The sequence below is a fragment of the Pleurodeles waltl genome, chromosome 6 (assembly GCF_031143425.1).
Source record: "Pleurodeles waltl isolate 20211129_DDA chromosome 6, aPleWal1.hap1.20221129, whole genome shotgun sequence".
Taxonomy (NCBI): domain Eukaryota; kingdom Metazoa; phylum Chordata; class Amphibia; order Caudata; family Salamandridae; genus Pleurodeles; species Pleurodeles waltl.
Genome location: NC_090445.1, coordinates 648,351,251 through 648,927,966, shown reverse-complemented (window position 1 = coordinate 648,927,966; position 576,716 = coordinate 648,351,251).

The window sequence follows — 576,716 nt, the reverse complement described above, 5'->3', positions numbered from 1 at the left end:
CATTCTGCTTGGAGTGCTGAGTTCGGGCAAAACTTTGCCAGCTGGCGCGTGGCACAGTTTCTTCTCATGCGCAGCTGCAACAATAAGGTGGTGAGTGCGAGCTAAAATTTTAGTCCTTTAGCATGATATGTGGGCACTGGAACACCTGCTGGAACAGTTTCTCACCACGGGCGGCAGCAGCAGGTTGCTACCTCTCAAACTGAGATTCCGCTCACGTTGAGAAAGTAGAAAATCTACTTGAGCTGCAGGAATAAGCAGCATACTCTGGTGCACCACGTGGTGCAGGTCACACAAATTTGAGAGCGTGGGGCCAGCTCATGGTGCTAAAAATCAGTGCAACATACTGAAATTTTGCCACTCACCGATCTCTGCTGAATTTCACTGAGTTTTTAGGTAGCTCTATGGAATTCCATGGAGTGAAACTCTAGAAATCTCACCCAGGCCTTTCAAATTGGCCCTTGAAGAGGGCTCTGAGAATTTTGTGAAAGTTTTGTTGTGGTTTTGTAAAATACAATATCATAACCACTTTTGCGCAGTTCACTGTCATGTCTCTCTTCCCCAGGTGGGATTTTTCCCATGGGGGTCCCATTTAAAATTTCAAGCTTCTCAAAGAGCAAGTGTGAGGGCATGACAAATGACTCCTAGAACATTTGATTCCCCTAGGAAAATTCTTCAGGTTGTAAATTGAAGGTGAGGAGCTTTGTATTTGCTTGCTCTTTCTTTATGTCCAAGGACATACCTACTCCATCTGCAGAGGCTGTTTCAACCATAGTCATCACCACAGTCGTCATTAAATTTGACTTATTTATCTTGTTGTCACGTCTTGATAGTAGTGGGCTCATCCAGTGTAAACTCATGGCCGTTATGAGGTACCTGTGCCTCTATCACCAGGAGCTTTGGCTCGGCTGACGCAAATGGACTAGCATGTTGAAAATGTTGGGTATGTGATTGGTCTCTCATTTTTTGGGTGATTGATTATGTTGGCACCTGGCTGGTTTCATATTATTCCGATGCCTCGGTATCAGTTTCCAAAGCCACAAGCACTGTCCTCTGCCAACACTCAGGCCAGTACTTTAATAGGTTTGTCTTTTTTCCTAGGGGTATAAGATAGGATAGGCCCACATCTTTCTCATACACCCACCCACCCCTCATTTGCCTTAGTTGCCTCAGTTGCCGTCAGCTTCTGGCCTCTCTGTTTTTTCAGAGATATTGCTGCAAACCTCTAAAGACAGGCGGTATACTGATAAGTACCAGAATTCAGGTCACAGCAGTCCAGCAGCAATAAGAGCCACAACTAAAGTGCAAGAGCATAAATTCTACAGCATAAAGCACAACAGGAGGCACAAGGCACAAGATATTCAAAAACCTTCTACTAAAAGCATTACAAGAAGAACCAGGATAACCACATCCCTCCTGCAGTCCCTTGTCAGCATGATCAGCTACTCAGTTCAGTTCACACAGATCAGACAGAACAGAACGACCTGGCAGCAGCCAGCTGCACCACAGCAGGCCTGCATCCTCGTACTCCCCCTGTGCTGAATCACAGCCACACCAATCATAGATTGCAGGGATCGAGTAAGGTGGACAATTAACTACTTGCGGCAGTGGAAACGGCGAGGTGGCATGCCAGTAGAGGCAGGAGGATGGGTAGGCAGGCATGCTGATGAGCAGGCAAAGCTAACCACCATGACGAAACCACTGATGAAATTGTTGCCGGAGCGCATGCAAGCTTGCTGCACCGGGAGCTCTGCCTGCCTGCTTCTACACTGAAATACACAGCCGCATCATCAGAAGCCTAGCGTCTTTCCACCCCACAGAAAGCCAAAGATATGCAGTGAATAAGAAGTATCTGTATCTGCATTGCACTGTGAGAATGTGATGAGAAACTGTGAAAGCCAACATAAAGATGGAACCAAATGCAACATGTGATTGCTGCTCTCGGTAGTACAGTTATTTTATTTCGGTCAGACAAGACCATAAAAATACACAAAAACAATTAAAAGAACATTAAAAGGGCACATCCATACAAACCTACACAGAAGTATCAGAAACCCAATCAACAAAATGTAGGTATAAAGTTCGGTCAGCAAATGTGGTCTTAAGATGCATATGTACACATGTGGGGAACACAGTGCTTAATTTGTGCTTGTTGTTTCCGGTGCTGAGCACCAGCACTTATTTATGAGGGCAGGGGCTTATTCTTATGCCTCAAGCATTTGCTGCGAGCAAAAGACACATATGTGAAGGACGGAAGAAGTAAAAACTAAAAAGTGTCATAAAGGGAGAAATCAGAAAGTTGCAGGACGAGTTGAAGGGGCAGGTGTGGCCGTAAATGGATTGAAGAGGTCCGAGATGGCTTCAGGGTTATGCTGCTTCATTATTCAGTGCTGGCAAATTTAATTATAGCAGCCTCGTGGTTAAGAGAAGGGCTTTGAGCACCAGCACCTCTTAATTTACAAATTAGGCACTGGGGGAACAAATACAAGCATGGGAGTACAGTAATTCTCAGTTTAAATATACAGACATCCCACGAAACATTCACCAACTCCAGCATGTTTAAAAATAAGCAATAAGCCTTAAGATGCATATATAATCCTATAAAAAGCAGGAACAAATTTGATAGACAAATGTGCTCAAATTATGTCAGTAATCTACCCGCAATCAGCCACCCAAGGCAAATGTCTAAGGGTGGTTGAATTAAGTTCTGTTCTTGAGACGTGATTAAACAGCCCATAGGCCTCCCAAGATTAAAGTGCAGGTGCAAACGGACAATATATGATAACAAGCATTTGCAATGCAATAGGTCTCACATTTGCGAGAGTTAGAGCTATTGGCATTGTAAATTAAAACGTCTTTTAACCATGCGCTTTTGCTTAGAGTGTTGTGGATGTATGTGTGAGGAGTGGAATTATGTGGGTTGGACAGGAATTGCTAGGCATTATGATAAACACTGGGAAGACTTGTGTGATGCGTGATGCATTCCTCAGACAATCTGAAACCCACGTGAAAGCTTGTTAGAAAATAGTCCGGAGCCCATTTGACTTTAAGGATGTTAATAGATCTATACCACTATAGTGACCAACCCATGGCATTACAGTAAACCAGGCTTAAGCAATGTGCTGGGTGCTATAGTAGAGTCTGCACTGTACAAAGGATTTGTATTAGTTTGTTAACATCAGGGTACTTTGACTGCAGTCAAAGTATGAATTAGGAAACAGATTTGATGTGAGTCACCAACGCAAAGTACTAAAAACTGAATCATAAAAGAGCTGCTTACCATGGACACCATCGGTGAGTGAGAGAAAAGTACTAAAGAGGGGGCCAAAAGGTATGCTTTAAGAATAAAAAGCTGTAAAAATGACTTGCATTTATTCGAATTTACCCCCCTTTCGCTGTTCCATTTAGCCTGAAATGACTGACCCTGACACGTCTCCGGCGGGTAAGTAAATTTGGCAGCTAGAGACCACATAACTTACACAGAGGCTCAAAAGAAAGACAACTGAGGAGAATGGCTTAAACAGTTTCACTTTATAAAGCACAGGTTAACTACATCACACATTATACAACGTTGATGAATTACTTCCCTACACGATTAGAGTTTGAGTATGTGCAGTAAGCAGTGACAAACATTAAAGCATGATGGCATGTAAAGCCTGCCTCTGGCTTCCCTTTTCTGGTCCACCAGGATACCACAGCAGCCATGGCTGTTTTTTGTTTGTCCAGCTCCCTCTCATGCCATCATTGAGGAAGAAAAAGGACTTGAAGTGGACTAGACAAAGAAGACAGTCGGTAGAGTTGAAGATCCAGCAGTAAATGACCCTTAGTAGGTGCTGCTATTTTGGAGTGAATTATTTTTAAAAGCATCATATGTAAAGCACTGAAATATTGTACATAAGCACACTAAATTCTTGGAAATGTCACACATACTGCACACTTAGCACTTGGAAGCTATGCTCTTCAAATATGCCCAGTGAAAATGAAGTTTCTACTACAATCAATAACATACTGTGAAATCTCTGAATGCTGGAAACGCAGCATGGAGTATGGTGGCGTAGAGTGGAGCAGAGTTGCATAGAGTCCAGTGGTGCAGAGTTGATTGTTTCTGAGTGGAGTGGTGCAGAGTAGAGTATAGTGGTGCAGATTAGAGTGCAGTGGCATAAATTAGTGATGTAGAATGCAGTGGTATAGAGATGTGCAGAGTTGATTGCAGTGCCGTAGAGTAGAGTTGCGCAGCATTGATTACAATGGTGTAGAGTGGCGCAGAGTGGAGTAGTGTGGTGTAAGGTGCAGTTGCATAGAGTGCAGTAGCGTGAACTAGATTGTTTCATAGTAGAGTGAAGTGGCTAGAGTGGAGTGGCACAGGGTTGAGTGGAGTGGTATAGAGTAGTGGCACAGAGTGCAGAGTTGCAGAGTGGAGTGACGTAGAGTGGAGTGGTGCAGAGCATAGAGGCATAGGCTGGAGTGGGGTAGAGCACAGTGGCAAAGAGTGAATAGTAGAGTGTGGTAGAGTGTACTGGCATAGAGTGGAGCAGAGTATAGAGGCATAGAGTGAAGTGGCGTAGAGTGCAGTGTCAGGGTGCAGTGTTGCACAGTAGATTAGAGTGGCATAAAATGCAATACCATAGAGTCCAACAGAGTGTCATAGAGTGGTGCAGAGTAGAGTGCAGTGGTGCTGAGTATAGTGGCATAGAGTTCAGTGGCAGAGAGTGCAGTGGTGTAGAGTAGAGTGGCATAGAGTATTGGTGTAGAATGCAGCGGCATACATTGGTGCAGAGTAAAGTGACGCAGAATGGAATGGTGTAGAGTAGAGTGGCAGAAAGTGCAATGCTGCAGAGTAGACTGTTGCAGAGTGCAGTGATGTAGAGTGCAGTGGCATACAGTAGTGCAGAGTACGGTAACAGAGTGCAACAATGTAGAGTGGAGTAGTGCAGAGTGCAGTGGCACAGAGTGGAGTATAGTGGCATACAGTGCAATGGTGTAGAGTACAGTGGTGTGGTGTGGCGGGGTGTGGCACAGAGTAGACATATGTAAATATGACTTTTGCTCACGTTATCGCAGTCAGAGAATCTCCAGCTTAAATGTGTAGTGAGGGTGTGTTCTGAAAGGTATTCCCAGGCAGATCATAAAATGCTGCACTGAAAAACACACACGACTTAGTGAACACTGTCTACTCAATGTAAATTTATGACTGGACTGCTGCCATACCAATACAGTTTTTGCAACAAATAACGTCCTCATTTAAGACAGTTGCCCCACTTCCTACACAATGATGCAAGATCCCAGATACAGACCAGGAGGCCTCAGCTTTTGTAAGTAGAAGAAATTTTCCAAATACGACTTATAACTTGACACACTGGATATATTAAAACACCCTTCACATGACATGCATTCCTAGAATGTAGGTGGCATGCAGTGTAACTTTCCAAAGTAAACATTAGGGATTTGGAATTTACCCCCCTTTCGCTGTTCCATTTAGCCTGAAATGACTGACCCTGACACGTCTCCGGCGGGTAAGTAAATTTGGCAGCTAGAGACCACATAACTTACACAGAGGCTCAAAAGAAAGACAACTGAGGAGAATGGCTTAAACAGTTTCACTTCATAAAGCACAGGTTAACTACATCACACATTATACAACGTTGATGAATTACTTCCCTACACGATTAGAGTTTGAGTATGTGCAGTAAGCAGTGACAAACATTAAAGCATGATGGCATGTAAAGCCTGCCTCTGGCTTCCCTTTTCTGGTCCACCAGGATACCACAGCAGCCATGGCTGTTTTTTGTTTGTCCAGCTCCCTCTCATGCCATCATTGAGGAAGAAAAAGGACTTGAAGTGGACTAGACAAAGAAGACAGTCGGTAGAGTTGAAGATCCAGCAGTAAATGACCCTTAGTAGGTGCTGCTATTTTGGAGTGAATTATTTTTAAAAGCATCATATGTAAAGCACTGAAATATTGCACATAAGCACACTAAATTCTTGGAAATGTCACACATACTGCACACTTAGCACTTGGAAGCTATGCTCTTCAAATATGCCCAGTGAAAATGAAGTTTCTACTACAATCAATAACATACTGTGAAATCTCTGAATGCTGGAAACGCAGCATGGAGTATGGTGGCGTAGAGTGGAGCAGAGTTGCATAGAGTCCAGTGGTGCAGAGTTGATTGTTTCTGAGTGGAGTGGTGCAGAGTAGAGTATAGTGGTGCAGATTAGAGTGCAGTGGCATAAATTAGTGATGTAGAATGCAGTGGTATAGAGATGTGCAGAGTTGATTGCAGTGCCGTAGAGTAGAGTTGCGCAGCATTGATTACAATGGTGTAGAGTGGCGCAGAGTGGAGTAGTGTGGTGTAAGGTGCAGTTGCATAGAGTGCAGTAGCGTGAAGTAGATTGTTTCATAGTAGAGTGAAGTGGCTAGAGTGGAGTGGCACAGGGTTGAGTGGAGTGGTATAGAGTAGTGGCACAGAGTGCAGAGTTGCAGAGTGGAGTGACGTAGAGTGGAGTGGTGCAGAGCATAGAAGCATAGGCTGGAGAGGGGTAGAGCACAGTGGCAAAGAGTGAATAGTAGAGTGTGGTAGAGTGTACTGGCACAGAGTGGTGCAGAGTATAGAGGCATAGAGTGAAGTGGCGTAGAGTGCAGTGTCAGGGTGCAGTGTTGCACAGTAGATTAGAGTGGCATAAAATGCATTACCATAGAGTCCAACAGAGTGTCATAGAGTGGTGCAGAGTAGAGTGCAGTGGTGCTGAGTAGAGTGGCATAGAGTTCAGTGGCAGAGAGTGCAGTGGTGTAGAGTAGAGTGGCATAGAGTATTGGTGTAGAATGCAGCGGCATACATTGGTGGAGAGTAAAGTGACGTAGAATGGAATGGTGTAGAGTGGCAGAAAGTGCAATGCTGCAGAGTAGACTGTTGCAGAGTGCAGTGATGTAGAGTGCAGTGGCATACAGTAGTGCAGAGTACGGTAACAGAGTGCAACAATGTAGAGTGGAGTAGTGCAGAGTGCAGTGGCACAGAGTGGAGTATAGTGGCATACAGTGCAATGGTGTAGAGTACAGTGGTGTGGTGTGGCGGGGTGTGGCACAGAGTAGACATATGTAAATATGACTTTTGCTCACGTTATCGCAGTCAGAGAATCTCCAGCTTAAATGTGTAGTGAGGGTGTGTTGTGAAAGGTATTCCCAGGCAGATCATAAAATGCTGGACTGAAAAACACACACGACTTAGTGAACACTGTCTACTCAATGTAAATTTATGACTGGACTGCTGCCATACCAATACAGTTTTTGCAACAAATAACGTCCTCATTTAAGACAGTTGCCCCACTTCCTACACAATGATGCAAGATCCCAGATACAGACCAGGAGGCCTCAGCTTTTGTAAGTAGAAGATATTTTCCAAATACGACTTATAACTTGACACACTGGATATATTAAAACACCCTTCACATGACATGCATTCCTAGAATGTAGGTGGCATGCAGTGTAACTTTCCAAAGTAAACATTAGGGATTTGGACAGTGGTTACTCACGTGTTTTCTCCTTCTGTAGGCAAAATTTTATTTAACACAACAGCGTGGATACAGAATGAAACACATTGTTCTTTTTATGCTACGTAAAATACAGGAATACAATATTTTATATCCAAACTATAGAAAAGAATAGCTTATTACAGACAGCTGGAACCATATAGCACATTGTAGTGCACGTTTTGCCTATGCAGCACTCCTCACGCAGTGTTGGGGATAAGCTTTGCTCTCCATAAAACACCTTATTATCTAGAAGTTACTTGTGCAAGGGCGGGGTGGGAGGGGGTAGAGAGGGTGCGAGGATCACGTTGCACTTCAGTGACACAAATATTGATTTAGATAACAGTTAACAAGAATTTTGTTGATGTTAATTTATTAAGTTAAACTCCAGTTGTCATGTTTCTCTGTAAAATGACAAATCCACACAAATGATCGTGTCAATTTGATTTAAAAAAAGGCGCATTTAATCAAGGAAGGTGAAAGATCGTATTTTTCACACCCTTTGCTCCATAGCTTTACGGCACGTGGGAGGACCATAGTGTGAACCCTTTAAAAGAAAAATAAACTGCAGGCATACCCCGTCAGCATGTTTATTTTCAAAGCGCTCTCACACAACACGGTGCTGGCTGCGGGTCTCATTGCTGCAGCTGCTCTGAGGGAAGAGCCGCTCCTGCGCTGAAGGATGTTAAGGGCTGGCGGAAACAAATAGAGGTCAGCTCACAAGCTGTTCAGCTCCAGCAAACAACTTTCTTCTGGAAATATGGGCACATCAACCATTTCTGCTTTCAAAGCCCTCTGGTTTAAATGACTGCTCTGAATAAGCATAAGTAAAAAACGCATTTATGAACCGACAACCAGGTAATATCTCGACAAAACATCGAAACTAACCATCACATTTTAGATTAGGCCGAGGACTAACATTAGCTGCTGCACAGGAAAAACACTCGACTGATGGTCCGTGAAACAAGCAACAGCGAAGAAAAGAGAGGGTCTCAGAATGACAAAAATGACGTCATCGTGCATGACGTGCGGTGGCCATTTTGAATTGGGGGAATATACTTTAAATAGTGTAAAAATAGCGATTTTCTCTACGCATCGGCAGTGAGTAAGAAAATCGATTGTCTTTGCATGGGGAGGCAGGGGGCAGAAATAGGCACCCTCATAAAACAGCCTCTAACATTTGACCTAGGTCTTTAAATGCACAGCACATGTAACCAGAGAAGAACATGATTTAGAGCCCTTTTAACAAAAACAGCCTACAGCCACTGGAAACATCCAGCCCTCTGGTCAAATGCTATTAGCCTAAGAAAAAAGAGGTCCCCAAGCACATGCTACATTGGCACAAGTGGAAGAGTACAAGTACTGGGGCCATGCTCTAGGGGAGTGTACAACTGAGGAAAAGGTGGGACAAAGAGCAAGTATTGACCACTAGCAAGCAAAGATTTTTTAAGGACACTGAAACAAACCAATGAAAAAGCAGAGAGCCCACAAAGAAGTATAGAAGTATATACTAAAGTATATACAAGAGGTCTTGAATGCTCGACCTAAAAAGCACACATGCTCATGACAATGAAGTAAAATATCATAAAAAGAGGAATGGAAAATAAAAAAAAATGTCCCTGCTCAGGGAGCATCGTACAGGAAGGCGCTTGACAGGCATTAAAGATATCGTCTACCCGGTATGCTCCAAATGAAGTGATAAAGTGCTCTTTTTAAGAATAATATATAAAATGTCAGATGGCTAATGTGCCATGCATGTTCAAGGTATTTTGCTATCACCGTCTTCGAGTCCTATTTGAAAACTCCCAGAGCCTCCCAATAGTGTCTAGCATCCAAAAATGTACTGACTGCAATTATCCATTTCCTATGTGGCTGTAAGTACTAGGGGCAAAACAACAGAAAATACTCTTCAGTTTCTTTTATTCACGAGCAAAAGTAGCAAAAGTTGAGGAGTCTGACCTATCCCATTTAGCTATTAAGGGTCTCAGTGGTAGAGACCCGTACCTAAATTGAAGGAACAGCTGCTTCGCAGTGGGAGGATAGATTTCATCCTTGAAAGCTTTGTATGATGGTGAACAATTAACATTTAAGTATTGCCAGGTCAGGTTCTCAGAATCATTGTTTACCCAGATCTGTTCCAGAGCATAGTTCCAAAAAGCTCTGTTCACTGTCTGCCTGGCGCCCACTGCTGGCAAGTTCCAAATGTCATTCATTTTCAGGTGCTCACACTGCAGTTTAATATTTTTCAGCCAGGGTGAGACTACCTGTGAATCACAGGAAATTAAATCAACAAGGGAGTCCCTATAGGGTGACAGCTCCTCCATTGTCCACGGCCTTACTAAATACAGTAGGGGTTTTAGCCCCCCCTGCCAGATCTATGAGGTGAAATGCTAAGTCAAACTTTAGTGTAACCGGGGGGCACCCTTTAGTAGCTTGAATAAGCCCCTGATAAAATAGTTCTCGACCATTACAAGGGTGGTGGCATCAGCAAAACCCCATAACTCTGCCCTATAGGAGACTGCCGCTAATGCAGTGGCTTTATAGATCTGGAGGACCGGCAACACTTACCTCTGCCAGTTAGCTTCTGTTTCCTACCAATTTGATTTGCTCTCTGTTTAAGAATAGTTTTGCTTGCTTTTCTCCATCTGGTAGAGCCAAGTCAATGTGCCATCAAGCCGGACCCCTAAATAGTCAAAGTTTTTAACTTGTTCGAATCTAGTGCCATCAATTGCCATCTTCTGTCAGAGTCACCAGATCCTTGGGGTAGGAGCGCATTCCCAACACGTCCACCACAAGACAGCTCCAATACTCCGATTAGAAAGTCACGGAGTCTAAAAGAGTCCAAGTGGGGAAAAGGGGATTAGGTAGGGAATAGCTGGGAAGGAGACCTGTAGGAAGCAAAAGGTTAAACACACAATATCAAGATTGTTAGAAATGGGGTTTCTGGTTGGCTAGAGTATGCACCTCAGCCAGGCAGAACCTACCCACTCTAGTCAGGGCAAGGGAGTTACACATCTAGGATAACCCCTGCTCACCCCCTTGGTAGCTTGGCACGAGCAGTCAGGCCTATCCCAGAGGCAATGTGTAAAGCGTTTGCACAACACACACACACACATGTGACGCAAAATGTACACCACAAAGTAAACACGACACTGAGCTATGTAAAAATAATCTGTATTGCACAAAACATAATTAGACCAACATTACACGTAAGTAATACCCTGCTACCTTAGCAGTTGTCAGATCGTTACACAAGTTACTAATACTCTGCAAGAATACGCAGTTGTCACATTAGAACACGTAAGTACTCAGGATTCTGCAACATAAGCAGTAGTCAGGAATTACAATAAGAGTTATATGCACTTGTCATGAATAATTCCTAAATACCCATAAAAGGAACATTAGAGAACATCTCACAAGTCATACAAATACATATCAGCTAGACATGCCCATGACCCTTGATCCTGGTGGGGCCCTCTTGGGCCTCTGATGGCCATCTCCCAAGAGGGGGGGGGCCCAAAGCCACAAGAACTGAGTAGTGGTGGCGATCGCGCCCCTAATGCAATGACCGGGGAAAAGGGAACTCCCTTTCCTCCCCGTGTCCTGCTTACAGGGAGGCAGCCGCCCTTGTCCACGGCACGGCTGCCAGAAAGGAGAGAAAGAGAAGCAGGGGCTTCCGATGAGGCTTCCCACCTGCTCTCTAATGCGGCCACACCCGATCCGGTTGGACCAAGGACGGTGCCTGCCTGTGCCCCGGGGGCGCGCCAGAAAGCGCGCTTCGCCCCGGGGGCACTTATGGAGCGTACTCGCGCCAGTCCTTTTCTTCTTGGGTGCCCCGCAGGCACGAGAAACAGCATGATCCTTGCGCTGACTGCAAATGAGACTCCCGGGTCGTGGCAGTGATTTATTCAGCAGAGGAGCGCTTATCAAAGCGCGGGGCACTTCTATAAGCCCGGGCTGCGGCGGTGACTTCTGGCATCCAGGGAGCGATTAGAGAAAGCGCTGAACAGCCACACAGGAGCGCTCCCAAAGCGCAGAGACCGGCAAAACAGCACTCCTTGTGCTGGGGTGATTTACAGGGGTCAGGGGCCACAGCACCCTGCCTCTGGAGACAACAATTGAAGAAAGGGGCACAGGGCTGGCGAACCCAGCAGCAGGTCAACACAACAAGGAGTTACCAGCAGTGGCAGTTCTTCCTTGTGACCAGGCAGGTCACAGGTCAGCACAGCAGCAGCAGCAGTACAAGGTGGTCCTAGCGAGTACTCTCTCAGCATCCTGTCCAGCTCCAGGTAAGGTTCCTGGAGTTCCTAGAGTGTCCAAAATGATGTCTGAATTGTGGGGACAATTCCCCTGTACTTATACTAGGTTTACAGTGTGTTTTACAATGGCCTGGAGAGGGGGTTCCAACCAGTTACAACTGGTTCTGGGAGTGCCCTTTCTCTCCTCCAGCACAGGCTCCAAACATAAGTGGGGGGGTAAACAACCCTATTGTGTGGGGCCAGGGCACAGTCTTTACAAATGCAGGTGTGCCCCGCCTCTCCCTTCTTTCAGCCCAGGAAGGCTTTACAATATGTAGATGCACCTCTGTGACACCTCCACCCTCCCTGTGTTCAGGCTGTCTGAGAAGTAGGCACAAAGCCCCAACTGTCAGTCTGCCCAGACGTGGATTGGAGGCAAGCTGCAAAACACCAAAGTCATAAGCACAGATAAATGCGCACTTTCTAGAAGTGGCATTTCTGTGATAGTAATAAAAAATACACCTACACCAGTAAGCAGCATTTCTGACCACTATCACAACCATACCAAACATGCCTACGCTACCCCTCATAAATCAGACAATACCCCTTACACATAAGGCAGGGCATTTCCAATGCAATCTTATGAGGAGACAGCACTCACAGCAGTGAGACACCAAGTTAGGCTGTTTGTCACTACCAGGACAGGCCACGCAACATGGCACATGTCCTTCCTTCTACATACATGGCACCCTGCCCAAAGGGCTAGCTAGGGCGTACCTTAGGAGTGACGTACATGTAGTAAAAGGGGAGTTCTGGGCCTGGCAAGTAAATTTAGATGCCAGGTCCCTGTGGCAGGAAACTGCACACACAGGCTCTGTGCTAGCAGGCCTTAGATAGGTTTGACAGGCTACTTCAGTGGGTGGCGCAAGCAGCGCTGCAGGCCCACTAGTAGCATTTAATTTACAGGCCATGTGTATAGGGATACCACTTTACAAGGGACTTATAGGTAAATTAAATATGCCAATCAGGTATAATCCAATCATACAAAATGAGCCAATAAGCACTCCTAGATTGTCTATTTTGTTCAGGGTGCAATTTTCGGCAGAGTGCTCGGAAATCCTGCTTAAACCTGCTGCCCCCAAAGGTTTCTCCATAGCCTTACTCTTGCCCATACTCTGGCAGCAAGTTCAGTACAGTTACATACTCCATGGTAAAAGAGAGAATAAAATATAGCAGTCCTGCACGGAAAGGGGATTCTTATAAATAGTGCCATAGGAATTGATAATTACATTTGTCATACAAATCTTAAAGAGTGTAGCTCTAGATCAAACCTTCGTGCCTCACTCAATAATCCAATATAGCTGAAATATGTTGCTGTGCCCCTGTAGCCAGCTCACCCAGGATGTGTTACAAATACCCTTGTAAAGCCTCTCCCTGCCCCACAATAATGTTACAACAACTAGGTCGAGGCAACTAGCACCTAGTGCCAAGTTCAGAAACAAGTCAAGCGTTCACCCTCAATCCTGACTTCAGGAAAGTATGAGCTGTAGCGTGCCCCTCACCCCAGGGGTATTGGCGTGCTTTAATAGAATTAGGTTTGCTTCATCTGTTGGGCACAGGACAGCCTCCTGGGGCCCAGTGCCTGCTGAATGTAGGAAAACTGAGGTCCTGAATTATGGAAGGAATGAGCTATAGTGTGTACAGCACTGCGTAAATTACCTGTATTTCATGGGTATAGGCTAAGTCCCCCATATTCAAGGACACTGCCACAGGCACTTTCCCCACTTATCTCTTGTCGTAGGGCTATGCTTTTCAAATCAGACCAAACACCAGGTAAACAGTACCAAAGGGGAGAGGGGAGTTTTTCAAGCTGGGCTTGCAAATGCTTAGGGTTTCAACTCTTACAGTCTCAGGCCCATGACCGCGGGGTTCTTTTACTTTAGAGTTTGGAGTTCTTGTGGTGTTGGCCTGCAAGGACTTTTTGGCTCATGGGCTCCTGGAGTATGAGGATCTTGGGGTCACGGAGTCCCAGAGGCTTCACTCACGGACTCACAGGCTCCTAGCCCCTGGGCTCCTGGAACCTGGGCTCATCTCTAACCCACTTTTGTGCCTACCACACACCATACCACTTTACTTTATTCCAGGAGCAGGCACCCAGGAGCTGACACCAGGGAGCGGACACGTCGGGCAGTATGTCAGTATGTCAGTATGATGGCCAATAGCGGGCAAAATAGTAGTGCAGCACAGTTAATGGCAGGTAGACCTTTCCGTGTCTTTTTCAGTGGCTCCATGTATGTCGACACAGTGGCATGTAGCGGCTGCCCCAGCTCTTCCGTTCAGTTCCCCCTACGTGTCACCCTCCGCTCTTGCTGCACACAATTCTCGCCTCCATACTTCCTCACACCTATCTTCTCCCCACCACCGCTTTATGCTTTATATTCCAAGCTATTCCAGGCACATAGGTTCCTTCTCATTGCGTCCTCGTCCTTGTCTGGGTCTCCCTGTGGTAGCAGGTAGGGTGGTGGCAGGCAGGGTGAAAGTGGCATGGCACAGCATCACGGTTCAGTTTAGACTGGACCAGACCGCCCATGAGCCCGCGGTGCCTGTTACTCCCCACAGAAGCACAGAAACAATGGGCAATAGTAGTTCCTGTCCCTTCCCCTGGAAGCGGGTGGATGGGGGCAGACGCAGTGCGGTGCCTGCAATGCCCTGCACCTGCGCCCCGTGCTCCGTGGTTTATGCTGCATACTGCGTCCTGCGACATCCCAGAGCAGTATCGCACAAGTGTTAAAACCATGCGCCCATCACGCCAAGGCTCATGGAGTGCTCACAGACAGCTCAGCTCCCTTCGGAGACAATGTCAATTATGTTCAGTTAGAAAGCACAGTTTCATGGAAAACTAAATCTGGTTAGGAGCTGATATTTTTTTACTATTTATCCCTTTCTCTGTAGTGGAACCATCCAGACTATGGCCCTCTTTATGACATTGGTGGTAAATCCCACTTACCGCCATGTTGACTGCCGCCAGCATACCGCCGCCGCAGCGGAATACCACCACCCATATTATCACCCACATACCAATCCATCACTATACAGCCACACACACATGTCCGCCAGCCCAAAGGTCAGTGATAAACTGGTGGTAGTAGAACCCACACCGTTACGCCAACAGCATTATGACCCACGAATCACCACGGCAGACATTCAATGGTGCTAAGCCATTGGCAGTACATACCGCTGTGCTCAAACTTCACACATACTAACCAAACACCATCACATTGGACAACTGAATAACACACACTTGACACACATACACACACCACACCCGCACACCACTATAAAACACACACACACACAATACCCACAACCCTTTACAATTACAAACAAGTGCGACAAGAGAGATAGCAAAACCACAGACAAGACCACAGACACACTCCACCATCACCTATACACAATCCACGCACCTTACATTACACACCCCAACACAGCACCCCTCACACCCTCACCCACATCACCCGCAATACACCCATGGCACCTTAATGACACCCCAGGTTCTCAGAGTAGGAGCCAAGGGTCATGGTGGAGGAAATCATCTGGGTAGAGCCACAGCTATTTGGATCATAGGTGCAGCAGATGTCCATTGAACGGAAGATGGCGCTATGGCGGAGGATCGTGGACAGGGTCAACGCTGTGGGACAGAACCCCAGAACAAGGGATGACATCAGGAAGAGGTGGAATGACGTATGGGGGAAGGTGTGTTCCACAGCAGCAAGACACCAAATAGCTGTTCAGAGGACTGGCGGTGGACCCCCACCTCCTCCCCCACAACTAACAAAATGCGAGGAGCAAGTCTTGGCAATCATGCATCCTGAGGGCCTGGCAGGAGTAGGAAGAGGACTGGACTCTGGTAAGTCAAATCTCTATTACTATCACCCACCCTACCTGCATGCTATCACATACCCCTACCCTTACCCTCACTCCCATCACAACACCACCTCCCACACACTCCACCATCACAACCCACCCCTCCCAATACCAAACCCTGCATGTAACACCAATGCACGGACCTCAATCACAGACCTGCATGGACACCTATCGCTAAAGCATGCACATTAGAGTGAATCACCTAGCCCACAAAATCACTACTCACACAAGGCAAAGCTGCCAGGGCAATAACAACCATACAGGGCAACACACCCATGCACAAGATGACACACACAGAAACAATAACACTGCATTTACATCCCCACAGGTCCGCACCCGTCACTGGAGAGGAGGTGCCAGCAACTTCCATTCTACCCCCAGAAGAGGCCCACAGTGATGACAGCAGATCTGGATGCCTGGATCTGGATGACCAACCTGGCCCATCAGGGATTTCCGGACAGTCGGTTACCTAGGCACAGTCCCATACCACCACAGAGCCTCACCCCTCAGGAAACACCACCAAAGTACCCACCCAGGAGTCCCATACCACTGTTCCCAGGACACATCAATCAGCAGTGTGTCCACCACTACAGGGACCCCAGGCCACTCCACAAACACAGGACAATCGGGGACCTGGGTTCAGTGGCGGTGGGCACACGGTTCAGGCGACAGAGGCACAGGACAACAGGGAAGCTGGGAGGACTGCTGTGCAACAGGGGGAGGACAGGCCCAGGGAACCAACTCTCCAGGAGGCACTCACCAACATCCTGGAAGCATACCACCATTCCCAGAAGATGGTGGGCCAGATACTGGACAAGTAGCAGGAGACCCAGTGGCTGCAGGAGGGACAGTACCTGAGGATCAGGGAGGACTTGAAGGACATCCACACCACCCTGGTCACCATTGCAGGGGTGCTGGCAGACATGGCCAACACCATGAGGGAGGCAGTGGCACACCACCGGGCCCCTGACACTAGCCAAATGACAGGTTGAAATGAGGCAATGAAACCTGGCCTTCAGGATGCTGAATGTCCTTTCTATTATTCTTCGTGTTCGCCCATGTGCCTCATTATAACGTTCCTCTGCACTTGTCCTGGGATTCCTCACAGGGGTTATTAGCCATGAGAGGTTGGGGTAACCAGAGTCACCTGCAAATATCGCGGGGCACCTGTTAGACGCACACTAACCCTTAGGACCCACTATCTGCACATTCATGGAGTGAAAGCTCTTTCGATTTCTGAACACCTGTTCATTTCCCCGGGGGGGAGGTGGGAAATGCTATATGTGTACTATCAATGGCCCCAATAATGTTGGGGATATGTCCCATAGCATAGAAATCAGGTTTCACTGTGGCCAAATCCTCCACCTGAGGGAAAATGATGTAGCTGCGCATGTGTGTAATCAGGGCAGACAATACTCTGGTGAGCACTAGTGAGAACATTGGCTGAGACATTCCTGCTGCCAAGCCCAATGTCACTTGGAAAGAGCCACTTGCCAGGAAATGGAACACAGATAGGACTTGAACAAGAGGGGGGATTCCCGGTGAGCTGATGGATAGCAGATATCAGGTCAAGTTCCAATTGGGCACACAGCTCTGTGATTGTGGCTCTGTTCAGTCTATAGGTGAGGATAATATGCCTGTCCTCCATTGTTGTCAAGTCCACCAGGGCCTGTACACGGGGGGATGTCTCCATCTCCTATTCATCCACAGCGGTTGCAATTTAGGGGGCAAACTGTGAGTAGCTGGTCAGTATTACGTATTTCCAAACACTACATTGTATTGCATGTTGTGACTGTAACACAATATTGCTGTATAGGCCCAAATGGTGCCTATGTGTATTGTGACGCGGTAAGTTGCCATGGCTTGCCCCCCCTTCTGAAATGGTGTCCGCCTGTCCTGTATGGAGGGACAGGTGGAAATGAGGTAATTCCGCTGACGTTGTGCGCCGTTGTGGGAGGTGGTCGAAAACCGCAGTGCAACTCCTAATTGGATCCCATTGGGCCCTATGGGTTACAGTGGCCAATGGTGATGTACGCCGGCAGTGACGGTATGCACCGCCGCAGACGTAGCCACCATTTTCTATCTGTTCACCCACTTGCTACCTGACCTTCAACAGGAGAGGACCTAGACTTCAAGTGCTGCTGTGACCTGTGTCTGTAACCGACCATGGCTCGTGTCACTGGGAGAAGTACCCCTGCCTTCATCGTTGCAGAGTTGGAGAGACTGGTGGATGGGGTCCTACCCCAGTACTGAATGCTGAATGGGCCTCCAGATCAACATGTGAGTACACTGTGAGCACGATGCATGGGTCATGAATGCATGGAGTGCTGTGTGTGAGGTCCTTGTGTGAGGGGGTTGGTGGAAGGGCCCTGGGCTGCATGCTACATGCATGGTCGGCAATGTCTGTGTGTAAGGGGATGGGAGGGCTATGGTGGGACATGAGTATAACAGGCCGGACGGTCTGACTGATACCTTTTGCTATGTGTATATTTCTGCAGGTCAGTGCCCATCAGAAAACGGGTATGATGTGCGGACCCTGGGGATCTATGGCAGGTGTAGCAACCACTGTCGCAAACGGTGGGAGGACTTGAGTCACTGGGCAAGGAAGACGGCAGAGGCCCAGCTGGGGATGGCCTCCCAACGATGAAGGGGTGCCCATCGAACCCTGACCCCCCTGATGGCCCGCATACTAGCGGTGGCCTATCCAGAGCTGGATGGGTGCTGGAGGGCACCACAGCAACAACAAGGGGGCGAGTACAGTTTCCCAAAATACTACTTGCACGTGGTGGGGTGGTCTCTGGGTGGGGTATGTGGGCCTGTGGGTCCCCTTAGGCCAGGCCGGACATTGCAGGGTAGGTCCCATGTTGGGCAGGGTATGATGTGAACCACCTCCAACCATGCTGGTAGGCATCCACTACTGGGCAGCGGTCTGTGGGTCTCAGGTATTCTATTATTAGCGTTAGGTATTACTGTCCACGGCCTGGTGACTAGCATTGAGACTGGTAGTCCATTGCCTAATGCGTAGGGCTGTTCCCTGTGTGTGTGTGTGTGTGTCGTGTACACCAATATTGGTGTTGTTGCAGCCATTGACCAAGTGTATCCTTTGTCTCCCCGCCTTTTTGTTTTGTCACCCTGTCCTTCTGTGCATTAGCATCATCTGGCGGAGGAGCAGAGGCACCGACGAAGGAAGGAGCTGCCTCCCACATAGCCCAGAAGGCCGAATCCACTGACGGTGAGGGCACCAGTAGGACAGAGGGGGAGGGGAGCACCACAGCAGAGATAGGAGGGGACAGTTTTGACAGTGATACCTCCTCCGATGGAAGCTCCCTGGTGGTGGCAGACACCTCTGTGGCCACTCCAACTACAAGTACAGCTGCCACCCCGTACCAGCACCACCCTCCCAGCAGCCCCTCAGCATGTTTCCCAGGCCCACTCACCCAGGAGGGTGGGCATCTCCTTCGCCCCAAGGCACCTCAGGCCCTGCCCCAGTCAGCCCTGCTGCCCTCAGTGAGGAGGCTATTGACCTCCTGCAATCCATCTCTGCTGGGCAGTCAACCATTGTGAATGCCATCCAGGGGCTGGCAGGCCATTTGCAACAAACAAATGCATTCCTGGGGGGCATTCACTCTGGCATGGTGGCCCAACAGAGATCAATCCAGACTCTGGCCTCCTATCTGATGGCAGCCATGTCCCTGTTTCTAGCCTCCCCCCTCCACCTTCCTCTACCCAACCCCATTCCCCTCAACCCCAACCTATCCCAAGCACACAGGCAGACCTGCATGCACACAGGACAACACACAGGAGTGGCTCAGGCAAACACAAGCCCCACACATCATCCCACAGGCACTCACACAAACACCATCCAGATGCAGACATACCAACATCCACTGCCTCCACTGTGTCCCGCTCCTCCTCCTCATCCACCTCCCTCCCAGTAGTGTCTACACTCACACCTGCATGCACTACATCCTCATCCACTACCTCCATCACCAGCACACCTATCACTACACACCCTTCACTGGCAGTCACCACCCCCACATCAATGCACACATCCCCTGTGTCCTCTCCCACTGTGTCTCTGCCCCCTCCTCCCAAAGTACACAAATGCAACTACTCAGACATATAACAGCCATCCACCTCACAACAGCATCCAGCCCATGTACCTGCACCCACACACAGCAGACAGACACCTCCTACAACCACTTCCTCTTCCTCCACTCCCAAACCTTCACCCTCTTCCCACCGCAATGTCCCTAAGAAGCTTTTCCTCTGCACCGTTGACCTCTTCCCTACCCCTCCCCCCTGCCCTTCATATCGGGCCAGGGTGCTCAGAACCCAGGCGAGCACCTCAGCCACCCAGTCCACAGCCACAGTAGTGTCGACAACTACTGCAGGTGGGAGAGGATCCCAGGAACCCACCAGCAGCACTGAAAGTGTACCTGCACCAGGTGCAAGAAGGAAGGACAAGGAGGCACCACCAGCTGCGAAGGAGGCACCACCAGCTGTGAAAGGGAAGGGAAAGGAGGCACCACCAGCTGCGAAAGGGAAGAGCAAGGAGGCACCACCAGATCGAAAGGGAAGGGCAAAGGTCCTACACCTGCAGGCAGGAAGGCCAGGAGGCCTGGTGGTGGGACTCATTTGGAGCCCCCACCACCAACCATGGCGGTTCAGCCGTCCGAGGCTGCAGGGGAAGGGCTGGAGCCTCCCCCCACCACTGCCAGCACCGCCACCAGACCCACTGCCTGCAGAAGCAGCCCCAGTGGGCAGCTGTCCGAGGCTGCAGGAGAAAGGCTGGAGCCTCTCCCCACCACTGCAGCACCGCCACCAGCACCACTGGCAGCAGCAGCAGCCCCAGTAGGCAGCTGTCCGAGGCTCCTGGGGAAAGGCTGGAGCTACCACCACCACTGCCAGCTCCGACACCAGCCCCACCACTGTCACTACTGAGCAGCCATCACTGCCGGCTGCCAGTGTTTTGTCCTGCCTCCATGGGCTGTAGTGTGTCCTGGACCCTGCAAATCCTGTAGGTGGGAGAGGATCCCAGGAACCCACCAGCAGCACTGAAAGTGTACCTGCACCAGGTGCAACAAGGAAGGACAAGGAGGCACCACCAGCTGCGAAGGAGGCACCACCAGCTGTGAAAGGGAAGGGAAAGGAGGCACCACCAGCTGCGAAAGGGAAGAGCAAGGAGGCACCACCAGATTCGAAAGGGAAGGGCAAGGGTCCTACACCTGCAGGCAGGAAGGCCAGGAGGCCTGGTGGTGGGACTCATTCGGAGCCCCCACCACCAACCATGGCGGTTCAGCCGTCCGAGGCTGCAGGGGAAGGGCTGGAGCCTCCCCCCACCACTGCCAGCACCGCCACCAGACCCACTGCCATCAGCAGCAGCCCCAGTGGGCAGCCGTCCGAGGCTGCAGGGGAAGGGCTGGAGCCTACCCCCACCACTGCCAGCAATGCCACCAGTACTGCCACCAGCACCACTGCCCGCAGAAGCAGCCCCAGTGGGCAGCCGTCCGAGGCTGCAGGGGAAGGGCTGGAGCCTCTCCCCACCACTGCCAGCACCGTCACCAGCACCACTGGCAGCAGCAGCAGCCCCAGTAGGCAGCTGTCCGAGGCTCCTGGGGAAAGGCTGGAGCTACCACCACCACTGCCAGCTCCGACACCAGCCCCACCACTGCCACTACTGAGCAGCCATCACTGCCGGCTGCCAGTGTTTTGTCCTGCCTCCACGGGCTGTAGTGTGTCCTGGACCCTGCAAATCCTGTAGGTGTGACACCCAGGTGAGAGACTGTGACCTTGCACTCCCCAAGATCTGCATCACAGGGCACAATGCCCCCTCCAGAACTAGTGGAGGAAGCCATCCACTCACTGCATCCTTCCCAGGATGAAGCACACTGGGCACAATGCCCCGTCCAGAACCAGTGGAAGAAGCCATCCACTCATCGCATCATTCCCAGGATGAAGCACATTAGGCACAATGCCCCCTCCAGAACCAGTGGAAGAAGCCATCCACTCACTGCATCCTTCCCAGGGTGAAGCACACTGGGCACAATGCCCCCTCCAGAACCAGTGGAAGAAGCCATCCACTCACTGCATCCTTCCCAGGGTGAAGCACACTGGGCACAATGCCCCCTCCAGAACCAGTGGAAGAAGCCATCCACTAGAGAGACTGTAGCCTTGCGCTCCCCAGGACCAAGCAGTGGGCAAACCACCCACTTGAGAGACTGTGGCCTTGCACTCCTCAGGACCAAGCGGTGGGAAAACCACCCACTTGAGAGACTGTGGCTTTGCACTCACCAGGACCAAGCAGTGGGCAATCCACCCACTTGAGAGACTGTGGCCTTGCACTCCCCAAGACCAAGCACAGGGCATGTTGCCCACTCCAGAGCATGTGGGCAAGTCAGCCACTTGAGAGACTGTGGCCTTGAACTCCCCAGGACATCGTACAGGGCATGTAGCCCCCTCCAGGACCAGTGGCGTTGTATCATCTTCCAGCTGAGGTGCCCTCCCCATTCCCCGTCCCCCTGAGGTGCCTGTGTATTTTTCGACCTGATGCCCCCACAGTGTTTTCTCTGTGTTGTTGCAGGAGTGAGGTAGGGCCTTGGCCTATGTGATGTGGTCCTGTGGCCCACAGAAATTGAGGACTGGGCAGATTTGTAAATATGTATATACATTTGGGTGGATATGTAATGTTTGTGCTTCTGTTTGTGTGTATGGTGTTGGGGGTGGGGGTGTTGTGTGTGTGTGTGTGTCACTTTTCCTCCCCCCTCCCTTGTGCAGTAGGCGGCAGTACTTACCGTGGTCGTCTCCACTGGCGTTGCTGCTCATAATGCAGAAAAAGGTAGACGAGCATTGGGAAAATGTGCAACTCGGGCTCCATGGCATCCTGATTGTTCCCTGAGTCTCCAGAGGTGAGTCCTTTGACTTCTGTGTTCTGTTTCTGCCGTGCTTTTGATGTCGTTGGTACTGCCCCAGAAGAGGTAGCGGATAGGCCTGTCATAATACAGTGGGCTTTACATTGTCTTCTGCCTGGCTGTTGGCGGTTACTGCTGTGGTGCTTGTTGCTACCGCCGTGGCGGTCAGTGTGTTAAAGTGGCTGTCTGTCTGAGCAGTTTCCACTGTGGTCATAATTCCTTTTTTTACCGCCGGCTTGTTGGCGTTATTACCACCTCTTTATCACCGACAGCCAGGGTTGTAATGAGGGCCTATATATTTTAAGGCCCTCCTCAAAAACAGTCAGGCCTTATTTATTTATGCAGTCTTTATTATCTCTATTAATTTGTCCCTCGTACCACCTCTGCCCGCAGCCTATCTTCCACACATTTCACCTTGTAGCTTACGCTGCTCCTATGGCATATATAGTGCAAAGGCCTCATTCACCTCTGCCTGCCTCCTGCGCGGGCCTAAGCTGCACTCCTGCAGTGCCGCTCACAATTCAGCTGGAGCTGTAGGGAGGTTGCTGCTCGATGGCCCCGACAGCAAGGCTCCCTTTATGACTCACTCCCTACTTGGATGTTGAAAGGGGGTCTCCAGCACTAACCCGGCTGGCTTTCACCAGGCACCTCGCACACCCACAGGCAGAGCGGGGGAGGGGTGACCGGTCCATAATGCATGCCACTCACCTCATCTCATCATTTCAGGTTGCATGCCACATATGTTCCTTACCTGCACAGCACCTCCTGGCCAACTCTCACACCGTAGCTATCCCTCTCCCACAGCTGGGGCACTGGTCCCTCTGAGGGACCGCTGGGTCGCCTCACTCTCTGCTACTCGACAGCGGCGATGCACCAGGTTCTTCACAGCCCCTCATCTTGCAGTAAGGTATCCCGGGAGAGGAAAACCAGCCACACCCCTGTTCCTGCAGCTCACAGCAGGCACATGCATCAGCCTCATCTCTCAGTATAGCTTATGAGTGGGCAACATGTTTACTCCACCATCGTAAGTAGGCGAAGTCTGGAATTTTTGCTCTTTGCAAAATTTGGCAAAGTTCACCAAATCTATTTGCTTCATCGATGTGAAGCTTCCCAACCCTAAGCAGGAAATCATTCTTCTGCTCCAAACTATTGGATGGGATGGACTTCCAGCAGCAAGAAATGATCACTTGACAGCTTCCTGCTTCAGGATTTCCGGTGGGTGATCGCAGTGCAGAAAAGACATTCATTGTTGGGTTTGCCATGAGGTGGGGAGGGGGGTGGAGTCGTAAGATAGAGGCAGCTGGACTTTGCTTTGGGAGGTAGTCGGCATGACAGAAGCAGCAGGTCATTGCTGTGCATCCCTGTAGAGCCCCACACTTTTTAAAAATGTTGATATTTTTCTACCCTCACAAATGTTTAAGAGTAGGCTTGTGAACTTGTGAGTACATAGTTTGCCCATCTTTGAAGGACCCTGAGTAAAACAAAACAATGACTCTCGGTCTGCCATGCCATTGTGACATGGCAAACTTGTCAGCTCTTCTGTTTTTACTAAGAAAGACTCACAAAGCATAGTCTTTGTTCATGAAAAACAAAATGAATGTTCCCAAGTTCAAGGATTTTTCTCTCAGTTGGGGGGGGGGTGACATTTGTGGAATTTTCTTTTACATGGCAGCTCCAGACAGGGAAAATCCTGTAGGCAATAGTGTCAGAATTGGCACCCTCTACAGACTTACCTCACTTGCACCATTCTCAACAGAGTTGGGTGCCTGCAATAGTTTGTCCAATAACGAAACTCAAAGGCGGCCAATTCTCAGCAGGTATATCTTTAATGTCTAAATTTAAATGAGGCCCTATTTTTGTTTAGTGAGACATGGTGGTTTTTTGTAGGGTGGCTTAATGGTGTAGTCTGCTGGTTAGGGAGAGAATTACATTATTGCAAAGTCATGGGGTTAAACAGGAAAATCATCTTGGGGCATAATTTAGATTATTATTTAGTTTAAAAGATGCATTAAAGAATAAAAAACAATCAATAACAAGTCATCACAATGAACAGCTATATTATTATAATTAAAATTGAAAATAATGAAAAACAATACTAATTAAGCTCTAGGGGTGGTGTAGAAAAGGAAAAAGGAAGAGAGAAAGAAAAAGAAAAAGGAATATGGAATGTATTAATTAAGTATTGAATTGAATATTTGTAAATAATTAAAATGCCTACATAGAAAAGATCATAACTTTAAAATAAGTACTTGAAAATCAAGAATCAAACAATTTATACAGGAACATTCTAGGAGGCTTATCAACTTCTTCAATTGATGGAAGATGAGAACTAGAGTTTTCCGCAGATGAATCTATAAATTCGGTGACCCGAGGGGTTCTCTTTGTATGGTGAAAGTCAGTCGAGGGTTGTAAAAAATATCATATTACCATGCTGGAAAGGAAATAGATAATGAGTCTTTCCAATTTTTGCTTATTTGCTGAAAAGCAACTGCCAATAAAAGATCAAATATATTAACAATACAAGCAGATCTTTTCAAGTCTTCTAATAAACTGTCTAAAATATAGAGACACCTTTGTATGAAAAATATCGTTCATTTGGTTCCATACATAACGGCCAAAATGGATGTCTTTGAGGCAGGAGAAAAGAGTATGATATGGATCAGCTGAGTGTGCCTTACATGACCAGCAGTCGGGGGAAATGTTAAAGATCATTTTATTTAAAGAAATGGGTGTTTAAAGAGGTCTATTATATACAAACAAAACAATGTTTGAATAATATTTGCTACTCTAAAGGACTTTCGGTCCACATTTTATTCCATAGTTCTATTGACAATAACATATCAAAATATCTTTTTCCCATTGGGGTTCAATTTTAGTCTTATCTCTTGAACCACTGAACACATTGATGTCCCTATGAAGTTAGACGGGGTTTAACCAAATACTGGGAGATTTTAAGGATATATGAACATCTAGTGGGTGCTATAGCTAAGAAACCTCAAATAACGTTTAGGAGATGTAGGTCCCTGAAGGATAACTTATGTAGATGTTTAACTAAGTCTACAGGCATAACAAGACAGTCATCAATACGTGTTTTTTATGTTTACGGAGTAGTAATAACTATCAGCAAATCCAATTGGCTCCACAAATATCACCATTTACCATAAAAAATTTGACATGTAATACAGATTTTTGTGTGTAAGCCTTAAGTTGTCAGTGTGAAAAATATTACATAGGCAGCACAATTCATAAGGCTTAGAAGCGTGTTTTGCAACATATGAGGGCTATCTCAAAGGAAGATAAGGCTTATCCCGTTGCAAGACACCTTGCAACATTCCAGCAGAAAAATGTGAATCTTCTAATATTTTGTCTTGTAGATAGCATCCCAGTTCGCATAAGAGGTGGTAACAGAAAACAGGACCTATGAAGATTAGAATCTAAATTTATTATAAAGTATGCAACTACTTACCCTGGCGGCCTTAACCTGGATGAACTGTCAGTACATCTGGGATAATATAAGTAAACAAATAATACAAGGAACAGGATTTTTGTACAGTATCTTCCAGTCCTCATAAACAGTACTGAAGGCATTAACCTACGGTATGGTAGGAGGTATATGCATGTTTATAATTAGCACAGTTGTGTTATGTAAGCACTGTGGGATGTGATAAATAATAATAGATATACATCTTTAGTTTTATGTTTTTATAGGCTTATGTGTTGGCACCTGGACAATAATATGAAAAGCAATAGACCTTTTATATTCTACTTGGGTTGGAACAGATAACATAAACAAGTCATAGTTATGATTGATTTAAAGCAAGATGAAAATCGAGGTAAAAAATTTAAGTGATATTTGATGACAATATTTTTGATGGTATAGTCATGACATATGCAAACTCAACAGTTCTGTTTAAGTTTATTTGCTTAAGATAGTAGAATTACTTTGTTGTTTTTGTCATGTTAAAAATATTTCTTACTGTCCTCATGAACTTTCATTTTGCATTATTATAAGTTCAATCAGATGAGCGTAATACTTTGAAGATGCCGACATAGTAGGTCTTCTGTGTATAAAATAGAACATTTGTATAATGTTTCAAGATGGCCGAGACGTTTCAAGGATGTTGTATTGTTCTTTAAGTCCCTCGTTTATGTTTAGTACAGAATTAAACAGTGCAAGTGGCTATTTAACGTAGTTGTAAAGATGCGACTGTGGTAACCTGTGATCAAGGAGCTTTTCGCTCCGAAACGTGTCAGGTTTTTTGCATTATTTGTTTTGCCAGAGAAAGCATTAAAGCGCTTGTTGGGCATACTCAGAGTTACGGCTAGTTGTTTTTGTTTTTCTGAGTTTTCTCAGACTTCTTCTCGGATTCACGGGACAACGGTATTTGTGGTATATATATATATATATATATATATATATATATATATATATATATATATATATATATATATATATATAGATATATATATGTGTTAAAAAGTATATATGTGTATTGAAAGGTAGATAGATATATAGATAGATAGATAGATAGATAGATAGATAGATAGATAGATAGATAGATAGATAGATAGATAGATAGATAGTAAAAGAGAGAGATAGCTAGATAGATTTTGCCTACTGGCAATTGCCAATAGGTAGTTATAGTTAGGACCATGTTTCCATTGAAAAAGCATTTTTTTTGTACTTGCCTTTATCTTTGTGTGCCTGTGATTCTTGTTGTGCATGAAAAGTTTAGGGGTAATCTGTAAAGCAGAGGCAAGAAAAATGGGGAGTCAAAAAATTTTCATTTCCAATGTGAATTCCCATAAGAGGTTTGAACATGACTACAGCCAAAACCCCTAGTCGGAATTACACCAAATCTGGCAGAAAGGTAGCTCTTGGTTTAGAAAGAGTGCGTTTCTGGTCAGTACTTTTTGAAATATTAAAAGAAAACTAAATAGAAATATCTAGAGGCACAAAGGGTTCACGAAAAATAACAAGCTTGTGCAGGGAAATGCAAAGCTCTGATTGACTGCCAATACTTGATCCAGAAATTATTGCTAGCCATTTTGGGTCTAATCTTCAGCCTAGTTTAAAAACAAATGAAAAAAAGGGTTCAATTAATGTCACAAGGTCTTGGCTAACACCAGACTTAAAAAATGTTGTTTCATAAATAGAAAAACATATATATATATATATATATATAAAAAGAGAGAGAGAGAGAGAGAAATATATGTGTAGGTGGCAGTCACTAATAGGTAGTCATGGTTAGGCCCTAGTTTCCATAAGAAGAGCTTTTCTTGTTTTGCCAATACCTTTGGCACAGCTTGACAAATCTTTCCCAAAATATTCAAAACTTATACTTTAGTCAGTTCAGCTGCTGTTTTGAAATATTTGGGTGACCCATCAAGTGGAGGCCATGAAAAAAGGGAGTCCCAGAACATGTTTTTCCCATGCATTTTCCCACGCATTGTCCCACATGGATTTTGGACATGACTAGAGCCCGAACCGCTGGACGTAATTAGACCAAATTTGGCAGAAAGCTAGCTCTAGTCCAGAAAGCGTACTTTTTGTGATTTGGTTATAATCCGTCCAGTAGTTTTTGAGATATTAGAGTTTAAAAAATATAGATACCTAGGGACGTGGATCCTCCACTGATCCAACTGTCCCTGGGCTGATATCTGATTGGCTGCCAACACTTCAACAAGGATTTGTTGGCAGCCATTGTGGGACTCAACTGCAGCCAAGTCCCACAAAAAAAAGAGAAAAAAAAGAGATAAAGGGCCAGGGTTGGGACACCCTGAGCCCCTAGCCTTGATGCAGGGACCCCCAGGGACCCTGCCCGGGCTAAAAAGCATTTTTTTTAAATCTCAGAAAATATCCACTGATGGATCTGCGTATTTTTCCAAGATCCGTTTAAAAAATGGTCTCCTGTGCTTTTCTGTTGCTTTGGTTCTAAGTGGGCCAAATCCCTGCAACATCGGTAGTGGGTCTAGAGAGGGGGCAGCTTTTCCCCATTCCCTTTTATAATAAATATTTGGCCCCAGAGAGGTGTTGGTCCTTGGGGCCCAGGGGGTCCTAGTACCCCCCCTTTTAAATATTTTAATAGTAGCCCTGGGAAGGTGGTGGTCTCTGGGGGGTCCTTGCAGCCCACCCCACATGATCATAAAATGTATACCTGGGGAGGTGATTGTCGCCGGGGCCCAGGTGGGTCCTAGTGGCCCTCCAAATTTTGTTTAACTGTTGTCCACATGAGGTGTGGTCCCTGTAACATGTGAGGGTGACCTAATTTTTTGTATTGAAGCTCTGGGGATGTGTTGTTCGCCGGGGCTGAGGTGTGCGTGTAGCCCAATATATTTTTTTACTGTTGTTCCAGGGAGGTTGTGATCCCCAGGACTGGTGGGTGATCTGTGCGGATCCAACCCAATTTTTTTTTGTTATGTAGCCCTGGGGAAGTGGTGGTCTCTGGCGCTTGGGCGGGGGAGGCATGCAGCCCCCTAAATATATATTTCATGTTGCCTCCTTTAATGTCGAAAACCATTTGGCCATGCATGGCATGCTGTTTGGAGCTTAAACAGGGTTGATCGCAGGTTCTGGTCACATGCCAGGACATGGGGCCAACCACCGCTGTGAAAGTCCAAAGGACATGCGCAGGTTTGGGTGGTTAAAAGGGGTGGCAGCAGGACCTGGCGCGACAGCAGGGTTGGGTAGTTATAGGAGCTTGGCCGCATGGCCTCGCCACAGGCCAGGGCCTGCAGCCAATGTCCTTTGGCCGTGCATGGCGGTGGTTGGATTCAAGTATAGTAATTAAAATTACGCCATGTAAAAATCTACTAAAAAAGGTTACAGTGACATTATAGTTAGGAAATAAAATTAAAAGTACATAGAAATTTGCTTAAAAAATAAAGGTTACAGGGATGTTATCGGCAGGTTCTGAATGTACTCACACAAAACCATAGCAACTCAGCAGTTAAAGATAGTTCAAGTAACTATAACTCACAGCCTAAGGTAACCATAACTTGCGTCCTCGCTATGCATTGCTAATTACCCAAGATATTACAGCACTCATGACAACTTCTATATTGTCATTGAAATATATATGAAACATTAGCAGTCAAATAATTGAAGAAAAACTGTGCATGGTGAGGGGCGACTTATAGTTACCTTAGGCTGCGAGTTATAGGTACTTGAAATAACTCTAACTATAACTCCTGAATTTCTATGGTTTTGATCAAGCAAATTCAAAACCTAACTATAATGTCCCTGTAACCTTTGGTATATATGTCAACATAAACGACGGAGCCACCCTCCGCGCCCTCAAGACTGGCTGCTCTCCTGCCAGCCTTCAAGCCTCACCACAGACCACCCGCGGACCCTTCTCCTGCCGGAACTGCACCTTCACCAGCCTCCATGCCAACGACCTACCCACCAAGGCAGGATGCAACCATCTCAGATGTATCCTCCTCAACACCTGCTCCATCCACGAGCATGCAGTAGAGCTATGTAATCTACTCGACTCAGCCTCCCCAGACGTCGCCTTCCTGAACGAGACCTGGATGAACCCCTCCTCAGCGCATGAAATTGCCATAGCCACCCCGGGCGGCTACAAGATCACCTGCAGGGACCGCTGCAACAAACCAGGAGGATGCATCGCCATCATCCACAAGCACACCTTCAGGATCACAACCAACACCAAAGACATCCTCAACATCGCCAAACAACTGAATGTCCAAATCCACACTGACCCAAACACCACCCTCTGAGGGACCCTCGTCTACAGGCCCCCCGGCCCACAACAGCAATTCAGCAACTCCATTACCGACATCATCAGCACTCATGCTCTCGCATCCACTGACTATATAATCCTCGGACACTTAAACTTCCACCTCGAGAACAACAACGACAACAACAACACCGCCACCCTGCTCGACAACCTCCCCAACCTCAGCCTCAAACAGCTCATCATGACACCAACCCACTCCGCAGGACACACACTCGACCCTATTTTCTCCACCAGCAATCATGTCTCTTTCAGCCACACCACCGAACTACACTGGACAGGCCACTGCTGCATCCACTTCTCCTTCAAGAATCCCACAATGGATCCGCCACCGCAGTTGGAACAAGGCCACTGAAGACCAACTTATCGCGACCTTCTCCCAGAACCCACCCATCGACACCACCAACACTGATGCAGCTGCCCCCAACTTCAGGCAATGGGTCAACACCTGTGCCTATACTCTCACCCCAATCAAGAATCCATCCAACAGATGCACTGACAGAAAGGCCTTCTGGTTTCCTGTCGATCTCCACGAAGAAAATGGTGCCAAGATCAGATTCGGGACAACCTCACAGCCTTCAAAAACGCCATCTGCAGACACCACCAACTCATCCGAGCCGCCAAGAGAACCGCCTTCAAAGACCGAATCAACAACAACGCCCACAGCCACAAGGAGCTCCTGAACATTGTGAGGGAACTCTCCAACTCCAGCTCCAACACCAACGACATCTCACCATCCCAAGACCTCTGCAACTCCCTTGCCTCCTACTTCTACTGCAAGATTGCAGACATCCATGACAGCTTCAGCACCCAGATCCCTCCGGCAACCACCAACACCACAGATTCACCTCCAACCAACCTCCTGCTCTCCTGGAACCCTGTCAACAACAACAATACCATCAAAATCATGAAAACCATCCACTCCGGCTCTCCATCTGACCCCTGCCATCACCACATCCTCAACAAAGCAAGCTCCATCATCGCACCTCAACTACGGAAGATCATCAACAGCTCCTTCGAGTCCGACACCTTCCCAGAGAGCTGAAAACACGCCGAGATCAACACCCTCCTCAAAAAACCCAAGGCGGACCCAAAAGACCTAAGGAACTTCCCGCCTATCTCCCTGCTCCCCTTCCTGGCAAAAGTAATTGAGAAAGCTGTCAACAGACAACTAACCCGCTTCCTCGAGGAGAACCGCACCCTGGACCCTTCCCAATCTGGATTCCGCAACAACCACAGCACCAAAACTGCCCTCATCACTGCCACCGACAACATCAGAACCATACTAGACAGCGGTGAAAAGGCGGCCCTCTTTCTCCTGGACCTCTCGGCCGCATTAGACACTGATTTCCACCACACCCTACGGTCACACCTCAGCAATGCTGGAATCCGTGACAGAGCCCTGGACTGGGTCACCACCTTTCTCGCTGGCAGAACCCAGACAGTCCGCCACCCCCCATTCCACTTAGAGGCCACCAAAATCATGTGCAGTGTACCCCAGGGTTCGTCCTGCAGCCCGACCCTCTTCAACGTCTACATGGTGCTGCTTGCTAACATCGCCCGATCCCACAACCTCAACATAAAATCATACGCCGACGACACCTAGCTGATCCTCTCCCTCACCAGGGACTCCGGCAATACCTACCACCACAAAGGAATGAACACCACCGCCGAATGGATGAAGAGCAGCTGCCTCAAACTCAATTCCAACAAAACGGAAGTGCTCATCTTCGGCTCCACCCCCTCCGCATGGGATGACTCCTGGTGGCCTGCCACTCTCGGAACCACTCTGACTCCCATCGACCACGCACGCAGCAGAGGATTCATCTTGGACCCCTCACTGTCCAGGACCCAGCAAGTCAACGCCATCTCCTCCTCCTGCTTCAACACCTTCCTCATGCTCCGAAAGATCTACAAATGGATACCCACCGAAACTAGAAGAACAATCACCCAGGCCCTCGTAAGCAGAAAGCTGGACTATGGTAATGCCCTCTAGGTAGGATCCATGGCCAAACTCCAGATGAGGCTGCAACGCATCCAGAATGCCTCCGCACACCTCATCCAGGACATCCCCCGCCACTGTCATATCACAGACCACCTTAAGAACCTGCACTGGCTCCCAGACAACAAGAGAATCGCCTTCAAACTCCTCACCCATGCTCACAAAGCACTGCACAACACTGGATCAGAATACCTGAACAGACGACTCTCCTTTTACACCCCAACCCAGCATCTCCGCTCCGCCGACCTCGCACTCGCAACCGTCCCATGCGTCCGCAGAACTACAACTGTCAGTAGATCATTCTTGCGGCTCGCCGCCAAAACGTGGAACACTCTTCCCACCCACCTGCGCCAGACTAAAGACCTCCTTACCTTCAGGAAACTACTTAAGACCTGGCTGTTTGAGCAGTAGCAGCACCTCTGCCCCCCCTTCTCTTCCCTCCCCTCCTCAGTGCCTTGAGGCCCTAACAGGTGAGTAGTGCGCTTTACAAATTCCTGATTGATTGATTATTCTTGGTGGGGCAGGGGGATGTAATTGAGGTGATTTGAAAGTCGTGGAATAACATAGATAGAGAGGGTGTGAGCTTAGTTGGGTCCATGGCACTGGACGGGTCGGCATGCTTAGAAGACTGTAGGGAATTGGGACTCCTCCCAGGTAGAAGATCCAGATAATGACCCTGAGACCTTCCATTTACAGCTTATCTTCAGGGGACTCATCTTGAGCTCTAACTCCCTCCAGCAAGGCATCCTACTCCATAGATATAGGATTTTTACCTAGCCCTCTATTTTCTTTGCACTATAAAGCCTCGCTTTCAGCCTGTCTCCAATGTAGTACCTTCTCCAGCCATCTGACCACCCTGAGGGCCAATGGGGATTTCCAGTGTTGAGTTATCAATCATCGGACTAATTAAAAATAGCACGTGTTCTGTGAAGCGTGTCACTACCTTGTGACATTTGGGCCTGTGGTATAGTCTGGTATGCACTGGTCTAGTGTGGTCCTGCAGTCCAGGCCTGGTACCTTAGACAATACCATAGATAACTCCCTCCAGTATTTATCTAATGAAAGACAGGACCATAACATATATGAGATATTGGCGTCCATAGCATGACATTGTGGACACGCTGAGGAGGCTGCTGGGAGCATATTACTGATTTTACAAAGAGTTAAGGAGGCTCTGTATATAATAGTCAATTTAATGAATTTAAACTGCGAGTTACTCAACACCTTCTTAGGGTGTTCTAAGAGGTTGGCCCATTCCTTATCCATCAACTCCTTGCTCAAATAGCCCTCCCATTTGAGGGAATCAAAAGGGGTGTCAATTTGCTCACAGAATACTCTGTAAAGCCATCTAACTAAATTCCTACCTTAACACATAGTATACAGTGCCTGGAGCAGCCCGTGAGTTTGGAGTTCCTTTCTGCCCAGGGCCCTATGCTGACATATAGCGGGCAATACTAGTGAAAGTGAGAAAAAGAGTTTCAGGCAGTTCATGAGTGTGGACAAAGTCAGTGTGTGTTATTAATGTGCTGTCTGCAAATAGCGACCCAACAGTTGTCACTCCAGCCTGTTCGCAGTGGTTTAACCTGCGTGCTGTCAGTGTACCAGAAGGTGTGGGTAACCCACTGAGGGGGATGTGTGATGAATACGACAGACATCTCAATGTATATCGTAGTGCCATCTTCCAGTAGTACAAGGCAATGTGCAGGAGGAGGGAGACCATGTGTGGTAAGGTAGCGTTTGGACAAATCAATCTGGGCAGCAGACCCAGGCGAAATTGAGTCATTGTGTAGCCTGTTTCTGGTAAACAGTAGCCAGCCAGTCAATATGGCATCCATTTTAATTGTCCAACTACACAGGAGGCCTTATACTCTGGGGCTCCCATACTCCCTTTGGTAGCCGGTAAGTAGAGAGGTGTAAGGCTAACTCAGTGGCTGCTGCTCCCCAAATGAGTTCAATCAATGTGGTGTTTAGTAAATGGAACACCCACGCAAGTATGGCAATCAGTAGATTCACAAAGTGGTACAGTAACTGAAGCAACATTACCATTTTTGCCCAAGACCAGTCACCCAGCCACCAAGAGGAAAAGCAGTGATTGTATAAACTATGTTGGTTCACGATACTCTTGAATCCCTACATAGCGAAAAGTGCCTGGTTCTACTTATATCTGGGCTCCTCCAAACCTGGCTGGGTCCAAACTGGGGTGGCATGGTGAGCAAAAAAACTATGGATTAAACCCAGATCTGTGACTGGGGTGAGTGTCTGACAATGTTCAGCATTCCGTCCATCACTTGTTGTTTTTGCTCTGTTCTGTGTATGTGCCTGAAAATGAGTAGGTTCATGACCATGCAACATTTATTCGTAGCCCAGACAATTGACTGAACTTCGACAGTAAGTGGGACATCACCAGTTGTTCCTCATGCAGATCCCACTGGTATATGATCATGTCATCTGTGTACAGTGAAATGACATGTGCTATCTCTTTATTAAGGTCCCTTTATCCCCTGCCTCCTGTCACAGTCTTGTGCTAAGGGTTCCACTGACAGAAAAAAAAGGAGCAGGAGAAGGGGGCAAACCTGTTGTGTGCCTTGTATCACCTGATATGGCCTCCAGACATATGACCCTGTCTTAGCTCTTGCCATTTGGCTCTATACATAACAATTTCACCCAAAAGGAAGAAGGCAGGAGGTATGACGTTTTAGAATAGAGCCACCAATATATATTTCCAGCTGAGCATATCACACGCCTGGCGAGCATCTAGTGACAGGCAACAAGCATGGGGCTACCGGTTATGATCTGTATCCATCACATAGAATAACTACCGGATGTTCAAAGAGGTGTTATGTCTGGGGACAAATCCACATTGGTCTGCATGTACCAACTGTGGGATTAGTGGGAGCAGTCAGTTAGCAAGCATTTTACTGAGGATTTTGTATTCTATGTCTAGCAGTGAGATTGGACTGTACGAAGTCCGCTCAGTTGGTGATTTGCCAGGCTTCAAGAGGGAGGTGACCAGCACCTCTCTGGTTGTAGGGGGGCAAGAAGCCCGAAAGGACGTATATAACTTCACCAGGTGTAGAACCAAAAGAGAGTCGTAGGTGGAATAAAATTCCACTGGTAAGCCATCAGAACCTGGTGTTTTCTTGCGGGTCATCTGCCCCCCTTGTTTCATTTTCTGTAATAGTTGTGCCCAGTGATTCCTCAGCATCTGGCGATACCCTAGGGAGTCACGCTCAAGGCAAGAATGTCAACAGTTAGCAGTAGTCAGGGGGTGGTGAGGCCATGTATAATGCAGTATAAAACTCACAGAAGGCTGTTTTAATTCCCAGTTGAGTCACAACCAGCCTAATAAGTGGGGGTGTTGATTTATAAGATGGGAGTATGACTTGGATTTGCATGAATCAACCGTGCCAATAAAGTGCTTGACCTGTTCACCTCTGCATGCATTTTTTGCAAATAGGCTCCATAGTCTAACACACAAAGGCTTTCTAAGAGGCCGGCCTATGCAATCCTGGCCGTTTGTAAGGCAGGATCTGCCATTTCGGCAGGAGCTGCCTCTTTCTCCAAGGACCCCAGTCAACTCTTCAGTTGCTTTAGTTCCCTATGAATTTCCCCTCTAGCCCCCACCACTGATCCAATCGATGTACCTTGCACTACCACCTTAAATGTCTCCCATTCTGTCAATGGTGAGGAGGCAGCGTCTGTGTTTTTTTGCAAAATATGTTTCAATGGCCAAAGCTCGGGTCTATTTAAAAACTGTGTCTTGCAAGAACTCTGGCTGTAAACACCAGTTCAAGATTGGGGTCACGCTCAACCACAAGCGGTGGACATTTCTAACAGGGCATGGATGGAGATTATCTTTCCCAAAAAGGTAGTAATTGTTATGTAAGGCAGGAGGGCAAAAGAAGCAGTCAAGGTGGGAGTAGAGAGTATGCGGGTAGTAGTAGTAAGAGTATTCTCTCATACCCACAGCACAGCTATCCAACAAGCCCCATCAGTCTACCCAGCATTTCAGCATTCAGGCTTGTTGCTCAATACATATTTCAGGCAGGGGTGGGTGTGAGCAATCCAGTGATATGTCCAGTACCGCGCTAAAGTCCCCACCCAATATCCAGGTATAGGTGACCCAGTCTGTCAGTACACTCAATAGGTGGGTCAGGAAGGTATCCTGTTCCGTATGGAGGATTTAAATGCACTTATCTGAGCATGAGGAACTGAATATGCTCAATTAGTATTCCAGTAGATCATTAGCAGTCTGTGGCGTGATGGATGGGAACAGTGCCATACTGCCAATGGAGTCAGAATCTGAGGCACTGTCCTGTGATGAACTGGAGTTAATAAGTGGCTTTGCAGTTTGCAGGGTGGACACAGAGTGGATTGCTGCCAATTGACCCTCCAGCTCTTGATGTGGGGAAGGCATTTCTCCTTTCCAACTCCGGGGAGCAGTCCCTCTGCATTGTTGTCTCGGTGTCCTTTGTACGTTGGGCAGAAAGGATCCAACAGTTTATCTTTGCAACATGTTCAGAAAGCTTTGTTCTAGTAATTCCCAAGCTGAGTCTAGGATCTCAAAATAATTGGTGCACTGTTCATGGATTACTTTAAGTTTTGCCTAAAAGAGCAGGGCACAGGAGAGGCTGGCTGCACGTAAATTGTTTTTCAATTCTTGGAAGGAGACATGTTTCTGCTGTACCGTAATGGTGAAGTCTGGGAACAGGGAGATCATTGAGTTATTGGCAAGTATTGGTGCCTTCTTGCAAGCTCTTTGAAGCAGTAAGTCACATTCTCTGAAATTCAGGATCTTGCCCACTATGGGCCCGGTGGAGCCCCAGGCACAGGATTTATTGTGGGGACTTGATGTGCCCCTCCAACTGTGAAAAGCTCAGTTAGGTTAGTCATAGCCAACACATTTGATGGAACCCTCAATTTCCACTGACATCCCAATTATTCAGAGGTTATTTCTGCAGGCCCTTGCTCATCTTTGGCCCGTTCCTGCAGTTGGTCCACCTGGTCGTGTAGCTGGCGGAGCTCTGTGGTGTGTTCTCTGTGACCCACTGACAGGGTAGTAATTGGCATTTCATTAGTTTTGACTCTGTCCACTAATTTACAATGTCTGTCATCCATCAAGCCGATTACCATGGTGATGGTCCTACTCGCCGTTCAATAGCCCAACGCAAATCACACATTTCCTGAAGTATGACGTCCGGGTCATCCATTGGGTGTGCAGGGGCAGTGGAGGGTATGTAGTCTTTTGGCGTCTGGGCAGGGGAACCCTCTGATGATGTAGACCTTGCTTTTGAGTTGGTAGTGGAACTAACAGTCTTGGCTTTAATACAATCCATTTTGTTGTGTGCCTGCTTTATAATATGTCAGAGTAGTGGAGGTAAGGTGGTTTCAGAAATATCTACGCAGGTCCAGCACTCTCTGTGACCACGCTGTGGTCAATACATACAACTGTTAGGGCAATGGTGTCTTAGCCGACCTTTGCAGGAGAGTCCTCAACAGTCTGGGGTCCCCAAGGAAGGCAGGACAAGAGAGGCCTTGGCCACAGTGTTAGCGCAATGACAGGGACGCAATGATGCATGGACAGGTCTGCTACTGAGTCGATGGAGCACAGCTTTTTCCAGGCACCACGTAACAGTTCAGTTTGTGGGGGGGAGTGACGTGAGGGATCCAGGTACCCTCTGCACCACTCACTCAAGGGTGCAAGCCATGGAGTTTTGCACATAATCTCCCTCATGCTGCAACTATCACCCAGTAGAATGTTGCAGGATGGTGCCCCACAGCCAGGCCCCAGACACACTCCTGCACATGAAAGAGTATCAGAAGTCATGTCCCTTTACTGGTGTTGTGCCTATATGGTGTCCGGCAGTGTTATTTGGTTGATGCAGGTATACACAGGTCCTGAGGTCCCTTCGGGGAATATATCAGGTGGCCAAGCGCCATGAATCTCTGCAGCAGGGCAAGCCCAACCCACCTTCACTAGTAAACTGTGCTTGGCAAGAGGCTGTCACCCACGCATCAATCTAACCAGTCATTATATCAGGATGTAGCCAGGCCGGGGCTCTTCCCAGGGCCTCAGGAAGCACCCACAACACAGGCCCCCATAACACAGTTCCATGGCCACCAGCCTCACTTGCATCAGTCAGCATTGAACACAGCAGAATAATGGGGCCTCAGCCACCTACCCCGTCAGATGTCCGCAGTTTGGTATTCATCAGGCGCTGCATGGCATCTTCACATGTGGCGGCTTTGCCTGGCCCACACTGTGCACAGCAGGCACTTGCGTCATTGTCAATCTGAACAGTCTCTGCTGTTGTGTTAGGCAGAAGAGGCCCCAGCAGCATCATGGAGAGAGCCTAGTGCACCCAGAGTTGGGGCACTGGGAGCTTGTTCAGATTGCGGGCTGCTCCTCTTTAGCTGCCATAATAGCTGTTCCAAACGGGTGAAATATGGCCAGCTTTTGGGCTCAGATGTGAATCATCTCCACAGGTTTTGTTGGATGATGAGTAGTGGGGCTGCCGGTTGGTTTCCCTGACATTGATCCTGTGGCTGAAGGGCTTGTAACATTAGACTGCAGGCCCCTGGAGCTGAAGGACTACGTGTCTGATATTTTGGACAGTTGGCCACTCCCCCTTCAGGGAACTTGTGCTAAGAAGAATAATATATTCTTATTTCAGTTTTCCAATCAGTTTTTTTCTGTGTCTACCTCTGGAGTTTGCAGCAATCCTGTAAATTCCAAAAAGGAAAGTGTGTCATGATTTTGTTTTTGTTCCTGCATTTTCCCTTTGTCATGATTATTATTATTATCTTCATCTTTTTCATTTGTAGCACTGAATGGTTCAGTATGATTTTTCCTCAATACTGCTTGATAGCTTCATTAAGCTTTAAGGATTGTAAATCTTGTTACAAAATATGAGGCAATTTGTTTCCCATCTATTCTCCTTTTTTCCCTGTTTTTGTTATACATATTTTGTAATATTTTTCTTACCATTTTTTGTTCAGGTATTGATAATGTCCTGAAGTAAGAAGATTTGATTTTGAAATGGGGCACTAGACATAGATGCTTACGATAATCATGTTTTCAATTCAATGAGAAATAGGCCACATGGCACAACTTATTTTCAATATCTATGTTGATATAATATATTTCTCGGATGAATTATATATCATATATATTTTCATTTTTTCATTGACTTAATGACTGGCATTAAGGGATTTTTGTAATTTTCTTTTATGATTTATACCATTGAGAGCAATAAATAAGAATTACAGAAAATACAAAATAATATGGTGTCAGTGCTAAAAATAACATTTCATTCACTTAGTAGGTCACATTTGTTTTTTTCTGTAATATGTTCGTAATGTTTAAGGTTTTCACTGTTTCATTATTCAATGTTCAACACGTTTTCAATATTAAATTGATGAGTACTCATACAGCCTTGTAACTGTTGCAAAAACATTACTGTTTCTAATGCACAATCATAATAATCTAAAAACAAATACTTCATAGATCAACTCAAAATAATCTAAAATTAGACAGAGAATAATAAACAGCAGAGCCCCAGAGGGCTATTCCGCTGAACAACTGATCTCTGCAAACAATACCCTAAAATAAACCACTAAACAAATATAACCTTGCAAAATAATCAAGCCTAATGGGCAGTACCTTGCATGTCACAATACATTTCACTATTCATTATTTATTTCATATTCCATTTGTTATTCATACTAATCACTTTTGGATTGATAATCATAATTAACTTTTCTTACTTATCATACTCTAGTCTCCTGTAAACTATTATTTACAATTCCAACATGTCCATGAATGGTTGTGTGTGTGTGTGTGTGTGTGTGTGCGTATATATATATATATATATATATATGATTCCTGGTTTGCTGACTGCCACCATGCTCCATATAAAAGGGTGTGTCATCTACATACAGAGACACCACTCTCCAATCCATGTCATTCTCACTCCTTGCAAATGTCCAAGCAAGGACGCTGACACTGATGAGTGCTTGGGGTGTTATTTTATTTCAGTGCTCTTGTGCTACCGGCATGAGGCATTTTGGCTGTATTATAGCCTTCTTCACAATACATTTTCTTTTTCCCTTTTAAGTGCATATATCATAGACATAGAAGATAGACTTTTACTGTGTTATAAATATATATTGCCTTTAGATCATTCCTATTTACTACATGCATGTTTTATTTTTCCATGTTGTAAAATGCAAAGTGCTTTACAGTACTTCATATTAAAACTTAAATTGCTCATGTCATTATTATTGTTCCATATTTTTTAAAGTGCAACGTGCATTACAGTACTTTTCATTAAAACTCAAATTTGTTAATTTCATATTATCATGCTACATTTGAAAACAGATATATAATAGTATTTTCTTTCATTCTTAACCACTTGAAGTGACAAGGCTATTAGTTAATTTTGTTCAACCCATGTGGGCATCTATCACTGTTCCATTACTGCATGGCTACTTTATCTCTAAATATCGGTTTTGATCTGCACACACCACACTGTATCACTGATAACACACCAGTTTCTGTACTTCAACACGTTCCTTGAAGAGGGCTTAGTTCATGCATCTTGAGAGCTAATTTTGTGCTCAAAATACAATGGGCCTCATCATGAAGTCCCGCCAGCCACAAGACTGCCAGGGATGACGGTCTTCAGACTGCCATATCATGAATGCTGGCGGCTCTCTGCCACAATTTAAGTGGAGAGCAGCCAGCAACCATACTGGCGGTCGGCGGTGCAGTGGAGGCTGCTCCTCTTGCCCCGCCACGTCATCACAACACCGCCATGCCTATTACGAGTTGGTAATAGGCGTGGCGGTGTTGTGGTGACAGGGTACTGGCGGCGGAGCAGGCCCCAAAGATTCTGTCCCCTCCTGGACGACCACTGAGAAAAGGTAAGTGCCCGTCCAATAGAAGGAGGTGATGAGTGGTGCGTGTGTGCATGGGGGTGTGTGTTTGTGTGATTGGAGGCGGGTGGTGTTTGTGTGCGTGTATGAGTGTGATTGTGATTGTCTGTGTGAGTGCATGAATGGATGCAGGGGTGTGTGCGAGTGTATGTATGTGGCTGTATGAGTGTGTGAATGAGTGATTGCATGTGTGTGTCTCTGTGTGTGGTGCATGCATGCTTTGATGGGGTGAGGGTGGGGGTCTCTATGGGGTTGGGGGGTTCCTATGGGGTTAGGGGGGACCCTGGCTGTATGTAGGGGGTCTGGGGGAGTCCGCTTACGCTTACTCTCTATGTCACACAAGATTACTGCTGACCTTCTATCTTCACCCCTATGGACAGTATGCTTTTCAGATGAGACACCCTTTATTACAGACACAATTTTGCCTATCGCTGCGACGTACTGTTACTTCATCTTAAGTGCGCCAGTGTAAAATTTTAAACCATCATCATTAAAACTTTGCCTCCTAAAATTTACACTCAACTTCAGGAAAGGGGTAAGTTACACTATTAAAGATCAACTCACACATCCTCTATTTCCCTTTTTAGGTGGGTATGCAGACCTTCATCTATGTTCGAACCCCCAGGGGTTTTTGTATTGAGCTCACAAAGGTACAGGGACCTTAGAGTTAGGAAACAGAATTTTAAAAAAACGTAGAAATTAGATTATAGTTAATTGAGGTAGCTATACCTTAAGCCCTTCAGCCCACTGCAATGCACTGCTTATGGCCTCACATATTACATCACTCATTGTAGGAAAGTCCTCCTTTTTGCTCTGGTCACCCCCAAACTTTATGGACAGATACTGGTGGTTACTGACTCTTGGCTGTGCCCTGGGTACTGCTTACCAGTCCCAGGGCCAGTGCTCTAAGTAAAGTGGATATGCAAATTAGTCAAATTATAATTGCCCATATTAACCTATCAATAAGTCCCTAGTATGTGGTAGGTCACGTAGGTTTAGGGACCGTAGCATAGGAAGTGCACCCATAGGTGCACTGCTGAGGTGTCCAGTGCCATTTTAAAGGCAGACCGGCCTTGCTGGCTGCTTTTAAACTAAAGTTACATGCACATTCGACTTTGGAATTAAATGCACCTCCAAAGTCTTAAACTACCTTATATTTACATATAGGTCACCCCTAAGGTGTGCCCTGTGTGCCCCTCTGGTTTGGTGCCATGTAATTGTAAGCAGGGACCTTGTAAAAATAGTGTTATAAGCCCTGGTGAGGTACTACAGCCACATTTGTTTTTCCCTTATTGTAGTGAATGGCCTCCATAGGCTAGAATGGGAAGACTTTATTTTAATGTATAAAGTCCCCTTAAGTGTCAGATACCTCAATTTTGGTATCAAATGAATTGTTATAATAGATCCCACAACTTACAATTGTTGGATTTGCTATAACTTGTTCAGGTAAAGAGTTTTAAACTCTACCTCAAAAATGTTGCCAACTTCAGCCCTGTAGTGCTCTGCTCTGATTGGCCAGGCTCTGGCAGCCGGCCAGGCTGCCTTGATGAGGTGTGAAGTAGCCTGGACTGAACACAAAGAGATGTGCCTGGGGGAAGAGAACTTCCCTCAGCAAGTGGAGAAGCAGGAAGGGGGAGGGCTGCCAAACTGGTCTTCAAAGGCAGGAAAGGACATTTGGAGCAACCCAGCACCTCCTTCACATCCTGCAAACTCAGACAATCTTGATTAGATTAGGATAGGGCAGGAGAGGGGTGTGTTTAAGATTTTTAGCCATACCAGTCCGGGGGGCCCAATCAGATGTAACCTTCAGAAATCAGTTTCAGTCATGATGGATTTTTGAGGAATTATGCTCCCTGGGATTGATTTTTGCCACATTTCCTAGGAAGTGGTCATCACAAAGGGAAGGACCCTGCACCTGATTGGAGAACCGGGACCCCCCTGTTTTTCACCCTGGAGCAAGGATAAAACCGGCATACCTGAAGCCACACCTCAGATCCCTACCAGATCCCTTCAAGGAAGAACATCAGGAAAAGAAGGATTGCCCTGATGGAACCCTGACCTGCACCTGGACACTGTACTCTGACGGACTTCCCCAGCTGCACACTTGGGCTTAACCATAAGAAGAACTTTGCCTGGCTTCAACTGGTTCATGAGGGACTCGCTGTTTGCTACAGGTGACAAATTGCTAACCAGAGTCCCCCGCCTCAGATCCTGAAGAAACTGATCAGCTGACCACTCTCCAGTGGCCGTTTTGGAGTTTGAGCCAGGTGCATTCTGGGAGTAGTAGTCCACACCCTCAAGGAGCAACTCAGAGCTTCTGGAGCCTTGGGGTGAGCTGCAGACTCCTAAAAGACCTTAAAAGACCTTCTGGAAGAAGATCCAGAAGTTTGGAGAATTTTTTTGAAAAAGCTCCATAGAGGGTCCAACCCACCACAGCAACTCTAGACAGTTTGCCTCAATCATGACCCGGCCTGACTTGCAGGTTCATCCCACTGAACAAAACCTCTGAAAAAGTGACTAAGTCAGAGCGTAGAAAGTTGAAAGGAACCTCCGAAGAGGGTTCCCAGGATGTCAGATCAAGATTCAGGTTTGCCCCAGTCGAAGGATTCTCATCTCGAAAAAATCATCTAAGTCCTAACGTAGAATTCTTCACCAAGGGCTCCCACGACGTGTATCCGAGGAAGGGCTCTAGGGAGGTCAGATAGGACTGGAGGCTTTGTCCCTCCGAAGAAAATCTTCACGAAAACAACTAAGTCCGAAGGTAAACTTTTGACCGATGCCTCCTGCTTGCTGTAGCCCAGCAGGGCTCCATCGCGGTCAGACTTAAACTTTGGCTTTGCGCCAGTTGAGGTGCGACGAGATGACCAGATTGGCGCTATTTGTTTATAAGCACCACAAAGCATTAATTCTTTAAAAATTCATATTTCAGGCTCCCTTTCTCTGAATTTATTCGTTTTAAAGCTAAAAATATTTCCTATTTTTATAAATTGGCTTTGGATTTTTAAAGTGTTTCCTGTCTTTTATCTAATTACTGTTTTGTGATAGTTGAATGCTTTACGCTTCGTCTCCTAAGTTAAGCCTTGTCGCTCGTTGCCAAGCTACCAAGGGTTGAGCTAGGTTTAATTAATTGAGACCTAACTGGACCTAAGTGGAGGTTAGTGGCCTATTGCTAAGTGTAGGCACTTACCTGCCCTTACCAATAACCCATTTTCCAACATTCATGACATGGTCAGTAGCATCACTGATGACATCACTGATGGCATCTAGAATGAAATCACTATGGAGTTGTGGTTAGGGTTATAGAAGAAAGGAATTTCTTGGATTTTTCACCATTAATAACTTTGCACCCATTTTACGAATCTCCACAAAACTTTGAAGACCTATTTTTCCTTCTACATTGGTGAATGGTGCAAAGGGGAAGCAAAGATAAGGGGACATCCCTAAACACATTCTTCCACCAACGCATTTTCAATAGATTTTTTTATCTTGCATAGTGCAAAAATCGCTTGTCCGATTTAAATGATAATTGGCAGGTTTAAACATTATGGTGCACAGATGATCTTTTTGGGTACTGTAGGTAATCTGGGTAAGTATTTGTTAAGTTATAAGGCATTTCAACTTAGTGATATTCGTGGTTAAGATGTTTTATCAAAATGCAATGGTATTTTGCAGTATCTCCCTGGAGTACTTCCTCTTTCAGATTGAACCTTCATTCTGCCTTGTGTTAAGAGATCGAATTCTTTTAAAATGTTGTTTTTTACTTCTCCAGCCTCAGACTGAGTGGAGGCATCCTTTTACTGTTATCACACTCCTGTTCATTCTAGTTAGCCAAAATTCCATCACTTGCAAGTACTGTATTAGGTTCAGCATTCCTAGGATTACTATCCATACAGCGAAGAAGCAGGTATTGGAACATGCCCGGGCTATTGTACATCAAGAAAAAACGTATTCAATAGCCAGACATTTTAAGGAGTTTGAGTCACAGAAAGTGAATTTGATGAGGTTTGTAGTTCTGACAGAATTGCAATCAGCGAAAGAGGAGGCAATAGAACTTTCCTGTTGAGAAGATTGGAGTAAAAATATGTTATAAGGTTTAATACACTCCATCCAATAGGTCTTTACTTGGATGAGGAGGTGGTAGTACATGTAGGTGATTAGCATTTCTTAGTTGGGCATGAAAAACAGGTGCCTTGTTGTCTGAAGTCAAATTAGGGCATAAGCTAGTATCCTTAGTTGATTAAATGGGTTCTTGTATATAATCTGATTGTTTATCTGTAGATTACGTTACGTCTTTGGCATGTTTTAACGTTTTTAATGTCAGTTTTATATTTTATATTTATCATTTTTTTTTTTCACAGTCACTGTGGTGGTAGAATACGAAGGGTAATATTGAGTGATTTCCAAGCAGGGCAACTAAGAGTTGGATTGAAGACAAAAGAGCTATTATATCCTTTTTATAGGTTGACTATGGAAATTAGGAGGTTAATATAAGAAAAATGTTTTTTACAGATAGTAAATTGTAGGAATAACATAAGGAAAACTGTTATACATGGATAAAAGATTGTCTTGTGTTCTTTTAATCCTCTATATTAACTTAATAGTGTTGGCGTAAATAAGCCTTAATTACTCTCAGGAGCAATATCAAACCCACTTTGGCAGCCTCTAAAGCAATTATGGGGGATGAAATTATCAGCTTTATTTAAATTGTTATCATGAATATTCAGTGTTAGACATCCATTTTGAAGATGGCCGCCAAAATTTGCTCCTGGGTGAATGCATTTATAGCATTACTGTTAATCCAGACAGAGATGGAACAGTCATAGCAATTACTGTCAGTACCATTTAGCCTCTGTTATGTAGTTGAAATAATGATATGTTGTAGCACCCTGTTTTAGAATGTTTTATAGCTTTTTTGAATTGTCGTTGTTATTACTATTGTATAAAATCTAACCATCGAAAAATGGCTGCCATAATTACGGAACGGCTGGGTATAGAAGATTATGTAGTCTGTTCTTTGTGTTAACTGTAGTTTGACGTAGAGGGATATAAACAGAAATTGTTATTATGTTTGTTGCTCGCGAACAAGGACATTTATTTTCCGAAACTCATCAAGTATTTTTGTGTGCCAATAAAGGCTCACATTAGCAAGCCATTGGGACTGGGACTTTCTTTGTTTCTTGGCGGATATCGATTGCTTGAAGCAAGACGACGATTTGGTGGAATTTAATAGGGTGTTGCTACCCAGTCCTGGTCTGCCGCATTGTGGCATTAGGACTAAGCAACTTTTACAAATGGATAAATATATATATACGTATACATTTTCCCTGGAAAAAAACAAAGGGTACAGGCATGTTATTGTTAGTTTCTGTATTGACTCGCACAAAACCATAGAAATTCAGCAATTCTGGTTAGGTTAACTCAAGTAGCTGTAACTTGCGCCCTAATGTAACTATAACTCACCCCCCCCCCCCACCACGGACAGTTTTCTCAACAATAATTTTATTGCAAATACTGCAGTGGTAATATCAATGATGCCATAGAAGGTGTCATCAATGGTGTATTGTGTGGAGTGCATGGCGAAGGCACAAGTGTTAGCACATTGATCCTTAATAAGTAAACTTAAAAGGGGACGTGTATAGGTCGATGAACCTTTTGATTTGTTTAAGATGTTCTTACCATAGATTCAGTACAGAGACAATGATAAATGCATAATAATCAATAACCATTACTCAAAATCAATAATCAATGGAGTCAGTAAAATTCACACACCATGACTCTTCAGCTATGTATAACCACACCTTTAATTATAAGTATAGTAAGTTTATTTCCCTATTATTAACAATTCTAAAGTCATGAATCTTAATCACCCACTCAAATCCAACTAGATTAATAATGTTTGTTAATCAGTAAGTCATAAGAAACTGAACTAATAAAAGCTTGAATCAAAAGACATTCCAATGCATCAGCACAAAGCATTAGTAAAACCCATTTAAGCAAGACTAAGATGTCCATAAAGTTCAGCAAAATAGTCCATCAACCATTTGTTGCTGCAATTCATCAGTCGTCATGTGAGTAACCTCAACTAACCAAGATTAGCATCAGCATGTGTGGCTTCATGCAAAATAATTTAGATCACAAATTTGGAAAACATCTACCTAAAGAAAGTATTTAGACAGCGCAGTTGGTACCTAGAAAGAAAAGGCATAAAAATGCAATTCAGTCATTGTCATATCTACCTATCCACAGTATGGGTCAGGAAGCAGAATCAGTCTTCGTCTTGAGGTCATCAATCGATCAGCAAAACATCAGGCTGTCAGTCAGAAAGTATGACCCCAACGACGGAATCTCAAATCTCTTCTATGTCTCAAATATCGCATCACAAATCTGAATAAGGTCTGAAAGTCTTTTCCCTCTGTCACATTGTTGTATCAAAGTTTCCCAAACTATCGCCTAATTTCCAATTGGTCAATTAATCTTACGTTATTGCTCTGTCCAATAGTGTCCATATACTAAATCTATGAATTGTAATATTTCACAGTTCATATGTCGTTGATTGGTCCACTTTACGGCTTGTCAGGTATCAATTTTGTTTTGAATCTTCGCCTCCAGTCAATGTCTTCACTGTTCACCTCCAGGGAAAGAACCCTTTGCACATTTTACACATTTTTTGTTACTTTATGAGAGACCTCATCTCCTGTCTATCAATTCCCATAGAAAGCTTCTGCTAAGCATTTTATTAAAACAATGAGCATTTCCCAGTTCACTCTGTCAGCATTTTTTTTCATTAAATGCTTAGAAATACAGCTTCTGCATGAGGCCTGGCAAAACTAGTCCAAGATGCTCGCTAAGTTAAGGCCTACATTAAATAAGCGAGAACATAATTTATATTATAATTTATAATATTACTACATTAATCTAATACATTAGTACATTTTTAACATGTCATATATTTTATTATTTATCCAGCACATTTTGTGAACACTGATGGCCATTCTTCGAGGTCACAATTTCAAACATGCACATTATTTTTCTTTACATTATTTATTTTCTACAGAATTCATTATTCAAAATACGTAAACACTCATTAATAATTCCTAATTAAGACCTCTGCTTCAGCACAAGGTATAGTTACCTTAGGGCACGAGTTATAGTTACTTGAGTTGACCATAACTATAACTGTTGAATTGTTATGGTTTTATTCAAGTAAATTCAGAACCTTGATTTTTATGGGAATTTCAGTTTTTTTAATTTGATTTCCTAACTATAATGCCCCGGTAACCTTTTAAGTGTACACACATGCACTCATATATATGTGTGTGTGTGTGTGTGTGTATATATATATATATATATATATATATATATATATATATATATAAATATAAAACCCACTTACAGTCGCCAGTAGGTAGTTATAGTAAGGACCATGATTCCATTGAAAAAGCATTTCTTGACTTGGCGAAATCTTTGGCATCGTTTGACGAATCTTCACGGAAGTTGATAAACACAAGTGTTCCTGAGAATTTTGTTGAACATGGGACTTTTTGGGGTGATCTATCAAGCAGGGGCCAGGAAAAATTGGGAGTCATAAAAAGTGTGTTTCCCTTAAAACCTACCATAGGGATTTTAGGCACAACTACAGCCCAATCCTCTGGATGGAATTACACCCTGTTTGGCAGAAAGATTACTCTTGGTCCAGAAAGAGTGCTTTTTGTTATTTGGTGTAAATCCATCCAGTAGTTTTTGAGATATTAAATGTAGATATCTAGAGGTGTGGTGGACTTTTTAATAATAATGAGCTTGTGCAAGGAAATGCAGAGTTCTGATTGGCTGCCAACACTTCAACCCGGAAGGGTTGTTAGCCATCTTTGGACTCGGCTTCAACCGATTACCAAAAAAAAAAGATTAAAAAAGAAAAGGGGCGAGAGCAGGATCACCCTGACCCCTTAGCTCTGGTGCCTGGGTCCCAGAGGGACCCTCCCAAAGCAAAAAAGCATTTGTTAATTCATTTTAGCCACAAGCTGTGGAGGCTCGAGTGGAAATTAAAAAAAGAATTATGAAATTTAATGAAGCCCCTGGGTGTGCCAGGACTCTGGGGCATTGAAAAAGGAGGGGATGCATGGGGCCCACCTCCTACGGCTTCTATTAGCCCCAGGGACCGCCACCTCCCCGGGGCACTTTTTTTTTTTATGTGGGAGGGAGGGGTTAAAGCCTCTTCTGCAGCCCCAAGATAGAATTGTATGTGAGGGGGCACACAGTCCCCCTGCAGCCCTGGGGACTGCCACCTCCCAAGGCAAATGTTGAATTGTATGAGGCAAATATGCCTGCAGGGAAACAGGTAAAAACATTGCACCCGCAAGCAATGAGCTGCTATTTTAAGCATCTCAGTGCTTGATAGAATAATGCTGCATCCCGCAGGACATGTGGAGCTGGATAGGACTTCAGGCCCCCCCGTGGTCCTGTCACTCTTTCTCTCTCATCCATCACATAAAGGGATGTAAGAGAGAAAGAGAGATATTGTTTTTGCGATGGTGCCTCCAATCAAAGACTTGAAGGCATCAAAGTAGTAAGATGTTTGATTCAAATTTTATACTTATGGTTAAATCCACAGCACAACAGAGTCAATTGTGGCCTACTGGTAAAGCTCTTGGACTGCCACTAAGTAGGTTGAACATTCAAATCCTGGTATCTCATGCAGTGTGTCTGTTTATTTTTGAGTATTTTGACTGTTAAACTTTTCTAGTAATGGAACAATAAAGTCTTTTTCCCATCAAAATCTGTGGGTTGAATATCATAAGTAAGTCTGAAAAAACACAGCAAGCACTCACTTCGAGCCTTGTGGTTAAGTTCTCAGACCCTCACACTGAAGATTGAGGGTTCCAGTCTAGGTAAGTCTGTGCCATTTTTCTGCCCTAGTTTATTTTCAACTTGACTTTTTATGGTACATACTGAAAGGTAATCCCACTCTTTTTAATAGACAAATATTTTCCTTTTCAGTTTGTCACAGACCCATTAAGATGTCACACATCCATTCACAGTCTCACTCAGACCCTCACTCAGCCACTCACAGACCCACTCAGATACTGATATACCAACTCACAGACCCGCTCAGACGCTCATGCACCCACTCACATACCCACTCAGACCCTCAAGTATCCACTCACAGACCCAATTAGACACTGACACACCCACTCACAGGCCCACCCAGACACTGACGCACCCACTCAGACTTACTGAGACTGTGACAAATCCACTATAACTTGCGCCCTCGCCATGTACTGCTAATTTCCCTAATTATTACAGTAATCATGACAACTTTTGTAACGTAATTAAAAATATAATTGAAGCATTAGCAGTCAAATTAATCGAGAAAAAACTGTGCGTGGTGAGGGCATGAGTTATAGTTACCTTAGGGCATCAGTTATAGTTACTGGAAACTATAACTGCTGAATTTCTAAAGTTTTGTACGAGTGAATTCAGAAACTAACGATAATGTCCCTATAACCTTTGTGTTTTTAAAGTCAATTTCTATGTTTTTTAAATTCTATTTCCTGAATATAACACCCTGGTAACCTGTGTTGTTCAAGTGAATATATATATATATATATATATATATATATATATATATATATATATATATATAATGTGTGTGTACGTATGTGTGTTTGTACACCACAGTCCCTGCCTCTCGGTGTCTGTGCCTGCGATGACTTGTGGCCTCTGTCATACATCCAAGAACGTTCAACCTCCCTTAGGGAAAAAGGAACGTGACCCACCATCTGAAGGAAACCAATTAATTCCTGCACACAGAAACAACGCAGTTCAGCTATAGTAAGCCTTTGCCAAGTTAGAAAAGTGCGTTCAATTACTCATAGAAATAAACCTTTGCTTTATAAATATGGAAAACATACTATTGATCATAATGTCTTTCTTCATATTAGTAAAAAAAATGTTGAATCATGACAGTGACCAAAACAATAAAATGTCACCAACAGCTCAAGATTTCATCTAGTATTCCAGTCATGAAAATAAAATGAATTACATTTTTTCATTATAGGTGTGTCAATATTTCCACAACCGCATTAGGCGAGAACGAATTAGTGGATATTCATAGGTGCTCAAAAACAAATTAAAATAAAATGTGTCAACCAATCAAAAGAAATAGCAACAACCTCGATGTGAATATTGGGGTTCTTATCACATATGAGACTGCTAATCAACCAATCAATATATATCACTTAATAAAAAATTATTGAAAAATCAGTCACCAAAATAATCAATGTGGTCAGTCACCTCTGGGCAAGTGTCCGAATTAAGTAATTAAAAGAACACATCCACAAATAATCAACATAGTCCTCAGCGATAAACTCATTAACAATTTGAAACTTTAATTCATTCATATTTGTTGCATTCCCAAAGGTATCCTATACCCTGTAAGGAAAATAATAAAGAAAAAAAAAGTTTTTACCAACAGAAGATGACAAAGACATGAGTGTCAGAAACAAAAAAACATAAAAATCATAATGAAGAGAATGTAACAGAGGATTAATCGGAAGAATATTGGTAGTAAATGAAGACAGGCATACACTAGCGTATACAAAAGAAGCTGAAGAAGTTGAAATGGATACTGGTTGCAAACATAAGTATCTCAATACTTGTAACATCCTAATATGAACTGCATGTTCTTCATAACTGTGTAAACCACTGAGACATTTGTTTTTTAATAAAATGATGTGACGTGATTCCAGGACTCTTAATTGTCTTTCAGCCCCTCTGATATGTTTGATGATTCTATCAACACCAAAGAAACATAATAATTCATTGTTGCTATTGTGTTTCAGATGAAAATGTCTTGTAACTGAATTGTCATTGTTCTTGATAGCACGCATGTGCTCCGAGATTCTCTTTTTTTAGGGGTAACTTGGTGCTACAACATACATTAGTTTGCACGGATACTCGAAAGCACACGCTACAAACTCAGACAGACGTGATGAATTTAGAAACTTTTTTGACTTTTCCCGTAGAGTATACTGATCATGATTCCTACTATGTTTGCATGCCTTGCAAGAACCACATTTGAAAAGGCCACCTTGTTTGCTTAACCAAGAGGGAGTTTTTTAATTCGAACCCATGTGGCTTCGTGCCAATATCTATCTAATTAATTTAGGCTTTCTATAGGAGGAAGCTGGAAAACGTCCTACATCTCTTCCATATCACTGGATCAGCAACCAACAAGCCCCAATGTTGTTTCATGATACCTTTAAACCTGTACAATCTCCTGTTACTTCCAGTAACAAATCTAGGTGTTTCATCTTTTGCTCACAGTGTTTGGAATTCTCACAGAAAAGGACATCCTACTGTTTTTTAATCTGTATTTAGCCTGTACTAAAATCTTATGGGAAAAGCCTTAAGAACACCGTAAGATGTTATCTTCTTCCTATATATATATTACCTAGTGGCGGTTACAGTTAGGTAGTTATAGTTAGGTTCTAGTTTCTATAGAAAAGGCAATTTACACTTGCCTATATCTGTGGTGCTGGTTGATGAATCTTCACAAAATTGTCCCCAAAAATTCACCATTCACGTCAGCTGCTGTCTGAAAAGTTTTCGGGTGATCCGTCAAGCGGAGTTAAAGTTATCTTAGGGCACAAGTTATAGTTACTTGAGATAACTAATTATAACAGGTGAAATTCTATGGTTTTGTACATTTAAAATGTGAGCATAATTATAACGTCCCTGTAACCTTTGGTCTTTTAAGTGAATTTGTCTGTTTTTGTTAATTCTATTTCCTAACTAACTATAACGCCCCTGTAACCTACTGGTTGTTGCCAGTGGGTAGCTATATTACAACCGAATTTCCACAGAAAAAGCGTTTTTTGTTCTGCTAATAACTCTTGAATTGTTTAATAAATCTTTACAAAAGTTTCAAAACTAGGATGCAAGTCATTGTAGCTGCTGTGTAGAAAGTTTCAGGATGATTTGTCAAGTGGGGGCTGAGAAAAAGAGTGTCCAAAATGCTTTTTCCCAACACAATTCTCCATAGGGAATTTAGATATGGCTACAGCCCGAATGACTACACAGAATTACATCAAACTTGGCAGAAAGCTAGCTCTTGGACCAGTGAGAGCCCTTTTTGGAATTTGGTATAAATCTGTGCAGTAGTTTTGAGGTTATTAAAAAAAACAAAAATAGGTATCTAGGGACGCAAATTCTCCATGGATCTGGCAGATCTCATGCTGAGATCTGATCGCTGCAAGCACCTGAACCAGACAAGTGCTGGCAGCCATCTTGGGATTCGGACTCTGTTAAGTCCCCAAAAAAATGACAAAAATAAGCAAGGGGACAAGATTGAAATACCTTGATCCCCTAAACCTGGTTGGACCAAATGTTTTTAAAAATTTTATCACACAATTGCAGAATATTCACAAACCTGGTAAATTAAAAAAAAATACAACCACAGATGCTGTAGTTGTTTTCTATATACCGACTGGGTGGGCCCGGTCTCGGGGACATACTAATTTATAGAATTTGGGAAGGAGGCACATGCGTACCATCTCACCAGACCATTTTTGGTCCCAGATATCACCATCTCCTCAGGGGAAGGCTACCTAAAATATGGGGGTGGCGGGGTCACATGGCCCTCTTCTGAGCTGTTGATGGACCCAGAGACCACCAACTTTTCAGGGCAAGGCAGTTTTAAAGAACAGGGCAGAGGGACGCGCCACCTCCCTGGTGCATGCCGTGCAGTTTAAATAGAGGGGGACTTGCAACCACCCCTCCTTGAGCCATTAATGCCCTTGGGAACTGCCTGCCTCCAGGGCCAGCTCCCTATGTCCTGAGGTGCCCACCCTCAGGACATAGCTGTTTGCTCTTTCTTGGTGTGAACCCCAGTCACCTACCATATAGTGGCCATGCCCCAGAGGATGGGGTCCCCAGGCCTATATTACCCTGGGGAGGGGGTTTGTGTGCCCTTCCCCCTTTTAGTGTATGGCCAGGCCCCACGAAATGGGGTCCCTGGAGCCAGAATCATCCCGGGAAGAGGGCTCCATGCCCCCTTCTCACTTGAGTAACTTGATGGGCCCCAGTGTATGAGGTCCTTGGGGCTTAAATCGACCTGGGGAAGAGGGCTTATTGCCCCCACTGTGCATAACTTAAGGGATAGGTGTCCCCAAGGCCAAATATGTCACAGGGAGAGGGGTCACGTACCCCAAGAAAATAGGTGACAGGCTATGATGGATGTGAACCTGGGGCCAAATTATGCCTGGGGAGGGCAGCTGCATGCCTTTGGGGGCTTGGCTACAGGGCCTGACTACAGGCCAGACCCCGTGACCTACCCCCTGCTTCACACACCCTTCGACCCCTGCCACACACGGACTTTGACATAGGTTGGATTATCATATGGTAATTAAATATTACTTTACATTAAAAAAGCATAGAAATTCAATCGAAAAAACAAAGGTTACAGGGACAGAGTTACAAAATAAAATTTAAAAAACCCTTAGCAATCCACCAAAAAAAACAAAGGTTGTAGGACGTTATATTAGATTCATATTTTAAATACACAAAACCATATAAATACTGCAGTTATAGTTACATTTATCTGAAATAACTATAACTTGTGCCCTAAGGTAACTATAACTTGTGCACTTGCGATGCACTACCAATTCCCACATAATACTTCAGTTATGACATCTTCTATGACATCTTTTATAATATCGGTGTAACATTTGCTGTAAAATTATTCATGAAAAAAACTGTTCCATTTTTACACTCTTTGGATTCCTGCTACAAATCCAGCCGTGATTTCTTGAGGAACTTCCATAAATGGCATGAGGTGCATGAAGGGAATTTGATAATGAGATACTCTCGTGTGATTTCGTTTTACATATCATTGGTGTAACAGGGTGCTTGTTCATTATTTTGCTTATCTTGTGTTTCTGAAGCTATACATCCCTACTTGAAATACTCCAAGGCCACTTAGTAAGACAGATAGACATGTAGTAAGAAGATTAATGATCCTTGTGAACAAATTAAACCAGACCATGGATGAGCTGCACGCTGGGAAAACGGGCCTCTTAGTCTCCCATATGCCTTAGACATTCATAGACTTTTAGCTGACTAGAGCCCCTGAAAGATTGAGGGGCCCCTGAATGGTTGCCCCCCCCGACCCTTGCACTGCAGGGGCTGCAAGGGACTGTGTTACTCTTCTCCCCGGCAGCCAAAAACTGCTGCCAGACTGCTTACTTCTTTTATTGTACTTCGTGCACACTCCTTTTCACTTCAAGTCCTATTCTGAATGCCTTGCGCCCTTCTCCCCATATATATATTTTTGAATGCTTTTATTTATTTATCCCAGTGGGCCCAGCAGCTTCAAAGTGCTACTTAGTCCCTTTCTTCCTCTATAGTTATTCATGTGCATTTTGTTTTCAACTTTTTAAATACTATCCTCGGTGTCCTTCATTTCATTTTCGAAGTGATCATTTTTGATGCTTTTTAGAAGCACAAGCTGGTAATAGGCACCGTCGCAAAGCTTGGGGTGTATGAAAAATGCTGTAATTTGCATATTTATACGAAATTTGAGCACATTTACACATAATTATGCAAAATGCAATTCAGTCATTTTGCGCTATATTTTAAAGTGAAATGCATTCTAGCGTCTGGTTTTGACAAGACATTGAATTTCGCTCAAAAAATCAAAAACACTGCAAACAACAAGGGTTCTCATTCTGTTGATTCAATGCGTTCGTAGTAAATTTTTATTGCGAATAAAGAATCGGAGGCTGTGAATTATGCTTAATTCCGATAAGTGGTGTAATCATTTAACCAACATTAGTTGAATTACACTGGCGTAATTTGAATTTCTCCAGGCCTCCTCTTCAAGTGAAGTCTAAACTGAAAAAATGCACTCTCCACTCAAGAATCAATTCTAAAGATTTGGCATTATTAATGGTGGCAGAAGTATTGTTTTGGGCTAAGAAAGTGGAAAGCTGTAATTTTATCAGAATAGATACCACTGATGTGAAAAACGTAAATTCAGTCTTTCAGGGTCTGGTCTGTATGGATGCTAGAAACAATTTTGTACATGTCTGTTAATTTCCTTTCAGTTTCTCAGAGTATGTACAAGGGTTTCCTGATATATCATATCAAGCTCCACTGATAGGTCTGAGAAAATCAGAACACAGAATATTAAGTGCATAATCAGACATTTGGAGTAAGAATGGGTAGGCATGTACTCCAGTTCCCCAAAACATTACTTCAGTGAGAGGGAAGACTTCTCTGGGTAAAGCTAGGGCAGCACCGTGGACGAAACCCTGTCTTAGCCAGATGTTAACAGGGTCACACCATTTCATGAGGGGGTGATGCAAAACCTGCCGGAAATAAAAGTCTGATGAGATGCAGATGAAGGGAATGATGAAAGGGCTAGAGTTGATGAAAGGTCTAAGGTTTGATAGAAGGGCCAGAGTTGATACCTGTTAGAAATGGGGTCTTTGGTTGACAGTCAGGTTACCCCCTGTTCAAGCAAGGACCCTCACTCTAGTCAGGGTAAAAGAGAATCACCCTCAGCTAACCCCTGCTTGCCCCCTTGGTAGCTTGGCAGAGCAGTAGGCTTAACTTCAGAGTGCTAGGTGTAAAGGATTTGTACCAACACACGCAGTAACTTAATGAAAACACTACAAAATGACACAACACCAGTTTAGAACAATAGGAAATATTTATCTAAACAAAATAAGACCAAAACAACAAAAATCCACAATACACAATGTTAGAATTGGGGTCTTTGGTTGGCAGTCAGGTTACCCCCGGTCCAAGCAAGGACCCTCACTCTAGTCAGGGTAAGTCACACACAATCCAAATTATCCTGTGCCCACCCTCTGGTAGCTTGGCACTGAGCAGTCAGGCCTAACTTAGAAGGCAATGTGTAAAGTATTTGTGCAATCAATCATACAATAACACAATATAGCACCACAAAAATACACCACACAGTGTTTAGAAAAATACATAATATTTATCTGGATATTTGCAGGTCAAAACGATAAAAGATGCAATAAGAAATTGTAGAGATATCACTGAAAAGTGATATGAAGTGTCTTAAGTCTTTAAAAAGCGAACAAAGTTGCTTTCAAGCACAAAGTACCTGGTTTGGAGTGAAATAATCTCCGCAAAGGGCCGCAGAGGAGGAGATGCGTGGAAAAATGGTGTGTGCGTCGGTTTCGCCCCTTCACAAACAGACTTGTGTCATTATTTTTCCAGCGGGGAAGACGTGGGTCAATTTCCGGCACGCGGACAGGTCCCCTCAGTGGGTCGCAGGGTTTTCAGATGCCCTGGGGTCTGTGCGTGGAATCCTGGGCTTGTTGTCCAGCTGTGCATCGTTCTGGTGGGCTGTGCATGGAATTTTCTTCCTCACGGCAGTCGCCGCGTCGATCTCCTCTCTGGAAGTCGGGCAGCGTTGTCAAGTCAGGCCGTGCGTTGAAGTTCCAGTTGCATTGCAGGTGTCACGACGATCTTTTCCTCGCGGGGTCGAGCGGCGTCTTTACGGGTCAGCGTGAGGTGAATTTTTCACCGCGGAGCAAGCTGTGCATCAAATTTTTCACCGCACAAGGAGTCCAGTTGAAAGAAATAAGTCTTTTTGGTCCTGAGACTTCAGGGAACAGGAGGCAAGCTCTATCCAAGCCCTTGGAGAGCACTTCAGTAGCAAGGCAAGAGTTCAGCAAGGCAGCAGTCCAACAGCAAGGCAGCAGTCCTTTGTAGAAAGCAGTCAGGTGAGTCCTTTTGGCAGCCAGGCAGTTCTTCTTGGCAGGATGCAGGTTCTGGTTCAGGTTTCTTCTCCAGCAAGTTATGTTATGTTATGTTATAATTGCTTATATAGTGCCTAAACTGCCCAGAGGCCTCGTAGCGCTTATACTGCAATAGCGGAATTGTAACTGTTTATATTTGTTTAGGAATTAAGTTTTAAATAACCATGTCTTCAAGTCCTTCCTAAAAGAAATCTCTTGTGAATTTGATCTGATATTAAGAGGAAGGTTATTCCAAAGTAAAGCACCGTGATATGCCAACGATCTTCCTCCCCATCTTGCTTTCTTCACATTCGGCACTATGGCGGTCATTCCAACCTCGCCGCCCGCCAGGCGGGAACCGCCAATCGGCCGCCACGCGGCCAAAAGACCGCTGCCGGCATTCCAACCTTCCCGCTGGGCCGGCGGGCACTAACCATGTTAGCGCCCGCCGGCCCAGCGGGAAGGAGGCCTGTAACACAGAAGCCCGGCGGTGTTGCGGGCGTGCGACGGGTGAAGTTGCACCCGTCGCGCTTTTCACTGTCTGCTAGGCAGACAGTGAAAAGCTTCATGGGGCCCTGTTAGGGGGCTGTTAGAAATGGGGTCTTTGGTTGACAGTCAGGTTACCCCCTGTTCAAGCAAGGACCCTCACTCTAGTCAGGGTAAAAGAGAATCACCCTCAGCTAACCCATGCTTACCCCCTTGGTAGCTTGGCAGAGCAGTAGGCTTAACTTCAGAGTGCTAGGTGTAAAGTATTTGTACCAACACACACAGTAACTTAATGAAAACACTACAAAATGACACAACACCAGTTTAGAAAAATAGGAAATATTTATCTAAACAAAACAAGACCAAAACGACAAAAATCCGACATACACAAGTCAAGTTATGAATTTTTAAAGATTCAACTCAAAAATAGCACTTAGAAACAAAAAAAATGCTTCAATGAGATGTTAACACGGCGTCGTGACGAAGTCGTTCCCAACAAGCCGACACCAGCGGCGCCGGACACGGAGTCGCTTAGACCCCCAAGTACAGTACCTTTGGTGAAGTGTGAAAATAAGCCGATGCACGAAGTTGGGGATCGTGGCGTCTGTGCGAAACGTTGAATCCACGCACTTCGAGCGGCGTCGGTCACGACGTGGTGCAGCGACTTCCACGGAGTTACGGACTTCAGCGGGGCTGCAGCGGCGTCGGGCCTGCGAAGAGTGTCGCGTTTCAGCGAAGGTCACGGCGTCAAGTGCAGGCGGCGTTACCGGATTCAGCAGCGGCGTCGGTCCGGAGTCGTCCAAAGTCGATTTCCTTGGATTTCCACCAGCTTTCCTTTCAAGGGCCAAGGGACTGGATAGGGCACCACTTGTCAGAGCAGGAGTCTCTCCAGAGACTCCAGGTGCTGGCAGAGAGAAGTCTTTGCTGTCCCTGAGACTTCAAACAACAGGAGGCAAGCTCTAAATCAAGCCCTTGGAGATTTCTTCACAAGATGGAAGGCACACAAAGTCCAGTCTTTGTCCTCTTACTCTGGCAGAAGCAGCACTGCAAGAACGCTCCACAAAGCACAGTCACAGGCAGGGCAGCACTTCTTCCTCAGCTATCAGCTCTTCTCCAGGCAGAGGTTCCTCTTGGTTCCAGAAGTGTTTCTAAAGTCTGTAGATTTGGGTGCCCTTCTTATACCCATTTTAGTCTTTGAAGTCACCTTTCTTCAAAGGGGACTCACACCTACTTGTGAAATCCTGCCTTGCCCAGGCAAGGCCTCAGACACACACCAGGGGGTTGGAGTCTGCATTGTCAGAGGCAGGCACAGTCCTTTCAGAGGAGAGTGACCACTCCACCCCTCCCTCCTAGCAGAGATGGCTAATCAGGAAATGCAGGTTACACCCCAGCTCCCTTTGTGTCACTGGCTAGTGTGAGGTGAAAAACAACCCAACTGTCAAACTGACCCAGACAGGGAATCCACAAACCAGGCAGAGTCACAGAATGGTTTAAGCACGAAAATGCTCACTTTCTAAAAGTGGCATTTTCAAACGCACAGTCTCAAAATCAACTTTACTAAAAGATGTATTTTTAAATTGTGAGTTCAGGGACCCCAAACTCCACATGTCCATCTACTCTCTAGGGGAATCTACGCTTTAATCATATTTAAAGGTAGCCCCCATATTATCCTATGAGAGAGACAGGCCTTGCAACAGTGAAAAACGAAGTTAGCAGTATTTCACTGTCAGGACATATAAACCACATTCCTATATGTCCTACCTTATCCATACACTGCACCCTGCCCTTGAGGCTACCTAGGGCCCACCTTAGGGGTGCCTTACATGTAAGAAAATGGAAGGTTTAGGCCTGGCAAGTGGGTACACTTGCCAAGTCGAATTTACAGTGTAAAAATACACACACAGACACTGCAGTGGCAGGTCTGAGACATGATTACAGGGTTACTTGTGTGGGTGGCACAACCAGTGCTGCAGGCCCACTAGTAACATTTGATTTACAGGTCCTGGCACCTCTAGTTCACTTTACTAGGGACTTACTAATAAATCAAATATGCCAATCATGGATAAACCAATCAACAATACAATTTACACGGAGAGCATATGCACTTTAGCACTGGTTAGCAGTGGTAAAGTGCTCAGAGTTGAAAAGCCAACAGCAACAGGTCAGAAAAAAATAGGAGGCAGCTGGCAAAAAGACTTGGGATGTCCCTGCATAAGCAAAAGTCCAACACGACCCCCTACCAGCCTAAAGCCAGGGGAGAACAATCAATGCCTTGATGTACTTCCCTGATTGGGGCGATAGAACAAAGACCCAGGCCCACAACAGCAGGGGCATGTTCCAGTTCTACGCCTTCCTGACTCCAGTTGGATCCCTCTGTCCATACTCTCAGGGCCCACTAAGCTAACCCATGGGGAACCCTTCTCCACATCTACAGACACCATCTGTGCAGCACCTAACTTTACTTTGCTCACAGATGTATTGCAATGGACAGATAGTACCACCAGGGCCAACACAGTGGTGTTGCCCACTCCATCCCGGTGTGTGACTCTCGCCCCCCCCCCGGGGCAACTCTGTCCACCAGGACAGCAAGCCACAGTGGCCCCAGACAACTGTCAGGGATGAGAGCCCGACCTCAGGCCTCTCCAAGCACTGTGACTGCGGAGAGTGGGGGGCAGTAGCCCCAGGTGCCTGACACCCTTTGACCACTCTCCCTTCCACCAGGTAGAGAAGATAACCTGACCCTGGTCCTCCCCTCTGGGGCTCTGTACCCTCCCTCCAGGAGCGGCACCCCCAGAGTAAGAAATTGTCAGGGTGCTTGTAGAAGCAGTCCTGCACAATTCTTCCACTAGTGCAGGGATGTTAACCTGCAACTGATCCTCCAACCCGGGGTCTGTACCTTCAGGTTGGGCCAGGGGTAAGGCTTCCCTCCCCCTGCCCTCTCTTCTGGGGTCCTGAACCACCCAACTAGGAGTGGCCCCCCCAGAAGACAACATGGTAGGGGCACTGTTAGCAGTAGCCCCTTCCTCCAGGTCAGGGGGGACACCCTGAACCTGGCCTTCCAATCCAGGGTCTGTACCCTTAGATTGCTCTGGGGTCAGGGGTGAGTCTTTCTCTCCCCTTCCCCTACTTTCAGGGTTCTGCACCCACCCCACAGGGAGAGTACCCCTTGAAATCACACCAGGGGGGGTGATTGGGCAAACCGCCCCCCCCCCCCCTTCAGGTCAGGGTTTATCCCCTGCACCTGATCCTCCAGTCCAGGGTCTGTACCCACAGACAGGACCACTGCCTGGCAACCCAGGAATTCCTGGGGGGCATACCTACCCCCCTCCAGGTCAGAGTTTACATTCTGAACCTGGTCATCCAACCCAGGGTCACCACCCTGCGGTTGAACCACTGCCTGGTGCACCAGGACTTCCTTGGGAGCACACTTACCCCCCCACCAGGTCAGAGTTTACCTCCTGAACCTGATTATTCAAACCAGAGTCAACACCCTGCAGTTGAACCACTGCCTGGCACACCAGGACTTCCAGGGGGCACACTTACCCCCCTCAAGGGACACACTGTTCCCAAGGGCCACACAAGAGTCTGGCTGGCGCAGGTCTCCTGACCTCTGCCCATCTGACAGAGTCTGGATTCCCCCCAACCCAGAAATGGTCTCACCAAGGTCATTCCTGGGGGGCTCTGCTCTCAGAGCTGACCCCTGACCCTCCAGGTTCTCCACTGGGGTCCGCAACCCCCTCTCAACCCTCTGTCTGGACTTCTACAACCCCTCACTAGGAGTGGTACTGCCAGACACCAGAACTGGTGGGACGCTGGCTACAGCCGCCCCCCCCCAAGTTCTCCTGACACTGTGGGATCGCCCTCAACAGATGGCCCTATGGTACAGGCTAGGCTCCCCTCCTGGTGTTCCCTCATAGAACCCTCCAGGACCTGGGACCGGATCTCGGGCACCTTGGACCTCAGCCCATCCCCATTCCCTCTCCTCAGAGACTGGACATCGGGTCCCTCACCCATCCCACTACACTGGGACCTACCTGGGACACTACAATCCTTCCCTGCCTCACCTGGTTGGGAAATACCTAGACCACTCCTCTCAGGAGCCCCCCAAATGCCTCTTCAGACTCTCTGGTACTCACCAAGAGGTCTGCCTCCATTGTAAGCTCCCTGGGGTCAGAGAACTCACAGTCCACCTGGTGTTGGCGTAGCTCTGGAAAATAAGGACTAGACATATGCTCTCCAGCAATTACATCACTCAGCCCCTTACATGAATTAACCAAAGTACCCTTCACCCAACCATCCAGTGACTCTGCTTTGGAAAAGCACCCCACATCACCCTTCTGAGACTGGTGAGACAGTACCTGACTGTCCCTGACACTCAACCCACACTCTTCTGGGATGTCTTCACACTCCATAACCAGGACTTCTACCTTGGGGGAACCCCTCTCCCTGTCACTCTCACCTAGAGTCAGTAGAGTGTCCCTCCCACCAGTAGGAATATGACTCCCCATGCCAGTTCCCCAATCCACCTCAGGGACCCTGTGCATCAATGGAGCTACCTCATACCCCTGAACCTCCTGGCGTGTGTTAACTCCCTCCTTCAAGTAGGGCACCACATCTCTGGCCATGTGCACTTCTTCAGCAGTACTGGATACAAGATTTTTGCTGCCACCATCTGAACTGGACTCAGCCCTCATGGCCTCCAGCTTCAGCTCTTCACAGCTCAGCTCTTGAGCTGTAATCCTTTCTTTTTCCAGGACTAAGGATCTCTTCTCCTCAGCCCTGTCAAGCTCTGCATCTAGCTCTTCCAGACTCCGGATTCGAGCTAGGAGCCAATCATCTCTTTCTGTTCCCTCCTCAGGGCCACTGCCCTCCTCCTCAGAGTAGTCCTCCTCCTCAGAGTAGTTATCCTCCTCAGACTCATTTGGTGGTGTTGCCTGACAATGTTTCAATTCATACTGAAACAGGGCTGACTCAAGATCCTCCCTTCTGGATTTCTTGTTCACAGCCAGTCCCCTTTCCATGCAGAATGATTTAAGCTGCCACTTTTTATACATAAATAGGTGCCAGAAATTGACTTCCATTCTGCAAAGGCTTCACAACCAAAAACCAAAGTCCAAAAATATTAGCAATACTTCCAGGAGGACATCAGAGAACAAAAAGCAGAATCACAAGACAAGTAGTATGTCACGTAGTGGTCTGAACTCAAAACAGTAGTGTACACTTAATCACTGTATGTCGAGTACAAATACAAGTCCAAATCCCAACCGCTGATCACCAATGTTAGAAATGGGGTCTTTGGTTGACAGTCAGGTTACCCCATGTTCAAGCAAGGACCCTCACTCTAGTCAGGGTAAAAGAGAATCACCCTCAGCTAACCCCTGCTTACCCCCTTGGTAGCTTGGCAGAGCAGTAGGCTTAACTTCAGAGTGCTAGGTGTAAAGTATTTGTACCAACACACACAGTAACTTAATGAAAACACTACAAAATGACACAACACAAGTTTAGAAATATAGGAAATATTTATCTAAACAAAACAAGACCAAAACGACACAAATCCGACATACACAAGTCAAGTTATGAATTTTTAAAGATTAAACTCAAAAATAGCGCTTAGAAACAAAAAAAATGCTTCAATGAGATGTTAACACGGCGTCGTGACGAAGTCGTTCCCAACAAGCCGACACCAGCGGCGCCGGACACGGATTCGCTTAGACCCCCAAGTACAGTACCTTTGGTGAAGAGTGAAAACGAGCCGATGCGCGAAGTCGAGGATCGCGGCGTCTGTGCGAAACGTTGAATCCACGCACTTTGAGCGGCGTCGGTCACGACGTGGTGCGGCGCCTTTCACGGAGTTGTGGACTTCAGTGGGGCTGCAGCGGCGTCGGGCCTGCGAAGAGTGTCGCGTTCCAGAGAAGGTCACGGCGTCAGGTGCAGGCGGCGTTACCGGATTCAGCAGTGGCGTTGGTCCGGAGTCGTCCAAAGTCGATTTCCTTGGATTTCCACCAGCTTTCCTTTCAAGGGCCAAGGGACTGGATAGGGCACCACTTGTCAGAGCAGGAGTCTCTCCAGAGACTCCAGGTGCTGGCAGAGAGAAGTCTTTGCTGTCCCTGAGACTTCAAACAACAGGAGGCAAGCTCTAAATCAAGCCCTTGGAGATTTCTTCACAAGATAGAAGGCACACAAAGTCCAGTCTTTGTCCTCTTACTCTGGCAGAAGCAGCACTGCAAAAAAGCTCCAGAAAGCACAGTCACAGGCAGGGCAGCACTTCTTCCTCAGCTATCAGCTCTTCTCCAGGCAGAGGTTCCTCTTGGTTCCAGAAGTGTTTCTAAAGTCTGTAGATTTGGGTGCCCTTCTTATACCCATTTTAGTCTTTGAAGTCACCTTTCCTCAAAGGGGACTTACACCTACTTGTGAAATCCTGCCTTGCCCAGGCAAGGCCTCAGACACACACCAGGGGGTTGGAGTCTGCATTGTCAGAGGCAGGCACAGTCCTTTCAGAGGAGAGTGACCACTCCACCCCTCCCTCCTAGCAGAGATGGCTAATCAGGAAATGCAGGTTACACCCCAGCTCCCTTTGTGTCACTGTCTAGTGTGAGGTGAAAAACAACCCAACTGTCAAACTGACCCAGACAGGGAATCCACAAAAAGACAGAGTCACAGAAATGGTATAAGCAAGAAAATGCTCACTTTCTAAAAGTGGCATTTTCAAACACACAATCTTAAAATCAACTTTACTAAAAGATGTATTTTAAAATTGTGAGCTCAGAGACCCCAAACTCCACATGTCCATCCGCTCCCAAAGGGAATCTACACTTTAATCATAATTAAAGGTAGCCCCCATGTTAACCTATGAGAGGGACAGGCCTTGCAACAGTAAAAAACACATTTAGCAATATTTCACTGTTAGGACATATAAAACACATTACTATATGTCCTACCTTAACCATACACGGCATCATGTCCTTGGGGCTACCTAGGACCTACCTTAGGGGTGCCTTACATGTAAGAAAAGGGAAGGTTTAGGCCTGGCAAGTAGGTACACTTGCCAATTCAAAATGTACACTTACAAACTGCACACACAATCACTGAAGTGGAAGGTCTGAGACATGATTTCAGAGCTACTAATGTGGGTGGCACAACCAGTGCGGCAGGCCCACTGGTAGCATTTGATTTACAGGCCCTAGGCACATCTAGGGCACTTTTCTAGGGACTTACTAGTAAATCAAATATGCCAATCATGGATAACCTAATCAACCATACAATTTACACATAGAGCATATGCACGTTAGCACTGGTAAGCAGTGGTAAAGTCCTCAGACTTCAAAAGCCAACAGCAGCAGGTCAGAAAAAATAGGAGGCAAAAGATTGGGGATGACCATACAAAAGGGCAAAAGTCCAACACGACCCCCTACCAGCCTAAAGTCAGGGGAGAACAATCAATACTTTGAATTACTTCCCTGGTTGGGGCGATAGAACAAGGACCCAGGCCCACAACAGAAGGAGCATGTTCCAGTTCTATGCCTTCCTGACTCCAGTTAGATCCCTCTGTCCATACTCTCAGGGCCCACTAAGCTAACTCATGGGGAACCCTTCTCCACATCTGCAGATACCATCTGTGCAGCACCTAACTTCCCTTTGCTGACAGATGGGCAGATAGTACCACCAGGGCCAACACAGTGGTGTGGCTCACTCCACCCCCGGAGTGTGACTCCCCCCCCCCCCCGGGGGAAACTTTGTCCACCAGGACAGCAAACCACAGTGACCCCTGACAACTGTCAGGGATGAGAGCCTTACCTCAGGCCTCTCCAACCACTGTGACTGTGTAGAGTGGGGGCAGTAGCCCCAGGTGCCTGACACCCTTTGACCACTCTCCCTTCCACCAGGTAGAGAAGATAACCTGACCCTGGTCCTCCCCTCTGGGGCTCTGTACCCTCCCTCCAGGAGCGGCACCCCCAGAGTAAGAAATTGTCAGGGTGCTTGTAGAAGCAGTCCTGCACAATTCTTTCACCAGTGCAGGGATGTTAACCTGCAACTGGTCCTTCAAACTGGGGTCTGTACCTTCAGGTTTGACCAGGGCCAGGGGTGAGGCTTCCCTCCCCCTGCCCTCCCTTCTGGGGTCCTGCACCCCAACTAGGAGTGACCCCTCCAGAAGACAACATGGTAGGGGCACTGTTAGTTAGGGACACCCTGAACCTGGCCTTCCAATACAGGATCTGCATCCTTAGATTGCACTGGGTCAGGGGAGAGTCTCTCCCTCCTCTGCCCCTACTCCCAGGGTTCTGCACCCCCCCCCCTTGGGGAGAATACCTCTAGCAATCACACTGGGGGTGGTGATTGGGCCAACCACCCCCCTTCAGGTCAGGGTTTACCCCCTGCACCTGATCCTCCAGTCCAGGGTCTGTACACTTAGATTGGACCACTGCCTGGCAAACCAGGACTTCCTGGGGAGAACACCTATCCCCCACCAGGTCAGAGTTTACCCTCTGAAGCTGGTCATCCAACTCAGAGTCACCATCCTGCGGTTGAACCACTGCCTGGCACAAAAGGACTTCCTGGGGGGTACACTCACCCCCCCACAAGGGACACACTGTCCCCAAGGGCCATCCAAGAGTCTGCTGGCGCAGGTCTCCTGACCCCTGCCCATCTGGCAGAGTCTGGATTCCTCCAACCCAGAAATGGTCTCATGAGGGTCGTTCCTGGAGGGCTCTGCTCTCAGAGCTGAACCCTGACCCTCCGGATTCTCCTCTGGGGTCCTCAACCCCCTTTCAACTCTCTGTCTGGACTACTGCACCCCCTCACCAAGAGTGGTACTGCCAGATATCAGAACTGGTGGGACGCTGGCTACAGCCACCACCCCAAGTTCTCCTGACACTGTGGGGTCTCCCTCAACAAATGGCCCTACGGTACATGCTAGGCTCCCCTCCTGGTGTTCCCTCATGGAACCCTCCAGGACCTGGGACCGGATTTCGGGTACCTTGGGCCTCAGCCCATCCCCATTCCCTCTCCTCTGAGACTGGACATGGGGTCCCTCATCCATCCTACTACACAGGGACCTTCTTGGGACACTACAATCCTTCCCTACCTCACCTGGTTGGGACATACCTAGACTTTCAGGAACACCCTCAGATGCCTCTCAGACTCTCTGGTACTCACCCAGAAGTCTGCCCCCAGTGTAAGTTCGCTGGGGTCAGAGAACTCACACTCCACCTGGTGTTGGCGTAGCAATGGAAAATAAGGACTAGACATATTCTCTCCAGCAATTACATCACACAGCCCCTCACATGAATTAGCCAAACTACCCTTCACCCAACCATCCAGTGACTCAGCTTTGAAAAAGCACCACACATCACCCTCCTGAGACTGGTGAGACAGTACTTGACCGTCCCTAACACTGAACCCACACTCTTCTGGGATGTCTTCACACTCCATTACCAGGTCTTCTACCTGGGGGGAGCCCTACTCCCTGTCACTCTCACATAGAGTCAGAAGAGTGTCCCTCCCATCAGTAGGAATTTGACTCCCCATGCCAGTTCCCCAATCCACCTCAGGGACCCTGTTCATCACTGGAGCTTCCTCATACCCCTGAACCTCCTGGTCTGTGTTAACTCCCTCCTTCAAGTAGGGCACCACATCTCTGGGCATGTGCACTTCTTCAGAAGTACTGGATACAAGATTTTTGCTGCCACCATCTGAACTGAACTCAGCCGTATGGCTTCTAGCTTCAGCTCTTCACAGCTCAGCTCTTGAGCTGCCAACCTTTCTTTTTCCAGGGCTAAGGCTCTCTTCTCCTCAGCCCTCTCAAGCTCTGCATCTAGATCTTCCAGGCTCTGGATTCGAGCTAGGAGCCAATAATCTCTTTCTGTTCCCTCCTAAGGGTCACTGCCCTCCTCCCCAGAGTAGTCCTCCTCCTCAGACTCATCTGGTGGTGTTGCCTGAGAACGTTTCAACTCATACTGAAACAGGGCTGACTCAAGATCCACCCTTCTGGATTTCTTATTCACAGCCAGTCCCCTTTCCATGCAAAATGCTTTAAGCTGACACTTTTTAGATAAATAGGTGCCAGAAGTTGACTTCCATTCTGCAAAGGCTTCCAAACAAAAACCAGAGTCCCAAGATATCAACAATATATCCAGGAGGACATCAGAGAACAAAAAGCAGAATCACAAGACAAGTAGTATGTGGTCACGTAGTGGTCTGAACTCAAAACAGTACTGTACACATAATGCCTGTCTGTCATGTACAAATACAAGTCCAATCTCGCTGCTGCCACCTATGTTAGATATGGGGTCTTTGGTTGGCAGTCAGGTTACCCACTGTCGAAGCAAGGACCCTCACGCTAGTCAGGGTAAAAGAGAATCACCCTCAGCTAACCCCTGCATACCCCCCTTGGTAACTTGGCACAAGCAGTAGGCTTGACTTCAGAGTGGTAGGTGTAAAGTATTTGTACCAACACACACAGTAACTTAATGAAAACACTACAAAATGACACAACACAGGTTTAGAAAAATAGAGAATATTTTTCTAAACAAAACAAGATGACAGAAATCCACAATACACAAGTCAAGTTATCAATTAAAAAGCAAAAAGAGTCTTCATGTAGTTTTAAACACACACTAACACTGTTAACATGAAAATGTACCTTGGGTGCGTCAAAAATAACCCTGCACGGTGAATGTGCATCAAGAAGGGCTTATGATGCGTCCATTTCACTCACGAGCGAGACCTTGCATCATTTCTCCTTTCATTGGGTCGGGCGCATTGTTTCTTCTCTCCGCAGGAGAGCGATGCATCGATCCGGTCAGCACTCTCCGGTGCGGGCAGGCCTTGTATTGTTTTTACGTGCCCAGCGGTGTTTGTGCCGGAAATCCAGCTTCACGATGATACGAAAACCACGCAGCGCGGGTTGTGATCTCACCAGTCTCTGTCAGCGATGCTGCACGTCTTTTCTTCAGCTCCGTGCATCGATTCTTCAGTTGCGTTGCGTTGCAGGCGATCATTGATTTTCAGCCGCAGAAACTACTGGATTTTGAGTGGCAGAATCGCCTGCGGTCTGGGAGACTGAGTCTGACCCGCTACAGGTGACACCTGTCTCTCCAATCCGGGTTCTGCTCTGGGTAACTAGCAGTGTCACGTCTCTACCCAAAAGCAGGGATGATTGGCCAGCTGAGCGCATGACATATCTGTTTTTTCAGGGAAGCCGTGGTCACTCAGGTCTCATCCGTTTCTCTCAGTTACATTAGTCTTACACACACAATAACAAACAGAGGCAGCATATATTTCAATAATGCTTTAATGAAGTGACTGCATCTTAGATAGCAAAGCGTGGACTGCAATAACCAGAACGATACAGCATGACAAGATTAAAATTGTGACAAGGAGAGTAAAACATAAAAATAATTCTACAATATTGTCACTAGAGTCCATAGACTAATTCCTACCTAGACTATAATAGAGCACAGACTGTTAAGCTTCCCCATACCTGAGCAAAGGCCCGAAGTCTCCAAAAACAGCTGTAGTAAAGCATTTGGCAAACAGCATACAGTTGTGGTTCTCTGGCTGGAATCTCCCTCGAACGTGTAAGGAACAGGGAAGTGTTTTTATAATAAAACAGCTGATGTTCTGAGAAAATGTCCCCACATAAGGATTTGTGTTTTCTATGAATGTCAAAGAATAAACTCATACCATGTTCACCGGCAACCTATCTAGCCTTGGAAAAAGCACAGAGTGAGCAGGAATGTCTTGTTTGAGAACAGAGTGCTGGCCTAGGCGAAAACAGTTGGCTAGAAATAAATAAAACAAGACCGCAAAAGTGGCTATTGTAACAATAATAAAGCAAAGCCAAATAAAATATGTCTAGAATAAAGTGGCCAGCGACAGGCCTAGTAGGTTAAATAACATGCATGGAGCTAAACCTAAAATGGCTACACAACTCCACTAGACACTAGGGTTTGTTTTTTTTATGTCAGTTTCACGCAAAGGGGCTGACCCCGTAGACAAGGGTCACTCCCCTGGGGGGGGGGGGATTTATTTTAGGCCATTTCTGGGCACGTTCTTGGCTGATCACCTTATTTAAATTAGGCCGATTAGGGATTTTTTTTTGCAACCCCGTAGGCAAGTGTCGCTCCCCTGGGAGGCAAATTTATTTTAGGCCATTTCTGCCCCACCCCCCCTTTGGAGCAGATTGGCCTATTTATATTAGGCCGATCTGCCCCCAGGGGGGCAGAAACCACTTAGGCACTAGCGATTTGTGTGTGTGTTTTGTTTGAGGGGGCAGCCCTTTGGGAAAGGGTCGTTCCCCATGGGGGCACATTACTGTTAGCCATTTCTGCCCCTCCTGGAGACATATCGGCCTATTTTTGGAAGGCCCATCTGCCCCCAAGGGGGCAGAAAGCCCACCAGACGGCAGGGACATACCCTCACCCCAAATAAATGGGGACAAAGTTGTTCTGCCCACCGGTGGGCAGATGGGGCAATTACCCTTGATCCACTCCCCAGGGGGTTGAAAGCCTACTAGATGCCAGGGAATAAAAAAGAAAAGAAAAATATGTTGGGGTGATGGCTACCAACCAGTATGGCCATGGTTATGCCCCCACCCCAACTAAAGGGGGTAACAGTCTCTCAGCTCTCCCCCGCACACTAAAAGATCTTATCCCAACGGTAAAGAGGACATTTTAATATTTTGGGTTTTGGTTTTACATTTGGGCTATGAGAGCTTGTCTAACTCTCAAAATCATCACACTTGGGATGGTGAGGGCTGCACTATTTAAACTTTTGGACGATGCTATGTAGAAAAATCTATGAGACCTACACACATCTGAAAACTAAACATCTTGGTGAGTCCAGAGCAGTGGGCTTCACATGCACCCCCAACACCATTTTCTTATCCACAACACTCTGCAAACCTCCAACTTTGCTTGAAATAACACTTTTTTCCCACATTTTGGTGATGGAACCTTTCGCAATCTGCAGGAATCCACAAACGTCCTACCATCCAGCATTGTCGCATCTATACCAAAACAAATTCTGCCCCACTTGTCAGCCTAAAACTGTTTTTTTTCAAACTGTCCTTTTGGACCTGCTTTGATTCCTCCTCAATTTCAACATGTTTTTGGTTCTTCCATGTCACAGGCACTTAGCCCACCTACACAAGTTAGGTCTCAATTTTAATGGGAGACTGAGGGGAACGTTGGGTGGTAGGAAATTTGTGCAGGTGCAGTGAGCCCACACAGAAATGTGGGAAAAGTGTGATTTTGTTAGCTAAATTTGAGGTGTGTTGAGGATCCTGGGTAACAAAACATTGGGGGATCCACGCAAGTCAAACCTCCCTGAACTCCTTCGGGTGTCTAGTTTTCAGAAATGTCTGAGTTTGCTAGGTTTCCCTAGATAGTTGTTGAGCCCAGGACCAAAAACACAGGCTCCACCCGCAAAAACAGGTAGTTTTGTATTTGATCATTTTGAAGTGTCCACGTAGTGTTTTGGGGCATATCCTGTCACAGGCACTAGGCCTACACACACAAATGAGGAACCATTTTTATCGGAAGGCCGGGAGGAATGCTGGGTGGAAGGGAATTTGTGGCTCCTCTTAGATTGGAGAACTTTCTATCACCGAAATATGAGGAAAAATAGTTATTTTTGCCAAATTGTGAGGGTTTGCAAAGGACTCTGGGTAACAGAACCTGATAAGAGCACCACAATGTACCCTATCCTGGGTTCTCCTAGGTATCTATTTTTCAAAAGTGTCAAGGTTTGGTAGGTTTTCCTAGGTGCCGGACGAGCTATAGGCCAAAATCCACAGCTAGGCACTTTGCAAACAAGAGGTCAGTTTTCTTTGGGAACATGTGATGTGTCCATGTTGTGTTTTGGGGCATTTCCTGTGGCGGGCACTAGACCTACCCCACACAAGTGATGCAAGTGAGGAACCATTTTTATCGGGAGACTTGGGGGAATGTTGGGTGGAAGGGAATTTGTGGCTCCTCTCAGATCCCTGAATTTTCTATCACCAAAATGTGAGAAAAAGTGTTTTTATTGCCATATTTTAAGATTTGCTAAGGTTTCTGGGTAAGAGAACCTGGTGAGAGCGCCAGAAGTTATCCCATCCTGGGTTCCCCTTGGTGTCTAGTTTTCAAAAATGCACAGGTTTGGTAGGTTTTCCTAAGTTCCGGCTGGGGTAGAGACCAAATGCCACAGCTAAGCACTTTCCAAAAAACACAACAATTGTCAATGTAAAGATTTGATGTGTCCATGTTGCGTTTTGGGGCATTTCCTGTCACGGGCACTAGGCACAAGTGAGGTACCATTGTTATTGGGAGACTTGGGGGAATGCTGGGTGGAAGGAAATGTGTGGCTCCTCTCAGATTCCAGGCCTTTCTATCACTGAAGTGTGAGGAAAAAGTGTTTTTTGCCAAATGTTGAGGTTTGCAAAGGATTCTGGATAACAGAACCTGGTGAGAACCCCACAAGTCACCCCATTCTAGATTTCCCTAGGTGTCTAGTTTTAAAAAATGCACATGTTTGGTAGGTTTCCCTAGGTACCGGCTGAGCTAGAGGCCAAGATCCACAGCTAGACACTTTCCAAAAATCAAGTCAGATTTCAATGTAAAAATGTGATGTGTCCATGTTGCGTTTCCTGTAACGGGCATTCGGCCTACCCCCACAAGTAAGATACCATTTTTATAGGAAGACTTGGGGGAACAAAAAATAAAAGAACAAGTGTAATTGCCCCTTGTCTTTCTCTACATTTTTTCCTTCCATATGTAAGACATTGTGTAAAAAAGACGTCTATTTGGGAAATGGCCTGTAATTCACATGCTAGTATGGGCACTCCAGAATTCAGAGATGTGCAAATAACCACTGCTTCTCAGCACCTTATCTTGTGCCAGTTTTGGAAATACAAAGGTTTTCTTGATACCTATTTTTCACTCTTTATATTTCAGCAAATGAATTGCTGTATACCTTGTATAGAATGAAAACCCATTGCAAGGTGCAGCTCATTTATTGGCTCTGGGTACCTAGGGTTCTTTATGAACCCACAAGCCCTATATATCCCTGCAACCAGAATGTCCAGCAGACATAACGGTATATTGCTTATAAAAATATGACATGACAGGAAAAAGTTGGCTGTTTTTTCACCTCAATTTCAATATTTCTTTTTATTAAATCTGTTATTTTCTGGAGGAAAACCTTGTAGAATCTACACAATTTACCCCTTGCTGAATTCAGAATTTTGTTTACCTTTCAGAATTGTTTAGCTTTCTGGGATCCAGCATTGGTTTCACACCCATCTTCGTCACTAACTGGAAGGAGGCTGAAAGCACAAAAAATTGTAAAAATGGGGTATGTCACGGTAAAATGCCAAAATTGTGTTGAAAAATTGTTTTTTTTTATTCAAGTCCGCCTGTTCCTTCCTGAAAGCTAGGAATATGGTGATTTAAGCACTGCAAACCCTTTGTTGATGCCATATTTAGGAAAAAACAAAAGCCTTCTTCTGCAGCCCTTTTTCCCATTTTTGAAACATTTTGGCTAATATCTGGGTCTCCTTCAGGGGCACCCACGAAGTTTGGGTACCTCTAGAATCCCTAGGATGTTGGAAAAAAAGGACGCAAATTTGTTGTGGGTAGCTTATGTGAACAAAAAGTTATGGGGGCCTAAGCGGAAATGGCCCATAATAGCCAAAAACAGGTCTGACACCTGAGGGGGAAAAGGCCTGCAAGCAAAGGGGTTAAGCAAAAAATCACATTTATTTAATTTGTAGTTGTCAAAACAGACTTTTGAATGGAGCTTATGTTTGCCGCATGCCCTTAATAGGGAGAGTGTGAATGCCTCCTACTTCCGCATTCACTATCTACTCAAGCATGCCATTCTTAGAATGTACAGTTTTATTACTGCACATTTAATATTTTAAGGCATGTGTGAAGAAAGTAGGAAGATGCAGGTCTTTATTAAGGCCCTCATTTTGAGTATAGAGTGCAACCTGCTGGCCCGAAAGGTCAGCAAATGCTTTGGTTCCAATCTGCTGATAGACAACTGCCTGCCATATCTAGAGACCCCCACAAGACTGATAGGTAGAGATGTACATGCCTTGCCTTCAGTAGATCCACCTGAACTGACGCTCCGCAAAGCAGGCACCATGATTTCTGCAAGTATTCATTTTTTAAAAGCAATGACCCAGATACCAGGAAGGATTCTCCCTTCCAATGAGGACCATTGTTTGTTTATTCTACCCGTGACCACCATACCTTGCATGGCAGACCTAGGTTTAATAAATGAGAGATGAATGCCTTGCTGTAAACAGAGTAGGGTGACCGTCACTTTGCCCTGACAAGCCTGTGGTGGAAGAACTCTCAAGGAACAGGTTTCTGATGGGAGGGCATGCTAATGTTCCACTATCTGAATCCCAGTGCTTCCCTCAGCTTTAACTAGAGCTGAGGAGCAGCAAGATGGTGGGTAGGGAACACCAGCTATTTACAGAGGTGCTCTGCAGGCTCTAAATGACCCCCCCACACACACACACAGTTCACAGTAATTACAATTTTATGCTCATATTAATTCATTGTTTCCAGTAGCAATATTCTCTTAGATCACAATTTGAATATAGGGACAAATTCAATAATACCTGCAATGGATGTGCATGTTGCTTGCACGTTTAAAAAGAGAAAAATGAAAGCTATGTAATATCTGTAGCTTCGTCTTGTTGTCCTCACTTTATTCTTCCTCTCTCCTACTTCTCCAATGTGATGCATGACTTTTCAACCTTTGTAGAGTGCACATTATCTAACTGTTATTTGTTTGAAGAGCATGCTACTGTGAGTGAGAAAGAGGCAGAGTTATTTGCCTGTCAGGCAGTTCTTATATAACATTTGTGCCAAAGATGCCACATTTTCAACCGAGGCACACATTCTTTATTACATCTTCTCAAGTGTCACTGAGTGCACTTTAAGTCTGTTTTTGGCAACTACACAAAGTCAAAATTGCTCTTCTTTTTCAGATGTGATGATGTGATGAAATTAATCTTAAACACCCACTCTTCCTCTCCTCTCACTGTACATTCTGTCCCTTCTCTCAAATCCGCCTAAATCCTGAAAACCATCTTATTGCTTCCTGCTTATCACTGAGGGATTTTCTCACTCACCATCACTATTTTAGGCCTGGATGAAATGTTAAGTACACTGGAGTCATTTCAGTAATTACGTATTACTCGTGATGCAAAATTACAAAACATTACATGATAACACCAGCTTCAGTGATTAAAAGTAATTTGAGGCACAAATCCCACCACAGGAGCGCATGAACAACACACTAAGAGACAGTGAGTGGCTATCTGGCTGCCGCTGTTTATCTCCCGTAGCATTTAGTGCTATTTGCTTAGTGCAGAATGCATCCTCAGACCCATTTTGGGTGCTAGGGTGAATTTTGCACTAAGAAAATAGCCTAAATACTGGATTACGCTTCTCACGTAATTATACATAGTAACAAGTAATCTTGTGGTAATTACAAGTAATTATGCTAGCGAGAATTATGCCAGTTATGCCCACTCCTACACGTTCTCTCCCATTCTACAGTTAATCCTGGTTAAAGAAAATTTCTTAACTACTCCTCTGCTGGTAAATTAGATTCTGTTTACCAGATCAAGTGATCTCACTAACTGCAGTTTACATTAAAGTTTGTGTCTACTGAAAAGGAGATCTGACACTTTCTGAATATAGAGCTCTCCATATTTCAAGACTTTTTAGCTTTCACCTCTTACATTCCTAGAGTGAAAATATTCATATTTATGGAAACTAATTACATTTTACAGTACCAGTTGTATCATTGGCACCCACCTGCTGTTTGTCAGGTTGCATGTCAAAATATTTTTTCAAACATTGCACTAACATGATACGTGGGCAAAGTATTGCGAACTGAAACATAGAGAATGTAAGTGCAAGTAGGAAATAATTACTTTACTATTCTTAACTCCACAGCCATGCACCTTGAAGATATATAAATGTTGTCAAGGTACATACATTTATGTGGAGTTTAGTGAAGAAATCCTGTTCTTATCTTTGTATTGTTATCCTGTCAATATTTTGGTCCTTGACATTGTTCCCACAATATTCAGGTAGGATAACATTTTTGAAACACTATTTAAGTGAAATACTGTTTGTCACTGGGTCATCAATATTGTACCCATAGTTTTAAATACAAGACAAGGGTGTAGTGTGAGTTCATGGATCAATGTGAACATATATAAATAAATCCCCGTGTGTGCATAATCCAATCACACAGTACTTTCTGAATTGTGTGGCTTCTGCACGGATCTCTTTGTGATCACAGGGAAACTCTGGATCAGTTATTAATCTCGTCACTGTTGATTGAATTGTTACTAATTTTAATTCCAAGTACCAAAAGGCCCCTGACTTTGTACTATGTGCTGTGTAATTTGGAAAACTATAACCTAAGAGTACATTACTTGAAATCACTTGACATATTTTATCAGAAGTAATCCTATTCTGTAACTATTTTCATCACTCACCTTCAGGTTACTGTATACAAATTAAAGCCACAACTCAAATATAAAAGAAATGCCAGTTAAATTAATTGTTGGGAAGTACAATCTTACGTTATGAAACATAAATTTAATCACCGCAGTTGGCTGTGTGTTTAATCAGAAAATAATAATAGTTAATCCTTTACGGTGCAGTGGGGAATAGTAACTTTTGAATTTATAGTGCTAAGAGATCCAAGCCTGGGACAGACAGCACTGTGACTATAGTAATTACCAAAAAATTGTATTCCACAGTGTATAACATAGGCTGCTGCAAAATGTACAAAAAAATGTAATGCTTTAAATAAACAAGTGCTTTCAAAATATGTCATTTAGTAAAACACTATTTTTTATGGGTTTCCACTCAAAGGATGCACTCTGGAACCCTTAATATCATGTTAATTTATACTGTGTATCTTTCATATGTGACTGAGAAACCATACAACTCAACATTTAAAAAGTTTTTTAGGGAAGGCGGAGTGCCACCAAAACAACTGTTGTGCTCGTCACCACCAACAAAACATTGGCCCTGCACTACTGTGTGCATTTGTAAAGATGTATTGGCAAAGGAAATTGTGCTGGTATTTAATTAAATGAAGCTCGATACTTCCAAACAGGCAATCACTCATCTTCCATACAAGCTGTAATTCATCTTTGTACTTTTGCATCTATTCATCAATGTATTGACTCATTCTTGCATTCACACACTCACTATTCAAATATGAAGCACATTCAGTTGTCAGACAAACCTACTGGCTTTGCTGATCTGTGAAGGCTGTGAGAGTGCGCCCAGTACTGCGTGGCAGCTAAACTGTGAGGCATGTGTCAGTGGCGTCAGACATTTTGTCTCCTGACCTGTGAGAAGTGAAAGAGTGCTTTTGCTAGTGTATGACTTCTAGTTTTTGAGAAGCATGAAAGTGTTTCCGGTAGCACCCAACCCACTGTGTGAGTAGTGTGAGTGTTTCCTGTAGACTATGACTGCTTCTCACTAAGAAGTAACATTGTGTATTTAGTAGTATGCGGTCGCAAATCTATGAGAGGTGTGAGAGTGCTTTTGGAAGTATGCAACTGCTAGGTCTGTGGGGCATGTGGGCGTGCTTCCAGCAGTATATACTCTTGGAGTAGTGTGAGATTGTCATTGGTAGCATGTGACTGCTAATCTCTGTGGAGTGTGAGAATGGTGTTGTAGCCTGTGACTGCTAGTGAATATGTAGTGTGACTGACACTTTAAGAAGAGTGTAAAGGTGAATTTGCTGGAGTGGCAAAGCAACTTTGGGTTCTGAGAGAACTAAATGTTAAAACGACTATTTATTTTTGCTTGAAGTACCTGTGTATTCAGAGCTCCCAGATTTACCAAGATCATGCTTACGTAGCTCTTTTAGACCAGGTTTTTGCACCAGTACTGTGATCCATATGGCTCTGACAAAGCCTCAGCTTGTAGTTGGTGCTGTATTGAGATGCTCTCCGCACATTGTTCAACATCCAGAAGGCATAATGCCCTTTTTCACTCTGGTCTTGATGTCACTGCTTGCTCCCCTATCATATCAGATAATATTGCCGAGATAGGTGAACTTTTCGTTCATGGATAGGTCCTCTCCATCCACTTTGTTTTTTGAAGGGCTTGGGAAGTTCAGTGGCATGAATTCTGATTTCTTCGTGTTGATCTTTGTTAAATCTGGCATTCTTGGTGTTGTCTCCCCTAACTTTGTGCCTCTACTTCCCAGGTTGTTGGTGCATGCTGGACTCTGTTTTTGCTGTTTTTGTTACTCTGGGCACTTTACCACTTCTGACCAGTGCTAAAGTGCAAGTGCTTCCTATGTCAAATTGTATGTGTAATTAGCTTTTCCATAATTGGCATATTTGATTTACTAATAAGTCCCTAGTAAAGGGCACTAGAGGTGCCTAGGGCCTGTAAACCAAATGCTACTAGTGGGTCTGCAGCACTGATTGTGCTACCCATATGAGTAGCCCTGTAAACATTACTCAGATCTGCCACTGCAGTGTCTTTGTGTGCAGTTTTAAAATGCCAAATCGACTTGGCAAGTGTACCCACTTGCCAAGCCCAAACCTTCCCTTTTTATACATATAAGGCACCCCTAAGGTAGGCCGTAGGTAGCCCCATGGGCAGGGTGCAGTGTATGTTAAAGGTGAGATATGTACTGATGTGTTTACATGTCCTAGGAGTGAAATACTGTCAAATTTGTTTTTCACTGTTACAAGGCATATCTCTCTCATAGGTCAACATGGGGGCTGCCTTTAAATATTCTTAAAGTGCAGTTTCCCTTTGACAGTAGATAGAGATGTAGAGTTTGGCGTCTCTAAGCTCACAAATTAAAAATACATCTTTTAGTATAGGTGGTTTTTAGATTGTTAGTTAGAAAATGCCACTTTTAGAAAGTAGGCATTTTCTTGCTTAAACCATTCTGTGACTCTGCCTGTTTGTGGATTCCCTGTCTTGGTCAGACTGACAGTTGGGCTGTTTGTGAATCTCATCGAGACAGTGACGCAAAGGAGCTAGGGTGTAGCCTGTATATCATGATGAGCCATCTGGGCTAGAGTGGCGGGAGGAGTGGTCACTTACACCTGAACTGGCTGTGCCTACCCTTACACAATGCAGTCTCCAGCCCCCTGGTGTGTGTCTGGGGCCTGCCCTGGGCAATGCAGGATCCTCTAAACAACAACGACTTTTCTTTGAAGTTGGGCAACTTCAAGGGCAGAAAGGGGTAAAAGTGTTGGAGCCAAAACTCCAGCCTTGAGATTACTTCAAGGATTCAAGAGAAACCTTTACCAGGAGAAGAGCTGAAGAGATGAGGAGAATTGCTGCCCCTGCCTGTGACTGTGCTTTGTTGGGATATCCAGCAGTTACTGCTTCTGCCTGTGAAAGGGGACAAATACTGGACTTTGTGATATATTCCTGCTTGAGAAGAATCTCTAAGGGCTTGGACTGAGCATGCCTCCTGTTTTTAGAGCTTCAGGGACAGTAAAGGCTTCACCAACCAGTATCTGAGTCTTCATGCTGTGGACTCTAGCTTGTCAGAGGGTGCCATTCCAGTTCCTGGGCCCCTGAGAGTGAATTTCTGGTACAAACCTGTGAAACAATGCTGGATGACACTGAGTGACTTCACAAGGATGCTGCTGCACAGAATCTTGTGATGCCACCTGCACCTGAAGCTGTGACCCTCGTAGACGCATGACAACCCCACTGACATTGCAGGCCCCGCATCACCACTGCTGCTGACATCCCAAGAACTCGCAAGATCAGAGTTTTGTAGCACCGACGTTCATGACACCTGACATCGTCGCATCACCTGTGACGTGACCGTGAGGTCGACCCGCAGCACCGTGACTTTGCCAGACTTCAATTTTGATGGAGGTCCCCAGGGACCAACTCCTCACAACTGACGCCGCCTCACCTCCACCGCTCCGCAGCGGGACCCGACGCCTCTTCGTGAAATCTCTGCTCCTTCACTCCACAGCACCGTAACTGGAGACGCCTCAGATCCAGCGATGCCTTGCGCCCCAACTTCATGCACTGGCCTGTTTTCCACACTTTTTGTTAAGGTACTGTACCTGGGGGTCCGTGTGACTCCGTAAATGTTGCCAGTGGCAATGCAATGTGTGAAATGAGTCCATCACGATGCGGCAAATTGCAGCATTGGTGCTTCTAAGCACTATTTTTGTGTTTTTAATTGCTAAAGTCATATTTTTATTTGTATATTGTGGATTTTTATTGTATTTGGTCTTGTTTAGTTAGATAAATATTTACTATTTTTCTAAACCTGTGTGGTGTCCACTTTGTAGTGTTTCACTGTATTACTGTGTGTGTTGGTACAAATACTTTACACATTGCTTCTGGGTTAAGCCTTTTTGATCATGCCAAACTACCAAGGGATGAGGGGGGTTAACCAGGTGTGTTTCTCCTTTGCCCTGACTAGAGTGAGGGTCCTTGCTTGGACAGGAGGCAACCTGACTGCCAATCAAAGACCCAATTTCTAACAATCTTCAAGCTCATTTTCTGTGCATGGATGTTTAGGTGGGACACTTTCCCTGCAAATGCTGGTTTGTGGGAGACAGCAATGCTAGGTCATCTGCAGAGCCCAGGTTTCTCCAGTGTACAGAATAATGTCCACCTGAAGCCTCTGTCTCGGTCTTCTGTTGGGTGCTGTATCACTCATTCGATGACGCGGTTGAACAGCAATGCTGACATCTCTGTCTTGTACTGGTCTTGACTTAGCTATACTCACTATCCCTCAGTTTGCAGGTAAAATGATCATAGAAGCTCTTGATGAGGAGAACTACCTGCTGCTGTATTTCATAAGCTCTCAGTATATTCCAGGGGCTGTCATGGTGGATACTGACAAAGGCTTTCTCAAAATCAATTAAATTGATGTATAGTTGTCTCTACCACTTTGTGCACTGCTATACAATGTTGTGTAGATTTAGGATCTGATCAACACACCCTCTGCCCACGGGGAAGCTAGCCTGTTCCTTTCTTAACTGCTTGCTCACAGCACCAGAAATGCAATGTATAATGATTCCACTCTTGTAGTACTGAAATGATAAATACCTTATGAAACAGAGATTAACGTTCTGCCGGATAGAGTTCAGTTGCAGAGGGCACCTTAAATGCCACTTTTGTGTTGAGTAGCAGAAATGATTTTGAAAGTTCCCTTACACGTGCTGTGCTTAAGGCTGCAGTTGGTTACGAGTCAATAATAATATTGCAATTATGCTGCAAATGGAGGTGTGAGGTTCGTGAGATTATAGCTTGGCGGTGAAGAAGATTGTCAATAAAGAAATGGCATTGGCGTGTCAATCTGTGTAGGCTCTGCACTGCCCTGATAGTTTTTGGTGCCAGACAGCTCATCAGAAGATGCTTCCTCATCAAGCACCATCAATAATACTGCAATGATTCTCTCTATAGGGAGGGAGGAAGGTGCTATTCTATCTCTGTTTCCACTATGCAAAAACGATACCTGGAGAACTAGTACAGTTTTGCTGGAGAGGTGACCTCCTTTCCATTGCAACATTTTCCTCTTCTGTGAGGGGGCATGTAGATAGTTAACAGGCAAAACATTATCACTCAGAATGACACACATTCCAAACACCCAGTGGGTATCCTGTAGGCTGATCCATTGTGTGCTTGAAAATACAAACAGGCCAGTCCTTAAGGTTACTGGCCACATGTGAGCTGTTTCTGCTTTAGTCTTGTCAGCTTGCCCAACATGTGAATAACATTTCAAAAGAATAGTGGTTAAAAGAGGCTAACACAACGGCCCTCATATGCATTAATGTATTCATTAATTTTGGTAAATATATGAGACTGAAAGACAGCTAGGGCTGGCTCTAGGTCAAACCTAAATTGTGTCTGACTTAACAGCAATGGTAAGTGTTCAGATGTAATTCTATATGAATCATTATTATTCCCATGCCCTTCTCCATATCACAGTTGATCAGCACTCTAGAGACAGAATCCCAGTTGGTCTTTCATATAAAACCTAAATGTGCGCCCTAAAAGTAATCTTAAGTAAATTGTTTGTACAGGCCCCTCGCTGTGTGTATAGATGTGGTCTTCTCCACTATCATTCATGTTATGTGTCTTGTCTTTGAGGAGGTTTCCCTTTGGTTTTGATCCCACCTTCAGCATAGTTTTTTAATTGTGCTGTATAGTTTTAAGAACCCTTTGTGCATATCTGGTAGGACTCTTGGACGACTATTAATGTTCACTTCTGTTGTCAATGCAGGACATGGAAGGTTATGTATGGGAAGGAGCAGTTGTTACAAGTCATCTGTTCTTAGTCATAGGAACAGTGGCTTTTAAGGAACATCCGGATAACACTTTACACAAAACTGTAGTTCCCCACAGCCACATGCTTAATTCTATATAGTATAACCTGCACTTGAGAGGCACTTTGTAGGAGTATCATTGTTGGGTGCAGCACTTGAGCAGGGTCACAGGTGCAGCCATGGTTTGTGTGTGCTTGCCACAGTCCATATGCATGGACTTGGCTGAGTATTCTTGGTGCATTTCAGGACAGGTGCTGGGTCATGGTGCAGTCAGTCTGAGTGCATGTGCTAAGTTCACACTCTTCTGCTACATGTTAGGATCTCACAGGATGAGGAGGTGCAGCTAGGCTGTCTGACAACCCTGAAAACGTTGGGAGCAAATCTTGTATTCAGCATCCGGTAGGGTGCATGTACTGGTGAATTAGTGAAACAGGCTATAGAATTGCACAAACATATTTATTGCTGTTTTCTATGGTCTGCTGGAAAAGGAAACTCCTGGGTCTGTGTTTTTTCTAAACAATGCTGTGAGATCTACTAGACTCAAGGGGGCATATTTTATACTCCGTTTGCGCCGAATTTGCGTCGTTTTTTTCGACGCAAATTCGACGCAAAACTAACTCCATATTTATACTTTGGCGTTAGACACGTCTAGCGCCAAAGTTCATAGAGTTAGCGTCATTTTTTTGCGTGAACATCTTCCTTGCGTTAATGATATGCAAGGTAGGCATTCCCGTCTTAAAAAATGACTCCGATGCTATTGCGTCGGATTTATACTCCCGGGCAAAAATGACGCCCGGGAGTGGGCGGGACTAAAAAACCTGCATTTGCGCCGTATTTTAGCGCCTGGGTCAGGGCAGGCGTTAAGGGACCTGTGGGCTCAGAATGAGCCCAGAGGTGCCCTCCCAAGCCCCCAGGGACACCCCGTGCCGCCCTTGCCCACCCCAGGAGGACACCCAAGGATGGAGGGACCCACCCCAGGGAAGAAAAGGTAAGTGTGGTAAGTATATATTTTTTTTTTGTTGGCATAGGGGGGCCTGATTTGTGCCCCCCTACATGCCACTATGCCCAATGACCATGCCCAGGGGACAGAAGTCCCCTGGGCATGGCCATTGGGCAAGGGGGCATGACTCCTGTCTTTGCTAAGACAGGAGTCATGTTAATGGCGTCTGGGCGCCCAAAAAAAATGGCGTAAATCGGGTTAAGACGTTTTTTTTGCCTCAGCCTGACTTGCCCCATTTTTGGACGCCCAAACGCCATTTTTCCCTACGCCGGCGCTGCCTGGTGTACGTGGTTTTTTTTCACGCACACCTGGCAGCGCCGGTCAGCTAACGCCATTCAATAAATACGGCGCCCGCATGGCGCTTCAGAATGGCGTTAGCCGGCGCTACTTTTTTTGCTGCTAAACTGCGTTAGCGCAGTTTTGCGTCAAAAAGTATAAATATGGGCCAAGGTTTGCCTACCTCGCCGTTTTGTGTTAATGCTGGTTGGTTTTCAATGCAACTAAAACACTTTCTAGCCCAGCCACCCAGAACGTCTAGTAGAGCATTTACGGGCAAGCACTGACAAAGCCAAAAAATCATGTGATGCTTTTTTGCAAAATGACCTAATTTGAAAAAATAGAGAATAATTCAAGAGTAAGAAAGTAGCCTAGATACTGACGTGCACTCCATTTCAGGCAGGTGTGCAAATGTGATGGGAAAAATGCAGACATTCACAGTGTCACAGGCAAGGAATGGATTCAATGGGCTGCCCTATTGCCGCATGCTGTACAATGTGGTGGGCAGAAACAAAGTGTGAATTACACCTGAAGAGACCAAATAATAAAGATAACTTAAAGGCCACTTTATATATAGAAAAGTTATTTGGAGCCTGTGTAGCCACAGCAAGAACTAAAGTTATCTCTCGCCAGACCTAAGAATGTGATCTTAAAGTGGCCCATGGGGAGTTTCAGATATATTTTTGGCTTGCTAAACTTTCAATAGAGCATATATTGATCGGCATAGTGCCTACAGTTTAGATGTGACTGTTTGTAGTGGACCCATACATAGATCAACCTCTTTTATAATAATCTTGCCAGGAAATACTTTAAACACTAGAGTTATCCTACTAGGGTTATATCAAACGTGCTATATACACATATCTTTATAGCAGGGGTATTAGCCAAGTAACTAAGCTAGAATACCATAAATACCACCATATTTCCTTTGCCAATAACTTTGGAGCAAAATATGTTAAAAGGCTGAGAATTATTATTAACGCTACCCTTCGTGACGCCGATTCTCATAACTCCACCCAATTTCTACCAACCAGTTTGTGGGTCCCCCAAGTAAATGTCCATTTATAGCACTGTTGGCGTTTCTATGCGAGCATATTTAGACATGTGATGCCTCCACACGAGTGAAACAAATCTAGGATTGCTTCCTCTCGCCTTTCTGGAGCAGTAGCCATGCCTACGTGCACTAAAAGGGAAAATGGGCCTCGTTTTCAAAGACTTCAGGATCCATTAAAAGAACAGGGGAAAACTGATCTATACTCCAATAGCAAGCTATAGGGAGATTCCACATCACCCCACCTCCTTGATATCACAGGTTTTCTTTTGGAAAAGCAGGCATGCTTGCAAGAGACAGAGTAAGACATGCGTCACAGTGTATTAGAAAAGGAGACTGCTGAGGTAGGCTTTGCTAAGGGCCTGACCCATAATCAACATGAAACTCTACCCTCTCCTTATAGCAAAATTAATGTCATTAACAAAGGGGCAATTCACCAAAAGGTCTTTGTGAGGGTTAATACGTGTATCTTCTTGAAAGCCCTTGTAATAGAAAAAATAATACTCAGACTGATGTTAGCCTTACCAAGAGGAAGTTCTGTGAAAATTGACGGTGACCTACAATCGATTAAGATTAAAGGGTCATTTTTAGAGCTGTCAGTAACAGCAGATTGCGTTTGTTTATTATAGACTACAAAGTGGCAGAAGTTAAATATGTAGCCAATGTAAACACCAACATTGTATACAGTTTACGTGTTGAAACGTTCCACTGGAGGAGTCTTGCTGGGCCTGTCCTATTTGATTATATTATCTAGTTTAACCCCTTCGCTGCCAGGCCTTTTCCCCCTCCTGTGCCAGACCTTTTTTTGCCTATTTGAAATAGTTCTCGCTTAGGCCCTCATAACTTTTTGTCCACATGAGCTACCCACGCCAAATTTGCGTCCTTTTTTTCCAACATCTTAGGGATTCTAGAGGTACCCAGACTTTGTGGGTTCCCCTGAAGGAGGCCAAGAAATTAGCCAAAATACTGTGAAAATTTAGTTTTTTTTAAAAAAAATGGGAAAAAAGGGCTGCAGAAGAAGGCTTGTGTTTTTTCCCCTGAAAATGGCATCACAAAGGGTTTCCGGTGCTACAATCACTAGCTTCCCAGCTTTCAGAATCAGAAAACCCAATTTTTCATCACAATTTGGGGATTTTACTGGGACATACCCCATTTTTATGATTTTTTGTGCTTTCAGCCTCCTTCCAGTCAGTGACAGAAATGGGCGTGGTACCAATGCTGGATCCCAGAAACCTAAACATTTCTGAAAAGTAGACACAATTCTGAATTCAGCAAGGGGTAATTTGTATAGATCCTACAAGGGTTTCCTACAGAAAAATAACAACTTAAAAAAAAACAATATTGAAATTGAGGTGAAAAAAACAGCAATTTTTCTCTACGTTTTACGCTGTAATTTTTTCCTGCAATGTCAGATTTTTAAAAGCAATATACCGTTACGTCTGCTGGACTTTTCTGGTTGCGGGGATATATAGGGCTTGTAGGTTCATCAAGAACCCTAGGTACCTAGAGCCAATAAATGAGCTGCACCCTGCAGTGGGTTTTCATTCTATACCGGGTATACAGCAATTCATTTGCTGAAATATAAAGAGAGAAAAATAGCTATCAAGAAAACCTTTATATTTCCAAAATGGGCACAAGATAAGGTGTTGAGGAGCAGTGGTTATTTGCACATCTCTGCATTCTGGGGTGCCCATACTAGCATGTGAATTACAGGGCATTTCTCAAATAGACGTCCTTTTTACACACTGTCTTATATTTAGAAGGACAAAATGTAGATAAAGACAAGGGGCAATAACACTTGTTTTGCTATTCTATGTTCCCCCAAGTCTCCCGATAAAAATGGTACCTCACTTGTGTGAGTAGGCCCAGTGCCCGCGACAGGAAATGCCCCAAAACACAACGTGAACACATCACATTTTTCCACAGAAAACAGACGTGTTTTTTGCAAAGTGCCTACCTGTGGATTTTGGCCTCTAGCTCAGCCGCCACCTAGGGAAACCTACCAAACCTGTGCATTTTTTAAAACTAGAGACCTAGGGGAATCCAAGATGGGGTGACTTGTCAAGCTCTCACCAGGTTCTGTTACGCAGAATCCTTTGAAAACCTCAAAATGTGGCTAAAAAAACACTTTTTCCTCACATTTCAGTGACAGAAAGTTCTGGAATCTGAGAGGAGCCACAAAATTCCTTCCACCCAGCGTTCCCCCAAGTCTCCCGATACAAATGGTACCTCACTTGTGTGGGTAGGCATAGTGCCCGTGACATCGAAATGCTCCAAAACACAATGTGGACACATCAATTTGTTTGACAGAAAACAGAGATGTTTTTTGCAAAGTGCCTACCTGTGTATTTTGGCCTCTAGCTTAGCCGCCACCTAGGGAAACCTACCAAACCTGTGCATTTTTGAAAACTAGAGCTCTAGGGGAATCCAAGATGGGGTGACTTGTCGAGCTCTCACCAGGTTCTGTTACCCAGAATCCTTTGTAAACCTCAAAATGTGGCAAAAAAAACACTTTTTCCTCAAATTTCGGTGACAGAAAGTTCTGGAATCTGAGAGGAGCCACAAATTTCCTTCTACCTAGTGTTCCCCCAAGTCTCCCGAGAAAAATGGTACCTCACTTGTGTGGGTAGGCATAGAGCCTGGGATAGGAAATGCTCTAAAACTCAACGTAGACACATCCATTTTTTCTACAGAAAACAGAGGTGTTTTTTGCAAAGTGCCTACTTGTGGATTTTGGCCTCTAGCTCAGCCGCCACCTAGGGAAACCTACCAAACCTGTGCATTTTTTAAAACTAGAGACCAAGGGGAATCCAAGATGGGGTGACATGTTGAGCTCTCACCAGGTTCTGTTAGCCAGAATCCTTTGCAAACCTCAAAATGTGGCTAAAAAACCACTTTTTCCTCACATTTCGGTGAAAAAAGTTCTGGAATCTGGGAGGAGCCACAAATTTCCTTCTACCTAGTGTTCCCCCAAGTCTCCCGATAAAAATGGTACCTCACTTGTGTGGGTAGGCATAGAGCCTGCGATAGGAAATGCTCTAAAACGCAACGTAGACACATCCATTTTTTTCTACAGAAAACAGAGGTGTTTTTTGCAAAGTGCCTACCTGTGGATTTTGGCCTCTAGCTCAGCCGCCACCTAGGGAACCCTACCAAACCTGTGCATTTTTTAAAACTAGAGACCAAGGGGAATCCAAGATGGGGTGACATGTTGAGATCTCACCAGGTTCTGTTACCCAGAATCCTTTGCAAACCTCAAAATGTGGCTAAAAAAACACTTTTTCCTCACATTTCGGTGCCAGAAAGTTCTGGAATCTGAGAGGAGCCACAAGTTTTCTTCTACCCAGTGACAGAAAGTTCTGGAATCTGAGAGGAGCCACATATTTCCTTCCACCCAGCGTTCCCCCAAGTCTCCCGATAAAAATGGTACCTCACTTGTGTGGGTAGGCATAGTGCCCGCGACAGGAAATGCTCCAAAACACAACATAGACACATCAATTTTTTCGACAGAAAACAGAGGTGTTTTTTGCAAAGTGCCTACCTGTGGATTTTGGCCTCTAGCTCAGCCGCTACCTAGGGAAACCTACCAAACCTGTGCATTTTTTAAAACTAGAGACCTCGGGGAATCCAAGATAGGGTGACTTATCGAGATCTCACCAGGTTCTGTTACCCAGAATCTTTTGCAAACCTCACAATGTGGCTAAAAAAACACTTTTTCCTCACATTTCCGTGCCAGAAAGTTCTGGAATCTGAGAAGAGCCACAAATTTCCTTCCACCCAGCTTTCCCCCAAGTCTCCCGATAAAAATTGTACCTCACTTGTGTGGGTAGGCATAGTGCCCGCGACAGGAAATGCTCCAAAACACAACGTGGACACATCAATGTTTTCAACAGAAAACAGAGGTGTTTTTTGCAAAGTGCCTACCTGTGGATTTTGGCCTCTAGCTCAGCCGCCACCGAGGGAAACCTACCAAACCTGTGCATTTTTGAAAACTAGAGACCAAGGGGAATCCAAGATGGGGTGACATGTTGAGATTTCACTAGGTTATGTTACCCAGAATCCTTTGCAAACCTCAAAATGTGGCTAAAAAAACACGTTTTCCTCACATTTCGGGGACAGAAAGTTCTGGAATCTGAGAGGAGCCACAAATTTCCTTCTACCTAGTGTTCCCCCCAAGTCTCCCGATAAAAATGGTACCTCACTTGTGTGGGTAGGCATAGAGCCTGCAATAGGAAATGCTCTAAAACTCAACGTAGACACATCCATTTTTTCGACAAAAAACAGAGGTGTTTTTTGCAAAGTGCCTACCTGTGGATTTTGGCCTCTAGCTCAGCCGCCACCTAGGGAAACCTACCAAACCTATGCATTTGTGAAAACTAGAGACCTAGGGGAATCCAAGATGGGGTGACTTGTCGAGATCTCACCAGGTTCTGCTACCCAGAATCCTTTGCAAACCTCAAAATGTGGCAAAAAAAACACTTTTTCCTCACATTTCGGTGACAGAAAGTTCTGGAATCTGAGAGGAGCCACAAATTTCCTTCTACCTAGTGTTCCCCCAAGTCTCCCGAGAAAAATGGTACCTCACTTGTGTGGGTAGGCATAGAGCCTGGGATAGGAAATGCTCTAAAACTCAACGTAGACACATCCATTTTTTCTACAGAAAACAGAGGTGTTTTTTGCAAAGTGCCTACCTGTGGATTTTGGCCTCTAGCTCAGCCGCCACCTAGGGAAACCTACCAAACCTGTGCATTTTTTAAAACTAGAGACCAAGGGGAATCCAAGATGGGGTGACATGTTGAGCTCTCACCAGGTTCTGTTAGCCAGAATCCTTTGCAAACCTCAAAATGTGGCTAAAAAAACACTTTTTCCTCACATTTCGGTGACAAAAAGTTCTGGAATCTGGGAGGAGCCACAAATTTCCTTCTACCTAGTGTTCCCCCAAGTCTCCCGATAAAAATGGTACCTCACTTGTGTGGGTAGGCATAGAGCCTGCGATAGGAAATGCTCTAAAACGCAACGTAGACACATCCATTTTTTTCTACAGAAAACAGAGGTGTTTTTTGCAAAGTGCCTACCTGTGGATTTTGGCCTCTAGCTCAGCCGCCACCTAAGGAAACCTACCAAACCTGTGCATTTTTGAAAACTAGAGACCAAGGGGAATCCAAGATGGGGTGACATGTTGAGATCTCACCAGGTTCTGTTACCCAGAATCCTTTGCAAACCTCAAAATGTGGCTAAAAAAACACTTTTTCCTCACATTTCGGTGCCAGAAAGTTCTGGAATCTGAGAGGAGCCACAAGTTTCCTTCCACCCAGCGTTCCTCCAAGTCTCCCGATAAAAATTGTACCTCACTTCTGTGGGTAGGCATAGTGCCCGCAACAGGAAATGCTCCAAAACACAACGTGGACACATCAATGTTTTCGACAGAAAACAGAGGTGTTTTTTGCAAAGTGCCTACCTGTGGATTTTGGCCTCTAGCTCAGCCGCCACCTAGGGAAACCTATCAAACCTATGCATTTGTGAAAACTAGAGACCTAGGGGAATCCAAGATGGGGTGACTTGTCGAGATCTCACCAGGTTCTGCTACCCAGAATCCTTTGCAAACCTCAAAATGTGGCTAAAAAAACACTTTTTCCTCACATTTCGGTGACAGAAAGTACTGGAATCTGAGAGGAGCCACAAATTTCCTTCCACCCAGCATTCCCCCAAGTCTCCCGATAAAAATGGCACCTCACTTGTGTGGGTAGGCATAGTGCCCGTGACAGGAAATGCTCCAAAACACAACGTGGACACATACATTTTTTCGACAGAAAACAGAGGTTTTTTGCAAAGTGCCTACCTGTGGATTTTGGTCTCTATCTCAGCCACCACCTAGGGAAACCTACCAAACCTGTGCATTTTTGAAAACTAGAGACCTAGGGAGATCCAAGATGGGGTGATTTATCAAGATCTCACCAGTTTCTGTTACCCAGAATCCTTTGTAAACCTCAAAATGTGGCTAAAAAGACACTTTTTCCTCACATTTCGGTGACAGAAAGTTCTGGAATCTGAGAGGAGCCACATATTTCCTTCCACCCAGCGTTCCCCCAAGTCTCCCGATAAAAATGGTACCTCACTTGTGTGGGTAGGCATAGTGCCCGCGACAGGAAATGCTCCAAAACACAACATAGACACATCAATTTTTTCGACAGAAAACAGAGGTGTTTTTTGCAAAGTGCCTACCTGTGGATTTTGGCCTCTAGCTCAGCCGCTACCTAAGGAAACATACCAAACCTGTGCATTTTTTAAAACTAGAGACCTCGGGGAATCCAAGATAGGGTGACTTATCGAGATCTCACCAGGTTCTGTTACCCAGAATCTTTTGCAAACCTCACAATGTGGCTAAAAAAACACTTTTTCCTCACATTTCCGTGCCAGAAAGTTCTGGAATCTGAGAGGAGCCACAAATTTCCTTCCACCCAGCTTTCCCCCAAGTCTCCCGATAAAAATTGTACCTCACTTGTGTGGGTAGGCATAGTGCCCGCGACAGGAAATGCTCCAAAACACAACGTGGACACATCAATGTTTTCAACAGAAAACAGAGGTGTTTTTTGCAAAGTGCCTACCTGTGGATTTTGGCCTCTAGCTCAGCCGCCACCGAGGGAAACCTACCAAACCTGTGCATTTTTGAAAACTAGAGACCAAGGGGAATCCAAGATGGGGTGACATGTTGAGATTTCACTAGGTTATGTTACCCAGAATCCTTTGCAAACCTCAAAATGTGGCTAAAAAAACACGTTTTCCTCACATTTCGGGGACAGAAAGTTCTGGAATCTGAGAGGAGCCACAAATTTCCTTCTACCTAGTGTTCCCCCCAAGTCTCCCGATAAAAATGGTACCTCACTTGTGTGGGTAGGCATAGAGCCTGCAATAGGAAATGCTCTAAAACTCAACGTAGACACATCCATTTTTTCGACAAAAAACAGAGGTGTTTTTTGCAAAGTGCCTACCTGTGGATTTTGGCCTCTAGCTCAGCCGCCACCTAGGGGAAACCTACCAAACCTATGCATTTGTGAAAACTAGAGACCTAGGGGAATCCAAGATGGGGTGACTTGTCGAGATCTCACCAGGTTCTGCTACCCAGAATCCTTTGCAAACCTCAAAATGTGGCAAAAAAAACACTTTTTCCTCACATTTCGGTGACAGAAAGTTCTGGAATCTGAGAGGAGCCACAAATTTCCTTCTACCTAGTGTTCCCCCAAGTCTCCCGAGAAAAATGGTACCTCACTTGTGTGGGTAGGCATAGAGCCTGGGATAGGAAATGCTCTAAAACTCAACGTAGACACATCCATTTTTTCTACAGAAAACAGAGGTGTTTTTTGCAAAGTGCCTACCTGTGGATTTTGGCCTCTAGCTCAGCCGCCACCTAGGGAAACCTACCAAACCTGTGCATTTTTTAAAACTAGAGACCAAGGGGAATCCAAGATGGGGTGACATATTGAGCTCTCACCAGGTTCTGTTAGCCAGAATCCTTTGCAAACCTCAAAATGTGGCTAAAAAAACACTTTTTCCTCACATTTCGGTGACAAAAAGTTCTGGAATCTGGGAGGAGCCACAAATTTCCTTCTACCTAGTGTTCCCCCAAGTCTCCCGATAAAAATGGTACCTCACTTGTGTGGGTAGGCATAGAGCCTGCGATAGGAAATGCTCTAAAACGCAACGTAGACACATCCATTTTTTTCTACAGAAAACAGAGGTGTTTTTTGCAAAGTGCCTACCTGTGGATTTTGGCCTCTAGCTCAGCCGCCACCTAAGGAAACCTACCAAACCTGTGCATTTTTGAAAACTAGAGACCAAGGGGAATCCAAGATGGGGTGACATGTTGAGATCTCACCAGGTTCTGTTACCCACAATCCTTTGCAAACCTCAAAATGTGGCTAAAAAACACTTTTTCCTCACATTTCGTTGCCAGAAAGTTCTGGAATCTGAGAGGAGCCACAAGTTTCCTTCCACCCAGCGTTCCTCCAAGTCTCCCGATAAAAATTGTACCTCACTTCTGTGGGTATGCATAGTGCCCGCAACAGGAAATGCTCCAAAACACAACGTGGACACATCAATGTTTTCGACAGAAAACAGAGGTGTTTTTTGCAAAGTGCCTACCTGTGGATTTTGGCCTCTAGCTCAGCCGCCACCTAGGGAAACCTATCAAACCTATGCATTTGTGAAAACTAGAGACCTAGGGGAATCCAAGATGGGGTGACTTGTCGAGATCTCACCAGGTTCTGCTACCCAGAATCCTTTGCAAACCTCAAAATGTGGCTAAAAAAACACTTTTTCCTCACATTTCGGTGACAGAAAGTACTGGAATCTGAGAGGAGCCACAAATTTCCTTCCACCCAGCATTCCCCCAAGTCTCCCGATAAAAATGGCACCTCACTTGTGTGGGTAGGCATAGTGCCCGTGACAGGAAATGCTCCAAAACACAACGTGGACACATACATTTTTTCGACAGAAAACAGAGGTGTTTTTTGCAAAGTGCCTACCTGTGGATTTTGGCCTCTAGCTCAGCCGCCACCTAGGGAAACCTACCAAACCTGTGCATTTTTGAAAACTAGAGACCTAGGGAGATCCAAGATGGGGTGATTTATCAAGATCTCACCAGTTTCTGTTACCCAGAATCCTTTGTAAACCTCAAAATGTGGCTAAAAAGACACTTTTTCCTCACATTTCGGTGACAGAAAGTTCTGGAATCTGAGAGGAGCCACATATTTCCTTCCACCCAGCGTTCCCCCAAGTCTCCCGATAAAAATGGTACCTCACTTGTGTGGGTAGGCATAGTGCCCGCGACAGGAAATGCTCCAAAACACAACATAGACACATCAATTGTTTCGACAGAAAAAAGAGGTGTTTTTTGCAAAGTGCCTACCTGTGGATTTTGGCCTCTAGCTCAGCCGCTACCTAGGGAATCCTACCAAACCTGTGCATTTTTTAAAACTAGAGACCTCGGGGAATCCAAGATAGGGTGACTTATCGAGATCTCACCAGGTTCTGTTACCCAGAATCTTTTGCAAACCTCACAATGTGGCTAAAAAAACACTTTTTCCTCACATTTCCGTGCCAGAAAGTTCTGGAATCTGAGAGGAGCCACAAATTTCCTTCCACCCAGCTTTCCCCCAAGTCTCCCGATAAAAATTGTACCTCACTTGTGTGGGTAGGCATAGTGCCCGCGACAGGAAATGCTCCAAAACACAACGTGGACACATCAATGTTTTCAACAGAAAACAGAGGTGTTTTTTGCAAAGTGCCTACCTGTGGATTTTGGCCTCTAGCTCAGCCGCCACCGAGGGAAACCTACCAAACCTGTGCATTTTTGAAAACTAGAGACCAAGGGGAATCCAAGATGGGGTGACATGTTGAGATTTCACTAGGTTATGTTACCCAGAATCCTTTGCAAACCTCAAAATGTGGCTAAAAAAACACGTTTTCCTAACATTTCGGGGACAGAAAGTTCTGGAATCTGAGAGGAGCCACAAATTTCCTTCTACCTAGTGTTCCCCCCAAGTCTCCCGATAAAAATGGTACCTCACTTGTGTGGGTAGGCATAGAGCCTGCAATAGGAAATGCTCTAAAACTCAACGTAGACACATCCATTTTTTCGACAAAAAACAGAGGTGTTTTTTGCAAAGTGCCTACCTGTGGTTTTTGGCCTCTAGCTCAGCCGCCACCTAGGGAAACCTACCAAACCTATGCATTTGTGAAAACTAGAGACCTAGGGGAATCCAAGATGGGGTGACTTGTCGAGATCTCACCAGGTTCTGCTACCCAGAATCCTTTGCAAACCTCAAAATGTGGCTAAAAAAACACTTTTTCCTCACATTTCAGTGACAGAAAGTTCTGGAATCTGAGAGGAGCCACAAATTTCCTTCCACCCAGCATTCCCCCAAGTCTCCCGATAAAAATGGCACATCACTTGTGTGGGTAGGCATAGTGCCAGTGACAGGAAATGCTCCAAAACACAACGTGGACACATACATTTTTTCGACAGAAAACAGAGGTGTTTTTTGCAAAGTGCCTACCTGTGGATTTTGGCCTCTATTTCAGCCGCCACCTAGGGAAACCTACCAAACCTGTGCATTTTTGAAAACTAGAGACCTAGGGAAATCCAAGATGGGGTGACTTGTCGAGCTCTCACCAGGTTCTATTACCCAGAATCCTTTGCAAACCTCAAAATGTGGCTAAAAAAACACTTTTCCTCACATTTCGGTGACCCAAAGTTCTGGAATCTGAGAGGAGCCACAAATTTCCTTCCACCCAGCGTTCCTCCAAGTCTCCCGATAAAAATTGCACCTCACTTGTGTCGGTAGGCATAGTGCCCGCGACAGGAAATGCTCCAAAACACAACATGGACACATAAATTCTTTCGACAGAAAACAGAGGTGTTTTTTGCAAAGTGCCTACCTGTGGATTTTGGCCTCTAGCTCAGCCGCCACCTAGGGAAACCTACCAAACCTGTGCATTTTTTAAAACTAGAGACCTAGGGGAATCCAAGATGGTGTGACTTATCAAGATCTCACCAGGTTCTGTTACCCAGAATCCTTTGCAAACCTCAAAATGTGGCTAAAAAGACACTTTTTCCTCACATTTCGGTGACAGAAAGTTCTGGAATCTGAGAGGAGCCACATATTTCCTTCCACCCAGCGTTCCCCCAAGTCTCCCGATAAAAATGGTACCTCACTTGTGTGGGTAGGCATAGTGCCCACGACAGGAAGTGCCCCAAAACACTATCTGGACACTACAAAATTATCAAATAGAAAACTACCTGTTTTTGCGGGGGGCACCTGCGTTTTTGGTCCTTCTAGGGAAACCTACTAAACTCAGACATTTCTGAAAACTAGCCACCCGAGGGAGTCAAGGGAAGTGTGACTTACGTGGATCTCCCAATATTTTCTTACCCAGAATCCTCAGCAAACCGCAAATCTAGCTAAAAAATCACATTTTTACCACATTTCTGTGTGGGATCACTGCACCGGGACAAATTTCCTACCACCCAATGTTCCCCTCAGTCTCCCGGTAAAAATGATACGTCACTTGTGTAGGTGGGCCAAGTGTTTGTGACACGGAAGAGCCAAAAACAGGTCAAAATTGAGGGGGAACCAAAGTGGGTCCAAAAGGGCAGTTTTGATAAAAAACATTTTTAGGCTGACAAGTGCAGCAGAAATTTTATCGGTATAGATGAGACAATGCTGGGTGGTAGGAATTTTATGGATTACTGCAGATTCCGGAAGGTTCCATCACAAAAATGTGGGAAAAATGTGTGCTTTCCAGCAAAGTTGCAGGTTTGCAGGACATTGTGGGTAAGGAAATGGTGCGGGGTGCATGTGAAGCACACCACCCTGGAATCAACTAGATGTTTAGTTTTCAGATGTGGCTAGGTCTTGTGGATTTTTCGACATGGCAGCGTCCCAAAGTTAAAAAAAGTGCAGCCCTCACCATTCCAAGTAGGACGATTTTGAGAGTTACCAAGCTCTCATGGCCCAAATGTAAAATAAAAACCAAAAATAATCAAATGTCCTCTTGCTTGCCATGGGTTAAGATGTTTTAGTGTGCGGGGAGAGCTGAAAGACTGTTAGCCTCTTCAGTTTGGGTGGGGGCATAACCAGGCCCATACTGGTTGGTAGCTACCACTCCACTATATTCTTTAATTTTTAGTATTCCCTGGCATCTAGTAGACTTTCTGTACCCATGGGTTGTGGACCGGGGGTAATTGCCCAATCTGCCCACTGGTGGGCAGAACAACTTTGGCCCCATTTATTTGGGGTGGAGGTATGGCCATACCCCCAATCTCTTATTTTGAAAAGAAAATCTTCCCTGGTCTCTGGTGGGCTTTCTGACACCCTTGGGGGCAGGTGGGCCTTCCATAATAGGCCAGTCTGCCCCCAAGGGGGGCAGTTATGGCCAACAGAAATGTGCCCCCATGGGGAGAGACCCTTGTCCAAACAAAACACACACATACACACACACCAATCCATGGTGTCTAGAGGTTTCTACCCCAAAGAGGGCAGATTGGCCTAACAAACATAGGCTGATCTGCCCCCAAGGGGGGCAGAAATGGCCTAAATCCAATTTCCCCCCCAGGGGAGCGACCCTTGTCTAAGGGGTAGCTCCCCATACATAAAAACATAAAGTAAATAAAAAATATATATATCCCTGGTGTCTAGAGGTTTCTGCCCCCCCGGGGGCAAATCTGCCTAATTATATTAGGCCGATCTGCCTCCGGGGGGGGGGAGCAGAAAAGGCCTAATAATAAATCCCCCCCCCCCGGAGCAACCCTTGCACAAGGGGTCGCTCCCCAAACAAACAATAAATCCCCAAAAAATAAAGAACATTTTCCCTGGTGTCTAGTGGATTTCTGCCTTCCCTGGGGGCAGATCAGCCTAATAATATTAGGCCGATCTGCCCCCAGGGGGGCAGAAATGGCTTAGAAATAATTTGCCTCCCCGAGGAGCATCCCTTGCCCAAGGGTCTGCTCCCCTTACTTCAAATAGCCCACAAAAACATATATTCCCTGGTGTCTAGTGGTTTCTGCTCCCCCTGGGGGCAGATCGCAAGGCCGATCTTCCCCCACGGGGGACAGACAGAAATGGCCTAATAATAATTTGCCCCCCCTGGAGCGACCCTTACCCAAGGGGTCGCTCCCCAAACATACAAAAAAATAAAAAAAATAAAGAACATTTTCCCTGGTATCTGAAGGATCTGCTCCCCTTACTTCAAATAGCCCACAAAAACATATATTCCCTGGTGTCTAGTGGTTTCTGCTCCCCCTGGGAGCAGATCGCAAGGCCGATCTTCCCCTTGGGGGACAGAAATGGCCTAATAATAATTTGCCCCCCCTGGAGCGACCCTTACCCAAGGGGTCGCTCCCCAAACATATAAAAACAAAAACAAAATAAAGAACATTTTCCCTGATGTCTAGTGGATTTCTGCCCCCCTGGGGGCAGAGCGGGCTAATAATTGTAGGCCAGTCTGCCCCCAGGGGGGCAGAAACAGCCGTAAAATGATTTGCCCTTTGCTCCCCTTATGTGTACATATAAAAAAAAATACAAATCCCTGGTGTCTAGTGGTTTCTGCCCACCTTGGGGACAGATTGGCCTAATAAAAATAGGCTGATCTGCCCCCAAGGCAAGCCCTAAACCTTCATTTTTAGCATGTATAAGTCACACTCAAGGTAGACCTTAAAAGTCCTTATGGCAGGGTGTCTGGGTATTAAAAAGTTAGGCATGTCTATTTGATATTTTACATGTCCTGACAGTGAAAAACCTACAAAGCCATTTTTTTACTATGGCAAGACTGGACACTTGTTTACAATATTACATTTAATAAGTGCTATGTCCAGTGTGCAATTAGCTAGAAGAATGGTTTAATGACCCATTTTAAATCTAATTTAAATTAAATCCATCTTATTGGTTAAGTCAGATTTTATATTATTATTTTGGAAATACCATTTTTAGAAAGTTGTAATTTTTATGTCTCAAACCAAAAGGCCTTTCTGTAAGTATATGGCTGTCACCGTACCACCCTGTTGGCTCTGATATGGTGCAATGTATATTGCTCCTAGACAGTAATCAAATGACTCTGGGTGTGGGAATGGGCACTCCTCCATCGATAAGATGGCCTGTAGGCTGCGCCAAACAGCATACTGAGATTCACAGAATGCCTACCTTGTCACTGGCAGATGAAGCTCATACCTAGGCCTGCCTTCCTTTTCTTTCTCTAATCAAGCTGGCACCAAAAACAGACAGAGTGGAGGAACTGACCAGAAATGGTGTAGTGGTGAGCAAAGGCCTCCACCCACATGCTGGCACTGGGCATTGAAGATGATCTTGCAGCCTTCTCATCAGCACACTCCTGGACTTGTGGAGAATCAGAAGGACTGCCCTGTTGTCTGATGAACCTGATGGAGGACTGGACCTGCCTGCTTTGAAGCCAGGACCCCAGCAGTGATCCAAGGTTCTGATGCAAGATCTTCTGTTTGAGCTACTGGACCACAATAGACTACCAGAGACCTCTCTCCCTTCAACTGTCCAGCTGACCAGTTCCAACTGGACCTAGCCTGGTCTGTGCTGCTAGCCTTTGTTGGAGTGAGTCATAACCCCGAAGTGATTCTCCCCAGGTCCTGAACCTTAGGCTTGTGTTGAGGTGTACCTTTCTTGTCCCGAAACTGCAAGAAGTGGTACTCAATAACTTTTTGCCAACTTTCTGCCTTGAGAACCAATGAAGACTGACCTCACTGTTAAAGTCAGAGCCATTGACATCAAGTCGCCGGTTGGCTTCAACTTGCTAGTTTGCCCCACGGAAGGAGATCCCGCTTTCAGAAAAAAAGTCGATGTCCAAACATGGGGGGCTTCACCAGGATCAATGCCGAGCAGCATCCTATCAATGTCAAGGACTTCCTGAGCTTTCCTGCCTTTGTCAATGACCATACTAGATCCCTGCTCTTCAGGTTCAGTTTGCTCTGCTGATGACTCATTAATAACCACTTTTCTAAGTTACAAAGTAAAGTTTCCACTGAGATAAACCTGTCGCTGTGTCCAAACCATGCACCATCGCAGTTAGCTTTAACGTTTGAATTTTACCTGAGCAAAAACAACCAGACACTTGCAGTTGACACTTTGTGCTATTTGGTGCCATTTTTTGATTCATACTATAGACATTCATATCTGTGGTTCTCTTTATTGGGCTTTGTAATATTGGGAGCCACATTATTTATTACACTATTTAATTATTAGAATGCTCTCTACCTTTCTAAATTAGTTTTGGATTATTCTTGTGTTGCATTTTCACTTTGTTACTGTTTGAGTGCTGCATAAATGCATAAATGCTTTACACATTGCTGGTAAGTTAAGCCAAACTATGCGAAGTTGAAACATTTGTTTATCTGGTGAGGTTAGAGGTTGACCCTAACAAGGATTGTAATTATTATTTGAATAGGTTCTTATTCTTCTTAAATAATACTCCAATTTCTTACATATACTAAAACAACAAACACAATCTCTTCTTCCACTACAAGTGGTGACCTGTTTCAGTTCTGAGGGGATATAAACCATTAAAAAGATCAATATCATGAACCTTAATTGTTCAACAGAGGTACAAAAAGGCACAATTTCAAAAGGGTGATGTAGAGCAATAATGTTTACACACTTTATCATTCAACAGGCTTCCAAGGACTTCTCACTTTCCCAGAGCACCATTCCAAACAAAACCAAATCCTAGGGTTGTGGAACTGTACCCTCTACTTATAGCAAAATTAATGTCCCTAAAAAAGTGCCAATTCACCATAAGGTCATTGTGAAGGTTAATAAGTGTATCTTCTTGAAAGCCCTTGCAAAAGAAAAAATAATACCCAGATTGATGTTAGTCTTACTAAGAGGAGATTGTGTGAAAACTGGCGGTGACCTACAATCGATTAAGATTAAAGGGTCATTTTTAGAGCTGTCAGTAAAGCAGATTGAGTTGTTTTACTGTAGACTACAAAGTGGCAGAAGTTAAATATGTAGCCAATGTAAACACCAACATTGTATACAGTTTACTTGTTGAAACATTCCACTGGATAAGGCTTGATGGGCTAGTCCTATCTGATTATATTAGCTAGTTTAAATCTTGCAACATTTAGCAATTTTTAACGCTTGTCTTTTCTGCACGGTTGCCTGGGACTATTTGTTTTGTCTTTTTTGTAACCCTACTTTTCATAATTATAGACCTCTGCGCACTTCAGCCTATTAGCCAGAGGTAAAGTGTTTGTGCTCTCCCACATCTGCTTGGCACATTTAATTTATTTATTTATTGGACCCTACTATATGGCACTACATGTACCCAAGGCCTGTAAATTAAATGCGGCCCATGGGCTGCAGCACTCATTGTGCCACCCACATCAGTAGCATTTCAAACATGTGTCTCAGCTGGCCACTGAAACCCGGGAGGGCAGTTTTAAACTGCCATTTCAACCGGGAAAAAATAAAACTTGTACACGTCCTAAACCTTCATTTTTACAACTTATAATTCACCCCCTAGGTAGACCTTAAAAGTCCTAGGAGGGTATCTGGGTATTAAAAAGTAAGAAATGTATATTTGATGTTTTACATGTCCTGGCAGTGAAAAACATACAAAAACAATTTTACTGTGACTAGGCTGGCTCTCCCAAAGGTTAACACTTTTCTACAATTTTACATTTAATAAGTGCTATGTTCAGTGTGCTATTAGCTAGAAGAATGGTTTAATGACTCATTTTAAAAGTAATTTAAAATAAATCCAATTTATTGGTCGTCAGATTTTATATTATTTTGGAAATGCCACATTTAGAAAGTTGTAATTTTTATGCCTCAAACCAAAAGGCCTTTCTGCAAGTATATGGCTGTCACTGTACCACCCTGGTGGCTCTGATGTGGTGCAATGTGTATTGCTCATAGACAGTAAACAAATGACTCTGGGTGTAGGGAGGGGAACTCCTCAATCAACAGGATGGCCTGCAGGCTGTGCCAAAACTCTTACCGAGATTCAGAGGATGCCTACCTTGTCACTGGCAGATGAAGCTCATACCTAGGCCTGCCTTCATTTTCTTTTTCTACTCAAGCTGGCACTAAACCCATAAAGAGTGGAGGAACTGACCAGAAATGGTTTAGGGGTGGGCAAAGGCCTCCACCCACATGCTGGCACTAAGCATTGAAGAGGATCCTGCAGCCTTCTCATCGGCACACTCCTGGACCTGTGGAGAATCAGAAGGACTGCTCTGCTTTCTGATGAACCTGATGGAAGACTGGGCCTGTCTGCATTGAAGCCAGGACCACAGAGGTTATTCAAGATTCAAATGCAAGTCTTCTGTTTGACCTACTGGGCCACAACAGACTTCCAGAGACCTCTCTCCCTTCAACTGTCCAGCTGACCAGTTCCAACTGGACCTAGCCTGGTCCGTGCTGCTGACCTTTGTTGCATTGAGTCATAACCCCGAAGTGGTGCTCCCCAGGCTCTGAACCTTTGGCTGGTGTTGAAGTGTACTTCTCTTTGCCCAAAACTGCAAGAAGTGGTACTTAATAACTTTTTGTCAACTTTCTGCTTTGAGAACCAATAGAGACTGACCTCACTGTTAAAGTCAGAGCCATTGGCATCAAGTCGCCGGTCGGCCTCAACTTGCTAGCTTGCCCCATTGAAGGAGACCCCACTTTCGGAAAAATGTCTATGTCCAAACATAGAGGGCTTCACCCGGATCAGTGCAGAGCAGCATCCTATCAATGTTGAGGCCTTCCATGGCATGGACTACGCCCACACAGAGCTTTCCTGCTTATGTCAATGACCACACTAGAACCGTGCTCTTCAGATTCCACTTGCTCTGCTGATGACCCATCGACAACCACTTTTCTAAGTGAAAAAGTAAACTTTCCACTGAGAGAAGCCTGTCACTGTGTCCAAACCACGCGCCATCATAGTTAGCTTTAGCATTTGAATTTTACCTGTTCGAAAGTGTTGAAGTAGATATGTTAATTACAATTATTAATGAGTGTTTATGCATTTAGAATAATAATAATAATATAGAGAAAATTTATGTAAAGAAATAATGTGCACGTTTGAAAATGTTCCTACGAAGAGTGGCTGCCAACTCACATGAGTTATACTAAAATGATAAAAAATGCATGAAATATTGAAAATGCGTAATAAAAATGTAGTAATGTGTCACATCGAGATGTATAACGTATGTTCTGCATTATATTGTAGAGTTAACCCCTTCGCTGCCAGGCCTTTTCCCCCTCCTGTGCCGGGCCTTTTTTTGCCTATTTGGGGCAGTTCGCGCTTAGGCCCTCATAACTTTTTGTCCACATAAGCTAACCAAGCCAAATGTGCGTCCTTTTTTTCCAACATCCTAGGGATTCTAGAGGTACCCAGACTTTGTGGGTTCCCCTGAAGGAGGCCAAGAAATTGGCTAAAATACAGTGAAAATTTTGTTTTTTTCAAAAAAATTGGAAAAAGTGGCTGCAGAAGAAGGCTTGTGGTTTTTCCCCTGAAAATGGCATCAACAAAGGGTTTGCGGTGCTAAACTCAGCAGCTTCCCAGCTTTCAGGAACAGGCAGACTTGAATCAGAAAACCCAATTTTTCAACACAATTTTGGCATTTTACTGGGGCATACCCCATTTGTGCAATTTTTTGTGCTTTCAGCCTCCTTCCAGTCAGTGACCGGAATGGTCATGAAACCAATGCTGGATCCCAGAAACCTAAACATTTCTGAAAAGTAGACAAAATTCTGAATTCAGCAAGGGGTCATTTGTGTAGATCCTACAAGGGTTTCCTACAGAAAATAACAGCTGAAAAAGAAAATTATTGAAATTGAGGTGAAAAAAACATCAATTTTTCTCTACTTTTTACTCTGTAACTTTTCCCTGCAATGTCAGATTATCAAAAGCAATATACCGTTACGTCTGCTGGACTCCTCTGGTTGCGGGGATATATAGGGTTTGTAGGTTCATCAAGAACCCGAGGAACCCAGAGCCAATAAATGAGCTGCACCCTGCAGTGCGTTTTCATTCTATACCGGGTATACAGTAATTCATTTGCTGAAATATAAGGAGTAAAAAATAGCTATCAAGAAAACCTTTGCATTTCCAAAAAGGGCACAAGATAAGGTGTTGAGGAGCAGTGGTTATTTGCACATCTCTGAATTCCGGGGTGACCATAGTAGCATGTGAATTACATGGAATTTCTCAAATAGATGTCTTTTTTACACACACCCCTATATTTGGAAGGAATAAATGTAGAGAAAGACAAGGGGCAATAACACTTGTTTTGCTATTCTATGTTCCCCCAAGTCTCCCGATAAAAATGATACCTCACTTGTGTGGGTAGGCCTAGCGCCCGCGACAGGATATGCCCCAAAACACAACGTGGACATATCACAGAAAACAGAGCTGTTTTTAGCAAAGTGACTACCTGTAGATTTTGGCCTCTAGCTCAGCCGCCACCTAGGGAAACCTACCAAACCTGTGCATTTCTGAAAACTAGAGACCTAGGGGGATCCAAGGAGGGGTGACTTGCAGGGCTCGGACCAGGTTCTGTTACCCAGAATCCTTTGCAAACCTCAAAATTTGGCTAAAAAAACACATGTTCCTCACATTTCTGTGGCAGAAAGTTCTGGAATCTGAGAGGAGCCACAAATTTCCTTCCACCCAGCGTTCCCCCACGTCTCCCGATAAAAATTGTACCTCACTTGTGTGGGTAGGCCTAGCGCCCGCGACAGGATATGCCCCAAAACACAACGTGGACATATCACAGAAAACAGAGCTGTTTTTAGCAAAGTGACTACCTGTAGATTTTGGCCTCTAGCTCAGCCGCCACCTAGGGAAACCTACCAAACCTATGCATTTCTGAAAACTAGAGACCTAGGGGAATCCAAGGAGGGGTGACTTGTGTGGCTCGGACCAGGTTCTGTTACCCAGAATCCTTTGCAAACCTCAAAATTTGGCTAAAAAAACACATGTTCCTCACATTTCTGTGGCAGAAAGTTCTGGAATCTGAGAGGAGCCACAAATTTCCTTCCACCCAGCGTTCCCCCACGTCTCCCGATAAAAATGATACCTCACTTGTGTGGGTAGGCCTAGCGCCCGCGACAGGATATGCCCCAAAACACAACGTGGACATATCACAGAAAACAGAGCTGTTTTTAGCAAAGTGACTACCTGTAGATTTTGGCCTCTAGCTCAGCCGCCACCTAGGGAAACCTACCAAACCTGTGCATTTCTGAAAACTAGAGACCTAGGGGGATCCAAGGAGGGGTGACTTGCGGGGCTCGGACCAGGTTCTGTTACCCAGAATCCTTTGCAAACCTCAAAATTTGGCTAAAAAAACACATGTTCCTCACATTTCTGTGGCAGAAAGTTCTGGAATCTGAGAGGAGCCACAAATTTCCTTCCACCCAGCGTTCCCCCATGTCTCCCGATAAAAATGATACCTCACTTGTGTGGGTAGGCCTAGCGCCCGCGACAGGATATGCCCCAAAACACAACGTGGACATATCACAGAAAACAGAGCTGTTTTTAGCAAAGTGACTACCTGTAGATTTTGGCCTCTAGCTCAGCCGCCACCTAGGGAAACCTACCAAACCTATGCATTTCTGAAAACTAGAGACCTAGGGGAATCCAAGGAGGGGTGACTTGTGTGGCTCGGACCAGGTTCTGTTACCCAGAATCTTTTGCAAACCTCAAAATTTGGCTAAAAAAACACATGTTCCTCACATTTCTGTGGCAGAAAGTTCTGGAATCTGAGAGGAGCCACAAATTTCCTTCCACCCAGCGTTCCCCCACGTCTCCCGATAAAAATTGTACCTCACTTGTGTGGGTAGGCCTAGCGCCCGCGACAGGATATGCCCCAAAACACAACGTGGACATATCACAGAAAACAGAGCTGTTTTTAGCAAAGTGACTACCTGTAGATTTTGGCCTCTAGCTCAGCCGCCACCTAGGGAAACCTACCAAACCTGTGCATTTCTGAAAACTAGAGACCTAGGGGAATCCAAGGAGGGGTGAATTGCGGGGCTCGGACCAGGTTCTGTTACCCAGAATCCTTTGCAAACCTCAAAATTTGGCTAAAAAAACACATGTCCCTCACATTTCTGTGGCAGAAAGTTCTGGAATCTGAGAGGAGCTACAAATTTCCTTCCACCCAGCGTTCCCCCAAGTCTCCTGATAAAAATGATACCTCACTTGCGTGGGTAGGCCTAGCGCCGGCGACAGGAAACACCCCAAAGCGCAACGTGGACACATCCTAAATTTTGGAAAAAAACAGAGGTGTTTTTTGCGAAGTGCCTACCTGTAGATTTTGGCCTCTAGCTCAGCCGGCACCTAGGGAAACCTACCAAACCTGTGCATTTCTGAAAACTAGAGACCTAGGGGAATCCAAGGAGGGGTGACTTGCGGGGCTCGGACCAGGTTCTGTTACCCAGAATCCTTTGCAAACCTCAAAATTTGGCTAAAAAAACACATGTCCCTCACATTTCTGTGGCAGAAAGTTCTGGAATCTGAGAGGAGCTACAAATTTCCTTCCACCCAGCGTTCCCCCACATCTCCCTATAAAAATGATACCTCACTTGTGTGGGTAGGCCTAGCGCCCGTGACAGGATATGCCCCAAAACACAACGTGGACATATCACAGAAAAGAGAGCTGTTTTTAGCAAAGTGACTACCTGTAGATTTTGGCCTCTAGCTCAGCCGCCACCTAGGGAAACCTACCAAACCTATGCATTTCTGAAAACTAGAGACCTAGGGGAATCCAAGGAGGGGTGACTTGTGTGGCTCGGACCAGTTCTGTTACCCAGAATCCTTTGCAAACCTCAAAATTTGGCTAAAAAAACACATGTTCCTCACATTTCTGTGGCAGAAAGTTCTGGAATCTGAGAGGAGCCACAAATTTCCTTCCACCCAGCGTTCCCCCACGTCTCCCGATAAAAATGATACCTCACTTGTGTGGGTAGGCCTAGCGCTCGCGACAGGAAACGGACCAAAACACAACGTGGACACATCAAATTTTTTCATGGAAAACAGTGCTTACCTGTGGATTTTGGCCTCTAGCTCAGCCGGCACCTGGAGAAACCTAGCAAACCAGCACATTTTTGAAAACTAGAGACCTAGGGGAATCCAAGATGGGGTGATTTGCGGGGCTCTGACCAGGTTCTGTTACCCAGAATCCTTTGCAAACATCAAAATTTGGCCCGAAAACACTTTTTCCTCTCATTTCGGTGACAGAAAGTTCTGGAATCTGAGAGGAGCCACAAATTTCCTTCCACCCAGCGTTCCCCTAAGTCTCTCCATAAAAATGGTACCTCACTTGTGTGGGTAGGCCTAGCGCCCACAAAAGGAAATGGCCCAAAACACAACGTGGACACAACATATTTTTTCACAAAAAACAGAGGTGTTTTTTGCAAAGTGCCTCCCTGTGGATTTTGACCTCTAGCTCAGCCGGCCCCGGGGGGGGGGGGAAATGCCCTAAAATAAATTTGACCCCCCCTCTGCCCAGGAGCGACCCTTGCCTACGGGGTCGCTCCCCCTGCGTGACATTGGCGTCAAACAACAAATCCCCGGTGCCTAGTGGTTTCTGCCCCCTTGGGGGCAGATTGCCCTAAAATTGACCAATCTGCCCCCAAGGGGGGCAGAAATGGTCTAAACACACTTTGCCCTCCAGGGGAGCGACCCTTGTCTGATGGGTCGCTCCCCATCTCTAAAAAAACAAACAAACAAACAAAAAAACACAAAAAACAAATTTGTCCTGGCGCCTACAGGTTTCTGCCCCCCCTGGGGGCAGATCGGCCTAATAATAGGCCGATCTTCCCCCAGGGGGGTCAGAAATGGCCTAAAATAAATTTGCCCCCCGAACCTCCACCCCCCCCGGGAGCGACCCTTGCCTACGGGGTCACTCCCCCTGCGTGACATTGGCGCCAAAAAACAAATCCCCGGTGCCTAGTGGTTTCTGCCCCCTTGGGGGCAGATTGACATAAAATCAACCAATCTGCCCCCAAGGGGGGCAGAAATGGTCTAAACACAGTTTGCCCCCCAGGGGAGCAACCCTTGTCTGATGGGTCGCTCCCCATCTCTAAAAAAACAAACAAAAAAAAAAAAAACATTTGCCCTGGCGCCTAGAGGTTTCTGCCCCCCCTGGGGGTAGATCGGCCTAATACCAATAGGCCGATCTGCCCCCAGGGGGGGCAGAGATGGCCTAAAATAATTTTGTCCCCCCCACCCCCCCCGGGGAGCGACCCTTGCCTACAAGGTCGCTCCCCTTGCGTGACGGCGCAAAAAAAAGATCCCTGGTGCCTAGTGGTTTCTGCCCCCCTTGGGGGCAGATTGACCTAAAATCGGCCGATCTGCCCCCAAAGCGGGCAGAACTGGCCTAAATACATTTTGCCCCTCCAGGGGAGCGACCCTTGTCCAAGGGGTCGCTCCCCATCTGTAAAACGAAAAAAACAAAAAAATCCCTGGTGCCTAGTGGTTTCTGCCCCCCTTGGGGGCAGATCAGCCGAATCAAAATAGGCTGATCTACCCCCCAGGGGGGCAGAAATGGCCTAAAATAACCCCCCACACCCCCAGGCAGCGACCCTTGCCTAAGGGGTCGCTCCCCTTGCGTGAAATTCGCACGCAAAAAAAAACCTCCCTGGTGTCTAATGGTTTCTGCCCCCCTTGGGGGCAGATTGGCATCATCAAAATAGGCCAATCTGCCCCCAAGGGGGGCAGAAATGGCCTAAATATATATTGCCCCGTAGGGGAGCGACCCTTGCCTAAGGGATCGCTCCCCACAAAAAAAAGATCACCACAAAAAAAAAAAAAAAAAACCCTGGTGCCTAGAGGTTTCTGCCCCCCCTGGGGGCAGATCGGCCTAATAATAGGCCAATCTGCCCCCAGGGGGGGGCAGAAAAGGCCTTCCCAAAAAAATGCCCCCCCTGGGAGCGACCCTTGCCCAAGGGGTCGCTCCCGTTGCGTGAAATTCGCGCGCAAAAAAAAACTCCCTGGTGTCTAATGGTTTCTGCCCCCCTTGGGGGCAGATTGGCCTCATCAAAATAGGCCAATCTGCCCCCAAGGGGGGCAGAAATGGCCTAAATATAATTTGCCCCCCAGGGGAGCGACCCTTGCCTAAGGGGTCGCTCCCCACCTACAAAAAAAGAAAACATCACAAAAAAAAAAAAAAAAAAAAAAAGGTCCCTGGTGCCTAGAGGTTTCTGCCCCCATCGGCCTAATAATAGGCCAATCTGCCCCCAGGGGGGGCAGAAAAGGCCTTCCTAAAAAAATGCCCCCCTGGGAGCGACACTTGCCCAAGGGGTCGCTCCCTTTTGCCAATTTCATTGAGAAAAAAAAAATCCCTGGTGTCTAGTGGGGTTTCAAAAGCCGGATTGCAAGCAATCCGGCTTTGGAAACCTGTGAGAGACTTCAAAGGGAAGGAAATACATTTCCTTCCCTTTTGAAGCCTCTCGGGGCCTCCCCCAGTGATTGAAAGAGAAATGCAAAAGCATTTCTTTTTCAATCGCGCTGGAAGCTCTGCTTCCAGCGCGATGGGGGAGACCCTGTGACTAATCAGCGCGCGCTCGCGCGCTGACGTCACAGGGGGGGTTGGGGGGGTCGGGGGTGGAAGGGGAAGGGCTTCCCCTTCCATCCCTGACTTTGGCGGGGTGGGGGGAAGCACACAGAGGGAGCGAGAGCGCTCCCTCTGGGCTGTGTGCCGAGGACGTAGTGGTTACGTCCTCGGCACAGCAGCACTGTGCCGCAGGACGTAACCACTACGTCCGCGGCACAGAATGGGTTAACTTAGCCGATGTTTTGGCCTAGTTTTGCCAGGCCTCATGCAGAAGCTGAATTATCGTGCAATGTAGAAAAGTTGATGCGTTGAACTGACCATGAACCACTTATGTTAATAGAATTTGCTTAGCTAGAATATTCTACAATGAACCAATGGACAGGAGATGAGGGACTAGAGAATGTGACCATTTCAGTGTAAAGCAGATAAGATATTCTTTCCCAGGATTTGAACAATAGAGACACTGACAGGAGAACAATATGCAACATTTTCGATACCTGATGAGCCGGATGATGAGGACATCGTACAGTGAACCAATCAACAACCTGAGAGCGACGAAATATTAGAATTCATAGATATGTAAAATAAAAGTCATTGGCTAGCGTCAAATAGGGTGATTAATTGACCAATTAGGTATTAGGGGATGGACTGAGTAACTTTAATATAATGTCGTGACAAAGGGGAAAAACTTCAGAACTGTTGGGGAGATGTTAGAGAACTTATTCCAAAATTGATGTGATACAGGGGAGAAGAGATTTGAGATTCTGTCATTGGGCTCATGCTCTTGAGACCCTGATGCTATGCTGATCGATTGATGATCTGAAGATGAAGACTGACTTTGTTGCTGATCCATACCATGGATAGGTGTCTATGACAATGTGTCTGACTGACTTTTTGTGTCTTTTCTTTCTAGGTACCAACTGCGCAGTTTTTTAGTTTTGTTCTAGCTAGATGTTTTTCTAAATTCATGTTCTAAACTGTTTTCACATGAAATCCCACATGCCAATGCTAATCTGGGTAAGGTAGGGTTTCCTATTCTGAGACCTTGACGTATACGGTGACTAATGATTGATGGACTGAATTGTTGAACTCTGCTATCCATGTTAACGCATTATTTTTTATTGGCTTATTTTGAGGCGTTAGAACGCATGTTTTCTGGAGTTCTAATTAGGTTATGATATTGTTGGTCACTAATGAATTAATCAAGAGTGAATTTGAAGAAAGATTGAATTAACCTTATGACTTAGAATTGTAATAAATATGGGAATAAAATTGTTAAAACGTATAATTGAGTTGTGGGTATTGATGAGATGTTGACGTTATTCACTAATTATTAATGTTTTGCTTATGGTTTATTGATTTATGTATTGATTATTGATGGTCATTGATTACTACATAGCTAGAATAATCCATGCAAATCAAAAGGTTCATCGACCTTTATGCGTCCCCTTGTAAGTTTACTTTCTTAGGACCAGGCACGCTAGAAAAAGCAACCAGATACTTGCAGTTGGCACTTTGTGCTATTTGGTGCCATTTTTTAATTCATACTTTAGACATTCATATCTGTGCATCTACTTATTAGGTTTTGTAACAATGGGAGCCATTTTATTTATTACATTATTTATTTATTAAAATGTCTCTACTTTTCTAAATTGGTTTGGGATTTTACAAAGCTTTACACATTTCCTGCAAGTTAAGCCAAGCTACCAGCAGTTCAAGCATTCGTTTATCTGTTGAGGTTAGTGGTTGACCCTAACAAGGACTGTGATTATTATTTGAATAAGTTCTTATTCCCCCTAACTAATACTCCAATTCTCAATATATACTAAAGCAACAAACACAATCTGTTATTCCACTACAAGTGGTGGCCTGTTTCAGTTTTGAGGGGATGCAAACCATTAAAGAAATCAAAAGTATGAACCATAATTGTTCAACAGAGGAAAAAAAAGGCACAATTTCAAAAGGGAGATGTAGAGCAACTATGTTTACACAATTTATTATTGAACAGACTTCCATATGCTTTTCACTTTCACAGAGCACTATTCCAAACGAAAATAAACATTAGGGTTCTGGATCCAGGAAACCCTTTTGTTGCCAAAAAAGATGCAACACTTGCATTGGTCAAGTATCTGTGGGTTTCCTGGATCTCATTTGACACTGTGTTCATTGTCAACTGAGACACCATTGCTGTACCCCAGGTGGAAATCCGCAACAATGTCCTATGCACTTGGATGATTTTGTCTATTAATTGTGTTTGACAATCAACAAAATGAATGGCTATTTGAGCTCCACCTCTAGGTGAAGCAGTTAAAATGAAAGATGTATGTAAAATATGTCAGGGTGCTACTTTTCTTCTATGGTGTTAGAGTGCATTTATCTCACCTCATTGGAAATAAAAGTTCACTTTATATTTTGTGTCTGTATGCTAGTGAAGAATTCAAAACTGCCAATAAGGTGGTGAGGCCCAGACAGCTAACTCTTTTCAGCCGGAACATGAAGCTAATACTGCTGAACCCATGTATCAGAGAGATAAAGCTTTCTGTTACAAGCTCTGATGGCAAAATGGAAGTGCTCTGTCAGTAGAGAGAAGACATTAAGCCTGCTAGCTCTGTTTGCAGGAAAATGAGCCAGAAATAGCCAATCACTGCCATCAGAGATGAAATTGAGATCTCTAGCCTTGAGAACAGGGAAATACATTTGAGAGTGTCAAACCTTGCTAGCAGAGAGATGATGATGGGACTCCTGAAACCCAGTAGAAGATAGAGAACTTTGAGTCTGCTGATCCTCCAGCAGATAATTGAAACTGAAGTGACTGAAGAGACGAAAGAGATGAAGATGTGTTGACAAGACTATAATGAGACTGCCGCAAACTGCCATCAGTCAGAAGAGATGGAGAAGAGACTGCAACTCTGTTTAAGCAGAGAGATGAGCCTAAGACTGATACTCTTTATCAGCAGACCATTTATCTCACAATGTTGTTCGCAATTTTTCTGCCACTGGAAATCAAGCAGTGATAGTTGTGGTGAACAGCTTTTAGAAGTCAGAGGGTTGAGGGGAGAGGAAAAGGTACAAGATGCTATGGGTGAAGAGAGTTTAGAGAGCAGCCAGACTGCAGCAAAAAAGAGCAAGTGTTTAGTCATACAAATAATGTTTATTGTATTGAAAGGTGAGATGAAAGACCAGGAGCTATGAAGAGTAGAGGGGGATGGTGATAATGTAAGTGCAGGAGGAGAGGGCGAAGAAGTTACCTGTCGTTATGGGGGTTTTGCTCAAAGTTTTTAGTAGGACCAATGGAAAAGCTCAAGGAGCTAGAATTCTCAGTGAACCACAGGTAGAAAGTAGTAGAAGGCAGGCCAATGGAACACTGGCTGTAGCATAGCAGATGCCTGACAATAAAGATAGAAGCTACCATTATGCAGCTTTGACAGGGTAGCTAGCTGGCAGAGAGGAAGCCAACAGAAAGAACATCACCAGTGTGAACTCTCTGCAGAATGTGCCATCCCCACCCAGCCTCCGAGACTCCGATGAACATGAATTCAGGGTGGTCTGTTCCTCAAAGCAGGAAACACTGACTCCTTCTCCTACCAGGACATGGTATATGCTGAAATGTCTCCATGCACAACAATGTGAACTCACGGTCACAAGCACGGATGATGAATGAGCACAGGCAGCAGATCTTGGTGTTACTCTAAGCCTGAACAGTTTCTGTTGGTAAAGAAAAAACTGCCATTTGCACGTGTTAGGTGCAGATAGATAAACCTCAATCATGTAAAGCTCAGACTGCTTCTGGTGCTGATGGCCCAGTTATATAAATAAAAGATAGGTAGAGGGGATGTTTTCTTTCAATATGCCCCCAGCCCCATCATAAATAATGCAAATAATGTTAAAATGAATAAACATTCTAACGAGATGTGTTGATGTACCTCGAAAACGAAACAGGGGACAAGACCAAATGTCATACAAGAAAACAATTGGAATTGAAGAGAAGGAACAAGAGATGGAACTTGGAGATGAGGCTTGGAATTATTACGTTTTTGAAAAGATCCAGCAGCTATGTCAGAAATGTAAGATGCTGCGCTTGAATAGAACAATTTATTATTGAACTCCATATTGCACAAGTGGGTGGGGGAGTGAAAGAAAAATCCAACTTGTGTCAAGTTTTGCCTATGGCAAATAAGGCTGATCTCTTCTCTGAATCTGTAATGAAGGATTTGGAAACTCTGACATAGGTTATTAACTAGGGACACGATTACGTGAGCAAACATTAACATAAAGCACTTAATGAACTTAAAAACAATGACCGTGTCTTCCTAAAGAAGTCAAACAAAGATGTCAATATGGTAATACCATATAAAGAACTAAATAAGCAGGGGCTTATAAAAAACTAAACAACAGAAATTGCTCTAAGGAGGTACAAAAATGTGAGAAACTACTTTAAAAAATGTATGCCATGAAATTAACTAATTGGAAGGATTCAGGTATACTGAGTGAAGAAAAGTTCCAGTATCCCATGGTTGACCATCCTATGATGCTTATAACATACTTTCTTCCCAAGATACAAAAAGGATACAGTTCTTCCTCCTCACTTCTTGAATTCCACGAGAAGCTGAGGACCCAGCTTTTTTAGTAGTCCCACTAGCCTCTCAGGTCATGGTGTGCTCTACACTTCTGCATAACATAATATCCTCCAGGTTGACCAATAGTGTCCAGTATTGGATCACTTTTTGAGAACACATCTATGCTTATTGATTTGTTGTATGATGGAACCAAGCATGCCGGAACAACGCATGCTTCAACAAAGGAGTCGGAACCATGACCACATTGTTTCCACGCATGCCTTTACCACGCCTGCCTTTACAACGAATTTCCTTGTAAAAGCATGCCTAATAAAGGCATGTGTGGAAATGCATGCGAAACGGCATGAGTGATTCTGTCATGCAACCCCCCACCCACCCTGAGATCCACAACTACCCTCACCCGTATACCTACACTACCCCTCCACCAGCCCTGAGCCCTAAATAAAACACTATCCTAACCCCCAGCCCTATAAACTAAAGCACCCTGACCCCTCACCTGCCCTGAACCCTAAAAAAACCTAAATAACAACTGACCCACCCCTGCCACATAAAACAAAACTACCCTGACACCCCCTACCCACCGTGAGCCCTAAAAAAAAAAAACTACCTCGACCACCCCACCCCACCCCATAAATGTAAACTTGCCCCACCTGCCCTAAGCCTTAAAAAAACACTATCCCAACCCCCAGCCCTAACAACTAAACTACACAAACACCCTCACCCACCCTGAGCCCTGAAACGTTTCCCCTTAATAAGTAAACTACCCAACCCTTCCACCCACTCTAAGCCCTAAAGAAAACACATCCTGACATCCCACCCCTGCCCCTAAAAGCTAACTTACCCCAACCACCCGCCCAGAGCCCTAAAAAAAAATATCCTGACCTTCCCACCATGCCCTTAACACTAAAGTACCCCAACATCCCACACACCCTAAGCCCTAAATCCACCTGTAGTTAAAAGCTACCCACCAACCCCACTCACCTCTCCGTGTCCTCTCCCGATCCTTCCTCCTCCTCTCTTTGCCCTCTTTTCGCCCTTCCTTAAACTTTCCCCACTCCTTTAAAAATAAACTACCCTGCCCCTACCCTAAGCCCTAAAAGAAAATACCCAAACCCCCACCCCGAAGCTAAATAAAAAAATACCGACCCCCACCCTAATCCTTTAAAAAAATAACCAAACCCCCACTTCCACCCCTTAATAAAATAGCCTGCCCCTAACCTCCCACCCACCCTAATCCCTTAAGCCACCCCCCACAACCCAGACCCAGACCCACTTACCTCACCACGTCCTCTCCTGAACAACACATGGCTTTTCCTGTAGCGTAACCACGCATATGCGTAGTTCAGCACATACATTGTTAAAGTAGAGGAAAAGCCATGCGTTTTTCAGGCAAGCGTGGTTACGCTTGCACAGGAAATGTCTGCGTCCTTAAGGACACATTGTTAAGGACGTTTCCTTCATTGATATCCTATCGCCACAAATGTGTCATTACTGATTTCCTATCTACAGAACACAACTGGCTTCCTATGGTGTTGGACCTGGCAGCCTTGGGGTTATCTTTCCCCCCACTTTTGCCCACCCCCTCGACTTTTCTGACCTGATTTTTGTTGGCTTTGAGACTCTGTGTACTTTACCACTGCTAACCAGTGCCAAAGTGCTTGTGCTCTCTCCTTTAAACAAGGTAATTTTGGCTTATCCCCAGCGGGCATATTTAATTTACTTATAAGTCCCTATGAAAGTGCACTACATGTGCCCAGGGCCTGTAAATTAAATGCTACTTTTGGGCCTGCAGCACTGATTGTGCAACCACTTAAGTAGCCGTTTGACCATGTCTCAGGCCTGCCATTGCAGAGCTTGTCTATGCAGTTTTGTACTGTTTTGACCTGGCAAAATAACCTTCCCTTTTCATACAAATGTTACCCCTGAGATTGGCCCTCGACAACTCAGAGGGCTGGATGCAATGTATTTAAAAGGCAGGACATGTACTTTTAAGTCTTACATATCATGCTAGTGAAAAACTCTCAAAGTCGTCACTACAGCAAGGCCTATCTCTGCCATAGGATAGCATTGGGATTACATTATTACATCTTATAAATGTAATTCACAGTCTGAAAGATATACATGTTTTGAGTTTGTTGTCTCTGGAATCACAATTTCAAATCATAACTTGTGTTAAAGTTACATTTCTAATTGTAATTCTGAAAATGCCATTTTTAGAAAGTTTGAATTTTCTTACTTTAGCCATTTGGTGCCCACTGCCTGTCATTGATCACTTGTCTGGGGTGGGTGTCAGCTGGGCTTTGTGTATTCACCCTAGACAGCCACACACAATGGGAGCTTAGGTGGTACTTGATGGGCCTTGATAAGCCATCCTGACAGGATGGGAGGGAGGAGCTGGCCACAGCTTCCACTTTCACCTAGACTGGCTGTGCCCTGTCCCCACACAAAGGGCTGCATAATCCACTGTAGTGAGTCTTTAGCCAGTGCATGAAGTGCAGGACCTCTGTGCACTTTAAAGGCCTGCATCTGAAGTCTCCCCCCACTTCAAAGGCCAAACAGGGTATAAGTTGTGGGCCTCTGACACCACGAACTCAGTACACTTCTGGACCTGTGACTACTCCACCAGGAAGAAGGATTATCATGCTGCTGAAGGACTGCAACTCTGCTGGACATTGCTTTGCTGGACTCCTGCCTTGCTGTGCTGCCTGTTGCATGCTGTCCCTCGGCCTGAGTGAGAAGGACTGGTCCTGCATTACTTGAACCCACAGTGACTCCAAGGACCAGCTGACTGGTCTGCGGGACATAAAAGACTTCCAAATAACCTGCTTCTACACCTGGACTCTGTCATCTGTGAGTCTACCCTGCCAAGTGGTACCAACCCAGTCCTGAACCCTTGGAAGTGGGCCTAAGGTATTTTGCTCCAGAACTAGCAATGCAATGTTTTCTTCTGTGCAAGGTCCCCGCACCCCCATCGACAGCCTTGACAACAATGCCAAAGTCTGCATCTCAGTCACTGCACTCATTATCAACATATCTCCTTGATGCCATGGTCCGGGACCAACTCAACTCTCCTGCACTAGGATTTTAAGGTACTTTGGAGCAGCAGGTCCAGCAGAGTCCCTGTAGCTGACCCGCACTCCATCGTGATCGGCCTGAACTTTTGAATTTGTCTCTCTCTATCTGGTGTGACCAGATATTCCCAGTTGGCACTTCTTGCTTCTAAGTGCTATTTCACAGTTTATTCTTTAAAAACACATGTATTAAGCTCTACTTATAAGATGTTTGGTGTTTTGGTCTTGTTTTATTGATCATATTTTGCTCTATTTTTCTAACTTGGTTTGGAATATTCTTGTATGGTGCTTTCACTGTTTTAGTGTTGCTTGAAGTGTTGCACAAATACTTAACACACTGCCTCTAAGTTAAGCCTGACTGCTCTGTGCCAAGTTACCAGAGGGTGAGCAAAGATTGATTTAGTGCTTGCCTGGCACTTACTCTGACTAGGATTGTGGTTGCTGCTTGGCTAAGGTCATATGTTATTTGCAAAATGCCCCATGAAGTGAAAACTATTACATGGCAACAATGGTTGTAAGGTAGGGTAACGTAAAGTTTATTATGCATGATTATTAAAAACATTTGCATATACATAGCATTATATGCATCCATGAAATTATTTTAAACAAGAAATCTAAAAATGTTGAACAGATACCTCAGAGGCATGGGCTTCATAAAATCTAGGTGACCTTTAAGTAATTAAAGTGCAACAGATGGGCTAAAGTGCATGATAAAGTTTGTTTTTAGGCAAAGTTCAAAAACTGTTGAGCCTGCAAGGTAACCAGTGCTGGGGACCAAGGGGTGTCATTTAGACAATAAAGTTCCACTTAAAGGGAGCGGTGCAATTCATAGCATAGGTCAGGTACAGCTTCTTGTGCCAATTTGATTAGTTTGTTTAGGTCTGCTATTTCCCCATCAATACTTGCCACATATACAGCTAACATGTTTAGCAAGTGATTCTGTATATTCATTTTGGCCGGATAGTAATTTATTGATTCTACAGTAAGTTGAAAAGTTCTGGTAGTGATGGTCAGAGGCCACCATGTTAAGGATTTCTTTTTCTTTCATTTTGGTCCTGCTCATTCTCAGATGTTAGTTGGAGGGTTTTCATCATTTGTGTATGATGCTAGCATCTCGTCCCATTCCTGATGTGTCACATTTTAGAGCACTGTTAGTGTTTCTTAGGGGGATCTACCTTAACACCCTGTTTTCCGATCTGGCAATGAGCTGTTCTGAACCCTTCTAGTTGTCTTCCCTGTGGTCACTTTTTGTGTCCCCCATGGCTCAGATCTATTGCGATGCTATCTTCTCTTTTAAGGGTGCAGGGGGATTAAAAAGGCTGGGCTACTACCAGGCCTTCTCTCATGCTGTCGTTGTTTTGGGGCGTGACTTTCACATTTAAAGATTGATCGACCCTTTCAGCCCTCCAGCTGTTTTCCTCTATAGGTCCTGATTGTGGGTTCCATTGCTGCATACCTCCAGTCTTGAGGCTTGCCACTTTGGGGCCAGAGCCGTCTATGGGGCTTAGCCCTGCATATCTCCAGTGACCTTCCAGGGTTTCTCCCTATTGTTTGATTGCCTTTCTCTGTTCTGACTGACCCTCAGGGCTATCCAGGGCGCGAGCAATTGCAGCCCTGAGGTCTCGAGAAGGAAGCATTGAACTTGGACTTTGCTGAGTTGTAGTTGAGTGAACAGTAGGGTGAGTGATAACTGTGGGTCTCAGGGACAGCAAGGGTAGCACCAAGATTTTGGGGTTGCTTGAAAAAATTGGAACACTTGCATGTTTCAATAATTGAAACTGGTTGACTGTAAGTAGTTGCCTCTGATCTTTCCTGACCTCATTTTGCATCGCAGGTGGTCAGGGCTGCAGTGGATGGCTGCAGGCCGCAGGAGATTGTGTTAACAGGGTGACAGTGTGCCATTGCAAATGGGGCAATTCCAAGTAGTAGTTGCTTTTTACCTAAATTGAGATCTTGGGGCTAGACCCAGCAATGCCAGCAGTGTTGTGTGGTCTCCCGTGGTTGCCAGCAATGTAACAGTTTTTGCGGTTGTCAGATATATATAGTCAGCTGGCTAGAGATGGCAAGGGCTACCCACCCTGATAGCGGGAAGGTGGAGGAGATCACTGCTGCGCAAGCTGCACACACCACTCCATGTCTGCAGGACCCTACCCTGCACTCTGCTAACCTAACTCCTGGGAGCTCGCCTATGTCGCCACCAGAACAGAGCTTCATCCTGCATGTGTATATAGGCCATTGTAGAGACGTTCCATATCCCTAACTCAGACTGGCTCCCTAGTGGTCCAACTGCCGCCTGTTACCCCCAAGCCCCTTTTCATTTTCCTGGCAAGCAGTGAGAGTTTCAGCAAGGTAGGTAAAGCACATTGTTTCAGTTGGTTTCAGATGGAGGCAGAGATACAAGGATACAGGTTTGTCTGGGGGGGAGGTGCAGAAACACAGTTTGGGGGAGTTGTCCGGGTTTGAGAGATTGTTGTGTGAAATGTTGCAGAACAAACTTGTTTGCACCCTTGCTGGCCCCCAACATCCATAGCAACTCCTTACTTCCTCCTTGTTGGGCTGATAGTGTCTTTGGGGGTCATTACAACCCTGGCGGTACAACCCCGCCAGGGCTGTAATGACGGAAGCACCGCCAACAGGCTGGCGGTGCTTCCCAGGTCATTACGACCATGGCGGAAGCGCCGCGGTTGCTCCGCCGGGGCCGGCAGTTTCCCACCACAATGGCCCCGGCGGTAGTAATCCACCAGGGCAGAGCGATCCAGGGAATTACGAGTCCCCCTACCGGCAGCCTTTTCCTGCCGGTTTGAACTGCCAGGAAAAGGCTGGCGGTACGGGGAGTCGCGGGCCCCTACAATATATCGAAAAATCATTGCCACCAACATTGCCTCGCATTCATCTAGTTAACATGACTGTTAGAAATGGGGTCTTTGGTTGGCACTCAGGTTACCCATGTCCAAGCAAGGACCCTCACTCTAGTCAGGGTAAAAGAGACTCACCCTCAGCTAACCCCTGCTCACACCCTTGGTAGCTTGGCACGAGCAGTAGGCTTAACTTCAGAGTGCTAGGTGTAAAGTATATGTACCAACCCACGCAGTAACTTAATGAAAACACTACAAAATGACACAACACAAGTTTAGAGAAACAGAAAATATTTATCTAAGCAAAACAAGACCAAAACGACAAAAATCCACAATACACAAGTCAAGTTACCAATTAAAAAACAAAAAGAAACACAACGCTAACGCTGTTAGCATGGAAATGTACCTGGGCTAGGAGAAAGTGCATCAAATTGGGCTTGCAAAGCGTAAATATCACTCACGAGCGAGAGCGCGCATCGTTTCTCCTTTAGTCAAGTCGGAGTGCATCATTTCTTCTCTCCGCAGGAGCGCAGTGCGTCAATTCGAAACGCACTCTCGGGTCCGGGCAGGCCTTGCATCGTTTTACACGCCCAGCGATGTTTGCATCAGAAATCCTGCTGCACGATGATCCGAAAACCACGCAGCACAGGTTGCGATCTCACCAGCCTCCGCCAGCGATGCTGTGTGTCGTTTCTCCAGCCACGTGCATTGATCTTCCACATTGCAGGCGAGGATCGATTTTCAGCCGCAAAGCTGGTGGCATGTGGATTTTTCAGCTGCAGATGGGAGTCGCATCGATCTTTTCCCATCACTCACTCTTCGGCTGCCAGCTTCTCCTTTCAGGGTCCCAGGAACTGATGGGCACCACTTGGCAGAGTAGGAGTCTCAGCAGAGGCTTCAGGTGCTGGCAGAGAGAAGTCTTTGCTGTCCCTGAGATTTCAAACAACAGGAGGCAAGCTCTAAATCAAGCCCCTGGACAGTTCTGAACAAGAAGGAAGGCAACACAAAGTCCAGTCCAAGCAGTAGCAGCAACTGCAGGAGGGCTCCACAAACCACAGCCACAGGCAGGGCAGCTCTTCTTCCTCAGCTCTTCAGCTCTTCTCCAGGCAGAGGTTCCTCTTGGTTTCCAGAAGTGTTCTAAAGTCTGTGGTTTTGGGAGCCCTTCTTATACCTATTTTGCCCTTTGAAGAAGGCTTACTTCAAAGGGAAAGTCTCTCTTGATTGTGAAATCCCGCCTCGCCCAGGCCAGGCCCCAGACACACACCAGGGAGTGGGAGACTGCATTGTGTGAGGGCAGGCACAGCCCATACAGGTGTGAGTAACCACTCCTCCCCTCCCTCCTAGCACAGATGGCTCATCAGGAAATGCAGACTGCACCCAGCTCTTTTGTGTCACTGTCTAGAGAGAGGTGCAACCAGCCCAGCTGTCAAACTGACCTAGACAGGGAATCCACAAACAGGCAGAGTCACAGAAATGGTTTAAGCAAGGAAATGCTCACTTTCTAAAAGAGGCATGTTCAAACACACAATCTTAAAATCAACTTTACTAAAAGATGCATTTTTAAATTGTGAGCTCAGAGACCCCAAACTCCACAAGTCTATCCACTCCCAAAGGGAATCTACACTTTAATCATATAGAAAGGTAGCCCCCATGTTAACCTATGAGAGGAACAGGCCTTGCAACAGTGAAAAACAAATTTAGCAGTATTTCACTGTCAGGACATATAAAACACAGTATTATATGCCCTACCTTAACCACACACTGCACCCTGCCCCTGGGGCTACCTAGGGCCTTCCTTAGGGGCGTCTTACATGTAAGAAAAGGGAAGGTTTAGGCCTGGCAAGTTTGTACACTTGCCAAGTCGAATTGCACACACAGACACTTCAGTGGCAGGTCTGAGACATGATTACAGGGTTACTTATGTGGGTGGCACAACCAGTGCTGCAGGCTCACTAGTAGCATTTGATTTACAGGCCCTGGGCACCTCTAGTGCACTGTACTCGGGACTTACTAGTAAATCAAATATGGCAATCATGGATGAACCGATTATATACACATTTTGTATAGGAGCACTTGCACTTTAGCGCTGGTTAGCAGTGGTAAAGTGCCCAGAGTAATAAAAACAGCAAAATCTATGTCCAGCATACATCAACAACCTGGGAAACAGAGGAAAAAAGTTAAGGGAGATCACGGCATGGATAAAAAGTGGGGAGCAACTACCCAACCACATGGGAGTTCTCATCACTAAGGCTGAAGAATCTGGACAGACCATCAACATTGGCGTGTTCTGTACCAAGGTGGTGTTTCACCATAAAGTCCATCCCCTGTAGGGAAATTGACCACCTCAACAGTTTTGGATTCTCACCCCTCTTCTGCATTAACCGTCTGAGGGTCCTGTGGTCGGTCTGAGCCTGGAAGTGAGTACCAAACAAGTAGGTCCTTAGCTTCTTCAGCACCCAGACCACAGCAAACGCTTAATGTTCTATGGCACTCCACCTACGTCCCTGGGATGTAACCCCCTGCTAATGAAGGCTACGGGTTGATTTAGGCCCTCTTCATTAAGCTTTGAGACTACTGCTCCAGTACCATGCTCTGAGGCATCCGTTGCACAACAAACTCCTTGGAGTAGTCAGGTGCCTTCAGCATGGGTGCTGTGCACATGGCAGCCCTCAGGGTATCAAAAGTGGTCTGGCAAGCATCTGTCCAGATCACCTTCCTTGGTTGTTTCTTAGAGGTCAGCTCAGTCAAGGGGGTCACAATGGGACCATGCTCCTTGACAAACCTCCTGTAATAGCCAGTGAGGCCTAAAAAGGGCCTCACCTCAATCTGGGGTTTGGTAGGATCCCAAGCCAGAATGGTGTCAATGTTTGGCTGTAGGGGTGCCACCTGGTCACTACCTACCTGGTGTCTCAAGTACACCACAGAACCCTGCCCTATTTGGCACTTGCTTGCCTTAATAGTGAGGCTTGCCTTCTGCAGGGCCTCTAATACTCTCCAGAGGTGTTTCAGATGTTCCTCCCATGTGGAACTAAACACAGCAATGTCATCCAGGTAGGCGGCACTGAACTCACCCAGCCCAGCCAACACCTGTTTGACCAACCTCTGAAAGGTGTCAGGGGCATTCTTCATCCCAAATGGCATCACTTTAAATTGAAAGTATCAATCTTGGGTAGAAAATGCTGACCTCTCCTTGGCCCCCTCAGTTAAGGCAATTTGCCAGTACCCAGATGTTAAGTCAAACATACTAAGAAGGTACTGGGCAGCTCCAAATCGGTCAATCGAGCTCATCAGCGCGGGGGATGGGATGTGCGTCAGTCTTGCTGGCCGCATTGAGTCCCAGGGCAGCCCACACAGAACCGATTTTCAGCCGCAAAAGTGGCGACATGTGGATTTTTCAGCCGCAGATCAGAGTTGCATCGATCTTTTCCCACCACTCACTCATCAGCTGCCAGCTTCTCCTTTCAGGGTTTGAGGAACAGGGTGGGCACCACTTGGCAGCGGAGGAGTCTTAGCAGAGGCTCCAGGTGTTGGCAGAGAGAAGTCTTTGCTGTCCCTGAGACTTCAAACAACAAGGAAGGCCACACAAAGTCCAGTCTTTGTCCTCTAGCACAGGTAGAAGCAGCAACTGTAGGATAGCTCCAAAAGCACAGTGACAGGCAGAGCAACTCTTCCTCCTCAGCTCTTCACCTCTTCTCTTTACCTCTTCAAACAACTGGTCACCACACCCACCCACTCAGCAGGACACACACTCAATGCAATTTTCACCGCAAGCCAACACATAGCCTACACCCACACCACCGAACCCCTCCGGACTGACCACCACTGCGTCCACTTCTCCTTCACCAAACCCCCCGCACACTATCATCAACACAACACACCCTACTGCATGTGGGACAAGATCCCCACAGAACGACTAAACTCCCAACTGGCCCACAACCCCCCCTACGCCAACGACCCTAACACAGGAGCACACAACATCTCCAAATGGATCGCTACCTGTGCAAACACACTAGCCCCCCTCAGAAAACACATCGCCACCCACAACATCAAGAACGCCCCATGGTTCACCCCTGAACTCCAAGACTCCAAGGGCAAATGCTGCCAAGCTGAGAAAATATGGCGACTAGAACCTTCCTCAACCAACTTCTCCATCCTCAAAACCACCGTTCGCACCCATCGCCAACTCATACACACCGCCAAAAGAGATCACTACAAGACACGCCTTGACATCAACTCTCAAAACAGCAAAGAACTCTTCACCATCATGAATGAACTTGCAAAACCCAAAGCCAGCAACATAGACCCCACACACACACACAGCCCCTATGTGACGCCCTTTCCAACCACTTCCTCCACAAAATCCTGGACATCCACAACAGCTTCATACCACACACACCCACCACACACACCCCTCACTCACCCAACCCAATCCCCACTCATGACCCCCCACCACACTCTCCACCTGGACCCCCACCACACACGAAGAAACCGAAAAAAAACATGAACTCCATCCACTCCAGTTCCCCCTCCGACCCCTGCCCACACCGCATCTACAACAAAGCTAGCCCAACCAGCGCCCCCATACTCTGCAACACAATCAACTCCTATTTCGACTCCGCCACCTACCCAGACCCCTGTAAGCACGCGGAAATCACCGCTCTCCTAAAAAAAAACAAGCCGACCCGGAGGTCCTCTTCAACTACCGCCCCATCTCCCTCCTCCGTTTCCCCGTCAAGGTTGTAGAGAAATTAGTCAACGCCTGCCTATCCCACTTCCTCGAAGCAAACAACACTCTTGACCCCTCACAATCTGGGTTCCGCAAAAACCACAGCACGGAAACCGCTCTCATCGCATGCACTGACGACATCAGGACCAAGTCGACAAAGGTGAAACTGTAGCACTCATCCTCCTAGACCTCTCCCCAGCCTTTGACACTGTCTGCCACCACACACTCCGCACACGCCTCCACAACATAGGAATTCACCATAAAGCCTTAGACTGGCTCACCTCCTTCCTCACCGACCGAACCCAGAGAGTCCGCCTTCCACCCTTCCACTCCAACACTACCAAGATCACTTGCGGCGTCCCCCCAGGGTCCTCCCTCAGCCCCACACTCTTCAACATCTACATGATCCCCCTAGCCAACATCCTCCGAGCACACAGAATCACCATCCTCTCCTATGCAGATGACACCCAACTCATACTCTCCCTCACCTGCAACCCCACCACCGCCAAACCCAACCTACACGCCGCTCTCCTCGACACCGCCAACTGGATGACCACTAACCACCTCAAGCTCAACTCAAACAAAACCGAGCTCGTCATCTTCGGCCCCAACAAAACCACATGGGATGACTCCTGGTGGGCCACCGCCCTAGGCCCCGAACCCACCATCGCAAACCACGCACGCAACCTCTGCATCATCCTTGACCCCTCCCTCTCCATGACACAGCAAATCAATGCTCTAACCTCCTCCTGCTTCCTGACACTCTGCACTCTAAAAAAATCCTTCAAATGGATTCCCTCAGAGACCAGGAAGACAGTCACCCATGCACCCATCCGCAGCAGACTAGACTACAGTAACACCCTCTACGCCGGCACCACACTCAAACGCAAACACCAGAGAATCCAGAACACAGCTGCACGCCTCGTCCTGGGCCTCCCCTGCCACAAACGAATCTCACCACACCTTAGATCCCTTCACTGGCACCCTATAGACAAGAGAATCACATTCAAGATCCTCATCCACGCACACAAATCCCTCCACAACACCAGCCCAACCTACCTCAATTAAAGAGTGAACTTCCTCACTCCCACACGCAACCTCCAATCAGCCAACCTCGCCTTAGCCACAGTCCCCTGCATCCAACGCACCACCACAGGAGGCAGGTCCTTCTCCTACCTCGCCCCCAAAACCTAGAACTCCCTCCCCACCAACCTTCGCCAAACCAAAGACCTCCAGCTCTTCAGAAAGAACCTCAAGTCATGGTTGTTCGAACAGTGACCCTCCCTGCCCCCCTTTGACCCCACTTCCCAGCGCCTTGAGACCCTCACGGGTGAGTAGCACGCTCTATAAATTTTTTGATTGATTGATTGATTGATTGATTGAAACCTACAACTTGGATGCACTTTTCATATTTCACGGGGTGAAGGTCCCTGACCTGCACCACAAAAGCTGTCACCTCTTCCTCTCTTCAAAACCTCAGTCGCACATGCCTCTTTTCAGACCAGGACAGGTACCTTGGATGATCAAAAATCCATTCACTGCCATATAAGGCTGTGCAGCAATTAGATTTCTGACACAATGCGAGCCACGTGGTAGACGCACATTGCCAATCAAGCGGCTGACTGGCAGCCACACCAGTGGCCCAGCAAGATGTAATCTGCTCACCCACTTAAAATACATCTTCAGCATTACCCACCGTAGACTCTCTGTAGAGGACTTGCTTGTTCTCTGGAACCACCCTGTCATCTCTTCAGGGACTGCAGATCCTAAAGGCCTCATCCTGCACTTCAAGATGGCAGCCTTTGGTATTCAGGCTGTGCCGAAACAGTGCTCTCTTCCAGATTCATCTGATCATCAGGAGTGTTCTGAGTTGTGGCTGATTGCATAAAGGGATTTCCCATCCTTCCGCCTTGGTCATCAATGTCTCTGGGTCTCCTACACCCCCAAGCAGAACAGCCTGGGCCTTGTAAGATGGCAGATAAGAGCAGCAGTTGTCTCACTTCATGTGAATCACCACCTAACACCACCGGTGAAAGGTAGTGGTTCAGCACAGATGCCAGCCATGTTGATCCACAAGAGAGATTTTTGAACTGTGAGTTAATTTAGTGGCATAAATGTAAACAGATGTCAGCAGGGCCCGAGTGGGGCTCTTAGGAATAACAACTGTCTCATACCCCATCAGTGGAATGTTTTAAATGAACTTCCAAACTCTTTCTGGTGGGTCCTGTTGTGAAGGAACAATACAATCAGCTCATTTCCTTGCCGTCCACCTTGTATGTGGATCTAAGTGGTTGAGCATTGCGGTAGACTACAGGGAAATTGGAACATCTTTTTTATTGCTCTGAAATTTTCATTGTTCATGGCACTTCAAAACAAAAGGCGGTGTTGACTTTGCTTTGAATAATTACAACTACAGACAACCAAAAGCAAAAGCTAATATACACTATTTGAGTGAAATTGGGGAAGCGCCGTGTTCAACTAATTTAAGTTATTGCTTCTGCCTATTTGAAAGCTCTTCCCGAAGGTTCAGGAAGACAGTACCTTTATTTCATAAATAAAAACCAACAGTTATATTATGCACATTTTTGTAATGCTGGAGAGAATTTGATTTATTTTAATGACTGAAAGCACAGAAACAAGCAAACATAGATGAACCTGCATTATTGAAAGCATTTAATATACACTAATGCTGAGCAAAAAATACAGAAATGCAAGCTATGCAGGGGAGGTGACATGGGGTAAGTGATACTCGTATCCTCGTATCATGAAAATAATGCTCTGTAAATTCGATATTTCCTAATATCTCTGTCCTATAGGATAGGTTTAGATCAATGGTGTTAAAAGTCATGAAGAGGTCTATTATGACTAATGCACACACATGCCTGATGAAAGGACTTCTTCACGTATATTCAAACGTGTTTTAGTTTCATTGTCTGATATTAGGTCAATGGTCGCTCATGGGGCTTCTGAATTCAGAGATATTTCTCATGGTAGAGGTATCAAGGACCTCGATGACACAAGGTAAGATGCAATGTGCCTGAAGCTGGCTCATATGTTTGAGTCACAATTGTTTCACATCTTAGTGGATGACATGCTTCATACTGGAGGATAGGTTCCCACAGCAGGCAAAGAGATGATGAGTAAGAAGATAATGTTGAAGCCAGGCTTGGTAGGAGGGGAAAAAACTTGAATGTGGAAAGGATCTTGACTTTGTGTTTAATATGGTGGGAACTGTTTAATTTATTTTGTGACACTGGTCTATAAACTGCAGGGCTAGATAGTGTAGTACGTAGTACATCTTAAGGGGGTAAGTGTTCGGTATAATTAATCATAGTTTGTTGTTTTTGGTTTTTCTTTGAGGAATGGCAATAGATTGTGACAGCACTCTATCTGTAAATGTAACAAAGAAAGTAGATGAGTGTTCACCTTCATAGTAATTTTAACTAGAGAATTGGTTAATGTTCAAGCTTCTCCCAGAGCATAAGATTTCTTCATAAGATTTTTTAAAATGTCTCTATTGGTGGTTGTTGGGTTGGCTGGTGGCATTCCTTATCTAATCATATATAGTTCATCTAGGTCTTTTTACCCATGTATTTCAACACATTTCATTATATTTTGAGCTTCGTCTGTCAAAATCGGTAGCTTTAACCTATAAATAATGAATTCCATTATTTATACTCAATAAAAAATAGATACATATTTTTCTACTAAAGTTATCTGTAAGCATCTTATTGTTGTGAATCCTTAAAGTAGAAATATAACCAGCATATTCCATATAAAGGTTCACTAATAATTGCTTGCACCCGAATTCAGATTTGAGTTTGGCACAAATATTAATGTCTCCAGTTTAAAATGCACAGATTTGCTTGAGGGAAACATATCTAAACGGGGTAAATACACGGTTTCACAGATCAGTTGAACCTTGTTGAGTTTGTATCCTCATTCCAAAATACAAAGCTTGAAATCCCCCACTAAAACAATTTGAGGTAAAACACAATGGGGAACATTACAAGTTTGTTGGAAGTTTTCTACCGTCCGCCGATCTTCTGACAGGGAGGTTGCCACCACACAGGCTACCTCCCCGCCAGCCCCATTAAGAGTTTCCCGCTATGCTGGGGGTGGAAACCTCGCCAGCCTAGTGGGAAACAGGCTACAGCATTGTCACTAGCCCGTAATCGAGCCGCAGGGAATGCTGTAGCCCTCAAGGTGCACCAGCAACCACACAATGTTCACTGTCTGCATGGCATGTGGGTGTGCTGGGCAGGGGAGCCCATGGGAGTGCATGGGCAGTGCAGTGGCCCCTTGTGGCTCCCTGCACCTGTTCTCTACCAGACTTTTCGTGGCAGTAGGCTGTCGGAGAACGAGGTCGTTCTCCACTGTCAGACCACTTGGATCCAAGATCCTGGCAGTGCTGGCGACCGCTAGGGTTTCAATGTGGTGGTGGGACCACCGAATTGGCAGCAGTCCAGACTGCCAACGCGAGTGTGGTGGTCTATAGACTACCACTCTCGTAATGAGCCCAATATGTTAAAGGTATTTCCACTATGTGGTTTTACCAGGAGTTAAGCTGCCTTATTCTGAAAGAGGAGATTAGTCTCAGATAAGAAACCTTAGAACTCTGGAGATTATGTGTTAGTGTTTCTATATGATTAGGTACGCTTGAGCATGCTGGTTGTTTTTTCGATTTACTAAAGTTAGAGAAATAAAGAAAGAAAATTGCTCCAACAGGGTTACTCCAACTTCAAATGCATATATCTTAACTATGAATTCCTGAAGTATTCCTAGGAATGCCTGGAAGGCCCCAGAGACCCAACATACGTAAGCATTACACATACCGAAAAAGTGCAAATTACCTGCAAATGTTTGATAAATATTCATGAAGTTGTAGGTTTGTCTGAGTTCATAATTTTTTATCCATAGACCCACCCAAAATGCCTACCAATGTGATCTGAAAAACGTTTCGTATTGATGTGTTTGAGCAAGTTTTGTTTGCAAGGGTAAAATCCCTCCATTTACGAATCTGAAGATTAGTCATGGAAGTTTAATCTCACAAATTCAGTTACTTGAACATCTAATGTGCCTCACTAAAAGAAGAAAAAAAAATTGTTTACCCTTATTATTGTTCACTATTTAGTGTTCGTATTACAGATATTCCTGAGGAAATCCAAGTAAAAAGTAGGTTTTGCTGAATAAGAAATTGCAAATCCCACGTGATGGGAGAATTATCCTTGGCAAAAAAACGTCCAAGAGCATTTGCCTCCACACAAAGCTGTGTGAAACGTTTTTACACAACTTTTCTGATGAAATATTAATTTTGCATACGCTGCCAACAATTTGCTCTAATCTTCAAACCTTGGTATCTGGAGACACAGCCGATCACAAAGTGTAATACAGCACTGCGCCATAATCTGTTGTAGCAAGTTTGCCAATCTCATAAAGTCGCTTGGAACGGATTTTGATTAATTTCTAAAGGCACTTTATATCCTGAGTTATAGCGATATCTCCTTCTTTAACTGCCCCGGTGCGTGGAGAGACCTGGAGGTCAAAACCTGGAGAAACATGACAGTCTCATCAACAAAAATCGCGTGACAAGAAACTGACTTGTTTATAATTTATTCACAACCTTTCGGATCTTTCCTGCAGCCAGACCATTGCTTTCCTATACACGTGTTTTACTAGTTTAGCTCCCCTCTTTCCATTCATGTCTGTTTACCAGAGCATCTAACGTCACCTTAGGCCAACCTAAAAGCCCTAGGTTTTACAGCAACATCGGGGGACAAAGAAAGAGGGATTGTGGGTACTTGGAATCCAACCAGATACAGGGTGAGGCCACCTAGCAGAGAGCCAAGGGGTGCTTTGCCCAACACAATACGCCCTGGTTTCTTTTTTGGGATTCCTTCAATTGCCCTTCACATAGCCTACTTAGTTTACTGATAACTATAGATTGGAGAAGTCAACTGTGTGATGTCATCAGAGGTCAGAGGGTGAGTGATGCCTCTTCCAAATTCATTAACATGTTGGAGAACCAACGTCCGGGGCATCACATTTACAGAAGCGGTATCGTCTTAGAGTAGCTCCCTTAAAGCTCCTTTTAGCTTAACAATGATGAAGTAAAGAATGCGTTCAGCATCTCAGAACACAGACTTCCACCTATGACTGCATTGTTTTCAGGTACTTCTCAGAGAAAGGTCAAGTGAAAGGCTTAATAGCCTTGATGGGCAGGCATCAAAACCCTGGGGCATTGATAACATAGTAGAATTCAGACTGCGTGGTTCTGCTGAAACAGAGGGGGTTAAAGGTCAGCCCCGCACACAGACGTGAAGGGACTCAGAATTCATGGGGGCTCTATGTTGTTCTGCTGTCTGGTGACGTGGAGCAAATGTCTGTTACCTGTCCACAAATACACCGAACAATAAATATAGCTATTGTAGTTTAAAATAAATCCGAAACATTTCCTGCTGCTCTGAATGCTGTTTCATCCACAGAAAACATAAATTAATTATTCATGTTTTTGAAAACATGTTTCCGGAACTAATTGTGTGGGATGCCAATCCCCTTCGGGAAGCCATGGGAGGTCAAAATGTGCTTACGTACATTAGTATTTATAGTTATCAGAGATTGTTCATGAACATTAAAACAATCAAGAAAAATATACAAAAACGTGTTTTCGAGGTTGGAAGATCTGTGCCGGTGTCAGTAAAGTGAGGGTCCACTCCAGAGTCGTGCTGAACGCATCAACCAGGGGTTTGAATTGGCTGGGCATGCTGTACCCCACTGCACCCTGCAAGAATGAGCCTGCGAATGTAAGGATCTCAAATGCACGCAGACATCACAATGGTACATTGATTACTTAAAGACTATTGCTGGCAAATCTCTGACAACCTGCCACCGATTTGGAACACGAGGACCCCAATGCACTAAAATCATATCACCATCAGAAAGTCGGTAATGCTTAAAGATGGATACATTTCCTCTTCAATAGCGTAGCAATGTTGTTATGGACCCCAGCCGCAAGCAAGAAAATGTACATCCGGAGTGCTGTTTGGGTAGCAAAATGCAGCAATGACCAGGATTCAGTGGGCCCTGCTAGCTTCTGGGACTAGGTGCTACTGCACCTGGTGCACTACCGACAGCTACGCCCCTGTTCCTCATCAGTTATAAGAACTGGCAGAAAAACTTTCCCCCTTATCTAGGGAGTTAGGATAAGAAATACCATCTTCCCATGGTGCCATAGCAGAGGTACGCTTTTAAAAACTCTTAATTGTGACAATCAACAAGACACATGCGTCGTGCTTTCTGCTTTTGAGCCGCCTTGCATTTTAGTTATTGATGTAATTAAGTGCATATTTATCATGTATACATGCCATCTTAATTTACTATAAATTAGACATGAATTATACATTTGTATCTTATAATTTTTGCTTTATTACAGGTAGACAGTAAATCAATTGCTCAGATGCAGGTATTATAATTTTTCAGTTTCCCAGTTTCAAGTTCGGGAGCTGTGCAAGAGGTCAGAAGGTCAGACCCCTAAAGTGGAAGAGGAGAATTTTATGTATATTGGTGCAGGGACCCGAGAATTGTTCCAAGCAACGCAGCAACATGTGAAGCCGCAAGTAAAACAGCACACCATCAGCGCACAGGGATACCAAATGGGTGATATACCTTTACCTTGAGAACCCACTCCACCAGTTCCAAACCAATTTATATTGCTAGTGGCTTTATGGCCTGCATGAATAATAGTAGGGACAATGTGCACCTCTATCGAGTGCCCCCTTTTATATTCCAATATGTTTGAGACCACTCTGCCTTTTCTCATTCTGGCTGTGGGTCACTCATTGAGTTATTGTACCCATTTACAGAACGGTACTGCCATACTTTGCAGCACCTTCCGTAGATATTCCCTGTTAAGGGTACCGAAGGCCTTTTCCAAATCAATTGCTACAAGGGCCATTTTATCATCTCTGCCCTGTACTGAGTGTAGCATGTGCGTTAGGCCCTGGAGGTTCATGGCTGTGTTCCACTGTGGTACAAAGCGGCACTAGGCCTCCCTCCATCCGTCCAAACCTTTCGCTAAGGTTTTGCATAGTATTTTTATATCAGAGTTGATCATGGTGATTGGTCAGTACGAGGTCAAAGAGGTTTTGCATAGTATTTTTATATCAGAGTTGATCATGGTGATTGGTCAGTACGAGGTCACAGAGGTTTTGCATAGTATTTTTATATCAGAGTTGATCATGGTGATTGGTCAGTACGAGGAAGGGTCCAGTTCCTCTCCCCCTGGTTCTCGGATCATTCAGATTATTCCTTCTCTCAATGTGGGTGATAGGACCCCAACAGCAAATGCCTCCCAGAGGACGTCTAGTTGATTTTTTGGTGACTGGCTGGAAAACAATTGGTATAGTTCAGCTGGGAAGCCATTCCCTGGCGGTGTTTTATTTTTGAACAGCTGTTAGAGAGCTTCACTGAGTACCTCAAGTGTGAGTTCTCTTTCAAGTCCCACCCTCAAGGTGAGCTCCAGCACGAGTAAGGGAGGGTGCATCTAGCTTTTGAGTTATGAGGACAGGTGCTCTCTAAGGCATATCTGTTGTAAATGCTGGACTAATACATTGTTTACAGCACGCTGTGTGACAGCTATGGCATTATCTTGAATATGCAATGCCAAGATCTTGGTGTCCTGGTTCTCTCTTTTTAGTATCCAGGCCAAAAACCTACTTGGCTAGTCTCCTCCCCAGTGAAGCCTCTGGGAGTACTCCTTAGGAGTATATTTATCTAGTCCATCCCAGGTTTCTCGCCATATCCAGAAGCGGCTGCCGAGATGAGGGCAGAGTGGGAGAGGACTGCTGAAGCTCTGCCAGCAACATCTATGCCTTTTGAACCACCCTCTACAACTGCCCTCAAACCGCACAAACCAGCTAAATAAATCTCCCCCAAATCACCACCTTCATGGGGTCCCAATTGTCTCTCTGGAGTCGGTGGTTTGGTAATTGCCATCTAAGTAGTCTGATGTGCAATTCAGCCAGGTCAGAAAGTAAGCCCCTCAAGATTTGCCACAAGGACAGTTCGGGGAGCGTCTCCTAATGCATATTCTACTGGCAGGGGAGTGCTGTCCGGCAAAAGTCTGCTCAGATATCAGGTAGATTGTATTGCTGGTGCCACACAAGCGGTCATCAGGTTTCAGTCCAGTCTACTAAGAGTTTAGTGAGTCAAGGAATGACAGAAGTACTCTTTGGTGAGAGAGTGCTGCTCCCTCTATATATCAACACACACTATATTGAGCATGGCTTTGCGTAGTGTTCTTGTCATACACTGTTTTGTGTCTGGTATCAGAGGGAGCCTGTCCATTGTGCCATCCAGAACACAATTAAAGTCACCAGCCCATATGAGTGAAGAGTCCACACAGACTGATAGGAGACATTATGAGTTTGGCAGTCTTCAGGCAAGACCGTCATGGAAAATCCCGCCACTGTTGGCAGTACAGTGACCGTCGTATTACGAGACACAAGCACCAAGCAGTTGAAACACAGCCAGAAATCCAACACCGCCAGTGGCACTGACGGTGAAAGAGCGACTGTCCTCCCGCCGGGCCCGCCATGCCAACACCATTCCGGCCACCATATTATGAGTCACATTTCAGCACAGCAGAACATGCATGCCGGGAAACCATTGGTGGTGCGCACCACGGCAGTCTAGAAAATCACCACCAATGGAAGGCAACACCAGATTGGACAGGTCGCATACCACACACTTGAAACACATACACACACCTGTTCACCGCACCATAATACACACCCCCTCAAACCCTTGCAAATACTTCCCCGACCCAGAGATATACAACCCACGAACCACTGCACATTGAGCATTTATTTTACACGTTGCATGCACCCCCACAACATGTCACACCAAAAACACCCAGGCTTCACTGACAATGAGTTGCTGGTCATGGTGGACGAGATCATCAGAGTCAAGCCACAACTGATGGGAGCACAAGTCCAGCAAACATCGATGGCCAGGAAAACCGAGCTTTGGCAGAGGATCGTCAACAGGGTGAACGCAGTCAATAGCTACCCACTCACAAGGGAGGACATCAGAAAGAGGTGGAATGACCTCAGGGGGAAGGTTCATTCTATGGCATCCAGGTACATCACCCTCAACAAGACTGGTGGTGGAACCCCACCTCCTTCCCTCCTGGGAGAAGAAAGACTAGGACATAATGCATCCTGAGGGCCTAACTGGAATCATCAGAGGGATTGACTCTGGCAAGGAAGCAATACCCCCCTTGAGCACTAACCACTCCAGTCCTGCATGCCTCCCCATCACCCACCACTCCCCATACCATCACAAACCACAAGACTGCATCCCCCACTATCACCCCATCTTCCTACTCTGCATGCCACACCACCCCTCTCCCGCCATCCACACACCCATCCTGCGCAATGTACGCTAAACCTTCACAGTCTCCTCAACTACTACTCCCACAATCCATCATTACACAGGCCAGATCCGAGTCACTATCACACCTCACAGTGGATCACCTGCATGGACAATCATCCCACAGCCCACCCGGACTGCTAGCCAACACCGCCTCACTACCTATGGCAATTACAGCAATGTCAAACAGCAAACCCAAGACTACATACGATATGAAAAGCATGGGCCAAAGCCCATTCATCATGCAGTGTCTGAATTGCTGCAAATGTCATTGCCTTGCCTGGGTAACGAATCCACCCACTGCAAGCAGCACACCATGACACTACAATTGCATATCCACGTACTAACGCTCACCCTTTCCATCCACATCAAACCCTGCTACTGCCACCAAGCAAAGGATGGCAGGGTCAGACAGCCCTCTTTCTAGAATGAAGGCCTCAGTGAATGTCTGGAGGACGACGAATTGCCTGGGCCATCTGGGGTGACTGGCTGATCCACCCCCAGCAGCCCCAACCTGGACACCCTGGACTCTTCCTCCCTGGGGGCTACAACACCTCAGCTAGCCCCTCCTCCCCAAACCTGTGCCTCAGGGACCACTCAGTTAGAGGTGTGCCCCACAGTTCAGGGACCTGAGTCAAGGGCACCCGCCCCAGACAATGAAGGCCCTGGTGCTACTGGGAGTGGGCACACTGTGCCAGGGGCACAGGCACAGGGGACCAGGGGTAGTGAGAGGGGATCTGTGATCCAAGGGAGGGGACAGCAACAACATCAGACTGACGAGGAGCCCCTCACCCAAGTTCTGGGTGCATGCCATAAAACCCAAGACACAATGGCCCAGATTCTCGCTACCCTGCAGGAGACCGAGAGGCTTCAGAGGGAGAACCATAAGGAGGCCATGCAGCAGTGGCAGACCCACAATGCAACAATGGCCTCCATAGCAGAGGTGCTGACAGAACTTACCATCATCCTGCATCACTCCACCTTCGACCAGCAGGCCCCTTCCATTAGCCAGATCACTTTTGAGCCCACCACGTCAGGTGCAGCCAGTGGAATGGAGGCCCTGCCACAGGACACGCAGGACACACAGGGCACCAGCACCCCTTCCCCTGTAGCTGAGGGGCCCAAACGCAAGTGAGGACGTCCAATCAGACATCCAGCCTCCAATGATGCCAAGACCAAGACCACTGCCAGGAAGTGAGGCACTTCAGAACATACCCCCTTGTGTGTCATAGCGACACCCTGTTGACTGTCCACTGTTATAACTCCGTTTTCATATGGCCATCATACTGGACTTTGACTCCCCACGGGTAGGTTAAGTACTCTGATGATCCCACTCACCATGACTCCACTCATCAGCCCTTGCATTTGTCTTATAAAATTAAACACCCTTGAGCACAGTTACTGCCTACGTCTTTATCTAGCATGATTACAAAATAGACATGTGTAACAGGCAGACCATTGTTCTACCAATGTATGTGACAGTGCCAGAAGGGGGAGTAATGATTTACAAGTTCTGACAAACAGATAACAGCACAACATCTAAAGTTATGGGTTCACCCAAAACCCATATCGAATACACAACCCTGGTGCCATGCTACTGGTTACATAGCATGGCTTTTACACATACCTGTATGTCAGTGGAAGTATTGTTGTATCAGCTCTGCTCTGGAATCAGCTGCATCCTCGTCGTCCTCCTCCTCATTACTCTCCATGTCCCCTTTATCCGCCACTGGCACAGCTTCACCCTCCTCAGCATCCAGTAATGGGATGTGACGTTTGAGAGTCAAATTGTGTAACATGCAGCACGCTACAATGATCTGGCACACTTTTGCTGGTCTGTACAGTAGGGACCCTCCAGTAAGGTGAAGGCACCAGAATCTGGCTTTCAGCACCCCAAAGGGGTATTCGATGACCTGTTGAATCCTACCATGGGCCTCATTGAAATGGTTTTCAGCTGCTGTAGTCGGATGCCTGAGAGGTGTCAGTAGCCATGTCAGGTTGGGATATCCAGAGTCACCTGTGTGCACAGAGGTAATAGGCATATTGAAAACTGTAGGTAAATCGGGCATGTGGTGTAGAGTGTTCAGAATACAGAGGCACACATATAAATATACATGAGCCAGGCACAATCCCTTTGCAGTGGTGCCATCATGTGTGGGATGCTGCTGTTCTGCAGAATGTAGGCATCATGCACTGAACCTGGGAACTGGGCAGTCACTTGTGTGATGTAGATTTCTGCAAGACATACCACCTGCACATTGATTGAGTAGAAGTTTTTACGGTTCCTGAACACCTATTTAGTCCTCCTGCGTGACACCAGGGCAATGTGGGTCCCATCAATAGCCCTGATCACATGTGGCACATGTGCTACAGCGTAGAAGACTGCTTTCACAGTGGGCAGATCGTCACATTGGGGGAACCTGATATAGCTGCCTGTATGTTTGAGTAGGGCACATAGGACGTTCTTCAAGACGTGGCTGAAGATGGGCTGGGACATTCCGGCAGTCCAGCCCAATGTAATTGGGAAGGACCCGGAGGCAAGGAAGTGGAGGACTGACAAAACGGTACTGTGGGTGTGATAGCATTGGGATGATGAATACCAGGCCGCAGATCCGGCGCCAGTAGCCTCACAAGCTCCATGATGGTCTGACAGTTTGGCTGATAGCACTGGATGACGTGCTACTCTTCAAGGGTGGCAAGACCGACCAAGGGCCTGTAGACAGGAGTATTCCTCACCATCATTCTTCCACCATACCTGGGAATAGGATGGAGTAACCATCATTATGTGCATAAAGGACTGTGTGGACGTAGTGGAGCTCTGCACAGGTCACTGTGAAACATCCATGACGCACCTCATAAACCCCCTCTATACACATTGTAGATGTAAAATTTCAGCCGCTTGCCCTGCATGCACAGGACAGATGGAAGTGAGCGAATCCCACTGGCGTAAGACGTCATGGTCGTAGGCAGTTTCAACCGCCGCACAGGACAGATGGAAGTGAGCGAATCCCTCTGGCGTAAGACGTCATGGTCGTAGGCAGTTGCAAACACCGTGCAACTCCTCATTGGTTAACATGGTTGCCTATGGGAGACATAAGCCAATGGTGATCACCGCCAGCTGACTTGTGGAAGGACCTGGCTGAGAGCTGAGAGGACAACTGGAATGTTGGAATGTGCATATGATCATGAAATGTGTTTTGTCCAATGCAGTCCCTAAGATGCCACGCTACATGACTGTCTCCTTTTCTCCATGTCATCCATGCAGGTGAGCACCCATCAGAAGATGGCATGCCATCGCCAAGCAAGTGCGGACTCTGGGTGTCCATGCCTGACGGAGCAACCACTGCAGGAAGCGGTGGGAGAACCTGAGACGATGGGCCAGGAAGACCGGTGAGGCCCAGCTTGAAATGTCCTTCCAGTGAGGGAGGGGTGCACATCGGATCCTGACCCCCTTATGTCCTGCATTTTGGTGGTAGCGTAGCCTGAGGTGGATGGGCACTTGAGGGCAGCACAGCAGTCACAAGGGGATGAGTACAGATTCGTACTTAGGTTATGTGGTGAGTGATAGGTGCAGCCTGTGCAATGTGTGAAGGCTGTGGAATCTGTGCTAGGTAGCTACTGTCAGACTTGGCTTTGGACACATAGATGCTGGCTGTGCTACATACGTGTGTTAAAATGCCGTGCAGGATGTGAGTTGAGGTTAACTTAACTGCTAAGTAGTATCGAAGACATGGCAACTGTGTAGTAGATGAGCAGGGGATTAGATGTGGACATGGGTGCCTGCTATTGGAGTTCACACGCATTGTACTCCCAACTATCCAAACGGTTTGGCTGAGGCCATATCCTTATCTGCTGTCTGCTGGCATGTGGTGTATGAGAAGAGTGCAAAGCCTGAGGTTTCACATCACACAGCTATATGTGCATGGGTTATGTGGCTGTGCAAGAATGCCTCCAAATGCCCGTAGAGTATTTAGTTTGGGTCTTCTGATCGTAAGGAGCCATGACTCAATGGGCTAGTTCAGCCATGCGTTGAGGGTATGGCTTTCATCCTGTACAGGATTGAATGTGTGTCAGCATAAGTGGAACACATGTGCATGACTGTGGTGGCATGTCTGTTATTGGAGTGGCATGTGTGAGTGAAGGAGTGGCATGCATGAGTGAAGGCGTGGCATGTAATGACATGGCATTAAGTATGTTGTGGTGACTTGTGTGTGGCTGTTGTGCTGTGTTGGACTTTTTTGCTTATGCAGGGTCATCCCCAATCTTTTTGCCTCCTTCTCCTATTTTTTCTGACCTGTTGCTGTTGGCTTTTGAACTCTGAGCACTTTACCACTGCTAACCAGTGCCAAAGTGCATATGCTCATTGTGTAAAATTGTATGTAATTGGTTTATCCATGATTGGCATATTTGATTTACTATTAAATCACTAGTAAAGTGCACTAGAGGTGCCAGGGCCTGTAAATCAAATGCTACTAGTGGGCCTGCAGCACTGGTTGTGCCACCCACAGAAGTAGCTCTGTAATCATGTCTCAGTCCTGCCATTGCAGTGTCTGTGTGTGCAGTTTTAACTGTAAATTCGACTTGGCAAGTATACCCACTTGTCAGGCCTAACCCTTCCCTTTTCTTGCATGTCAGACACCCCTAAGGTAGGCCCTAAGTAGCCCCAAGGGCAGGGTGCAGTGTATGGTTAAGGTAGGACATATAGTAATGTGTTTTATATATCCTGACAGTGAAATATTGCTAAATTCGCTTTTCACTGTTGCAAGGCCTCTCCCTCTCATAGGTTAACATGGGGGCTACCTTTAAATCTGATTAAAGTGTAGATTCCCTTTGGGAGCAGATGGACATGTGGAGTTTGGGGTCTCTGAGCTCACAATTTAAAAATACATCTTTTTGTAAAGTTGATTTTAAGATTGTGTGTTTAAAAATGCCACTTTTAGAAAGTGAGCATTTTCTTGCTTATACCATTTCTGTGACTCTGCCTGTTTGTGGATTCCCTGTCTGGGTCAGTTGACAGTTGGGCTGGTTGCACCTCACACTAGACAGTGACACAAAGGGAGCTGGGGTGTAGCCTGCATATCCTGATGAGCCATCTGTGCTAGGAGGGAGGGGAGGAGTGGTCACTCCACCTGAAAGGGCTGTGCCTGCCCTCACACTATGCAGTCTCCAACCCCCTGGTGAGTGTCTGGGGCCTGGCCTAGGCAAGGCAGGATTTCACATTCCAAAGAGACTTTACTTTGAAGTAGGCCTACTTCAAAGGAGAAATTGGGTACAAAAAGGCACCCCAAACCACAGACTTTAGAAACACTTCAGGAACCAAGAGGAACCGCTGCCTGGAGAAGAGCTGAATAGCTGAGGAAGAATAGCTGCCCTGCCTGTGACTGTGCTTTGTGGAGCTATCCTGCAGTTGCTGCTTCGGCCAGAGTAAGAGGGCAAAGACTGGACTTTGTGTGCCTTCCATCTTGAGAAGAAATCTCCAAGGGCTTGATCTCGAGCTTGCCTCCTGTTGTTTTAAGTCTCAGGTACAGCAAAGACTTCTCTCTGCCAGCACCTGGAGTCTCTGGAGAGACTACTACTCTGCCCTGTGGTGCCCATCCAGTTCCTGGGACCCTGAAAGGAGAAGCTGGCAGCCTTAAGACAAGAAAATCCACGCACAGAGCGCCGTGCGGGGAAAAGATTGACGTGACTCCGATCTGCAGCTGAAAAAACGACGTGCCGCCGGTTCCGCAGCTGGGAAAGCGACACTTGCAGGAAACGCGATCGAAGAATCGACGCACGGAGCAGAAGAAACGACATGCAGCTTCGCTGACGGAGGCTGGGAGATCACAACCTGCACTGCGGGGATTTCGGATCATCGTGCGGCTGGATTTCTGACTCACGTACTAACTACGCCCGGGTCAGGTGCGGGAAATACGGGGAATTAACAGACAGATTCCCCGTTGACAGGGGGGTTAGACAGGGCTGTGTATTGGCACCGACCCTGTTCTGCCTCTTTGTCAACGGGGTAATCGCCCATCTCAATGGAACTGAATACACTGATGCCCCAAAATTGAATGGCAGCAGGGTGCCTGCAATCATGTTTGCAGATGACACCCTGCTGCTGTCCAAAACCCCCATGGGGATACAGAGGATCCTTGATTCTTTTGTGGCTTTTTGCACAGATAGGGGGTTAGAAATCAATGTTAACAAAACCAAGTTTATGGTTATGAACCCAACCCCAAGATCACGCCCGAACCCCTTACTGGGAGCTTCACGTTTAGAGAGAGTCTCCACCTTTGAATATCTAGGTGTAACGTTGAATGAAACCATGTCCTGGGGAACTCACCAGACTAGGGTTAATCTTAAATTAGTGCAGACCACTGGCGGCATTGCTCGGTTGATGAGAAGCTCCACATATCGACCGCTGGGGCCGCTTATCCAGATATACAAGGCACAGGCTAGAGGAGCTCTGATGTACGGGGCGGAACTGTGGGGTCACACAGCTTCCTGCAGTTTGTCTATAACTGAGAACAACTTCATTAGACAGATAGTAGCACTCCCGTCCAGTACTCCGCTCCTCCCCCTGAGGATGGATCTGGGTCTGAGACCAATAGCAGATGAATTAGGTCTCAGACCCATAGTCTTCTGGCGAAGGCTATGGAGCACCGAAGAACTCTCTTCTTATAGGGCGGAACTGAGGGAGTTTTTAACCTACCCTAAAGCTCTACAGATCCCGTGGATAAAATATATAAAAAAGTCCTGTATGGGATTGGGCCTCCCTGACCTGTGGTCGGACCCAGCTAACGCCTCACTAAGGATCCCACGAAGAGCTTTGGTCAGTGCTTACCACGAGCAGAAACTAGCTATGGCCCTAGACTGCAAGAACGAGGGGTCATTAACATCTGTATTCGCGCAAAGCAAGGACTCATACCGCTTGGAGAGGGTTCTGGATGCTATGTCTCCTGTGCTGGCCAGGAAGCTATTTCTCCAATGGAGATATGGCACATTGCCTCTGCGATCTTACACCTGCTCCTGGTCAACACTGCCATCTACCAAGCTATGTCCGACATGTGTGGGAGCAGAGGAAAGCGATCTGCATGTGGTCTTGTTTTGTCCAACTTACAAGGCCGCCAGGAAATATTGGCTCCTACCACTTATTAGAAACCTTGGTTTTAGGGAGTACCTCCCGGTGTACAGAATTTTAAAAACTGATGTTTCAGGTCCAATTGTGTTTGCACTAGTTAAATTCTTTACCAATGTCTGGCATATTCGTACCCGTATTTTAAAGTTGCAGGCTCCTATCTAATTTTAAGTTTTTATTTTAATTGTATGGTCTCTTATCTGATGTGTTTCCTGTTTACTTTTCCTTGATGGTTTTACATGTTCATATGTGTGTTTTTTGTGTACATCTTTTATGGCCAAATTGGCCGAAATAAAGATTAAAGGACTCACGTACCACCGTGTGGAGTTATTTTTTACGCACACCAGGTACATTTTCACTCTAGCGGCGCTAGTGTTGTGTTTAAAACTACGTAAAGACTCTTTTTGCATTTTTATTGATAACTTGACTTGTGTATGGTGGATGTTTGTCATTTGGGTCTTGTTTTGTTTAGATAAATATGTCCTATTTTTCTAAACTGGTGTTGTGTCATTTTGTAGTGTTTTCATTAAGTTACTGTGTGTGTTTGTACAAATACTTTACACCTAGCACTCTGAAGTTAAGCCTACTGCTCTGCCAAACTACCAAGGGGTAAGCAGGGGTTAGCTGAGGGTGATTCTCTTTTACCCTGTCTAGAGTGAGGGTCCTTGCTTGAACAGGGGGTAACCTGACTGTCAACCAAAGACCCCATTTCTAACATGCTGGCATTGACCAATTGCTCCCTGTCTCTCTCTCTTTCTCCCACCCTGTCTCACTGACCCATCCTCCCTCTCCTCCTCTGTCTCTGTGTGCATCAGCATCATCTGGTGAAGGAGACGGGGCACCGGCGAGTGGGGAAGCTGCATCCCACGGGACCCAGAAGGCTGATACCAGCGGAGCCGAGGGGACCAGTGGGATGGAGGGCAAGTGGAGCACCACAGGGGACGCAGGAACAACTACACCATCCTCAGATTCTTCCTCTGATGGTGATTTCCTGGTGGTGGCGGAACCTTCAGGCCCTATGCCTGCACCATTCTTGTCCGCCACCCCTCTTACCAGCACTGCCGTCCCTGTAGCTCCCCACCCCGTCGCCTGTGCCCGCCCACCCAGGGGTGGGCATCTCCTTCGCCCCAAGCACCTCTGCCCCTGCCCCAGTCAGCCCTGCTGCCCTCAATGAGGAGGCTATTGACCTCCTGAGGTCCATCTCTGTGGGGCAGGCAACCATCGTGAATGCCATCCAGGGACTGGAATCCCAGGTGCAACAGTCAAATGTGTTCCTGGAAGGCATTCACAGTGCCCTGTCTGCCCTTCAGAGATCATTTCAGGCTCTGGCCTCCTAATTGACCCCTGACCTGCTTTGGCCGGGAGTCCACGCGGCTGAACCAGCCTGCCCCAGTACTCCTGACCCCCCTACCGCCACCCGGACAGCATTTCGAGCCCCTCACTCGGACAACCCATAAGTATTTCCCCGGTGTTTTTCACCTCTGGTATTCTCTCCTCTCGCTCGTTCGTTCTTTTGCCCCACAGTACTCCATCACTTTGCATTTTTCACATGTCAATGCCTTTATTCTATATGCACATTCCGTTGTTTTAACCGTTTTGCCTTTTGCCGCCCATTTCTCTGCCCATTGTATATTGTGCCTCATCTGTGGTCCCAGCCTATCTGCCTTCTCTACCGTTTTATTCTCTCTCCTTCGTACACTGTGTTTCCATTCTTTTTTCTCAGCCTGCTCGCCTCTCTCTGCCCTTTTTGTTTGCCCTGTACATATAGTGTGTTTTTTGTGATCTTACTCTGTTTTTCCCACTGTTTATGGTGCTCTCTCAGCCTTTCCGCGCTCCCTTGACCCTGCTGCCCCCGCGCCCATCTGTTGCCTCTCTCCCCCTCCCCCGCCCGATCCCTCTCTGATCCCTCGGTTCCCTGGCACTGTCTTCCCTGCGGCCCCTCCCACGCGCACACCCATTGGCCCCCACCCTCTTCACAGCTGCTCCACACCGTGCCGCTGGCGCGCCAATGGCGCACCAGAGACAAGCCCGTCTGCGCCCGTCCGTGCCTGGACCACACCCAGCACATCAGCACGCACGCCCTCACCTCCACAGACTACATCCTCCTCAGTGATTTCAACTTTCACTTGGAGAACCTTCAAGACCAAAACTCCACCTCTCTCATAGGCAACCTCACCAACCTCGGACTCAAACAACTGGTCACAGCACCCACCCACACAGCCGGACACACGCTCAACGCAATCTTCACCTCAAGCCAACACATAACCTACACCCACACCACTGAACTTCACTGGACCGACCACCACTGCGTCCACTTCTCCTTCACCAAACCCCCCCACACACCACCACCAACACACCACGCCCTACCGCATGTGGGACAAGATCCCCACAGAACGCTGAACTCCCAACTGGCCCTTAACCTTCCCCCCTCACCAAAGACCCCAACACCGGAGCCCACAACCTCTCTAAATGGATCACTACCTGCGCTGACACACTATCCCTTTTCAAAAAACACATCGCCACCCGCAACATCAAGAACACACCCTGGTTCACCCCCGAACTCCAAGAATCCAAGCGCAAATGCCACCAAGCGGAGAAAGGCTGGCGACAGGAACCCACTACAACCAACCCTCAAAACTTCTATTAGCACCTACCACCAACTCATACACACCACTAAAAGAGCACACTACAAGACACGCCTTGACAACAACTCCCAAAACAGCAAAGAACTCTTCACCATCATTAAAGAGCTATCCAAACCCAGAGCCATCAACATAGAGCCCACACACACACAGCCCCTCTGTGGCACTCTCTCCAATCACTTCCACCAGAAAATCCTGGACATCCACAACGGCTTCATACCACTCACACCCACCACACACAACCCTTACCCACCCAACGCAAACCTCACTCATGACCCCCCATCATACTTACCACCTGGGCCCCAACCACACACGAAGAAACCAAAAAAGCCATGAATTCCATCCACTGTGGATCCCCCTCTTACCCCTGCCCTCACAGCATCTACAACAAAGCCAGCCCAACCATCGCCCCCATACTCAGCGACACAATCAACTCCTCATTCGACACCGCCACCTACCCAGATCCCTGGAAGCACGCAGAAATCACCGCTCTCCTAAAAAAGCCCAAAGCTGACCCAGAAATCCTCTACAACTACCGCCCCATCTCCCTCCTCCCTTTCCCCGCCAAGGTCGCCGAGAAAATAGTCAACGCCCGCCTATCCCACTTTCTTGAGGAAAACAATGCACTAGACCCTTCCAAATCAGGGTTCCGCAAGCACGAAACCGCCCTCATCGCGTGTACTCACGACATCAGAACCAGAGTCGACAAGGGCGAGACCGTCGCACTCATGCTCCTAGACCTCTCCACGGCCTTAGACACTGTCTGCCACCACACACTCTGCACACGCCTCCACAACACAGGAATTCGTCACAAAGCCTTAGACTGGCTCACCTCCTTCCTCACCAACCGGACCCAAAGAGTCCGCCTCCCACCCTTCTACTCTACTGCTCCCAAAATCATCTGCGGAGTCCCTCAAGGTCCTCCCTCAGCCCCACCCTCTTCAACATTTACATGACCCCCCTCGCCAACATCCTCTGAACACACGGTATCACCATCCTCTCCTACGCAGACGACACCCAACTCATTTTCTCCCTCACCCGCAACCCCACCACCGCCAAAACAAACCTACACGCTGCACTCCTTGACACCGCCACCTGGATGACAACAAAGCACCTCAAGCTTAACTACAACAAAACCGAAATCATCATCTTTGGCCCCAACAAAACCATATGGGACGACTCCTGGTGGCCAACTGCACTAGGCCCTGCACCCACCCCCGCAAACCACGCCCGCAACCTCGGAATCATCCTGGACCCCTCACTCTCCATGACACAGCAAATTAACGCAGTAAGCTCCTCCTGCTTCCATACACTCCACACTCAAATGGATTCCCTCAGAAACCAGGAAAACAGTCACCCACGCACTCATCAGCAGCAGGCTAGACTACGGTAACGCCCTCTATGCCGGCACCACACTCAAACTCAAATGCAAACTCCAGAGAATCAAGAACACAGCCGCAGGACTCATCCTGGACCTCCCCCGCCACAAACAAATCTCACCACACCTCAAATCCCTTCACTGGCTCCCCATAGACAAGAGAATCACTTTCAAGATCCTCATCCACGCACACAAATCCCTCCACAACACCGGGCCAACCTACCTCAACAAAAGAGTGAACTCCCACCGCAACCTCCGGTCTACCGACCTCGCACTAGCCACTGTCCCCCACATCCAACGCACCACTACAGGAAGCAAGGCCTTCTCATACCTCGCCCCCAAGACCTGGAACTCCCTCCCCACCAACCTCTGCAAAACGAAAGACCTTCTGCTCTTCAGAAAAAACCTCAAGACATGGTTGTTCGAACAGTGACCACCCCCCCTGATCCTCCTCAAAGTACATTGAGACCCTCACGGGTGAGTAGTGCGCTCTATAAATCTTTTTGATTGATTGATTGATTGATTGACGGCAGCCAGTGTTCCTTCTTCTTCCACCCCCTCCAACTACCTGTTCCCACCCACTCATCCATCTCCCATTTCCCATCCAAAGCACACTTTCATACCAGCATGCATCTCGTCCAATAGAGCCAGAGTGCAAGGACAATCTCATGCACCACAAAAGCAACCACCACCATGCACACAGCTGCCATTCAGATGCACACACAACATCCACTCCCTACACTGATTGCCCCACCTCCTCCCCCTCACAGTCACATCGCCACTCACACCTGCAGACACCACATCATCAGTCCCAGGTTCAGCCACATGTGCTGTCACTGTCACCATCACTACAACAGCAGACCCCATACATGGACCCCATACACCACATCCACACGCACCACAACAGTCAACACAGCCACATGCAGCACATCCACCCTACCTGCACACACAACCCCAACATTCACTCACACATCCCCCTGCCATCTCCTTGTGTCTCCTCCACTCCTGCTTCCAGTACACCTATACGTCCTATACGCCCACACTCATCCACCCAACACACACCCAGCACACACATATCATACGCCCACACACCAGCACCCAAACCACTTCTACGTACACACCTATCAACCTTCTCCTCTCCCTCCACTCCCAAACATCTTACCCAAGACATACCTGCTACCCCTTAAAAAAGATTCCTTCATGAGTTTTCCCTGTTCCCATCCCCTGGTCCAGTCCCTGTTTCCCCACATGCCCTGCTACCCTTCCCAGAACCCTGCCTTTCACCTCCCTGTCCTCCTCTGGGTTGAGCCATGCCCCACAGACAGCAGTCTGCAGTGCTGCCACAACAAGCAGACCTGCCCCTCACACCTCCAGGCCTGATACCACTCCATCTGGGTCCCCTGCTGTCATAGCCTCCACCGCCCTCACATCAAAGAAGGTAGGAAAGAGGAGCAAGGCTAAGGTGTCCCCCCAAAAGCAGGACATTAAGGAGTGGAAGCCTAAAGACAAGAGGAGGGTCCCCCCATCCAAACCCTGATCACTCCCCCTCCCAGGCCCCCTCCCTGAGGTGCCTGCATGCCCCATTGTTGCCCCTGCCCTGTGGAGGTCTGCACATTGCAGTCAGGAGTCAAGTTGGGCACTCCTCATGTGACCAGAGTGCATGGGACATTTGGACACACATGCACTGGCCCTAGTGGCATTTTGTAAATAGTTGTTTTAATTAAGATTTTAAAATAACAAGTTACATTTACCTACAATGGCACCATTGGTGTCGATGCTACATAGCTTGTCTTGGCTTTCCTTGCACATGTACTTGAGGTGAATGAGCGTTTGTACATGTGTGTGTGTACTAAAGTCCTTCCCTCCAGTGTGTGCTAGGCTAGGGTACTTATGGCTGGTGTCTATGTCAGCGACGCTGGTCCTGGATGTCAATGGCCAGAATGAGCATTGGAAAGATTTGCAATTCGTGTGCCATGGCGCCTACGGACGTGCCTGTGTTCCAGAAGGTGAGTGCTTCCTTTTATGTTGTTCGTTCCCGCCATGCAGTTAGACCACCCCGGAAGTCCTGCAGTGTGCAATCTCATAATACAGTGGGTGGAAACTGTCTGACCGCCGGCTTGAAGAGGCCTTCCACTGGCTACAGAAGTCCACCCACAATTGCAGTCCGGACAGAAACTTGACTGCGTTCAGTAGGTGCCTTCCCATTACTCGTAATATGGTCGTCTACACCACCAGGCCCACGGCGGTGCGACAGCCATCTCCACCGCGGTGGTCCACTGTCCGCCAAACTCGTAATGATCACCTCTGTATTTTAGGGAAGAATGATTCATCATCCATATTTGTGGCATAAATATTAAGGAAAGTAATGTACCTCCCATCTATTGGACCATGTAGTAACAGGTACCACCCCTCAACATATGCCTCCGAATAAATCCACTTAAAGGGGACTTCCATTGAGATCCATATGGACATCCCTGAGGTGTAAGTTGAATAAGTGGAGAAATACAGTTTTCCCTGCCAGTTTGTGGCCTGTTTAAGTGCCTCTGCATCAGTGAGGTGAATTTCCTTGAGGCATGCAACATCAATTATATATCATTGAAGGAAGGAGAGTGCTCTATATCTTTTAGCATAAGTTTCCAGGCCCATGACGTTTCAGGTCAGTAAGTTGCACATCATGGCATGTCATGTATTGTGGGAGACTGTCCCTTGTAATTAGTCCAGCCACCCAAACGCTCCCAGAGGGAACCTTTCCGGAGGTCTATTCCATCTGTGACCCAATGCTAGTACTGTCAAGCCACTTCAGTGTAACATCATCCCCATTACCCCTAAAGCATAAACCACAAAGGGTGTTGTTGTCCTAACTATGGGCCAGATGCAGGAAACGATTAGCGAGTCGCAAACGGCAAAAATTGCAGTTTGCGGCTCGCTAATCGCATTTCCTGATGCAGAAATGCATATTGCGAGTCGGACCGACTCGCAATATGCATTTCAGAATCGCAAATAGGAAGGGGTGTTCCCTTCCTATTTGCGATTCGGAGTGGCATGCAACACCATTTGCGACCGCATATGCGGTTGCAAATGGTATCGCAGTTACCATCCACTTCAAGTGGATGGTAACCCACTCACAAATTGGAAGGGGTCCCCATGGGACCCCTTTCCCTTTGCGAATGGACCCAAAACCATTTTTTCAGGGCAGGTAGTGGTCCAAGGGACCACTACCTGCCCTGAAAATATACCGAAACTAAAGGTTTCGTTTTTTTTTTTAAGTGCAGCTCGTTTTCCTTTAAGGAAAACGGGCTACACTTAAAAAAAAAAACTGCTTTATTGATAAAGCAGTCACGAACATGGAGGTCTGCTGACGACAGCAGGCCTCCATGTTTGCGAGTGCCTAGACTCGCTATGGGGCCGCAATTTGCGACCCACCTCATTAATATTAATGAGGTGGGTCATTGCGACCCCATAGCGACTCGCAGACGGTGTCTGAGACACCGTTCTGCATACCAATTTGCGAGTTGCAAATTGCGAGTCACAGGGACTCGCAATTTGCAAGTCGCAAATTGGCATTTTCCTACATCTGGCCCTATATTTGGTCAAATATGCGCAGGAGCTTCAATGTAACTCCCCCAGCCTCCTAGAAGCTAAGGTCAAAGAAGGAGAGACAATCACTCCAGTCGCCCTATCTAAAGTGTGTTACAACCAATGCTCATGGTCTTATTGTGTTCATGACCGGGAGTGCTACCCCAGTGAAACGGGGAGATACCGGGGAGAAGGCCCCAGTTATGCCTGATGAGGTAACCTCACACCAATTCCATAGCACTGCTCTTTTGTGAATAAAAATGCAATGCATCATCAGAACATGCTTATGAGCCAGGATGCTCAGCCTTATGCTGCGACCAGTCCGCCTTCACCCGTTCTGACTGCTAGGTCTCCATCAGGCCCTCCGTCGCCGCCGTCACTTGTTCAGCCTGCGTGATTGCGTAGCAAACAGAGTCACCAGGGCTTCTTGCTGCCCCTCTCACCACCCAGCGGGGAAGCCTGCCGCTCAGTGGCCACAGCAAGCTGAGTCTGGGATCTCCTGTCACCCATCCACGGGCTTGTGACACGCTGCCAGGCAGGCTTGAGGCCTCACTGTGAAAATGTGGTCTCTATTTGGTGCGGAGCTGCAAGCTTCACTTGGTGGGCAGTCGCTGTGGCAATACAGCAGCTATATCATTAGAATTACTGGGTGTTAGAAATTGGGTCTCTAGTTGGCAGAGCTGTGCACCCTGTCCAAATAGGGACTAAAATCCTAGTCAGAGTAAGTCACAACACAACCCAAATTATCCTGTGCTTACCCGCCAGTAGCTTGGCACAGAACAAGCAGGCTTAACTTAGAAGGCAACGTGTAAAGTATTTGTGAAATAACTCACACAGTAACACAGTGAAAGTACTCCATCCCAGTTTTGAAAAATAGATATTTATCTGAATAAAATAGGACCCAAGCAACAAAAATCTAAGATGCACAAGTCAAGATATCACTTTTTAAAGGTTTAGATGAGTCTCAATCCTTAAAAATCAGTGGTTGTATCATTTTAACAGACAATACCTGGGATGCATCAAAATAACAACACGGACAGCCACAGAGAAGATGCATCGGAAAGTAAAGAGATGCATTGGTTTTCCGGTGGATCCAGGTCCAGTAAATATACCAAAATGTGCCTTTGAAATGTGGGAAACTTCAAAGAGTGTTTTTGAAGTGCACAGGTTCCCCTTTCAACCCAGCCCTGTCCGCCAGGAGGTCTGTTGGGGTTATCAGTCCTTTGTGTAAGGGCAGGCCACTAGGCTTTGATGTGTAAGTGAGACCCTTTCCACCCTTCTTGCCCAGGAAGACTCATCAGTATGCAGATAAATGCAGATTCAGTTGAGTGTTCTGTGTTTATGGCTGTCTGGGACGGAATGCACAAGGGGAACTGTCAACCAGCACAGAACAAACATGGATTTGAGACAGACCGCAAGGTACAGAGAGCAGTAAGTGAAAAGAAATGCCTACTTTCTGAAAGTGTCATTTGAAAATAGTAATGTAAAATCCCACTTCACCAGTAAGTAGGACTTCTCACTACCATTCCAACCATACCAAACATGACAAGGCTACTCCTCTCAGATCAGAAATTACCAAGTATATATGGGAATTTCCAATGCTGGCCTATGAGGGAAGCAGGCTTCACAGTAGTGAAAAATGACTTTGGGAGTTTTTCACTACCATGATATGTAAAACGTACAAGTACAAGTCCTGTGTTTTAGTTACATAGCACCCTGCGCTGTGGGCTACCTAGGGCCTATTTTAGGGTTGACTTATATGTAATAAAAGGGGAGTTTAAGGCTTGGCAAGTAGTTTTAAATGCCAAGTCTGGTGGCAGTGAACTGCACACACAGGCCTTGCAATTACAAGCCTGAGACATGGTTAGAGGAGAACTTATGTGAATTGTACATTCAGTGCTGCAGGCCGACTAGTAGCATCTAATTTACAGGCCCTGGGCACATGTAGTGCACTTTACTAGGAACTTACAAGTCAATTCCATTTGCCAATAGGGTATGAGCGAATCTTACCATGTTTTAGTGAGAGAGCACATGCACTTTAGCACTGGTTAGCAGTGATAAAGTGGTCAGATTCCTAAAGCCAACAAAAATTAGGTCAGAAAAAGAGGAGGAGGACGGAAAAAGGGTTGGGGTGACCCTTCAGAGAGGGTCATTTTCCAACAGTGGGGTAGCCTCCAATATAGGCAGGATATTGACAGATGCTTTTGTGATTCACAGAGCTTGTGGTGACTATGTATTTTCATCCATGTTGCCTGGCGACGCCCACAAAAACATTCTAGATTCCACACACAAAAAAAAGGCCCATAGAATACACTATCAGTCATCCATTCATCAATCTTGCTTTCTGAGCTAGTTTTACAGTAGCCCTTGCTGTGGCTGGAGATTTGCATTTTCTTTCTTAACAAAGGACTCCAGCCTGTCTAATTTTACTGTCATCTCAAAATACAAAGGTGAGACATGCCCTCTGGTCCCACCATGTACCTTATTCCCACTGCATGAATGAAGCCGTAAGTCCTGCTAAGCACCTCAGAATGGTACACTTCTCTGGAATGTTTAGCTCTACTGTATTGCTTTTGAACCGTACCTTCATTTTTCTATTTTTTGCTTTGTTTATAATTATATAATCTTTATGCTTTATATTAAACCCTGGTCTATGCATTTTAGTTCTCTATTGTTTTAACTGGGTTTGCTTATATTTAGTACCCCATGAAGTGCATACAATTCTGCAAACCTATTCTAGAATTGCTAAGCAACAACAGGTAATCAGTGTACAGCAAGTTGGATAGTTGGTGACAGCTAAGAGAAGGAGGATTAGCTGACTGGCTGTCTAACACAGTAGAAAGGTCTACAATATATAGGTCGAAGAGAAGTAGTGCTAAGACACAACCTTGTTTTAAGCCAGCTGTTGTTTTAACTGCCATGAATAAGTGAGAGACCTTCCTGTGCTTTATTTTTACCCATGTATCGGAATAAAGTAGTCTGATGTCATTCAAAAAAGTGGAAGGTAGCCCCCATCTCTGTAATTTTGCCCACAGGTTGTCACTGGGGACACAGTCAAAGGCTGCTTTAAAATCAGCAAAGCACATATAGAGTGGGGTCCCTGTTGTCTTTGCTCTATTAACTGTCAAACCCAGCGCCAGAAGATTAGTTAATATGCCTTGACTCTTAATACAGGTGGTTTCATTAATGGGAAGTCTGCCATTATCTACGGCCCAAGGCTCTATATGCTGCAATAGGCATATAGAGAAGTATTTAAGGTCCACGTCCCAGAGGGCGATTGATCAGTAATTACTTGGTGAGGCAGCCTTCCCTCCCTCATAGATGAGATTGATTATTAATCCCTTCCAACTAGCCGGAACAATTCCAGTTGACAGGGTGCCATTAAACATCACTGCAAGGAAGGTTTCCCATCTCATCATTGACTGTTTAAACAGTGCTTGTGGTAACCCATTAGGGCCAGATGCGCAGTCTGATCCTGATTTACCAATAATCCTGATTATTTCTGATGATGCAAATACAGTAGTATTCTGTTCATCAGATCCCCGAGAAAGTCTCTCCCATTTACTGAAGAGATATCGACCGTAAAACTTTCTTTAAAATGTGATTTCAAGTAACCAACCTAAGCTTTCTCGCTTATGTTTGCATTGTGGGCAGCTCTTGGGCCTTTTCCCAATGTTGTTAACCAGTTTTCAAAAACAATTTGATCCGCGGATGCTGGCACATACTGCAATTTAGCCCATAATGTTTCCTGCTGGGATATTTTTAAATACCATATTTCATTTTTTAAGAGCTTCCTTTGCTCCCTGAGGATACTTAATAATGTTTCATCATCCGGAAATTTACGCAGTTGCCTCAGCAGCCTACACACAGTTGATTTTCTCATGCGCACTGAGCGCAGCATAGATATAACATTACGATGCTCTTGTTCATTCTTTTCAAAAAGCCTTGGCTTGTGAGTTCTTTAGTGAAGGCCTACTATACAAATTTGTCAAAAATACATGCCAGGCTGGCCACTGCCTCTTCTTCTTGAGTTTTGGCTGAATGGGAGTTCCACTTCAATCGCTTTAAGTTTTCATTGCTGATCTCCCCCTTAAGGACTGCTGCTTGTTCCTGCTTACACACTGTAGTCTGTATCTTAATTATCTGGGGATTATGGTCACTTTCCCCCTGACCTAGAACTCTGAAGTTGCTCACATACTTGTACAATAGAAAATTTACCACCGTGCAATCTAGGTATGAAACCACCTTTTCTGAGGATCTTGTCCATGCAGGAGGGATATCAGCTGGATTCCGCCGATTCAGGGCAAATAGGCCAGCTAACATATAGGTATTTATTTACTTCTCTCCAAAGTTATCTTACTTTACATGCAATAGCATGCTTTGACTTGGCACCAATACCACTGTTTGTACATTTTTCTCGGTTGGGTGATGGAATAAATTGAGGTTGAAGGAACCGGAGACTAGACAATATGCCAGACTAATTAAACTTTTTAAATGAAGAAAATGTTCTACAAGCTTATTAGCTTCAACAGCTTTTCTTTTTGGATTGACATATACGTTAATGAAAATCAGGGATTCATGTGTGTTCTTTACCCAACCATCCAGTCGGACCAACAGGAAGGGCTGATCCTCCGTATAGAGTTTTGAGGTCTTGACAGAAATATGAGTACTAATGTAAATCGTTAGGCCACGTTTTGCCCTTCCGAACATTCTGTTTTTCTCTGCAGGCTTAATAAATTCTTCGTACCCAACTAAGGGTATACACACTTGTGCCCAGGATTCCTGGATCATTATGTTATCAAATGAGCCTACAAATTTAGTAACTACTGGAACTTCCAATTTTGCCTGTATGCCGCCTATATTCCAAGAACAAATGCTCAATGCTCCTTGTGGGAGTAGAGTCAGTTAAGTTGTTATTCAACTTTTATGGGCCATTCCAGATGATAAAACTATTCGATGGGTAACCAGCTCCAGTTATCCTGGGAGGTCATATCTTGTTACGATCTTTGTTTGTCCCTCCTCTTTCCAGATTTGCACTCTCAAGTTGGACTGGGCTGCAGCTCCTTGGTTGACTTCTTCGGAATTGGTTTCCCAATTGCTCCTCGTAGCACAAACAAGGGAGAATGTATTTTCTTATTAAGATTATACTCCTCTAATAATTTGGATGGACATCTATCTCCTTGGTATACGGCTACTTCAATGCCCCAGGCTTTCAGGAGCCTTTTCCTTTCCAGGATTTGCTTAGGGAGGCCCGGAGTCACGAAAATAACTAGAGCTGGACCCGATTGCTGACTCCCTCTTGCTTGAATAACTTTTATAGCAGCAATATTTTAAGAGGACACATGATCTAGGCCAGGAAGTGTTTTTATTAGTTTTAGGATACTAGAGCAATTAAGTACATCTTAGGGGCCGCTTGATTTAAATTCAGGGATTCAAAGTAACTGATGTCCCGGCTCCAGATTAATCAGATTTTGATGATTTACAAAGTTCGACTGTTGCATGGCCGTATACACTCTTCTTAGTGTTGTAGGGCCATTCCACGTTGGGGGATCATCCCTTACTGCCATTAGGCTCTCAGTCACAGGGCCTAATTGTCCACCAATAGAGCCTCCACTTTCCTCCAAGGGCACTTTTGTAGATAAAGATCGCCTGTATATTTGCAGTGCCAGAGCTTTCCTGGGGATACATTCTAACTCGGGCACACTAATCGCCAATGCTACGGGGAATACAGAGGAGAACCATCTGACTTTTGCATTGTCCTTGGTGTTTTATCTTCCTCGTTTCCTTCCTCTAATATTGCCACTGTTGCCTTTGTGATACCTAGGTGGCCAGGTGGGGCATTCTTCCTAGCCTTTTTTGCACATTTCCGCTCTCTCTTTGTCGGAAGGGATGCCTTTCTAATTCCCTTGGATCTGGTAAGTAAGCCACAACCTCAAAAACCTCAATCACATTTTTTTGCTTGTCTTTGGAAGCTGACCTTTTATCACTTTCCTCTTTGAAATCTGTTCTTCCAGCTAGGTCTTCTTGATCTGTATGCTGGCTATCCTTCATGCTCTCAACGGATGGAGCTGCTGATAACATGCCATATGGCAAATTGACATGTGTACACTCCTTTACATTGGTTGTAAAAACCTCTCTCAGTATTCCTTTCAGGATTGCCGGCAGTTGAGCCAATCTATCCACTACCTCCTTACATGAGCAAATAGTAAAGTTGTTAAGCTGATTTGTTTTTGCCCTTGTTCTCAAAGAGTTTAAGTCTTATAGCTTGCCATTAATTCCAGAAACAAACACGTCCAGAGTATTTAACAAATCTACCTGAATATCCATTTTGTTGAAGTGAAACTGAAGGGCTATTATTGTTGCCTCCATCGAGTTCAGGATTGCAGCCCACATGTCAGTCACACTGTTTATAGCTGTAGGGTCTACTTTTTCCCTAGAGTATGTCCTTTAATCTTCTGCTGGTGTTTTCCAGTCATCTCTCTCTGGATGGGGCATATCCCCTACACTAGGCCTCCTACTTAGGTCAGGCAATCTTATATTAGCTAACCCCAGCTCCCTATTGTTTGATCTCTAGGCTGGGAAGGAGTAAAGCATAGACCTGGGACTCTTTGGTAGATATTGGGGCTCCTCATTTTCCTCAGTTTCAATATTAACTTCCTCTTCTATGTCTGGTTTAAGTGGATTAAACAAATTATGCAAGCTCTGCTGTTGTGGGTAACTTTGTGACAGAATATTCCACTGCTTAACAGTTTCCTGTCCTACTGATGTAGGTGTTAATACCCACACCCCCTAATAATACCTTGTCTCAAGCCTTCGAGGGGGCAGCTTCAGAGGGCCCACCACACAATAGCTGATATTCTTTGGTCACAACAGGGGGAATTCTCTTTTAACTTCCAACCCCCTTCGAGGCCCGGAAGCCTAGGCAGATGAAAGTAAACCTCAAGGACTTTCTGCTTAGGACTAAATGAAGCCCTCTTGTCTCCTTGCCTACTCAGGGCACCAAAGTAATATGTTATCTTATGGCAGTCGAGTTGACATGGAAATTTTTTCTCTTATTCATTCTAAAAATTATCAATTACCACCTGGTCCATTCCTTTTGCATTCGCCATATAAACACTGATATTTCGTGTTGGCGAACTCCTGTTGATTATACTGGTTACACTTGATGCCCTGGATGGCCTAGGGGTCTGAACTGCACTGTTGGCCCTCCTTTTTGATGCCATTTAGTCTGATACCGGTTCCCTTTTCCTTTTCCTCTTATTAGAGATTGGGACCTTGCCTCTTGTTTTGCCCAATCTCATTCTTAGCAGATAATCAAAATAACCAGGACTCCGGAATTTAAATGCCTCAGGAGACTCAGGGGGAGGATCAGCACTTCAGCAGTTCAGAAGGGGTTTAAAAAAGCACCTTCCAATGGCTATTGCAATGAGCATAAAGAACACTCTTACCCGGGCTCAGGAATATCAGCGTAAATTCAATGTATCCATCTGCAATGGCAATTCCCAAAAATCAATTGTCAATCAATTGTCAAAAATTATCAAAGCGATTGTAAGGGCAATATGTCAACTACATCAGCCTACAATCTTTCTTGTTAGTTCACTTGCTCCCTCATTGGGCACTTTAGTGGTAATTGGCGCTGGAAGGCTCCCATGGTCCCACAGTTTAGGTTTCTGAATTGCACTAAATTGCTCAGTGTAAAACAAAGTTTAAGCTTCCGACAGCTCAATCTTTTTATGCTTTATACTTGCTGGGGGTGGGTAAGAAGGAAGCAGGTTTCACCAGACACCCCACAAGCGGCATCCAGACCTAGCTGGGCGGCTTCTGTTGGGGCCTGGGGTGCACACTCAGCGGCAGCCACCTGCGGCTGCAGCGCTCACATTAACCTGATTTGCCCTTACCTTGGCCATGGCCTCCGCAGCCTCTTAGGCCCCTGCCTTCCACCGCAGTCACCTCAGGTCACCTTAGGCCCCCTGATGTCCTCGCTATCCATGCGGGGGCAGTGGAGCAGCAAGGCGGCAGGACAGGCGCCGCCACCTTCCACTGTGGTCCCCTCAGGTCGCCACAGGCCCCCGATGTCCTCGCTATCCGTGTGGGTGTGGTGGAGCAGCAAGGTGGCAGGACGGCGGTAGGGAGGCGGAGAGGTGGAGCGGCAGCTCGGAGTGGTTGCTGGTAGACGCATGACCGTCAATGCGCTCTTCTGAGAGTGCTTCTGGGCATTGATCATTGAAAGATAGTAAACCATCATAATTAAGGTTTAGTTGGCTCCTCGTGCCTGCAGCACCAATCATTATTTATGCTCCTTTGTGTTACAAATTGGCAGGGGTGACTTGGGCTTTAATGTTAACAAGGAAAATGGCCTCCACTCCACTTCATTGTAAGACAGCCATAATTGAGCAGCAGTGGCCACTTACACACCTTGCAACTGTATCTGCTAAATAAATAAAAGCCCCCTTATATCATCCTCTTTCTTGGGGTATCTCTTTGAGGACGTGGTCTCTTGCCATTTGTAAACATAAAAATGGGCACACACACAGTGCTTCTTCTTTTGGTCCATCACTTTGACAAAATCAATGAATCTATCTCTTTTCCTCCATTTCCTGGACCATTACTCTGAAGACCCAGGAGTCAAGAGGAACAGGGCTCTGCATTTGAGTGCAACCCTATTGGCCTCCTCCTTGCCAACCACAGGACTCTGAATAATTAATGCTGAATTTATGGCGCCTCTGCCTGAAAGCAAGGGCAGGGTGGTGGTGCAGAGAGCTAAAGAAGAAACAAGCCTTCTTCCCAGCCATTAATTGATTGAGGGCGTCATTCTGATTTTGGCGGGCGGCGGACGCCGCCCGCCAAAGTAACCCAGTCGAAAGACCGTGGGGGTCATTTCGACTTTCCCGCTGGGCCGGCGGGCGACTGCCAAAAGGGCGCCCGCCGGCCCATCGGGAAAGACCCTGCAACAATGAAGCCGGCTCCGAATGGAGCCGGCGGAGTTGCAGGGGTGCGACGGGTGCAGTTGCACCCGTCGCGATTTTCACTGTCTGCATAGCAGACAGTGAAAATCTTTATGGGGCCCTGTTAGGGGGCCCCTGCACTGCCCATGCCAGTGCAGTGCAGGGGCCCCCAGGGGCCCCACGACACCCGTTCCTGCCATCCTGTTTCTGGCGGTGTAAACCGCCAGAAACAGGCTGGCAGGAAGGGAGTCGGAATCCCCATGGTGGCGCTGCAAGCAGCGCCGCCATGGAGGATTCTCCGGGCCAGGGGAAATCCGGCGGGAAACCGCCGGATCCCCTTTTCTCACCGCGGCTTTACTGCCGCGGTCAGAATGGCCCTGGAAGCACCGCCAGCCTGTTGGCGGTGCTTCCGTGTCCGGACCGCCAGGGTTGGAATGAGGGCCTGAGTCACTTAAAGCCAGGATCATTAGAAATATGAGTTTCTGAGTCAGCAGCCTTTTCCGCATAGCTATGGGTTTACCTAATTTGCCACATAGTCCATAATCTGCTGCATAATCTGCAAATTTTAACAAAGAATTGATTCTATCTCAAATGGATTAAAAGTTACTTGACCCATTGGGACTTGTGCTCCGGAGAAGTACAAGGCCCTTCATAAAGGTTGGTTGGTCATCTTGCATTTGCTTCTTGCTGTATTTGCAAATTCAATTGGTACTAATGGGATATAACATTTCCCCTAACAGGGTTAGTAAAAAGGACAAAAATCCTCCATGGCGGCGCTATTCTCCGGGCCAGGGGAAATCCGGCGGGAAACCGCCGGATCCCCTTTTCTGACCGCGGCTTTACTGCCGCGGTCAGAATGGCCCTGGAAGCACCGCCAGCCTGTTGGCGATGCTTCCGTGTCCGGACCGCCAGGGTTGGAATGAGGGCTTGAGTCACTTAAAGCCAGGATCATTAGAAATATGGGTTTCTGAGTCAGCAGCCTTTTCCGCATAGCTATGGGTTTACCTAATTTGCTACATAGTCCATAATCTGCTGCATAATCTGCAAATTTTAACAAAGAATTGATTCTATCTCAAATGGATTAAAAGTTACTTGACCCATTGGGACTTGTGCTCCGGAGAACTACAAGGCCCTTCATAAAGGTTGGTTGGTCATCTTGCATTTGCTTCTTGCTGTATTTGCAAGTTCAATTGGTACTAATGGGGTATAACATTTCCCCTAACAGGGTTAGTAAAAAGGACAAAAAAGGTCAAAATAATGAAGTTCTTCTAATCATAAAATGTGCCGCATTACGCCGCATAATTTATCATTTCTTGTTGCATAACTGAGTCAACCCTGCTGCATTATTTGGTCCTGTCCTGTCACATAATTCCAGTGGCCATGCTTAAAGCTTCATGGTGACAAAGATTTATTCTTTTTGAGAGGTAATGTAGGGATATTATAAGCTGAATTCTGGAATGATGGAGATACTTATAAAAATGCTTGCATTTGGTACAGTCTGATTACTTATTATTAAAAACTATGGCCCTCAGTATGACCCTAGTGGTTGGAGTTAAAGCAGCGGTAATACTGCCAACACGCAGGCGGTAAGAAACATGGGATTATGACCCTGGTGGTAGCCGCCAACACAGACAGCCACTTTAACACACTGACCGCCAGGGTGGTAACGGCCGCTGGGCTGGAGACTTCAGTCTCTAGCCCGGCGGCCATGAAAATCCCACCCTCGGGATTACGACCCGGCCTACCGCCATGGTTTTCGTGCCAATCATACCACCATGAAAACCATGGCGGTAGGCACTATCAATGCCAGGGAATCCCTTTCTGGCACTGATAGGGGTCTACCTGCCCTCCTCCCCCTCCCAAGAGTCCACCCCTACTATCCCCATCCCATCTCCACCCACGCACGCACCCATATACATCCATGAACACACGCTTACCCACATCCAATGTCAATATATTACTACATTTGTCTTTGCAAGTCAAAATATTCTCTAGAAGATTAACTGTACCAATAATCTATTGTTTTTATCTTTCTTTATTTCTTACATCAGCACCCAAAGCCAAGAAGAGGGTATTAGAGGATTGGGCGAAGGAGGGTGCCAACGCCAGTGTCGCAGTGGGTGGAAGTACCACCACCACCATCAAGTTTTTGTTAATAATATTTTATTTCTCTACCTTTTACCTCTCCCCATTAGAATCTTTATCTCTCCTTTCTCTTATACTGACTTTTTTTCCAAATCCTGTTCATTCTTTTTAATGTTTTATCTTGTTATCCCTCCATGCATTATCCTTTTCTCTAGATTTCTTGTATCTGTAACTGACTTCCTCATGTCTGTACTCATCTGTAGCTTAAGCTTTCTTCTTCTCGGCTATTAAGATTTCACTCCCCCCATGACTTATATACCCTGTGGACTGGTACTGTAAGACTAAGACAATAGATTATGTAGTCTGCTGTGGAGAATGCAGAGTTTGCAGACCCAAGCAAGCTTTTCTACGCTTGATTGTTGAAAAGGCTTTCTATTTCTTTCTCATACTCAAATGACAAGAGACTGGCTATGATTATGGTGACCTCCCAATCTTTTATTGTATTCTATGAATTATTCAATATCCCAGCAGTTTCAATGACAGTGCAGCATGGCAGGAAAGTAGTATGAAGACAGACTCATTGCAAGTGCCAACCAAAACCAAATTTCCTTCATTGACCAATATTTTTTACCCCTTCATTGAGCTTCAAATGACTCACAGTCCTCATCATATCTCTACCCCTCCATTAGGATTGGCTTGACTACTGGCTTTTCTAACATTGTCAACCAACAAAATGCCCAAAGTGATATTTTAGATGGGAGAGAAGAACCTGCAAAGTAAACAGTACTCATGGTTTGCGGTTGTATTTTGTTCAAAAATGAATGGAGGGAGGTGTATCTGGTATCTAAAAGGTGTAATGTTTTTACTATTAGCTGCACTGACCACCAGTGCCCAGGCCTGCACCCGTGCTCCAGATGACACAGCATCAGCTGAAGTGGGAGTCTCTGTGGTAACTCACATTGCTTGGTTATTGACAATTACTCACTGTATTTGTTAATTGAAGTAGATACCATCCATCATCATCCATGACCTCCCTGCCTGTGGCATTTTGTGAACCTTGAGCCATGATCCCACCTAAATTCAGCATGGTTCAATTCAGCACTGCAGTGTTGGCTATGAAATGTGTGTTGGCTTCTGTTAATGTGGCATTTACAAAGCTTTCAAATGCAAACTGAAATGAAAAGAAGGTGTCTTTCCCTTCCCTTCCAGTGCCACATGTTACGGGACAAGTAGTTCATATGGCTTCTGTTAGAAATGGGGTCTTTGGTTGGCAGTCTATTTGCACTCTGTCCAAGCAGGGACCCTCACTCTAGCCAGGATAAGGAAGATACACAGCTCAGATAACTACTGATCACTCCCTGGTAGCTTGGCCTAAGAAGTAAGCCTTATCTAAGAGGCAATGTGTAACCTATTTGTACCAACACACACAATAACACAGTGAAAACAACACAAAAGCACTCAAAACCAGTTTAAGACAATAGCCAATACTTATCTAAGTAAACCAAGACCAAAATGACAAAACTCCAACATACACAAGCAAAGTTATGAATTTTCAAAGATTAAACTTCAAAATAGCACTTAGAAACACAAATGCTTCAGGTGCGTTTTAGCACAGCATATTGACAGAGTCGTTCCAAACAATCCGACACCAATGGCACTGGTCACGGAGTTGCACCGACCCCAAGGTAAAGTACCTTTTGGGAGTGAGGAAACAAGCCAGTGCACGGAGTCAGGGAAGCAAGGTGTCACTGGATCCAGTGTAGCAGCGATTCTGGTACTGCAGAGCAGTGGAGCGGAGGAGTCGGTGTGAAGTGTCAGGTCCTTGCTGCAGGCCAACGGAGATGAGGCAGCATCGGTGCGAAGCATCAGTTCCGTGCGCTGTGGTGGGGTCGATGTCCGACAGGTCAAGAAGTGGTGGGGTGACCTCACGGGGTCACCGTCATGCCACGGGACTGCAGGTGCTGCGACAGAGTTGGACGTCACCGACATCAGTGACATCAGTGACACGGTATTTGGGATTCATGAAATCATGTTATGTCAGTTGGGCTGCATCTGCGTCAGGCCTGTGATGTCAGTCGGGGGTGACCGCACTCCTGTGGGGACCACAGCTTCAGGAGCAGGCGGCGCTGTGGGGTCAGGCGGCGGTGTCAGTCTGGGTGTCCCTCAGTGTTGGTGCACTTGGGCTTTCTTGGTTTTCAACCAGCTTTCACTTTCAAGAGCTCAGAGACTGGAATAGGCGCCTCCTAGTGAGTTAGGGTTCACAGTAAGTGAACCTAGAGGCTGGTAGGTGAAGTCTTTGCTGTCCCTGAGACTTCTTAACAGGAGGCAGGCTCAGTCTAAGCACTTGCAGAAACCTCACAAGCAGGATATTCAGCAAAGTCCAGTCTTTGTCCTCTCTAAGGCAGAAGCAGCAAACTGCAGGCCAACCCAGCAAAGCACACACAGCAAAGCGGCAGTTCTCCTTAGCTCTGCTTCTTGGCAGAGGATCCTCTTGATCCAGGAGTGCTTTAAAAATCTGGGGTTTTGGGTCCACTAATTATACCTATTCAGCTCTTTCATGTGCAGGTATCAGGTTCTCCCACCCCACTCTAGACAAGGAGACTCATCAGGATATGCAGGACACTCCCCAGCTCCTCTTGTGCCCCTGTCTAGAGGGAATTCACAAACAGCCCAACTGTCAGTCTGACCCAGACATGGATTCCACAATTAGGCAGAGGCACAGTATGGTTAGGCAAGAAAATGTCCACTTTCTAAAAGTGGCATTTTCAAACTGACATTCTAAAAAACATCTTTACCAAAAGATGTATTTTTAAATGGTGAGTTCAGAGACCCTAAACTCCATTTCTCTACCTGCGTGCTTGCAATGTGAAACTGCACTTCAAAGATATTTAAAGGCAGTCCTTATGTTAACCTATGGGAGAGATAGGCAATAATAAAAACTGAATTTGGCAGTATTTCATTACCAGGACATGTAAAACACATCAGTACATGTCCTACATTTTAATTACACTGCACCCTGCCCATGGGGTTGCCTAGGGGTCCCACCTTAGGTGTGACTCACATGTAGTAAAAGGGAAGGTTTGGGCCTGGCAAGTGGGTACACTTGCCAGGTCGTATTGACAGACAAAACTGCACACACAGACACTGCAGTGGCAGGTCTGAGACGTGCTTACAGGGCTACTCATGTGGGTGGCACAATCAGTGCTGCAGGCCCACTAGTAGCATTTGCTTCACAGACTCTGGGCACCTCTTGTGCACTTTACTAGGAACTTACTAGTAAATCAAATATGCTAATCATGGATACAATTTAGACAGAAAGCATATGCACTTTAGCATTGGTCAGCAGAGGTCTAAAGCCAACAAAAACAGGTCAGAAAAAATAGGAGGAAGGAGGCAAAAGGTTTGGGGATGAACATGCAAAAAGTGCCAGGTCCAACACAACCCCCACCAGCCTAAAGCCAGAGGAGACCATTCAATACCTTGATGGACTTCTCTGACCGGGGTGATAGAACATGTACCATGGCCCTGCAAAAAAGACAAGGTCCTACAGCTTCCATAATGGATGTATGCCTGTTGAAATGTTTCCCATTTGACATTCATCAAATTTCAATTTCAACCACATTGATTGATTAGGCCTAAGCTTAGCCACATCATCAGTGAGCCCACCTCCCCCCACCACCATTCTATAGGAAAACCTTGACGGTATACACCTGGCCTTTACCCTGTACCTTACCCTGCTGCAGCAGACTAAGTCAATGAAAGGAAACTTTATTGAGCTCTCTATATAGGCCATAAACACACATACATTTTACTTTAAAAAAGTTCAGCTAAAACAGCGAGACTAAAATGTTCACTTTCAACCCCACACAAGTAATAACACCTTCCCATACCAAAGAAAACACTTCCGCATAATGGGAAATAACCAGATAAATCAGCTTATCTAAAAACAGTTATTCACAGTTAAAAGACATCCCTTGTTTGTGCAAAAAAAACAGAAGTTAATTTGTCATAACACAGCTTTTTCCTAGTGCAAATTGCTATGTAAATAAATGAATGAAGCAACCATATAACAAATGGCTGGTTGTTCCACGGCACTCAAAAGGCACATAGCAACTTTGAAGTCCCTAACATTATGAGCAATAAATGAAGGTTTCAAAAATTGCTTCCTTAATTTGACATGGAACCGGCAAAAAAAGCATAAAGTGCAGAGTGCTTTGCTTAGAATTTCCGTCACACAAACACATAATAGCTGTCAGATCCCATTGATCAATTCTAGGGAATAAAACAATTTAGTGTGCCCTACTTAACCATAATCTATTAAGAACATAGCAATGTTGAGGATTTGTCACCCAGGTTAAATAGGGTTGAAGGTTGAGGGGTAAGGTATATGACATATATGTTAAAACCGTTTGCTTCCACAGAGGCACTGTTTCTCCTCCTGGCATCTAACAGGGCAGCTTTCACTACTGACTTTTCTAACATCCCAATCCTAGTCAGATTTGCAGGTCCAGGGAAACCACATATCATTTTGAGGGAGTTATTAATAAAAAGAAAGCCTTGGTGTGTTAAAGGCATGATCCAGGTATAGGCAGTCCTGTATGAAAGACTTTGTAAGTTCAATTTCAGGTTTGGTCCATACAGAGCACCACAAAGAGAATGAATTAGATGTTAAATCGTCCTCCAAGTGGCACAGTCCTACTTCACTATGCATAATGGTGGATAATGCTAAGGAGGTGGCGTACAACAGGTGCATTACGAAATTTATTTCCTCAAACTGTAAGGACTTGCTTGGTACATAACCCCATACACCTCCACCATAAGTTGCAATGGATACAATCTTGGTTTATAAATGGTAATAATTTATTTATTGGCCTGACTTTTCAGGTTGCTAGAGAATCTGAACATCCCCTCACACACTCTTTTCATCTTGAGCCTTGTGTTATAAACATGTTTGGCACAAGTACCATTTGCAAGGAACATCAGGCCCAGATATCAAAAAGACTTGACCTTTGCTATCTAGACACCTAAGATGAATTTCCTTGCAGTCTTTGGAGTTTTCCCATGTGCCATTTTGAACCTCTTTGATGCATTAATGTTTAGTTTCCTGGAGTCCAAGAAACTGCAAAATAGACCATTAATCTCTGCAGCCCTACTGTGGTCCTTGATAACTAAACCAAGTTTCCTTCCATTACTGCCAAGTGTATGTGTTTGATTGAAATAATTTGTATTTGAGGCTGAGGCCAGGGTGTAAAGTGGTGTTAGGTGTCTGTGATTTTTTGTTTTGCTGATGGTATACTCTGTGACAAACGCTTCCAATAAAATGTATGTATCCTGTTTCTTTCCCTGTACTGCATTGCATCACTTTTCCCACCATCTACTTACTGCAGACAGGATATCTATTATCTACATGTTGCACATGATGTGTGTATATTGCCTACAGAAACCTAGATAAACAATTATTTATCTCATCTCAGTATAGTTTAGTTATGTACTAACTAAAGTAGTTCACTTCACCCCATAGTTCTTTTACCTGAATAGATGAAGTGATGGCCAGCGACTGCTCCCTCTGTCAATTTTCCACCACCTTACTTGAGGGTTTCCCAAGATGCCTTTTTTTACGGTAGTGCGCTAGCAGGGAACTACAACAAGCAAGGTCCCATTCCCACCTGGAGCTCTCTAACTGTTGGAATAAGCAAAAGGTTTATCCATTACAGGCAACTAAATTGAAAGAAAAACACAGAGATAGTAGTTTAAATGTAGTTTATACATATACATTTACTACCACCATTGCGCATTAAAGAATACCATATATTATAACAAAAGCTAGCAATAGTAAATTATTCTGAGCAATGGTGAGCATGAAATTTAATAACAAACAATGTTAAGAAATCCCCATGTCAGGAAAAGTATACTCAAAGTCTGTTCTTTGTAGTCGATAAGGATAAGCATTTATTTACACATAACAAATGCCTGAATGATGATGTTGACATTGAGGAATGATGTTTTTATGTGTGGTTGGGCATGTGGTGTGGGCTATTGCTCAAGCAATAGGACATCCTGAGTGAGTTGGTGTTGCATTTAACCATATCCTCCCTACCAAGTATTTGGTGTAAATTAACAACACCTCAAAGAGGATTAGGGGTTGTCTTAATGGATGAGAAAGAGAATTTGGGAAACGGTGTGACAAAGACAAAAACAACACAAGAACAATATTCATCAGGGCAATGAGCAGCACATCGTTATCAATCTGTTGTGGAAGGAAGTGAAGGAATGAGTATGACACAGTTCAGTTAAATGTATTGCAAACAGCCCTTCTACTCCAGAGACCCAAGTTATTTAGATAACTAAATGGTCTATCGTCTAGGTTTGAAAACATCAAATTATAGAGGAGTGAATTGAACCCATCCATCTCTAAAAGATGTGATCACTAAAAGAAAAAGAAAAATGTACTGCCAAATTGGACAATGCATCTCCATTCTCCTCCAGAATGCCTGTCATACTTGAGTGCCTCTCTGAACTGGTACAGCAGGTAAGCAGGAATGTTGAGCTCAGCTTTCGCCTTTCATTCATGCAGGAGAAGAGAAGGCTTGCATATTTTAAAACAGGTGCTGTATTGCATAGTCAAGGAGGAGAACAGAAGAAAGGTAAGCTTCATGTAAAGTGTACCAAGAAGACTCATAAGCAGAGCAGAAACAAGAGGAGCTTCACCAGTACAATACACACACTCAGCAAAATTACCCAAATCAATTCCCCTCTCTCCATTCCTCAGAGTCCTCATCATCATGTTTTCCCTTTGAACTCGATAACTTCCTTCTTTTAGCTATTGAGGTAGTCTGCCTTGAGTCCTTCCATCCTCCTCCCGACTCCGAGTAACTCCATCCCAGTCCTGACATGAGTGAAACCGACCTGTATTGCACTGCGGTTGAGAAACAAAAGTATAGAAACAGAATTACAATAGTTTGTATGGATTTGTGTTTGATAACGAAATTGACTGGTCTGGTCTCTGAAGAGCCAGAGAAAAGGAGTGAATCACGAAGGAACAATTTTGTATGTAAGTTTGTAAAGGCCAATCACCTTCAGGAAATATGATCTTCCATCAGGTACCAAACATTGCAATTTATTGCAATCAAGTTTACTATTAGTTGAATACCCTCCCTCACTGTCTGCCCCCCATAAATCATCAATCATCACTCACAATCACTCACTCATTGGTGCAATAGGTGTAGTTACCTCTTCCAATCCAAGCACGGTGATAGGTACACAATTTTATCTTTGATCAAGCAACACATTGGAATTTGGTAATGGCAGTCTTGTAAGTCAATGATCTTCTGGGGCAGACCTGCTAAGTGATGCAAGAAAAAGGATAGGCATGCGAGGCAGGCAGGCATTGTCTGTATTGTCCTGAAGGAATTGTGGAGGCTTCTTCACTGCACACTGGTCCAACTCTAACCCAGCAACACATGTGACTTAAAAATGGTGGGCCAGCATAAATCAGACACAAACATAATACACCACTAGCTATTTTTTTCAATGACAAATAATTAAATAGTTGGTGACACTGGCATACTCAGTCAGGGTTCACCCAGAAGTTGGCCAACTAGCAAACTTGATTTCAACCAGTCATCTCCCTCTTTCTCATGTGCTATTTCAGGAATGGTGCGAATGTGTGGTATGCAATGTTGGTTCATTTTGATCATGGTCAATCTCTCCAAGTTTTGAGGTGAGAGACTGGTCCTTCTCACTGTGACAACTGTGCTAGCTACACCCAACACATGCTTAGTAGATACACTGGCTACAGGACAAGTCAGATACTTTATTGCCAGCCTGCTAAGCTGTGACCACTGGCACATCTTCCCATAATGATATTCCAACAGGTTTTGATCCACATAGACCACTTTTGGGTCATCCAGATATTCATGGAACATCCTTTGAATGGCCATTGTTGCTGCCATTTGTTCTACCTCTTTTGCCTCTTCCTCTGCACTTGACTTAAAACCTGCCCTTTGAAACCAAGCCAATGCAGAGGTTGCTGTTGTTTTCAGTCTTCTTGTTGCTGGTGTTGGCTGCTATGAGACAAGACTACCTTCTCTGGAAGTTGAATACAGTACCCTAGAACTGCAGAGTTGGACTTTAAGTTCCAGCTGTTCTTCTTCAAGGACTCTGGCTTGCTCAAGCATCCACGTCTTGCATTTTGAAACATCCCCTTCAGAAAAAGGAATACAATTGGGCAGAATTCTTTTTGTACCATGGATCAAATACTGTGGCACAGATGCTCTCTTTGGACAGCATGATGTTGTTTTGCAGCCTTGCATTACAAACCAAGCGAAGGATTAAGCTTTCAACCAAGGCATGTGGTTCTGAGTTTTGTTCACACTTGTGACTGTGAGCCTTTTAGACGCTTTGCTTAGCTGGTCCTGTAGCAGATGTAACAATGGGGTAGACTGGCCCACTGTACTGTCCTCCTTGCTAACTTCCCATGTGAAAACCTCAAAAGGGAGTAGCATCTGTGTCAGACATTGGAGTAGGCCCACATGTCCACATCCATGGTCACAGCTTTCCCAATTGCATTGCCTCCTCTTTCAATAACATGGACATGTATATGCCTGGACTCCTCAGACAGACGTTGCAGCATGTAATAGGTTGAGTTCCAATGTCTTGGCACCTCCTGTATTAGGGCTTTTACTGGTACTCTATTAGCACACTGTATAATCCACAACTGTTTCCAGGCTTCATAAGAATGGCTCAAATAAGTGCAGAGTCTTCTGAAGGTGATCAGTATGTTGCTAACTCTGTCTTCTTTTTTGAGAAACTGTAGCACAACCAGGTTGATGCAATGTGGCAAACACAGGACTCTGAAATAGCCACCATCTGCTATGTCCCTGACTATATTACTGCCACTGCCCATGGCAAGAAATCCAATTTGGAAGCCTCTGGGTTGCAATCATTGAGAACCTTGCTATTAAATGTTTTCAAGATGTTTGCAGCTGTATGTGATTTCTCTGTGGCGAACATGGCTAGTGTTTCATGACGCTGAACCCTGCCAAAACATTCTTCAGAGCTAAGAGATGAAGATAGCTATTGTCTTACCCCCCTAAAAGACATCCAGTGTGCACAGGTGCAAATATAATCATTCACCTGACAACTGGTCCACATGTCTGTCAGGTGGGTAGTGTGAACAGCACTTTGCTGCAAAGCTTGTCCAACCGATTGCAGCACATTGTGATGCAGAACTGGAACAGTAACTCTGGCAAAATAGGTCCGACTTGGAATCTTCCATTTCAGGCAGATGGACACCACAAATTCTCCTTCCACAAAAAAAGGAGGCGGTCCTGAGCTAACATTTATGCCAACTTCCAGTTGTACAAATGTGCTGCTGAGTGGTTGCTGTTGTAGGACCTCTCCTGCCTAAACATGCCCATAATAGTAGCCTGGATTTTTTTCTTTTCTTGGGGCACTGATGCAGGCGATGTTCAAGAAGTAGGTGGTGGTAGACTCAATGTGCGTCTCTGGGCAGTGACTGCTCTGGTGTCTCCATCTGACTCTGAGTCTTGTGCCATTTTGAGGTTGATGAGGCGGGTGATTTTGGTGCACTGCTGGGGACAGGACTGCTTTGCATGAAGATGTCACCCTCCTCTTCTTCATGACCTCCCACCATGGTTGTACTTGGAGCTGATGTTTCCTGACTCTCCTCACCTTCACCATGACCACGTTCAGCAATTTTTAAGGTGCTCCTCCCACCGCATTGTGTGATGTTTTTTTCATATGGCTCCAGTATCATAATGTGAACCAGGCTTACCTCTGCAGACACTTGTATGGCAAATGGAGCATATTGCAATGTTCTCCTCCTGTGTCCTAATAGTAAAAAAATCAACAACTTGGGAGGAATACTTTCTTAGTGGGCCAATGCCTGAAGAAGGACTGGAGGTAGGTGCGTGTGTTGTTGATTGGCTCTCTGCAGGTCTCAGCTGGAGCTCCACAAATATAGGAGCTGGTGGTGCTACCTGTGCCACAGCCTCTGAGCAGGTTGAAAAGGAGCAGTAAGGCTAATTCTAAGGTTTTCAGGATTTTCTATTTTTCCTTGCCTCTCCTGGTGTCTCTTGGACACTTCTGGAGCCCACTCCATGTCCCCATCATCATCATCATCATCAGAAGTGGTGCTTGGATAGGATGGTAGAGTATCCTTCCCTTTTCTTGCTGGAGATCTGCGAGCCAATGATTTTAAAAGAGGAGTTTTTTGTATAGCAGGAACCTCCTATTCTGCTCTAACTTCAGGAAGGTATATTGCTGGCATGGCTGCTGTCCACTTGGCTCTGTTTCCTGAAACGATTGGGCACTAATTTGTGAAAGGGACAAATCTACTTCAAAGTCATTGCTTGTCGGCATTGCCATGGATGCAGTGGCTGCCTTGCTGACAAACTGGGCTTGGGTTTCAGTTGGGGTGGTACTGTTGTTGTGGGAGTGCTACTTCATGGTTCCTCCGCGAAGGCCGGTGAGGCAGGCACTCGTCTCCCGTAAAAGGTTATGGTCAGCATGCCAGTGATGGAAAACTGTTTCTTCTCACTGGCCACTTTCTTGACAGAAGCTTTCTTTGGGGACATCTTGAAGCTCTCTGTTGGTTGGATAGGCTGTGGCACTAAGATGCACAAGTAGAAGAGTTTGGAGGACTGCTGTCACTGTATACCCTTCTATTTCACAGTACTGTGTGTGATGTCTCTTCTTTTCTTGTGCACCTAAAAGCAAACAATAAAGAAAAACTTTTAGAGAAATGTGGCATTTCATTTCCAATTAGGATAACACAGCATTTCCAATCAGGCTAACAAATACAGATATGGCTCTTTCCTCTATGTGCATCTCTTCTAAAGGAGATACCTGGCAGGGAGGGTGTACAGGAGGAAGTGGAAGTATACCTAAAATATATGAACACTGTTGTTTGGCTGTGCACCTATGGTGGATGGATGGATTGAAGCAAGATGCATACAATTTCTTTCCAATCAGGGTAACACAACATACAGAATAGCTCTTTCCTTTATGTGCATCTATTATAAAGGAGACACCTGTGCAGTCAGGGAGGTAAATTTATGAATGGAATAATCCTTAAAAAAATATGAAGGTTTGTGTGCACCTATTGCAGGCAAGGTAGTCCAGGAGTAAATGGAATAATCATTTAAAAAACGAATGATGATGATGTGTTTGCAGTGCTACTCCTCTATGGCAGGGAGGATATCCAGGAGGAAATGGAGTTATACCTAACAAAATGAATGATTTTGTGTGGTTGTGCACCTATGGTTGATAGATGGATTGAAGTAAAATGCAAAAAAAAGAAAAGAATAGAAACAAAATCTAAATAAAAAATGTAAAAATAAATAAATAACAATGACATTAAAAAATGATAATTACTTGTTGATGTTTGTATGGGAGTATGAGACACCTAAGGTGAGGCAAGGTGGTGCAAATGAAAAATGCTAAAACAATATGTATTATGTGAAGCACTGTTCATCATAATCATATTCATAATACACATATACTTCAATGATCCCCAAACATATTATTAAACCGATATTGCATATGTGCAAGCCTGTGACAAAAGCACTCTGGCTGGATGCGCAAAATGGCTGCCTGCCACATGGTCAAACAGCAACAGTAAGCAAGGAGGCATGGGGAAAAAAGAAAACATGCAATCTCATGGAAGAAGCACACTGAACGAATGCACAAAATGGCTGCCAGTCACATGTTCAAAAAACAACAGAGAACAAGGAGGCATGGGGAACAAAGAACGCAGGCAAGCCTTTGGCACAAGCACACTGGCTGATGCGCAAAATGGACACCAGCCACATGGTCAAACAACAATAACAAGCAGGGAGGCATGGGGAACAAAGAACACATGCCTGCCTGTAGCAAAAGCACACTGGCTGGATGCACAAAATGGCCGCAAGCCACATGGTCAACCAACAACAGTGAGCAGGAAGGCATGGGAAAACAACAAACACATACAAGCATATTCAAAATGCACACTGGCTGGCTTCACAAAATGTCCACCAGCCACATGGTCAAACAACAACAGCGAGCAAGGAAGCATGGAGACCAAAGTACACATTCAGGCCTGTGGCCTATGGACACAGACTATACAAAATGGTCCCTGGCCACATAGCATGGAGAACAAAGGAAAATGGTGGCCGATGATGAACACACACACACACACTGGCCAGAAAAATCAGGCATGGTCACACTGAAAAAACACTACCGTTAATTCAGCAATGTAAAACACAAAAATTAACAAAGCTATAAACTTTTTACAACAGCACAAATCCTATTATGGCATCAAATATTACCCCACATATACACTTATTGCTGAAAAAATAGTGAAATGCAAAGGATAGCCAACATTTTTAATTTAATCCAATGCCACCCCTGCCTTAATGATGTTTTAAATACGTATATCACAGAAACATTTGTTTCATGCAGTAAAAACTAGTAATGGGCCTACTGGCTGGATTGCCCATCAGAAGACTAGACCATTTAGCAAAATAAATGAATACTGCAAATGTAACAAACAAAGAGAAAAGGTCCTTAACTTTGCAACATTTTTCCTTTACAAAAGGTGAAAAATGAAACGCAAAAAAAAATAAGTAGGCTGCTACTCAATCAATTCACAAATTATTATATTTGGCATAGCCATTAAAAGTATAAAAACAATAAAATTTACACATTTTTTCTACATACTACATTCACATACAAAATTCTTAAATCATTCGAAGTCCTTTACAAAAGGTGAAAAATTAAATGCAAAAAATAAGTAGGCTGCTACTCAATCAATGTTAGGGTTTGTGGACAGCAAAGAGCATGTCCCCTCTCACTGCACTAGTGGGTTCTGTAATAGCTCCCTTTTAAACTTACTATTCAAACCCTTTCTTGTTATCTCACCTTCCCCCCCCCTTAGGCTTCTGTGTATGTTGTTTAATGTGCTGTTTTGTTTACACATTGGGCCTTGCTTTTACCAAGGCTTCTTTAAAACACTCCTCCCTAGGCCATGTGTTAATTCAACTCATTTGCATAATAACTGAAACTCTGCACACCTTTCAAGAACATGTGCAGCATGTGAGGACCACACCCAGCCCTTCAAACCACACCCAGCTGTGCTCACCTTTCAAGAACATGTGCAGCATGTGAGGACCACACCCAGCCCTTCAAACCACACCCAGCTCTTCGAACCACACCCAGCCCTGTCTATAAAAGGCAGCCCCCGAGCCTCACCCAGTGCTTGTGCTCGTCTACCTCCCGCTTACCTGAGAACAGATCCCTCGGTGCTGGCACTCCTGCTCTCTACAGACTTTCATTGGCTTCAATGGGCGCAACTGCTGGCTCTTCCTTCTTCTGGTTTCCGGTTCCTCCTTGCCTCAGCCTCTCTCCTACAAACAACCTGCAAAAGAGAAAGAAGACAAGGTTAGACTGATCAGTATCTCTTGCCAGCAACAAGTAAGTGCAAAACTTTTTATTACCTGAAGGAACTTTGACAACAATTTCTGGATTCGTGTGTGGACGGTTTGAAGCAAGATACCTTCCACGAACATTGTGATTCAGGCTCTTTGTTGCAAGAATACCTTGCGGAGCTTTGTGAAACAAACATTGTTTTTTTTTTTATGGAACTTTTAAGAATCGAACAGTGGAAACCATTAACAGCAAGGCAAACAGTAAATCAAGGACTTGCACAAATTACATGCTGTATTTTGATGTAAAAGTACAGTATTTATTTTCCAAAAGATTCTGGAGATATGGGAAAAGTGAGTCTGCTATTAGGAATTTAGGCTTTAGTTATATTAAGATGAATGTTTGATATTGGTAATTCTGATAACAGTATTTGTTTAATGTTTTAGAAGCTTTACAGTAATAGAAAGCACATCCCAGAGCAGTAACACATTCCAAACCTGGAAACTCGAGACCAGGATCCAAGAAGTACTTTTAGAAGAGAATTTCTAATAAATAAAGGGATAGTCAGGAACCCATTTAGGAATAGGTTGCACTTATCTGTTCTTTGTTTATGTTTCATTAGGCACCAGTTTCTACAGAAGTCAGAAAGGGCCGCAGATTTGTGCAGCACTTCAACAGTGGAAACGCAAGAACGGTGTTGTCTCTCTTTTTTATTTTATCCACTTCCCCCCTACCCTTGAGCTTCTGTTCTTAGTGCACTGTGTTAAAAACTAGTGTGCTGGAACAAGCAGTTTCAGGGTGGGGTCGGATTGTCTTCAACCTCCATCAGAACTGAACAAGAACTCAGGTGAGCTGGGCTTTGACAGAAGCACAAGCCTTAAAAAATTTCAGTTCTGGTGGACGATGAATACCGGGGAAGAAATAGAGGGCATTGACGTCACGGATATGGCTCAGGCCCTAAATGAGGACTTGGCTCATAATGAATCAGTGTCTGGCATCTTACAACATATGCAAGAGGAAATAGAGAGATTAAAGATGGAGAATACCTCTTTACAGTAAAACAGGATTTAAGCAGGTATAAATTTAGGGGATCTCAGTGGAACACAGCTTTTACGCCTTTGTTTAAAACCACCTCAGAGACAGGGGCGCCATCAAAACATACAACTTTGCCTCCCCCAGTTGAGGTTACTGTTAATGTTCCTAATGCTGTGCCCTTAGCAGCACCTGAACGTTTTCATGGAGATAGTAACAAATTCCATGTTTTTATCCATCAATGTCAATTACACTTTGTTTGTAAGCCACAACAGTTCCCTACTGATGCTACGAAAGTGGCATTCGTCTTGTCTTATTTGGGTGGCACAGCAGCCAATTGGTCAATTCCTTTCATGGATAGAGATGATCCCATCCTCCATAATTGGAATCAATTTAAACGTACCATGACCAGCCTTTTTGCAAAACACACTTTCATGCAGGCAAGTGATAATGAGCTTTTAAATCTTAAACAAGGTAACAAAGATTTATTGACCTATCTCACTAGTTTTAATCGTTTACTCACCGAGACACAGTGGCCAGAAGGAAAGCGTGTCTCCCTTTTTTATAAAGGTTTGAGAGACGAGTTAAAAGACGCGCTGGCTCATATCGTTGATTTGCCAGAAGACTATTCGGGCTTTGTAGATTTAGTTGGGAAATTAGAACATAGACTAGGAGAAAGAAAGGGAGATAAATACAAACTGGAATCACGGTTAACTTTTATTAAACACGAGAAGAAAGACACAGATAATAAACTCCCTGAACCTGAGCCTATGCAAATAGGGACACTCAGAGGTCCACTCACATCAGAGGAAAAAGAAAGAAGGAGAAAACTTCAATTATGTTTATATTGTGGCAGGGCAGGTCACTTTGCCAGAGAATGTCCAGTAAAGCCTAAAACTCCACAAAAGGGTGCTGTTTCCTCCACCTCCTCAACTGAATCAGGAAACGATAAAGCTCGACAAGGGGAGAGGTTACTTGTTCGAGAAAACATCTTAATCAAACCTCTAATGCTGCAGCCTTCATGGTACCGCACATACCTAGACATTTCATAATTCAGGTCGTTTTAATTGTTACTACCCAAGTGAGGCATTCTCTCCCTGTCCTACTGGACTTAGGCGCGACAGGAAATTTTGTGGATAATAAGTTAGCTGAAAACTTAGGACTTCCTATGTGCCTAAAGCCTTGTCCAGAAGCAGTATGTGCAGTGGATGGGTCAGAATTGACCTCTGGATTAATCACAAAACAAACAAGTCCACTTGTTATGGTCTGTCAGAACGGGCACACAGAGGTGATTAGCTTTGATCTGATAGATACTCCTAATTTTGGTTTGATTCTCGGGGTACCCTGGTTAACAACTCATAACCCAAAAATTGACTGGGTGAATAGAACTGTTACTTTGGATTCCTCTTTCTGTAGAACCAATTGCTATCAAGAAGCAGGTACAGAACAGAGCACAGTATTACACTGTGCTAGTGTTACACAAGATGAACCAAGTCTCCCTCCTGAATATTCTGACTTTAAAGACGTCTTTGATCCAGTAAAGGCTAGTGTGCTGCCCCCACATCGGTCTTATGACTGCCGTATAGATCTTATCCCAGGGGCCCCTTTACCTAATAACAGAGTATATGCTTTGACTGACGAAGAAACCAAATACTTAAGAACCTACCTAGATGACCTACTACAGTCTGGGTTCATCCGTCATTCCACATCTCCGGTATCATCTCCACTCTTTTTTATCCCGAAGCCGGATAAATCCCTGCGCGCGTGTATCGATTATAGAGGACTAAATAAGGCTACAATAAAGAATAAATATCCTCTTCCTCTAATACCTGTGTTGTTGGATCAATTAAGACATTCTACTGTATACACTAAACTAGATCTGCGGGGAGCTTACCACCTGGTCCGAGTAAAAGAGGGGGATGAGTGGAAGACAGCTTTCAAGACAAAGTTTGGTTTATTTGAGTACACAGTAATGCCCTTTGGGTTATGTAATGCCCCTGCGGCCTTTCAGTTCTTTATAAATGAGGTCCTACACGAATTCCTGGACGTTTGTGTCATAGTATACATAGACGACATCCTCATTTACTCTAAGAACTCAGAAGAACATACCCAACATGTTCGTGCAGTATTATCAAAGTTAAAAGAAAATCATCTTTTTGCTAAGTTAGAAAAGTGTACTTTTAATGTCAGCAAGGTGGACTTTTTAGGATACTGCCTGTCACCTCAAGGAATAACTATGGATGTAAAGAAAATCAGTGCTATTGCTGATTGGCCAGAACCATCCTCTGTAAAAGATATTCAGAAATTTCTGGGTTTCGCCAATTTTTTGTAGGAGGTTTGTTGCACATTTTGCAGACATTGCGGCCCCAATAACTACCTTGTTGCGGAAAGGGCAACTATTTCTTTGGACTGATGAGGCGGCACACGCCTTTCAACTCCTAAAACAAAAGTTCACTTCAGCCCCAATTCTGAAACATCCTGATCCTGACTTGCCCTTTTTTGTTGAAGCGGATGCTTCACAAGTAGCTTTAGGAGGAGTTCTCTCTCAACGAGATATAGTAGATGGCCAGTTACATCCTATAGCCTTCTATTCCAAAAAGTTATTACCAGCTGAACAAAATTACTCTGTGGCTGAAAGGGAACTACTAGCTATCAAAGTAGCCTTTTCAGAATGGAGGCATCATTTAATGGGAGCCAAGTACCCAGTTACAATCTTTTCTGACCATAAGAACCTACAGTTTTTTGGATCACTTAAAGCACTAACACCACGTCAGATGCGCTGGTTAAATTTTTTTAGCACATTTGACTTTGTTATAACCTATAGACCAGGTGCACAACAAATTCAATCTGATGTGTTATCTAGATACGGACATACCTCAGACATGAAACAAGATAAAATAGGAGAACCCATTATTCCTCCCCAAAAGTTTTTGGCACCAGTACAACAGAAGGATTTCATCACAGATCTATATAATGCACACATGCAAATAGCACCTCAGGATTGGTTAAAGGATTCCCATAACACAATACAACGAGGTTTATTGTATCACGACAACATGCTGTTAGTGCCCACCTCTGAATTACAAACACAGGTGATAATTTGGCATCACGCCTCACCGTTGGCAGGTCATCCTGGTTGGGTAAAAACCCTGGAAAATGTGCAAAAACACTTTTGGTGGGACACTATAAGAAAGGACATTAAGCAATTTGTCACTACCTGTCCAATTTGTGCAAGACATAAATCTTCTCATAAGGCCCCTGACGGCTTGTTAATACCAATGCCAACACCCAAGCAACCTTGGCACACTGTGAGCGTAGACTTTATTGTAGGCTTACCACCTGTAAAATCCTTCACAACAGTGTTGGTTATAGTAGATTTTTTATCTAAAATGGCACATTTTGTACCATTACGGAAATTACCCACAGTGGCAGAATTTGCCGATATTTTTATAAGGGAAATTGTGCGTTTACATGGTTTGCCAAGCAAAGTGGTGTCAGATCGAGGGAGCCAGTTCAACTCTAGATTTTGGAAAAAATTATGTGAAAAACTGAAAATAGATGTGGCATTATCCACTGCTTTCCACCCAGAGACAGATGGACAGACTGAACGACTGAACCAAACCTTACTTCAAACGCTACGTTGTTTATTGGCTGATTATTCTAGTGAATGGTTGGAAGCTCTCCGTGTAGCGGAGTTTGTTTATAATAATACTGAGCATTCAGCTCTACTTTGCTCACCATTCTATTTCTTGCAGGGGTATCATCCAAGAGCTATACCCATTTTGTTAGAAGAGTCCCTGTTGCCTACAGTAACGGATAGACTAACGAGGTTAGGTGACATACAAGACAAAGCCAGGAAACATTTATTAAAGTACAAGGAAAGCATGAAAAGACAAGCAGACAAACACAGATCTGAGGCCCCAATGTATAAAATTGGTGACAAGGTATGGCTCTCCACAAAGAACCTAAACATAGAGGGATCCCGAAAGCTGCAACCACGTTTCATTGGACCCTTTAGTATAACTGCCATAGTAAACCCGGTAACAGTAAAATTAAATTTACCAAAAGAATATCCAGTACATACTACATTCCATGTGTCCTTGCTTAAGCCGTACAACCCAAAAACCCGACCTGAACCACCACCTCCACCCATACCAATTAAGGGAAATCTAGAATATGAAGTGAAAAGCATAAAAGACTCAAAAAGAATTAGTGGACGTCTGTTTTATTTAGTAGAATGGAAAGGATATGATGAATCTGAGAATTCATGGGAACCAGCATCATATGTACATGCCCCACAGCTGATTAGACGGTTTTATTTAAAAAACCCAGGAAAACCCCGTCCTGTAGGAGGGCCTTTGAGGGGGGCAACTGTTAGGGTTTGTGCACAGCAAAGAGCATGTCCCCTCTCACTGCACTAGTGGGTTCTGTAATAGCTCCCTTTTAAACTTACTATTCAAACCCTTTCTTGTTATCTCACCTTCCCCCCCCCTTAGGCTTCTGTGTATGTTGTTTAATGTGCTGTTTTGTTTACACATTGGGCCTTGCTTTTACCAAGGCTTCTTTAAAACACTCCTCCCTAGGCCATGTGTTAATTCAACTCATTTGCATAATAACTGAAACTCTGCACACCTTTCAAGAACATGTGCAGCATGTGAGGACCACACCCAGCCCTTCAAACCACACCCAGCTCTGCTCACCTTTCAAGAACATGTGCAGCATGTGAGGACCACACCCAGCCCTTCAAACCACACCCAGCTCTTCGAACCACACCCAGCCCTGTCTATAAAAGGCAGCCCCCGAGCCTCACCCAGTGCTTGTGCTCGTCTACCTCCCGCTTACCTGAGAACAGATCCCTCGGCGCTGGCACTCCTGCTCTCTACAGACTTTCATTGGCTTCAATGGGCGCAGCTGCTGGCTCTTCCTTCTTCTGGTTTCCGGTTCCTCCTTGCCTCAGCCTCTCTCCTACAAACAACCTGCAAAAGAGAAAGAAGACAAGGTTAGACTGATCAGTATCTCTTGCCAGCAACAAGTAAGTGCAAAACTTTTTATTACCTGAAGGAACTTTGACAACAATTTCTGGATTCGTGTGTGGACGGTTTGAAGCAAGATACCTTCCACGAACATTGTGATTCAGGCTCTTTGTTGCAAGAATACCTTGCGGAGCTTTGTGAAACAAACATTGGTTTTTTTTTTATGGAACTTTTAAGAATCGAACAGTGGAAACCATTAACAGCAAGGCAAACAGTAAATCAAGGACTTGCACAAATTACATGCTGTATTTTGATGTAAAAGTACAGTATTTATTTTCCAAAAGATTCTGGAGATATGGGAAAAGTGAGTCTGCTATTGGGAATTTAGGCTTTAGTTATATTAAGATGAATGTTTGATATTGGTAATTCTGATAACGGTATTTGTTTAATGTTTTAGAAGCTTTACAGTAATAGAAAGCACATCCCAGAGCAGTAACACATTCCAAACCTGGAAACTCGAGACCAGGATCCAAGAGGTACTTTTAGAAGAGAATTTCTAATAAATAAAGGGATAGTCAGGAACCCATTTAGGAATAGGTTGCACTTATCTGTTCTTTGTTTATGTTTCATTAGGCACCAGTTTCTACAGAAGTCAGAAAGGGCCGCAGATTTGTGCAGCACTTCAACAGTGGAAACGCAAGAACGGTGTTGTCTCTCTTTTTTATTTTATCCACTTCCCCCCTACCCTTGAGCTTCTGTTCTTAGTGCACTGTGTTAAAAACTAGTGTGCTGGAACAAGCAGTTTCAGGGTGGGGTCGGATTGTCTTCAACCTCCATCAGAACTGAACAAGAACTCAGGTGAGCTGGGCTTTGACAATCAATTCACAAATTATTTTATTTGGCATAGCCATTAAAAGTATAAAAACAATAAAATGTACACATTTTTTCTATTACATACTACATTTGCATACAAAATTCTTAAATCATTCTAAGTCTTAATAACCACCTCTACTTACATAGATCATTAATTTAAGGTTCAGGTTCTTATAATTACATAAAGTGCAGTGTGCCAACCAGATTATCCCAAAAACAATTCTGATTAGACTCAGGTCCTTACAATCTCATAAAATGCAGTTTCCGATATAAAATGCACCGCATTTTATCGTATTTCATTAAGGCGAGGCAACAAGTCCTTAGAATCTCATAAAGTGCAATTTCCGATATAAAGTACTCTACGTTTAAATTCTTACCTCGCTATAACTTAGCACAATATTCTAAAATACCATCAACCAGTTGTAGTATTTAAAACTCTTCATTCCTGTTTACTTCCTACATCATACTGGAGCCTATAATTCCAGTTAAAACACCTCTTAGGCTATTTAAAAATAGGCCCAATGTGCAGGTTACATTTAAAAATCTCATATCAATGAGTAATCTAAACGCTTGTTCCCGATTAATAATATTATGGGGGTTATTACAACTTTGGAGGAGGTGTTAATCCGTCCCAAATGTGACGGATATACCACCAGCCGTATTACGAGTTCCATAGGATATAATGGACTCGTAATACGGCTGATGGTATATCCGTCACTTTACCGTCACTTTTGGGACGGATTAACACCTCCTCCAAAGTTGTAATAATCCCCTATATTCCTTATAAATTGGTTTTAAAAACTTATTACGCACTTCTAAAAACCATTAACAATCCAAAAGTAGGTTTTGCATAGTATATTTCTATTGTAAGCCACATGTACATAGACCCTGGGCATCCTTAAGGAATGCTTTTAACTTGGGATCTCTATAGCCTGGATTCAGCCCAATTCGGAACTGTGACACTGAGGGCTAGATGTAGGAAGCTGTTTGCATGGTGCAAACTGCGAAAATCGCAGTTTGCGCCATGCAAACAGCCTTCTGCAATGCACATTCACAATTTGCGAGTCGGTACCGACTCGCAAATTGTGAATGCGACTCGCAAATAGGAAGGGGTGTTCCTATTTGCGACTCGCATCGCAATGCAGAATTGCTTTGTGACCGCGAATGCGCTCGCAAAGCAATTAGCAGTTACCACCAGTGTCACAATGGTGGTAACTCATTCGCAAAAGGGAAGGTGTCCCCATGGGACCCCTTCCCCTTTGTGAATGTGGGCAAAAAGTTTTTTTCAGAGCAGGCAGTGGTCCAATGGACCACTGCCTACACTGAAAAAATGAAACCAAATGGTTTCGTTATTTTTTTTATTTTGCAACTTGTTTTCCTTTAAGGAAAACGGGCTGCAAAATAAAAAAAAAACTGCTTTCTTGAAAAAGCAGTCACAGACATGGAGGTTTGCTGACTTCAGCAGGCCACCATCCCTGTGAGTGCTGGGACTTGCTATGGGGTCGCAAAATGCGACCCACCTCATTAATATTTATGAGGTGGGTCTTTCGACCCCATAGCGAGTCGCAGACGGTGTCTAAGACACCGTTCTGCATCCGAATTTGCGATTCGGAAATTGCGAGTCACACCGACTCGCAATTTCCGAATCGCAAATTCGGACCTTGCTACATCTGGCCCTGAGTTTCTTAATCTTGGGTTAGGTAGAGCCTCTATACAGGGAAAGTTTTCCAGATTCCTCCATCCGACAACCATAGCCTGAGTTTATATTTTGCTCTCTAAGAACTTCAGGTCTAGTTCTCTTGCTCTTTCCTTCACTATTCTTTGTAGATTAGATTTCGGAATTTGTGCACCACACCACTGGTTGCCGTGTAAGCCTAAGAGGACACAGATCTTTTCTAACCATCCTCTCACTTGTAGCGCCCAATGTAACTCACTTGTTATTTATTTTTTTCACAATCTCGCGATCTTACAGTTCCCTTCATCTCTTATACTTAACCAGAACCAGAACTTCAGTGTTGCTTGTAGTCCCAGGTAAATCCATGCCATCATTTGACATTCTGCTCTTATAGCTTGTAGCATACTTGAAGAGGCAAGTGAGAGCATACGCTTTACGCAAATGCTTTCTTCTGTCTCCCAATTTAATTTCCTAGAAAATGTTAGAACTTCCACTCCATATTGAAACTGGGGACGTACCATAGCATTAAAGGCAGAAATAACCAGCTGCAAGGAAGGACCCCCATATTTATTATTGAATAGTTTTAATCCCCAAACTGATGATAGAGCTTTATTTTTTAGGGCTTCGGTATGGACTTTCCATCTCAAATGTGAGTCAAACCATATGCCTAAATATTTATATTCTTTTGCCTTCTCTATTTTTTCTCCTCCTAGAATGTAGGTACATGCACTTTTCTTTTTCCCTATAAACATTATTTTCATTTTCTCCATATTTACTACAATTTGTTTCTTTTGACAATAGGAGTAAAACACCTCCAATTTTCTTTGTAGCCCTAACTCCATCATATCCATTATCACTAGATCGTCAGCATATAATAAACAGGAAACATGTACACCATCAATTTCTGGGCTTAAGCCTTTGGCCTCCCGTTACAACCCGGGCAGGTCTGACAGAAATAATGAGAATAATATTGGGGCCAACACGCAACCGTGGCGAAGGCCATTCTTTATGGGGATCCTTTTTGAAAGTGAACCGCTCATATCTAAAATTACTTGGGCCCACTTTTGTGAATGCAGACCCTGAAGGAGTGATAATAAATCCAAACCAATCCCTAACTGTTTTAACACATCCCATAGTAATTTCCTATCTACCAAGTCAAATGCGGCACGAAAATCAACGAAGCAGCAAAATAGGCAGCCTTGCATCTCCTCTGATTTTTTTGCTAATGCCCACAGACTAAAGCAGAGGTCGATTGTCGAGTGCCTTTCTTCAAAGCCACCTTGTTCTACTGGTATCAAAGTATCAAATCATTATCATCTGCCCATTCTTTGATTAACCCCAGCAATAGCTTTGTAAATACCTTTGCACCTACATCTAATAGGCTTATCAGCTGATAATTTTTTGGTTGGCTGCTACTGAAACTCGAGGCCACCCACCACAGTGACATTTAAAATATAAATAGTACAAAGAAATACTAGTGCATGCCCTATTCCTATCAAACAAACCACACCCTTATATATTAGTTTTTTAACTTACTTGTGTGATATCACAAAAACAAAGTCCATAATCCAATGTTATATATCCAGCAGACAAAGAGAGTGATCCTTCCACCTCAAAATCTAAGTGAAAAGTGATCAGGAGATGGACATAGCACTGGGAAATGCCTGCTGGACAGGAACAGAAAGTTGGAGTCTCTAGGGCACTAGACTTCTATTACTAAAAAACAACTTGAACGGTCTAATGTAGAAAACAAATCCACTCCCTCCAAAAACATAATTTTGAGTTCATTTAGCTGCTTCTCGAGTAGAGAACGTACTCACGTGTGGCATTATACTGGCACCGTCATAGCTGGAAGCTAGCGAGTGGGTGCAAAATCTGAGAATATCACGGTGCTTGCAAGTAGGAACAGAATCAAAGCTCACCGCTTCAAGCCAGATGGCGAAATTCAGGTATTCAGTGCTTCTCCACATAGTCAAAGTGCCAGAATTCCAGAAAATCCAAAGAGCAGAGCTGAGTTTACCACCTGGGCCTCGATTTAACTGACCTTAAGAAGGTACCTTGACAAGCCTCAGTTTGGGATGTTCTATCCAAGCATGTTCCCAGACTTAGTTCAAATCCCCAGTGAGGAGAATAACCACAGTGATAAAACCTCCCAGTGTATTAAGAAAAGAACGCAGAAATGTATCTTAGTTGACATTATGAGCACAGACATTTACTATAGTGAGGCAATTACCCTGAGGGATACGGCTGATATAAGATATCAACCTTCCTTATCTGCCTTGCATCCGGTAGTTGAAATCATAATGAATTACTGAACAATAGTGCTACTCCATTGAGTATGGTGGTAATGGAAGAATACAATGCACAAGAATATAGCTTCTGCTAAAGGTGGTTTTCATCTTGCTTGGTGATGTCTGTCTCCTGTACAACAACTATATCATAGCATCCCTCCCTGATGTGTTACCACAATTTGGTACATATGTTAGAGGAAAGTAGACCATTTGCATTCAACAAAAAGCACATTAAAATGGTGTCTCCCAGATTCAGCCTCAGGGAGTCACTCCTTGGTCTATCATTCAAATTAGGTAAGTTTCTAGGGAGCCTAAACCAATAAAGTGAGTGTTCTATTGCATCAGAAGCCTGTCCCCCACTCAAACCAAGTAACAACAAGCAACCACATAACAACAAAGCAGAGTTTTAATAGGAAGACCAAGGAAATGTGGAATATGAGGCAATGTGTGTAAGTAACCCCAAAGGGGACTGACCTGGTAAATCCAAGCAACCCTGGTCATCCTTATGTAGTAGTAGTATGGCCAAGAATACCATGTTCCCAGAAACCCACCCCCTGCATTGACGAGCATAATATCTATGCAAAATACTGTTCTCACAGTAATACTGCACCATCACAGCTATAGCTCTGGTGCCAGAACATTAACCTTATGTCACCCCATAAAAAGCCGTCCTGTACAGGATACTTGAATATTAAAGTCTTGAAAAGCATAATCTTGTATTTCAAGAAAAGAAGATGACAGAGAGAGGGAAGAGGATGGATGATTAGTGGAATTCAAAACAACAACTTTCAAAGTGCCAACGTGTACATAACACTTAGGATAGATCATGGAGGTATATCCTTCTAGTGTTGAGAAGGGAGTCTAAACTAACACCATTGTTGCATACCTGATTTCTCCCATTACTTCCAGTCATCTGGTTCTGTGGTGGCATCTTTTTTTAGATGAGGGCAGTTGAGTTCCAATCTGTGAAATTCTGAAGTTTATTTTGACATTGAAAAGGAATACCAAAAAAGGAAACGTCTACCTGTATTTGATTTTTTCCTTTTCCAGCTTATCTGTCACTGATCTGAAGGATTGTAGCCTAATATGGGTGGCAGGATCAATATTCTGATATAGCTCACAATCAATCAATCAATCAATCAAAGAAATTTGTAGAGCGCGTTACTCATCCGTGAGGGTCTCAAGGCGCTGGGGGGGGTGAAACTGTGGAGGGAGGCCAGGGAGGGTCACTGGTCGAACAGCCAAGTCTTGAGGTTTTTTCTGAACACCAGTAGGTCTTTGGTTTTGCGAAGGTCGGTGAGGAGGGAGTTCCAGGTTTTGGGGGCGAGGTAGGAGAAAGACCTGCCTCCTGTGGTGGTGTGCTGGATGCAGGGGATTGTGGCTAGGGCGAGGTCGGCTGATCGGAGGTTGCGTGTGGGAGTGTGGAAGTTTAATCTTTCATTGAGGTAGGTTGGGCCGGTGTTGTGGAGGGATTTGTGTGCGTGGATGAGGATCTTGAATGTGATTCTTATGTCTATGGGGAGCCAGTGTAGGGATTTGAGGTGTGGTGAGAGTCGTTCATGGCGGGGGAGGCCAAGGATGAGGCGCGCAGCTGTGTTCTGGATTCTTTGGAGTTTGCGTTTGAGTTTGAGCGTGGTGCCGGCGTAGAGGGCGTTGCCGTAGTCCAGTCTGCTGCTGATGAGTGCGTGGGTGACTGTCGTTCTGGTTTCTGGGGGGATCCATTTGAAGGATTTATTTTTAGGGTGCGGAGTGTGTGGAAGCAGGAGGAGGTTAGAGCATTGATTTGCTGTGTCATGGAAAGGGAGGGGCCCAGGATGATGCCGAGGTTGCGTGAGTGGGTGGGTGCGGGACCTAGGGCGGTGGGCCACCAGGAGTCGTCCCACGTGGTTTTGTTGGGGCCGAAGAAGATGACTTTGGTTTTGTTTGAGTTGAGCTTGAGGTGGTTAGTGGTCATCCAGTTGGCGGTGTCTAGGAGAGCGGCGTGTAGGTTGGTTTTGACGGTGGTGGGGTTGCGGGTGAGGGAGAGGATGATTTGGGTGTCATCTGCATATGAGAGGATGGTGATTCCGTGTGCTCGGAGAATGTTGGCTAGGGGGATCATGTAGATGTTGAAGAGTGTGGGGCTGAGGGAGGACCCTTGGGGGACTCCGCAGGTGATCTTGGTAGTGTTGGAGTGGAAGGGCAGAAGGCGGACTCTCTGAGTTTGGTCGGTGAGCAGGGAGGTGAGCCAGTCTAAGGCTTTGTGGCGGATTCCTATGTTGTGGAGGCGTGTGCGGAGTGTGTGGTGGCATTCGGTGTCAAAAGCTGTGGAGAGGTCTAGGAGGATGAGTGCGACGGTCTCGCCTTTGTCGACTTTGGTCCTGATGTCGTCAGTGCATGCGATGAGGGAGATTTCTGTGCTGTGGTTCTTGCGGAACCCAGATTGTGAGGGGTCAAGGGTGTTTGTTGCTTCAAGGAAGTGGGATAGGCGAGTGTTGACTAATTTCTCTGCAACCTTGGCTGGGAAAGGGAGGAGGGAGATGGGGCGGTAGTTGGAGAGGATCTTCGGGTCAGCCTGTTTTTTTTTTTTAGGAGAGCATTAATTTCCAAGTGCTTCCAGGGGTCTGGGTAGGTGGCGGAGTCGAAAGAGGAGTTGATTATGTTGTAGAGTATGGGGGCGATGGTAGGGCTAGCTTTGTTGTAGATGCGGTGTGGACAGGGGTCAGAGGGGGAACCGGAGTGGATGGAGTTCATGGTTTTTTCGGTTTCTTCGTGTGTGGTAGGGGTCCATGTGGATAGTGTGGTGGGGATCTTGAGTGGGGGTTGAGTTGGGTGAGAGAGGGGTATGTGTGGTGGGTGTGTGGGATATGAAGCTGTTGTGGATGCCCAGGATTTTGTGGAGGAAGTGGTTGGAAAGGGCCTCACATAGGGGCTGTGTGTGTGTGGGGTCTATGTTGCTGGCTTTGGGTTTGGCAAGTTCATTGATGATGGTGAAGAGTTCTTTGCTGTTTGGGAGTTGTTGTCAAGGCGTGCCTTGTAGTGATCTCTTTTGGCGGTGCGTATGAGTTGGTGATGGGTGTGAATGTTGGTTTTGAGGGTGGAGAAGTTGGTTGAGGAGGGTTCTAGTCTCCATATTTTCTCAGCTTGGCGGCATTTACGCTTCGAGTCTTGGAGTTCAGGGGTGAACTATGGGGCGTTCTTGATGTTGCGGGTGGTGATGTGTTTTCTGAGGGGTGGTAGTTCTGCGCAGGTAGTAATCCAGGTGTGCTCCTGCGTTTGGGTCGTTGGTGTGGGGGGGGGTTATGGGCCAGTTGGGAGTTTAGTCGTTCTGTGGGGATCTTGTCCCACATGCGGTAGGATGTGGTGTGTTGATGGTAGTGTGTGGGGGGTTGGTGAAGGAGAAGTGGACGCAGCAGTGGTCTGTCCAGAGGAGTTCGGTGGTGTAGGTGTAGGCTATGTGTTGGCTTGAGGTTAAGATTGCGTCCAGAGTGTGTCCTGCTGAGTGGGTGGGTGCGGTGACCAGTTGTTTGAGTCCGAGGTTGGTGAGGTTGTCTATGAGGGAGGTAGTGTTGTGGTCTTGTGGGTTTTCTAAGTGAAAATTGTAATCACCGAGGATGATGTAGTCTGTAGAGGTGAGGGCGTACGGGCTGATGCTGTCGGCGATGGTGTCGCAGAAGGCGAGGTGTGGTCCGGGTGGTCTGTAGATAAGAGTACCTCTGAGGGTGGAGTTGTTGATTTGGATGAGGAAGTGCATGTGTTCAGTGTTGCCGATAGTGTCTTGGGAGTTGGTGGTGACTTTGATGGTGTCTCTGTGTAGGATGGCGATGCCCCTGCCTGGCTTGTTGAGGCGGTCTTTGCGTTGGAGTTTGTATCCCTTGGGGATGGCTATGGCTATGTTGGGTTCTGAGGAGGGGTTGGTCCAGGTTTCCGTGAGGAAGGCGATGTCAGGTGAGTGTGAAGTGATGAGGTCCCGGTGTTCTATGGCATGTTTGTGAAGGGAGCGGATGTTGAGGAGCGGGCAGTTCAGGTGGTTGTGGTGGGTGGCGTTGGTGTGGTGTGTGAGGGTGTTGTTGCGGGGTGTGTTCTGGTTGTGGGCTGGTGTGCTGCGGGGTTGGTTGGGGGGGCAGGGTGGGTGAGTTTTGTGTTGGGGTGTTGTGTTTGTTGAAGGTGGGGTCGCTATGGTTGGTGTGTGGTGTGAGGGATGATGAGCAGGGGAAGTGGCAGGTGTAGCAGGTGAAGGGGCCATGAGTGTGTGTGGGGCTAGATGTGGTGCATGTGGGGAGGGGGCCTGGGTTGAGAGAGTGGAGGGTGAGGGGGGAGTAGGTGTGTCTGAGAGGGCCAGGGGGACTGGCGCTGGGCGCGGTCAGGGCGCAGACGGGCTCAGATGGGCTTGCCTTTGGAAAGGGCTGGCGCCACAGGGGACGCAGCGGCGGGAAAGGGCAAGGAAAGGGCAAAGAAGGAAACAGTGAGAAAAGGAGGGGGGAGGCAGGAGGGGCCGCACGGGACGCAGCGGCGGGAAAGGGCAAAGAAGGAAACGGTGAGAAATGGAGGGGGGAGGTGGGAGGGGCTGCAGGGGCTGCAGCGGCGGGAAAGGGCAAAGAAGGAAATGTGAGAAAAGGAGGGGGGAGGCGTGAGGGGCCGTAGCGGGAAAGGGCAAAGAAGGAAACGGTGAGAAAAGGAGGGGGAGGTGGGAGGGGCCGCAGGGGATGCAGCGACGGGAAAGGGCAAACAAGGAAACGGTGAGAAAAGGAGGGGGGACGTGGGAGGGGCTGAAGGGGACGCAGCGGCGGGAAAGGGCAAAGAAGGAAACGTTGAAAAAAAGAAGAGGGGAGGTGGGAGGGGCCGCACGGGACGCAGCGGTGGGAAAGGGCAAAGAAAGAAACAGTGAGAAAAAGGAGGTGGGAGGCGGCAGGGGCCGCAGGGGACGCAGCGGCGGGAAAGGGCAAATAAGGAAACAGTGAGAAAAGGAGGGGGGAGGACCTTCCTGCAAGCAGGGTCAAAGGTTGCTCCTCAAAGTCTTGGAAAGAGATTTAGCCTGCCTGCCTTGATATCATGAAAATCTGTTCCTTAGTTTTAAAGATTAGAAAGTTTGCCAGGGAATCTCTTTATTTGGCTATGTCTCCATGCTTACTCAGATTCACCCTATGTGGTCTTTCAGTTTTGAGAAGGGCATAGGGATCCCTGAGAACATGTGGAAAAATGCTCAACACAAGGACATCCAGGTCTGAGACCTCAGCACCTTCTTGTAAGTTCTTGATGCAAATATTGGCCCACCGGAGACAGTTCTCCAAGTCTTTATGTTTTAGTGTTAGAGGAATCAACTGCACTATGGTGCAGGAAAGCAGCTTTTTTATATTTTCCTTTCCTCTCTCTGTCCTTTTGAATCCATTTCAATCAAATTCGAGCTAATATGTTATTTGCCCACTGTTAGACCTGACAAGCCTTAGGGTGGTCACCCCTAACTTTTTGCCTGCCTCCCTCCACTTTTTGGACTCCTTTTTTTGCTGGCTTTTAGACTCTGCGCACTTTTCCACTGCTAACCAGTGCTAAAGTGCATATGCTCTCTCCCTTTAAACATGGTAACTTTGGATCATACCCAATTGGACTATTTAATATACTTATAAGTCCCTCATAATGTGCACTGTATGTGTCTAGAGCCTGTAGATTAAATGCTACTAGTGGGCATGCAGCACTGGTTGTGCCACCCACTCAAGTAGCCCCTTTACCTTGTCCCAGGCCTGCCATTGCAAGGCGTGTGTGTTCAGTTTCACTGCCACTTCGACTTGGCATTTAAAAGTACTTGCCAGCCTGAAGCTCCCCTTTTTCTACACATAAGTCACCTCTAATGTGTGCCCTAGGTAACCCCTAGAGCAGGGTGCTGTGTGGGTAAAAGGCAGGACATGTACCTGTGTAGTTTACATGTCCTGGTAGTGCAAAACTCCTAAATTTGTTTTTACACTACTGTGAGGCCTGCTCCCTTCATAGGCTAACATTGGGGCTGCCCTCATGCATTGTTGAAGTGGCAGCTGCTGATCTGAAGGGATTAGGAAGGTCATATTTAGTATGGCCAGAATGGTAATACAAAATCCTGCTGACTGGTGAAGTTGGATTTAATATTACTATTTTAGAAATGCCACTTTTAGAAAGTGAGCATTTCTCTGCACTTAAATCTTTCTGTGCCTTACAATCCACGTCTGGCTACGTTTAGTTGACAGCTCCTTGTGCATTCACTCAGACACACCCCAAACACAGGGTACTCAGCCTCACTTGCATACATCTGCATTTTGAATGGGTCTTCCTGGGCTGGGAGGGTGGAGGGCCTGTTCTGACACAAAGGACTGCCACATCCCATACTGGGACCCTGGCAGACAGGATTGAACTGAAAGGGGACCTGGTGCACTTCTAAGCCACTCTTTGAAGTCTCCCCCACTTCAAAGGCACATTTGGGTATAAAACAGGGCCTCTACCCTACCACCCCAGACACTTGATGGAGAAGAAACCTGAACCAGAACCTACATCCTGCCAAGAAGAACTGCCTGGCTGCTCAAAGGACTCACCTGTCTGCTTTCCACAAAGGACTGCTGCCTTGCTGTTGGCCTGCTGCTTTGCTAAACTCTTGTCTGGCTGTAAAAGTGCTCTCCAAGGGCTTGGATAGAGCTTGCCTCCTGTTTCCTGAAGTCTCAGGACCAAAAAGACTTCTTTCTTTCAACTGGACGCCATGTGCGCCGAAAAATTCGATGCACAGCTTGTTCCGCAGTGAGAAATTCACCGCACGCCGATCCGAAAGACGCCACTCGACGCAACGCTTACGGTGCGATGGGAACTTCGACGCACGGCCTCACCTGGACAATGCCGCCCGACTTCCAGAGAGGAAATTGACGCAACACCTGCTGTGAGGAAGAAAATTCCATGCACAGTTCCTCGGAACGACGCGCAGCCGGTCAACAAGTCTAGGATTCCACGCACAGACCCTGGGACATCTGGTAATCCCGTGACCCACAGAAGGAGTCGGCCTGCGTGCCGGAAAACGACGCACGTCTTCCCCAAGTGAAAAATAACGACGCAAGTCCATGTGTGAACGGGCGAAACCGATGCACACACCATTTTTCTTCCCGCAGAACGACGCACGTCTCCCCGCGTGAAAAATAACAATGCAAGTCCATGTGTGAAGGGGCGAAACTGACGCACACACCATTTTTCCACGCATCTCCTCCTCTGCGGCCCTCTGTGGAGATTTTCCTCTCCAAACCAGGTACTTTGTGCTTGAAAGAGACTTTGTTTGCTTTTTAAAGACTTAAAACACTTTATATCACCTTTCAGTGATATTTCTACAAATTCTTATTGCATCTTTTATTGTGTTGATCTACAAATATCCAGATAAATATTCTATATTTTTCTAAATACTGTGTGGTGTATTTTTGTGGTGCTATATTGTGTTATTGTATGATTTATTGCACAAATACTTTACACATTGCCTTCTAAGTTAAGTCTGACTGCTTGTGCCAAGCTACCAGAGGGTGGGCACAGGATAATTTGGATTGTGTGTGACTTACCCTGACTAGAGTGAGGGTTCTTGCTTGGACAGAGGGTAACCTGACTGCCAACCAAAAACCCCATTTCTAACACCCACCCTGTCAACGTGCTCAGAGAAGTATAATTCCCGACAAAAAACACAATGTCAATGGCAGACAGGAGACATGGAGCATGCACAATGCAATGCTCAGCGAGACCTCTTATCCATAACAGTGGGAATTTGCATTCGATGGGGAGAAGACAAAAAGCTAAAATAAAGGTTTGTAACCCCCCCAATGAAATCAGTTATAGTTGTCCCCTGCAGATATTTCATTCGGTCACAGGCTTGTAACGGCTTTGCAAAACATATGCCTTTCGATTCTCACCATTAATCAGAGAATCAAAAGGGTGAATTAAGCGTCAGCCTCCATAGCAACCCTGGGGAAACATAATTTTGAGTTCATTTAGCTGCTTCTCGAGTAGAGAACGTACTCACGTGTGGCATTATACTGGCACCGTCATAGCTGGAAGCTAGCGAGTGGGTGCAAAATCTGAGAATATCACGGTGCTTGCAAGTAGGAACAGAATCAAAGCTCACCGCTTCAAGCCAGATGGCGAAATTCAGGTATTCAGTGCTTCTCCACATAGTCAAAGTGCCAGAATTCCAGAAAATCCAAAGAGCAGAGCTGAGTTTACCACCTGGGCCTCGATTTAACTGACCTTAAGAAGGTACCTTGACAAGCCTCAGTTTGGGATGTTCTATCCAAGCATGTTCCCAACCTTAGTTCAAATCCCCAGTGAGGAGAATAACCACAGTGATAAAACCTCCCAGTGTATTAAGAAAAGAACGCAGAAATGTATCTTAGTTGACATTATGAGCACAGACATTTACTATAGTGAGGCAATTACCCTGAGGGATACGGCTGATATAAGATATCAACCTTCCTTATCTGCCTTGCATCCGGTAGTTGAAATCATAATGAATTACTGAACAATAGTGCTACTCCATTGAGTATGGTGGTAATGGAAGAATACAATGCACAAGAATATAGCTTCTGCTAAAGGTGGTTTTCATCTTGCTTGGTGATGTCTGTCTCCTGTACAACAACTATATCATAGCATCCCTCCCTGATGTGTTACCACAATTTGGTACATATGTTAGAGGAAAGTAGACCATTTGCATTCAACAAAAAGCACATTAAAATGGTGTCTCCCAGATTCAGCCTCAGGGAGTCACTCCTTGGTCTATCATTCAAATTAGGTAAGTTTCTAGGGAGCCTAAACCAATAAAGTGAGTGTTCTATTGCATCAGAAGCCTGTCCCCCACTCAAACCAAGTAACAACAAGCAACCACATAACAACAAAGCAGAGTTTTAATAGGAAGACCAAGGAAATGTGGAATATGAGGCAATGTGTGTAAGTAACCCCAAAGGGGACTGACCTGGTAAATCCAAGCAACCCTGGTCATCCTTATGTAGTAGTAGTATGGCCAAGAATACCATGTTCCCAGAAACCCACCCCCTGCATTGACGAGCATAATATCTATGCAAAATACTGTTCTCACAGTAATACTGCACCATCACAGCTATAGCTCTGGTGCCAGAACATTAACCTTATGTCACCCCATAAAAAGCCGTCCTGTACAGGATACTTGAATATTAAAGTCTTGAAAAGCATAATCTTGTATTTCAAGAAAAGAAGATGACAGAGAGAGGGAAGAGGATGGATGATTAGTGGAATTCAAAACAACAACTTTCAAAGTGCCAACGTGTACATAACACTTAGGATAGATCATGGAGGTATATCCTTCTAGTGTTGAGAAGGGAGTCTAAACTAACACCATTGTTGCATACCTGATTTCTCCCATTACTTCCAGTCATCTGGTTCTGTGGTGGCATCTTTTTTTAGATGAGGGCAGTTGAGTTCCAATCTGTGAAATTCTGAAGTTTATTTTGACATTGAAAAGGAATACCAAAAAAGGAAACGTCTACCTGTATTTGATTTTTTCCTTTTCCAGCTTATCTGTCACTGATCTGAAGGATTGTAGCCTAATATGGGTGGCAGGATCAATATTCTGATATAGCTCACAATCAATCAATCAATCAATCAAAGAAATTTGTAGAGCGCGTTACTCATCCGTGAGGGTCTCAAGGCGCTGGGGGGGGTGAAACTGTGGAGGGAGGCCAGGGAGGGTCACTGGTCGAACAGCCAAGTCTTGAGGTTTTTTCTGAACACCAGTAGGTCTTTGGTTTTGCGAAGGTCGGTGAGGAGGGAGTTCCAGGTTTTGGGGGCGAGGTAGGAGAAAGACCTGCCTCCTGTGGTGGTGTGCTGGATGCAGGGCATTGTGGCTAGGGCGAGGTCGGCTGATCGGAGGTTGCGTGTGGGAGTGTGGAAGTTTAATCTTTCATTGAGGTAGGTTGGGCCGGTGTTGTGGAGGGATTTGTGTGCGTGGATGAGGATCTTGAATGTGATTCTTATGTCTATGGGGAGCCAGTGTAGGGATTTGAGGTGTGGTGAGAGTCGTTCATGGCGGGGGAGGCCAAGGATGAGGCGCGCAGCTGTGTTCTGGATTCTTTGGAGTTTGCGTTTGAGTTTGAGCGTGGTGCCGGCGTAGAGGGCGTTGCCGTAGTCCAGTCTGCTGCTGATGAGTGCGTGGGTGACTGTCGTTCTGGTTTCTGGGGGGATCCATTTGAAGGATTTATTTTTAGGGTGCGGAGTGTGTGGAAGCAGGAGGAGGTTAGAGCATTGATTTGCTGTGTCATGGAAAGGGAGGGGCCCAGGATGATGCCGAGGTTGCGTGAGTGAGTGGGTGCGGGACCTAGGGCGGTGGGCCACCAGGAGTCGTCCCACGTGGTTTTGTTGGGGCCGAAGAAGATGACTTCGGTTTTGTTTGAGTTGAGCTTGAGGTGGTTAGTGGTCATCCAGTTGGCGGTGTCTAGGAGAGCGGCGTGTAGGTTGGTTTTGACGGTGGTGGGGTTGCGGGTGAGGGAGAGGATGATTTGGGTGTCATCTGCATATGAGAGGATGGTGATTCCGTGTGCTCGGAGAATGTTGGCTAGGGGGATCATGTAGATGTTGAAGAGTGTGGGGCTGAGGGAGGACCCTTGGGGGACTCCGCAGGTGATCTTGGTAGTGTTGGAGTGGAAGGGCAGAAGGCGGACTCTCTGAGTTTGGTCGGTGAGCAGGGAGGTGAGCCAGTCTAAGGCTTTGTGGCGGATTCCTATGTTGTGGAGGCGTGTGCGGAGTGTGTGGTGGCATTCGGTGTCAAAAGCTGTGGAGAGGTCTAGGAGGATGAGTGCGACGGTCTCGCCTTTGTCGACTTTGGTCCTGATGTCGTCAGTGCATGCGATGAGGGAGATTTCTGTGCTGTGGTTCTTGCGGAACCCAGATTGTGAGGGGTCAAGGGTGTTTGTTGCTTCAAGGAAGTGGGATAGGCGAGTGTTGACTAATTTCTCTGCAACCTTGGCTGGGAAAGGGAGGAGGGAGATGGGGCGGTAGTTGGAGAGGATCTTCGGGTCAGCCTGTTTTTTTTTTTTAGGAGAGCATTAATTTCCAAGTGCTTCCAGGGGTCTGGGTAGGTGGCGGAGTCGAAAGAGGAGTTGATTATGTTGTAGAGTATGGGGGCGATGGTAGGGCTAGCTTTGTTGTAGATGCGGTGTGGACAGGGGTCAGAGGGGGAACCGGAGTGGATGGAGTTCATGGTTTTTTCGGTTTCTTCGTGTGTGGTAGGGGTCCATGTGGATAGTGTGGTGGGGATCTTGAGTGGGGGTTGAGTTGGGTGAGAGAGGGGTATGTGTGGTGGGTGTGTGGGATATGAAGCTGTTGTGGATGCCCAGGATTTTGTGGAGGAAGTGGTTGGAAAGGGCCTCACATAGGGGCTGTGTGTGTGTGGGGTCTATGTTGCTGGCTTTGGGTTTGGCAAGTTCATTGATGATGGTGAAGAGTTCTTTGCTGTTTGGGAGTTGTTGTCAAGGCGTGCCTTGTAGTGATCTCTTTTGGCGGTGCGTATGAGTTGGTGATGGGTGTGAATGTTGGTTTTGAGGGTGGAGAAGTTGGTTGAGGAGGGTTCTAGTCTCCATATTTTCTCAGCTTGGCGGCATTTACGCTTCGAGTCTTGGAGTTCAGGGGTGAACTATGGGGCGTTCTTGATGTTGCGGGTGGTGATGTGTTTTCTGAGGGGTGGTAGTTCTGCGCAGGTAGTAATCCAGGTGTGCTCCTGCGTTTGGGTCGTTGGTGTGGGGGGGGGTTATGGGCCAGTTGGGAGTTTAGTCGTTCTGTGGGGATCTTGTCCCACATGCGGTAGGATGTGGTGTGTTGATGGTAGTGTGTGGGGGGTTGGTGAAGGAGAAGTGGACGCAGCAGTGGTCTGTCCAGAGGAGTTCGGTGGTGTAGGTGTAGGCTATGTGTTGGCTTGAGGTTAAGATTGCGTCCAGAGTGTGTCCTGCTGAGTGGGTGGGTGCGGTGACCAGTTGTTTGAGTCCGAGGTTGGTGAGGTTGTCTATGAGGGAGGTAGTGTTGTGGTCTTGTGGGTTTTCTAAGTGAAAATTGTAATCACCGAGGATGATGTAGTCTGTAGAGGTGAGGGCGTACGGGCTGATGCTGTCGGCGATGGTGTCGCAGAAGGCGAGGTGTGGTCCGGGTGGTCTGTAGATAAGTGTACCTCTGAGGGTGGAGTTGTTGATTTGGATGAGGAAGTGCATGTGTTCAGTGTTGCCGATAGTGTCTTGGGAGTTGGTGGTGACTTTGATGGTGTCTCTGTGTAGGATGGCGATGCCCCTGCCTGGCTTGTTGAGGCGGTCTTTGCGTTGGAGTTTGTATCCCTTGGGGATGGCTATGGCTATGTTGGGTTCTGAGGAGGGGTTGGTCCAGGTTTCCGTGAGGAAGGCGATGTCAGGTGAGTGTGAAGTGATGAGGTCCCGGTGTTCTATGGCATGTTTGTGAAGGGAGCGGATGTTGAGGAGCGGGCAGTTCAGGTGGTTGTGGTGGGTGGCGTTGGTGTGGTGTGTGAGGGTGTTGTTGCGGGGTGTGTTCTGGTTGTGGGCTGGTGTGCTGCGGGGTTGGTTGGGGGGGCAGGGTGGGTGAGTTTTGTGTTGGGGTGTTGTGTTTGTTGAAGGTGGGGTCGCTATGGTTGGTGTGTGGTGTGAGGGATGATGAGCAGGGGAAGTGGCAGGTGTAGCAGGTGAAGGGGCCATGAGTGTGTGTGGGGCTAGATGTGGTGCATGTGGGGAGGGGGCCTGGGTTGAGAGAGTGGAGGGTGAGGGGGGAGTAGGTGTGTCTGAGAGGGCCAGGGGGACTGGCGCTGGGCGCGGTCCAGGCGCAGACGGGCTCAGATGGGCTTGCCTTTGGAAAGGGCTGGCGCCACAGGGGACGCAGCGGCGGGAAAGGGCAAGGAAAGGGCAAAGAAGGAAACAGTGAGAAAAGGAGGGGGGAGGCAGGAGGGGCCGCACGGGACGCAGCGGCGGGAAAGGGCAAAGAAGGAAACGGTGAGAAATGGAGGGGGGAGGTGGGAGGGGCTGCAGGGGCTGCAGCGGCGGGAAAGGGCAAAGAAGGAAATGTGAGAAAAGGAGGGGGGAGGCGTGAGGGGCCGTAGCGGGAAAGGGCAAAGAAGGAAACGGTGAGAAAAGGAGGGGGAGGTGGGAGGGGCCGCAGGGGATGCAGCGACGGGAAAGGGCAAACAAGGAAACGGTGAGAAAAGGAGGGGGGACGTGGGAGGGGCTGAAGGGGACGCAGCGGCGGGAAAGGGCAAAGAAGGAAACGTTGAAAAAAAGAAGAGGGGAGGTGGGAGGGGCCGCACGGGACGCAGCGGTGGGAAAGGGCAAAGAAAGAAACAGTGAGAAAAAGGAGGTGGGAGGCGGCAGGGGCCGCAGGGGACGCAGCGGCGGGAAAGGGCAAATAAGGAAACAGTGAGAAAAGGAGGGGGGAGGACCTTCCTGCAAGCAGGGTCAAAGGTTGCTCCTCAAAGTCTTGGAAAGAGATTTAGCCTGCCTGCCTTGATATCATGAAAATCTGTTCCTTAGTTTTAAAGATTAGAAAGTTTGCCAGGGAATCTCTTTATTTGGCTATGTCTCCATGCTTACTCAGATTCACCCTATGTGGTCTTTCAGTTTTGAGAAGGGCATAGGGATCCCTGAGAACATGTGGAAAAATGCTCAACACAAGGACATCCAGGTCTGAGACCTCAGCACCTTCTTGTAAGTTCTTGATGCAAATATTGGCCCACCGGAGACAGTTCTCCAAGTCTTTATGTTTTAGTGTTAGAGGAATCAACTGCACTATGGTGCAGGAAAGCAGCTTTTTTATATTTTCCTTTCCTCTCTCTGTCCTTTTGAATCCATTTCAATCAAATTCGAGCTAATATGTTATTTGCCCACTGTTAGACCTGACAAGCCTTAGGGTGGTCACCCCTAACTTTTTGCCTGCCTCCCTCCACTTTTTGGACTCCTTTTTTTGCTGGCTTTTAGACTCTGCGCACTTTTCCACTGCTAACCAGTGCTAAAGTGCATATGCTCTCTCCCTTTAAACATGGTAACTTTGGATCATACCCAATTGGACTATTTAATATACTTATAAGTCCCTCATAATGTGCACTGTATGTGTCTAGAGCCTGTAGATTAAATGCTACTAGTGGGCATGCAGCACTGGTTGTGCCACCCACTCAAGTAGCCCCTTTACCTTGTCCCAGGCCTGCCATTGCAAGGCGTGTGTGTTCAGTTTCACTGCCACTTCGACTTGGCATTTAAAAGTACTTGCCAGCCTGAAGCTCCCCTTTTTCTACACATAAGTCACCTCTAATGTGTGCCCTAGGTAACCCCTAGAGCAGGGTGCTGTGTGGGTAAAAGGCAGGACATGTACCTGTGTAGTTTACATGTCCTGGTAGTGCAAAACTCCTAAATTTGTTTTTACACTACTGTGAGGCCTGCTCCCTTCATAGGCTAACATTGGGGCTGCCCTCATGCATTGTTGAAGTGGCAGCTGCTGATCTGAAGGGAATAGGAAGGTCATATTTAGTATGGCCAGAATGGTAATACAAAATCCTGCTGACTGGTGAAGTTGGATTTAATATTACTATTTTAGAAATGCCACTTTTAGAAAGTGAGCATTTCTCTGCACTTAAATCTTTCTGTGCCTTACAATCCACGTCTGGCTACGTTTAGTTGACAGCTCCTTGTGCATTCACTCAGACACACCCCAAACACAGGGTACTCAGCCTCACTTGCATACATCTGCATTTTGAATGGGTCTTCCTGGGCTGGGAGGGTGGAGGGCCTGTTCTGACACAAAGGACTGCCACATCCCATACTGGGACCCTGGCAGACAGGATTGAACTGAAAGGGGACCTGGTGCACTTCTAAGCCACTCTTTGAAGTCTCCCCCACTTCAAAGGCACATTTGGGTATAAAACAGGGCCTCTACCCTACCACCCCAGACACTTGATGGAGAAGAAACCTGAACCAGAACCTACATCCTGCCAAGAAGAACTGCCTGGCTGCTCAAAGGACTCACCTGTCTGCTTTCCACAAAGGACTGCTGCCTTGCTGTTGGCCTGCTGCTTTGCTAAACTCTTGTCTGGCTGTAAAAGTGCTCTCCAAGGGCTTGGATAGAGCTTGCCTCCTGTTTCCTGAAGTCTCAGGACCAAAAAGACTTCTTTCTTTCAACTGGACGCCATGTGCGCCGAAAAATTTGATGCACAGCTTGTTCCGCAGTGAGAAATTCACCGCACGCCGATCCGAAAGACGCCACTCGACGCAACGCTTACGGTGCGATGGGAACTTCGACGCACGGCCTCACCTGGACAATGCCGCCCGACTTCCAGAGAGGAAATTGACGCAACACCTGCTGTGAGGAAGAAAATTCCATGCACAGTTCCTCGGAACGACGCGCAGCCGGTCAACAAGTCTAGGATTCCACGCACAGACCCTGGGACATCTGGTAATCCCGTGACCCACAGAAGGAGTCGGCCTGCGTGCCGGAAAACGACGCACGTCTTCCCCAAGTGAAAAATAACGACGCAAGTCCATGTGTGAACGGGCGAAACCGATGCACACACCATTTTTCTTCCCGCAGAACGACGCACGTCTCCCCGCGTGAAAAATAACAATGCAAGTCCATGTGTGAAGGGGCGAAACTGACGCACACACCATTTTTCCACGCATCTCCTCCTCTGCGGCCCTCTGTGGAGATTTTCCACTCCAAACCAGGTACTTTGTGCTTGAAAGAGACTTTGTTTGCTTTTTAAAGACTTAAAACACTTTATATCACCTTTCAGTGATATTTCTACAAATTCTTATTGCATCTTTTATTGTGTTGATCTACAAATATCCAGATAAATATTCTATATTTTTCTAAATACTGTGTGGTGTATTTTTGTGGTGCTATATTGTGTTATTGTATGATTTATTGCACAAATACTTTACACATTGCCTTCTAAGTTAAGTCTGACTGCTTGTGCCAAGCTACCAGAGGGTGGGCACAGGATAATTTGGATTGTGTGTGACTTACCCTGACTAGAGTGAGGGTTCTTGCTTGGACAGAGGGTAACCTGACTGCCAACCAAAAACCCCATTTCTAACACCCACCCTGTCAACGTGCTCAGAGAAGTATAATTCCCGACAAAAAACACAATGTCAATGGCAGACAGGAGACATGGAGCATGCACAATGCAATGCTCAGCGAGACCTCTTATCCATAACAGTGGGAATTTGCATTCGATGGGGAGAAGACAAAAAGCTAAAATAAAGGTTTGTAACCCCCCCAATGAAATCAGTTATAGTTGTCCCCTGCAGATATTTCATTCGGTCACAGGCTTGTAACGGCTTTGCAAAACATATGCCTTTCGATTCTCACCATTAATCAGAGAATCAAAAGGGTGAATTAAGCGTCAGCCTCCATAGCAACCCTGGGGAATCCTGAGTGCTGTTTTTCCACAGATGGCTGGAGCTTCACCATTGGACACCAGGTTCAGAGCATGAAAGTCATCTCTGCCCCATGCCCGGGCCTTTGCCTTCACTAGGCTGCACTGTGGCAGCAGGTCTCTGCCCCCTGGTGTGCTCAGTTCAGCCTCACTCTCCAACAATGTGACATACTCATCCCTCCAGCCCTCCAGCCCTCCTCCATGCTAACCTACTGTGATAGAAATGGGAGAAGTGGGCAGATGCACATGTTATGAGTAGTTTAGGCAAGGCCCTACAAATCAATTTGTGGAGCACATCTAACCAGTCATTCTGGCAGGCCTCACCCCAGCTAGCTGTTTCTTTATCCTCAGTGACCTCTTCTTCACTACAAAGACTCTAGGCAAAAGCAATTTATAATTTTGTAGCAAAGCCTTCCTACTTATCCCATTGCCTGACACCCCATACCTTAGCTCACGTGGCTGTGAAACTGACTTCACTGTACAGGCTCATATACATTGTAGGGAAAGGAGGCCAGACATCACATTCGACAAATCATACAGAGTCAACAACACACTTCCAGCAACTTCAACAGCCCCTGCAGCGGAACTGAGCTCCTGTGAGACCCAATTACTGTAAATGTGTACCCTTCATCAAGTTATCAACGCTCTCTAGCCTTGTATCAAGCCTCATAAAGTGGGCTATGACAAAGTTCCTAAACTCACAAGATTCACATGATGCCTTATCCGTTGTATCCTGATGCCATGGTCCACCTTGCCTTGCTTTGCATGGCTGTCCTAGGCAGGAGAAAAGATAGTTGGAAACACTTCCCTTGATTCCCTAGTTGTGTACATTCTCTGGCAGCAAGGCCACAGGAAGTGGTTTCCATCCAAAGCTCTGCTGTCTGCAGCAAATTAGTTCCTGCACCTTTAATGAGGTGTGGAATTTAGAGGTGGATTTTTGGGAAATCAGGTAAACTTACAGTTAGTGTCCATCTCTATTTGAGGCCATAGACACTACCTGAGACACGAGGTATACTTGGAACCAGCGGCCGCTGCTGTAAATGTGAAAGGGGTTTGTGGGGGGGTACGGCGAAGAAGGGGGGAAACAAAGAAAGAAAAAACATTTACTGTTACTACTGCTGCCTCCTGCCGCGTCTCTCCTCTTCTATTTGTGTCCTAACATTCACATGGCTTCCCATTCAATCCTGGTGCTGCTATCATGCTAAGCCTCGCATCAGAGTAGCGTCAGGATTGGTCTGAGTGGTCTGGACTGCCACTCAGACACTGCCCTGGAGTCTGTGCAGTTTCTACAGCCCAGCGTGTACAACACAGCCAGGCTGGAGAAACCTAAGTGCGCATGTGTGTTTGGTTGGCTTAAGATGGCCAGCCAAACACACATGCGCACTTAGTGAACTCCACTCCTCCTCTCCCCTCCCATGTCCCAGTCCTGCCCCTCCCTGCACCTGCTGGCTGACCTGGCAGCAGAAAAATATAAAACAATATTAAAATATTTTTCTGCTGCTGGCGCCATTGTGGAGGAGCCAACCCTGAAACAAAACAGATCATACCAGCTCAAAGGATGACTAACGGAATGTTCGGGCAAAGAACCGATAAAAATACAATGAGACTCTTCGTATTACAATGGTGATCTACGACAAATTAAGTCACCATAATGATGGAATGAAAATTAGCCACCTGTTGCAGCCTTGCCATTCCTCATTAATAAGTCCACAAAACAAGCCTAAACCATGAGAACGAGACCGGCTAGGAAATGTGAACAGAATACAGCGATGCTGACAACTTGTGTTCTTTTTCAGAAAGCAAGGCAGATTCTCTTGGCGTTCCCTTATTAGGAAGATCCCTTACCGTCGCTACAGGCACATACATTTCTGCTCAACCTAGTGATAGTGCCCCCAAAATCAAAGCGACAAATAAATAAATGTTTGAGCCTGAATATATTTCAATTAATCTACCATCGGCATTGTAAATACATTACTTTACGATGCATTACAATGGGTACATTTTAAAATACACTGAGTGGCCTGTCATGCTTTGTAAATGTGGGGAAGTTATTTTGCATCGCAATTAAAATTTTCATGGCACACACTACTGAATTTGCATTTTGTGAAACCATCAAAAGAAAAGGTTTGCTTAGCAGAATGTTCGCTGGTCCTGCTAGGGAATGCAAATATACACATATGTTCTTAAGGAATCATGCAATGAATGCTTCTTTCAGCCTTGCAAAGTATGTGGCTAATGTTTTGTGTGATTACGAACCAGTTGCCCTTCCAGCTTTAGCAGTCAATGCAATTTATGTTGGAATATTTGGATACTACAGGTTTCCCTTGCAGCGGGCTGCAGACAGCCACCTTATAATTTTGAAAACAGGGCTTGGCAAAGACAATAGTTATCCAACGTGAATTCTGTTGTTTTGCCAATGCAGATATCAATGTTTAGACAGCATATGTAATTTTTTGCAAGACATATCCAGTTCTTTTGCAACATGTATTTCCCTAGGTCTAGGTTGAATGTGTTCACTCTGTGACATTCCGCGAACCACATAAAAGTATTGTAAACCAGAAAGTCAAGGAATAAACTTTTTTGTTAAATCGTTTATGAAAAAGAGAACATACATAACATCTAATAGAAATCGTTGCTGTATTGACTCCACTACTACACAAATTTCCATCTGACTTTTCACGAGGAACAAATGCAGTTTGCAACAAATGTTGGTCCTCTCATAGGGCCAGATGTAGCAAAAATCCAATTTGCGACTTGCAAATTGCGAGTCCTTCCGACTCGCAATTTGCAACTCGCAAATTGGTATGCAGAACAGTGTCTCAGACACCGTCTGCAAGTCGCTATGGGGTCACAAAGACCCACCTCATTAATATTAATGAGGTGGGTCGCAAATTGCGGCCCCATAGCGACTATAGGCACTCGCAAACATGGAGGCCTGCTGTAGTCAGCAGACCTCCATGTTCGTGACTGCTTTTAAATAAAGCAGTTTTTTTTTTTAAGTGTAGCCCGTTTTCCTTAAAGGAAAACGAGCTGCACTTAAAAAAAAATCAGAAACCTTTAGTTTCGGTATTTTTTCAGGGCAGGTAGTGGTCCCTTGGACCACTACCTGCCCTGAAAAAATAGTTTTGGGTCCATTCACAAAGGGGAAGGGGTCCCATTGGGACCCCTTCCCATTTGCGAGTGGGTTACCATCCACTTCAAGTGGATGGTAACTGCGACTCCATTGCGGTCGCAAATGGAATTGCATTCCACTGCAAATCGCAAATAGGAAGGGAAAACCCCTTCCTATTTGCGATTCGGAAATGCATTTTGCGAGTCGGTCCAGACTCGCAAAACGCATTTCTGCATGGGAAAAACGCATTTGCGAGTCGCAAACGGCAAATTATTGCCGTTTGCGAGTGGCAAAGTGTTTCCTGCATCTGGCCCATAGTTCTGCCTACCATGGCGCAAACACAGAAGAGAGGGGACAAAGTGGAGTTCCGTCTGCTAGCAGTTCAAGCTTCGATCTCTAAATTATATAGAACTGTTTAGATGCAATGTGTGGGAAATACATACATTTGCATTGGCTAGAAATATTACACAGCACCTGCTTTGGGACAAAAACGTCAGTCTTCCTTTTTGTGGTATTTGAAACCTAGCATGCTGCAAGACTGATGATTCCACACTCAGAGCCAGGAGGTAATAATGGACACAGTGTAGCTATTGCCTTCTTATATATGTCTGTCAGCAAGTCAGAATTTACTAACATTCACTGAATGTCCACTTTCCGGAATTGACGTCCTCTCCAACCCTGCGATTTTCAGTGACACCATTGATAGGCCACATCTTTTACTTCATCAGTGGTCCCAGGATGCTTGTTTCCGGTCCAGGGTGAACCTGGCCTGGCAGTTTAGCCTGGACTGTTCCCCTGGGGAACAGGGTCAAGACTGATGTGTATATGGCTAAGACCAAACTGGGGTGGTGTGGTGAGCAGAAGAATTGGTGGATTAAACCCGGGTCTGTGACTTGTGGTGAATGTTTGCTTTTGTTGCCCTAAGCATGTCAGGAATGCCCAGCCCTGGGTCCCGGGCTCACTATCCCACTGGGTTCAAGCTAGCCTGGCTGATGAGGTGTGATAGCCCGAAAACGGTCCCAGGATGCATGTTTATGGTCCAGAGAGGGCTTGGCAGTTTGGGCTGGACTGTTTCCATGGAGAACAGGGTCGAGACTGATATGCATATGGCTAGGGTCCAAACTGGGGTGGTATGGTGAGCCAAAGAATTGATGGATTAAACTCTGATCTGTGACTGGGGGGGAATTTTTGATTTGTTCTGTATTCTGTCCATCATTTGGCTTGTTAAGTTTCTAAAAGTGGTGTTTTCAAAATTATAACTATAAATCCAACTTTACCATTAAGGAGAATTTATTATTACAATTCCACAGGTACTAAACATGATATATCTACTCCGTCTCAATTAGGAATAACATCTTATTAAAAGTAATAAGGAATCCCCAGTGTTAACCTATGACAGGAGTAGGCCTCACAGTAGTGAAAAGTTAATTAGGGAGTTTTTCACTATCAGAACGAGTGAAACTTAAAAGTATATGTCCAGCATTTTCATTACATAACCCCCCACCCTATGGGTATCTAGGGCCTACCGTAGGGGTGACATATAACTTGGCAAAAGGTTTTAAAGGCCATGTCGACAAGGCAGTGTAACTGCACATACAGGCAGTGGCAGGCATGAGACATATGTAAGGTGCTACTTGAGTGGGTGGCACAAGCAGTGCTGCAGTCCCATTGGTAGCACATGTGGCTCACTTTACTAAGGTGTTGGACTTTTTTTGATTTTGCAGGGTCATCCCCAGTCTTTTTGCCTCCTGCCTCCTATTTCTTTCTGACCTGTTGCTGTTGGCTTTTGAACTCTGAGCACTTTGCCACTGCTAACCAGTGCTAAAGTGCATATGCTCTCTGTGCAAAATTGTATGTAATTGGTTTATCCATGATTGCATATTTGATTTACTAGTACGTCCCTAGTAAAGTGCACTAGAGGTGCCAGGGACTGTCAATCAAGTGCTACTAGTGGGCCTGCAGCACTGGTTGTGCCACCCACATGAGTAGCTCTGTAATCATGTCTCGGACCTGCCACTGCAGTGTCTGTGCGTGCAGTTTTAACTGTAAATTCGACTTGGCAAGTGTACCCACTTGCCAGGCCCAAACCTTCCCTTTTCTTACATGTAAGGCACCCCTAAGGTAGGCCCTAGGTAGTCCCAAAGGGAGGTGCAGTGTATGGTTAAGGTAGTGTCAGAGTCACCAGATCCTCGGGGTCTGTGCACGTTCCCAACACTTCCACCACAAGACAGCTCCAATACTTTGATTAGTATTGTCACAGAGTCTAAGAGAGTCCAAGTGAGGAAAAGGCGATTAGGAAGGGAACAACTGGGAAGGAGACCTGTAGGAAGCAAAAAGGTTAAAACACACAATATCACGATTTTATCATATGAATCAATACTAGACTATGGGGGTCATTCCAACCCTGGCGGTCGGTGTTAAAGCGGCGGCTAAACCGCCAACAGTCTGGCGGGAAAAAAAATGGAATTCCGACCCTGGCGGAAACCGCCAACAGAGACCGCCACTTCAACACACCGCCCGCCACGGCGGGACAAACAAACAGCACGGCGGTCACCGCCAACAGACAGGCGAGAGTCAATGTACCGCCCACCCCATCACAACCTACCAATCCGCCACCTTTTCCGGGGCGGTAGCCCCGCCGATAAAAACACGGCAGAAACAGCCATTTCGAACGCAAAACGCTCACCTCCATACACCCCACGAGGAATCTGGACAGCATGGAACCCGAACTACACATCCTCCCAGCGATTGTCTTCCTGCTCCTCTACCAGGAGCACGAACGCCGGCGCAGAAGACAACGGTGAGTCCTGCACATACGACACAGGGGAGGCAAAAAAGTACGGGGACACACATACGTGACACACCCACCCCCACCCTCACCCACCACAACACACAAATCAATGCATAGCAACAACTCAGAGTTACACCCCCCAAACCCCCCGGAAGAATGCAAAGACAAAAGGAAATGATTCTAAACATTGGAATATATTGTATCACTGGCTTATAAATATATCACACATCTAAAACCTTTATATACATAAATTTTAAAGTCCGATCATTGTAGCAGGTTATTGTCCGTGGGCCACTGGGCCCAAATCACATGGGCAGAGGCCACACAGGATACCTGACACCAACGGAGAGAACACTGCAGGGGCATAAGATAGCAAAACTAAAAGCACCTCAGGGGGAAGGGAAGGGGGGGCACCTCAGCCAGATGAGTGCACGACGCCAGAACCAGGAGGGGCCTCCATGCCCACTGTTCCATCCTGGGGAGTGCAAAGCCACAGTCTCTCAAGTCTCTACAATGGGTGGGTTGCCCACTGTGCCATCCTGGGGAGTGCAAAGCCACAGTATCTCAAGTCTCTACAGTGGGTGGGTTGCCCACTGTGCCATCCTGGGGAGTGCAAAGCCACAGTCTCTCAAGTCTCTACAGTGGGTGGTTTGCCCACTGTTCCATCCTGGGGAGTGCAAAGCCACAGTCTCTCAAGTGGATAACAGTCTCCACTGGTTCTGGAGGGGGACTGGTGCCCAGAGTGCTTCGTGCAGCCCTGCCCGACACAGATGCGGGCCTGCCCCTTCCGCCAATGGGCCAGCGGTGCTTGAGACGGCGGTGCCCAGTTCAGCGGTGCTTGAGACGGCGGTGCCCTGTTCAGCAGTGCTTGAGACGGCGGTGCCATGTTCAGCGGTGCTTGAGACGGCGGTGCCCTGTTCAGCGGTGCTTGAGACGGCGGTGCCCAGTTCAGCGGTGCTTGAGATGAAGGGCCCAGTGCAGCGGTGCGTGAGACGGCGGTGCCCTGTTCAGCGGTGCTTGAGACGGCGGTGCCCAGTTCAGCGGTGCTTGACATGAAGGGCCCAGTTCAGAGGTGCTTGAGACGGCGGTGCCCAGTTCAGCGGTGCTTGAGATGAAGGGCCCAGTGCAGCGGTGGTTGAGATGGCGGGGCCCAGTTCAGCGGTGCTTGAGATGAAGGGCCCAGTGCAGCGGTGCTTGAGACGGCGGTGCCCTGTTCAGCGGTGCTTGAGACGGCGGTGCCCAATTCAGCGGTGCTTGAGACGGCGGTGCCCTGTTCAGCGGTGCTTGAGACAGCGGTGCCCTGTTCAGCGGTGCTTGACATGAAGGGCCTAGTTCAGCGGTGCTTGAGACGGCGGTGCCCAGTTCAGCGGTGCTTGAGATGAAGGGCCCAGTGCAGTGGTGTTGAGACGGCGGTGCCCTGTTCAGCAGTGCTTGAGACGGCGATGCCCTGTTCAGCGGTGCTTGAGACGGCGGTGCCCTGTTCAGCGGTGCTTGACATGAAGGGCCCAGTTCAGCGGTGCTTGCGACGGCGGTGTCCCGTTCAGCTGTGCTTGAGATGAAGGGCCCTGTACAGCGGTGCTTGAGACGGCGGTCCCTGTTCAGCGGTGCTTGAGACGGTGGTGCCCTGTTCAGCGGTGCTTGAGACGGCGGTGCCCTGTTCAGCGGTGCTTGAGACAGCGGTGCCCTGTTCAGCGGTGCATTGGATGAGTGTCCAGCTCAGCGGATCCGGCCATGGCATGGAGGTCATTCGCCACCTGACCTGTGGCTGGCGGTGCCTTCCTGCCCATCTGTCGTGTGGCTGGCGGGGCCATCCTGGGCTGCAGTACCGGGCCTGTTGGTGTCCTCCTGCCCTCCTGGGATGGGGCTTGCGTGGCCCTCCTGGGCTGCAGTACCGGGCCTGTTGGTGTCCTCCTGCCCACCTGGGATGGGTCTGGCGGGGCCCTCCTGTGCAGCTGGGCTGGTGGCGGTCTTGTCGGGCGTGCTGCCCTTCCCAGCCTTCCCTGTTCATCTGTGGCCCTTCCCCACCTTTGGCGGTGTGCCAGGTGGCACCACACTTCCTGGCGGTGCCATGGTAGGGATTTTGGTCCCTGGTGTCTTCGGCCTCTTGCGCCGGCCACTGACAATTCTTGGATGTTTCACCAGGGGTGGGCTGGCCGTGCCTTGGCTCCTTACTGAACTGGCTGCCCTTGAGGGTGGGGGACTCCACAGTCCATGGCAGACTGTCATTACAGGTCCCGCTTTTGTGGTGGCTGAGGTGCTGACTGGAGTCCTATGAGATGGATGGGGTGGGGGAGTTTTAGGAAAGAGGTCAAGTTTGGAAAGGAAAAACAATTTAGGAACAGAGGGACGGGTAGGTGTAGTGGGTATGGGAGTGGAGGAAGAGGTTGTGGTTGTAGGAGTTTTCAGTCTGGTGTCTTTGGGTGAAGGTGCTTGGGCTGGAGGCTGTCGTGAGGTGGATGGCTGTTGGGTGGGTGGCTGCCTGCGTTTGTGTAGCTTGGAAGAGGGGGTCACAGACACAGTGGGAGAGGACACAGGGGACGTGTAAATGGTAGTGGGGGTGGTGACTGCACGAGTGCGGGGGGTTCTGGTGGGTGTGCTGGTGATGGACGTAGTGGCTGAAGATGTTGTGCATGCAGGTGTGAGTGGAGACGTGACAGGGAGGGAGGAGGGAGACGAAGAGGAGGGGGACACAGTGGAGGCAGTGGGTGTTGGTATATCTGCATGTGGATGTTGCTTGTGTGAATGCTTGTGTGATGTGTGGTGCTTATGTTTGCCTGAGCTTCCCTTGGGTGTTGAGGTGTGTGCAGGCTGGTCTAATGGTGTGTCTGGGATAGGCAGAGGTACAGGGTATTGGGTCTGGGTGGAGGAAGTTGGAGGGGGGAGGCTAGAGACAGGAACAATGGCTGCCATCAGTGCTGAGGCCAGAGTGTTGAACGATCGCTGAAGGGCAGCCTGACCAGAATGAATGCCCTCCAGGTAAGCATTACTCTGCTGCACCTCCCTTTCTACACCCTGGATGGCATTCAAAATGGTAGACTGCCCAACAGTGAGCTTCCTCAGGAGGTCAATGACCTCCTCACTGAGGGCAGCAGGGGTGACAGGGGCAGGGCCTGAGGTGCCTGGGGCGAAGGAGATGCCCACCTTCCTGGGTGAGCGGGCACGGGGCAAACGCTGAGGGGCTGCTGGGAGGGCGGTGCTGGTGCGCTGGGTGGCGGCTGTACCTGTTGTTGTGGGGGGCACAGATGTTGCCGCCACCACAAGGGAGCTCCCTTCAGAGGACGAGTCGCTGTCACTGACATCTGCACGAGTCCCCGCTGTGGAGCTCCCCTCGCCCTCCGTCTCACTGGTGAATTCCGAATCCGTTGCATGGCCCGCCATGGCCATGTGAGATGCAGCTCCCTCGTGCTCCGATGCCACTTCTCCTCCGCCTGATGATGCTAATGCACACATGAACAGGAAGACCACAAAAAAGGGGGGGGGGAGAAAATAAAGACATGTTGAGTACATGCATTGACGACACCGTTGGCGGACAGGACAGACACAGAAGCCCCCTGCACTACGCCGCGCACTTGGGGTCGACTACGCAATCCGTGGGACATGGCCTATAAACCTATGAGCGACATCTGCACACATAAATGACACAGGGCAATGAATAGCTGTACTTGGCACCCTACAGAGGTGGGGGGCGGGGGCACAGGGCCATGCCTTACGGAGGGGCCTAGCCTACAGAAATCGCCCTGGCCTAGGGATAGCCACAGCCCTCCTCCCCACCCAGACACCTCCACTGCGCGCAAAGTCAGCAGAATGAGAATGTACTCACCCCCTTGTGTCTGCTGTGATGTCCTCACGCGCCCATCCAAATCGGGGTAGGCCACCGCCAGGATCCGGGACATCAGGGGGGTCAAAGTCCGACTGGCACCCCTCCCACGTTGGGAGGCCATCCCCAGCTGAGCCTCCGCCGTCTTCCTGCTCCAGCGTCGGATGTCCTCCCATCTCTTCCGGCAGTGGGTGCCCAGTCTGTTGTGGACCCCCAGGGTCCGGACGTCCTTGGTGATGGCACGCCAAATGTCGATTTTCTGGTGGGCGCTGACCTATGTGACATGTACAGGGAGAGAAAAATATTCATCACCTTCTGCATGCTCGATGTGAGTGGCCCCCCATCCCCACCCTTGCCATGTGGCACATGCTCTCATCTGTCGTTTGATGCATGCCTCAATCGCTTCCCTCCCCACCATCTTTCATCCACCCCACTCAACACAGGCATTGCCCACAAAGCATGGTCCCTGTGTACTTACCTGTTGGTCTGGAGGACCGTACAGTAGCGCATACTGGGGGAGGGCCCCATCCACAAGTTTCTCCAATTCCTGAGCAGTGAAGGCAGGGGCCCTTTCCCCAGTCGCATGAGCCATTGTCTCTTCCAGACCGAGGTCACAGCAGCACTTGCAGTGTAGGTCCTCTCCTGTGGAAGATCAGGTATCGAGTGATTAAGCAGATAGAAATTGGCGGTCACGTCCGCGGCGGTGCGTACCGTGGCGGTGCGTACCGCGACCGCCGGCGCACATCGTCATTGGCTCCTGAGACCCATAGGATTCAATGTTAACCAATGCTGCTTTGCGCCGCGGTCTTCGACCGCCTACCACCACGGTGTGCCACGCCAGCGCATTGACCTCACATCCCATTGTCACACTTCACAGGTCAGGCAGCCGCCATTTCAAGGGCCCACATGGCTTACTTTTAACTGCGTCACACATACCTAGGCCTTGCATCGACAGTCATACAAACCATTCAGTGCATTGGGAATCGTGTTTTTAGCAAACTGTGGTTACATACCTGTGGGCTGATTGACTCTGTGCTCGCTGTTGTCCTTCATAGGCACCGTCCCCTGGGACATGCGAGGAGATGGAGAAATCTTCCCATGTACAGACCGCTGGTGGACCTGTCGACAATGGAGGAAAGACATGTCATACTGACATACAGGCTTGACCGAGCCACTATTCATGAACTGTGTGCCCAGCTGGAGGCAGACCTGATGTCACCAATCCGCCAACCCACAGGGATCCCCCCTCTAGTGCAGGTGCTGTCAGTACTCCATTTCTTTGCAAGTGAGTAATTTCAAACAACAGTGGCCATATCATCAGGGATGTCTCAGCCTATGTTTTCCAAGGTGTTGTCCAGAGTGTTGTCTGCCCTGCTGAAACACATGCGCAGCTACATCATTTTCCCTGAGGTGGGGGATTTGGCTACAGTGAAGGGTGATTTCTATACCCTTGGACATATCCCCAACATCATAGGTGCCATTGATGGGACACATGTTGCTTTGGTCCCCCCCAGCAGGAGTGAACAGGTGTACAGGAACAGGAAGAGTTATCATTCCATGAATGTACAGATGGTGTGTATGGCTGACCAGTACATCTCCCATGTGAATGCCAAGTTCCCTGGCTCAGTGCATGACGCCTACATCCTGCGGAATAGCAGCATCCCTTACGTGATGGGTCAACTCCAGAGGCACCGGGTGTGGCTATTAGGGGACTCTGGTTACCCCAACCTGTCATGGCTACTGACCCCAGTGAGGAATCCCAGGACAAGGGCAGAGGAACGCTACAATGAGGCTCATGGGAGAACTAGGAAGGTGATCGAGCGGACCTTCGGCCTCCTGAAGGCCAGGTTCAGGTGCCTCCATATGACAGGTGGATCCCTAATGTACTCACCAAAGAAGGTGTGTCAGATCATTGTGGCCTGCTGTATGTTTCACAACCTGGCTTTGCGACGCCAGGTGCCTTTTCTGCAGGAGGATGGTCAAGATGGTGGTGTTGTAGCAGCTGTGGAGCCTGTGGAGAGTGAAGACGAGGAAGCCGAAGAGGACGACATAGACAACAGGAACACTGTAATACAGCAGTATTTTCAATGACACACAGGTAAGATTCCAACCCGGCATATTACATATACTTAACCCCTACTACCTCTCTACTGTCTGACCTTTTACCCCTGTGTATGGTAACTGAGTTGTGACTGTCCCTTCCAATTTCAGAGATTTGGGCCATACTGCGTGACATCTGCTTTGTTTCCCCATGGACTACAGCTGTGTGACAGTGGTATGTTGGCATCACAATGTAAATAAGCATTTTGGGACGGTAATGTCTAATACATTTGTTCGAAATCACAGCCAGACTCCTGATTGTTTTGTGCAATAACTGTGTTTATTTCAGTGCTCTATATTGGTGGGTGGTTGCAAATCGGTGAGGGGTGATGGTGGAGGATTGTCCATGGCAGAGTCCAGACTATTAGTTTCACAGGTGCAATGTCCAAATGCCTGTGGAAAATGGAGCATGGGCAGTATAAGGATGGACAGGGTGACAATGTGGGACAGTGGGATGACATTTAGGGAGGTATCCTTTCCTGGCGGGGGTCTTGATATCTTACTCTGTCTTCTTCCTGGATCTCAGGGCCCGCTTGCGGGGTGGTTCTCCTTCTGCAGGGGGTGGGGTCCTGGTGGCCTGTTGGTCCTGTGGCGGGGCCTCCTGTCCACTAGCGCCGGCAGAGGTGGTAGGCAATTCTTGGTCCATGCTAGTGTCAGGGGCCCTTTGTCCTGCCACAGTGACCCGCAATGTGGTGACTACCTGATTCAGAGCCCCTACAATGGGGGCCAGGGCGGAACAGATGTTTCGAAGTTCCTCCCTGAACCCCATATACTGTTCCTCCTGCAGAAGCTGGATCTCCTGAAACCTGGCCAGGACCGTCGCCATCGTCTCCTGGGAGTGGTGGTATGCTCCCATGATGGAGGTGAGGGCCTCGTGGAGAGTGGGTTCCCTGGGCCTGTCCCCCCCCCTGTCGGACAGCAGCCCTCCCAGTTCCCCTGTTTCCCTGGGCCTCTGTCCCCTGGACCATGTGCCCACTACAACTGCCCCCAGGTCCCTGTTGTTGTTGGGGTGGTGGGTTAACCTGGGTGCCCTGTAGTGGTGGACACACCGCTGATTGACGTGTCCTGGGGACTGAGGGATGGGCCCGCTGGGTGGGTGCTGTGCTGGTGTTCCCAGAGGGGGGAAGGTCTGCTATGGGCTGTGGCTGTCTGTGGGGAACCGACTGTCCAGAGGTCCCTGATGGGCCGGGCTGGTCATCTAGATCCAGGTCGACAGAGGTGCTGTCCTCACTGTGGGCCTCTTCTGGGGGTGGAGTGGACATTTGTGGACCCTCCTGCGCGGTGACGTGGCTTTCGGGTCCTGCAGGGGTATAAAAGTATGGTTATTGCATTTGTGTGTGCCATAGCGTGTAATGGGTGGGTGCCCTTGTACCCCAGTGCTGGCATTCCCGTGTGGGGGCTTTAGTGATGGTGATTTGGGGGGGATGGGTATGTGCAGTGGGCATGCTTTGGTGATGGGTGTCCATGCTTTGTGGTCGCATGCAGGGCTTGGTGTTGGGATGGGTGGCTTGTGATTGTGAGACATTTGCAAGGAGCAGGATGGGATGGGGGTGAGGGTGGGGGTATGAGTTGGAATGCTGAAGTAGTGAAGATAAGACTTACCAGAGTCCATTCCTCCAGATACTCCTGCGAGGCCCTCAGGATGCAGGATCGCCAAGACTTCTTCTGGGGGAGGAGGTGGGGGTCCGCCGCCAGTCCGCTGCACCGCAATGTTGTGCCGGGATGCCATAGAACGCACCTTCCCCCGTAGGTAGTTCCACCTCTTCCTGATGTCGTCCCTATTTCTTGGGTGCTGTCCCACCGCGTTGACCCTGTCGACTATTCTGCTCTATAGCTCTATCTTCCTGGCAATGGTGGTGTGCTGCACCTGTGTCCCGAAGAGCTGTGGCTCTACCCGTACAATTTCCTCAACCATGACCCTGAGTTCTTCGTTAGAAATCCTGTGGTGTATTTGCGGTGCCATGGGGTGGTGTGGGTGATGTGTGGGGTGGATTGTGTGGTGCTAAGTGTGGTGATGTGTATTGTTGTGTTGTGTGAAGTGCGTGCTAATATTGCTGGGTGACAGTAAAATGCGCGTCTGGGTGCTTGGATGTCTTTTCTCTGTGGGTGGTCCCGATTCTCTAGGAGTGGAGGTTTGTGGGTGATGTGGGTGTGTGTTTTATATTGTATTGGGTGTGTGGGAGTGGTGTGTGTATGTGTATCAGGTGTGTGTATTTTGAATTGTCCAATGTGGCGGAGTTTTGTTGAAGTGTGTGTATTCTGAACGCGGCTGTGTGTGCCGCCAATAGAATACCGCGGTTGAAGGACCGCCACGAGGATTCGTGTGTCGTGATAGTGTGGGCGTATTTCTGTTAGTGTGACGGTGGAGGTTTGGTCATCGCCAGTTTCTCGCTGCCCTTTGGTGTGGCGGACTTTTGTGGATGTCTGTATTTTGGCGGTTTGCCATTTGTGGGTCAGAATGACCGTGGCGGTTTACCGCGGCCACGGCGGTTTTCTGGCGGTCTTCTGCACGGCGGTAAGCACCTTTTACCGCCAAGGTTGGAATGAGGGCCTATGACTCTAAACATTGTCATTCTGAAAACATGGACAACCTAAGCATAGACTTAAAATGACTAGGCTTTAAGATGACTGGGTACCTCTGAGGCAATCAGTAGAGGTTAAATGCAACTTTCAAATTCAAGTACCATTCTATGCCTGAGGATCAGGAAACAATCTGAATGATTTCTAAACCATCATAGGAATCAGGTTTTTAGGAACACACAACATTACATCTTGAACTCTGACTTGTTGTTCCCTCAAATTGCTGGAATATGAATTGCGCACATTACAGATTTTCACATAGTTAGAAAATACCATTGAATGATTTGTGCACCATAAATAACACAAATTAAAACTCGGGAAATAAATCATGTGACTTGCGAACTCGAAAACCACCAAGTAAATGCCTTAGAATGGTAGCACATAATGAACACCGTGATTTTTTAACACAGAAAAGGAATCGCGCGGCTTGCCAATTCGAAGGTCATCAAACGAATGTCAGGAAATGGTAGTGTACAATGAATAACATGAATAACACGCAGGGAAAGAATCGCACGTTTTGCCGATTCGAGCACCACCATAAAAATGCTTAGGAATGGTAGCGCATAATGAATATCAAAGGTTAGAGCACAAGAAAACGAATTGCGTGTCTTGCCGATTCGAAAGCCACCATGTAACTGCCATGGAATGGTAGTGCACAACGAATAACATGAATTAAGCACCAAAAAAGAATCGCACGTCTTGCCGATTCGAATGCCACCGTGTAACTGCCTAGAAATGGTAGCGCACAATGAATATCTAGGGTTGAAGTACAAGAAAACGAAGCACGCGTCTTGCCGATTCGAAGGCCACCATGTAATTGCCAAGGAATGGTAGAACACAATGAATAACCTGAATTAAGCACGAGAACAGAATTGCGCGTCTTGCCGATTCGAATGCCACCATGTAACTGCCTAGGAATGGTAGCGCACAATGAATATCAGGAGTTGAAGTACAAGATAATGAATCGCGCGTCTTGCCGATTCAAATGCCACCATGTAACTGCCAAGGAATGGTAGTGCGCAATGAATAACATGAATTAAGCACGAGAAAAGAATCGCGTGTCTTGCCGATTCGAGTATCCACATGTAAATGCTGTGAAACGACCAAGCGCACATTCAGACCCACACAAGAGTCAAATTGCTCATTATGCAAAGATTAGGCCGAAGAACTCGAGCGCCTTAGATAACGGAGTCAGGGGGCCAGCCCGACCTCCGTCTTACCGTCCTGATCTAGGATCACCAAATGAAGTAAAAAAAAGGGTGAGGCCTGGAGGATCAAAGTAGGCCGCCGGAACAGGAGCTCAGGAAGTTGCTGCTGCTCTGCACCGGGACCTCTGAATAGTGAGCACGTGGAGCTGGGCTGGCTCCCTTATATAGAGTCTTGGCCCAGCCCACAAACCACACCCATGCATGATGAAGGGAAAACTTCTAGAAGGCTCTGGAAGGGGATCACACCCTGACACAGTCTGAAAGCCTGCTGCAGTACATCACATGTGAACAGTGTTTTTATGCATGCTGAACATAAGTCTTCAAGATTAAACTCTGCAATGCAAAAGGTTAAACAACATCCTGTCAGCACAATGCATAAATTATGTTAGCTTGAAATTGCTAGGTTTTTGCATTTTAGTCACCCGTAGAGCACGCACTGCCTTGATGATGACAGGTAGGACATATAGGGGGTTATTACAACTTTGGAGGAGGTGTTAATCCGTCCCAAAAGTGATGGTAAAGTGACGGATATACCAACAGCCGTATTACGAGTTCCATAGGATATAATGGACTTGTAATACGGCTGGTGGTATATCCGTCACTTTACCGTCACTTTTGGGACGGATTAACAACTCCTCAAAGTTGTAATAACCCCCATAGTAATGTGTTTTATATGTCCTGACAGTGAAATATTGCTAAATTTGTTTATCACTGTTGCAAGGCCTGTCCCTCGCATAGGTTAACATGGGGGCTACCTTTAAATATGATTAAAGTGAAGATTCCCTTTGGGAGCGGATGGACATGTGGGGTTTGGGGTCACTGAGCTCACAATTTAAAAATAAATCTTTTAGTAAAGTTGATTGTAGATTGTGTGTTTGAAAATGCCACTTTTAGAAAGTGAGCATCTTCTTGCTTTTACCATTTCTGTGACTCTGCCTGTTTGTGCATTCCCTGTCTGGGTCAGTTTGACAGTTGGGCTGATTGCACCTCACACTAGACAGTGACACAAAAGGAGCTGGGGTGTAGTCTGCATTTCCTGATGAGCCATCTGTACTAGGAGGGAGGGGAGGAGTGGTCACTTACACTTGGAAGGGCTGTACCTGTCCTCACACAATGCAGTCTCCGTCCCCCTGGTGAGTGTCTGGGGCCTGGCCTGGGCAAGGCAGGATTTCACATTCAAAAGAGACTTTACTTTGAAGTAGGCCTACTTCAAAGGAGAAATTGGGTATAAGAAGGGCACCCAAAACCACAGACTTTAGATCACTTCTGGACATCAAGAGGAACCTCTGCCTGGAAAAGAGCTGAAGAGCTGAGGGGAAGTGCTGCGCTGTCTGTGAGTGTGCTTTGTGGAGGTATCCTGCAGTTGCTGCCTCTGCCAGAGTAAGAGGGCAAAGACTGGACTTTGTGTGCCTTCCATCTTGTGAAGAAATCTCCAAGGGCTCGATTTAGAGCTTGCCTCCTGTTGTTTGAAGTCTCAGGGACAGCAAAGACTTCTCTCTGCCAGCACCTGGAGTCTCTGGAGAGACTCCTGCTCTGACAAGTGGTGCCCTATCCAGTCCCTGGACCCTTGCAAGGAAAGCTGGTGGAAATCCAAGGAAATAGACTTCGGACCGACGCCGCTGCTGAATCCAGTGACGCTGCCTGCAACCGACTCTATGATCTTCGTTGGAACACGACGACCTTCACAGGCCCGACACCGCTGCAGCCCCGCTGAAGTCGCTGCACCACGTTGTGCATCGACTTGTTTTCACTCTTCACCAAAGGTACTGTACTTGGAGGTCTACGTGACTCCGTGTCCGGCGCCGCTGGTGTCGGCTTGTTGGGAACGACTCTGTAACAACGCCGTGTTAACACCTCATCAAAGCATTTTGGCGGTCATTCTGACCGCGGCGGGCGGCGGTCGCCGCCCGCCATGCGGTCACCGCCAAATGGACGCTCCGCGGTCAGGAGACCGCGGATGCCATTCTGGCTTTCCTGTTGGGCCGGCGGGCGACCGCCAAAAGGCAGTCTGCCGGCCCAGCGGGAAAGCCCCTTAAACATAGAAGCCGGCTCCGAATGGAGCCGGCGGTGTTGCAGGGGTGCGACGGGTGCAGTAGCACCCGTCGCGGTTTCACTGTCTGCAAAGCAGACAGTGAAAATCTTCATGGGGCCCTGTTAGGGGGCCCCTGCACTGCCCATGCCAGTGGCATGGGCAGTGCAGGGGCCCCCAGGGGCCCCACGACACCCGTTCCCGCCATCCTGGTTCTGGCGGTGTAAACCGCCAGAAACAGGCTGGCGGGAAGGGGGTCGGAATCCCCATGGCGGCGCTGCAAGCAGCGCCGCCATGGAGGATTCCCTGGGCCAGGGGAAAACCGGCGGGAAACCGCCGGTTCCCCTTTTCTGACCGCGGCTTTAGCGCCGCGGTCAGAATGGCCCTGGAAGCACCGCCAGCCTGTTGGCGGTGCTTCCGTTGCCCTCCACCCTGGCGGTCATAGAACGCCAGGGTTGGAATGAGGGCCTTTGTGTTTCTAAGTGCTATTTTTGAGTTTAATCTTTAAAAATTCATAACTTGACTTGTGTATGTCGGATTTGTGTCGTTTTGGTCTTGTTTTGTTTAGATAAATATTTCCTATTTTTCTAAACTGGTGTTGTGTCATTTTGTAGTGTTTTCATTAATTTACTGTGTGTGTTGATACAAATACTTTACACCTAGCACTCTGAAGTTAAGCCTACTGCTCTGCCAAGGTACCAAGGGGATAAGCAGGGGTTAGCTGAGGGTGATTCTCTTTTACCCTGACTAGAGTGAGGGTCCTTGCTTGAACAGGGGATAACCTGACTGTAAACCAAAGACCCCATTTCTTACATAAAGCATACAAGTAAAATAAATATGCCAATTGTGGATGTACCAATCAAACCATGCTTAGGAGAGAGAGCACATGCACTTTAGCACCGGTTGGCAGAGGTAAAGTACTCAGAATCATAAGACCAATGAAAAAATAAGCAAAAACATGAGGCAAACAGGTAAAATGTGTGGGGGACGACCACCCTAAGGCTGTCAGGTCTAACACAAGGTTTGAAGAGAAAATTATATCAGAAACAATTGTGTGTCAAGATGGACTGCAGTAGAGCTGATGAAGAATAACTGAAATATAACAGTACCAATGGCCTTTTTAAGTGGCATTACATAAATAAGGAATTATAGTTCTGAAAGCATTTTACAACCAAAATTTACTAACTAAATGTAAACATACATTAATACCGGAGGCAATATGCTTTGCAGTAAAAGCTGCCAAGAAAACATTTTGGTGGTCATTACAACCCTGGCGGTCGGTGTTAAAGTGGCGGTAAAACCGCCAACAGGCCGGCGGGAAAAAAATTTAATTATGACCAAGGCGGAAACTGCCAACATAGACAGCCACTTTTACACTCCCACCGCCACGGCGGTACAAACAAACACTGCGGCGGTAACCGCCAACAGACAGGCGGAGGACAACGTACCACCAACACTATTACAACCTACCAATCTGCCACCTTTTCCAGGGTGGATTTCCCGTGAACAAAACACGGCGGAAACAGGACTTCGAAGGGAAAACGTTCACCTCTACACAACCCACGAGGAATCAGGACGCCATGAAACCCGAGCTCCAGATCCTGCCAGCCTTTATCTTCCTGTTCCTCTACCAGGAGCACGAACCCCGGCGGCGAAGACAACGGTGAGTACTGCACCTACGACACAGGGGAGGGGGGAGGGAAAAGAGAGTGACACACATGCAACACCCCCAACCCCACCCTCACCCACTACAACACACACGGTAATATATATTGATACATAACAATTACACCCTCAACCCCCCCTGGAAGAATGCAAGGACAAAAGGAAATGAGTCGAATAATTGTGATATATTCAATTACATACATCAAAAATATTTACAAATACCTACAGTTATACTATATACAATTATATACACCAAGAACACAAGTCCAAGGGATTCCACCATCATAGTCCGTGGATCACTGGGCCCAAAAGGCATGGGCGAGGCCCACACTCAATACCCGATCAAAACGGAGAGAACACTGCAGGGGCATCAGATAGAAATAAAATAGGCACCTCAGGGGGAAGGGAAGAGGGGATACCTCAGCCAGTTGAGTGCACAATGCCAGATCCACGAGTCATCTCCATGCCCACTGTTCAATCCTGGGGAGTGCAAAGCCACAGTCTCTCAAGTCTCTACAGTGGGTGGTTTGCCCACTGTGCAATCCTGGGGAGTGCAAAGCCACAGTCTCTCAAGTCTCTACAGTGGGTGGGTTGCCCACTGTGCAATCCTGGGGAGTGCAAAGCCACAGTCTCTCAAGTGGACAACAGTCTCCACTGGTTTCTGGAGGGGGCCTTGTGCCCAGAGTGCTTCATCCTGCCAAGGACTGAGGCAGTGGATGTGATACTCCACTGGTTCTGGAGGGGGCCTTGTGCCCAGAGTGCTTCATCCTGCCAAGGACTGAGGTAGTGGATGTGATGCTCCACTGGTTCTGGAGGGGGCCTTGTGCCCAGAGTGCTTCATCCTGCCAAGGACTCAGGTAGTGGATGTGATACTCCACTGGTTCTGGAGGGGGCCTTGTGCCCAGAGTGCATCATCCTGCCCGTGGCGGACTCAGTAGCGTCGGAATCATTGGCACTGACTGGCCTGCGGGGCTGCTGGCGGCGGTGTCCTGGGCAGCGGTTCAGCTGGTGGCAGTCTTGTCCTGGCCTGTGGGGCTGCTGGCGGAGGTGTCCTGGGCAGCGGTTCAGCTGGTGGCGGTCTTGTCTGTGGCAGTGTGGCTGCTGGCGGTCGCTTCCTGGGCAGCGGGGCTGCTGCTGGCAGTCCTGTCTGTGGCAGCGGGCTGCTGGCAGTTGCTTCCTGGGCAGCGGGACTGCTGCTGGCGGTCCTGTCTGTGGCAGCGGGGCTGCTGGCGGTTGCTTCCTGGGCAGCGGGGCTGCTGCTGGTGGTCCTGTCTGTGACTGCGGGGGTGCTGGTGGTCGCTTCCTGGGCAGCGGGGCTGCTGCTTGCGGTCTTCTCCTGGGCAGTGTGGCTGCTGGCGGTCTTGTCTGCTGTGCTGATCTTCCCAGACTTGCCGGTTTTACTGTGCCCCTTTCCCACCTTGGATGGTGTCACAGCTGTCTCACACTCCCAACTGTACCCCTGGGAGCGGCTTTGGTGGCTGGTTTCTTTCCGCTCTCCCGCCGGGCACTGGCCAACTTTTGATGCTTGACAGGTGGGGGACTGTCCGTGCAGTGGCTCCTTGCCACACTGGCTGCCCTGCTGCCTGGTGCACTCTATAATCTAGTGACTACTGGCACCACTGGTCCCGCCAATGTTGTGGCTGAGGTGCTAGGTTGGGACCTGGAGAGTCGGGCCCTAGGAGACTGACGGGGTGGGGGAGGTGAGGGAAAGAGGTCAAGGCTGGCCAGGAACAGTTTCTTAGGCACACTGGGACGGGTAGCTGGAGGGGGTTTGGGAGTGGAGGAAGAGGTTGTGGTTGTAGGAGGTGTACATTTGCTGACTTTGGGTGAAGGTGCATGGGCTGAAGGCTGTTGTGATGTGGATGGCTGTTGGGTGGGTGTGTGGCTGCGTTTGTGTACCTTGGGAGGTGGCCTCACAGACACACTGTGAGAGGACACAGGGAACGTGTGAATGGTAGTGGGGGTGGTGATTGCACATGTGTGGGGTGTGGTGGTGGGTGTGCTGGTGATGGACGTAGTGGCTGAGGATATAGTGCATGCAGGTGTGAGTGGAGATGAGACAGGGAGGGAGGAGGGAGACGAGGAGGGGGGACACAGTGGAGGCAGTGGATGTTGGTGTGTCTGCATGTGTGTGATGCTTGCGTGAGTGACTGTGGGATGTGTGGTGCTTATGTTTGCCAGAACTTCCCTTGTGTGTTGAGGCGTGTGCATGCTGGTCTGATGGTGTGCTTGGGATAGGCTGAGGTACAGGGGTGTGGGTCTGGGTGGAGGAAGTTGGAGGTGGGAGGCTAGAGACAGGGACAATGGCTGCTATCAGTTCTGAGGCGAGAGTCTGAAAAGCTCACAGAAGGGCTGTCTGACCACAATGAATGCCCTCCAGGTATGCATTCATCTGTTGCAACTGCCTCTCTACACCCTGGATTGCATTCAAAATGGTAGACTGCCCAACAGTGAGGGACCTCAGGAGGTCAATGGCCTCCTCAATGAGGGCAGCAGGGGTGACAGGGGCAGGGGCTGAGGTGCCTGGGGCGAAGGTAATGCCCACCCTCCTGGGTGAGCGGGCACGGGGCAAAGGCTGTGGGGCTGCTGGGCGGGCGGTGCTGGTAGGGGGGTGGCGGCTGTACCTTTAGATGCTGGGCACAGATGGGGCCGCCACCGCAAGGGAGCTCCCATCAGAGGAGGAGTTCGTATTGCTGGTGTCAGCTCCTGTCCCCGCTGTGGAGCTCCCCTCGCCCTCCGTCCCACTGGTGAATTCAGAGTCCGTAGTGTTGCCCTCCAGAACCATGTGGGATGCAGCTCCCTCCTGCTCCGGTGCCACTGCTCCGCCGCCTGATGATGCTAATGCACACAAGTACAGGGTGACCACAAAAAGGGGGGGGAAGACAGAAGAAAGACATGTTCAGTGCATGCAATACCGCTACCGTTGGCGGACACGACAGACACAGAAGCCCCCTGCACTACGCCGTGCACTTAGGGTCCAGTATTCAATCCCAGTGACATGGCTTACAAGGCTATGGCCGATTTCTGCACACATGGATGTCACAGGAGCCTGACTTGGTGTAGTTGGCACTGTACACAGGTGGGGTGGGGTGCCACAGGGCCTGCCTGAAGAAGGGAACTTAACTAGCAAACTCGCCCTGGCCTAAGGGAACCCACAGCCCACCTCCCCCACCCAGACACCTAAAATGCACGCTAAATCAACAGAATAAGAATGTACTCACCCCCTTGTGGCTGCTGTGATGCCCTCAAGCACCCATCCAAGTCCGGATACGCCACCGCCAGGATCCTGAACATCTGGGGGGGTCATGGTGCGACGGGCACTCCTTCCACGTTGGGAGGCCATCCCCAGCTGGGCCTCCATCGTCTTCTTGCTCCAACAGCGAATGTCCTCCCATCTTTTACGGCAGTGGGTGCTCTGTCTGTGGTAGACCCCCAGGGTCCGAACTTCCTTGGCGATGGCACGCCAGATGTCCTTCTTCTGGTGGGTGCTGACCTACAGGAATGTTACAGGGGAAAAGAGAAGTAATTACCAACTGCACGTCACAGTCATTGGCCTGCATCCCTACCCTTGCCATGACGCACATGCACTCACTGTCGTTTCATGCACGCCTCATTTTCACCCCCCCCTATCTTTCATCGACCCCACTCCACACAGGCATTGCCCATACAGCATGCTCACAGTGTACTTACCTGTTTGTCTGGAGAACCGTAGATTAGCGTGTACTGGGGGAGGACCCCATCCACGAGTTTCTCCAACTCCTCCGTGCTGAAAGCAGGGTCCCTTTCCCCAGACACATGAGCCATTGTCTCTTCCAGACTAATGTCACAGCAGCACTTGCAGTGTAGGTCCTCTCCTGTAGAAGATCAGGTACCGAGTGATTGAACAGATAGAAAATGGCGGTCACGTCCGCGGCGGTGCGTACCGTCACCACCGGCGTACATCGTCATTGGCTCCTGGGACCCATAGGGTCCAATGTTAACCAATGCAGAATTGCGCCACGATCTTCGACCGCCTACCGCAACGGTGTACAACGCCAGTGCAGTTACCTCATATCCTCTTGTCCCACCTTACCGGTCAGGCAGCCGCCATTTCAGGGGCCCACATGGCTTTATTTTTGACTGCGTCACACATACCTAGGCCTTGCCTAACCACTCATACAGGCAAATTTCAATTTATGAATATGTTCAGAGTAAGCTGTGTTTACGTATCTCAGAGTTGGTTGACTCTGTGCTCGCTGTTCTCCTCCATAGGCACTGTCTGCTGGTGCATGTGAGGAGATGGCGGCATCCTCCGGTGTACAGACCGCTGGTGGACCTATCAACAATGGAGGAAAGACATGTGATCATCACCTACAGGCTTGATCGTGCCACAATCCAGGAACTGTGTGCCCATTTGGAGCCAGACCTGATGTCAGCTATCCGCCATCCCACTGGAATCCCCCCTCAAGTGCAGGTGCTGTCAGTACTCCATTTCCTAGCAAGTGGGTCTTTTCAAACAACAGTGGCCATAGCATCAGGGATGTCCCAGCCTATGTTTTCCAACGTGTTGTCCAGAGTGTTGTCTGCCCTGCTGAAACACATGCGGAGCTACATCGTTTTCCCTCAGGTGGAGGAATTGCCTACAGTGAAAGGTGACTTCTATGCCCTGGGACATATCCCCAACATCATAGGTGCAATTGATGGGACACATGTGGCCTTGGTACCCCCCCAGGAGTGAACAGGTGCACAGAAACCGGAAGAGTTACCATTCGATTAATGCGCAGATGGTGTGTTTGGCAGACCAATACATCTCCCATATTAATGCAAAATTCCCTGGCTCAGTGCATGACGCTTACATCCTGCGGAATAGCAGCATCCCTTATGTGATGGGGCAACGACAGAGGCACCGGGTTTGGCTATTAGGTGAGCACCTGGACCCAAATCAGTGGGAATATTTGTCTGGGTCTGTGGATGTCCCTATGAGTTAGTGTTTGTCTAACAGTTGTCCCTCGCCATTTGCATGTGACTCTGGTTACCCCAACCTGTCATGGCTACTGACCCCAGTGAGGAATCCCAGGGCAAGGGCAGAGGAACGCTACAATGAGGCCCATGGGTGAACTAGGAGGATTATAGAGCGAACCTTCGGCCTCCTGAAGGCCAGGTTCAGGTGCCTCCATGTGACAGGTGGTTCCCTATTCTACTCACCAAAGAAGGTGTGCCAGATCATCGTGGCCTGCTGTATGCTTCACAACTTGGCTTTGCGACGACAGGTGCCTTTTCTGCAGGAGGATGGTCCAGATGGAGGTGTTGTGGCAGCTGTGGAGCCTGTGGACAGTGAGGACGAGGAAGCAGAAGAAGAGGACATCGACAACAGGAACACGGTGATCCTGCAATACTTCCAGTGAGACACAGGTAAGAAGACAAACCTGCCTGCTGCATCTAATTTAAATCGACTACCTCTCTACTGTCTGTCATTTTCACCCAGTGTATGGTCTCTGAGTTGACACTTTCCCTTACGATTTCACAGATGTGGGTCCCACTGTGTGACATATGCTTTGTTTCCTCATAGACTAGCGCTGTGTGACATAGGTATGTTGACATTACATTTGAAAGAGCATTTTGGCACTGTAATTGCTAATACACTATTTCAAAATCACAGACAGACTCTAGATTGTTTTGTGCATTAAGGGAGTTTATTTAAGTTCTCAATATTGGAGGGGTTTGTAAAATGGTGAGGGGTGATGGTGGAGGAATGTCCACGGCAGAGTCCAGTCTATTAGTCTCACAGGTGCATTGTCCAAAGGGGCATAGGAAGTGGAGCTGGGGCAGTTTAAGTATGGACAGGGTGACAAGGTGGGACAAATGAATGGCAATCAGGGCGGTCTCATTTCTTTGCGGGGTCTTGGCATTGTTCTCTGTCTGTGTCCTGGATCTCAGGGACCGTTTGCGGGGTGGTTCTCCCTCTGCAGGGGGTGGGGTGTTGGTGTGGTGGTCCTGTGGCGGTGCCTCCTGTCCACTAGCACCGGCAGAGGTGGTGGGCAGTTCATCGTCCATGCTAGTGTCAGGGGCCCCTTGTTGTGCCACAGTGTCCCTCCTGGTGTTGAGGAGTTTCTTCAGCACCCCTAAAATGGTGTTGTTGGAGTGGTAGGTTAGCCTGGGTTCCCTGTAGTGGTGAACACACTGCTGCTTGACGTGTCCTGGGGACAGAGGTATGGGCCCGCTGGGTGGGTGCGGTGCTGGTGTTTCCAGAGGGTGGAAGCTCTGTAGTGGCCTGTGCCAGTGTCAAAACCGACTGTCCCGAGGTCCCAGATGGGCCGGGCTGGTCGTCTAGATCCAGTGGGACAGAGCTGCTGTCATCACTGTGGGCCTCTTCTGTGGGTGGAGTGGACATGTCTGGACATTCCTGTCCGGTGACGTTGGGTAGGGGTCCTGCAGGGGTGTAAAAGCATGATTATTGCATCTGTGTGTGCAATGGTGTGCAATGGGTGGGTGACCGTGTACCCCAGTGCTTGCATTCCTGTGTAGGACCTTGTGTGATGATGGTTTAGGGGGGTGTATGGGTATGTGCAGTGGCCATGCTTTGGTAATGGGTGTCCATGCTTTGGTGTTACATGCAGGGCTTGGTGTTGGGATGGGTGGTTTGTGATATTGGGACATGTGTGAGGAGTGTGAGGAGTAGGAGTGATGGGGGTGAGTGCGAGGGTGGATGCAGAATAGCCAAGACCTGCTCCTCCCATGTTGTTAGTTGTGGGGGAGGAGGTGGGGGTCCGCCGCCAGTCCTCTGTACCGCAATGTGGTGTCTTGAGACCACGGAACGCACCTTCCCCCGTAGGTTGTTCCACCTCTTCCTGATGTCATCCCTATTTCTTGGGTGCTGTCCCACTGCATTGACCCTGACCACAATTCTTCGCCATAGTTCCATCTTCCTAGCTATGGAGGTGTGCTGCACCTGTGATCCAAATAGCTGTGGCTCTACCCGGATGATTTACTCCACCATGACCCTTAGCTCCTCCTCAGAGAACCTGGGGTGTCTTTGCCGTACCATGGGGTGGTGTGGGTGATGTGTGGGGTGGTGTGTGTTGTGATGTGTTGGGTGATATTTAGTGGTGTGTTGTGTGAGGTGCATGGATGTTATGTGGGTGATGGTGTTCAGTGCCTTTGGATGCTCGTTTATAGATGGTGGTGTTTCTCTGTGGCCTTCAGTCGCAATTGTGGTTGTAAGGGTTTGTGGGTGATGTGGGTGTGTGCTTTATATTGTATTGGGTGTGTGGGAGTGGTGAGCGTATGTGTATCAGGTGTGTGTATTTCGAATTGTCCAATGTGGATGTGTTTTGTAAATGTGTGTGTGTTTTGAGCGCAGCGGTGTGTACCGCCAATGGAATATCGCAGTTGAAAGACCGCCGCGTGGATTCGTGGGTCCTGATAGTGTGGGCGTATTCCTGTTGGCGTGACGGTGGAGGATTTCTTATCGCCAGTTTATCACTGACCTTTGGTGTGGCGGACTTGTGTGGGTGTCTAGATTTTTACAGATTCCGTCCTTTGGGTCATAATGACCGTGGCGGAATTCCGCAGCCGCGGCGGTGTCTTGGCGGTCTTCTGCATGGCGGTAAGCGGCTTTTACCGCTATTGTTGAAATGAGAGCCTTTATCTGGAATCAAAGATTGTGTTTTAGACATTGTTGCATATCACTCCCAAATGCCCTCAATTTCCACTCTTTGGGCATATGTACAGAGGACCTGCAGAGACAGAGCTGACTCACGACAGAGACGCTAATGGTAGTTTGTAAATTAAATCATGTATCATATAAACAGTAAATTATGTATCCCTAATTTAGAGCACACACTCCTGTGCCTGGATAGGTGACAGCATCCATTATAGTGGGAAAATACCAAACATTCAGATTTAAACAATGGGGGAAAGAGATTAATTTCTTTACACTTGTTGTAGGATTACTACAGTGAATATATTAAGAAGATGATGATCCTAATAAATTGATGTTTGCTCCCACATTGATGTTACAATGATGTTGATACGGTATATGGATGTGTGTGCCACTACATGCAAGATTCAACATTTTAGTGACAATCAGCTTCCTTAATTGTGTACCATCATCAACCTTCTCTTTGTATGTCCGTATGTCAGTCCAGCTCACATGTAAACAATGTGACATTTTATAACGATAGATGTAAGCGGTACAACGGATACACTGTAAATCCTCACCTTACGTCTATGTACTAGGAGCATGATATCCACGTTTTTCCACACTGTTTTTGCAAGCTTTTCAGCTCTTACGTGCAAAGAAACATTCAAGGTTGATAATGCCTTTCTTTCTTTGCCCACAGATGGCTGTGCACCAAGTAGTTTTTTACTAAATTCAGTAGCTTCTTGCCAGAGGAGCCATACTTGAGTAACAAAGTGATCAAATATCATGCTCCAAAAAAGTATTCCCATTTTTAATTAGGAGACGCGCATAAAGAATGTTTTCAGTCTTGAGATGTAGAAGAAATGCAGATTTTTGTTGGGGTTAACGGTTTGAAAAGAACTGTTTGGTTCACCTTAGTAAAGCTGCATTTCTGTGGATACTCTCAGAAAATAAGAAAAAACAGCTTGTTCAGAGTCAAAAATAGAGAGAGTAGACAACATTTTCTTTTAACCAAGGCAGACTCGTTTTTTAGTGCTGACTATACCATTTTAAAAAGCCTAAAGCAGTTAAAAGGCAAAACAAAGAAGGGATGACATAGGCATTAGGTCTCACCTATACAAGAGTTACTGGCTTTCCCTTAGCTGTGTAACTTTGGTTTTAAACAAAGACAACATCCTTCTTTTACAATTACTTAGTGTGACTGTAGCAGTGCAGTGATTTGGATAGCTATCCCTGATGCTGAAATTATTCTAAGTGGTATTAGAACGTTCTGCCCTCTAGTGGCAGAATGTTCTAATAGCCTTATAGCCCTTCATAGCTGGGCTATACTGGCAATTAAAGTACCGCTCCCTTATTAACAGACTTTAGCAGGCCTTTCTTGGCCGGTATAGCACACTCTGGTGGGCTCTAAGGCTATATTATTTGTAGCTGGCAGCATGGCTGTAAAAGGCGGTTCATTGCCTTTACCGGTATTTGTTTTGGCTTCAAAGGAGACATACAACAACATATGTTGCCATCTGTAAAACTGTCCTAAGGCCTTTGTCTCAGAGGAGGAAACATGGAGAGGTGATTACAGGCAGAGCAGCAGACTTTGAAATTGGGGAAGTAGATTTGATTCTTGGAGTCGGCTGAACATCCTGTGATTCTGGGCAAATCACTTAATCTCACAGTGCCTAAACCATGAATGTGAACCTGTGGTAAGACAAACCAATCAGCTCTTAAAATGAGTTAAACCCATACCAACAGTGTGCACAGCAGAGCAGCAAAAGCAACATGGTATGTGAGTGTCAGATGTTTTATGTGGGGTTATTTCATGCATAAACCTTTACAATGTGGTATCTGCCTTTACCACATTGTGCCCACACTGCCAATGTATACATATATCACAATAAATGGGGTTACACCACAAATTGAACACAGTCACACCTCAAGGTGAAGGAGGAACTCCATTTGGAGAAGGTTGACTTCTCACCATGAGCACAACTACTGTGCAGTAACACCTCCATGTAAAGGCAGACGCCGAATGGCAAACTCCAATGAAAGAGACAGTGTACAATTGACAAGTTAGAACACATTAATGCCGGGACTATCGTTTAACATATGTAATGGTTTGGAGACTTTACCAGTGATGTTCATAGTGTACGCCTGATAATGGAGACACGGTTCTTTTCCTCCTCTTGCTCTCTCTGCAGCGTTTAGCTCTTTGAATAATTCAACAGGAAAACTCGGAAAAGCTCACAGATGAGGAAAGCTTCAATTGTTAATGCACATGCGGTATATGTTCTAATGTGACTCACAGCTACTCTGCTGTTTCCTTTGCTGCAACAGTGTGATAAAAGGAAGAACGGAACGGCCCGCATGTGCCTTGGCAACATCCGGTAAAGTTCATCTGCTGTGTTGTGACCCCAGGCGTTCCTGATTTGGCCTCTGCCTTAAAGACTAGGTTGGCCACGGAGTTTGTGATGCAAGCAGCCCAGTTCATTTTGCAGTAAATAAACAGATAATGAGAGTACTTTGTTTGAAGTAAAATGGTGAAGCAACCAAGAAAATTTTACAGCAGAAGCCTTATAGAAGCATTTGAAAATTAATCTAATTGAAAACACTGCATACTATACTATGTCTAATACAAATGTGCAGCAACATACGATCACAATTTAAATATTATAATACCAGACTCCGCGGTCAGCTAAAATAATGCGCTTTTTGTGTTTGCTGACCCATGTGGCAACATGAAAGCATGAATGATCAAGGTCATACTTATAAATCATTTAACAGCCAGTTCAAACATTCAAACTGGTGGAATGCTGTGCTGTTCAGCTACAGGTATGACCACCAAACTGCTAATTAAATGTAAACCTAGATAGAGAGGAGTAGTATAAGGGGATACCTTCCATCAAGCTTTTGACAGGTACCAAGCCATGTGGAGACATAGGCAATGACGAAGGCAGTGATGTGGGTGCCCCCGCCCCATGCTGACGTAGGCCCTGATGTAGGTGTAGGTGTGTCATGTGGGCTGTGACATCCTGGGGTCACGTGTTAGCCATGTGCCAGGGTCCCAGTCCCTTGTGTCTAGGTCTATGGGCTGCGTAAAATGAGGGCCGTGGTGGTGTGCAGCCTGTTTCAGAGCCTAAGAGGACAGGTCTGGACATGTCAGACATTCAGGACCAAGTGGCTGCTTGAGGGCCTCCTCACAGGGCGGAGCACTGGGAGTGCAGGCCAAACCTCCACACTGCTGGCTAATCCAAAAAGAGGTGTGGGGAAATACTGCAAAAGCCATGATATGTGATTGGCACCACGTGTAACCCCAGCAGCGTATTAAAGCCATCAAGGAGAGCATGTGACCGCTATGTGTTGTAGAGGCATACGTCCTTTTTAAACCATAGAATACACATAAGGAGTGGGTTAGAGCAGCATGCCAAACCGTGAACCACTGCTGAAACAGGTTGTCAAGGCAATATGAAGGGATACAATCTGCTAACCAGAAAAACGGCCTCCTCAGCAGACTTCCCCTAAACATGGGGGTTCCGATGTTACTGGGTTTCAAGAGGAACTTTGCCAGCGTCTTCAAAAGCTCAGCCTCAAGGATTTGCCGCAACTGGTATCCCTGATCAAGGTTGACAGCAGCAGCAGCAGCTAAGCCTCAAAAGACAAATTAAGTGATGCAATCAATTTCATCGACACTGAAGATGATGAAGGTGTAGGATCACCGAATTCACCGATCTATGAAGACATGGGCTTTTCAGGGGGACCCTGAACCAGAGGCAGTCGTGGTACAACCGACAAGTGGAAACTCCAAAGCCACTTATACACGATGGACCTATGCGACTCGTAAGATTTAAGAGAAGCCACAGAGTGTAGCGAAAATGCTGAGGTTAGTAAAAACTCGATAAACAATTATTGTGTATTCCCCAATATCATACTTTTAACTAATAGTATGTTTTTTGCTTTCTGTTTGAACCGTAGAAAACAACAGCAGAAAGAGGTAACAGCGGATAATTTGTTAATGGTGTGGAGAACTGTGTATGGAAGTTGTCTCGAGGCGAAGGTCAAGAAACTGCTTTAAAAGAAGGGGATCTTGTCCGGGTTTCAAAGTTGAAGGGCGTCTTCACCAAGGGCTCCCAACAGACATTTAGAGATGAGATATTCATAGTGGAAAGTGTGGAGCATAAAGAAGAGTTATATATTTACACGTTTAAGGACTACAACGGAAACAGGGTAACGGGTGTCTTTTACAACAAAGAGTTAAAAAAGGTGCCCTACGATCCTAACAGGGTGTACAGGGTTGAAAAGGTTCTGAAAAGGAAAGGCAGCGGAGCTATGAGACAGGTGCTGGTCAAATGGCGGGGGTGGCCTGAGAAACTTAACAGTAGGGTTTTGGCCAGCTTGCTGCACGGTGTGTGAGGTCACGCTGTAAGCGCAGAGATGGAGACCTCACCTTTTTATATCACGCTACCGCCAGCACCTCAGATTTCGAATTATACGGTGAAACTGGCTAACCGGTGAACCGGAAACGGTCCTGGGAGGTTGCCCTAACACAGATACAGTACCCTAGAACATGGAATACATTTACAAAGCACAAAGCTAAATTTCATAGAAATCACTCTTAGGACTTCTTGAGCTTCCCCGTGAGTTTCCCACATGGGTATTACACCACCGTAGTGGCGGTGGTCGATGCCATCAGCAGAGCCATGGTCGGCGTTGAAGAGTATGCGAATATACATTTGGTGTTGGATAACGTTGGAAGAAAAGTGCCTCGGAGCTCGATACTAGGTTTACCTGTGCCGGCAAATTACAAAGAGTTTTAGGAACCGTACAACAAGTGAAAAGATAGGTGGATCCAGACCTTATGTGCACTGATATTAACAGTGGAATTTATACACTCTACGTATGTAGCGGCATCGTAGAACCTCAGAGGATAGGGGATTGTCATTTGCCGTTGTTGAGATGGGTCCCGGTGAAGGGCAAAATGAACACAATGGTTAATATGCAACATCACAAACCCTACTATGTGCCAATTTCCCAAATACATTTTGAAACTATAACCATCATGATCTACGATGATCAGTCAGAGCCTGTGGCCTTTAAATACGGGAAAGTTATTGTTAAGTTTCATTTAAGGCCGTGCCACGACGGTGAGTATTAGGCAAATGCAATGGTCCCTCTATCTACAGGGACTATTATAGAGTTCAGGCCGGCTATGGAGGACCACTGCCCTACTTTCAAGGGGCCCCCGTTATGTACTGGAGCCAGATTGGGGTGCTTCTTTCAGAGTTTGTTTAGAAGAGCCATGCCATTTCTGAGAGGAGGATACGAAACTGCAAATCCTCACGTTAAAGCGGCTGCCGCAAACATAGCCCATGACGTTGTGGGCTCTGTAATGTCAGCTGTCTCAGAGCGCATAAACAAACAGCTCCAGGATGGAGCTGGGTTACTGTGCAGGGCGAGTGCAGGTGTTAAAAGGAAGCAAAGGGCTTCGAGGTGTAGGGTCGTCCCGCCAATGCCCTGTAAAAAATGGAGGACTTCTTCAAAAGTCCCACTCAAAAGAAGAGTCGTGAGACGGAGGAGATCTTCCAAGAAGAAGAAGAAGGGACCACGCTCTAGTGCGAATATGTTTTGAATCCGCTATCATGGCCTTCGTACACTGCACCTCAGGTGAATGCGCCAAATCTGAGCTAGGTTTGTTTTCTCTTAAACCCACACAGGACAGCATCGAGAATGAAAGTATCGACTCTAGCTGCTCTGACGCCGACAGAGTTTTTTGTGTCGGGGTCCAGGTATATTTATTTGGATCTCAACAACACTCTGCTACACCTCACCTGCAAAATAACTAAAGCAAAAAGCACCAACATTGAGGCCAATGCTAAAATGGCGCCGATAGCCCACCCTATCACAACCATGTTTAATCAGGTGGACATTAACCTGGGCAATCGACTTGTCACGCAGAGTGATAACATGTACGCCTACCGGGCCTACATGCAGATTATTCTAAATCACAGTCGCGAAGCCCTGGACACACAGCTTTCAGCGGGACTCTTCTAGAAAGATACTGAAGCACATTTTGAGGACACAGCGTTGGACGGGGACAACAATGGTTTTAAAAAAAGAGCCAGCTTTGCTGCCGGCAGTTGGCATTTTGACCTCCTGGGGCGCATACATTCAGACCTTTTCTTCAAAGATAAGCTTCTAGTCAACGGTATAGATCTTAAGATCAAACTCAACCACAACAAGGACATCTTCTGTCTCATCAGTGGCGATGCGGAGCAGTATAAACTGATTATATTGTCCGCGAGCCTGTTTGCAAAGAGAGCGAAAGTGTCACCAAGTGTCAGACTGGCCCACGATGAAACTTTACAACTATCGAACCCCAAGTACACCATTGAAAAAGTGGCTCTAAAGATATTCAGTGTCCACGCCGGTACTAGATTAACGCAGCAGCAGAATCTATTTTTTGGGCAACTACCAAAACTCATCATCATAGGGTTTGTGGAAAATACAGCTTTTAGCAGGCTCTATACCGCTAACCCTTTCAACTTCAAACACTACAACATCAACTACATCCCTTTGGTCCACAAGGGAGCTGTTATCCCTACAAAACTATTCACTCTGAGTTTTTGGAACATCCAATTTTGTCAGGGAATATCTCGGTCTGGTCTCAATAACGGGGAAACATCTGTGGGACTCAGGAGTCGTTGTTTCAAGAGAGGGGTACGGGGTCGGCTACACGTTGTTTACGTTCGACCTGACTCCTGACATGGAAGATGGTGACCACTACAACTTGATCAAAAATGGAAATATAAAAGCTGAAATACGCTTTACACAGGGGCTGGCTACCAACGTGAATATGGTTGTATTCTTGGTATTCAACAGCTTTATCCAGTTCAATCACACCTGACAGCCTCTGTTTGACTATCATTAAAAAGATTGTAAAATGGACACTGCGGAGATACGTGCCTTCTTAAGTAGGCATAAGTACGCAAAGAAATACTTTTTACGTGTATTTCCTAGCGACGGGCTACCTGAAAAGATAGGCCCAGAAAGAACCTGCACCCTAGTCTTTAACATCAACCCGCATTACAAGGGTGGTACACATTGGGCAGCCATGTTTCTGGATGTAGACAAGGTTATAGTGTTTGACAGTTTAGCGGAGTTCCCCAAGAATAACATTTATACAAAACCGATATTCAAATATGTAAACAAAAATCACCCGTGGTTGAATATAACAAGTGGCATGTACAGGATTCTCTAGCCATCACATGCGGGGAACATTGTATATATTTAATTAGTGAAATGTATGAAGGTATGACATTTAGAATTTTTTTTAATCTGTATTCCACTGATCTAGTAAACAACAATGGTATTGTTATGAAATATGTGAATGAAAACACTAGGCCTATGTCGAGCGTTGTTAAAACAGAATACGGTATTTGTCAAAAGTGTAAGGCGTTGTGAAGCTTCTATTTGTACTGATGGTTGTCCACAATAAAAAACATTTTAAACACAAATTCAAACCACGCATTTTTATTCACCCACCGCACATTTTTTTAAACCATTTTTAAAAAGATGACTGACGACTGTTGAAAAGTTAAAAGTGTTAATTACAAACAGTTTTCAGCACAAACATGTACACGGGTAAAGAAATAAATGCAGTATAAATCTTTTGAGACGTGAACCTTTTTAACAAAACTATACAACGATTCAAATTTCGTGTTTACATTAGAGCTGTAACCATGTGTTCATTTTGAACAGTCTCTTTTTAGGCTCCATGTGTAGAGCGTCGCTGCTCCTAGACTGTGTTAGCTGACGATAGAAAGGCGAGGTCGGCACAGTAGGATTCATGGTAAAAACACCAGGGGTTGGATCTTTCAAACTTTCAAGCCTTCACCGGTGGTCGGCGTTACTGACAATCGTGGAGGGATGCTGAGTTCAGCGGCAGAGCATAGAAACTGCTCCCATCCTCTAGGAGCATTTTGTGTCAATAGGGTTTTACTGTGCATGAGACCTCTGACCAGATCGTACATGTGTTATCCAGCAACCGGTTGTCCCTTGTAAACAAATTCACCCCGGTCATTCCAAGAGGTCAGATCTTTAGTCGCAGTCATTTTACCGAGCAGCATCTGCTCCGCCCCTCTATACCTCTGACTTATATTTCTTAAAAGGTCTTGGACAACAGCATCCACGGGAACCGGGGGGCCCAGGTCTTGAGGGGCTACAGGGTATGCTGACAGCTGTTCAATTTGTTTTTTTCAGATGCTAATTGTTTGTAATACTGTAAAAAGTTTTGAAGGGCTCCTGAGTAAAGCCCCGCTTTGTCATGTGGTTTTTAAATCAGTTCAGTTCAAAATGGCTTTGATCTCAGTATCAAGATGATGTGTCTCGTTTCTGCGTGTGTCCCAGACGTCGGCGGTAGAAGAGCCCAACTGTTCCATTTGATGGCGAGGCACAAGGTACATTTTTTGGGAGTGCTCCATCATGTCCTCGACAGAAGACCTGTTCTCAGCGGTATGGCTATACCCAGCAGCACCACTATAAAACCTCCAGACTGTTTGACCAGTTTCCTTTTAGAAAGGAGCGACGCCCTTTTTTTGGTGAGCTTCTTAATAATATGGTGCTTCTTCTTCAGCACGTGGAACTGGCTCGTTGATATCGGGATATTACCTTTTAGGGTGTTGAGGGCTATTTCTAAAATGGCCGCCACTAAATCGTCTGAAGCAGCGGACAGGATAGCCTTTCTTTTCAGGGGGCTGGCTGTGACCAGCATTTTTTAGAAGGTCTAAATTGTGCCATAGCCGCGCAGACATGGTAGTGACCTTATATTACAAGGTTTAGAGTGTAAATGTTATAAAAGTCTTTTTAAGGGGTCTTTTTATAAGCTTTGGGGACTGTTTTAGGCATGTAAGCGACTGGGAAGATACAGGAATGTAGTCTGTAGTCTTCTAGAGTATTGGGTTTTAAATTTATCAGTAAGTAGCCGTGGGGTTTTGCGGTAGCGTCGTTAAACGCTTCCACGCTTCCATTAAAAACTGTGTGTTTCCAGGGTATATCTGTTGAGCTATAATTGATATCTGAAGTTTGTCGCAGGGGTTTTCAAGTAAGACCAAGTATGAGGCGTTGAGGGTTATAGAACAACTGCTTTTACCCTTTGTAGAACAAGTTCTGCACAATGTAGCATATGCTCAGATGACGATGATTTGAATATTGAGTAAAAGCCCTCTCGATCTCGGGGTGGTCCCCGCCTTCGTGCATGAGATCATCCACAACGGCCATGTTTACAAGGTGTTTAGATAACAAGTTGTTGTCGTTGAGATGACTGGGGATGCCTTCTATAAATCGGATGTGTGGGAACTTTAGGGGGAATTCTGTGTAAAGATCTTGCTGTCAAGAAAAAAGCCATACAATGTTCTTAGGGGTCTGAGATGAAACACCGGGAGCGTTTTCTAACAGTTTCATTATAAAATAACTTTTACCGCTATTTATGGGACCAGCTAGAACGCAAGAGAATGGGTGTTGCAGCCTGGTGTCCATAGCGGTTGGGCTTCGCCACTCTAATGTCTTTTAATAACCGTACGGCAGTGTTTCGTAGTCCTCGGTGAGGACCCATTTATCAAACACTACGCTCAGTGTTTTACACAACGGCTGTGTTGTAATTTCCTACCTTTTTTTGGACCTGACTATGCTAGGGTGGTTTACGACTATTGCTTTGCTAATTTCGTGATCGCTTGATGTGTAGTACTCGTGCACCAGAACCTTCAGACTGTCAAAATGTATTTTAACCATATTGCTGCCGTTTAAAGTGATACCCTTGTCTTTCATGCAAACCCTGTTGTTAGAGGTTTTGTAACTATAGGTCTTGGTCCAGGAGGAAGTGTATTCAAGAATGTACTCATACTTTTCAAGATCGCTGGTCATATCCCTTAGATAATCACCCAGCAGAGGATCTTCATCACCCTCTTTACTCACAAAAATAACAGAGTCGGTGTCGTCGTCAAACAACAATCCTGAAGCTTATCCAACAGCCTGTAAAGCTCTAGACGAGTGTGAGCGGTTGTGAAGCATGCTAAGAAGATGTTTATGTTGTTACTCGTTGTGGGGTACTCTTTGGCGTATTTCCAGCATACAACCGCCATCTCATCATCTATTAGTTCACATCTGGACACGTTGTAAGACGGGGCAAATAGATACTTAAAAAGATCGTCTGGATTTGTGACGATGGATGTGTTTGACAAAATGGTACGCTAACTGGCGTCTGGTGGGGTTAACCTTAATGAACTCAGGTCTCAGCATAATACTCTCGTGAGCTTGGTAATCAGCAATGTAATTTTGCTTCGAGGGCTCATCAACGCACTTGTCGGGATACCCCAATGCCTCATGTTTGTCTCTGAGAAACAAGTTGATGTAACCAGAAAAGAGTTGCGTTGTGGTATGTGTAAAGTGCCAAATTTCCAGTATTTGATCAAGATGGTACCCTTTCTCGAGGGCTGTCTCTGCACTTCTTGGGCAGAAAATTAAAGGTGTCTATAAATCTAATTTCAAAAGGCACAACCTTTAACAATATCAGTTTGGAACCCTGGGTGATGAGCTCCACGGCCAGTATTTCATGAATCTGGTCCCGGAGAATAAAGAACGAGTTGCACGCTTTCAAGTTGTGTGCCATCATTGTGCACTCTTGGTATTTCCGTTGCATGAACATGTTGAGGAAATCATTCACGCATGACTGGCCTTCACACTCCCAGTTTTCATCGGCTGTTAGATGATGGGCATAACTATAGTTAGGCTGGCGCACACCCATCTCCTGCGTACACTCTATATCGAATACGATATAGTCTTCTGTTTTTTTTCTGGGGGAAGCCTTCGAACATGGAACATTCGTGAGCTACTCTGGCTATAAACTACACTTTACACCTGGGACATTGCATAGCTTTACATTCGTGGTCGTCGGCCTTGTAGCGCCCGCAAGCCCTACAGTCTGATTTACTGACGGACTGTGCAAGGCTGGTGTGTACGTTTAAGCAGGCTTGCGACTGACAAATCATCTTACATGTCGAGCAGTGCACCTTCGGAGCGTCATCGTCGACACACCCGTCCCTCTGACACATTTTACAGTGCATTTCACAGTGGTGTCTGGTCCGGTTGTTGTATATGTGGTCACAATGTTCGCACACATACTTTGCTACCCTTCAGGTTCAAGATACCGTAAAAGTGTTTTTCATGACGTAGCACATAAACTGTCTTGTTTTTCACACTCTCATTGGTAGTGAAGTACTTCCAAGAACCGCTGTGGTACAGAACTTTTACCATAACTGCATAATGGTTCTCAAAAAGGCCCAGGTCCCCAAATCCATCCTGTCTGTTGGGCGGTATTTGAAGCGCCTCATGGGCTGCCGCCGCCATAGACATAATGACGTTGCCTGGGGTAGCTCGGTCCACCAACAACCCCGCGATGCTCGCCGCCAAACACATAGCTCTGGTGTTATAGTCGAGCAACCATCAATATTTTTTGCCGATGATTTTACTGTACATGACGCTCTTTAAGGTTCTGGAAGCACCGCCCTCAAGACCCCTAACAATGAGGGCGATCATTCTAAAGGTCCCGTACGCCAGTAATTCAGCCTTGCTCTGTAAAAGCTTAGATGGGTTTTCAAGACATGTCACAGAATCAAAAAGTGGACTATTGAGACCCTGCCCCTGAAAACGCATCTGAAAGACATTGTTAGGCCCCACATTGTGTAACAATTGTTCTATGAACGTTTGCATGTCCTGGTGTACAGCTATAACACTATGATCAGAGGAGTTTAGACGGTCTAGGTTAACAAACCTAAACTCCTCAGAGTGCCCTGTTGCGTTAAACCTCACGACAGTACGACTGTACCTTCTTACACTTTCCAAAAACACTGGTTCTGAATCCTCAGCTTGAGGACCGTCGGAGGTTGGAGGGCTCCCCGGGGTATTGTCTGACAGTAGTTTACAACGGTTCGTTGTTGGTGAATTTTTATGCCTCATTGTAACGCTTAGTCTGGCTTTCTTTAATTTTCTTATCAAAAGCTTATGGTTTCTAGTGCTAATAGCCCAATTCTGTTTCTTACAAGCCCAGCTGGTTTTTGGCAACCGACCACAGCCTATTTGAACAATAGTTGGGGTATTTACAGGAGGTGCCCTTGACATTCAACCTAATATGGGCGGGGATTCTTCAGAATGTTTGAGGTCGAGCCTGCTCTAAACTTTACCCCTTGAGGCCCTGTAAATGCCTATATTCTCTCCTAACTTTATATTTTGAGGCTTTATGGGGAGTGTTTTAGGTGTTGAGGGTTCTGCTTTTCAGAGTTTTAAACAGAAAGGGGCTGTCTCTCGTTGCTTTTTGGTTTTGAGCACTTGTAAAACAAGTAGAGCTTTACTAAGTGCATCCTGGGTCTTTTTACATTTAGACCAGTATGAATAAATGTGTCCCTTACATTCCCTAGGTCCGCCTGCATTCATAGTCACGTGGGTATATTACTTATGTCTACAACTGCTGAATTGCAAGATTGGACCACCTCATTTCTACACTGTGCCAACCTCTGTATTAAAGCCCTCACAGTAGCTCTGGAGGGCGCAGTATTCCATCCGTTCTCACCCAGTCTTGAGGCATAGTCTGAATTTTAGCTGTCTAACACATTGGTGTATTTCTTTTATATGTGTGTCCAGGACTCTAGTACGGTCCGAAGCGCCATGTGTTGGGTCATTACTCGAGGCATTAGATGGTTGATTGACATTTCCCTGAGCCGCCACAGCTACAGGTCCCCAGTTAAGATTACTACCCCCTTGCTGAATGGATGGATTGGAACGGGTCAAAAAAGCAGGGCTCCAATGTGAACACCCTGGTGTATGGGAGGCCTGATCATCGCTAGATGGTGTTCCAAAACTCTGATTTTGTGAACAGCTACATCCTGTACTGCTGGCAGGCTATATTGAGGTGGAGGGTGAAGACTATTGTGAGCTGGCATTTGGTGTCGGGCTGGTGGGGTCGTACCCTCCAGGGGGTGTAACTGGTGACATCAGGCATGGGGAAGTTAAATGCTGGTCATAATAACGCAAGGCCTCGGATGCATAAGTAGTGTTGTGGATGGGTGTTGGTGATTGAGACCCTAGTGATTGCAACCCTGCAGTGGACGGTTTAGAGTCACAAGGCATTGCTGTGGCTTCAGAACTCTCTACCAAACCTGCGTGGACCTTGAGAAGTCCTATACACACAGACTAAGGATCCTCTATGGCGTGATAATTTTCCAATTGTGTGTCCCAAAGACTATGAGGGATAGTTATACAGGTTGTTGGTGCTAAGTCACCGTCGGACCTTCCTATATTAGACTCCACAAGCGTTGAACATTTAGAACGTTGGGGGCTAGGTGGAGCAGTCTGAGCCTTAACAACTTTTTAAAAAGACAGGTCCAAAGGCAAGGCTTGTAGCTCAGGGGTCTGCAGCTTCTTCTTACGGTTATTTAAGGACAACCAATTAAATTTGGGATTATTGCACTGCTTAGGGGGCCCTCCAGAGGTTTTACACGGTACAGGATGGTGTGTGTCTGAGGTTGTAAGCGTGACAATGTCAGAGTGTCAAAGCCCCTGCACATAGGTGGATGCTGTAGAATGTGTTTGCGGTACTTGGCATAGCCTTTCTAACTGTTGATGCAGTGTCGCTAAGAGCTGTACCTGGGCCATGACGGCTGTCTGTAGAGCTAATGCTCGGTTGGCCTGGGGTCCTGCGACGTTCACATTCTTTTGAAGGGTCACTTTGTTGGCCTTTAAAGACTATGCCATCCGCTTAGCCTGATGGCCGACTCCTACAGAGCTCTTTTGTGATGAGTATAGGATGTAAAGATAACAAAATACATATTAGGTGTTGTTATAGCCGCTATACCATGGTGATGAAAGTGGTTTGATACACACTAAGGATTGAATTCATCTGGCTCTACAGTTTCTAAAAACTCACCTGAGGTGTTCCGTTGTGAGGGACCTTTCTTAATAGGTGAACCTTCCTTAGACGCTGGGGACTTCCTTTTGCAGACCGCCTTTTTAATGCCCCCTACCACATTCTGGGTCGTTGCCACAGGAGTCGCTTGTACCGCAGGGGGGCCTGGAGAAAGAAGAATAAAATGTTACATTGCCAACAATATAATACACAGACTATACAAGCTCTCTGCGGGTTCCTTTGATGCTGTTGATGGGGGCTTTTTAGGTTTTTGTGGCATTTACACAAGGACTCCTTTTATTTACCTACAAAAGCTGCATCCTGAGACCTGTAGCTTGGACCATCTTGAGCCTGGGGGATTTGTTGCAGAGCACCAACCGCAAGCTGTAGTTCTGCATCATAACTTGTAAAAGCTCACAAACATATAGGAAACCATTAATGGTCAAATGAAAAAAATTATAATCATGACATCTTTGTTTAGAACGGATGATGACCTGGATCTCTGATATACCTTGTTGCATTGCCTCCATTTCCCATGGGGACATCACAGGCTCTTGGGGATCCTACACACAAAAGAGACAGAATTGCCTTTAAGCATAACTCATTCAATATTAAATGCATAACCTACTCATAAAATCTCACAAAAGGCTTTTAAGGAAAAAAAAAAAGTCTCTCAAGAAGCCATCTGTTAAGCCCCTATGCACTGAAGGTACAATACACAAAGCCATTTGTTCACATTCTCTCAAAAACTATACATTGTTTATTAAAAAGGTCCACAGGGCGGTGCTCCTGTGCAATATAAGCTCTGGGATTCTCTCTATAAGCCAATATTTATGTAGTTCCAAGGGCTCCATGACCTTATTTTATGCATTTTACAATGCCGCCTATGGTATTTATTGCATCATCTAATTACACTAATTATAAAAATAAATAACTCAGCACAATTTAAAAACATTACAGTTCATCGAATTTATACATATACAATAGACTGTAAGCCGGATCCTAGGCTCCAGGCCATGTTTTCGCCCTAGCTCTCCAATGTTCTGAACCATGTGTGGGGACAGAGCTCAATTGAAACTCCAGCCTCTAGGGTGTAGCAGATAGGCAGAGCCAGCTCCAACACGCTAGGCACAGTCTTTTTGAAAAAATTACAGGCTGTGGAGGCAGCATGTGGGGTCCCCGCATCTTTCTCACCACCATGCCAGGACAACAGGACCCTGACATAAGGTGAATGGCTGGGGGTTTGTGGGGCCTGAGCCTGCTTCTCAATGCCCCCAACCACAGATAAGCTGTATGGTTGGAGCTGGGGGTTACAGGGCAGAGGACACAGAGCACACGTGGAAACACACACATACATACACATAAACAGTGTGCTCTGTGTCCTCTGCCCTGTAGCCCCCAGTAATAATCTGTTTAGTTTTTTTTGTTAGTATTGTTATTTTTTTATTAATTTATTTATTTGTATTTTATTTTATTTAGTTTAAATAAAAAAAAAGCTGCCAGATTGGCCCCTGGGGGCCCCAACCTTATTTGATACTGTAAGGGCCTGAGGGCCTAAGTGCACGAGGCTCGGGCCCTCAGGCCCGCACCTTGTGCCATCAGAGTCTTCTCAGCCACATATGGTGGCAGGAGACCTCGCACAGCACTAGACCCCCTCTATTCCTAAGGGGGCTAGAAGGGTCTAACACAGTGGGTCTAACATGGTGGCAGGAGGCCTGCTCTCAAAGGGCACCGGGGACACCGTGCAGCTTCTGAGAGCAAGTGAGTAGGGTTAATAACAGAGACTGCTGAGCTGCAACACGCCCGGCAGTCTCTGTTATGAAACCATCCAAATTGTTCTCAGAAGCCGCGGGGTGTCCCCTGCGGCCTCTGAGATTAGAAGTGTTAGTTATTAGCTGGAGGTCCCGAGAGCTGTGTGGCTCTGGGGACCTCTGTTATCAGCAGAACAGATCCGTTCTCAGAGGCCGTGCGGTCTCTGAGAACAGAGCTGTTCTGCTGATAACGGAGTCTCTGAGGTGCACCCAGCTTGGATACCCTTGTTATTAACTTAACATCTCCACTCTCAGAAACTGCATGCTGGTGCCCAAAACCTTCCTCTTAATCATTTGCCTGCTGCAATTAAATGTGCGAACACTGAATACTGAGGCTGAGTAATCCAAACGTCATCTCGGAACTCTTCAATCCACTTAAAGCCACTCCCTCGCCCTACAGCTCACTCTTGCAGCTTTCTGCTTTCTCCCATTGTAACGCTTTTTCATTTTTCTCTTCCCCCATCTTTCCTATATGTGTCTTTTGCTTGCAGTAAATGTTTGAGGCAGTAGAATAAAAAAATAAAACAGGTGCAAATGCTCAGCACCAGAACCAGCAAGTACAAATCAAGCGTGGCCTCCACCCCTCCAAAATAAGTGAGGACCCTCAAACATATGTGCAAATGCTTAGCACCAGAACCAACATGTACAAATTAAGCATTGCCTCCACCCTCCCAAATTAGTGCAAATGCTCAGCACCAGAACCAACAAGTACAAATTAAGCATTGCCTCCACCCTCCAGAATAAGTGCAAATGCTCAGCACCAGAACCAACAAGTACAAATTAAGCAATGCCTCCACCTGCCAGAATAAGTGCAGACCCTCAAAAAATAGGTGTAAATGCTTAGCACCTGCACCAACAAGCACAAATTAAACATTGGACCCCACATCACACCACAGGCCTCCTTCAACATATATTAATATCATTTAAAAAAGTGTTTGTAAAGGTAGGCTTTACCTGGCTGCTCAACTCTCCACATATAGTTCTGTTTTGTGCAGCCTGCATCTTAACCCACTGCGCTACTTTACGAGTCATCAACACAACCTCTAAACAAAACTTAGGCTTGAATGTTAATTACAGGCTGTATCTTAACATTATAAATGCACCCTAAAGACAATTTATAGTATGTGTTTTTACATTGTTAGCTTAATAAGTTATTGCTAAACATAGCGATCCCTGAGACCAGCACCACCTTGTCCACATCACCACCAACCCTAAAGTAGACTCTGCTAATAACCATTTTAAAACATACAGGGGGTCATTCTAACCCTGGCGGTCGGCGACCGCCAGGGCTAAAATGACGGAAGCACCGCCAACAGGCTGGCGGTGCTTCCCTGCCCATTCTGACCGCGGCTGTAAAGCCGCGGTCGGAAAACCGGGTCCGGCGGTTTCCCGCCGGATTAACCCTGGCTGGGCGAATCCTCCATAGCTGCGGCGCTGCAAGCAGCGCCGCCATGGGGATTCCGACCCCCTTCCCGCCAGCCTGTTTCTGGCGGTTTTTACCGCCAGAAACAGGATGGTGGGAACGGGTGTCGTGGGTCCTCTGGGGGCCCCTGCACTGCCCATGCCACTGGCATGGGCAGTGCAGGGGCCCCCCAACAGGGCCCCAGCAGGATTTTCACTGTCTGCATAGCAGACAGTGAAAATTGCGACGGGTGCAACTGCACCCGTCGCACACCTGCAACACCGCCGGTTCCATTCGGAGCCGGCTTCAGTGTTGCAGGCCCTTTCCCGCTGGGCCGGTGGGTGCTCCCTCGGCGGGCGCCCGCCGGCCCAGCGGGAAAGTCAGAATGGCCTCCGCGGTCTTTTGACAGCGGAGCGGCCAATTGGGGGTTCCCGCTTGGCGGGCGGCGCCCGCCGCCCGCCAATGTAGGAATGACCCCCACAGTGTTTGATAAACCTATTGTATAAAAAACAACAGAGTAATAAAATTGTGTTCGCCTAAACTAAATAGCTAAGGATTACAATATTAAAAACATTTTAGTCATCATGTATATTGGTCTATAAATTTAGACACTTCTATTTTTACCACAACCATTGTTTTTACGCATTTAAACATACTGTACAACTCTACATATTGAACAACTGTTTTCAACATGGTATAACTGTATGTCTCAAAATAACCTGTAAAAAACATGTGCATTTTACTCTGCTATGTATAGTTAATAAAAGGTTGGGGCTAATGTCTATGTTAAACTACAATAGAACATATACATGCATAACATAGTTACATACCTTAAGTAGAAGAGGTTTATCATCACCAGCCTGTGCTGTGCCCTTCATATTTTTCTCCTTGAGGTGCTCTGGAAGCCCAAGCTCTCTGTAAAATCCAGTATGTAGTTCAGAAAAAAAAACCTGTGAATGTGGGGGTGTTTTTAAATGGCCCACACTGTGCTGATTATGCATAGGTTTTTGTGGAGGGGCTGGGCTTAGAAATAGACATATGTTTTAGGGGGGACATTGCTTGTATTCTGTCTATTTCCAAACATTTTTTAATTGTCTGGTCACTTTAGACTAGGCCATCTGCTAAACACCTTTGAACCCTGGCCTGGGAACACTTATGGCTACATCTGTTTTAGGTTTGCAGTGTCTGTGTTCTGCTTATTTGAAAACTTTTTTAATTGCCTGGTCACCTTATACTCTGACATATGCTGAGCACCTTTGAACCATGGCCTGGGAACTCTTAGGGCTACATATTTTTTAGACTTTCAATGCATATGTTACCTAATATCTTTAGGTCCGCACTCGAGGCAGAGCTTTGCCCTGAGTGCGGACCTCAAAATACTACTCGCAAATGGCCTTTGTGAGTTCCCAAAGTCATAAACTTAGAAGTTTGGTCCATGTTTAGAACAAATGTCTACACTTACCAATGTGAATCGGGTCCAAGGACGGGTGAGGTACCCTCTAATATTGAGATTTTGTAAATTTGGCATTAATGTTAAAAATAGCTGTTTCCATTTAACTGTGGCCAAAGGAATTGAAAGTTTATGACCCATCCAGTTTAGGTGTTTCTTTTCTGTCGGCACTCATACCATAACCAGAAACTCAGTATGTTCAGTAAATGTTCAATGATATATTTCTGTGATGTTTACCAATAGCATGAGTCTTCAGCCTATTGATAGGTGACCCAATCCAAAAGACTCTGTTGATTTATAAGCTCGCCTCCGTCAAAACCTTCAACTAGTTCGAAAGGTCTTAGGTAATTAAAGCAATTACAATTGTGCTTCTGTATGGTTGTTTTGATCAACCTTTGCTTCAATGTCAGACTCTTTCATTGTAGCGTTTTGGGACTCACTAACACTCAATTGCGTCCATTACAGTCCTCCCATCAATATTTGCTGTCATATATTATTTGACACTTCTTTAAAAGGCTATAGACCTCAAATTTACACTAATATTGCATCCAACCAAGTGTTTGGAGGAGATTACTTTAGTCAAATTGACTCACTTTAAGCTCTGCTATCAAGGCAGCCCTGAAATGCAAACTCCCTATCTGAATTAGAAACAGGTAACTTCCAAAACGTATAACCGGCGATTTTCCTGTAACTTTCTTTCCAACGCAAAACCCAGCTAAATGCATGCATTTCAACAGAACTTTCTTAACAATGCAAATAAATTACCCACAAAAATGTAGAAGGCTAAAAAACGCAGACACGTCTTCTTCTATTACATGAAGTTCAAAAATAAGGACAAACCTAAACCCCCTTGTGTAAAGACTGACTTGTAAGTAAAATAAACTTTCAAATCAAACATATAATGCTTATTTGATGACTGACAAATCTTAAGAAAAAATATTTACAAAGGTTGAAATTTGTGCTTTATCAAAAAAAGAAGCAATTAATCACCACTATCTTGTGAGAACGCATTTCCACCAAAGATACAACGGAAAATAAAAAAATGACTGAAACCTCATATACAGCCACAATTTGAAGTCAATGCAACTGCAGAACATTAAATGACAGCACATAATCCAGAGAGTCGAACTAGCAGTACTCAAAGAGCATGCAGAATTGCAAGCAGCTCAGTTCCATTGCCAGAAGAATTCATAGGAATGTTAATTTGTACTAAGTATTTGCAATACTAATAAAGGTCAACTCCAGAGAGCACTCTACAAACTTTCATAATTCAAAAAATGTACCTTGAATAAAGCCACCAATCTCCTGAACTTTCAAACCACACCACAGAAATGAAAAAATTACTGGTAATCTTCATTAATCTGAATGATAGCCCTCCCCTTCTCAGTCCTGACAAACATGAGGAGCCCCACCTCACAGGCCAGATTATAGTAACACACTTACTAATGTATTTAAACACTGTGAGACATAAGTCCCTTCTTTATGTCTTTGTGCATTGCTTAAAAATTTTCCCTTCCCTCCCATCTTTCTGCAACAGCAAGTTATGTACAATTTGGAGGTGCAGATGACGGGAGGAGAAGGGAATTAGGACTGGGATGTGAGCGACTATGATTTAGGGGAATGAATCTCAATGTTGGAGTAGAATCCTTTTTTACCAGTGCCGAAGGAAACTCTGAACTCCCACATTCAATCTGAATCGACCATTAGGATCTTTTTTTTTCTGTCTAGTGTAGATGGACAACCTGACCCACCATCAGCCTTAAGTGCTCAGAGAACTACCTCCTGTGAAAGGTGGAAAGGTGACTGGTGATAGAGCGGAACGCGGTAACAATTTTCCTGCGTTCGGATGCTCTTTAGGTCGATGAATCTTTTGGCTAGGTGGGAACTCTCTGTACCCTTAATCGATCAATCACCTCTTATCGATAATCAATAACGAACATAAGCAACACCTTGAACAACATAACACTTAACAATTAATCCAGAATACATTTCGGCGAACCCTGACCTTTCAGTCAGGAATAACCACACCAGTTTATTGCAAAGTTAGTGAATTTATTTCCCTATATTAACAAAGCTAGCACAATATAAATGTGTCTCAACACCAAATGATAAACATAAATGAACATTAATAGCTGTCCATATCGTCGAAACAAGTGTAATCTATGTAGCATTTGAATCACAAGACATTCGATAGTGGCAATGCAAAGCACTAATACGATAATCTGTAATGGGCTAATTGCGTACATTTAGTCAGCATAACAAGATCTCCAATTGCATCGTGTGACGTATGGAATCCTCGTCTAACCTCAAATTAGCATCAGCATGTGGGACTTCATGCAAAAACAATTTGGCAACATCAATTTAGAAAACTCCTAGCTAGGGCCCTTATCAAAATTCAGCAGTTGGTTACCTAAAGGAAACACAATGCAATTTTACAATTTCCTTTCATATTTACCAATTCTAATCAGCAATCAATGAAGTCTTCGTCTCACAGGTACCGTTTCTCGATCAGCATGGGACGGAACAAAGGGGCAGGGGTGAACGGGGCAATTGCCTCACGGCGGCAAGTTAAGGCTACTATTTTATGCAAAGGGACAAGTCAAAGTTAAAGTCTCTAGGGCAAGAATCATTAAAGTCTCTTTCTCTCGACTAGAGAAAGCATCAAAAGACTCTCAAAATGGCGTCGCAGCAAAATGGGTCATAGTAGCTACGAAGTCAAAATGGCAGGATGTCCGAAGAGAGAGAGAGCTTCCCTCTCGTGCACCTGGGTTTTATAGACAACAATTCAAGTCCTGTAGGGTCTCCATTGGTGGGTTCATAGGTTAGCTTCAAATCGACCAATCCAAAACGACAGTTCTCAAGCTTTTACTTAAGCATACATTATCCTTGGAGATGGGTACGCAATTTGCAACATTGTTTCTCGATTAGCTTACTCTCAGAGGCTCCATTGTCCGCACCTGCAAGCCGACCTTGAATTTAAGAGAAAATATGCCATGCTGGCACCAACTTTAAGATAAGCATGCGAGCAGTCTCTGTGGAAAAGTACAGCTTCAAGCAGAAATACACGTTTAATAGCACAGTGGAAAAATACGAACGTTTAAACCATGAGACCAGGCAACTAGGCCAAAGCCTCCGCTAAAGTAATGCTAAGCTAAGGCATTTCAAATAAGCAAAATCGTAGCACACGTTTATGATTATGTCGAATTAGTGCATTCCTAATACACCACGTTATATAAAGCACGCGTATGAATGATGGCAAACTACTCTGAGGGCACATTTTGTCCCCGTACAATCTTTATTAATTCGGTTAATGTCACACATGATTATTTCAGCACTACGTTTATGCGTTAATAAATCAAAACCTTCATTTTCTGCTTCATCACTGGAATTTCAGAACAGATTTAGGGTATGGTCTCAGAACTATCCTATCAGGAAAAACATGAGAGGGATGTGTATTAACTAAAGACTTGCAAAAGCTATTGCAATTAGGAAAGACGTTTTCGAAGCCAGACGGATAAACTTTGCTATCTTTGAAAACCTTTCAAGGCAACTGATAAATCTCCGGATAAGCATGGATTAGGTACTGCCAGATTCTGAAACTCTTCAATAAATGAGAAACGAAGGGGTAGATATTTGAAATATCACTAAGAGAGCTCGCAAAAGCTTTACCTGCTGCCCTATTGGGTAATATGGCAGATACTACCCCTTTCAAGAAACTATCTCTCATGAATTTCAAGATTTGGAAAGGATCAGTACTGATGGGATCTTATTGTCAGGACGGGCACCTTTTTTGAAACACACCCCAATGTTTAATATATTATGAGAGAGCAAAGGGTTCCCAGGTAGACTGAATATCAGCTGCTACCTTTTAAGAGAAGCCTAGAAACTCTAGACCATCCTTTCAAATTCCAAATGACTAGATATATGTCAAAGCCTGCCCCTCAATAACATGGAAAATTGAGCAGGTGGATCTATTATGGACATATCTAGAATGTGAGGAAACCATGACACCCTGGTCAGAATGGAACAAGAAATGCTGTGAGCTGTTCTAACTGAACTTTCTATAATACCATTGGAATAAAGGGAATTGGGGGAAAACCATACAGCCATCCTGGAAGCCAGGGACCAACATTGTATCCACCACAAACGCCTGAGTGCACCAAGACTCCGTGTAGGACACAGTAAGGACAGCGTTTTAAGGGGACGCAAATATATCTCTCCATGGAAGACTGAATTTGAGATGAATTTGCTTGAAATGCCATTGCAATATCTGAAATGTCACAGAGGAAGGAAGATTGTGGCTCAGGCTGTTCGGCTGATATTTAATAATCCCCCTTAATATAGAAAGATTTTAGGGCTGTCAGATTCTTCCCTATCCAGCACAGATTTGTCAAACTACTTCGTTCAGCTGTTTGCACTTTGGACCCCCTGATGATTTAGGTAGCATCTGGTCCTAAGATTATCCATTATGACCATCATGCTTGCTTCCTTGAAATGTAACTGGAATGATCGCATTGCTTCTCAAACTGCAGACAGCTCTCTCCATATGGATGAGAGAGATTTCTACTCATTGGACTGTTGTCCTTTTATCTTCAAATGACCCATCTTTGCTCCCCAATCACAGAGGCTGGTAAAAGTACTGAGAAGTTTTAGGGGAAGGTAATTGGAAGACAACACCCTTTAGAAGGTTGTCCTCTTCCATCCACCACTTCAGATCTTGTGATATCTACTGTCATTTGAATCAGCTATTTGTAATTCTGGGTCCAGAGATCCTGAAGATGGTTCACTAGTGGTTTAAAATGAAAACAGTACCAGGGTATTACTGCTGTTGTCACTGCCATTAAGCCCTGCAATCTGAGCCAGGCTCCCACAGGGGCTTGCTATTGTTGCAGAAGATGCAAAAGTTGGGATTGAACAGTTAACTATCCAGTGCAGGGATAAACACTTTCTCTTGTGTCTTAAAAAAGCTCCAAGAAAAGTGACTTCCTGACTTGGAATTAGCTTTCACTTCAAATGGTTGATTAGTAACCCTTATTGCTGAAGTGTTGAAAATACTGTCTCCACATTCTGTTGAGGCTTTAGCAGGAAAGAAGAATACAAAAGTCAATCATAAAGAAACACTTTATTTTAAAACTACCAAAACCAATGCAAGTACCTTTGTGAAAGCTTTCTGAGAGGTTCATAAGCCAAAAAGGAAATTTGGAGCTATTAATTTTATTCTTTGATGTTAACCTCAGGACTCGTTTGGTGTCTGGGTGGATCAAGACATGAAAATAGGCACTCTGAAGATCTAACAATGCCAAAATAAAGGGAATTATAATTTGCAGAGAAACCATCCTGAGTGACTCTACCTGCGCATATTTGCGTAAGGCCTTCAATATAAAAACTAGGCATAACCTCCTATCCCTATCCTGTTTTGTAACTAAAAACAGGGTTTTATAAAATCTATAGCGTCTCTGGTTTTCTGGAACCCGAAATATTGCCCATTTTTGTAGTGAAGAAGCTAGTCTCTGAAGTGTGGGTTTTTGCTTTATGATTGTCGATGTCCAGTGGCGTAACAAAGGCCCACAGCACCAGTGGTCTAGGGCGGGCCTGGGCTACAGGGGGCCCACTCAGCACAGCACTTTGCCTGAGTGAGTCTTGGGGGGGCCTCCAGTTTCATTATACCACTGATGATGTCTACTGATAATGGTGTAACGTTGTAAAGTTGATCTGCCGATTTGGAGGTGGAAATCTGAAAGGAACCTCACAACTGTCCTTTAGAATTGAGAGTACAGATGAGTTGTGACTCAGATTCTTACACTGTGTGCCAAACAAATTAATTCTTCATCACACTGCCATATATTTATTAGGTTCCATAATCTTGGGATTGAGAAGGTTAGACCCAGGATGTAAAGGCAAAAGTGGGCTTCTGGCCACTGGCATAGAAACGGAAGGCACACTTTACTTGCTGTTACAGTATTGGCTTTTTATATTCTTTGGAACAATTTAAAAGGTTTAAAGATTTCTTTTTTCTTCATACTTCTGCACCATATAACTATTCACATCACCGAAGAGTTTTTATTTTGAAAAGGGAAGCTTCCTACACAAGGACCTCTGGACATCATCCAACTTTAAGAGTAGCCTCTTTCCTGCTATGGCCTCCCCTGCTGAAGAAGCTAAAGACTATACACTATGGAAGTTCACCTCAGAGGAGAATTGTGCAGTCAATTCCATGTTTCACAATATGGGGATGTTATCTTCCCCTTCCTGAAGACAGTCATTTAAGGTCTGAAAATATTTAAGCATTACTTAAGTAACGTATGCTGCATTTGTGCTTGATCGCAAAGATAAAATTGAAGATACAGGTGCTCTTTATAAATTACCTCAACCTTTACTGTCAACTACATCTGGTAGTGTGAAATCTTCTGTAGCTAGAGTTGAAGACAACTGCACAAAATAGAGAACAATATTCATCAAATTTCTCCAGTTCCAGTTAACACATTTCACTTAAAAACAAAGGATATCACTGTTATCGAAATCCTTTCACTCTTTGAGTATTATATTTTTTATCTCATCATGGAGAGCAAGGTCTTTTGCAACAAAACCAATATATTGCAACTAAAATTAATCTTCATCTTGTGGTTTCTTTTCAAACCCCAGGGTCTGTCTAATATGCATGAGCATCTCCTGCATTTTAATGTCTTGCACAAATTTATCACTGGGACTTGTGTTCTTTCCGCAATCAGAATCAAATCTTTGCTTCCTATTTTGAGGTTCATTTAAAGCTTTATCAACAACTTCTTTTAATTATGGCCTCAAGTTCAGGCTGAAAATATGGAGAATTTTCTCATCCTCTCCTTGTAAAGTTTCAATGTTAGGGGTGTTGTTGTGTCAGACCTTAATAAGTAAACCTACAAGGGGACACGAATAGGTCGATGAACCTTTTGACCAACGTTTGAGATGTTCCCACTGTAGAGACCCAACAACAACATCAATCAATATCCAAATGTCAATTATTAACATCAATTATCAGCACTCATCAATAAGATTAGTAATCAATAGGAGTCAGTATTTGACGCACCATGGCCTTACAGTCATAAATAAACACACCTTTGTAAAAGTTAGAATATTTATACCTCCATATTAACAATGCTAATGTCACGTAGGTTAATCTCAAAATCAAATGATAAGCATACAGAAACAACACTGGCTGTCCAAAGCGGCGAAAGAAACACAATCTAATCAAGGCTTGAGCTACCATGCATTCCAAAATAACAGTGCAAATTACTAGCAAGAGTATTTACGCAAAGTTTATTACATACATTTATTCTGCAAGGAATAGGCAACAGTTGTTATTCCCCATATTGAACTTCATTAGTAAGAACCTTAATTAACATCTGATTAGAATTAGCATGTTGCTTCATGCAAAAAGATTTTAGTCAACACAAATTTGGAAAAACATCTAACTATGGCTCTGTCAAAATAGCGCGGTTGGTACCTAGAAACAAAAGCAAATAGATATAATAATCAACATTCTAATTCATAATACCTATCCTCAGTATGGATCAGCAAGCAGTGTCAGTCTTCATCCTCAGGGCATCAGTCTGGTCAGCAAGGAATCAGGACTCAGCATCAAAGTTCAGGAAAGGCAAAGTCTCTTTAAGCATTAAAGTAAGCACGTCTCTTATCCAGACACTCAGAAATTAATAACAAATGAATGGGCTCGGGGAAAATGCGGGTGGTGAAGAGTGTCTGCTTCTCAGTGCAGTCCCATTAAGTTAGATTTCCTAAAGTTACTCCTCAAATCCCATTGCTCAGGGGATTGCATGTTCACACTTTGTCCAATAAAACTAAAACATCAAATCTAAGTTTCTGCTAGTACATGGTTCACATGTTGATGATTAGCTCTTCTTGTGACGTTCTCATTATCCGGCTCATCAGGTAACATTATTGTTGCAGCTTATACTCTAGTTATTGTTCTCCTCCTGAGAAAATCAGTCCTAAACATGTTACATTTACTCTGTTGCATTCAACAGGACACCATCTTCTAGTACGCAGTTCTCATGAGAAAGACTTTTAGCTATAAGCACATTTGATCAGTGCAGTGGAAAATCACAGTTTAATTCTCTAAGACAACCATTTTATTAAACGTTTAAGAAATTCAGCTTGACAGGAGGCCGTGCAAGACCTCCACTAAGTTAAGGCTTTCGATTAATAAAGCAATTACAGAATGCTTAACCCTTAATATGATGTAATATTACATTAATCAAACAAATGCTAATTTTTTAATATTAATAAGCCATTAATAAGTACACTTCGTGAACATTGGCAGCCCCTTCTCGTGGTCATACTTTCAAATGCGTGCATTATTTTCCCTACATTATTATATTTTCGATGCAAATTGAACACTTAAGATACATGAATAGTCAACAATAATTCTGTTAAAACTCCTGCGCTAGCAGGGGTTATGACTTGGGCCTTGATCCCATGATGCATGCAAGATAGCAGAAAACAAGGGAATACTACTGTGCTATAGCAGTGGTTTCCTATTAATATCCCTTTACTACAAACCAAACCTAATTTCTTGCGAGGTCCGGTCGCTAGTTAAAGGGTTCAGCCTTCACCCAGGGGTCAGCTTCAAGTGACACACCATGGGGTGGAGGGCACCAACAATGTGTCCCATTGAACGGCCTGCCTGATGCTCTGCGTTTCCTCCCCACCTCAGTCCAGCACAGGAGAACAGAGCAGGAAACAGAGCACTGCATTTCCCGCCAGCTTAGTCAAACAAGAATGCATATAGAACCATGAAAATAACAGTAAGATATGCATATACATTTTGAAAACTAAAACTTTACCTGTTAGGAGACAGGGAAAAACACAGAAACATGGGATGTGAGGAAGAGGATTTATGAATAGTACATAGAGGGGACATACTTATATTATTGTTTAAACAAATCAAGAGGCTTGTTACTAAAATCTGTAAGGGGAGGCGGGGCTCCTCATGTTGTTCAGGACTGGGAAATGAAAGACGGATGATGAAAATGTTTTAATTTCTAACTGTTACTTTGCAAGTGTTCCTTCATGATATGTATGTACTAAGTGAAATATGTATTAATGTGGCGAACACAAACCCTAAGTTGTTTTCCTAATATTCATGTCCTGCAACCTTTGATGGTGTAAGAGAGCCTTACAGAGTCCCATATGGCAGCCGTCTGATTGTGTGGATGTCCTCTGATTAGGGTCATACATGGCAAAATTGACAAATAGGTTTTAAGACTTGCTAATTAACCTGTATCTCTCCAAATATGTCAGCACCTTCTTAAACACATCAAGATGCTATAGACGTTATTTATTAGGAACAGAGGAGAGAGAGACTTGAAGAATCACTTTATGAGATGTTGTATTTGAAAGAAAATCTCTGGACCAAGGATATGTCGGTACTAAGAATCAGTGCTTCTTTATGAACTGATGAAAAGAGTTCCTGGAAGAACTAGGGGCCTAATTTAGGGTTTGGAGAATGGGTTACTCCGTCACAAATGTGACAGATATTCCGTTCATATTATTACAAGTGCTATTGGATATAATACTCTTGCAATATGTTGGACGGGATATATGTTACCTTCGTGAATGAGTGACCCATATGTCAAACTCTAAATCAGGCCCTAAGTAGTTCAATTCCCTCAAACTCCAATCCAACATGATTGTTAATAGACTGTCAATTTTCCAAATTAGATTGTGATCTGATGGAAATTGCATTTTTTGCAGGGTCATACCCAAACGTTTTTCTTCTGACCTCCTGTTTTTGATCCTGTGCTGAATTTAGTTTTTACTGGCTTTAAGACTCTGGGTCATTTATCACTGCTGACCATGTACCTAGTTTATTGCACCTTGTGTGCCCAAGGACTGTAAATCAAATGCTACCAGTGGGCCTGTAGCATGGATTGTGCGACCCACAGGAGTAGCCCACTAAACATGTCTCAGACCTGCCACTGCAGTGTCAGTGGGTGCAGTTTTGAACTGCCAGTTCGACCTGGCAAGTGCACTCACTTGCCAGGTCCAAACATTCCCTTTGACTACATGTAAGTCACCCCTAAAGTAGGCCAAAGGCAGCCAAATGGGCAGAGCCTGGACATGTACTGTTGCGTTTTACATGTCCTGATAGTGAAACACTGCTAAATTCAGTTTTCACTATTGCAAGGCCTATCTCTCCCTTAGGGTAACATGTGGATTGCCTTGAAACATATGTCAAGTGTAATTTCCTATTGGGAGCAGATAGTGATATCTAGTTTGTGGCCTCTGAAATCACAATTTAAAAATACATATTTTTATGAAGTTGTTTTTTAAATTGTAAGTTTGAAAATGCCACTTTTAGAAAGTGGCATTTTCTTGCTTAACCATTCTGTGCCTCTGCCTATCTATGGAATACGTGTCTGGGTCATGATGACCATTCGGCTGTTTGTGAATTCATTCTAGACAGTCACATAAAGGGAACTGAGGTGTGCCCCGTATATCCTGATGGGTGTTCCTGGGCTAGAGTAGTGGGAGGAGCTGATACTTGCACCTGAATAGGGCTGTGCCTGTCCTTGAACAAAGTAGTCTACAACCCCCTAGAGTGTGTCTAGGGCTAGGACAGGAAGGGCAGTTTCTTGTGTACTACAAAGACTTTTCTTTGAAGCTTGCCTACTTCAAAGATAGAAAAGGGTATAAGTACTGGACCTCTGACACCACAAAGTTGGAACACTTCTGGATTGAGGACATTCTGCCATGAAGAAGAGCTCAATGCCATAGGAGGGACTGCCAATGTGCATGTTGCTTTGTTGTGCTGGCCTGTTGCTTGCTGCTTCTGTCCTGGGAGTGAAAGAACTAGACTTTGCTTTCTACATCCTGCTTTCCAAGGTTCTCCAAGGGCTTGAACTGAGCTTGCACTCTGTTAGAAGTATCAGGGACATCAAACAGTTAATCTGTCAGTGCCTGGGCTCTGGTGCTGAGAGTCTTGACTTGCCAAGTGGTGCCAACTCCAGTCTCAGGGCCCTTGGAAGTGTCGGCTGGTTACTTGAAGAAGAAAATCCATGAATCGATGTGTTGCAGCAAACAAATTGATTCAGCGCCTGTCCCGTGGCTGATGATTTGATGCAGCACCTGTCTCATGGCTACAGAATCGACACAGGGCCTGTTTCACCATGGCTCCATCAACACATCACGTCTGTATTTTCCACACATCATCCCCAAGGCATCAATTTCTCATCGACCCCGCACCACAGCAAGGAATCGTGGCTGGAAATCAACACATTTCCTTTCCTGCTAGGAAAGGATTAGCACATCATCTCTTCTGCCAGTCAGGGTCCGATGCATTGCATCTCCTGCGAGGAAAGAATCAACACATCACCTTCCCTGCACAGTACGGAGCAAAAGCATTGCTTTACTTTTCGATGCCTCACCTCCCCTGCATTCTGCATCCTCTTTGTTTTTGACACATCCAGGTACTTTGTGCTTAAAAGATGCAATCAATGATATCTATGGATTAAGACTCATTTCCACTTTTAAAAAGTGTTACTGCTACTTATGTATGTTAAATTGTTGGGGTTTTGGTCTTGTTTTACTCAGATAACTATTAGCTATTTTTTCTAAACTACCATCAAGTACTTCTGTGATGTTTTCACTTTATTACTGTGTGTGTGTCTTCAAATACTTTACATTTTGCCTCTGAGATAAGCCTGACTGTTTATGCCAAGCTACCAAGGGGATAAGCAGGGGTTATCTTAGCTGTGTGACAAACCCTGACTCGAATGAGGGTCCCCACTTGGACAGGGTCCAAACCATTGGCAACTAAAGACCACATTTCTAACAAGTGCAAACATATACCTCTGCCTAAAGACCCTGTTAGACAACTCAGGAAAGGTATGATTGTATAACACTAATCCTTGGTGAGCAGCAGCACCTTAGTAGTCTGGATAACTGTACCTCTCACCTTCCAGACATTCCAGGGACTAGATTAATGTGCAGAGAGTATTAGAGCTATGGAAATCCCTGCCTTCAAAACCCCAAACCCTTAATAGTAGGTACAACTGTGACTCACTCCATGAGTAACCTGTTATTGGAGAAGAGGAAAACTGTGAGTTTTTTCACACTTGGACCATTGTTAGCTGATGGAGGGGTAAAATCAACAGAGCCTGATTCAAAAGGAGTCCGCTGGACCATTTTAGCTTGCTAATGAATAACCAGTCAATCATTGGCCAGAATGAAAGTGAAATGAAAGACTCACATTTCCACTGAATGTTTATTTCAACCATCTACAAATTTTCAGGTATTTGCTAATAGCAAATTATCTCTTTAGGGCAAATGGACACTTCCTCTGAAGCTGATAACATGCAGATGTTACCCTGAAAGTTATCAAATTCCCTGATACGTGACTATGACAGACTCAAGAGATATACTTTTTTTCATGAATCTTGCAGGGAGCCTAGACAATTTAATACTTTGGGTCTGATTTATATATTGGCTGAGAGAGTACTCCATTGCAACAGCAACACAATTATCTTCCCGCCAATATAGTGGTCCGTCCGTCACATTTAATTGCCAACCCACCTTAAGTTTGACGACAGTGGAGAATACTCTGTCTCCTACGTGGCCTGCCATGCCTAAACTTCTCTGATGACCCTGGGGACCAATGGCTGTAGGAGTAATAGTTACATGCCCGCCCACCCAAGTTAGATAGGCGGATATGTTGTTATTCTATTTTACTGTTCCTTACCGCCAGGTAAAACCTGTTGACAAGGAGCAATAAAACCATCCTAATGTTCCCCTCACCATGGGAGCAGCCTGCCATGGTGAGGGGAGTATTATTTTATTTCCTTTTAAAATGAAAATACAGCTTCAAGGTTTTATTTTTTAAAAGAAAAACAGAATACTGTTTTCTGCAGGGCTGCATCCTTTCGACGCAGCCCTGCAGCAAACAGTAATATACATTGACAGGACCAGCCATGATGGCAGTTCTGGAAAATGCCTTTATAAATGACCATCTACTTGGAGGTCATTTCTGAATTAGGTGGGTGGCCTTTCCACTATGTGGATGGAGCAATCTATTCCATCTCCATGGTGGAATGGCAGGCAGCCACCTAAATATAAATCAGGCCCTTGGATCTTGCCCTGCATTGCTGGTGAACATAAATGTATGTATACATCAACTATTCTCTTTTGCATCAATGGAAGGAAATGCCTGAGACCTAAAACCCCTACCCACTCACTCCAGTTAGAATATCTTGCCTCCTCAATTGACCATCTGACTTGTAAATATGTGGAAACAAATGTTAACCACATGCTCATCCCACTGGTATCCATATTTTGTAGCACCAAATTGTCTTGTTCTTCCACTAGAACTAGGACTAGCGCTTCAAATCCCTATGTTGTTGGGAAGTACCAGTAGTGGACATGTATCAGCAAGGGATCAGACTGGAAACCAGGAATACACAGGTCTACCATTAACTCGAGCAAGATCTGTCACTGACGAGCCAGTGTCAGATGTTGCACTAGGAAACTGCAAAGCTGATTTTGTACTTCGACTGTCCTGACCCATTGGTCTGAAATTGAGACCGAAGTAATATCGGGTTCTGTTCTAATGTCATTGTCTTGCTTTTCAGATGATGAGGAAGCTGTGTACTTTTAGACAATGGCATACCTCACGGATACTGTTCCCCAACTCTAACAGGAAAGATTAATAGAATGGGAAATTGTCAAAGTATGGGCAGAGTAACAATCTTTTAGGATGCAGGAGGGCACTGCCTCCAACAGCGCAGATGTAGCCTGCTGAACATATACAGAGGTTGCTGCTTGTCTCTTGGAATTGTTTCGTCAAAACTTCTACCAATGTAGGTGGAGCTATTTTGGCAAAAACTGACAATGATGATTTTCATTTCAAACACAAGCCACACCAGGAAGCTTGTGTGTAAAAAATGTAAAATCATTGCCTCTAATGCTCTAAAGGTTTCAGCCAGCATATTGAGAACTGCCATGCACAGCACAGCTGTCCTGACCAGAAGAAAACATGACTAACACGGTGTCGGAAGGCCTGTCTTAAATAGAGCATGTTCTTGATAATTTGTCAGCCTGCTGTGCATAGAGTATTTACAACACTGAAGTAGAATATACTTGTGCCACGTGAACCCCAGTTCTTCCCTCAATTGAAAATGAGGGTGGTGGAATCTGGAGGTTGGCAGGTGAGGCAACCACACACTAATGGTAGTTGACCATGAATGCTTTTAAAACTGACATCCATGGCATGGTATTCCCCTAGACTTTTTGCCATCAACCCCCTATGTTTGCTCAATTTGTTTTGCTGACTTTAGGACTCTGTGGACTTTACCTCTGGTAACCAGAAGAAAATGTTTGTGATTTCTCCCTTATATATGGTAAAACTGACATACACTTAGTTTGTGCATTTAACTTACCTATAGGACCCCAGTAAATGGTAGTACTTGTACTCAGGGCCTGTAAATTTAATACTACTAGTAGGCAGCAGCTATTATTGTGCCACCCAATAAGGTGGCACTGCACAACATGTCTCAGCCCTGCCACTGCAGTCTGCAGTGTAGTTTCAAACTGCCAGTTAGACCAGGCAAAATTAAACATTTGCCAGGCCTATACCTTTCTTTTGAATACTAAAAAGTCACCCTAAGGATAGGCCTTAACCTCATAGCTGTGTCTGCCCCGTGCTGAGCCCTTTTTTTGTTATTTGGAGTTGTTCGCGCTTAGGCCTTCATAATTTTTGTCCACATAAGCAATCAGCGCCAAATTTTGTTCTTTTTCCCAACATCCTAGGGATTCTAAAGGTAGCCAGAGTTTGTGGGTTCTCCTGGAGGAGATCAAGAAATTAGCCAAAATTCAGCTAAAAGTAAATTTTTTTAGAAAAATTGGAAAAATGGGAAACAATGAGAAAAAGAAGAAAGCATGTGTTTGTTTCCTGAAATAGGCATCAACAAAGTTTTTGTTGTGCTAAAATCACCAACTTCCCAGTTTCAGGAACAGACAGACGTGAATCAGAAAACCACATTTTTCAACACAATTTCGGCATTTTACTGGGACATACCTCATTTTTATTATTTTTGAAAACTAGACACCCAGAGAAATCCAGGATGGGGTGACTTCTGGGGCTCTCACCATGTTCTGTTACCCAGAATCCTTTGCAAACCTCAAAATTTGGCAAAAAACCACCTTTCCCTCAGATTTTGGTGCTGCAAAGTTCTGGAATCTGAGAGGAACCACAAACTTCCTTCTGCCCAGCATTCACCCAAGTCTCCCGATAAAAATGGTACCCCACTTGTGTGGGTGGGCCTAGTGCCCGCGACAGGAAATGCCACAAAACACAACGTGGACACATCACACTTTCCCCAAAGAAAAATTTCCTTTTTTTTGCAAAGTGCCTAGCTGTGGATTCTGGCCTCTAGCTCATCCGGCACCTAAGAAAACCTAGCAAACCTGGACATTTCTGAAAACTAAACACCTTGGGGAGTTCAGAATTGGGTGACTTGTGGGGCTCTCACCAGGTTCTGTTACCCAGAATCCTTTGCAAACCTCACAATTTGGCAAAAAACACTTTTCCCTCAGATTTCGGTGCTGCAAAGTTCTGTAATCTTAGAGGAACCACAAACTTCCTTCTGTCCAGCATTCACCCAAACCCCTGATAAAAACTGTACCTCACTTGTGTGGGTAGGCCTAGTGCCCGTGTCAGGAATGGATCACACAATGGTCAATGCTAGTCCTTACATGAGGGCAACTGTTGACCCTGGGGTGGTCCATTCCTGATGCAGTCACTAGGTACAGGAACTCAACTTGGGTAGTATTTTTATCAGAACAGGTGGGGAAACACTGGGTGGTAGGAATTTGGTGGATCCCAGCATATTCCTGTAGTTTGTGTGACAGAAACGCAAGAAAAAATAGAGTTTTATTCAACATTTCACCTTTGCAGGGTAAGAAACTTTTGGGGAATCCACACAAGTCACACCTTTGTGGACTCCCCGGGCACCTAGTTTCCAGAAATGTCTGGGTTTGGTAGATTTGCTTACGTGGCCACTGAGCTTGGGACAAAAAAGGCAGGCGCCTGCCTTACAAAACCAGGTTGTTTTGTGATAGATCATTTTGATGTCTCCACAATACAATTTGGGCGGTGGAATTTGGGGCTGAACTAAATTCAGGAGTTCCTAAGACAGCACTCTCTCTGTGCTTGCTGCCACATGCACCTGCTCTCTGTGTTGGGCTAACTCACTATTGTCCCGCTTCACAGACTGTGCTTGCGAAGGGAAAGCAGGACTGTCCTCATCACCACCCTCAGATTGAGTGGAAGAGGAGTTGTCAGAAAAATCACTCCCAGAGTCTTTGTCATTGTCCTATCCCTCAGATGCTGTTTCAGTATATGCTGTCTCAGTCTCTGATCCTACGTCAGAGCTGTCTTCTGTAACCTGAGTTAAGGCTTGAGCAGCAGTCATCCAACGAGATGCCATCTCTGCTACTGGCTAAACTGTCGCTCTAACACACCAGCCTACATAGACAGTCATAAAATTGCTGTTGGGTGTGTGTGAAATGCCTGCAACAGTAAAGGTCAGTCACCTTACCTTTGCTTCTTCCCTCAATCAGCACGTTCTATCAAGACACTAAAAAAAAATGACACACGATTACTTCACCTTGTCACATACCAATCGTCACCATCTTTAGCGCCTCTGGCCCCCAGTCCAGCAATCATTATTGGTGCTCCCACTCCCATGGCCTCCTCCTCGGATTCCCTCACTACCCCCCAGCAAAAGCGCACTTCATCTCTCCATAGCCCCCCTCACACATACATTTCCTTGGTATTATAGCGCAGGTAATGGCTGGCTTTACTAATCCACTCAGCTATTTACATAAAATACAGATTTGATCGCAGCCTCCAGGGAAACCACATATGCATTGATATATGTATATATATATACATATTCATCTATAAATATATATCTATATATATATATATATATATATATATATATATATATATATATATATATATATATATATATATAGATATATATTTATATACACAAATCTATATACATATCTATATATAGATATATCTATCTATCTATCTATATATATATATATATATATATATTGACATGTCTATATATAGATCTATATAAATATAGAGATCTATATTTTTTTAAGAAGTGTATGGTTGCCCTGGGGGCTATAGTGGCCCCCAGGCAAACCATACAACTATTAACAAAAAGATTGCCCCACAGGGGGTTGCCTGCCCATGGGTGACCCCCTTTCAATTTCATGTATTTTTTTTTTTAACACATTTTTAAAGATGTTTTTAACTCCTGGGGTGAACTGAATTTTATTTTCAAAATATGCCCCCCCGGAGGGGGGTGGCCCATTTCCAGAGGGGGCCTACCCCTCCCAAGTGAATTCCCTGGTGTCTAGTGGGGTTTCCTGGCCTTCTTTCAAACAAGGCCTTCCCGAACGGAGGGGAGGCCCGTTTAGGCCCATTTTCCCCACTGGAGCAGGAAGCGGCCTTTCGATGCACACACCGGAGGATTTTTTAACCCCCTCCCAGGTGTCAGCCACTGGTCGTGAACTACACCAGAGGGGTTAAGGGATCATGGGGAAGGGATACCTTCAGTTTGGAATCAGATAGAGAAATATGTATTTCACTCATTTAAACCTTAAATTAAAATCCTTATTGATGGTAAAGTTGGATTTTAAGTTACTATTGTGAAAATGCTACTTTTAGAAAGTTGACAATTTTCTGCGTAAACAAAATGTGCCTTTCTGCCAGTGTCCCGGATCACATGACTGTGAATATCTCTATGGTGATGTATGATATTTCTTCTAGACATGGGGATAAATGTAAGCATGGGCAAATTCTGCAGTGGAATCGGAGGAATTTGGTAATTCCACTTTACTCCTGTAACATGGAATTCTGCTACTCCACCAGCAGAATTAATCTGCAATAAATGCATGTTTCTAAATATGGCTGGAAGAGGGTGCAGTACCTCGATGTTTAAACAGTAATCTGCAATGGTTTTAAAACATTGAGGAACTGCTCCATCTTCCGTCCCTCTTTAGAAACCAATGCAGTGCAAATACTTCAACCCCCCTGCATACTCTGCAGTTTTTACTGCAATATGCAATAAGCAACAAGGTACACATAAACTCATCGCAAAGACTGCCAACGCTGGATTACAGGCAGATATCTCTTGCTGATTTCCAACAAATAAAAAAAAAGTGATCCTTAATTTACCAGGTGGTCATGGAATCTTTAAGTGTGCTCTACAGTTACACATTGGCTACTGGTCTGAGAAACAACATTTGGGTAAACAAGTAGAGCTGGAATTGATCAAAGAGATTAGATTATATTAAACTCCACTTTTTTGGATGGCCATCTGAGCATGGAAAACCTGACAGTGTGCACTGTCTCACTCTGTAAGCATTTTTTGTCTGCACTACATTGGCTGCTGTTGGAAGCTGACCCAGCGGGACTGGGTTAGAAACCTCTGCTCCAGAGGGAAAGAGATTATTTAATTGAAAAAAATCTTGAGAATGTGCTATCCAAATGAAGAGTAACAAGGTAACTAAAGAAGAAATAAAAATAATAAGATCTAAATATAGAAAAGGTATTGGAGGATAGGACATTTGAAAAAGAAAAGAAATGGACTGAGCTCGACAAAGTGGCAAAATCAATGGTCTCGAGGAAATTGTGGTACTCTAATAATCAGCATTCATCAAAGAAACCTCAAATGACTACAATCAATATTACTTGAGTTAATTGATAGCGACTTATTGCAAATCAATATATATGAAAATAGCTTTCTCTGTCTAGAGGGCAAACCGATGAGCATTGAGCAGGGACCAAAGTAAAGAAAAAGTTGTCAAGCCGTCCTTAACTTTGCAGCAAGTAGTAGCTCCATTAAAGTTATTGGAGCTGGGAGTGAAGTAGGCCCAAGTGGCATTCTGGCAACCATATTTAAGCATGCTGGCACGTTTACCCCTTTTTAAAACCTGCTTGGCTTCAAACTCTATTCCAGAGAGTTGGAGGGGGTCATTTTAGTGCTGGCACATTGAAATGGTACATTTTGCACTGTTTAGATCTTCTGTTTATTTGCCCTTTTAGATGTGGAAGTCAAATGCTTTGCCAGAATATTAAACCAAGAGAATCAGCAATGGGCAGTGGAGAATCAATTAATTGCACCCATCCAAACATGAGTTCAGAAGAGATGTAATATTGAGGATAAACTTTTATGTGTAACTGCACTGGTGAAGCTAACAATGAGGCCTAAGGAAAGATCTGCATATTTAGGATTTATCGATTTAACCACGGTATTCAATAGTGTCATTAGAGGCTATTAATGAGACAAATTGATTGGCCAAATAGGGTATTAAATGCCACAATAGGTTTGTGCTCAGGTACCTGGGTTAAAATTAAGGGAACAACAATATGGTCTGTGACTAGGAAAATATTCACCAATAAAGGAATAACACAAGATTAGATACTAGCCCCTCTTCTCTTTACTCTAAAGGTAGCAGACATGCAGATATGAAGCATGCATTTGATATCGCATGGGGCATTCACCCAGATATTGGTTGAGGCTAAAATCCAAGCTCTACAGTATGCAGATGATTTTATTCCAATGGATCAGATGGCCATGGATTAAATACACATGTCTCCTGACATTTGAAAAATGAGAGTGTGGAGATCTTATCATAACATAAATATTTAGGAGTATGGATCAATGAAAGGTCGCAGGCCATGTAAAAGGCTTAAAGTGCTCGGCCTAAGCTGTAAACTTTGCAGTTCAAAGAATATTAAGGAACATGACAGGCCCAAACACAGACTGCACATCATCATCACAAATTTGTTCAGAATTTAATCTCACTAGAAAAGAGCCAGTAATAAATGCACAATTTCTCTCATACTTTGCAAAACTGAAGGTGGCGGCTGACTCTGGTTCAAATAAAATATTTATTGTGGCAGGCAATAATAAAGGAGATATTGCAGTGGAAAAAATCTTTACAAAATGTGGAAGTGCATTAATTATTGAGGGTCAACCTTTCACCCAGACAACTAGCAAATGCACTGTTAAAGCAATCAAACAGAATATCTGCAGACTTAACTATTAAGAATCCGGATAGGAAGTTAGATGGGAAATTTTCAGTAAAACTGTACAATCCCCCAAATATAGTATTCTTAAGGAACCATTGGTAATAGACTACAAACTACAACTATTTAGGCTGTAATTTGTGCTTATTCTTTTTACAGTCTGTTAGAATGGGAGATTAAGTGGCAATACCAACCTACTTTGTGTACTATGCAGTGCAACCCCAAACACATTAATTCATATTGTAGGCACCTGTAAGAAGCTTAAATGTTGGTTATGTCCAATCTTTAGACCTTTTCCAGTCGTACTGAAGGGAGAATCTAGCCAACTATCAGCATGATTTTTGAAATATATTAAACCACAATTAAGGAACTGAACTGAATAATGAACAACATTAGTATAAGGTTAATCATTTGTTGGTGATAAGGAACTAATTTTAATATGACTGTTTCATAATTGTAATAAGTAAAGTGGCACTGTTTTGAGCTGATCAAATAATATTCTACTGCGATGAATGAAATAATCAAGTGTTATTTATTCCTCTTAACTGATATTGAAAGTACAGAAATGAGTAATGACTTTTTGTACAATAAATAAATATATATTGTTAGACCTATCAGCCTTAGGGTGGTCTTCCCCCCACACGTTCTGCCTTACTCCTCCATATTTTTCTGATCTTGTTTTTGTTGGCCCTAGGACCACTTCTAACCAGTGCAAAAGTGAATGTACTCTCTCTGTAAAACATGGTAACACTGGTTTAACCCCAATTGGCATATGTAATGTAGTTATAAGTCCCTAGTAAAGTGATAGTGGTTGTAGCCAGGGCCTGTAAATTAAATGCTACTAGTGAACCTGCAGCACTGGTTGTGCCACTGACTTCTGCAACCTAGCAAACCTGCCTCAGGCCTTCCATTGTAGCCTGTTGTGCAGTTTTAAACTGCCATTTTGACCTGGCAACAACAAAAAAAACTTTTTCTAGGGTCAAATTGCCCTTTTTAACACATATACAGCACATATAAAGGCCTTAAACAGCTCACAGGGTGTAATGTATTTAAAAAGTAGGGGATGTCATTTTAAGTTTACATGCCCTGGTAATGAAAAACTCTTGCATTCATTTTTTACTACTGCAAGCCCTGCTACTCCCATAGGATAATGTTGGAGAACATTTATTACATTTAATAAGCTATAACTTCCAAATGAGAACAGGTAAAGATTTCATGTTTGGAATCACAATGAAAAATCCTCTTTTAAAGTGATGCCACTTTTAGAAAGTTGACATTTTCCCTCCTTTGCCATTTAGTGCCTGTGGTCTGTCTCTGGGTCACTTGATTGGGTGTAGTTGGCAGTTGGTCTTAGTATATTCCTTCTAGATAACCACACTCAATAGAGAGCTGGGGCATCCATGGATGGGAGGACAGAGTGGGACACACTACCTTACACCTGAATAGGCTGTGGCCTGCTTTCCTTCAAAGGATTGCATACCTCCTGTAGTTAGTCTGAAGCTAGGGCAAGGGAGGCAAGAAACATCCACACTTTAAATTGAATCCTCTAGAAGTTCTCCCACTTCCACGAATACACCAGGTATAAATATTGGACCTCAGACACCAACTCTTCAATACAATCCTGGACCTTTGAATACTACAGAATACTGACTGCTCTGTGCCTTGCTGCCAGAATGACTGCTACTCTGCTGCTCTACTGCCTGCTGCCCTGCTTGTTTGGAATGAAAATTGGACCTGCATCTTCCATCCCAGGCTGAAGTGACTCCAAGGGTCATTCAACTGACCTCTTGTTCTGAGTTACACGGATGTAACAAGCTCCAGAGGCTCTCCACAACTGCTCAGCTGATCTGCTGACCTGCTGCCTGAACCAGCAACTGATACTGCAAGTGATCCTGCAACTGAACCTTCTGAGCCCTGTTGGCCTCTGCTGGAGTGAGTTCCCGACCCCCAAGTGGTGCCCCTGAGTTTCTGGACCATTGTTGTGGCTTCATTTGAGCTCCCCAGAAATTGTAGGGCTCTTTGCAAATGCGAATTGGCACTTTTGCAGCAAGGTCTTCCAGCCCATACTGTCTGCCAATGTGAAGTTCCGATGAACCCATCTCTTTGTGCCACAACAACCACTAGTGACTCCCAACAATGCAGGATCTACATGTCAAGCTATAGCATTGATAGTTCGCAGTGATTGCCAAATCAAAGCTCTAGCAACGACCATCTACGATGCCAGACAAAAACTCTGTGCTGCAGTGATGACTATCTGTGACGCCCGGCCTGCTATTTGCTCTACATCGACGACTGTACATGATGCTGTCCCTGCTCCTCAAGGGACCTTCCAGCCCACGTGGAATTCTTTGTGCTGGACTTTAAAGGTAACTCTTTCAGTGGGACTAATCTGGTCCCTCAATCTGGCCCGCGCTCCATCAAGGTCGGTCTGAACCTCTGACTTTCACCCTGTCTCGCACAACCAGATAGCTACAAGTGGTGATTTGTCCTTTTTGAAATCTATTTTCACCTAAATCTTTAACATTGCATAGCTCTTGTTCTACTAATTGGAATTTTCTTGCTTGGAAGTCAAATTGTTTATTACATTGTATTTTATGTTTCTAAATTGGTGTTGAATTATTCTTGTCTTATGGTTACACTTTGTTACTGTTTGAAGTGCTGCATAAATGCTTTACACATTGCATCTAAGTTAAACTTGCCTGCTCTGTGCCAAGCTACCAGAAGGTTGAGCACAGGTTAATTTGGGGTTTGCTTGTGACTCCACCCCCTCAACAAATAGCAACATTCCTTCTATCAATCTATCTATCTATCTGTCTATCTATCTATCTATCTATCTATCTATCTATCTATCTATCTATCTATCTATCTCTATCTGGTAGATTGGCACAAAGCGATCAGGTTAAAATTAAAGACAATGTGTAAAATGTTTATGCAGCATTAAAAGAGTAACACAGAGAATATATAGCTAATGAAAAATGAAAAATCCAACAATCATTTAGAGAAGTAAAGTAAATGTTACTAAAGTGACACCAAAAAATGACAAAAACCCAATAAGTAGAAATAGAGATATGAATCTTTCAAGGGTAAATTTTAAAAAAGCACTGAAATCACAAGACCAGGAGTGTTCTGATGAGGTGTTATGCTCTTTATACCCAATGCCAGCCTGTAGTGGAGTGCAGTACTTTGTCCACCCCTTAAACAGATTCTGGTCAGTTCTTCTATTTGTTTGGCACCAGCCCTGGAAAGATAAAAAGGAGGAGGCGTAAGCTTTACCTGCCTGTGACAAGGTAGGTATCCTGTGTGGCTAATGAAGGGGCTGGGCAAAACCCTCATGCCTTTCTGTCAAGGTAAGAGTCCGTCTCCACACTCCTAAAGCCCTTTGTCCACTGTCTGATAGAAATGCACATCTCACCAGAGGGGCGGGGCGTCAGGTGCCAGGAGATAGCCTTTTGATTCTGGCAGAGAAAAGACAACTTTTTTAAAGCATCTTTTCTAAAGCATTAATATAAAATTCGACTTGACTATTAGGTTTTGAATTACTATTAAAATAAGTCATTAAACCATTTTTCTACCTAATTCCAAATGAATTTAGCCGTTATTAATGGTTGTATTTTAAGCCAGAGACCCAGCCTTACTACAGCGAAAACAACTCTTGAGGTTTTTCACTGCCAGGACATGTAAAACATTAATTATACATATCCCCTATTTTAAATACCTTGCACTCTGTCTTATGGCCATGTAGGTCCTACCTTATGGTTTCCTTACAAGTAATAAAAAGAAAGGTTTAGTCCAGGCAAGAGGTTTGTTTTGACAGGTCTAAATGGCAGTTTTCAAACTGCACACCCACGCTGCATTGGCAGGCCAGGAGGCATATTTACAGCCCTGCTGTAGAGGGTGACACAGTGATTGCAGCAGGCCACTAGTAGCTTTTAATTTACTGGCCCTGGGCACATGTGGTAATATACACTAGGGACAAAAAGAGGTGCAAATAAGGTGTATGTCAATATTAACAGATTCAAAAGGGAGGGCAGAAGTACTTTACCTCTTGTGCAAATAATCTACAAAAATCAGGGATGAGCATGCAGTAAAGGCAAATTTCCAACAATTATTATTAGTTCTAATTTTATTATCATTATTGATTTTATTATTAACATTACTAATAATATTGTTATTAGTAGTAGTAGTAATAGTAGTGGTAGTACTAGCAGTAGTAGTAAAATTTTAAAGGTGCTCCTTCGCTGAACAGATTGCAGTAACAAAGTAATACTGTAGCATGAAAGAACAAGGCCATTAAATTCAGACAGAAACATTTGTTCTAGTTGAAAGTCACTAATGACACAGCAAATTATTACATAAAAACACTTTGACAAAGGGTCCTTACCTTTGTTGCACCTTGGGAATGCCTCCATGCTTGTAGATCTTTACTGTGTGAACCAAAAAACAGTAAATCCAAGAACATGTTATCGTAGCCGCAAACTCATCATCGTCAAGTCACTTTATTCGGTTTGAAAATGTTCAACCATAAGAACACAGAAATAAACAACACATCACATATCTCTCAAACCTCATAACCCCCAATTATTTTTAAAAACAATTAGAAAGACAATTACATTAAAAAATTACAGTACTCAATTGATGGTTCCATGAAAGAATACAAATGCATATAAGCACTAACAAAAGTTAAAAGTTAACACTATTCCACCATGTTATAGCTCATTTTAAAAAGGAGCCTATCCCTTGCAACACCAACGCATCAGAAGTCATTCACAACCACATAAAGGCTGGGCGGTATTGCACAAAACCCCTGTCCCTCAAAAGGGGGACTAAGTAGCGTTTCCTAACAGGTGCATAAAACTCACAAAACATAATAAAATGAATTAAGGTCTGTGGGGATACACCGTCACACGGACACAATTTTATGGAATTTTGGTCAAACTGCCCTAGTGGGAAACACAAATTGCTTCTAATTACTTCCCATACATTTGTAACCTCCAAGAGGTAGGTGTCTGGGCCCACCCCCATCTTTATCATAATAAAGTCCCTCACTGATTTTTTTCCTTAGCCCTACCTCCTCCCCCTTGGCCCCTAAATTTTTTAAGAAGTTCTCCTTCACCCACCGTTTGTCCAAGCTGGTTAAACCCTCTGGTGCATCAAAAATATCTGAACGCCCCAATACACTGGCTACCTTTCTTACATAAGACAACCAGGGAATTTCCTTAGAGTGATCTCATAGCAAACAATCCAGCAGGATTTCCCTGTTGACGGATGCAAACTCATTAGTCCAAATTGAAATCCACAATAAAAGAGGAGCTATTTTAATGGCATCTTCTATAAAATCCAGATCCAACTCAACATGCAAGCAAAACCCAGGAATATTTTGACCCACCCCTAGTAAGCTTCTGCAAAAACAATTTTCCTCAATCGTAGGGGCCCTATTTCCCATATAGCCCCAAAGTGGGGCCCCATACATCAGAACTGGAAGGCATTTATGCCTGTAGACCTCGAGCAAGGGCTTAATAGGTTCATTGCCCACCCTGGCAGCAAACTCAAACGTTGCACCTACAGTGGAGTTAAAAAGCCTCCCTCTCTTAGAGATACATGGTTTCCAGGTGCCCTTATCATCAAAGTTCACCCCTAGATAAGGGAAATCCTGTACTTTCCCAATTACCTGCTCCTTTATTTTCAGCGCACCCACCCTACTCAATGGCTTACCATAATGCATAAAATGTGATTTGCTGCAGTTTATCTCTAAGTCTAAAGCTGACATAAAAATTTCATAAGCTTTGACTGCCTCACGTAGTCCATTCATGTGCGGGCCATTAGGACGGCACTGTCCGCATAAATCAGAACTGGGATACTTTTACCATTGATTTTAGGAGCATCCTTACATCTTTCAGCTAAAAAATCATACGGTCCATTTGTATATAACAAAAAAGGGTAGGGGCCAAGACACACCCCTGTCGCATGCCCTTATTTAGTTCAAACAGTTCCGAGCTCTCCCCATGCTGCCACAACCCTCACATTTGCATTTGTTCCTGAGTGGAGATAACGAAGGAGCTCCACAATGTGGGAATCCATGCCCAACTTTGTTAGCCTATCCCATTGCTTACTACGATTAACCTTATCAAAGGCGCAACTTAAATCCGTAAAGGCAAGATACAAAGTACCCCTCTAGGCTTGTGTATATTTGCCAATCATCATAAGCAGGTTTAGGCACTGCTCTAGGGTGCCTAACACTTCCCTAAAGCCGTACTGAACCCTAATCAAGATTGTGTTTTCAGACATCCAGTCCTCAATACGTCTTAAAATAATCCGATCCGGAATTTTTGCTGAGGAATCAAGTAGTGAGATCGGACGGTCCAACTTCAGGTCATTACGGTTGCCCTTTTTACAGACAGGTACTATTCATGCCGATCTCCAAGTAGATGGGATTCCTACACTAGCCGCTGCATTGAGGACATTTAGCAAAATAGGTGCCCAGAGCTGTCTGCAATATTTGTATATATCCATAGGTATAGTATCAGGGCCCAGGGCTTTATGGCTAGCGCTGCGTTGCAGCGCCTCCTGTACCTCCTCAAGGTTAAATCTAATGGCTAAGTCTGGGGAGTGTCCATGCCGATTGCCCTTTAGGTGCCCTATAAGGACCCCTGAAAAGATCCCACAGAAGTGGGCCATCCAAGTCTCAGGGGCGATATTACAGCCCAAACCCTCAGAGGTTTCCATCTCAAAAGTGCCCCTGTTGACCATCTTCCAGAACAGGCCTGGATTCTTATATATTGATGCACATTCCAAATCCTCTCAGGCCCACTCCTTAAGCTGTTGTTTCCTGGCCCTCAAAACAGATTTATAGTGGGCCCTCGCATCTCTTACAAGAACCGTGTCTCTCGGTTGTTCCTTTAATGCCTTCCTCAGAGATTTCTTAGCCTCATAACAAGGCTTACTAAACCAACCACCCTGTTGCTTACACAGAGGCTGGACAGCTGGGGTCATCCCTTCTTTGATAGCTTTGTTAACTTTAAATATGGCATCCATGACTTCCCCTGGACTGGAGGAGTCAGCCAAGAGGGTGCCTAAAATCAGGTTTTAATTTCTACCCACCACCTTCTCTGTTACTTGCTGAATGTTTACCTGTTTCCAGCCAAGTTGTCTACCCTGATATTTGGTTCTCCCCAAGACTGGCCCACCCCAAACTGGTTTCCGCATTGTCTCAGGAAAATGAAAAGAAATCCTGAGGGGATTATGATCACTGAAATGCTGCACTACTACTTCACCATCCTTGACCACATTCCTTATAGGTGGGGACACAAAAATGTAGTCAAATGTTATCATAGCAGCAAACTAAAACTAGGCAAGGGTGAAATTGTATTTATGAGAGCCTAATTTAAGTAATTTTAGATATGTCATGTTATGCTTGTTATGTGAAATGCCCAATATTACACCACTTTTCGAATTTACAAGCTTTTCATATTAAACATTGAAAGTAAACATATGGGAACAACAGAATGAGAGTGGCTGTCTTTTCAAAGTGCTTTTGTTTGTTGCACTATTTGTACTGCAAATGTTTACACAAAGGTGCATTTCGTGCTAACATACAGCACTAAATTATGGATTCAAATTTTGAATATTTATGCATACTTTTGGTGCAATTTCTGAAAATTACACAAAAACAAATTGTGCCAAATTTGCAAACTCCTATTCAAGACCGTTGGTGCATAGCACAGTAGCTTTATTTTATGACTTAGGCATCCAGACAGCCAGCAGTAAAGCAACAAATCAGCAGTGAAAATGTTCCTGTGCCAATGAAAAAACACTATGTCAAAGAAATCAAACCGAGTCTCAGTCTCAAGCTCTGCTGCGTGTTGCAGCTGGACTTGATATCATTAGCAAAATCCAATGTGAATACAAAAGGGACAATGTACCCATCTTATAAATTCCATGATCTTGATTGAACAGCCTATTTAAACAATTGCAAATAATGAAAAACACATAAACCCTTATGTCTGAGAAGGTCTGACGCAAAGCCCGCTCTCTCCGTACTTCTTTATACTTCTTTTTATAATGTACTGATAACAATAGCTCAAACAACAGATAGCCAAAACTCTATCAAGCAAGACCCACAAATACTGTTTTGTGTGAAAAAAGTATAGTTCTATGTATACAATGGACATATGGCAAAAAGAATTTCATGTGTAATGAATGAGGGTACCAAAGGTCTTTCGTACATTGTACTGGAAGTAAGTAGGATACAATGAACATTGCAAGAGTATGAATAAGAGACACATATTTCAATGAAGTAGATCCAAAGCCTTCTGCTACACCTTTTGCATTATTTAGAAACCATAGACCCTCTAGCCAAATCACAAGTTCAAAGCCAATTTAACTCAAGACGGAGAATCTGGGGGATTGTAGCCTAAAAGATCTACAGATTATATTATGATGGTGTGTTCCAGACAATTATTTGTTTTATTGTTAACATTAGTATTAGTTAGTTCCAAAAGTCCCTTCACCATGGATGGACATACACAAATTATCTACTCAATACCTACTCAATATATTTGAATGTCTTTATTACAAATAATGCCCTAATCTAGTGCTGATAATATGTACAGACAGGACTTTAACGATAAACACAATAATGGAAAACACTTAATACACAAAATATTTAAGGGAATTGCAACATTGTAATGGTGTTTCAGTAATTCCTTGCATTGAATGATTTAACCAGCGTTTGACAACCAACCACTCCCTTCTAGCCCCTACCTAAGCTATTTTAGAACCAAATCAGTCCCTCTAAGTTTCTTTCGTTAGCCTATAACCCGCTTACCTGAACAACAAGTCTTTTGAGCTGTACTTCGAGAAGGCGTCTGTCTGCCTTAATTATGGTGTTCCTGAGCTGATAAGGCCCTACTGGCTTCAAGAAGCTCACAAACTTCATCAGGGATGTTTGCAGCTCAGCTAGTACAATCTGTATCCCAGGCAGCCAGATGAAGAATACGTATTGCCTCTATGATAGTTGTCTATACCAGGCTACACAAGACCATGTCAACACTCTATGGGCCTCATTATGACTTTGGAGAACAGAAAAGCCCATCCACCGAAGTCCAGACGGTAGTTTGGCACCAGTGTTGCAGCCTCCTCGCTGGGGGCATTACAAGTTTCACGCTGGCCCAGCAGGAAACAGCCTACAATATTGTCTCCGGCTCATAATAGTGTTGGCGGCAATGCTGTAGTGCATAGGGTGCACCAGCACCTGTCTCAATGTTCACTGCCTGCTGACAGGGCTGGCCAGGGAGGCCCCTGCATTGGCCATGCCAAATGCATGGGCACTTCTCCACGCACCTTTTTATGGTGGGTTTACTGCCATGAAATCGCTGGCGGAGAAGGGGATCGTAATGCCCAAGTCGACGCTGCTAGCAGCACTTTCCTGGTGGATTAGGACCGCCAGACCATCGTGTGGCATTACTCTACCATGATGTTATTGGGGTTTTAGGTATAATAATTACAATAGGGTATTCTTTTTCTAAACACCACACCTGGCTGCACAAGGATAAATTAAACACCACTTCAGGAGAAAGATATTTAACAAAGCTGCCATTTACTATACTGAAATTCATCACTGCCTAATATATTTACACTGAAATTCTTTAACTTTGCATAAAGGTGCATGTAATATTATGTAAATCAGGCACACTTTGCGCTGCATATTTTTTACAGTATACATAAAAAATACTACTGAATATGCATTAGCAAATGTTTCTTTAGGCATCATCCTCCTCTTGAGATGCTTTCAGAGTATGCAAATACAGTATGCCTAAAAATATAAGTTTGCAAATACATCCAAATATCTTTTTGAAACACTAGGGCCCGTATTTATACTCCGTTTGCGCCGAATTAGCGTCGTTTTTTTCGACGCAAATTCGGCGCAAAACTAACGCCATATTTATACTTTGGCGTTAGACGCGTCTAGCGCCAAAGTATGGGCAAATAGCGTCATTTTTTTGCGTGAACGCCTTCCTTGCGTTAATGAGATGCAAGGAAGGCGTTCCCGTCTAAAAAAATGACGGCGACGCAAATGCGTCGTATTTATACTCCCGGGCAAAAGTCACGCCCGGGAGGTGGCGGGTCAAAAAACCCCGCATTTGCGCCACTATTTAACGCCTGGGTCAGGGTAGGCGTTAAGGGGCCTGTGGGCTCAAAATGAGCCCACAGGTGCCCTCCCCTGCCCCCAGGGACCCCCCCTGCCACCCCTGCCCACCCCAGGAGGACACCCAAGGATGGAGGGACCCACCCCAGGGACATTCAGGTAAGTTCAGGTAAGTATAATTTTTTATATTTTTAAATTTTTTTTGGGTGGCATAGGGGGGCCTTATTTGTGCCCCCCTACATGCCACTATGCCCAATGACCATGCCCAGGGGACATAAGTCCCCTGGGCATGGCCATTGGGCAAGGGGGCATGACTCCTGTCTTTACTAAGACAGGAGTCATTTAAATGGCGTCTGGGCGTCGAAAATAATGGCGCAAATCGGGTTGAGGCGATTTTTTTGCCTCAACCTGACTTGCCCCATTTTAAGACGCCCTAACGCCATTTTCCCCCTACGCCGGCGCTGCCTGGTCTACGTGGTTTTTTTCCACGCACACCAGGCAGCGCCGGTCTGCTAGCGCCGGCTAACGCCATTCCATAAATACGGCGCCCGCATGACGCTTCAGAATGGCGTTAGACGGCGCTAAATTTTTTGACGCTAAACTGCGTTAGCGCAGTTTAGCGTCAAAAAGTATAAATATGGGCCTAGGTATGTTCATTTTGTGTCATGGACAAATTCTACATTTCAGCTGTCATAACTGCAAAACCATGCTCGTTTAACCCAGCGTTTTTAATGCTGTGCAATGAGCGAAAATCATATTTTGTGGTCTTGCATCTCTTCCATGTTTGCATGAAATGTAATGCCACCCTTGTAGAGGGAATCTGCGACTTGACATTTCGCTTTAGTACGCAGGCCTGTCTAAATTCACATTATTGTGAAGAATTGCCCGTGATTGTAATTAGGAATTTGGATATTTTGCAAAAGTGATGTGGTACATCATGTGTAATGAGTGCTTTATTCAAACACAGTGCTGTCCTGTTATTGGGCGATCCCATGTGATATAATTACCTATCGTCAACTTGTCCCAAGAAAACTGAGTGAATTTGGACTGCATTGTCGATTCCTGCCTCTCACTGTCTTGCATCAACTCTTTCACCTATAAGGCACTTTTCACCAATTGTCCGAATATACTACAGGTTTCAGTTCTCTTTCATGAGATATTAGGGGACATAAATTCATTTACCAATATTCGCTGAAGGTTAAAGCCAATATTCCACAGGTAGTTGATACAAAGTGATACTTAAACAACCTTGTATGGAAAGGATGTTTGTTGAGCCTTGAAACAAACAGAAAAGACTTTCTGGGCAGTCACGTCACACATAGGGGCATATGTGTCAAAATGTGGTGCTTTGCTGCCCTAGAGCCAAAATTGTTGGCACTAGTGTAGCAAAGCATGGGAGCTCATAGATTAATATGGGTGTCACTTTAATGCCTGCCCTGAGCAGATGTTAAAAATAATGGACAAAATGTATAAGATTTCATGGCCTCCCTGCATGGGAACATCACCCCTTGCATACTTATGCCTGGAGCAGGCATGATGTGGCACAAGGGATTGTAAAGTGGTGAAATGCATGCATTGCGCCACTTTGTAAATATGTCATGGGGGAATGGCCACCTTAAGGCTGCCTTAGTCTCATGAAAATGACGTGAAGGCAGACTTAAGGTGGCACAAGGGGCTTGTAAATCTGCCCCATAGTATATGGCCATAGCTGAATACACTCTAGAGTTGTATCTCTTGGTTGGTAAATCTGAGGCTTCTGTGGTCTAAAGTTTCGGTTTTGGAAACCTCTAGCAGCAGTGACTATCGGTCAGAATTATAGCAGGCATATTTTGTCATTCTAGACTCTAAGGGGGTCATTACAACATTGGCAGTAAAAAATGCTTACCGCCGTGCAGAAGACCGCCAATACACTGCCGCTGCCGCGGAATTTCGCCACAGCTATTATGACACACATCTCGGAATCCGCCGATATTCAGACACCCACACAAGTCCGCCACACCAAAGGTCAGTGTTAAACTGGCGAAAACAAAACCTCCACCTCCATGCCAACAGAAACACGCCAATGCTATTACGACACACGAATCCACGCGGTGGTCTTTCAACATCGGTATTCCATTGGCGGTACACACCGCTGCGCTCAAAATACACACACATCTCCAAAACGCTGCCACATTGAACAATTCAAAATACACACACCTGATACACATACAAACAACACTCCCACACACCCAACACAATATAAAACACACACCCACATCACCCACAAACACCTACGACCAAAACTGATTGACAAAGGCCAGAGAGAGAGCACAGAATAGACAACCCCACCATAGAGGCACACAACACCATCACCCACACAACATCCACGCACCAAACACCACACTCCACTACACATCACCACACACATCAACACTGACACCGCCCCACACATCACACACACCACCCCATGTCACGCCAAAGACACCCCCGGTTTTGCGAGGAGGAGCTCCGGGTCATGGTGGAGGAAATCCTACGGGTAGAGCCACAGCTATATGGCTCACAGGTGCAGCACACATCTATAGCCAGGAAGATGGAGCTATGACGCAGAATAGTGGACAGGGTCAACGCTGTGGGACAGTATCCTAGAAATCGGGAGGACATCAGGAAGAGGTGAAATGACCTACGGGGGAAGGTGCGTTCAGCGGTCTCCAGGCACAACATCACAGTTCAGCGGACTGGCGGCGGAGCCCCACCTCCTCCCCCACAACTAAAAACATGGGAGGAGCAAGTCTTGACCATCATGCATCCAGAGGGCCTCGGAGGAGTCGGTGGAGGAATGGACACTGGTAAGTCAAATCTTAACTATCATATCCCCCACCCTACCTGCATGCTATCACACCCCCCCATCCTCACACCCTCCCGTACCACCCCAAATCCACACTAATGTACCAATAACACAAACCACCCATCTCAACACCAAGCCCTCCATGACACAACTAAGCATGGTCACCCCTCACCAAAGCATGCTCACTGCACATACCCAGAACACCCCCCCAAACATCATCACACAAGCCCCCACACAGGAATGCTTGCACTGGGGTACACGGTGAGCCACCCATTGCACACCATGACACACACACATGCAATAATCATGCACTTATGCCCCTACAGGATCACGAAGGACCGTCACCACACCGGAGGGTCCAGACAACTCCACTCCACCCACAGAAGAGGCCCACTGTGACGATAGCAGCTCAGCCCTACTGGATCCTGATGACCAGCCCGGACCATCGTGGGCCTCGGGACAGTCTTTTCCCCTTGCACAGGCACAGCCCAACACTGACCTTCCAACACCAGCACAGCACCCACCCAGCAGGCCCATACCTCCGTACCCAGGACAGGTCAATCAGCGGTGTGTCCACCACTACAGGGAACCCAGGATAACCCACCTCCCCAACAACAACAGGGACCTGGGGGCAGTGGTAGTGGGCACACGGTCCAGGGGACGGAAGCACAGGAACACAGGGGAACTGGGAGGGCTGCTGTGTGACAGGGGGGGACAGGCCAAGGGAACCCACTCTCCACAAGACCCTCTTCTCCATCATGGGAGCATACCACCACTCCCAGGAGACGATGGCGACGGTCCTGGCCAAGTTTCAGGACACCCAGCGCCTGGAGGAGGAGCAGTATTTGGGGTTGAGGGAGGAGCTCAGGACCATCAGCTCTGCCCTGGGCACCATCGTAGGGGTGCTGAAGGACATACAGCAGACTTTGAGGGACACCGTGGAACTCCAAGGGGCCCCTGACACTAGCCTTGACGATGAACTGCCCACCACCTCCGCCGGCACTAGTGGACAGGATGCCCCGCCACAGGACCACCACACCAGCACCCCACCCCCTGCAGACGGACAACAACCATGCAAGCGGTCCCTGAGATCCAGGAACAGGACAAAGCAAGATGGCAAGACCCCCACCAGGAAATGAGACCACCCTGATTGTCCTCCCACTGTCCCACTTTGTTACCCTGTCCATACTTTAACTGCCCCAGCTCCACTTCCTTTGCCCATATGGCCAGTGCACCTGTGTGACCAATGGACTGGACTCTGCCATGGACATTCCTCCACCGTCCCCCATCACCATATTACAACCCCCCTCCATTTTTGAGCACTTAAATAAACACCCTTGAACCACAAAACAATCTGGAGTCAGTCTGTGATTTGGTAAAATGTATTGTCAATGACAGTGTCAAAATGTGTTTCTAGTTGTAAAGCCAACATACCTATGTCACACATCACAAGTCCTTGAAGGATGCAAGCAGATGACACACGTTGGTAACCACACCTGTGAAACCGTAATGGAAAGGTACAACTCAGTGACCAAATAATGTTATGAAATTACACACAGGATAGAGGAAGACGTGTGACAGTGAATGTAATGGTAAAAATGAAAATGTTCTCACCTGTGTGTCACTGGAAATATTGCTTTATGACTGACTCCCTGTTGTCGATGTCTTCTTCCTCAGCTTCCTCCTCATCACTGTTCACAGGCTCCACAGCTGCCACAACACCGTCATCTGGACCATCCTCCGGCAGAAAAGGCACCCGGCGTCGCAAAGCAAGATTGTGAAGCATTGAGCAGGCAATGATGATCTGGCACACCTTCTTCGGTGAGTAGAATAGGGAACCACCTGTCATATGGAGGCACCTGAACCTGGCCTTCAGGAGGCCGAAGGTGCGTTCGATCACCCTCCTAGTCCGCCCATGGGCCTCATTGTAGCGTTCCTCTGCCCTGGTCCTGGGATTCCTCACTGGGGTCAATAGCCATGACAGGTTGGGGTAACCAGAGTCCCCTAATAGCCACACACGGTGCCTTTGGAGTTGACCCATCTTATAAGGGACGCTGCTATTCCACAGGATGTAGGCGTCATGCACTGAGCCAGGGAACACAGCATTCACCTGGGAGATGTAGTGGTCGGCCAAGCATACCATCTGTACATTCATGGAATGATAACTCTTCCGGTTCCTGTACACCTGTTCACTCCTGTGGGGGGGGACCAGAGCTACATGGGTCCCATCAATAGCACCTATGATGTTGGGGATATGTCCAAGGGCATAGAAGTCACCTTTGACTGTAGCCAAATCTTCTACCTCAGGGAAAATTATGTATCTCCTTACGTGTTTCAGCAGGGCAGCCAACATTCTGGACAACACTTTGGAAAACATAGGCTGGGACATCCCTGATGCCATGGCCACTGTTGTCTGAAAAGACCCACTTGCAAGGAAATGGAGCACTGACAGCACCTGCACGTCAGGGGGGATTCCAGTGGGATGGCGGATTGGTGACATCAGGTCTGGCTCCAACTGGGTACATAGTTCCTGGATAGTGGCACGGTCAAACCTGTAGGTGACGAGTAAATGCCGCTCCTCCATTGTCAACAGGTCCACCAGCGGTCGGTACACCGGAGGATTCCGCCATCTTCTCAATTGTCCCAGCTGACGGTGCCTAGAAAGGACAACAGCGACCACAGAGTCAACTATTTTCCAGGTATATACCCACAGATACACAGAACTCGACACCAAACACAAAACCCTTCCTGTATGTGTGTTGAGTGTAGGCCTAGCTATGTGTGACGCAGAAGTAAATGAAGCCATGTGGGCCCCTGAAATGGCGGCTGCCTGACCTCTAAACTTGGACAATCGTATTGTGAGGTAACTGCGCTGGCGTTGCACACCGTCGCGGTAGGCGGTCGTAGACCGCGGCGCAATGCTGCATTGGTTAACATTGGACCCTATGGGTCCCAGGAGCCAATGAACAAGTGCGCCGGCGTTGATGATACGCACCGCCGCGGACGTCACCGCCACGGACATCATCGCCATTTTCTATCTGTTCAATCACTCGATTCCTGACCTTCGACAGGAGAGGACCTACACTGCAAGTGCTGCTGTGACCTCAGTCTGAAAGCGACGATGGCTGCTGCGTCTGGGGAAAGGGCCCCTGCCTTCACTACTCAGGAGTTGGAGAAACAAGTAGACGGGGTCCTCCCCCAGTGCACGCTACTCTACGGTCCTCCAGACCAACAGGTAAGTACACAGGGAGCACATTGTATTGGCTAGGCCTGGGTGGAGAGGGCTGGTTGTAAGAGGGAAGGGGGCAGAGTTCAGGGAACATGAATGCATGTGAATGCATGTGCCACATGGCAAGGGTAGGGAGGGGGGGACACTTACATCGATGGTGCAGTTGGTAATGACTTCTCTTCTTCCCTTGTGCATGTCATGTAGGTCAGCGCCCACCAGAAGAAGGACATTTGGCGTGCCACCGCCAAAGAAGTCTGGACCCTGGGGGTCGACCAGAGACGGGGCACCCACTGCCGGAAAAGATGGGAGGACATTCGCCGCTGGAGCAAGAAGACGGCGGAGGCTCAGCTGGGGATGGCCTCCCAACATGGGAGGTGTGCCTGTCGCACCATGACCCCCCTGATGTTCCGGATCCTTGCGGTGGCCTACCCTGAGTTAGATGGGCGCTTGAGGGCATCACAGCAGACACAAGGGGGTGAGTACAACCTCATTCTGGGTGTACCTAGGCCAGGCAGAAATACGTAGGCTAGGCCCCTCCGTAATGCAGGGCATGTGGCACTCCACCCCACCTCAGTAGTGGGCCAAGTACAGGTATAGATGCCCCTGTGGCATCCATGTGTGCAGATGTCCACCATAGGCATGTAGGCCAGATCCCAGGATTTACTTCTGTAGAGGCCAAGAGCACGGCGTAGTGCAGGGGGCTGCTGTGTCTGTATTGTCCGCCAACGGTAGCGGTAAGCCATGCACTCAACCTGTCTTTCTTCTGTCGTCCCCTCCCCCTTTTTCTGCTCTCCCTGTTCTTTTGTGCATCAGCATCATCAGGCAGAGGTACAGTGGCACCGGGGCACGAGGGAGCTGCATCCCACATGGCCATGGAGCGCCACACCACGGACTCAGAATGCACCAGTGGGACGGAGGGCGAGGGGAGTTACACGTCGGTCACCGGATCACCAACCAGCGACACAGACTCGTCCGCCGATGGGAGCTCCCTTGTGGTGGCGGCACCATCTGTGCGCCCCACTTCTACAGGTACAGCCGCCACCTCCCCTACCAGCACCGCCCTCCCAGCAGCCCCTCAGCGTTCGCCCCGTGCCCGCTCTCCCAGGAGGGTGGGCATCACCTTCGCCCCAGGCACCTCAGGCCCTGCCCGTGTCACCCCTGCTGCCCTCAGTGAGGAGGCCATTGACCTCCTCAGGTCACTCACTGTTGGGCAGTCTACCATTGTGAATGCCATCCAGGGTGTAGAAAGGCAGTTGCAACACACTAATGCATTCCTGGAGGGCATTCATTCTGGTCAGGCTGCCCATCATCAAACCCTGCAATCTCTGGCCTCAGCACTGATGGCAGCCATCGTCCCTGTCTCTAGCCTCCCCCTTCCAAATTCCTCCGCCCAGACCCAATCCCCTGTACCCCAGCCTGTCCCAACACATCATCAGACAAGCATGCATACACCTCAACACACAAAAGTAGCTCAGACAAACATAGACGCACACAACCCACAGGCACACACACAAGCATCACACACATGCAGACACAGCAACATCCACTGCCTCCACTGTGTCCCCCTCCTCGTCGTCTGCCTCCTCCCTCCCAGTCTCGTCTACACTCTCACCTGCATGCACTACATCTACAGGCACCAGGACTTGCACCAGAACACCCAGCACCACACCCCGCTCACCTGCACTCACCACCTCCACTCCCATTTACACATCCCCTGTGTCCTCTCCCAGCGTGTCTGTGACGCCTCCTCCCAAAGTACACAAATGTGGGCACCCACACACCCAACATCCATCCACCTCACGACAGCCTCCAGTACCTGCACCTGCACCCAAAACACCTAAAGTGACACCTCCTACAACCACCTCCATCTTCCTCCACTCCCAGACCCCCTCCAGCTACCCATCCCAGTGTTCGTCAGAAACTGTTCCTCTGCAAAGTTGACATTTTTGCCCCCACCCCGCCCCTCCAATTCATCAGTCCCGTCGTAGCGCCTCAGCCAAAAAGCCTCCAGTACCAGTGGTGCGTGTTACAGGTGTGTGGAGTGCACCGGCCACCAGGGCAGGCAGTGTGACATAGAGCCAAGGCACTGCCAGTCCACCCCCTGTAAAGGCTCTGAAGTTGGAAAGTGGCCGACGAGACCGGGTGAGAGTCCTGAAGGCACAAAAACTCACAGGGGTCCCAGGGGGATTGCAGAGTCAGCTGTGACTCCTCCAAATGTGGGAAAGGGCCAGAAGAAGTCTGCACAGCCTGGTGTGAGCATCACAGTGGAGAAGGGCGGCATCCTTCCCGGCGGCCGGGACGCCACAGCCAGCACCGTCGTCACAGGTCAGGAGACCACCGCCATGGGCATTGCCCAGGAGGGCACAAGTATTGTCACTGGTCAGGAGACCACAGCCAGAGTCATTGCCCAGGAGGGCACAAGTATCGTCACTGGTCAGGAGACCACCGCCAGAGTCAGTGCCCAGGATGGCCCCAGCAGCCACAGCCCCGCTGGGCAATGAGGGACCATCATGCCAGACACCAATGCACAGGTCAGAGACCGCCATGGCAAAACACCGCTGAACAGTCCAGAGACCGCCATGGCAAAGCACCGCTGAACAGGGCAGGCACTGCTGAACAGGGCAAGCACCGCTGAACAGTCCAGAGACCGCCATGGCAAAGCACCGCTGAACAGGGCATGTACCACTGAACAGGGCAAGCACAGCTGAACAGTCCAGAGACCGCCATGGCAAAGCACCACTGAACAGGGCAAGCACAGCTGAACAGTCCAGAGACCGCCATGGCAAAGCACCGCTGAACAGGGCATGCACCGCTGAACAGGGCAAGCACCGCTGAACAGTCCAGAGACCGCCATGGCAAAGCACCGCTGAACAGGGCATGCACCGCTGAACAGTCCAGAGACCGCCATGGCAAAGCACCGCTGAACAGGGCATGCACCGCTGAAGAAGGAAAAGACCGCCACATGAAGCATCGTTATCCCATGTGCAGCTAGGACAGTGACGGGACAGGAACTGTCACGGGGAGACTAATCCAGTCTAGGCACCATTCCCTCTCCAGAACCAGTGGAGAGACCCATCCACTACCTCTTTCCATCACAGGATGAAGCACTCTGTGCACCAGTCCCCCTCCAGAACCAGTGGAGAGATCCATCCACTACCTCTGTCCTTCACAGGATGAAGCACTCTGGGCACCAGTCCCACTCCAGAACCAGTGGAGGCTGTTATCTACTTGAGAGACTGTGGCTTTGCACTCCCCAGGATTGAACAGTGGGCAAACCACCCACTGTAGAGACTTGTGAGACTGTGTCTTTGCACTCCCCAGGATACATCAATGGGCATAGAGCCCTGTCGTGGATGTGGCGTGGTGCTGTAATCCGGCTGAGGTGCCCCCCCTTCCCTTCCCCCTGAGGTGCCTATTGTTTTTCTCTCTGATGCCCCGGCAGTGTTCTCTCCGTTTGTGGACAGGTATCTTGTATGGGCCTCGCCCATGCATTTTTGGCCTAGTGGTGCACGGACATTGAGATGTGCATATCTGCACTACTTAATGTATATACCTTTGTATGAGTTTATATATATCTGTATATATTTGACACATGTATTTTGATACATTACAATGTTTGAACTGATTTCGTTTTGTCTTTGCATTCTTCCGGGGGGGTTGTGGGTTGTTACTGTGATGTTTGTAAATGCATTGGTGTGTGTGTTGTAATATGCGAGGTTGGGGGTGTTGCGTGTGTGTCCCCCTGACTTTTGCCTCCCCCCCTCCCATATGTCGTAGGTGCAGTACTCACCGTTGTCTTCGTAGATGAGTAGGAATACAAGGGCAGGTAGGATTTGTAATTCCGGCTCCATGGTGTCCTCCTTCCTCGTGGGATGTGTTAAGGTGAGCATTTTCCCATTGCAGAAACTGTTTCTGCAGTGTTTTTATCCACGGTGAATCCGCCCCGGAAAAGGTGGCGGTTTGGCAGGTTGTGATACTATGGGTGGTACATTGTCTTCCGCCTGTCAGTTGGCGGTGACCACCGCACTGCTTGTCTGTACCGCCGTGGCGGGCGGAATGTTAAAGTGGCTGTCTTTGTTGGCGGTTTCCGTCACGGTCACGATTCCCTTTTTTTGCCTGCCGGCCTGTTTGCGGTATTACTGCACCTTTAACCCCATCCGCCAGGGTTGTAATGACCCCCTAAATGTCAAGTGTAGCATGGATTGTTTGTCTGCAGTGAATGATTTGCCAGAATCAATAATCCACCCTTTCAGATTTCTGATTTTACACAGGGCTATGGCAAGAATGTTGTATTATTGACGATGCTAAGGTTCAGTTGGCTTTCGTACTCTTTCAGTCTTACGTTGGCTATCAGAAAAACTATGTCTGAAAGGAAATTACATCAGAAGCAAGGGCCCTCAGGTATCATCATCAGGCTTGCTCCACACCAGACTGGTACTGCAATGTCTGATGGGACCCTCAATGGGGTCACTAGGCCAAACTTCTGTGTAGAACAAACAAAACAGTGGAGAGCAAAAGAGTGAAAACAAAACATCAAACTAAAATTGACTCAACTGTCCTCAAGAACTTATTTTAATTAATAGTAGAGGATGTTGGTCAAGATTAAAACCATCAAGAGAGTTGAAGGGAAATAATGGCCCTTCACTCTTGCAAAACCATGGTTGAGAATATTACCTCTGACACCACTGAATAAGTTAACATGTTTCGTGCCTACTTTAGTCTAAACAGATCTCTTGGCACTTCTTCAGGACTGTAAACAATCTTCTCCATCAAACAACAAAACAAATAATTTTATCGCACAGGAATCAAATGGTGAGAATCTAATCACTCAATTATTCACTGAACTCCTGCATATCTCCCAGACCTGGAATCAAAACAAGACTGTGTCAGTCTGTTAATAGTACACATAAGACCAGCAATAAAAACCGGTTGTTGTCCTTACCACCGGTTAAAGGACACTTTCCATGTAGTAACTGTAATGTTTGTTCCTTGACTGAACATACAAAGATGATCACACTAGAACCAATTGGCATGTGGCATCTGAACAGACACACTAATTGCAATACAACTAACTGCATTTATATGATCCGTTGTCCATGTGGATTACGCTACATAGGGATGACGTTGAGACCAGTCAAGATTAGAATCAATGAAGACAGGAGTATTATTCGTTGTGGCCGTTTGACAACCAAACTAAGCATTCACTACCTTGATGCCAAACATACTCCTGATGATCTCTGGTGGATCCTCTTGGAAGTTGTGCAATCACCAACAAAAACGCTTTTACAAGTTGAACAATGCTGGGTGTTCAAACTAGGCACAGACATTCTGGGGTTGAACGACAAGATACCCTGGTTAAGTGTTGCGGGGGGCTATAGATGACCGTAACCTTGGTTACTGTATTGTCAGTCTTTCTCCTCCACCTAGCAATAATGTAGATATAATCTTTTCTTAGTGCAATCTTATTTAGTTTGGTTCTCCCATCTTCAAGGCCTCCTTCTATTAACTGACCTCTTTTGATTATTACACTGCATTTTAGTATTCCCTCGAGACATATACTTTCTGCCTTTGAACTCATGGTTGTCACTTTTTTTAACAGAATTATATCCTGAATAATGACTGTCAATTGATAGCAGTTCTCTCCATATTGTAGTGAATACTATATTCCTTCATAGGAATCACTAACGTCCATTTTGGTATATATATCTTTTTTGAACTTTGATGTCATATATACACGCTCCTATTGAGGGGTTTGCATTTTTTACTTTAATGTATGTGGACAAGTTGTTTACTTAACTGTTACTGTTTATTTTATATCTTGTACCCCTCTTTAGGTTTTTTGTATTGCACCATGTGGATCAACTGTTTGAAACTACAAAAAGTTTTATTTTGCTTATTATACACTAAGACATACGTTAATTACCAAAGGTATTCTTTTTTTCTTTGATTCAGAACATTTGTCTCACCGATGATAGTCAGTAGTCTTCTTTTTGTGTCTGACACAAAACTATCGGTGTAATGGAGGATCGCCCAGGACTTTTTCTTGGCTTAGTTTGTTTTCTATTTCTATTTCTTTTGATGGCATCACTTTCCCCAGAGCTTTCGCGTTTGGACGGCTCAATTCAGCACGTCCTTCATTTGTACAGCGGCAACCGAGAAATCCACTCGGAGGCTCCATACTTGTAAGTAGACACGGCATGTTGCTTTCCTTGTGGCTGAATCATAATAACGTAAATTTTGTTTGTACCTGTGTCTTGATTTTCACTGTTACCGAATAAGTCTGTTTGCCCTTTAATACTTAGGGGTCGCAATGATTTTATCGGCAACATTTTACGGTCCTTTTGTTCCTGTTACTGACGTATGAGGTTTAAAACTGCAAATGGCACATTATGTGATAACTTATGTACTCTGTCATTCCAAACTGTCGTTCAAGTTGAAAGTCTGCTATCATGAAGCACCATTATAATTGAGATAACTGGGATGTGTCTTGCTCACTTTCATATAAGTCTATATATATATAGAAGTCGTTTTTCATTTGTCCTTGGGCACACACTTCTTCTTCCTTTTGCAGAAATAAAGCAAATTGCCACAGTGATCTCATTTAGGAGATACCACACCTCCAGACTAGGTGGCAAGGCTTTCCTTGGTTTCCTTTTTTCCTTCTTTTTTCTGAGTTTCCCTCTGTTTTCCAATAGAAGTGCAATTCTTGTCTCAGTCTTACTATTTTTTGCTGAATTTCTCTATTTGTTACAGTCGTGTACATATACAAAAGACAATTATGTGCACTATAAACAGACTGTCACAGTGTTGTTTTGATTCCAGGTCTGGGAGATATGCAAGACTTCAGTGAATAATTGAGTGAGCAGATTCTCACCATTAAATTTCTTGTGCAATAACATTATTTGTTTTGTTGTTCGATGGAGAAGATTGTTTACAGTCCTGAAGAAGCTCCAAGAGATCTGTTTAGACTAAAGTAGGCGTGAAACATGTTGACTTATTCAAGGATGTCAGAGGCAATATTCTCAACTACGGTTTTGCAAGAGTAAAGGGACATTATTTCCCTTGAACTCTCTTGATGGTTTTAATCTTGGACAAAATCCTCTACCATTAATTAAAAGAAGTTCTTGAGGAGGGTTGAGTCAATTTTAGTTTAATGTTTTGTTTTCACTCTTTTTCTCTCCACTGTTTTGTTTGTTCTACACAGAAGTTTGGCCTAGTGACCCCACTGAGGGTCCGGTCAGACATTGGGTAGACCTAGCCTGATGATGATACCCGAGGGCCCTTGCTTCTGATGTAATTTCCTTTCAGACATTTTTGGAATCTTGTAAATTTTGGAACAGTGCACTTTTTCGAGTATCACTTTTTTGAGTATCATATCAGAAAAATTATCCTCTAATGATAGTTGCAGTCATATTACAGAAATCTGCAAGCGTTGCCTTAGCTTTAGTTTTGCTGAACCTGAGATTAGTGGTGTGTGATGTTGCAAGGGCTTTCCTCTGGAATCTTTGTGAAGTTGTTTTCAAAGATTTGCTAACTTTGCAAAGCTTCTGAACTTTTAATAATCACTAAAATGTTTTTTTTTAAATCTCTGAGAAAACATGTTTGAAATGGAAGACGTCTTCAGAAACGTTTTTCTATGCAAGGACCACATCCAGAAATAATTTTATGACGGTTACAAAACCTTGCAACCTGTGCAAAGTCCAAAGTTTATAACGTTTGACGAACTTTGAAGTCCAAAATTGTATTTCACATGCTGCCACCTGTGATATTTTGTTCATGCCATATTCGACTATAAAATCTGTAATTTAAGATTGGGACATTTACTCATTTTGTGTGTCAGGTTTCAAGATTTTTACTGCATTCTTAGAAGAGATAAGAATTGTTGTTTATACGAAAAGGTGTTGATACAAAAAAATGGTGACTCATTTCATGTTCTTTCTCAAAATAGACTGTAAGTGTACCATTTATATTTATTAAAACATGCATTTAGTCCACTTCGTTTGTAATGAAAATGCATCAAGGGCTACATTTAAATGGTGGAAGACTTTCCATCTCTGTTAGAAGCCAGGTTATGTGAGAGTGATTAGTGCATAGAGTTTGCATGTCTTTGCATTCGATACATATCACGGGAAACAGGAAGCAATTCGATCATTTGGGCTGTTGTGCAGCCCTCATCAAAAACTTGAGACATAACGAGAATGCCTACAACAGTTTTAGTCGGAACGTGTATTTCTAATCAGGCAGCAAATGACATTTGAGATTAAGAGAGGTTTGAGTATTACCTGACAGTATCACAGAAATCTAGGTCTTTCTCCCCCTTCAATTGTAGTAAGATCTGTGGTGTCCGCTCTATGCAGATGACATCCAGACACTGTTTCCACCTAACAATGATGCATGGACGTGCCCCTGATAGAGTCCAGTCGGTTGAAATTGTATTTCGGGGCAGCTGATATATTATTTAATTAATTAAAGTCTCCCATAGCCTCTGCGCAGTTGTGTTACTCCAAAGTAATTAAAGAGTCTGAACGCTATTCACGTAAGAAGATACAGCTAAAGGCTAAAGATTTGGAAGTCTGCAATGGAAAAAGAAATGTTCTGCATCAAGCGTTACTTTTAGTGCACCCTCGCTGAAGATGTATAGTGGGACAGCAAGCAAATATCTCCTTCCAGTGCACATTTTCCAAACCCGTGGATTTAGTGACATCACAGACCACTATTGTCTCAAAAGGAAGTTCCTTGCTCATAAAACTGACACATCAGTCACAAATATAGCTGTATACTGCCAGTTATCTAAGGGCTGACACATTTTGTAGTTACTGGGTGAGTACTTTAAGACATTCACAGACAAAGTTGGCACAACCTATTGAATAGACTTGGAAAATGACCACTCCACACCCTCTGTAGGCATGCTATACTCGAAAGCTTCTATTACGGAACAAATAAATGGCTTTATTTAAATGTTCTTGTGAAGTTATAGCAAAATAAGACACACAGGTTCCTCACCTAGGGAACACGTGTTTGGGACTGTACAAGTTTATTTAGCCATAATTGAGAGAGGGATAAGCTAGTCTGTTGATTCATAAGCAGCTTCTTTCTTTCAAGTATTTAACTTAAGCTCCGTCCAGTGTTTGATTGCCATATTGTGTTTATTCGGATTCATTTAGCTTTCTAATGAGGGGATGAAATATTTGGTTCAGCGCTAGTTGCGTAGTTATAAACCCACAGACCACAGACTCATATTGATGCTTGCAAGATCCTAAATAAAGATAAAACCCAGAGCAAGAAGAACAGTGTCAAAAACCACAGTGTTAGTGGGTACAATTTGACAAATAGGGAGCTAGTTGAACCGTGGACAATGGGCTGTGAGACAGCAACAGCATGAATAAGAGGAAGTTCACTTAACCCTAGGCTGGCCAATTGTTTGATCATAATCAATTGAATGATAGTATCCCAGGCCTTCCAGAAGTCCAATACAACCTAAGAAACAATGTAACATCAGTCTATTGTTACATTGATTTTTCTTAATCACAACTGCAACATATTTATCATAATCTTTAGCTGTGAACTTGCAAATTATCAATTTCTAAAGGCTGCATGAAACTATTTACTTCAAGAGCCTTGCAGGATATGGTATGCTGATGCTTGATCAAAACTCACTGTATTTGGAGGTCTAGTGAAACTTTTTTACCATTGCTCGAGACAGAGGCTGATAATGAAAAGTAGGTGCAGTATAACACAGGAAGTAACGACTTTCAAAGATAAATATTATATTCACATTTGGAATTCTTCACCAGCTTAATGAATAAGTCCTGGGAGACCAGCACAAGAAAATTATTCATGTGTAGAGACCTCTCAAAGGCTCAATTGCACAGATGAAGATGATATTCATCTGTAGTATGACTTTATCTAGAGAAAAACAATATTGGATTACGCAAATATCGCCAGCAAAATCGACAATCAAAATATCATGACCCTATGCTCGACCAATAAATACAAAAATATCTAAAACTTAAATATTGCTGACACACAACAACCATGAAAACTAAAATATTGAAAACTGGAATATTACACAAAGATGTTACATGAGATCTATATGTGTGTGTGTGTGTGAGAGAGAGAGAGAGTTGTGTGGTAATGTACATTACAGTAAAGTTAATATACTTTAAATAGAGAAATAACACATTAATTAGCATTTACCATAAATGCTAAACAAAAACAAAAAACTGCTCTCCAAATAACCTATCAAGTTAAACCTAAATTAGTGAGAGAATAGTAGCACTCGCCCAATAAATAAAACAGGAAAAAAATGAAACAAAGTACACAACTAAAACCTTTCTGCACCACAATTACAGCAGGACAATGTCACTTATTGCATGGATTGTAACACTGCAAAAGAATATTTCATCACTTCAAAGAGCCACTAAATACTAGAAACACAGTAAGTTTGACATCAAATAATAGTTAACAATACCAGTAAAAACTAAAACTACTTTAAGACGACAAATAAAAACGACTACGCCACTGTTAGAAATGGGGTCTTTGGTTGGCAGTCAGGTTACCCCCTGTCCAAGCAAGATCCCTCATTCTAGTCAGGGTAAGTCACACACAATCCAAATTATCCTGTTCCCACCCTCTGGTAGCTTGGCACTAAGCAGTCAGGCTGAACTTAGAAGGCAATGTGTAAAGTATTTGTGCAATAAATCATACAATACCACCATATAGCACCACAAAAATACACCACACAGTGTTTAGAAAAATATATAATATTTATCTGGTTAAATGCAGGTCAAAACGATCAAAGATGCAATAAGTAAATGTAGAGATATCACTGAAAAGTGATATAAAGTGTCTTAAGTCTTTTAAAAGCAAACAAATTCTCCTTCAAGCACAAAGTACCTGGTTCGAGTGAAAAATATCCACAAAGTGCCACAGAGGAGGAGAAGCATGGAAACAAAAGGCTGTGCGTTGATTTTTCGGGCCGCACACGGCGATGTGTCATTTAGTTTCCACGCAGGGACAGCTGTGCATCAATTTCCGGCACTCAGTCGTGGATCCTCTTCGTGTTGGAGGGTTTTCAGTCACCCGCCCTGGGAATGGTGCATGCATTTCCTGCGCTGACAGGGTGAAGTCACGGGAGCTGCGTCAATCCGGTGGGCATTGAATCAAATTTTCTACCGCACGGCAGGCGCTGCATCGATTCCTCTCTAGAAGTCGGGCTGCGTCGTACCAGCTCAGCTATGCCTCGATCCAGTGGGCCGTGTGTCGAATTTCCGGTCACTAGGCTGGCGCTACGTCAATTTTCTCATTGCGAAGTCAGGCTGCGTCATTCTGGTTCGGCGTACGGTGACATTTTCACCGCAGTGCAGGCTGTGTGTCATTTCTGGCAGGCTGTGCGTCTAATTTTGCCACACATGGAGTCCTTCTTGAAGATATGAAGTCCTTTTTGTCCTGACACTTCAGGGGACAGGAGGTAAGCTCTATCCAAGCCCTTGGAGAGCACTTCTTCACCTCAGCAAGAGAGCAGCAAGTCAGCAGGGCAACAGCAAGGCAGCAGTCCTTCACAGAAAGCAGTCAGGTGAGTCCTTTGGGCAGCCAGGCAGTTCTTCTTGGCAGGATGCAGGTTTTGGTTACAAGTTTCTTTGCCAGGAAGTGTCTGAGCTGGTAGGGGAAGAGGTCCTGTTTATATACCCAAATGTGCCTTTGAAGTGTGGGAGGCTTCAAAGAGTGGCTTAGAAGTGCACCAGGTACCCTTTCAGTTCACTCCTGTTTGCGATCCCAGTAGGGGGTGTGTCAGTCCTTTGTGTGAGAGCAGGCCCTCCACACTCCCAGCCCAGGAAGTTCCATTTAAAAAGCAGATGTATGCAAGTGGGGCTGAGTATCCTGGGTTTTGGGTGTTTCTGAGTGAATGCACAAGGAGCTGTCAACTAAACCCAGCCAGACGTGGATTGTAAGGCACAGAAAGATTTAAGTGCAGAGCAATGCTCACTTTCTAAAAGTGGCATGTCTAAAATAGTAATATTAAATCCAACTTCACCAGTCAGCAGGATGTAATGTCACCACCCCGGCCATACTAAATATGACCTTCCTACTCCTTTCAGATCAGCAGCTACCACTCAAACAATGTATACCCCAATGTTAGCCTATGAAGGGAGCAGGCCTCACTGCAGTGTATAAACGAATTTAGGAGTTTTACACTACCAGGACATGTAAACTACCTAGGTGCACGTCCTGCCTTTTGCCTACACAGCACCCTGCCCTATGGGTTACCTAGGGCATACCTTAGGGGCGTCTTATATGTAGAAAAATGGGAGTTTTAGGCTTGGCAAGTACTTGTAAATGCCAAGTCGAATTGACAGTGAAACTGCACACACAGGCCTTGCAATGGCAGGCCTGAGACAAGGTTAAGAGGCTACTTAAGTGGGTAGCACAATCCGTGCTGCAGGCCCACTAGTAGCATTTAATCTACAGGCCCTGGACACACATAGTGCACTCTACTAGGGACATATAAGTAAATTAAATAGTCCAATTGGGTATGATCCAATGTTACCATGTTTAAAGGGAGAGAGCATATGCACTTTAGCACTGGTTAGCAGTTGTAAAGTGTGCAGTCTTAAAACCAGCAAAAACAGTGTCCACAAAGTGGAGGGAGGCAGGCAAAAAGTTAGGGGTGACCACCCTAAGGATGTCAGGTCTAACAGCTACTTATTTATTTCTCCAACAAACAGGTGTGTATATCCAATGCAGAAAATTAAAAGAAATAAAATGCTAAAAGGAAAATAAAATACAAGCAAGTACACTGAAATGCCTGAAGTACAAAGAAAACCACCTCAAAATTATGAACTAGAACTAGAGAAGAAAACTAACATTTAAATCATAAAATAACTCTTAGACATAATTAAAAATAAACTAAAGCTAACAAACGCTAAATTAAAATTAAATTACTAACTAAACCAACACAATTAACAAATCTCCTCCTTGCTAAAACTGCACTAAAATGGTAATTGTGCCAAAAACAACATAAAATAGGCCAGCAAAACAAAAATCTACAAATAAAACAAAACAACATTGAAAATGTAAGTAAAAATGTGCAACTGCAATGCAAAAATGTGCAACTAAATATGATAACACATTATTTATATATATATATATATATATATATATATATATATATATATATATAAGGGAAGCTGTTATTAAGTTATAGAGATATAAATACAGTAAGAGGAGCAACACAAGTGAAGTGAAGAAAACACAGTGGCTGTGCACAAAATATTATTCTATCATATGTTATGGCAAGGATACCACTAAAAATGAAAAGTCAATAAATTTAGGGAACATAACCATCACCCTAACAGACTTGAAAGAGGCCTGTAGAAGCTGACAAATTCGACTGGGCAAATACGTAAACATAGTTCTTGAAAAGGCAATGAGTCAACTCCCTGGCATACCAAACCTAAAAAGATGAATTGCCTTAGGACACAGAACAAAAAGGGCATCACTAGTCACACCTGCACAGATATGAAGAAATGGATGCACCCCAACACTTACTAAGCACACATGAAGAAGAAACCTTTTTACAATACAACCACCAACACTTACTAAGCACACATGAAGAAGAAACGTTTTTTACAATACAACTACCAGGATAACAATAAAAAGTATTATTTATGCAAATAATTACAACGTATTATCCTAAGCACAATGTAACACATGGATACTGTGTTGCGTAAACTGAGACAGTTCTACAAGGTTTGTTTTGACACCCACTGCTGACATGAGTGAACTTAGTTCAATGCTCCAGTGCTGAATGTGAAAAACTGGTTATTGCAACCTCATAGAAACCCACCCAATAGATAAATAAGGTGGCCTCAATGCTTTTGGGTTACTAACAGGGATCATTCATAATCAAAATGATCATTCAATAAAGTTTTACACAAAATCATTAGAAATGGAATATGTATTTCAAAATATATTTTTTAAACAGTTTTATTTTTAAATGACAAGATCTAGTGCATGTAACATTCATAAGGAAGTGAGTTACTGGTTGATTGGGCTGAACCCCTATATAAGCAGGAACCACAACCCTTGTTAGGGTGAAGTAAAAGGTAAACCCTAAATTAGCCTATGCTCAACCCTCTAGTAGCTTAGCACTACTCTTTCAGACTAAACGTAGAGGAGATATGTAAAGTATGTGTGCAACACTTTAAACAGTAATAGAATGAAAATACACCACAAAAGGTATCCCACACTAATATAATAATCATCAATAAATAAAACAAAACCAAACTGACAAAAATCCAATCAGTAGAACCAGAAATATTGCAGGTTTAAATATTTCAGTAGGAGAAAAAGCAAAACAATGGCAACTGTTGATATCTGGTTGTTGCAGACTAGGACACAGCCACAAGTTCAGGCCGACCATGATGGAGCATGGCTGGCCACAGACACCCTGTTAGGTCCTCTGAACAAGAGTATCTTATATCCTGGATTTGGAGAGTTGCAAGATTCTATGTCAAGGATGTGCTGTGCAGCAAAGGTGATGCATCGGTTCTAAGGAGCTGAGAGGCTACAATTCAAGAACCTGCATCATAGTCGAGGCTGCCATTGATGAGAGATTTGAGATGTGAGGGCCTATGATGTGGAGGTGTCAAACAGTGTTGGTTCTGTTGCGGGCTACAAAGTCGATGCAGAGTCCTTGTTCTGCACCTTGCAGCAGAGATGTGTTGGGTCTGCTGGATCCACACGTGCTGGCAGAGCACCTTCAGGCACACTTTCAAGGGTCCAGGAATGGGGAGGCACCACTTGGCAGGGTAGGACTCCCAGATGGCAGAGTCCAGGTGACGGGGTTAAGGTTGTTGGATCCCTCTTTCCTGAGTCTCCAGTCAACAGGCCAGCCAACTATCCTTTGGAGTCACCCTAAGGTCCTGGGGTCAAAAGAGGCAGGTACAGTAATTCTCGCCCATGCAAGAGGGCAGCAGGCAACATGTAATCACAGTAGGCCAGCAGCCCATCAGAGTTGCAATCCTTTCTGCAGCACAGCAGTCCTTCTTCTTGGCAGCATCTCTACAGGTCCAGAAGTGAACTGAAGGTTTGGTGTTGGATGCTAAATATTTATACATGGGCCTTCATTTGAAGTGGGAGAAGCTTCTAGAGGTTACCCTTTGAAGTTCACAGGCTGCATGCCTTCCCTGGCCTGGCTCCAAACTAACTATTGGCGGTATGCATCCCTTTGTGTGGAGACAGCCTATTCAAGTGTAAGTAGGGCTGTGCGCAGCAGTAATGGTACACCTAAGCACTCTATTGTGTGGCTGTGTAGGAAGAATACACAAAAACCAACTATTGGCTACATCTAGTCATGTGACCCAGAGACAACCTGCAGGTACTAAATGGCTAAGGCAGAAAAATGCCAACTTTCTAAAAGTGGCATTTTAAAAATTGTAATTTAAAATCCGACTGTACAATAAAGAAGAATTTTTCATTTAATTTCCAAAAGACCCTAAACATGGATTGGTTACCAGTTCCCATTTGGAAGTTACAGCTTATTAAATGTAATAATGTAACTTCAATGTTATCCTATGGGAGATTAGGCCTTGCAATCTTGAAAAACAAATGTAGGAGTTTTTCACTACCAGGACATGTAAAACTATAAAGTACATATCCCATATTTTAAATACACTATACCCTGCCCTCTAGACTGTCCAGAGCATGCCATAGGGGTGACTTATATGTATTAAAGGGAAGGTTTGGGTCTTATTTTGCCAGATTGAAATGGCAGTTCAAAACTGCACACAGGCTGAAATATGACTTTCACTCTCTAAGATCGATTCATGGCTGGTTTAAAATATAGTCCGCAATTAGGACTTTACATCATAATGACATGCAGTATCTCGGCCAAAGGTAAACTCGCTGGACACACTAACTAAGATAGAGATTATAGCAAAAAAAGGAACCAGTCCTGTATGTCATTGGTTCCTAAGAGTAAAAGAAAGAAGACTAAAAGCAAGTTTCTGATCTCACTTTTCAGATATATTCATTATGCATTTACAGAGAAAAGTCACAAGCCAGAAATGTGCATTTAATGTCTTCAACTGAAATTAAAAAGGGGTGTTTGCACTGAAAGACATTATCCTTACAACAGATGGGTGGCACTTTTAAGTCAATCCTTCAACCATTCAATAAAATTTAAGACATGGTAAATATTGAGACATGGTCAATATCAAAACACAAACATCCAATCAGGATATGTACAGTTACCTAACAAAGTGTAATTTACAATGAAATGTGAACTCATATAAAACAACAAACTAACAACCCTAAAATAAAATCATAGACTTTGAAGAGGCAATGCTTTCCACATTACTAAAAATCTACCAACACATTGCAATTCAGGGGTAATACTATTATTTTAACCAGAGCATATCCAGGAACATCTAAATATCTTGAATATAGAATATGCAATTAACCTAGAATTTGCACATTAAAAATGAATAGCCTTAGCAAACATCCCTGTAACAGAATTGACTAAACATTACAACGTGCTTACTAAATATCAGAGGGGGCTCCTCTGCTATGGCGGAGGAGCCTCGCCCTCCCGCCAGCAGCAGCAGCTGCAAAACTTTTATAATAAAATCATAATAAACTTTGTTTATTATGGTTTTATTGTAAAAGTGGCAGGGCCATGGGCAATAACAGGGACGGAAGAGGAGTGCACACCACTTCCCCTCATTGTACATGTATGTTTGGCCAGCTGTCTCGCCACTGGCCGCCCTGCCTATCCGCCCCACCACAAGCCACGACTGTTGAATCCCCTATTGAATCCCATATTATCAAAAGCATGAAACAAAACTTTACCTACTAATGGATTATTATGAAGATACGTGGGTTGATTGCCAGCAACCATCAGGTCACAGATGCCAATTCAGGTATCACATTCAGTGGTGGAATGTCTACAACAGTACCATGTCATAAAAAGCAAATACAAATAATGAAGTGGATGGGCTGCATACTTCCTTTTATGGAACACTTGGAAGAGGCAGCAGTAGACTACTAATTCCTGGACATACTTAAAAAATGACAAAATTACCAGGAACTAAGATTGAAACAATCCCTGACCCAAGTCAAGTAAAAAATATCCAAACAAACCTAAAGAATGCATGAAGTCATAGCATTCATAAGTCTTTGCTAGCAACCAATGTCTACCACATGTAGACTCAATAGCAAAAGCCCCACTTTAAAAGCACCATATTAACAAACGTGTTTACCTCCCTGAACACCAAACACTAATAGTTTAATAATATTTAATTTTACATTATATTAAAACATCTTTAAGTTAGAAATCTGAACAAATAAGTAGTTCAAAACAGAAATATTCAAATTGATGATTAAAAGTTGCTGTAATAAATAATAGCCAAAATAAGCAACAGTATTTTGAATAACCAAACAGTTTACTCACTTATATACATGGCCTAATATAAGAAAAAAGTTACAGATATACTTAATAAATCAACATATATAACACATATGGATTACCATTGCCCACCAAATGACAGCAATAAGTAAAAAATCACTATTTTGCAGATAAGGTCCTGGTAACTGAAAGGAGAATAAAAAAATACTTTGTCAAAAAGTATAGACAACAATAATAGAACATCAAACATAACTCCACAAATCCAAGAAATGGATCCAGACTCCAAAGATAAGACAAAAAAACAAGGAAAACATTAAAAAAAAAATGTTGGTTTATTTAAAAAAAAAGTGTCTTGGTCAAAAATTAAAGTTTAATGTCTAAAAAAACATGTTAAGTAAAAACATAAACCCACCTGAATAACTTTTAAAACCCTCATATTAAATACCTCATTGGGAAAGCATTAAAAACAATACTCGGTTCACAGAAAACACATATAAAATACATATAAATGTTACATTTTGTTATGAGATTTACATAACACTTTAAGCCAACAAATACTACACTAACAGACTGTGAGAAAGGGCCTCTTTTGACATGGTTAGCCCCCAATTTTTGCCTGGTATTTGATAAAGTTTCAAAGTTGTTAGTGCCCAAGGCCCTTGCTAACCAGGTTCCCTGGGCCAGATCTCTTTCCCAAAATGGTTGTGATGCACAATTGGAAACACCTTTAGGCAACACTATCAGTCCCTATCAAATGGTACTAAAGTACCCAGGGCATGAGGCACTAAGGGTAGGCCCCTGAGGGCAGCAGCACAGCTTGTGTCGCCCTCATGGGTCATGCATCCAAGTGCACCTAACACTGCTATTGCAGACTGAGTGTCCTTGTGCAATCCTAAATTGCAAAACTGACATGGCACACAGCCTTGCATACACTGCATGCAATTAAGGTACGCCATCTCTCTGGCAGGCCTTCCAGCTCTAAGGCAAGGTGCCCTTTACTGCATGTGTGGCAGATGCTTGAGCAATATGTCCCTAGTGTGTCATTGCCAAACCTCGGACATAGTAAGAACAGAGCAGCCATTTTACATGCATGTGCTGGACACTGGTCAGTACGAGTTTCACAGCTCCTTGATGACCACTTTACACCCTGGGTATCAAACAACTCAGAATGACAAATTCAAACTGGTTCAATTATTGAATTTCTTGCAAAATGTACCAAGGGGCCACCTTAGCTAACTACTCCTGCATGGTCGCCGGCCAGTCACAACCAGCCTCCCAACACCAGACAAGATTATGGAACCATGGGGAGAGAGCTATTGCTCTCTGGGTCCAGAAAACAAAGTCCTTCCTGGGCAGAGGTGTTGCACCTCATTCCCCAGGAGTGTGCACAGCCCTGCCTGCGAGCTTCAATGGCTACCCCATTGCAAACCCCTACTTTTGATGGGAGCAACAGTGGGAAAATGCACAAAGGACAGGGGGAGTGGCCACCCCAGCTTGCACCACCAGTAGAGTGTTGCATGAGAGGCGACCTCTCCATTTCATTTTCCTCCATCTTTCATGGTTGGAAAACAGCCTATCAGGGATAGGGAAGTGACCGCTGCCCACAGGAAGTGATCACAATGTGGGTGTAGCAACCCTTAGGTAGATGATCCATTGGTCACTACTAGGTACTCCCCTAAATGCCCACTAAATGCAGTATTTAGTGGGCACCCCTAGACCTGCACATCAGATGTCAAGGGGATAAGAAGGTCTGCAACAACGGAGACCCAAGGTTTGAGATCTGCATTCCTGCTACACAAAGAAAAAGGCACTAAACCCTACCTGCTGCACCCAGGACTCGACAATCGCTGATGAGGGTTTGCAAAGTTTGCACAGACATTGGACAGACTCTACAAAATGAAGGCTTCACTCCCTGCAACAAAGAAGCAAAAGTGAACTGGACAGCACCTACCGGCTGCTGACCAAGGAACCAAACAGAGCAGCCAGACCAAATTTCACCCAATGAACCCGAAGGACAAACCCTGTAAGTGTGCCAGGTTTGGTGGCACTGCAACCTCTGGTGGCTGAACCGTGCAAAATCCAGGGGTACTGCACCCCCAACTTCAGACACCCAGAAGAAATGGTGGAGTGCTTGACTCCCAAGAGGTGTCTCCCCAGGTCCTGGAACCTTGGCTGGCATTAGGCATGTACTTCTTTTGGCACTATTGACAGTTCATCAGAGCTGACGCAGGACTCTGTATCACAGTCTCTGTTCGGCAGCTTCATTAGAACCGATACTTCACAATGCATCTCAACATGACTCTGCATTGTGGCTCTGATTGCCGGCCTTATTGGCCTTGATGCTGCATAATGCATCTCAGAACTGAGGTGTGCCTCACAGCTCCTGATCAATGGCTCCATCAGCACTGATGCAGCATGAAGCATCTTGATGCAGGACCTCACCTCGCAGCTTCTAATCCGTGGCTCCAGTGAAACCAACACATAGCATCACAGGCCCACACAGACCTTGTATCTTGACCCCAAACGATACGAGGTACAATCCTCAGCAGATTGAACTGGGTCCTGTGTCTCTGTTTCTAGCAAAACATCATATAACCATATGATTGGTACTAATGATTGGCACTTGGCACGCCTATGAAAACCTGGGCATGGTAGTCCACCATGGATCAATGGGACCCAGGCCGAGAGGCCCACACATCTGGTAAACCAAATCTGCTATGACCAGGAGATATTAGAAGTTTCAACCCCGCAGGAGCTGTGGAACACTCCTAATCCTGGACACTTTGTGACTCCAAAAGCAACAAATGGAGCTTAAATCCATTGGACAACATGCTGTGCCAGACTGGAGCTCTGATTGGGATCCAGTCAGAAATGTCCACCCTGACAAAGCAGGAAAAGTCTCTGGGCCTGCAGAAGTGCATCCTAGGTAGCTCTGGATCTGCCACATGTCTGAATGAGTCCTGGAAGAACTTTCAACCCTGCAGGAACTGAGACACCCTCACATGCATGCTTGCAGAATCCTCTCCTAAGCATGGAAGGATAGAACTGGCTAGGGGTTGAGTCTGGAAGTCTCCATGGCCCTAATATAAGTCTTGCCACCCCTGCAGCAGCCCCTCTCTCCAAAAACCGTAACTATCTGGGGAAAGGTGGCTAGGCTCTCTTGGGTATCTGAATATCCTTTGGACAGAGCAGGATTTCTGAGTGAAGGCAGCCATCTCATGGTGCCCCCGCAGCTAGAAAATACAAACTAGCTCTCTTCTGGACTAGCCAGGATTTCTGGACTTTGTATTCCACCCAACAATTGCATGTTCTTTGTGTATATAAAACACTTCCGGTGATATTGACATGACAATATTGCACACCTCTTGGTGTGATGAATGTCAAACTGACATAATTTTGCAACCCAGCACTCTTATGATCAGTGCACCGGCATCTGACCAACTGAATGACAATAGTCGTCTACATAGACTGCTTGTGACAATGTAATTGGCCTCTAGTCACAATGTTGCACACTGCTTTATGTGAGCTAATGTTTAAACTCCTGTACAGTCCAGTGCACATTGTAACCCACTCTCCTTTAATACAATTTTTTTTAATCTGCATAGAAATGATATTAGTCAGTGCACTCATACTGTAAATGTCAAGGAATTTGAAGATTGGAGGTTTAAAATGTCATTAATATCCTCAGATTTATTTGTGGGAGTAGTGCAGGAGCATCAAACAATATAGGCCCTCATTATGACATTGGAGGTAAATCCCACTTACGGCCACGCTGAAGGCCACCAACTTACCGCTGCGCTGGCGAATATCCGTTCACCATATTATGACACACACACACACACCAATCTGACAGAATACAGCCACATACACAAATCCGCCAGCCCAAAGGTCAGTGATAAAGTGGCAGTCTGAAAACCCACATCATTATGCCAACAGAACAACGCCCATCACATTATGATCCACAAATCACCACGGCGAACATTCAAAGGTGGTAAACCATTTGTGGTGCATACCGCTGCGCTCACAATGGACACCCACACACAAAACAACACAACATTGGCCAACACGAAAAACACACATCTGACACTCATACACACATCACACCCACACATCCCCACCACTATAAAATACACACCCACATTACCCACAACCTTTTACCAACAACTATTGCCACCACAAGACTGAGAAGAAGAGCACAGAGACAACTAGACACACACATCGATGACATCTATACACCCCTCACACACTCCACATCACACACCCTCCGGTCTTCCCAACACACCCTCAGCAACACACATCACACCAACCAACCATGGCACCACAAAGGCACCCCGTTTCACTGAGGAGGAGTTAAGGGACATGGTGGAGGAAATCTTCAGGGTAGAGCCGATCTCTTTGGAGCACAGATGCAGCAGATATCAATAGGAAGGGAGATGGAGCTATGGCGGAGAATCATGGACAGAGTCAACACCGTGGGACAGCACCCAAGAACAATGGACAAAATCAGGAAGAGGTGGAACGACCTGAGGGGAAGGTACGTTCCATAGCAGCAAGAAACTAGCTCACCATACAGAGGACTGGGGTGGACCCCCACCTCCTCCCCCACAACTCACAGCATGGGAGGAGCAGGTACTGGCAATACTGCATCCTGAGGGACTCGCCAGAGTTGGAGGAGGACTGGACACTGGTAAGTCAACTTTTAACAATTATCACCCCCCATACCTGCATGCCATCACACACCCTCATCCTCACTCCCATCACTGCACCACATCCAACACACTCCACCATCACATCTCACTAATCCCAATGCCAGGCCCTGCTTCCTGTACTAATGCATGGACAACCCTCCCAGCCCTGCATGGACACTCATCACTAAAGCATGCGCAGCATATGGAAACTAACATTACCACAATACAACAACATACACAATCAAAAGCTGGCAGGGGAAAAACAACCATAAAGGGGAAGCTACAGAAGTACACATGTCAGACACTTGAAGCATAATACATTATTTACATCCCCACAGATACCCCAGACAATGTCACTGGAGAGGAAGTGCCACCACTATCCAGTCCCCCAACAGAAGAGGCCCACAGTGATGACAGTAACTCTGGACTTCTGGATCTGGACGACATACCTGGCCCATCAAGGACCACTGGACAGCCGGTCACCCAAGCCTACTGACAGACCAACACAGAGCCTCCCCCATCAGGAACCAACACCGCAGCACTCTCCCAGCGTACCCACACCTTTGTCCCCAGGACACGTCAATCAGCAGTGTGCCCACCTGTAAAGGGACCCCAGGCCACACCTCGCCCACAAGACAATCAGGGACCTGGGGTCAGTGGCAGCGGGCACACCATTCAGGGTGACAGAGGCACAGGCCAACAGGGACACTCAGCGGAGTGCTGTGCGCCAGGGGGCAGACAGGAGCAGGGAACCAACTCTCCAGGAGGCACTCTCCGAGATCCTGGGAACTTACCAACATTCCCAGGACATGATGGGCCAGATCCTAGACAACGTGCAGGAGAACAGGCAGCTGCAGGAGGGACAGTATCAGAGGATCAGGGAGGACTTGCAGGCTATTAACAACACCCTGATCTCCATAGCAGGCGTGCTGGTAGACATGGCCAACATCATGAGGGAGGCAACAGCACACCAGTGGGCCCCTGTACTAGTCAGTCATCTGAACAGCCCTCCACTTCCGCTGCCGCTGGTGGCCAGGAGGCCCAGCCACAGGACGAACAGGCCACAAGCACCCCTCCCCCTGCAGAAGGTGAACCACTCCTCAAACATCCCCTGTGAAACAGGCAGAAGCCAGACACTTGCCAAGACCACTGCCAGGAAATAAGAATCTTCTGATTGTCCCTCTTTTGTCGTATTCAGTCACCTTGTCCACCTTGAACTGCTATTGCTTGCCTTCCTATTTCCCCATGGACAATGCACCTGTGCTACAAACAGACTGGAACAATACCCTGGACTTTCCCTCATCATCACCCCATTCCATTGCACTTTCCCTCTATATTTTAGCACAACAATAAACACACTTGGATAAAACTCGACTACTAGCATTTCATGTATTGCAAATTTGTACTGATTGAAACAGCTACAACCATTGCAAATGAACTGTAAATAGTTTGAACATAGAATTATTGACCTGTAGCTCGCTGTTGTGGTCACATCAGGAGAATGTTGTAATATCACCAACATCTGTAAAATGAATATCCATAGGTAACAGTAGGTAGGGAAAAGAAGTGGGTCATGCCAGCATGCCAATCCCACACAAAATACACAGTAGTCATAGAAATGTGAAGTGTCACTGCCTCACCTGTGTGTCATTGAAAGTACTGATGTATTACCAATGTTCTGTTGTCCACATCCTCATCCTCTGCCTCCTCATCCTCACTGTCCTCAGGGTCCACTGCTGCCACAGGGGCATCTCCAGTCTCCTCCTCCTGAAGAAAAGGTACATGGAGTCTGAGGCCCAGGTTGTGCAACATGCAGCATGCCACTACTATCTGGTAGACCTTCTTGGGTGAGTAGCACAGTGATCCACCTGTCTGTTGGAAGCACCTAAAACTGGCCTTTTGGAGGCCAAAGGTCCTTTTAATGATCCTTCTGGTCTGCCCATGTGCCTCATTATAACATTCTTCTGCCCTTGTCCTGTCATTCCTCACAGAATCAGCAGCCATGATAGGTTTGGGTAACAAGAGTCACCTGCAAATATTGAGGGACAACATTTATCCACACACTATCCTTTATGGCCAAAACCATAGGCATACACCAAATATACTGGGTGGGAACCAGGGCTCACATATTAGCCACACCCTGTGCCTCTGTAGTTGGGACATCACATTTGGGATGCTGCTATTCCTTAGGACAAAGGCATCATGCACCGACCCAGGATACTTAGCCTTGATGTGGGAGGTGTACTGATCCACCAGGCACACCATCTGCACATTCATGGAGTGGATACTCTTACTATTCCTGTACACCTGTTCATTTTGCCGCGGGGTAAAAATGCAATATGCATTCCGTCAATCGCCCCAATTATATTGGGGATATGTCCCATTGCATAAAACCCAGGCTTCACATTGGCCAAATCCTGCACCTGGGGGAAAGCAATGTAACTGCACATGTGTTTTATCAGGGCAGACAAGACTCTTGCTAGCACGATTGAGAACATTGGCTGTGACATTCCTGCTGCCAAGCCCACTGTCTCTTGGAAGGAGCCAATTGCCAGGAAATGGAGCACAGATAGAACTTGAACAAGAGGGGGGATCCCAGTGGGGTGACGGATAGCAGATATCAGGTCAGGCGCCAATTGGGCACACAGCTCTATGAATGTGGCCCTGTCCAGTCTATAGGTGAGGATAATGTGCCTGTCCTCCATTGTTGCCAAGTCCACCAGGGGTCTGTACACGGAGGGATGTCTCCATCTCCTATTCATCTGCAGCAGTTGCAATCTATGGGGCAAAACAGAGAGCAGCTGGTCAGTATCTCATTTTTCCAATCACTACAATTCAGTGTTGTGATTGTAACATTATATTGTGGGATAGGTCCAAATGGTGCTTATGTGTACTGTGATACAGTTAGGTGCCATGGCCCCCCACCCCCCCCGAAATGGCATCCGCCTGTCCTGTATGGAGGGACATGTGGAAATGAGGTAATTGCGCTGACGTTGTGTGCCATTGCAGAAGGCGGTCGAGAACCGCCTTGCAACTCCTCATTGGTTATCATTGGGCCCTATGGGTTATAGTGGCCAATGGTGAAGTACGCCGGCAGTGACGGTACGCACCACCGTGGATGTGACCGCCATTTTCTATCTGTTCACTCACTTGCTACCTGATCTTCAACAGAGGACCTACACTGCATGTGCTGCTGTAACCTGTTTCTGGAACGGACCATGGCTCGTGTGATGGGGGAAAGGGCCCCTGCTTTCACCACGGTGGAGTTGGAGAGACTGGTGGATGGGATCCTACCCCAGTACCGAATGCTGTATGGGCCTCCAGACCAACAGGCGAGTACACTGTGAGCACGATGCATGGGGCATGAATGCATGGAGTGGTGTGTGTGAAGGCCTTGCGTGGGGGGGTTTGGTGGAAGGGCCCTGGGCAGCATGCTGCATGTATGTTTGGCCATGTCTGTGCATAAGGGGATGTGAAGGGCTATGGTGGCCCATGAGTTTAACAGGCAGGATGGTCTGACTGATACATTTCCCTTTTCCTATGTGTATTTCTCCGCAGGTCAGTGCCCATCAAAAGAAGGGTTTATGGCGTGCCATCACCAAGGACGTGCGGACAACAGAAGTCTACGTCAGGTAGAGCACCCACTGTCGAAAACGGTGGGAGGACCTAAGATGCTGGGCACGGAAGATGGCGGAGGTCCAGCTGGGATTGGCCTCCCAACGAGGAAGGGGTGCCCGTCGAACCCTGAACCCCTAATGGCCCGCATACTGGCAGTGGCCTATCCGGAGCTGGATGGGCGCTTGGGGACATCACAGCAGGCACAAGGGGGTGAGTACAGTGCCCCAATATACTACTTGCGCGTGGTGGGGTGGTATTCGGGTGTTGGAGGTGGGCCTGTGGGTGCCCCTAGGCCAGGCAGGACATTGCAGGGTAGGTCCCATGTTGGGCAGGGTCTGATGTAAACTTCCTCCAGCACAGCTAATAGGCATCTACTACTGGGCAGTGGTCTGTGGGTCTCTGGTATGCAATTGGCGTTAGGTGTCCCTATCCACGGCCGGGTGACTAGCATTGTGACTGGTAGTGCACTACCTAGTGGGTAAGACTGTTCCCTGTGTGTGTGTGCCTCGTGTACGCCAAAGGAGGGGACAGTTCGGACAGCGATACCTCCTCCGATCAAAGCTCCCTGATGGTGGTGGACACCTCTGTGCCCCTCCCTAACTACAGGTACAGCCACCACCCCGTACCAGCACCGGCATCCCAGCAGCTCCTCAGTGTGTTTCCCGTGTTCGCTCACCCAGGAGGGTGGGCACCTCCTTTGCCCCAGGCACCTCAGTCCCTGCCCCAGTTAGCCCTGCTGCCCTGAGTGAGGAGGCTATTGACCTCCTGCGATCCATCTTTGTTGGGCAGTCAACCATTGTGAATGCCATCCAGGGGCTGGCAGTTCAAATGCAACAGACAAATGCATTCCTGGAGGGCATTCACACTGGCATGGCAGTCCAACAGAGATCAATCCAGGCTCTGGCCTCCTCTCTAATGGCAGCCATTGTCCCTGTTTCTAGCCTCCCCCCTCCAGCTTCCTCTACCCAATTCCATTCCCTTCAACCCCAACCTATCCCAAGCACACAGGCAGACCAGTATGCACACAAGAACACACACAGGAGTGGTTCAGGCAAACACAAGCAACACACATCATCCCACAGGCACTCACACAAACACCATCCAGATGCAGACATACCAACGTCCACTGCCTCCACTGTGTCCCCCTACTTGTCGTCGTCCACCTCCCTCCCAGTTGCGTCTACACTCACACCTGCATGCAGTACATCCTCATCCACTACCACCATCACCATCACGCCTATCACTACATGCCCCTCACTGGCAGTCACCACCCCCACACCCATGCACACGTCCCCTGTGTCCTCTCCCACTGTGTCTGTTCCACCTCCTCCCAAAGTACACAAACGCAAGCACTCAGACCCCCAACAGCCATCCACCTCACAACAGCATCCATTCTATACACCTGCACCCACAATCAGCAGACAGACACCACCTACAACCAATTCCTCTTCTTCCACTCCCAAACCTTCACCCTCTTCCCATCCCAATGTCCCTAAGAAGCTTTTCCTCTCCACCGTTGACCTCTTCCCTACCATTCCCTCCGTCCTTCATGACAGGCCAGGGTGGTCAGAACCCAGACGAGTACCTCAGCCACCCAGTCCACGGCCACAGTTGTGTCAACAGCTACTCCAGGTGGGAGAGGAGACTGGGCACCAGGCAGCCACACTGAAAGGGTGCCTGTACCAGGTGCTGCAAAGAAGGCCAATGAGGCACCACCAGCTGCGTCAAGGAAGGGCAAGGAGGCACCCCCAGCTGCTACAGGGAAGGGCAAGGAGCAATCCCCGGTTGCTGACAGGAAGGGCAAGGGGCCTGCACCAGCAGGAAGGAAGGCCAGGAGGCCTGCTGCTGGGGCTCATTCTGAGCCCCCACCACCAACAATGGGGGTTCAGCCATCCGAGGCTGTGGGGGATGGGCTGGAGCCTCCCCCCACCACTGCTAGCACCACCACCAAAATCACCACCAGCACCACTGCCAGCAGCAGCAGCCCCAGTGGGCAGCCGTCTGAGGCTGCTGGGGAAGGGCTGGAACCTCCCCCACCACTGCCAGCACCGCCACCAGCACCACTGCCACCACTAAGCAGTAGTCCTGCATCCATGGGCTGTTGTGTGGTATGGCCCCTGTAAATCCTGTGGGTCTGACACCCAGGTGAGAAACTGACCTTGCACTCCCCAAGATCTGCATCACAGTGCACAATGCCCCCTCCAAAATCAGTGGAGAAGCCATCCACTCACCTCAACCTTCCCAGGATGAAGCACACTGGGCACAATGCCCCCTCCAGAACCAGTGGAAGAAGCCATCCACTCACCCCATCCTTCCCAGGATGAAGCACACTGGGCACAATGCCCTATCCAGAACCAGTGGAAGAAGCCATCCACTCACCCCATCCTTCCCAGGATGAAGCACACCGGGCACTATGCCTCCTCCAGAACCAGTGGAGAACCATCCACTAGAGAGACTGTGGCCTTGCACTCCCCAGTGCCAAGCAGTGGAAAAACCACCCACTTGAGAGACTGTGGCCTTGCAGTCCCCAGGACCAAGCAATGGGCAAGTCACGCACTTGAGAGACTGTGGCCTTGCACTCCCCAGGACCAAGCAGTGGGCAAAACCAACCACTTGAGAGACTGTGTCCTTGCACTCCCCAGGACAGTGCACAGGGCATATTGCCCCCTCAAGGACCAGTGGTGTTGTACCATCATCTGGCTGAGGTGCCCACCCATTCCCCGTCCCCCTGAGGTGCCTCTCTATTTTCAACCTGATGCCCCTGCAGTGTTCTCTCAATTTTGTTGCAGGAGTGAGGTAGGGTCTTGGCCTATGTGTTGTGGCCCTGTGGTCCACAGACATTGAGGACTGGGCAGTGTCCCTACATTTGTAAATATGTATATACGTTTGAATTTTGATGCACTTATTCATAGTATTTTATCGTATTACACTCATTTTCTTCAAACCATTTTGTCCTTGTATTATTCCTGAGGGGTACGAGGTAAATATGTTAAGTTGCTGCTTCTGGTTGTGTGTATGGTTTTTTAGGGGTGGGGGAGTGTTGTGTGTGTGTGCGTCACTCTCTTTTTCCTTCTCCCTCCCTTGTGTGCTAGGCGGAAGTACTCACTGTGGTCTCCTTCGCCGGCGTTAGTGTTCATAATGAAGCAGAAGTTAGATGAGCATGGGGAAAACTTGCAGCTTGGGCTCCAAGTAGTCGTGGTTCTTCCCTGAGTCTCCACAGGTGAGTCCTTTGACTTCTGAGATCTGTTTCCACCAGGCTTTTGATGTCGTTGGTACCGCCCCAGAAAAGGTGGCAGATAGAGTGGGTGGTACATTGTCTTCTGCCTGGCTGTTGGCGGTTACTGCCTGGTGCTTGTTGATTCCGCCCTGGCGGCCGGTGTGTTAAAGTGGCTGTCTGTCTGAGCGCTTTCCACCGTGGTCATGATTCCATTTTTGTTACCGCTGGTCTGTTGGCGGTATTACCGCCACTTTATCACCGACCGCCAGGGTTGTAATGAGGGCCAGAGTCAGTATTTTATCATTATTCTTATTCGCTCAACATACACCACAGAGCAATTTAGATAATCAAATTGTTTATTCACTCAGTCAAAAATGACTGACATTATGGGCCTCATTACAACATTGGCGGTAACTAACGCCTACCGCCAGGGCGACGGCCACCAACATACCGCTGCGGTGGCTACCAGCCATTTATGTGTATCATGACCGCTGACGTTATACCGCCAGAATGATCGCGGAACACTTCCGATAGTCATGGCGGCGGACGGCAGTAAGGCGGCGCTGCTGACAGCAGCACCGTCATGCCAGCAAAACACTGATGACCGTATCATGACCAATGATATGGTGTGGAAGTGCTATGCTGGTCGGACGCTGCTGATGACAGCAGCGCCGCGGACCGTCTCCAGCAGGAGGACACCCTGCAAGCAGGTAAGTCGTGTTCTCTGACCAGAGGGGGGTGGGGGTTGTTGTGTGTATGTGGGGGGTGTATGTTTTAGAATGTGTGCATGCGGGTGTGAGTCGCATTGAATGCATTCATGAATGCGTGATTGTGAGTGTTGTGTGTTGTGAATGCATGTGTGTGACAAGGTATGTTGGTGTGTGTTGCAGTGTGTGGGTATGTATGTGTGCATGTGTGGGTGGTGGTGGGTATGCGTGTGTGCATGTGTGTATATGGGTGCGCGTGCGGCTGTGTACATGTGCGGGGGCAGGAGAGGGAGGGGAAGGGTGAGGGAGAACTCTGGGGAGTGGGAGAGCGGCAGGGGAGACCCCTATCAGTGCCAGGGAAGGGACTCCCTGACACTGATAGTACCTATCGCCATGGTTTTAGTGGCGGTACGTTTGGCACGAAAACCATGGCAGTAGGCCAGGTCGTATTCCCAAGGGTGGGATTGTGACGGCTGCCGGGCTGGAGTCTGAAGTCTCCAGCCCAGCGGCTGTTACCACCCTTGCGGTCGGTGTGTTAAAGTGGCAGTGTTTGATGGTGGTTACCGCCAGGGACATAATCTGAATTCTTTTACCGCCGGCCTGTTGGCAGTAGTAACACCGCTTTAACACTGACCGCCAGGGTTGTAATGAGGGCCTATTTGTTTAATCTTCACTAAAAACATTGAGATTCTGTCATTTTCTGAAGTTTCAGTTTAGAGGGTATAATAACAATAGCTTACTTGTGCATACTGTTTCTGCTGTTTCAGAGCACTGTTGTTCAGAGGTGTCACTATTACCAAATTAAATATTATTTATTTTGCAAATCTTGGGAGTCTGTGTTGGTATTGCAAGAATTCAAACTATTGACCTGTAAAAAAAATGTCAGCAGTAAATGTTAACCCACTGAGCTGGCTACCTAACCAGCAAAGTGGCATTAGGAGTGAAATGCCCAATGAGGTAATTGGAAAATTGTGACTTTTAGGATTGGAAACTCTGATGGGGGCAGTTTCACTAATACCTCGCCAGATACGTGCTGGGAGCAGCTCCTGCGCTTAAATTCAACATTGGAATGGACAGATTTGTTTTATATGGACTTAATTGAGGGCTGAGGAATTGCTCCTGAGGGCAAACCTTAACAAGGCCAAGACTAGAGTGAATGCTTCGGCTCATTACTCCTACCATCAGGCTTTCTTGATCGTGGACATGACCCTGTAGAAGCCATTTTATCAAATGAATGTGTGAAACAATTGCAGATTGCTTGGTTATTATTGTACACAGCGTATACTCCACGCCTGCCATGCGGAATGGTGGAAATAATCAAACTGTCAGCCCAGATGCTTTTAAGACCCACCTACAGAAAAAGAAATATATTTTCACTTTTTAAATCCGAAGTATGTTTGCAGTCTCGGTTGTCTCGTTACAGGAAGGTTTCGCTTTTTATCACAGACAGCTACGTAGCCAATAATTTAGCATATAATGAAGTGAGCCTGCCCCTTGCACTGGAGTCCATACATTTCTATCTATTTCACTTTTCTGTTTCTGAAAAGCTGGCTTTCCTTACAAATCTTGTGCTTATCAAGGGAGCATTATAGTTTTGGATGGGTAAATTTTATCATTTCACTACTTACATCAGGGATATATTTTTCCTTTTATATTTTTCCTTTTAATTTCACTGTTAGCGCCATGTAGGAAATGCAGAGCTTCGTCACCTCTCTCCCCTGCTGGCGGTGTTCTTGCTCCTTCCTCTCTCCTGGTGTCTCTCACACTCCTCTTACCCCATCATCACCTCCTGCCTCTATGTGTCTGTGTTTCTTTTCAATCCCTCACCACTTCCACCACTCTTCCTTGATCGCTCTCTCCTTTCCTCCCCATCTTGCTCCTGTTCCCCAGTCATCACTTCTAAGAGGTTGCACCTGTGCAGTGGTCGTTTCCCTTGTAATGGCATATGTGAGGCACTAAACAGTAGGAGGCAGTGTACCCTAATGGATGAAGCCACTATTTTGCAATTCCAGGTTATCTAAGGGAATCTGCCCAACTCTACCGCTAGGGGTGTTACTTGTTGTGTTTAAACAAGAGATGTATAGTTCTATTATAGTTGCATAAATAAAATAGCTAAGTCTTCTCAGAACAGTCCAAGCTCGCCTCTGAAGTTAACAAAGTAGTGTACATCTGTTGGACGGTAGTTCCTCCTATGACGGAAGCTATTTCTCATGCATGAACTTCAAAGGGAGTGGTGTTCCTTTGTTTGCTTTCCTAATGATCTGCTTCTCTACAGTGCGAGTCCTTTTTGCTGAGTTGCAGTGATATTGTGTCATATCACGGTGAAAGGTTCTGTTCTTGTCTTTGCACTACTTGTAGGGAAGCTCCAGGGTGGCCCCTGCTTTCATTGCCCCCTCTCTCTGCTGCCAGTACTTGGCTTCAACGCAGAAAGATACACCACTCCATCCCTGTTTGAATGTTACCGTGGAAAGACTGTCTTTGAGGGTGCAGTGAACAACATCATCAGAAGTGTCAACCTGCTGGCTGTCTATTGCGGGACAGGACAGCCCTTTATGAAAGGATCCTACTACAGCCAATGGAGATAAACACATTTTTGGAGGGTTGTGCAGGGTAGCACGGAGAGTTACCTAATGGATGTCTGTGGAAGCATGTTGCTTTTTAGAAGAGTGAATATTATTGAAACCACATGAGGGTGAGTTGATAGGAATGTATTCCAGTGATTACTGCAAAGATGAACGCTCCGCTCGTTGACTAAGGAGGTGTATGTTTTGACCACAATAAAGAGAAATCTCAAGCTCACTCCTCTTTTAAAGATGCAAAAAATATGTATTTTTTGTCTTCGCATTATGTTCCAGTTATAACTTTGAAACGGTCTTCCTGACAGACAAAATCCACAGGGACGACCTGTTTCTTCTATGCCAATTTGCCTTTTTCAGTCATGCAGCCTTTGCCACTCTTTTTGGTCAGACAGGGAACTTCTGCATCTATCTAGCGCACACGCAAATGCAATACCATTCTTCTCCAGTGGGGCCTGGTCACTGAACAGCACTCCACTGAGCTAGTATCTTACCTGTGCATCAGACCAGTTCATCCACAAAACCTTTCCAAAATAATCTCTGCTCAGTTGCACTTTTCTTAGCCTGGTCGAAATTCTTAGCCTGAGGAAGAGCAAGTCTGTTTCCCTAAAGCCAGCTTTTGATGGGCCAAAAAAACACAGCTCCCCACTTTGCAAAAAATGTGCCAGTTTAGCGCAGAAAAATTTGATGTATCTATGTTGTGTTTTGGGCCATTTTGTGAAGTGGGCACTAGGCCTACCCACACAAGTGAGGTACCATTTTTATCAGAAGACTTAGGGGAATGCTGGTGGAAGGAAGGTTGTGGCTCCCTGCAGATTCTGGACCTTTCCATCACAAAAATATAAGGAAAACATGTTTTTTAGTCAAAGTTTGAGGTTTGCAAGGGATTCTGGGTAATATAACCTGGTGAGAGACATGCAAGTCACCCCATCCTGGATTCCTCTATGTGTCTAGTTTAATTTTTTTTTACATGTTTGCTGGGTTTCATTAGGTGCCAGCTGAGCTAGGCTTAAAAATCCACAGCTAGGCCGATTGCCAAAAAACAAACCATTTTTCAGTGGAAAAATATGATGTGTCCATGTTGTGTTTTGTGCCATTTTCTGTCTCAGGCACAAGGTACACACTTTTATCTGGATACTCAGAGGAATACCGAATAGTAGAACAAATGTTATTACTAATTGTATTTCTTTGTGTTTGCACTTTCCATTTGTAAGACAATGTGTAGCTTCTAAACTTCTTTTCATGTGCTCATTTTGAAAAAAAGATTCCTTGATACCCATTTTTCTTTATCTATATTTTACTATATGAATTGCTTTATACCCAGTACATAATGAAAAGCTATTTCAAGGTGCAACTCGGTTATTGGCTCTGGGTACCTCAAGTACTTAGAAAACCCACAAACCCCATATCTCCCCACAAACATAAGGGTCTAGCAGATGTTATGGTATATAGCGTTTGTAAATCAGCCATTATGAGAAATTACAAATGAAAATGTTGCCACAAATGCTTGTTTTATCTTAGTAATTTGCAATTATTATTTTTTATTTCAAGACGTGGTTTCTTTGGGAAAAATTTGAAGGATCTACACAAACAAAAATTGCTGAATTCAGAATTTGGTTTAGTTTTTAGAAATATATAGCTTTCCGGGATCCACCATGGGTTTAACCCCTATTTCATCCACAAACTGGAAGGAGGTTGAAAGCACAAAAATATGAAAAATGTCTTACCTCTCAGTAAAACGGCAAAACTGTGTTAAAAGCTCTGGTTTCTGTATCAAGTCTGGTTGTTCCTCTAGCACTGCAAATCTTTCATTGACTAAGGTAAGCCTGTCTGCCCTGTGCAATAGCTAACAGAGGGTTGAACTCGGGATTAATTAAGTGACTTTAAGGGTTCATCCAAACAAGGACTGAGAATATTACTTGAGATGAGTAGTCACCCCTCTCAACTGATAATCACATTTCCTACAGTTGCCTTCTCTGACATCCCTGGGTGTAGAAGATAGCACTTTGACAATCTCTGTTAACCTCTATTAAGCAAGGTTGCATATTATTTTTGACAACTCTAATTGTGTACATATTTGCAGTTTGATGGCTGTATTACTTTTGGTTGCCTTGTAATAAAACGTATATGCAATACAGTAGGACAAAGCCAGTTATGAAGTGTGGTGGGCGGTTTGCCCAATCACCCACTGGTGTTATTTCAAGGGGTACTCTCCCTGAGGGGTGGGTGCAGAACACTGAAAGTAGGGGAAGGGGAGAGAAAGACTCACCCCAGACCCCAGTACAGTCTAAGGGTACAGACCTTGGATTGGAAGGCCAGGTTCAGGGTGTCCCCCCTGACCTGGAGGAAGGGGCTACTGCTAACAGTGCCCTACCATGTTGTCTTCCTAGTTGGGGGGTGCAGGACCACAGAAGAGAGGGCAGGGGGAGGGAAGCCTCACCCCTGGCCCTGGTCCAACCTGAAGGTACAGACCCCAGGTTGGAGGGCCAGTTGCAGGTTAACATCCCTGCACTGGTGGAAGAATTGTGCAGGACTGCTTCTACAAGCACCCTGACAATTGTGAACTCTGGGGGTGCCGCTCCTGCAGGGAGGGTACAGAGCCCCAGAGGGGAGGACCAGGGTCAGGTTATCTTCTCTGTCCTGGTGGAAGGTAGAGTGGTCAAAGGGTGTCAGGCACCTGGGCCTACCGCCCCCCACTCTCCACAGTCACAGTGGTTGGAGAGGCCTGAGGTCAGGCTCTCATCCCTGACAGTTGTCAGGGGTCACTGTGGCTTGCTGTCCTGGTGGACAGAGCTGCCCCTGGGGGGGGGGGGGGGGGGAACGAGAGTCACACCCCAGGGGTGGAGTGGGCAACACCACTGTGATGGCCCTGGTGGTACTATCTGCCCATTGCAATACATCTGTGAGCAAAGTAAAGTTAGGCGCTGCACAGATGGGGTCTGCAGATGTGGAGAAGGGTTCCCCATGGGTTAGCTTAGTGGGCCCTGAGAGTATGGACAGAGGGATCCAACTGGAGTCAGGAAGACGTAGAACTGGAACATGCCCCTGCTGTTGTGGGCCTGGGTCCTTGTTCTATCGCCCCAATCAGGGAAGTACATCAAGGTATTGATTGTTCTCCCCTGGTTTAGGCTGTTAGGGGGTCGTGTTGGACTTTTGCTTATGCAGGGTCATCCCCAGTCTTTTTACCTCCTCCTACCTCCAATTTTTTCTGACCTGTTGCTGTTGGCTTTTCAACTCTGAGCACTTTACCACTGCTAACCAGTGCTAAAGTGCATATGCTCTCCGTGTAAATTGTATGTCATTGGTTTATCCATGATTGGCATATTTGTTTTACTGTTAAGTCCCTAGTAAAATGCACTAGAGGTGCCCAGGGCCTGTAAATCAAATGTTACTAGTGGGCCTGCAGCACTGGTTGTGCCACCCACACAAGTAACCCTGTAATCATGTCTCAGACCTGCCACTGCAGTGTCTGTGTGTGTATTTTTACACTGTAAATTCGACTTGGCAAGTGTACCCACTTGCCAGGCCTAAACCTTCCCTTTTCTTACATGTAAGGCACCCCTAAGGTAGGCCCTAGGTAGCCCCAAGGGCAGGGTGCAGTGTATGGATAAGGTAGGACATATAGTAATGCGGTTTATATGTCCTGACAGTGAAATACTGCCAACTTCGTTTTTCACTGTTGCAAGGCCTGTCTCTCTCATAGGATAACATGGGGGCTACCTTTAAATATGATTAAAGTGTAGATTCTCTTAGAGAGTAGATGGACATGTGGAGTTTGGGGTCCCTGAACTCACAATTTAAAAATACATCTTTTAGTAAAGTTGATTTTAAGATTGTGCGTTGGAAAATGCCACTTTTAGAAAGTGAGCATTTTCTTGCTTAAACTATTTCTGTGACTCTGCCTTGTTTGTGGATTCCCTGTCTGGGTCAGTTTGACAGTTGGGTTGTTTTTCACCTCACACCAGACAGTGACACAAAGGGAGCTGGGGTGTAACCTGCATTTCGTGATTAGCCATCTCTGCTAGGAGGGAGGGGTGGAGTGGTCACTCTCATCTGAAAGGACTGTGCTTGCCTCTGACAATGCAGACTCCAACCCCCTGGTGTGTGTCTGAGGCCTTGCCTGGGCAAGGCAGGATTTCACAAGTAGGTGTGAGTCCCCTTTGAAGAAAGGTGACTTCAAAGACTAAAATGGGTATAAGAAGGGCACCAAAATCTACAGACTTCAGAAATACTTCTGGAACCAAGAGGAACCTCTGCCTGGAGAAGAGCTGATAGCTGAGGAAGAAATGCTGCCCTGTCTGTGACTGTGCTTTTTGGAGCTTTCCTGCAGTGCTGCTTCTGCCAGAGTAAGAGGGCAAAGACTGGACTTTGTGTGCCTTTCATCTTGTGAAGAAATCTCCAAGGGCTTGAGTTAGAGCTTGCCTCCTGTTGTTTGAAGTCTCAGGGACAGCAAAACTTCTCTCTGTCAGCACCTGGAGTCTCTGGAGAGACTCCTGCTCTGACAAGTGGTGCCCTATCCAGTTCCTGGGCCCTTGAAAAGAAAGCTGGTGGAAATCGACTTCGGACGACTCCGGACCGACGCCGCTGCTGAATCCGGTGACGCCGCCTGCACCCTATGCGTGACTTTCGCTGGAACGCGACGCTCTTCGCAGGCCCGACGCCGCTACAGCCCAGCTGAAGTCCGTGACTCCGTGGAAGTCGCTGCACCACGTCGTGACCGACGCCGCTCGAAGTGCGTGGATTCAGCGTTTCGCACAAACGCCACGATCCCCGACTTCGCGCATCGGCTTGTTTTCACTCTTCACCAAAGGTACTGTACTTGGGGGTCTACACGACTCCGTGTCTGAAGCCTCTGGTGTCGCCTGGTTGGGAACGACTCCATCACGACGCCGTGTTAACACCTCATCAAAGTATTTTTTGTTTCTAAGCGCTATTTTTGAGTTTAATCTTTAAAAATTCATAACTTGACTCGTGTATGTTGGATTTTTGTCGTTTTGGTCTTGTTTTGTTTAGATAAATATTTCCAATTTTTCTAAACTGGTGTTGTGTCATTTTGTAGTGTTTTCATTAAGTTACTGTGTGTGTTGATACAAATACTTTACACCTAGCACTCTGAAGTTAAGTCTACTGCTCTGCCAAGCTACGAAGGGGGTAAGCAGGGGTTAGCTGAGGGTGATTCTCTTTTACCCTGACTAGAGTGAGGGTCCTTGCTTGAACAGGGGGTAACCTGACTGTCAACTAAAGACCCCATTTCTAACATGAAGAGAAGCCAATGATAAAGGAAATAGGTCTGAGTGTAAAAGCTGTGGGAGATGCCATAGGTTTGATCTGTTTATTATGAAAAAGTTACAAAAAAAACAGTAGTCCTGAATATATTGTGAAATGAATATGCTAAAGCCAATAGACATTAAAGGGGGGATTGATATTTGTGTTAAAGACTCAAGACAGTTATGTTGTTAGATGAACTTTCACACATTACCTTAGAAAGTAAGGATTTTGTTGTAGTTGCCCCCACTGGCTTACTTTGGATGTAGAACATTGGCATTTTGACAATCATTCTTAACCCTTCGGAGGTAATGTTGTCTATTACTTTCCCACATTCCATTTTGTACATATTTGTAATTTTATGACTGTATTCCTGAGGGAAAGCATGCACTTCAGTAGGATGAGTTAGTAGTGGTAATACACCAATTATAAAGGCTATAACATTTTTCTGTGCAAGCCACTCACCTGAATTCCAGGTATTCCGATGGGGCAATGACAATTCCCCAATCCCGGAGGGACTAACGTGACTGCGATGAAAAGTACATTGCCCTCTCGCAAGTCATCAAGGGGAAAAGAGTTTTGGGAAGAGGAAAAGAGAAAATACCAGTTTCTGCTTCGTGGACTGCAGAATCGGACTGCTGCACCCTAGACTATTTGTCATGTTGGGTGTCAGGACTTCTGATTTCTCAAAATACAGGTTTCTTGGTTGTTAGGATTCTGGGCTGCAAAACAATTACTTCATTAATACATTGAACTTGCATAAACTATTGTACATTGCACAATGTCAGTTATTGTTGACACATTGTGCATACATTACTATAAGGCTGAACAAGTCCCTTCCTCTTTTTACAATAATTTCTGAGTCTCTGACGCAATGTCCAAACTCAAAAACAATCAACTTGACTAAAGGGCCTCTTTGTGATCCGGTGCAATCTCTTGCCAATAATAGTTTTAATAAACATGATCTATTTCCAATCTCCTAATTCTTAGGGGAGCACTTGTTACAGGAAATACATCTTTCCTTAATGTCTGTTTAACGGTATCTTGGACTCCCACTCAAAAGATAAATCACAATAGTTCTTATTGCCATAAATTATTTAAGAGACAGAGCTCTGTTTAGTTTCACCTAGGCAAAAAATCTTTCTTTACCTTGAAATGAAGTTACTTGCTTGAAAATTTCAGAAAAACCCAAACTGTTTTTTTTTTTACCTTTCTTATTTTCTCTCTTTTACAAGAAATACGGGATCATTGGTAGAAGACGGAAGAGGAGAGCCGGGACTCTGCAGGAAGCCAATCGGATGGATTGCTGGCACTCAACTGGGGGCTGTTCAGAGTACAAGAAATGCTGGAATTTGACTGGAAGCTGGTCAGAGAACGAGAAATACTGGAACTCGACTGGAGGCAGGCTTGACAACAAGAAACTTGACTTGCACTGGAACTCTACTGGATGCAGGCTGGAGGACAAGGAGCTTGACTTTACTGGCAACAGGTGAGCATAGCAATAGGTATGAAGCCAAGCAAGGCCTCAGAATCACAAGCCTCCTTAAAGAATCAAATGTGCACATGTGCCTTTTGGCAGTTGATTACTTGTTAAGGAAATGAGCAATTATCCTCCTGATTGTGGCACATGCTCAATACAGATCACTTTGTGAAGAGCACGTGTTTTGGCAGTTACAGTTGGCACAAGTTTAGCAGGTGGGATACAATGTGCATATTCGACAAGCATTGGTTATAATAAATGAGACATTTAACAAACATTGGTTATTGTAAACGTCATTTTCAAGGATGTAATGAATATACCTAAATAAGTCTCAGGTCCTCATTACGAGTCTGGCGGTCCTAAGACCGCCAGACTCATGGTGGCAGTCCAGCCTCCACATTATGACTGTGCAAAAGCGACACGGTCGGATCGCCGGCACTGCCACATTTGCGCCGGCTGATGGCCTGGGGGTGCCGGTTGTCTAAATCTGCCAGCACAGCGCTGCTAGCAGGTCTGCTCTGGGGATTACGACCCCCGTGTCTGCCAGCTTCTGCATGGTGGTTCCACTGCCGTGCAAAGGCTAGCAGAGATGGGGTGTTGGGGGGCCCATAAGGGGCCCTGCGCTGCTCATGCACTTGGCATGGGCAGTGCAGGGGCCCCCATGGACAACCCCGTCACTCTTTTCACTGCCTGATTTACAGGCAGTGAAAAGCATGAAGGCTGCTGTGGCACCCAACGCTCCGCAACATTGCTGCCAGCTCTATTACGAGCCAGCGTCAATGCTGTGGGTAGCTTCCCACTGGGCCAGCCGGCAGAAGTGCTGTTTTTGCCCGCTGGCCCAGCAGGAAACTTATAATAGGGTTAATTGGTGGAATACCAAACTGGCAGTCTTTCAGACATGCGAGTTTGGCGGGCCACCTCCGCCACCCACCAAACTCATAAGGAGGCCCTGAATGTTGCAAGTAACAGCACCTTAATGTAATCGAGCTCTTGGCTGTGCTAGTGAACACACAGCAAGCATAGGTCTGATTTAATCATTGGGAAACGTTGTGTCAGAAGCCATAGGGCTCATCTGTTTATTAGTAAGAGTTATGACAAAAGCAATAGGCTTTTCTTATATGTTTGTTTAAAGTGTATGTTAAAGCCAATAGGTATTTAAGGTAGGACTGGGCAGAATTTAAATTACTCTGGCCTAATTTCATAATTTCAGAAATTCCATGTTATGTTAGTTGCGCGAAATTCCCTAAATCATGCCATTATGCTAATTAATATAATTATGCACTATTCATGGCAAAAATTACCACAAATGGTGTGAATTGTGGTAATATTTACCACAAATGCATAAAAACAACATATCACGAGGGCGTTAAAATATAAAGACAAATGACTGATTTAGTTTTTGCGGAATTAAATGATATTTGGCTGTATTTTGTGTAATTTTGTAAAAGCAATCTATGTAGATTTCACGCACCCCTAATTTAAGGGTGATTTGTTATCACACTGTGTGAAATCCTACAAACAAGTTTGTTTTACATTTAATCTTACAAATTCATGTAATAAATAAGATTTGGTATTATTCACCCGCTCTATCAAACCTTGGGAGGCAGAAGATTCACACTTTAATAATCCTCATTAACCTTTCTTAGAAGAGGTTGTAAAATGTTTTGCCAACTTTAATTGTGTACACATTTGCCATTTATCAATGGTATGCTAGATAGCTGCCTTGTAGGAAAGCTTCAGGCCAATGCAGCAGTCCTGAGTTTGTCATTGTGACAAACCTATAACAAAAGCAATGGGTCTGATTTGTTCTTCCTTAGAAGATTTGTCAAATAAATAGTTCAGTTCTCTCTGTTATTAAAATTATGACAAATCATCTCACATTTTACATGAGGGCTTAGGTACTGATTATACCCTTTGACAAACCTTGAGGTAGAAGAGTTGCACTTTTAAAATCCTTTTTAGGCCCCTGTAAGAAATGTTGTTTATTGTTTTCTCAACTGTATTTCTTTGCATACTTTGAATATTAAGCCAGACAGGTTTAGTTGTCTACAAGATCCTGTATTTAAAAACAATGTACTCTTAGAATTGTTTTAGATCCCTTTAATAGAATTGTTTATTGTTTTCTCAACCGTACTTCTGTGCGTATTTCGAATTTGATAGTTGTCTTGAGGAAAAACGTATTCTCAAAATAGCTGGCATGTGTTGCTTAAGTTTCGACTAGGCAATTTTAAAGGATACAAACCTGATTGGTTCATTTGGAAAGGCTATACCTGATGCCATAGGTTTAGTCAACTTATTGTGAAATGTTACAACAAAGGTAGTAGTTCTGACTGGCTTAGTATAAACAAAATGTTAAACCCAGTAGGCCTTTAAAGGCTATGTATTTTATTTTAAAAAAGCCATAAAATATATTGAGCCAGTCCTCTTCTGCCAGTGGGCTGTTTGAGTGTCATCTACATTTGCTTCTGCTCATGACAACATACAACATGAGGCAATGTCAGCCCACTTTAGTCATTGGCTCTGTTGTGTTATGAATGACGTTTTTTGTTTGATCACATGTGGACATGACCTAAAAATGAATGTGCTTCAGCGTCTTCAATGGTGGGCCAATCTATCAGTTTTCCATTTTCCCTTTTATAGGTCCATTTTCATGTCTTTCATTCTCTCTACAGTGTTATCAGGCTGTTTGTTTACTGATTCAGCTTCTGTGCATAAGATCCTGTGTGATCCATGCTTCTAAACCGAAAGGCCATCTTGGAATATATTATCCACAGTCTATCATTGTTTTACTCTTACAAGTTTGCCGACACGCTTAAAAGCAGAATGTCATCCATTATGCAACTGTTCAATGTTAAACTATGCACAGTATTATTCCAAGTTGGCAACCCCAGTGTAATGTTTACTGAATTATAATTCTGGATTGGTATTGTGCATAGTGTATCATTGTTTTATTACTCCAAAGTGGCCAACACTGTGCTTCTAAACTGTTGCCATGTTGGAACTTTAAAACAACAGGACGCTATGTACAATACCATTTGCTAGGCAGCAGCTCAGTTCTATATTGAATTTTATTTTTATTGCAAGAATATGTCTGCAATGTTTAGGTGATGGCGTGTTTTCTTGTTTCTACTTTTATTCCTATAATTTGTATTGCAAATGCTTGTTGAGTTTACATGTTTGTTTTACGGTGAATGGGTACGTGGGTAAATACAAAAAGGAGCCATTCAGTAGATGAATGGAAGCATGTGTGTAAAAATAATTCACAGAGTGCAGGTATGGTGATGACTTAATGAGTATTTAAAATCGACAGTCATTGAAGAAGTGGTTTCATTTATAAGCCAGTCCTTTTGGCAGTGCAAACTTGTGTTTCAGTCACTTAACATTTGGGATATCAGCAGTTCTCACTTGTGAATTAACTGCAGCTAGTGTATCTTACCAGACCCAGACATTTTTTCAAACTAAAGAACCAGGACAATCATGGGGTGAGAGAGATCAAGTGTTATTAATTAATTAGTGACATAGAAGTAGCAAATGGCAGCTAATAAACATGCATTTTAAAAGCCATAACAGAGAAAAAATAAAGTAGAAATGAAAATGTGCACATTTAAAATGTGATGGACATCGGTGCTTACCTTTCGTATTTTTGACATCACGTTTAACATGAAGACATGCATTTGTATTTGAGTGAATTATTAATAAACATTAACCTGAAAGTATTATTTTTAGGTAAAAACAGTAGAAATTAAATGTATTATGAGCATTAAATGAATATGAATTAAACACGCTAATATAGAACTGAATTGCTTTCATCACGTGAAAAAAATACACATTTTAAATTACTTTGACAACATGAATAATGTTTCAATAAAAATAAAAATAATTTGCTTTGCACATTCGATTTGAATTTATGGGTGAGAAATAGGTTTTATTAATATAATAAATGTACTACTGTGCATTTTGTTTTCTTAACTTGACTAGGCCTTACGATTCATTTTAAGGCAGTCATGGAAAAGTTTACTTGCTCATTTCTATCTCCTCTAGCCTGAATTCTTTCTCTAGGCTGAAACTATAATGCTGAATGTTCTGTTGTATTCCAGGAGAAGGACATGTTTCTGATGCAATAATGTAACACTATTTGTTCTAGCTGTGGATTGGAGCAGGAAGCTACAGTGCTCCTGTGAAAGAATATTAGTTTAGTTTATCGTGTGCCAGGGGAAAGAAACTGCACGTAGCAGATTATTAGAGAATGTCGTATTTTGGCAGAATACTGTAACCGGAGGAAGATGACAACACACATCTGCTGTGAAATTTTATAAATGTAGCGAAACTTGGTGGTGCCATCTGCAATGATTGAATGCTGAAGAAGATCCTCAGTGTGTGCCCACCATGAGGACCAATCAAATGGATTTACGTTATTTTAATTAGTGAAGAACTTTTCAACAGGAGTTAGTTCCTCTCAGAACCTGGTTGATTCAGTTCCCCCTGAACCTTTTTAGGGACAGTTAATGTCTTCTTAAGTCTGCTCTCTCACACTCTGTATTCGCTAAGTTTCCTGATGAGTTTTCTCATCATAGTCTTAACTGCCCTATTCCGTTATGTAGTTCAGTACTGATAAGGCCAACTAATTCTGAACTGCTGATCTATCCTATGTGTTCTGCGCTGTTCTAATGCTGCTTTCAACCGAAGCCAGAAGATAATGACTTCCTGTCTAGATGAATCAAAGTTGTATGCTGTCCATGAGGAGAGGTGTTAGACCTGGCATCCTTCGTGTGGTCTCCCCTGTCTTTTTTGCCTTGCTTCCCATTTTTTGACTGTGTGCTGGACTCTTTTTTTGCTGTTTTTGGTACTCTGGGCACTTTACCACTGCTGACCAGTGCTATAGTGCAAGTGCTCCTGTGTAAATTATATGTGTAATTGGCCTATCCCTGATTGCCATATTTGGTTTACTAGTAAGTCCCTAGTAAAGTGCACTAGGGGAGGCCCAGGGCCTGTAAATTAAATGCTACCAGTGGGCCTGCAGCACTGGTTGTGCCACCCTCCTGAGTAGCCCTGTAAACATGGCTCAGACATGGCACTGCAGTGTCTGTGTGTGCAGTTTTAACCTGCCAATTCAACCTGGTAAGTATACCCACTTGCCAGGCCTAAACCTTCCCTTTCTCTAAAGGTAAGGCACCCCTAAGGAAGTTCCTAGGTACCCACATGGATAGGGTGCAGTGTATGTTAAAGGTGGGACAAGTACTGGTGCGTGTTACATGCCCTAAGAGTGAAAAACTGCTAAACTCAGATTTCACTCTTGCAAGACCTATCTACCTCATAGGTTAACATGGGGGCTACCCTTAAATGATATTTAAGTACCGATTCCCGTTGGGGCCAGATAGAAACATGGAGTTTGGTGTCTCTGAACTCACAATTTAAAAATACATCTTTTGGTAAAGTTGGTTTTTAAATTGTCAGTTTGAAAATGCCACTTTTAAAAAGTGGGCATTTTCTTGCTTAAACCATTCTGTGACTCTGCCTGTTTGTGGATTCCATGTCTGGGTAAGACTGACAGTTGGGGTGGTGTGAATTCCCTCTAGACAATGAGACAAAGGGAGCTGGGGAGTAGCCTGCATATTCTGATGGGCCATCTGAGCTAGAGTGGAGGGAGGAGTGGACACTTCCACCTGAATGGGCTGTGCCTGCCCTCACACAATGCAGTCTCCAACCCCCTGATGTGAACCTGGACTCTGGCCTGGGCAAGGCAGGATACTGTGAACAACAGAGACTTTCCTTTGAAGTTTGCCAACTTCAAAGGCAGACCCAAAACCCCTGGAAATCAGATTTGTTCAAGGATTCAAGAGGAACCTCTTCCAAGGAGAAGAGCTGAAGAGCTGAGGAGAAGTGCTACACCTGCCTGTGACTGTGCTTTGTTTGGGTATCCTGCAGTTGCTGCTTTTGCCTGTGAAAGGGGACAAAGACTGGACTTTGTTGTGCATTCCTGCTTGAGAAGAATCTTCAAGGGGTTGAATGGAGGTTGACTCCTGTTGTTGCAGTCTCAGGGCCATCAAACACTTCCTCTGCCAGCACCTGGACTCTCTGGTGAGGCTCCTGCCCTGCCAGGTTGTGCTCCATCCAGTGCCTGGGTCCTTGAAAGGTGAAGCTGGTGGAAAAGGACTGAAATCCACGCAAACATCACAGAGTAGGGACATTTTTGACGCACCATCCGCAACACAGCTGATAAATGACGCACCGCCGGCCTCGTGGCTGAAATCGGTGCTCTGCCTGCATCACGACTAGAAGATTGACACATCGCAGTTGGAGAAACGACACCCAACACCCGCTAGCAGCTGCTGATAACTGCACAAACCCCACGCAGTGCTGTTTCCTGACACCGTGCGACTGGATTTCAACGCAACATCCCTGGACGTGAAAGATTGATGCAAAGCCTGCCCGGACCCAAGGTGCTCATCGGGAAATCAAAGCATCACTCTCTTGCGAGGGAGAAAAACGATGCATCGCTGACCCGACCAGAGAAGGAAACTATACACGGCCTCACTTGCGAGTAAGAAATCGATGCATCGCTACCCTTTTCAGGGGCACGCCCACCCGTGCGGCTTTATTTTTGACGCTAACCAGGTACTTTGTGTAACAACAATGTTCTCGCTTTTTTTTTTAAGGATTAAGACTCTTATCATTTTTTAAATTAATATCTTGACTTCTGTATGTTGGATTTTTGTCATTTTGGTCTTGTTTGATTTAGATAAATATTACCTATTTTTCTGAACTAGTGTTGTGCCCATTTTGTAATGTTTCACTGTATTACTTTGTGTGTTGGTACAAGTACTTTACACATTGCTTCTGGGGTTAAGCCTTTCTGCTCGTGCCAAGCTACAAAAGGGGTGAGTGGGGGTTACCCAGGTGTGTTTTTCCTTTACCCTGACTAGAGTGAGGGTCTCTGCTTGGACAGAGAGCAAACTGACTGCCAACCAGAGACCCCATTTCTAACAAGAGTTATAACTAAATGTGGTTTCTTGTTGCTAATTAGTAACTTACATCAGCATATTTTTAAAGCTATTTGCTCTAGTTAAATGCTTTCCAAATTATTATTGTCTTCTTTTATTTTTGCTTTTTTTTTTTTTTGCATGAGTTAGCCCGTTCCCACACATGCAAGTCTCAATTCTGGTTAATGTTCGGAATGTCCCAACTCTGAAATTCATTGTTGAAAGTGTAATTTGATGATTTACTTATGTCATCATCATCTGCTTTGAAATCTGAAAATAATGTTCATATTGCGTTGTTACTAATCTACATTATTCTTTTGGAGTGTCTAACAGTATTGATGTTTAGTAGATTGAACCTTTTCAGACACTTCGATCAGCCTATGGATTTCATGTATGTTTATAATTTAATTTTGGGCCCCATTTATGTGACATTGATTTTGGGATTGTAATAAAGCTTTGAGCAGTATTCGGTTTGGAGTTTGATTTAGAATTATATTGTTTATGGTGTCAAGTAATGCTTATGATACAATGTCATTGATATTGTGATAGTGTCTCACCTGCGCTCAGGTCGTTGTTTAATCCAGAAAAGGAGACTAAATACTCCTTTCTTGAGTCCCGACGGCGCTCCAGCAGGGTATAGATCATATTGGCCTTACTTACTAACTGATATACTGCAAATACCAAGTAAATTAATAATAAATCAATATTTCTTCATAACTCTGTTTAATAAATCTAGGTTCTCCCTTTAAAAAATTAAACCCAACATGTGTGGAATGAAACGATTCATAAAAGATACAAAATGGAGGGCATAGTAAATGCATTTTAGTATTTGTATTTATATTTTTTTAAATAGGAGTTTGGCATACGAGATGTGATTTTGGTAGACAAGGTGGGATTCTAGAGAGTCCAGCAAGGTAGAAAATCCTTAGATCAGATCAGCATTAAGTACCCAAAATGCACAGGAAGCCTTAACTTTTTTTCTAGAAACACAACTTTCACCAATTCACATGCGACAATAAACACAGACATATACAGCCAGCACCAAAATTCATTACCATCCGTGTTTCCACACTACTCCTGATTAAAAAAGTATCCCAAATGTGTAGATTACCGTACCTCACAGGAGAAAAACGGGCATTACATTTTTAAGAGGGATGTCTGGAGTTTTTCGTTCTGGAATTTTGCAAATACCAGGAAAGGCTATCCTCCCGAGACATTTTTGAGAATTAAAGAAACACAGGAATCCAAAAAGCACGAGTCCTGCATGGACTTCAATTCACAAAAAAGTCAGGGGTAGCTGAAGTGACGTCACACCCCATTTCATTTTTACTTTTACTCACACACATGCTTGCACAAACACACATTCACTCATACACACACTCTCTTTTACATAAGCATACTCTCACCTGCTAACATGCACACAGCATACATTTAAAAGTGTTCTACTTACCTCAACTACCAAGGAGGGTCTGTACTCCTTTTTTATTACACTAATAGTGAATGAGGTATTATTCACCATTAGCGTAATTTAAAAAACTGTTTGAAAACAAGGAAGTAGAGCCTCAAGCAAAGTCCAGAAGGACACGATAGCCCTGTGTTCCTGGCACTGATTTTGTCACCTCTGAGGTCAGGGGTCGCAGAGGCAGTGCCAGGGTTCGCAATGGTCAAGCTGGGAGGCTCAGCTGTGACCCCTGGCGACCCCTAAATGACGTCTATGGAGCTCTGTAACTTTTACCAGCTTTCATGTCTAAAATGGCCTTGAAATATAAACACTTAAGAGGAAAATAATGCCCGCACATGCCTCGGATAGTAAACGCCCCCCTCTACTGCATTCTCCACACTTCTCGCGGTAGAAAACTCTACTCACATGCGGTTGGGCACACTAAGTGGCAGAGTATCAGTACAATACTGGGAGCGTATCAAGAACATTTCAGAGGATCCCCGATTCCAGGGTTTGTGACCCTTACATCAGTCGGTACCTGGTTAAATCTATCAACTCTAAAACCACCTTAAAGTACAGGACCCAGTGGGAATATATTATATAGCATGTGACGTTTGTGAACAGCAGCAGCTGTTGTTACCCGGAATAACCATCGGGCCGAAACATGAAATGACCACGACACTCGCTTTAAAGGGGTAAAAGGCCGCTTTAATATAACAGGTCTGGCAAAATACAACCTTGGCATAATAGCCTCACAAAACTACCCAATCCTCACTAATACAAAATTCATCACCTAAACCCTCCCCCTCCCTCTAAAATGACCCCACTGCACTACCCCTTGTCCCATCCCCACCTTGACTCGACCAACCATTGACCCATGTGTCCTGCAGTCACCTTCTCCAGTTCCCCTAGTCTGTGCAAACTCCCTGCCCTCTCATCTTTCTGATCTACCCCTTCCCCCCAAAAGGCCACTTCTTAAACATATCACCCACCAGACCTGCCTATCAGCGGCAAAAATAAAAAACCACCCCCCCTTATTCAATTATCTATGTAGTTATCACCATAAACGAAAAACAAAACAAAACAGGGTTATACCTGTCCCATTCTAACAAAAGTTAACGCTCAATCCACAAAAAACTCCCGAACAAACATAATGTTCAATTCTACAAAAAACCCAAAACGCAACAACAATGTCTAACAAAATTACTGGGAGGGCGGGCGGGCACAAAGACAAAACGCCCACTGGGTGTGACAACGGCCAAAGAGGCCGCCCACACCCAGCCCTTGCCCTTTATCCTCCTGCCTAAGCCTCCGCCCCATACTGCCAGCCAACCAATCCCCGTTTGTGATCGTGGTTCATACCACGTCAGCCCGATAAGCCCGGGGGGAGACCGGGCAAGCCCTTTGCTCCCCCCAAGCCTCCAATGACTGACAAATTTAATAACTACCAGTGATTGACAAATTAACAAAGAAATAATGACCAGTGATTGTCAAATCATCAACTAAATAACAGTTCTCCTAAAATTAATGTGATGTACAACTCAAACGTTTAATGGCACCTGCAAACGCTTACCATCATGTGTTCCTACATTTCTGCCAATAGAATTTGCACCCATGTTTGTGAAACGACACACTGCATAGGATAGAAACAGAGTCAATCCAGGGCCCTAATCTAAAACTCTCGACATTTTATAAAGCTATAGATACTGGTGAATCTAGAGAGGCTTAAAAATTTACCCCAATAGTTTTTCTTACCCAGAATGCTGTGCATCGTTAAAACACTAGCTCCTCCGGTTTATTTTCTCTAGACACCAAAATGGCAAGCGTGGCACAATCTTGCTGTTCCGCACAAACTCTCTTGGTGCAAATAAAGCTATAAATGTGTGAAGTGTACCCATCACTTTGAATGTTCCTTCTTTTCACAGACCTTTGCCTTATGGGATGACTGCAGTGCTTGTCCCTACGGGTGTGCGACACATGGAGAAACCTAATGACGCCAGACACTCTTAAATGTACCAACACGGGGAATCCTGAGAGGTGTGATTGGTGTAGATTTCTCCACATTTACTGGCACATGGGAATGGTGATTTCAGTATTCTTTGAAACTGCAGTTCCCTGCTTGTTAGGACAAGAAAATGAGGCTGCATTTAATTCTGAAAAATAATCAAAATGGGGAATGGAGACCGAAACACAAATTAGCATTTGGTTTTTCAGACACAATATTAAAATTTCGTTTTCTATCGCACACATAGACAGTGACCATGCTGTACCCTCCAAACATTCCAGCCACGCCTCCACAGCGAACATGTTTTTTAGCAAAATCTTTTCATTGAGTTGAAAGTCAGTACATAAACCACATAGTGTATTGCTGGAACACGTCTCACATTAGCACATTAGCAGTTGGAAACTCAAAGTTTTTATCAGAACAGGAGATTCCATCCAGCTATTTGCAACATGCATATACATTCAATCATTTTTATTAACAGAAAAAAAGAAAAAAACAATATCTTCTACTAGACAGAACCTAATAAGGGTCTAGAGCGTTTGTGTGGCTTAGTAGGCAGTAGAGGGTGTTGGCAGGCAGAAGAGGAATCATTGTAATCTTGCAGGGGCCCTTGGGTGGGCTACAAAGCAAGGGCACCGGAGGGGAGCTGTTCCCAGCTGACAGAATGGAATAGATGAAGTTCCCTTGTGAGTGTGGGGCAGGCTGTCAATGGCAGGCCTACTGATAAATAGGAGACCAGGGGTCCATACGCAAACTCAAAGTTTTTAAATTGATCTAGAAATATGTTTGCCATCCTTTCCAATGTAAATGTCCTCCAGAGGCAGGCATGCCCTTTAGTGAGTGCTGTAGCCTCCCTTTGTATCCTAAGATATCATTTATGTGCACTGGAATATAATTCCAGAAGGGTCGAATAGTAAGACACTTCCACCATATGTGGCAGAAATCACTCAGTAGACCATACCCCCTCCGACAGAGGCCTGAGGTGGTAGATAAAATCTTCTTCAATTTGGTAGGGTATAAATACCAATCATATAGAAGCCTATACTATGCTCCCTTCCATCCATTGAGTGGTTGAATTTCATAGTTTATCCATTTTACGTCAGGAATATTGTCCCCAAAGAATGTGTCCCCAAAAGATTATATGGCGGGCCATGAGGGCGTTAAAGTGGCAAGTAACATGGAGTGGAGAAAGGATGTGCACCCTCTAGTAGTGCCTTCACGGTGGACAGATTGTTCAAAGGGGGTCAGTTCTCATGTGGCTGCTGAAAGGACTTGGGGTTGTAACACCCAGTGTCGAAATTTTATGTAGTGGTAGAGTTCAGTGTGAGAAAGATTAAACTTCCATTTGCAATTCTCAAGAGTCAATATGTCCCAATTATGAAAAAGATCCGCTAATGTGAGGCAGCCCCAATCTCTCCAGGCATCAATGGGTCCTGGTCCAAGACCCAGAGGGAAAGCTGGGTTGTAGTGTATGGGTTTGTGAGGGGAGGAAAGAGTCATCCAACCTGCTGTTCTAGTCACCCCATCCCATATTTAGAGGGTTGTTTTCGTCAGCATGCTTAGATAAGGAGTTGTGGGGGTAATCTGCTTTCGGTTTCCAAAGGAGATCCCATATTACCTTCCCTGCAATGACTCTGTCCATATGCAACCAGTGTTTGTTAGATACTCGGCTTGACCATTCAGAGATAACCCTTAGTTGGGCAGCTTTGTTGTACAGCTGGAAGTCTGGGAGTGTAAGACCCCTGAATCCTTCAGCAGGTGCAGTGTTTTAAAGGGCAGGCTCGCCTGGCTTTTCTGTCAGATGAATCATATGGTAAGGGTACGCAATTTTGAAAATAATTTGTGATCAACATCTATGAAAAGACTTTGGAAAAGATCAAATACCCTAGCCAGAATAGACATTTTCCCCTTATTTATTCTTCCTATCCAGGAAATATAGAGTGACATGTTTTCAGTTCTACTGTTAATCAAGCCAGTAGGCTGGAAGTTCACTCGGTAGACATCTTCAACTTGTGGTGTAATTTTAATTCCGAAATAAATTATGTACCGTTTTGCCCACGCGAAGGGGGTGAGAGTAGCCAGAGCCTCCATCTCAGTTATAGATAGTGTCAGGTTTAGCACATAGGATTTAGTCAGATTCATTTTGAAGCCCGCTACCTCTTCAAAGAGGCATAGCTCCTCCTGAAGGGAAGTGAATGAGGGGCCAGGGTTGGAGAGAGTCAAAAGCATGTCATTGGCGAATTAGGAAATCTTATTTCCCATCAAGTCAAACAGGATCATGTGAATAGTGGAGGAAGATTGGATTCATGCAGCTAGGGGCTTTATACTGAGTGCAAGAGGTCAGGTAGGGAATCAGGTCTGAATTATATTTGGCCGTGGGGCCATCAGGCTACAGGGATTTGTGAAGTTTTAGGTTAGCAATCACCAACGGCACCTCTTCTTCATCAATGAGCACACTTAATAGTTCATTCTGGGTGGGAGACACCTTGACAAGGTTGAGTTCGGAGCATTTGGCTGTAGGCTCTGCTGCATATAATTCCTGATAAAAGTCCTCAAATAAATTTGCCTTCTCTGCATCTGAACTGTTGAGTTCAGTGGTGAATTGTTTTATATCTCCTGTGTACTCCTTCACTCTTTTAACTTTTGTCTCACCAAATTGGTACCCACTTTGATCCCCTGTTCATAAGATGTCCATTAGGAGTGCAGTAGGGTGAATTCTGCCCTGTTCATATATATGGCATTTAGTTTACCTCTCAATGCTGTAACCTTGTACCTGTTCCAAGGATTGCAGTTCAGATTCAAATGCAAGGCTATCTTTCTCCCTTTGTTTATTCAGTACTGCCATCAGGGAGATACAGTTCTCTAGGAACGCTGCTTTGAACAGGTTCCAGGTGACACACGGGTTAGAGTCAGCAGGGACATTGAGTGAGAAGTATTCTCTAATGGTTTGGCGCAGCTCGTCCTGGGAAAGTTATGTATGGTGGGAATGAGAAAAGAAGATATAATCTTGGACGTCGGGATGAAGCGTTCTCCAGGCATTGACCAGACCTAATACTTGTATCACATGCTTCAATGCTACCACATTATATTATAATGTTGATCCAACACTTCCAAAGTGTGTGATGTTTAACACGGAAATGTAAGCCTTCAATGTTCCAGGTAAATGTTGTTACTGCCATGTCTGGAGATCAATTGTACGACTGCGCATGTCCCACCCTTGGGAAATGTGTACAGCCCCACCTGGGAAGTGCACCCCCGCTAGTTGCCAGACCCTGATATCATGTCCCTGATATCCTCCGTAGGGGAAAAACTTGGAGACTATTCTTGCAGTTTCTGAATGTCGTTCCAGCCTGATTTCCAGGTTGCTCACTCCTTCAGCTGGGGGGTCCCGCCTTGGTCAATGTGTGGGCTTCCTGTCTGATGGTTTCCCATCCATCTCACCGGATGGCTTTCTCCCCCTTCAATGGCAGCTGGCCTCCAAGGTTGGCTGCATGTGGGGGCAACTGCCATTCCCCCGGCCTCCACTGTGTTTTTGTTTAGTTATACCCACTGGGGATCACACAGCAATGTGCAGCAAGGTGTCCTCGGTAGTTGCTAAGATCAGGCGCTGACTGTGCGCCATCTTTAGGATAAGCAGTTAGTTAAAATAAACTCATCACATGATCTCTCCAGCCCCTTTGCATCAGCGGTTGTCTTGTGGAAATCAGTGCCTTTCTGCACCAGAGGCCTATGTCGCTCCGGGTTCGCCGACTGGTCTTGCACACGTTCCTCTTCCCAGTCAATCACGCTCACCGGCAGGCTCCTCGGTGTTGGAGGGTCACCACTGTTGCTGCCATCTCTGTTTACGGGCTGGTCACAGCTGCTGTGTCAAACATCCCGGCCGGGGGCTCCGAGCCACTGGCATGTGCCCTGTCTTCAAGGCCCAAGTGTGGACCTCTGAATCCTTTGCCATCAACTGTTGCAGCCGCCCACAAATGGCTTATCAGTGTGCCTCCATTATCCTCTCAGTTTAGGGGCATGGAGAGGGTGGATTTGTGCCTCCAGCAATGGACATTGCCCTAACTTTGCAACTGAAGACAGTGGAGCTGAAGGGGATTACATCTGTTCTGCCATCTTGGCAGGCCACCCAGAGGAAACATTTTAGAGCTTGATTTTTAATTGCGCCATCAATCCAAGATTTCTTTCTGTTGCATGCATGAAATAACAATACCATATCAGCCTACCACTGTGAAAAATAAGTATAGGACAGTAGCGCTGCTCTGACTATTCAGGCACTGTGACATTTATGCATTTATGCTATGTGTTACTGGCGGACTGCTTTCAATGCTGCATACAAACATGAACGGTGCCAGGGCTCCGTTGTAGCTTTCAATACACACTCAAAATGATTTCTGGCGAAGCAGTAATGTATGACACACTACAACAATGTAAAACTTGGCATAGGAATGTTCAACCTTCATTTTGGTAGAAAAACTAAAACTAGCATCTTGCCAGAGCATATAAATGAATTGATAACTTAAATGGAAACATGAGTCAGTGTAATAAGAAGCCTTCACCAGTGCTCCAACTACCAACAAGGCCCTACCACCGTGGCGAGTCCCCAGACCAGATTCCCCCTGAAACTTCAGCAAGTCTTAGCCTGGAATCCACTGACCCTTGGGATCTACAACACCTACTCAAGGGTGATTAAGACTATTTAGCAAATCAAATAATATTAGCAGATTAATAAAGCATATACAGATAAGAAGTAAACTGAAAATTTTCTGTAAATATAAAGACTAAAATGTGGGGCCCAGATTTGCAAAGGGTTGATTCCTCGCAGAACAACAAGCAACTTTTCTGAGCTACGTTGAGTGAACTGTAGAGAGCTGAACTGCCCATATCAACAAAGTAGTAGTGCAGTTCTGCTCTCTTCCTGCACTGACACTCTTTCAGCAGTCATACATCATATTGCCAGGGCGTCTGTGTTGTGGTCAATATAGTGTTTATACAGGAAGGATCCCTTCTTGCACATAAACTATGCTTTAAGGAAATTTGCTCTCTGTATGTGTGCTCTGGAATGCGGGATATATGCAAAGAGGAAAAACCAAGAAGAAATACAAATATTTCTCCTCTTTATTCCAGCATCAGGTAAGCACCACATTTTAGTGCAAATTTATTTCTACAACATTTTGTGGACACGTATCTGAGTCCTAAGCCATAACTGGAGGCACATGGACGCTCATGCACCACCCGTCGAAAGGCCCCTTGATGTCAAGTAATAAGGAGGCAGTGCATTGTGTTTTGTTGCGTTAGTTTTGGTTACAAACCAATGCAAATCGCACTTTGCATTGGTTTGTAAATACCAACCAGGATTTTGCACTGGATCTATGTTACAAAGTTAACACAGCCCTGATAAAAAAGTATTTTCAAATCTGGGGCTAACTTGGTAGGAGCTGATTTTTGGGACTAGTGCAAGTACAGCAAACAGAATCTAGTATCAATGATTTGAGGCCTCAATTGAAGCACTGATTTGCACATAGAAAAAGACAGCATGGATTAGGAGCAGAAAACATAAATAAAGGGAAATGCTAGAGTCCAGTATATCACTTTGTCTTTTAGAAATTAAATCCGTTTTGAAAAGCTTCAATCCTCCCATTAAAATTAAAAAGATGCATATATATATATATGTATATATATATATATATATATATATATAAGTGTTTGTTATTTAAACAAACATGTTCATTTGTTTAATGTGTACACTTGTTTCTGCCTTTTTATGTATTGTTTTGAAGTTCAAATTGTAGAAATTGTTTAGGTCCTGGTCCTTGATTAGCATTAGTGATCTAGTAGGCTTCCAGAGAAGTTCACAATTTATGACCCAATCACCTAGAATTTAAAACAGTTTTTATTTCTCTTAGTTTTGTATTGCCATTTCTTCAATTGAACAAACAGCAACTGGTCACTATTGCATCTCCTGGACTACATTTTGTACCTGAAATGAATATTTTGTTATACCGAATGTTAGAAATGGGGTCTTTGGTTGACAGTCAGGTTACCCCCTGTTCAAGCAAGGACCCTCACTCTAGTCAGGGTAAAAGAGAATCACCCTCAGCTAACCCCTGCTTACCACTCTGGTAGCTTGGCAGAGCAGAAGGCTTAACTTCAGAGTGATAGGTGTAAAGTATTTGTACCAAGACATACAGTAACTTAATGAAAAACACTACTAAAGGACACAACACAGGTTTAGAAAAATAGGAAATGTTTATCTAAACAAAACAAGACCAAAACGACAAAAATCCACAATACACAAGTCAAGTTATTAAAAAAATGCAAAAAGGGTCTTTAAGCAGTTTTAAACATACACTAACACTGTTAGCGTGAAAAAGTACCTTGGGTGCGTCAAAGATAACCCCGCACGGGCAAGTGCACATCAAAAGGGCTTGCAAGGTGTTGATTCCACTCGCGAGCGGGACCTTGCGTCGTTTCTCCTTTCGCTGTGTCGGGCGTGTCGTTTCTTCTCTCCAAAGGAGAGCGATGCGTCAATCCGGTCAGCACTCTCGGGTCTGGGCAGGCCTTGCGTTGTTTTTACACGCCCAGCGGTACTTGGGTCGGAAATCCAGCCGCATTATGATCCGAAAACCACGCAGCGTGGGTTGCGATCTCCCAGCCTCCGTCAGCGATGCTGCACGTCGTTTCTCCTGCTCCGTGCACCGATTCTTCGGTCACATTTCCGGTGAGCGTCGATTTTCAGCCGCTGAGCTGGCGGTGCATCGTTTCTTCAGTCGCAGATCAGAGTCATTTCGATCTTTTCCCCGCACAGTGCTCTGTGCATGGATTTTCTTTTCTTTAGGCTGCCAGCACCTCCTTTCAATATCCCAGGAACTGGATGGGCACCAGAGGGCAGAGTAGGAGTCTCTCCAGAGACTCCAGGCGCTGGCAGAGAGAAGTCTCTGCTGTCCCTGAGACTTCAAACAACAGGAGGCAAGCTCTAAATCAAGCCCTTGGAGTATTCTTCTTAAGATGGAAGGCACACAAAGTCCAGTCTTTGCCCTTTTACTCTGGCAGAAGCAGAATAACTGCAGGATATGCTCCACAAAGCTCAGTCACAGGCAGGGCAGCTCTTCTTCTTCAGCTCTTCAGCTCTTCAGCTCCTCTCCAGGCAGAGGTTCCTCTTTTTACCAGAAGTGTTTCTAAAGTCTGTGGTTTTGGGTGCCCTTCTTATACCCAATTTCTCCTTTGAAGTAGGCCTACTCAACGTAAAATCTCGTTTGAATGTGAAATCCTGCCTTGCCCAGGCCAGGCCCCAGACACTCACCAGGGGGTTGTAGACTGCATTGTGTGAGGGCAGGCACAGCCCTTTCAGGTGCGAGTGACCACTCCTCCCCTCCCTCCTAGCAGAGATGGCTCATCAGGATATGCAGGCTACACCCCAGCTACCTTTGTGTCACTGTCTAGTGTGAGGTGCAACCAGCCCATCTGTCAAACTGACCCAGACAGGGAATCCACAAACAGGCAGAGTCATAGAAATGGTATAAGCAGGAAAATGCTCACTTTCTAAAAGTGGCATTTTCAAACACACAATCTCAAAACCAACTTTGCTAAAAGATGTATTTTTAAATTGTGAGCTCAGAGACCCCAAACTCCATATGTCCATCCGCTCCCAAAGGGAATCTACACTTTAATCAGATTTAAAGGCATCCCCTATGTTAACCTATGAGAGGGACAGGCCTTGCAACAGTGAAAAACGAATTTAGCAATATTTCACTGTCAGGACATATAAAACACATTACTATGGCCCTCATTACAACCCTGGCGGTAAATCCCGCTTACCGCCGTGCAGAAGACCTCCAACATACCACTGCAGCCGTGGAATTCAGCTACAGGTATTACGACCCACAGCCCGGAAACCGCCACAATACAGACACCCACACAAGTCCGCCACACCAAAGGTCAGTGATAAACTGGCGATAACAAAAACGACACCGTCACGCCAATAGGAATACGCCCACACTATCACGACCAACGAATCAATGCAGCGGTCTTTCAACCGCGGTAAACCATTGGCAGTACACATCGCCATGCTCAAAATACACACACATTTACAAAACACAACCACATTGGACAATTTGAAATACACACACCTGATACACATACACACACCACATCCACACATACAATCCAATATAAAGCACACACCAACATCACCCACAAACTCTTACTACCAGAACTTTGAAACCAAGCCAGAAAGATACACTACCAAAAACAACACCAGCATCCACAAACACAACACACCATCACTTACACAACATCCAGGCACCTCAAACAACACACACCAACACCCCCCTCATACATCACAACACACACCACCTCACACATCACCCACACCACATCATGGCACCTCAACGACATCCCAGGTTCTCTGAGGAGGAGCTCTGGGTCATGGTGGAGGAAATTGTACGGGTAGAGCCACAGCTATTCGGATCACAGGTGCAGCAGACATCCATTGCAAGGAAGATGTAGCTATGGCGGAGAATCGTCGACAGGGTCAATGCAGTGGGACAGTATCCAAGAACTAGGGATGACATCAGAAAGAGGTGAAACGACCTACGGGGGAAGGTGCGTTCTGTGTTCTCCAGACACCAGATTGCTGTACAGAGGACTGGCGGTGGACCCCCACCTCCTCCCCCACAACTAACAACTTGGGAGGAGCAAGTCTTGGCTATACTGCATCCTGAGAGCCTCACAGGAGTAGCAGGAGGACTGGACTCTCGTAAGGCAAATTTTTACTACTATATACCCCCCACCCTACCTGCATGCCATCACATATGCATACCCTTACCCTCACACCCATCACCCCAACAACCCACAGATATCCCACCAACACAACACACACATCCCAAAACCAAGCCCTGCATGTAGCACCAATTCATGGACACCCATCACCCAAGCATGTCCACTACAGAGACTCACTCATGCGCCAAAATCACCGATCACACATGGACCAAGCCAATAATGCAAGCACTGGACTACAGTGCCAACCACCCATTGCACACAATGACACACATACAATAATTATGCATTTACACCCCAACAGGACCCCTACCCAACGTCACCAGACAGGAGGTGCCAGACATATCCAGTCCCCCCACAGAAGAGGCCCACAGTGATGGCAGTAGCTCTGCACAACTGGATCAAGATGACCAGCCCGGCCCATCTGTGACCTCGGGACAGTCGGTTCCCCTGACACTGTCAAATGCCACCACAGAGCCTCCCCCATCAGAAAACACAACCACAGCACCCACCCAGCGGGCCCATCCCTCTGTCCCCAGGACAATATCAATCAGCAGTGTGTCCACCACTACAGGGAACCCAGGCAAACCCACCAACCCAAGAAAATCAGGGACCCGGGGGCAGTGGCAGTGGGCACATGGTTCAGGGGACAGAGGCAAAGGATAACAGGGAAACTGGGAGGACTGCTGTGTGACAGGGGGAGGAAAGGCCCAGGGAACCCACTCTTCACAAGGCACTCTCCAACATCATGGGAGCTTACCATCATTCCCAGGAGACGATGGCAACGGTACTGGCCAAGTTTCAGGAGACCCAGCGGCTTCAGGAGGAACACTACCTTGGGATCAGGGAGGACTTGAAGTCCATTAACACCACCCTGGTCACCATTGCAGGGGTGCTGGCAGACCTCGCCAACACCAGGAGGGACACAGTGGCACAACAAGGGGCCCCTGACACTAGCCTGGACGATTAACAACCCTCCACCTCCGCCGGCGCTAGTGGACAGGAGGCACTGCCACAGGAACAACAGGACACCAGCACCACACCCCCTGCAGATGGAGAACCACCCCGCAAATGGTCCCTGAGATCCAGGAACAAGACAGAGAACAATGCCAAGACCCCCAGCAGGAAATGAGACCCCCCTGAATGTCACCATTCTGTACCACTATGTCACCCTGTCCATCCTTAAACTGCCATTGCTCCACTTCCTATGCCCCTTTGGACAATGCACCTGTGAAACAAATAGACTGGACTCTGCCATGGACATTCCTCCACCACCACCCCAGCCCATTTTACAACCCCCTCCACATATTTGCACAGGAGTAAACACACTTCAATCACAAAACAATCTGGAGTCAGTCTGTGCTTTCACAAATGTGTAATTGCAATAACTATGGACTATAGCAATGCCAATTTACTTGTTCACATACCAATGTAACACAGCTGTAGGTCAGCAGTAAACATAGCAGAGGGCACAAAGTGGGACCCAAATCTGTGAAATGGAAAGTCAAAGTGACAAGTCAGGGTCCATACACTAAATGAAAATTACACACTTATGCTAGTTCCAACAATAGAATGAGATGTGGGAAGCAGTGGTATCTTCTTACCTGTGTCTCACTGGAAGTATTGCCTGGTGATGTTGTTTCGGTTGTCAGTAACCTCTTCTTCTCCCTCCTCTTCTTCACTGTCCACAGGCTCCACAGCTGCCACAAGACCATCATCTGGTCCATCCTCCTGCAGAAAATGCACCTGGCAAAGCCAGTATGTGCAGCATACAGCAGGCCACGATTATCTGGCACACCTTCTTCGGTGAGTAGTAGAGGGATCCACCTGTCAGATGGAGCCACCGGAATCTGGCCTTCAGGATGCCGAAGGTGCGCTCGATCCCCCTCCTAGTTCGCCCATGTGCCTCATTGTAGCGTTCCTCTGCCCTTGTCCTGGGATTCCTCACTGGGGTCAGTAGCCATGACAGGTTGGGGTAACCAAAGTCACCTGCAAATGTCGAGGGACAACTGTTAGACACACACTAACCCTTAGGGACAACCCCATACCCAGACACCTATGTCAACTGTATTGGGACCTTGACCTCACCTATTAGCCACACACGGTGCATCTGGAGTTGGCCCATCACATAAGGGATGCTGCTATTCCTCAAACTGTAAGCGTCATGCACAGAGCCAGGATACTTGGCATTGACATGGGAGGTGTACTGGTCTGCCAAACACACAATCTGCACATTCATCGAATGGTAGCTCTTCCGGTTTCTGTACACCTGTTCATTTCTGCGGGGGGAGGACAAACGCCACATGTGTCCCATCAATTGCACCAATAATGTTGGGGATATGTCCCAGGGCATAGAAGTCACCTATGGGCAAATCCTCCACCTGAAGGAAAACGATGTAGCTGCGCATGTGTTTCAGCAGGGTAGATAACACTCTGGACAACACGTTTAAGAACATTGGCTGGGACATCCCTGATGCCATGGCCACTGTTGTTTGAAAAGACCCACTGGCCAGGAAATGAAGTACAGACAGGACCTGCACTAGAGGGGGATTCCTGTGGGATGGCGGATAGCTGACATCAGGTCCGGCTCCAACTGGGCACACAGTTCCGGGATTGATGCACGATCTAGTCTGTATGTGACCAGGATGTGTCTCTCTTCCATTGTCGACAGGTCCACCAGGGGTCTGTACACCAGTGGATGCCGCCATCTCATCATCTACCCCAGCGGACGTGCCCTATGGAGGAGAACAGCGAGCAGAGAGTCATCCTATACTGAGGTATCACAATGTTTTATTTTCAGAAACGTAATTAATCCGCAATGTGCCGGTATCTGTCTATATTCCCGACCTAGATAGGTGTGACGCAGTTAACATCCATTCCATGTGGCCTCCTGAAATGGTGGCTGCCTGACCTGTAAGGTGAGGCAAGGGGATATGAGGTAACTGCGCTGGCGTTCTACACCGTCGCGGTGGGCGGTCGAAGACCGCGGCGCAATTCAGCATTGGTTAACATTTGGCCCTATGGGTCCCAGGAGGCAATAACGATGTATGGCGGCGGTGACGGTACGCGCCGCCGCAGACTTGACCGCCATTTTCTGTCTGTTCACTCACTTGATACCTAACCTTCAACAGGAGAGGACCTACTCTGCAAGTGCTGCTGTGACCTCAGTCTGGAAGTGACAATGGCTCATGTGTCTGGGGAAAGGGCCCCTGCCTTCACCTCGGAGGAGTTGAAGAAACTAGTGGAGCCAGTACATGCAACTGTACGGTCCACCAGACAAACAGGTGAGTACACCGTGAGCATGCTGCATGGGCAATGCCTGTTTTGAGTGGTGTGGATGGAAGATACATGGGGGGGGCTGAGGCCTACATGTGCGGATGGGGAGTGTATGTGCGTCAGGACAAGGGTGGGAACTGGGGGGCAATGAGTATGACAGTCCAGACGGGTAAGTAATTTTCATTTCCACCTGTACCATTCCTCTAGGTCAGCGCCCACCAGAAGAAGGGTTTTTGGCGTTCCATCGCCAAGGATGTCTGGACCCTGGGGGTCTACCACAGACAGAGCACCCACTGCCGTAAAAGATGGGAGGACCTGCGCCGCTGGAGCAAGAAGACGGCGGTGGACCAGCTGGGGATGGCCTCCCAACGTGGGAGCGGTGCCCATCGCACCATGATCCCCCTGATGTTCCAGATCCTGGCGATGGCGTATCCGGAGTTGGATGAGCGCTTGAGGGCATCACAGCAGCCACAAGGGGGTAGGTACACTCTGATTCAGCTGACTCTGCGTGCATTACCAGGTGTCTGGGTGGGGGAGGTGGGCAGTAGGTCTCCCTAGGCCAGGGCGAAGTTTGTAGGCAAGGTCCCTTGTGAGGCAGGCTATGTGGCACCCCAACCCCAACAGTGGTAAGAGCCATCTACATCTAGTCAGGCTCCCGTGACTTCCAGGTGTGCAGCAATTGGTGTTAGGCCTCGTACCCCATGGTCAGGTGAAATTTCTAGGAACTGTTAGTGCATGGCGTAGTGCAGAGGGCTGCTCCATGTGTGATGTGTCCACCAACTGTAGTGGTGTTGGATGCACTGAACATGTCTTTCTTCTGTCTTTCCCCCCCCCTTTTTTGTGGTCTCCCTGTTCTTGTGTGCAATAGCATCATCAGGCGGAGGAGTATTGGCACCGGAGCAGGAGGGAGCTGCAGCCCACTTGGCCGGGGAGGGCGAAACAACAGAGTCTGAAGTCACCAGTGGGACAGAGGGCGAGGGGAGCTCCACGGCGGGGACAGGAGCAGACAGCAGTGACAGTGACTCCTCCTCCTCTGATGGGAGCTCCCTTGCGGTGGCGGGCACAGCCGCCACCCCCCTACCAGCACCGCCCTCCCAGCAGCCCCTCAGCCTCTGTCCTGTGCCCGCTCACCCAGGAGGGTGGTCATCTCCTTTGCCCCAGGCACCTCAGGCACTGCCCCAGTCAGCCCTACTGCCCTCAGTGAGGAGGCTATTGACCTCCTGAGATCCCTCACTGTTGGGCAATCTACCATTGTGAATGCCATCCAGGGTGTCAAGAGGCATTTGCAACAAACACATGCATACCTGGAGGACATTCATTTTGGGCAGGCAGCCCAACAGAGAGCATTTCAGGCTCTGGCCTCAGCACTGATGGCATCCATTGTCCCTGTGTCCAGCCTCCCCCCTCCAACTTCCTTCACCCAGACCCAATCCTCTGTACCTCAGCCTATCCCAAGCACACCATCAGACCATCATGCACACTCATCAACACACAAGTGTGGCTCAGGCAAACATAAGCACCACACATCCCACAGGCACTCACACAAGCACCATCCCCATGCAGACACAGCAGCATCCACAGCCTCCACTGTGTCCCCCTCCTCCACGTCCGCCTCCTCCCTCCCAGTCTCGTCTCCACTCACACCTGCATGCACTACACCCTCAGGCACTGCCTCCATCACCAGCATGCTCATCACCACACACCGCTCACGTGCAATCACCACCCCAACTACCATGCACACATCCCCAGTGTCCTCTCCCAGTGTGTCTGTGAGCCCTTCTCCCAAAGTACACAAACGCAGGCACACACCCACCCAACAGCCATCCACCTCACAATAGCCTCCAGCCCATGCACCTTCACCCAAATTCAGCAGACGTACACCTCCTACAACCACTACCTCTACCTCTACCTCCACTCCCAAACCCCCTCCATCTTCCCATCCCAGTGTGTCTAAGAAACTCTTCCTGGCTAACATTGACTTCTTCCTTACACCTGCCGCCCATCCTTCACTTAGGGCCAGGCTTTCCAGGTCCCAGCCCAGCACTCAGCCACCAAATCCTCAAGCACAGTGGTGCCAGCAACTGCGGAGTCATCGAGTGCGCCACCCATCAGGGCTGCCAGTGTGCCACTTAGCGAGGGCAAGGACATTCCACCACCTGCCAAGGTGAAAAGGTGCCCACGTCCCGGAGGGAGAAGCCTAAAGTACCAGCCACCAAGGGCTCAGCAAAAACCAAAGGGGGTAGTGGCAAAACAACTGCGGCACCATCAAAGATGGGGAAGGGCCAAAAGCTGAAGAGCAGGTCAGCAGAGGGCATGCTGGTGCCGACTGAGGGACCAGTGTCACACTTTCTGTCCACGACCACGCAAACCTGGACGGCGGCGAACACCAATAGATACCCCGCCACCACAACCGCCACCACAACCACCACCTGCACCGTCACCTGGACTGCCCGCGGCACGTCTACAGCCTCAGCGACAGTCCCCAGCATCTTCACCAGTGGGCAGCCGTCCGATGCTGCAGGAAACATCCTGCTGTGTCCCTCTGCAGGTGCTGACCCATGCACCGACGCAAGAACCGCCGCGACAGACACTGCTGCAGGCACCGCCACCAGCCCCGCGGTGTCCTTGGACACAAGCCCCACCGCTGACATAGCTACCATCCCCAGTGGTCAGTCATCTGAGGCTAGAGGAGAGTTCCTGGACCCTGGGCAGCTTCCATGAGGCATTTCTTCCATCACCGTTTGCACCTGCTTGTGGAAGGCGCAGCCTTAGCAGTGTGGGGTATGTTGCTGCCTCCATGGCTTATCATGCTACCTGAACCTTGCAAATCTCGTGGCACGCACACCCAGGTGAGGGAATTGTACCGGCCACACTGCACATGGAGCACTCTGGGCACCATGCCCCCTCCAGAACCAGTGGAGATTGACATATACTACCTCTGTCCTTGGCAAGATGAAGCACTCTGGGCACCAGGTCCCCTCCAGAACCAGTGGAGAGATATATCCACTACCTCTGTCCTTGGCAGGATGAAGCACTCTGGGCACCAGGCCCCGTCCAGAACCAGTGGAGATTGACATCCACTACCTCTGTCCTTGGCAGGATGAAGCACTCTGGGCACCAGGCCCCCTCCAGTACCAGTGGGGAGATACATCCACTACCTCTGTCCTTGGCAGGATGAAGCACTCTGGGCACCAGACCCCCTCCAGAAGCAGTGGAGATTGACATACACTACCTCTGTCCTTGGCAGGATGAAGCACTCTGGGCACAAGGCCCCCCTCCAGAACCAGTGGAGATTGACATCCACTATCTCTGTCCTTGGCAGGATGAAGCACTATGGGCACCAGGCCCACTCCAGAACCAGTGGAGAATGATATCCACTTGAGAGACTGTGGCTTTGCACTCCCCAGGATGCATCAGTGGGCAAACCACCCACTGGAGAGACTTGAGAGACTGTGGCTTTGCACTCCCCAGGATGTAGCAGTGGGCAACCCACCCACTGGAGAGACATGAGAGACTGTGGCTTTGCACTCCCTAGGATAAAGCAGTGGGCAAACCACCCACTGGAGAGACTTGAGAGACTGTGGCTTTGCACTCCCCAGGATACATCAATGGGCATGGAGCCCCCTCGTGCAGCAGTGGCGTTGTGCGTTCATCAGGCTGAGGTGCCCCCCTCCCCTTCCTCCTGAGGTGCCTGTATATTTTCGATCTGATGCCCCTGCAATGTTCTCTCCGTTTCGAGTCAGGTATCATGTGTGGACCTCGCCCATGTATTTTGGGCCCAGTGGTCCACAGACAATGATAGGTACACTATCCGGACTTGTGTAGTTGGTGTACATATTTATATATACTGAATTTTGACTTTTGAATACTGGATTTTTCTTGATTACAATGGTTACAATCATTTCCTTTTGTCCTTGCATTCTTCCAGGGGGTGGGGGGGTGTATATGTAATGTTGCTGTATATATTTGTGTGTCTGTTGTGTGTGGTGGTGAGGGTGGGGGTGTTGCGTGTGTGTGTCACTCTGTTTCCTCCCCCCTCCCCTGTGTTGTAAGCGCAGTACTCATCGTGGTTGCCGCTGCCGCCGTTCGTACTCCTCATAGAAGAGGGGGTAAACCAGCATGGGCAGTACATGGAGTTTGGGCTCCATGGCATCCTGGTTCCTCGTTGGGTGTCGAGAGGTGAGTGTTTTCCCTTCTGTGTACTGTTTCCACCATGCTTTTGGTAGTGCTGGTTCCGCCCCGGAAAAGGTGGCGGATAGGCCTCTTGTAATAGGGTGGGCGGTACTTTGTCTCCCGCCTGTCTGTTAGTGGTGACCGCCGCGCTGTTTGTTTCTATCGCCGTGGTGGTCGGAGAGTTAAAGTGGCTGTTTATGTTGGCGGTTTCCGCCACGGTTGTAATCCCATTTTTTTCCACCAGCCTGTTTGCGGTATTACCGCCGCTTTAACACCAACCGCCAGGGTTGTAATGAGGGCCTATATGTCCTACCTTAACCATACACTGCACCCTGCCCCTGGGGTTACCTAGAGTCTACCTTAGCGGTGTCTGACATGTAAGAAAAGGGAAGGTTTAGTCCTGGCAAGTGGGTACACTTGCCAAGTCGAAGTTACAGTTAAACCTGCACACACGGACACTGCAGTGGCAGGTCTGAGACATGATTACAGAGATACTTATGTGGGTGGCACAACCAGTTGTGCAGGCCCACTAGTAGCATTTGATTTACAGGCCCTGGCACCCCTAGTGCACTTTACTAGGGACTTACTAGTAAATCAAATATGCCAATCATGGACAAACCAATTACATACCATTTACACAGAGAGCGTATGCACTTTAGCACTGGTTAGCAGTGGTAAAGTGCTCAGAGTTCAAAAGCCAACAGCAACAGGTCAGAAAAAATAGGAGACAGGAGGCAAAAAGATTGGGGATGACCCTGCATAAGCAAAAAAGTCTAACAACAAACATATATTTTGTTAGACACACACATGAGTTCCTGCTTTGGAGCAATACCACTTATGGCTACTCTGGTACAAACTGAGAATTGGAAAATGTCATTATTTCCCTTCTAGATCTACCTGTAATTTGTAAAGCCTTTAGCCAACCTATTTGAAAATGCATAGTATAAACCCACACAGTTCGTGCTCATGTTTTCTAAAATGTTCTTTGGGGGACTACCACACCTTCACTAAGAAGAGTTAGCGCACTACACTATCTTGGTGTAATATGATTATAGTTTGAAACTTGGGGCATGTTTGTGATGCCACTCTCTCCACCTTGAGCCACATTTGCATCATATATTTACCAAATGTGATGTTAAGGTGGCATTTCCCGTGCGCCATATTTACAAAGTGGCGCAGTGCAAGCATTGCTCCACCTTGTAAACACTTGCACCCCATTATGCCTGCACCAGGCATAATGTATGCAAGTGGGCATTCCTAAGTAGTGAGGTCCAGAAAAATGGTGCAATGTAATTTACTAGATTTCACTGAACCATTTTTAGCGTCATTCTTAATGCCTGCCTGCGGCAGGTGTTAAGATGAGGCTCCCATTGAAAACAGTGGGCCTCCCTGTGCTTTGCGCATTAGGACCATAATTCATGGCACTAATGCAGCAAAGTGCCACATTAGCTCCATAAATTATGATGCTAATGTGGACACAACTGCCATGGTGCACCGTATTGTAAATACGGCACACATATGGTGTCGTTAGGGGGACACAATTGGGCGCAAGACAATTGGCACATCATGAAAGATGAGCCACTTTTCCATAAATATGCCCCTTTTTAGTGTTCTGAAGTCCATTTATTCAGCTTTCAGGGCAAGACACAGTTAACCAGTGTTTTAGTCTATTTTCTCAGTAGGTTTGAAAAAGAAACAGTACACCTCAGCATAACATTTGTAAATAAATTGCTCTGCTCAAGAATGGCCAAATGGTATAGTTCTACAATAATCAAAGCAGTGTTGCTATAATGTTCCAGTGGTCTGAAACTTCTTTAGACTGGTTCTACAAGGGCAGTGCAGTCACGAGATAATGCGATCAATTAGAAATAGTCATAGCACCCAGTAATAATGGGATCAATTAGGGATAGTTATCAGACCCAGTAGATACCTCCCGGCCTACCCTTTTGTACTTTGGCATGGCATTTGGTCTGAAAGATCATATGGAGAGCAGCAGAAACTACAACATGGTTGAGGTAACCCTGTTTTTTCTGTAGTTTTCCCTTAAAACTATTTTCCTTTTTCAAGATCTAGTAGGGGCTTAGTCGTGGGCTGATAGAATTCTGATGTGATGCCACTGATCCTCCAGCTCAGAGGAGAGATTTGGAGGGTATGAGTTCAGCTGCACCCCACATTTTACCAGTGGGAAAGTGGGGAGTAGAAAGAGATAGAAAACACTGCTTCCAAAGGCATCTTCTTGTGATGGGTTTGACCACTGCTTACTGGCTCAGAAGAACCCCTTACAAGCCACCAGAAGGAGTAACACAATGCTTTCTAAACATATAAAGAATCTTAGTATGACAAAAAAAAGGATGCAATAGAATACAAGCATGAACCCCCTACAAAGATACAACCTACCACCTCTTTCAATAGAAGATGTAGCTAACAGAATGGAGGGCCAGGGTACGATCACAAAATTCAGAAACACCTCAGTTTCCAGAAGACTGTAGCACAAGAAAAGAGCAAAGAAAATTGAGATAAAAGGCACAAATAGGAACCACAAGTAGATAATGTTAGAGCTAGGGAACTAAAGGGCATGCAACCTAGGGAGAGACGAAAGTAAACAGTGAGGGAGAGTAATGAATGGCATCCCGAAAACCATAGGAACCATCCAATGAACCAACAATGCAAGCCACCTGCTGTGTACTTCCTACTTTTGGTAATCTGGAATAAAACCTTTTGGTGCTGTGCCTGTCCTCCCTAGCTCCCTAAAATCATGAAAGTATACCCCACTCTTTTGTGCCACAGCCCCCAAAGACCCATCCACCAGAGTCTCCAGGGCTTTCAAATATTTTTCCCCATGGGAGAGCGAGGAGTTAGTTTATTAGAAACATGACATCACAGTGATTCCTGTCATGCATGTTACATCCTGCACCTTCTCTTCCTGTTTGTATCTTTTAGTCCTGCCAACCCTCACAAGCAAATATCAGGCTGTTTGAGGGCTGATGATGGGACAGGACTTCAACCATGTGATGCCACTAGACAAAGAGCCCATGACGTAATTTCTCAATTTTCTGTCAAATATTCAGAACAATTGGAAGTAAGTATTCATGCACTCACTCAATAAATCACTGTGCTGATGTGCAACGGTCTGGGTAGAATGTACCATCTGATTCCAGTTCAACAACCACCAGTGCACAGGTGAGACACCATCACCAATCTCACCTATTGAGGTTGACTAAATCTTTGGACTTAGTGAAGAGTGTAGTAGTCAGAATCATTTAGTCACACATCGTTGACATTATAGTATAAAGAATTCTAGACATCATAAACAATTTAACACAAAATCAAACTCCAAACTGAATAAAGTTTCAAAGCTTTATTACAATCCCAAAATCAATGTCACATATTTGATGCGCAAAACTAATTTATAAACATCGATGAAAACCATAGGCCTACTGAAATGTCTGAAAAGATTTAACCTACTAAACATTAATACTTTTAGACACTTCAAAAGAATAATAATATAGATAAGCAGTAACACTGTATACACATTATTATTAGAATCCAATGCAGATGATGGTAATATCAGTAAAGTTTTCATAATCAATTTCGGATTTCAAATTTCAGAGCTTGGTCTTTCCTATCACCAACACAAATTAGGACTTGCATGTGTGGGAACAGGCTAACACATGCGGGCAAATGCAAAACTAAAAGACTGGGAAAAATAATTTGGAAAACATATAACTAGACAACTCACTATAAGAATTACACTTGTGTAAATAACTAACTAAAAGAAAACAATGAGCCACATTTAGTTATACCTCTCCTCATAGGACAGCAGACAGGAACAGTTCGTCAGGCAGGATGGTCATCTTCTTCTGGCATCAGTTGACAGCTGCATTAGAACAGTGCAGAACACGAGCTGTACATAGGACAAATCAGCAGTTCAGAGAGGGCAATCAGACTGAAATGAGAAAACTCATCTGGGTACAGAAGGAATAGGAATGGGAGGGCAGACTCAATACAGAAATGAACAGCTTCGAGGAAGGAGGGAAACTAACTCAAGACTTTCTCATGACCGACTGACTTCAGTTTCAAACTTCCTCACCAATTAAAATATACACATTCCATTCGATTTGTCCTTCAGGTGGGCACACTCCGGACGTCAGTTTCAGCATCCAATGGCTAGCAGTGGTGCCACCAAATCTGCAACTTTTCTGAATCTTCTCAGCCAAAGATCATTGTTTTACCCCATGACTCCACATATTTCTGACAAAATATTACATTCCCTAGTTATTTGTTACTTGAGATCCATTCTCATGCCAGAGAGTAAACTAAACCAACATACATTTCACATGAGAACTACACATTTCCTATTCAGTTCAACAGCCAGAACAGATAGTGTTACAATGTAATTCTGAAACATGTTAATTGCCTTCAATACAATAGGACATTCCACTTCACATGAGCAGCCCAGGAAAAAATCACGTTAGAGGGGACAGGATAAACAAGTGATTTTCATTACTGAATTTAATGCTTCAATTATCAATCTACATTTAACACAACGTTCTTAAAGTTAGCTCATTTTAGTAATTTAATTTAAATGCAAACTCTCATGTTAGAATGTAGTGCACAATACGAATGGTGGTCACATGGTTCATCATAATTCAAATGTGCACATTTTGCAACTCGTTATTTTCTCTGTTAGGCCTTTAAATACATATTAATTGATTACCATATGATAACTTATATACTACTAATATTAATACAATTTGATCTCTCTCGATTGTATGTTCAAATGAATCCAACATTTTGAAAAAAACATGCACATGGAATTCATTATAAATCTTGACACTTTAAAAAGTGATCACCATTCACATTTTACTAGTATAATTAAGTGAATAAAGAAATTAGAATTTCATCCAGATTGTAATAGTATCCAAATGTATCAAAGGTTGCAAAGCATTTTTCTTTAGCAGTGAACAATAACCCTATTTATTTAAATAGATTTTAGACCTGGCTCATGGACATAATTTCTTTGCAATTCCTATTTATAACATCAAAGTATTAAAGCAGTAGCAGAGATTTTAAGCATTCCATAGAGTACTAACCAATAACATCCAAAATCACCAATACACAGACGATACACCAATGTACTTAAAAGCCTTCTCTGCTGCTGACATTAAGGGGGTCATTACAACATTGGCAGTAAAAGCCGCTTACCGCATTGCAGAAGACCGCCAAAACACTGCTGCGGCTACGGAATTCTGCCACAGCTATTATGACCCACATCTCGGAATCCGCTGAAATTCAGACACCCACACAACTCCGCCACACCAAAGGTCAGTGTTAAACTGGCGAAAAGAATTCCTCCACCGTCACGGCAACAGAAACACGCCCATGCTATCACGACCCACGAATCCACGCAGCGGTCTTTCAAACGCGGTATTCCATTGGCGGTACACACCGCCACACTCAAAATACACACACATCTCCAAAACACCGCCACATTGGACAATTCGAAATACACACACCTGATACACATACACACACCACTCCCACGCACCCAATTCAATATAAAACACACACCCACATCACCCACAAACCCCTACGACCACAATTCACGAACGAAGGCCAGAGAGACAGAGAGCACAGCAATTGAGAACCCCACCACACAGAGGCACACAACACCATCACCCATACAACATTCCACGCACAAGACACCACACACCACTACACATCACCACACACATCAACACTTACACACCCCACACATCACCCACACCACCCCATGTCACGCCAAAGACATCCCCGGTTTTCCGAGGAGGAGCTCAGGTTCATGGTGGAGGAAATCCTACGGGCAGAGCCACAGCTATTTGGCTCACAGGTGCAGCACACCTCCATAGCCAGGAAGATGGAGCTATGGCGCAGAATCGTGGACAGGGTCAACGCTGTGGGACAGCATCCAAGAAATCAGGAGGACATCAGGAAGAGGTGAAACGACCTACGGGGGAAGGTGCGTTCAGTGGTCTCCAGGCACAACATTGCGGTACAGCGGACTGGCGGCGGACCCCCGCCTCCTCCCCCACAACTAACAACATGGGAGGAGCAAGTCTTGACCACCATGCATCCAGAGGGCCTCGGAGGAGTCGGTGGAGGAATGGACACTGGTAAGTCAAATCTTAACTATCTTATCCCCCACCCTACCTGCATGCTATCACACACCCACACCCTCACCCCCTCTCCTATCACTCCAACTCCTCACTAATGTACTAATAACACAATTCACCCATCCCAACACCAAGCCCTGCATGACACAACTAAGAATGGTCACCCCTCACTAAAGCATGCTCATTGCACATACCCATAACACCCCCCCAACCATCATCACCCAAGCCCCCACACAGGAATGCTTGCACTGGGGTACACGCACACCCACCCATTGCACACCATTACACACACACATGCAATAATCATGCTCTTATATCCCTGCAGGGCCACTAAGGAATGTCACCACGCAGGAGGGTCCAGACATCTCCACTCCACCCACAGAAGAGGCCCACAGTGACGACAGCAGCTCTGCCCTACTGGATCCTGATGACCAGCCCGGACCATCGTGGGCCTCGGGACAGTCGGTTCCCCTTGCACAGGCACAGCCCAACACTGACCTTCCACCCTCTGGTAACACCAGCACAGCACCTACCCAGCGGGCCCATACCTCCGTACCCAGGACACGTCAATCAGCTGTGTGTCCACCACTACAGGGAACCCAGGATAACCCAGCACCCCAACCACAACAGGGACCTGGGGGTCGTGGTAGTGGGCACACGGTCCAGGGGACGGAGGCACAGGAACACAGGGAAACTGGGAGGGCTGCTGTGCGACAGGGGGCGGACAGGCCAAGGGAACCCACTCTCCACGAGGCCCTCTCCTCCATCATGGGAGCATCCCACCACTCCCAGGAGACGATGGCGACGGTCCTGGCCAAGTTTCAGGAGACCCAGCGCCTGCAGGAGGATCAGTATTTGGGGTTCAGGGAGGAGCTCAGGACCATCAGCTCTGCCCTGGGCACCATCATAGGGGTGCTGAAGGACATACAGAAGACCTTGAGGGACACCGTGGCACTCCAAGGGGCCCCTGACACTAGCCTGGACGATGAACTGCCCATCACCTCCGCCGGCGCTAGTGGACAGGACGCCTCGCCACAGGACCACCACACCAGCACCCCACCCCCTGCAGACGGACAACCACCATGCAAGCGGTCCCTGAGATCCAGGAACAGGACAGAGCAAGATGGCAAGACCCCCGCCAGGAAATGAGACCACGCTGATTGTCCTCCCACTGTCCCACTTTGTTACCCTGTCCATAATTAAACTGCCCCAGTTCCACTTCCTATGCCCATATGGGCAGTGCACCTGTGTGACCAATAGACTGGACTCTGCCATGGACATTCCTCCACCGGCCCCCATCACCTTTTTCCAACCCCCCTCCATTTTTGAGCACTTAAATAAACACCCTTGAAACACAAAACAATCTGGAGTCAGTCTGTGATTTGGTAAATTTGTATGATCAATGACAGTGTCAAGGGGGCGTGGCCAACTACTGGGAGATGGCGCACGCTTGATCTCCCGGCTCCGGAGGGGCCGCTAGAACTTGTACAAATAAGCGTGCCATCCTCGGGTGCCACAACGACGGAGGGCGACCGCTGGACTGGGGAAGGTCCCCGGATGCCGCACGGCCACCGTCCTTGATCCGGGACGCACGTGGAGCTGGAATCGGCCTGTCGGCTCCGAGGCGGGCTTGCGGCCTTCCTTGCCCCGTGGAGCCTCGAGTAGAGCCGGGAGCCGCGGCTTGGTCGCCGCGGACCGATGAAGCGGCCCCGGCCGAATAAATCCCGGTGCCGCGGGTCGGAGTTGTGAGGCCTCCCCGGGAGGAGCAGAGGCGGGGCAGGGCGGCGCTCGGCCCCGGGAGCAGCAGGTGAAGTCAGAGGCGGCCGGCGGGAGAGACACGAGGCTGCCCTTTCATCCAACAGGAGCTGAGCCCTGGAATGGTCAGAAAACAACGCGGAGCAGCTGCGGGGGCCCCAACGGGACCACACCCCGAGGGGGACAAGTAAAATGAGGAATTCATTAAGGGAGGAAAAAAAATAAACGAAGGGGGAAAAAAAAAAAAAAGCAACAAGTGGTAAAAGGACACTACAGGAGGGGAGTGGCAGAACCCCAAAAACCAAAATAAAAAGAATATAGAAAATAAGAGAAGAAATAGAAACTTCCCAACCTAGAGTGAACGGCTGTCCCAGAGCCCCCCTAGGGACTATTATCGGAGCGGCTGAAGTCAGAGCCCAGTAAGCGGGCAGAGGGTGTGGACTCCGCTGGTACTGCGCTGACGGGCCCAGCCTGATGCCGATCTGGGGGACTAAGTCTGAGCCCACGCTTGCTGTGATGCGGGAACGTGAGATAAAGTGGGCCTGAGTAGTGGCTCGGGCCTGCACCTAAAGGTGCAGTCCTCCCCGCCCACCCTGGCCGATGCCCCCCAAGGCCCGTCACAAGAAGAAAATCATGGACACTGCATCCCCACCAGCGTGCAAGGAAATGGAAGAACAGCCCCACCTTCAATCCAACGTACAGGAAACCCTGGACAAAATTCTGGGGGCAATTGAAGACACAAAGACAACGCTACAACACGACATCAACCAAGTAGTGGTCGAAGTGGGCCTCCTAAGGGCAGAACACCACAAACTGGCGGACAGGGTCAAGGAAACTGAATCCACATTGGCAATTGTTGGACCGAAACAGAAGGATCTTGCGGCGGAGGTGACTCCCCTGGCTGCTAGAGTAACACGCTTAGAACAAAGGGCCGAGGGCGGAAACAGGAGGAACAATGTGCAAGTAGTGGACCTTCCTGAGGGAGCCGAAGGGACCAACATGGTGGACTTTTTGGAGAAGTGGTTTAGTACAATGGTTGGGCCTGGATGCCTAACGCCCTTTTACACATTGGAACGTGCACACAGAATGCCATCAAGACCTCTGGACCCCTGTAGGCCACCCAGAGTGGTGATTGCCAAATTACTGCACTACAAAGACAGAGACACTCTCATTCAGAAGGCCAGAGAGATGGGCCCGTTTAAGGTAGCAAATGGGGAGGTGACGCTATTTCCGGACTATACTTTGGATGTTCAAAACAGACGAACCTCATTCCTAGCAGTCAAAAGGGCCATTAGAGACGAAGGGATTCAATATTCATTGTTGTATCCGGCCAGACTGTGAGTGATACTGGAAGAGAAAACCACCTTCTTCCAAGCGCCAGTGGAGGCATGGGAATGGCTCGAGAAGCGGGGGCTCCGGGGGAGGATACCCGTCGGTGAGGGAGCGACTGCAGACCGGACTCGACGTGCTCGTGAATTGCGGTGGCCTGGGTATCGACCGAGGCTAGCGCCAACACAAACACAAAAAGAAAAAGATTAAAGAGCGGCTCTAGAGGCTGCGGCCCGAGTCAGTGGTGGAGCTTCCCCCTCGGGGAGCTCCGGCTCAGGAGAGGACTCAGATGATACATTGGTGTCTTCAGCTGGGGACTTCAACTGCTCGACACGTGCCCCCAAGGTGACGCCGAGGACCGCTGATGAGCTTGGTTAAGCATTATACGAGTGGACCTGGCGATGCGGCACAACAAAAAGACGTGCGGCCCCTCCAGACTTGACCGCCCTCTGAACCAGTACCTCGCTGGTCTAGCTAACCTGGCGAGAACTGTAGCTATATGTTTGAACAAGTTGCAATGTTGCGTGATTTTCTGGGCTACCTGCAGGTTAGTAGGCGCCCCGGGGTGGGGGAGTTGGGTTTTACAGTTATCAGTTAACTTGGCTAAGTGGGTGGCGATACACGATGGTAGTAAATGTTTGAACATGGGCAGGGATAGGGTGGTAACCGGGGGGAGCCAAGGACGCTATTATCAAATTACCTTATTAAGATGGCAGAATATAGGCCCTCATTACGAGCCTGGCGGTCTGTGACCGCCAGGCTCGCGGTTGGCGGGAGCACCGCCGACAGCCTGGCGGTGCCCCTTAGGGCATTCTGACCGCCGCGGTCAGTGAAGGAAAACCGGCGGTCTCCCGCCGGTTTTCCGCTGCCCGTCAGAATCCTCTAAGGCGGCGCAGCATGCTGCGCCGCCTTGGGGATTCTGACACCCCCTACCGCCATCCTGTTCCTGGCGGTTCGCCCGCCAGTAACAGGATGGCGGTAGGGGGTGTCGCGGGGCCCCTGGGGGCCCCTGCAGTGCCCATGCCAATGGCATGGGCACTGCAGGGGCCCCCGTAAGAGGGCCCCGCTAGTATTTCACTGTCTGCATAGCAGACAGTGAAATACGCGACGGGTGCAGTAGCACCCGTCGCACCTTCCCACTCCGCCGGCTCGATTACGAGCCGGCTTCATGGTGGGAAGGTCGTTTTCCCCTGGGCTGGCGGGCGGCCTTTTGAAGGCCACCCGCCAGCCCAGGGGAAAACTCAAAATACCCGCCGCGGTCTTGCGACCGCGGTACGGTATTTTGGCGGCTCCCGCCAGGCGCGTGGTCACCGCGTCCGGCGGGAGTCGTAATGACCCCCATAATCTCTTAACATGGAATGTCAGGGGGATGAGCACACCTGCCAAAAGACACAGAGTCCTCACCTACTTGAAGAGAAGAGGGGTGCAGGTGGCAATGCTGCAAGAGACCCACTTGATAGCTGGGGAGGTTGAGAAACTGAGACGCAGATGGAGGGGACAGGTGTTTGCCACAGAGTACTCGGCTTATGCGAGGGGTGCATTGATATGGGTCAGAGCCGGGGTCCCACTGACAATAGACTCATCCAACATAGATCGAGAGGGTAGGTTTGTGGTGTTTGAAGGGAGACTGCATGGTATTCCAGTTGTCATGAGTTGCATTTATGCTCCCAATCAGGACCAGGTCCCCTTCCTGACCAAACTATCGAGCCACCTTACCCGCCAATGCGCAGGAGAATTGCTAGTGGGGGGGGACTTCAATGCAATACTGGACATTAACATGGACAGATCGACCCCACCGCTGCAGGGCGCAGCGTCCACTAGAATAGCCAAAAAGCTCTGTGAATGGTTGGACTCCTGGGGGCTAGTGGATGTCTAGCGGGAACAACACCCAAGCGACAGCGACTACTCCTATTACTCAGGCCTCCACCGGCTACACACAAGAATTGACAGAATAACATGTGCCACGGGCCTGGCACGTTATGTGACCCACGCAGAGTACCTGGGCTGCACACTATCAGACCATAACCCCTTACTGGTGACACTAAGTATCTTAGGGGACAGATCCCCAATACCATCATGGAGACTGTCCCCCGCTGCGTTAGAGGATCAGGCGTATAGAGAGGCCCTTCGTGTCCACTTGACAGAACATACCAAGATTAACAGCAGATCTACCGCGTCTACGGCCATAGAGTGGGAAATGTTTAAAGTGGTGACGAGGGGTTTCTGCCTGGGTCAGTCGGTGGGGGTGAAACGCACACTTGAAAGGGAACTGACCTACTTAGAGAAGAAAATACATGAATGGGAAGTGAGACGGGATTCTGGAGCCCAAGAGTACGAGGAATATAAACGTGCCCGTAGAGAACACTCCCAGTTAGAGGCACAGCTTAGGTGCCATAGCACACAAAAATACCTGACATCAGTACAATCAGAGGAAGGTAGATCAGGAAGGCTTCTAGCCTGTCTGGTACACCCAGGCGGAGGGGGAGAACCCATCACAAGTGTGCGAGATAAAGAGGGAATTCACAGGCGAAGCCCAGGCCCAATCAATGATGCTTTTAAGGGATATTACATGCACTTGTATAGGAAACCCCAAGACCTAGGGGTTGAAGCCTTTCGAGATTTCCTGCAGCGAATCACTCTCCCGACCTTAGACCCAGAAGGGAGAGATAAGCTAGGGGGTCCAGTAACAGTGGAGGAGATAAGCGAGGCCATACTGCAATTAGCTCCCGGAAAGACCCCCGGTACCGATGGCCTCCCAATGGACTTTTACAAAAAGTATAGGACATTGGTAGTGCCCCAACTGGCTGAGGTATACGTGGAGGCTTTGCACCGAGGAGAGCTACCAGTCACACTGCGGGAGGCCTTGGTTGTGCCGCTACCCAAAACAAAAAACGGGGAGGTACCGGTGACCGACTTCTGCCCTTTATCAATGCTGAACAGAGAATTTAAGATCCTCAGTAAGATCATGGCTAACAGATTACTCCCCCGAATGACCACACTAGTGCACGCGGACCAAAATGGTTTCGTTCCTGGCCGCAGCACATTGTTGAAGCTGAGGCGGATCTTTGCTATTTTACACATGCCAGCAGCAGAGAAACCCCCCACAGGGGCCTTCTGAGCAGTAGACTTCAAAAAGGCCTTCGACTCGATCAGGTGGGACTACCTCAGGGCTGTGATGCTAGAGATGGGACTAGGAGAAAATTGGGTGAAGTGGGTGGACCTGCTGTACGCCTCCCCGCTAGCTAGGGTGAAGACAGGCAGAACAATATCTAATTCATACCCGGTATATCGGGGAACCAGGCAGGGATGCCCCCTATCCCCGCTACTATTTGCCCTGGCAATCGAACCCCTAGCGGCCAAACTACGACAAACTACGACAGGACAGAGTCGGTAAAGGAATTATCTGGGGCCCAAACGAGCATATTATTTCCCTATACGCAGACGATATCTTGGTGTACTTAAGAGACGGATCCAGTGGCCTCCCGTGGGTGTTAAAGAACCTAGAGGACTTCGGGGAACTATCGGGACTGCTCCTTAATCGAGGCAAAACATTTGTATTCCCCATAATGCCAAACAGCGTGTGCCCGAAACGTGCCCCAGAGATGTGAGTTGGGCCCGCCAACTTTTAAATATCTGGGGATCCAGATATTCCACGAGCTGGCCAACCTCCGGGATGGCAACTTGGGTAGGGCACTCCGGTCACTGAGCACCTCAGTTGCGGTCACTGAAACTAACAACAATGGCTAGAGTGGCATTGTCTAAAATGGTGATGCTGCCCCGTCTCCTATACTTCTTTGCTAACGGACCGCTATGGGTCCCCCCGGCATGGTTTCGAGAACTGAACGCACTGCTTCCGGAATTGATATGGGATGTAGGTCGTAGGAGCTCCGCACTGTCGACTATGTGCAGACCGACACAAGCTGGGGGCCTAGGGGCTCCTGACTTTGAGGCATATTATTTGGCATCCCAGCTGCAGTGGGTGGCGAGCTGGATGGTGGGCAGAGGGCAGCTAGACATATTTAACTCCCAAGGCTCATTGGACATAGACCGAATAATAGCGCGTATGATAGGGCCAACTTAATGACTAGCACTGCGTCAGCGTGCTGGAAAAGGTGTATGAGTAGGATTGGAGTTAGTCCACCCTACTCTCCTGCGCTGCCACTCACGGTAATGGTGGTGGAGCCGAAGAGTACCAGACCAGGGGGACGAGAGTTGGGCACATGGACGGATGCGGGAGTGGCGACGGTGGGGGAACTCTATAGGGAAGGTAAACTACAGAGCTTCACTGAATTGGTGGGAAAGGGGATCCCTCAGGGTCAATTTCTTATGTACAGGAGGCTAGTGCACACTCTGAAGGACCATTGGGACACGATTAATGCTGAACCCGGGGTTCACGGAGTATTACACCTCCTGCTAACGTCGGAGGAAGAGTCCCACCTGATTACGAAAATATACCGAGCCCAGATAGAAGCTGCATTGGATCCCATGCGCGCACTAAGGGAGAGGTGGGAGAAAACAATCGGGCATGAGCTAACTGAGACACACTGGAACAGAGCTCTGGCTTATCCCCGGAGGATCTCACGTAATACCCGGCTACAATATATCCAATATAACTACTTGCATAGAACATATCTTACCCCTCACCGACTGTTCCGCATATATGGGGGGACCCCCAGGACATGCCCCAGATGTGGCAGCTGCGAGGCAGACTTTGACCACATGATGTGGAAATGTGAAGTGTTACAGTTGGGCTGGAAGGCAGTTATAGAGCACATGTCAGGATTATACGGCACGGTACTGCCGTTCACCCCCGATGTCTGTCTATTGGGTGTAAAGACGAATATGTCACAGGGGAAGATTGGGGGGTCGCTTCTTGGATCTCGCCCTGGCCCTCTACAAGAGATTAATCACGAAGGGTTGGAAAGCTTCAAACCATCCCTCACTGTCTGAATGGAAAAGCGACGTCACGAGGTGGGCTGGGGCGGAATTACAGGTTTTAAAGACAGAAGAGGCAAAGGGGGTGCGGCAGTCCCCCATGGCCCCAGGGTGGGAAGAACTAATGATGAACTGGGTTACTGCAGGAGAAAGACCACTAACTCCCAACACAACACCAGCAGAAGCAGAAATCTGAACGTAAATGGAAAGTAGACAGGGGATATCCCCAACAATACCACTAGCGGGAAAAAGGAAAACGCTAATGGGAAAAAACTAGTAAAGAAGGCAGTCAGCTCACGGCAGGCCACAAGGAACAACCCAGAGTTGTGTACAGGTATACGTAGAGAACAGTAGTTAAACACACGGAAAAGGTTGGCAGTCCCCCCCCAAATACAACTCCCTCAGGGAATCACCCTCGCCACAGCAAATTGTTAATTGTTAATAAAAATATATTAAAAACAAAAAAAAATAAAAATCAATGACTGTGTCAAAATGCATTCTCAATTGTAAAGCCAACATACCTATGTCACACATCACAAGTCCTTGAAGGATGCAAGCAGATGACACACGTTGGTAACCACACCTGTGAAACTGTAATGGAAAGGTACAACTCAGTGACCAAATACTGCTATTAAATGACAGACAGGATAGAGGTAGAAGTGTGAAAGTGAATGTAATGGTAAAAAAAAATGTTCTCACCTGTGTGTCATTGGAAATATTGCTGTATGACTGACTCCCTGTTGTCTATGTCTTCTTCCTCAGCTTCCTCCTCATCACTGTCCACAGGCTCCACAGCTGCCACAACACCGCCATCTGGACCATCCTCCTGCAGAAAAGGCACCTGTTGTCACAAAGCAAGATTGTGAAGCATCGAGCAGGCGATGATGATCTGGCACACCTTCTTCGGTGAGTAGAATAGGGAACCACCTGTCATATGGAGGCACCTGAACCTGGCCTTCAGGAGACCGAAGGTCCGTTCGATCACCCTCCTAGTCCGCCCATGGGCCTCATTGTAGCGTTCCTCTGCCCTGGTCCTGGGATTCCTCACTGGGTTCAAAAGCCATGACAGGTTGGGGTAACCAGAGTCCCCTAATAGCCACACACAGTGCCTCTGGAGTTGACCCATCACATACGGGATACTGCTATTCCACAGGATGTAGGCATCATGCACAGAGCCAGGGAACATAGCATTTACCTGGGAGATGTACTGGTCTGCCAAACATACCATCTGTACATTCAGAGAATGATAACTCTTCCTGTTCCTGTACACCTGTTCACTCCTACGGGGGGGGGACCAGAGCTACATGGGTGCCATCAATAGCACCTATGATGTTGGGCATATGTCCAAGGGCATAGAAGTCACCTTTAACTGTAGCCAAATCCTCCACCTGAGGGAAAACGATGTAGCTCCTTACGTGTTTCAGCAGGGCAGACAACACTCTGGACAACACGTTGGAAAACATAGGCTGGGACATCCCTGATGACATGGCCACTGTTGTCTGAAAAGAGCCACTTGCAAGGAAATGGAGCACTGACAGCACCTGCATGTCAGGGGGGGATTCCAGTGGGATGGCGGATTGGTGACATCAGGTCTGGCTCCAACTGGGTACATAGTTCCTGGATAGTGGCACAGTGAAACCTGTAGGTGATGATTAAATGCGGTCGGTACACCGGAGGATTCCGCCATCTTCTCATATGTCCCAGCTGACGGTGCCTAGGAAGGACAACAGCGACCATAGAGTCAACAAATTTCCAGGTATCTACCCACAGATACACAGAACACGACACCAAACACAAAACTCTTCCTGTATGTGTGTTGAGTGTAGGCCTAGGTATGTGTGACGCAGTAGTAAATGAAGCCATGTGGGCCCCTGAAATGGTGGCTGCCTGACCTCTAAACTGGGACAATGGGATGTGAGGTATCTGCGTTGGCGTTGTACACCATCGCGGTAGGCGGTCGTAGACCGTGGCGCAATTCTGCATTGGTTTACATTGGACCCTATGGGTCCTAGGAGCCAATGATGAGATGCGCCAGCGGTGATGATACTCACCGCTGCGGACGTGACCGCCATTTTCTATCTGTTAAATCACTCAATACCTGATCTTCGACAGGAGAGGACCTACACTGCAAGTGCTGCTGTGACCTCGGTCTGGAAGAGACAATGGCTGCTGCGTCTGGGGAAAGGGCCCCTGCCTTCACTGCTCAGGAGTTGGAGAAGCTAGTCGACGGGGTCCTCCCCCAGTACACGCTACTCTACGGTCCTCCAGACCAACAGGTAAGTACACAGGACCACGTTGTATGGGCTATGCCTGTGTGGAGAGGGCTGGTTGTAAGAAGGAAGGGGGCAGAGTTCAGGGAACATGAAGGACTGTGAATGCATGTGCCACATGGCAAGGGTAGGGATGGGGGCCACTCACATCGACGGTGCAGTTGGTAATGACTTTTCTCCTTCCCCTGTGCATGTCATGTAGGTCAGCGCCCACCAGAAGAAGGACATTTGGCGTACCATCGCCAAGGACGTCCGGACCCTGGGGGTCCACCAGAGACGGGCATCCACTGCCGGAAAAGATGGGAGGACATTCACCGCTGGAGCAAGAAGACGGCAGAGGCTCAGCTGGGGATGGCCTCCCAACGTGGGAGGGGTGCCCGTCGCACCATGACCCCCCTGATGTTCCGGATCCTGGCGGTGGCCTACCCGGAGTTGGATGGGCGCATGAGGGCATCACAGCAGACACAAGGGGGTGAGTACACTCTCATTCTGGGGATTTTGCATGCAGTGGAGGTCTCTGGGTGAGGGAGGAGGGCCGTGGGTTTCCCTAGGCCAGGGGGAGTTACGTAGGCTAGGCCCCTCCGGAATGCAGGCCATGTGGCACTGCACCCCACCTCAGTAGAGTGCCAGGTACAGGTATACCTGCCCCTGTGGCATCCATGTGTGCAGATGTCCACCATAGCCATGTAGGCCAGATCCCAGGAATTGCATCTGTAGAGACCAAGAGCACGGGGTAGTGCAGGGTGCTGCTGTGTCTGTATTGTCCGCCAACGGTAGCGGTATCCGATGCACTCAACCTGTCCTTCTTCTGTCGCCCCCCCCCCCCCCTTTTTCTGCTCTCCCTGTTCTTTTGTGCATCAGCATCATCATGCGGAGGTATAGTGGCACAGGAGCACAAGGGAGCTGCATCCCACATGGCCATGGTGGGCCACACCATGGACTCAGAATACACCAGTGGTACGGAGGGCAAGGGGAGCTTCACGTCGGTCACCGGATCAGCAAACAGCGACACAGACTCGTCTGCCGATGGGAGCTCCCTTGTGGTGGTGGCACCATCTGTGCCCCCCACTTCTACAGGTACAGCCACCACCTCCCCTACCAGCACCGCCCTCCCAGCAGCCCCTCAGCCTTCGCCCCGTGCCCGTTCACCCAGGAGGGTGGGCATCACCTTCGCCCCAGGCACCTCAGCCCCTGCCCCAGTCACCCCTGCTTCCCTCAGTGAGGAAGCCATTGACCTCCTCAGGTCACTCACTGTTGGGCAGTCTACCATTGTGAATGCCATCCAGGGTGTAGAAAGGGAGTTGCAACACACTAATGCATTCCTGGAGGGCATTCATTCTGGTCAGGCTGCCCTTCATCGAACCCTGCAATCTCTGGCCTCAACACTGATGGCAGCCATTGTCCCTGTCTCTAGCCTCCCCCCTCCAACTTCCTCCACCCAGACCCAATCCCCTGTACCCCAGCCTATCCCAAGCACACCATCAGACAAGCATGCATACACCTCAACACACACAAGTAGCTCAGGCAAACATAAGCACCACACAACCCACAGGCACTCACGCAAGCATCACCCACATACAGACACAGCAACATCCACTGCCTCCATTGTGTCCCCCTCCTCGTCATCTCCCCCCTCCCTCCCAGTGTCATCTACACTCTCACCTGCATGCACCACATCTAAAGGCACTAGGACTCGCACCAGAACACCCAGAACCACACCCCGCTCACCTGCAATTACCACCCCCACTACCATTCACACGTCCCCTGTGTCCACTCCCAGTGTGTCTGTGACACCCCCTCCCAAAGTACACAAACACGGGCACCCACACACCCAACATCCATCCACCTCACGACAGCCTCCAGTATCTGCACCTGCACCCAAATCACCTAAAGTGACACCTCCTACAACCACCTCCTCTTCCTCCACTCCCAGACCCCCTCCAGCTACTCATTCCAGTCTTCGTCAGCAACTCTTCCTTAGCAACGTTGACCTCTTTGCCCCTACCCCCACCCCTCCAATTGATAAGTCCCGTAGTAGCACCTCAGCCCAAAAAACTCCTGTACCAGTGGTGCGTGTTAAAGGTGTGTGGAGTCCACCTGCCACCAGGGCAGCCAGTGTGACACGGAGCCAAAGCACTGCCAGTCCACCCCCTGTTAAGCACCTCAAGTTGGAAAGTGGCTGACGGGACAGGGTGAAGACTCCTGGCGGCAAAACTGCTCACAAGGGTCCCAGGGGGATTGCAGAGTCAGCTGTGACTCCTCCAAAGGTGGTGAAGGGCAAGAAGAAGTCTGCACAGTCTGGTAAGAGCAGCACAGCGGAGAAGGGCGCCATCCTCCCCGGCGGCCGGGACGCCACCTCCAGCACCGTCGTCACTGGTCAGGAGACCACCGCCAGAGTCAATGCCCAGGAGGGCAGCAGTATCGTCACTGGTCAGGAGACCACCGCCAGAGTCAGTGCCCAGGAGGGCAGCAGTATCGTCACTGGTCAGGAGACCAGCGCCAGAGTCAGTGCCCAGGAGGGCCCCGGCAGGCACAGCCCCGCTGGGCAATGAGGGACCATCATGCCACACACCAATGCACAGGTAAGAGACCGCCATGGCAAGCACCGCTCAACAGGTCAGAGACCGCCATGTCAAAGCACTGCTGAACAAGGAAAACACCACCATGGTGAAGACCGCTGAACAGGGCACAGCACCGCTGAACAGGGCAAAGCACCGCTGAACAGGTCAGAGACCGCCATGGCAAAGCACCTCTGGACAGGGAAAACACCGCCATGGTGAAGACCGCTGAACAGGGCAAAGCACAGCTGAACAGGGCAAAGTACCGCTGAGCAGGTCAGAGACCGCCATGGCAAAGCACCACTGGACAGGGAAAACACCGCCATGTTGAAGACCGCTGAACAGGGCAGAGCACCGCTCAACAGGGCAAAGCACCGCTGAACAGGGCAAAGCACAGCTGAACAGGTCAGAGACCGCCATGGCAAAGCACCGCTGGACAGGGAAAACACCGTCACATCAAGCATCGTTATCCCATGTACAGCTGGGACAGTGACGAAACAGGAACCGTCACGAGGAGCCTGATGCAGTCTGGGCACCATTCCCCCTCCAGAACCAGTGGAGACATGCATCCACTCTGTCTGTCCTTAACAGGATGCAGCACTCTGGGCACCAGTCCCCCTCCAGAACCAGTGGAGACGGTTATCCACTTGAGAGACTGTGGCTTTGCACTCCCCAGGATGGAACAGTGGGCAACCCACCTACTGTAGAGACTTGAGAGACAGTGGCTTTGCACTCCCCAGGATAAAGCAGTGGGCAAGCCACCCACTGTAGAGACTTGAGAGACTGTGGCTTTGCACTCCCCAGGATACATCAATGGGCATGGAGCCCCGTCGTGGAGCTGGCGTGGTGCTGTAATCCGGCTGAGGCCCCCCTTCTTCCCTTCCCCCTGAGGGGCCTGTTGTATTTCTATCTGATGCCGCTGCAGTGTTCTCTCCGTTTGTGGACAGGTATCTAGTGTGGGCCTCGCCCATGCATTTTTGTCCCAGTGGTGCACGGACATTGATATGTGCATACCTGCACTACTTCTCGTAATGTATATAATTTTGAATGTGTATATATATCTGTATATATTTGGTAACTGTATTTTGATACATTACAATGTTTGAACTGATTTCCTTTTGTCTTTGCATTCTTCCGGGGGGGGTTTTGGGTTGTTACTGTGCTGTTTGGAAATGCATTGGTGTGTGTGTTGTAGTGGGTGAGGGTCGGGTTGGGGGTGGGGGTGTTGCGTGTGTGTGTCCCTAACTTTTGCCTCCCCTATGTTGTAGGTGCAGTACTCACCGTTGTCTTTGGCGCCGCCGTTGTTGGTGTTCGTAGATGAGCAGGAAGACAAGGACAGGGAGTATTTGGAGTTCCGGCTCCATGGTGTCCTCCTTCCTCGTGGAGTGTGTTACGGTGAGCGTTTTCCCATTGCAAAAGCTGTTTCCGCCGTGTTTTTATCCACAGTGAATCCGCCCCAGAAAAGGTGGCGGATTGGCGGGTTGTGATACTGTGGGCTCAATCAGTCCAAAGCTGTTCTTGGGTTGTTTGTATGCTCAGAGAGGACCTAGCTTGGCAGTTCTGACTGGACTGTTCCTACTGGATCAGTACCAAGGCTGATTTGCATCTAGCTGGGTGGAACCTAGGGTGGCCTGGTGGGCAAAAGAACGATGTGCTGCAATGCTACTTTGAGAGATTGTAAGCTTGGGCACATTGCAAGTATTCCTTCCATCGCCATTTGTGCATTATTGCGATGTGATAGACCAGATAACTGCATAATTTGCAAAGCAAAAGTATTCTAAGGTCGTAAACTGGTCACAGTGCAAAAAGCGTGTCTGCTTTGCTACCTAAGAATGATTCAACAGGCCCCTTAATATTTACACTGCTTAGGAGGGGTCAATGTACATTTAAAACGTTGTTGTTGTTTAATATTGTCTCCTTGTCTTTAGTGCCTGTATTGTATGGATAAGAAATGAACATAAATACTGGGAAAGTACGAAACGCACAATTCACTTTGCATAAATGTACGAGGAGAGAGTCGAGTGTTACCTGCAGATTTACGGTGGTGTCTTGTGACCCAGTGTGCCTTATGAATAGGTACAAAAGAAGTTGAATACTAACTGTTAATATTTGCCCAATAAGGCGTCTGAAATCCATATTAACAACATGTGGCCAACCAAACGTGACAGGGAAATTCATGGTTCATGAAATGTCAGATTGATTTACAGAAGATGCTTAGTCATTGTACTGGGTGGAGGCAAAATATTCTCACACATAATATACTGCATCCATTTTAGCATGGGCTTCTCATACCAACAGTGATGTAGTGGATTTTTCAATTAAAATTGGCAAATGATTAACTGGCGTGTGGGCGTCTTTCATACTAATTTTATAACTTTACTTGAATGCGACGACTTGCCCTAAGTAGATTTTTACACTGTTTACTTGTTTGTTTGCCACAGAACACATTTTGAACAGGAATATTGCGTATGACGACACCCTGTTCGATACATGGGTGGCTTTGGAGTCGATGTCATTCATAAGAGAAGAAAATTGGCAATTAACAAAATGTTGCTGTGTGTCAATAAAGGCTTAAACAAAGAAATTACATATTACATATCAAATAATAAGCAACAGCTACATGTAGGGTTTAGGTTTAATATTTACATATTTCTACTGTTAATTTGAGACTGTGAAAGATGCTAGCCATTGATTTCAAGTGACAGTGGATAGTTTTCAATATATATCTTTGTTGGAAAATGGGTTATTGGTAGGGCAGGTAGGTAGCTACACCTAGCAACAAGCCACAAACCTCCACAAAAGTACAGTTAGGTCTCAGTAAATTAATCCCAGCTCTACCCTTGGTAGCTTGGCATCGAGCGTCAAGGCTTAACTTAGGAGACAAAGTGTAAAGCATTCAAATATCACAAAACAGTAATTAAATAAAACACAGGAAACAGTTTAAAAATCCAAAACCAATTTATAAAAATAGCTTATATTTTTATCTGTAAAATGACACAAAAACGATTAAAATCGGTTCAGGGGAACCGGAGATATGAATTTTTAAAGTATTATTATTTTCTAGCGCTTAGAAACAAAAAGCGCCAATCGGGTCATCTGGTTGCACCAGGACCGGGGCAAAGTCAAACTTTCAGGCCGACCGCGATGGAGCCCTGCTCGGCTACAAGTCGCGGGAGGCCTCGGTTAAAAAGTTACCTTCTGACTTAGTCTCTTTTTTGATGTTTTTCTTCCCCGGGACGAACCTGCCAGTTGAATCCGACCTCCTGGAGCCCTTGTCCGGATACGCGAAGTCGGTTTCCTCTGTGGTGATTTTTACCTTCGGACTTAGTCGTTTTTTCGAGATGAAAATCCTTCGACCAGGGTAAACCTGGATCTTGATCCGACGTCCATGGAGCCCTTCTCGGATACGATGGCTGGGAGGTCCCGGTCAACTTTTTACGTTCGGACTTAGTCTCTTTTTTGGATGTTTTTCTTTACCGGGACGAACCACGAAGTCAGGCCGGGTCGCGGTTGAGGCAAGCCGGCTAGAATTTCCGCGTCGGGTCGGTCACTTTATGGAGCTTTTTTTTAAAAATTCTCCAATCTTTTCCAAACTTCTGGGGCTTCACCCAGATGTTCTTTTAAGGTTCTTTTGGGGTCCACAGCTCACCCCAAGGGTCCAGAAGTTCTGTGATGGTCCTTGGGAAGTGCGGACTTCAACTCCCAGAATGCACCTGGCGCAAACTCCTTTTTGGCCACTGGATAGTGGTCAGCTGGTCGCTTTCTTCAGGAGTTGGTGCAGGGGACTCTGGTTAGCAATTTTTCACCTGTAGCAAACAGGGAGTCCCTCCTTGAACCAGTTGAAGCCAGGCAAAGTCCTTCTTGTGGTGAAGCCCAAGTGTGCAGCTGGTGCAGTCCTTCTGAGTGCAGGTTCCAGGTGCAGGCCAGGGGTCCAGCAGGGCAGTCCTTCTTCTTCTTTAGTTCCTTTCTTGTTGAATTCTGGAGGGGATCTGAGGCGTGGGTGCAGGTCTGCCAGTTTTATCCTTGCTCCTGGGTGAAAAGCAGGGGGGCCCTGGTTCTCCAATCAGGGACAGGGTCGTCCCCCTGTGATGACCACTTCCTGGGAAGTGTGGCAAAAATCCATCCCAGAAGGCAACAGTCTCTAAAAATCCAAAATGGATGAATCTGATTTTTGGAGGAGAGATCTGGCTGAGCCCACCCACTGGTGTGGCTAAAAATCATAAACACACCCCTCTCCTGCCCTCTCCTAATCTAATCAAGGGGGCACCTAGCTGTCTGGGGTTGCAGGATGTGGGGGTGTTGCTGGGTGCTCCAGATGTCCTTCTCTGCCTTTGAAGACCAGTTTGGCAGCCCTCCCCCTTCCTGCCTCACCATCTGCTGAGGGGAGATTCTCTCCCCCAAGCACATTCCTTTGTGTGAAGCCAGGCCACTTCACACCTCATTAAAGTGGCCTGGCAGAAGCTGCTGCAGGCTGGCCAATCAGAGCACAGCAGCAAAAACAATGCAGAGCTGAAATTGGCAACTTTTTAGGTAAAGTCTAAACTTTTTACCTGCACTAGTTATATTAAATCCAACAACTGGAAGTTGTGGGATTTATTATAACAATCAATTTGATACCATAATCTTGGTATGTAACATTTAATGAGACTTTCAAATTTAAAATAAAGTCTGCCCATTCTAGCCTATGAGGGCCATTTACTTCAATGAGGGAAAAACGAATTTGGCTGTTTTTACCTCACCAGGGCTTATAAATCTATTTTTATAAAGTCCCTGCTTATAGTTACATGGCACCCAGCCCTAGGGGCACATAGGGCACACCTTAGGGGTGACTTATATGTAAAAATAAGGTAGTTTAAGACTTTGGAAGTACCTTTAATTCCAAAGTCGAATTTGCATATAACTTTAATTTAAAAGCAGCCAGCAAGGCAGGCTTGCTTTTAAAATGACACTGGGCACCTCAGCAATGCACCTAGGTGTGCACCACCTATGCTGTGGTCCCTAAACCTACATGCCCTACCATATACTAGGGACTTATAGGTAGTTTAACTTAGCCAATTATAATTAGCCTAATTTGCATATCCATTTTACACAGAGCACTGGCCCTGGGACTGGTAAGCAGTACCCAGGGCACAGCCAAGAGTCAGTAACCACCAGTACCTATCCAGAAAGAGTGGGGGTGATCAGGCAAAAAAAAAGGACTTTCCTACACTGCCCCCCCCCAGATGAAAGGTGATGGGTACTAACCTACACCCTGGTAGTCCTCATCAGCTAAGTGGAAAAACCTGGAAAGGCCATCTGCATTGGCATGAGCAGTCCCAGGTCTGTGCTCCACTGTGAAGTCCATCCCCTGTAGGGAAATGGACCACCTTAACAGTTTTGGGTTCTCCCCCCTCATCTGCATCAAACATCTGAGAGGTCTGTGGTCAGTTTGTACACGGAAGTGAGTGCCAAACAAGTAAGGCCTCAACTTCTTCAGGGACCAAACCACAGCAAAGGCCTCCCTCTCAATGGCACTCCATTTTTTCTCTCTGGGGAGTAGTCGCCTGCTGATGAAGGCAACTGGGTGATCATGGCCCTCTTCATTAACTTGTGCTAACACTGCCCCAATCCCTTCCTCTGAAGCATCTGTTTGCACTACAAACTCCTTGCTATAGTCAGGGGCCAGTAACACTGGTGCTGAACACATAGCCTGTTTGAGGGTGTCAAAAGCTTTCTGACACTCTGGGGTCCAAATGACCTTCTTGGGTTGTTTCTTGGAGGTAAGCTCAGTCAGAGGGGCCACTATGGTCCCAAAATTCTGAACAAACCTCCTGTAATACCCAGTCAGGCCAAGAAAGGCCCTGACCTGAGTCTGGGTTTTTGGAGCCTCCCAATCCAGGATAGTCTGGATCTTGGGCTGGAGAGGTTGTACATGGCCTCCACCAACAAGGTGGCCCAGGTACACAACAGAACTTTGCCCTATCTGGCACTTGCTTGCCTTGATAGTCAGGCCTGCTTGAAGCAGGGCCTGAAGCACTTCCTTCAGGTGGACCAGGTGGTCCCTCCAGGTGGAACTAAATACAGCTATATCATCTAGATAAGCTGCACTAAAAGATTCCAACCCAGATAGGACTCTATTCACCAACCTTTGGAAGGTGGCAGGGGCATTTTTCATGCCAAAGGGCATCACCTTGAACTGAAAGTGGCCCTCTGGTGTGGAAAATGCTGACCTCTCCTTAGCTCTTGGACTTAAGGCAATCTGCCAATATCCTGAGGTCAGATCAAATGTGCTCAGGAATTTGGCAGCCCCCAACCTGTCAATGAGCTCATCAGCTCTAGGTATGGGGTGAGCATCAGTCCTAGTGACTGCATTTAGACCTCTGTAGTCCACACAGAATCTTAATTCTTTCTTCCCACCTTGGGGATTAGCTTTGGGCACCAGTACCACTGGACTGGACCAAGGACTATCAGAGGGCTCAATTACCTTCAGGTCCAACATCTTAGCCACTTCAGCTTTGATGTTGGCTTTGACCTGGTCAGACAGCCTGTACAGCTTGTTCTTGACAGGCAAGCTGTCACCAGTGTCAACATCATGGACACACCAATTGGTGAGTCCAGGGGTCAGGGAGAACAGACTAGCAAACTGTCCCAAGACTTGCTTACAGTCTTGTTGTTGCTGATCTGTCAATTTGGGAGAGAGTACCACTCCCTCCACTGACCCATCTTTTTCCTTTGAGGACAGGAGGTCTGGCAGAGGTTCACCCTCCTCCTCCTTCCCTTCATCAGTGACCATCAGCATGGTCATGTCTGCCCTGTCCTGGTGGGGTTTCATCCTGTTTACATGCAGGATCCTGTGAGGATTCCTGGGGGTGCCAAGGTCCACCAAGTAGGTGACCTCACCTTTTTTTTCCAGAATTGGATAGGGCCCAGTCCATTTGGCCTGTAGTGCCCTAGGAGCCATGGGCTCCAAAACCCACACCAGCTGTCCTGGGTGATACTCAGGCATGGTAGCCTTTTGATCATGCCAGAGCTTCATGAGCTCCTGACTGGCCTCCAGGTTTCTGCTTGCCTTCTTCATATATTCAGCCATGCGAGACCGCAGGCCTAGTACATAATCCAGCACATTCTCCTTGGATTCTTTGAGAGGCTTTTCCCAAGACTCTCTCACCAAGCACAATGGGCCTCTTACAGGGTGCCCAAACAGTAACTCAAAGGGGCTGAATCCAACTCCCTTCTGTGGCACCTCCCTGTAGGCAAACAGCAGGCATGGGAGGAGGACATCCCATCTCCTCCTGAGTTTGTCAGACAAACCCATGATCATGCCCTTCAGGGTCTTATTGAATCTTTCCACCAGACCATTGGTCTGTGGATGGTAGGGTGTGCTGAACTTATAAGTAACACCACACTCCTCCCACATGGCTTTCAGATAGGCTGACATAAAGTTTGTGCCCCTATCTGAGACCACCTCCTTTGGGAATCCCACTCTGGTGAACACACCAAGTAGGGCCCTAGCCACTGTGGGTGCAGTGACTGTCCGGAGGGGTATTGCCTCAGGGTACCTGGTGGCATGGTCCACTACCACCACAATGTACCTGTTACCTGAAGCAGTTGGTGGGTCTAGGGGACCAACAATGTCAATCCCCACCCTCTCAAAGGGAGTCCCAACCACTGGCAGTGGAATTAAGGGAGCCTTTGGCTTGCCCCCTGTCTTGCCACTGGCTTGACAGGTGACACAGGAGCTGCAAAACTCCCTGACTTTTTCTGACATTTCTGGCCAAAAAAAATGGTTGACCAGCCTGTTCCAGGTCTTGGTCTGTCCCAAATGACCAGCTAAGGGGATATCATGGCTTAAGGTAAGGAGGAATTCTCTATACTTTTGGGGGACCACTACTCTCCTAGTAGCCCCTTCTTTAAGGGTCCTAGCCTCAGTGTAGAGAACTCCATCCTCCCAGTAAACCTTGTGGGTACCACTGGTATCCCCTTGTTCTTGCCTGGCAGCAGTCTGCCTCAGGCCCTCAAGAGTGGGACACTCTCTTTGTCCCTGGCACAAATCTTCTCTGGTGGGCCCACCTGCCCCTTGCAGTTCTGCCAAGTCAGGCAGAGTTTGCAGGGAAGGTGTCCCTCCCTCAGAGTTCAGATCCTCCCCCTCAGGGTTGGATTCTTCCTGACCCTCTGTACTTGTTGGGGCTGGCAAGCCAGACCCAGTGCCTTTTCTCTTTTTCTTGGAGGCTTGGCCCATTGTTCCAGGGTCCAAGTGTCCAGCATTCCCCTGTTGTGCCGCCTGTGACCTGGTCACAGCACACACCCATTCAGGGAGGTCCAGCATCTGTGCATGGACCCTTCTCTCCACTTCTGACCATTCAGATGCTTCAAGATCATTTCCCAGTAGACACTCTACTGGGAGGGCAGGAGCTACAGCTACTTTTTTAGGGCCAGTCACACCTCCCCATTCCAGACTCACCATAGCCATGGGATGGAGTTTGGTTCTGCTATCTGCATAAGTCACCTGGTGGAAGACACCAGGTAAGACCTGCTCTGGAGAAACCAGCTTTTCTGTGACCATTGTCACACTGGCTCCTGTATCTCTCAGAGCTTCCACTTCAGTCCCATTGACTTTAGGCCTCTGCCTATACCTCTGCATGATGGGAGGTAAGGTGGCCATAGTTGCAATGTCCACCCCACCCACGGATACTAAGGTGACTTCAGTGTACCCTGATTCCACCCCTGGGCCAACTTCCACCCCCAACCCTACACTAGCAATCCCCTGGGATTGCCCACCAGTGGGGGGCTTCTTGGTGCAGATAGCATCTCCTCTTTTATGTCCTGGCTGATAACAGTCAAAACACTTGCCGGCCTTAGCAAGCTCCTGAAACTTTCCTGCTTTAGCAGGATCAAAATTCTTTCCCTGATACCCTTTCCCTTTAAAAGTGAATTGGCTCGGGGTTCCCCCTCCCTGAGAAGTTTTTGGGGACTCTTGTGAGGACTCTTTGGGTTTTTTGTCATCTTTCCCCTGGTTCTTCCCCTGAGAAGAACCATGTCCTCCCTTTTTCTGATCACCCCCTGGGGGTCTCTGGTTAACTCTAGTTCTTAACCAGTCATCTGCTGCCTCCCCCAGCTCTCTGGGGTTGGTCAACCTAGAGTCTACTAGATACTGGCGGAGCCTCTCTTGGACACAATTAGTTAGAAGGTGCTCCCTCATAATCAAATTGTACAGCCCCTCAAAGGTACTTACCCTGTTGCCCTGTATCCAGCCCTCCAGTGCTTTTACTGAAATGTCCACAAAGTCCACCCAGGACTGGGTGCTTGTCTTTTGGGTGTCCCTAAACTTAAGCCTATACTGCTCTGGGGTTAGACCAAACTTTTTAGTCAAGCAACTCTTCATACTGGGGTATGAGTCTGCATCCTCCCCACTCATGGTTAGGAGCCTATCCCTCCCAGAGTTGGGAACTAACTCCCAAAGGAGTGAACCCCAGTACTGAGGCTTGACTTTCCTCATCTGGAGGGCCCTCTCAAAGGCCCCCAGCCACTTATCTATGTCATCCCCCTCTACATAGGCAGGAACCACCCCTTTGGGTAATCTGGGGGCAAAACCCCCACCCAGGGACACCTCAGTTTCTTTCTCGCTGCCTCCCTCTTTTTTTTCTTTGCTTGCCCACTTTTTCTTTTCTAGGGCAAGCTTATCTGCTTCCAAAGCTATGTAGGCTAGCTGGGCTTCCAGCTCTCTTTCCCTGATGGATGGGTTCTCTCCTCCTGAAAGGACCCTCTTCCTACCACTAGCTTTGGGTCTGCCCCTAGTGACTGTATCCAGTGAGGACCGTTCCTCCTCTTCCTCACTTGGGGTCTGATGCCTTCCCTCCCCTGAGTGGTTAGAGTTAGCATCTTCCTCTTTTTCTTCCTCCTCTGGAGCTTCCTCTGTCTCTACCTCTTGGGCCTCAGCCCATGCTGTCAGGGATTTAATCAGGATTTGCTTCCTGAGATCAGGGGTTGCAGGCAACCCCCTCTCAATACACAACCCCCTAAGCTGGACTACTGTCAGTGTGGGTAGGCTAGCCAGATCAAGCTCCATGGTTCCCTAGTTTTGTGTCAACAAAAACTTTTTGCAAAAATTGGAAACAAGAATTTAGAAAAAATTACAAAAATTCAATAATTGAAATTAATCCAAATTAGTTTAAAAAAAAAAACTTAAAATTAAAAATTAAAAACAATTTTTGCACTAGGACAATTTAAAGGATTTTTAATTTGTTTTATCTAAAACTGTAACGTGATATTGAACACAAGTACAGGATCCCGTCGCTGCTTCCAATTATGTTGGAAAATGGGTTATTGGTAGGGCAGGTAGGTACCTACACCTAGCAACAAGCCACAAACCTCCACAAAAGTACAGTTAGGTCTCAGTAAATTAATCCCAGCTCTACCCTTGGTAGCTTGGCATCGAGCGTCAAGGCTTAACTTAGGAGACAAAGTGTAAAGCATTCAAATATCACAAAACAGTAATTAAATAAAACACAGGAAACAGTTTAAAAATCCAAAACCAATTTATAAAAATAGCTTATATTTTTATCTTTAAAATGACACAAAAACTATTAAAATCGGTTCAGGGGAACCGGAGATATGAATTTTTAAAGTATTATTATTTTCTAGCGCTTAGAAACAAAAAGCGCCAATCGGGTCATCTGGTTGCACCAGGACCGGGGCAAAGTCAAACTTTCAGGCCGACCGCAATGGAGCCCTGCTCGGCTACAAGTCGCGGGAGGCCTCGGTTAAAAAGTTACCTTCTGACTTAGTCTCTTTTTTGATGTTTTTCTTCCCCGGGACGAACCTGCCAGTTGAATCCGACCTCCTGGAGCCCTTGTCCGGATACGCGAAGTCGGTTTCCTCGGTGGTGATTTTTACCTTCGGACTTAGTCGTTTTTTCGAGATGAAAATCCTTCGACCGGGGTAAACCTGGATCTTGATCCGACGTCCATGGAGCCCTTCTCGGATACGATGGCTGGGAGGTCCCGGTCAACTTTTTACGTTCGGACTTAGTCTCTTTTTTGGATGTTTTTCTTTACCGGGACGAACCACGAAGTCAGGCCGGGTCGCGGTTGAGGCAAGCCGGCTAGAATTTCCGCGTCGGGTCGGTCACTTTATGGAGCTTTTTTAAAAAAATTCTCCAATCTTTTCCAAACTTCTGGGGCTTTACCCAGATGTTCTTTTAAGGTTCTTTTGGGGTCCACAGCTCACCCCAAGGGTCCAGAAGTTCTGTGATGGTCCTTGGGAAGTGCGGACTTCAACTCCCAGAATGCACCTGGCGCAAACTCCTTTTTGGCCACTGGATAGTGGTCAGCTGGTCGCTTTCTTCAGGAGTTGGTGCAGGGGACTCTGGTTAGCAATTTTTCACCTGTAGCAAACAGGGAGTCCCTCCTTGAACCAGTTGAAGCCAGGCAAAGTCCTTCTTGTGGTGAAGCCCAAGTGTGCAGCTGGTGCAGTCCTTCTGAGTGCAGGTTCCAGGTGCAGGCCAGGGGTCCAGCAGGGCAGTCCTTCTTCTTCTTTAGTTCCTTTCTTGTTGAATTCTGGAGGGGATCTGAGGCGTGGGTGCAGGTCTGCCAGTTTTATCCTTGCTCCTGGGTGAAAAGCAGGGGGGCCCTGGTTCTCCAATCAGGGACAGGGTCGTCCCCCTGTGATGACCACTTCCTGGGAAGTGTGGCAAAAATCCATCCCAGAAGGCAATAGTCTCTAAAAATCCAAAATGGATGAATCTGATTTTTGGAGGAGAGATCTGGCTGAGCCCACCCACTGGTGTGGCTAAAAATCATAAACACACCCCTCTCCTGCCCTCTCCTAATCTAATCAAGGGGGCACCTAGCTGTCTGGGGTTGCAGGATGTGGGGGTGTTGCTGGGTGCTCCAGATGTCCTTCTCTGCCTTTGAAGACCAGTTTGGCAGCCCTCCCCCTTCCTGCCTCACCATCTGCTGAGGGGAGATTCTCTCCCCCAAGCACATTCCTTTGTGTGAAGCCAGGCCACTTCACACCTCATTAAAGTGGCCTGGCAGAAGCTGCTGCAGGCTGGCCAATCAGAGCACAGCAGCAAAAACAATGCAGAGCTGAAATTGGCAACTTTTTAGGTAAAGTCTAAACTTTTTACCTGCACTAGTTATATTAAATCCAACAACTGGAAGTTGTGGGATTTATTATAACAATCAATTTGATACCAAATTCTTGGTATGTAACATTTAAGGAGACTTTAAAATTTAAAATAAAGTCTGCCCATTCTAGCCTATGAGGGCCATTTACTTCAATGAGGGAAAAACGAATTTGGCTGTTTTTACCTCACCAGGGCTTATAAATCTATTTTTATAAAGTCCCTGCTTATAGTTACATGGCACCCAGCCCTAGGGGCACATAGGGCACACCTTAGGGGTGACTTATATGTAAAAATAAGGTAGTTTAAGACTTTGGAAGTACCTTTAATTCCAAAGTCGAATTTGCATATAACTTTAATTTAAAAGCAGCCAGCAAGGCAGGCTTGCTTTTAAAATGACACTGGGCACCTCAGCAATGCACCTAGGTGTGCACCACCTATGCTGTGGTCCCTAAACCTACATGCCCTACCATATACTAGGGACTTATAGGTAGGTTAACTTAGCCAATTATAATTAGCCTAATTTTCATATCCATTTTACACAGAGCACTGGCCCTGGGACTGGTAAGCAGTACCCAGGGCACAGCCAAGAGTCAGTAACCACCAGTACCTATCCAGAAAGAGTGGGGGTGATCAGGCAAAAAAAAAGGACTTTCCTACAATCTTGAACTATTGCTAGGCCATAGCGACTGGAAACACGTTTAAAGTGAAGGGCTCCTACCCACTAGGTGGACGGATCGATATCTGGATGCAACACAGGGCGATCTGGCTGAAGTTATCAGCTCTTAGGTTGCGGGTGCGTTTATAGTCATTAGATATCTAAAAGCTATCTGAGAGAGAGGGAGCTTGGAGATATGCCATATGTGTTTACAAATGTCTTAACCATTTCTTTGACAATTCGTTGCCAAAAAATAGCCGACGAGGTGATGATAATGGTGTATGCCTTGAAGTTTAAAACTGGAAATGTCTCTCCTGTTGGGTGATATAGATTTTACCTGTATAATGAATTAAAAGAGCAACTTCCTGCTGTATGGAGTTAAAAAACAACTGTTTATCCTATAGAGTTAGAAAAAGCGAGCTTTTCCTGCTTCTGGGTGCTGGTCATCCCTGGATACTACATGGATCCATGCTCGCCACCGTTGGCCATGATGCTCAAAAAAGTCCCAAGTCAGCAATAAGCGACTGAGCACTGGTATAACTGATACAGAATGAGAAGTAAAAGCTACAGCTTGTTTGAAGCATGTAATAAATATTGTTTATGGATGGCTACTTAGATATCCACCAAAGAGATTTGGTTGTTTGTCAAAGTTTTCAAAGTACACAGATCAAAATTTGCGTTTGTATGATTAAAAGAGGAAGTTCTTCCCTCCTGATTTTTTTTGCAGGGTGGAAGAATATATTTGTTATACTTCAGACCAGCCACTATGGGACTAGGGACTTCAAGTATTTGCAAAATGAGACTAATCCAAAAGCAGGTCCTTGAGCTTTTGTAATTGAACTGAGCAATTGCATTAGCCAGCTCATAAAACAAGGGGTCCAACATTGTCCATGACTTTTGTGGTCTGAGATCTCTTATCAAAGTTTGAGAACTATGACCAGGAAACTAACATGTGTCCAGGGTTTCATAGCCCATGAATCCAGTATGCTTTCCAAGAAATGGGCGAGTAGACTCATCCTCAACCTCCCACACAGAACTCACGTCACGCCATACCTCAGTGAACTTCACAGGCTCCAGTCACACAAACATGTTCAATTTAAACTCCTCATACACACATTCAGGGTACTACAGAACTCAAGCCCACAGTTGTATCTTCTTCCACCATCCACCTAGACACCTCAACTCCACAGGACTCCTACTCGAACACATCCCACATATGCACATAACAAGATTAGGAGGATGGGTGTTCTCTCTCATATCTCCTTAAGCAAGTGACCTCCCACACCACATCAGAACATCCTCCTCTCATCTTGAATGCCACAAGAAGCTGAAAACCTGGCTTTTCAATTAATTAGCTACCATAGGCAGGGTAGGTACACACACCTGCTCAGTGCTGGCATACCTTCACGAGTGACAGTGCACTTTTTAAATAAACATAACATAGCATAACATAACACAACACAGCATAGTTTGCAGACCAGCAAGGTGTGTAAGTTTGCAAACCTCTGAGCATGGCCATGGTCTTCTGCCTTTCATGATTCCAAAACTCTGCGATGAACTCATGGACCTGGCTCGAGGGGGGGGGCTTTGCCTAGGTTTGTGGTCAGAGTGTGTCCACCATGCCCCCTTATGTGCCCTTTTGGTTAATTTTAGGATGTAGAGGCCATGCCCTGCTTCCTGTAAGGATGGCTGCTAGAGAAACATATTTCTTGCTCCTATCCAATCGAAGCCTTCTGGTCTTCAACGAGGTCTGGAATTGCAGACCCGAAAAAAATTACAGAAGAAAACGTTCACCTAACTTGTAAGATCTGTTTATTTTCAAATTTAGGTCAGTAAATTGTACGCCACCTTGAGTTTCTGAACATTTTCGAACTTACTATTCCAAAATTTTAACCCTTTGAAATTCACCTAATACATTTTTACAATGGAAATTTATTCGCTAAATTCTGAACATGTGTCGACCAAACCACGCAACAGCACTCCTCAGAGTAAGGTTTGGGGTAATTTCATTGAGTGTTTTTTTCTGTAGCAAAGAATAAAGATTTCTAAGGGGTTTAAAATGGTAAATGCTGCTTTTTTTATTTTATTCCAAATATTTACTGCAGCTCCCGATGGATTTGAATGAAACTTGCTGAATCTAACCTGAATCCACTTTAAAAAAAAAAAAAATTCTTGCAGATTCTCCTGGGGAAAAGGGGAGGAAAAAGGCATATTTCACAGGAAAATTTAAAATATGGAGACTATTTCACTGTCTCCTTTGAAATATGGATTTCATCATTATAATGGCAGCCCCCAAACGTCTCTGCAGAGCAATACCATCGTCAGGGCTACTAGAATTATGTAGCATGGCATAACAAATTATGTAGCAAATTGTTCAAAATTATGCACCAAGAAAAAAATATGTGGCACGTTTTCTGGTAGTAGAAAACTCATCAATTTGAAGTAGGTACATTGGCCCAGATTCACTAAGCCTTTGCATTGTCCTTGCGAAACAGAAAGCAAAGTAACAGCAACTGAAAGGCTTCAGTGAGCTATGCAAAGCCATACAAGCTGCAATTTACACTGAATTTTGTGGCTTTGTAAAGTGATGTAATGCAACACAGCTGCTTGCTCTGTGTTACATTACAATTTGAAATGGAAGGCATTCCATCGGTGGAACATGGCCATTCCCAAGCACCTACCCATGGATTTGACATAATTTCAGATTTACAAAAGTTTGTAAGCCTGGGACTGCATCAAATCAGTACGCCTCCCACAGGATGTTAGGCAGCACACAGTGTGCCAGGACAAGGAGAGAGCAGAAATGTCCATATATTTGAAAATCTGGAATGTGTCTGCTCTCTGCCTTTTAGACAATGCAGCACAACAATTTTCTTTTCCTTCTCTGTGTTGTGTGAAATATTTGTAACAATGCCACAAAATGGATTTATGGACATCTGCACATGATGCAAATTATGTGGCAAAAGCAGCAAATCTATGATTATGTGGTAAAAGACTGCAGCTTTTGAATCAAATAAATCTACTGGCATCCACCATTGTCCATTGTTTTATGAACAAGTTATTCATGAACGGTAAACAAAACCTAAACATATTAAATTCAATCTGTTCCCATTTTGCTGTATTTTGAAGGAAACAGTTTATCTAAGCTAACAATCCCAAATAAAAATGTAATCTTTAAAATATGTAACAGAAACACATACATACACAGAGACACACGGTCAGGAATGGGGTTGGTAATTTGGGAGGGGTAGCAGTACCAGCTTCATAAATCTACTCTGGTTACGTCAACATACAGTTCTGAGAGAATCTCTGTTCAATGCCTGGTGCCTATCACAAAATGAGCAGGGTGCTGAGTGGGTGAAAGGCAGGACACTTCTTAACCACTCTTTGAAGTCTCCCCCACTTCAAAGGCACATTTGGGTATAAAACAGGGCCTCTGCCCTACCTCATCAGACACTTGCTGGAGAAGAAACCGGAACCAGGAACTACATCATGCCAAGAAGAACTGCCTGGCTGCTCAAAGGACTCACTTGTCTGCTTTCTACAAAGGACTGCTGCCCTGCTGTTGGCCTGCTGCCTTGCTGAACTCTTGTCTGGCTGTAAAAGTGCTCTCCAAGGGCTTGGATAGAGCTTGCCTCCTGTTCCCTGAAGTCTCAGGCCCAAAAAGACTTCTCTTTTTCATTTGGACTCTTCGTGCGCCGAAAATGTCGACGCACAGCTTGCTCCGCAATGAGAAAATCGTCGCACACCGACACTGATCGACGCGACACCTTCGGGGTGACCGGAACTTCGACGCACGGCCTTGCAAGGACAACGCCGCCCGACTTCCAGAGGGGAAATCGACGCGACGCCTGCCGTGAGAACGGAAATTCATGCACAGCCTCCCGGAACGACGCACAGCCGGAAAACAAGCTGAAGAATCCACGCACAGACCCAGGGACATCTGGTAATCCCGCGAACCACAGAAAGAGACTGACTTCCCCGCATGAAAAATAACGACGCAAGTCTGTGTGTGCAGAGGAGAAATCGTCGCACACACCATTTTTCCACGTATCTCTTCTTCTGCGGCCCTTAGCGGAGATTTTCCACTTTAAACCAGGTACTTTGTGCTTGAAAGAGACTTTGTTTGCTTTTAACAGACTTAAGACACTTTATATCACTTTTCAGTGATATCTCTACATTTACTTAATGCATCTTTGATCGTTTTGACCTCCATTTATCCAGATAAATATTATATATTTTTCTAAACACTGTGTGGTGTATTTTTGTGGTGCTATATTGTGTTCTTTTATGATTTGTTGCACAACTACTTTACACATTGCCTTCTAAGTTAAGCCTGACTGCTCAGTTCCAACCTACCCGAGGGTGGGCACAGGATAATTTGGATTGTGTGTGACTTATCCTGACTAGAGTGAGGGTCCTTGCTTGGACAGGTGGTAACCTGACTGCCAACCAAAGACCCCATTTCAAACACTTGCCTATAGAGATGACATGGTCAAAGGTGGTTCTCTACCATGCTGTGATTGGGGAATGACTGTCTTGGTCTGGGAGAGTCCTGAGAATGAATAAGAGAAGCTCTTCCATGCATCACAAAGTAAAACAAGCATTTGCAATTCAATGAATCTCGCGTTTGCTTGCATTAGAGTTATTACCTTTGTAAATTCCTATCTCGACTTTTCTTTCCATATAAATTGAAAATGAAAAGCAAACCAGTTGACATAAGCAAGTGGATTCAAAGTGCCACAGCTGTGGTACTGAAAATTCTGGACCCGTGTTATAAACATCGTCGTATCACAACGATTTTGGTATCAGCAGACCGAGAATGATTAGAATAGTATGCACAAGCATTGTATTCATATTCGGGTAACGAAATCACCCGAATATCAGAGTTTCTGTCCTGAACCCTCGTATTCCATTTAAACGACAGCCATTTTGTGATTGCCCTCACATAGGCCAATGTCTAATGTTGAAAACGAGTCTGAAGGACACGTACATCTTTGCTGACTCCTCTGTGACCTGGGCAAGCTGACTCCACTGCCTGAAGCCAAACCTGTTCGGCCAGTTTCTTTCCCAGTGGCCGAATGAGATTAGTATCAAGGGTCAACACATCATAAAACCTTTCATCACACACAAACCATGCCTAATCTTACACACACCTGTCCCTGTTCCTTTCTTTATGACTTGCTTTACAAGGAGGAGGTGCCTGTTTATATTAGGGGTCCGTTGATATCTGATGAAAGTACTGAGCCTTGCCGGGTAATTGATTGAGGGCTGGACAAACTGAAATATGGGCTTGTCATCATAACCCTGCTATTTCTTTGTAGTGAAAATATGTGAATGGTCAACTGTAAAATAAGGAATGTTTGCCCAAAGCATAATATTTTGTATAAAAGAGAAGGATAGCTTTGCAAGAGGAGCAGTCTCCTGAGAATATACACTGTGTTGTACTTCTAGGATACCTGTTACTGGCTGCAGCCAATAAACAAGATCTTTGACTTCACCAAGAAGACTCTGTGTTTCTGTAGTCTGAAACAGGAAGGACTCGAAGTCTTAGGGTGTGTTCCCTGGCACCACTGGGTTCTGAAAAACCCAGTACTTCAGTTGGCGCCCAACGTGGGGCGATTTCAGCGGTACCAGTCCAAGCCAGAGGTTCGTGAGGAGCTTCGTGTGAAAATTCTGGAGGGAGGCCGCCACTTCATCGACCCCTGTATGTCGACGTGGTCCGAAAGTCTTTGCTGCGAGGTTCCCCACTTCCCGACGGCTACGAAGGACTGCTGCCCTGACTATCGCCCTGTTTTGGACCCTTGATGATTTGGTAGAGCGAAACGATAAACGAGTCTTCTGGTGACGTCATCGATACCTCAGTTAAGTATAAGTGGAGCGTCTCCCAGTCCTTAGTTTGGTTCTTAGTTTGGTATCCCCTTGGGATCTTGGATTTGGAACTTGCAAGTACCAAAGCCGAGGGATTCGTGTATTCACGAGACTATCGTATTCGATAATCCTTTGAAGTTTGACGCTAGACTAGAGAGCGAAGATGCCTGGTCTTAGCAGACATGGAAATTAGTTTTGTCTTGGTTATAATAGGGATTCCCGATTGGAGGACTCGTGTCCGGTTCCTCCGATTGGAACTCCAACCTATGAACTATATGTGAAACATGGCATAGGCCCCCTCACATATAATGAAGTATGGATCCGATACACCAGGAAAGATGGTGTTTTAAAATGGCCCCAATATGGTAGTTTTGACGCAGAGATTCTGAATAATCTGGAGGTTAAACTTTTTAAGAAGAAAGCCCGGCCGGCGATGTTTGGCTCTTTCCGCCTATGGCGTAAGGAAGCCAAACAGAAGGAAATTAAATTAGCAAAGAGAAATAAGAGGGAAGAGGGTATCTCGATAATGCAAGCTGCCATGCAGTTTAAAGATGATGAAGAAGAACAGATGAATGAGCAGTTGCACAGGCAACGTAAATTGGTGACCGATAAATGTTATCCAGTTTTTCCGCTTCTTCAGCAAGATGCAGCAAAAGAACTTGAGAAAGATCCTTTAATGTCACACTTGTTGAGTTCGCCACCCCCTTATGCGCAGAATGCTACAGCACCCCCGCAACCTTTAGCTGTGCAACCTCCAGTTATTGTGCCTGAAGCTCCTCTTCAGTTGGCTCCTATTACTATGATGCAGTCCCTTCAAGGGCCGCCGACTTCGCTACCTGCTCCATCTGTACCTCCTGCGACTTTATGTACTACATCGACTGCCTCTTCTGGTGTTCTTCCTGATACTGCCTCTGCGTCTGCTTCTGCGTCTGCCTTGCCTCCCTCTGTTTTTCCTCCTGTTCTTTCATCAACTTCTCCTTCTGTCCGACAGAGAATGACAGATACTGTTGCCAGCCTTATATTTCCTCTCTTTGGGTCGTCTGGTGTGACCCCAGATTCGGAGTGTAAACAGTCGCGTGGTCAACTGCCTAATTCTCAAGAGAGAGAAATGTTTGACCGTATGGCGCGTAAATGGGTTGTTTACCCTTTAAGATACGATGTAGAGTCTGTTATGGATGCCTTCCGTCAATGGGGAGCACCGAAACAAAGATACGTTTTTGAGAAAATGTGTGCTTTCCTTTGTGAGGAATTGGAGGATAATGATTTGGAAACAAATCCGCCTGATTTGTGCCGTGTACGGTTTGAGTTTGAAAAAGGCACGATTGTGGGTCCCGATGTTGAGAAAGCAGTTGCGACGTTGTTGTCCTTTAGGAATAAGGATCCTTCTCAGTCATTGTTCCAACATGACTCCTCTGTTAAAAAAAAGGTGCGACAGTACCCAATGAGAGAAGTCCCTCCGGTATGGAAGGACGCCGTTGCGGCTGATGTTGCTAATCAAATTGATGCTGTCCCAGCTCATTTTCAGCGTGTTTGGGTACATGTTCCGTGGAAGCGAGCTGAAGTTTTAGCCCTTAAGCAGACTTTGCCTGATCCCCGTAAAAACCCTGCAGGGTATTATAAGGAATTATCACAGACTGCAGACTCATGCATTATGAATTTAGCCGACATAGACATGTTATTTGGGAATGTTGTTCCACAGCCTTTGTGGGGATTGATTCGCCATACAGATCATGCGCAAGAGTTAGGTGACTCATGGGCTAATATTAGTGCTGTAAATGATAGACAAGTTGGTGGTGCCAAGCCTGAGCCTTTGGTAGCAGAACTGCCTGCTAGGATCATTACTTACATGAAGACTTTAATGCCTGCGATGCGTGTGAATTGGGATAAATTGTCTGCGTGTAAGCAGAAGAAAGATGAAACAGTGTCTGATTTCTTCACCAGGTTTGAGGAAACGTTTATCGACCACAGTGGTCAAGATATGAGTACAGAAGGTGGTCAACAGTTGTTCGTCGACAAGTTTGTGCACAATTTGCTTGCCGAGCTGTGTAAGAAATTGAAGGATTCAGAGAGTTCTTGGGCCGTTTCCTCTTCAGCACAAATATTGGCTACTGCACAGTACTACGAAAATAGGGATAAAGATGAGAAGGATAGAGCAGACAAGAAAACTAAAGAATTTAAGACGAGGGTTCTTTTACAACAGGCGTATCCGCCACGTGGTGGTCAGAGTAACTATCAGCAACCTCAACAGTTCCAGAAAAACTCGCAAAGGTTCGAGTTTTCTCAACCACGTGTTCCTATAGGTCCCAATCAGTGTTCATATTGTAAAGAAGAGGGTCATTTCAAGTATAGTTGTCCTATTTTGTAACAGCGTACGAATGGTGCTTCTGGCGCAAGAGGTCGAGGTGTTCAACAAGCTCCTAGAGGTAGAGGACGTGGAAGTTTTCCCCAGAACACACGTTCCTTTCCGTCTCAAAACTCAATAAATAGTTTTGACCAGCATCATAACGCGTCTGGTAGGACGGCTCAGTACTATGCTGACGACTACTATGCAGAAGATGAGAATCTGGAAGGTAATAATTGCTAGGACAGCCATAGACGAAGAGAGGGAGTTTTTTTAGTTCCAGTAGATCAGAATGGACCTTATGTTAAGGTGATTACATCAGGTGTGTCGGAGCCTTTTCTGTTGGATACTGGTGCTACAAAGAGTTCTATTATGCACTCAAAACTCCCTGGCGCACCTTTGTCTGGCGAGATGAATGTTTCAGTAGGTTTTTTCTGGCGCCCCGGTTAGGAACCCGATTTCTAGTCCTATGTCCCTTTCTGTTGGACCTTGTGAATTGGAAGCACCCCTTATTCTGATGACAGGTTGTGGTGAAAACTTGTTAGGATTGGATTTGTTGAAAAGATTGTATGTGACATTATATTGTTCTCCTTCGGGAGTACAACTTACACTGGGTAGGAAAATGGTCTCTCCAATGTATTTGTCGAAGTATAAACTTCAGACCGAATTGTCGTTTCTTCCTGATACCATTTGGGCTACTGGTCCTAATGATGTGGGTCTTTTGGAAATACTGCCTTATGTTGTGACATTGAAAGCCAACGTTAAATTACCACGCATTCAACAATACAAGATCTCTAGTGAAGGTGAAAAGGCGTTGCTAGCGATCATTTATGATTTAATTGAAAAAGATGTAATTGAAGAGACAAGAGGCAATGTTTGTAATAGTCCTGTTCTGCCTGTTTTGAAACGTACTGACCCCTCTAAACCACCTGTTTACAGGCTCGTGATTGATCTTAGAGAGGTAAATAAAATAGTTGTGCCACAGTTTCCAGTTGTTCCTAATATCACTGCCCTATTGACTATGATTCCAGCTTCCGCCACCTGGTTCTCGGTGATCGACTTAAAGAATGCTTTCTTCAGCATCCCGATTGCAGAGGAGAGCAGGGATATTTTTGGCTTCAGTTTAGGAGGCCGAAGTTTCCGCTTCAAACGCGCTCCACAAGGCTAATGTGAAAGTCCATCAATATATAGTCAGGATTTAAATACACAGCTTGATCCAATTGTTTTACCTGACGGCGCTACCCTTATTCAGTACATTGATGATTTGCTAGTCGCTACAGATACTGAAGAGATTTGTAAAGAAGCCACCTTGTTGTTGTTGCGTCATTTGTCTGATTTACATCACAAAGTGTCCCTTTCAAAACTGCAATATTGTCGACAAGAAGTGACCTACTTAGGTCATCTCTTATCGAAGGAGGGAAGGAAACTGACCTCAGAAAGAATTCAGGCAATTGCAAAATTGAGTGTGCCAAGGACACAGAGAGAAGTACGTGCTTTCTTGGGCATTACATCATACTGCAGACAATGGATACAGAATTTTTCTTTGCTGGCCAAACCTTTGGTAGCATTGACCTATAAAGATACACCGAACCCCGTTCTGTGGTCTGAAGTCTGTCAGAAAAGTTTTTCCAAATTGCGTAATGCATTGTGTTCGGCTCCTGTGTTGGGTACCCCCGACTACAGTAAGCCCTTTACACTGTATGTCCATGAGAAAGAGGATTGTGCATTGTCAGTGCTGACACAGTCTTTTGGAGACAAGCAGCGCCCATGCGCATATTTTTCGTCAACTTTGGATCCGGTAGCTAAAGCATTGCCGAGTTGCTTGAGAGCCACAGCGGCCGCAGCTGTTTCTATTCAACAGTCTGCTGGGTTAGTGATGAATAATATGTTGATTGTGATGGTTCCACATGCAGTGGAAACGTTGTTAAACAGGACTAAGACACAGCATTTAACTAGTGCTCGATTGTCAGGTTACGAGTTGACACTGTTAGCGAGTCATGTGCACATAAAGAGGTGCAATACGTTGAATCCAGCCACATTATTGCCGATTTCAGTAGAGACAGATGATGTTGAACAACATGATTGTTTTCTTAGGACAGAAGAAGAAACGAAAGGGAGAGTAGACCTTAAAGATACTCCTCTTGTAAAATGTGATGGTACCTTATGGGTGGATGGTTCATGCTTCAAGCTTCCGAATGGTGATACGACTGCAGCATATGCTGTCAAATCTTTGCATACGATTGTTGAACCTGCACGTATACCACATAATTCAGCTCAAGCAGCAGAGCTGATTGCACTTACGAGAGCGTGTGTGTTATCGAAAGGAATGAAAGTGACCATATATACCGACAGCCAGTATGCGTTTGGTGTGGCCCATAGTTTTGGACGATTGTGGAAAGAACGAGGGTTCCTGACTTCGCATGGAGCTAAAATTCAGCATGGTCAGTTGGTGAATGAGCTTCTTGAGTCACTGACCTTGCCATTACAAGTTGCGATTGTGAAATGCAGTGCACACAAGAAGGTTACTGATGATGTCGGTCGTGGCAATGCATTTGCTGACGAAATCGCAAAAGAAACAGCAACAGATGTGATGAATCGAATGTATGTTGCAAGCCCCGCAAGATGGGTTTGTGACGTTGGAATATGTGAAGATACGATAGAGGGTGTGAAGTCTCTTCAAGCTGAAGCTTCAGAGAAAGAGTTGAGTGTGTGGAAAGAAAGTACCTGTAAATTGGATGAAAATGGTTGTTGGGTTGACTTGTCAGAACATCAGCGATGGTTGTTACCTGATGCGTATGTGCTTGCAGTGGTGACAATGGCTCATGGAATGGCCCATATCAGTGTGAAAGGGATTTGTAAGTTGTTGGCTCCAGTATGGCAAAATGCTGGAATTCCTAAATGTGCAGAGAATGTGGTCAAGAATTGCATGGTGTGTCTGAAATACAATCCTGGTAGGGGAACCCCAACTCCAGCTGGTCATTTTGCACCTCCAACGTACCCGTTCGAGGTTTTGCAGCTAGATTTCATCCACATGGAAAGGTGCAACAATCTGAAATACGTACTCGTTGTTGTTTGTGCCTTTTCAAAATGGGTAGAAGCATATCCCTTAAAAGACAACACTGCCTTATCCACAGCTAAAGCCCTTGCCAAAGAATTCTTCCCTAGGTTTGGAATGCCGAGAATGGTCTGGAATGATAATGGGAGTGAATTTGTGGGTCGAGTGATGAAAAAAGTATGTGAGGGGCTAGGTATCCAGCAAAAATTCCACGCTGCAAATCACCCCCAATCAGCTGGACAAGTAGAGTGCTATAATGGCACGCTAAAACTGAAGTTGGCAAAGATACAAGCGAGCTCTGGTCTTAAATGGCCTGACGCTCTGCCTTTAGCACTCCTATCAACAAGAATGACTGTGCATTCGCGAGTGGGACTTAGTCCCTATGAAATTGTGTTCGGCCGCCCGGCCAACATATGGGGAGTGCCAAGACCAACAAAATTCAGTGAGATCGAACACCCTGTACTGCTTGATTATTTGTATGAATTGACGGCTAAATTGCGTGTTCTACACCAACAGGTTCACGATACTCTGCCTCAGGTCTCTGAAGCTCCAGGACATCTTATCGATCCTGGATCATGGGTGCTGGTCAAGAACTTCCAGCGGACAAAGAATGACCAGCCCCGTTGGACCGGCCCCTACCTCGTCCTTCTCTCAACAAGATCAGCTGTTCCAGTGGAAGGGAAAAAGAACTGGATCCACAGCGTACACTGCAAGAGGGTCCCTTTTCCTCTATCGTACGACCGGTGGGACCAGGAGGGGATCGCTGACTCTGAGACTGAGACTGTGCCTCGTTTTTTTCCATTTAGCGATGCACGTGTAAAAGGAAAAATTTCTGAACGAGAAAGTGACAATAATTTGCAAGAAGCTGTGCCACCGTCAATTCGATTGAACACTACAGAGCCTGAACTCTTGTTCCAGAACCAGACAGTACCTGGAAAAAGCCGTTATAATTTGAGACCAAGAACTAAGGACAAATCATTTTTTTCCCGTTCCTTTGCTATTTTTTTTTAAAGTGCGGCTCTCTCATCTGAGAAACTTTCTTATTTTTGTTTTTTTCTTTTCGAAACGCCATCCGGGTTCAGCTGTAGGGTCGTGGTTGCCCAAGTCTTTGGAGTGCAGCTGAAGACGTTAGGTCGACAGTTCTGGTCGGTCTAAGGGAGTTGCCCTGGACTGACAGAAGCATTCCCTAGCATAGAACACCCTACCACCACGAGCAGCAATTAGAGAGGATGGAGTTTTTCAAGAATGAGAGACCTGCCAGACAGATGGACTTTAAAGCCAGAATGTGTATAATAATGACAAAGAAACGATTTTTGATATTATGTATTTTCATGTTGCTTAGTGTAATGACGTTTTTAATAGGATATGTTTTATTCTCTTTTCAAGTGACATTTGCACCCATTACACAGCCCATACCTCCTTCTACTGTTTCCTCACATTCTTTTCACCCCCTGCCTGAACACGAGTCTGCCAGAAGATTAGAATTTGTCAACAATTCATTCATTCAGCTTCTACACCAACACCAATTAGTGGTGAACACAACTAACTGTTGGGTGTGTGGTCTTATGCCTCATACTACTGATAAAGGTATCCCTTATCTGGTCCTGCCTTTCAGCCATAATGGTTCTGTATGGGCATATAGAACGGTGTTCATATACGCGTATGAAGCCAACCCCCTACGTTCTGTGAAAGATAATCCTAAGAATAGTGCTCTAGCTAAGGGTATAGTAGATATGATTAGGGAAGATATTTCCTATGAGACTATCCCGAGAGATGAGACACTAGCATATATTGGATGGAACATAACAGGATATGGAGTTATTCTGAGTGGGAACCAGCGAGCAAAGAGATCCTCCCCGATTTGGATTGTACCCCATCAGGGTCACCGATGTCTGCAAGGTAATGGCAAGAATCCCAGAGCTCAGTTAAGGAAAAGTATCTGCACTGAAACATATGTTTTTGCGTCTCAGACTTCTCCTTCGTTCTTAGCAGGTAAGGGTACCTATTTCATCTGCCATAATAGAGCCTATACATGGTTGCCCCCTGACTTCTCAGGCACATGTTTTGTTTTGTTCCTGTTACCTCCCACCTACACGGCCGCGGCAGATTACCATAAGACAAGGATAGTTAGAGGTGTCATAAGTAAAGAAGACACTACAGGACAAGAAATTGGAGATTTCGTAAAGGGTTTTCTGCCGTTTTGGGGTCCTATGGTTAACAGCAGGAACATAAGGCAATTGACAAAGGTGGTTGAATCCACGGTAGTTGAAACCGCCGGTGCCCTTGGTAATTTGACTGCTGAGCTCCAGTCGGATCGCCTTATGACTCTTCAGAACAGGGTCGCATTAGACGTCATTCTTGCAGACCGAGGTGGGGTATGTAAAGTGATCCAATCAAGTTGCTGTGTTTTCATACCAGATAACGCTCCGACAGTCTACCAGGCCATTTCCAAACTGCATAAGATCTCCGAATCTATTCACGTGGATAATGGAGATTGGTCATTGATGGGGTGGTTCTGGGAGCTGATATCCGCCTGGGGATGGAAGACTCTGGTAGTCATTGGGATGATCTTAGCCATTCTTTTCCTGTCCTGTCTGTGTGTACAGTGTGCTCCTGCAATATGTGGCCTCTGTGCTACATCGTGTGTAAGGAAACCTGTATCAAGGGACGAGCTAGGTAATAGGATGATGCTACAGCAACATCTCAACGACTTTATGAATATAGACCTGGACTCAGATTAGCGTGAGTATAGGTTATTGCCTATGTAAGGGCAAAAGGAGGGTCTGTGGTACTGAAAATTCTGGACCCGTGTTATAAACATCGTCGTATCACAATGATTTTGGTATCAGCAGACCGAGAATGATTAGAATAGTATGCACAAGCATTGTATTCATATTCGGGTAACGAAATCACCCGAATATCAGAGTTTCCGTCCTGAACCCTCGTATTCCAATTAAACGACAGCCATTTTGTGATTGCCCTCACATAGGCCAATGTCTAATGCTGAAAACGAGTCTGAAGGACACGTACATCTTTGCTGACTCCTCTGTGACCTGGGCAAGCTGACTCCACTGCCTGAAGCCAAACCTGCTCGGCCAGTTTCTTTCCCAGTGGCCGAATGAGATTAGTATCAAGGGTCAACACATCATAAAACCTTTCATAACACACAGACCATGCCTAATCTTACACACACCTGTCCCTGTTCCTTTCTTTATGACTTGCTTTACAAGGAGGAGGTGCCTGTTTATATTAGGGGTCCGTTGATATCTGATGAAAGTACTGAGCCTTGCCGGGTAATTGATTGAGGGCTGGACAAACTGAAATATGGGCTTGTCATCATAACCCTGCTTTTTCTTTGTAGTGAAAATATGTGAATGGTCAACTGTAAAATAAGGAATGTTTGCCCAAAGCATAATATTTTGTATAAAAGAGAAGGTTAGCTTTGCAAGAGGAGCAGTCTCCTGAGAATATACACTGTGTTGTACTTCTAGGATACCTGTTACTGGCTGCAGCCAATAAACAAGATCTTTGACTTCACCAAGAAGACTCTGTGTTTCTGTAGTCTGAAACAGGAAGGACTCGAAGTCTTAGGGTGTGTTCCCTGGCACCACTGGGTTCTGACAAACCCAGTACTTCACAGCCGCCATGAGTATAAGCACGGAGGAGAGACACAAAAGGAAAAAGAAGTTTGCTCGCAGTCAAACGTATCAGCAAAAGTGAAGTTATCCATGTAATAGGGTTGATGGCCAAAGGCGGTAACAAAAACGTCCCAAGGAGAAACAAACTTAAAGCATTTACCAATGATTACAAAGGATTTTTGAAAGGCAAGCCCACAAACGAGTAATAGTGATGGGTGTGCGTGGTTAAAAGCCCATAGATAGATTGTAACAGATCAGAGTGCTTGCGCTGTCGACCTAAAAAAACACGTCTTGGGTCTACTGTTAAACCATGTATCTGCCATGTGTATGCTTTCTTTATAGCCACATCACTGGCATGAAAAGTAAACAGTCATTTGTTTATCAGAAGGAATGTAACTTTTGTTTACATTCTCAAAAAGGACACCTGTTTTTTAAGCAGCCCTAGTTCCTTACTTGCCCTTTGCAAATCAGTCAGCACACCCTTTAAGGCGTTGGTAACTGACAAATGGTTTGTGACTACAATTGCAGCCATAAATTGTTAATACGATTGTGACACACCATAAGGAAGGGAAACCCATTGCATGCTCCCTCTTAATTCCAATTGAGGATGTCTTGCAAAGTCCCTTTTGCAAGTTCTACTCGCAAAGCTGGTTTAGTACATTGCACATACCACTTTTGCATTTGCACATCCTGTGATTGTGTAAATCGCAGGGTTTGTGAAAACAAACATGTTTAGTACATTGGGTCCTTCTTAAAAAACTGCCTCTTTACCCTCTCACGTCACACAACATCAAATAGTCTGTTTTCCATGTCACAAAGTCATGCATGCCATGTGCAGGGGTGAGGGGAACCTTTCGTGCAATCCTGACCTCTTAAACTCCACCTATGCCTGTCCTCTGGTGGCTGCCTGAATAATCTGTCAGAAGATGTCACATCAGAAACTGGTGTAAACCCCTAGAGAGGTCCCCTGCGCGGTGCAGAGCTGCTCTCACCAGATATTTTGTTGAACGCAAAGAGTATTGTCAAGATGTATTTGTAGTCTGTGATTATAGAAAGCAAGCTTCCATGCCCTTTGCAAGCTTTACTGGAGCCAGAGCATATAGGGCGATCTGGCGTGGTGGGGAGTCTCATCGTTTGTACAGTGAAGGCTTGTTCTAAGCAACTGGAACAAAACGCGTGAGCGATTCCGAGTTTCTAGCAATGTTTCAGGATACTGTGCCATATGTCTGCGTCCCAACCTGCAAATGAGGTTCTCTTGCAGCATTATGGCAAGATGTCAAGAACACCAGTGGGCTGTCTTAAGTTGCTGCATTGATACTCTGGACTTAGAAAGCGGTAAAGGGAGAATACAGGGGCCACTCAGACAATGAATGAAATTCAGCTTAACCAATTTCTTTTCTTTCCTTACTACCCCTTTCTACTCCCTTTCTTTTATTCCACCCAAGGGAAAGAGATGCTCACAGTATTGATTTGTAAAGGTTCATTTAAGAGGGCATGACATTATGAAGCTATTGTCTGGCGGTCTCAGGGTGAGCTTTATTTGTTCGAAGGTAGCCTGACCTGTGATCATAAAACAAATGTCAGCGACAGGCTCTACAGACATATTTGCTTGACTGTTTGATAACATGGTGGTCAGAGTGATTCTACTCCTGGCTTGAGGCAGACTGATTTAAGGAGAAACTGTGAGATTTTATGGCAGGTTGGTGCCTAGCAAGAGCAGGGAATTCTGCTGCTGAGTAATTCATGCTTCCACTTGACTCAGCACTGCTGACCCTTTAAGAAATACTTTTCAGTTTTGCCATCGTGTCTGAGATTCGTGGAAGAGTGGCACCAGAACTGCTCTTGCATTCATTAATTTAGTCGTTTGGGTCTTCACGGAGAGAAACGTCTTCACTGGAGGGAGGTACTTAAAGTAACATGATTGTGTTCAGCTTGTCGGATGATGGCTGTACGCACATTTCCTGCTCAGACTTCGACATCTGCCAAAGACCACGCATTTCATCATTCAATAGCCACGATTTGGATACACCTTGTTTTCTTTCTTACTAGAATTTATACACCGTGCTACATGTCGAAAGGCAAGAAAGTATTGTTTCAAATACATCCATACACTGGTTTACTTTCAACGGCTGGAGCCAATGTAATTGCCTCCAATGGAGCCCATGCCGCCCTGGCGTATGTCTTCTTTCTGCCCTCTATCGCCTTTAGAATCCCCATGTGCCAGGCGTACTGTGAAAGAGGTCAAACGGTTATAGGGAATATGGGGGTCATTCTGACTCCCGCCGGCCGCGGTAACCGCAGGGCCGGCGGGAGCCGCCAGAATACCGCTGCGCGGTCATAAGACCGCCACGGGTATTCTGGGTTTCCCGCTGGGCTGGCGGGCGACCGCCAGAAGGCCGCCCGCCAGCCCAGCGGGAAACACCCTTCCACAAGGATGCTGGCTCTGAATGGAGCCGGCGGAGTGGAAGGGGTACGACGGGTGCAGTTGCACCCGTTGCGATTTTCAGTGTCTGCATGGCAGACACTGAAAATCTTGGTGGGGCCCTGTTACGGGGGCCCCTGCAGTGCCCATGCCATTGCAGTGCCCATGCCCCAGGGGCCCCACGACACCCCATACCGCCATCCTGTTCCTGGCGGCCAAAACCGCCAGGAACAGGATGGCGGTATGGGGGTCGGAATCCCCATGGCGGCGCAGCAAGCTGCACCGCCATGGAGGATTCCCCAGGGCAGCGGAAAACCGGCGGTACACCGCCGGTTTTCCGTTTCTGACCGCGGTCAGAATGCCCTTGGGAGCACCGCCAGCCTGTCGGCGGTGCTCCCGCGATCCCCGGCCCTGGCGGTCCATGACCGCCAGGGTCGGAATGACCGCCTATATCTGCTCAGTCTCCACGACCATCCCCGTGTTGCAGGCGCTCAGTGACTTTGGGAATATAAAGTGAATAGAACATTAAAAAAACGAGCGCAATCGTACTGCTGAAAAATGGAAATGGAAATAGAAACGGTCTCAGGGTCGATGTCATGCAATGCGCTCAACTTCTGCCAAGCGAGATCGTGCTGCAAAAAAAGATAAAAAGTAGTCCACAAGCTGGACTGAAAACAGCAAGCCTTGAATGTTTTCAGTACTTGGTCGCTGCACTCAAGGAGGGCTAGGAAAAGGCATGACATATGCATGCCTTCCACTAATGAAAGCAAGCAGATTTTAAAAAGCAAGCCCACGAACCAATGAAAGACACTGACGCAACATGGGCGGGGCTCCGAGCCCTTTTCTAACTACTACAGCATCTCGCAAGCGCATGCTATCCCAGGCTCGACCCTAAAAATGGTGTGCTGCCAAATGTTCCTGCCTATTCCCAGATAGCTAATCCCTGGAATACACCCTGCTAAGTGGTCAGCAGTTGACACCCATTTACTTTTCCTGAGTTCTGAGTCAGACTATTGTCCTCTAAGCTAGATGTATTAATTCTCCCTGCCAAGGAAGTATATTCTAGCTCTGGAAGTGTGATGAGTGAAGGAACTGGTTTTAAGTCATGCAGCCTAAAGTACATTTATACAAAGGTACTTTTCCACTTAAGTTATTAAAACTGTGACTGTGCTATCAAATAAGAATTTGAAAATGAAGTAGAAAATAACTGTGAAGCATTTCTCTAGCATTCCCCAGATGGATATAGGAGCAGATAGTTTAATTAAATCTGGGCCTGATCAGGGAAAATCTAGCTACAGTCAAATAGTTTATGTGTTTTATTTCACTATGAAAGCACACAAACCCCAAAATGTAATGTGCCATTTTTTATATATTTGCAACCAGTCCTAAAGTCTTAAATAGCACACTTTAACAGTGACCTGTGAATACATACAAGTTTTTTAAATGACAAAAGCATTTTGTCCTTCTATGTGTCACTACAGTGAACTCAGACTGAACTGCAGCACAGTGCTGTGCCTGGCAGACGTATATTTTGTATATATATGTGGATGGTATGAATACAAACTGCATTTAAATAGAAAAATTAGGGGGGGGGCGTGGTCAACATGGCAGCCGGAGCGGACGTGTGAGCCGAGCTTCGCTCGCGGCCCACCACTTATTAGCGAAATTCTGGCATCCCTGCAGCCGTCTAAACACTAGAATCGGCTGCGTGGGGACTTCAGACGTCGGTCGCCACCCCAATTGAAGATCTGGACATTTCGGGAGGGCAACGCTGCGCCGCGCGCAGACCGTGACGAAGGGGGAAAGGCCTTCCCCCTCTGACAAGGCCCGGATCCGGGAGAGGCCGCATCGGACCGAGGAGAAGTGCCGAGACGGGGCGGCAGCCCCCCAACTACAGGTACGACCCCCCTTCTGAGTGCCGCGAAGCGCTGGAGATAATTCTCGCGTGCGGCGGCAACAGGGACGTGCGGCATTCGAATTTCCATGCCGCGTACAAAAACATCGTAACGGGGAGACGGAAGAAGAGTCCCCCAGCTTCCCCCTTCACTAGTAAGCGCAGCCCCCAGGACAGCGGTGGGGGGGCGAGGCAGAGTGGCAACCCCTAAAATGAAAAAATAAAAAGGATAAGCGCGGTCCCCACCCTTGGATAAGCGGGGCGCTGGTGTTGCCTTTCGGGCGAAACAATTGGAAAGGCATTTGAAGGAAGAGACGGCTGTTCTTGCAAACCACGAACAGCACATCGAGTCGAGAAGACAGAAGAGGGCCCCATCAGTACTTTCCTTCACCGGTGAGCCGGTTCCCACAAAAGCAGAAGATGGGCAAGAGGAGAGCACCGTAGTGAAGGAAGGAAGATGGGAGAAGAAAGAGGAAGAAAGGCGAGTGGTATAGGAGAGAGGAGAACGAGCAGGAAAGCAGTGGAAGGGAGAGCAGCGGAGAAGGGAAAGGCGAAATAAGGGGAAAAAAAATAGAAAAAATTTGAATACAAATTGTTTACCTCTGCTGTTTTAGGGCCAGAGAACTCGAGCTGCAGCGCTACACAAATGACCAGAATGCAAGCAGCAGCCGTTTGCATTTGTGCCAAAACATGATGCTAAATGCCATATATACAGTTCTCATTCTCAAAATTGCTTTTTTATGTTGTATCCAAGAACTGGTAAGAGCTAGACCACGTGTAGCTAATATTTAAACAAGATACATATTTTGATCCTCAACTGCAATTTGTTTGAGGAAGAAAGCACATGCTCCTGGACATCATTTGGACATCACCAAGGGTGGAAGATGCAACCCCCTTGCTAGCCTCTTAGTATCCATGGTTTTCAACTTGTGACCCCTAGTCTGAAAAAGGCAGCATGCAAAGCGAAGGAAAATTGTCTCTAAAGTGTCCATCAGCTATCATCTCTTTTGCCCCTCAGCGAACAGATGTATACTTGTGTTAATCAGCATGACAACAGTTTCTAAATTCACTGTGACACTGATGATTGGGTGTGTTTTTTGGTCACAACCTTCCCTCCGCATGGTACTGGTTGCATGTACCTCTCAGTGCTCACATGCTCAGCATGCATAAGCATGCGAAAACGTTTTTCATACATTGCAATACGATCAGAGGAATTTAGAGTAAATACTTTTCTCTGCTCATGCGCATTGCTGTGGCTGCACTGCCCTTGCTATGGTGTTTTAGAAATCCTACACTACCAAGCTATGCAGAAGCACTACTGCTAGACCCCCAAAGTACATCTAGGCCAAATTTTAAAAGGTCATCTAGTCCTGCTTTTTTTTTTAATAGTAGAAGTTGAAACACTGTTTTTTATTTTGAAAATAAAACCACATTTACCACAACTCAAGTAAAAAGTGAGTGAAAATAGTATAAGTTGCAATGCTGTTTTTTATTTAGACAAAAAACTACATCTACCACAACTCAAGGAAAGTGAAGGAAAGGGGGGTATGGCCAGCCAAAATGGCTGAGTGGACATGAGCCACATGGGCTTCACTGCAATAACAACGAAAAATCAAAACACCTGACCCCCAAGCACCCCAAGTGTAACCTCCAAGCAATGTTAGGCTTGTGGAGAGTGGGGGGCATCACAGGGTAGTTTTTTAACTTCTGGACCGGCAGAATACGTCGCCTCACAGACATGTGTTGGCCACTGTGCTGCCTTGACGAGAGGCTCGCTGGCTTAGTGAGTGGAGCCGCAACAACCAACTTACCCCACCACGAACCTTGCAGCAACTTGACTACTGGGGCTATAATTTGAGTTGAGGAGGCTCTCAGGGACACTCCGGACAGAAGAGAGTGCAGCCCCACAGAACCATAGGCCCTGCGGCACCTAATGGCAGACTCAAGACCTACCTTGGAGGCACGGTGGCAATGAGACTGGGGTCAGTACACCCTGCTGAGCTGGGTACTACCTAGGGAAATGTGATTTGCAGTTGAGTGGGGCTGCAGAGAGGCCCGCACCACAGACTGCATGCATGAGGGAAACAATGCTTGGGCCCCAGTGCCTGACTTTAAAATAACAGCACCGCCAAGCTGGACACGTCAACAGTGTACATGATGACCTCTCCCAACACGGACCATACACAGACAGCAACTGGATGTGGTGAGATGCCACTGTCCTCAGTTCTTTAGTACATGAATTTAGTCACTTTTAGCACCAAGAACAGTAACAGCTGAGTCCGGATGACTGATCTCAACATGGTGGTCTTGCCATGAGATGAGCGTTAATAACATACAAGATGACCTCACTCTACAGGCTTACACAGAAATAACGAGTTAATGTGATGAAGTGCCTTTACACCTGGCTCTAATCTGCTTGTAATGCTGTTGCTTTAAAGAGCCTAGTGAAAGAGGTTAACATTGCTCCTATTGGAAGGATGGGGTGCTTCTGATGCATGCCCCTCACCGTCTCAGGCTGAGCACAATAGGGTGCCCTCACCTTTCTGCATCTTGGGCCACATCGGAGAACTGGTAAAAATACAGATGCTCCCTCCTGCAATGGCTTGATTCTTCCTCTGGCTGAATACTCATAGATCAGCCACTTCTTCACTACTGAGGACAAGGAGCCTTAGCCTCCTAAACAGAAAAGAGACTGGTTATACAGGCAACGCACAAGACCCAAGGGCTACCCTTACCTCACTGCTGCAATGTTGATCTTGACGTCACTATATAGAATCTGGCACAATGTCTAATACCATGGAACATGTGTGATGGTAGACCCATCTTATGAATGACAAGCTGCAATAAAAAAATGACACCATAAAGAAATGCTCAACACTTACTCTTTTAGCACACCTGGTGTAGATGCCATCAATTTATAGCCAATTCCTCTGCTGAAAAAGCCCCAGGCCAACAGAGCGTCTATTTACTTCACACTGACCGACGCTAGGGATGCCTCTCTCACCAAAGAGGACACTCTACACTGCTTCCAAGGCTTGAAAAGGGAGCCCTGAAAATAACTAAAGGTTCATTTAGCCTCCTCACTAGAAACTCTCAAATCTGACATTATTATTTAACTCACCTCCCTACAACAAGATGTGTACTCAGTGGGCACCTGCATACTGGATCACAGTACTAAAGTACAAGCATCAGAACAATGACATGTCCAGATGGAAGACTCAACTGATCTCCTCTGCACACAATTCTGGTCTCTATCTTGAAATGTGAAGATCCAGAAAATAGATCACAGCGAGACAACATTCAAATTTGAAATCTGGGAGAAGGTGTAGAAGGCCCAGAACAGGAACTCTTTGTAATAGGCCTGTTTTTGGATCTGCTGGAAATGAGCAGATGAAGATCAAAATCAACAGAGTCCATTGATTGGGACTTCAAATCTCCAGGGAGAGGAAACGCTCTTGTGATGTCCTGGTGAAACTCCATTCTTTAAGATAAAAATCTTAGTTTTAAAGGCTGCATGGAATACGGACTAAATCTCATTTCAAGACACCATGTGCACTCTTTTGCAAGACATTGCCCCTGCAACATTGGCCTGTTGCCTACTGTTGGACTTTTTTTTACTTTTGCAGGGTCATCCCCAATCATTTTGCCTCCTGCCTTCTATTTTTCCTGACCTGTTTTTGTTGGCTTTAGAATTCTGAGCACTTTACCAGTGCTAACTAGTGAAAAAGTGCATATGCTCTCTGTGTAAATTGTATTGTTGATTAGATTTCCATGATTGGCATATTTGATTTACTGGTAAGTCCCTAGTACAGTGCACTAGAGGGGCCCATGGCCTGTAAATCAAATGCTACTAGTGGGCCTGCAGCACTGGTTGTGCTACCCACATTAGTAACTCTGTAAACATGGCTCAGACCTGCCACTGCAGTGTCTGTGTGTGCAGTTTTAAACTGTCAATTCGACTTGGCAAGTGTACCCACTTGCCAGGCCTAAACCTTCCCTTTTCTTACTTCTAAGACACCCCTCAGGTAGACCCTAGGATGCCCCATGGGCAGGGTTTAGTGTATGTTTAAGGTAGGACATATACTAATCTGTTTTATGTCCTGACAGTGAAATACTGCTAAATTTGTTTTTCACTGTTGCAAGGCATGTCCTTCTCATTGGTTAACCTGAGGGCTACCTTTAAATATGATTAAAGTGCAGATTCCTTTCGGGAGCTGATAAACGTGGAATTTGGGGTCTCTGAGCTCACAATTTAAAAATACATCATTCAGTAAAGTTGGTTTTGAGATTGTGTGTTTGAAAATGCCACTTTTTAGAAAGAGGGCTTTTTCTTGCTTAAACCATTTCTGTAACTCTGCCTGTTTGAGAATTCCCTCTCTGGGTCAGTTTGACAGTTGGGCTGGTTGCACCTCTCTCTAGTCAGTGACACAAAGGGAGCTGGGGTGTAGTCTGCATTTCCTGATGAGCCATCTGTGATAGGAGGAAGGGGCGGAGTGGTCACTTACACCTGTAGGGCTGTGCCTGCCCTCACACAATGCAGTCTCCAAACCCCTGGTGTGTGTCTGGGGCCTGGTCTGGGCAAGGCAGGATTTCACAAACAAGACAGACTTTTTTTAAAGTAAGCCTACTTCAAAGGGCAAAATGGGTATAAGAAGGGCACCCAAAACCACAGACTTGAGAACACGTCTGGAAACCAAAAGGAACCTCTGCCTGGAGAAGAGCTGAGGAAGAAGAGCTGCCCTGCCTGTGACTGTGCTTTGTGGAGCTATCCTGCAGTTACTGCTTCTGCCTGTGAAAGAGGACAAAGACTGGACTTTGTGTTGCCTTCCTTCTTGTGAAGAACTCTCCAGGGACTTGATTTAGAGCTTGCCTCCTGTTTTTTGAAGTCTCAGGGACAGGAAATACTTCTCTCTGGCAGCTGTCAGCCCAAGAGTGAGAAATCCACGCACAGACCGCCGTGCGGGTAAAAGATCGGCGCAACTTCGATCTACGGCTGAAAAATCGTTGTACCGCCGGCTTCGTGGCAGAAAATCGACGCTCACCTGCAACATGACCGGAAGATTGACCTCTGCGGCTGGAGAAACAACACGCAGCATCGGTGACAGAGGCTGGTGAGATCGCAACCCGCGCTGCGTGGTTTTCGGACCATTGTGTGACTGAATTTCTGACATAAACACTGCTGAGCATGTAAAAACGACGCAAGGCATGCCCAGACCCAAGAGTGCTGACCGGATTGATGCATCGCTCTCCTGCGGAGACTAAACAGACTATAGGAAAAACGACGCAAGGTCTCGCTCGTGATTGAAATCGATGCATCGCAAGCCCTTTTTGATGTACACTCGCCCGTACTAGGTTATTTTTGACACACCCAATGTTTTCATGCTAACAGCTTTAGCGTTGTGTTTAAAACTACATGAAGACTCTTTTTGGTTTTTAAGTGATAACTTGACTTGTGTATTGTGGATTTTTGTCATTTTGGTCTTGTTTTGCTTAGATAAATATTCTCTATTTTTCTAAACCTGTGCTGTGTCATTTTGTAGTGTTTTTATTAAGTTACTGGGTGTGTTGGCACAGATACTTTATACATACCACTCTGAAGTTAAGCCTACTGCTCGTGCTAAGCTACCAAGAGAGTGAGAGGGGGTTAGCTGAAGGTGATTCTCTTTTACCCTGTCAAGAGTGAGGGTCCTTACTTGGACAGGGGGTAACCTGACTGCCAACCAAAGACCACATTATTAACACCTACAGTTTCACCCAGTCACAGATAAACTGCATCAAGATTGCATCAAATATCACTGAATGTATACATTGGAAGTTACCTTTGATTTCCAAAATAAAACACACCATTTCACAGAACTCTCAAAAGCAGCAGTCTTGCTGGGAGTATCAACCCCAGAAACTCAGCAAACCAAAGGAGGTCTGGAAGGCCAAGGTGAAAGCTCAGCTGTCAACATAGGAAAGGGACAGAACTTTCACAATGACGCCCAAGAAACCAGAAAGAAACATTAAACGTATGGCACTAACTTTATTCCTCAAGATGTGAGCTAATAATTACTGCTGGCAGGCCAAGACATGGCCACCAGCTAATCCCTTAGGGGATGTGAGACTGTAAGTCTTTCATTCCTTCCAGGGTGTGGCTGCTGACTTGGAGAGAATACACAAACTACAAGATAGTAGTCTCTTGTCTGCTAGGTTTCTTATTATGTAATGACAGTGTGCCTTGATAACAATATGCTTCTCTTGAAATGCATTAGTGGTTATTGTCCAACACGCTTGAAAATGTGTATTTTCCTGATAACATGGCATTTGATTGGGGACTGAATGCCCCATTTGCTACAGTTATGTGGTACAAGTTGTTTTTACTCATGGTACATGAGAGGATACAGTCAATAGAGGCATGGGAGAGGAAGGGAAAGTGGACTAACACGCAATGCAATCTTATACAGGAGCTGGGATGGATGGGGGGATCATGTTGGGAGACGCCTGTGGAACATTTTTGATGCTCATGTTGGCTAAGCTATAATGGTAATCATCACGCTCACATGGAACATTAAGGAGCTAAACTCACCAGTCAAATGCCACAAACTCTGGAAATATTTGCTTTACCAGAGACACAATATGGTAGCACTGCTGGAGACAGGCCTCAGATGCGACGAGGATCATGGATTATGACACAAATCCTATCTCATAATGTATAAATCCTCTGCTTCTACCAAGCAAAACAGTGTGGCCCTTTTCTTCCACTCATCCTTAAAATTCCAGCCTGAGGGATGCAAAACAGATAAGGAGGGTAGAATTGTAACTGTGAAGGGATGACTTGTTGACCGATGTTTGCTTTTGCTTCTGTTTATGCCCCTAACACTAATCAAGCTTTGTTTATACATTTACTTCTACCTTCACTAGCTGGCTTTTGCTTTGAAGAAGGCGAGATATTCTAATTGGAAGATTTCAATCTAACCTGGGACGCACCCCTATCAGTGCCTGGGAAGGAATTCCCTGGCACTGATAGTTCCTGCCACCATGGTTTCAGTGGTGGTACCAAAACCACTGAAACCATGGTTGTGGGCAGGGTCATAATGCCACGGGTGGCCTAGTGACAGCTGCTGTGGCAGTTGGTGTCGTACATTGTCGGTTTGGCTTTGGCCAAACCGCCAATGTCATAATAGAGGAGGTAGGTACCGCCAGCCTGTTGGCGGTAATACCTCCACTAGTCCACCAGGGTTGTAATGAGGGCCTAAATTCTAAAACAGTTAGGATACATTTAAAGTAGTATTAAGAGAATATGTGTGTCACTTTTGTCCACCCTGAATAAACAGGGATCACAGGACAGACTTGCCATAGATGCAGAACTTTAACGAGCAGAACAAGCCCATAAAGATAATCTGACTCTAGCCCTACAGTGGAAAGCCACCGCCCTGGGGGGGAAATCTCAACACAATTTACACCAATAGAGCTGAGTTCACTCTCTTATGTCTTAAATACATGACCTATGAATAGGCCAACAAAGTGCGATCACATTTGGCATGACAACTGAGAGCAAAGCGCAAAAACAAATACATAGGAAGTATCAATCGGGAGTCGGGTGCATTGGCTGTTTCACCCAGTAAAAGAAAAAGCCTAATTAGGTTACCTGGATGGACTGGTGTCCACCATGTGATGGAGGCTAAAAACTGGATTCTGTGTGGCATTATATGCGAAGGCAAGACTACATAAATCACCTGGACCACACAGGTTACGGCCCTCACTTGATGGCTCTGGTCAATTACATTGCTGAATCTACCATGGTTCTCCTCTGTAGGTGTAAAGCATTGTTAATGGTTATCCTGAAACCGGACAAAGACCCACATTCCTGTGGCTCATACAGACCCATTGCATTGCTCAACCTGGATGCAAAATAATATTTTCGAAGATCCTACCTATCAGATTGGGTGATATTATGCCCAACCTGATCCACCCAGCGTTATCAAGGGCAGACAAGCACATGATAATTTGTGGAGGGTGATCCAACTGGTCAAAAAACCCATGTCAACTCTTTTCTTGGCCCTTGAAGTGGGAAAGCTCTTGACTGGATGGACTGGGCCTTCCTCTTCCACACTTTATGACGGGTTGGCTTCTGTGATCAAGTCATAGCCATGATACAGGCCAACTATGCCATGCTTTTGATTGGGGAAAGGGACAAGACAGGGGATTCCCCTCTCCCCACTCTTATGGAACCCCTGGAATTCAAAATCTGCAAGACTCCTTCTATTTGAGCTCTTTTTTTCTGATTGACAGAATACAAAGGCCCCTATCTACAATAAATGATGCATTGCTGTGTTGCATCAGCAATGCATACAAAAAAAATGTGCACTGCTCCGACAGAATCATACACCATGGATACTTCGTATTTACAATACAGTGTACAGGATCCTGCTTGCATAAAAAACTGAGACATCTGTGTGAGTGATGTCATAACTAAATTTGACACTACTGCTGCAAAAGGGATGAAGGGCCGACCTGTGGCACGTAAAGTGATGCAAATCTTCCCTTCATCACTTTCGAGTGCAGAATGCATCAAAAAAGTACAAAACATGATACAGTATGAAAATAAATGTCATACTCCACAGAAGGCAGCCATCAGACAGCAGCAACAGAGACAACAACCCCATCACAAGCCAGGATGTCCAGACAGACTCACAGGGGAAGAGAAAGAGGAAGTATAACTTTAGTGATGATGAGAATTACATCTCGATCACAGAGATGACAGAACATCAACATCAGCTATTTGTCACCTCACAATTGCCACTAGGGAGGAAAGCGGTCATTTGGCAGACTATCGTAGAGAAGGTCAACAGCGTGGGATAAGCAAAGAGGACCATTATCGACTGCAAGAAGTGCTGGCATGATTATAAATGCCGGACAAAGGAGAAACTGACCAAGAACTTGAAGGCTGTAATGCAGACCAGAGAAAGGAGCCCTGCACCCCTAGAGGAGCTGGATGCCTTGGAGGAGCCGATGGCAGATGTCATCCCAGACAAGTTTGTGTTCGGAATCTTCGAACAAGGCAGTGCAGCATACGACGAACCACCACAGACATAGGAAAGTAACAATAAGGGGCAATGGGTGCAACAAATGCAAGGTATGCACTTCCACTAAGTATGTCTCAAGGCTCTGCTGTGCTGTCTGTGGGGCATAGGGCAGGAGTCAGGATTATGTCCTGTAAAATTACACTGACAATTCACTCATGCTGGCCAGTAAAATGTTGCACAGCTCAGCCAGGCTCCATAACATGTACCCATAAAAATGTGAATGTGCAGCACCAGTCCATCCTAACTCGTGGATTGTGGGACATGTAGTGCAATGAGCAAAATGAGTCTGCAAAACTACGGGTCATATTTACAAGTGGCTAGCGCAGCTGATGCATCTCTTTTTTGGATACACTGATGGTGCAGGATGAAGACCCCTATCTACCAGGCCATGCAAAGCGATCCAAAGTGTCTTTGTACGGCCTTGTACAGCTGAAGTAAGGCAGCGCAACGCACGTTGTGGTGGGTATTCCCAAATGTCATACATGGATATTGATGCATTCAAACTTGAAAATACATCAAAAGCTGAATATTCCCCAGGAGAGGTGCGAGTGAGGTGCAATGATGAGATTTACCTCCATTTATCATTGATTCTTCCTTTTCCTATGTGTGCTGCATTATGTAGCACACATAGAAAGAAGAAAATGCCTCTCAGCATTGTTATTGTGCAGGAGGGTATCCCTTTATGCACAAAACAATCATCCCCACAAAACAGACACCCTAGTACCATAGATCAAGGGTGTCTGCATTGAAGGAATGAATATGTATGTGCAGGAAGCAACACCTTTTCTGCACAAATGCAATCATGTCAGTTTCAGTCCACCTCCAAAGTGTGTGGCAAATAATAATAACAAGTAAAAATAGCATAATCAATGACACAGCTCCTTGCTATGGGACACCTGGGGAGGAGTTTTACTTATTGGCAATACCAGAATCACAAAATCTTGTAAGAGACATTTCTGTAGGTGGAACTGCCACTTTGTCTGAATGGGAAGACAGTGCATAGCAAGTATAACATAGTTGATGTGTGTCCTGAAAGATAGCATAAACAATACACATGCACTTTGTTGCTGCTGGGAACGGATGACAGAGAACAGGCCATTGTGTACAACCGCCTACATGTTATGTGGTTCTGGGTAAAGACGTAGCATCAGGCAGGAAGGGTTCTGCAGGCAATTTGGGCCACCTTGCTACGTATTTCTCAGTTGGATCATGTGATCCATAAGGAGACATGTAAAAATAGTCAGTCAGCACAAAATGCAGGAGTCAGTGATGTTTGGATACTGAGGTGGAAGCTATCAGTCATGTTGCAAAAGTAGTTGGATATATGCCACCATTTCCAGCATGACTACCATGTGGGGTAATGCTTGAACTATAGTCCATGACAAAAGAAAGACATCTCAGTATATTGCACATGGTTTCACATTTTGTTGGTGTTGTAGGCACATGAGGTTCAATGTATGACATGGGGCACATCACTCCATGGTAGTAAGTAGTCTCCCTGCCCCCAAAATGGCAAGTTGTAGAGGAGGCATGTGCTTTTCCAAGTGAATATACTTCAGTCGAAGGATGTGTCACCCTATGCTGATGCTCAAATCTGACCAGTATCAACTCGGGTGGCTGTCAGTGCTACCAATATCCATTGACATTCACCATAGCCTATGATTTTGTACATAGTGCCCATTGTCACAAGGATGGCCGCAAAACTGTGTGCTAGTATTACAAATGAGAAGACAGTTTACTACATGGGAAGTACATGCCCATACATATTTCTACAGTCTAGCACTTTTCTAATGTGTGTAGGATTGTGCAGGATAAATGTAATAATTCCAACCATTGACCACATTAACACGTAATGTGCATGGTAGACAGCAAAACAACCCAAAGTATCATAGTGTACATTGTGAAACCCAGATAGCTGGATCATAAGGACATAATGAGCAGAGCCACATCACATGCACAGGAGCAGTGGGATAAATACTGGTACAGGGAATGCAGAACAGTAGGGGGCACAACATGTCAAAAAATTACAATAAAGGCATCATGTTAAACAATGCAAATCAACTTGAAAAATTTGGACAAGATTTCTTTGCACATGCCCAGGAATGGTATGCTCAATGACCTGTCTAACAATGATGCAATATGTGACATGAGCCTAAAAGCTGATTTGGCCACACAGTGGGCATAGTGATAATGCAGAGATACTGTCATTTGAAAGGCAATTACAGTGCAACGTGTACTCCAAGACTCCTTATAACATTCATCCTAGACAAAAATATTACTTAGAAAGTCAAACATTAACAAGTCAGAATGTCAAACAGTTTAACCATGTCAACATCTCACAAAGGGCACCCTAACATTGCTCTCTGTCTTTGCAGCTACTGGCCCAGGATGACAACCTGGCTGAGGATGACAGCCTGCCCACCCAGGATCAAGGCACCCCCCAAGAAATCCTGGGCTCCCTTGACACACCATCTTCAGTTATGGGAAGGGCCAACCCGACAGCGTTGCGGGGTCTCTAGAGGATCCACCCAGCACACAACAAACACCACCTGCCAGACCACCCCTAGTCTAGGACTTGTATTTACGGAATGGTTTGGTTTTCTACCTCCTTTTAGTGGTGTATACTGTTTTATTAATGTGGGTTATTTATTGTGTTGAAGAGCAACAATTATTGTGATTTAATTGACTTTGACACATTGTCCTGAGGATGGTGTCAAGGATGGTTTGAGCCTTGGGAGACCGAAACATCAACCTTATACTCTCCATGATGCAATTCATCGCATGAGCTGCTGGAGTCCATTAAGAGTGATTTCTGATTGTTTGAAAGACTGCATATAGGACTCAAGCCTTTTGAGGTTGGAGAGTCAGGAGGGTTGGTGCTCTCCTTCTGTCCCTTGGATGTAAAGGGATTGTGGACTAGAGTGGTTACCAGTGCGTTTGTATAAAAACACTAAATTGTCTATTTGTTGCTTTGCTATGTTTATGAATATATTATTAGTGAATATATAAAAAAAATAAACATTCCAGAAATGAATTACACAATGTTTGAAGATGTATTCATTTATGGAATTTGATTTATGGATAATTACAACATTAATATTATTTAATATTGCTGAAATATGTGTTTGCAAATGATTCATCCATGAGCATTGTGTGGTTTACAGTTCAGTCCAAATAAGGACACCGCGTCCGCTATGCGAGGCAACTATACTCTGCTCTGTGGACTCCAACATTCTCTGGCTTATATTGCTGGTGTCATGAGGCAGAGGCATGAACAACTGTCCTTCCAAAGTGGCACCAGCAGGCTTGCCACACAGCTGGGGCTATATGCAAATGCTGGAGTCAATTGAGCAGAAGCATGACAGATACATCACCACTATTGGTGTCTACCACTGAGGCCTTGGGGCTGTGTTGTCAAACTAGCAGGCCCTTCTCAGTGCACTGCTGCTTCACCTCTTGCCACAGAGAAATGCTGCTGTGGACTGAGGAGCCATGTCTTCTGCCCCTGATGTGTGTGTGTGTGCAACCTTTTCCATCACCTCCAGCAGCTACAACAACGCCCTCACGGGAAGCGCCACACACAGCAGAAGGGGGAGATGTGGATTTCACCAGTTTTCAATGTAAAACTGCCTGCTAGCCATTTTTTGTGTCAAGATGCCACTTTCTCATTTGTCCAGTGCTTATGAGTATGCTAGTAAATTATGCAACTGTTAATGATCTCCATTTGCTGCCCCACTCATTGACCTCGCCCATGTGTGTACTCATAATGTTGTCTTCCCTTAATGGCAATTTGTTTATTCTCCTCAACACTGAACCACTCCTACTCCCCATGACACATGTAGGGGTTCCCCCATGGACTCTGTCTGAACATTCTATGGCAAAAAACCGTTTTGAGTTGTTGCTGCAACAATTGTACCTGTGATTTAAACATTATTGCACATGTAAATAAATGCACTGAAACAAATCTGTGTGTTGTATGTGAGTAGGACTATGGCCCTCATTATGACATTGGCGGTAAGTACCGCTTACCGCCATGCTGACTACCGCCAACATACTGCTGCCGCAGTGGATTACCACTGCCCATATTAAGACACACACATAGCAATCCGTCACTATACAGCCACACACACAAGTCCACCGGCCCAAAGGTCAGTGATAAACTGGTGGTAGCAAAACCCACACCGTTACACCAACAGAACTACGCCACAGCATTATGACTCATGAATCATCGCAGCGGACATTCAATGGTGGTAAACCATTGGCGCTACATACTGCCACGCTCAAAATACCCACACTCAAACAAAACAACACTGCATTGGACAATTTGAATAACATACACCTGACACCCACACACACACCACACCCACACACCCACACCACTATAAAACACACATCCACATTACCCACAACCCTTTACGACTAAAAACAATTGCCACAAGGGAGATAGCAAGACCACAGACAAGAACACAGCCACACACCACCATCACCTATACACCATCCATGCACCTTACATCACACACCCAACACATCACCTTACACACCCTCACCCACACCACTCACACTACACCCATGGCACCACAACAACACCCCAGGTTCGCAGAGGAGGAGCTAAGGGTTATGGTGGAGAAATCATCTGGGTAGAGCCACAGCTATTGAGATCACAGGTGCAGCAGACATCATTGCTAGGAAGATGGAGCTGTGGCGGAGAATCGTGGACAGGGTTAACGCCGTGGGACAGCACCCCAGAACAAGGGATGACATCAGGAAGAGGTGCGTTCCATAGCAGCAAGACACCAACTCACTGTACAGAGGACTGGTGGTGGACCCTCACCTCCTCCCCCACAACTAACAAAATGGGAGGAGCAAGTCTCAGCAATCATGCATTCTGAGGACCTGGCTGGAGGAGGACTGGACTCTGGTAAGTCAAATCTCTATTACAATACCCCCCCCACCTGCATGCCATAACCTACCCCCACCCTCACTCCTATCACTCCACCACCTCACCACACACCCCACCATCACAAGCCACCCCTCCCAATACCAAGCCCTGCATGTAACACCAATGCAAAAAACCCCATCACAGACCTGCATGGACAGCCATCACTAAAGCATGCACACTAGAGAGAATCACCTAGCCCACCAAATAACTACTCACACAAGGCAAAGTTGCAGAGCAATAACAACCATAAAGGGCAACACACCCATGCCCAAGATGTCACACGCAGAAACAATAACACTGCATTTACATCCCCACAGGTCCCCCACTGAACATCACTGGAGAGGAGGTGCCAGCAACATCCAGTCCCCTCCAGAAGAGGCCCACAGTGATGACAGCAGCTCTGGACTCCTGATATGGATGACCAACCTGGCCCATCAGTGACCTCCGGACAGTCAGCTACCCAAGCACAGTCCCATACTACCACAGAGCCTGCCCCCTCAGGAAATACCAGCACAGAACCCACCCTGTGCGCCCACACCTCTGTCCCCAGGACACGTCAATCAGCAGTGTTTCCACCACTACAGGGACCCCAGGGAACCCCACAAGCACAGGATGATCAGGGACCTGGGGTCAGTGGCAGTGGGCACATGGTTCAAGGGATAGAGGCACAGGACAACAGGGAAGCTGGGTGGACTGCTATGCGACAGGGAGAGGACAGGCCCAGGGAACCAACTCTCCAGGAGGCATTCACCAAGATCCTGGGAGCATACCACCATTCCCAGGAGACAATGGGCCAGATACTGGAGAGGTTCCAGGAGACCCAGCGGCTGCAGGAGGGACAGTACCTGGGGATCAGGGAGGAATTGAAGGATATAAACACCACACTGGTCACCATTGCAGGGTTGCTGGCAGACATGGCCAACACAATAAGGGAGGCAGTGGCACACCAGCAGGCCCTTGACACTAGCCAAACCACTGAACAGCCTTTCACCTCTACTGCCGCTAGTGGACAGGAGGCCCTGCCACAGGACCAACAAGCCACCAGCACCATTTCCCCTGCAGAAGGAGAACCACTCTGCAAGCTGTGATCCAGACAGAAGCCAGAGACTATTGCCAAGAACCCCACCAGGAAATAAGATTCTCCTGATTGTCACCCTTGTGTCACACTCTGTCACCCCCTCCACTTTGAACTGCCATTGCTCCCCTTCCTATCCCCCTTGGACAATGCACCTGCGATCCACATCGACTGGACTCCAACCTGGACTTTCCTCCATCATCACCCTAGCCCATTGCATGGCACGAAAACAACAACACCCATCTGGTAGAGGAGCAGAGGCACTGGCGACGGGGAGAGCTGCATCCCACAAGGCCCAGGAGGACGAATCCACCAACGGTGAGGGCACCAGTGGGACGGAGGGTGAGGGAAGCACCACTGCAGAGACTGGAGGGAACAGTTCTGACAGTGATACCTCCTCTAATAGAAGCTCCCTGGTGGTGGCGGACACCTCTGTGCCCACCCCAACTACAGGTACAGCTGCAACCCCATAACAGCAGCGCCCTCCCAGCAGCCTCTCAGCGTGTTTCCCGTGCCCACTGACCCAGGAGGGTGGGCACCTCCTTTTGTCCCAGGCACCTCAGGCCCTGCCCCAGTTAGCCCTGCTGCCCTGAGTGAGGGGGCTATTGACCTCCTGCGATCCATCTCTGTTGGGCAGTCAACCATTTTGAATGCCATCTAGGTGCTGGCAACCCATTTGCAACAAACAAATGCATTCCAGTAGGGCATTCAGTCTGGCATGGTGGCCCAACAGAGATCAATCCAGGCTCTGGCCTCCTCCCTGATGGCATCCACTGTCCCTGTTTCTAGCCTCCCCCCTCCAACTTCCTCTACCCAATCCCATTCCCCTCAACCACAACCTGTCCCAAGCACACAGGCAGACTAGCATGCACACAAGACAACACACAGGAGTGGTTCAGGCACACACAAGCACCATATATCATCCCACAGGCACTCACGCAAACACCATCCAGATGCAGACATACCAACACCCACTGCCTCCACTGTGTCCCCCTCATCCTCCTTGTCCACCTCCCTCCCAGTTACGTCTACACTAACACCTGCATGTACTACATCCTAATCCACTACCACCATCACCATCCCGCTTATCACTACACGCCCCTCAATGGCAGTCACCACCCCCACATCCATGCACACGTCCCCTGTGTCCTCTCCCACTGTGTCTGTGCCCCCTCCTCCCAAAGAACACAAACTCAAGCACTCAGACACCCAACAGCCATCCACCTGACAACAGCATCCAGATCATGCACCTGCACCCAAAATCAGCAGACACCTCCTACAACTACTTCCTCTTCCTCCACTCCCAAACCTTCACCCTCTTCCTACCCCAATGTCCCTAAGAAGCTTTTCCTCTCCCCGTTGACCTCTTCCCTACCACTCCCCCATCCTTCACGTCGGGCCAGGGTGGAAAGAACCCAGGCAAGCACCTCAGCCACCCAGTCCACGGCCACAGTAGTGTCGACAGCTACTGCAGGTGGGGGAGGATCCTGGGCACCAGTCAGCAAAACTGAAAGGATGCCTGCATCTGCAGCGTCTAGGAAGGGCAAGGAATCACCACCAGCTGCAACAGAGGAAGGGCCAGGGGGCACCACCAGCTGCGACAGGGAAGGGCAAGGAGGTGTCAGGATTCTCCAATGTGCCTCCTGCATTATCTGTCAGCATCCCCAGGGATCAGGGTTAAATCATATCTCTGTTCTGGTTACAACTTCATGCTACTAAGTAAACATGGTGTGCTGTGTTACACAATTGTTTTTTTCAATGCTTGTTTTACCAGTGCTTGTTTGCTAATGTGAGCAGGTGTAGACATGTGCTTCTAATTGGGTGTGGTGTAGACATGTGCTTCTAATTGGGTGTGGTGACTCATCTACATGTGGAGACTCAACTGCTTTCCTGATTGGCTATAAACAGCAGAGTGAAGCATGCCTACCTGCTTGGCTTTGTTTTGCTTCCTGATCTCAGCATCTGATTTAGCAGTCCAGCCCCCTGTTTAAACCCAGAGTGGACATTTGGATTTCTTGGATTGTTTTTGTTCCTTTTAGTTTAACCTATTCATGCAGGAAGGTTATACGTGATATAATTAATGCCCTTGTTTGTCTTTCTTCTGCATGATAAGTGCAACCACAGTTCTAATTGTAGTGTGCAACAGTGAATCACTGTGAAGCCAGCCCTATTGTTGCAGTACTTCTTATAGTACTCAGTTTGGATTTTTGGTAAAGCAGTGTTAGTAATTGTGCCAACAGTTATTATTATCCAAGAAAAGTGTGGGAGCATCCTAGTGTTCTTCTACCGCTCCCGTGCCCATATCAGAAAGAGAGATTCAGTTTCAAGGAAGTTGAGTGCACTGACTCTACTATCACTCTGTCAACAACGACCTGCCCCCCCAAACATACAGGGTGCCTGGCTGGACCGGCAAGACGTGGCAGTGTTTTGTCTCTTTCTCGTCCACTCCCCCTTTCCTTTTGGGACACCTGCTGGGGTTTCTGTGTCCACCAGTGAGTGCCGAGAGGTGTTTCAGGAGGTGGGGGGCCATACCATCACCCCTGAAGACATTCTGCTTTTCAGGTGAGTGGCCCCGTCTCAACAACATGTCTTTATTGCACACATTGTTAAGGATGATTTAATTTGACACACATTGGCTGAGCCACAACATGCATCTGGTGGCCAGTTAGTGGTATCCGTTGAAATACTCCAAAATGTCCCAAGGGTAGCTGACTTTCATGGCTTTGGGCACCTAAATAACTCACATACAACACTCTGCAAGGTATTGTATTTCTTGTGCCTTTCTCATATCTTTACATGTCCATTACTCTGGTATACAAATCACACAGTGGCCATCCTTGTTCTTTAGCTTATCCGACATCAGCACCAGTCAACGCTGCATAATACCATGTATTTCCATGTATGTCCTGTGCAGCTCCAAAGATGATACTTTGTAAGTAGAGCACTAACATTTTTTAAATACTTTCAGATGTGTCTAATACATTCTGTCATACACTGTAACAAAGTTACATGTGAGTGGGGCTCCCTGTAACATATATCTGGTCTCCTTTAAAAGAGGCATGATCAATTGAAATGTCAATTCAAGTGTCAATTATGAGTAGCACTCCAGTGGTTCAGCCCTCTCGGTCATATCGATGAGTCAATGCCATGTCACCCTGTGTGGATTTGCATGAAATCAGAGGTATGGAGTGAGGCAATGTAGTGCAAACCACAGCCATACTCTACAACAAGGAGTCTTACCTTTACCATTGCAATTGCTGTCCCACACAACAGAATTTGTTTTTTACACCTGCTCAGGATACACAATCAATGTGGAGCATGTAAGGCCTCATCACTGGATACCTACCCAGGGGAGGCATAATGATGAGGAGCATCACCATCTATCTTTGACTTTTTCAGTAATGTATGTGTGCTGCATTACAATGTACACATTTCAACAGGCAAACACCGCCATTGAATGTCTTTGTGCAGGAAGGTGTCCCTTGCTGTCCAGATACAAATGTGTCAACAATGAAAACACACCTGCACCATGGTGCAAGGATGGCTAGGTTTGCACATGCCATTCCATTGTGCACCAGTACAGGGGAAAAGGACAGGAAAGCTTCATTTTTTATAGATATGGTGCATTTCTGCACTTTTAGGGCCTTATTTCCAAACGTTTGATGCAGGGCAGCACTGCAAGCCTTCTTGCTGTGCTGCCCTGCGTCAAAAGAAAAGGGCAGAAATGCACTATATCCAGAACATATGGCGCATTCCTGTCCTTGACTCTGCGCTGGCATACAATGGTGCAAGGGTGCCTGTGTTGTGGGGATGATTATTTTTGTGTAGGAAGGGATCCCTTCCGGCACAAAAACAATCACAAGAAGAGTTTAGCTTTTTCTATGTGTGCTGCAGAATGCAACACATAGAAAAAGGAAAAAAACAAGGAGCAATAAAGATATTTATCTTTGTTATGTGTCCCCTAGGGAGGCATAGGCTTTTTAAGCATTCCCATGTTTACAAAACCTTGTAAATCTGAATATGTGTCAAATGACATGGGCGTTATGCGGCAACTCCCACCGTAACACCCGTGGCAAGCCTCCCTGCGACTTGCGCTGTGTTGACTTAGTTTGTGTTTACAAGGCCATAGAGGGTGACTGTACATGGTCTTTATATTGTCCAGCAGTGTGCTCCGCCGACTGTCACTAAAAGTGATGTTCTGGAGGCACAAGGGGCCTTGTAAATATGACCCCAATTTTTGACAAAGGGCAGCACAGCAGTATTTTTTGCAGCACTGCACTGTGCAAAAAAAAAAAAATTATACCCCATAGTTTAGTGGGGGCATGATTCTTTTGTGTATACACATATGTGGGACATGTAAAGTATGAACCCAAATCATTTATAGTGAAATTAAACATGGGTAAGTAATCACCAAATATGTGCACAATTTCTCCTCCAACAAGGATGGGGATGTATCGCAGGAGGTTGCACTCATGGCGCACCACATCACCCAGCGATGTTTTAGTTGGTGGACCATTTGCTCTATCTTGAACATGCAAAGCATGTGTCTGTGAACTTTCTCCCTCCTCTACTTCTGCTCCTTTGTTGGCTAGTCTTGTATGACCCATTCAACACTGGCTATCTTTCTTGTGAGATAATGTGTCAGAAGTCACAGGAAACCTCCGAACTCCTGGGCAGTCATTTTCTTTGCCCTTCCCTTACCAGATATTTTCCCCCAAATGAAAATAGCCCCAACACTACGTAAATACCCCAACAAACCCACAACAACCCCTAAGAACAATGAAACCCCAAAAGACAGACTCCCAACAATATAACACACAATTACAATGCAAAATACAAATCTTTAGTGATAGTATAGGGACAGCACACACTACAACATTAGCAAAACAACACCAAGATACCAGAACAATCCAAACACACCCTCAACCTAGGATAGACAGATACGCTGTGAGGCAAAGTGAACCTCACTCCTTACTTCCTTGTTTGCAGCCCAGCCAGAGCCATTGTATCAGTCCCTGGTTGAATGCATCACGTTTTCAGTGAATGCGTCTTTTTTTCCATGCATCCAATCAATACATAGCCAATGCATGATTTTTGCACATGGCCCAACAAGTTACCATATGGTAATTCAGACGAACCTGTTGGGGTGCATCACATCTGCATGACGCGCTGGCTGCAAACGTTCACACACATGCATGTATTTTTTAACACAATGGTTCAAATGTGTGTTTTACGGTGTATTTTGTGTTGAAATGCATGTAAATAAGTACATAGATCAGCATATTGCATAAGGCTATTGGAGGGGACATGCTTGGTGTTAATGAATGTGTGACATGTGCCTGTTGGGAGTAGGCCTGGGCGGAGCTCGTGGATTTTCGCTCTGCGGAATTCTGCGGAATTCCCAAAAAACTCTGTCAAATTCCGTGGAGTTGCGCAACCTGGCAGAGTATTGCTCAGTCATGCCTAGTATTTAGAAGTGGCCCAAACGCCTTTGTTTAAGATAAGCTATTATCTTGTATGCCACTTCTGTGGGAGGCTATGGTTCTTGCCATTTGTTAGAAATCCAATATTTATCCTTTGATGAAAAACAATTACTCCCAAAGTGTAAACTCTCCCAAACCATGAAATTGACTTATAGTTCTGCAAGTTTTCACACAATGCAAATATATACGTAACAGCTGTTATATGGGTGAGAAACCATGACACAGCTATGAAACACATCAACTTGATTTACAATATTTACAAAGATTTAATTACTCTCTAGTTCCCTGCCAGAAACACCTTTCAGCACAGAAACAGAACTCTTGCTGTGTGTCTGATTAATATGGTAAATAACTCTTACTGCCATTCAGTACATGCCTTAGAGATGAAGGCAAACTTCATATGATCAAGGAAGAACTAACTTGCCTATCTCCACGAGGAAGACGTACCTGGATGATGGTAGGGACTAAGCTATACCTGACTAAATCAAGGATGAGATAAAGGGTTTATGTACCCTCCTGTCTGTATCCACTAACAGGGCGTGACTTGGTGATGATATATCTGATGGTTACAAGGAAGTGGTTTCACGTCTATATCCACGACGAAGACATACCTGGGCGACACTGAGGAGACACGCGCTTTGGACCACAAATCCCAAGGGGACAGATGCACTTGTGCTGGAATGCTGAGCCACGTGCCCGGTGCCCTCTGAACATGGGCTGCCGCCTGTGCACCCTGCCGAAGACCGATGAGCGCTACAAGCTGCGCTATGAAGTCTGCCAGGTAAGACTCTTCAGACTGCAAGCATTTCAGGAGTTTTTATTAACAGATTCAATGCTCCACATTTTATCAGCCTCCAAAGGATGAGAAACAAAGTCCCTCAAACAATAGCTCAATGGAGATCGGATGTCTGCAGTAGCTGCACCAATACCCTCTACCATCCTCGTGAGATTGGAATATGTTTCCAACAGATTACACGCAGATTTATGCGGCATGTGCCTTAACACCATGAGTTATCTCAGCCTGCACGCTTGTGCCCCTGGGAGTTGTGGGAGCTGGTGATAAAATGACCTAGCAACCTGTTTAATAAGTAGAAGTTCGAAGTGGCAGAAGTGCTGCACGAGGCGTTGTTTAAAGAACAAGTTATTGCATCCTTTATTACAATTTATATTATTGAGAGACTATCTCTGTTTTCTCATGTCCCCTTCAGGATCTGGTCTGTCTCGGTCTCATATCTCAGCATAATGATGCATTTCCTGTGGGGTTCTGTGATGATGACATTGTGGTTACAGCCAGGTTCAAATCGTGCCGGGTCTACTTAGGCTTTCATCCTTCAGAGGTCAATAAACTGAGTATCATTGAGTAGGGCAATAATAAATATCTGTTCAGTGCCAAGATGCTCTTCAGAAAGTGAGCATTATAAAGAAAAGGTTCTATGTTTCTCAAAAAGTGGTGGCCAGCTGTTTCTGCTGTTTAAGAGTGATGGAACAAGATGTGACAACTGGATCACGGCATAACTCCTCTTTAAATTTTATTGATTTTACAAATGCTAGCGGATAACATCACTGGCATTTACATAGCACTTTTGGAAAGGTAATTTTTGCTATGGCACTTAAGTGCAGATCTTATCATCATCACCAAGGCAATGGTATTCAAGACTCTGGTCTAGGGCCGAGGGGTACACAGACAACTATGCAGCAGGTGCATAATCTACACAGCTAACCAAGGACCAGATGTATCAACAAACCAATTTGCGATTCTCTAATAGCGATTTTTAAGAAATCGCTATTTCTGAATCGCAAAATGGTATGTATCATATTTGCGATTCGGTAATACTGATGTCTTAAAAATCGCAAATGCTATTACCAAATTGCGATACCGGCCCCATTTGCCATATTTGTGAATTTTTGCATTTCCCAAATTGCGAATTCCTAACTGGAATTTGCAAATTTGGGAAATGCAAAACCCAGGGTGCTGGGGGCCTAAGGCCCCCTCTGCTGCACCCCAAGAATTTCTTTAAGGACATGTAAGGCGCACACATGCCAAAGTGGCATGTGTGCATTACATGTCAATTTTAAAAATGCATTTTCATGCATTTTTTAAATTTGCACATGCTTACCACCAAGTTAAACTTGGTGGTAATAGCGATTCCTTAATGCCCAATTCGCATTAAGGAATTGCTTGTTCCATGTGCTTTAGAAATCGCAAATAAGGATTCCTTATTTGGGATTTCTTATTTAGAGAATCGCAATTTGCGATTCTCTAAATGGGCTTGCAATTTTAAGGAATCGCTATTTTAGCGATTCCTTAAATTTGCATTGCGAATGCCTTTCATAAATACTGAAAGGCATTTTTGCATTTGCAAACGGCCATTCGCACCGTTTGCGAATGCTAAAATGGATGATACATCTGGCCCCAAATACCATATAATAGCTGGTCAGCCAGCTGGATCAGTACAGTGATCCCAAAGTCATGAGAAAGGGAGAGATATGTTTGCTGAAAACTCTCAGTGTGTCAGGAGATTATGTGGTAATGCAGTCAAGCCAGCTGGCATCATTGGAGCCATTAGGCCCACTTTTCAGGCCCTGATTGAGATGCAGCTGCACGCAGACAGAGCCTCAGGTCGATGGGCATGCTGCATGCAATCTGAATATGGTGACAGAAAGCAAAATACTTGGATTTACCAACAGAGAGCACACATCTCAATATTCTGACTGAGGGAACAGAACTGGATTTCATGGCAGAGAGGACATAGCCCCATAAAACAAAGAGGGATGTAATGACTTACCTGTCAGGATAATATATACAGAGACGAAATAACTAGTTATATGGGCAGAAAAGATATCGCTGGGTGATATTGACAGAGAAAACATGGAAGGATGATATTATCAGCAAAGAGCACCAAATTGGAAATGCCGATAGAGAGCACATATCTGGAAAATACTGACAGCGGGCAGTCTGAATAATACTTACAGTCTGAAAATAGCTTTTTATGGGTGAGTGCACTTGTAAACCCTGCTCTGCCAGTAGTCCCTTTGTAAATATGGAGCACTGAGGGGCTCATATACAAGAACGGAAGCATCGCTGCATTGTAGGAGCGATGTGTCAGAAATACTTGTGCGCGTTAAAACAGTTTACGATGCCATGGATGTGTGATATTTACAATAGGGCAGTGTAGGATCCCAGGATGCATCAGAAATACTGTTGCATCCGAGGGAAGTATGCCACAAGGCATCCACCCAAAAACTGAAGCATTGCTGAAGTTGGCATCAGAACTGATACAACTTTAGCAACGCATCAGAAATGCGTCACTGTAGATTGACGCAAGGAGCCTAATGTGAAAGGGCAGATGTAAGAGAAAATAAAATGGCAAAATATCACCATCTACACTTTTGCATTGGTCCTGGATGTAAGAGCTAATGTATACAGTATGGCTATGTGTAATAAGACAGTAGCATTGTCTACTACTGTGTATGTGTGACATAGGGAGTGACAGTCTAATGTAAATTAATATAAGTATATGTTGGAATGTGAAGTGGATTCCAGATGAGAAGTGGCATGAGCTCTGGAGAGACATCCCCAAATGTAACCATACTTAATATGTAAGAGAGAGGCACACTACAAAATACTTTTTGACTGGTACCGCTACCCTGCCAAGATGAAAAAAAAATCCTGGCCACATCTGATCTCTGCTGGAGGGGATGTGGGTTGCAGGGGGATTTCCGTCACATATGGGGAGAATGTCCAACCATTCGCCCATTCTGACTGAACTATTGGCCCAAATTAAAGACATTCTGGGATAACCAGCCCCGGACTCCCCTGGATTCGCCCTACTTGGATTGTGTGATGACTCTCTTGTAGTGTGGTCAGTTTTATGTATCCTTTGCGCGTTAGCTTCAGGCGTTAGGCCTTTGTGCACTTTGCCCTGGATGTATTTTATTCCTTTGCTCGCAGCATAGAGCCTCTGTGCACTTTGCTCTAAATGCTTTTTATTCAGCTTCGTACTGTTATTTTTCAAATAGCCAGTTCTACGGTCTTGTTTTATTTTTTATATCACACTGTTTAGCCTACTTCAGCACTGGAGTTTTCAAATAACACATTCTTGTTAACCCTGTGCTTCAGTCAAGGATACAGTCTGGTACATTGCCGATAGACGTGGTAGGAGTTTAGTCTTTGGCATTCTTGTGTAGGGACATTTTGTGATCACATTGACATATTAGTTATAAAAACACTTCCTTGTCCTAATACACGCAAGAGGGAGATTCCGACCAGGGAACCACAACTAGACGCTGACTGCCTTGTTGCAGATGCTGAACCAGATCACAGGCCTTTGCTCAGGCATGAGGGTTGATGGCTTCCGGGGGGATCTGAAAGGCAAGTTAGTAGCTTAACATGCTGTGCTCGAAATATAACTAACTGAGAGAATAGAATCCAGTAACACCATGATAGCGTTGTTTTTATGTTTCACTCTCATCGTGACTATTTCAATCCTACTGTGTTGTATGGTTCTGGTTATTGCGGCTCATGCCTTATTATCTAAAATGCAGTCGTTTTATTAAAAGCAATATATAAAACTCAAACTGCCTTTGTCATTTGTATATGAGATCATACTGTAAATGAGAGAGCTGGTTTGGATCTGAGTAACCACGACTTCCCTGAGAACTTCCAAAGATGTCATGCGCTCGGCTGCCCAATCACACTGCTAGTTAGCCGGAGCAAAACCGCATTGACGGTGACAAAGGTCCTTCCAAGTGGGTCAGACTCAATCCCCCACACCAGGAACGATCCTGCTACCTAGAAATCCAGTAGTCTCATTTAGGATAATGAGAGCCCACGCGACATGGCGCCCAACGATTGGTCTGGCTCTAATTTTCAGGTCCGGCTGACTCTCTCGGTCTCATATATATATTGACTCCTCGGTTCCGTTAACGGAGACATCCGTGGTACTGAGGATTTCTGCCACCGCGGTATAGGTAGATCCTTTTATCTTGTGGTTGGTTGTTCAAGCTTGAACTCTGAAAGGAAAACCCCGATATTGGTGTGCCTTCTCTGAACTAGCGCTGTTTTCATAATGGCGAATCCCCAAGTAGTGAGCATCGCACTTAATATGGGACAACCGCTCACAGGACATCTGATAGCACATGGTCTGATGAACCAGGGGGGTCCGGTCACGTTTGTGGTGGACGCCCATGCAGCATATAGAACAGAGCTTTTCTATTCTTGGGTCGTATTTCCGGCAGTTGATGGGGCATCACACACTTTTCATGATTACACTGTTGCAAATGCCTCTGGACAATACAGGGCATATGCATACTTAGAGATACCTTTATCTTATCAAGAACACCATAATTGGCTTGATGGCGCCCTCCCACACACCATAGCACAAGTTAGGTTAGGTCCACTAAGTAATGATGGTCCTACCTGGCCTCTATTGGCTACATATACACCACATCCTGCGGTTGCTCAATTGGCAGTGGCTGAAGTTCGTCGTTTATATACAGACTTAACGGCTACATATAGACGCTTAGTTAAATTTGTAATGCAGACACTAAATACAAATGCAGCGCGTGCTGCTCCGGCGCAACGACATGCAGTGGTTCCGGGTATCAATCCGAGCACTGTACACTCGGTTATGGGCAAAGTTCCGGCTAAACGAGAGGAAACTCCATTTTGGCTGGCGCAAAAAAATTATATGCTGGAAGCAGTATTTCCCCATACGGGACCTCAGGATAAACATAGAATATTGACGATGTGTTTACCGTTTGGTATGGTTCCTACTGTGGACCATTGTAATACATGGGGCACGGTGTTTGCTGCGCTCTACACTACAGCACACGGTACACCAACATTGGCTAATTTACCGGACGTGCTTAAACAAATTCAAGATGAATATGGGGCTGCCCCGGCCTTGGATCTAGGGATGCAACTGATTGGCAATTTTGCCACGGTTTCTTCCATCATACTGAGTAATCTAAAAGGGGAGGCAGTGGCACTAGCAGTGCGCATGCGTCTTTGTGACGTCCCGCAACTCGATCAGGAGCGGGAGCGGCCGAGAATAATAGCGGAAACATATTCGAGTATCGGTCGTGATAGCCTAGGGGCTAGACCGCAAAAACCTCAGTTTCAGGGTAAGAATAGTAAGGATACTACTAAACAACAGGCCCCTGAGGGTAATAAAAAGCGCTGGGAGAAAAAACAACAAACACCTAAAAAGGAAAGGGGAGAATCTCCGCGACCGGAGACCCCGCAGACTAGGTATAATCTCAGAAATAGGGATAATTTGAAGACGCCTGATAGATATCAATATACTGATACATGCCAATCTCGTTCCTTTCAGGACTCATCGGAAAAGAGAAATGAGAGAGGTGGGCGGTCAGAGCGGAGAACAGAGTACGTGAAACCGAGGCAGGAATCACAACACTCAACTGAGGTTTCTGTCAAGAAAGAAGAGAAACCGACCCAACAAAAACAGCAGTTTAAAAAGAAGAAGGTGGCGGCAGTCTCAGTTAGACATGCCACACAAGAAGAGAGTTCTCTTGAAGAACAAGACATGGGCGTTAGCACTGTTAGATAGCGCGGCAGAGGTCACAATAGTTCGCCGGAATCTTCTAGAGCATCTGGAGGTGAAAGCAACTGATGACTTCATACAAGTCGAAACAGCAGATATGCGTGTCTCTGATCCCGATAGAGTTTATACAGTAACTTTGCAATTAGAAGGGGACATTGAGCGCACTATAAACGCCATCTTTTGGGATCCTGTAGTCAAATTATATGACATTCTGCTGGCCGAACAGGATTGGCCCCCAGGCTTTGTTCGCGACTGTCCAGTTGGGGAGGAGGTTATTACACCTTCGTTCTCACCACTTGTTCTGGGAGAACTTGCAGAGTCCTATAGTAATGCATGGGCTCTGGCACAGGCACCCGCCTTATATAGAAATCATGTGGGGTGGGATAGGGATTCACCTTATCATGTAATTCCGATTAAGGGCGAACCTCAGCCGCAACTGCAATATCCCATAAAATTTGAAGCAAGGGCATCAGTAAGGAAAATACTTAGACAATTGGAGTACCAGGGAGTTATTGAATCCTGTGTCTCGCCGATGAATAATCCCTTATTTCCTGTAGCTAAACCGGATCATTCTTATAGGATAGTGGTGGATTATAGACATTTAAATGGACATACACGCACATATGCAATACAAAATTCACACAGCGCTGCGCTTATGAATAATATTGTGCGTAAGAAATACAAAACAACTTTGGATATCTCGAATGGTTTCTTCTGCCAGAATATAGCGCCCGAAAGTAGGGATTTGACTAGCTTTAGTGCGTTTGGCTCTCAGAATTTTTTTTGTTGTTTGCCTCAGGGGTATGAGAATAGCCCAGGACTGTTTTCGGCCCATGTGACTGAAATTTTGCACGAGTTGGACCCTGAAGCTTTGTCATATGTCGACATAAACAACATTTAAGGCGGGTAGCCCGCATTGTTGTGGGATTTGCCGACATTGGCTACAAATTTAACTTTAAGAAATCTAAAATTGCCTTCCTCAGCGTCATTTTCCTGGGATATGAACTGTCGAATGAGGGCAAGAGCTTAGCGCCCACACTTTTTGGAAAAATTTGCTCAGTTGCAACCTCCTAATACGATTAGAAAACTCCAGTCATTATTGGGATTTCTAAATTTTGGCAGAACTTACATTCCTGATTATGCTACACGTATAAAGCCATTATACGAGTTGATTCACCTGAATTTTTCAAGTAACTTTTGGACGATTGAGCATACAAATATTCTTCGAGATTTGCAAACTGATCTCTTAGCGGTAAAGCATTTACACACACAGGACAATAAGACACATCTGGTCATGAGGGTTATAGCTGGGGCGTTGGGTTTACATATGTCACCTTTAATGAGGGTGAGACCGTCCCAATAGCATACAAGTCCCACTTGTATTCTGCTGCAGAACAACGTTTTGCACAAGCTGAGAACATTCTCACTGCTGTACAGATGGCTGTGATTAAAGAACGTCCTCTTGCCCAGGGCCAACGCATCATTGTCATTTCCCCGATTCCAGCTTTAGAAGCTGTTACGAAAGCAAGTGTTCCTAATTCGAAAGCATTACACCCTCGATGGATACAATGGGCAACGTCTTTGACAGCCACTGATGTAGATTACAAATTTGACCCTAAACTGCAGACTCAGGAATTTCTTCAATATGAAATGGAGTACCCAGTTCCCGCTGGCACATTGCCTATTGATCAATATCAGGTGGTCATGTACACCGATGGCTCTGCGCAACCAGCGGTTGAGACTAAACAACAGTATTCTGCTGCATGTGCGGTGGTGAGCGGCAGTATGGAGGGGGAGAAATTCTGCCCCCAACATACTTATACACAGACCTTGGGAGACTGTACAGCACAATTGGCTGAACTGAAAGCTCTGTTGTTAGCCTTGGAACGTGTGGATCTGGCACTGTTCACACTGATTGTTTGTGATTCCTATTACTGAGTTCAGTCTTTCAATGAATATCTGCATTACTGGAGGTTAAATGGGTTCAGAGATTCCAATGGCAACACCATCAAACACAGGTTGCTGTGGGGGAAGGTTGCGGATCTGAAGGAGATGCTTCCTAAAGTCCATGTTGTGCATACACTTGGACACCAGCACGTTGGAATACACGTTGCTGGAAACACTTTGGCTGATGAAGCCGCAAAGTCGGCAGTGGCAGTTGCCACTGTGGCCGCAGTAACTCGTTCGAGTTCCAAACCAGACACTGAGATTTTGCCTGCCATAAAGGCTACAGCTGATGGCACGCCTTATCCTAAAGGATTCCCTTCTAAATATCATTACTCTATGGGTGGTATGCTGAACGCTGAAGTTAAAATACCAGGCGTTGGTGTACGCGAAGTGCCCAATAAAATTGTGCGACCTCAATTGATTACTGCAGCACATGAGGGGGCCGGCATCTGCACATGCTGGCGTGGCTGCCACAATTTCACTCTTACAGGCCCATTACTGGTGGCGTGGTCTCTATAAAGAGAGGAAGCAGTATGTCCTTTGTTGTGACATCTGTCAACAAATTAAAGTTTCCACGGCTAGACGCCCGCAGCAGACGCCCCTTCTGATATCGAATAAACCTTTACAGTGTGTGTACTTGGATCATTGTGGTCCGCTAACACCAGATAGTGCATACAAATATATATTGGTAGCTGTAGATTAGTGCTCCAAAATTTGTGTGGGTCTGGCCACAGCGCTCGGCTGACGTTCGAACTGTTATTAAAGATTTGCGCATCTTTGTCGATACATATGCAGTTGCGGCTTTTCATTCAGACCAGGGCCCTGCTTTTGCCTCTAAGGCATTCAGGGACACCATGGCTTCGTTGGGGGTCCAGCTCCAGTTCTCGTCTCCATTTCATCCCGAGGGAAATTCTGTCGTAGAGCGTTTAAATCACGATTTAAAGCAATCCTTAACGGCCAGAGTTATAGGTACGGGTCGCTGCTGGCTAGCCCACCTGTATCGAGTACAGAGAGCACTTAATAACTTGCCTAGAAGGTCCCTGGGGGGTCGTACTTCATATGAGTGCCTGTTTGGAACACAAATGTAGATTCCTGATCCAGATGGTCCTGGTGTGGAGACGGCAGATACGCCCTTTGACATAAATGATCGTGTCACTGTTTTGCAGGATTTACAACAATTCCGTGAAGATAACTCTTCTGCCAATGCTGCCTCCACAGGAATTAAGGATGAACCGGTAATGTCTACTGGTTGGATTCCCAGAATTGGGGATCTTGTGCGTGAAAAGGTCGCAGTGAAAAAGGAATTTGGCCCTTCATATCGAGTACCAGTCCCTGTACTAGGGATTCAAGGCTCAAGAACTGTGATTTTGCCACCTCTGCAAGGGGCCAAAGGAAATCGCTTTGTATCGATCGACAATGTCAAGTTACAACATGTGGCCGATTCTGCACAGCAGACCAAGAGGAACGCCCAGTAGTTCCCGAATCCCTCTCACTACTGAGGACGATGTTCCGCTGCAGGTGATTTGCACCGACGCTGTTTCCTCTCCGAGTTTGGGGATGGTGGAAAATGATCTGGCGATTGTTCCACTAACGGCGAATAATTTGGAATCTTTTGATCAAGTTGCTGTGACTACTGATGTTGCTGAAGGTCTTATCTACAGCGTACCACGGCGGGAGACACAATCTGCTCCTTTGTTTACGGTTGCACCTTTTGCGAGAACTGCCTCCGGCTGCTTTAATAACAATGATGATACCGTGTCGTACTCTTCATCCTCTTCAACACCAGCCCTGGGTTTACGTTAGCTGCTGAGTTGGCTCAAAAACATATATTTTGTTTTCCTTAGAACTACCTGTGGCTTTTAATGACTGTGATGACTTTTTTCCTGTGGCTGGGGTTTGTTGTTACCGTTTTTCTGGTGATACATGGTCATTTTCTTCCTGAACGATCTGAGATTGAGCAGGTGGAGAAGGTGTTGAAACCGCATTTTTCTTCACATATGGTTCGAAGAGACTTGTGCTCTGTGAACATTTCTGCTGTACCAATTCCGGATGGGATTGTGTGGGATAAAGTAATGTTTGATATATATGGTCCCACTGAAATAATTCAAATACCGTATGTTCTCAAACTATCAATGAATGATATTGTTATACCAGGAATTGTATCTGATGATTGGGATGTGAAGACAGTTGATTCTATGTTGACAGAATTGCAATATTATACTGTCTATGAAAATGAAGATGCTTACCAGTTTAGAGATAATTATGGTGACATGTTTTGTTACAATTATTATGGATACCACTTTATTCATAAAGCTAGTAGCCCTAAATCAATATTTGAGTATATGCAATGGGAACATTGCCCGACTCCTCCACAGGGGAGTTCTAAAACTTATTCTGATAAATTCGCATATTTTTCTGGGCATCATCAACAGAGTGCTAAGTCTTACTAATTTAAAGTTACTCCGCATGTTAATAAGCAAATGTTGTTGACTGATACTAAATTATTGTATTCAAATTTGTTTGTATCCAAACTATCGGTTGAGGGGTATGAATACTGCTCCAAAACTGTTGATTTGAAAAGCGTTTGGGGAATGAAAAATTGGCACATGCGGGGTAGGGACACATTGTTTAGGGCATGTATTATTCCTGTCCAAATGATTTTCTTAAATGACACTGTACAACAGACTAGCTGTTTGGGCTTAGTAACAATTAGAGACTTGAATTTGCCTAGCATACCAGTCCCTTCCAAAATGAAAAATTGGCAGCAATATATAAATGCCACGTTTAGTGAGCTTACAGACTGGGTCCAGAATGGTGCGCTTAACACTTCATTGACACGTCCAGGCGGGTGGTTATTGTGGCCCATAGACACTAATGGGTGTCATCAGCGTTTTGTCACCTCTTCGGGAAAGTTCAGGACTAGTAGGGCAGACCCTCGCTACATATCACCGGAACATGCTGATATCATTACTATATATAGCGTCGGGAAACTTTGTCAACAATGGTCAAAGTCATCCACGCTGGATGCAGTTGAGACACATCTCACGTTACTGTCTAATTATACTGACTTGCAAGATTTTTTGTCAGGTCCAAAAGTGCCCCGGAAGAAACGTTTTTTTGTATGAAGTGTACAATGAGATATGGAAACTTTCACAGCAGGAGGCGGTTGAGGCAGATAGATCAAGAGAATTTGAAACATGCATTGTCTTTTGTGGATAATGCAATGCATACCCTGTCCGACCGTGTATATACGTTTGATAACATTGTTTCCTTTGCTATAGACATTATTAGATCAGATATGTCTTCTTTATATCATGGGCAGAGTCAAACGCGGTCCATTATGCAGTTGGGTTGGACTCTACAGACATTAAAGGCAGGTCGCGTTCCGTGGCAGCACATCCGAGCCAGGGAGATATTTCTTTCCTTTAATTTGATACTTCGACAACAGCTAATGGCTAAAAAGGAAGCGACATATGTTATGTTAAATATTGAAAAGTTGGAGAAGTTGCCTTTTACTGTGGCTGAGATTCCGTCAGCTGAGTGGTTGATACACAGGGTTATAAATTTGCCTATTTCCACTCTGCAATTCACTTCTTGTTTGAAGCATATTCCGGTCGGCAGATATGAGAAATTGGGAGACAGTTATATACATGAGGTGTGGGAGCTTCTCTTTTTATACAGATGTCTTAATGGTATGAGGGAGGTTTTTCTTAGCGGTGGTGAATGCAAAACTTCTGTCAGCCATTCGATGGTTTGTAAGCAGCTGTCTTTGCATGGGGCGTGTAATGCCTCGGTTGCGAACTTGGCTTGCTATCTAAAGGGAGTTCCAGTCCCCGTGATTAAAAACACTTTCCAGGTGCTTTCAAACGGCAGCTACGTCCTTCTTAACAGTGAAGCCTGTTGTGGCATGCGTGCCGGAATAGTTTACGTGGTCGTTGTCACCAAGGCCGTTACGTGCTGCGGGAATGTGTTGTTTCCCCCCACTCAATTTAGGGAGGTAGCGGACATCTGGCCTCACATTGCTACTTCCAAGGTAAATTTCTACAAGTTGAGTCGACTGAACGCTCTATTGTTTCAAAAGCATGTGGCCCTTACATCTGCACGCGAGACCTACGCACTTCAGGTGGCGAGGTCATCAGCAGAAATACAGTCCCTATTAAATACTAACTTTCCGAGCCACTTTGGTGAACTCGTGGGATGTATATTTAATGCGTCCAGCACTGCTGCAATTGCACATTTTTTCAAAGCCGTTGGTGTTGGTTTTGCTCATACCTTCTCTTCAATATTCGGTTTGATACCTTCGGCTATTCATTCTATTTTCGGAAGCATTTTTGGGGGATTTCCAATTACTTTGGCTTTATTGACCGGTGTTTTGCTGTTGCTGTTGTTCTTCCGCAATGGCTGTCCCACCGCAACGAGATCCAATATTGGCGCTCCCGTCAGCGCAGCTGTGTCGTGAACGCATGATGCAGCATTTTGGAGCAACACTCCTGGGACAGTTGGAGTGTGACAGGTCTCTGCAATTCCGACCAGTTTTGGATTGTGTGCAACCCGGGTTTCTGTGCCTTTGGTGCTCGTTTGAACATGCACTGGCTCTCTGTCTCTCACTACAGCGCCCCCCAGTGGTTGATGCTGATCTGTTGATGTTCCCGATTAGGGCTCATTCCCAGACTTGTGCACTACGGTTGCGTTTGCTTCATGAAGCAGTTTACGAGATTCCCTTCCTAGAGGAAGATGGTATTGTCTCATTCATGGGCCCTGCACGGGGTACCGCCTTGGATGGTTCTGGGGCTTTGGAACACACCTGCTCCATGATAGTATTTGGTGTGGATTTTCCAGTGTTGACATCTGTCGAAGTGGAGGATCTCCTGCTTTCCGTGGCTTCCATTTAAAATTGGATATATTTTTTTTTTTTTAAATTGACATTGTAACGATTTGGCTTTTCCGTCACATGCTTACAAATTTAAATTTAGTTTTAGGCTTCGGTGTCCTCTGGACTTGTCGAAATGTATTTTGTATATTTTTATATCTGGGGCATATTTTTATTTTTGTTTTGATTAGAACCACTTGCTACCAACAAGGGGAGGGTGTAGTGTGGTCAGTTTTATGTATCCTTTGCACGTTAGCTTCAGGCGTTAGGCCTTTGTGCACTTTGCCCTGGTTGTATTTTATTCCTTTGCTCGCAGCATAGAGCCTCTGTGCACTTTGCTCTAAATGCTTTTTATTCAGCTTCGTACTGTTATTTTTCAAATAGCCAGTTCTACGGTCTTGTTTTATTTTTTATATCACACTGTTTAGCCTACTTCAGCACTGGAGTTTTCAAATAACACATTCTTGTTCACTCTGTGCTTCAGTCAAGGATACAGTCTGGTACATTGCCGATAGACGTGGTAGGAGTTTAGTCTTTGGCATTCTTGCGTAGGGACATTTTGTGATCACACTGACATATTAGTTATAAAAACACTTCCTTATCCTAATACACGCAAGAGGGAGATTCCGACCAGGGAACCACAACTAGACGCTGACTGCCTTGTTGCAGATGTTGATCCAGATAACAGGCCTTTGCTCAGGTATGAGGGTTGATGGCTTCCGGGGGAATCTGAAAGGAAAGTTAGTAGCTTAACATGCTGTGCTCGAAATATAACTAACTGAGAGAATAGAATCCAGTAACACCATGATAGCGTTGTTTTTATGTTTCACTCTCATCGTGACTATTTCAATCCTACTGTGTTGTATGGTTCTGGTTATTGCGGCTCATGCCTTATTATCTAAAATGCAGTCGTTTTATTAAAAGCAATATATAAAACTCAAACTGCCTTTGTCATTTGTATATGAGATCATACTGTAAATGAGAGAGCTGGTTTGGATCTGAGTGACCACGACTTCCCTGAGAAGTTCCAAAGATGTCATGCGCTCGGCTGCCCAATCATCTCTCCCTTTTGGGAGAGATGAGGCACTGCTAGTTAGCCAGAGCAAAACCGGATTGAGGGTGACAGAGGTCCTTCCAAGTGGGTCAGACTCAGTCCCCCAAACCAGGAACGATCCTGCTACCTAGAAATCAAGTAGCCTCATTTAGGATAATGAGAGCCCACGCGACACTCTTAAGCGTCAAACGTCTGATAATCGAGCAATATCGTGTTGTGCCATGGAGCTGCTAAGCTTGTTCTGGTGAATGCTTGGAAGAGGAAAGTGGCACCATTGTTGTCTCAGTGACATCGGCAACTCTGGCAAGACGTCACTATGGAAAGGATGGCTGATATCCTCTTAGATAATTATTTTAAAAAAAAATACATTTGGGGGCCCTTATGGACTACCTATCAAGAAGTTCCCCACTATGTATATGCCCTACACGCACGAGGGCACTTCACCTTTTTCAATTCTGGTATTTGCCAACCATCACCAATCCTCCCAAGTAGCTGCATTCCCATCCCTACACTTGAGCATTTCTCATGCCATTTCAGATACTACTGACAATGTCACACTCATGTACCTCTGTATATGGGTTAATATTTGGGGGGGGGGGTAACTAAGTAAAATGGTTGTTCTATTGAGAGATCTGATCGACAGTATTATAATCTAAAGCTGTATTGTTTCATTCGGAGATGCCTTCTCAAAGTGGAAACTGTTAGCCAAGCTAGTTATTCTGTTGTATGATATCGACGTCTGATTCGGACAAAACTGTCGCTATTTGATATGTACGAAAATCAATAAAGAAAGTTTGGATTAAAAAAAGGGAGTGAAACACTAACTCCTGACATGGACACGTCTGTTATTCTGTGTGGAACGTTGCAACCACGAACCCCGTGACTTGAAGTGTATATGTTGTTGCACAATTCAATTTGAGTAGCTCCAAGATGTACATACAAGAAGACTGTACTCTGTAAGTAAAGTATCTTGACTGGGCTTACACTTTAAAAATAACTTGGTATTTTAACTGAGAATTCTAAAAACTGGAAATAAAACACATTGGGCATAATTTGGAGTAAGGTCGTCCGCCGAAATCTAAATCACGCCTATTGTGTCTTTTAAAAACGAATTGGGGGGACTTTGTATAAGATCGCAAATACTGCCTACACAGTTCTCAGCAGCCGCCAATGTTTTTCAAGAGCTATTAAACAGTCAAATGACAGTGTTATAAATGCTGCTAAGCAATTTTTCAAACTCTCTGGTACCTGTAGATTTGCTTTCTCAAACACGGATCAAGAGCACCAAAGACCAGAATGCAGAAAAAATAGACAGCATGAATTGCGCACTCCTGACATGAGACAAACTGAGAGGTCTAGATCTTGGTTTGCTTTGTTGTTTATTAGTGAGCAATGATGTTGCTTTATGTATATAATACATCTACGACAAAGAATGCGCCGTCTGAAGATTCGGTATAGTTTGGGATTGAACACAGTCCCTCGTGCTTGGTAATGCGAAATGTAACACCAAAAACCAATAACGTGCAAGAAAATAATACTATTCTAGATGGAGCACAACCCACCTCGGTATATTTTAAAGAATTGGTAATAACAGGTCATTGCAGGAAGCTGCGCTGTCAAGCCTGACCTGATTGGACCCTCGGTGCCGACAGCTGGTGAAACATATAGGACCCTGATGGACATATAGGAACATGCAGTCACCTTCTAAAGTAGCTCTAAGAGAAATTGAGTTCTAATGTAAAAGCCAGCCATTGAATGATCTCTATGCTACCTCTAAACACACAGCTGGGGCTTTGCTTTGTAGAACAATGATTTCCTCATCATGTTCATGGCATTGAATAGGGTAGGCAAGCACTGCATCTGTTCATTGCATGCTATTTCCAACTGCACTATATATTTGTCCGAGTTCAGCCACTATAACATATAAAACTAATATGAGCTGAGAAAGCACAAAACATAATTTTATTACAAGACCGGAGGCTCATATTATGCAGTCTTTTCTTGCTTTAATTTTTAATAGCAGCCAAGTAAAAGAACTACAGTACCCAGAAAAACACAAACTACAACGATGACATCATAGCTGAACAGCCAATAGGGTATCAGACAGCAATACTAATATCTTAACTGCGAGCAACAAGTCCTCTTTTCTTGCTGCTCGCAGTCAAGATAAGTACCTTCATTATTCTCTCCATATTATGTTTATACCAACTGTTTTCACTTATTTCTCATTGCACTATGTTTCTGTATAAACGCGCGTTTGCTGTTCCTGCTTAAACGCGCGTCTTCTTCTTTTTCTCTGCAGCGCGTCTTTCAACGGTCGTTTTTCGGCCGTTGTAGACGTGCGCGTGCACGCGTGGGCATTCCTGGCATTCCTCTCATATTCACCATACCTTCTTGACAGGGCCCGCGCCGCATCCAGTATTCCGGCATTTCGAGCGTATTTTCGCTCGTTTTTCTCCCGGCTGGTTTCTGCACCTCATTTCAGCCGCTCTCAAGCTTTCGGTCTCGGCCAGGTTCTGCCTTCATTTTGGTAACCGCCCCTATTTCCTGTTTCCTGCCCCTTCAGCCACTCCGTCCCTTTTTCTTCATATTTAACCCCTGCTTCTCCAGTTTCCTATAGATTTCAGGTTTATTTTTATTTTTATATACTTATTTTATATACTTATTTTAGTATATTTTACTGGCTTTGTCATTATGACTGAGGAAGAAGATTCCCAAGTCTTCCAAGAAAATTTAAAATCCTTTATTAAGGACTCTGTACAACAGGCAGTGGTTGTTTCCATGTCAGATATCACAAAAAATTTAGAAGCCTCCTTTTCCAAAATTATGTCTTCTTCCAAGTTGCCTGTTAATAAAGGCAAGAAATGTGTGTCCACCCTCCCGGTGCCGTCCAAAGGCGTTTCTTCTGGTCCTTCCACCCGAGAGGTATCTAAATCGGGTCCCCCTCCTTCTCCAGTGCATGTTACACAATTGAGAGACACTGATGATGATGATTCCAGTCATGATGATGATATCGACGGATCTGCAGATCAATTTTTGTGTGGGCCTCTGGAGAAAAGGCGTAAAATTTCTCAGAGTGACGGTGGTGACGTTCACCCTGTGTCTCATGTTTTGGTTGACCATGCTGGCGAACCCTTATTCGACCCTTCCTTCATGGTTCATCCAAATTCAAAGGAGTGGTATCCATCTGATCATGTAGCTGATTATGTTTCTTTCTTTTTACACCATCCCCTCGACAAAGGTACTCGCAATAAGCTTAAGTCTGAGTGTCCTCGTCCCTCACTACCAGATAACATTACTTCAACCCCGGTTATTGATCCCAACATGCTGATGTTTTTCACCAAATTTGGCAAAGATCCCAAAAAGGGCGTTGACAGAGCTTGGTCAGGTTGTCAGGACAAGCTCCTGGATTTGGTGGGTCCTCTCACCAGAATTTTTGACTTGGCGGAAGAGGCTAAAATGGACAACAGTCCGATAGATCCTGAAGTTCTTTCGAACTGGGTGCAACGCGCCATCTGCATGCTGGGGAATGCCAATACTCAGCTATCTATTGAAAGGAGGAAAAGTCTCCTATTGAAGATTGATCCTAAACTGGCCTCTTTAGCCTCCAAGGATGATGGCCCGTTGGCTAAGGGCAAATTATTCGTGGACTCTTTCATCAAAGATCTGGGGAAATATGTGTCCACCTTTGCCTCCCTGGACAAGGCCCAACTTTCTATGAAAAAGATCTTTTCATCTCGGGTTTTTGCCAGGGCCGGCAAAGGCAGGAGTCGCTTTGCCGGCCGCTCCATCAGAGGCCAATACGCCAACAGAGACTCCTACAATCAGCAATCCCAGCTTGAGACCTACACGGGATATAAACCAAGATTCTATCCCCGTCGATCAAGAGGCTACCGTCACAGGGGCTACGCCAACAGGGGAGACCAAACCTCCGGGAAGTGTTTCCAGTTCTTGCCTTCCTCCAGTAGGAGGCAGACTTGCTCTGTTTCTAAATTCATGTTTTTCTCTCACCTCAGATCCCTGGGTAACTCAATCCATTCAAGGGTACCTGTTCGAATTTTATCAAACCCCAATTCAATCCTGTGTTCCTCTTCCCCTGGTTTTTTCCCAAGATCAAACCGAGCTTCTGCGCGTCGAAATCCACTCTCTCCTTTCCAAACGGGCGATAGAACCCGTCCCTTTCGACTCTTCGGGGTTCCTCAGCACCATCTTCCTCGTCCAAAAGAAAAATCAGAAATTTCGTTTGGTGTTGAACCTAAAGGCTTTCAACAACTTTATCGTTTATCGACACTTCAAGATGGAAACTATTCTCCATCTCAGGGACATTCTGCTTCAGCACGATTGGCTGGTCAGATTAGACCTTCAGGATGCCTACCTCACAGTGCCAATTCATCACTCACACAGGAAATTCCTTCAATTCCAGTGGCTAGACTCCTTTTATCAATTCAGAGTTCTTCCCTTCGGGCTTTCTTCCGCACCTTGGTGTTTCACCAAAATTCTCAAACCTGTTGCGTCCTTTCTCCGTTCTCACGGAGTTCGTCTAATCCTTTATTTAGACGACTTTCTGTTGATGGCACAGGACAAACGTTTGCTTCTAGACCATCTTCAACTTTGTCAGAACCTTCTTCTCATCCTAGGCTTTCTTATCAATGTTCAGAAGTCTGTCCTAATTCCGACTCAAAAGTTAGAGTTTCTCGGTTTTCTGACAGACACTACTCTGTCGGTGCTGCAGCTCCCTCAACACAAAGTATCCTTAATCAAGAAAGAGATTTGTCAATCCCTATCTCTCCCTCATATCTCCCTAAGGACTCTGGCACGTCTAGTAGGACTTTTGGCTTCCTCTATTCAAGCCATCTTCCCAGGTCCTTTACATTATCGCGCCCTCCAGCGGCTCAATATCCGTCATCTTCACAAGGGTCTCGCTTATTCGGATCCCTTGGTCCTAGATGCCGAATCCAAGGAAGAACTTCTGTGGTGGTTGACACATCTAGATGCCTGGAATGGCAGAACTATCTTCTCTGCCGCCCCAGATCTTGTATTAGAATCCGATGCAAGTCGGACTGGTTGGGGCGCAAGATGTGGTCAGTTCTCGACTGGGGGCGCATGGTCTCTGAAGGAGTCCTTCTTGCACATCAACAGTTTAGAGATGCTTGCAGGTTCCTTTGCCATCCGCACTTTTGCAAAAATCAGAGTAAGTTGCACCATCCTCCTCAGGATGGACAATTTGTCCGCGGTCAGGTATATCAACCACCTAGGTGGTACCAAATCCAAGCTTCTTTCCACGTTGGCGAAGCATCTTTGGGAGTATTGTTTTCCTCGTCGGATCTCGGTCAAGGCAGTGTTTCTGCCAGGCAGACTGAATACAGTAGCGGATTGGTATTCCAGACATCTTCACGATTCCAGCGATTGGCAATTGCACCCTTCAATATTCAGGCATCTTACTTCCATCTTTGGCGAAATGTCCATAGATCTTTTCGCTTCTCGCCTCAACTCTCACCTTCCTTCCTATTTCAGTTGGAGGCCAGATCTGCAGGCTCTAGCCACGGATGCTTTCCTTCAGACTTGGCCGTCATCCCTTCTTTGTCCCTCATAGCCTGGAGAATTTCGGGTCGTCCTGGAGAACCCCAGGAATTTCGGAAGATGCTGCTAAACTCATCCAGCAGGCCAGGGCCCCTGGAACCTCCAGAGCCTACAAGTCTGCATGGGCCCTTTGGAGCAGCTGGTGTTTGGACAGGAATTCAGATCCCTTTTCAGCTAATGTAGTTTTACTTATAAATTTCCTGGCTTCTTTAGCCTCTCAAGGTAAGGCCTATCGCACTATTAACATTTACAGGTCTGCCATCTCTGCTGAACATCAAAGAGTCGATGGTAGGCCAATTGGTGAACATCCTCTCGTCTGCCAATTATTAAAGGGAGTAAGATACGTTTTTCCACCGTCTCCTAAATATAATGTCATGTGGGACGTTAATCTGGTATTACGATTTCTCACCTCTTGGCCCGATAATGATTTGCTCTCTCTCAAACAGCTTTCGGCCAAGTTAACCATGCTTTTATGTCTAGTCTCTATCAAACGTGTCTCAGACGTTAAGGCATTGGATGTTACTTCCTTTTTCTTCTCCCCCTTTGGTGTTTCTTTCCAGGTCAAGCGACGTACAAAAACTAATTTAGCTTGTGTTAATTATCAATTTTTTCCCTCTCAACCCAAACTATGGTGGTCATTCTGACCTCGGCGGTAAAAGGCGCCTACCGCCGGTCAGAAATCCTCCATAATCCCGCCGCGGTCGCGGAAACCCGCCACGGTCATTCTTAACCGCAGAAGGCAAACCTCCGAAAATCCGACCGCCACAACAGACCGCCAGACCAGCGGTCGGCGGAAAGGTGGAGGTGACCAAACCTCCACCGCCACGCCAACAGAAATACGCCCATCCCATTACGACCCACGAATCCACGCGGCGGTCATTCAAACGCGGTATTCCATTGGCGGGACACACCGGCGCGGTCAGAATACACAGAAACGAACAAAACTCAGCCACATTGGACGATTTGAATCCCACACACCTGATACACATACACACACCACTCCCACACACACAATACAATATAAAACACACACCCACATCACCCACAAACCCCTACGCTAAAAAATTAGTCAAGAAGGCAAGAGCGAGACACCAGCATCCAAAAAATAACAGCCACAGCAACTCAACACCATCACCCACACACTATCCACACACAAAACAACACACACCACCACACTCAACTCACTTAAATACACATACTCCACCCCACACATCATACACACCACCCCATGGCACCCCAAAGACAACCCCGCTTCACAGACGAAGAACTCAGGGTCATGGTGGAGGAAATCGTTCGGGTAGAGCCCCAGCTGTTCGGCACACAGATACAATACACCAGCATTGCCCGGAGGACGGAGCTATGGCAGAGGATTGTCGACAGGGTGAACGCAGTGGGACAGCACCCCAGAAATCGGGAAGACATCAGGAAGCGATGGAACGACCTACGGGGGAAGGTGCGTTCCATGGTATCCAGGCACAACATCGCCGTGCAGAAGACTGGCGGAGGACCCCCACCTCAACCCCCACAATTCACATCATGGGAGGAGGAAGTCTTGAACATCCTGCATCCTGACGGCCTCGCAGGAGTCGGCGGAGGAATGGATACTGGTAAGTTGAAGCTTCAATACTGCTTCCCCCCCACCTGCATGCCAAATCAGACCCCAACCCTCACCCCCATCCTCGAACCCCACCCTCACCCCCACCCCCATCCTCACCCCCACCCTCACCCCCACCACCATCCTCACCCCCACCACCATCCTCACCCCCACCCCCAGCACACCTATTCCCCGCCAATGTCTCACCATCACAACCCACACATCCCAAAACCTAGGCCTGCATGCGTCCACTAAGCATGGACACCCATCACCAAAGCATGCCCAATGCATATACACATCCCCCCCACAAGCCACCCTCACCAAAGCCCCCACACACGAATGCCAGCACTTGGGGACACGAGAACCCACAGATACACCCATATGCGACACATTGAAACTATAACCATACCTCTATACCCCTGCAGGACCCGACCGTCAACACACCGCGGCGGAGGGGCCAGAATTCTCCACACACCCCACCCAAGAGGCCGTCAGCGATGACAGCAGCTCTGTCGACCTGGACACCGATGACCAGCCCGGACCATCGGGGACCTCTGGACAGTCGGTTCCCCTCACACAGGCCCAGGCCACTACAGACCCAAACCCCTCTGGGAACACCAGCACAGCTCCCACCCAGCGGGCCCATGCCTCTGTCTCCAGGGCGCGTCAATCTGCAGTGTGTCTACCACTACAGGGCACCCAGGATAACCCACCACCCCAACAACAACAGGGACCTGGGGGCAGTGGTAGTGGGCACACCGGCCAGGGGGCAGAGGCCCAAGGAAACAGGGGAACTCGGAGGGCAGCTGTGCGACAGGGGGGGGAGGAGAGGCCCAGGGAACCTACTCTCCACGAGGTCCTCACCACCATCATGGGAGCATACAACCGCTCCCAGGAGACGATGGCGACGGTACTGGCCCGGTTCCAGGAGATCCAGGTGCTGCAGGAGGAACACTATCGGGGGTACAGGGAGGACATCAGAGCCATCAACACCACCCTGGTTACCATGGTAGGGCTGCTGCAGGACCTCGTCAACAACAGGGCGGACACTGAACAACACCCAAGGGCCCCTGCCACTAGCCTGGACCAAGAACAGCCAACCACCTCCGCCGGCGCTAGTGGACAGGAGGCCCCCGCACAGCAGCAGCCCACCAGACCCCCACCTCCTGCAGGAGAAGAACCACCCCGCAAGAGGGCCCTGAGATCTCGCAAGAAGACAGAGTAGGATGTCAAGACCCCCGCCAGCAATGGATACCACCTGATGTCATCCCACTGTCCCACATTGTCACCCTGTCCATCCTTGAACTGCCCATGCTCCATCTCTCCACAGGCCTCTGGACAATGCACCTGTGTGACTGTTACTCTGGACTCTGCCATGGACATTCCTTCACCATAGCCCCCACCCACTTGAAACCACCCATCCCATTTTGAGCACTTCAATAAACACCTATTTTGCACCAAAATATCAGGAGTCTGGCTGTGATTTCAATAGATTGTAATTGACATGACAGTGCAAATATGTCCTTGTACATGGTGAAGTCAACAAACAGCTGCCACAAAGCTGTAGTCCATGGGGAAACGAAGCACAGGACTCGTAGTGGGGACCCCAGATCTGAAATAGGGAGGGAAAAGCCAAAACTCAGTCATCATACACTGGGGCAAATAGACAGGCAGCAGAGATGCTGGAGAGTAGTTAGCATTTACTAAATTATCTTTGAAATGTTACCTGTGTCCTATTGGAAGTACTGTTCAATGATTCTGTCCCTGTTGTCTGTTTCAGCCCCGTCGTCTTCCTCCTCGTCACTCTCCTCAGGTTCCACCGCTGCCACAACACCACTGTCTCGACCATCCTCCTGCAGGAAAGGCACCTGGCGGCGCAAAGCCAGGTTGTGAAGCATGCAGCAGGCCACGATGATGTGACACACCTTCTTAGGTGAGTACATTAGGGATCCACCTGTCATATGCAGGCAGCGAAACCTGGCCTTTAGGAGGCCAAAGGTGCGTTCGATCACCCTCCTAGTACGCCCATGGGCCTCATTGTACCGTTCCTCTGCCCTGGTCCGGGGATTCCTTACTGGGGTCAGTAGCCACGACAGGTTGGGGTACCCAGAGTCCCCCACTAGCCATACACGGTGTCTCTGTAGCTGTTCCATCACGTAAGGGATGCTGCTATTCCTGAGGATGTAGGCGTCATGCACTGACCCTGGGAATTTGGCATTTACATGCGAGATGTACTGGTCAGCCAAACACACCACCTGGATGTTCATTGAATGGTAATTTTTTCTGTTCCTGTACACCTGCTCCCTGTCTCTTGGGGGAACCAAAGCCACATGGGTCCCATCAATGGCACCAATTACGTTGGGAATATGTCCAAGGGCGTAGAAATCACCCTTCACTGTAGCCAATTCGCCCACCTCAGGGAAAATGATGTAGTTCCTCACGGATTTCATCAGGGCAGACAACACTCTGGATAACACCTTCGAAAACATGGGCTGAGACATCCCGGAAGCAATTCCCACGGTTGTCTGAAATGACCCACTTGCCAAGAAATGGAGTACTGACATGACCTGCACCAGAGGGGGAATCCCTGTGGGTTGGCGGATGGGGGACATCAGGTCGGGCTCCAGCTGGGCACACAGTTCATGGATAGTGGCACGGTTAAGACGGTAGGTCAGGATAATGTGGCGTTCTTCCATTGTCGACAGGTCCACCAGCGGTCGGTACACAGGAGGATTCATCCGTCTCCTCGCCCAACCCAGCAGACGGTGCCTAGGAAGGACAACATGGAGCACACAGTCAAGCAACCCACAGGTACGTACTCACAGCTAGCACAGTATACGATTCTCTATGCAGTGAATGGCGTGTCTGAGTGGCTATGCAAGGCCTAGGCCTGTGTGACGCAGTTGAAATTGAGCCATGTGGGCCCTGGAAATGGCAGCTGCCTGACCTGTGAAGTGTGACAATGGGATGTGAGGTCAATGCGCTGGCGTGGCACACCGCGGCGGGCGGCGGGCGAAGACCGCGGCGCGAAGCCGCATTGGTTAACATTGAAGCCTATGGGTTTCAGGAGCCAATGGCGAAGGGCGCCGGCGGTGGCGGGACGCACCGCCGCGGTACGCACCGCCGCGGACGTGACCGCCATTTTCTATCTACTTATCCACTTGCGACTTGAACTTTCACAGGAGAGGACCTATACTGCAAGTGTTGCTGTGACCTCGGTCTGGAAGGGACAATGGCTGCTGCGCCTGGGGAAAGGGCCCCTGCCTTCACTGGAGAGGAGTTGGAGAAACTTGTGGATGGGGTCCTCCCCCAGTATGCGCTACTCTACGGTCCTCCAGACCAACAAGTGAGTTTAATTCAATATGGATTTGGGGCCACTGGCTGGCTTGGGGGCCTGGCGGGGGGCCTGGTGGGGATGGGGGGCATGTTGGGCCTGGCGGGGGCATGGCGGGGGGCCTGGTGGGGATGGGGGGCATGTTGGGCCTGGCGGGGGGCATGGCGGGGGGCCTGGCGGGGATGGGGGGCATGTTGGGCCTGGCGGGGGGCATGGCGGGGGGCCTGGCGGGGATGGGGGGCATGTTGGGCCTGGCGGGGGGCATGGCGGGGGGCCTGGCGGGGATGGGGGGCATGTTGGGCCTGGCGGGGGGCCTGGCGGGGATGGGGGGCATGTTGGGCATGGCGGGGGGCATGGCGGGGGCCTGGCGGGGATGGGGGGCATGTTGGGCCTGGCGGGGGGCATGGCGGGGGGCCTGGCGGGGATGGGGGGCATGTTGGGCCTGGCGGGGGGCATGGCGGGGGGCCTGGCGGGGATGGGGGGCATGTTGGGCCTGGCGGGGGGCCTGGCGGGGATGGGGGGCATGTTGGGCATGGCGGGGGGCATGGCGGGGGGCCTGGCGGGGGTGGGGGGCATGTTGGGCATGGCGGGGGGCATGGCGGGGGGCCTGGCGGGGATGGGGGGCGTTGGGCCACTGGAAAGGAAAATGCTGAGAAACTTGAACGTGGTATTTCTCCCTCCCTGTACGTGTCACATAGGTCCGCGCCCATGAGAAGATCGGGATTTGGCGTGCCATCGCCAAGGAAGTCCGGGCCCTGGGGGTCCACCATCGACGGGGCACCCACTGCCGCAAGAGGTGGGAGGACATCCGCCGCGGGACCAAGAAGACCGCCGAGTCTCTGCTGGGGATGGCCTCCCAACGTAGGCGGGGTGCCTGCCGTCAACTGAGCCCCCTGATGTTCCGGATCCTGGCGGTGGCCTACCCTGAATTGGATGGGCGCGTGAGGGCAGCACAGCAGACACAAGGGGGTGAGTACAAGCATTATCTACTCTGTTGTCGCGCAGTGGAGGTGTCTGGGTGGGGGAGGAGGGCTGGGGGTCCCCCTATGCCAGGGCGATATCTGTAGGCTGGGCACCCCCGTAAGCCCCTGTGTCCCCAGCCACCACCCTCAGTAGTTTGTCAGTACAGCCATCCCTGGGCCGTGTCATCCATGGGTGCAGTTGTCAACTCTAGGCGTGTAGGGCATGTTCCACGGAATGCGTAGCGTACATCAAGTGCGCAACTTAGTGCAGGGGGCATCTGTGTCTGTCATGTCCGCTAACTGTACCGGTGATCCATGTACTCAATATCCCTTTATTTCTCTCTCCCCCCCCCTTTTTGTTTGTCTTTCTGTGCTTGTGTGCATCAGCATCATCAGGCGGAGGAGAAGTGGCATCGGGGCAGGAGGGAGCTGCATCTCACATGGCCCAGGAGGGCCATGCCACAGAGTCAGACTGGACCAGTGAGACGGAGGGCGAGGGAGCTCCACGACGGGGACGACTGGACCCTGCAGCGACACGGACACGTCCTCGGAAGGGGGCTCCCTTGCGGGGGTGGCACCATCCGTGCCCCCCGCCATTACAGGTACAGCCGCCACCCAGCGCACCATCTCCGCCCTCCCAGCAGCCCCTCAGCGTTCGCCCCGTGCCCGCTCTGCCAGGAAGCCGGGCATCTCCTTCGCCCCAGGCACCTCAGGCCCTGCCCCTGTTACCCCCGCTGCCCTCAGTGAGGAGGTCATTGACCTCCTCCGAACGCTCATTGTTGGGCAGACTACCCTTTTGAATGCCATCCAGGGGGTGGAGAGGGAGGTTCATCGCAGCAATGCGTACCTGGAGGGCATTCATTCGGGTCAGGCTGCCCATCAGCGATCGTTCCAGGCTCTGGCCTCAGCACTGACGGCAGCCATTGTCCCTGTCTCCTGCCTGCCTCTACTAACTCCCTCCTCCCAGTCTCCTGTTCCTCTGCCTGTCCCACCCACACCATCAGACCAGCCTGCACACACCTCAACACCCAAGAGAAGCTCATCCAAACATAAGCACCACAGATCACGCAGACATTCACACACGCAACATTCCGATGCAGACATGCCAACAGTCACTACCACCTCTGTGACCCCCACCTCCTCGTCTCCCTCCTCCCTCCCTGTGACGTCTACACTCACACCTCCATTCACCTCACCATCAGCCAGTGTTTCCATCACCAGCACACCCTCCACTCCAGTCCGCACACGTGCAGTCACCACCCCCACTGCCATTTACACGTCCCCTGTGTCCTCTCCCACTGTGTCTGTCACCCCCTCTTCCACACCACACAAACGCAGCCACCCACCCACCCAACAGCCATCCACCTCACGACAGCCTATCCCTCCTGCACCTGCACCCAAAGACAGCAAACGTGACTCACCTACAACCACATCCTCTCCCTCCACTCCCATTCCCACTGTACCTACCACTCTCCATTGTCCCAAGAAGCTCTTCCTCGCCACTACTAACTTCTTTCCTGACCCTGAGCCCCCCCCTCCTTCTCGTCGGGGTAAGAAGAGCACCTCAGCCACCACCAGCCCTGCAGCCCCCTTGACAAGGGTGCAGGGGTATTGGAGCCCGCCAGCCCGCATGTCTGGATCTTCGCCCAGCAGCAAGGGGACAGCCAGCCCACCCCCTGGGAAGAGGAGCAGAAGGCGGAAGGGGCGCCGCAGGAGCCCGCCTTCTACATCCCCCCCGGACACCACCCAGAGACAGTCACCAGCCACAGCTCCAAAGGGAGGAAAGGGCCACAGGCCCACGACTAAGGAGGGCAAGGGCAGCAAGTCGGAGAGGTCAGGCAGCAGGCCTGCTGCCCAGGAGGAGCCCACAACCCCCATAGCCGCTGCCCCGGGAGGAACCCGCACAGCTGCCCCGGGAGAGCCCCCCACCCCTATAGCCGCTGCCCAGGGAGAACCCAGCCCAGCTGGCCAGGAGGGCCCCACCACCCACAGCCCAGGTGGGCAGTGAAGGAGCACCATCCCCGCTGCCCAGGAGGGCACCACCAGGCAATTAGCAGTTGGCCATAGACCGGCCGCCGTCTCAAGAACCGCTGAACTGGGCCCCGCCGTCTCAAGAACCGCTGAACTGGGCCCCGCCGTCTCAAGCACCGCTCCGCTGGGCCCCGCCGTCTCACGCACCGCTCCGCTGGGCCCCGCCGTCTCAAGAACCGCTGAACTGGGCCCTTCAAGGCAAGGAGCGCTGAACTGGGCCCCGCCGTTTCAAGAACCACTGAACTGGGCCCCGCCGTCTCAAGAACCGCTGAACTGGGCCCTTCAAGGCAAGGAGCGCTGAACTGGGCCCCGCCGTCTCAAGAACCGCTGAACTGGGCCCCGCCGTCTCAAGAACCGCTGAACTGGGCCCTTCAAGGCAAGGAGCGCTGAACTGGGCCCCGCCGTCTCAAGAACCGCTGAACTGGGCCCTTCAGGGCAAGAACCGCTGAACTGGGCCCCGCCGTCTCAAGCACCGCTCCGCTGGGCCCCGCCGTCTCACGCACCGCTCCGCTGGGCCCCGCCGTCTCAAGAACCGCTGAACTGGGCCCTTCAAGGCAAGGAGCGCTGAACTGGGCCCCGCCGTCTCAAGAACCGCTGAACTGGGCCCCGCCGTCTCAAGAACCGCTGAACTGGGCCCTTCAAGGCAAGGAGCGCTGAACTGGGCCCCGCCGTCTCAAGAACCGCTGAACTGGGCCCCGCCGTCTCAAGCACCGCTCCGCTGGGCCCCGCCGTCTCACGCACCGCTCCGCTGGGCCCCGCCGTCTCAAGAACCGCTGAACTGGGCCCTTCAAGGCAAGGAGCGCTGAACTGGGCCCCGCCGTCTCAAGAACCGCTGAACTGGGCCCCGCCGTCTCAAGAACCGCTGAACTGGGCCCTTCAAGGCAAGGAGCGCTGAACTGGGCCCCGCCGTCTCAAGAACCGCTGAACTGGGCCCCGCCGTCTCAAGAACCGCTGAACTGGGCCCTTCAAGGCAAGGAGCGCTGAACTGGGCCCCGCCGTCTCAAGAACCGCTGAACTGGGCCCTTCAGGGCAAGGACCGCTGAACTGGGCCCTACAAGGCAAGGAGCGCTGAACTGGGCCCCGCCGTCTCAAGAACCGCTGAACTGGGCCCTTCAGGGCAAGAACCGCTGGCCCTTTGGCAGACGTGGCAGGGCAGGATCTATCTCGGGCAGGGCTGCAGGATGTCCTCTGGCCAACTTGCCTCCTCCAGTGGCAGTGGGGTCTGTTATGGACTGTATGGACTGTGGCTTTGCTCTCCCCAGGATGGCCCAGTGGGCAGGCCACCCACTGTATGGACTGTATGGACTGTGGCTTTGCTCTCCCCAGGATGGCCCAGTGGGCAGGCCACCCACTGTATGGACTGTATGGACTGTGGCTTTGCTCTCCCCAGGATGGCCCAGTGGGCAGGCCACCCACTGTATGGACTGTATGGACTGTGGCTTTGCTCTCCCCAGGATGGCCCAGTGGGCAGGCCACCCACTGTATGGACTGTATGGACTGTGGCTTTGCTCTCCCCAGGATGGCCCAGTGGGCAGGCCACCCACTGTATGGACTGTTTGGACTGTGGCTTTGCTCTCCCCAGGATGGCCCAGTGGGCAGGCCACCCACTGTATGGACTGTTTGGACTGTGGCTTTGCTCTCCCCAGGATGGGCCAGTGGTCATGGAGTCCCCTCGTGGATCTGGCGTCGTGTACTCAAGTGGCTGAGGTGCCCCCCCTTCCCTTCCCCCTGAGGTGCCTGTCCTATTTTCTTTCTGATGCCCCTGCAGTGTTCTCTCCGTGGAGTTCTTGTCGTGGGACTGGGCCTTGCCCCTTTGCACAGGACCCCTGTGATCCACGGACAGTGGTTGGACTACATTTAGTAGCTGTATATATTTTGTACATAGTTTATTTATTTATTGGGATTACTGGTGTACATATTTCAATATATCTGCCCGTTTATGATCTCTTCTTTTGGTCTTTGCATTATTTCGGAGGGGGGTGGTTTGTGGGTTGTGACAGTGATCTGTGGGAATGCATTGATGTGTGTGTTGTAGTGGGTGTGGGTGGGTGGGTGTGTGCCGGTAATCTTTTCCATCCCCTGTGTCGTAGGTGCCGTACTCACCGATGTCTTCCGCGCTGCCGGGCGTGCTCCTGGTATATGAGCAGGAATAGGAGTGCGGGGATGACCTGCAACTCTGGCTCCATACTGCCGGAATCTCGCGTGGAGTGCGTAGAGGTGAGCGTTTTCCCGTTCGTAGTCTGTTTCCGCCGTGTTCTTATCGGCGGTGCTCCCGCCCCGGAAAAGGTGGCAGATTGGTGGGTCGTAATAGGGTGGGCGGTACTTTGTCTGCCGCCGGGCTGTTGGCGGGAACCGCCGCGCTGTTTGTTTGTACCGCTGTGGCGGTCGGAGTGTTAAGTTGGCGGGCTGTGTTGGCGGTTCCCGCCAGGGTCAGAATTGCATATTTTAGACCGCCGGCCTGTTGGCGGCTTGGCCGCCGCTTTATCACCGACCGCCAGGGTCAGAATGAGGGCCTATGTGTTGGAAATTGTTTGAAAAGTTATGTGACTCGTACTGCAGATTTGAGATCATCCTCTGCCTCCCAATTACTTATTTCTTTTCGGAAACCACATAACCCTGTTTCTTCCCCTACTCTGGCTCGTTGGGTTAAATGGGTCATGTCCCTAGCTGGCATTAATATAAGTTCCTTCGGTGCCCATTCGGCTAGAGGTGCTATGGTCTCTCGCACCTTTTGGGCAGGATCCTCTTTACAGGATATTCTCAATTCTGCAGATTGGTCGAATGAAAGTACGTTTAGGACTTTTTATTGTAAGCCAATTTCTCATGTTTCAGATTCAGTCATTGCTATGCTTTGAACATGCATAATATGAGCCTCCGGTCTTGTAATAAAATTGAGATTTTCCTAGCCTTGGTGTCTGAAAGGCTAGATTTTATTAAAGACACGGAGGCGAGTATTATCCCACCACTGTTTTAACCCGCCCTGTATCTTTCTTTCAGTGCCAACTCCCTCTTCCAGCGTTGGCTCGTCATGATTCACACGAACAACTCCTACCGATTTTGGATTCGACCTTCAACGTCTATTCTTCCCAGACGGCACGCCGCTTTCGCCATTTTCGAGATTGTTGCATGGACATTGTGACTTTGGTTTCTATTTTCTATGCCGTTTTGTTTGTTACTTCTCCTCTTTAGTTTTGCGTCAAGAAAAGAGGACTTGTTGCTCGCAGTTAAGATATTAGTATTGCTGTGTGATACCCTATTGGCTGTTCAGCTATGATGTCATCGTTGTAGTTTGTATTTTTCTGGGTACTGTAGTTCTTTTACTTGGCTGCTATTAAAAATTAAAGCAAGAAAAGACTGCATAATACTCGCCTCCGTGTCTTTAATCAAATCTAGCCTTTCAGACACCAAGGCTAGGAAAATCTCAATTAGTATTTGTTTCATAAAGGGCAAGCAAGACAGCTAAGTTGTTCGAGGTCCTCTAGACAGAGGTAAGCTGATGCGCCTTCTTTGTGAAGTGTAAATCTATTGCCTAAAGCTCATTAGCAAGCTTGTGATGTTTCCATAGTTTCAGTGTGAATGGTTGAGTGACTGTAACATCAAATGCGTGGTTTGTTGATTTTGCTTCAAACAAGATTTCTCAATTGGTACCCATTAAAAGCGACGTGCCCACATGCTCTTTCATTTAGATGAAACAAATATGTTGGCCCTTTGTCAAAGGTATCTACTATGCAATATATTGCTCTGTGTACCTTTTAGGTTCGCTACTTGCAATGCAAACTTCATCTTCTGAGCCCTTTTCATAAAGCTCTTCTTTGAAGACACAGCTTAACTGTGTGAATGCAATCTGTTCAGATGAGGAGCGCTACTTTCAGCTTTCCTACTTTTGTTGCTCAAGATGTTGCTTCATGATGGGATTTTTTATCTATGACAGCTGGTCCCATGTTGTCAAATGAGATCACTTTCCTGGTTTGTGCCACAACCCTCCTTAAACAGGTGTGCCTGGTGCAAACAGGGAAAGTGCACCCTACTACAGTGAATACACTGCCCTAGGACAGTCATGAAGTTGCTCTGCACTCGGGGCAGTGCACGCAAGTGAAATACCAAGCAGCTAATTCAGAGCCTCTCTGTGTTTTATTGTGCAGGCCACAACCCACCTGTACTTTCAAGAGGGGAGAAAGATCCCCTTCCAGGTGGATGCAGTCAGTGATTGTAACCGCCTGCAAGGGGATATCTGGGGGATCTATGGGACCCCCCCTTTCTCACCTCTAGGGACCTGCCTTTAGGAGGTGCATTGAAAGTATATGACCTTTTTGTGGCAACTTTCAGTGCACCTCGTAAAGGCATGTTTACCCCTGCAGCCACGCCCTTAGTACTGCTTGGGGTGCAGAGGCAAAGCAATTCCATCATACACGCCCATGTAAATGAAAGAACACCCTATAATGATACTGCTTGTGCTACACGTGTTACAAAAGCGGCTGCACAAGCGTCTGCAACCCCTTCTGTAATACCAAAGTGCCCCGAGGTACACAAAGCAAGTACACATGCCCATTGCGCTCCTGGGGCCCTCTCTGTAATTGGGCGCTGGTACAACGCACATAGACCTCGATAACAAGTGCATCATAAAAACACTGCTTCCACAGGTTTCAGATTTTATATATTTACAGGTAAAATCTGATAGTTGCATTTTTACCAAATATCAAACTTGCAGAAATGTAATGTGGAAGAAAAGGCCACATTTCCCATAACAAGATGGTATTTTTCTATTCAGACTTTGCAGAATGTTTACTATACTCCAAATGTTTTTCTATTTGTATTTGTTTTTTAGACATGTTCTCTTTGCTGTTAAGGCCGAGATAAAGCAGGTTAAAAGTAGAGCACGCTCTATTGTGGCTTTCAATAACATCTTACACAATTGTAGACATTATTGCATAATGGCAAATCCTTCCTTGGACTATACAGAATTATGTATTTGCTTAAAAAACACATTTTATTCCCATTTATCAATGCACTTATATTCAACAACACAGAGTTTTGTGGCATACGGTTAAGACATATATTTATAATTACTCTATTTGTAGCATAAACACGTTTTTACCAAGTAAAACTTGTGAGGATTAATTGTGCAGCACCTAATCAATGGAAGCACGTTCATTCATAATGCAATCATAATGGCCCGAGCATGGACAGCAATCATGTATTTTTGATTGGGCAGCATTAGACCAGTAACACCTCTAGTAATGAAACAGGATTTGATTACACAGGAAAAGTGTTCGCACATTTCTCATTGATTGGTATTCGTGCTCACATTTAATTTGCAAGTAGAAAATGTTATTCAGCTCGAAGCAGCAAAAATGCCAAAAATATGGAGAAAACAGTCATATTTAATTCATAGCTTACCTGACAGGCTAAATTGTGTGAGTAAATAAAATATTGAAACATCAGGGACAGTATTTGTTTTCACTAATGGAGAATAAAGCAAATAAAGCCGAGATGAATTATAGTAAATATGCCGCGTAACTTAAAAATGTGTATTGAGGGAGAAACAAAGGGGTTTTGACCTTTTATTAAATCGCGAATGTTACCTACATGTATTTGACTAACATGCAGCAGAATGGGCGTAAGGTGGAAGGACTCACTCTTCCAACCACGCATATTAAACCTGCCTCCCACAAACTTTGCAAAGCATCCATAGGACCTCGTTCCCCACCAGTGGAGTTATCTTGCCATGTAATACAATTAGAAACCTTTAAGGAAGCTTACATTTTTAATGTGGAGAGTCTGGAATCTATAGCTGAGAAGGGCGGTGCACGGTCGGTCTGATTATTAATCAGCCCCCTTGTAGCGTTGAACTGTGTGCCAAAAAAGTCAAACCCGGAAAAACACTCCTGCGAAACCACCGGGGATGCTTCTGTTTTTAGGTAGGATTGGCACCTTATCTCAAATTTCCCACCATGTGTTTTACCTACCTATAAAGTCCAGTAATTTTGGTATACTGAAGCCAGCGTTTTCCAAAAACTCAAGACTGATTTCCTGGATGCCAGTTCAGGGTTTCACGGATGCCGATCCACTCCACTTGAAATTGCCGAAATCGAACTAGCCCTGGATATTTCTTTATACCAGCACCAACTTACTTTGTCAATAGGACCTTCAAACTTTCCAAGTAGAGGCAGAAGAAGCGGATCCACTGGTTCGCGTCCAGGCAGCAATGCATCCTCGGTTTCCTCAACTATCTGCGCTCACAAGCCACAGGGACAGGCCTCAAAGGCTGGACCTAGGTCTTTGTGTCATTATAGGCCAATAAGAAACTAGTGCCACTGATCAGCTTTTTGGCGCCAGAGATCCAGGATAGACCTGAAGACAACTCTTTTCAGAGTCCTGGGTCAGGCAGACTGGAACTATTTTTGTAGATATTATAAAAAGTCACCTTTCCCATTTATGTTTCAGGTAGCTATCTCCTTGCTGGGGAGCATAGGCAATGTATTTGAAAGGTTCGTAAACTGTTTGCAGAAAACGTTGAATGAATAGAACTAAAATATCCAGGCTTTCATCTCCCTTAATGTGCAATTCTATAATCTAGATTCAGTTACAGGGATATGCTTCCATGTCCCTTTCAACACAGAAACTGTCAGAATTTAGCTTTTCATTCCTTGTGCTCAGCTTTCCAGTGCTTTTTCCCCATGCTAGGCTACAGACGTGTGCAGCAAGGGAATTATATACATCAAGGACATTTCCACCTAAATGCTCCCACCTGATCCAGCCCCTCTGTAGTGTTTGGCTGCATTGCGCTACTTCAGTATCAACATTTTAAATAGAGAAACGTTAAATAATCCTTTCAGAAGCAGATGAGATCTGGAAGGACTGGGGTCTTAATCTTCCATCCATCCTTGCCTACTGTGTACATTGTGTTGCTCTGAAGTAGCAGAAGCTTGCTCTTTCAGGCAATGGAAAGCAAGTGGTTATGAAATAAGACCAGTCAGAGATCTGAATGCTTTTTGTCAAGCACTGCAGTTGAGTTTTGAAAGACAATAACTATGTTCCAGTTTGGATGAAGCACCATAATTAATAATAAATCTGACAGGTCCAATGAATATTTCACACTGGGGTATACACATGCTTGGATTTTGATTTTAGTAGGGCTTTCCCATTAAAAGTTACAGTGCCTCTTTTTGAAGTTTGGCGGGTTGACTGAAATAACCCCAGAGTGGCAGAAACAAAGCCCCCAATGGCTCAGCTCGACTGGCTTGAAAAATGTGAAATTTCAACCGCATTAGCACTTGTTGAAAGTCAGAGTTACTCCTGTACTGTAGATGGCAGGACTAAGGCGGTCATTCTGACCGCGCCGCCACGCGGTTACCGCCATATGGCCGCTCCGCGGTCAAAAGACCGCGTCGGCCATTCTGGCTTTCCCGCTGGGCCGGCGGGCGACCGCCAAAATAGCACCCGCCGGCCCAGCGGGAAAGGCCCTGCAACAAGGAAGCCGGCTCCAAATGAAGCCGGCTGAGTTGCAGGGGTGCGACGGGTGCAGTTGCACCCTTCGCGATTTTCACTGTCTGCTAAGCAGACAGTGAAAATCTTTATGGGGCCCTGTTAGGGGGCCCCTGCACTGCCTATGCCAGTGGCATGGGCAGTGCAGGGGCCCCCAGGGGCCCCACGACACCCGTTCCCGACATCCTGTTCAGGATGGCGGGAAGGGGGTCGGAATCTCCATGGCGGCGCTGCTTGCAGCGCCGCCATGGAGATTCAGCCCATGCAGGGGAAATCCGGCGGGAAACCGCCGGATCCCCTTTTCTGACCGCGGCTTTACCGCCGCGGTCAGAATGGGCTGGGAAGCACCGCCAGCCTGTTGGCGGTGCTTCCGTGGTCCCCGGCACTGGCGGTCTTGGACCGCCAGGGTCGGAATGACCCCCTAAATCTCTTGGGAGCAGACCACTTCCAATATTGGTGGACGTGTGGGAGGTGTTCATGCACAAAATAATTTCTCCATGAAGAAAAAAAAGAAACTGAAAAATTATGTATTTGCTCACAAGGAAAACATCCATGCTCATACACTATGCACATCCATACATTTGTAAATGACTCCATATTTGATCGAGTGAAACTTCACAAAGGTTTTGCAAACACACATTAGGATCTTCTTCCCTACCCCGGAGAGCACACAGATACAATCATTGCTTCCATGTTATTTGTAATTAATTTTAGTACTGCTTTACTCCTTGAAACAGTTCTATAAAATATATATTTGCATTTTAGAAAACGAATACATCTAACAATGACATTTAATTCCAGATCACTTCACAGATTTATATCCAACAATAACGTGTTCTGTAGAGAACGCAAGCCCCAAACTCGCTGAAAATATTCACTATTGGTATTTTTGTATTTTCTCTTTGGGCTTTGCAAGTCGCTCTATCACCCTTATTGGGGTATCATTGTGCTGAGACTAAAGATTGTTGAATATGCATCGGTACACCAAAACTACGAAGTGCCACAAAATTCGGGAAGTAACCCTTTTTCAGCATCTTTTTCAAATCAGATTCAAAACAAAGATACAGGATCACCAAATTCCATGGACTGCAGCCTCGGTCAATGAGGGCGTGTCACCCATTGATTTTAGATGAGATTTTGAGGTCACAAGAAGATAAAGGTTCACAGATCTCAATGCCCTGAAGGAAGTTAACACTTAAACCATGCGGTGATCTACTGGGAGAATAAATAGCTTTGTGACAAAAAAATAAGTAATTTCAAAAAAATTTGCTTCTTTATCAGCAGCCAAAGTCTTGGGCTAAAAGAAGCGGGATACCATTCTTGCGACTGACGCCACATGCCAACCTGCTGCATAATTCTAAATCAGGTGTAATTTGGGGATAAAAAAGGAGGGCAAACTAAGACAGATGGCGGCGATACAGTAATGTAAACCTGAGGTCGTAAAATCATTCAAAATGTGAATCTTTTCAGCAGGGCCTAAAAGAAACAGTACACGCCTCAAACTACGTAAATGAAAAGGAAAGGGTTTTACCACCTCCGAAATCTTGACTGCTAGAATTAGTGCCAAGTCACTTATTTCGAAATTCGTCACCACTTTCACAAGGAGGGAGATTGGGCCCAGTGAGGAAGTCCGGTGAGAAAATTTCAGAAACTTCAGGGATTTAGGTGAGCACAAGATCTCGGTCTTGCTTCCATTAACTTTGAGAGAAATTCTACTCATGCAGCACTGCCTATTGATGAGGTAATCGGGCAGTTTAGCCGCAGCAGTGAGAAGGATGACCATCGAGTTTGAAAATAATCTGGACACCATCTGTATATATAAAGAAGTTGAACCCAAAAGACTCATTTAGGTGGGTGTCAGTGTTAGCGCGTCACACCTTAACCTCTTAGCTGCTAGGCCTTTCCTCCCCCAGTGCTGAGCCCTATTTTGGCTAGTTGGGGTAGTTCGCGCTTAGGCCGTCATAACTTTTTGTCCACATAAGCTATCCACGCCACATTTGCGTCCTTTTTTTCCAACATCCTAGGGATTCTAAAGGTACCCAGAGTTTCTGGGTTCCCCTGGAGGAGACCAAGAAATTAGCCAAAATACACCTAAAATTTTGTTTTTGTTTTAAAAACAATGCGAAAAAAGGGCGGCCGAAGATGGCCTGTGGTTTTATTCCCTGAAAATGGCACCAACAAAGGGTTTGCGGTGCTAAAATCACCATCTTTCCAGCTTTCAGGAACAGGCACAGTTGAATCAGAAAACCACATTTTTCAAAACAACTTTGGCATTTCACTGGGACGTACTTCATTTTTACTATTTTTGGTGCTTTCATCCTCCTTCCAGTTAGTGACAGGAATGGGTGTGAAACCAACACTGGATCCCAGACAGCTAAGTATTTCCAAAACGTAGACAAAATTCTGAATTCAGCAAGGGGTCATTTGTGTAGATCCTACAAGGTTTTCCGACAGAAAATAACAGCTGAAATAAAAAAATAATGAAATTGAGCTGAAAAAAACAGCCATTTTTCTCTACGTTTTACTCTGTAACTTTTTCCTGCAATGTCAGATTCTTTAAAGCAATATACCGTTACGTGTGCTGGACTCTTCTGGTTGCAGGGATATATAGGGCTTGTAGGTTCATCAAGATCCCTAGGTACCCAGAGCCAATAAATGAGCTGCACCTTGTAATGGGCTTTCATTCTATACAGGGTATGCAGCAATTAATTTGCTGAAATATAAAGAGTGAAAAATAGGTATCAAGAAAAGCTTTGTATTTCCAAAATGGGCATAAGATAAGGTATTGAGCAGCAGTGGTTATTTGCCCATCTCTGAATTTCAGGGTGCCCATACTAGCATGTGAATTACAGGCCATTTCTCAAATAGACGTCTTTTTTACACACTGTCTTACATTTGGAAGGAAAAAATGTAGAGAAAAACAAGGGGCAATAACACTTGTTGTGCTATTCTGTGTTCCCCCAAGTCTCCCGATAAAAATGGTACCTCACTTGTGTGGGTAGGCCTAATGCTCGCGACAAGGCAACATGGAAACATCACATTTTTACATTGAAATCTGATGTGTTTTTGCAAAGTGCCTAGCTGTAGATTTTGGCCTCTAGCTCAGCCGGCACCTAGGGAAACCTACCAAACCTGCACATTTCTGAAAACTAGACAGCTAGGGGAATCCAGAATGGGCTGACATGTGGGGCTCTGATCAGGTTCTGTTACCCAGAATCCTTTCCAAACCTCAAAATGTGGCCAAAAAAACACTTTTTCCTCACATTTCGGTGACAGAAAGTTCTGGAATCTGAGAGGAGCCACAAATTGCCTTCCACCCAGCATTCCCCCAAGCCTCCCGATAAAAATGATACCTCACTTGTGTGGGTAGGCCTAGTGCCCACGAGTTGAAATACCCCAAAACACAATGTGGACACATCACATTTTCACAAAGAAAACAGAGCTGTTTTTTGCAAAGTACCTAGCTGTGGATTTTGGCCTCTACCTCAGCCAGCCCCTAGGGAAACCTAGCAAACCTGCACAGTTTTGAAAATTAGACACCTAGGAAAATCCAAGATAGGGTGACTTGTGGGGCTCTGATCAGGTTCTGTTACCCAGAATCCTTTGCAAACCTCAAAATGTGGCCAAAAAACACTTTTTCCTCACAGTTCGGTGACAGAAAGTTCTGGAATCTGAGAGGAGCCACAAATTTCCTTCCACCCAGCGTTCCCCCAAGTCTTCCGCTAAAAATGATACCTCACTTGTGTGGGTAGGCCTAGTGCCCGCAAGTTGAAATGCCCCAAAACACAACGAGGACACATCACATTTTCACAAAGAAAATAGAGCTGTTTTTTGGAAAGTGCCTAGCTGTGTATTTTGGCCTCTAGCTCAGGAGGCACCTAGGGAAACCTACCAATCCTGCACATTTTTGAAAACTAGACACCTAGGGGAATCCAGGATGGGGTGACTTGTGAGGCTCTGATCAGGTTCTGTTACCCAGAATCCTTTGCTAACCTCAATATTTGGAAAAAAACACACTTTTTCCTCACATTTCTGTGACAGAAAGTTCTGGAATCTGAGAGGAGCCACAAATGTCCTTCCACCCAGCATTCCCCCAAGTCTCCCAATAAAAATGGTACCTCAGTTGTGTGGGTAGGCCTAGTGTCCGCGCCAGGAATAGATCACACAACGGTCAATGTTGGTACTTACATGAGACGACTGTTGACCCTGGGGTGATCCATTCCTTACGCAGGAACTAGGTATAGGCACTCAAGTGGGGTAGTGTTTTTATCAGGACAGGTGAGGAATCACTGGGTGGTAGGAATTTTGTGGATCGCAGCATATTCCTGAAGTTTGTGTGACAGAAATGCAAGAAAAATTGAGTTTTTATTCAACATTTCAGCTTTGCAGGGTATTCTGGGTAAGAAAACTTTGGGGAATCCACACAAGTTACACCTCTGTGGACTCCCCTGGATGTCTAGTTTCCAGAAATGTTTGGGTTTAGTATGTTTCCCTAAATAGCCGCCGAACCCGGGACCAAAAACACAGGTGCCTGCCTTACAAAACCAGTTTGTTTTGTGATAGATAATTTTGATGTCTCCACAATACAATTTGGGCAGTGGGATTTGAGGCTGAACTAAATTGGGGAGCTCCCAAGAGAGCACCCTCTCTGTGCTTGCCCGCACATTCACCTGTCTCTGGGTTGGGCTAACCCACTATTGCCCTGTTGCACAGACTGTGCTTGCGAAGGGACAACAGGACTGCCCTCATCACCTCCCTCACAATTTACTGGAAGGAGTTATCCAATGGGACTCCTCCAACTGACAAATCACTTCCAGAGTCTGCGCCATTGTCTTATTCCTCAGATGCTGTCTCAGTATCTGCTGTCTCAGTGTCTGATCCTATTTCAGAGCTGTCCTCTATAACCCGAATGACGTCAGCAGCAGTCATCCATCAAGATGCCATCTCTTCTATTGGCTAAACTGTTGCTCTAAAACACTAGCCTAGGTAGACAGTCACAAAATTGCTGGTGTGTGCGTGTGATACGTGCAACAGTAGAGGCCACCTTGCCTGAGCTTCTTCCCTCAATCAGCACGTTCTTTCAAGACACTCCAACACCTTGTCACATACCATTCGTCACAGTCTTTAGCACCTCCTGCGCCCAGTCCAACAATCATTATTGGTGCTCCCACTCCCATGTCCTCTTCCTCGGATTCCCTCATTAACACCCAGCTACCGTGCTCTTCATCTCTCCATAGCCACCCCCCACCCTGCACATACATTTCATTTGTATTATAGCGCAGGTAGCAGCTGACTTTACTAATGTACTCAGCTATTTACATAAAATACAGATTTGCTCTTTGCAGTAGGCATATAAACCGTCTGCACTTCTTTATGGCACTAAAACTGCCACTAGACAAAAGTCTAATCCTTTTATAGCAGAAACATAATCACAAGACTTACTTGACTTTTTTATTGCTGCCTAAAGCTACAGTTGAAATGCGTCAGGTGAAGTATGTGCACTGCTTTGAAGACGCAAGCTGCAACTGCAAGACAACTGGTGGCAAATATATATATATATATACTGTATATATATACTTTTTCCTGGGGGCCCCCAGGGAAACCACACATGCACTCACAAAAGTGATATATACTGTATATATATATAGATATATCTATCTACATGGATATATCTATAGATAGATCTATATACATATAAATCTATATATATATATATTTATATATATATATATATATAGATATATAGATATATACTGTATATAGATATATCCATGTAGATAGATATATCTATCTACATGGATTGATATATCTATATGCGTGCGATTGCGGCCCCCCCAGGGGCACCAACCTTGAAATAAAAAAATATGGCTGGGGGGGGGGCGCCGGCCCATTTTCCGAGGGGGTCCGACCCCCCAAGTGAAATCCCTGGTGTCTAGTGGCGTTTCCTGGCCCTCGATCACAGCTGTGCTGCGATCGAGGGCCGGGAAACGCGTTCAGGAAGAGTCTCCCCTTTCATACGATGCCTTCCTGAACGTGGGGAAGGCCGTTTGGGGCCATTTTCCCCATCAGAGCAGGAAGCGGCCCTACGGCTGCTTCCTGCTCCGATGGAAAACAACACTGTGACGTGGCGGGTGGGGGGCGAGGGGAGACACAGAGGAGCTTCCGTGTCTCCCAGGGGTTTAAAAAAAAAAAAATCCTCGGGTGCGACACATCTGAGGATTTTCGAACCCCCTCCCTGGTGTCGGCCACTGGTCGTGACCCGCACCAGGGAGGTAGTGCGGGCATCGGCCAGTGGCCGATGCCCGCACTTAACGGGTTAATAAGTATACTTACAAGGGGACGTGAATAGGTTGATGAACCTTTTGACTCGCAATTAAGAAGTTCTTACCACAGCTCCAGTACATAATCAATAATCAATACATAATAATCGACAATTATTAACAATCAATACAATCAGTAATCAATGGTGTCAGTAATTGTTAAGCACCATGACCTTTCAGTCATGAATAACACCTTTAGTAAAAGTTCAGAATGTTTATTTCCCTCTATTAACAATGCTAAAGTCATGTAGATTAATCTCAATATCAAATGAAATACGTATGCGCAATCTAATCTAAGCTTGAACTACAACACATTCTAGAGTTACAGTACAAATCAATGAGTCATCCTCATTAACAAGATGTAATACATGTAGTGAAGCAGAGGAATCTATCAAACATTAGTGTCTTTTGTCATAGTCAGAATCCTTAACTAATACCAGATTAGCATCAGCATGTTGGGCTTCATTCAAAACAATTTAGTAACACAAATTTGGAAAACATCTAATTATGATAAAGCCATAGACAAAACAGCGCAGTTGGTACCTAGAAAGAAAAAGCAAATATGCAGAATAATCACAGTTTTATCGCATTATACCTGTCCTCTGTCAGCAAAAGCAGAATCAGTCTTCGTCCTCAGGACATCAGTCGATCAGCAAGGCATCAGGCTCTCAGTCAGGGAATATGAGCCCAATGTCGGAATGAATGTCTCTGTCCTAAAATCTGTAAAGTCTTTCAATCTGCTAAAGTCTCAAATCTCTCATAATCTGAATAAATCTTCTGAAACTCTTTCCCTCTACTGAAGTCACATAAACTATCCTCTAGTTCACTATTGGTCAGTTAATCGTATGTTCACAATCTGCCCAATAACATTACTATACCAAATCTATGAATTCTAATATTTCTACTTTCTCATACAGTTGATTGGTCTGTCTTACGATGTTCTCATCATCTGGCTTGTCAGGTAACAATATTGTTGCGGCTTACACTCCAGTCAGTATCTTCATTGTTCTTGTCCTGGGAAAGTCCATCTCACACACATTTCACATAAAATGTTACATTAGCAAGAACGTCATCTCCTTGCATTCGGTTCTCATGAAAAGCTTCCGTTAAGCAAATTTAACAATACAATAGACATTTCACAGTTTAATTCACTTGGTCAGCATACTCCAAGAAATGCAGTTTCTGCATGAGGTCTGGCAAAATTGGCCAAGACACTCGCTAAGTTAAGGCCTACAATTAATAAAGATAAAGCATACTTGATAACCCTTAATATGGCATATTACTACATTAATCTAATACTCTTTCAACATTTCATATGAATTACTCATTAAATAGTACATTTGTGAACATTGGTGGCCATTCTTCGAGGTCACATTTTCAAATGTGCGCATTATTTTCTACATATGTGCATTTTCTACATAAACTCATTATTCAAAATACATAAACACTCATTATTAACTCTAATTAAAGCAACTGTGCTAGCATCTGTGGCAGCCGGTAATTTTAGGAGGGAGGGGAGCGGGCGGGAAGCATACTCACACTAACTCATTCACACACGCACGCACATCCATTCACAACACTCATCAAATATTCAAACATACACGCATGCACCAAACATTCATTTAAAAAACACACACTTACCTTCAGCTTGGATGTCCCAGGAGGTTTGAGACTGCTGCCTTCCCTCAATGGCTGACCTTAGGAGAGGCAGGAGTCCCAATTTCTTCACAGAGTGGGATGGGGGTCAGTGAGACTGCTGACCCCTCCTAACTCTGTGACGCGGTGTCACTGATTGACACGTGCCCTGGGCGCTTCAGGGTTTAAACCTGAAGCACCCGGGTCAAAGTCAATGGGTGACGCTTCCCCTCGCCTCCGAGGCTGAGGGTCTCGAAGCACCTTTGCTGAGCTGAGGAGGTCACGCCCATAGGAGCTGTGACCTAACCTGAACATGAAGAATGTCTGTCACGCTGACCTTTGCTTAACGTGACAGGCACTCTTCATGAAGGGCAAAAGGTGGGGGGGCATGGCCCCTCCGCCCTAAAGGACGAGCACGGCTGGTGGGTGTTAGGAATAACATAGCAAGTGAAAAGCTGTGGTTACAGAATAAAGCATTGAGGTGCCCAGAATGCTTCCTTTACTTACCGAAAAAAGCATTAGTCCTTCTCCTTTGCCTGCCATGCTGAGAGACTTTGTCAGTGTGGCCTGCACACTACCAAAGAGCATGTAACTCCTCTCCTGCTGACCTAGCAAGGAAATGGAGAACGAGGCCCCTCAGACCCTGTCTCAAGGAAAAGCAGGTAAGTGTGAAGAGACAAAAATAACAGGAGTCGGAGGGCGTGGTAGTAGCTTTCATTTTGAGAAGAGAGGAGTCTGAATGGAGGCAAAGGAGCCTCATGTATAAGAAAGGAAGGCGAGAGAGGGACATGGAGTTAATGGTTTAGATCTTTCAGAAGACTTAAAGGGTGCCCACGCCACTTGCAAAGATTTCTGGTATAAAAAATTAGCAGTTCAGAGTAAAGATTGTGCAGTGATGCCAAGTTTGGAGCTTAATCATAAAAACATCATGGTTGACCATATCGAAGGCTACAGTTAGAACCATTAGGTTCAATGCAATGGGAATACAGACACCAAGATCAAGTCATAAGTTGTCACTCACTGAAACAATTCTGAGTTCAGTGCCATAACCTCCATAGAAACCCACCTGGGAGGGAGATTACACTCTGCTACTGGTCACAAAACATAAGAGTTGTTAATAGACTGCTTTAGCCAGTACCTTATAAGGAAAGGCAATTGCTTGCTGAGTTTATAGTTAGATTCAAAGAGCGTTTCTTCAATAGGCAAGATACAACAGGGGAGTGCCCTTTCTAAGATACCCAGGACACACCCTTCATGATCATATGAAATTCATGACAGCCTTGGCTCATATCTAGCATGAGGTACTCTTTATACAGAGTACCTGGGACAGGGTCCTAAGGAGAGTTAGAAGGTTTACGTTGAGCAACCAACATGCCAAGTTCCTTGTCATTCAAAGGAGAAAATGGAGATAGAGTGCCACGATTAGAATAAGGAATGAGTTCCTGATCCCAAGAGGTGCACCTCTGATCTTGGACCCTTGGCTGGCATCAGTTCAGCTCCCCTTATGAAGAAAGGTGAAATCCTGAAGTTTTGGGATATTCTAGACCCCAGTGCATGCTGTTTCATGCCAATAGTTTGCTACCTTTGACAATCAACAACGCGAAGCACAGTGAACCTGACTCTTCAGGCTACAGAGAATACCACCAACTACTGACAATGTAAGAGTTGCACTTCCCGCTACAGCAACATCAGTCTGTGGTGACTGCCAATGCAAAGCTCCAGCAATGATGGTCCACAACAGTGATTGGCTCTTCGAGCTACAGCTTTGACAGCCTGCACTGCCTCGGCTGCTCTCCACGCAACCACTATCCATAGCGCTGTCCTTGCACCTTGTGGCCACCTCCACCATGAATCGAATTCTTCACTCCAAACTTTGAGAAGGTAACCTATTCAGCAGAATAAACCTGGTCCCTCAATCCAGCCAGCACTCTTTTGCAGTCGGCCCAAGCTTGTGACTTTCCCCCAGTCTAGCACAATGAGATGACCATGAGGGGCATTCTTTGTTTTTAGGCACTATATCATAACTTAAAAATCTAATATCTTCAATTCTACTAATTGGATATCATTTTACTTATTAAAATTCACTTTAGTTTTCTAAATTGGTTTAATATATTTCTTGTGTTGTTTTTCAGTTTTTTACTGTTTATGTGCTGCATAAATACTTTACACATTGCCTTTAAGATAAACATGGCATGCACTCATAATATTCACCAAAAATCTGTAAAACCTATTAATTCCCCTCCATCCGGAATTACCATGACTCCCATTACTGGTAACTGGTGGGGTGAAAATAATGAATCTATGTTCAAGCCATTGCTAATGATGGTCCTTATACATGGTGTAGCCAGCAAAAACACCTGAAGTAATTAAACCTTCATATGAGGAAAGAATACACACAGAATAATGATAAAAGGAAGAAAAGAGGGATGTCATAGGAGTTGTGTATGGAAATCTTGGGACAATTCATGGAAAAGAGAAAGGGACCTCGTGGGAAAATCCACTTTTAGGCAACACACTTTAAAATGTGTGCACAATGGCATTGGTGTCCAGAGAAGTGGATCACTCATTTTGATATGGGCTTGGGTACCACACTTGCTTTGGAGGCAAGATCTCATGAAATCTCAGTGGCAATGCCCCAAGGGATGATATTTCATGAGCTCTCAGCTGTTCCAAATCTTGGTGCACATTTTAAAGAACCCAATTATGAAAGGGGGTCAATTCCCTTTTTCTGTGCTTATTATTTAAGATAATCCTGGAAGTGACTATGGGTCAGATGTATGACATTTTGTTTTGCAACTCGCAATTTGCGATCCTTTTGGGAATCGCAAATTGCGAGTCACAAAACAAAATGTACAGCAGTGTAAAGCACACTGTTTTGTATTCCCAATAGTGGGGCAGATTACCTATCTCATCAATATTCATGAGGTAAGTCGCAATTTGTGACCCCACTGGGAATGGCCGCACTCACAGGGATGGTGGCCTGCTGAGGCTTGCGGACCACCATGTCTGTGACTGCTTTTTAAAAAGTAGTTTTTTTTCTTCTAATGCAGTCCATTTCCTTTAAAGGTAAACAGGATGCATTACAAATAAAAAAGAAAAGTAGTCTTGTAATTTTTCAGAGTAGGCAGTGGTCCATGGGACCACTGCATGCTCTGAAAAAAAGGTTTGCGCCCCCCAATCAGAAAAGGCAAAGGGTCCCTTGGGGAGCCCCTTCCCGTTTGTGAAAGTTTACCACCAACTTGAAGTTGGTGGTAACTGTGAATGTTTTGCAAAACATTCATACATGCCAGTGTTATTCGGTTTTAGGAAGAGATGTCCTGAACTCTCCCCTTCCTGTCACCGAATCGCAAAATCAAAATGTGATTCAGTAAAAAGTTACCAAATCACATTTTGCCTTTTGTACATGCCAAAATGCATTTTACCAGTCACAAGTGGCACAATGGGCCGTTTGCACCTGATAAAATGATTTGTACATCTAGCCCTATGTTCCCTAACAAGAGTCTGGGAAACAAAAGAAACCTATGTTTTTAAGGAAACGTTTGGTGAGCCACTGTAAGGTTGGGCGTTTCACAGGTAAGAGCGGAGTCTTTCTTAAACTGTTAAACAGAATAAATGAATTACGTGTGAATGCTTCCCCAGGTAATATCCAGCACTGATGGCTAAGGACACATGAACACCTGGAAAGGAAGGATTCTTTAGAATCTCTGTTATGGTTAAGGGGAACCCTGAGGAAGACATTGCCTCATAAAGTATTTAAGGTATTGGGTGTTAAACTAAGTGATTAAGCAGAACTTAGAATTCCAAAAAGGTGCTCTGGAGAGACAGTAGTTACTGTGAAGTGATTACCATGCACTACTGCATTAACACATTAATATTGCGCATAAAGGATTACATCTGAAATTTCTGTTTCTTTTAAGAAGTAAATTAATTTGCCCTAGCAACTAAACAGATTCAGCAATTAAGCCCTTGAAAAAATGGTTGGTTGAAAGACATTTGGGCAGATATTTCTACTTGTGAAATAGGACTTGTGCAAGAGAAAGTTGTGCATTAACATTTCTTCCTTGCACATGAGAAAGTAAGAACATATATTGGTCACTGTAAGACCAGAAGAAGATTTAGATCAAGTTCACTGATCAGGTTCGTTGATATGGCTTATCATCTCTTTTCAGATCTCCCTCCCCACAATACCTTCCCTAACATCCCTTCCATTCATTCGGCCCCATTGAAATTTTACTGATCTAATTCTTATGTTGGTGCATCCGAAGGGTAGGATTCTGAGACAATAAGGCCTCAGATATGAGCAAACTGTGATCCATTACAGTTGATGCAATCAAAATGAAGCACTAGACGTTGCAAAATCCCTATGGAGAACGTGAAAAGCACATAATTAAATCTCCATGTAATCATCGTGTTCACCGTCCAAACCCCTCCCTATAGAGGCAGACAGAGTTTCTGCCAGGCCAGTAAATAGGTCAATGTGAAATCAGTCTAGGTCTGGAAATTGTCCCTCACTATATTGTGTAGGCCTTGATTTACTAAGATGTGCAGGATGTCCAAAGATTCATAGCTTTTGCCTTGAAAAAGGAAGACAACAGAGTCGAACTGGCCTAGAGGCCAACCAGGCAGGGCCGAGTGGACTGGTCTAACAGATCATTGTATGAGCCAGTGATCTGGCAGTTATGAGCTCAATTGATGGCCAAGTTGTTTTACCTGATATTACCACTTTTTAACTATCTATTTTGCTAACTGATCAACTATTTTTGTGTCCGGGTCTGTTTTTTGTCCAGTCCAACCCTGAAAGACAACAATGGAATATAAACCATTGGCCACAGACTTCTGCGCTCAGAATAATGAGCATATAATTTCCATCCTGGTTATCGGAAAAGAAGGACCGAAGTGCCAGACATCTTTTCCTATTAGCTAATGAAGAAATCTGTATAGGAATGCTGAATTGTATATATGTCTTGCATATTGAGACTATGCAATGGAATTACATTTCCTACAGTTTTGATTTTTACTGTATTGTTTTATACCAGTGATGTGGAAATATACCTCATGCAGATGAGATGAAATAAAAACGATCCAAAATGAATACAGGTTTTAATCTGTCAACATATATATTAATATATATTCATGTATATTTAATGGAATAGTTCTAAGGAGAAAAGACATTCACTGTAATTGAAAGGGACCCTATCACTTAATTTGTAATACTTTTGCAAAGCAGGATTTGATATGCAAAGAGGCCCAAGTAAAGTTCAAAAGCTGTAAGAAAAAGTACATGCATGGAAAATGGGCGGCTCATCCCCACCTACCTCCTTGTTGTTTCCAGGAGAGATAAGTTGCATAGCTGAAGATGCAGTCATAGAAATAGATCACACCCTGTCTATGTGGGTAATAAAATAAAATGGTTGTTGGTCATATAAATTTCAGATGACTTCCTTTAAAATGGCAAATCTGTGAGTTTGTGTGTGTGTGTGTATTGCCACTGTCGTAGTTATAGTTAGGATCATGCTTCCAAAGGAAATTCATTTTTTGATTGCCTATATCTTTGGTACCATTTGACAAATCTTCATAAAACTTTCAAAAAAAAGTTTCCTCCTTGGGTCCTAACAGGAAAGTTTGTGGGTGGGGGAGGTCCGTCAAGCAAGAGCAAAAACAAAAGGTGCTGTCCCAAAATGAGGAAATTTAGACACATCTACAGCCCAAATCGCTCTATGGATTTGCACAAAATTTGACAGAAAGCTAGATCTCAGACAAAAAATAGTGCTTTTTAAGATTTGGTGATTTGGTGTAAATCTGTTCAGTAGTTTTTGAGCAATTAAGGCTCAAACATGTTGTATATATCAAGCCACAGAGGGTCACATAGTAAGAGGCTGTATGAAGAACATTGTTGGGTGCCATCACCTCAACAAGGATGTGGTGGCATCTATCTCAGGTCTCCATCCTTAGCCCTAGAAAAAAAAAGTTTAAAAAAACCATAAGGGGGCAGTGTAGAGATACCCTGACCCTAAAGGCCTGGTGGTGAGTTCTCACAGGAACCCTGCCTGGTGTTCGCCTTTTTTGTCAAATTTTGCCACAAATTCACAGAGTATCTGAGATTACATAGTAACATTTAAAAAAAGACAGGATCCTGCTTGTTTAAAAAAATACCCCCCCCCGAGGGGGACAGGGCCCGGGGCTCCATGCATTGAAAATTACGGAGAAGGGGTGTGTACCCCCCCTCCTCAAGCCTCTAAGAGGACCCAGGGATCCCATCCCCTGGGCTGACATCTTATTAAAGTGGAGAGGGTGCACACCTTGCTTCATAAGCCTAAAAACACCTAAGGGACCACATCTTCTGGGACTGTAACTTTCATAAAGAGGAGGGGGGGCACACAGCCCTCTCCCTGAGCCTGAAAAGGCTCTGGGGACCCGATCCCCCTGGGTCACAAGTCACTGGATCAGATGAGGGGCCAAGCAGCCCGCCTCCCAGAGTAATACCATACCCCAAGGACCCCTTCCTCCTGCCAGTAGAAAATACACAGAATTGCTCCTGCCCTGCCGGAGCAAAAAAAAAACTGCTCCTGCAGGGTGGGAACAATGCCAGCTCCCTTTGCACCAGGGATGGGGGCTGTGGAGACCCTGGGTCTCCTCCTGCAGCCCCCAACACAGGACCAGCAGTGGGGTGCCCAAGAGGGCACTGGGGCACCCCACTAAGGAAAAGGCCTGCTCCTTGGGTTTCCCCTGTGCTCCCAAGAAGAATAGTGGTCTGGGGTGCCATGGTAGGACACCAGGGCTCCCATTACAAAAAAAAAAATGCAAGCAACCGTGCAGCCCTGAGAAATAGGGCTGCTTACAAGGAGCTGTTGGGCCAGCAGTCCCTATCAAAAATAACAGTAGGTGTCCCGGGTGGGGCCAGGACAACCAGAATTAATTTTTAAACAAAAAAAACTAAAAGTGAAAAATAAATGAGCTTCCACATCCGTTCTTTTATTATTCACTGCTCCTTCATGGAGCATCCTATAGTCCCCAGCCAGGGCTATTGATACATTTTTGTTTTTGGTGATGTCCCTAGAAGGGGCAGGGATACCACCAAACTTTTATTTAATGTTGCAGGGAGCTGAAGGGAGTTATCCAGCCCCCCAGCAACATTAGAAAAACAGTAAGTCACCTGGGTCTTTGAAACCAATACATCTTTAATAAATATCTTTTAGGTAATCAATATTAATACACATTGCAGTGTGTTTATTATTGAAATACACTTTTGATTACAATTCTTGTTTATTTTTGGAGAAAGGAGATAGATCTGCTCATTATATAGGGGTTTGGGTGCCTCAGTGGATGGGGAAGGGGATGGCGTTTAGGTTGGAGATGGGGATGGGGCTGGGAATGGTGTTGGATAGGGTTGGGGTTGGGAATGGGATGGAAATGTAGATGGAAATGTGAAAGGAGAAGGAGAAAGGGTAACAGAAGAGGAAGGGGAGGGAAAGGGCAAGGGGAGGTGAGGGGAGAGGCTAGAGGAAGGGGTGAAACAAGTGAAAGGGGAAGATGAAAGAGAGAGAAAGGGGGAATGGGAGGGGTGGGGGAAGAGGAAGGGGAAAGTGAGGTGACAGGGAGGGGTTTTGGCCACAGAGGCTGGCCACAGCCCAAAGGCTGTGCACAGTGAGGGGTTAACAGCACCTGTGGGGGGTGGGGGTGAATGCAGGGCCTGCAGCCAAGCTCCCATGGTGGGAGTTTGCCTTTACACATGGTAGTAAACTATTGCTTTACCTAAAAAAATCTGGAAATTCACTAACAAAACAAATGTTAAAGTGACGTTATAGTTAAGTGAAGATGTCAGTTAAAAAATGATGTTTTAAACTAAAAAAACACTGACATTCAGCAGTTATAGTTATCTCAAGTAATTATAACTTAGTCACAGACATGTATATTGATAGAACTTTATTGAATATTTTTAGGGAATCACTATTTGTAAATATTGCAATGAGTGTATTATTGAAATATACTTTTGATTACATTTTTTGTTGATTTTTGGAGAACAATGGTAGATCTGTTTTATTCATGGGGGTGGGGTGCCTCAGTGGACGTGGATGGGTTTGGGTTTGAGGATGGGATTGGGGTTGGTGTTCTAGGTGGGGATGGTATTGGGTATGGGCGGGGATGGGGTGGGGGATAGGGATAGAGTTGGGGATGGGAATGGGGACGGGGATGTGAAAGGGAAAGGAGAAGGGGAGGAGGAATGGGCAGTGGAAAGGGATGGGAAGGGGGAAGGTGAAGGGTTAGGGGAAGAGGAAAGGGAAGTGGAAGAGGAAGGGGAGATGGAGATGAAGTGAAGGAAGAGTGAGGAGGGCAGAGGGGTTTTCCCCACAAGTGCTAACCACAGCAGTGGGCGGTCGGAAAGCTTCCCTGTAGGAGGTTAATGTCATTTGAGAAGTCATCAGTGATGTCACAAATGATGTCATAGAACAAGTCAAGAGTGATGTTATATGTGGTGGTATAAGCAGTGCATGGTGGGTTGATGGGGCGCAAGTTATCATTAGGTCTGCTAACTATAACTGGTGAATTTCTGTAGTTTATTTATTTCAAAATGTTATTGTTGTCACTGACAACTCAAATTCACCTAACGTTGTAACGTTGTACAGTGAATATGTATATACATACATATATATACATATATATATATATGTATGTATGTATATATATATATGTATATATATATATGCATACATATATATTATGTGTATGTTGCATATTACATCACTTATGACATCATTTATGACATCGCTGATGGCAGCTCAAAGGACATAATTGATGACATCACTGATAACATAATCCAATGTTAGTTTGTTTTGTAGTTTACATAGTGGCTGGTAAATACCATAATATTTTTCTACCTAATTTTGATCTAGCCTGTGGCCAACTAATGGGTGTAAGAGCTTACGAATCAAATGTGCTCCTGATGTGTACAGGTACTGAACAGCTAGAAACCTTTGTGCTGAAGAGTAACTCTCAGCCTCATTACAAGGCTGGCAGTCCTAGGACCGCCAGCCTTGCGGTGGTGGTCAGACTGCTGCACTCCAGGCGGTCCGACTTTGACGGGCAGACCCGTCCAAAGACCACAGTCCCCGTAAGGAACATGGGGCCACATGTAGCAAAGTCCGATATTGCGACTCGGAAATTGCGAGTCTGTCCGACTCGCAATTTCCGAGTCGCATTATCGGATGCAGAACGGTGTCTCAGACACCGTCTGTGACTCACTATGGGGTCGCAAAGACCCACCTCATCAAAATTAATGAGGTGGGTCACATTTTGCGACCCCATAGCGAGTCCCTGCACTCACGGGGATGGTGGCCTGCTGAAGTCAGCAGACCTCCATGTCTGTGACTGCTTTTTAAATAAAGCAGGTTTTTTTTCTTCATTTTGCAGCCCGTTTTCCTTAAAGGAAAACGAGTTGCAAAATGAAAAAACTTCCAAAACCATTTGGTTTCATTTTTTCAGAGTAGGCAGTGGTCCATAGGACCACTGCCTGCTCTGAAAAAATATTTTTGTCGACATTCACAAAGGGGAAGGGGTCTCATGGGGACCCCTTCCCTTTTGCGAATGAGTTACCACCAGTGTGACACTGGTGGTAACTACGAGTTGCTTTGCGACCGCATTCGCGGTCACAAAGCAATTCTGAATTGCGATGCAAGTCGCAAATAGGAAGGGAAAACCCCTTCCTATTTGCAAGTCGCATTCACAAATTGCGAGTCGGTACCGACTCGCAATTTGTGAATGAGCATCGCGTTAGGCTGTTTGCATGGCGCAAACTGTGATTTTCGCAGTTTGCACCATGCAAACGGCTTCCTACATCTGGCCCATGGTTCCTGGTGTGGTGACAGCAGTCGGGGTTTTACTCTGCCACAACGGTGCTGAACTCAGCACTGTCAGACTGATTACAACCGCACTTTTCACCAGCCTTTTCTTGGCAGGGAGCTCTTCATAAAAAGGCTGGTGCCCTCCATGAAAAGGCTGGTGGAAAGCCAGTGCTCGGGCCCCTGCACTACCCATTCCCATTGCATGGGCAGTGCAGGGGCCTGCTGCCCAGCACCATTGCATTCCGAAGGTGCTGGTTGGCCCACTCTGTGCTACTGTATAGGACTCGGCTCCCTTAAGGTCCTATATCGTACCACTGTTCCCACCGGACTGACCGGCGGAAACAATATTCCTGCTGGTCATCTTAGGAGGATCAGGAAAAGGGGTCAAGCTTACTTGAAAAAGATGCAAACTCTCTGATTTATTGTCAGAGGTTGCTCCTACACCGTGGATTTTGCCTAGAGATTTAAGGCTAAAGTGGTCCTACTCAACAAAAATATACAACCTTAGAGACCTTTTCGTAATTTCAGCTTCCAGTTTTGAGATGTATTGTATGGCTTTTCTATATTTTCAATGCTACATACAAAAGAGGCCAAGCTGTATGCCTACATAGCATAGTCTTTCCGCATCTCAGCTTACAGACAGAAATGCCTTGTGTTAGTTCCATGCCTGAGGAACCAGAAAGATGCAAACACCAGTATCTATGTGCTTCCCATAGTTAAACGGAGGCATTGTTCACTTGCCAGTGTAGTGAGTACAGTAACTAAGTGTGAGTACCCTTCCTCAGGCTTTAAAATCTACTGGGTGTGACCTCAATCATTTTGGGGCATGTGACAGCCTTGTTCAATAGAACATTTCCAGCCTCGAGAAAGATTTCTATTTGTCTTTCTTTTAAAGTTTATTTGGTATTTATATAGCATGCTGATTTATGAGTGATGCCCAAAGGCAGCATACATTATACCTGCCTTGAGCAGTTTGTTGGAGCATGGTACACTGAGAATGGTTGGAAGAGTGTGAGTTTCAAGAATATGTCTTCCACTGAGAATGATTGGAAAAGATTCTTCCTGGAAAAGTGACAGCTTCATCTTCTAAGGAGCATTCCTGAAAACCTTAGAGAATTGTACAAAGGTCATTAATATCTTCAAAGTGTGTACCATTTCTTATATCTTGAATATATGAGTATTAACTGTGATGTTCATGAGAAGAATTTAATTACTTTGTTTTTCATCTTTTTGAAAAGTGTTGTTTGCAATCACGAGTTCAACAAATCTAGACACATGTACTGTATTTGCATCTTGGAGCTACAGCTTTAATGTAGCCATGAAAAACATATTTACAGCTTGCATTTTCTTGTTGTGGGATGAAAAGTTAATAGTTTGTGAAGTGTGCTGGTTCATGCAACTCTTGGGTCTTCAAATGAAATATCTGTTCTGGTTGATTGTATGAATTTCAGAGGGAATAGAGCTACTTACCTGCCCACCAGAATGGGCATGTAAAGATTAGGTCATGGGCATTTGCAATCAGCAAAAGTCATAGGAGAACCCTAAACCTTTAGGTAGCCATCAATAATTATTCTAAATCAATCACACCCATTACATTCAACTGATGCAGAAAGAGGTCTGCCAACCAGACTGCAGAAGACTCTGCTTGAGAGTGCCCAGGAGTCACTGTAATTCTACAGCCAGCTCTGTGGCTAGTTCTAATCAGTGGAGGCTGGCTGACAGTGGCTTCCAAATGTAACAGGAATCAACCTATATGGACTCCACCACAGTCAGCTATGATTAGTGGAGGCTAGATAAGAAACACAGGCCCTCATTCTGACCTTGGCGGGCGGCGGAGGCCGCCCGCCAAAGTCCCGCCGTCAGGTTACCGTTCCGCGGTCGAAAGACCGCGGCGGTAATTCTGACTTTCCCGCTGGGCTGGCGGGCGGTCGCCTTCAGACCGCCAGCCAGCCCAGCGGGAAAGAGGCTTCCACGATGAAGCCGGCTCGGAATCGAGCCGGCGGAGTGGAAGCTGTGCGACGGGTGCAGTTGCACCCGTCGCGTATTTCACTGTCTGCGCAGCAGACAGTGAAATACATGTAGGGGCCCTCTTACGGGGGCCCCTGCAATGCCCATGCCAGTGGCATGGGCACTGCAGGGGCCCCCAGGGGCCCCGCGACCCCCCCTACCGCCATCCGGATCTCGGCGGTCCGACCGCCGGGATCTGGATGGCGGTAGGGGGGGTCGGAATCCCCGCGGCGGTGCAGCAAGCTGCGCCGCCGCGGAGGATTCAATGGGGCCGCGGTACACTGGCGGGACCCCGCCAGTGGTGCCGGTCCGACCGCGGCTTTACCGCCGCGGTCGGAATCCCCATTGGAGCACCGCCGGCCTGTCGGCGGTGCTCCCGCGGTCCTCCGCCCTGGCGGTCAAAGACCGCCAGGGTCAGAATGAGGGCCACAGTCCCTTGGTGGTCCTGATGAAGCACTTCTTGCCCACTTGTCTATTGCAACAACAGAGTGGAACTTCCATGGGACACACTTATACTGTTATAAATAACACCATCAATGCAACTAAACCAGCCCACTCATTGTCAAAGTGGATAGGCAGACAATGCCTGCAACATGTAACTGGTATCCTGGGGTTTTTTCAGGTAGCCCATCTCTACAGGTGCTGATTTTATCCTACACTGCTGTCAAAGCTGTGCATCCTTTAATAAATCTCCTAATGACAACTGTAATCCAGGTCCATCTCTATCCAACACTGAGAGATTGGTCTGCCCTATTGTTTTATGGAGCACAAGATCTGAATTGAAAAAATACAAACAAAATTCACTCTGGAACTGCAGAACAAATTACAGCAAAAAGCTAATTTCAGTACATATATGTCTCTCCTATCCTTCCTACATCATGCTATTAACCACTGATCCCCAAGACACAGTCTCCACCCTGGTCACTTCTGCATTACATCAAAGAGCTTAACGCATTAGCTCATTGCAAAGTACAGCACTTGTTCCAACCAAGCACTTCACCATTGTGTAGCCTACCTCTCGTCCGATAATATTATTTGGCACCCTACAACAGGTATAAACCTCTATATAAATACTATTAAAATACATTTACAATACAATAAAGTTCAAATTAATTGTCATACGAATTGCATCTCATGTTTACTCAACCTACGCAATCAGTATCTGCCAATGTGTGTAAATCAGAACGTGTTGTGGTTGTGTGCCTTATAGATCATGATAATTTCCTGAAACTAAATTGCATTACTGACTCAGAATCATTCATAGTGTACCAGAGTCTAGTTTTTTCACACATTACCCTGGCAGCACTATGGCACCCTCACTGTGTGCACAAGATGTAGATAGGGAGCATGTGTTAAATATGCTATATTTGATACATATGTATCTATCCTCAGGTCAAATTCATGCTTGGAAAGGATAGCCCTCTGAAGGGTCAATGTGCAATTGCATCTGTGGTTGCACCCTCATGTGGGGAAGAGTTGGAGTTCTTTGGGGCTCCTTTGAAGAGAAGTGGCACTGACTGCACCACTACATAAGTACCACATAATCAGTGCTCCTCCTGATGGCCTGTTTGTCCCTACACTTGCATCTGCAATAAACCATGGGATCATGAACAAAGTAATGCACCATTTCAATCATTTGAATTACTGCGTATTTGCTGTGCTGGAAGCCGGACACTCGCATCCGCAATTTTTACTCTTGACCGTCGGCATATCCGACATCCACCATTTTTGAAGGGTCAGCATTCTAGCTGTCCGAGAATACAATCTCAGACCTGATATAAAGCGTGATGCTGCGGGCAAGCCCGTCTGCGTCCTTCTGCACCAGAACAGGGCCAGGGGCTAGTCTCCCTGTTCCGGTCTCGAGAATGGCGATTGCCTACTCCTCCAAAGCCATGTTCTCTCTTAGACCGACTACATCCGACACTTGCCAATTTTGCCCATTTTCGAGCAATGGCACATGGCTCTGTCCAGCATGCAGGTGGGCACCCCAATTTAAAAATCTGAGTCCCCCCTCAACATTAATCCTCATACATACATGCTGGTTTCTTCTCCTCGCCTGGTGGGACTCCAAGTCCCAGGCTCCACTGGTGCTGCCCCTCACCTGGGGACTATTATTACAACAACGTGGGCGCTATAAGCGCGCCGCGCATCGCTGTCACTGCTGCTGGTTTCTTCTCCTCGCCTGGTGGGACTCCAAGTCCCAGGCTCCACTGGTGCTGCTCCTGACCTGGGGAATATTATTACAACAACGCGGGCGCTCTAAGCGCGCTGCGCATCGCTGTCTCTGCTGCTGGTTTCTTCTCCTCGCCTGGTGGGACTCCAAGTCCCAGGATCCACTGGTGCTGCCCCTCACCTGGGGACTATTATTACAACAACGCGGGCTCTATAAGTGCGCCGCGCATCGCTGTCACTGCTGCTGGTTTCTTCTCCTCACCTGGTGGGACTCCAAGTCCCAGGCTCCACTGGTGCTGCTCCTGACCTGGGGAATATTATTACAACAACGCGGGTGCTATAAGCACGCTGCGCATCGCTGTCACTGCTGCTGGTTTCTTCCCCTCGCCTGGTGGGACTCCAAGTCCCAGGCTCTACTGGTACTGCCCCTCACCTGGGGACTGTTAATACAACAACGCAGGTGCTATAAAGAGCGCCGCACATCGCTGTCACTGCTGCTGGTTTCTTCGCCTCGCCTGGTGGGACTCCAAGTCCCAGGCTCTACTGGTGCTGCCCCTCACCTGGGGACTATTATTACAACAACGCGGGCGCAATAAGTGCGCCGCGCATCGCTGTCACTGCTGCTGGTTTCTTCTCCTCGCCTGGTGGGACTCCAAGTCCCAGGCTCCACTGGTGCTGCCCCTGACCTGGGGAATATTATTACAACAACTCGGTGCTATAAGCGCGCTGCGCATCGCTGTCACTGCTGCTGGTTTCTTTTCCTCACCTGGTGGTACTCCAAGTCCCAGGCTCTACTGGTACTACCCCTCACCTGGGGACTGTTAATACAACAACGCGGGCGCTATAAAGCGCGCCACGCATTGCCGATGCGCGGGACGCGCGCGGGCAAAGCCCGGGCCAAGGGCGGGGCCGTCTGCACCTGTCAGAGACTGTCTGAGGCTGGGCTGGGCCCCCCTCTGGGCTCTAAGGTACGATATTGGGCTTTTTTTGCCATTATGATTGTTAAAGAGATACTCTGCATGCCAAACACTTTATATAATTAATTAAGCCGCTAGGTTAGTCCGGGGTGGTGCCAGGTCTTTCACCAAGTGACAGAGGCTGGATAAATCACATTACTTCCTTTTTATAAAAAAAACAAGTGTACTGGGCAAATTTTATTATTTTTTAATTCTGTGACCTGTATATTGTCAGCACCTAGCAATAGGAAAACGCAAAGCTGTGGATGTTCCAGCCCCCCAGAATGGCACTAAGAAATTGAAAAAACGTTCTAAAAACCAAGCGAGTCCCACAATTAGCAAAGGAACTATTCCCTTGGATGAAATCGATTTGCTATTCAAGGAGGTTGATGCAATTCTGAAAAGCAATTCTCACTCACCTTCAAAAAAGGGCGGAATCCCAGGGGCGGGGAAAATTCAGGGAATTTTCTCCAGGAAGAGGAAGACACCAACAACACATTCCTCACTTCTGACTTCTCAAAGCGAGGCTTCTCTTTCCTCCAAGGGCAAAACTATGCATATGACAGAAGCAATTCCCTGCAGTACTCCTGACGCTCCACTCAGCCAGTCGGATTCTTTTCCCATGGGTATCATGGCTAATCCCCTCCCACTAAGCCCATAGACTGTGGTGATTTCTAACATCCCGTGTTTAAATCGATTTGGGCCATTGGAGGAAGAGGGAGATTCGCCTGCCTGTGTAACACATGTCCTGCTTGAAGATGCCACTGAGAATAAAATCCAGCGAAATAAGACCCATGCTTCAGATGGCGTGCAAATCACTCATGAGAACGTTAATTTAGCCCTTGTTTTACAAAAGGTGGACGAAGTTAAGACCTTGGTTGTATCTTTAATGGGGCTGTTGAGAGAGAATCTGGTGCCAAAGCATGGTTGTAGCTGCCAGACAACAAAAAAGAAGGTGGGAATGAGTGGGGGACGACTGTGTCCAAGTTAGGATCACAATTAGTTATTCCTCCCCCCAAGGCAGCTACGAATCCCCTTCTACTCGATCCACTCTTGTCCTTTGCTAGGATCAACGAGCCAGAATTCGTAAGGTCACGGCAGAAGCATACTGGAGTTTCCAATATTAGGGGTGCCCGGGGAGTGTTCACACTGCGCCACGGCCTCGCCCCATGGAAGGTGTACCCGGGGGTCTGCCGCACCCTGAGGTTTAGGTGGAGCAGCTGGTCCTCATGGGATCCCCACCGGATTAGGTATGCCTCTAACTGGCATTACACGGCAGGTACGACAGATAGAACATTTGGGACAAACAAGTAGAGACAGTACAGTCTATATGATTAATGTCCCTAAATTGCCACCTGGTTCCCCCGAGGATCATGAGTCTTTGACCAATAAGGTCATCCATTGGTTACCCTTTAGATGCGATTGCCTTTCGGTTATCCGCTCTGACATCCTTGGGGTAGGAAGACACAGCCAACCTGGGCTCAATCATGACTATGGGGGTTATTCTAACTTTGGAGGAGTGTTAATCCGTCCCAAAAGTGACGGTAAAGTGACGGATATACCACCAGCCGTATTACGAGTTCCATAGGATATAATGGACTCGTAATACGGCTGGTGGTAAATCCGTCACTTTTCCGTCACTTTTGGGACGGATTAACACCTCCTCCAAAGTTAGAATAACCCCCTATATCTCTGTTTGTATGATTAAAAAAGCTATGGTGGAACAACTTATGGAATTTGTAACTAGAACTTGTGATTTGCGGGCTAAGAGAAGGGTTGGTATTAACCTCTCATTAAAACCGCCCTGCATTTGTACAGAGAGGTACATTAGTGAGTTAGCCCCGGCCCTGGGATGCGAGCCCTCCTTGGATCATAACTCTTCTCACTCCCTGGATGCTATTGATTGACTAAATAGAAATCAGGAAGTGTGGTCTGGTGCTATTACTGGGGACAATTGTATGGAAGAGGGACATAGCTCCGCTTATAGTAATGACATAGCCAACCCCAAGCTTCTAATTCTAACATGGAACGTAGTCGGTCTTGGCAAGAAGCTGGGGGATTTGGAGTGGGCTATTTTTATTAATAATTTCCATATTTGTTTGTTCGAAGAGACCTGGGCTGATGGGCATATTTATATAGATGGGTTTTTTCCTATAATATTCCCGCTCAGCTACCAGAGAAGGGTCAAGGCCGTGCCAAAGGGGGATTGCTAATGCTCATTAATAAGGATTTGCAATGTGAACACTTATTGCTAAAAACAGATTCAGTTGATTTAATGGGAGTTCAATTCACGCTCCACCGGGAACTCAAAATTATTGTCATTAATGTATACGCTAGATCGGTTCCAAGGGGTTCTGAGTCCCAAACTTTGATACAGTTGACAGAACTTCTTGATTCCTTACATCCCCCGTTCTATTTAATAGTAGAAGGAGATTTAAACTGTACCTTCAAAACTTCCATATGGTTACTGGACTAACAGATGAGGAAGATGAAATGTGGGGAATCCCACAGCTAACGAACAATCATCAATGCACTCGATCCTGTGTAGCTCTCCAGCTAGCTACGCTATGTTTAAAGTATGGACTCAGGGCTTGCAACGGTCGTACTCCCTCAGATTTAAACATGGCATCTACCTTTAAACGAGGGATGCCCTCAAGTGTAATAGACAATTTTTTACTTGATGTCAGATTGTGGCCTCTACTAACGGATATGAAGGTGGAAATTCGATGTGAAAGTGACCACAACCCATTGCTACTAACCTTGGACGCGGATGTTTTTAGGAGAACTCTGAACACACAACGTACAGTGGTTCCCTCCCCATTGTTGAATAATAATAATTATACTAGTGTCTCCTGGCCCAAGGTTCTGTCTAGTTTGTATCCGATAATTGGGATTTATAAATTGTTTATAGATGAGCTGGCAATCTATGAGGATTATGAAGTTGATAACATCCCTATTTTGGATATTCACCAAGAGATGTTGAACGGTTTGCAGAGGTTCTTCTATAAAAAGACTAGTTCTAAATTTTGTGACGATTTTCCCAAGGATGATAGAGGATGGTTTAATGAGGACTGCAGCAGGGTCAAATCTGCATTAAAAGATGCTATTAAGACTGGCTCCCTAGAAGAGATTCAACCAGCTAGGCTCAAACGCTAGCAAAAAAGCTATGGGAAGGCTTGATATGGCAGGGTTTGATTCTTGCAACTGAAAACAACAATAATGTGATGTTTTGGGAATTATTGTCCAGAGGGCAAGGAGGGGGCAGGAGGTGCATAAGGAACCATATTCAACCTGAGATTTGGGTAGATCATTTCACCCAACTTTACGCCGCCCCTCATAACCCCTCAGCTGGACATTTTTCAGCATGTGATTCAATTACCACACGGCTGGTTAGCCTGGGTGACTGTTCTGAACCACTTGTCTTTTCCATAGAGGAAAATAAAACCGCAATCAATTCCTTAAAATCAGGGAAAGCACCCGGGCCTGATAAGATACCAGGTGATTTATACAAATCAGAAATACCTATTTGGTCCTGGTACATTAATTTGATTTCAAATAGAATCGCCGTCGGTGGTGCAATCCCTAGTACCTGGAAGGGAGCTGAAATAATTCCCATCTTCAAAAAGGGTAACGCAAATTCCCCTGCCAATTACAGACCCATTAGTTTGATTGACAACCTGCAGCAAATTTTTGCTAAACAACTGCTAGAGAGGCTAACTAGCTGGGTTCAAGACCATCAGGCCCTTTCCACGCTGCAAGCGGGCTTTCGTTCCAAAACTAGCACGATAGATCAGGTTTTTAGACTGAGGGGGTCATTACAACATTGGCGGTAAAAGCCGCTTACCGCCATGCAGAAGACCGCCAATACACCGCCGTGGCCGCGGAAATCCGCCACAGCTATTATGACCCCCATCTCGGAATCTGCCGAAATTCAGACACCCACACAAGTCCACACACCAAAGGTCAGTGATAAACTGGCGAAAACAAATCCTCCACAGAAACACGCCCATGCTATCACGACCCACGAATCCACGCGGCGGTCTTTCAACCGCGGTATTCCATTGGCGGTACACACCGCCGCGCTCAAAATACACACACATCTCCAAAACACCGCCACATTAGACAAATCGAAATACACACACCTGATACACATACATACACCACTACCACTCACCCAACACAATATAAAACACACACCCACATCACCCACAAACCCCTACGACCAAAAATTATTGCCGAAGGCCAGAGAGACAGCACAGCACAGACAACCCCACCACACAGAGGCACACAACACCATCACCCACACAACATCCACGCACACAACACCACACACCACTACACATCACCACACTCATCACCACATACACCACCCCACACATCACCTACACCACCCCATGGCACGGCAAAGACACCCCAGGTTTTCCGAGGAGGCGCTTAGGGTCATGGTGGAAGAAATCGTACGGGTAGAGCCACAGCTATTTGGATCACAGGTGCAGCACACCTCCATAGCTAGGAAGATGGAGCTATGGCGAAGAATAGTTGACAGGGTCAACGCAGTGGGACAGCACCCAAGAAATCGGGACGACATCAGGAAGAGGTGGATCGACCTACTGGGGAAGGTGCGTTCCGTGGTCTCCAGATACAACATCGCGGTACAGCGGACTGGCGGCGGACCCCCACCTCCTCCCCCACAACTAACAACATGGGAGGAGCAGGTCTTGACCATTATGCATCCTGAGGGCCTCGGAGGAGTCGGTGGAGGAATGGACTCTGGTAAGTCAAATCTTAACTATCATATCCCCCACCCTACCTGCATGCTATCGCAGCCCCCCACCCTCACCCCCTCCCCTATCACTCCAACTCCTCACTAATGTACTAATAACACAAACCACCAAGCCCTGCATGACACAACAAAGCATGGACACCCCTCACTAAAGCATGCCCACTGCCCCCCAACCATCATCACACAAGCCCCCACACAGGAATGCTAGCACTGGGGTACACGCTCACCCACCCATTGCACACCACGACACACACAGATGCAATAATCATGCTTTTACACCCCTGCAGGACCACTACCCAACGTCACAAGACAGGAGGGTCCAGACATCTCTACCCCACCCAGAGAAGAGGCCCACAGTGATGACAGCAGCTCTGTCCAACTGGATCCAGATGACCAGCCCGGACCATCGTGGGCCTCGGGACAGTCGGTTCCCCTCGCACAGGCACGGCCCAACACAGACCTTCCACCCTCTGGAAACACCAGCACAGCACCCAACCAGCGGGCCCATACATCCGTACCCAGGACACATCAATCAGCTGTGTGTTCACCACTACAGGGAACCCAGGATAACCCACCACCCCAACAACAACAGGGACCTGGGGGAAGTGGTAGTGGGCACAAGGTCCAGGGGACGGAGGCACAGGAACACAGGGGAACTGGGAGGGCTGCTGTGCGACAGGGGGCGGACAGGCCAAGGGAACCCACTCTCCACGAGGCCCTCTCCTCCATCATGGGACCATACCACCACTCCCAGGAAACGATGGCTACGGTCCTGGCCAAGTTTCAGGAGACCCAGCGCCTGCAGGAGGAACAGTATTTGGGGTTCAGGGAGGAACTCAGAACCATCAGCTCTGCCCTGGGCACCATCGTAGGGGTGCTGAAGGACATACAGAACACCATGAGGGACACCGTGGCACTCCAAGGGGCCCCTGACACTAGCATGGACGATGAACTGCCCACCACCTCCGCCGGCGCTAGTGGACAGGACGCCCCGCCACAGGACCACCACACCAGCACCCCACCCCCTGCAGACGGAGAACCACCCCGCAAGCGGTCCCTGAGATCCAGGAACAAGACAGAGCACGATGCCAAGACCCCCGCCAAGAAATGAGCCCACCCTGATTGTCATCCCACTGTCACACTTTGTAACCCTGTCCATATTGGAACTGCCCCAGCTCCACTTCCTATGCCCATATGGGCAGTGCACCTGTGAGACTAATAGACTGGACTCTGCCATGGACATTCCTCCACCATCACCCCTCACCATTTTACCACCCCCTCCAATAATTAGCACTTCAATAAACACCCTTGAAGCACAAAACAATCTGAAGTCAGTCTGTGATTTTGAAAATGTGTATTAGCTTTGACAGTGACAAAATCCGTTCTCAAATGTAATGTCAACATACCTATGTCACACATCACAAGTCCATGAAGAATGCAAGCAGATGACACACGTTGGTAACCACACCTGTGAAACCATAATGGAAATGTACAACTCAGTTACCAAATACTGCTTGAAATTGACAGACAGGATAGAGGTAGAAGTGTGAAAGTACTTGTAGTAGGCAAGAAAGTGTTCTCACCTGTGTGTCACTGGAAATATTGCTGGATGACTGAGTCCCTGTTGTCAATGTCTTCTTCCTCTTCTTCCTCCTCATCACTGTCCACAGGCTCCACAGCTGTCACAACACCGTCATCTGGACCATCCTCCTGCAGAAAAGGTACCTGGCGTCGCAAAGCAAGATTGTGAAGCATACAGCAGGCGATGATGATCTGGCACACCTTCCTATGTGAGTAGAATAGGGAACCACCTGTCATATGGAGGCACCTGAACCTGGCCTTCAGGAGGCCGAAGGTGCGTTCGATCACCCTCCTAGTCCGCCCATGGGCCTCATTGTAGCGTTCCTCTGCCCTGGTCCTGGGATTCTTCACTGGGGTCAGTAGCCATGACAGGTTGGGGTAACCAGAGTCACCTAATAGCCACACACAGTGCCTCTGGAGTTGACCAATCACATAAGGGATGCTGCCATTCCGCAGGATGTAGGCGTCATGCACTGAGCCAGGGAACATAGCATTTACCTGGGAGATGTACTGGTCTGCCAAACATACCATCTGTACATTCATCGAATGATAACACTTCCGGTTCCTGCACACCTGTTCACTCCTGTGGGGGGGATCAAAGCCACATGGGTCCCATCAATGGCACCTATGATGTTAGGGATATGTCCAAGGGCATAGAAGTCACCTTTAACAGTAGCCAAATCCTCCACCTGAGGGAAAACGATGTGGCTCCTCATGTGTTTCAGCAGGGCAGACAGCACTCTGGACAACACGTTGGAAAACATAGGCTGGGACATCCCTGATGCCATGGCCACTGTTGTTTGAAAAGACCCACTTGCAAGGAAATGGAGCACTGATAGCACCTGCACTTGAGGGGGGATTCCTGTGGGATGGCGGATTGCTGACATCAGGTCAGGCTCCAACTCGGTACACAGTTCCTGGATTGTGGCACAATCAAACCTGTAGGTGATGATTAAATGTCGCTCCTCCATTGTCAACAGGTCCACCAGCGGTCGGTACACCGGAGGATTCCGCCATCTCCTCACATGTCCCAGCTGACTGTGCCTAGGAAGGACAACAGCGACCACAGAGTCAAGCAACTCAGAGGTATGTACCCACAGCTACACAGAACACGAAACATAATCCAAAAAGTTTTCTGTATGTGTGTTGAGTCCAGGCCTAGGTATGTGTGACACAGTTGAAAATGAAGCCATGTGAGCCCCTGAAATGGCGGCTGTCTGACCTCTAAACTGGGACAATGGGATGTGAGGGAACTGCGCTGGCGTTGTACACCGTCGCGGTTGAAGACCGCTGCGCAATGCTGCATTGGTTAACATTGGACCCTATGGGTCCCAGGAGCCAATGACGAAGTGTGCCGGCGGTGATGATACGCATCGCCGTGGACGTCACCGCCGCGGACGTCACCACCATTTTCTATCTGTTGAATCACTCCATACCTGATCTTCGACAGGAGAGGACCTATACTGCAAGTGTTGCCGTGGCCTCGGTCTGGAAGAGACAATAGCTCGTGCGTCTGGGGAAAGGGCCCCTGCCTTCACTGCACAGGAGTTGGAGAAGCTCGTGGATGGGGTCCTCCCCCAGTACACGCTACTCTATGGTCCTCCAGACCAACAGGTGAGTACATAGGGTGCAAGTTGTATGGGCTATGCCTGGGTGGAGAGGGCTGATTGTAAGAAGGAAGGGGGCAGAGTTCTGCGAGCATTAACGACTGTGAATGCATGTGCCACATGGCAAGGGTAGGGATGTGGGCCACTCACTTCGACGGTGCAGTTGGTCATGACTTCTCTTCTTCCCCTGTACATGTCATGTAGGTCAGCGCCCACCATAAGAAGGATATTTGGCGTGCCATCGCCAAGGACGTCCGGACCCTGGGGGTCCACCAGAGACGGAGCACCCACTGCCGTAAAAGATGGGAGGACATTCGCCGCTGGAGCAAGAAGACGGCGGAGGCTCAGCTGGGGATGGCCTCCCAACGTGGGAGGGGTGCCCGTCGCACCATGACCCCCCTGATGTTCTGGATCCTGGCAGTGGCCTACCCTGAGTTGGATGGGCGCTTGAGGGCATCACAGCAGACACAAGGGGGTGAGTACACTCTCATTCAGCGGACTTTGCGTGCAGTGAAGGTGTCTGGGTGGGGGAGGAGGGCTGTGGGTTTCCCTAGGCCAGGGCGAGTTCCATAGGCTAGGCCCCTCCGTAATGCAGCCCATGTGGCATTCCACCCACCTCTGTAGAGTGCCAAGTACACGTATACATGCCCCTATGTCATCCATGTGTGCTGATGTCCACCATAGCCATGTAGGCCATATCCCAGGAACTGCATCAGTAGAGCCCAACAGCGCGGCGTAGTGCAGGGGGCTGCTGTGTCTGTACTGTCCGCCAACGGTAGCGGTAAGCCATGCACTCAACCTCTTTCTTCTGTCGTCCCCCCCCCCCTTATTTGTGCTCTCCCTGTTCTTTTGTGCATCAGCATCATCAGGCGGAGGTACAGGGGCACCGGAGCACAAGGGAGCTGCATCCCACATGGCCATGAAGGGCCACACCACGGACTCTGAATACAGCAGTGGGACGGAGGGCGAGGGGAGCTTCACGGCGATCACAGGATCAGCAACCATCGACACGGACTCGTCCTCCGATGGGAGCTCCCTTGTGGTGGCGGCACATTTTGTGCCCCCCACTTCTACAGGTACAGCCGCCACCCCCCCTACCAGCACCGCCCTCCCAGCAGCCCCTCAGCCTTCGCCCCGTGCCTGCTCACCCAGGAGGGTGGGCATCACCTTCGCCCCAGGCACCTCAGCCCCTGCCCCTGTCACCTCTGCTGCCCTCAGTGAGGAGGCCATTGACCTCCTCAGGTCACTCACTGTTGGGCAGTCTACCATTGTGAATGCCATCCAGGGTGTAGAAAGGGAGTTGCAACACAGTAATGCATTCCTGGAGGGCATTCATTCTGGTCAGACTTCCCTTCATCGAACCCTGCAATCTCTGGCCTCAGCACTGATGGCAGCCATTGTCCCTGTCTCTAGCCTCCCCCTTCCAAAGTCCTCCACCCAGACCCAATCCCCTGTACCCCAGCCTATCCCAAGCACACCATCAGACCAGCCTGCACACACGTCAACACACAAGGGAAGCTCAGGCAAACATAAGCACCACACATCCCACAGGCACTCAAGCAAGCATCACACACATACAGACACAGCAACATCCACTGCCTCCACTGTGTCCCCTTCCTCGTCGTCTCCCTCCTCCCTCCCAGTGTCGTCTACACTCTCACCTGCATGCACTACCACTACAGCCACTAGGTCCTGCACCAGCACACCAACCACCATACCCCGCTCACCTGCACTCACCACCCCACTACCATTTACACGTTCCCTGTATCCTCTCCCAGTGTGTCTGTGACGCCCCCTCCCAAAGTACACAAATGCGGGCACACACCCACCCAACATCCATCCACCTCACGACAGCCTCCAGCGCATGCACCTGCACCCAAATCAACTAAAGTTACACCTCCTACAACCACCTCCTCTTCCTCCACTCCCAGACCCCCTCCAGCTACCCGTCCCAGTGTTCGTAAGAAACTTTTCCTGAGCAACCTTGACCTCTTTCCCACCACGCCACCCTCCAATTCATAGGTCCTGTACCAGCACCTCAGCCAAAAAATCTCCGGTACCAGTGGTGCCTGTTAGAGGTATGTGGAGTGCACCGGCACCAGGGCAGCCAGTGTGACACGGAGCCACAGCACAGCCAGTCCCCCCCCCTGTGAAGCACCAGAAGTTGGACAGTGCCCGACGGGATGGGGGAAGACTCCAGCCGGCAAAGCCGCTCACAAGGGTCCCGGGGGGACTGTCCACTCAGCTGTGACTCCTCCCAAGGTGGGGAAGGGGCAGAAGAAAGCGCCAAAGTCTGGGAAGAGCAGCACGGCGGAGAAGCCCATCATCATCCCCTCTGCCCAGGAAGCCACCGCCAGCCCCATCGTCACTGGCCAGGAGGCCACCGCCAGAGTCAGTGCCCAGGAGGGCAGTCCCATTGTCACTGGCCAGGAGGCCACCGCCAGAGTCACTGCCCAGGAGGGCCCCGGCAGCCACAGCCCCACTGGGCAATGAGGGACCGCAATGGCAAACACCGCTGCACAGGTCAGAGACAGCAAAGTCAAGCACCGCTTAACAGGGCAAGAACCGCTGAACAGGGCAAAGACCGCCATGGCAAGCACCGCTGAACAGGTCAGAGACAGCAAAGTCAAGCACCGCTGAACAGGGCAAGCACCGCTGAACAGGGCAAAGACCACCATGGCATGCACCGCTGAACAGCGCTGAACAGGTCAGAGACAGCAAAGTCAAGCACTGCTGAACAGGGCAAGCACCGCTGAACAGGGCAAAGACCGCCATGGCAAGCACCACTGAACAGGTCAGAGACAGCAAAGTCAAGCACCGCTGAACAGGGAAAGCACCGCTGAACAGGGCAAGCACCGCCAACTCAAGCACCGCTAGCCCATGTGCGGCAGGGGCAGTGACGGAACTGGGACCGTCACGGGGACAGTGATGCACTCTGGGCACCAGGCCCCATCCAGAACCAGTGGAGAACAGCATCTACTCCGTCTGTCCTTAACAGGATGAAGCACTCTGGGCACCAGTCCCCCTCCAGAACCAGTGGAGACATGCATCCACTCTGTCTGTCCTTAACAGGATGAAGCACTCTGGGCACCAGTCCCCCTCCAGAACCAGTGGAGAATGTTATCTATCTATGTGGCTTTGCACTCCCCAGGATTGAACAGTGGGCAACCCACCCACTGTAGAGACTTGAGAGACTGTGGCTTTGCACTCCCCAGGATTGAACTGTGGGCAACCCACCCACTGTAGAGACTTGAGAGACTATGGCTTTGCACTCCCCTGGATTGAACAGTGGGCAACCCACCCACTGTAGAGACTTTTGAGACTGTGGCTTTGCACTCCCCAGGATACATCAATGGGCATGGAGCCCCCTCGTGGATCTGACGTGGTGCTGTCATCTGGCTGAGGTGCCCCCCCTTCCCTTCCCCTTGAGGTGCCTGTTGTATTTCTATCTGATGCCCCAGCAGTGTTGTCTCCGTTTTGCTCAGGTATCGTGTGTGGGCCTCGCCCATGCATTTTCGGCCCAGTGGTCCATGGACATTGAATGGTGCATTACCTGCACTACCAATCGTAATGTATATTTTGTTGAATGTGAAATTGTATCTGTATATATTTGCTTACTGTATTTTGATATATTACATTGGTTGCACTCATTTCCTTTTGTCTTTGCATTCTTCCGGGGGGTTTTGGGGTTATTACTGTTATGTTTGGATATGCATTGGTGTGTGTGTTGTAGTGGGTGAGGGTCGGGGTGGGGGTGTTGCGTGTGTGTGTCCCTGACTTTTGCCTCCCCCCTCCCCTATGTCGTAGGTGCAGTACTCACTGTTGTCTTCGGCGCCGGCGTTGATGATGATCGTACAGGAGCAGGAAGACTATCGCAGGGAGTATTTGGAGTTCCGGCTCCATGGTGTCCTCCCTCCTCGTGGAGTGTGTAGAGGTGAGCGTTTTCCCATTGAAATGGCTGTTTCCGCCGTGTTTTTAACCACGGTGAATCCACCCCGGAAAAGGTGGCGGATTGGTAGGTTGTGATACTGTGGGCGGTACTTTGTCTCCCGCCTGTGTGTTGGCGGTGACCGCCGCACTGTTTGTCTGTATCGCCGTGGCGGTCGGAGTGTTAAATTGGCTGTCTTTGTTAGCGGTTTCCGCCATGGTCATAATTCCCTTTTTTTTTCCCCCGGTCTGTTTGCGCCGCTTTAACACCCCGCCAGGGTTGTAATGACCCCCTGACTCTTTTGTATTGGAAATATGTGGTTCTCGCCAAACAATCCCTACATGTTGTTTTTGTGGACCTTAGATCTACTTTCGATCTGGTTTCCAGAGAAAAGCTTTGGGAAACATTACTTCAGATGGGCGTTCCCACCAATTTAGTTTTTCTCTTACAACGGCTACATGTTAATATGTATGCACAAGTGAAGTGGGGCGACCAAGGAGAACTGACAGACAAAATCCCTATACGGAGGGGAGTTTGCAAGGGCTGCATCTTGGCTCCGATACTATTCACTTTATTTATTAACAAAGTGGTAAAAAAAAAATCCTCATGTTCTAATGATGCCCCCACCTTGAACGAGCAGAAGATCCCAATACTATTGCCTGCTGACAATTCTCTTCTTATCTCCAAGACCCATATGGGCCTCCAAATCCTTGTAGATAGATTCAAGTCCTTCTGTGACGATCATGGTTTGGAACTGAATGCTAATAAAACAAATTTGATGGTGTTCACCCCTGGCTCTTGTTGGAGATGCACCATCAACTTGGATGGGGCCCTATTAAGTAGAGTTATGACCATAGACTACTTGGGTGTGAGGTTATCAAATAATTTGCATTGGGAGGAACAAATCAGCAAAAGTACGGGGCATCTCCAGCACAGAGTGGCTGCTATCCTGCACTTTTACAGGAATTCTTTATCTAAAGCTGTATCTCCAGCCATTAAAGTCTACCTGGCAAGGGCGCAGGGTGCTGCTGCATATGGTGCTGAACTATGGGGATTCTCTGAGAGTAAAAGACTGGTAGTAGGAGAAAACAACTTTGCCAGGGCTCTACTCGCGTGCCCCCGTAGTACTCCTATGATCCCTATGTTTTTGGACCTAGGTTTCAAGCTATCGCTGATTTGATAGCTTTAAGACCTTTGCTATACTGGGTAAGGACGCCGGAAGCTGCCACCATAGTATGGGTTAAGCCCGTATCTAAATGGTTCTGCACCCTGGGACTATGAAGGTTTTGGGAGGAGCCAAACAGTTTGGAGAGATCTGATAAGATCCTCCTGAAGACAGTATATTGGTCCCATGTAAATATTAACCTGGTCCGCTGTATATCCTATGGTCGGCTGACTAATTCATTCACTGATTTCAAGTGGTACCCCCAGTATGAACAATATCTCTATCTGATTCCTGACTTATTAGGGAAGGGTCTTTATGCACGCTTCCGTTTTGGAAGCCTCCCGCTGTCATCTTTAACCAAAAGCTGGGGTACCACTTTATCTACTGATCTCTGCCGAGCTTGTTTTGGCTGCACTGAAACCATTGAACATTTTATGTTTTTTTGCCCTGCTTATACTACCCCAAGGTCAAAATGGATTTGTGCAACCTGTTGAGAGTTGGACTTGAGTCAGTGTTCTACAGCTATTAGGATTTTGAAGAGTGATACTTCCAAATCTGTAATCCTCGCGGTTAGCAAGTTCCTTGCGACCGCATGGCGTATACGACATCGCTCACTGAAATAAATCCTTCATTTTTGTATCTATTATTAACTACTCTAGGATGTAGAAATTAGAAGGTATGAAGTAAAGGGATGTATTTTATCTTGTTATGTTTTAATTACTGTATATATATAATAAGTTATTAAGTCAGCATGTATCTTTTATTTTATGTTTTTAAATCCTTCTATGTATTTTTTTTTTAATGCTTTGATGGCCTCAAAGACCGAATAAAGCTATTATTATTATTATTATTATTATTATTAATCCTCATACATCCTTTCTGCTGATAAATTGCCAGTCTTTACCAGTGCACAAATTAGATATCAACCTTTTGCTCAGTGAAGTGGCACCTACAGCACCGTTTCACGCAGAGACATGGCCACATGATGCCTCAAGTCCTGATATTGCTAAAAGTAGCACAAGGTATATACTATTCACGCAGAATTGAACAAGTTTCTGGCTCCCCGAAAGAGGTTTTTCAAGTGTTCAAAGAAATTTTACATTCTCCCACTAATATCAACTTAACTGAAGCCTCAGTGAACCGTAGCAACCAATTGGCGAGATTTTTCCAACAGAAAATTAGCAACATCTATTTGAACTTGTCCAGGAGTGAGGCCAAGGCGGAAGCCCTGGTTAAACATCTTTTTAATAATACGCCCAACCTATCCAATTTTTCTTTTCTTTCGCAGGCCCAGGCTGCCTCTCTTCTTGCATCTTTGAAGTCAGGCTCCCAATTGGATCCGGCCCCTCCCTCTGTGCTGGCCCTTGGGTCTTCTGTCATCGTTCCGGTTTTGACAGAAATTCTGAATTCCTTGCTGTCCAAGGGCCTTGTCCCTACTCCGTGGAAACATGTGATAGTTAAGTCCTTGTTAAAGAAACCTAATCTGGACCCCTATGAGCTTAGAAACTATAGGCCTATTTCCCTACTCCCTGCTATATCTAAGATTCTTGATAATTTTTTTATTTACAGCTATCCAGGTTTTTGGAAGACAATAACATCCTTCATTCCACTCAGACAGGGTTCAGGCCCTTTCATAGCACCGAATCAGTACTGATAGCGGTCATGGAAGAGGCAAGAAAACGGATGTATCAAGGACACACAACAGCAGTGATACTCCTTGATTTGAGTGCCGCTTTTGACACGGTAGACCATCGTGTTCTGGGCCTTAGGATGTATAATTCTGGTATCAAGGGCTTAGCACTTAGTTGGCTTCTATCTTTCCTTGAAGATAGAACTTTCCAGGTCCTTGACCGCTCCCACTTCTCAGAAAAGCTCCACTGGAGTTGTGGGGTACCACAGGGCTCTTCGCTTAGTCCAAAATTGTTTAGCATATATATGGCCCACTTGGCAGAGTTGGTTAAATCCTTTGGACTGTCGCTTGTCTCATATGCAGACAATACGCAGTTGGTGGTTTCATTTTTCAGGATTGGAAGGAAACTCTTTAGACTCATGCCTCCAGGCAGTTTCCGGTTGGATGAAGCATAGTATGCTCCAACTTAATGGGGACAAAACTGAACTAATGATCCTGGGCCAACATCCTGGCCCCGGTACAAACTTTCTCCCTTTCAGTGTTATTGAGGAATTACCTCCCCCCAAGAAACACATTCAAAGTCTAGGAATCTGGTTGGACCCCCTCCTTATGTTGGAACATCACGCGAAGAAAGTCTCTGCCACCTGTTACGGACTTCTGAGATTATTAAGGAAGGTATTGGGAATACTTCCTCCGCTTGATAAAAGGCTTATTGTTCAAGTAATTATTTTGTCTCATTTAGATTTTGGCAACGGTCTACTCCTTGGTTCACCCAAATATGTAACAAGGAAACGGCAGGTAGTCCAGAATGCTGCAGCACGTCTTCTATTAGACATTCCAAGGCACGCCACAGCAAAATCAGCCCTTGCATTACTTCACTGGCTTCCAGTGGAACAACGTATTATATTTAAATCTTTGTGCGTGATCCACAGATCATTACACAATAGGGCCCCCCCTTTGCTAAAGACTTTAGCGACATTTTATAAGCCCACCAGAGACCTGAGGTCCGCAACTGCCGCTCTTGCAACAATTCCTAAATTAAAAAAAAATAGATGGGGTGGCTCTACGGTGACACATCTGGGCTCTAAACTGTGGAATTCCCTCCCTCTTAGGATTAGACTAATCAACCCTGAATTGAATTTTCATAAAGCTCTTAAGACTTGGTTGTTCTAAGATCAGCTGCCTTTCCACTTAGTCTATGGTTACAGGTCCAGTGCTGGGAGTCCTCTTCTTAGCCATGCTCTATACAAATACAGTTAACATAACATAACATAACATCGGGCTTAGCCTCATGCAAATGAGGGAATACAGTCTAGGCATCACCTGTGTGTTCTATACCACAGAAGGTACCACACATGCATCAAAAAGAAGGAGCAAATGTCCACTGCACCCCAGTGGAACTTCCTGTAATACACCCCAGTCTTCGAGGCCCTATATTTTCTTGAAAATATCCTGAATGGTTACACCTGGACCATGTTCTCTTGGTCATGTCTTAGTACATCCTTTTATGTGCCAAGTACCTTGAAGGACTGTGAACTAAGGGCCATATGTATTAACACATTTTCCCATAGACATAGAATGGGTAAAAACCTTTGATACATCTGGCTCTAAGTGAGATAATATGTATCAGAATAATCCTCAACTGTATCAAAATGTCCATTCAAATCATTGATAGGTTCCTTAAAAAAACATATATATTTTTTTTTTATGCATTCAACTATTAAATCTACAAATCAGATGAGAGACCATTGTTGTTAGAGCGATGATTTCTACATATGACCTTTTTCAGTGTGTGGTAAGCACTTTAATGTAATATAAAATTTCACTTGTTACATGCGTTCTATGGGTTGTTTTTGTCAGCATAATAAGTGCACCTCCATGTGCCATGTGAAAGTTCTGAAAGTGCAACCAAGTCGCTAGTGCGATATTTTGATTAATTCAAGTACATTTAATTTAATGTTGAGTTAAATCTAAATTACATATTATGTTTGTAATGCGAGTCACAAGGTTCATGGACCTATATGCGTTCCCTTGTAAGTTTACTTATTAAGGACAGGCACGCTAACAGACATGGTAGCAGATTGAGGGTTTGTCTCCTTAAGAGCTTGCCATAGACGTCTGGTACAGAGTGACAGGTGTTAACAGAGATGGTAAGAGAATGATGGTTTGTCTTCTTAAGAGTTTACCATAGATGACCGGTATAGACTAATAGACGAACAGATGTGGTAGCAATTTGATGAGTTGGCCCTTTTGAGAGTTCATTATTATTGAGATTTGGATTTTGTTTTCAATGATGATAATTGGAGAGAAAATTATGTTCCCTTAAGCCCAGAAATGACTTTCCCTGATCCTGGATCCTGCTAATGTGTGTTTTAGGATGTTCCAGGAGTTCTAGTGATAGTGTGAGTGAAATGGGTTGTTCTTGCACAGCTTATACCAATCAAAGGTGAATTGTGAGGTTTGTGAGGATTTTAGGGAGTTCGCATACTCCAAATGAAGTTGTAGTAGGAGTGTGCGTACTCCGCAGTGTGAGAGTAGAGAATTTGTCGAACTTCATATGTGTGTGGCGCTTTGTGCTCAAAAATTGTCCACGTGGTTGTTGATGTACGGACTCTACGTGATCTAAGACTCCGGAGTATATTCAAAAGTGTATGAGACACTTGGTTTTATGTTGTAATTTTTCTGGTTTAGTAGGTTGATCGGGTGTGGTCAACGAGTCAGTGTGTGAGTTAAAGTGGGCGAAAGAAAATTTAGACTGAGATTTGGCGAGTCCTATGTGCACCAGGACAGACCCATTGATTAGTTGAGAGTAAAATTTGCAGGTCGAATATTGCTTGCGAATCTGGGAGACCAAAAAAGAGGAGTAGCTGTAAGTGCAGGAAGAGCCATCAGTGAAAAATCTGTAAAGTTTCTGAAGCGATTGTGTTACCTTTCCTGTAGTAAACCAGCAGATTTGTATTGGTTTTTGATTTTGTATTAGTGCTCGCAATATTTTGCATTTGTTTTCTGTGAACTGACGTTTAGGAGGACTAGCTGCAAAACTTTGTCAGCCGCAGTACATGTGAGTGTGACATCATTGGAGCCACAGTGGGATAAGTCGGTTAGTGACAAGGGTCACGCACGGATTGGCATTGGCAGCCATCCGTGAGAGGCAACTGGTTGAGAATGATGTGAAAGGAATCTTGGGATTAAAAGTCACCTCCTGATTTGATTTTGACTAAACAAAAGTAGAAAATATAAAGTTTTTCAAAGCGTTGAAAAGTGCCCTAAGGGGAGATACATATATTGCAGCGAGTGTAGGTGAGGCTACACAATCAGAGAATACACCAGCTTACAATTGCAATGGAAGAGACAGGTGTCACGCCATGTCTTTGGTTAAAGCAATAGTGCAAATTGACAGAGAAAGATGGGATCTTAATGTTTCCTATAAATGTGTAGTTCAATTTGAGGGTTTTGGAGCATTTACGGATGGCGCTATATGAATCAAAGCCCCTTCCGAGACCAGCACAGTTTGAGGCATTAGCGATTTGGGAGCTAGTAGCCATACAGCAACAGCAATTGAAATTCGAGAGGAGGATGAAGAAGGCAGAAAAGACTCTAGCGGAGGCTAGATGGGATTGTGTTGAGAAGGTATGGAGAAAGGAGAGTTTGCAGGGAATGAAGTTGTTTCTGGCGATTATGCAGGAGAATGAGAAGGAAGGAAAGAAAACTACTAGAAAAACTAGTAAAAGTCCATCCGAGAGTTAGGAAGCTAGAAAGTCTTCAGCAGTGGAGGAGGAACCGGACGATGAAGAGTTTATTACACATTTATTGAGAGTTTGGCCACCACCATATTCAGTACACAAGAGTCGTCCGAGTACTAGTGTTGATCCTACAGCCCCGACACAGGTTAATGGGACAGCGAGTCCTGTGCAGGTTAATGTTGGCCTGACACAGAATGCGGTGCAAAGTGGTCTTAATGTGCCTAGTACTCCTGTAGTGCAGACCCAGATGCAACCGCCACAGCTGCAGAGAATATATCCTGATGTGCCTATTGTGGAAATTACTTTGAAGTTAGTGGTGACCCCGGAGCAGGTCTTCCAGAGACCAATACTGGTTCAGACTGAGCTGACTCCGATTTTGTTGCCCCAAGTACAGCCGCAGGTAATGCCAAGAATTACTCCAGTGACAGGGACACAGTCAGACATGACTCCGATGATGAATCAAAATATGGGAGTTACCCTCCCACAGAATGTAGGTGCCAGAGCAGCCCTGGATGCTATATCACTACCTATTACTGTTGGTCCAGTGGTACCATTATTTGCGCAGAAGAAACCGACTGAGGGTGAACAGGGAGCAATGCCCCAGAGCCTAATGAGGGGAGGACATAATGAACATGTCCAGGTAGTCTTATTGTGGGTCAGACTTTTGACGGATCCAGATCATTGTTGGACCTTAGTCCATTCGTAGCACTTCCAGATACAGTGACAGGACCAAATGTCAGCCAGAACATGAAATTGTTGACACCGCAGACTCCGAATGCAGTTGCACAGCAGGTGCCACTGGTCCAAGCGAGTAACATTTTGCTACAAGGACTGACATCTCAGCAATTAACTGAATGGTTAGACAAGCTGAATACCCCACAGAGTGCCCCTCAAGGAGAGGAGTATTTGAATTGTGCTAGACTAAGCGTGGAAGCGGGAGAACTCATTGAGAGACTGATGGGGGTGAGTAGGTTAGAATCCTACACAGAAGCAGAGTTGAGATATCTGTGCCCAAAGATTATGAGAAAAGTGAGCAAGGTGCATCAGAGATTAATAGACTTAGCAGAGAAATATGGCATAGAGATAGAGAAAACAAAGCAGTTGAAAGGGAGTTACAGATTAGATTTCGAGGCGAAAGATTTTGAACACATAAGATCTGCCGGAATGAAGGCACACCTTAAAGAATTACTACAGAATACTCAGACCTGGGGAGCATTAGACAAATGGGAAAGCAGATGGGTAAAGAAAAGAGACAAGAGAAAAAGGGATTCTTTGGAGCTGACTGAAAATGTGCAGCAGGATAAAGATCCGGTAAAGATTTTACCAATGAGAGAGATTCCAGGGGGAAATGTTGTTCATGTCCCCTGAAGCAGGGGTGACATTCTATCACTTACAAATGATTATCCAAAATTAGAGAAAAGCCAGTAGAGTGGTATCAGCAGACAGACAGATTAGTGAAACTTGCGAAGTGTTTGTGGGAAGACTTGAACACATTACTAGAGATAGTGGTTCCAGCTGATTTGTGGATCGAGTGTAAAAGGGGTGTAGATTGGCCAGTAGATGAACCGGAGAGAGATAAGAATACAGGTGCACCATCTCTGAGGTAATGGAATATTACTATAAGGTGATTGAGTTTATGAAATCAAGTATTTCGCCCAAGAATATTGATTGGCAGGGGATTGACAGGACAGCTCAGGAAGCAAAAGAGTCGATACATGCGTATTATGAGAGACTGTTGCAGGCATTCAAGCATCACAGTGGTACAGAAACAATTGAGGCGAAAGACATGCCACATTTTGTGTTCAGATTTGTGGAAGGATTAAGACCTGAAATTAGCCAGATGATTAAGAGCCATTTGATTTGCTGGCAAGCAAAGCCGGTTGATGAGGTGTTGCAGTATGCGAAATATGGTGGTGATGAGATTGAATTCAAGCAGAAAAAGTTAAAGCAATAGTGATGCAAATTAAAGCAGCTCAAACAGGAGTTTTCTGCAGCCGTTACCACAGCAGCAGCAGGGAAATATGATGTTTCAGCCTCAGATGAGAGGTAGAGGTAGATACTGTAGTGGTTCAGAATCATGTGCAGGGAATGAAGAAGCTGTTGCCATGTCACATTTGCGGAGCCGTGGGACATTGGAAACAGGAGCGACCGATGATGGTGCAGGAAGGTGTTGTTCAGCAGAGTAATGATATTAATTCATTCCATAATGTGAAAGGACCGAGAGTAAGGGGTTTTCATCCAAATTTTCATAATAATGTGAATCAAGGGCAGAATTTTCAGCCAATGCAGCAGGTGCAAATGCCCTGTGCACAAATGTCACAGCTGCAGCCCATGCAACAGCAGTTTCACATGGTACCTAGACAGCCAATTCAAATACCTCAAGCCCTGATGGAGCAGCAACAGATGATGCTTTCTCAACAGGCCACAGGACAGAGGCAAAACAGGAATAGTAATACAGTGCATCAATTCCCGTTACACAGTGAGAATGGAATAAATGATGGATGGACAAGTGACAGTTCAGATGAAGAGCCGTGTGTGCTTGAGACTTCCTTAGAAGTAGATCACAGAGGACCCTTTGTGAAGGGAAAGGTTATGGGTCATATAGTTTCATTCCTGGTGGACACAGGAGCTACACGCTCTACAGTGAGAAGTTCAGAGGTTCCGAATTTGCCCCTTTCAGTTAGAACAGTTCATGTTGTGGGAGTAGCTAACCAGTACTTGACAAACCCAATTACAGATCCAGTTCAAGTTGAGATTGCCAATTTTCAGGGATTGCATAAATTTGTAATCTGCGATTCAAGTCTGGTATCCCTACTGGGGAGAGACTAGTTGTTTAAAACAAAATGTTTGATTACATGTTCAAATTATGGGATTGAGATTCAGACGAATAGTGATGATGAAGAAGAACAAGCCCCAGAAATAGAGTGTGAAACTATAAATGGGGAGAACCCTTTCATTGAATTTTTCCCGATGTTCACAATGAAAGAGCTCCATCCTGATTTGCAGGGAACGGTAAAGGAGAAAGTGTGGGATTTGACAGGTAAGGGAGTAGGTTTGATAAAGGGATTGGAGCCAATCAAAGTTACTAAATAACCAAATGCAGTTTTCCCTCAACTTCCACAGTACCGCATGCCACAAGATGTCCTGATGAAAGTGGCTCAGATAATTGCAGAATGTGTAAAGCAAGGGGTTCTGAAGGAAGTATTGAGCAGTCCATGTAATTCAACAATAATGGTTTTGAAGAAGCCCTGTGGGAAGGTTTGAATCATTCAGGATTTGAGAAAAATAAATGAGATTGTGGTCAAATGTTGACCTGGGGTGCCGAATCCAGCTGTGATAATGTTCCAGATTCCAAGTGGTTCACTGTCATCAGTTTGTCACAAGCATTCTTTTCTGTGCCTCTTCATGAGGATAGTCAGTTTCTCTTTTGTTTTAAATTTCTGGATCAAGTCTATTGCTGGTGCAGAATTCCTTAAGGGTATTCAGAGTCACCTTCCATATTCAATCAGATCTTCAAAAAGAACTTAGAGACATTGGAATTGCCTTTCCAATCGACCTTGGTGGAGTACATTGATGACTTACTGATTGCGTCCAAGACAAGGGACGAGTGCAAGTACAATACAATTGCCCTGCTGAACCATTTGGGAAAGAATAGTCACAAAGTGTCTCCACTGAAATTGCAATACTGTCAGAAAGCAGTGAAGTATTTTGGTTACCAGATTGAGAAGGGTTCAAGAAATATATCCAGAGAAAGGATTACATCCATATTGCAGAGAAGTCCCCCAGCCACACAGAGAGATGTCAGGATGTTTCTGGGAATGATGAGATATTGTCGCCAATGCATTCCAAATTTCTCAGTCATTCCAAGACCATTGCAGAAGCTGACTCATAAGGAAGTCACTGACCCATAGTGGTAGACCAGGATGAAATTAAAGCTTTCACAGAACTGAGAGAGAGTTTGTGCAGGGCTCCAGCATTGGGATGCCTGATTAAATCAAACCTTTCACATTGTTTTGTCATGAGCGTAATGCATGTTCTTTGTCTGTCTTGACACAGGTCCATGGAGGTGTAAACTGCCCAGTAGCATATTTTTCAGCTACTGTGGACCCAGTCACAGCAGCCTTACCGGGTTGTTTATGTGCAGTTGCCACAGCTGGCCAAAGCCCTACACAGCATGAGGGCATTGTGATGGGATATCCCCTAACTGTAATGATCCCTCACTCTATTGAGATTCTACTGACAAGGATGAAAACCGAATACTTGACTGGAGGGAGGTTGACCAGAGATGAAACGAGTATTCTGGGGTCACCAAATGTGACATTGAAAAGATGTACAGTGCTTCACCCGGCAACCTTACTTCCAAGTGAAAATGCTGAAATTGAAAAAAAGAAAAATGTTGAACATGACTGTCTCGAAGTAACTGATTTGTGCACAAAACCTGACATGAGAGATACCTGATTGGAAGGAAATGGCCAAATAATTTTTGTTGAAGGGTCTTGTCTGAGAGACAATACAGGGACACTGAGAGCAGGATATGCAATTACAGGTACCTTGGAAGCTTCTTGGCTTCGGGGAGTGTATTCTGCACAAGTGGCAGAACTGGTAGCCCTTACTAGAGAGTGCCCTGTTTCTGCTCAGTTGAAAGTTACCATCTATACCTATAGCCAGTATGAATTTGGAATAGTTCATGAGTTTGGTCAGTTATGTTCACAGAGAGTTTTGCTGACCTCTTCTGGTTCACCAGTGAGAAATGGTGAGATAATCAAAGAGTTGTTACATGCTATTCAAATGACCGCAAAGATTGCCGTGGTGAAATGTAGTGGGAACCGCCAGAAGACCGTTCCGCGGTCAAAAGACCGTGGCGGTCATTCTGGGTTTCCCACTGGGCTGGCGGGCGACCGCCAAAAGTCCGCCCGCCAGCCCAGTGGGAAACACCCTTCCCACGAGGAAGCCGGCTCCGAATGGAGCCGGTGGAGTGGGAAGGTGCGACGGGTGCAGTTGCACCCGTCGCGAATTTCAGTGTCTGCAAAGCAGACACTGAAATTCTTTGTGGGGCCCTCTTACGGGGGCCCCTGCAGTGCCCATGCCATTGGCATGGGCACTGCAGGGGCCCCCAGGGGCCCCACGACAACCCCATACCGCCATCCTGTTCCTGGCGGCCGAACCGCCAGGAACAGGATGGCGGTATGGGGTGTCAGAATCCCCATGGCGGCGGATTCCCATGGGCAGCGGAAAGTCGGCGGTACACCGCCGGCTTTCCGCTTCTGGCCGCGGCTGTACCGCCACGGTCAGAATGCCCGGCGGAGCACCGCCAGCCTGTTGGCGGTGCTACCGCCGACCCCGGCCCTGGCGGTATTTACCGCCAGGGTCAGAATGACCCCCTATGTGTCATTGGGAAACGGATATGCAGATCAAATCGCAAGATTTTGTGCACTGAACTGTATATCATTCAAAGGCAAGTGGGAACTGTTACCTGAAGAAGATGAAGCTTGTATAAGCTATGCATTGAAAAGAATCGATACTTCGTAAGAATTAAAAACGTTGCAGAACAATGGTGACAGGGAGGTGAAACGTTCATGGAGCAAAATGAAATGTGTGCAAACACAAATGAATTGTGGGTTTCTGAGGAGGGTCAATTGGTTTTACAATATAGCCTGCTGTCTCAGATGGTGAGGTACTATAATGGCCAAGCACATACTGGGAGGGATGCTATGGTTTGTTTGTTCAAGCATGAGTGGTTCAACCCAAACTTTAGACAAGTTGCTGAAGCAGTTTGCCATTGATGTGTTATTTGCCAACAGCTAAATGCAGGGAAAGGGACAGTGGTTAATTTGAGCCACATTGGAAGAGAGGAAGGTCCATTTAGCAGACTGCCAATGGATTTTATTGAGATGCCTGTGTGTGGAGGTTTGAGATATGTGCTGGTGATTGTATGTATCTTTAGTCATTGGATTGAAGCGTACCCTACTCGGAGAAATGATAGTCTCACAGTAGCGAAACTACCGCTTAGGGAACTGATACCGCGTATCGAGTTTCCGATCTCTTTAGAATCAGGTAGGGGAAGTCACTTCAACAATGAAGTAATTAACGTATTGTGTGCAGCATTGAACATTGAGCAGAAGATGCATTGTATTTATAGCCAAGAAGCATCAGGACTAGTGGAACAGATGGATGGTACCTTGAAGTCAGTAGTTGCAAAGATGTGTGCAGCTACGAATTTGAAATGGCCTGACGCATTGCCTTTAGTGTTGATGTTAATGAGAAATACACCTGACAGGAAGACAGGATTGTCGCCTCATGAAATCCTCATGGGTAGAGCAATAAGGTTACCACCGGTGCCAGCAAATGCACTTGTCAACATTACAGATGATATGGTGTTGGATTACTGCAAAGGTCTGGCTGATGTGGTCCACTCTTGTTCACAGCAGGTGGAGGCCACCACAGTGCCACCGATCCATGACTCAGGGCACAACCTGAGAGCTGGGGACTGGGTTGTCATCTGAAAGCATGTGAGAAAGACGTGTTTGGACCCTCGTTGAAAGGGACCATACCAATTGGTCTTCACAACTACTACAGCTGTAAAGTGTGCGGGAATTCCGCACTGGATTTATGCAAGTCACATGAAGAAAGTGGCATGTCCACTGAATCATAAAGAAGCATTGTTAAGAGTACCAACAACAGTGAGACAAGTCTCAGGGCCGGAAGGAGCATAAAGGGGAACTGAGAATGGATCTGAGCTCGTTGAGGACGGTACAGTCACTCCTGTGAGAGACGAGGGAGGAGACCTCCAAGAGGGTGATGGAGAACCTATCCCAACTGAAGCAATAGGAAAGCCTAGTCAGAGGAGGGCTTCCCCAGAAGCAGACAATCTTGAGAGACAAAGAGAGCAATTGCCAGACCCAGAAGGGGAAGGAGTTGAGGTGGATGAAAGTCAAAGTGATCTGACTCCTCCTGAATCAGTTGCAGATCCGTCAAGGGAAAACACCACAGAACAAGGAAAAGGTTTACGTTCAATTCTGAAGGAATACTGACAAAGGGTCCACTGAAAGGAGATAGGTGACCGGAATCACAAGTGGAGAAAGGGAAAGAGGTGGTTGTTGAACCAACAATCAAGGAAGAAATAGATACCACAAGGAAAGAAGATCTAAGTGAAGGAGAGCTGAATGGTGATCGAAGATTGAAGCGAAAGAGGATAGCAAGTCGAAAATACACAGGTCCTGAATGGGTGTAAGCAACTACTAATGAATGGCAGCAAGAGTTTTTGTCTTTTTGTTTTGATAGAGAAGTTCCAGGTCAGTATTTTGGCACATGAAGGAAGCTAATGAACTGAACTGTTGAAACAATCTGAGAAAACTTTTGAGAAAGAGACAATTGAAAGTAACCGGAAAAGACATTGATAACTTGATTTTTTTTTAAACATGATTTTGACAAAGCTGCTAACCGATTTTGACAAAGGTTCCTGAAAGTGAAACTGAACTGCTGAAAGAAAGTGTTGTCTGCTTTTGATTTTTGCTGCAAGTTTTTCTAAATTTCTTCTGCTTTCTAATTCTTTACAGACCATGAGTAACATTAGTCAACAAGGTAGAGGTGCTAGGCACTGTAAATACATGAGCATTGGTTTGGCTATTATGTGAAGGATATTGTTTGTGGTGCTGATTGTGGTATGTCTGTTCTTGATAAGAGGGAAGCCAACCATACTTCTGCTTTTGAGACAACTACTGCACTAACGGTATTGGAAAAGTTTAAGTTAGAGGAGAAATATTTGCATGAGGATACTAATGCACAGGGAGAACTTTCTTTTAATGTTTTCTATCACTTATTGAGTGAGTATGTTGAGACAAGGGATGCAAAGAATTGTTTTGTGTGAGCGCAGATTCCTTCATTAGTCGAGGAAGGAGTCACCTATCATAGCTTACCTCTAACCTACGGGATAAGTTGTAGTCTGTTACTAACAAGATTTTATAACCAGGAGGACAATCAGTATTTCTATTTCAACTATGATGTTGTGTTCTTGTTCGTTCCTATAATTAGGTATTGGAGTAGAGTAGCTAAAGATAATGACATAATAATAGTTAGAGGTTTCTTCGAACCCACATTGACGTTTGGCACAGCTTATGCACATAGAAATTATTTGACATGCTTGCTTACACCTTTAGAGAAAAGTTTTTTAGATCACAGAGAACACAGGAGAAAAGCATTAAAAGAGAAATTAGGAAAAGGCTTAGAGAAAAGGACTTACAAGAATGATTATGCTTATAGTGCAATTAAAATGCAAGGGAAATTAGCTTTAGATGCACAACATGTAGGGAAACTTTGTATATAGGCCTAAATCCTGCACTGACACTTTGTTTGTGGGAATGAGTAAATGTAGGCATGTGTTTTTGTTTCAGAGTAAATGGACTTTTTTGTTGAATGGATAGGACCCTGCTATTCCAGGGATTTACTATATTTGTGGACTTAATGCTTATTACCGTATAGGACATGTTATTTGGGGATAGTTTTCCCAAAGATTTATCAAATGGAGGATTTAAAAAAGTTTCCAAAAGTGACTGACTTACAACATAAGAGACAGAGAAGGGAGTCTCCTTCTGCTATAGTGGAAGATATATTTGGACCAGTGATTCCTTCAGTGGGAGTCATTCTGAATTCGATAAAGATTCAAAAGTTGTCTACTATTGTGGATAACATGCTGACAAATTTTTCAGGGGCCATACTCCTGGTAGATACTGAATTAGTTGCTGATAGAACTATGACTCTTCAAAATAGTCTTGCTTTAGACATTCTTTTAGCGAAGGATGGTGGAGTCTGTAGAATGATTAATTCTATGCATTGTTGTTCGTATATTCCAAATAGTAAAGAGATAAGAAATGTACTTACTAATCAGACTAATGCAAGTGCTGATTTAAAGAATTGAAAGAACCAGGTCTTTGGGAAAAGGTTGGCAAAGGGTTTGCTTCTCTGGGAAATTGGCTCAGCAACATTTGGAATCGGGTTGTATTGAAAATACCTCAAGTGATATTAATTGTTGTGGTTTGTCTATTGGGGATATGGGAATTGTGCAAATTATGCAAAATAATCAAATTAAAAAGGTCTAAGAATAATCAGAGGAGGGAAAGAAAGGGAAACATTTTACAGAGAAAATTCAAGGGGAAAACAAAATTATGAAGAAATTGAATTGTAAACCTTTTAGTGAATGCAAAAATATAGGGATAATAGTTAGTGTGATGACACATTAGTCATCAGAGGAGGAATTGCTAGTGCAGGTGTTTTAAAAAAGATTATTACAGAGTGTATTGTATTTTGAATAATAGGTTTATGTAGAAAATGAAATAACGTAGAAAAATAATGCACGCACATGAAAATGTGATCACGAAGAATGGCAACCAATGTTAACAAAATGTACTAAACAATGATTAGTATTTATGAAATATTGAATATATGTTAGAATAATGCAGAGATATGTCATATTAAGGTTTATAAATTAAGCTTAAGCTTTATTAATTGTAGGCCTTAACTTAGCGAGCGTCTTGGCCTATTTTGCCAGGCCTCAGGTAAAAGCTGTATTTCTAAGCGTTGCATAAAAATGCTGACCAAGTGCATTAAACTGTGAAATGTCTATTGTATTATTTAAATCATGCTCATAACAGAAGCTTTTTGTGTGAACCAACTACTAGGAGATGATGTTCTTTCTAATGCAACATTTTATGTGGAATATGTGTGAGAGTGAATTTCCCAGGACAAGAACAATGAAGATACTGACTCGAGTAGAAGCTGCAACAATATTATTACCTGACAAGCCGGATGATGAGGACATCGCAAGATGAACCAATCAACAATATGAGAACGGAGAAATATTAGAATTCATAGATTTGGGATATTAGTTTTATAGGACAGAGTGTGAAAATACTGTTAACTGAACAATAGGGAATTAGGGTATAATTTAGGTGACTTTAATATATTGACGCTGCAGAGGGAGAAGAGATTCATTCCGACATCCTGGCTCATTCTGCCCATATTTTCCTGACCGAGAGGTTATTATTTCTAATGCGTCTTTACAAGAGACGTGCTTAACTTTGATGCTAATGACTTTGCCCTTTTATAATTTCTGATGCTGAAGACTGACTCTGCTTTGCTGATCCATACCGAGGATAGGTGTATTCTGAAATGTGATTTGCCCCATAACTTTAGAATGTGTTGTAGTTCAAGCTTTGATTAGATTGTGTTTCTTCCGCCACTTTGGACAACCAGTATTTTTGCCATATGTGTTCCATTTGATTTTGAGATTAATTTACATGACCTTAGTATTGTTAATATAGGGAAATAAACATTCTAAACTTTTACTAAAGGTGTGGTTATTCATGACTGAAAGGTCATGGGATGTGACGAATTCTGACTCCATTGATTATTGATGTTATAGATTACTAATGATTATTGATTATTGTGAACTGATTATTGATTATGTACTGGAGCTATGGTAAGAACATCTTAATTCCTCTTGTAAGTTTACTTATTAAGGTCAGGGGCATGCTAACAGTCTACCAAGACAGTGTATTCTACCTGAGAAAGATGGAGGATAATAAACGGACTTTCTTTCAGCTCGTAAATGCCTTACACACTACAGAATTTTGAGTAAGATAGAGAAGCAAACACAATACATCAATCTGTGTGACTATCATAACCCTTGTGACCACATACGTAGCATTGATTCCTTTTTCAACACTGACAAAATGGTTCTCTTTAAGATACACCTTTAAGGAAACATTTAGGCCCATATTTATACTTTTATAGCGCCGCATTTGGGGAGCTTTTTGAGGCAAAAGCAGCGCAAACCTCCAAAATACAATAGTTTTTTGTAAGTTTGCGCCGCTTGTGCGTCAAAAAGCGGCGCAATTGCGGCGCTAAAAAAGTATAAATATGGGCCTTAGTTACCTTAATTCTCTCAATAGCATTGTAAACAAAAACATCTCTGCTAAACGTAAACTTGCAGAGGAAAACTGGTCAGTCGTTTTCTTTTGTGCACAGAAAAGCTCGGCAAAAGGTAACCTCGCAGGAAAAAAACGGCACATACTTCCTGCTTCAATGGGTTTGTAAGAGGCAAATAATCTTGCTATAAGGAGAACATCTTTGTGCACACATAACCTCTTCGTTGCCGCTCTCCAGTAGAAAGAAAAAACTCATACTGATAAGGGAACTTTGGAATGAGCACACACCACAATGCTTCTTTGCTTCTATGCTTCTAAAAGTTCAAGCACCAATCATTCTCCCTTCTCTTCTTTGTCCATCTGTAATTAAGTACCATAATGTAAGCCTCAATGGAAAGTGGTCTGGATAGATTTAAATGTTGGTGTGTACCTATGAGAAACGCCAGTTGGCATGAGAAGAATATTCAGGTCTTTCGATTTTTGGGCACTGAAAACTAGACTGCTGCTGGTGACAGAACCCTGTAAACCGTCTCTGCGTGTATGCTCTAGTCAGAACAAACTTTCCTCTTCCATGGCATCCTTGGAGCTGCGGGCTTGTTTGACAGTAGATCACAACAGTTGTTTGCCAGTGAGTGGACTACACATTGTTGTGCTGTCATATTACTACTGTCATGCACAGTTTTAGAATGCTGGTACATGGGCGAGCATGCTGTTACATGTGGATTTGTCACTGTAGTTTTGGCAGTTGCTATGGAATTTCCTGCTCTGCCATTCTGCCTAAGTCAATTACTTGGGAAAAAAAACTATTGCTCACCTTCCCCAGTGTTATTTCATCTTCATTTTACTGATGATGTGCAAGGCATCATTGTTGCCTCTGGTTGTTTCTATTCTCTTAGTCTGATTTGACTCAGGTTATCCATAAGAGGACAGGGTGGAGCCTGTATGCTGTAAGTTCATTACTGTAGATGTGTGATAGGTATTTGACTGGTGATGCAGAGCTTTCTCCAACCTCTCTGTGTTCACCTTAGAGCATGGTAGGTGGTCTTTTCATCCAGTCAGTTGAAGCTTGCACCTGGCTAGGCAGAGCTGGTTTGGTCTACACCGCGTCACTCCCCTCAGCGTGCTTCACCATTGCTTCACACCATCAGCTATCTTCCAGTGTGTAAATTCAAATTCTGGTTGCAGTGGCCATTTTATGGTATGGTTTGCTTTTCTCCAGAAAGAGGGCTGATGTTTTACAATGGAAAAGTAAGACCACTGATGTTCACAAACTATACTTCTAAAATTACTAGTGTCCTAAAGGTAACACAACAGTGGTAGATGTTCTCCAGCCCAGCCTTGGATTAAGTCTAGTACCCCACAAGGCCACTCACAAGTACTACAACACACTCCAGACCATCTAAAGGACCCAGTTATGCTTTCTGAACAAAGTACCTTTAATCCTTGTGCGTGGTCTGCACGGTGTTGCCTTGCAAGGCTGTGCGTTGTCCGGCATCAATTCTGATGAAACAGTGTGGTGAGGCTTTGCTGGGCTTTGGTTTGGCTCCGATGGAGCTGCCAGCTGTGCAGCCAGGCTTTGTAGGGCTTTGCATCACTCTACGTCGATTCTAATGAGGCTGGCAGCTGTGCAGCGAGGCTTTGTGGGTTTGTGCCTCACTTTGCATTTCTTCACATCGGTTTATATGAGGACCACAGCTGTGCAGACACACCAACTTCAAGTCCACTTCCATGGATCCAGGACTGGGGTGGCAGCACTTGGGGATCAGGACTCACAGCAGGCAGAGTCCACATCCAGGTGCAGGGTTCAAGAGTTAGCATATATTATTTATCCACCTGGGGTACATTTAGTACCATTTTACCAGGTACTTACAAATAAATTACATGTGCTTGCCAATTGGGTGTAAGCCAATTTTGCCATGTGTAAAGCACTAGTTACCAGTGGTAAAGTGCACAGAGTCCTAAGGCCAACAAAAACTAGATCAACAAAAATAGAGGAGTAAGGCATAAGGTTTGGGGGAAGCCCACCCTACGGCTGTCAGGTCTAACAAAAGCTTATGGTATGCTATACCTCTGAATATACTTACAATTATTTATTTAATTATATTACTACATATTTTATACTTCTTCACACTTGTACAGTAACTGTTATACTTCAATTGAAATTTCATAAGGTAACAGTGCAGCACCATCATCCCTGGAAGCACCAGGGGCCATATTAGATGTACAGCACACTTTCTCTATGTGCGTCACTGCACACCTTTGAAATAGGTGCACCATATGTATAAAGGGAGAGTGTGCCATATTTATGTGAATGCCCTGCTATCAGGGCAGCCACAAAGGTTTGCTGCCCTGGGGGCAGCACAATCAAGTCAAACACGGAGAGGCTGCCTGAAAGCCACTCTGTTTTTTTACTGTGCAGGTGCCAACCTGCCTCCACGTTTAAGAGGTAGGCTCAGTAAGTCATTGCAGCCACCTGCAAGGGGATGTCTGTGAGATCCAGGCAACCCCCTTTCTCTTCTCTAAAGGGCTGCCTTTAGAAAGTGCACTCTAAGTAAACCATCTTTTGATGGCGCCCTTTCAGTGCATGTTTGGCTCTGCGCCCACATCCATAATGCAGTGCAGAGGCAAAGTGATTCGCTCATTTGGATGGTCAAACCTCAATGCAAATGAGGGAACACTCTCTTCTTAGAATGCATGCACACACACCAGAGCTGTCTGTATTACAGAAGGGGTCGCACGAGTGTCTGCGGCCCCTTCTGTAATGCCAGAGTGCCCCAGGGGCGCACAGAGTGGGCGCACATCCCTGTTGTGCCTTGTTGGCACTGTACGTCACATGGCCCAAGATGAGCCCCAAAAAATAGAAAAACTGGTAAAGGACTTTCTTAGCTTTTGATGGGCAAAGTTATTGCTGAGAGTAAGTGTGCTTTTTGTATTCATTGTCTTGGAAGCAAAGGATAGTATACATATTCCACCATGTACCAGAATATTACCCAGAAGAAGAAACAGTAGTTCTAGACAAATACGGGGATGCACTTTTACATTTATAAAACCATTTTATAACATTGTCTATCATTGTAGTAGAAAGACGTAACTTTTTAATAAGGAAATGAGACAATGAATCAACATGCACATGTTGGCAGTCAGCGGTGAGTATGATAACATTGTGGGGGTGATTCTGATCCCGGCGGTCAGAGACCGCCGGGGCCAGGGTCGGCGGGAGCACCGCCGACAGGCCGGCGGTGCCCCGCAGGGCATTCTGACCGCGGCGGTTCGGCCGCGGTCAGATGCGGAAAACCGGCGGTCTCCCGCCGGTTTTCCGCTGCCCATGTGAATCCTCCATGGGTCTCCCGCCAGGAACAGGATGGCGGTAGGGGGTGCCGCGGGGCCCCTGGGGGCCCATGCAGTGCCCATGCCAATGGCATGGGCACTGCCAGGGCCCCCGTAAGAGGGCCCCACATTGTATTTCAGTGTCTGCATTGCAGACACTGAAATACGCAACGGGTGCCACTGCACCCGTCGCACCTTCCCACTCCGCCGGCTCAATTCTGAGCCGGCGTCCTCGTGGGAAGGCCCTTTTGCACTGGGCTGGCGGGCGGCCTTTTGGCGGCCGCCCGCCAGCCCAGTGCAAAAGCCAGAATCACTGCAGCGGTCTTATGACCGCGGAGCGGTGTTCTGGAGGGGGGAACTCTGGCGGGCGGCCTCCGCCGCCCGTCAGGGTCAGAATGACCCCCTGTATATCATATACTAGGTATGAGAAAGTCATCCTTTTAGCACCAATTTGTTTCTGACTGATTCTGGTGGTAACCGACTATGACTGTGCCCTGGTCTCTGTTACACTAGTCCAGGGCCAGTTCTCTGAATACAAAGGTATATGGTAATTAGGTATAATTACAATTGGCAATGACAGACCCCTGTAAGTCTCTAGTATATAATAACGATAGGGGGTTCCAAACTACCTATAAGCCCCTAATATGTAACAGGGATGGAGGGTTAGAGGCCCAGTAGATTTCCTGCACTGGAATGTGCACTGCTGTGTTACCTACTGTCACTTTTAAAGGCAGCCCTGCTTTGCAGGCTATCATTAAAAGTAAAATTTATGCAAATTCGACTTCGGAATTAAAGGTACATCCAAAGCAAGAATCTGCCTTTTGTACATATACATCACCCCTTAGGTCTTCTCTAGGTGCCCCAGGGTGGGGTGCCATTTAACTATAAGCATGGACATTATAAAATATGTTTTGCATTCTCTGGTGAGGGAAAGCTGCCCAATTAGTTTTTACCCAATTTAGATACTTAGCTCCATAGGCTAACATTGGAATATTTTCTTTAAGTAGAGAATGAGCTGATAAGTGCCTTCATTAAGCAGATGTTATCTAGTGGGGGAAGCTCTGCAACTGCAGAGCACAAGTGTGAGAGAACGGTTCTGACTATCTGGTCCGCCTTGACTTTTTGCTTTTGTATCCCCTGTTTGTTTTACCTTTTACTGAGAGGGAGCCTCATAATTTGCGACTCACCCACAGTAAACTCATGGTAAAATGGACTCTGCATGTTTACTGCTGGTGCCACCTTGTTAAGCAAAAGCTGCAGTGACTCAACAAGGGTAGGAGGCCCATGGCTGGTTACACATGATCAAGTATGCACACGCATATGCACCCATCTGAGGGTTGCCCAGGGAGGCTTCCTGGTGTGCACAGTCAAATAACTGTGCTTAGGAATCCTGGTATAGGAATGGACCATGCAGAGCGGGTGGTGACCTAAAGTAGACCTTATGAGATAGGTGACCACATGTTAGGCATAGTCAGTGTGCCTACTGTCTTGATTGTATTGGCACTCCATTATATGTCATTGGGAAAGGCTGACTTAAGGTGCAACTACAGTTCCTTAGGGCCACAGACTCCACAGCCGCACCAATTTTGCACTGTAACATGTATTAAAAGAAGAATGCAGTAGCTTACAAAAGCATAACTATACAGCTTATGGGTCACCCAGGAATGTCATCTTTCTCTGACTCAGCTCAAGATAATGGCCAATTACTGCTCTGTCCAGCTGAAGGAGCAGGGCCTTACATCAATGAGCCACCTGTCATTCCATGCCAGGAACTGGGCCTGCACTAGGCCCCTCAGCAAGGAAGGGCTCCTTGGAGTAATTGCTGGGAGAGGCTCTGGCAGAAATGTCAGGGAGGAGGGACTTAGTCTCTCAGAGCACATGTGGCAACTGACTCCTAGGCAGCGCCATTTTCAGCTATCCCAGATGACTGTGCAGGATGGTTGGGACAGGGGTGGAGAAGTGATGTGGCACATAAGGATAGGCTGGAGGTGCAGCCCTGCTGGACACTTTGGCCCCCAGTTAAGAGGTCTTGCACAGGGGAGCACTCTCTCTTGGTTGTGCTTCTCTGCAGAACACAGGGACTGAAAGCGGGTGTCATGAACTGGAAAGAAGCCCCTGACTGCTCACTGGGGCAAGGACTCTGCCCCTGAATGATCCTGATCCAGTGGGCACAAGCCCGGGCCAAGTAAGCTGGATCTATTATACCCCCTGAGGACCAGTTAGGGGAAAGACTGAGCTCCGGCGCAAGGAGAGTGCACTGCTCAGATAAAAAAAGGGCACCCAGAGGAAAGGTTGGTGCAGGAAGTCGGTGGGACTGTCCGCCTACCAACTGGGGAGCCTTCTAGGCCAGAAAGCCTGAAGGAAGTGCTCATGATGGCAAGGGCCTGCCACCCAGAGAAACAAAGACAATAAGATTATCCAAAACAGTCTACAGGGGCCTGAGCTATGAGTGCCAGAAAATCTGTGAACTTTGACCTTTCCAGCCCAAGCACTGAAGTGTGTAGGGCTCCGCAGCTGCTCCAGCCTGTGCCCCCGGGGTGGGTCAGGTCCCGGGGGCTGCCCCGAGAAGAATGGAGCCAGGGAGCACCATTTTGCGTCCCCAGCACAAAACGTAGCCATGAGGGAGCGCTGTTGTGCTCTCTTGATGATGGCAAAAAGGGGCCCGTACCTCATCCTGGGGCCACGCAAGGAAGTCAAGCTGGGTGATACCATTGCGCTTACTGGGAGGATGCCTGTTGGTAGGAAGTGAGCTTATTGAGCAAAGCACATTTCAGCTGCCCTATTCACTGATCACTCTGTTAGTCTGTGTGTCTAGTTGACAAGTGACTCAATACTGTCTACACAAGACTTTAGTCCCAAGAACGTTCACTTAACATCAATAGGTGGAAGACACAAGGGGCTGGCAGCTTTCTGCAGAGAACCAGGGCAGACACTAACTACTGTCAAGGAACAGAGAATGGCCAGTTTCCGTTCCCCATGAATTGAAGGCAGATGCATAACATGGTTTGTATGTAGGAATACAAGTGCCCAGACTGCTTTCAGCGCTGCCCTCGCTGGTTCTGTCTCTAGCAATGCTGCCTTTATGTGTGCACTTGCTTTATTAATCTCTGACAAGGGTGGTGATAGCTACTCAGGCAAATCTAATCACTATACAAGCTATTTTGCAGGACATAGGACCTAATTTAGAGTTTGGTGGCGGAGTTACTCCATCACAACGGTAACAGATAGCTCATCCATTGAAATCTAAATCACATTTGATATAATGGGATTGAGATTTCAGCCGACGGGATATCCGTCACCATTTATGTACAACCTTTGACAAAGCAGCAAATTCATTTTTAGGCAAGTTGTTCAAATCTATGACCTTCTGTTGTTGTGATGTTAGTTCAGCAAAGGCCTCTGTCTGAGTCGCCATGGTGAAGCTCATGATCCCAGTGAATAAGACTAAACAGACGATGAGAGACAGATTGGGCGAGACACATGCACACTTGGGGACAATCCATGGTTTTCTCTGCCTCTCCTGCTCTTTCTTTTCCTCTCCTTTTTAGACTATTACTCATGCCACTTATACCAAGCCCTCTGTGTCTATAACAGTCTATGCTTCATGCAGTGCAAATTCCTGGCAGAGTTAGAGGGAGCTTGAAACCATGGTCGCCACTCTCTCCAGGCACTGCAAACTCTGTAGGCCCACTATGGTCCATCACCCCGGCCCCTCACTGCCTGCCTTGTGCTGTGTTCCATTCTGAGGTGAGGCCGCTTGGGGGAAAGGGCCCTGGCTTATGGCCTCTGCCTCCAGGCTACTGCAGAAGTTGCTGATGCTGACTTTGGCTTATTGGCAGAGATCTAGAACTATAAAGATTCTCATCTCTACACTTGTCTCATTGAGTCCAGGTAATTTGTCTTTTCATTCAGTGATTTGCAGTCCTCTTCATCCCATTAGAAATCAGCATTACAAACTCCAGAATGCAAAGAAAAAACACTTGAGGTGCCTGATGAGCTACGTGCACATGTATCTTGAAAACCTGAGATCCATGGGGGTCAGACCAGGCACAAAACTAGTTTGAAACCAGGAACTGGCAGAAGGGGCACACACCGGCTGCACAAGCAGGTTTTCCTCTGTAAGAACTGCATTAGCCAACAAGTACTGCCAGCACGTGGTCTGCCCTGAGAAAGTCCGGAAATAATGCTGCTGCAGGACTCCTCCCCAGCCCTTCCCAACATTTAACCTCACTGCCTACCCCTAAAAAGAACTTGGTACCATCCACCTACTCCCACTTTGACTGCCATCCCGCTGTGCTTTTGTCTCATACATCTTGCTATGGGGCTCTGCAGTGCGGACTCTGCTATGGTCCAAACGGCTAAAACCCCCATACATACATTCCCAGCGGCAGTTTAGGCTGACCCTGGCCCACTGTTTAAGTACTTTAGGCACTCTGGATTTGTACCTTAGAGTGAGAGAAACCTTACCAAAGCATGTGCAACTGAAACACCAAATCGGTCCCAAATACACAATCTCCACCCTGCTTCATCACCAGGCAGCCAGCCCTTTATGCCAGATACTTGGGTGATTTTTCTCCACCATTCTTATCCTCCAATGAATGATGAGGCCACACCCTTTTCCCCCATGCACACCAGCCACCGCTGAGGAGAAGGGCATCATGACCCCCCTCAAAATAATAAGGGCTAGGGCACCATAACTGTAAGGTAACTTTTATGCAATGTCTTTGGAAGCAAATGTGGCCAAATAATATGAAGCTTTTGAAAGAGGTGCACTAATAACTGTACATTAATGCATATATCACTACAGTACAGCAGTCACACATCATTTTATAAACATGGTATAGCGTAAATAGCTTAATTCCAAGCTTAGCTAAATTGTAAAATTACTGGTTTATGGCCTCATTTATTCTGAAGGTACAATTACTTTACAAAGGAAAACAAATGATGAACAACTGATGAGCTAATTAGAAAGTGACATGGATGTACTCACTGTGCTCTGGATACAAACGTTTGTACTGCACATGAAAAACAGTATTGGATAAACAATACATGGGTCAGTGACCGAACCTTAATTAAAATTCATAATTAGGAATATTAGTTTTATTCAGATGGATGACATGGAAGCTCCTGGAGCTTCAGCAAGATCTCTGACAACAAACTCTAAGCACAGTTAATTATACCTTTGCCCAGGAATGGAAATGTACCCAACAGTTCTTTTCTCAGGCAAGGCAAACAGTTGTGCATTTATTATATGTTCAAATCCTTCCTGGTACATTGATAACATTTGTTAAACAGTTCATAGTTCCCATTGCAGATGCAACCTTGAGACGCAGGAGATTCAAGCTTTTGATATATCAGTAAAATTAGTGGTATTATAAAAGATCAAAACTTGACAGGTACGGGTACAACAGGGTGGCCCTTCAATCCCTTCCCTGTGTTCTGTCTCTGCCTCAAATAGACACAAGTCGCCAACAGAGATTTATCTCCTAATTTAGCAGTGAAACCCACAGCAAGTCCCAAATGAACAGCCTCATTACAACGATGTCGGTCCTGGGATTGTCAGCCCCACAGACGCAGTCGGACTATCGCAGCTGTGGCGGTCTGACTACCACATCATAAGATAGACTGGCGGACCTGCCTACAGACCACCGTCCCTGCCAAGATCAAAAATCCTGATGGGCTGACAGTGGTCTTGGTTGTAGTCAGCCATGCAGTGCACAGTTCATGGGTGCTGGTGCACTCTGCATACAGCAGCATTACCATCGGCTCTCTTATAAGCCTGGAACAATGCTGCTGCACCTTTCCCAAAGGGCTGATGGGCGGGATACTTGCAATGAGGCCCTAAGTCCTTTATCCAAAATTACATACCTATTGGCAAGCTGTATAGCTTTGTAACTAGGTATGTGAGTGCCTGTAGGGGTAGGTGACTGGGTGTATAACCGTACATGTGTAAGTTCATGTGTAACTTATGGTCTGAGTGCTAGATACATGAATGGCTGTATGGATGTGTGAGTGGGTGTGACAGTGTCTACATTGGTGTGTGAATGACTATGTAAGTGGATGTATAGGCATGTAAATGAGTGTGTGAATGGTTTTTATGGGTGTGTATAGGCATGTAAATGGGTGTGCGAATGGTTTTATGGGCGTGTGCCAGTGAGTGTCTCTATGACTAGTGGGTACATAAGTGCTTTTTTAGGAGTGTGACTGGGTGTGCAAATGCTTGCCTAACTGTGTGAGTGTGTAAAATTGACATACCCTTAAATTACATACTATAAGTAGTCACTTATAATTTCAAATACATTTATGCATACTGGCTGTTGGAAATGGTCCTTTCTGCAGGGTTATCCCCAAACCTTTTGCCTTTCTCCTCCTATTTTTCTGACCCTCTTTTTGTTGGCTATAGGACTCTGGGCACTTTACCAGTGCTAATCAGTGCTAACGTGCATGTGCTCTCACTCATAAAACTTGGTATAATTGGTTTTCACCTGTTTGGCTTATTTAATTTACCTGTAAGCCCCTTGGAAAGTGCTATACCATAAACCCAGGGCCTGTAAACTAAATGCTACTCTTGGACCTGCAGCGCAAATTGTGCCACCCACAGAAGGAGCCTTTCAAGCATGTCTCAGTGCTGCCACTGCAGTGCCTGAATAGGCACTTTACTACCACACCAACTTGGCAAGTCAAACTATTTGCCAAGGCCTGAACTCCATTTTTACTACACCTACGTCACCCCTAAGGTAGGCCCTAGATGGATCTGTGGGCAGGTTGCTGTGTATGTAAAAGGTAGGACATATATTTTTATGTGTTACATGTCCAAATAGTGACAAACAGCCAATTTAAGTTTTCACTACTGTGAGTGCCGCACCTCTCATAGGTTTGCATTGAGAATTTCCTTATTTATGTCTAAGTGGTGATTTCTGTTCTGTATAGAGTAGCGTGGGCATGTTTGGTATGTTTGGAATAGTAGTGAGAAATCCTGCCTACTAGTGTAGGTAGAATTTATGTTACTGTTTTACTATTTTAGAAATGCCACTTTTAGAAAGTGCAAAAAGAACAGATGATGGACGGAATGCAGAGCAAATCAAACATTCACCCCCAGTCACAAAGACCTGGGTTTAATCCATAATTTTTTGCTCACCACGCCACCCCAGGTTAAACCCAGCCATATGCAAATCAGTCTTGACCCTGTTCCTCATGGGAACAGTCCAGCCCGAACTGCCAAGCCAGGTCCTCCCTGGATGGGAAACAAGCATCCTAGGACCGGTTTCAGGGTATCACCCTTCATCAGCTAGGCTAGCTTGAATCCAGTGGCAAAGTGAGCACGGGACCCACGTCTACAGTGCTATAAAAAGTGGCATTGCCAGGGAACTAGGTTTCCCCAGTGTAGACATTACTTGGCCAAAGAGGGTTAAATTGGCATCAATTCCTGCCTTTGGTTGAAAGCATTGTGTATTGCAACATCCATACCTCATGACTGTGCACTGTTGTGGCAGTGACCTAGACACAATTACCGGGGTAGGACTAAAATTCCTAATGAAGGTTATCCTTGAAAAATTAAAGTAATTTATCCCACATACTGTCTTGGTGTTCTCCAATATTTACCAAAGACGGAAATGGCAGTTGTCAACTGATGTTTTTCCACAGGAAACATAACAATAAAACTATTTCTGTATTACTCCGAGACTACAAAATAAGCTCTATATATAAGAACTACCTACACTTTGAAATGGATAGAGTATATCCAAAAGATGGAGTCCATTTCACAGCCGGACGCAACAGGGTGCATTAACAACTTATAAGAATGCATCCTTTTCTATTTGTTATCATCATCTCCACAGAGGCTGTTTTCATAGAAATCCTTTTCCCAAACACAGGTTCTTTTTGTTTTCAAATCCCTTTTTTCAAATTCTCACTCAGATCTGCGGATCCTTCATGGATCCCCAGCCAAATTAGGGGTCTGCCTGTTATGCTCTTGGAGGATCTATGGATCTGATTTTGCTGTATGGGTGTGTAAGTAGGTGTGCATGTGGCTGTGTGAGTGGGTGTGTGATTGCCTGTGTGGGTCTGTGAGTGGGTGCGTAACTGGCTCTTTGGGTCTCTGAATGGATTTCTCAGTGACTGGGTGTAAGTGGCTGTATGGGTGAGGGAAGAGGTGCTCTAATGGTTTCATGAGCCTGTGAGTGTGTGTGTGAGTGTGTTAATGAGTGTGTTACTGGGTGTGAGTGTGTAAATGGGTCTGTGATGGGGTGAGTGAGAGGCTGGGTTGGCCTATAGGTGTGGGTGCATGAGTAGGTGTGTCAGTGGCCGTGTAGGGTGGTGAGTTGATGTGGTAGTGGTTTTGTGGGTCTGTGAGTATGTGAATGGGTGTGTGACTGGGTGTGAGAATGAGTATGTGTATGTGACTTGGTGTGTGAGTGGGTGAAAGGTGTCAGAGTGGCTGTGTGAGCGTGTCAGTGGGTGAGGTAGTGATTTTGTGGGTTTCTGAGTGGGTGTGCATTTGAATGGATGTGTGAGAGGGTATGTCAGTGGGGTGTGAGTGTGTGAATGGGTGTGTGAGCAGATGTATGAATGGCTATCTGAGTGGCTGTGTGGGTCTGTGAGTGGGTGTTGTAGTGTTTTTTGGGCCTGTGAGTTGCTATGTGAGTGTGTAAATGAGTGTGGGTGTGTGAGTGTGAAGTGTGTGCGAGTGGTTGTGTGGGTGGCTGTGTGGGTGTGTGAGTGGGTGTGGTAGTGGTTTTGTGAGTCTGTGGAGGTGATTAGAAGTGCATGGTAAGGGCACAACTTATAGTTACCTTAGGGCACTGGTTGTTATTTCTTGAGATGACTGAAGGGCTGCAGGGCCTATGACAAGACCCTGCAGCCAACCCCTTGCATGTGTCAAAGCCCTGAAGCTAACCCCATGCTGCACATGGACTTTGGCCATGCATGCCCCGGGCTTGGCTGCAGAGCTTGGCCTGCTACCAGGCCCTCTGACTACCTCCCTGCATGAAGCCAATGCCACGCTGTGGGTCTGTGAGTAGGTGTGTATGTGACAGGGTGTGTGCGGTTGTGCAAGTGGGTGTGTGAGGGTGTGTGTATGTGTGTGTTTGTGTGTGTGTGTGTTCCTGTGTGGGTCTGTGAGTGGGTGTGTGAGTGGTTTTGTGGGTTTGTGAGTTGACGTGTGAATGTCTGTATGGGCGTGTGAGTGGGTGTGTGGTAGACTGGGTGTGTGAGTGGGTGTTTGAGTGTGTGTGTGAGTGGCTGTGTGTGTGTTTGTATGGGTCTCTGAAAGGGTGTATTAGTGGATTTTTGGGTCTGTGAGTGGGTGTGTGAGTGGTTGTATGGGTGTATAAGCAGGTGTGTGAGTATGTGAGTAGGTTTGTGAGTGGGTGTGTGAGTGGCTCTGTGGGTCTGTGACTGGGTGTGGTAGTGATTTTGTATGACTGTGAGTGGGTATGTTAGTGTCTGTATGGGTTTGTGAGTGGCTGTGTAAGTGGTTGTGCAGGTGTGTAAATGTCTATGAGTGTGTGAGTAGATGTGTGAGTGGCAGTGTGGGTCTGTGACTGGCTGTGTTGTGGGTCTGTGAGTAGGTGTATAAGTGTGTGAATGAGTGTATGAGTGGTTATGTGAGTGGGTATATTTTTGTATTTGGGGTCTAGATCCATGGAACTGTTGGGGATACACACGGGGACAGTGCTGAGTGTCGTGGAGTATCAGCAGATCCTCATGCCCACCCCTAAAAAATTAGAGCAATTTTGTGCCCCTGAGGGGTCCCAAAGAGATGACTTCATCAGACCCAGAACACCTTCTATCAGTTTTCCCTTTTATTATTCCTGAAGGAAACAGTGTCCCAATTGACAAAATGCCGGGCACAAATTACCTGTCAGGTAAGCAACCAGCCAATCCTGGACAACCCCATGCTTGCAGCCAACCCCACAGGGTTGTGAGTAGGTGTGTGACATATGTATATATATATATATATATATATATATATATATATATATATATATATATATATATATATATAGTGGCCAGTAGGCAGTTGTAGTTAGGATCATGTTTCCATAGAAAAAGTGTTTTTTGACTTACCTACTATATCTTTGGCACCATTTTATGAATTTTCCCAAAAGTTTCCCAAAAAGTTTCCCGGTGATTCTTTGTGCGCATGGAAAGTTTTGCGGTGATCCGCCACATGGGGGCTGAGAAAATGGGGGCTCAAAAAACCTTGCTTTCCCATTTTAATTCCCATAGGATCTGTCATCACATCTACTGCCCGAACCGCTGGATGGAATTACACCAAATGTGGCAGAAAGCTAGCTCTCAGTACACAGATTGTGCTTTTTGTTAATTGGTGTAAATCCATTCAGTAGTTTGTGAGAAATTCAGCGAAATTCAAATTTCTATTTTTTCTGGCCACAAAGTATTTGCGTACAAAGACGAGCTCGTGCAGGGAAATGCACAGCTCTGATTGGCTGCCAACACTTCAAACCAGGAGGAACTTTTATTTTTTATATGCGGGGGTCCACAGCCCCCTGCTGCCCCGGGGACCTCCCCAGGGTCTTCCTTTTTAAATATACGGGGGGGGGGCGCTGCCTCCCCTGCTGCCCTGGGTCCTGCCACCTCCCCAGAGCTTTCATTTTAACATATGCTGTGGGCCTGTGGCCAAACAGCTGCCCTGGGGACTGCGACCCCACTAGGGCTTTCCTAGGTGAATATGCAGAACTTTTATTATTGAACATGTGGGGAGTGTGGCCACCCGGTCCCCTGGAACTGCCACCTCCCCAGAGCTTCCACTTTAAAATATGTGGGGGGCTGCAGCCCCTCCCCCACTGCCCTGGGGACTGCCACCGCCGCATGGTTTTCAGTTAAAAATGTGTGGGGGCCCGTGGCCACCCTGCTGCCCCAGGGACCACCACCCCGCAGGGCAAATATTCAAAAAAAGAATGGGGGTGCTTTGGGACCCCAAGCTGCAGGGACCACCACCCCCTGGGGCTATTCTCATTGGAGAGGGCCACACGGAGCCAATGAAGGCCTTGGGGACTGCCAGGGCCAGCTCATGGTATGTCCCCATCCCTGGGTCATAGCTGATTGCTGTGGTTTGGCTGTAGTGCTGCAGCTACAGCCAAGCCACAGCAAACACTCTGTGGTTCAACAGTGGGACGTTTAACCTTTTCATTGCCAGGCCTTTTCACCCACCTGTGCTAAGCCTATATTTTTTGGCTATTTGTGGTAGTTTATGCTTAGGACCTCAAAACTTTTTGTCCACATAAGCTATCCACGCCGAAGTTGTGTCCTTTTTTTCCAACATTCTGGGGATTCTAAAGGTACCCATAGTTTGTGGGTTCCCCTCGAGGAGACCAAGATATTAGCCAAAGTACAATTAAAATTTATATTTTTGACAAAATGGGGAAAAAGTGCTGCAGATGAAAGCATCTGCTTTTTCCCTTCAAAGGGCATCAACAAAGGGTTTGCGTTTCGAAAATCACCATCTTACCAGCTTTCAGGAACAGGGAGACTTGATTCAGAAAAACAAATTTTTCACAGTTTTGGCATTTTACTGGGACATACCCCTTTTTTACTATTTTCCGTATTTTCAGTCTCCTTCAAGTTAGTGACAGAAATTGGTGTGAAACCAATGGTGGATCCCGGACAGCTAAACATTTCTGAAAAGTAGACAAAATCTTGAATTCAGAAAGGGCTGATTCATGTAAATCCTTCAAGGATGTCCTATAGAAGGTAACAGCTGAAATAAATAAATATAGAAAATGAGTTTAAAAAAACAGCCATTTCTGGCTCTGTGTTCTTCCGTAACTTTTTCCATCATTGGCAGATTTTTTAAAGTAATTTATTGTTACATATGTGGGACTCTTCTGGTTGTGGGGATATATAGGGCTTGTAGGTTCATCAAGAACCCACAGTACCCAGAGCTAATAAATGAGATGCACCCTGCAATGGGTTTTTCATAGTATACCAGGTATACAGCTCATCATTTGCTAAAATATAAAGTGTGAAAAATAGGTATCAAGAAAATCTATGTATTTCCAAAATGGGCACCAGATAAGGAGTTTAGAAACAGTGGTTATTTGCACATCTCTGAATTCATACTAGCATGTGAATTACAGGGCATTTCTCAAAATGACTTCTTTGTTACACACTGTCTTGCAACAGGAAATGCCCCAAAACACAACATGGACTCATCACATTTTCCCAAAGAAAACTGACGTGTTTTTTGCAAAGTGACTAACTGTGGATTTTGGCCTGTAGCTCAATTGGCACCTAGGGAAACCTACCAAACCTGTACATTTTTGGAAGGTAGAGGGTGACTTGTGGGACTCACTGGGTTCTGTCACACAGAATCCTTTGCAAACCTCAACATTGGGCTAAAAACACTTGCTATTTTGGTGCTGCAAAGTTCTGGAATCTGAGGGGAGCCACAAACTTCCTTCCACCCAGCATTCCCCCAAATCACCTGATGAAAATGGTACCTCACTTGTGTGGGTAGGCCTAGTGTATCATTTTACTTGGGAGACCAAGAGAAATGCTGGGTGGTAGGAAATTTGTGCCGGGGCAGTGATCCTACACAGAAAAAGTGAGGAAAATCTGTTTTGTGAGCTGAATGTGAGGTTTGCAGGGAAGTCTAGGTAAGAAAATGTTGGGGGATCCACGCAAGTCACACCTCCCTTGACTCCCCAGGGTGTTTAGTTTTCAGAAATGGCTGGGTGTGGTAGGGTTCCCTGGGACCAAAATGGCACGTGAGCCCCCCTACCCCTTCAAAAAAACAGGTTGTTTTTGTAATAGTTCATTTTGATGTGTCCACATTGTGTTTTGGTCCCTTCCGTGTTGTGGGCACGTGGCCCATCCAAACAAGTGAGGTAGCATATTTATCAAAGGACTGGGGGGAACTGGGGTTGGTAGGAAGTTTTTAGTTTATTTTTGCTTCTGGAAGAATATGGCATTGAAATGCAAGAAAAATGTGTGATTATAGTCACATTTTAAAGTTTACAGGGCATTGTGGCTAAGAAACTTGCTGGGATCACCAAGAGGAACACAACCCTATACTCCACCAGGTGTCTAGTTTTCAAACTTATCTAGAGTTGGTATTTTTATTCCTAGAGAAGAAGCGAGCACTCTACCAAGACTCTTACTTCTATGAGGTTCCAAACGCTCAAATTGTGAAAAGAAATACCCTTAGGTTTTGTTAGAAAAGACCCCTCTCTGATCCACTTAGTTGTTGGCATGCTTCATCATTGGGGTCCCACCCAGGAATCCTAGCATGTCACCAGTATGCTTTGATGACTGATTAAAGCAGAGCAGGTTTTTTCATGTTTTATTTTACCACACATATACTGTTTGGATTTGGTACGCAGGTGATTGATGGTTCAATAGATAACATTTTATTAACAAGAGATTTCACAAAAATGAAATGCACATGTAAAAGACCACTCATGCCGCTGCCGCAGACCCAGCACCTTACACCACTCGCATCAACAGGCAGCACCATTCAAGGGCCCATCACTTTCATACACTCACATGCCTGAAACAGCAATCACACTACCTGATCGTGTCTGTTGACTGGTGTTTGGCTAGCAGTGTGTAGAATTGACCACCAGCAAGTCACTATTTACACTGCCTACCAAGCACCAGGTCAGACACACTGCAAGCTAAGTGCCACTCCATGCATATCGCCAGCTAAGCACCACTCCATGCATAATGCAGGCCAAGTGCCACTGCTCGCACACTGTCAGCCAAGCGCCACTCCACGCATACCACCAGCCAAGCGCCACTCCACACACACCATCACTTTTTTTAACAAAAAAGAAAACACTAATTATATCTAAGTACAAAACTACAAACTCAAAAGCTCTAACTAAATACATGATAGTAATGCCAACTGTGAAAACTGAACAAAAAACATAAAACAATATAGAACAGACAGTTCAGTTTTACAGTATTTCCCAATAATTCTTCCGGGTGTGGTAACTTCTGAAACAGCTAGCCACAAACAGCCCAGGTTTAGAAGAATAATCTGGGCAGTACACATACGAGTCTCTCTTTGGATACCTCTTCAGGCACAGACTCTATATTTCTTAGTGGGAAAGTAATTTTTGGGCGTGGGAGGAATGTGATCAGTAAAGTGGTGATCTAGGAACTCTTGCCTGTTCCATTACAACGAGGCTCCCTATTACAGACTCCTGAAACTTACCAAATATCATCTTTGACTCAGGAGAAAAATCTTTGAACACAACAAAAGCATTAAAAGTTGCTAAATGGAAGAGATGTATAGCCAACTTCTTATACCAAATGTAAGCCTTACGAACTGCAGTGTAAAGTTCAAACCTCTTATCTGCTCTATCTACACCAACCATGTGCTTATAATAGACTAAAATGCATGCAGGTTTGCACACTTCACCAACCTGACCCCAAACAATCACAGGTGAAGTACGTTCATCATAAATGGTAGTCAGCATGCAGACATCCCTCCTGTCTGCAAATTTCACAGCCAGCAGCTCATCATTACACAAGTCATTTCACTGTCACCTCTCAAGTTTTTTATACACAAGCTCCCTTGCATAGCCTTTACTGTTAGAGCGGATTGTGCCACAAGCAACAGTGTTCACTTTGAACAATTCCTTGAACAATTGCACACCAGTGTAAACGTCATCTGGGTACAAATGGTGACCTTTGTTAAATTGTCATCTACCAAGATCCCACACAATTTTCTCACTAACTCCAAATGTGGATGGACAACCGGGGGGGGGGTTCGAAACTGGAATCCCTACCAGTGTAAACCTGGAAATTATAGACATATCCTGTACTACTCGCGTTAAGCATATACATCTTAATTCCATAACATACTCTCTTGCTGGGAATGTACTGCCTTAAAACCAAACGGCCCTTGAACAGGACCAATGACTCGTCCACAGCTTTTTCTTTCCCTGGAACATAGATCTTATCAAGGGACAAGTAGACCAATATGAAGACAGTAATAGCTTCCTTATCAGCCCCATCAAAAAAGTTAAACCCAAGAACTTCTTTAACTCTTCCAGATTTGTAGTAATCCACTGGGTAGCTCTATAGAGTGGCCTGATTCTGGCACTGTTGTCCCTCAAATATTGTTCAGCATAAAGAATTAGTCTGCTCAACAATCTCTTCCAAAAATACATTGTCAATAAACAACTGAAAGAAAGTGACAGGCAAAAGGTTGTCCGTAATCACTCTACACCCTTGGTGACCAGTAAAGGGAGGCAACACTGGCTGCCCCATGTTCAGGTCTTCCAATGGGAAACCTTTCAGCCCCAGGCTGCTGCACTATTGGCACATCAGTGTCCTCCTCTAAAACAGGCACTTTATCCACACTGAGAGTGGCTTCAATATCAGATGATTCCACTCAGACAGAAACTTCACTGCCAGAATCTTGTGCTTCCTCCTCTGCCTCAGATGCAGAGTCAGTCTCATAATCAGGGTCAGAAGAAGATTCCAAAAGCATACCAATAAAATGCTGAGGGGTCATTCTGCTGCTAGTCATGATCCTTCTTAATAAAAGTAGCTTGACAAATATGTCAACAACAACCAACACTGTTTAAAATAAGTAATAAACAAAGTGTGGCTTCATCACAAAGACCTATATACTCAAAAATTATACTAGTCACTTGCCTTAGACAGCTACACTTATCAACACCTACACTGCACAGGCACAGCAAGCAACATTGATATCCCAATAAAGAGGAAAAACAAAATAAAATTACACATAAGACAACACAAATATCATTGTGCACAAATCTAAGAATAATTTCAAACAAAATGAAACATAAGTCAAATATCCTGCATTTAGTACACCATTTACAAAAAAGTAATTCATGCATGGCAACAATACTCAATTGGAGTAAAGAGTCCCAAAAACTTTTTTCTTACCAAACACATGCAACTACACAAAAAGCAGTTCTACCACTGTGGCAATCACAAGGAGTCACAGCAAAGTAATCAAAAGCTTTGACTTAGAACAAAAAGGAAAAATAAAACATTATGATCACAAATACAAGTAGTTTGCCAGTCTACAAACACCCCGCCACCAAACAATTACAATTTTTCTCTTGTGTCTAGTGGTTTCTGCCCCCCTTGGGGGCAGGTAGACCTAATATAACTAGGCCGATCTTCCCCCAAAAGGGGCGGAAATGGCTAAAATGTATACCCCCATTAAGGGTAGCAACCCTTGCCCAAGGGGCTGCCCCACAAACTAAAAGCACAGACAAAACATAAACCCTGGTGCTGCTGGTTTCTGCCCCCTTGGGGGCAGATGTGCTTCACAAAAATAGGCCGATCTGCCCACAAAGGGGGCGGAAATAACCACAAATAATTTACCCCCATGGGGGAGCAATCCTTGCCCAAGGGGCCGCCCCACCAAGACACAAATATGCACCCACACAGTAATCCCTGGTGTCTAGTGGTTTCTGCCCCTTTGGGGGCAGATATGTCCAAGAATATGGCTGATCTTTCCCAAGGGGGTGCAGAAATGGCCAAAATATATTCCCCCTAGAGGGAGAGCCCCTTGCCCAAGGGGTCGCTCCCTGAAAAATGCCAAAATGTAAAAATTCCCTGGTGTCTAGTGGTTTCTGTCTCCCTTGGGGTAGATTGGCCAACAAAAATGGACGAGCTGCCCCCTGGCAGGCAGAAGTGGCCAAAATATATCCCCCCTAATTGGGAGTGACCCTTGTTCAAGGAGCCACTCTCCTTGCACACAAACATACAAACAAAATCCTGGTATTACTGCTGCACGATTGCGACGCCATGTGGAATCGTGCAGCAGCAATATGTTTCAAAGAGACACAGAGGGAAAGGAAAAACTCTTTCCTTTTCCATCATGCCTCTTTGAAACCCCCACTCCTCCCAGGAGGTAAAACTCACCTCCTTCTTGATCCAGCACTGGAAGCAAATGGTTTCCAGCGCCACTAGCACCATCTGATAATGTTAGCACAGGGGAGTACCAGCATTTCCCCTGCTGGTCAATGCTAGGAAGTAATGGTTACATCCGTGGCACAGCAGCATAACCATTATGTCCTTAGCATTGAAGAGGTTAAAGCAGGTCCCGCTATCAAACAGCAAAGCTCTCATCTCTGTTCCCTGCACGTGTGTGGGGAACAGAAATGAAATGCTTCTGCAAGCATGGAGCTGATGACAAAGCAGCTCCATGCTTGCTGAAGCAATGCCACTGCAGGGGAAGCCTTAAGGTAGCCCGTAAGGGAAATTAAAAAAAATCAAAATATTTGAAAACATAAATAAATATATACATTTATTGGGACTGCAAGGGAGCTCTTGAGGGCCCAGATACCACATAAAGGGCTTTTATTCTTTAAATTAAAAAAAAAATATATATATATATATATAAGGTCTGCGGGGAAGCCCTTGAGGTCTCCCTCATGGTCCCAGATAGCCCATAAAGACCAAAAAAATTATGAAAGAGTCAGTAAAAAAACCCTAGCTCAGTGTGAAGATTGTAGACCTTCACACTGAGTTTTGGGGTTCAAGTCTAGACTCATTTCAATCTTTTTTAAATTATTATATTTAAAAAAAAAAAATTTGTATTTTTAATTGGAAACAAATGACTCATCCTAAGTATATCAGACACCAAAGACTAAAAAACTCAATCTCTCTCCCTCTCACTTTCTTTTGCTCTCTCTCTGTCTCACTTTCAATCAATTCTCCCACTCTCACACCCACTCAGACACTTACATACCCACTCACAGACCCACTCAGACACTTATGCACTCACTCACAGACCCACTCAGACACTCACGCACCCACTCAGAGACCCACTCAGATGTTCATGTACTCACTAACAGCCCCAGTCAGACCCTCAATCACCCACTCAGACCCATTCACACAGTTACGGACCCACTCACACACCCACTCAGACCGTCACACACACACTCACAGACCCACTCACAACCTGATGCACCTACTCACAGACCCGCCCACATACTGACACACCCACTAAAACACTAATGTATGCACTCTCACACCCAGACACTATGACAGCCACTCTTACGCCCAATACAGCCTTTTACACCTATTTCACACCAATAGAGGCCTCAGACAATTTTTGCTGTGCATGCTCAAAGGGCTGTGCACAGCATTGGGTTGGGTGGTTAGAGGGGTTGGCCGGAGGGACTGGCTACAGGTCAGCCCTTACGGGTAACCCGTACTGTACATAGGAGAAGGCCATGCATGGGGCAAGTTTGGGTGCTTATAGGGGGTTGGCCTCAGGGCCTGGCCACAGGTCAGGCCCCCTGGCCAACCGCTACCGCGCCAAAGTCTGTGAGCGGCAGTGGTTGGATTCACATATAGAAATGAAAATTACTAAATGTTAAAAAAACATAGAAATTCACTGAAAAAAACAAAGGTTACAGATACGTTATAGTTAGGTTCTGAATTTACTGATACAAAACAATAGAAACTCAGCAGTATAGGTCTTTCAAGTAACTAAAGCTCGCGCCCTAAGGTAACTATAACTTGTGCCTTTGCCATGCACAGCTAATTACTCCACGTTATATCACTGATGACATATTCTATGCCATCTTTCATATTCTCACTGCAACATTTGCAATAAAATTATTGATGAGACAACTGTGCATGGTGAGGGCTGAGTTATAGTCACCTTAGGGTCACCTTAGGGTGCGAGTATCAGTGACTTGAAAGAACTCTAACTGCTGAATTTCTATGTTTTTGTATGAGTAAATTCTGAACCTCACTATAATGTCCCTTCAGTGAATATGTATGAGTAAATTCTGAACCTCACTATAATGTCCCTTCAGTGAATATATATATATATATATATATATATATATATATATATGCAACACCACTCATTTATCTCATACTACTGGTACTACTGGTACTACTGGTATATAAAGGTAATTGAGAAAGGATGTGATTGAAACATGCTTGGTGCTTTGAAATAAACAATTTTTTGATAAAAGTTTATGGAGTGGGATGAAATTTGTCATGTTTCAAGTAATTGAGGGGGTATGGTAAAACTCCCATACATGCCACCAACAGCCGACCACATTGGCAAAATATATATTTATATATATATATATATATATATATATATATATATATATAGCAGGTAGTTATAGATAGGACCATATTTCGATAGAAAAAGCATTTTTTGACTTGCCTATATCTTTGGCACCACTTGACAAATCTTCACGAAACTTTCCCCAAAAAAGTGTGACAGTGATTTTTGCTACCACAGAAAGTTTCGGGGTTATCCATCAAGTAGAGGCAGAGAAAAAGAGGGGTAACAAAACATGGGTTTTTCAATGTTAATTCCATTAATTTTGAACATGACTACAGCCCAAACTCCTGGATGGAATTACACCAAATTTGGTAGAAAGATAGCTTTCAGTATACAGATTATGCTTTCAGTTACTTGGTGTAAATCCATTCAGTAGTTATTGAGAGGTTTAAGGAAATCAACATTTTTATATTTGTGGCCGCAACGACTTTGCAAATAATAAGGAGCTTGTGCAGAGATCAGCAGAACTCTGCTTGGCTGCTTCCACTTCAACCAGAAAGTGTTGGCAGCCATCTTGGGTCTCGGCTTCAGTTGAGTCCCACAAAGAAAGTAAAAAATAAATAAAGGGGGCAAGGGTAGTGTCACCCTGACCCCTTAGCTCTGGTGCTGGGGCCCAAGAGGGACCCCACTAGGACTTTAAAAAAAACGTTTTCAAAATAATTGTTGCTGTGATTTTTTGATGTCAGAGATTCAGGGGAATAATTAAAAAAAAAACAATTGCAGGCTCTTGCACTTGTTTTTAAGAAGCTCACGGGTGGGCCAGGTCCCTGCGGCATTGTAAAATTTAAGGACAGTTTTATGCCCCAGAACCGCCACCTACCACAGAGTAAATGTATGTGGGGGTAGCATGTACCCCCTTGCAGCCTTAGGAACCGCCAGCCCCCCGGTGCCAATGAGAAACTGTATATGAGGGCTGCATGGTCCCCTCACAGCCCCCAGGGCTGCCTGTCCCCGGGGCTATAGTCAACTACAATGCGGGGTGATTCGTGGCCCACCCACGGCCCCAGTGTCCACCACCTCTCAGGGAAAACAATTAGTTGTGTGAGGGGGGCCGCACTGCCCCCCTGCAGGCCTGGGGACTGCCACCACCCCAGGGCTTCAGTCAAATACAATGCGAGGGGCAGCGCGGCCTCCCTGCAGATCTAGGGAGCATTACCTTTTTTGGGCTTTAGTCAAATACAATGCAGGGGGGCCGTATGGACCTCTGCAGCCCCGGGGACCACCATCTCCCAGGGCTTTAATCAATTACAATGCAGGGGTGTGCAGCCCCCCTACAGCTCGGGGGACCACCACCTCCCTTGGCTATTTTACATTAGTGGGGACAATGCGGCCTCCCTTGAGGAGCTACAGATGGCCCTGGGATCTGGCACCCTCAGGGCCGGCTCCTGCTATGTCTCAGGGGGTGCCCACCCCCGGGACATTACTGTTTACTCTGACTTGGTGTGAGCTTTGACAGTTCCTGCCATGTCAGAACAAACACTTTACTTTCTGCAAGTCAGAGAAGTGACATTTCAATCTGTTTCAATGGACGCAAATATGCATGCAGAGAAATAGATTAAAACATTGGTCCCAGCAAGCAAGAAACTGCTATTTAAGCAGCTCAGTGCTTGCAGGAGCAATGCCGGCTCCTGTAGGATGTGAAGAGCTAGCTAAGACCACAGGGGCCTGCAATGTCCCCCAGCAGTCCTGTTACTCTCTCTCTCTCTCTTCCATCCCATAAAGAGATGGAAGAGTGAGAGAAATTGTTATTGCAATGGTCTCTCCATACAATGACTTCAAAAGGTCAGACTAGCAAGATGTTTGGTAAGAATGTTATAGTTACATTTGGTAGCATAGCTGAACAGAGTCACTTCTGGTTTAATGGTCAACTCTTTTCCCCTCAAAATCTGTGGGTTGAGTGTCATTGCTAAGCTGGAGAGTGTTCAGTCATGAGTCACATCTGGCCTAGTAGTTAAGGTCTCAGCATAATAAAGATTAAGGGTTCTAATCCAGCTGAGTCTGTGATCACTTCCTGTGTCAATTTATTTTGAACTATACATATTTAAGTTACATACTGAAAAGTGATCTCACTCTTTTTAATTGACAAAAAAAAATTTCTTTTCAATTTGTCGAGAAATATCTTATTCTGAGTATATAATTCATCAAAGCCTAAATATCTCTCTCCCTCTCTCACTCTCTCTCCTCTGTCTTCCATCCCACAAAGGATGGAAGAATGAGAAAGATTGGTATTGCAGTGGTCTCTCCCTACAATGACTTCAAAGAGTCAGATGAGCAAGATGTTTGGTAGGAATGTTAGTGTTAAGTTTGGATATAGAGCTGAACCGAGTCACTTCTGACCTAATGGTCAAGGTCTTGTGCTTTCACTCAGTAGCCTGAAGGTTGAAATTCTTGCATCACTTGGCAGTGTGTCTATTTATTTTCTAGTGTTTTGACTGTTAAACATTCCTATTGATGGAACATTGAAGTCTTTTTCCCCTCAAAGTCAGCAGATTGAATGTTATAGCTAAGTCTGGAGACTGCACCACAGGGATTCACATCTGGTCTAGTGGTTAAGGTCTCAGACTTGCATACTGAGGGTTCTAGTCTAGATGGGTCTGTGATCTTTCCCTGCTTCAACTATAAATATATTCATTACATACTGAAAGGTTTAATTGACAAAAATATGTTTCTTTCCAATTTTTCTGGAAATATCTCATTCTACGTATATGATTCATCAAAGTCTAAATCACTTTCTTTCTCTCAATCTCTTGCTTTCTCTCTCTCTCTCTCGCGCTCTCTGTCTCTCAGGTTTGGGTGGTTGGCTGCAGGTCCTGGCCACTAGCCAGCCTTGCGGCCAGCCCTACTGTGCATGGCCGAAGGCCATGTGTGGCGCAAGATTGGGCAGTTATAGGGGGTTGGCTGCTCAAGGCCCATGTTTTGACCAGTGGACTCGTCTGGTCTTGCACTCCATCCCTCTTGGGGAGCTTGATTGCAACAAGTGTTGATCTGGTGTATATATGTATATCTTTAATAAATATATATGTAAATATATATATATATTTAAAACACGTCTTTGTCATTTAAAACATCAAAGTGCTGATATTGGACTATTTCACTTGTATACTATAATAGTAGTTAAATAATGGGCACCTGTATCTACGCAATCTTAAAATTTGTATTATAACGGAAGATTATTTCAGTAATAGTGTTGCCTTCATGTTTTTGCATCACAAGTCTTGTTCAATTGTTTAATGGTGAATAGAGCAGTGTGACTGTCATGTGTGAAAAAGGCCAGTTCTCGTCCAAAATGTGTCACATTGGTTGCGGTATCGGAATAAACAAATTGTGATTCTGAATGATCCTAAGCTGTGTCTGAGCCTGTTTTACACTAGGAACATGTTTTGGGTATATATATATATATATATGTATATATATTTGTTAGAAATGGTGTCTTTGGTTGACAGTCAGGTTACCCCCTGTTCAAGCAAGGACCCTCACTCTAGTCAGGGTAAAAGAGAATCACGCTCAGCTGACCCCTGCTTACCCCCTTGTAGCTTGGCAGAGCAGTAGGCTTAACTTCAGAGTGCTAGGTGTTAAGTATTTGTACTAACACACACAGTAACTTAATGAAAACACAACAAAATGACACAACACCAGTTTAGAAAAATAGGAAATATTTATTTAAACAAAACAAGACCAAAACAACAAAAATCCAACATACACATATCAAGTTATGAATTTTTAAAGATTAAACAAAAAAATAGCGCTTAGAAACACAAAATGCTTCGATGAGGTGTTAACACAGCGTCGTGACGGAGTTGTTCCCAACAAGCTGACACCAGCACCGCCAGACACGGACTCGCGTAGACCCCCAAGTACATGGCCTTTGGTGAGGAGTGAAAACAAGTCGATGCGCGAAGTCGGGTATCTCGGCGTCTGTGCGAAACATTGAATCTGCGCACTTCGAGATCACGGAGTCGGTTGCAGGCGGCGTCACCGGATTCAGCAGCAGCGTCGGTCCGAAGTCGTCCGAAGTCGATTTCTTTGAATTTCCACCAGCTTTCCTTCCAAGGACCCAGGGACTTAATAGGGCACCACTTGTCAGAGTAGGAGTCTCTCCAGAGACTCCAGGTGCTGGCAGAGAGAAGTCTTTGCTGTCCCTGAGACTTCAAGCAACAGGAGGCAAGCTCTAAATCAAGCCCTTGGAGATTTCTTCACAAGATAGAAGGCACACAAAGTCCAGTCTTTTCCCTCTAATTCTGGCAGAAGCAGCAACTGCAGGATAGCTCCACAAATCACAGTCACAGGCAGGACAGCTGTTCTTCCTCAGCTCTTCAGCTCTTCTCCAGGCAGAGGTTCCTCTTGTTTTCAGAAGTGTTTTAAAGTCTGTGGATTTGGGTGCCCTTTATATACCCAATTTCTTCTTTGAAGTAGGCCTACTTCAAAGTAAAGTCTCTTTTGAATGTGAAATCCTGCCCTTCCCAGGTCAGGCCCCAGACACTCACCAGGGGGTAGGAGACGGCATTGAGTGAGGACAGGCACAGCCCTTTCAGGTGTAAGTGACCACTCCTCCCCTCCCTCCTAGCACAGGTGGCTTATCAGGAAATGCAGACTACACCCCAGCTCCCTTTGTGTCACTGTCTAGTGTGAGGTGCAACCAGCCCAACTGTCATACTGACCCAGACAGGGAATCCACAAACAGGCAGAGTCACAGAATGGATTAAGCAAGAAAATGCCTACTTTCTAAAAGTGGCATTTTCAAACACACAATCTTAAAATCAACTTTACTAAAAGATGTATTTTTAAATTGTGAGCTCAGAGACCCCAAACTCCACATGTCCATCCGCTCCCAAATGGAATCTACACTTTAATCAGATTTAAAGGTAGCCCCCATGTTAAACTATGAGAGGGCAGGCCGTGCAACAGTGAAAACGAATTTAGCAATATTTCACTGTTAGGACATATAAAACACATCACTACGGCCTTCATTACAACCATGGCGGTAAATCCCGCTTACCGCCGTGCAGAAGACCTCCAACATACCACTGCAGCCGTGGAATTCAGCTACAGGTATTACGACCCACAGCCCGGAAACCGCCACAATACAGACACCCACACAAGTCCGCCACACCAAAGGTCAGTGATAAACTGGCGATAACAAAAACGACACCGTCAGGACATATAAAACACATTACTATATGTCCTACCTTAACCATACACTGTACCCTGCCCTTGGGGCTACCTAGGGCCTACGTTAGGGGTGCCTTACATGTAAGGAAAGGGAAGGTTTAGGCCTGACAAGTGGGTACACTTGGCAAGTCGAATTTACAGTTAAAAGTGCACACACACACACTGCAATGGCAGGTCTGAGACATGATTACAGAGCTACTTGTGTGGGTGGCACAACCAGTGCTACAGGCCCACTAGTAGCATTTGATTTACAGGCCCTGGCACCTCTAGTGCACTTTACTAGGGACTTACTAGTAAATGAAATATGCCAATCATGGATTAACCAATTACATCAAATTTTACACAGAGACCATATGTACTTTAGCACTGGTTAGCAGTGGTAAAGTGCTTAGAGTTCAAAAGCCAACAGCAACAGGTCAGACAAAATAGGAGGCAGGAGGAAAAAAGATTGAGGATGACCCTGCATAAGAAAAAAAGTCCAACATATAAATATATATATATATATATATGAGGGATGATTATCTCAAGTTCCGTAAGGTAACTAAAACTCGCATTCCCGCCATGCACAGTTTTCTCATCAATAATTTTACAGCAAATGTTGCAGTGATATTATCAATGATGTCATAGAAGATGTTATGCATGAAGTAATATGTGGGGTGGTTAGTAGTGTATAGCGAGGGTGTGAATTATAGTTACCTTAGGGCACAGCTGTGCATGACAGGGGTTGGCCGCAGGGCCTGCCCTGCAGCCAGGCCTGCAGCCAACCCCATATAAGCACCCAACCACGCACCACGCAAGGCCTTTGGCCATGCATGGCGGGGATTAGCTACAGGGCCTGAACTGTGCCCCCCTCCCTGTCTTATTTTGGCCCCAAGACCTCCACCCCCTGGGACCCAGCAAATTATTAAAATAGGGAGAGGGGACCATGTAGTCCCCCTCCCTTTGCCACTTTTGGCCCTGGGGACTCCAGCACTAATAAAAGGGGGGTGGGCTGCATGCCACATGAACATAAAAAGACCTATGTTTTTATGTGTGGAGAGTCGGCACTCATAAAGATACTACTTGTAAATCCCTTTGTGAATAGCAAACAATTGTAAGCTTACAGGAAAGTGTAACTTTACCTTTGTGAATCAGCCCCACAGACTTTCAGAATGAAAATAAGTATTAAAAGGCCATCAGGCCACTCTCTGTGAATTGTTCATTATGAGAGTTTCAACAATGACAAAGAAGGGTTATAAAAGGTAAACATAAGAGGTTAGGGGCTAGAGGGGAACCTTCCTGGCAGGTGGCTACCAGACAGGCCACGCAAAATCATATCACCCATTATCATTGAAGACTACCAGGGATGGTCACATTCAGCAGCCTTCACTTACTGGGTTTATCAGCTCAGCTGACCCTGCACAATGAGACTAGCAGACTCTGCTATTGTACTGAACAGAAAACGTATTCTCAGAGAGGTATGCAGGTGTTAATCATCTTTGAAATTCAAATTAGGCTTTCTATTTTCTGCTGTGGTAGCATCATCTTAGTGCCTAGAAGTAGTAAAATGTGGGTAGGATTGCTATGAAAAGTATACATTTGCCATTTTATTAGTCTTTATTGTGGTTACAGTTCTTTCATGTGTACTAAGATAGGGCTTGATTGCAAAAATTATTTAAAATGTATCCCTCCTTCCCTAGAGCACTTAAGAGTGTTCTTTCATAATGAAAAGGGGTTTGGGTTCCCACTAACTGTCTCTGTAAAGTATTATGGGATTGATCAGTACCTGAAACACATTGCACTGAAATATTTCTCAGTGGGTTGGGGCTGCTAACAGTCTAACTGGTTTTCTGTCTTGGAGTAGACTGAGGGGGTCATTCTGACCTCGGCGGTAAAAGGCCCTTACCGCCGGTCAGAAGTCCACCATACTACTGCCGCGGCCGCGGTAAACCGCCACGGTCATTCTGACCACCAACTGTGAAACCGCCAACAATCCGACATCCAAGGAAGGCCGCCGCATCAGCGGGCCGCCGAAAACTGGAGATGACCAAACCTCCACCGTCACGCCAACACAAACACGCCCATGCCATTCTGACCCACGAATCCACGCGGCGGTCTTTCAACCGCGGTATTCCATTGGCGGTACACACCGCCGCGCTCAAAATACACACACAGCACCAAAACACAGCCACATTGGACAATTTGAAATACGCACACCTGAGACACATACAAACAACACTCCCACACATCCAATCAACTATAAAACACACACCCACAAACCCCCACTAGTTGGAAATCGGAGCGAAGGCGATACAGACAGAGATAGAGAGAGCGAGCACAGCACTAGAAAACCCCAACACACACAGGAACCCCACTTCATCACCCACACCACATCTACACACACATCACCACATATCACCACGCACATCACCACAAACACCACCCCACACCTCATCCACACCACCCCATGGCATCCCAAAGACACCCAAGGTTTTCTGACCAAGAACTCCGGGTCATGGTGGAGGAAATTATGAGGGTTGAGCCCCAGCTCTTCGGCACACAGGTGCAGCACACCACCATAGCAAGGAAGGCTGAGCTATGGCAAAGGATCGTAGACAGGGTCAACGCTGTGGGACAGCATCCCAGAAATCGGGAAGATATCAGAAAGCGATGGAACGACCTACGGGGGAAGGTGCGCTCGATGATCTCCAGGCACAACATCACTGTGCAGAAGACTGGCGGCGGACCCCCACCCACTCCACCCCAATTCACAGCATGGGAGCAAGAGGTGGTAAACATCCTGCATCCTGATGGCCTCGCTGGAGTAGGCGGAGGAATGGACTATGGTAAGTCGAATCTCAACTACTTCACCCCCCCAACCACCAGCATGCCAACCCCCCCCCCCAATCCCAACCCCCCAGAACACACCCTCCCTGCCAATGTCTCACCAGCACAACCCACCCTAAACAACACCAACCCCTGAATGCCAACACAAACCATAGACAGCCACCACCAAAGCATGACCATTGCACATACCCATACACCCCCCCCCCCCCACCACCCTCACAAAACCTCCCACAAGGGAATGCCAGCACTGGGGGACAAGGGCACTCAAAATGCACGCCATGGCACACACAGAAACAATAACCATACTCCTTTACCCCTGCAGGGCCCGAACGCCAACACACCGCCACGGGGGGTCCAGATTTGTCCATCCCACCCCCAGAACAGGCCCCCAGCAAGGACAGCAGCTCTGTCGACCTAGAACCTGACGACCAGCCCGGACCATCAGGGACCTCTGGACAGTCGGTTCCCCAGACACAGACACAGGCCACCGCAGACCCAAACCCCTCTGGGAACACCAGCACAGCTCCCACCCAGCGGGCCCATGCCTCTGTCTCGCAGACGCGTCAATCAGCGGTGTGTCCACCACTACAGGGCACCCAGGCTGACCCAACACCCCAACAACAACAGGGACCTGGGGGCAGTGGTAGTGGGCACACCGTCCAGGGGACAGAGGCCCGGGGAAACAGGGCAACTGGGAGGGCTGCTGTGCGACAGGGGGGGGAGGACAGGCCCAGGGAACCGACTCTCCAAGAGGCCCTCACCACCATCATGGGGGCATACCATCACTCCCAGGAGACGATGGCGACGGTACTGGCCAGGTTCACCGAGATCCAGGCACAGCAGGAGGAACGGTACATGGGGTTCAGCAATGAACTCCGGAACATCGCTACCGCTATGGGGACCATAGTCCAGGCCCTCAACCGGATAGAAACCACATTGCGGGACCATGTGGCACTGCAAAGGGCCCCTGTCACTAGCCAGGAACAGCCTACCACCTCCGCCGGCGCTAGTGGTCAGGAGGCCCCCACGGAACGACGGGCCACCAGAACCCCACCTCCTGCTGAAGAACAACCACCCCGCAAGAGGAACCTGAGATCTCAAAGGAAGACAGAGTAGGATGCCAAGACCCCCGCCAGCCTAATATCCCCCCGGATGTCATTCCACTGTCCCACAGTGTCACCCTGTCCAACCTTGAACTGCCCCTGCTCCATCCTTCCACAGGCATATGGACAATGCACCTGTGCGACCGAGAACTGGACTCTGCCATGGACATAACTCCACCCTCACCCATCACCGTTTTAATATCATGTACCAATATCTAGCACTAAAAATAAATCACTCATTGCACTGAAATCATTCAGGAGTCAGCCTGTATTATTTACAAATGTATAACATATTACTGATCAATAATGTTCTGTTATTTTTGTGATGACAACATACCAGTGTCAATAAGCATTAGTCCATGGGCTAACCAAGCAGAAGTCACGCAGTGGGTCATACAGCACTGAAAAGGGAAGGGAAAATCAAACATCAGTTTAAAGGAACTGGGGGGAAATACACAAAGTAAAGATGCAGGGGGCTTTCAGTAAATGTTAAATGGCGTGGGTGATTTTTACCTGTGTGCTACTGAAAATACTGTTGGATAACTCTGTCCCTGTTGTCTGGGTCGTCCTCTTCGTCTTCCTCCTCTTCACTCTCCGCAGGCTCCACAGCTCCTTCAACACCACCATCTGGACCATCCTCCTGCAGGAAAGGCACCTGACGTCGCAATGCCAGATTGTGAAGCATACAGCAGGCCACGATGATCTGGCACACCTTCTTTGGTGAGTACATCAGGGATCCCCCTGTCATATGCAGGCACCTAAACCTGGCCTTCAGGAGGCCAAAGGTTCTTTCTATGATCCTCCTAGTTCGCCCATGGGCCTCATTGTACCGTTCCTCTGCCCTGGTCCGGGGATTCCTCACTGGGGTCAATAGCCAAGGCAGGTTGGGGTAACCAGAGTCACCAATTAGCCACACACGGTGTCTCTGTAGCTGTTCCATCACATAAGGGATGCTGCTATTCCGCATCACATACGCGTCATGCACTGACCCAGGGAACTTGGCATTCACATGGGAGATGTACTGGTCAGCCAAACAGACCACCTGGACGTTCATCGAATGGTAACTTTTCCTGTTTCTGTACACCTGCTCATCGTCTTTTGGGGATACTAAAGCCACATGGGTCCCATCAATGGCACCAATTATGTTGGGGATATGTCCAAGGGCATAAAAATCACCCTTCACAGTGGCCAAATCAACCTCCTCAGGGAATACAATGTAGCTCCGCATGTGTTTCGTCAGGGCAGATAACACTCTAGACAAGATTTTTGAAAACATAGGCTGAGACATTCCAGATGACATGGCCACTGTTGTCTGGAATGAGCCACTTGCCAAAAAATGGAGGACTGACAGAACCTGCACTAGAGGGGGAATTCCTGTGGGTTGGCGGATGGGTGACATCAGGTCTGGCTCCGGCTGGGCACACAGTTCCTGTATAGTGGCTCGGTCAAGTCGGTATCGTAGTATGATATGGCGTTCTTCCATTGTCGACAGGTCCACCAGCGGTCGGTACACGCGAGGATTCATCCGTCTCCTCGCAAGTCCCAGCGGACGGTGCCTAGGAAGGACAACATGGAGCACAGAGTCAAGCAAATCACAGGTACGTTCACCACAGCATGCATAGCACACGATTATCTATGTATTGAAAGGCGTGTATGTGTGGCAATGCAAGGCCTAGGCCTGTGTGACGCAGTACAAATTATGCCATGTGGGCCCTTGAAATGGCGGCTGCCTGACCTGTGAAGTGGGACAATGGGATGTGAGGTCAATGCGCTGGCGTGGCACTCCGTGGCGGTCGGCGGTCGAAGACCGCTATACGAAGCCGCATTGGCTAACATTGAAGCCTATGGGTTTCAGGAGCCAATGACGAGGTGTGCCGGCGGTCGTGGTACGCACCACCGCGGTACGCACCGCCGCGGGCGTGACCGCCATTTTCTATCTGCTTAATCACTCGAGACCTGATCATCCACAGGAGAGGACCTATACTGCAAGTGCTGCTGTGACCTCGGTCTGGAAGTGACAATGGCTGCTGCGACTGGGGAAAGGGCCCCTGCCTTCATGTCTGAGGAGTTGGAGAAACTTGTGGATGGGGTCCTCCCCCAGTATGCGTTACTCTACGGTCCTCCAGACCAACAGGTAAGTACACTGGGTGCACATTGAATGGGCTATGCCTGTGTGGAGTGGGGTGGATGTAAGTTGGTGGGGTGGGGGGCGAATGAGGAGTGCAACGCACGACAGATGAGAGCATGTGGCATATGGCAAGGTTGGGGAGGGGGGGCCAATCGCATCTAACATGCAGAAAATTGATGAATCTTTTCTTCCCACCCTGTACATGTCAAATAGGTCAGCGCCCATCAGAAAGTGGACATTTGGCGTGCCATCGCCAAGGAAGTCCGGGCCCTGGGGATCCACACAAGACGGGGCACCCACTGCCGCAAGAGGTGGGAGGACATCCGCCGCGGGACCAGGAAGACCGCCGAGTCACTGCTGGGGATGGCCTCCCAACCTAGGAGGGGTGCCAGTCGTACCCTGACCCCCCTGATGTCCCGGATCCTGGCGGTGGCCTACCCTGATTTGGATGGGCGCTTGAGGACATCACAGCAGACACAAGGGGGTGAGTATCAGCACATTCTGCTATCTCTCTGCGCAGTGGAGGCGTCTGGGTGGGGGAGGAGGGTTGTGGGTGACATTAGGCCAGGGCGCTTTCTGTAGTGTAGTCCTCTCCTTTAGGCATGTCCCTGTGCTCCCGGCCCCCACCTCTGTAGGGTGACAAGTACAGCTATCGATGGTCCAGCATCACACATGTGCGCGTTTGTCGTCTCTAGACCTGTTGTCCTAGTCAGAAGTACTGAGTAGTGTACCCCGAATGCGCGGCTTAGTGCATGAGGCTCCTGTGTCTGTCCTCTCCGCCAACGGTGTTGACATTGCATGCACTCAACCTGGTCTTCGTTTTTCTCCCCCCACCCTTCTTCTTCATCTTCTTGTGCATGTGTGCATTAGCATCATCAGGCGGAGGAGAATTGGCATCGGAGCACGAGGGAGCTGCAAGTCACAAGGCCCCGGTGGGACCAGGAACAGACACCGAGGGCACCAGTGATCCGGAGGGTGAGGGGAGCACCACAACGGGGACCGGTGGTGACACCAGCGACAGCGACACATCCTCGGATGGGAGCTCCCTAGCGGTGGCGGCAACATCCGGGCCCCCCGTCTCTCCAGGTACAGCTGCCACCCAGCGCACCAGCCCCGCCCTCCCAGCAGCCCCTCAGCCTACGCTCCGTGCCCGCTCGCCCAGGAAGGCGGGCGTCTCCTTCGCCCCAGGCACCTCAGCCCCTGCCCCTGTTACCCCTGCTGCCATCAGTGAGGAGGTCATTGACCTCCTTCAGACCATCATTGTTGGGCAGACTACCCTTTTGAATGCCATCCAGGGGGTAGAAAGGGAGGTGCATCGGAGCAATGCCTACCTGGAGGGCATTCATTCGGGTCAGGCTGCCCATCAACGATCGTTCAATGCTCTGGCCTCAGCACTGACGGCAGCCATTGTCCCTGTTTCCAGCCTCCCTCTTCTGACTGCCTCCACCCTGTCTCTGTCTCCTGTTCCTCAGCCTATCCCATCCACACCATCAGACCAGCCTGCACACACCTCAACACCCAAGGGCAGCTCATCCAGACACAAGCACCACAGAACCCACAAGCATTCATGCAAGCAACACCCAGATGCAGACATTCCAACAGTCACTACCACCTCTGTGTCCCCCTCCTCCTCGTCTCCCTCCTCCCTCCCTGTGACGTCTACACTCACACCTGCATGCACACCACCATCAGCCAGTGCTTCCATCACCACCACACCCTCCAGTCCAGTCCGTACACGTGCAGTCACCACCCCCACTACCATTTACACGTCCCCTGTGGCCTCTCCCACTGTGTCTGTCACCCCCTCTTCCAAGACACACAAACGCAGGCAGACACCCACCCAACAGCCATCCACCTCACGACAGCCTCCAGCACAAGCACCTGCACCCAAAGACAGCACACCTGACTCTCCTACCACCACATCCTCTTCCTCCACTCCCATCACCACTTCTCCTACCTTTTACCTTGGTCCTAAGAAAGTTTTCCTCGCTAATCTTGACCTCTTTCCCTCCACTGACCCACCCCCTCCATCTGCAAAGAGTCCCAAGAGCACCTCAGCCACCACCAGCCCAGCTTCGAGTGTCACTGTGGTGCATGGGTTCTGGAGCCCACCCTTTGCCAGCAGTGACACGTCAATCAGCAGCAAGGGGACAGCCAGCCCCCCACCAGGAAGCTGAAGGGCCGCCGTGAGAGGACTGACACGGCTGCCCCCAAGGAGCAAAGTTCGCCCACTTCACCAGCCACAACATCTAGGGGAGGCAAGGGCCCGAGAGCCCCATCTAAGGAGCGAAAGGGCAGCAGGGCGGAGAAGTCAGCCAGCAGGAGCGCGGAGCAGGAGGGGCCCACAAGCCCCATCCCGGGTGTTAGGAAGAACACCAAAGGGCCCAGGACTCCGTCCCCGAAGGGTCCAGCAACAGCACGGTCGGAGGGCGACTGAGCAGGGAGTCCAGGCCAGGTCTGGCTCCCTTGACCTACTGGACGAGCACCGCTGAAGAGGGCCCCGCCGTGCAGAAGAGCACCGCTGAACAGGGCCCCGCCGTGCAGAAGAGCACCGCTGAACAGGGCCCCGCCGTGCAGAAGAGCACCGCTGAACAGGGCCCCACCATGCAGAAGAGCACCGCTGAACAGGGCCCCGCCGTACAGAAGAGCACCGCTGAACAGGGCCCCGCCGTGCAGAAGAGCACCGCTGAACAGGGCCCCGCCGTGCAGAAGAGCACCGCTGAAGAGGGCCCGCCGTGCAGAAGAGCACCGCTGAAGAGGGCCCCGCCGTGCAGAAGAGCACCGCTGAAGAGGGCCCCGCCGTGCAGAGGAGCACCGCTGAAGAAGGCCCCGCCATCTCAAGCACCGCTCCGCTGGGCCCTTCCTGTCAAGCACCGCTCCGCTGGGCCCCGCCGTCTCAAGCACCGCTCCACTGGGCCCTTCCTGTCAAGCACCGCTCCGCTGGGCCCTTCCTGTCAAGCACCGCCCCGATGGGCCCCGCCGTCTCAAGCTCCGCTCCGCTGGGCCCTTCCTGTCAAGCACCGCTCCGCTGGGCCCCGCCGTCTCAAGCACCGCTCCGCTGGGCCTTTCCTGTCATGCACCGCTCCGCTGGGCCCCGCCGTCTCAAGCACCGCTCCGCTGGGCCCTTCCTGTCAAGCACCGCTCTGCTGGGCCCTTCCTGTCAAGCACCGCTCCGCTGGGCCCCGCCGTCTCAAGCACCGCTCCGCTGGGCCCTTCCTGTCAAGCACCGCTCCGCTGGGCCCCGCCGTCTCAAGCACCGCTCTGCTGGGCCCCGCCGTCTCAAGCACCGCTCCGCTGGGCCCTTCCTGTCATGCACCGCTCCGCTGGGCCCTTCCTGTCAAGCACCGCTCCGCTGGGCCCCGCCGTCCCAAGCACCGCTCCGCTGGGCCCTTCCTGTCAAGCACCACTCCGCTGGGCCCCGCCGTCTCAAGCACCGCTCCGCTGGGCCCCGTCGTCTCAAGCACCGCTCCGCTGGGCCCCGCCGTCTCAAGCACTGGTCCGCTGGGCCCTTCCTGTCAAGCACCGCTCCGCTGGGCCCCGCCGTCTCAAGCACCGCTCCGCTGGGCCCCGCCGTCTCAAGCACCGCTCCGCTGGGCCCTTCCTGTCAAGCACCGCTCCGCTGGGCCCTTCCTGTCAGGCACCGCTCCGCTGGGCCCCGCCGTCTCAAGCACCGCTCCGCTGGGCCCTTCCTGTCAAGCACCGCTCCGCTGGGCCCTTCCTGTCAAGCACCGCTCTGCTGGGCCCCGCCGTCTCAAGCACCGCTCCGCTGGGCCCTTCCTGTCAAGCACCGCTCCGCTGGGCCCTTCCTGTCAGGCACCGCTCCGCTGGGCCCCGCCGTCTCAAGCACCGCTCCGCTGGGCCCTTCCTGTCAAGCACCGCTCCGCTGGGCCCCGCCGTCTCAAGCACAGCTCCGCTGGGCCCTTCCTGTCAAGCACTGCTCCGCTGGGCCCCGCCGTCTCAAGCACCGCTCCGCTGGGCCCCGCCGTCTCAAGCACCGCTCCGCTGGGCCCGCCGTCTCAAGCACCGCTCCGCTGGGCCCTTCCTGTCATGCACCGCTCCGCTGGGCCCCGCCGTCTCAAGCACCGCTCCGCTGGGCCCTTCCTGTCAAGCACCGCTCCGCTGGGCCCCGCCGTCTCAAGCACCGCTCCGCTGGGCCCTTCCTGTCAAGCACCGCTCCGCTGGGCCCTTCCTGTCAAGCACCACTGGCACAATGACAGTGCCGGATCTGTCTCGAGCTACTGTTCACGGTTCACTGTGCCCACCATGCCTCCTCCTTGACCGGTGGAGACTGTTATCCACCTGATGGACTGTGGCTTTGCACTCCCCAGGATGGCAGAGTGGGCAAGCCACCCACTGTAGAGACTTGAGAGACTGTGGCTTTGCACTCCCCAGGATGGCAGAGTGGGCAAGCCACCCACTGTAGAGACTTGAGAGACTGTGGCTTTGCACTCCCCAGGATGGCACAGTGGGCATGGTGGCCCCTTCGTGGATCTGGCGTCGTGGACTCATGTGGCTGTGGTGCCCCCCCCTTCCCTTCCCCCTGAGGTGCCTGTAGTTTTTTCATCTGATGCCCCTGCAGTGTTCTCTCCAAAGGACTCAGGTCTCCTGTGTGGGCTTTGCCCTTGTGTTGATACACTTTGGCCCATGGACACTTGGAATATCGTTAGATGTGCAGGACTTATTGCCTCGGTTTATCGTATGCACTGGATATTGAATTGTTTTTTTTGAATTGTTATTGCTATTTGACCGTGACTTATCAGTGGTTTTTATTTCCCATAAATTTCGAGTCACAATTTAATTATGTCCTTGCTTTTTTTGCGGGGGTTTGGGTGGTGTCACTGTGACTTGTTGCTCTGCATTGGTGTGTACATGGTTTGGGGGGGTGGGTGTATCGCGTATGTGTGTGCACGTAACCTTTCGTCCTCCCCCCTCCCCTGTGTCGTAGGTGCAGTACTCACCGTTGTCGTCTGCGCCGGCGTTCGTACTCGTGGTAGATGAGCAGGTAGACGAGAGCAGGTAGGATGTTTAATTCGGGTTCCATGCTGTCCTCCTTCCTCGTGGAGTGCGTAGAGGTGCGCGTTTTCCCGTTCGTAGTCTGTTTCCGCCGTGTTTTTATCGGCGGTGCTCCCGCCCCGGAAAAGGTGGCGGATTGGCCAGTCATAATAGTGTGGGCGGTACATTGTCTGCCGCCGGTCTGTTGGCGGTGACCGCCGCGCTGTTTGTCGGTCCCGCCGTGGAGGTCGGAGTGTTAATGTGGCGGGCTGTGTTGGCGGTTCCATTTTTTGGACCGCCGGCCTGTTGGCGGGTTAGCCGCCGCTTTATCACCGTCCGCCAGGGTTAGAATCACCCCCTGAGTCCTTACTGCCAGGGGTGTCTAGAATATTAAACTCTATGTTCTAGAGCAATTTAGAAAATATATCACTTGCAGCAGCCTTACTCTGTGTAGACAATGCCATCTTTGCATATGTCAAGACAACATCAGGGCAGTTGGCTGCTTTCCCCCAAAACTACACTATTGCCTGGTAAAGTAAGGGGGGGCTGCTAACTGTCCAACTGCTTTTCTGCCTTGGAGTGGCACATTGACTGAGTCCTTAGTGCCAGGGGGGTCTAGAAAATTAAAGTCTATGGGCCTGATTCTAACTTTGGAGGACGGTGTTAAACCGTCCCAAAAGTGGCGGATATACCACCTACCGTATTACGAGTCCATTATATCCTATGGAACTCGTAATACGGTAGGTGGTATATCCGCCACTTTTGGGACGGTTTAACACCGTCCTCCAAAGTTAGAATCAGGCCCTATGTTCTAGAGCAATTTAGAAAATGTATCACCGGCAGCAGTCTTACTCTGTAGAGACAGTGCCATTTTTGCATATGTCAAGACAACATCAGGGCAGTTGGCTGCTTTCCCCCAAAACTGCTCTATTGCCGGATAAAGTAAGGGGGGGTTTGACGATAATACAGATCAGCTTGGGCTAGGCTGGGATGGTGAAAAATGTCCCCTCGATCCTTAGTCATGGCAAAGGAGTTAAAGAAAGCAAATGTTCCCCCTCCAACACTGGTCACGGTTTCGAAAGAAAGAAAAACATATGAGGCAACCTTTTTAATTCTCTTTCGGTGTTCACAGATATTGAGAGAATTTTAATGGAAATGTAATTGTTTGTATAATCGAACTACAAGTTTGTTGAAAGGACAGAGTGATATGTTTTTTCCTCATCTCTCTCTGTTTTACAGCATCAAAAGGGAATAAAAAAACATATAACACACCTCTCTTCACCATTGGGTAATAATGAAGGAGGGAATTATGGCTAAAGAACATTCTTCCCTGTCAAACCTTTGGTGATAGAGTGCCACTGATTACCTTTCCCACTCCAATAGCATATTTGTTACCTTCCTTCTTCAGTCTTGTCCAGCTGCAGGTTTTTTTTAACCTCTGTTTTGCCTGTGAGCAGGAGTGTGCTACCCTCGTAGTTGGACAAGATAGATATTACATATACCATACTGCGGTGGCTCCTCCTCAATGGCTGAGTAGCTTAGCCCCCCCGCCGCCAGCAGCAGAAGCTGCAAACCTTTTATGACTAAAGGATGATAAACTATGTTTATTATCCTTTTGTTGTGAGAGGGGTTGGGCCAAGTGGGATGACAGGGCACATGTGTGTTTGTCCGGCCGTCTCCGGTCTGCCAAACTCACATGCGTACTGTGCTTTCTCCAGCCCGGCACTGTGTTGCTGGGCTGGAGAGAGCAGACACAGGCTCCCAGTCTGCCTGGGAGCACCCTGGCTGTGCGCTCCCAGCCAATCCTAACGCTGCTCTGAGCAGCATCAGGATTGGTCGCAGTGTAGGCTGAGAGCCTGTGCATACTAAGAGGAAAGAAGAGTGGCAGCGCGCAGGTAAGGTTTTTAAATTTAAAAAAATATATTAATATCTCCCTCAGCCCCCCCACGCTGGGTGCCGTCCCACACCTTGTAACCCCGGCAAGGCATGACTGAAACCATCCCCACCAACTAACAAGAATATGAGAATAAAGAAATTAATGCACCACTTACATTAGGGAAGGCAAGTGGAGGACATAGAATACACCCCCACTTGCACAAAGCAACGGTGTGTAAGACATCCACACTCCCCACTTGGGCAAGGTAGGTGGATTCAATACTCATGCCAGGATGCGATATAAGCCCTTCACTGCATAGCTTGATTTAAATAAACTCTTCCGATGTTTGCAAAAAATATGAAATCCCCTAACCTTTAGGTAAGAGTGAGGAAGTTCAATGAAAAATAAACACCCCGATAACCTTGGGCAAATTATCAGATGCAGCTGATAAATGGCTATTGTATGTAGTGTCTCAAATATTAGAAGAGCCTAAAATACATCAAAATTATATTGATTACATATTACCTTTACTCCCTCACACCATACACACATTCCAACATCAAAACAAACTCTCCCATACATTAGTACATTGCTCTTTGTACAATTTAATAAATTGCCTATATAAATGAAAGAACATAGACATATTCATTTACTATGACATACAACTTTTATAACACAATCAGATAAAATAATTATCATACGCTGCGATATGAGACGGTTATAATGTGATAACAGATCTCGTGACAATGACAAAAAACAACAATGGTGTACCTAACCTCAGACGCTTTCACAAAATGTCAGGACATTCACACACAAATAAACAATGTGCAAAAAAAATTCCGTTCAGTGTCACTTCATCTGCTAAGTCACACTATCCTTAAAATCCTCTTTTACTCTTCCACATACTTTTTCAGTTCCCATTCTCATTTGCATCTTACACAAATGGTGGTGTGGGCATGTGTTAATGCTGAGTCGGGATAGCGGGGATGGAAGAGAAGTTTTGAGTATTACCAGAATTTCTCATTTTGTAAAGATTTTGGCCCTCATTACAACCCTGGCGGTCGGTGTTAAAGCAGCGGTAATACCGGCAACAGGCCGGTGGAAAAAATTTTTAATCACGACCACGGCTGAAACTGCCAACATAGACAGCCACTTTAACACTCCGACCGCCATGCGGTACAAACAAACAGCGCAGCGGTAACCGCCAACAGACAGGCGGAAGACAATGTACTGCCCACCATATCACAACCCCGCAATTCGCTACCTTTTCCGGGGCGAAACCAACATGAAGAAAAACACGGCGGAAACAGTACAGAGAAGGGAAAATCACTCACTTCTCCACACCCCACGAGGAACCAGGATGCCATGGAGCCAGAACTGCAGATCTTGCCGGTGATGGTCTTCCTGCTCCTCTATCAGGAGCTCCAAAGACGGCGGCGAAGACCACGGTGAATGCTGCACGTACAACACATGGGAGGGGGGAAAAGAGAGTGACACACACACACGCAACACGCCACACCCCCACCCCCACCCTCACCCACAACACCATACACACAAATACATGCTGCAACATTACATATACACCCCCACACCCCCCCATTGAATAAGGCAAGGACAAAAGGAAATGATTTGAACGATTGTAATGAATAAAAATCCAGCAGTCAAAACTCCAAATCCAGTATATACAATTATGTACACCAACTACACAAGTCCGGATAGTGCACCAATCATTGTCCGTGGACCACTGGGCCCAAAATGCATGGACGAGGCCCACACTAGACACCTGACTCCAAACGGAGAGAACACTGCTGGGGCATCAGACCAAAAATATACAGGCACCTCAGGGGGAGGGGGGGCACCTCAGCCTGATGAACGCATGACACCTTGCTCCACGAGGGGGCTCCATGCCCATTGATGTATTCTGGGGAGTGCAAAGCCACAGTCTTTCAAGTCTCTCAAGTGGGTGGGTTGCCCACTGCTTCATTCTGGGGAGTGCAAAGCCACAGTCTCTCAAGTCTTTTCAGTGGGTGGATTGCCCACTGCTTTATCCTGGGGAGTGCAAAGCCACAGTCTCTCAAGTGGATAACAATCTCCACTGGTTCTGGAGGGGGCTTTGTGCCCAGAGTGCTTCATCCTGCCAAGGACAGAGGTAGTGGATGTATCTCTCCAATGGTTCTGGAGGGGGCAATGGTGCCCAGAGTGCTTCATCCTGCCAAGGACTGAGGTAGGGGATGTATCTCTCCACTGGTTCTGGAGGGGGCTTTGGGCCCAGAGTGCTTCATCCTGCCAAGGACTGTGGTAGTAGATGTATCTCTCCACTGGTCCTGGAGGGGGCTTTGTGCCCAGAGAGCTTCATCCTGCCAAGGATTGAGGTAGTGGATGCCTTTCTCCACTGAAAGTGATGCTTCAAGGAAGCTGCCCAGGCTCCTGGACGACTGAACACTGGGGATGGCCGCCCTGTCTGTGGTGGTGCCACTGGCTAAGGATGTCGCTGGGCCGCTGGCAGTGCTGCGGTGCTGTCAGTCGCGGCGGTGCTTGCGGCAGGCTCTGTGGCTGTGGTGCTGGCGGCGGGCTCTGTGGCAGTGGTGCTGGCGGTGGGCACTGTGGCAGCGGTGCTGGTTGCTGGCTCTGTAGCGGCGGTGCAGGTGGCGGGCTCTGTGGCAGAGGTAATGGTTGTGGGCTCTGTGGCAGCGGTGCTGGTTGCAGGCTCTGTGGCAGCGGTGCTGGTTGCGGGCTCTGTGGTGGCGGTGCTGGTTGTGGGCTCTGTGGCGGCGGTGCTGGTTGCGGGCTCTGTGGCGGCAGTGCTGGCGGCTGTGCAGGTGGCGATGCAGGTGGCGGTCTTCTCTGCCGTACAGGTTGGCGTCGACGTGGAAAGAAGTTGTGACACTGGTCCCTCAGTCGGTGACACCATGCCCTCTCCTGACCTGCCCTTCAGTTTCTGGCCCATGCCCCCCTTTGAAGATGTCACAGCTGTCTTGCCACTATCCCCTTTCGTTTTCCCTGACCCCTTGGTGGCAGGTGTTTTCTGCTTCTCCCTCTGGGATGTAGGCAACTTTTTTAGCTTGGCAGGTGGTGGAATGTCCTTGCCCTCGCTCCGTGGCACACTGGCAGCCCTGATGGTTGGCGCACTCCAATAGCCCGCAGTTGCTGACACCACTGTGCCTGGGGATGTGGTGGCTGAGGTGCTGGGTTGGGACCTGGAAAGCCCTAGGGGATGGATGGGGGGGAGGTGTAGGGAAGAGGTCAATATTAGCCAGGAACAGTTTTTTATACACACTGGGACGGGTAGATGAAGGGGGTTTGGGAGTGGAGGAAGAGGTAGTGGTTGTAGGAGGTGTACGTCTGCTGAATTTGGCTGAAGGTGCATGGGCTGGAGGCTATTGTGAGGTGGATGGCTGTTGGGTGGGTGTGTGCCTGCATTTGTGTACTTTAGGAGGCGGGCTCACAGACACACTGGGAGAAGACACAGGGGATGTGTGAATGGTAGTGGGGGTGGTGAGTGCACGTGAGCGGTGTGTGGTGATGGGCGTACTGGTGATGGAGGTAGTGGCTGAAGATGTAGTGCATGCAGGTGTGAGTGGAGACGAGACTGGAAGGGAGGAGGGAGACGTGGAGGCAGTGGATGTTGGTATGCCTGCATGGGAATGATGCTTGTGTGAGTGCCTGTGGGATGTGTAGTGCTTATGTTTGCCTGAGCCACTTTTATGTGTTGAGGTGTGTGCATGCTGGTCTGATGGTGTGCTTGGGATTGGCTGAGGTACAGGCGATTTGGTCTGGGTGGAGGAAGTTGGAGGGGGAAGGCTGGACACAGGGACAATGGCTGCCATCAGTGTTGAGGCCAGAGCCTGAAATGCTTTCTGTTGGGCTGCCTGACCAGAATGAATGCCCACCAGGTATGCATTTGTTTGTTGCAAATGCCTCTCAACACCCTGGATGGCATTCAGAATGGTAGACTGCCCAACAGTGAGTGACCTTAGGAGGTCAATAGGCAGGTCTGACTGGGGCAGGGCCTGAGGTGCCTGGGACAAACGAGATGCCCACCCTCCTGGGTGAGCAGGCACGGGACACACGCTGAGGGGCTGCTGGGAGGGCGGTGCTGGTAGGGGGGGTGGCGGCTGTACCTGTTGATGCGGGGGGCACAGAGGGCCGCCACCGCAATGGAGCTCCCATCAGAGGAGGAGTTGCTGTCACTGCTGTCACCTCGTGTCCCCGCCGTGGAGCTCCCCTCCCCCTCCGTCCCACTGGTGGCTTCTGACTCCATTGTTTCGCCCTTCAGGGCCAAGTGGGATGCAGCTCCCTCCTGCTCCGGTGCCACTGCTCCTCTGCCTGATGATGCTATTGCACACAAGAACAGGGAGACCACAAAAAGGGGGGAAAGACAGAAGAAAGACATGTTCAGTGCATGCAACACCACTACCGTTGGCGGACACTACAGACACAGCAGCCCTCTGCACTACGTCATGCACTTATTGTTCCTAGATTATTCACATGCCCATGGGGTACAAGGCCTAAGCCCGATTGCTGCACACATGGAAGTCACAGGAGCCTGACTAGGTGTAGATGGCACTAACCACTAGTGGGGTTGGGGTTCCACTGAACCTGCCTCTCAAGGGACCTTGCCAACCAAGCTCGCCCTAGCTTAGGGGAACCCACTGCCCACCTCCCCCACCCGGACACCTCATAATGCGCGCAGAGTCAGATGAATGTGACTGTACTCACCCCCTTGTGGCTGCTGTGATGCCCTCAAGCGCCCATCCAACTCCGGATACGCCACCGCCAGGATCTGGAACCTCAGGGGGTCATGGTGCGACAGGCACCCCTCCCACATTGGGAGGCCAACCCCAACTGGGTCTCCTCCGTCTTCTTTCTCCAGCAGTGAATGTCCTCCCATCTTTTACGGCAGTGGGTGCTCCGTCTGTGGTGGACCCCCAGGGTCCGGACGTCCTTGGCGATGGCACACCAAATATCCTTCTTCTGGTGGGCACTGACCTAGAGGAATAGTGCAGGGGAAAAGGAAGATCTTTACCCGTCCGGACCATCATACTCATTGGCCCACGTTCCCACCCTTGCCCTGATGCACATACACTCCCTGTCCGCTCATGCAGGCCTAAGTCCCCCCCCCTATGTGTCTGCCATCCACACCACTCCAAACAGGCATTGCCCATGCAGCATGCTCACAGTGTACTCACCTGTGTGTCTAGAGGACCGTACAGTTAGGTGTACTGGGGGAGGACCCGATCCACTCATTTCTCCAACTTCTCCAAAGTGAAGGCAGGGACTCTTTCCCCAGACACATGAGCCATCGTCGCTTCCAGACTGAGGTCACAGCAGCACTTGCAGTGTAGGTCCTCTCCTGTTGAAGGTCAGGTATCAAGTGAGCGAACAGACAGAAAATGACGGTCACGCCCACTGTGGTGCGTACCGTCACCGCCGGCGTAAATCGTCATTGGCTCCTCGGACCCATAGGGTCCAATGTTAACCAATGCAGGATTGCGCAGCGGTCTTTGACTGCTTACTGCGATGGTGTAGAACACCTGCACACTTACCTCATATCCCCTTGTCCCACCTTACAGGCCAGGCAGCCGCCATTTCAGGGGGCCACATGGCATTAATAATAATTGTGTCACACCTATCTAGGCCTTGCATACACACAGTAACAGGCACATTGCGGATTACTAAATGTGTGCAAAGGACATTTTGTGATACCTCAGTGTAGGCTGACTCTCTGCTCGCTGTTCTCGTCAATAGGGCACGTCCGCTGGGGCAGGTGGTAAGATGGCGGCATCCTCCAGTGTACAGACCGCTGGTGGACCTGTCGACAATGGAAGAGAGACACGTAATAGTCACCTACAGACTTAATTGTGCAACAATCCATGAACTGTGTGCCCAGTTGGAGCCAGACCTGATGTCAGCTATCTGCCATCCCACAGGGATACCCACTCTAGTGCAGGTCCTGTCAGTACTCCATTTCCTGGCAAGTGGGTCTTTTCAAACAACAGTGGCCATTGCATCAGGGATGTCCCAGCCAATGTTCTCTAACTCTAACGTGCTGTCCAAAGTGCTGTCTGCCCTGCTGAAACACATGCGCAGCTACATCGTTTTCCCTCAGGTGGAGGTTTTGCCTACAGTGAAAGGTGACTTCTATGCCCTGGGACATATCCCCAACATTATAGGTGCCATTGATGGGACACATGTGGCCTTGGTACCCCCCCGCAGGAGTGAACAGGTGTACAGAAACCAGAAAAGCTATCATTCGATGAATGTGCAGATGGTGTGTTTGGCTGACCAGTACATCTCCCATGTGAATGCCAAATTTCCTGGCTCAGTGCATGACGCTTACATTCTGAGGAATAGCAGCATCCCTTATGTGATGGGCCAACTCCAGAGGCACTGTGTGTGGCTAATAGGTGAGGACAAGGACCCTATACAGTGTGAATAGGTGTCTGGGTATGGGGTGTGTTCCTACGGGTCAGTGTGTGTCTAACAGTTGTCCCTCGATATTTGCAGGTGACTCTGGGTACCACAACCTGTCATGGCTACTGACCCCAGTGAGAAATCCCAGGACAAGGGCAGAGGAACGCTACAATGAAGCACATGGGAGAACTAGGAGGGTGATTGAACAGACCTTTGGCACCCTGAAGGCCAGGTTCTGGTGCCTCCATATGACAGGTGGTTCTCTCTACTACTCACCAAAGAAGGTGTGCCAGATAATCGTGGCCTGCTGTATTCTGCACAACCTGGCTTTGTGACGACAGGTGCCTTTTCTGCAGGAGGATGGTCCAGCTGGAGGTCTTGTGGCAGCTGTGGAGCCTGTGGACAGTGAAGAAGAGGAGGCAGAAGAAGAGGATATCGACAACAGAAACAATGTTATCCAGCAATACTTCCAGTGAGACACAGGTAAGAAGATGTCACTGCCTCACACATCTCATACTATTGTTTGAGCTATCAGACATCTGTCATTTTCACCCAGTGTATGGACCCTGACTTGTCACTTTGACTTTCCATTTAACTAATGTGGGTCCCTTTGCTATATTTCCTCCAGCCCTACAGCTGTGTTTCATCGGTATGTGGACAATTAAATTGACATTGCTATATTCCATAGTTATTGCGATTACACATTAGTGAAAGCACAGACTGACTCCAGATTGTTTTGTGATTGATGTGTGTTTATTGCTGTGCAAATAAGTGGAGAGGGTTGTAAAATGGGCAGGGGTGATGGTGGAGGAATGTCCATGGCAGAGTCCAGTCTATTTGTTTCACAGCTGCATTGTCCAAAGGGGCATAGGAAGTGGAGCAAGGGCAGTTGAAGGATGGACAGGGTGACAAAGTGGGACAGAAGGGTAACATTCAGGGGGGTCTCATTTCCTGGTGGAGTTCTTGGCAATGTTCTCTGTCTTGTTCCTGGATCTCAGGGACCGTTTGTGGGGTGGCTCTCCATCTGCAGGGGGTGGGGTGCTGGTGTTGTGGTCCTGTGGCGGTGCCTCCTGTTCACTGATGCCAGCGGAGGTGAAGGGCTGTTCATCATCCAGGCTAGTGTCAGGGGCCCCTTGTTGTGCCACAGTGTCCCTCCTGGTGTTGACAAGGTCCTTCAGCACCCCTACAATGGTGACCAGGGTGTTGTTAATGGACTTCAGTTCCTCCCTGATCCCCAGATAGTGTTCCTCCTGCAGCCGCTGGGTCTCCTGAAAGTTGGCCAGTACCGTTGCCATCGTCTCCTGGGAATGATGGTACGGTCCCATGATGTTGGAGAGGGCCTCGTGGAGAGTGGGTTCCCTGGGCCTGTCTTCCCCCTATCGCACAGCTGTCCTCCCAGTTCCCCTGTTTTCTTGTTCCTCTGTCCCCTGAACTGTGTGCCCACTGCCACTGCCCCCAGGTCCCGGATTTTCTTGGGGTGGTGGGTTTGCCTGGATGACCCTGTAGTGGTGGACATACTGCTGCTGGACGTGTCCTGGGGACAGAGGGATGGGCCAGCTGGGTGGGTGCTGTGCTGGTGTTTCCTGAGGGGGGGAGGCTCTGTGATGGCTTGTACCAGAGTGAGGGGAACCGACTGTCCCAAGGTCCCGGATGGGCCGGGCTGGTCATCTTGATCCAGTTGTGCAGCTATGCTGTCATCACTGTGGGCCTCTTCTGTGGGGGGACTGGATATGTCTGGAACCTCCTGTCTGGTGACGTTGGGTAGGGGTCCTGCAGGGGTGTAAAGGCATGATTATTACATCTGTGTGTGCCATCGTGTGCAATGGGTGAGTGACCCTGTACTCAAGTGCTTGCATTCTTGTCTAGGTCCTTGTGTGATATTTGATTTGGGGTCTGTGTGGGTAACTGTTGTGGACATGCTTTGGTGATGGGTGTCCCTGCTTTGGTGTTGCATGCAGGGCTTGGTGTTGGGATGGGTGGGTTGTGATAGTGGGACATATGTGAGGTGTTGGAGTGATGGGGTGAGGGTGAGGGTGGGGGTATGTGATGGCATGCAGGTAGGGTGGGGGATATAATAGTTAAGATTTGACTTACAAGAGTCCATTCCTCCTGCTACTCCTGCAAGGCCCACAGGATGCAGTATTGCCAAGACTTGCTCCTCCCATGTTGTTAGTTGTGGGGGAGGAGGTGGGGGTCCACTGCCTGTCCTCTGTACTGCAATCTGGTGTCTTGAGACCACGGAACGCACCTTCACCCGTAGGTCGTTCCACCTCTTCCTGATGTCATCCCGTGTTCTTGGATTCTGTCCCACTGCGTTGACCCTGTCGACGATTCTGCACCATAGCTCCATCTCCCTAGCAATGGAGGTGTGCTGCAACTATGATCCGAATAGCTGTGGCCCTACCCGGACGATTTCCTCCACCATGACCCTGAGCTCCTCCTCAGAGAACCTGGGGTGTCGTTGTGGTGCCATGATGTGGTGTGGGTGATGTGTGAGGTGGTGTGTGGTGTGATGTGTGAGGGGATGTGTTGTTGTGTGTTGTTTGAGGTGCGTGGATGTTGTGTGAGTGATGATGTTGTGTGTCTGTGGATGCTAGTGTTGTTTTTGGTAGTGTCTCTCTCTGGCTTTCTTTCGGAATTTTTGGTAGTAAGGGTTTGTGGGTGGTGGGGGTGTGTGTTTGTTAGAAATGGGGTCTTTGGTTGACAGTCAGGTTACCCCCTGCTCAAGCAAGGACCCTCACTCTAGTCAGGGTAAAAGAGAATCACCCTCAGCTAACCCCTGCTTACCCCCTTGGTAGCTTGGCAGAGCAGTAGGCTTAACTTCAGAGTGCTAGGTGGAAAGTATTTGTACCAACACACACAGCAATTCAATGGAAACACTACAAAATGACACAACACCAGTTTAGTAAAATAGGAAATATTTATCTAAATAAAACAAGACCAAAACGACAAAAATCCAACATACACAAGTCAAGTTATGAATTTTTAAAGATTAAACTCAAAAATAGCACTTAGAGACAAAAATGCTTCGATGAGGTGAGTCGCGTAGACCTCCAAGTACAGTACCTTTGGTGAAGAGTGAAAACAAGCCGATGCACGAAGTCGGGATCGCGGCGTCTGTGCGAAACGTTGAATCCGAGCACTTCGAGCGGTGTCAGTCACGACGTGGTGCAGCGACTTCCACGGAGTCGCTGACTTCAGCAAGGCTGCAGCGGCGTCGGGCCTGTGAAGAGCGTCGCGTTCCAGCGAAGGTCACGGCGTCGGGTGCAGGCGGTGTCACCGGCTTCAGCAGCGGCGTCGGTCCGAAGTCGTCCGAAGTCGATTTCCTTGGATTTCCACCAGCTTTCCTTTCAAGGGCCCAGGGACTGGATAGGGCACCACTTGTCAGAGCAGGAGTCTCTCCAGAGACTCCAGGTGCTGGCAGAGAGAAGTCTTTACTGTCCCTGAGACTTCAAACAACAGGAGGCAAGCTCTAAATGAAGCCCTTGGAGATTTCTTCACAAGATGGAAGGCACACAAAGTCCAGTCTTTGCCCTCTTACTCTGGCAGAAGCAGCACTGCAGGAAAGCTCCACAAAGCACAGTCACAGGCAGGGCAGCACTTCTTCCTCAGCTATTCAGCTCTTCTCCAGGCAGAGGTTCCTCTTGGTTCCAGAAGTGTTTCTAAAGTCAGTGGTTTTGGGTGCCCTTCTTATACCCAGTTTCTCCTTTGAAGTAGGCCTACTTCAAAGTGAAGTCTCTTTGGAATGTGAAATCCTGCCTTACCCATGCCAGGCCCCAGACATTCACCAGGGAGACTGCATTGTGTGAGGGAAGGCACTCCTGTGACCACTCCTCCCCTCCCTCCTAGCACAGATGGCTCATCAGGATATGCAGGCTACACCCCAGCTCCCTTTGCGTCACTGTCTACTGTGAGGTGCAACCAACCCAACTGTCAAACTGACCCAGACAGGAAATTCACAAACAGGCAGAGTCACAGAAATGGTATAAGCAAGAAAATGCTCACTTTCTAAAAGTGGCATTTTCAAGCACACAATCTTAAAATCAACTTTACTAAAAGATGTATTTTTAAATTGTGAGCTTAGAGACCCCAAACTCCACATGTCCATCCGCTCCCAAAGGGAATCTACACTTTAATCAGATTTAAAGGTAGCCCCCCTTGTTAACCTATGAGAGGGACAGGCCTTGCAAAAGTGAAAAACAAATTTAGCAATATTTCACTGTCAGGACATATAAAACACCTTACTATGGCCCTCATTCTGACCTTGGCGGGCGGCGGAGGCCGCCCGCCAAAGTCCCGCCGTCAGGTTACCGTTCCGCGGTCGAAAGACCGCGGCGGTAATTCTGACTTTCCCGCTGGGCTGGCGGGCGGTCGCCTTCAGACCGCCAGCCAGCCCAGCGGGAAAGAGGCTTCCACGATGAAGCCGGCTCGGAATCGAGCCGGCGGAGTGGAAGCTGTGCGACGGGTGCAGTTGCACCCGTCGCGTATTTCACTGTCTGCGCAGCAGACAGTGAAATACATGTAGGGGCCCTCTTACGGGGGCCCCTGCAATGCCCATGCCAGTGGCATGGGCACTGCAGGGGCCCCCAGGGGCCCCGCGACCCCCCCTACCGCCATCCGGATCTCGGCGGTCCGACCGCCGGGATCTGGATGGCGGTAGGGGGGGTCGGAATCCCCGCGGCGGTGCAGCAAGCTGCGCCGCCGCGGAGGATTCAATGGGGCCGCGGTACACTGGCGGGACCCCGCCAGTGGTGCCGGTCCGACCGCGGCTTTACCGCCGCGGTCGGAATCCCCATTGGAGCACCGCCGGCCTGTCGGCGGTGCTCCCGCGGTCCTCCGCCCTGGCGGTCAAAGACCGCCAGGGTCAGAATGACCCCCTATATGTCCTACCTTAACCATACACTGCACCCTGCCCTTGGGGTTACCTAGGGCCTACCTTAGGGGTGTCTGACATGTTGGAAAAGGGAAGGTTTAGGCCTGGCAAGTGGGTACACTTGCCAAGTCAAATTTACAGGTAAAACTGCACACACAGACACTGCAATGGCAGGTCTGAGTCATGACTACAGAGCTACTTATGTGGATGGCACAACCAGTGCTGCAGGCCCACTAGTAGCATTTGATTTACAGGCCCTGGCACCTCTAGTGCACTTTACTAGGGACTTACTAGTAAATCAAATATGCCAATCACGGATAAACCAATCACATACACATTTTGTAAAGGAGCACTTGCACTTTAGCACTGGTTAGCAGTGGTAAAGTGCCCAGAGTAACAAAAACAGCCAAATCAGAGTCCAGCACACATCAACAACCTGGGGAACAGAGGCAAAAAGTTAAGGGAGACCACGCCAAGGATGAAAAGTCTAACATGTGTCCCCCCCAGCTGAAAGTGGGGAGCAACTACCCAACCTCATGGGAGTTCTCATCACTAAGGCGGAAGAACCTGGACAGACCATCAGCATTGGCGTGCTCTGTACCAGGACGGTGTTCCACCGTAAAGTCCATCCCCTGTAGGGAAATGGACCACCTCAACAGTTTTGGATTCTCACCCCTCATCTACATTAACCATCTGAGGGGCCTGTGGTCGGTCTGAACTCGGAAGTGAGTCCCAAACAAGTAGGGTCTTAGCTTCTTCATTGCCCAGACCACAGCAAATGCTTCACGTTCTATGGCACTCCACCTACGTTCCCTGGGTAGTAACCTCCTGCTAATGAAGGCTATGGGTTGATCTAGGCCCTCTTCATTAAGCTGTGAGAGTACTGCTCCAATACCATGCTCTGAGGCGTCTGTTTGCGCAACAAACTCCTTGGAGTAGTCAGGTGCCTTCAGCACAGGTGCTGTTCACATGGCAGCCTTCAGGGCATCTAAAGCGTTCTGGCAAGCCTCTGCCCAGATCACTTTCTTGGGTTGGTTCTTAGAAGTCAACTCAGTTAAGGGGGTAACAATGGTACCATATCCCTTAACAAACCTCCTGTAATATCCTGTGAGACCTAAAAAGGCTCTCACTTCAGTCTGGGTCTTGGGAGGCTCCCAAGCCAGAATTGTGTCAATCTTAGGCTGTAGGGGTGCCACCTGGCCACTCCCCACCTGGTGTCCTAAGTACACCACAGAACCCTGCCCTATTTGGCACTTGCTCGCCTTAATAGTGAGGCCTGCCTTCCGCAGGGCCTCTAACACTCTCCAGAGGTGTTGCAGGTGTTCCTCCCATGTGGAACTAAACACAGCAATGTCATCCAGGTAGGCGGCACTGAACTCATCCAGTCCTGCCAACACCTGGTTGACCAACCTCTCAAAGGTGGCAGGGGCATTCTTCATCCCAAATGGCATCACTTTAAATTGAAAGTGGCCATCTGGTGTAGAGAATGCTGACCTCTCCTTGGCCCCCTCAGTTAAGGCAATCTGCCAGTACCCAGATGTTAAATCAAATGTACTGAGGTACTTGGCAGCTCCCAACCGGTCAATGAGCTCATCAGCTCGGGGATGGGGTGTGCGTCAGTCTTGCTGACTGCATTGAGTCCCTGGTAGTCCACACAGAGCCTGAGTTCTGGGGTGGCACCAGGTGCAGCAGCCTTTGGGACCAATACCACTGGGCTGGCCCAAGGACTGCTGGAGTGCTCAATAACCCCTAGGGTAAGCATTGTGGATACCTCATCCTTAATGCATGCCCTGACCCTGTCAGTCACCCTATAAACCTTCTGTTTAATAGGTGTACTGTCCCCAGTGTCCACATCATGTGTGCACAAGTGTGTGACTCCTGGGATCAGGGAAAACAGTGAGGAAAACTGTCCCAACACGTGGCGACAGTCACCTTGCTGCTCCTCAGTCAGGGAGGGGGAGAGGATCACTCCCTCCACTGACCCATCTTTTTCTCCTGCAGACAGGAGGCCAGGAAGAGTCTCACTCTTCTCCTCTACCCCATCATCTGTCGCAAGGAGCATGGACAGTTCAGTCCGCTCAAAGTGAGGTTTGAGGCGGTTGACATGCAGGACCCTTAAAGGGTTCCTTGGAGACCGCAAGTCCACCAGGTAGGTGACTTCACTCTTGCGCTCCACCACCTCAAATGGCCCAGTCCACTTATCCTGGAGCGCCCTAGGCTCCACTGGTGCCATCACCCACACTTTTTGGCCAGGTTGAAACTCGACCAGAGTGGCATTCTGGTCATACCACCGTTTCATATCCTCCTGGCTTGCTTCCAGGTTCTCCTGAGCAAGACCCCTGAAGCGGGCAGTCTGGTTTCTCAAAGCCAGCATCTAACTGAATACATCCTGGGGGGGTTTACTAGGAGCTTTCTCCAAAGCTTCCTTAACCAGACTCAAAGGTCCCCTCACAGGGTGGCCATAAATCAGCTCAAAGGGGCTAAACCCAAGTCCCTTTTGAGGCACCTCACTGTAGGCAAACAGAAGGCATGGTAAGAGGACGTCCCACTTCCGCCTCAAGGGCTCTGACAGGCCCATGATCATGCCTTTTAAGGTGGGGTTGAATCTCTCAACCAGACCATTACTTTGGGGGTGGTAAGGGGTGGGGAACTTGTAGGTTACCCCACACTCCTTCCACAGAGACTTCATATACATGGATATGAAGTTGGTACCCCTATCAGATACCACTTCCTTGGGGAAAACCATGCGGGTAAAAACCCCCATCAATGCACGACCCACCACAGGGGAAGTGATTGATCTCAAAGGAATGTCTTCTGGGTACCGGGTGGTGTGGTCCACCAAGACCAGGATAAACCTGTTGCCCATGGCTGTCTTGGGAACCAGAGGCCCCACAATGTCAATGCCTACTCTCTCAAAGGGAGTACTGACAACAGGCAAAGGCTGGAGGGGAGCTTTACATTTCCTCCCACTCTTGCCACTTGCCTGACAAGTCTGACAAGACCTGCAATGTGCATCTGAGTGCCTGCGCATTAGGGGCCAGTAAAAGTGGGTGACAAGCCTCTCAAAGGTCTTGTCCTGCCCCAAATGTTCAGCTAAAGGCACATCATGAGCCAACCCTAGTAGGAAGGCCCTGAAGCACTGGGGTACCACCAGCACATGGGCTGACCCAGGCTCAGGAACCTTAGGCTCGCTATACAGGAGGCCATCCTCCCAATAAATCAGGAGTGATCCTGGCTCCTTGCCAGCCGCCTGGTCTGCCGCCTGCTGCCGCAAACCCTCCAAAGTAGGGCATGACTTCTGTGCTGCACAGAATGCTTCCCTGGTCCCTGGTGGGCCACCCTTCCTGCTGCCACTGCAACAGCTCAGGGACCTCCCCCAGTTCAGCCACCTGTTTCCCTGTAGGCTCTGGGGCGTCACCCTCAGGCTCTGCCTCCTCCCGGACCGTGGGAACTTCTGGGGCCAGTTTCCCGCACCCCCTGCCCTTCCTCTTCTTGGCGGTACCCTGGGCCACTGTTTCAGGCTCCAGGGGCTCTTGATTACCCTGACGGGCTGCCATTGACCGGGTGGATACGCATACCCACCCAGGCAGACCCAACATCTCCAAGTGAGACCTGTGTTCCACCTCCTTCCAAGGGGAATCCTCCAGGTCATTGCCTAGCAAACAATCAACAGGCATGGTTGGACTCACAGCTACCTTCAAGGAACCTGAGACCCCCCCCCCATTCAAAGGGAACCTGCGCCACTCTGCACAGGCGCTCTGAGTTGTCCACTGCAACTACTTGGTGAAGTACCCGGGGATCAATCTGCTCTTCAGACACCAGCTGACTCCTCACTGTAGTCACACTGGCTCCTTTGTCTCTCAGAGCCTCCACCCTCTGTCCATTAATGGTCACCCACTGCCTGTACTTCTTAGTGTTTTCAGGCACTAGGGTTCTCTGGATCATCTCACTGTCCCCTAGTGAGACAAGGGTCATCTCAGCTGGTTCCCACCCACCTGAAACCAACTCCTCCCCAAGCGCTACACTGGCCAAACCCTGGGACGGCGCACCAGTGGGTGCCAGTGTACTTTTGGGGCATTTGGGGTCCCCCCTCACATGACCCACCTGCTCACATGCATAACACGTACGTGGGGGACCACCTTCCACTGGCTTCCCTTGGAGAACCATGGCTTCTTTCCACTGGGGGTTGGGAATCCTTACCCTGGGAATCAGTTTGGGGCCCTTTAGAGAACCCCCCCTGTTTGCCCTCCCCCCCCCCTTTCTTCTGAGAGGGACCCTGCCCACCCTTGGCGTGGTCTCCCCCATACCTCTTTTGGACCCTGGTGCTCTCCCAGTGGTCCGCTTCCTGCGCAAGCTTCCTGGGGTCAGTCAGCTTGCTGTCAATCAGGTGTTGGCGCAGCTCTGGAAAACATAAACTGTACAAGTGCTCCCAAGCAATCAGATTGTAAAGCCCCTCATACGTAGTTACCTTACTGCCCTTCACCCAACCATCCAGTGACCTGCAATAAGAATCAACACATTCCAACCATGTTTGGGATTCATTCTTCTTGTAGGACCTAAACTTATCCTTGTACTGCTCATGGGTAAGACCATACCTTGTAAGCAAGGCATCCTTCATGTTAGAGTAGGTGAGATTCTGAGCATCCCCTAAGGCTGTCAGTGTATCCCTCCCCTCTACCTCAAAGTGCTTCCACAGACCCGTCCCCCCAATGAGCTTCAGGGACCAGATTCATATGGAGAGCAGACTCATACCCCTTGAACCACAAGTATATGTCATCCTCCCTCTTGAAATCTTTCACAAGGTCTTTAGGAATGTGGACCCTCCTCTCAGGCTGCACTGTAGGGTTGCTGCCACCATGTCTACTGGACTGGGTTCTATGATACATCTCTCTCAAGCTAAGCTCATGAGCCATCGCTAACTTCCTCTCCTCAAGAGCTAGCCTCCTCTGCTCTAATTGGTACTCCCTTTCTGCCTGTCTGTCCTGTAATTCCTCAGGTGTCAGACCCTTGGATGAGACACTGCTACCTGCCCTGGAGACCATCTCCCTGGACATAACAAGCCCACCCACAATAGCATTGTGTACTGAACACTCTTCCTCATCCTCCTCATCTTCCTCAACCTCTGTGTGCCGTTCAGCGCTCTTGGCTGTCACCCAGGCCCTCAGCACCTTTTGCAGCTCCTCCTTCCTGGATGAGCTCTTAATGTGACAGTCAAAACTTTTACAAAACTGCTTTAACTGAGCTTTGGTATAACTCTCCAATTTCTCAAGGTCAAAGTCAGCTCCAACTGATGGATCTCCAGCATTGGACATGATGAAGATTCAAAAACAAGTGCAAAGTTCCAAAGGCAGAAAAACAAGTTCCCAAATGAAGTTCCAAAGAAAGTCAATCAAGGAATCAGCGAAAAGAAATGGAAGTAGAACAAAAACAGTCCCAAAGAGAAAAAATCAAAAGATCACCAAACAAGTAGTATGTGGTCACGTAGCGGTCTGAACTCAAACAGTAGTGTACACTTAATCACTGTATGTCAACTACAAATACAAGTCCAAATCCCAACCGCTGACACCAATGTTAGAAATGGGGTCTTTGGTTGACAGTCAGGTTACCCCCCTGTTCAAGCAAGGACCCTCACTCTAGTCAGGGTAAAAGAGAATCACCCTCAGCTAACCCCTGCTTACCCCCTTGGTAGCTTGGCAGAGCAGTAGGCTTAACTTCAGAGTGCTAGGTGTAAAGTATTTGTACCAACACACACAGTAATTCAGTGGAAACACTACAAAATGACACAACACCAGTTTAGAGGAATAGGAAATATGTATCTAAATAAAACAAGACCAAAACGACCAAAAACCAACATACACAAGTCAAGTTATGAATTTTTAAAGATTAAACTCAAAAATAGCACTTAGAGACAAAAATGCTTCGATGAGGTGTTATCACGGTGTTGTGACGGAGTCATTCCCAACAAGCCGACACCAGCGGCGCCGAACACGGAGTCGCGTAGACCCCCAAGTACAGTACCTTTGGTGAAGAGTGAAAACAAGCCGATGCACGAAGTCGGGATCGCGGCGTCTGTGCGAAACTTTGAATCCGCGCACTTCGAGCGGCGTCGGTCACGACATGGTGCGGCAACTTCCACGGAGTCGCGGACTTCAGCGAGGCTGCAGCGGCGTCGGGCCTGCGAAGAGCGTCACGTTCCAGCGAAGGTCACGGCGTCGGGTGCAGGCGGTGTCATCCGAAGTCGTCCGAAGTCGATTTCCTTGGATTTCCACCAGCTTTCCTTTCAAGAGCCCAGGGACTGGATAGGGCACCACTTGTCAGAGCAGGAGTCTCTCCAGAGACTCCAGGTGCTGGCAGAGAGAAGTCTTTACTGTCCCTGAGACTTCAATCTACAGCAAGCTCTAAATCAAGCCCTTGGAGATTTCTTCACAAGATGGAAGGCACACAAAGTCCAGTCTTTGCCCTCTTACTCTGGCAGAAGCAGCACTGCAGGAAAGCTCCACAAAGCACAGTCACAGGCAGGGAAGCACTTCTTCCTCAGCTATTCAGCTCTTCTCCAGGCAGAGGTTCCTCTTGGTTCCAGAAGTGTTTCTAAAGTCTGTGGTTTTGGGTGCCCTTCTTATACCCAGTTTCCCCTTTGACGTAGGCCTACTTCAAAGTAAAGTCTCTTTGGAATATGAAATCCTGCCTTACCCAGGCCAGGCCCCAGACACTCACCAGGGGGATTGGAGACTGCATTGTGTGAGGGCAGGCACAGCCCTTTCAGGTGCGAGTGACCACTCCTCCTCTCCCTCCTAGCACAGATGGCTCATCAGGATATGCAGGCTACACCCCAGCTCCCTTTGTGTCACTGTCTAGTGTGAGGTGCAACCAGCCCAACTGTCAAACTGACCCAGACAGGGAATCCACAAACAGGCAGAGTCACAGAAATGGTATAAGCAAGAAAATGCTCACTTTCTAAAAGTGGCATTTTCAAGCGCACAATCTTAAAATCAACTTTACTAAAAGATGTATTTTTTAATTATGAGCTTAGAGACCCCAAACTCCACATGTCCATCCGCTCCCAAAGGGAATCTACACTTTAATCAGATGTAAAGGTAGCCCCCCTTGTTAACCTATGAGAGGGACAGGCCTTGCAACAGTGAAAAACAAATTTAGCAATATTTCACTGTCAGGACATATAAAACACTTTACTATATGTCCTACCTTAACCATACACTGCACCCTGACATTGGGGCTACCTAGGGCCTACCTTAGGGGTGTCTGACATAATGGAAAAGGGAAGGTTTAGGCCTGGCAAGTGGGTACACTTACCAAGTCGAATTTACAGGTAAAACTGCACACTGACACTGCAATGGCAGGTCTGAGACATGACTACAGAGCTACTTATGTGGGTGGCACAACCAGTGCTGCAGGCCCACTAGTAGCATTTGATTTACAGGCCCTGGCACCTCTAGTGCACTTTACTAGGGACTTTCTAGTAAATCAAATATGCCAATCATGGATAAACCAATCACATACACATTTTGTAAAGGAGCACTTGCACTTTAGCACTGGTTAGCAGTGGTAAAGTGCCCAGAGTAACAAAAACAGCCAAATCAGAGTCCAGCACACATCAACAACCTGGGGAACAGAGGCAAAAAGTTAAGGGAGACCACGCCAACGATGAAAAGTCTAACAGTGTTTTATATTGGATTGGCTGTGTGGTAGTGGTGTGTGTATGAGTATCAGGTGTGTGTATTTCGATTTGTCCAATGTGGTTGTGTTTTGTAAATGTGTGTGTATTTTGAGCGCGGGGGTGTGTACCGCCAATGGAATACCGTGGTTGAAAGATCGCCACGTGGATTCGTGGGCCGTGATAGTGCGGGCATATTCCTGTTGGCGCGACGGTGGAAGGTTTGTTTTCGCCAGTTTATCACTGACCTTTGGTGTGGCGGACTTGTGTGGGTGTCTGTATTATGGCGGATTCCGAGCTGTGGGTCGTAATACCTGTAGCGGAATTCCGCCGCCGCAGCGTTGTGTTCGCGGTCTTCTGCATGGCGGTAAGCGGCATTTACCGCCAATATTGTAATGAGGGCCTTTTTTTGTAGCTGCTCTAAGCGTCTCCTCATCCTTCACTCCCATTTAAATTTAGTTTTTCAGAGACTTTCAATGTGTCTAATATTTACGGTCCTAATGCTTGAGGAGAGTTTTTCAGATGTATTCATGACATGTATGTTTGTAATGCACCTCGTGCTATGCTCCTTAATGGAAAAAGGTCGAGGGCGCCAGAACCTATGGTAACTGGCCTGAATACCAGGCAGGTACTGGTGAGTAAGACATGAGTCTTAATTTTAAAATAGAGATAGCTGCCACTAGGTACACACAGAATCACTCCCAGTAAAAATATAACCTGAAGTTTGATTTCCATAGAAAATTAGTGAACAGAAACGTTTAAGTGGCACATTGTATATCAGAATGGCAAGAATCAAATCATAAGCTTTGAATCATCTTGGGTGAAAGCTGCCTCCCTACTCATTGCTGATAACTCACTGTGATGAACAGTATCCTTAACCTGTGAATCTCATTTTATTTGGAGATTCGAATATCTCGCATCGTTGAATGATTACGTTTGTATTTAATGTTTCATATTTAGTAATGTGTTTTTCACTGGTTGCAATATATTTTTGTGAAATATGATTTTCCATCATCTTGAAGTTAAAAAAATGCCTCTCTCCACGCGGCATTAACGCTGGAGCTCTGGAACATTTCTGGTTAAGAAGAATGGTGACGACACACATGAGTGCACATAAGTAGCGAGCTGCATTGAAGCCATCCTGTTATTCAGGAAATTGAGTCGATGCACTGAAGACATATCCCTTTCTCCACTGCCACATTTACTGCCAGATGGGATAGAAAAACGTGTCATCCTGTTCAGGAGAACAGTCTCAAATATTCTGCTTCACATTTAAGTAAATTAACTTAAAACAAATGCATTCGATAATACATTTATTTCTTGTGTTTTTAACCTCTACGCTGCACGTAATGCACACCTCCAGTCTTTTTGTGTGCTGGATTTCTTTCTCTTTAAATGCACTTTGTGGAAGTGTGTTAAAAAAGTATAGAAACTGTGATGTTGCATGCAATGGGGACTGGGTCTGTAAGCGTAGGGTCAAAGGGGTTGCTAAAAAAATAAAATATTCTACACGTTTTTGGGGTCTTTTACCTTCTGGTAGCTACACAGAAAATAGTGCATAGCTTAAATGAGAAATGCATAAAAAGAATTGAAGTTAACCAGTGGCACAGGCAAAATTGTACATAAATGCACTACAGAGGTCTGGGTTTAAGCAAAGAGACACAAGCTTAAATCTTGATTGGCGCGGCGGCGAATAATGACAAGTGCATTTTTAGCACTACAAGTTCCCAGCCTGTGACAGAAAGCACTGTGAATATGTAACTCATTATTTTAAAATTGAGTTACACACAGTGTAATATAGACTGCTACAAAATGCGAAAAAAGATTAAAAAGTGCTTCCAAAATTTAGATTTCCGTAGTACCCTGACTGTACATGATGCATTTTTTTAATATAGCTGTCCTTTAAAAGCAAGCACTTCACAGTCCAGCTGGCAACTCCCTTGCACTACCCCCTCAAAAAGAGTAAATCTTTGTCATCCCAAAGCTTCAAGTGATTCCTTCAATTAAAGCCAGTACTGACTCTAAAGCACTCTTTACATTAGCAGATTAACCAGTTGCATATATCTGCATTTCTTTCAGGCAAGCAGGCACCATGGCAAAAAGGCTTGTTTTTTTGTTCAGCTGTTTGCACACCTTCTGTTTCACAGCACATGAGATTTCCTGAATGACACTTCAGCAGAAGCATTTGATATCAGAATTAACCATCCCAGAACAGTTGTGTTTTCAAAAAAAGTAGGGGAACACTGTTCTCGTACATTAGAAAAGTAGGCGCATGTTGTGCCCCTCCAATCTCACCCACTTCGACCACTGGTCTTGCATTTGATTTATCAGATGTAGTTACTAACATGTGAACCACAGATTAATTTTATGCACTCACTGTTGCAAGCTTCAGATGCAAGAAGGTACCATTGTTCTGTAGCGCTGTCTTTAATACATTAAAAACTCATCACATTCCATCTTTGAGTCGTCTTTATGATTTCCAGGTGGCTAAGGTCTTTGAATTATATCCAGTGTTCTTCATGTCAGAGCTCGGGCTGTATATTTTTTGATCAAGCCTAGAAAGCTGATTTCTGTTGCCTTCAGTCTATAAATAATGTGCGCTAGACATATGTTATCACAACTCAACCTTCCTGATCAAGTGAGTATGAGAAGTCTTCAATTCTAGTGCAAATTCTTCAGTTCGTTCAAACTGTCTTACCCATAGATCACTGTTAGCCATTTCATCCTTGGCATGGTTTTCCCCCCAATGGTTTTGCTTCAGTCATTCTGTTTTGTTGAATTCAGATTTATTGACATTAGGACCAATGCTAAAGTGCTTTTGCTCTCTCATGGTAAAGATTGTTTACAGTCAATTGGTACATTTGGTTTACTTATAAGTTCCTAGTAAATTAAAACTACATGTGCCCAGGGCTTGTAAATTAAATGCAACTATTGGGCCTGCAGCAAGTATTGCACCATCCACCTAAGTAGCCTTTCAAACTTTTCTCAGGTCTGTCAATGCAGCCTGTTTGCAGTTTTAAACTGCCATTTCGACCTGGAAAAATACATCTTTTGCCAGGCCAAAACCTTCCTTTTTTAATTCATATAAGGTCACCCCTAGGTTAAGACCCAAACAGCCCTCAGGGCATGGTGAATTGTGATTTTAAAAGTTGGACATCTACAGTTTTTATATGTCCAGGTATTGAAAAAATCTTACATTTGTTTTTCACTCCTGCAAGACCTACCTCTCCCATAGCATTGGGTTCCCGTATTGGTAGCAGGTAGAATTATAGGTTTGGTCTCTAAGAACTTGTAGTTTAAAACCACATTTAATGGAAAATTTGAATTTTAAGTGACAATTCTAAAATTGCAATTTTTTGAAAGTTGTCATTTTCTTGTATTGTGGATTTGGTGTCTACATTCTGCACCCTGTTGGCTGTTGGCCTTTGTGTATTCCTCCCAGACAGTATGCAAGAGGGTGACTGGATGATGGCAGGAATGGCCATCCTGGCTTTATGGGTTAGGGTGACAGAGCTGTCACCTACCACACTTGCACTTGAAAGAAACTGCCTCAGCATACACACACAAAACACCTCACACTGTTTTTTGCGTGACTTCAGATATCCTGGGACCAGGGCAGCGAAAGGAAGAAAATTCCAGAACCAGATATGAGGGGAAGCTTAAAAGTATCTCCCACTTCCAAGCTGGCACCAGTTACAAATATTGTGCCCTCAGACCAATACTTCAGTACACTCCTGGGCTGGTGGATGCTACAGAGGTAGGACTGTCGTGCTGCCAGACAACTGCCCTGCTGCCTGAGGTCTTTCCTATTGTCAGAAACGGAAGACATTACCTGCTCCTTTGCTCCCTTCATTTCAGGCTACTTGAAGTGACTCCAAGAGTCAGCTGGCTGACCTCCTGTTCAAAGCTTCAGGGACATAGTAAGCTCCAGATGCCTGTCTGCAACTGCCCAGCTCACTTGCCGCACTGGATTTGCCTGGACCTGAAACTGGACCTGTCTGAGACCTGCTGGTCTCTGGTGGAGTAAGTTCCTGATCCCCAAGAAATGTCTTCCAGGTCTTTGGCCAGTTGTTTGGCAGCAGCTGAGCTTCACTGAAAAAAGGAGAAAATTTGAAGGTTTTGGGCTTTTCACAACTGTGAACCACCATGTTTGCGCCTAGATCTTGACTCTTGTGCTGACCACAAATGTGAAGCTCCAGTGAACCCAACTTTTCAGGTTAAGGTGACTGCCAGCGTTGACCGATATTGCCAGATCTGCACTTTGTGCTACAGCCTTGACAGGTTGCCTTGACAGGTTGCCAACGCAAAGTTCCTGCCACTACTGTCTGCAACACCAAACGGATCTTTGCCATACAGTGATGACCTTCGGCGACACCCAACCTGCTCTTCGCGCAACTGCAGCAACCATCTGCGAAGCTTACCCTGCACCTCATGGCCTCCTCAACCACAGACTGGACTCTTTGCATGGACTTTGAGAATTTCACTTTTTTATTGGGATGAACCTGATTCCTGTATCCTGCCTGTACTCCACGTTGGTAAGCCTGAGCTTGTGACTTTCCCTTGGTCTCACATGAGCAGATTACTGCAAATGCCGCTTTGTGCTTTTGAGTGCTGAACTTACCTTAAATATTTGAAATTCCATATCTCTGGTTCTACTGATTGGATTTTTTTTGGTTTGCTCTCATTTTACTTTATTTTTCTAAATTAAAGTGGGTTTTTTCTTGTACTGTGTTTTCACTTTATTGCCATTTGTGTGTGTTAGAAATGGGATCTTTGGTTGGCAGTCAGGTTACCCCCTGTCCAAGCAAGGACCCTCCCTCTAGTCAGGGTAAGTCACACACAGTCCAAATTATCCTGTGCCCACCCTCTGGTAGTTTGGCACTGAGCAGTCAGGCTTAACTTAGAAGACAATGTGTAAAGTATTTGTGCAATAAATTATGCATTAACACAGTGCAAAACACCACAAAAATATGACACAGGTTTAGAAAAATATAGAATATTTATCTGAGTAGAATAAGGTCAAAACGATCAAGATTTGATAAATACAAGTCGAAATATCACTTTTGTAATGGTAAATTGAGTGTTTAGTTTTTAAAAAGCAATAAGTGTCTCTTGCAAGCACAAAGTACCTGGTTTGCATCTAAATTATCCACACGGGACCGCAGAGGAGGAGATGTGTGGAAAATGGGGAGGTGTGCATCGGTTTCTCCCGGCACACAGATGATGTGTCAATGCTTTTTCACACAACAAGGGCTTTGCATCAATTTCCGGCACACAGACTTGGATCCTCTTTGGTGTACGGGGTATTTGGATGCCCCGGGGACGATGCAGAGAAATCCTGGGCATGCAGGGCGAAGTCACACCAGCTGTCTGAAAGCACCTTGATGGGATTTACCTCCAATTTTAAGGTGGAATATATCTCAGGTGCTGAAAATGGAATAGCTGACTGTCTATCAAGGTTGGTAGGTACAGAAATAATGTCGGAAGATTCAGAAACTCAACATGAAAATATAGATGAATTTAAAGTCTGCAAAATCACAGAAGGTTTTGTAAGTGACGATGAATGGAAGGAACAGAGCATAAGGGATAAGGAATTAATAGGTGTCAGCAAATTCATAAAGGAGGGTTGTGGAGAACGCAAGAGGTTGAACCCATCATACTAGGGATACTGGGAAGTGAGAAATGAGTTTTCGGTTCACAATGGCTTGGTGTGCAGAGGTTCAAACTGATTCCTCTGGTAATACTGAGGTGTAAGGTGATGGAATTAGCACACCAAAGGCATCTAGGTATGAGCAAAACAAAGGAAAGCATAAAGTTACACTTCTGGTGGTCAGGCTTAGATACTCAGGTGAAGTGGATGATCAGAGTGTTTGAACTGTAAGAATATTGATGAAGTGTGCAAGAGAAGGATGCAGCCATAACAATACGAGAGCCACCAGAGAAGTCTTGCGAACAGGTAGCATTGTATGATTTAGGACCCGTCTGCAGTAAGGCCGGACAATTCTACATTTTATTATTGATTGACCTATACTCCAGTTGGCATGAGATTAGGATTACCCCTGGAGTGGAGACAAATCATGGGGTGGAATTCCTTGAGGACATTTTTTCCAGGGAAGGCATACTGGAATCCATGTTAACAGAAAATGAAGTACAGTTAGTCTTTCATGAGATGGAGAAATCCAACTCATGAAATGTGCACTCTATCATCCTACATGGAATGGGGTGGTAGAAGAGCTTAATAGGTTACTCAAAGAAGCCATACAAATAGCCAAACAAGAGGCAGGAGACTGGAGGGAGGAAATGTGAAAACTATTGGAAATGTTTCGCTTTACACCACATACAGTCAAGGGAAGGGTTCCTTTTGAGCTATTCAGAGGAAAGAAGCCCAATTCATTGTTGTGTCCTGCTTGGATCAATCATTTTTGAGAAGGGACCAGAAGGAAGATCGGAGGGCTAAACAACAACAAGCGTTGATCCAAATGAAGGAAAGATATGATGGGAGAAATTCAGTAAGGTGAACAGTAGCTGCAGTAGATGACTGGGTCAGAGTGAAGCTACCCACAAGGTTGGTAAAATCCTCTAAGTATGGGTATCCATGAAGAGTGATTAAAGCTTTTAAGAATGCGGTCAAACTTGATGATAATCATATTTGTAATTTAATTAGGGTCATGGTGGTACAAAGGAAAGAGAACAAACATCAAAGAGAAAAGGAGTATGTGGAAAATTCACAGAGAAGTGACAGTTCTTTAGGTGAGAAAGTGCCCTGTTGCAGCAGCAGAAGAGTGAATTTACCATGACATCTGAAAATGATATGATGGAGGAAAGTATATTTAGTTTTCCTTTGGGTAAATACACTGAGGTAAGGTGATATTTACTGTTGAATTTTTAGCAAGGCAATGATATTATATTTCCTGTTTTATGATTTTTACAGGTATTTCAAACGTTTTCCTAAATATTCCCCTCCCAACTCCTCATCTACTCTTCCCTACCTCTTCCCTTTCTTCCCTGTCATATGAATTGGATTATCTGTTCTTCTATACCCAGGCTTCTAGGACTGGAAGGGTCTCTTAATAAAAAGGGAACGGATAGATCTTTATTGTAAAGAGGAAAGCTGTGTTGTACCTAGGATCCCAAATGAAATGTAGAATGTAAGACCCAAAGGCTTCAGGAAAGGCGGTTGAAGATGGGAGCTGGAGACTGGTGAGCGACAAAGCAGCTTAACTGCTTCGTGGCTGAAGCAAATTACTCTGAACCTAAATAAACAGATAACTTTATCCGTGTGTTGGAGTTGCTTTTCCACAAAACCCCTATTAGGACACAAAGAACAGTAAGCCTAACACAAAGGAGGGTAGACATAGAAAAGCAAAAGAACCATGTATAGGACCTCAGCCCCAAAGAACACACACCATGAGAGAGCACTCAGGTGCCATGAAACAACCCCGGGGGCATGGACCTCAAATGGAACAAAAATGCAGTCCATGCAGAACTGAGAGAGCAATCAATCCAAAAGGCAACTAAATCAAAGTTCTCTTTAGAAGTGCCAAGAAAAAAATGGAAGAAGAACTACTGACCAGCAGGTCAGGCAAAAAAGGCCTAAACCCAGTTCTTGGGAACGGAAAAGGAGACTACAGCTGTCTCACCAAAAGGAAGTAGCTCAATCCCAAAGAGCACTGGGGAATGCCAGAAAGCCATCGAAGGAGGTGAACTGAAAGAATGTGCACCTTGGGAACAGAAGTCCACGGCCAAAAAGCAGCAAAATGAAGTATAGTCTTGTGCAGTAAAACAATATGTGATAGTCCCATTGCATATGTTGGGTACACCCAAATGGACATCAGGAAAAAGAGCCAGACCAGGTGCTGCATGAACCAAATGGAGGTTTCAAATAGAACACAAGAAAAGGAATAGGAACAGTGTTTCTGAGTTGAAGGAGAAGACCCCATAAAGGTAAAGGAGAGGTGGAAGAACTTGGCAGATTCCCAACGAAACATAGGAAGAAGATAGGAAGATAAGCCTCTGTGAAGATAAGGAAGAAGAATAAAGGCCATAGGCTGAGGTCTGAACCCCCTGAGAGACAACACACCTCACTCCTACAGAGGCCAACAGTTGTTAAGTCCAATTACCCCGAAGAACACTAACAGCTAGAGTAAACGTTCCAGTGGCTAGGAAAACAGGCCTTCAGGTGAAGACCAGAAGAAGAACATAGAAGACGAAAAAGCATAAGAAACACAGGAGGTTCAAAGAGCAGAGGTCTCAAGTCAGACTAAGCCTAGCATTACTTTGACTAGCAGGCCAAATTGATCAATATATGCTTGGAGGTCCCCAGAGCCTAGACATGTACAGCCATGCCAACAGAGCAAGAACCGGGGTAGGATCATAAAGGGTAGAAGAATGGAATTCTGTGATGGCCACGCAGCAGTGTGCCAATATTCTAGCAGTGCATGAGTACACTGACCAAGCCCACCAGCCAAAGTTTAGCAAAAGGAAAAAGGACAAGAAGCTTTGCTCAGGACACTGAAAACAGACAATGCACAGGAAGAAACAGAAACATGGCACACCACAGCACAGTAGTGCATGATCCCTCTGCCCATAAAACAGCATTACTAGGTCTACCGACGTAACCAATGATGCAGATGGGTGTCTGAGGCACTGAAGGCGGAGGGAGAACAGAGAGAACAGGTCAACTCTGCATGAATGCATAATATGCATGACCCTTACCAAAATCTGCACACATGCATATACGTACAAACAGGACAACTCACAGTCAAGTCACATGGACTCAAATATGAGTGGGTCATGTCCGGCCACAACCCTCTACTTCAAGACAATTTCAAAGGTAGTTATGAACACTCTACTTAGAGAGTGAACATGGCAGATGGCAATGGATAAGCTGCCTGACTAAAAGGAGACAAGGCCATCACCCACACACGGTGACATGCTTCCCCCTCGAAACTCTTTTAGAGTTGAGGCAAACTGACATCAAATATATCACCTACCTGCCACAGACAGGCTGAAAACAAAATGTCCCATCCCTGAAAGGAGACAAAAAAGCACAAATAGGAAGGACAGGGGTGCCATATTTAAGTTATAACAAGAGAGCCGAAAAATGCTTTTTTGCCTGTGTAATGCTTGCTTGTCTCCAGGAGGTTCAGTCTAATAGAGAGGCGGTTCTTAACCTTTTGATTTCTATATACCACCACTAAGTCATTACTGGAACTGCAAAACCATATACAAAAATACAGAAACTAAC